Source organism: Geotrypetes seraphini, chromosome 19 (genome assembly GCF_902459505.1).
Source record: "Geotrypetes seraphini chromosome 19, aGeoSer1.1, whole genome shotgun sequence".
In the NCBI taxonomy this organism is placed as follows: Eukaryota; Metazoa; Chordata; class Amphibia; order Gymnophiona; family Dermophiidae; genus Geotrypetes; species Geotrypetes seraphini.
Window position 1 is genome coordinate 11,333,577 of NC_047102.1, and position 514,903 is coordinate 11,848,479.

At 43.5% G+C, this 514,903-nt stretch overlaps 7 protein-coding genes across 25 annotated transcripts; 3 read left to right on the forward strand and 4 right to left on the reverse strand.

Annotated features, from left to right (window-relative positions):
* The first annotated feature begins 643 nt into the window (after positions 1-643).
* Positions 644-86,611, forward strand: PRDM11 (PR/SET domain 11). Of its 4 annotated transcripts, none has more exons than XM_033928234.1 (8): positions 644-739; positions 30,203-30,331; positions 34,696-34,799; positions 35,586-35,848; positions 38,603-38,670; positions 65,161-65,348; positions 75,259-75,909; positions 79,699-86,611. In XM_033928234.1, exons 2-8 carry the CDS (start codon positions 30,303-30,305, stop codon positions 81,861-81,863), a joined length of 3,468 nt encoding a protein of 1,155 aa, XP_033784125.1. In that variant the 5' UTR covers positions 644-739; positions 30,203-30,302; the 3' UTR covers positions 81,864-86,611. The 4 variants fall into 4 exon arrangements, with proteins under 4 accessions (XP_033784125.1, XP_033784123.1, XP_033784126.1 ...); XM_033928232.1 differs by having other exon boundaries at positions 650-739; positions 30,203-30,324; XM_033928233.1 differs by lacking the exon at positions 644-739 and adding an exon at positions 26,806-26,890 and having other exon boundaries at positions 30,203-30,324.
* Positions 86,612-93,731: 7,120 nt separating this feature from the next.
* Positions 93,732-103,077, reverse strand: SYT13 (synaptotagmin 13). The gene is made up of 6 exons (XM_033928705.1): positions 102,810-103,077; positions 99,903-100,134; positions 99,126-99,257; positions 96,706-97,010; positions 95,425-95,545; positions 93,732-94,565 (listed from the first exon to the last, which is right to left on the reverse strand). Exons 1-6 carry the CDS (start codon positions 102,981-102,983, stop codon positions 94,258-94,260), a joined length of 1,272 nt encoding a protein of 423 aa, XP_033784596.1. The 5' UTR covers positions 102,984-103,077; the 3' UTR covers positions 93,732-94,257.
* Positions 103,078-108,999: 5,922 nt separating this feature from the next.
* On the reverse strand, positions 109,000-125,446 carry LOC117352343 (embryonic protein UVS.2-like). The gene is made up of 12 exons (XM_033928770.1): positions 125,378-125,446; positions 122,774-122,798; positions 122,543-122,608; positions 121,482-121,604; positions 119,831-119,948; positions 118,708-118,886; positions 117,108-117,189; positions 115,135-115,262; positions 113,990-114,105; positions 112,506-112,731; positions 111,208-111,323; positions 109,000-109,284 (listed from the first exon to the last, which is right to left on the reverse strand). The coding sequence occupies exons 1-12, from the start codon at positions 125,444-125,446 to the stop codon at positions 109,000-109,002; spliced, it is 1,533 nt and encodes a 510-aa protein (XP_033784661.1).
* A 10,123-nt stretch (positions 125,447-135,569) lies between these two features.
* Positions 135,570-160,946, forward strand: LOC117352247 (astacin-like metalloendopeptidase). Of its 2 annotated transcripts, XM_033928581.1 has the most exons (14): positions 135,570-135,790; positions 137,347-137,479; positions 138,068-138,218; positions 138,892-138,913; positions 140,276-140,356; positions 141,438-141,578; positions 142,715-142,838; positions 143,602-143,780; positions 149,140-149,224; positions 150,512-150,639; positions 153,020-153,153; positions 155,942-156,167; positions 157,974-158,092; positions 160,280-160,946. In XM_033928581.1, the coding sequence occupies exons 3-14, from the start codon at positions 138,150-138,152 to the stop codon at positions 160,496-160,498; spliced, it is 1,527 nt and encodes a 508-aa protein (XP_033784472.1). In that variant the 5' UTR covers positions 135,570-135,790; positions 137,347-137,479; positions 138,068-138,149; the 3' UTR covers positions 160,499-160,946. The 2 variants fall into 2 exon arrangements, with proteins under 2 accessions (XP_033784472.1, XP_033784473.1); XM_033928582.1 differs by lacking the exons at positions 135,570-135,790; positions 137,347-137,479; positions 138,068-138,218; positions 138,892-138,913 and adding an exon at positions 138,924-138,988.
* A 2,279-nt stretch (positions 160,947-163,225) lies between these two features.
* Positions 163,226-186,908, reverse strand: LOC117352345 (astacin-like metalloendopeptidase). The gene is made up of 15 exons (XM_033928771.1): positions 186,837-186,908; positions 182,370-182,498; positions 179,623-179,650; positions 178,048-178,116; positions 177,909-177,936; positions 175,998-176,170; positions 175,694-175,811; positions 175,038-175,216; positions 172,488-172,569; positions 171,552-171,673; positions 170,075-170,190; positions 167,947-168,172; positions 166,142-166,260; positions 165,056-165,278; positions 163,226-163,233 (listed from the first exon to the last, which is right to left on the reverse strand). The coding sequence occupies exons 1-15, from the start codon at positions 186,906-186,908 to the stop codon at positions 163,226-163,228; spliced, it is 1,692 nt and encodes a 563-aa protein (XP_033784662.1).
* Positions 186,909-196,291: 9,383 nt separating this feature from the next.
* On the forward strand, positions 196,292-365,330 carry LOC117352329 (transmembrane protein 263-like). Its single transcript, XM_033928757.1, has 3 exons — positions 196,292-196,520; positions 206,571-206,661; positions 362,420-365,330. The coding sequence occupies exons 1-3, from the start codon at positions 196,515-196,517 to the stop codon at positions 362,704-362,706; spliced, it is 384 nt and encodes a 127-aa protein (XP_033784648.1). The 5' UTR covers positions 196,292-196,514; the 3' UTR covers positions 362,707-365,330.
* CHST1 (carbohydrate sulfotransferase 1) lies at positions 321,847-466,374 on the reverse strand. Of its 15 annotated transcripts, XR_004537651.1 has the most exons (8): positions 466,108-466,372; positions 409,787-409,904; positions 386,479-386,624; positions 384,702-384,880; positions 382,464-383,812; positions 368,106-368,167; positions 367,924-368,000; positions 321,847-322,514 (listed from the first exon to the last, which is right to left on the reverse strand). XR_004537651.1 is itself a non-coding variant. In XM_033928755.1 (5 exons), the coding sequence occupies exon 5, from the start codon at positions 383,786-383,788 to the stop codon at positions 382,484-382,486; it is 1,305 nt and encodes a 434-aa protein (XP_033784646.1). In that variant the 5' UTR covers positions 383,789-383,812; positions 384,702-384,880; positions 386,479-386,624; positions 409,787-409,904; positions 466,108-466,372; the 3' UTR covers positions 382,410-382,483. The 15 variants fall into 15 exon arrangements, 1 of the variants encoding a protein (XP_033784646.1); XR_004537652.1 differs by lacking the exon at positions 367,924-368,000; XR_004537654.1 differs by lacking the exon at positions 321,847-322,514 and having other exon boundaries at positions 366,114-368,000; positions 382,464-383,850; positions 466,108-466,374.
* Between the last annotated feature and the right edge of the window lie 48,529 nt (positions 466,375-514,903).

The window sequence follows — 514,903 nt, forward strand, 5'->3', positions numbered from 1 at the left end:
TTGAGCCGATGACGCTGCGGGAGTGCAGTGACTGTTCTAAACACGCCAAGTCTTGCAATACGAGTACGCCTAGTATTTTATAGTCAAGATTTGGGGTTGTGGAACGCATCGTCTGCGTTTCCATTATTTCCTCTGGGGAAATTCGCTTTGATATACGAGTGCTTTGCATTACAAGCGTGCTTCCGGAACGAATTATGCTCGCAAACCAAGGTTTGACTGTACTTCTAATTTTAATTTGTTTTTTTATGGAATTTTTTGCATCCTACAAGCCTAAATTTTTTTTTTAAAATACTTGAATAGGGCAGTGTATGCAAATCAAATTTATGCCTATTCATTGTGGATATCCTGACAACCTGACTGGCCGGGGGGGGGTCCCTTTTTACCAAACAAGGCTTGGACCCCCCCCCCTCGGCTGCCCTGTGCCCGACATAGTGGAGCAGCGCCCCTAAAACGACCCTCCCCGCGCCAGCCTCAGCCTCTAAAGCCCGCGCTTTCGCCCTGCGGCTTTGAATTGAACTGGGGAAAGGAACGCAACCGTCCCGGGCTAACGCCGACGTCACCCAGAGCGCGCGCGCATCGCCCGCAGCCCCGCCCCCGGGGAGGAGGCGCACGCCGCCGTCATCGCCTCGCGCGGCCCCAGGAGGGACGGGGCGCGTCATCGGGCCGCGCGGGCCGCTGGGGGGGAAGGAGGTGGCGTCATCGGCCCGCGCGGGTGAAGTGTCTTCTGGCTGGAGACAGGGTAAGAGACTGCTGGGGATGGGGGCGGGGAGCAGAGCGAGGCTGCTGGGGCTGGGAGGAGGAGGAGGAGGGGGGAAGGGGGGAGGTGGAGGGGGGGAAAGAGGGACCTCTGGGGAGGAGGGGGCTGGTGGGGGAGGGGCTTGGGAGGGTGAGTGAGTGAGGGGCTGCTTGGTGAGGGGTGGGGGTCGGGAAGGGACACCTCTCTGTGCAAAGCTCTAGGACTTTTGAAGAAGCAGCAGCAGGGCTGAGCAAATTCTGACCTCAAGGAGGGTGAACCTGATTTCTTCAGAAGTGGAGGGGAAGATTGATGTGCAAATTAAACTCCAGGAAAGGGTTCTGCAGGATGCTTTTGATTGCTTATGTTGGAAATACATTTTTTGAAGAGAGAGAGAGAAAAAAAAGATGCTGGTGGCTAAGGAGAATTGTGATGAATGAGTAACTTTAAAGCAGTTTCGAAGAGATGTGGAGCTGCGCTTGCTCCTGCGTGTTTACAAGTGAATTGAACTGCAATTTATTCATGCAAAACAAACAAACTGCAGCTTTTGGACCTCACAGTTGTTCTGTGATTTGCTCTTCCTACTTGGAAAAAGTGAGCTGGGACTTGGCCCCGGTTCTGGATTTAGACTGTTTGTCTTGCAAAAGACTCTCGTTGGTACCCTTTCTCGTTTATACAAAGCCATCCTTGAGCTCAGATCTGCGATCTAACACATAATATTGCTGGGGCTGCAAAATAAAGTGTTGCAAAGCATTAGAGTCGCCTTTAACACACATTTTTTTTTTTTACATAGTAGATATTATGAGTGTAATCATTAGAAGGCATTGATCTTAGATTTTCTGGAGGCTTCAGAGTTCTATTATCTGAATAAAGCTCTCAGCTGTACAGCTTCTTCATAGTGTTGGCAAGAGATGAAAATCTGATAAAGGCATCTGTTGTGGAGTCACAGTTGGAGGCCCATCATAAGGGGGAATTCAAATGTTATGTTAAATAATGCTAGAACAGGAAGAAACTCCCAAATAGATTAAGGGCAGAACTGAAAGAAGCCAAAGTTAACTGCTTTTCAGAATCTTTGGCTAGCAATAATAGAAAATGCATTCTTATTTAAAAAAAAAAAAAATAATGATGATAAATCTTTAGAAAACAAGTAAGGGAAGGCAAAACAGCAGTGCTGATGAAACACAGCATTTGTTGCTGGCACTCTTGCACTTGAACTTGGCCTAAGCTTGTTTTCCGTTCTCTTCCGTTGATATGATTTGCACCTTATATGGTTTTCTCTTGTGTTGGCTGGTTAGTTGGGAGCCTCCTTCTTCTTTTGATTGGACTGTTGTTTCTTATGTTTCCAGACTCTTTTGGTGATGGATCATTGTCTAGAACGATGTTCTTAACCTTTTTTGAGTCACCAACTCCTTTAAGAATCTGTTGAAAGCTATGGACCCCCCCCCCCCTTCCCCAGAAGTATTCACAAAAACACAAATTTGCATGTAATGAATATAATGTACTTTAATCATCAAAATTTGTCTCGTACACATATGACAAACACAAAGTATTATTAAACTTTGTAAACAATCTTTAAAAAAACACTCCTTTTTATGCAAAAATTACTGGCTGCTCATTATAATTATGAAATCCTCTTGTGTAAATAAAAAAAAGATCTACGTTTTCTACTACCATTGCTACAACTACATCTACTCTGTCATTATCTGCAAGAAAAATCAACAGTACCAGGCTGTATAGTGAATATAAATGTTAATTTTTATCTGACCCTCACTGACCCCCTAAAACCCACCCATGGACCCTAGGTTAAGAATTCCTAGTCTAGAGCTTCCATTTGTATGGAATTCTAGTGCCTGCAAACTCTCCTACAACTACTTCATCCTATAGCTTTGGAACCAACTCCCCCCTTCCCCCCAAATCAGATCACAGAACTCATTAATGACCTTCCGAAAGCTGTGAAGACCTTTCTCTTCAACTAAAGATCCAGCCGCAAACAATCCCCTCTAAACTCTTTCCCGCCAACAACCACTAGTTGGCGACTCTCTGGTCCAATCTACTGTAATACCTCCCTAGGAGTTTCCTATGAATGTCCCCACCCCAAGCTGTCCTTAAGTTACTGTACTGCATGGTATTGTATTGCCAAACGTACTGTCCAAATTAACCTTCTGTGAATGTTAGCTTGTAACCTTTGTTTTTCCGAGAATTTTTGTACTTTACTTGGTCCTTTGAGGAGTTAGAGAGAAGTGTGAAGAGGTTACATTATTTGTCAAACTGGCAAAAAGATAGGTCGGCAGGTTATCTGGGCAAATTCTTGTTCAGCCATTACAAACACTGTGCACACTTTCCCTGTGTTTAGAAATTGAAGACTTATTAGAGAAACAGTAGAGGTTTTATTTTTTTTTGGGGGGGGGGGCTGTTGAAATAGGGGTGTTGCATGCTTGCGAAGAACTGATATAGAAGTATTTATTGCAGGTTATTTCTATTCTTTGAAGAAAAGCGAACCTGTACAAATTGGCCTAGTTATAAGAAAGGGGATACGTGCTTGAATATTTAATTCTGGCCTAAAGAACTATAATCGGAGCAGATGTCCAAGTCCACTAGTCTTTGAGAACATGATCTCTCTAGGTAATGCATGTTACTAAAATACATGGCGAAATGGACTTTTATGTGTAGCGTAATCATTCATTTTAGAATAATAAACACGTAAACCTGCAATTGGAGGTCACCAGCCCCTTAGGTTTTCAGATATCCCTAATGAATATGCATGAAACAGCTTAGTATGCCTGACACCTCCATTATATGCAAATCTTTCTCATGCATATCCATTATGAATATCCTGAAAAATCTAAGGGGCAGGTGTGAGAATCGATAGTCTAAAATATCAGTGGATCGAAATGGGCACATTAATGTTTATGTTGTGGAATAGGACCATAACAGACACGTCTATCTAAGCCGTTTTAGAAACATAAACGTTTATTTTGCCCTGAAGCTGTGATGGAGTCTGGCTTTCCTTGCATGTTTGGTTTTGGTAGGAACATCAAGCCCAGAGAATGGCACGGTGACAAAATTCATCATCGTTCCCGTCCCCGCGGATAACCGCGGGAAACCATCTTCATGTCATTCTTTAAGGAGAGAGGAAAGAATGAGAGTATAATTGGGCACAACCACTGACCCGCAAGCTTTGCTTTGAAGAATGCTGGTGTAGAAGGACCGAGGTTGAAATAGACACTAGAAAATGACATGGGTTTATTTCCCCGCGGTTATCCGCGGGGACGGGAACGGTGATTAATTTTGTCACCGTGTCATTCTCTAATCAAGCCCTGGAGGATTAAAAAAGTGTCGCCTAATCCTTGTAGTGAAAAGCTGCACAAGAGGAGCAGTTTTCTAAATGCTGGACATCCCAAGTGATAAGTGTACCGTAAATCCCATCATCAGTCTGTTAGGATACAGACATTTAATTTCTTTCTTGAACTAGGGAATGGATCACATTCCCTTCACTACACACAAGCATCAAGCCACAAATGACTTATGGGAGTCGCCACAAATGGGGCAGTTGCCTTGGGACGGCTGGTACACACTGGCAATGGAGGGTTCGGTGACTTGCCCAAGGCCACAGAGAGCCTTTGAACGTGATCCTTCCAATTGAAATGGGGGAGATAAATGTTCACCACCAAAACACACCCCCTTGCCATTTGCAAATTCTTCTGTTCTAGATGAGTACATTCTGTCATTGTAAAACTGGAACTTAGATGTGCATGCAAGATAAACGTTTGCCTGCCAGCTTATATGCACCGCTTAAACGTGAATGACATTTTTTTTTTTTTAAGTAAGCACCGTAGCGACACGGTAAATGATGGCCAATATGGCTCATCCAGTCTACCCAGAAAGGTTGTTGGGATAGTACCTATCATGAGGTGCAGGTTACTTTAACCAAGTCCAAGTAAACAGGAAAAATTACTGTTTATATGTGCAACAAAAAAGACAAACTACTCCACCAGGCTATCGTCAAACGAAAACGTAAAAAAAGCGGAGCGGGTATATAATAATTCACAAAATTATTATGAATTCATTGTGCTTGCATTTAATCAAGATTTTAAATATGCAAAACCTAGGTTGGCATGAAGATTTCTCACAAATAGCTCAAACTTGATTGTACAAATCTTGGACAAAGGTGGTAGATTCAGGGGCAATGTTAGGAAATTCTACTTTACGGAGAGGGTGGTGGATGCCTGGAATGCGCTCCCGAGAGAGGTGGTGGAGAGTAAAACTGTGACTGAGTTCAAAGAAGCGTGGAATGAACACAGAGATCAAGAATCAGAAAATAATAGTAAATATTGAGCTAAGGCCAGCACTGGGCAGAATTGCACGGTCTCTGTATATGGCCGTTTGGTGGAGGATGGGCAGGGGAGAGCTTCAATGGTTGGGAGGGTGTAGATGGGCTGGAGTAAGTCTTAACAGAGATTTCGGCAGTTGGAACCCAAGCACAGTACCGGGTAAAGCTTTGGATTCTCGCCCAGAAATAGCTAAGAAGAAAAAAATAAAAATAATAATTTAAATTGAATCAGATTGGGCAGACTGGATGGACCATTCGGGTCTTTATCTGCCGTCATCTACTATGTTACTATGTATGTTACTCAGACACAACCTCTCCTATTCACAATAGGACAACAATGATCTATTCAATGGGTTTTGTCTTCTCAATCATCGGTTCACCACCCCCTCCGAATTGTGACTTAAGTGTGCAAAAAGAATACATCTACAAAACATTAAGATAAGCACTTTGCTTGTAAACTTGTAAGCAGATCAATACATTTCTGATCTCTGTATATACAGTATGTGCAACCAGCAGAAGCAGCAGATTTGCATTTTAATAAGTGTACGTGTAAATTCCACACTCCAGTAGACTTATCCCAGGAATGCCTGTTGTATACTTTTAAAGGTATATGTGGGATCGTTCCATAGGTATACTTCAAGCATTTCAAGCTGGTAGGCAACAATCTTGGTTAGGCAAATGTATTCAGCAAGCTATGTTATCGGAAATTAATTAAGACCACTTTGTTCGATAAGTTTATTACTTCGTGAGTTTTATTATTGAAATTCTATTTTACAAATATTTGTATTTTTTACTGTATTATTGTATTTCGCTGATTGTCCTTTTAGTATAAACCACCTAGAACTTTTGGTTATGGCGGTATAAAAGAATAAAGTTGTTATTATTATTATTAATATATGTATGTCATGGCAAATGTTAAAATTATGCATTTTGTATTAGTAATTATTTACCATTATATGCTATATGAAGAAAGCCTGTTTAAAATTATCCTCTTAACCGAGGAGATGAGTCGACCTTTTTGGTATTTTTGTTTTCTTTTGTTGAATTTGCCACATTGTGTAATATGCAGGGTACCCACAAAAACACTCCTTGATTTTAAAGGGTTGCAAACTCAACACTTATTGCAATATGTTTATAAATAAGATGACAGCAAATACAAGTCCCAAAAAAGCACGGTCAGCAAGATCTTACAGAGTCGCTTGCTCTTTCACCCTTATAAGCTGCAATTGGTGCAGAAGTTACAACCTTCAGACAATGCAACGCGACAAAATGACCAAGTGGCCCCCCCTGAGATCACCGGACATTACTGTGTGTGATTTTTTTCCTTTGGGGATACGTGAAATACAGAGTGTACGTACCTCCACTACCCGCAACTATTAATGATCTGCAGGAACGCATCACTGAAGCTATAAATGCGATCACGCTGGTTATGCTTTGCAGAGTCTGGTCCGAGCTTGATTATCGCATTGATGTTTGCCGAGTAACAGGTGGGGCGCACATCGAGTGTATGTAATTAACACCGTATGAGACTTTGAGTTGATGAAACTAGCCTCAAAGGTGAAAGAATATTGCAATAAATTTGGGTTTTGTAACCATTAAAAATCAAGGAGTGTTTTTGTGGGCACCCTGTATTTACCATTGTTATTTGAATGATATTGATAATACTGTATCAAATTTAGAAAAGTCATATTTGGTCTTTATCTCCAGAAAATGCATGTCACCCCCCTCCTGAAGACACGTACTGACTAAAGAGGTCTGGGCAGAGGGGATGTCGCAAACGAATGAAACGGTTTGATTTGAGCACGCGGAAGACTTTCTTCTGCAGAGCCGCTTTGAACAGTGACCGTTAATTCGAGCTGGAGCCTTTCAATGCCTATAATCTCGCAGACACGGGCCTGGTTTCCAATTTACTATTGATGTTTAGAGCAAAGGGGACATGAGAGCGTGATAGTCCCTATGCAGGCCTATGAGATTCAGACATAGGCCCTCTTTTCCAAAGGTGCGCTAAGCGTTTTAGCGTGGATTTAGCTAATGCGTCCATAGGATAACATGCACTTAGCATTTTGAGCTCGACTTGCTTCACTTATAATTAAGCGCACTTTAGTAAAAGAGGAGGAAAGGGTTAAATGCAAAAGAGATTCGGACAAAAGGCATGTTCCAGACACTCCCTTCTCCCTTTTGTTCTTGCCATTCCCCTTTTTCTTTTGATTAATGTAATCCCACCCAAATTTCCTTTTGTACCACATCTCGGCAGTAGCATCTTGTGATTTGTAAATTTCCGTTTCCCCGTTTTTGCTTAAATTTTAAATTTTGTATGATGTTAACCACTTTGGTAATTAAAGCGGGATATCAAGCCTCAAAAACTTGATTTAAGGCAAGGTTTTAATAAAAACCTTTTATTTTGGTGAGGCATTTGGGAATGATATACCTTTTATCAGAAATGACCCACATTTATTGAGGAAATTCGATTCGGTGGTGTGACTCCGGGGATTGTGGTGGTTAGGGGACATTCAGATATGATTTAAGATTGGATTGAATTTTTTTAAGGTAGATTATGTCTTTTTTTAAGACAAATGTGATATTATATTTAGTTGTATTCTTTGAGGTCTTTCTATCATTATCGGAGTTACTTTTAAAATAGAATTTGTACTGTAAACCACTTAGATTTGTTGTACGCTCAAGCGGTATAACCAGTTTAATAAAACATAAATCATATAAAAACTCTTTAGCGGCTTGCTTGCAGGAGTTCCAGACACTGAACTCTTCACATACACAAATGTATTTTATTCTTTCAAGTTGTTTAGTAAATTGAAATATATCCTATACAAATATAATTCATTTGAGATGCTTCATATAGGATTTTGTAAGATTTTGAACTCCTAAAAAATTAGTGGGAGAAAGAAAAGAGGAACATTTTAAAATGCACAGTCTGGTGTAGAAAGAAGAGAAGACGAGATCGATGCCAAAGTTAAACTTGGGTCACTGTGACCTAGTCAAGAACCAGTTAGTGTAGTATAGCATAAGAGTTGCTAAAATGTAATGAGAAGGTCTTTAGCAGCTGTCAAGAACAGCAGTATTTTCCAAAGTATTATCTGTGTTTGGGATGGGGCAAGGCAAGCTGCCAACCAGTTGGCTATTTGGGATATCCATAATGAATATTCATGCGATACATTTGTGTGCACGGCTTCCATTGTATGCAAATATAGCTCGTGAATATGTATTAGGGATGTCCTGAGAACCTGACTGGATGGTGGCTCTCCGGGATTGCAGTTTAACCGCCTTGGACAAAAGAGGAGGGTCTTGGATTTCCTAGGCAGCGAGACGTTCCATCTTTGGATGGAGGGAATAATCTGCCTTGTTTAATATACACGTTTTTGTTTTGTTTTTTGATTTATGTCTGGAAGAGTTGTTTTTATTTGTTTATTCAATTTTATCAATACAAACAAGCAATACATTACTTGTATTTCAGATTAACATAAATTATTAAAAAGAAAACTTATAAACCAATTCCACTTAAATCAGTGTTTTGGTTATTCATTTATACTTCCAATATATTTAGTCCACAATCTTTTAAAAGAGATTCTTAGCAAAGAAAATTAACAATAGAAACAATCTTATCCAACCTAGAAAGCGGCAATTATCTGCGGTGCTACAGCCATTCATGGCAGGTTATACATTCTCAGTCATAGGCACTACTTGCTTTTTGGATTCTATAAATCCTACTAGTTGTTTAGGTTCAAAAAACAAGTAATTCTTGTTCTGATAGGAGACAAAGCATTTTACAGGAAATTTCAATAGAAAATTTGCCCCCAAGGCAAGGACTCTTGGCCTTAATGCCAAGAATTCTTTCCTACGCCTCTGGGATCTTAAAGACATATCAGGAAATATTCGAACATTAGAACCTAAAAACTGATCATTGATATGACGAAAATACAAACGCAATATATATTCTCTATCACTTTCCAAAGCGAGAGTTATTAACAGGGTTTTCCTTTCCGTTATAACCTCCAAGGAGTTTTCCAGAAAAGTTGTTAAGTTCATATTTTCATTGTTGGTCCCTTGAATCTCATTAGGAGTGGAAACTTCCACAGGTCTCTTAATTTGAAAATAATTAGCTCTAACAATAGGTGGCAAACTTTCAATAGGAATAAGCAAAATTTCCTTGAAATACTTTCTTGCCATCTCCATTGGTGAAATTAAGGGACATTTTGGAAAATTTAGGAGTCTCAAGTTATTTTTCCTTAATTGGTTCTCGAAACTTTCCATTTTTCTAGCAATAAATGTTCTTTCTTTTACTAATTCCAAGTCCAATGTTTCCATTCCACAAATTCTTGACTCCTGTTTTTCTATTTTCTCATTTAAATCTTTAAGGGCCAAACCCTGTTGCTCCACTTTAGAGTGGATAGTCCCATAGTCAGTATTTAAAGTGGAAAAAGACATTTTGAGGTTAGCGTCCATAACTGAAATAGCCTGCCATAAAGCCTCCATATCAATTACCTTAGGCTTCTCCAACACCCCAAAAGTGATCTTACTTCCTCCCGAAGCTCCTCTCTCCTCTCCTGCAGTATGGCACGGCAAGGTCATGTTGAATGCTATTTTATGTTCACATCTTTTTTTTATTGTGGATTCAGAAGAAAACAATACAAACGGCAAAGACAATGGAACCAACAGCCAACAATACTGAATTTGTGTATAGAAGAGTAGATAACCCGCCGCTCACCCACCCAAACCCTTCCCAACCTACCAAATCCCAGAATGCAGACCCCTCCCCAGGAAAAAAGAATACAGAAGGCGACCAAAAGGTCTCAAACGCTCCAGAGGCCCATATTCTTGTGGCCACTGGGCAGCCAGACAAAGTATCCCCCCAGCAAAAGAACACATCCCACCCCCACCAAACAACAACGCCATTTTAAAGTAGTAGGCTTTTAATTGAGACTTAAAGGTCTTGAGAGATTTCTCAGATCTCAAGTATAATGGTAACGAGTTCCATAGTGTAAGGTGCCATGATGGAAAAGCTAGAATCCTGGTTAGAATCCAATATTTTTCTTGTTCTTTGATCTTCGGATGTGTTTGTTACATTGTGCCTATCATCTACATTTGTATTATACATCCTTCGATTTTGTTGTATGTCTTTTTTGCTTTATTGTAAAACTCAATAAAACTTTTGAACTGAAAAAAAACCCCAAAAACATCGGTCTGAAAGATAGACAGACAATGTTGTGTGGAAGAGTGATGATCCCTTTTTGGTGAGTAGGGAATCAAGTAAATTAGACAAAAAATGAGGGGAGACCAGAAGACTGAATCTGGAAGGTAAAAATATTATATTTGAATGGTATTCTATAAACAATCGGAAGCATATGTTCAGATTTGAGCAGAGGCGTAATATGGTCATATTTTGAATGATAATAAAGAAGACGGAGTGGAGTATTGTGTATAAGTTGAAGACGGCAAAGTTGGTACTGGGGGAAGCCCAATCAATAAGAGAATTACAATAATCCAACCTAGAAATAAACATAGAGTGTAACAGGATCTGAACTGCATTGCGACTTAAGAACGGCTGGACAGTGCAAACCTGACATAGTTTTAAGAACGAGGAAGAAACAACACTAGAAATGTGAGAGTGAAAGGAAAGCGCAGTATCTAAAGTTACGCCAAGAATCTTAATGGATGAGGAATACAACAGAGGGGTACCGAGGTAAAACGGGGAAGGACAGATGTGGTTTCGATGGAAGAAAAAAATCATGGTAGATGTGTTTTGTGAATTTATTTCTAATCTATTTAAGGTTAACCAGTCTGCAACTTCGTCTAGTTTTTGAGAGATCAAGGGATAGTCATCGGAGCAGATGGAATTGAATGGATAGAGTAACTGAATCACCCTATCCAATAGTGGATGGAACCAATGATAGCTTGCATTAAAGTCACAATAGCTACAAGCACTGGAGGTAACCTTTCCCCACATCAAATGATACACTAGAATGGTGGCTTAAGTTAAACAATTGAGGCATTAAACATAAGGAGGAGGAATTCATTCATGTATAGTCTATCCACTATTGGATAGGGCGATTAGTCGGCGACATTGTTTTGTGTAGAGCAGCGTAAATGAAAAATGTAAAACCAAGGGACTGAAGCAGTAATGTTAAAGGAACAAGGAAAATGTTGAAAAGTTTAGGGCCAAGAACTCCATCCTCCTAGTTTATTTATTGATTTATTACTTGGGAAAGTTGGTAAAGGTTGGGGTGCTGTGTGACCAGCCTAAATAATTTCTTAGCTATATTTGTCATTTAAATATCTAGAGATTGTGACGCTATGGACTCCTTTTACAAAGGTGCGTTAGGGCCTTAACGCATGGAATAGTGCACGCGCTAGCTGCTACCGCCTCCTCTTGAGCAGGCGGTAGTTTTTCAGCTAGCGCACGCTAATCCAGTGCATGCGCTAAAAACACTAGGGCAAACATAGTGGTTTAAATAATTGATTTACACTTCCCCCTCCCCATTCGCGGTTTCAGTAATCGCGGTTTCACATTTTCGCAATTTTTTGGGGAGGGGAAAAAAAGAAAAAAAAAACATCGTTAAGTCTTCCCCCCCATCGGCATCCCGGCCTTACCTGGTGGTCTAGCGGGCTTTCGGGGCAGGAGCGATCTTCCTACGCTCCTGCCCCGTGCAGATCGCCATTAGGAAATAGCTGTAGGGAGTTCCCATCGTAGTCTCGAGAGACTACGGGAACTCACAGCAGCCATTTCCTAATGGAACTGGGGGTGTGGCCATGGGTCCAGATTTTTCTTCGGGAAAATCTAGTAACTCTACCTAAAGGAATTGGCTGCCGAGTAATTTTCTACTTCAGTCAGCTTCAGGGCTGATGTAAGTAATTGGACCTTAGATGAAGAGATGTTTTTGGCCATTTATAATAGTATTTAAAGAAAAGGGGGTCTAAATTTCTTTATACCACAAGCTTGAAATAGGTATGTGTTTGCTGCTTTAAACTGGGTGCCCAGTCCATAAAGTTACATTCCACCTGGGTAAACTGGGTAAATATCAGTTTATCTGGGTTGAAGGGCTTTCTGAAAATTGGCCAGCCTCAACTATGTAAAAATACATTGTAAAGGTTCACAATGCATAAGCCTTTAGCTAATTTAGGAAACTGCATGTTCAAGTTTCTATTCAGAGCACCGGAGGAAATACCAGACAGAGTGTTTGCATGTTTAATTTGAAAATACAGTAAAGTGAATACTCAAAGGCACGTTTCAAAGTGAAAGTTTGCTCTAGGGAAGTCCATTCGTTAGTGCAAATTCAGCTAGTTTTCCTTAAAAATTTAACCCCTTTCTACAAAGCCACGCTAGCTGCCCCAAAGCCCGTAGAGATTGAAAGGGTTTTGCGGCATTTGCCACGCGGCAGCTGCTAGCACCGCTTTGTAGTGAACACAAGATGTCATTACATTAGTTTCTTTCATTACGCCAATACCTTGCGGTTCTAGGCGGATTACAAAAGGATGAGATTTTGGTCATATCCAGAAGATTGCAGGGAAGTTATTGGTTGGAACATTTACAGTCTGGTGATGGAGTGAGGTTATTGGGTTGTTTCAGGAGTTTGTCTTGATGTATTTCTTGAATAACCTGGTTTTTATTTCCCTCCTGAAGGTTTTGTAGTTTGGCGCTGAGATCAGTAAATTGGAGATGTGGCTGTCTAGTAGTCCGTCGTGTATTTTTTTACGCTGAATGCCTTTGATCGGGGGTTGGGGGGGGGATGTCTGAGTTCTCCTTGGTCTGGAAGAGTTGTTCCGAGTTAGGCGAGTGTTAGGTAGGATGATCCATTGCCATGTAGGGTTTTGAAGAGCAAGCAGTAGAATTTAAAAAGCATTTGTGCTTGTACAGCCAGCCAGTGTGTATCATGGTAGGCGGCGGTGATGTGGTCGTACTTCTTCAGTGAGTAGATATTTCTGAGTGCTGTATTTTGCACTGTTTGTAATTGTTTTATCATGGTGGTTATTATGATTTCACCCAGCTACTATACTCGTTTGTACTATCCCGCTTAGATTACTGCAGCGCTCTACTAGTGGGCTTACCAGCAAAAAATACTCTCCCGTCTACAAGGTGTGCAAAACGCCGCAATCCGACTCCTAAAAAACTTGGACTTCCGCAACCATGTCACCCCTGCACTAACATCCATGCACTGGCTGCCTATCCAAAAAGATGCGCCTTCAAAGCCTTAGTGCTAGCTTTCAAGACTTTCCACAAAATGACACCAAACTACAAAATTACATCCCCAATAGATCACTGAGATCCCAAACTGGAAAAACGGCTGGTCGTGCCATCAGGCTGCTCACTCGCGTCTGAGACAGCCTGAAGACGCTCATATTCTCATTACATACCCAGAATGTGGCACATCATCCCCCCCCCCCCCATCCATTAGATCACTAGACAATCTTTGGAACTTCAGAAAAGCCGTGAAAACCTTAGTCTTCATAAACCCAGCTCCTTGAAGACCCACGTCTATACCCCGGACGGATGGGATTCCAAAGACATCACCTAATATACCAAACGGAATCTCGCTAAAACTCGCACGCCACCGCAAATATAACCTGAATTCCTACCACATTCTCTGACAACAAAGATGCACCCACCTGCAGAGAGAGCCATTTCACCTCCAAGTATATCTACACTGAAAATGCTGCAATTTAAACCACCCTATGTCCACTAAGTCTGTATTTGTAAGTCTAAATGCTACGTCTATACTGTAATCGCTGTAATCTAAACCCCTTTTGTCCATGCTGTAAAGTCTGTGTCTCGCTAAAATTTGTCGTACCCATACTATGAATGTACTCCTGTAACCCGTTCTGGCTCCTTTAGGAGGACGGACTAAATAAATAATGTCGTTCTACAAATTAACATACCAGAAAATGCAAAAAAGAAATAAAAAATAATAATTAAAATGATTGAGAACAAAATTAGAAAATCAGGGGGACAATTCCCCCCAAAGATTGCTACTAGAAATGTATTTTCATTTTGAAAACTGCTATAAAAACTACAGGTAAAAAGTTTCTGCAAACTTTGCAGCAATGTGGCCGCTTGTGCTTCTGCCGCTTTGGTTTCTTCTTGATCACGGGTGCGGATTTCGTTACCCGCTTCTTAGGAGTTGCTTCTGCTACTAAGAAGGCAACAGAGTGTGCCAGAAATATTCACATGGCAACAACCGAAGCGTTATATTGGGTCAAACAAAGCTTTGGACGGACAGCGGTTTCGCAGCGCTCGGGAATTAGGTTTGTTCATTACCAGCGTTGAACTGCCGGCATTACTGCTGTTGCTTCCCCAAGGAATACCCCCCAGAGAAAGAAAGCCGTTTCATCCTAAAATGCATGCATATCTATTCAGCAGAATGTATGACTGGAAGAACTTGGGCGTTCGTCGTGAGAAAGATAGCATAAATAGCTCCCTCGGGGATAGCGTAATGTTGGTAATAACACTTGGGAAATTAAGCAACTGCTCCTAGAGCCCTGAGCTTTATTGAGAAACATTACCTAGAAAGCAGCAGTGTGACTCACCTGAGGTTACACCTACAGACAGGATTCCTGCTCCTTAATGAGGCTAAATATTTATTTTAGTTTTTATATTTATTTTAGTTTTTATTTCTTCCATTTGTGCTTCGAACAAGCTCTAGGCGACATTACAGAGGAAGGGGTTAGAAGAGGGTAGGGAGGACAATGAAGGGCAGGAAGGAGAGGAGAGAAGCATGTCGAATATTTCATAGAAATTCCTAACTTTACTATGTGAATGATATCTAAACGAATTAAAGGAATATATACAAAAGGAATAGAAGGGAGGAACTGTCAAACAATAGAATTCAGGGAAATTCAATTAATTAAAAAAAAAAAAAAATAGGGGTAAAAACAATGGAATAAAATTTTTTTAAAAAAATCAAATAAGTCTGACAGAAGTCCAATTTCCTGAAGCAGCTCTGTTGCCCCAGCATATTTTAAATAATCCCAACGGCAAAAGTCCAGACGGGACAGATATCAGCTCGGGCTTTCCAGCTGCTGCAGCCCTGACTCATCGCTTCCAGGCGGAAGATGCACAGAAATAGAACAATCCAGCGCCGGGCCGCACTGCTCTCGGTGGGCGGCGGATGCTCACGGGCAGCTCCCGAAGAATACAGCACTCTGCCTCCATCGGACAACCGGGAAGAGGAGTCCACGGCACGGTCCCACTCCACGGATCCGGAGACACCACCAGCTCCTCTCCCGGAGATTCAAGAACATAAGAGTTGCCGCTGCTGGGTCAGACCACTGGTCCGTCGTGCCCAGCAGTCTGCTCCCGCAGCAGCCCTTAGGTCAAAGACCAGTGCCCTGAGTCTAGCCTTACCTGCGTACGCTCTGGTCCAGCAGGAACTTGAATAACTTTGTCTTGAATCCCTGGAGAGTGTTTTCCTCCTATAACAGCCTCCGGAAGAGCGTTCCAGGTTTCTCTGAGCGTTCCAGATCACTCTCTGGGTGAAGAAGAACTTCCTTATGTTTGTACGGAATCGATCCCCCATTGAACTGAAGCTGGTTCCAGTCCCTACTGCCACACACATCACATAAGTTCAGGAAAACCTCTACAGATCCAGAGAGAATGTTAGTGGAACGTATGTGGTCTCCAGCTGCCATGGCAAAGCCTTAAATCAGGGATCCTCATTTTTAAACGGGGGCCAGTTCACTGTTGGGGGACGGACTGTGGTTTGAGAAAAATAACCCCCATGAATGAATTCCTATGCACATTGCACATATCTTACTTGCTAATAGCGCTGGAGCAGCTAAAAACCAACATATGGTCCTAGGGGATCACAGCCAAGCACTCTAAAACACCTGCAGAAAGAAGTAGATGGTAACTACTGAGAAAAGCTATTGGAGTGCCAGAATGAGGTTTGGAATTCACAAAAAGAGCCGAAACAGCATACTGAAGTTTGGAACGCTCAGTGAAGTACCACCAAACCCCTGCAATAAAGTAGCCCAAATATCCAGCAACTCACGAATGTCAAAAGTTTCCCGCCAGCCGTACCGAACTTCCAAGAACCCCTCCCAGCGGCAGCAGGGCTGCGCACGCCAGCCCATGCGCTGAGCGGATGGGGCACGCGGCATGGAAGCGTGACGTCGGCGCTGTGGGTCTGGCCGTCCAACTCGCATGAGGGGGTTACTGGCGGCGCGCAGTGGGGAGCGGTGAGAACTGCAGAGCGCTATAGTGAGACAGCCACAATGGAGCAAATCCGCAATGGTTAGGAACATGAGCAGTAAACTTTCGCGCGGAGGCCGGGTAAATGATCTTGGAGGGGCCGTAGTTTGAAGACCCCCCTGCCTGAAATGTTTGGCTCAAGTAAGTGGCAAGGTGGAACCAAAATATGTATTGGCAAAGCAGTACCTTTTCCCTTGGCGTTATATTTTTGTGCAGAATTACCAATAAAACAGCGGTTGACGCAGCTATCCTGGAGAGCTTTATTGCTAAAAGTAAAGCCTTGCTCAGGCCTCTTTCAGTAGTAAAGTGAGTGCCTTATTGCTGTGTCTTCCCTCTTTATTAAAGCCTCATCCTGCTAATGGAAGGCCTTGCCCTCTGGGGTCCTGTTCCTTTCACAGATAGGCCCTGGAAATGCCTTATCATTGTCGGATATGCTAAAAATGGCAGAGAAAATGTTGACGTTACAAAAAGCAAATATGCAATTTATTTATAGAATTTGGAAAACATTTAGCTACAGTCGAGCCACACACAAAAGGACTGAATTCTTGTGTCTGTTACCATATGTCCATTATTGAACAGTTCAATGGTTTGATCGTTTAACCCCCTTTTTAGGAAGCCACATTAGCATTTATTATCGCCGGCCGCAGTGGTAAAAATTCAGATGCTCATAGAATTCCTATGAGCGTAAGAATTTTTACCACCGCAGCCGGCGATAAAAAACACTAATGCTGCTTCATAAAAGGAGTGGGGGGTGGAGGAGAGTTTAGTTAGAATGATTAGTTTTCAGGAGTTTTTGTGTTTGCTTTTGGAGCAGCTAAAAGCACCCCCAGCCAAGCCTTCATAGCACTTTTCACTTTCCTATATCACGTTTCACCCAAGGAAGCTTCTGCTATCATCAGTCAAGTGTCTGGGACTCCTCTGCTTCTGATTCATGTGCATTCATAGGAGCCAGCTCTTTGGGTAAATGATCACTCCCAGTCAATTCCCTCTAAGCTGCGTGGTTGCGCACCTTCTGACAAGGCCCCTCGGCTGTTCTGGGTCGCTGCACAGCCTGCCCACCAGAGACACTGTTCTTTCTGCTTTCTCAAATCAGCACTAACAACAAAAACAAAATACACTCTGCAAGTCCGCATTGTACCTAACTTCGGCTGCTGGCCCTACCCCCTCCAGAGTCACTTCTTCTTCCGGGGCAGAGCCAGCAGCTACGGGCAGCCCTGCAACAATTGCATTTTGTTTTGCCACTGCTGCTGATTTGGAGAAACAGCAACTACAGCGGTGGAGATATCAAGGAAGGAACCAGATGCTGGATGGAAGTAGGGAAGTGGGGTACATTGGATGGAAGGTGGGAAGAATAGAGTACACATGCTGGAAGGAAATAGGGAAGACAAGGGGGGCATATATTGAAAGGAAGTGAGGCACATAAGGGGTATATTGGATGGAAATGTGGAGGGCAGTGATGGCACATTGGAAGTAAGTGGGGAGGACAGGAGGATGCATGTTGGAATGAAGTGGGGAGGATAAGGGGCATATTGGATGGAAGTAGAGAGGACAAAAGGGCACATGCTTGAAGGAAGTGCAGAGGATAGAGAGGTATATGCTGGAAGGATGTGGGGAGGAGAGAGAGGGCACATGCTGAATGGAAGTGGGGAGGAGAGAGGGGTAGATGATGGATGGAACAGAGGAGGAGAGAGAGTGTAAATGTTGAATGGAAATGGGGAGGACAGGGGCACATGCTGGATGAAAGTGGGGAGGAGAGGGAGCAGATGGATAGAAATGGAGAGAAGAGAAGGGGCAGATGAAGGATGGATGTGGGGAGGAGAGAGGGGCAAATGCTTAATAGAAATAGGACAGGGGCAGATGCTGGAAGGAAGCAGGGCTGAAAGAGGGGGAGAGAGGGCATATGCCAGATGGGGGGGAAGAGGATATAATTAGAGAATAAGAGGACGTGAAATAGGAGGCAAGATGTAGGTAGACACAATAAATAAAATAGGGAAATTGAGGATTGGATAGTAAAAAAATAACATAAATCTGGAGAGAGGCAGAAAATTGAAGAAAGCTGAAAGGAAATGGAAGAGAGAAAACTGACAAATGGGCAGGAAATCTTGACAAGATGCGGAAAGCATGCTGAAACTGAACTGAAAAAAGTAAATAGCCAGACAACAAAGGTAGAAAAAATAATTTTATATTTTGTTTAAGATAAAGTAGTGTAGTAGCTGTATTAATAAATGGTAATTGGAAATAAGGTGCTATCTTCTTACTGGATTAATTTTAATATCTTTTGACTAACTTTAGAGACCAAAACCTCCTTCCTCAGGTCAGAACAGGATACTGTAATAGAGGTATACTGTCCTCACCTGAGTGAATGGTTTTGGCTTCTGAAACCTAATTGAAAAATATATTTAGTCCAATAAAATGGTATCATTTTCAATTTTTTGTTTTATTTGGAATATGCCAGTTTTGGGAAATTTACATCTGCTATCTTAATATTTTGCACATTATAAGTGGACACGCATTGCTTTCTCTTTAGTGTTGTAGTGTTTTGAAGAGTCCGGCTTCTTAGGTTTGTGTTCTGCTTGTGTGAAAGAGCTGTGGTTTTCTGTTATCAACAGCCTAATTGATCTGTTCTAATCTGGTTTATTTAGATTTCCAATAGGTTTATTTTTGCTCACTTCAACTCAGTTCTTTGCTCGGATCAAGTCAGTCCTTAGAGGAGAAGTTTGTATTGTGTTTGGCACCCTCCAGTTATTTTGAAATGTTGGCGTCCGTCCTTGCATGTGCACTAAATCGCTGCCCCGCATCACATTCAGTGGTGTAGAAAGCACAACGGGGGCGAGAGAGATGAAGGTTTTGCCTGCTTTTCAAGTAGCAGTTAGGCGTTTTGTAAAGAAAGCTTCCCCTGACTCTTGTCCTTCTAAAGTCCTTGTGCACACATGCGCTTTATCTTTATCCTGGCTCTTGATCCTATCTGGTTTTTATTCTCTTCTTTGTACAGCTTCTGGGTTATCTTCTGAGCTCTTGACTGTAGAGCTCCTTCTTGATGTGTGGTCTTCTCAATCCATTTACAGCCAGTGATGCAGTGTAGCATTCTGCATGTCTAAGATAGTTCAATATTGGGGTTTCTGGTCTGGTTTTGAATTGTTGTTTCCTCTTGCCCTCCACGATCAAGTTAGGTTTTTAGAGTTCCATTACTTTTAATGGTTGTTCCCTAAGGTTCTATTCTGGCTCTTGTTATTGGCGATGTTTTGTTTAACTCCTAGCTTTCACCCCCTCATTTCTTTCCAGGAAAGCTTGAGGAACAACAGATAAGATGCAAACGAATTTAGTTTTCTTTCTTGTCTTCTACCTTCTCTTTTTTCTTTTGTTTCATTTATTTGGCCAGGCTTAGAACATACATTTTCATTGGTAACAAGGGGACTTTACTTTTGGTGGGGGGGAAAATCTGTGCAAAAAAGTTGAGAATTGTGCATATTTCTGCATACTTTTATTTGTAATTTTTTATTGTGCGCGCAAAATTCCTTCATTATAAGGGCTGGCATCTTCCGCCAGGCATGAAATAATCTACACCTACTGATTTTCCACCATAGGAATTTCCCATGACTCCCACCCCATTCTCGTGGCATATCCACATCCACCTTTTTCCAGGGTCCCTCCTCCCAGTACTCCATCGGCATTAATCTAGACCCCCCCACACACACACACACACACACTCCCTGCCTCCTTCCTTGCCCACTTAGCGCTCTAGCATGTTAAGAGGAGGAGCTGCACAGTCCACATTGGGCTGCTTCCTGCTCCTAGTTTCATAGGCCCATACAACTGCGTGGCTTATAGGAACCGCCAGGAACCAAGGTAGCAGAGGAAGAAGTCTGACTTATGGTTGTGCAGATGATGTTTGTGAGCAAAGTGATGTGTGCGGGAAAGAAATTATAGCTACGTAATGCAGGGTTCTATGCTAGAAGTCACAGGCCAGGAAAAGGATCTAGGTGTCATTGTTGAAGATATGTTGAAGCCTTCAGCTTAGTTTGTGAGAATGTTATAATGCCTTTGTATTGCTCTATGGTGCTGCTACACCTTGAAAACTGTGTGCAATTCTGGTCACTGCATTTCAAGAAAGATTCAGCAGAATTAGAAATGAGAATGGTATGGATGGAACGACTACCCTATGAGGAAGGTCTAAACAGTGGTCTCAAACTCATGGCCTGGTAGCCACATGTGGCCTGCCAGGTACTATTTTGAGGCCCTCGGTATGTTTATCCTAATCACAAAAGTAAACTAAAACAGTTTCTTGATCATATGTCTTTTTTTTATCTATAAATGACAATATTATTATTAAGACTTAGCCAAAAGGAAAGATTTATCAACTTTAAAGAGTTCTTACCTCAGGCAAAATTGTCATTTCTTTAATGAGACATTAACTGTTTTTTTCTGAGGCCCTCCAAGTACCTACAAATCCAAAATGTTGCCCTGCAAAGGGTTTGAGTTGGAGACCACTGGGCTAAAGTGACTAGGGCTCTTCATCCTGGAGAAGAGATGGCTCAGGAGAGATATAACAGAAGTCTATAAATTACTGAGTGGAGTGGGTAGATGTGAGCCTCTTGTTTACTCTTATGGGGCTGGGGACATGTATTGAAGCTATTAAGTAGTAGAGTTAGACCAAATGGGAGAAAATATATCTTTACTCAACATATAATTAAACTCTGGATTTGTTGCCGGAGAATGTGGTGAAGGCAGTTCACAGGGTTTAAAAAAGAGTTGGATAACTTCCTAAAAGAAAAGTCCCTAAGCCATTATTAAGATGGAAGTACTCTTTGGGTTTTTGCCAGGTACTTGTGACCTGGGTTGGCCACTGTTGGAAACAGGATACTAGACTTGATGGACCTTCGGCCTGTCTCAGTATGGATGTTTAGTGAGATCTTGCGAATTGGTTGCAAATCTGAGGTCTCGCCTGAAAGATAGGTCAAAATAGTACATGTCCTGTATTACCATTTACACAGATTGAAAGCATTAGTGAACAAAGATAAAAGGAGAGGAACATAATACTGTAGATCAGGGCTGCCCAAGTCCAGTCCTCGAGATCTACTGGCAGGCCAGGTTTTCTGGATATCCACATTGAACATGCATGAGAGAGATTTGCATACCAAGAAGGCAGTGCAGGAAAATCTCTCTCATGCATATTCATTGTGGATATCCAGAAAACCTGGCCTGCCAGTAGATCTCGAAGACCGGACTTGGGCAGCCCTTCTGTAGATAGATTTTATCTTTGGCTTAGGTAAATTTTGACTGTTGAAAAATCTATACTGGCTACCTTTTCAGCTGCAAAACTTTGTGGTTCTCACAATTTTTAAATGGTTTAACTACAGCTTCAACGAAATGATAATATTATAGTTATTTTTCTTATGTACTTTAGTTTTAATTAGCTCTTCCTTCTCCTATGTTTTCTGCTGTGAACTCTAGTCTTAATTATATGTGAACCGGAGTTGAGCCCCACTGGGAGATTAGATTTTAGATTAATTTTGAAATAGCATGCCTAATTTTTAAGACCTTTATATGGAAAGAATTCACTTTTTCTTTTTCAATTACTTCTCTTTTCTGTTAGATCTCACAATCTTCAAGCGATCACTTTGTCAAATTTGGGTTTTCCGCTCATGATGGTTGTTTGATATAGACATTTGGTTTTCTTTTTTTAAAGACCTTGTTTTTGAGGGGTTTAAGATCTGGTTTTCCTGTCTGCTTTCTAAGAGGCAAAGCTGGAAGAAGAAGACAAACACATCTGCTACAGTCTGTGCCTGTGTGTTCCAGATGGTGATACCGACTGCTTGGCGTTCTGGAAACCTGCTATTCTGGTTACACCAGCATGTCGTTCTTTTGGCAGGGAGCGATTCCTAGTTAGTTTTAGATGAGGAAAGCAAATGATTTACTAAATACAAATAAAGATGTGTCTTTTGTAACCTTAATAATAGGCAAGATTCTTTTTCTGTATGTTTCAGTTCAGATCATAGGTTTTGTGTAGTAAGATTGTTCTATTATTATTGAACACTATCGTGTTATAAATGTACTTCATCTTGAGCTGTTGTGAAACGGTGGGTTAGAAATCAAATGAAATGGCTGTAACCTTTCTGTAACTGTTTATATTTATGTCTTAAAGAATTTTACTTACATAAGAACATAAGAACTGCCATCTCCGGATCAGACCCATGGTCCATCGAGTCCGGCGATCCGCACACGCGGAGGCCCAGTCAGGTATACACCTGATGTAGTTTTAGTCACCCATATCCCTCTATGCCTCTCATAAGGAGATGTGTATCTAATTTGCCTTTGAATCCCAGCACAGTGGATTCCTTAATAACCTCCTTTGGGAGAGCATTCCAGGCGTCTACCACTCGCTGCGTAAAACAGTACTTCCTGACATTTGTCCTGGACTTGTCCCCCCTTAGCTTCAAACCATGTCCTCTTGTCCGTGTCGCGTTGGACAATGTAAATAATTTATTTTCCTGCTCTATTTTATCGATGCCTTTCAGCATTTTGAACGTCTCGATCATGTCCCCTCGCAGCCTCCTCTTCTCAAGGGAGAACAGTCCCAGTTTCTTGAGTCGTTCCTCATATTCCAAGTTCTCCATACCTCTTATTAACTTCGTTGCTCGTCTCTGCACCCTCTCCAACAGTTTTATATCCTTCTTTAGGTTGGGAGACCAATGTTGGACACAGTATTCCAAGTGTGGTCTGACCATTGCTCTATAAAGCGGCATTATGACTTTCTCCGATCTACTCGTGATTCCTTTCTTTATCATGCCTAACATTCTGTTTGCTTTCTTTGCCGCTGCCGCGCATTGTGCCGACGGCTTCAGGGTCCTATCTATCAGTACACCCAGGTCCTTTTCTTGTTCGCTCTTACCCAGAGTTGCGCCTGACATTCTATACTCGTATTCCTTATTCTTACTACCTAAATGCATTACTTTGCATTTCTCCACGTTGAACTTCATCTGCCATTGCTCTGCCCATTTCTCTAACTGATACAAGTCGCTTTGGAGTTCCTCGCTATCCTCCTGCGATCTGATTGCCCGGCATAGCTTTGTGTCGTCTGCAAACTTAATGATCTCACTGGATATTCCGTCTTCCAGGTCATTGATATAAATATTAAATAGGATTGGCCCAAGCACTGAGCCCTGGGGCACACCACTAGTCACTTTCTCCCAGTCTGAGAACTTCCCATTTATGCCCACTCTCTGCTTTCTGTTTTCCAACCATTTGCCTATCCACCTTTGTATATCTCCCTCTATTCCATGGCTTTGTAGTTTCCTGAGAAGCCTTTCATGTGGAACTTTGTCGAATGCTTTCTGGAAGTCCAAATATATTATGTCCACCGGCATTCCACTATCAATTTGCTTGTTCACGGTCTCGAAAAATTGAAGTAAATTCGTTAAACATGATTTCCCTTTCCTGAACCCATGTTGACTGGGTTTCATCAAGTCGTGTGTATCTAGGTGCCGGACTATGCTATCCTTGATCAGTGCTTCAATCATCTTTCCAGGGACAGACGTAAGACTCACAGGTCTGTAGTTGCCCGGTTCCCCTCTCGATCCTTTTTTGAAAATTGGCGTGACATTCGCTATCTTCCAGTCCTCTGGTATCTGTCCAGTTCTGATTGTCAGATTGGCAAGTTTTTGCAATAGCTCTCCGATTTCAACCTTCAATTCCTTTAAAACTCTCGGGTGAATTCCATCCGGTCCAGGGGATTTGTCACTTTTAAGTTTGTCGATCTGGTAGTATATCTGGTCCAACTCCACTTCAACTGTGGTGAGGCTGTCTTCTATTACTCCACTAAACACTTTCACTGCTTCTGGTATTTTAGCGGTATCCTCCTCCGTAAAGACGGACGCAAAGAAGGAATTTAGTTTGTCAGCAATTTGTTTATCTTCCTTGATGTACCCTTTTCTTCCCTGGTCGTCCAGGGGTCCCACCGCCTCTTTTGCGGGTTTTTTCCCTTTCACGTATCTAAAGAAGGGTTTGAAGTTTTTGGCTTCTTGCGCTATTTTTTCCTCATAGTCCTTTTTGGCATCCCTCACCGCCTTGTGACATTTCTTTTGATCATCTTTATGTATTTTCCATGCTTCGATTGTTTTCATGTGTTTCCATTTTTTGAAAGAGTCCACAATGAATATGTATGAGAAGGATTTGCATGCACTGCCTCCTTGAGATGCAAATCTATCTCATGCATATTCATTGTGGATATCCTGAAAACTGACCTGCCTGTGGTTCTTGAGGACTGGAATTGCCTACTCCTACCATAGAGCAATGCAAGGACATTATAACATTTTCTTTTTTTGTTTTCCATTCCTTTCCTGATATTTCCTAACATTCTGTTTGCTTTCTTAGCCGCCGCTACACTTTGAGCTGAGGGATGACGCCTAAGTCCTTTTCCTGGGCAATGACTCCTAAATTGGACCACAGCATCACATAGTAACATAGTAGATGACGGCAGATAAAGATCCAAATGGTCCATCCAATCTACCCAACCATAAATTTATTTTTTTTCTTCTTAGCTATTTCTGGGCAAGGGTCCAAAGCTCTGCCCGGTATTATGCTTAGGTTCCAACTACTGAAGTCTCCGTCAAAGCTCACTCCAGCCCATCTACACCCTCCCAGCCCTTGAAGCCCTCCCCAGCCCATTCTCCACCAAACGGCCATATACAGACACAGACCGTGCCAGTCGGCCCAGTTCTGGCCTTAGTTCTTCAATATTTACTATTATTTTCTGATTCTCGATCCTCTGTGTTCATCCCCCGCTTTTTTGAACTGTTTGGGTTCCTCTATCTCACATGAAACTTGGCATGTGAAAAATAATTGGTAAAAAGAGCTATTGAGTTCAAAAGTGGGCCAAATCAGAACAGGCATTTCAAAGAAATAAGCCCCCCCCCCCAACCCCTCCCCCCCCACAAAAAATGGTGCAATGTATTTCTGTGGGGAAAGGAGTTCCAGCCAGAAGATCTGGAAGAGTCTGAGGTCCAAGGCTGAAGGGATGTGGTGAGTGACTAGCAGAGAGACCAGTAAATGGTACCAGGAGCTGTCAGAAGACTCCCTAGGAAGCAGCCTGATAGACCCTGAGAATATTGGCCAAAGATGACTGGCAAGTGACTGGCCGGGGCCAGAGGCAACTGGAAAATGGTACCGGAAGCTGCGAGAAGACCTAGAGGGCCAATAAAGGGTCAGGGAGGACCCGTAGATGACCAGGAAATGCCTGGAATGTGTCTTAGAAGTGTATGAATGATGTGTGTGCTATGTTATTGTTTTAGCAGTCAAATAACATATAGTAGAAATATAAACAATGCAAACGCATGCACTGTAACGTGCCAGATACTAAACAATGCTAAGAGCACCTTTCATGTCCACTCCTTGAATATCAGCAAGCAATCAATATGTGTATGTGTAAATATAAATGGAATTCATCTTGAGCAGAGGTCAAAGTTGTAGGGGCTTTATGGTTTTTGAGCAATTGTGTAGCGCAGTGGTTGAAGCTACAGCCTCAGCACCCTGGGGTTGTAGGTTCAAACCCCGCGCTGCTCCTTGTGACCCTGGGCAAGTCACTTAATCCTCTATAGCCCCAGGTACGTTAGATAGATTGTGAGCCCACCGGGACAGATAGGGAAAATGCTTGAGTACCTGATTGTAAAACCGCTTAGATAACCTTGATAGGCGGTATATAAAATCCTAATAAAACTTCAAACTTCATGATGCCAGGAGGGAATTGGCAGACCTACGTACAATGCGAATCTCTTTAATATTCATTCTTGTCTCATCTCTCACCAGCACGGCTGACAGAATGGATTTACCAGACCACATGAGGGCTGTGTTTTGTAATATGTTTGCTGCTGTTGACCCCACTGGAAAATGATTATTCATAGCTGTGAGCAGTGGCTTGTTTTGGTACCTGTGAATGTCAGCTGCCGCCCACTTGTAACTTTTTGATTTAGCGAATCGTTATCTATTTAGTTTGGAATTAAATGAACTGGTTTATTGTTTGCTCGCTTTTTAAAATGTAGGGCACAGGATTATCAAGCCAATAAATATGTCTCTGCCCACTTCTTGAAAGTATTTTGATAGCTATAGTAACGGGGAATTTGATTTTGTGAGATCTGAGAAGCTCAGTGCAGCTATTAAAGGATAATTCTGAAGATGGAAAGAAATGAAACCTGATAAGGTCTCAGGAAATGGCAATACCAGCTAGATGCTTCAAAATATCTACCTATTTACGTCCTGTCTCAGATTACAGGAACGAATGTATTGATTCTTTTCATAAACCATTTTCCAGGTTGCTGATCCTTCTTTTCCGAGCCCGCTGCTCTTTTCAGGGCCCAATGCCAGGGGACACTATTATCTGGTACAGATGAGGAAGGGAGAAGCTACCAGGTTCCTGCTTGCCTGGGAGGACTGAACGTTGTGGTTTAAAGCAGTGTCGGTGCGTCTTGGCCCCATTTGACTTTCTGGTCCTGCCCCACTGCCATCCATTTACAGTCCTGCTACTCCACTCGGGGCCCGGCACCAGCAGCAGGTCACCATTGAAGGGGCAAGCCAAAGGGGGAGTGCCCCTTTTCGAGCCCCTTCCTGCGCTCCAGAAGTTCATTCGTTCTGATTGAAGGTACAGGTTTTCTTCCTGAATGACCCAACCCTAATGGGACAGTTCTGTATCATTATGCCTATTATGCACCTGTGTTTCACCTATTCTGTAAAGCAGCGTATCACAAACTGTGTGTTGAGGCACACTAGTGTGCCTCCTGAGATTTCAGGTGTGCCGCGGCACACTGGGGAGGAGGAGAGGCGCCGGCTGACTCCCTGCAGGACCAGTTAAGGGCTATCTCCGCCCAGGTTCCACTCTGGATTGCTTTGTCTGTAACTGTACAGTGCCGTGACGGTCAGAGGCAGTATTCAACAAAAGTACCTGCCTCTCAATATTGGCGGATGGCCAGGTCAACCGGGCAGGCGCTTGGTTAAACCCTTTTGTAGATCAGGCTCTAAGGCCCTGATTCTGTAAACAGCGCCTAAAAAGATAGGTGCCGAGAAACGCAGCACATAGTTCTTGTCAGCCTTTTAGTTTGGTGCCGTTTATGGAATTGCGCCTAGCGGAAGCTAAATTAAACTTGGGCGCAAGTAGACGTCAAAATCTTAGGCACCCTCTATTTATGCCAGGGTTTTCTTAGCCTGAATACCAGCACCTAAGTCCAGTTTAGGCCCAAGATCTGCCCACGATCCACCCTTACCTGCTCCCACATTCTGGTAGGTGCCTTGAGCTAGGCTCCTACCACCCAATTCATTTAATTTTTTGACAATTATGAGCTCATTAACGATGCCGATTGAGCTAATTGACAATCCAATCCAAGTGCAGTTTATAGAATCTGGGCCTAAGTGCCTACTTTCTTTTATTAAAGCATGATAAGTAAAATGCACGCCTATAATTTAGGTGTGAGCATTTAAGGCCAGCCATAGACATAGGTATGTGCGTAACTTGTATAAGTTGCATGTGTAAGTGTGAGACCAGCCCATGTATAAACTCACCAATCAAATAACACACTCTGATTGCACTTATTTACCAAATAGTGTTTAGGTGGGATTGTAACATTATGTACGTATGTGCAGTGTTCTAATCATTTTGACACACTTTTGATGCATAATGTCGCTGCGTCCATTGTAGACTTGCCTTCTGTTTACATGTTAGTAGAACTCTGGATGATGGTGGAAGCAAAGGAATTGGTGTGTTGTCCGGGTTCAGAAGATATACTGTCGAGGTTATACTTTTAATATACTCTATGTAGAGAATTTAATCAGTGCTTTTACCCAGTTAATCGTGTTGATCCTGAATGTGTGTTATGTTAATAGGGATGCCACTCTGATTTTAAGATTGGATTATAGATAGAAATGCTATCAGGCTCGTAATCCAAAAAAGATAGATGTCCAAAGGCTAGCATAAACCAGCACTTGAGCGTCTTACTAGTTAAAACGTCCAAGTGGGCCTTCTCAAAACAGACTTTCCAGACATCTATCTGGTCTATTTCCAGTGCGTCTAAATCTTAAGGAGGGGTGTTGGAGGCATGTTTTGGGCGGGTTTCGTACTTTGACGTTCTGCAGGGATAATCAAACCTTTAACCTTAGATGTTTGGGGCTAGATCTGTTAAAATGAATAAGGATCAAAAAGATGCCCAAACTGAGCAGATGACCACTGGAAGGATTAAAGCATGACCCCCTCCTCCCCCCTTTACCGGTACTTCCCCAGTGGTCACTAACCCCCTCCCACCACCCAAAGATGTGTAAAAACCCAGCGTTTTCCATCCTGTATGACAGATTCACATGTCTCACATACTAGTTAATTCTAGGTGGCAATTTTGCAGGGGTTATGCTGGTCATCTTTGCTCAAGTAATAATCTGGACTTTCTCATTCAGCCTGGATGACACCAGCGCTTCTGGCTCTCTCATCCCCCAGCTTGGGTGACATCTGGTGGTTGTGTTGTTCCTTGCCTTGAGCACCTTATGAAAATGTGGGCTAAAAATTGAAATTTTGAAAAAAATTCATGAGTTCTCCTGTCCTTCATAGTTTCCTCTTGCCACCACCCCACCACAAAACCTCAAAGTTTCAGAATGCCAAAACTATTCTTACACTTTGGATCTCAGTGGAAAGATAGAGTTAGAGAGACAAGCATTCAGGATTCTGAAGTATTCTTGAAGACAGCAAGAAGTTATGAGTGATAACGTTGAAAGGGGATAGATTCCGTTCAAATGTAAGGAAGTTCTTCTTCACCCAGAGAGTGGTAGAAATCTGGAACGCTCTTCCGGAGTCCGTCATAGGGGAGACACCCTCCAGGGATTCAAGTAAAGGTTAGATAAGTTCCTGCTGGACCAGAACATACGCAGGTATGGCTAAACTCAGATAGGGCACTGGTCTTTGACCTAAGGGTTGCCGCAGACTGCTGGGCACGATGGACCGCACCAATCTGACCCAGCAGCAGCAATTCTTATGTTCTTATGTTAAAACTTGTGCAGTGAGTGAAATATCTCAGAAATAGCCTTTTATCTCAGGAAGAGTAGAAGTGATGGTAGTAGGAATCTTTAACGCAGGACCATTTATCTCAGACAAGCTGATTAAAGCTAAAAAAGCCTCAACACCCTGAGGTTGTGGGTTCAAACCCACGCTGCTCCTTGTGGCCCTGGGCAACTCACTTAAACCCCCCCCCCCCCCCCCATTGCCCCAGGTACACTAGATAGATTGTGAGCCCGCCAGGACAGACAGAGTAAAATGCTGGAGTACCTGAATAAATTCATGTAAACCGTTCTGAGCGTCTCTGGGAGAACGATATAGAAAACTGAATAAATAAACAGTGTGACAAGTTTCAGCCTCTGATAACCAGAGCTGGTATTGTGACATCATAATGCCTCATTCCACCAATAAGAGCCAACCTCATCAGTGATGTCACAATGGCTCCATTGTCCTAGACTTGGCTCACTTCTACTACATTTTGATTTCTGCCTTATGACTCTGGGCAAGACTGTGATAACCAGAGCTGGTATTGTGACATCATAATGCCTCATTCCACCTCATCAGTGATGTCACAATGGCTTCATTGTCCCATACGTGGCTCACTTTGGCTACATTTTGATTTCTAGAGTGGCGCAGTGGTTAAAGCTACAGCCTCAACACCTTGAGGTTATGGGTTCAAATCCAAGCTGCTCCTTGTGACCCTGGGCAAGTCACTTAATCCCCCCATTGCCCCAGGTACACTAGATAGATTGTGAGCCCGCCAGGACAGACAGAGTAAAATGCTGGAGTACCTGAATCAATTCATGTAAACCATTCTGAGCGTCTCTGGGAGAACGGTCTAGAAAATTGAATCAATAAATACCAGTGTTAGGACATTATTAGTCAATTCATCCGACTTTCTGTTTTTTCTTTTCCTCTTTTCAGGGCAGAATGAATGAAAATGTCAGGGAATGCTATTCACTACATCCCCCAGCAGCCACGGAGGACCTAGTGACGGTGAAGACTGAGGCCTGCTCTCCCCGTCATGAGGATTATACCCAGCAGTGGTAAGAGGTCTCTGTTCTTCTTTTTCATAGATGCAGATGCTGTAGCCCTCTTCCAACCTAAAGGTCATCATTTCTGCCATTGCACCCACCTCAGAGAGCTATGACTAGACACAAAAATCTGAACGCAAGGCCCCCTAGCCTGAGCAAAACTTCAAATTGTACGTGAGCCATTTTTGGTACCGATTCAGTGTCCGTTATTTTTGGAAATTTTTCGCATCTGCCTCACAGTTCCGTAACAGCCTTAACCCTTTCAGGACCAAGGGACATATTTGTCCCATAACTTTAAAATCCTATACATTTTGATTGGGATAGTCTACAGTTCAAAATTTGATATGTACGGATTCCATAGGATACTGCCTTTATGTAAACAAACTGGTTCCGACATTCATTCATTAGCGTCGTTGCCAGATTGACGAGAAGATTCACTTGCCACACTGTCCATAAGCCAGAAGTTTGATTTTTTTTTAAAAAAATAATGATATTTCACCAAAAAAAATCAATTTTTTGGCATCTGCAAGCCCTTTTTACCATAAAAATGTCGTCAAAACCACAAAAATTGGCCTACGATCCTTATGGTCCTGAAAGGGTTAATTCCCTCTGTAGGCAGATTATTGGTTGTGATATATCATATAAATGATAGCCCCCCCACTAATTGGACTCACCTTCTAGTGCTAATTCATTGCAAAATGTAGACATTGTTACGCCAAGTGATTTATAGGGGGAAGAACCTTTTAAAAAGTTCCAGAAGAATTGGCAGTAAAAATAAAATTGGCCCAAGATAACCATTGAAGATGGAACAAGATAACTACAGCAGTGGCTTGTTTAAAAGGGGAGACTGAAAAACTGAGGGATTTAGAAACAAACTTTAGAAGTGTGTTTTGTTTTTGTTTTTAATAAGTTTTTTTTTATTAGAATTTGCATAAACATATATCTTATACATATATAACACAATCCAACATACATAATATTATGTCTGATACAATATGAAATATACTATGTAGCTATATAGTCATCCAAAATAAAGGAAAAGCATATATTATAACTCAAAAATTAATAATAAAGAATTAAAACATGAATCTAGAACAACAAAACATTGGTTTTTTTAATGCATTACAACTGTTAACTGTACGCCTGTTTACTTAATTCATATTAAAATCCTTGGTTAAACCATATTAAATCATTTTGCTGTACAAAAATTTTGAAGGAAAGCTTTGCCTTATTAATCTGTTAGACTTTTTTTGAAGCGGCTAATAAATGTGATGAACTTTGACTCGCTCATATCCACATGAGAGACTTCTCGGAATATTAAAAAGTCTTTGGGTAGGAGACAGAAGACCCTACTAGCTAAAAGATATTGGTTGGTTTTTTTCTCATTGGAGAGAGGGATCTGTACTGGGATGAGTGATGTTTAATATATCTATAGATGATTTAGAAAAGGGAATGATGAGTGAAGTGAACGTTTCACATTTTTATTAAATTTTGATATTCCGCTTATCGAGCTTCTAAGCCATATACATATATAAAAATATAAAATCAGGTAACATTTTCCAAGACAGACACACTGGTACGCAATGGATGAAGGGGGAGAACTACATGTCAAATAGGATAGAAAGACATCAAAGGGTAGTACAATTGGAAGAGGGGTTAGAATCATGGGAAAGATGTAGGTTAAAGGTCATGACCAAGTTTTAGATTAAAGGTCGAAAGCATCTTTAAATAAAAACATTTTTAGTTTTGTTTTAAAACGTTCTAGTGTTGTTTCTGCAAGTAGGTCGGTGGGCAATTGCGTTCCAGAGAGCGGGAGCTGTTGCCGAGAAGATTGTTGATCGGGTCATGCTGAAGAGACAAATCGATGGGATGGTTAGGTGTTGGGTGTTTGATCTAAGAGTTCTCGTGGGGGGCGTATGAGATCAAGAGTCTGTTCAGAAATTCCAAAGATTTGTGTTGCCCGCTTTAAATCTTCCGGAGCCAGTGAGCTTTTATTAGAAGAGAAGTAACATGGTCAAATTTTTTTTGCATAATTTTCTATAAGCTTTTATTGCTGCGTTTTGTATAATTTGCATGCGCCTTAGCTCTTTTTGGGTGATTCCTTTATATAGTATGTTACAATAATCCAGGCAAGAGACGACGAGAGAATGAGCCAGAATGTTCAACGCAGAAGAATCAAGAACTTTGGAAAGGGAGCGTATCATTCGAAGTCTGTGATTTGTTGCTCATATGTCCGTTTTTTTTGTCCTGTATGACGCCCAGGAGCTTAATTGACGATGTTGTTTGCAGATGCACCCAAAATTATATTAAGTAGTTAAATCTCAAGCTGTGGCAGAAGGACCTTTTGAGACTGGGTGACAGGGGATCTAAATAACAGATAAAATGTAACGGTGACACGATGAAAGAATTGGAGTTTATTTCCCCGGCCCGCCTTTTGTGTTCCAACTGCATTTTCTCTTACCCCTCCCTGCAAGAAAGGCCTAAAAAAAAGCTTATCCTACAGAGGAACTCACTTAAGCCTGGAACTACTCCCCATCATAGGCGAAACTTAAAAACATGCATGTTCGATAAGTTTCTAACAGAGCATTAAACCCTGTGCTCTCACCGCGTGTCACTCTTCCCCCCTCCCTCAGATGACTGTAATGCCCCCTACACTATGTCCTTCCCCCGCTACTTGCGTTTGGGAATTCCTATCTACAACTTTAAATGTATCCGCAAGCTGTTTACTTGGGTTTCTTTGTAATAATTTACCATGAATGAATCCGACCCCAACTCCTAAGCTGTTTGAGTTTCAAGTTTCAAGTTTATTTACATTTGATATATCGCTTATAAAAATATCTAAGCGATGTACAATTAAAAACCAGCAGATTGTGGCATTACATGTAATTTCACTTAAGTTAGACAATTTGACAAAACAATGTGGACAAACATGATTGGGTAGGAAGGAAGGGGAAAGTTACAATTGCATTATTTGTTAGAATTTACATAGAATGGGTAATACAATAGGTATGATTAGAATGAAGCAAGAGAAAAGAAAATTAAAGACATGTAAGAATATAAAATAAATCAATTCATAAATCAAATGCATCTTGAAATAGGTAGGTTTTTAACAATTTTTTAAAAGAAATAAGATCTTTTTCATTTTTAATAAAATTTGGTAGGGAGTTCCACAAGGATGGAGCAACCACTGAAAACATATCTTTGCGTCTAGTGCCGATTATTCTTAATGAAGGAACTGAAAGCTGATTAGATAAAGATGATCTTAAGGATCGAGGAGGATTATATGGAACTAACATTTTAGAAATGAATAGGGGTTCATTTGAGATTAATGTTTTGAAAACTAGAAATAATGTTTTAAAAGTGATTCGGTGAGAAATTGGAAGCCAGTGAGATTTGATGAGTAGTGGGGTAACGTGGTCGTATTTTTTAGCTTTGTGAATTAATTTGATTGCGGTATTTTGTATAATTTGTACCTATATCCTCCCTGCTTATGTCGTCTTTAGTTAATTGTTGTGAACCGCATCAAACTTACATGGTGTATTGTGGCATACAAATAAAATTGGTTACGTTACAAAATAATACATATTGGGGGAAAATAAATCCAAACATCGGTTTCGTTTTGCCGAGTCGTATTAGCCATCGGCACCCAAGTCAAAGTTCTTGGCATCCTTATGGACAATATGTTGAAATATGAGCTCAGTGTATGATAGCAGTTAAAAAGACAAACAAAATGTTGGGCATTATTTGAACAGGGGGGGGAAGAATAAAACTAAAGGTGTCATAATACCTCTATAGAGATCAGTGGCACAATAACATCTTAAATATTGTGTGCAGCTCTTGTCTATCCTAAAACGGATATAGCAGAACTAGAAATGGTTTAGAGAAGAATAACCAAACTGATAAATAGGATGGAAAGGCTTTCGTACCAGGAAAAGTTAGAGGTTAGGGCTCTTCAACTTGGAGAAGAGGCAACTGAAGGGTCTATAAAATAATGAGTTGAGTGTAACGGGTAAGTAGTGCTAGGACTAGAGAACACAGCTAGGTAGCACCTGTAAAACAAATTGTGGAGGGAAAAAAAATATATTTTTTCACCGAGGATGTAGTGAAAGCTGTTGGCGTAGCTTGTGTCTGAAAAGGGTTTTTACATAAGTTTCTGGAGGAAAAGTCAATCAACCATTATTTGCATTGTAGCTTTGAGAAAGCCGCCGCTCATCCTTGGATGCGAGACATGGGTCTGTTTGTTAGGATCTTGCCAGGTACTCGTGACCTGAATCAGAGAAAGGATGCTGGGCTTGATGGATCTTTGGTTTGACCCCAATATTGCATTTTTATTTTTATTTTTTTCTTTTAATGCTCTAACGTGCCCTTTTGCTTCCTTCCCAGCTCTAGGATGGTCGATCACCAGTTCATGGAAATGGAACCCAAAAAACTAAAGGGAAAACGGGATTTGATCATGAGCAAGAGCTTCCAGCAAGTGGACTTCTGGTGTAAGTGCATTGGAAGACCACTTTGATTTTTCTTGACTGTTTGAAGCAGGTACATTGTAGGCCCTTTCACTAGTGCTTTATTACGTTTATTATGTCTTGTCTGTGCAAGGATTACAGGCCCCCACCCCTAGCACAGATAATGCCTGAAACTTTGTTGCCAAGTGTGTGACGAGGGTCCTGGAACGCACATAACATTTGTCCCAAATCTAAGCACTTGTGGAGCTTCTGATAGCTATTTCAGGAAAGCAGTGCCAAGAAAACACTGAAATGTGCTTATGTGGGTTACTCTACAGCAGGGGTGTCAAAGTCCCTCCTCGAGGGCCACAATCCTGTCGGGTTGTCAGGATTTCCCCAATGAATGTGCATGAGATCTATTAGCATACAATGAAAGCAGCGCATGCAAATAGATCTCATGCATATTCATTGGGGAAATCCTGAAAACCCGACTGGATTGCGGCCCTCGAGGAGGGACTTTGACACCCCTGCTCTACAAGGTTCACTTTCTCATTAGTTGATCTTTCTGTCTGATTAGCAAATTGCTGGTCATATTTTCTTGTATGCTCCTCTTTGAGCTGTCAGTAATGCAGTAGTTCTGCAGAGCTGCGAAAAGTAAGCCCGGCGCTCGTCATCAGTCGTGCAAAGGTAAAACCTACTAAGGGATGCTTAAGCCAACTGTGTAATCTCAGTTCAAACATCTGTTGTTACATGCACGAGAGGGCTGAGGTTTTCCTTTGCCTGCGTTAATTTTTCTCCTGAATTAATGCCACATTCCCTCCCCCTCAACAGTCTGTGAAGCCTGCCAGGAGTACTTTGTAGATGCGTGCCCCAACCACGGTCCTCCCGTTTTTGTGTCGGACACCCCAGTGCCAGTCGGGGTGCCGGAGCGTGCAGCGCTGACAGTGCCGACAGGGATCGAGGTAGTGAAAGAAGCCAGCGGGGAGAGCGACGTGCGGTGCCTGGACGAAGTGATTCCTAAAGGACACATCTTTGGCCCTTATGAAGGGCAGATCTCCAGCCAGGACAAGTCTGCCGGATTCTTCTCATGGCTGGTGAGTGGATTAATTTCCCACAGCTGGGAACTTGCCTTTCTGCTGGTTCTTTTGTTGTTTGGATTCAAAAAAACCAAAAATATTGCCAATACAGTAGGAAACTAAGGTAGAAAAATTGGTAAAAAAAAACCCAAAACAAAACCCCTTAGACTCCCAACGAGGATGACACCTGCAGTTTAGATTTAAATTTAAACCATCCAAATGAAGGGATTTCAATCCGGGCTCAATTAACCCTCCGTATCACAGAAAACCCTGTCATCACGTTTTTGAGTGCGTTGCTGTGGGCGGGCCTCCTGAGCGTCTATGAATTCACCAGACGCCATTGGTTTTTTTTTCGCCCTCAGATGACGCTGCTGCCGGTGGAGCAGGATTGATTGTACACTTGCTTTTAGCTAACAGACGAGTTCTCTCGTCTCTTCAGTATTCCCCACTCCTGATGAAGATTTCAAAACGGGGCCTTGTCGAGTGGAGACACAGTGGCGATATCAGCCTGAGAGGATCCAGCTAAGTTGAATTGTGTCTTAGCGGTTTGAAACTTCATTGTGATTTTTTTCTTTTACACGGTTTTTGATCATTTTTGATTGATCGATTTTTATTTTTGATTGATTTTTTTTTCTGGGGATTTAAAGCATTTCATATCTCCCTTTCTCATCTCGATGCGAATGCACACCTGCGCTTTATATTTATACATTTACATATTTGCATTAGAATTTTGTTTTGAACAAGGGAAAAGATGATGTACGGGGCAGGGTTTATTTAGACCTCAGGTCTGGTGCTAGTCGCCTATGAATACCTGCCCGGGGCTTTCTGTGATTCGAAGGGCTAATTGAGCCCGGATTGAAATCCCTTTATTTGGATCGTTTAAATTTAAATCTAAACTGCAGGAGTCATCCTCGTTGGGAGTCTAAGGGGTTTTGTTTTGGGGTTTTTTTTTTTTACCAATTATTCTACCTTAGTTTTCTTTTGTTGTATAACCACGTATTTGGTGTCTCCTCATTGGTAACCTGGGCTGAGAATTTATTGCCGTGTACTAAGTGATCAGGTCTGCACTACCAATAACAGCAAGAATAATCAATGGCACGGTGCGGGTAGGACACACCCAGGGTGGTGGCGTCCCCACGTAACCTCCTCTCCGCCCACCCGTACCTTGCGCGCCAATCCCCCGCACCCTCCTCATGTCCTCCCTTCCCATCCCCCCCCTTACCTCTTAAAATCTTCACCAGCGCGAGAAGCTTCTGCTGGCTTTTCCTCTGACGTCACTTCCTGGCCCCGCAACCCGGAAGTTACTTCAGAGGCAGCCAGGCCAGCGCGAGCAGCACACTAGAAGTAGTTGCTTGCGCTGGTGAAAATTTTAAATAGGTGTGGGGGTGGAGAGGTGCCAGCGCCCCACAAAGATTGCGCTGGGCACCCTCCCCCCCTTACTACATCACCGAGAATAACATTGCTGTGTAGAAAAAATTGTTTTCATTATGTTAAATCTAATTGAAGATAAGAATATCACTCTGTGCTATAATTAAGTGATAACTCTCCAGTGCCAAGGGATAAATTAGTCATTAAATCTTAAAACACCAAGAGGAAACTATGGCTATTCTAATCATCGTACTGCCTCACTAACAGGAAGTGTTTTAAGGCGGAGAGCATAAGTCCTGCGCGGGATTGTCGGCGCAGTTTTGTCCTACGCGGTTTTGACGTGTCACCACTCATACATTGCCTCTTGGCTAGTTCGTCCACACAGCACTCAGCCTTTTGTCGTGTAGCAGCCACGAGGTCAGAAACATGGACGCTCCATTTCAAGATTGCACCATTGAAGAACGACGTGCAGTAGTGCACTTTCTTTGGGCAAAGGGCGTGAAACCTGTGGAAATTCACTGTCTGATATTGCACCACGAATCAACGAAAGGTTTAAGAGTTAAAAGGGTTTAAAGGCAGGACGAAAAGGTGTAACTGGCAAAGGTAGTTGTAGTCACCCATCAACATCGCGCACACAAGAGCACATTGCCATGGCGGATGCCTTGATTAGAGAAGACGGACGGATAACTGTGTCTCGGTTGACTGCAAATTTGGATATCAGCTATGGATCTGCATTTGCCATAATACATGATACCTTGGGATCCAGGAAAGTCTGCGCACGATGGGTTCCCAAACAGCTTACTGATCCGCACAAGCAACAGTGTGTGGAGGTCACGACCCAGTTCTTGAAGAAGATCCGAGTATTCTGGAGAGAATTGTCACCGGCGACGAGACATGGGTGCATTACTGCGACCCGTAGAGCAAAAGACAAAGCATGATGAAGTGAAGGAAGCGGTCGAAAATCTTCTTCTCTGCAGGAATGCAGGCGCTAAATGAACGATGCAAGACATGCGTCGTCTTGCATGTGGAAAAGTGATATGTTCAGTTGATCACAGCTACTTCTATTAAAGCCGTTCAATGTATTTTGCCTTTACTTTTTGATTTGCCCTTGTATAAAGCAGAAAAAAAGTAGTCCAAAAACAGAACAGGATAATCCATTCCACACTCATGGCCTTGAATACGGGTGAATGAAAAGCCCAACATGATTGGCCGACAGACCTGCACTCAAATATCATATTCATTCTGTACTACGCAGACCAAAGCATTGGTTTTATTTTACAAATCTTTAAAAATCAATTCAATAGAAACATTTACCTCTATGGCATTAGTTGATAGAAGTGGCTGTAGTTGATATAAAAGGCACCCAATAAGTACTTAATCAAAACCATTTGGTTCCATTTACAGATTGTCGACAAGAACAACCGATACAAATCCATTGATGGGACTGATGAGACGAAAGCCAACTGGATGAGGTAGGTCCAGATACTCTCATGGCCTTTCTGGCTTCAGAAGGAAAGTCTTTCGAATCCTCGTGCACAAGGCTTGGCTTCCAAGGCTCTGTTGACGTATGCTGCTTCTTTACCGCTGACAGTGATCTGGGCCCTAATCAATCCGACATTACTGGCTATTGCTTCTTAGGGGAGACTGGGTCTTCTATTGCTGTGGGCCTTTGGGGATTGCTTTGTTGACAGATTGGTCAGTCCATCCCTGATTGCCAGCACTGTTACGCTTGGCTCACCTTTCCCAGAAGGGCAGCTCCAGAAAGCAAGACTTTCAGGGAAGGCTTTAAGGTTTGACCAACTGATGCTAGGAGTAGTGGCATAGTATAGGGTGGGACGCCATGTTGGTGGGGGCGCCGATACCCCTCCTCTTCTCCACCCCCCGCCTCTTCCCATTCTTCCCCTCCACAAGCGCGCACCCCTTCCCTTCCCTTCCCTCATTCCTTTAGTGGAAGAAGTTGTTCGTGGCGGTCAAACAGCGTGCTGTTTGTGATCCCGTCGGCCCTTCCACCGACGTCGCATCCAGGTGCCGCGCATAGGAGGGGGGATTTCAGGGGTGGGGGAGCCGACGGGGGGTCGCGAGGAGTACGTTGTCGACCGCTGGGAGCGACAACTTCAACCAGAGGTACAGGGGAAAGGAAGGGGCCACGCGCAGCAGACGAGATTGGGGAAGGAGGAGGGCGCGCTTCTCACCCTCGCTACGCCCCTTGCTAAGAGATGCTTTCTGAAGGAGCCATTCTCTGCAGCGATGCCACCCTAATGGAGGGGCTTTGTGGGTATAGACAGAGAATGTAAGGGCAGTTTGAGGTTTGGGTAGACTCCATGGATGGATGGAAAATTTAGGGAAAACGGGGGCTTTAGAGCCCATGGATTTGGGTGGTTTGAGCGAATTTGTTTTGAATTCACAGGGATCATTTCTGACTTTATTTGCTCACTGCTGTCCCTGTTCCCTTCCATCCCACTTCCAGAAAACCTCTGGAAAATGAGCTGAACTGTTTGTGAGAATTGCTTCAAGGAGAGAGGTGGGCTTCCAGAAGGGAATAGAAGCATTTTGCATATCTTGTGTTTTCAAATCTGAGGCTCAGATGCTTTTTTGTTTTTGAATTACTGAAGGATTTCCTGGTAATCCTACTTAGCAGTACCTGTGAAAAAAAAAAAGAAGGGGAGAGATGTTTGCGTACATTCCTTCCTACCTATGTACATATAGCCGCATTCATGGGATTAATTTTCAAAGGACTTGGCTTAGAAGTGGGTGGGGAGAGCTGGTTTTTCATTGCTAGGTTCCTTAATGTAATTTTCATCCTGAAACGTATAGTTTATTATTTATACATAAAAATGTACAAAACTACAAAGTACTTATGTTCCTAAATGCACCTGAGACTCTTAAGTCAGACCTTCGGCTTCCTTAAAATTTCAGCTTCATAGGCTTGGTTTTCTGTCTTAAAGAGGCACATCTTTCCTTATTAGCATAAAATACAGCCATGATCTTTATTTAATGACTGGAAAGGTTACCTTATGAAAGAGGTGAACCATCATTATCCTAAGGCACCTTCATTGGCATAGGGCAGGGGAAGGGCGGTCTTCATAGGGGCGCAACACCTGTCCTCCTCTCTGCCCCTTCTCCCCCCCCCATACCTCTGTAACATTTCTGGTGCAAGCAGCAACCCTCCTCTCCCCCCCGCCCAACCTGCTGTCGCACCAGCATCGGCTCTTTTTCTGATGTCACTTCCCGGACCTGCGCCCAGGACGTGACATCGGAGGGAGAGCCCACACAGGCACGACATCAGGTTGGGGATTGCTGCTCACGCCAGGAACGTTTCAGAGGTATGGGGGGGGGAAGGAAAGTGTTGCATGCGGCGGTGGGGGAAGGGCGGGGAAGGAGCGTTTAGGGGTGACGGAGTCAGGGAAGAGGGTGGGGGAGGGGCACTACCAACCCGGGCGCCTCTCACCCGGGCGCCACTGGGCACACCAGCAGCTAAGGCACTTTAAGCTTGAAAATCTCAGGAGAGAACAGAGGTGAGGAAGAGCTTCATAGCTTTTGTAGAGAAAGATAAATAGTAAGTGCCAGATTTTACAAAAGCCGCTGAGAATTAGGCAGTGGTAGCTAAATTTTTTAATTGAATTTTAAATACAACAATGTATAACAATAAAACAGATTTTTAAATACAATAATATTTTTAAAAAAAACAAAAAACAAGGATGCATAACAATGATACGGTATTACAAAACAAACAAACAAAAACCCCCCAACAACAGCTGCATACAATCGAAACGCAATAGGATTAATTAGAGTTATCATTCAAAACTTAACTAGAGAGGCCCACCGTCTAGTAAAACTAGCAAAATGATTTTGTTTGATTGCTATTATTTCCTCATACTTCCCAATGACGCACAGATGGTTCCACCATTCAGGAAAATTAATCTTAGAGTTATCATTCCTGTTGCCTATAATTTGATGAATGGCCAATGCAATCATGGAATCATGTCGGTAACGAGACCTCTGGGTTTGAGGAGCACAATGTGATCAATTTTAGAAGACAAAAGCAACAAATTATTAGTCGTATACAATATTGCTTGAATTCTGGCCCAAGCACTGGACCAATCGATTTGCAAGTTGGGGCATGTGTAAAGAAGATGCAATAGGGTTCCTGATTGCTGGTTACAAGACCAACCCACATCAGAAGACAAATGCAGTACTCTAGCCATCTTAGCGAGAGTCCAGTAAGCTTTATGGAAAGTAAAATAGGTGGATTGACACAGTGAGCCTAGCTGAGCGAGTCCAAAATAATTTCCAATCCACCTCCCCCTGGGTTTAAATTTAGGTCTCCCAACCATTTATGATCAAAAGGGACATCCTTTTCTCTATCAGCCTCTTTCAATGTTTTATATAGCATTGACGCCTTTTTCTTTCCTAACAATAGGGCTGTTCTACCGTCACCTAACTTAATTGGTTTAATGGGGGTTTAAGTGGCGTGATAATTGATTGCGCCAATTAAACTCTCATTACAAAAAAATACATAGCCGCAGCTACGTGGCCCCTGGGACCGGCGCCTAGGACCCTGGTGGCTAGCAGCACGTAGCGATACGAGAGCCCGGAAGTGAGCGTGTTTAGGGGGGGGGAGTGGCGCCGGACTTCAGTATCAGTTTAGGACCCTGGGCACCGGAAATTTAGGCCTTTAAAACCCTGGCTTAAGTTTACGGTGCCTGGGAGCTGCGATTCTGTAAGTGGTGACCGACATGCGACAGGCTCCCACCCGCCATGGTAGGCACCACTTACAGAATCAGGGCCTAAGGAGTTAATATTACAAGGGGTCCGAGTCAAATTTGTGTGTGCTTGGACGGGGTTGACAACTTTGCATCTGGGCCTATTCTTCCTAATACATTCACACACACACTTACACTTGCCTAAGTGCCCTGTCATAAAATTGCCATCTTTGAGGCTGTTCAGCCTGTCTCTATATCTGGGGGGGGTCCTGATATTCTCACTAGCAATCCAGAGGAAACTCTGCTAAAAAAAAAAGATCAATGCTGTAAGAATCAGGGGGAAGAATGTAAATTGACTGAACTATGTTTGCACATTATGATGAAATATGCGTGAACAAATACCACCAGAATTGCCTAGCGGTAGATACTGCCCCCTGCTGGATGCCTACCAGAAATACAGACCCATTTCTGTACATACCAGCGGTTTGATCTTTATTGTTTAGCGTTACAAATTTGTTTTATTGAGCATGAAATTTTTTTTTGTTTTTCTTTTTAACAGCAAAACATGAACTTTATATTTCTGTGACCCTCCTATTGAAGGTTAAATCGTTCTTGCTTTATTCTTTGGCTTGATAAAGAGGTTCTCAAGCAAACAAAGCTGAATGGGTTAGGAGTCCAGTCTGGTTGCTTGTGTAGAGCATGGCACAGCTTTTGCAATTGCCAGATGTTGCTTGTAGTAGCCAGAATAAAAACTGCAATACTCCGCCATTCCCTTCCCCTAAGTGAAGGAATGGAGGCTCCCTCTACCTTTCTGGTTTGGGCTGGTACAGCTTATTCCAGAAGAAAAACAGTTTAAGAATGGACTTCTATCCAATCAGTAATCTAATTAACATTGAATAATGTCTTTTTTAGATGAACGTGAATTATAAAATGTTTGAATTTCTGATCTGGGAAAGACTGGTACATCACATTTGTATATTCTGCCAAACGTTGCAAGTATACTGCAGAAGTTTTCCGAGTAAGATGTCCCTTAAATCATTATGATAAAACATGCGGTGAGGTTTAGAAGCAGGTCTAACCCTGGAAGATGTAATGACTCCAGTGGCATCCAAGAGGAGGAAAGGGTCAAAACCAGGGACTACATACAGAAGTAGAGTCAGGACAGTTTAAATTGTTGGACAACCTACTAATCAGGTTTGACCAAGAAAAAAAATGACCAATGGTAAAACCATCCCCAAACCCTGGGTTTATACCACCCTGGTAGCCCATGACCACCTCTGGCATTTGCCATGTAGTTTATTGAGTAAGCCACACCGAATGCCATTTACCCAATTGTGCTTTGTGGCATTCAACCCAAGGAACATGGCAGCTGTGACCGAGAGAAAGAGGAAGCCCAAGTTTTCCAAGGAAGAGCTGGACATTCTGGTCACTGAGGTGACCCGAAACGAAGCCATGCTGTTTGGGAGGGAGACAATGAGACTATCCCATGCTGACAGGGACAAGATCTGGGAAGGAATAGCAAGGAAAATCACCTCCGTCAGCCAGGTGCCCAGGTCTGTGAAAGACATTAAGCACAGATGGGACGACATGAAGAGGAGAACCAAAGACAAACTGGCCTTCATGCAGAGGTCCCTGTCCAGTCCAGGAGGAAGCCGCCCTCCAGCAATCGTCCTGACGGCTCATGAAAGGGCTATTGAGTCTACACTTCATTCGCGGCAAATGCATGGCTTCCGAAGAGCACACCTTGGCATGGTTGAAAGTCCCTCAACAAGCTGTGAGTATACTTCCTTAAACACTCTTTAGCCTGCACTGTGTGTCTCAGTGGCCAATAAAAGTGCTGTTTGTGTGTGGTATGAGGTGTCTGATATTTCCTTCATGCTGATTGGTCCATTATTAGTCAACAACTTTGTTTCATTTGGAGTAAAGTAGAAGAAACTGTTGCATAATCCTGAGTGGGGGAAAAAGGTCCATGTCCCTTCTCTTTTCATGTTCATTTAAAGCTCTCAGATTAGGTTTCTAGCATCTCCTATCCTTCATAATCTTATCCAAGCAACCTGGTCGTACAGGTACAATAAACATTAGGGCAGTCCAGTAATTGTTTCTAGTCATTAGAAAGTAATATAATTAATAGTATATGTTGCTGATCGGAGTTTTGCATGTAGTTTGGGCTCGCACTTTGGAGCTTAGAGGTAGAAGCTAGGTTTTAAAATGCAAGATGTAGAGCAAATGGGGCTCTCTAGTAGAGCCTAAGACGTTCTGTCTGGGCCTGAAGCAAACTTACACTCTTTGTCATTGTGGTAACAAGAGCATGGGTGGTCCTGGAGCCAAACAACGGGTACCAGTGAAGGAAAACACAATTTATGATAAGTATTGGGTAGGGGTTCTGTTCTGTTTACAAGTGGTGGAAAAATCAAACAGAAAACTAGTCTGCATATCTTGCTGTCTTCCAGCCAGTGGCACACGTTACTCTGGTCTGGTTCCTCAGCATTATCAATGTAATGTTTAGCAGTTCCTTGGGCCAAACATCTGTCATGTCTGGTTGCTTGTGTAGAGCTGAACTTGGCCTATCTGACTGTGGTAGTTGCATTTCACACATAGATGGTAGAGCCAAATGCTTTCCTCTGGGCCTCCTTAACCTAGCTGTGCCCCTGACTTTTTTACTTCCTGGACTGTGCCCTCCTTCTCCACCCTGCCCGTGTCACTTTTGCCTTGGGCAGGACTATGGGTTTTAAGGTGGCTCTGACACTGTGAAGGGAAGTGGCAGCATCGTATAGACTCTCTCTCAGTCATGTTTTGATTGACTGCTAAGAAACCAGTTATAATTCACAGTGACGGAATAGATATAAACTGTAGACTCTGTCTGATGTCACTTCCTGCAGCCCTTCAGATAATTTCTTGTTCCAGAGAATAGCAAAAGCTTTAGGACTTGATTTTAGATGTTCTCAGAAATACCCAACCTTTCCGTAACAACAGAGATCGACTTCTCTTCCTGGCCTGTCTTTATCGCGCCATCCTAGCTCATGGAATTTGCAGTAGCCCATTTCCCCAGCAACTAGTCTAATCTACTAGGAAACTCTAAACCAGCTGATTCAGAACTAGAAAATGTGGTGACCTTCACCTCCTGGGACCAACTTAATGCCCTGCTAGGAAGTGCTGTATCGCTTCACTCCCAGTTCCCTAGAGCCCAACATGGTCCGCTCTAGTCCTCGCGCTCTGGTGACATATACAGTGACGGGGGCAGTTATCACTGCAGAGGTTCAGAGCTGGTATGTGATTGTTGGTGCTGTGGACTCGGAATGAGTGTGACGACAGTTTTGAGCTGTAGACAACTAGTCATTTGTGTTTGGAGGGGTAGCGAAGACATGGAGATGCACGCTGTGTTCTGAAAGTGAGTTTTTACGCTATGTGAGAAATCGCCTGCTCAAGTGTTTTTTTTTTTGTTTTTTTTTGTTTTTTTTTTAGTTATGTAGTAAGCAGTGGCCAAGCCTCCAATGTACTTGTCTGTTTCTGGATATATAGACTAGGGGAGTGCAGGGGGGGGACGGTCCGCCCCGGGTGCGGTCTTCCTAAGGACGCGACGCCCTCCTGCTCTCTGCCCCCACCCCCGCTCCTCTCTTTACTGCGTGCTCGCCCGCCCCTTGCCTTTGTTACCTCCCAGGGGCAAGGTCGCTGCCCGCATCGGCACTCTTTCTGACGTCACTTCCGGGACCTGCACCTAGAAAGTGGCGTCAAAGGGCGAGACGACACCGGAGAAGTTATAAAGGTGCGGGAAAGGGAAGGGGCCACGCGTGTGGCGATGGGGGGGGCTGGGAAGAGGGTGGGGGAGGGGTGCCGCCCACCCTTACTACGCCACTGACGTAGACTATTAATAGTTCATTAAAAAAATGACACAGATGCAGCAGTGAAACTAGTTTCATTATGTGGTGTTTTGCATCATTTTCAAATCGTTGTCCGGCCGGATGAGGTGAAGTCGGATATAACCCGAAGACAAACTTCTAAGCTTCATAGGTCCTAATTCTATAAACAGCGCTGAGCAACGCAGTGCATAGCGATTGTCCGTCTTGAGTTAGGCGCCATTTATAGAATCGCACTCAACAGCTCCTGAATTGGTCTTAAATGCCAGGAAGCATCAAAACCTTGGGCGCTTCCTATTTATGCCAGGGTTTTCGTGGCCTAAATACTGGCACCCAAGTTCAATATAGGCATCGAAATGCAAAACAGGCCCAAGATCCGCTCACCATCCGTCCTTGCCAACACCTACGTTTTGGTAGGTGCCTTGTCTAGGCGCCTGCCAAATTAGGCACCTATCATCGAAATTGGTTTTTAATTACGATTTTCAGTGAACGGTGCCGATTAAGCCTAATCAAATAATTAAGTTAGGCATCGAGTGGGCATGTGTAGCTGATCTAGGCGTCTTTTATAGAATCAGGGCCTTAGAGTTTATACATTTTTTCAGGAGTACATTTTGAGCACTATCCGTTTACTCTGGTAGTTGGTGTGCAGTTCTGTTAACACATGATAATTCCCATGTCGAATAGCTATCATAGCTTTGTAAATATCCAGGAAGTGATACATCTATATGGATAGATAGAGAGGTATAAGCCTCGCTCAAGGTCTGGACCGCTGTGATGTGGCAAACCACCCTATGGCCAGTCTGGTGCGACTGGCATCACAGCGACGGGACTTTCGGTGACAGTCAAGCCCAACCAGCCACATGAAGAGTGAAATAAACATCTTTGGCCTTCATCCATGACATGAATAGACTTCTCAGTAGTTGCCCTCTAGATAAACAATTTGTTTCACGTTCACCCTAGAGAGTTGCGCGGGGACAGAAATCCCACCCATCCCCGTCAGGATCCTCTCCGTCCCCACCAGGATCCTCTCCGTCCCCACCCATCCCCGCAAGGAATTACCTCCATCCCCGCCCGTCCCCATAAAAAGCAGCAATTACTTCTGACAGGATCATCAATTCCACAGTTTCTTTTGTGTTTGCGTTGCTGTTTTCCTTGTGGAATCTCTTTGGTGGAACCCTTTTTTTTTGTTTTCTGTTCAGGTAATTAACTTATAAACCCCTTCTTTTACTAAGGCTGACGTGTCCATTATATTATATGGCGTACCCTGCTTCCAAAGCCTTCCATCCCCGTGGGAGTCCCGTTGGCTAGAGGGGGGGTCCCCGTGGGTTAGGGGGGGTTTCCCGCGGGACCTGCGGGATTCCCGCGATCCCCGCTCCCATGCAGACCTCTAGTTCACTCCTGAGGGGAGGGGTTTCTGTAATTAGCTTTTGTGCAACAAAATCCTAGTCCACGTTCAGTGATGATCGTAAAAACCTTTTATCTAAGGAGCTACTATTTTATTTCTGCTGCGTGTATGTATTATCGTAATGGCAGAGATGAAGTGATCTGGCTTAAAGTATGGACCTTAGCTTGCAAGCAGTGATAACGCTAGAATTTAATGAAGCAAACTGGAAGTTTGGGGTTTTGAAAATGTGCGGGTGGTCTTCATTTTCATTCCTCGAGGGCCGCCTACAGTTTTGGTTTTCAGGATACCCCAAATGATTATGTATGAGAGAGATTTTCCTGCAGATCTCTCTCAGATATATTTATTGAGAAAATCCTGGAAACGTGACCTGTTGGTCCTTGAGGATTAGGAGTGAAGACCAAGGATTGAGCAGGTATTTTGGCAAGGCATTTAAATACCAAGGAGGAAAAGAAAAAAATTTAAACTCATGGGATCAGGGAAAAATTGTTAAATTTACTAATATTTAACTAGAAATCTCCCTCCCCTCCCCCCCAAAAAAAAAGAATGAATGAATGATTAGGGAGTGAAGAAATCGTGTTGGGAGGATTTCAAGGCTGAGAGGGCTGAAAATGCCTCGGGCCATGATTATGGGGAGATTTTGACGTTTCCTTTCATAGCAATGTTTCTTAGACCTATCTTGAGAGAGTATCAGTCGCTCGTATTTTCAGGATATGTACACTGAATATGCATGAGAAGAAGTAACCTATGCAAGTCATTGCACACAGGTTTATCTCCTGTGTATTCACTGTGATTATCCTGAAAACCTAATTGGCTGGCACCATCCCTTCCCCTCCTGTTCCTCCCTGGACTGATATGAGAGCAAGTATATAGTTTATGTGGCCCACAAATTAGATTTAACATTTCTCAGGATTACAGGTTGATTTTGAGATTTAGAAAGTGGGCTGTTGGGGTTCTGAGTCTTTCAGAAATCAGTAGAGTGTCGTCTTTTCATTTTCTGTTGTCAGCAGATGAAAGGTGCCTGGTGATAATCTATGTCTCTCTCCTTCTGTTTTAAGCTGATGACGACGACGTTGTAATGCCAGGACCCTCTCGGGAACATTATCATCTGCCACCATTTGCCAGCGATCTGGAAGAAGCAGACCTGATCCCTGGGCCCTCCCTCCTTTGCACGTCTTCCTCATCGGATCAGTCAGAAGCCATCAGTCAGAGGCCTGAGGTTCAGCATGCAGCCCCTCGCATCATGTCTTCCAGCAGGCCCACTCGGAGCCCGCCTCTCTCCAGCTTTGACAGACAGCTCTTGAATTCCCACGCTCAGCAGACGGACCTTTTTAAGCAGTTCTGCCATGAGCTGGTGGTGGTCCACAAGGACATGGCAGACAGCATGCGTGTCATTGGCCAGAGCATGGCTGACCTGACAGGGCAGGTGAGCCAAATGCGCCAGATCTTGAATGAGATAAGAGACGAGGTGCACGCGTTCAGTCAAGCGCTGGCTCCGGAAGCCACCCAGATGACCCTCCTGCAGACCCCGTTCTCCAGGGACATTTCAGAACCCAGCATGGATCTAAACCAAAGCCCCTCCGAGCAGACACCCGTGCGCACCACCCGGTCACGAAAGCGGAGGTATCGCCTCTAAGTCTCCTAGTTATCTTAGAGTTAGGTGGGACGTAGGTGCCCGACTTGGGCTGGCGATATTTGTGAGTGGCGTTTTACCTTCATTCCTTGCTTATGCTTTAGGGGATGACGTTCACGTAGCTTGGTGCAGCTGCGGAGTCTGCAGGCACGGTGCCTTGTTCAGAGGCAAATTGCTAGAAAGAGAATACAGGCGCTTTTATAAAAACAATAAGGTGCCTAATTGTGCGGATAAAATCCTGACGAGCATGACAGGAGCATGCCTTGAACGCAGGCACAATTGCTTACACTTGTTCAAGAGCTGGTGTTCATGAAGGTATATAGATTAAGGCATTTCATAATCTGCCTATGTATGTGCTACCTCTGGCCATTCTCCCACCGGCAAAATACGAGCCGTCGTGTCATGTTGTGTACTTTTCTACACCAGTTTTGTGTAAGCGCTCCTTGATGCATTGGATCGATTCCATACCTTACCTCCTAAAAGTGCCTATGTGCTTGTGTTTGCAGCAGGGGGACGGGAGGAGCATAAAACAGGCTTTGGAAATCCTCACAGGCACGCCCTGGAAGCCTGCACGCACTTTTAGCTTATTAGAGAAGGGAGTTTTTCATACAGACCAGGTCCCCAGGTAAACGACTGTGAACACTGACACGATGCAGTGTTTTACCGACACTTTGTGCTGCCTCCGGTTAATACACTAGTCACAGATGTGTGCACACAACTATTAAGCTATAACATAGTAGATGGCAGATAAAACGGCTTGACAAATTACAGCTATACTCGCTCGAGGAGCGCAGAGAGAGGGGGGACATGATCGAGACGTTCAAGTATCTTACGGGCCGCATCGAGGCGGAGGAAGATATCTTCTTTTTCAAGGGTCCCACGACAACAAGAGGGCATCCGTTGAAAATCAGGGGCGGGAAACTACGAGGTGACACCAGGAAATTCTTTTTCACTGAAAGAGTGGTTGATCGCTGGAATAGTCTTCCACTACAGGTGATTGAGGCCAGCAGCGTGCCTGATTTTAAGGCCAAATGGGATCGGCACATGGGATCTCTTCACAGGGCAAAGGTAGGGGAGGGACATTAAGGTGGGCAGACTAGATGGGCCGTGGGCCCTTATCTGCCGTCTATTTCTATGTTTCTATAAAGACCCGAATGGTCCATCCGGTCTGCTCAACCTGATTCAATCTAAAAATTTGTTGGCTTTTTTTCCCCTCCTTCTTCTTAGCTATTTCTGGGCAAGAATCCAAAGCTCTACCCAGTCCTGTGCTTGGGTTCCAACTTCTGAAGCCTCCGTCAAAGCTCCCTCCAGCCCATTGGAGCCCTCCCCAGCCCATCCTGAACCAAACGGTCATATACGGACACAGATCGTGCAAGTCTGCCCAGTACTGGCCTTAGTTCTTGATTCTAGATCTATTCCAGTGGCATAGGCGCCATGTGGGTGGGGGCGTCGGCACCCCTCCTCCTCTCCGCCCCTCCCCCCACGCATCTTTCCATTCCTCCCCTCACTACACCACTGATGTACTCTTCTCATTACGCTGAAGTCTGTCTTCCTATGCATATTGCATCCATATGCCAATAAAGGACAAACTAGATTCTTACTGACAGTTGTCCCTTTCCCTTAAGCAAAACTTCTTTTCTTTTTAGTTCAATAATTTTTATTAAAATTCCCATAAAATACAATACAGTGCATCAAAACCTGAATTTCATATGCAACTATAAAAGATAATAAAGAAACAATATCATACAAATAATATTCATTAATGCTATCATAAATGCTACAGTAAAGACCGTGTGGATGTAGACCTCGCAAAACAAACCCTCATATTTTAGCAGGCGCAAAACTCTAATAATCCAACGGCTCCCAAACTTCATTAAACTTTTTTAACGCGTTCAATCTTTCATTAGCAACACGCTCAAACTTAGCAGCTATGCCCAGTGTTCCACCAGGTTATATACTCAGCCCTTCTAATAAATCAGGGCCAGTGACTTTGGCTGCATTATCCCACTGTAAACTGCGATACCACCTTAGAAAATACGATATCATGAATATTACCCCCCTCGGCAAATTCAGATGCAGTAAAAAGCTTCTTTCTCTGCGCATTTTGTGCCACCTTCACCCCTGTTCTGTATTCCTCCAGTGCCTGTCAGAAGGATTGCCCTTACTGCCCTAAAAAGCACTTTTGCAAATATCAGCTGTCTGGTATGTTATGTTATCTAGCTCTTGTATTCCACCACCTCCCACCAACAGTGGTTCAAAGCAAATGACAAAAGAATAAAGAATGCAACAGATGCCATCATCAGAAGGTAGGATAGTTTCCAGTTTTGTCGACTGCCTTTCAAAGAAGGAACACAGTCCGACCTTCGCATGCCATTGGATTGGGCAGCATGTGGCCTGGTTGTAGAGGACAATGAAGAGCTCATAGTTGCGCAGTAATTCCCACCATTTGGGGCCCCTTTTCCCGGCGCAGCAAATGCAGTGCAGCCCATAGGAACCGAATGGACTGCGGTGCATTTACTGCGCGGGAATCGCTACCGCGACGTTGTAAAAGGGGCCCTATGCATTGCATTGCAGACTGTTAAACAGCGAGACGGTTCCCTCGGTTAGGTTTTGTCGCTTTTGCACAGTGCCTGGGGCTTAACCTCAGATTTCCTCAAGGAAATAGGTGAACCGGGAAGATTGTTCTCAGCTGCACAGCACAATTGCAGGCCAGCAAATGAACTGAATTTTGGAATCCCTTCACCCTAAATTCTAAATGGCCTTTAAACCAGCCCTGGCAACGTTTGTAAGAAGGTGCATGCGAGTTACTGGGGAAGTCTCTCAACTTGAGGAACAATGTCCAGATTTTTTTTTTTTCTTTTTTGGCCTGGTGTTTTCCTTATGCAGTGTTTGTGCTTCAGCTCAGTTGAAACCAGAACTGGGATTTGATATCATGAGCACTCATTCATACCTATTTAAGGATTAATTTCTCTTCCTTCGCCCAGATTTTATATCCTGTGCCAACTTAACTTTAGTCATTGCAATGAGAGATCTATGGCCAAAGAATGTGGGTTTGGGGTTTTTTGGGGGAGGGGGAGAAGCATGTGCAAGAGCAGCTGCTTCCAATAACCTACAATAATGGATCCTACGACTGGAGCCTAGGTGTCACTCTTGGATGAAGAGATTGACCACTGAACCGCGGGGCTGGCCCTAGAACCTGACAGATCTTAAGAACATAAGAATTGCCAAACTGGGACAACCCAGGTCCCAATACCTAGCTAGATCCTACGTAGTAAAACAGATTTTATGCTTCTTATCCTAGGAATAAGGAAATTATCTAAGCCTTTTTTAAACCCCACTGAGCTAACTGATTTCAGCACATTCGCCAGCAACGAATTCCAGAGTTTAATTACACGTTGTGAAGAAATATTTTCTTTGGTTTGTTTTAAATCTACTACTTAGTAGCTTCATCGCATGCCCCCTAGTGCTAGTATTTTCGGAAGAGCAGGAACTAGAGAATAGGACCTTTTTCTTCTGATTATCTCCGTTTGTGAAGTTAGAAATCATACCACCCCTCAGATTCTGCGCAATCATTTCTGGAGGAAGGGGAAGAGTTGACTTTCCGATTCATAGAAACATAATAGCATTTAAAGGCCAAATGGCTCATCTACTCTTTCCATCTGCAGTAACCATTGTCTCTTCCTCTAAGAGATCTCACGTGCCTAACCCAGGCCTTCTTGAATTCCGACACAGTCTCTGTCTCCACCACTTCTTCAGGGAGACTGTTCTGCACATCTACCACCCTTTCTGTAAAAAAGTATTTCCTTAGATTACTCCTGAGCTTATCACTCTTAACTTCATCCTATGCCTTCTCATTTCAGAGCTTCCTTTTAAATGAAAGAGACGATTCATGCACATTTATGCCATGTAGATATTTAAATGTCTCTATCATATCTCCCCTCTCCTGCCTTTCCTCTAAAGTATACATTATTTATTTATTTATCTTTAAAATTTATAGATCGCTTAAGTCTAAGCAGTGTGCATATCAGTCAAGCAAAATATTAAAAGCATACAATAAAGTAATGCATAGGTAGAGAGATACATATTGAGATCTTTAAGTCTGTCCCCATATGCCTTATCACGAAGACCACACACCATTTTAGTAGCCTTCCTCTGGACCGAGTCCATCCTTTTTATATCTTTTAGAAGATGTGGTCTCCAGAATTGTATACAATATTCTAAATGAGGTCTCACCATAGTCTTATACAGGGGCATCAATACCTCCTTTTTTCTACTGGCCATACCGCTTCCTGTGCACCCTAGCAACCTTCTAGCTTTCGCCATCACCTTTTCAACCTGTTTGGCCACCTTAAGATCATCACATGCAATCCCACCCAAGTCCCGCTCTTCCGTCATGCACGTAAGTTTTTTACCCCCTAAACTTCCGTTCCTTTGGGTTTTTGCAGCCCATATGCATGACCTTGCATTTCTTAGCATTAAATTTTAGCTGCTAAATTTCAGACCATTCAAGCTTCGCTAAGTCTTTCTAAATGTTATTCACACCATCCAGGGTGTTTATTGCAGATAGAGGCAAATCTTACCTGACAACCCTTCAGAAATATCAGTTATAAAAATGTTAAAAAGATCAGGCCCAAGACCAGAACCTTGACGCACACCACTGGTAACATCCCTTTCCTCAGAGCGCTCTCCATTGACCACTACCCTCTGTTGTCTTCCACTTAACCAGTTCCTGACCCAGCCCATCACTTTGGGACCATCCCAAGGGCACTGTTTATTTATTAGGTGCCTGTGTGGAACACTGTCAAAGACTTTGCTAAAATCTAAATACACCACATCTAGTGCATTCCCTCTACCCAATTCTCTGGTCACCCAGTCAAAGAAATTGATTAGATTCATTTGATTTAATTATACTGGTGGATAATTCTGGCTCTTTACATGGTTGCATATCTCTATAATTTTTACCAGAGGATGAATCATTCTCAACTAGGCATCCACATCTAAGGGGAAGATTTATCCAAGCTGCTTTCACACACATTTTCCCAATAAATTTGGAGACTTCTGTTAATAAATCTAGAAAAAATATTTTCTATATCTGGCCCTTAGGTTATACCACTTTAACTATCTTAAGAATTACCATGTAGCCTAATGGTTGGTGCAGCAGCTGGGAACCTGGGTTTGATTTCCACTGCAGCTCCTTGTGACTCTGGGTAAGTCACCAGAAGAGGTGCCTTTGCCATGTTGTCCTGGAAGGAAATGGTGGGATGGACAAGTACTTGATGCAGATCATGTTCTCGGTAGGTTGCCAGGCCCAAGGGATTGCATTTTGAACTCTTGGCATGAGAAAATTCACATACGGTTCAGTTCACTGAATATGCTTCCTGGTCTTGGTAGATCCACCTTGACAGCGCCTGGCTGCATTGTAAAAAAGAAATTCTTATTTTGGTTTGGGCAGGGTCTATTATTAAGATGGACTTGGGAAGATCCACTGCTTATTCCTGGGATAAGCGGCATAAAATCTGTTTTTATTCTTATGGGCTTCTGCCAGGAACTTGTAACCTGGATTGGCAATTGTTGGAAACAGGATTCTGGGCTTGATGGACTATTGGTCTGACCCAGACTTACAGAAGGGGGGATCCTTTCATCAGCCCCTCGAGTCTCATGCATACCTACCCTTGGAGCAGGGGTGTCCAACCTTTTGGCTTCCCTGAGCCGCATTGGCCGAAAAAAAAAAAAAAAAAAAATATTTTCTGGGGCCGCACAAACGCTGCAGCAAGACAGAGGAGGGAGCCGGAAAGACGGTAAACACCCGGGGGCAGCAGAGGAAAACACTGCATCGCCCTCGACTGGGGCCGCAGGTTGGACACCCCTGCTCTCTAGAGTCACAAGTTTCTCATTCCTTGGCCAGATGCGATGCACTGCCGAAGTTTCTCAATGTTGAGATTATTTGCTAGTTAGAGGGTGAAATAAGGTTCCAGGGCCTGGGCATATGCTCTCCCTTGCTATGGGCCATCCCACATTACTTTGGGAATGGTTTCTTTTCTTCTAGTTGGCGGCGATTGGCAGTGCTGACTTGACCCTTCCTCTCCCTTTGTCGCATCCCCTGTCACAAGGAAGAAGCAAAGGGTGCACAGGTTAAAATGGGTCACATGAAAGACAATTCTACAAATTCGAACCTATGGGTAGGTGCCACATACCCAAATATGTTGCAGAATATTAGTACATATGTGACAAAGAGACACCACTGATTGGCGCTTTATTCACATATGTGCTTGCCATGATTCTATAAAATATACATGTATTAACTTTAGCACATATATATGAAAGGCGCATTCCCGTGAGTGGAACAACGGACAAGCAACGGGCATCTCTACCAGAAACATTTTATGTATTCATTAGATATTTATATACCGCATATCAATGTTATCTAAGGGGTTTACGATCAGGTACTCAAGTATTCTCCCTATCTGTCCCGGTGGGCTCACAGTCTGTCTAACGTAACGTAATAGTGTAAATTATGCAAACATTTATGCCAGCTATTGGCATGGCGTACGCGATCGCAGCTACAAGTTCACGTGTAAATGGCACCTTTATTCCCATATTCTATTTTACCACTTACCTGCATAAGTGCCCGCATAGAATACTGTGTGGTGGCATGGTTTTTGGCACTAATTTTGCGACACCCTTATTAGGAGCCATAAGAATTGCCCCCCTTAATCTTCTTTTCCCAGTCATCATTAGCCTTGGTGTCACACTGGGCGACTAGATTTACCATCATACACTTCATTTCTCATTCTGGTTCTGTCACTGACTTGGTTTTACCTTATGCAGCTTGCTCTGCCTCGCTAATAAATGTTTAGAATGTAAGCTCTCTTGGGCAGGAACCTGAGTATATTATACACTCTGACAACACTGACTAAGCAATGAGTATCCTCCCTATTCTGGCCTCTAGGATATGTAGCATTATATCTAGCTTGATTAATCCTGATTTGCTTAAACAGTATGACATTTGTGCTATGGACAATACTATCCTGACTTGAGGAAGGAGGTTTTGGCCTCCAAAAACTGGTCAAAAATGTATTAAGTTAGTCCAATAAAAATGTATCACTTTATTTTCTATTTTATTTTGTCTTATTTATTAAACTTTTATTGCAATAATTGTTTGCATTGAAATGAGTGCTAACACTGCTTTGTGATGAAAGAGGACATTTGAAACACAGTTCTCTGCTAGGCTAGGAAAAGTCCTAAGATCTGTAGTCCAGGACTAATTAATTGAGCTGCACCAAAGAGGCTGATGGTAATAGATGGACAGTAGCCAACTGACACAGCAAGACACAAGGCAAGAGATTGATCAAGCAGAGTCAGGCCGTGCTGAAACTGTTCATGGGTTAGGTAATCATTTAAAGGGCAGTTCTACAATAGGGCATATAGAGCAAACCACAGATAGGAGCCATTTCTGTAAAAGAAAGAAGACGTCCACTTCCCTTTATAAAATACCAGCCTAGCTAGATATATACAGGTCTTTGCAGTTATGCAAACACAAGGGGTTCTTTTATTAAGCTGCAGTAAGCACTAGCGCACACTTATAGCAACCAAAAATGAGTACAGCAGGGTGCACTCGGGTATCCTGTGGTAATTTTCAAATCTGTGTGTGCTAACTTCATGCTAAAAAATATTTTTTTAAAATTTTCTGGAAGGATTAGCAGCTGTGCTTCTATTTTCTAAAATATATGTCTAAGCGGTGATCCTCCTTTGGCCTCATGTAACTCCAGCACTTCTAGAAATACCCGCATGCATGTCGCACAGAGTATGTGCTATTTGTTGGTAGGGTGTTCTTTGGAGTGGGACAATTTTAAAAGAATCTTTATGTATAAAAAAAAAAAAAACTATTCTATAGGCGTAAGTCACTTATAAAATGACTTCCATCTTTGTTGTTAAATCACCGGTGCCTGTTGGCTGCTTATTCAGGGTATGAACAAGGGAGAGCAGGGCAAGTTGTGGAGTTTCTGTGCAGAAACTGTAGGTAGGGACTAGAGGAGAGGCATAAGCTTCAGGATTGTATGAGCAAGGCCCCATTCTCCGGCAATAACTCAAGGCTGAATTCTATGGGAAATCCGTGGGGGAAAGTGTTAATCTTTCTTTTTGCTGTCTAGATCGGGGGTTCCTCATGAACGTTTCAGATGGCCTTTTAATTTGGTATATTGCAATGGTTGTTTATTAAGGGGCCCTTTGGCTAAAGTGTGCTTTTAGCGCGCTAAATACTGCGCAGCCCGGCAGTTCACCGACAAATTTGTTAGTGCCCTGAATCCATCAGTGCACCTTGGTAAAAGGACCTCTTAATGGTATATTTTCTAACAGTTCATGCTGGCCAATAGTAAAAGACACCTCTCCCCCCCCTCCTCCCCCCCCCAGATGTATTTGCAAAGAGTCCGAGAACAGTGCTACCTTGTAGAGAATGACACGGGGATAAATTTGTCCTCTTCCCCGCAGGAACTCAATTTCTTTGCCCTTGTCCGTGAGGTTTGTCCCTGTCCATGTCCCATTCCTGCAAGCTCCGCCTTCACCGCACAAGCCTCGAGCACTTATGGGGCAGGAACAAGAAAGAAACTCATGGGGGACGGGACATTCTCTTCTACCTTGCGTAACTCGACTACTCTGAAAATCACACCTGTCGAACCTTCAAGAGCCAAAGCTGAAAACTCCTGACCTAGATAATACAAGTATTGTGTAGAAAAGGGAAGTGTTTATGGTACCGACTGGGTATTGGGATTCACTCGTAGGTCATAGAATCCAAATTCACTGCATCTCTTTTAAATGTTGGAGGTGGAGGAGGGGTGGTTTTGCACAACCTGGGTAACAGACTACATTGAGGTGTACATCTTCAGTTCTAAAGGTTCAGGACTGCGTCTGAAAAAGCATGCATTAAGCCAGACTTAACTTTAAATCCAGTTTTCCTCTTATGCACATTCTTTTAGACCTGTAAATGCATTAGAGTGCATCGTCCCTAGTTTATTAACCTTAATTATAGGTATCATCTCCATCGAGCTATTCTTTTGATTTTTCGTTGACTAATTATAGGTGTGGCCAGTTAGCGTGACATTCTTTCTCCACGTCATTCACAAAGAGCAAAAGCCGCTCTTATTTTTCACCTTGTTAAGGTAGTCATGCTGCTTCTGTGCACCAAGGGCTAGATTCACTAAGCTTTGCGAGCCTTCGACCAGCGTGCGAGCCTTCTCCAACCCCGACTACGATTCACTAACCTGGCCGATCCAATCCGCACCCGATCTGCACATGCAAAGTAGGACGGCAGCGATTCACTAAACCAACAAAGAAACACCGATTGGGGCTGGGCGATCCAAAAAGAAGCGGCTGATGAGGACCAGTTGCTCACGTCCTTGCCGACTGTCCTGCTCTCTGCCGCCCTGAAATCCCAGTCCTGCAGCCCTAAAACCATCAAAATAAAAAGCATCTCCTTATGCAAAAAGCTCTCTGCCTCTCTGCCAGCCTGTGTTTTTAACCCGCGGGTTTAAAGCAGAGCTGCACTACGGCGTGTTCTGCTTAGGTGTTCCGGTCTGGCTGCAAAGCGTGCTTGTTCCCTTGAAATGATTCGCGTGGGGCTGGTGAGTGCAGCCCTCCCACCTCCCCCCCCCCCCCCTTCTGTTTTGACCTAAAGCTTTTGCGGAGAGCAAGCACATGCGCGGATCGCATCTCCAGGCAGAGAGGATGGTCTGCGCATGCGTTTGGATCGCTCTGCAGCGATCCTTGGGAATTGCTTGTAGGCGTGCGTCTGATCAGAACATTTGCATGGGGACTCTTTAGTGAATCGGTCGTCCAGCAAGACTCGGCCACGGATAGCCCACGGATCAGATCAAAAAGGTGAGTTTAGTGAATCTAGGCCCAAGTGTGTGAGACGGTTCATAGACAAAACCGCCAAAGACAAAGGCGCGCGCCGACAACTGAGCGCAAAACGGAAGCGCGCACCGAAGAAAAGGTGTTTTTAGGGGCTCCGACGGGGGGTTTTGTTGGGGAACCCCCCCACTTTACTTAATACAGATCGTGGCGGCATTGTGGGGGGGTTGGGGGGTTGTAACCGCCCTCATTATACTGGAAACTTAACTGTTTCCCTGTTTTTTAGGGAAAAAGTGAAGTTTTCAGTAAAATGTGGGGGGTTACAACCCCCCCCCAAGCCCCCCACAACGCAGCGCGACTGGTATAAAGTAAAGTGGGGGGGTTCCCCCCTACACCCCCCATCGGAGCCCTTTAAAACAGTCATTTTCTTTGGCGTGCGCCTCCAAGTTGCACGCCTTTGTCCCGGCGCGCTTTTGACCTGACACCGTGTGAGACAGCTCTTGAGCATCCTAAGCTTGTCTTTGCGGGAGAAAACGTGATTAAGCATTTGGACAGGCTGTCGATTTCCTGCAGGGGGCACGTCTTCTCTTCCAGTTACACGTTATAAACTTTTACGATACCATTTCAGTGCGTGTTATAAAACAGTTTTGTAAATGTTTTCTTAAGATAATCAGAAATCTAAAGCTTGCATACTACTGTACTGCATTTCCTGCCGTTATTGGAAATTAGGATACTGGTGTGTTGGTAAAGCCTGCAGGGTCATCCCAGATAATCCCTCCGTTAGGATCTGGGGGTTATTTTGTTATAGCTAAAAAAAAAAAAAGATCAGGAGCCCTGCGAAATATGATTGACTGAGAAAGAGCTCCTGATTTTGATGGTAATCGATGCAAGGTCATAGTTTCTAAACAATCATATTAGCTGAATTATCTAATTAGTTAAAATAAATACAGTGTAAAAAAAAAATATATATATATATATTTCTGATAAGCTGCTTCCAAAATCCATTTCCTAAAGCAACCAAATGCCCAGGCCAGGACCAGATTAAAATAAGAAGGCCCTGAAGCAATGGTTTAGTAAAGAAATTGTCAAGTTGTGAAAGCTCACGACTGGATATTTGTAATACTCCCTGTTGTGACTTCTTGAAACCTCTTGTCATATTTTAGCTACCGTTAAATTTAAAGGGGATAAAAACTACATTCTTAAAAAAATCTTCAAACATTAGTAAACCAATGAAACATTGAGAGAGAGCAAGAATTCTCTAGACACTTAAAAAAATGAAAAACTTATCTGGGTTTAATGCCCTTTTCCCCCACGCCCCATTTTACAAAACCGCAATAGCGGTTATTGGCGCAGGCCGGCACGTTGAAGGCTCTGCACTGCTCCCGACGCTCATAGGAACTCTGAGTGTCAGGAGCAGCGCAGTGTATTCGGTGTGCCAAAAAGCACTATCACGGTTTTGTAAAAAGCAGGGGGGGGGGAGATAGGGACAGATTCTGTAATTGGGTGTCTAAAAAGATAGGCGCCTAAAGTTAGGCACCAATTTCATGTCAATCGCACTTAGGCATGACTCTATGAGGGTCAAGATAAGGAAACTGGGTCATTAGGGAATAGACAGGGGGTGGGTAAGCAGAGTGGGCAAACTCCCTCTAAGCTGAGCAGGTGTCCTCCAGCTGCATTGCTACCACTAGGGGGTGGAATATTTTCAGTCGCTAAGGACAGGTATGTTCCCTGGAGTCCTGCAGAACTTGCCTGTCCCTCACAATTGAAAAATGTGACAGTAAAACAGCACCCTCTATTGGTGAGACTGTGGGTGGAGGACTCCTGCTCAGCTTAGAGGGAACAGTGGTGTAGCCCTTTTCTGCCGTCATCTTCTATGTTTCTATGTAACAGGCGCCTAACTAGAATTACGAGATGCCGGATTTACCCTGACATGTCCTCTTTCTAGAGGACTGTCCAGACGGCTTTTCAAAACCCGGCACTTTGTCCGGGTTTTGAAAAGCTTCGAGCTCACGGCCGCGTCTGGAGTTCATCCGCCCGTGCGCGGAAGCAACGAGGTGACGTCACACCTGCGCGCGCTTTGAGGTCCTCCAAACGCGGCTCCGAGCTCGAGGAGAAGAGGTTGAGGGGGGCTGTGGCGGAACGGGGCGTGATTTGGTGGAACTGGGGGGTGGGGCTACACATGTTCCCCCCCCCAAAAAAAAAAAATAAAAATTGTACTCGCTAACATGATTTTCTGGTTCATCGTGAATGGGCCGTAAACTTCCAAACTCCACTTTTGGAGGTTAAAGCGTCTCGTTTGGGGTGGTTTAACTGCTTTCTTCCTGGCAAAGAAAGGAAGGAAATTTTTAATGTTCAGAATAAGTTTCAAGTTTATTAGATGGCTTGATTAACCGCCTTAGACAAAGTTTCTAAGCAGTGAACATTTTAAAAAATTACATAGATTAGGTAACAAAACAGTCCATACAATTAATAAATAAACTTAAAAAACTAAAAATTAACATTGTTAACACAAGGTAAGGAGGGATGAAATACAATTTGTAAAGTAAAGAAGAAACATCAAAGGAAAGTACAAAAGGGTAATAAGACATTAAAGGGGAATTAAAATAAGCAAAGTAATAAGATTAAAAATTAACTTGCAAATGCATCTCTAAAAAGGAAAGTCTTTAATTCGTTTTTAAATTTTAGAAACTCTTTCTCCTCCCGTAAAAACATAGGGAGGGCGTTCCATGTCTGCGGTGCCGTACAAGAGAAGATATATCGTCTCCTAGTATTGATAATTTTTAGAGAAGGAATAGACAAAAGATTTTGTTCGCTTGATCTCAAGGTTCTCTTTGTAGAATAAGGGATAAGTAGTCTAAATAGAAATGCCGGGGACCGATAAATTCCACAGCTGGTTCATGCATGCAGTTCAGGGGGCCAGATGTTTTTATATGCTTTTCACTCCCCTGCCATTCACCTTGTAGAGACTCCAGGGGTCTTAAGAACATAAGAAGTTGCCTCCACTGGGTCAGACCAGAGGTCCATCCCGCCCAGCGGTCCGCTCCCGCGGTGGCCCACCAGGTCCTTTGACCTGTGAAGTGATTTGACCATTTTTATATCCTACCTCTGCTTCTATCTGTACCCCTCAATCCCTTTATCCTTTAGGAACCTATCCAAACCTTCCTTGAACCCCTGCACTGTGGTCTGGCCTATCACAACCTCTGGAAGAGCGTATGCTTCTTGCATACGATGCTCTGACTTCTTGTTACTAAAGCTGGCTGGCCAAGTAGCATTTTTCTCCTTGAGTATCCAGGGAACAGAAGTATTTCCTTAAAATATTTTTGTTAAAATAATCAAATCTATAACGCGTTAATCATACATGGCTTCTGGAACATTTTTCCTTCATTTTTAATTGTTTTTACTTCCCCCACTGAGGTATGGATGCGCTAAACATGGCCTGTTAAGGCTGTGTGGGTTTCTGCAGGCCGATTGTTTGTCCAATTCTGAAACGGCGATCGATGTTCCAACAAGTTGGCATACAAATGAGTTTTGCAGAAGTTTGCCGTAATCCCATCCAGCCGGTTGTTGTGAAAGCGACTTTGACACGTGCGCAGAATAGTCCACTTGATACAGGCCCAAATGTACGCGTGTGCCAAGGATTGCTACGTAAGCATGAGCGTCAGTCGCAGGCGTGCCTTATTGTGCATGTCATAAGCACAGGGCTCATCCATTTTTGTTCATGACGAACGAAAGTTTGAATCGTCCCATTTTTTTCATTGCCCTTTCTTATACTAAGTTTACGCTCTTCGCAGGTGTGTGTAAGAGACTCCCTCAACACACGCGCTCAGGTTTTCAAGATATCCATAATAAATATCTCAACAGGTGTGTATAAGAGACTCCCTCAACACACGCGCTCAGGTTTTCAAGATATCCATAATAAATATGCATGAGAGAAATTTGCATTCATTTCTTGGTGTACAGATCTATCTCATACATATTCATTGTGGATATCCTGAAAATCTGTCTGGCTGGATTTGCCCCTAGACCTGGGTCAAGAAGCACTGATCTAGAGTGTTACTACAGCATCAATAGAATGTGCATCTTCTACCGTGTTCATTTTTATAGGGGTATCCAGTGGATATTTTTTAAGGACTGTATAGTTTCTCCCTCCTTCTAGTGTCCTCCAGGTCAGTGAGAACCAGTTCTTGGATCCTGAGCGTGAACCTTCATTGGCAATAACTTGGAGATTTTCCTCCTGGTTCAATAGACCCGTTCTCACTCTATTCTGAGTCTAATTTGTATCATATGCTTTAAATCCAGTTCCCAGGTGTCACCTATACTGATAACCCTGGTTCCGCACACCACCACCACCACCAAGAAACTCTGAATGCTCTTTCTGCACCAGAGGCAACCTCAACTGAGCTGGAGTATGGAAGACAGTCAAGAAATTGAGCTAGGAACTTGCCACATGGCAGCATGGAGCACTTCTAGCGAGCCAGCGGGAATCGTTGTTAAATTGCACACATTGCTCAGACAGAATGAGCTGGCTCTGGATTAGTGAGTCATTTTGCTGTGACCTGGACACTGAATGGACTCATCTGTACCATAGAAATATGTTGGCAGATAAAGGCCAAATGGCCCATCTAGTCTGCCCATCCACAGTAACCATTATCTCTTTCTCTCTCTCTCTCTGAGAGATCCTACATGCCTATCCAAGGCCTTCTTGAATTCAGACACAGCCTCTGCCTCCACCACCTCTTCTAGGAGACTGTTCCACGCATCTACCACCCTTTCTGCAAAAAAGTATTTCTTTAGATTACGCCTGAGCCTATCACCTCTTAACTTCATCCTATGCCCTCTCATTCCAGAGCTTCCTTTCAAATGAAAGAGACTTGACTCATGCACATTTATGCCACGTAGATATTTAAATGTCTCTATCATATCTCCCCTCTCTCACCTTTCCTCCAAAGTATACAGATTGAGATCTTTAAGTCTGTCCCCATACGCCTTATGATGAAGACCACACACCATTTTAGTAACCAAACAATGAAGTCGGCTAAAAGCTGACCAGATTTAATATGGTGCCTTTCTGATCAACTAGTTATTTATGGAATTGTGAACATTTATGCTCTACACGTGGTCTGAAATTTGGTAGCTAAGATTTCATGCTAAGAAACGCAGGATCATGCTTTAGTACTGCAAATACCTGAGAGAACAGTACAGTTTAGATGGTGAAGAACTTTTGTTCACGAAAGAGGAGCAGGTCTTGGGTGTGATAGTATGTGAGATTGAAAAGGTGAAAGTGAAAGCTAGAAGGAATCTTGGATGCATAGGGAGAGGAGTGACCAGTAGAAAAAAAGAAGGGATTGATGCCCCCTCTTTAAGACTCTGGTGAGACCTCATTTAGAATATTGTGTACAATTCTGGAGACCACACTTTCAAAACCATATAAACAGGATGTGGTCAGTCCAGAAGAAGGCAACTAAAATGGTTGAGAGTCTATGTCGTAAGGCGTATGGGGGACAGACTTAAAGTTCTCAATATGCATACTTTGAAGGAAAGGCAGGAGAGGGGAGATATAATAGAGACATAGTAACATAGTAGATGACGGCAGATAAAGACCCGAATGGTCCATCCAGTCTGCCCAACCTGATTCAATTTAAATTTTTTTTTTTTTTCTTCTTAGCTATTTCTGGACATTACATTTATGTAATGTAAATGTGCATGAGTCAAGTCTCTTTCATTTGAAAGGAAACTCTGCAATGAGAGGGCATAGAATGAGGTTAAAAGGTGATAGGCTCAGTCGTAATCTAAGGAAATACTTTTTTTTTTTTTTTTTAACAGAAATGGTGGTAGATGCGTGGAACTGTCTCCCAGTAGAGATGGTGGAGACAAAGACTGTCTGAATTCAAGAAAGCTTGGTACAGACACGTGGGATCTCTTAGGGAGAAGAGGAGATAATGAATGCTGCGGATGGGCCTTTATCTTCCATCAGTTTTCTATGTAATTTATAGGGGAGAAGGAAGGCGAGCCCACAAATATGTGGACTTGCGTCCCAAATCTTGCTGAATGGAGCTTGTTGGGAAGCTGTCATCAGCAAGTTAAGAACTTAAGATAACAATAGCCTTACTGGGTCAGACCAATGGTCCATCTAGACCATGGTCCATCTTCGTGGAGGCCAATCCAAGTCACAACTACTTGGCAAAAACCCAAATAGTAGCAGCATTCCATGCTACTGTCCCATGTCTGTCTCAACAGCAGCCAATGGACTTTTCTTCCAGGAATTTGTCCAAACCGTTTTTAAAACTAGCTATATTAACTGCTCGTATCACATCCTCTGGCAACGCGTTCCAGAGCTTAACCATTCTCTGAGTGAAAAAATATTTCCTCGTATTGGTTTTTAAAGTATTACTCTGTAACTTCATTGAGTGTCCCCTAATCTTTGTAAATCTTGCTGCAGTAAAAAAAAAAAAAATCGATCCGCTTGGAAGGTTGCATAATAGAGGCTTGTCAGATGCTTACTTTGGTAATACTTTTCCCTTCAGGTACGTGATTATTTCCCGGGAGGAGAAGGAACAAAACTTGTTGGCTTTCCAGCACAGTGAGAAGATCTACTTCCGAGCCTGCCAGGATCTGCAACCAGGAGAGAGGCTTCGAGTCTGGTACAGTGAGGATTATATGAAGCGGCTTCATAGCATGTCCCAGGAGACCATCGACCGAAACCTGACTGGAGGTGAGACCGTGTTCTGTTCCTCCCTAATTCTAGGCCCGATACCCAAAAGCTTGCCATAGAAGTAAGACTGGTTATAGCCAGACTTACTTGCAAGACAGCTCAACCTTTGATGCACAAAAGGGTCCGATAGTGGTAGCAGCCACCGAGAATCCTATGTAAATGCATTACAAGGGACTCATTAGTATTAAAATGAGCACTCCCTGCAATGCACAGAAGGGAATGCCCACCTTCTACTGGGCAAAATTTTCTGGCAAGTCTAGAGCTAACAATAGCTGTTTGTGCATTTGTTGTGTGTGTGTCCTGCGCCTATGGTCAGAACGCACTTGTTAGGCACAGAGCACGCACTCGCCCAAAACACGCACAAACAACTGCATCCATATCGTGTCCAATCAAAAGTAAACGTGCCCAAGAACTAGGGTGATCAGGAACTGTACTGGGCCCCAGTGGCGTCGTAAGGGGGAAGGTGGTCCGTAAGAGACACAGGCACTCATCCTCCGTCCCTCGCGCCTAGGCCCCTTCCCTCCCCTCTTTAATTTTCCCTGCGCGAGCAGTATTATGAACTTGCTGCCGGCATCACTGTCGCCTCTCTCTGACCTCACTTCTGGGCCCTGCGCCTAGGAAGGGGTGTCGGAGGGAGAGCCGGCACGACGCGAGCGGCAAGTTCATGATGTTGCTCACGCCTGGAAAATTAAAAAGGTACGGGGGAAGGGAAGGGCTTGCATGCGGCAGGGGGTTGGGGGGGCGCCACTGACTGGATCTGCGCAGAACAGCTTTGCTTACCGCACAGCTCTTGTGCACAGGCACCAAGCACAGTTCCTCTCCCCTCTCACCAGATTACTCAGCACGAATAGCCCACATCTGATTGCATGCTATTGGTGCTGAGTATAGCCCAGCAAATTGAAATTGCTCCCAACTGGATCTTTTGTGCCTCCTGCCCTCTCTCCCTTCTAGCTGTTCTTCACTATGAGATACATTTCCTGCACCATAGGGACCCATGTTTGATTTCCAACCTTTGAATTCTTACAGAGGTGGGTGGTTTTGTTTTTAAAACTTCTGAAGCCAGTGCCTTTGAAGTCGAGAATGACACGGGGACAAATTTGGCCCCGTCCCGGCAGGAATTCAATTCCCCCCGTCCCTGCCCCATTCCTGTAAGCTCTGCCTTAACCACACAAGCCTCGAACCCGTATGATTTTAAAGCATTTGAGGCTTGTGCAGATGAGAATGGAGCTTTCAGGAATGGGGCAAGGACAGGAAAAGAATTTGCTGGGATGGTTTAGGGAAAATGAATTCCTGCGGGGATGGAGGAAATTTGACCCCTTGTCATTCTCTACTTTGAAGGACCAGCCTGTGCAGATTCTTTCCACCACTGTCATCTTAAGCTGTGGTACAAAATAATGATCTGTTCCTGCTAAGAACAGTCTGAAATATTAATTATGACAAAGCTTCCTTTTTGCCCTCACTAGAAATATTAGCACTAAATAGTCTCAACAGTTGACGTCTTGGGTTGGTTCACTCTTCAGTCAAGAATCTGTTTGAACCTCGTCCATCTTTGAGCATTTCTTTTATGAAAAGGAGATGTCTCTTGTGTTAGGAAACCGTCTTCTTCATCAGTCTGTTGATAACTTTCTTGGAACCATAAGAACGCCCTCAGCAGTGTCATAATAATACAGTATCGGACTTGTATGTTGACCCAATGAAGGGCGTCATAGTCCACCAGCAAGCTGATAGTGCTGCGATGAGCTGCAAAGTTGACTGGATATTTCCATCTGGTTAACTTTAGCCCTTGCGTTTAGCAACACTCCTCTAAGTGGTAGCCAATCTGTTCTGCTAAAGTAAAGAGAAGAAATGATAACTTTGGGAGACCCCCCCCCCCTGCACGGCAACCAAAGTTACCTGGGTAAGTTTATTGCGGTAGCTCTGATCTTCCTAGATGTGTTTGTCCTCGGTACATCTATCTTTTTGAACCGTTTTCAAAAAAAGTCCAAATAAAAAAACGCACAAAAGCCAACCTTTGGGACATAAGAGGGGCTACTGGCCCCACAAACATCCCAGCAGTGCAGTGGGGCACCCTAGGGAGCATTGCAGGGAACTTTGCATAAAAGGTCCCAGGTACACATTTCACCATAACCCCCTGTACAGTGTAAAACTCACTCACACCCTACTGTGCCCAGCTGCACACCACAAAAATAGCCTTTTTGCCTGAAGCTGTCACCTATATGTCAGTACAGCAGGTTTTGGTGGATGTTGGTGGGCTCATACGTTCAACCACACCTATACCAGTTAAGAGTGGGATTTGGGCCTGGGTCCCCTTCTTTGCAGTCCACTGCACTGACCACCAGGCTACTCCAGAGACCTGCTTGCTGTTCTAATAGGAGTGGCCGTAACATCTGAAACTGTTATACAAGCTGGTATGTACTGTTTCATTCACATCTTTGGAGGAGAGGTGGTCAGTAATCATGGAGGGAATAAAGGGGCCCATGCCTTTGTGCATCCAGTGATTATCTGGTCACTCAGGTTGGGCACCCTTTTGGCAATTATTCATTATTGAAACAGGTCTAGTTTCAAACATCCAAGTTTTGCTCTGGGCGTTGTCTGCAATCTTCCATTATTGCCAAAAAAAAAGTCCAGATCTTAAGTCTAGCCTAAACCCCGCCCAAAACATGACCCCCTTGAGATTTAGATGCACTGCAGACGTTCAGCATAGAAAACCATCTAAAAATATGTTTCAGAAATGGCAATTTGGACGTTTTAGCAAATAAAAAGGCCAAACGCCTTTTTGTGGTCATTTTTCTCTTTTGAAAATGAGCTCCATAGTCTTACTCCTCACTTTGCCGCCACATTTGCATATAAACCTGCCAAGCTCCGTCACTCTTTCTGCCAGCACCTAAGAGTGACCGTTCTTCTGTAAGATTACATAGAAAATACTCCAGACTGGCCGAGCTCAAGCAGTAAAGGCGTCTGTTCTCTTTCAAAATTACTAGCCGTGTGATGAAAATGAATCAAGTCTCTGAAATCAAACGAAGCACTCTGAAATGGTCAAGGTAACAGAGGACGACGCGGAAGCTCATATTTCTACGGCGCATCTCAGTAACGCGGGTGCGCCTTCCCCGTTTTGGTTTGTCTGTGTTTTTTTTTTATCACTCTTGCTTGAATTACAATTCCTGAGATTCTCTTTGCTCCCCTTATCCTTTGCTTGTCACCCTCTGCCTTGGCCGATCTCGACCTGGTAAAACGTTTTTTCACCCTGTAAAAATCACAATAACCAGGTACAGTTAGAGATCCTTATTTTTTATTTTTTATTTTTTTTTAGAAATTTCAGATTATTCCTTATAAAAATAATAAAAGACACAAAAATATTTTATGTCAACCTAAAATAATTTTCAAGTGTCTAGCCCACATCTAGGGAAGATCAGAAGTGACACTACATCAAAAGTGTTTTTTTTTAGCGCAGGCTGGCACGCTGAATGCTCTGCGCTGCTTCCGACACTCATAGGAACTCCTGTGAGCGCCGGGAGCAGCACAGAGCATTGGACGCGCCGGCCTGCTCTAAAAAATGCTTTCCCGATTTTGTAAAAGGGGAGTAAGATAGGCACGTACATGCCACCTTTTGTCATTGCCCAACCACATTCAAAGCGGTTTACCTACAGGTAGTCAAACATTTTCCCTGTCTGCCCCAGTGGGCTCGCAATCTGTCTAATATTACTGGGGCAGTAAAGGATTAAGTGACTTGCCCCGAGTCACAGGAAGAATCCCAGGGTTTGAACGAACCACCTCAGGGCGCTGAGGCTTTAGCTCTAACCACTGCGCCACACTCTCCTCCAATACAATATCAGAAGTGAAACAAGTATAGAACAATGAAGCCATTGTGACATCACTGATGAGGTTGGCTCTTATTGGTGGAAAGAGGCATTATGACATCAGGGAAAGGGATTGGGACTTGTATACTGCCTTTTTGTAGATTTACAACCACACTCATAAAGTAGTTTACGCACAAGTACTTCAAACATTTTCCCTATGTGCCCCAATCTATCTAATGTACCTAGGGCAGTGGAGGATTAAATGACTTGCCCAGAGTCACAAGGAGTAGCCCAGGGTTTGAACCCACAACTGCAGGCTGTAGCTCTAACCACTGTGCCGCACTCTCCTCCAAGTATAGAACGATGAAGCCATTGTGACATCACGGATGAGCTTGGCTCTTATTGGTGGAAAGAGGCATTATGACATCAGGGAAAGTGATTGGGTCTTGTATACTGCCTTTTTGTAGGTTCACAACAACACTCAAAGCGGTTTACATAAAGGTACTTTAAGCATTTTCCCTATGTGTCCCAGTGGGCTCACAATGTACCTCATGTACCTGGGGGCAGGGGAGGATTAAGTGACTTGCCCAGAGTCATCTTAAAAGAAAGCATTGATTCTGAATTACTGAAGGCAAAGAAATAATAATCCCTGACGAGCCTGTCCTATCTCAAAGCAAAGCAATCTAATTTTTAACTATCTTAAGAGACAAAATATTCTCAAGACGTGTAGGACCTAAAAATAAATAAGAACGATTCTCATGTGTGACGAGGCATTTGCAGGGAAATTTTAAGAAGTGCCTCTTGCAGCTAAAACATGAGGTTTAAGCTGAAGGAAGGCTTTCCACAATGAAGTTGTAAGAGACCCTTATTTATTTAAGTCCAACCAGTGGTGCCCCTCCCCCAAGCCTCTTTAATGTTTCCGGCGCAATCAGCAACCCCATCTTGCTGCTCGTGCCAGCGTCAGCTCTTCCTCTGACGTCACTTCCTAGAAAGTGACGTCAGAGGAAGAGACAATGTTGGTTTGAGCAGCAGGTTGGGGTTGCTGCTTGCAGTGGGAACATTAAAGAGATACGGGGGAAGGGAAGGGGCATGCTCTGTGGTGGGGGCAAGGGGGGAGCGCAGAGAGGAGGGCAGGTGCTGGCACTTCCACCAAGATGGCACCCGAGGCAGACCACCTCCCACTTACTACACCACTGAGGCCTATTAAGAAACCTGATAGTGTTAATGTGATGTCTGTAGCTATTCTGGTCATTCTGATCCTAAAACTTGGACCATATGCTGTGGATGGGCAGACTAGATGGGCCATTTGGCCTTTATCTGCCATCATGTTTCTATAACCACAAGCCTTTATGACCTCACAATGCAGGTGTAGCCTATAAGGAGAGGAGATGCAAATGTTAAAAGCCTTAGCCAATAGGGAGAGGAGGAGAAAGTGCAGTGTCTCTTCAATCTTTTTCGAGCCGGGGGCACACTAAACCTAGTGTCCCCGGCTCGAGACACCCAGAAGTGCGCTAGCGTCGGTGTGATGACATCACACGCATGCATGATGTCAGCGCATGCACAAAGGCCCTTCAAACGGGCCTTGCGCCAAGAGAAAAGAAGAGCCGGCTTCGGGAGATTGCTTACAGGACGTGCCTCGGTCCTGTAGACGGTCAACGGCGCCTTCGTCTCTCCTCTTCCCCGGTGTACCGCAGCATACAGTTTGCGATACACTGAGATAGTGGAAGCTGCAGATGGGCAGACCGAACGAGCCATTTGGTCTATATCTGACATCATGCGCCTATGTTTCATTTGTGCTGCAGTGGTATCGTTTGTTAGATTCCTGGCCAAATGCAAGTAAGCTGGGAAAGTTAAAGATATGGTAACCTAAGCAATTCCAGGTGATTGGTCACTGCTCACCAACCACCAGGTTGGCTCAGAATACTTTAAAGAAGGAATATGTTGCAGATTATTTTTCATTTTCTGCACCTCTGTTCCACAAAATGTGTAGGTGTGTAAAACTTCCAGTCCACTTCCTGGTGCCAAATATCTTCCAAGCCAGCTTGGATACCTTTTGTTTTCAGCATGGGGGAAGTCTTCAGAATTGAGGCCTATTGATCAAAAACTGCTTTTAGGTTACTTGAACACAAAACAGAGGTTAAGTTGTGTCGAGATGGAGAACAGAATTGCTTTATCACCACAGTAGAGTCTTCAAACCATATGAGATTCTGTTTTGAACAGATTTTTGCCATTGACACATAATAGAAAAGATCTTTTGCAGAGTCGGGGGTTCCCCTTGGCACAGTGGAGAATCGGAGAGATGACAAGTTTTCAGATTTGCAAAAATGCTGAGGAAAGTGAGGAAAAATGAATGAAAAGGAACCAGCGATACATACGTTCCTTCAGCATTAAATAATTTCCAATACGATTGCAGTAAAGAGTTTGCTTTAACTGGCTACATACTTTTGCCTGTTTGTCCCAGAGCACAAATACAGTAGGTTTTGTAGTCTGAGAAGACATTCCTGTCTCTTCACTGCTACTGTGCAGCCAAAATCTATGTTACGGGCAGTGGTGACTTCCTAGGACAGTGACAACATTCACCACCAGAGACGTTTCATCCTGAAGTCTTTGAGATTCCACCCCACTATTTTCCCAAAACAAAAAGGATGTGGACCAAAAGTGAAGTCGTTTGAGACGGCGCTGGCACTAAGGAGGTCTGAAGAAAACGATGGATTTTGAGGCACAGGTGTCAACCTTTAAGTGGCAGGTAAGGACATTCAGCTATTCCTTTTTCCGGTAATCATTTTAATGTTGATATAAGTGTTCTCCTCCCTTATTTTCAAACCCTGCTACACTCCAACATTGTAAGCTACAACTTGCACTTGGTTTTAGCAGGTCTAGCTTGGGAATAGTGGAAGCTGTATCGTGGGGGTGGGGGCGACGGGCAAGCAGAGGAAGGGACAAAGACGTTAACAGAGAGTAGTTGAAGTATCTTCATACGAAGAGGCTCCAACTCTTCCTAAATTTCTTTTCTGGAGCAACTCCTGACTGAAAGACAAGTAAAGGGAAGGGATGTACAAATGATTTATCCAATTTTGTTATTTGACCTGATTTAAGTACAGTAAAACTTTGGATTGCAAGTAATTTGGTTTACAAGTGTTTTGCAAGACAAGCAAAACATTTGATTAAATTTGAACTTGATATACAATCAATGTCTTGCAATACAAGTACACATAGTATATGCACATCACAACTGAGCAGATGGCTCTTCTTTCTCTGACGCTGCAGAATTGTAGTGACTGTTCTAAATGAGCAAGGTCTTGCAATACGAGTACGTATAGTATTTTGTATTAAAGGTTTTGGCTTGTGGAACGAATCGTCTGCGTTTCCATTATTTCCTATGGGGAAATTTGCTTTGATATACGAGTGCTTTGGATTACAAGCATGCTTCTGGAACGAACTATGCTTGCAAACCAAGGTTTGACTGTACTTCACTACCTATTTCATCACTTCCTGTGCTATAAGAATGCATCCATATTTTTGTCTTGTTTTGTTTTCATTCCAACTGTGAGCACTCTTGATAGATTGGGATTTACTAACCATCTTTATGAACAGATTCACCCAAGGTGGTGCAGTTCAACATGAAACTCATTTTGATATCTGCATAAAAATGGTAAAGTAACCAAAAATAAACATAAATGCAATTAATGAGGCAAACTTGGAAATGGTAAATTGAAACCTAGTGCTAGGGGAGAGTGTGGCGCAGTGGTTAAAGCTACAGCCTCAGTACCCTGGGATTGTGGGTTCAAACTCACGCTGCTCCTTGTGACCCTGGGCAAGTCACTTAATTCCCCCATGGCCCCAGGTACACTAGATAGATTGTGAGCCCACCGGGACAGACAGGGAAAAATGCTTGAGTACCTGAATAAATTCATGTAAACTGTTCTGAGCTCCCCTGGGAGAACGATATAGAAAACTGAATAAATAAACAGTGTGACAAGTTTCAGCCTCTGATAACCAGAGCTGATATTGTGACATCATAATGCCTCATTCCACCAATAAGAGCCAACCTCATCAGTGATGTCACAATGGCTCCATTGTCCTAGACTTGGCTCACTTCTACTACATTTTGATTTCTGCCTTATGACTCTGGGCAAGACTGTGATAACCAGAGCTGGTATTGTGACATCATAATGCCTTATTCCACCTCATCAGTGATGTCACAATGGCTTCATTGTCCCATACGTGGCTCACTTTGGCTACATTTTGATTTCTAGAGTGGTGCAGTGGTTAAAGCTACAGCCTCAGCACCCTGAGGTTGTGGGTTCAAATCCAAGCTGCTCCTTGTGACCCTAGGCAAGTCACTTAATCCCCTCATGGCTCCAGGTACATTAGATAGATTGTGAGCCCACCGGGATAGACAGGGAAAAATGCTTGAGTATCTGAATAAATTCATGTAAACCGTTCTGGGCTCTCCTGGGAGAATGGTATAGAAAATTGAATCAAAAAAATAGAATTAAAACGATGCACTGTCAGAAATAAAAGAAACAATCGAACAGGTCTGCAGTGGACAAGTTGACTGATGAAATCCAACAGGAAAATCTGCTAAGGCGGTGTACAAAGGCGCCAAGCTACTTTATGAAAATTAATAAAAATATAGCGGTTTTCATGTGTGAAAATACGTGACCCGACACGGGCCTTGTTTCGAAGAAACACCCCTTCATCAGGGATCCAGATGAGCTAAGGTCGCAATATAGACCAGGGGTAGGCAATTCGGGTCCTCGAGAGCCGGAGCCAGGTCAGGTTTTCAGGATCTCCACCATGAATATGTATGAGATGGATCTGCATTCACTACCTCCTTGAGATGCAAATCTATCTCATGCATATTTATGGTGGAGATCCTGAAAACCTGACCTGGCTCTGGCTCTCGAGGACTGGAATTGCCTACCCCTGACCTAGAGGATTGGATAGAGCAGGGGTAGGCAATTCGGGTCCTCGAGAGCCGGAGCCAGGTCAGGTTTTCAGGATCTCCACCATGAATATGTATGAGATGGATTTGCACGCACTGCCTCCTTAAGATGCAAATCTATCTCATGCATATTTATGGTGGAGATCCTGAAAACCTGACCTGGCTCCAGCTCTTGAGGACCAGAATTGCCTACCCCTGACCTAGAGGATTGGATAGAGCAGGGGTAGGCAATTCGGGTCCTCGAGAGCCAGAGCCAGGTCAGGTTTTCAGGATCTCCACCATGAATATGTATGAGATGGATTTGCACGCACTGCCTCCTTGAGATGCAAATCTATCTCATGCATATTTATGGTGGAGATCCTGAAAACCTGACCTGGCTCCAGCTCTTGAGGACCAGAATTGCCTACCCCTGATATAGACAATTTGATGAACTAACGTGACATGAATCTTAAAAAAATAGATTCATGAACATCACAAGTAAAATAAGGTCTACAATGTGATTACAGATTTTGTCATTTTGCAAACAATTTCCATTGTCTTTTTAAAACTGTGGAGTGAGGTCAGTAAAATCATTGCAAATGGGGCACATATATTCATTTTAGGCAAGGTTTGGGATCACTCTTTTTTATGACCCCATTATTAAAATGTACCGTATCTTTACCAGATACTGATTTCACTGAAATTAGTCTACTGCAGCATCAGATAAAAAGACCTATTTTAAATTCTCCTCGAGGGCCTCTCAGTTGATTGTCATGAAGCAGATGGCTGTAAGTTCTAGAGCCAAAGCCATATATGTCTGATAAACAAGATTCATTTTACCAGGTCATAACTCAGCTCTGTAGTACGTGCTTGAAAATGGTTTGTTTCATTTCAGAAGAGCCTGGTTCTACATCCTGGCCCATTTATTTTCTGTTTTCTTCTCCTAAAAGTTCTGAGTCCTCTGGACTTGAACAACTATCTGGTCTGCATCTTTGTTGCCAAAACTTGCTGTGGTCTTGGTTTCCAGGGTCTACAGAGTTCTATACCGTATTCCGATTCTGTAATTTTGAGCTGACTCCAGTACGTAGGCTAAAGGCAGGAACTTCCAAGAAAAAGTGCTTTTACTTCTATTTTTAATCATCAGCTCTTAACTCTTAATGACAGTGTCACTTGTTTTCATTTTCAGGAAATAAAAAATTGCAGAAGGAAAGGTTTGATAGGATTTTGGAGAACCAAGAGGACATCAAAGGCCCATTTCAACTGGCAACATTAAGACAAGGGAGGAGCCCTTACAAACGTGTCTATGGTAGTGGTGAGGATGAGGACGTCCACCCACAGATAAAGAAAAAGAAGATAGACCTTATCTTCAAAGATGTTCTTGAAGCTTCTCTAGAATCGACAAAAACAAATGAGCACCCACTGGCAACAAGTAGTCCTCTGTCTATGAAGAAAACTGCCAAGTATCAAATTGAAGATGTCTTTGATCGATGTAGTGCAGTCACTCAACATAGTTCTTCTACCCTCAGCAAATCCACGGGTGAAGGTGAAAGGAATGTTCCCTATGGGTCTTCTTTTGGTATTGCCAAAGAGTTGAGCTTCCCGGAACAGGATGAAGAAGCTCCGTCGTCGGTTAAAGTAGAAAGCCCAGCAGATATATCCACTGCGGGAGATTGCCAGGAGATCCCCACGACGTCATTCTGTCCCAACTGCATAAGGTTGAAGAAGAAAATTCGAGAACTTGAGGCGGAGCTGGAAATGCTGAGGTCTGAGAAGCTGTCCGAAACCACCCAGCTACCAGCCCGGGTCCCTGAGCATCAAGAATTATCAGAGCGTCCAGGTAAGTTAAACAACAAAGCCAATGCCCAGACATTAACGTGATAATAAACTCATTGAATATTGTGGCGGTCTTTGGTCTAGAGATTGTTTTGTAACTTATTTAAAAGATTCCTATCCCACTAAACCAGTGGTCTCCAACTCCAACCCTTTGCAGGGCCACATTTTGGATCTGTAGGTACTTGGAGGGCCTCAGAAAAAAAGAGTTAATGTCTTATTAAAGAAATGAGAATTTTGCATGAGGTAAAAACTCTTTATAATTTATAAATCTTTCCTTTTGGCTAAGTCTTAATAATAATATTGTCATTTATAGCTAAAGAGACATATGATGAAGAAACTGTTTCATTTTACTTTTGTGATTATGATAAACATACTGAGGGCCTCAAAATAGGACCTGGTGGGCCGCATGTGGTCCCCGGGCCGCGAGTTTGAGACCACTGCACTAAACTGTGTGCAACCAACATACATAGCCATCCATTAAAACAGTAGCATAAAACTCAGACTAAAAACAGTTACAGAATAAATAAAAAAATACAAATAACATCACTACCTAATATAAGGTTATCACTAAAATGATCTTATTAAATATATCAACTTCCTACTTTAAATCTGTAAAGAGTTTACTAGAACAGAATTCAGATATACAGACCATATGATGATATTGCAATCGGTTATGCAAAAGTTTGCACTAATTTGCATTTGCCAATTTCCTGAACACAAGAGGTGTTATTTATCGATTGTAAAGTTGCTGGCGATACGTCCCACTGAGTGACATTTACAGCAGTGAACATTTGAGACATAGCAGCCAGTGCTCTTACTGTGAAACCAATAGGATGTCTGTAATGATCAGATAAGCTATTTCTTTTGTATTGAATGCATGCTCAATAAAAAAAAAAAAAGTTGGATTACAGTGGGCTGTTTGACGTATTTTTGATCCTCTTTCTCTAGAGAGATATCATTAAGCATAAAAACAGAGAGCTTAGCGTCTAACTCTGAAAAGGACTGCGCTAAATTACAAATTTTTTTCAGGCCGGAGAAGAATCCACGGTGTCATCTCTCAATCTAAATTGATGTGTTTTCTCACTTTTCCTGTATGTACTGAACAGATATCCCTTTGTTGCCTGTTTTCTGCGTCTTATACTTTTTTGCTGTGATGTCACAATGCTGAAGTTGTGACATCACACACACACACTCCTATCGCCACACCCTACACAGAGAGCCAGTGCAGAAAACAGCTGAGGGAGACAGGCAAAGACCTGCGTGCTCCTTATCACATGCGCTGTTTTCTGTTATCAGAGAATAGCTTTAAGAGGGGGAACTGACCATTATAGGTAAATCAACCAGAGTCTTTTCCTTCTGTGCGATCACTTATTTTGCAGTAATATTGCAGTGCAGGTGTCTTATATTGCCCACGATCTGTTTATCATTTGTCGAATTTGCTATACCGCCCTTTTCACAGCGATATCCGGCTTAGTGGATTGGCTGGTGGCTGGCTATGTCACGCGACAGTCACCGCCAGTATTCAGCAGCTCGCCTGATAGGTTTCGGCAGCCAGAGACAACCACCTAAAAGAGTGGGATATCTTTGGCCGTTGAGACCTAGCCAGCCAAAAAAACAGACCGGAAATTCAATGCCGGTGGCCAGATATGGCACCAGCATTGAATTTCCAGTATGGCCGCGAACCGCCGGAGATTGCTGGAGATCTCCCGCGATCTCGCTATGTGCCTGACTCTCTTTCTAGTAATTTTACTGACTTATGATTTTTAATGGTTGTTAGTATCTGATGGTATCTTGCCTTCTGGGGGTCATATGGTGCATTGTGTAGAGAAGGAATGTGCTTATTCACAGGATATTTCATTCTGAGGGCAATTTTCAAAGGCATTTAATTAGGTCTAAAGGCCTGACTGAAAATTCCTCTTCTCAAATTGGTTTAAAGCATATGTGACTTCGATAACATATCTGCTTGGAGCCAGGGGGGAAAGAGGCATTCCTGTGGTGATGGTTAGTTAATGGAGGGGGGTTCCAACATGTATACCATACATTTGTTTTTCAAATGTATGGCAGCATGTGCAGAGTATGTGGATGCTCGTAACATTTATGTTTGAAAATTTTCTGAGAGAAACAAGGCCAGTAGTTTGTTTTTTTTTCAAGTTTCGAGTTTATTAAAAATTAGTTGTACACGCAATGTCAGATACTTCAATGCGTATGACAGTTTCAAATTAGGAGACAAATAAGCATACAGTGTATACGTACAAATAATTACCAGTACAAAAAGAAAAGAGGGTGAACTACAATCTTTAAAGAAAATAGAGATACATTTAGGGGGGAAACCCAACTTTTCCTAAAGTAACCCATCTTAAAACAACCCACAAAACTTTTAACTATTCATCCTATTTGAAAATTGCTTCTTGTTAGTTCTTTTCTCTCTCTCCCTCTCCTACCTATCCTTCTCCCCTCTCTCTCTCCCCTCCTCTCCCTTCTCTCTTCTCTTTAAAGTCGCCTTGAGCCTGTCTAGGTATGAGCGATGCACAAATAGAAGATTAGATTAGAATAGATTTTCTATTCAACAGAGTTTTTAGTAGACAATAAGATACTAATTGAACAGTGACACGGGAACAAATTTTTCTTCGTTCCCGTGGGAACTCATTTTCCCGTCCCATCGACTTCTTTTCCTGTCCCTGCCCCTTTCCACCAATGCCTAAGCTCCGTCCTCATCTGCACAAGCCTCAAACACTTTAAAATCATAAGTAGTAACATTCTAGAGCTGAAATTGTGATGTCATAATGCCTCATTCCACCAATGCCTAAGCTCCGTCCTCATCTGCACAAGCCTCAAACGCTTTAAAATCCTAAGTAGCAACATTCTAGAGCTCAGACTGTGATGTCATAATGCCTCATTCCACCAATGCCTAAGCTCCGTCCTCATCTGCACAAGCCTCAAACGCTTTAAAATCCTAAGTAGCAACATTCTAGAGCTCAGACTGTGATGTCATAATGCCTCATTCCACCAATGCCTAAGCTCCGTCCTCATCTGCACAAGCCTCAAACGCTTTAAAATCCTAAGTAGCAACATTCTGGAGCTCAGACTGTGATGTCATAATGCCTCATTCCACCAATGCCTAAGCTCCGTCCTCACCTGCACAAGCCTCAAACCCTTTAAAATCCTAAGTAGCAACATTCTAGAGCTCAGATTGTGATGTCATAATGCCTCATTCCACCAATGCCTAAGCTCCGTCCTCATCTGCACAAGCCTCAAACGCTTTAAAATCCTAAGTAGCAACATTCTAGAGCTCAGACTGTGATGTCATAATGCCTCATTCCACCAATGCCTAAGCTCCGTCCTCATCTGCACAAGCCTCAAACGCTTTAAAATCCTAAGTAGCAACATTCTGGAGCTCAGACTGTGATGTTATAATGCCTCATTCCACCAATGCCTAAGCTCCGTCCTCACCTGCACAAGCCTCAAACCCTTTAAAATCCTAAGTAGCAACATTCTAGAGCTCAGATTGTGATGTCATAATGCCTCATTCCACCAATGCCTGAAACCCTTTAAAATCATAAGTGTTCGAGGCTTGTGTGGTTAAGGCAAAGCTTACAGGAATGGGTTAAGGACAGGGACAGTAATTCAACTAGCAGGGACAGGACAGGGAAATTGAGTTCCTGCAGGAACGGGGGCAAATTTGTTCTCATGTCATTCTCTGTTTGGGTATTTTTTTTTAAATGTGTTCATTCAACATGACAGATGGTTGCAGAAAACCCAACAGTTGTTATAATCATTTTTCCTTGTTTTTCAGCAATTGAAAGCATGGTCAGTGTGCCACCCGTCATGGAGGATGAAGACCAGGAAGTGGACTCCGCTGACGAGTCAGTCTCCAACGAAATGGTGGCCGCAGCAGACGAGCCTTCCAAAATGTCCACCGTTGCTGGCAGGAGAATTCGTCGTTTCAAGCAAGAGTGGCTGAAAAAGTTTTGGTTTCTCCGGTATTCTTCCACCTTAAACGAGATGTGGTGCCACGTTTGCAGACAGTACACTGTGCAGTCCTCCCGGACTTCGGCCTTCATCATTGGCTCAAAACAGTTTAAGATCCATACGATAAAGCTTCATAGTCAGAGCAACCTCCACAAGAAGTGCCTGCAGCTTTATAAGCTCAGAATGCATCCAGAGAAGACCGAGGAAATGTGTCGCAACATGACCCTGCTCTTCAATACAGCCTACCATTTGGCTTTAGAAGGCAGGCCTTACGTTGACTTTAGGCCTCTTGCCGAATTGCTAAGAAAGTGCGAACTCCGAGTGGTTGACCAATATATGAATGAAGGCGATTGCCAGATATTAATTCACCACGTTGCCAGGGCCCTTCGAGAAGATTTAGTGGAGCGACTAAGGCAGTCCCCGTTTCTTAGTATTATATTAGATGGGCAAAGTGAAGATTTAATTGCTGATACAGTAGCAGTCTATGTACAGTACACAAGCAACGATGGACCTCCTGCAACAGAGTTCCTATCTCTCCAAGAACTTGGCTTGTCTACAACAGAGAGTTACCTCCAAGGAATAGACAGAGCTTTTTCAGCCTTAGGAATTAGACTTCAAGATGAAAAGCCAACTGTTGGCTTGGGTATCGATGGTGCTAATATTACAGCTGGCCTAAGAGCTAATATGTACTTGACAATCAGAAAGACCTTGCCATGGCTACTCTGCTTACCTTTTATGGTTTACAGGCCTCATTTGGAAATTTTGGATGCAATCAGTGGGAAAGAGCTCCCATGCTTAGAAGAGCTAGAAAACAACCTCAAGCAGCTTCTCAGTTTCTATCGCTATTCCCCAAGGCTCATGTGTGAACTAAGGGCAACTGCCTCAACTCTTTGCGAAGAGACAGAATTCCTGGGAGATATCCGAGCTGTGAGGTGGATTATTGGTGAACAGAATGTTCTAAATGCTTTGATTAAGGATTACCTTGAAGTAGTGGCACATCTCAAAGATCTCAGCAGCCAGACTCAAAGAGCTGATGCCTCTGCTATTGCACTGGCTCTCCTCCAGTTTCTTCTGGATTATCAGTCAATTAAACTCATCTACTTCTTATTGGATGTAATTGCTGTGCTGTCACGCCTGGCTTATGTCTTCCAAGGTGAATACCTCCTTGTGTCTCAAGTGGACGAGAAGATAGAGGAGGCCATACAGGAGATCAGTCGGTTGGCAGATTCCCCTGGGGAGTACCTGCAAGAATTTGAAGAAAACTTTCGAGAAAGCTTTAATGGAGTGGCATTGAAGAACCTACGGGTGGCTGAAGCCAAATTTCAATCAATACGAGAAAAGATTTGCCAGAAAACCCAGTTAACCCTAGCTCAAAGGTTTGATTCCCGTACTCGAACATTTGTCAAGGCTTGCCAAGTGTTTGACCTGTCAACTTGGCCTCGAAGTACAGAGGAGCTAGTGAATTACGGAGAGGAAGATATGACTCAGATATTTGATCACCTGGAGGCAATCCCTTCTTTTCTAAAAGATGTTTGCAGGGACGGAGCAGACACCAGAGGGAGCTTGCTAATGGAATGGCGGGAGCTCAAAGGGGATTATTACACCAAAAATGGCTTCAAAGACTTAATTGGTCACATTTGCAAATACAAGCAGAGATTTTCCCTCTTAAACAAGGTGGTGCAGATCTTGAAAGTTCTTCCCACATCCACAGCCTGTTGTGAGAAAGGTCGCATCGCCCTTCAGAAAGTGCGTAAAAACAACCGCTCCCGACTCACATTGGAGCAGTTGAGTGACCTTTTAACCATTGGCGTAAACGGACCCCCCATTGCCAACTTTGATGCCAAGAGAGCACTGGATAGTTGGTTTGAGGAGAAGTCAGGAAACAGTTACTCGCTCTCAGCAGAAATGCTGAGCAGAATGTCTTCTCTGGATCAGAAGCCAGCGCACCCCAACACAGACATGGGATCTGAATTTTATGCTGATATTTAGGAAGGAATGTCTCTACTTAGAAAAGCTATAAAATATTTTTTATATTCTATTCCTATGCTTTGATATGTTATATATAAATATATTATATATATATATATATATTACAAATACACACACATGCATATATTTACAGTATATATACATGTGCAAGTGTTAGAAAAATCCCATTAAATTACAAAAGAATTTGATATGGCTTTTATAGGAGCCAGGGGAAACTGAAAACTTGACAGGCCTGAAAAGTACTACTTTGGATTTACTGCTAACCTGCAGCTTGAAATGTCTGCAGACACGGCAGCTGCAACTGCGATCAGAACATTTCCTTCTGACACATGAATCCCATCATGTATCTGTTTTATTTTCTTTCTTGAGTTACAAGCTAGAACTTTCCGGTCATTTTCTATCACTGTCCCCAGATGTAATACTTTCTTCAGCCTTGGTTTGCAGTTAAAGGGGCCTCCCCTTGCTCACTGGACACCTTGTAGACTATGAGACAGACCCTTTATGGTTGATGGCAGAGTGACATGGCACCACTTTTATTACTTTAGAATCGGCTTTATAATCACTTTTTATTTGGTTAGGGTTTAAGGGTGGGAGCCGGTGGGAGCCGATATTAAAAAGAATCTCCGCTAAACTGTGACACTTTCCACATCCCTTTCGCCCTGAAATGAATGGGATGTGTAATACAGCTAAGGGTTCATTCCCTGTGGTTGCAACGTTTGTGATTTATAGAGACTGCAATGTGACGTCATGTACAGAATAAGCTAGAATAACGGGAGGGAGGGGGGATTTCTGCATTTTTGTATTGTGAAGGGGGGGAATAATTAAATCTAATACCAGTGCTACTGGGACAGTAGATAGCCAGTGAATCCAGTCCTAATAAGGTACAAAGATTCTTCGGCTTTAAAAAAATTTTTATTCTTCACAGCCCCTAGGGGGCGTGATTCATAGCTAGCGTTAAGGGCGAAGCCTGGGTGGCTGGATTTAGAACCCATGATATGATCCCTTCCGCACGATTCTCAGTCTTAATGGCCAGACTGGGAATAATGGGAGAGAGGGTCTTCTAAAGCAGGGGGAAATTCCCAGACAGTGAGGAATGAAGGCGCATGGCACCAGCGTTCCCAGCATTGGTTCTGACTGAGCTGGAAGAAAGAGGAGGGTGGGTAGCGACCTAGTGGTTAGAGAGAAAGCAGGGTTCAAATTCCATTCACCCACTGGCACTCCTTGTGACGTTGGGCAAGTCACTTTATCCCCTGTTGCCTCAAGTACCTACTTAGATTGTAAGCTCTTATGAGCAGGGACTTATTGTACCTGAATCACTAATAATGCTGTAAGCCGCCTTTAATGATTATTTGAAAAGGCGGCATAAAAATACAAATTATTATTAGGAGAAATTACCAGGCCAAAAATGATATGCTAATTTTACAAGGTTTATTTATACTCTTTAAACATATAGTTTATTGTATTGTTACAAAATGTAAAGAACACCTGTTGTGTTTTATAACCAGAGGTATCAATGCAAAACTTCTTCATGGGGAGGGGTGGGGATAATTTTAATATTATTGTCCAAGTGGAAAGAACTCTCTTCTTTCTGTGTGCTGAGCTAGGCAAAAACTGGCTTTAAATTTCCATTTTATGGATCTAGAATTGAAACTGTCTAAGCCACTGTATCGCAAGCAGTGTGCCGCCCGAGAATCCAGGTGTGCCGCCAGATGCTGGGGATGGAGGAGAGGTGCCAGTGCCAGCTGCCTACCTACAGGATGTGCCTCTTGCAACAAGAGGCACATCCTTTAAGCAGTCAGCCAGCGCCTCTCCTCTCTGTGCCTCTTCCCTTCCAGCACCCCCCGCCCCCTCCCCCCATTGGTGGCTCAGGGCCCCATCTAGAGGGCCTTCATGCATGGATATTGACGTGATGTCACATTATCGCGTCAACGTCCACACACGTCCGGATGCCCTCGAGCCGCGGCCACCACGTTTAGTGCGTCAGGGCTTCGCAAAGTTTGCGAGACGATGCTCTGGGCGGTTTAGCCTTTCCTCAAGAGTGCCTCTGGTATTTGATTGGCCCATGTTACCTGCATGATCCATGAACCAAGTGGGCCAACCAACCATCCTTTGGACCACTCTTGCCAAACTGGCTGTTCCCAGAAATAAAAGGGAGCTACTTAAAGACTTTAAAACAAAAGATTGTTTGAAAATGGAAGCATTGCCACTTTCTTTGGAAAATTGTGAAGTTCTGCGTACAGTAAGCAGAGATTCATTTTGCTGTAGTTCATTTTCCAGATCTGAAGCTTTGTGTTTAACTTCCTGACAGTATGATAAAGTGGAGTAGCCAGGCAGCCAATTATAGGCGGGCCTGAGCCCAAAGTGGACAGGCCTCTCTCATTACCTCCCTTCCCAACCTCCCCAGCATCTCTCATTCCCTCCCCCCCCTGCACATCTCTCTTTTCCACCCCCCAGCCCATGCAGCGTTTCTGTTTTCTTTAGGTTGCTGGCAACAGTTCCTACATGCTGCCGGCCTGCTGACCGGGAAGCGTTCCCTCTGGTGCAAAATATAAACTTGTTAGAGGGAAGGCTTTTGGGTCAACCACCAGCAGCGTGTAGGAACAGCCATTGGCCTGTGGCTGCCAGGTCGCTTGACCTGAGCCCAAACTAGGTGGACCAGACCCCACCCTATGGCTCTGCCCCTGGAATGACTCCAGATCTCCTTTGAAATGGTTTGCTCCTTCATAGGTATTGGAAAAACAATCCCATAGAAGTACTGTAGGCTGTAACCCTGGATCCTGAGATGTTAGTACCTGAGCTGTCCCCTGAGGAGAGAGGGAGGGAAGGGAAGGAAGGGCACAGTCAGATTGGGGTGCAGTTCAGTCTAGACAAAGGGGCCATCAGCACTGCTAGAGCCACAAAACCACTGCTGTAGGCCTGCCACGTTTACAACTCCTGATCAAAACAGGAAATCATCCAGTCTAGCTGTTTTGCACTTGTGAGAAGAATGGGTATTTTTTTTGCTCACAGTGGGGAATAGTAACCTTAACTATTTTTCTGTATTTCCCTTCTGGTTCTGATGCTAAGGATGTAACCATTGCTGCTAGACAGTGTCCTCCTCAAAGGAGGACCATAAGTGAAAGAAGTAAATCCTGGTGTCCTCTTAAAGAAAAGACACAGCTTTCCTTGACCCATATCCCCACTCCCCAAACAACTCTGCCCATTTTTCCCTAGCCATAGACATGGAAGAATAGGACACATGTAGGGGTTTCAGCCTTTCCATCCTAGTGCGGGACATACATGGCTTCGGCCTATGGTGATGGCTGACAGCACTGTACAGGCTCTCCTGAGGTGAAGATTTGGATGGTTTTCTAGTTCCTTGCCTGGTTTACCTGAACTTAATGCCAACTTTCAGCCTCAGATGGTTTGACAAACCAGAGTTTAGCTTCACACAACGTTGTACCTTTACTGTGTAAACAGTAGATCTGCTTCTTCCTGTTTCCAGGGGATACTTGGAATACTAATGGCCCTCGGACAAGATCTTTATCCATCCTGTGTTTCATCTTGTTTATCATATTATTATTCCTGGGCATATCTCTACCTCTTCTGATCTCATAGCTGTACCTTGAACCCAGACCCACCACAACTACTGATAAACTGACTTTTTACTGTAGGTGATAAAAGCAGGTCCTCCGTTCGGCCTTCTGATCATGCCCACTGGTGGGACTCATTGCAAGGCAAAGAAGTATCTGGTGGTGGCTGGCCAGTAAAAACAACAGCCAATGGAACTCAAGACTTGGTTTCCCCATGTTCCGTGACCTCATGAAATGATCAAACTGGACGCAGAAGAGGAAGAAGACTGGGTTTCAGGACTTAATGATCACATCATGCTTGACATCAAAGAACGATGTTATACTGCTGATATTGCATGGGGTGCACAGGAGGTCATGTTGCCAGCGACACGTGCGTGTACACTGCTGTTATTATTGTACTCTTACTTTTATCACTGGTGGGCATTTTACATTAGTCGAGAGAACAATCATTTGTTCTGGGATTAGTCATGCCTTTTCACATTTTATGCTGCTAGACAAATCTTTGCTTTCCAGAGTATATTCAGAGCGGTAGAAAGGCAATCGGTAATTCTCAGGTGTGTCGGAGGGACCTGTGAAGTGTGCCAGTGAAGGAGCCCCCCAGCCGGGCTTGGGGAGCGCTGCTGGAAATCTGCTCTCCACTGTAAGACAGTGGGTTGGCAGCTTTTCCAACGCCCTCGCTTTACGCCCTTGCTCAGTGGTTAGCTGCATGGCATTTCTTTGATGCCTTGTTTTGTTATCTGCTGGTTCAAGACCTCAGAAGCCTAATTCAAATCCTAGTTCTCGTTTCCCTTTCCTGGGGATCCGTTTTCACAACGGACATGTTGCCTGGGCTTAAATGGGGGGGGGGGGGGGGAGGAAAATCAGCAGCAGAACTGTTAAAAAAAATTTTTTTTTAAAAGGTACTGCAAGCCTCTTTCTTGCACTCTCTTCTCAGCCCACCTGCTGCCAGTAGGTCGGAGGCAGCAGGCATCCCTCAGGGAGGGTTTAGAAAGCTTGCACAGAATGAGGAAGTAGTACATTAGGTATCAGCGTTCCTTTATAAGAGCAATAAAGGCTTTCTGGCATTTATTCTGTACTTATATGACATATTTATGTTTATCATGTATAGCACTGCACCTTCATCATTATATAAATGATGGTGAGATTTTCTCTGTCTTTTACTAAAAAAAAAAAAAAGGCAGAATATTATTTTCACTACATTAAACTACTTATATTCTTTCTGCTGTAAAGTTCTTTGTGTCAGCGGATATGGCCAGTTTTGAGGACTTGTCTGTTCTGTGTCCCAAGAGCACCCAGCATATACCATTAAGCTGCATTACTGTATTATTGGAATGGAATGAGCTATTGTGACATCACAACTGCATTGGTTCTCATGCATTCTAAAGTCTGTGATATCGCAAGCTATGCAACGGCTCCAGGATTTTGGAAAGAAATGGGTCTTGCTGCTACAGTTTCTTGCTGTATTTTTAAAGTTACACTGTGTTTTGGTTATGGTTGGTGGGACTGAGATGTGGGTGTGCTAGTGCTCAGTTAAAAAGCTCAACTCCTAAGTACAAATGTGTACAGGTTTCTGCACTTAGCAGGTTGCTGAAATTATGGATGGTAAAACTGAGAAGGCAACCATCTGGTCCTGGGGTCTTTCTATTCCCCTGCAAGACGAGGGATTCTGATTCCTACCCTCTCAATCTTTAACTATTTCCATGGTACGTTACAGTGAGGTGTGCTGCAGACAGAAAAAAAAAATGATAATAAAAATCTTTACTCCTACACAGCCTTCTTCCCCAAAAAAATCATATGTAGCAGACATAAAAGGTTTTGATTTTCTGAATAAATTTGCTTCTTTCTGACTAGTTGGAAAAGGGGAGATATGAGTATGAGTAGTCTTGCTCTACGGCGGTAAAATATCTTTGCTAAATGTTTTATTCTGTCACATCTGTGGCTTATATACAGCCCACAATATGATGCCAGGGTACATTAGCCTTTATACAAACAAAGAGGACAAACTGGCTTTCTCCTTTTATACAGGATCATGTCTTGGAAGGGGGAGAGGAAAACATCCTGTTCAGTGTTCCCTGTTCAAGTAAGCAAAGAACATAAGAATAGCCATACTGGGTCAGACCAATGGTCCATCAAGCCCAGTAGCCCATTCTCACGGTGGCCAATCCAGGTCACTAGTACCTGGCCAAAACCCAAGGAGTAGCATTATTCCATGCTACCAATCCAAGGCAAGCAGTGCCTTCCCCCATGTCTTTCTCAATAACAGACTGTGGACTTTTCCTCCAGGAACTTGTCCAAACCTTTCTTAAAACCAGCTACGCTATCCACACTTACCACAATCTCTGGCAATGTGTTCCATAGCTTAACTATTCTCTGAGTGGAAAATATTTCCTCCTATTGGTTTTAAAAGTATTTCCCTGTAATTTCATTGAGTAATTTTTGATAGAGTGAAAAATCGATCTACTTGTATCTGTTCTACTCAGGATTTGGTAGACTTCAATCATATTGCCCCCTCAGCCGTCTCTTTTCCAAGCTGAATTGATGAGGAAATAGCTTGAAGGGTTTGCCTCTATCGCCCTCCTCCTCTTAGAAAGAGTTTCACAGCCTCTGAGTGGGGTACCGCTCCAACAGTGATTTTAAGATTTAATACGATAAGAGAATCAACTGTGATGGATAAGAAATCCAGTCTCATGAGTCTATGTCACATCTATGATCCAAGTGCTGGCATTCAGCTGTTCATAGGTGAGCCACCGTAGCCTGATGTTCAACCCATATCAGCATAGTATAGGTTTCTGAATGTAATAAATTCTGTTCATTCCAAATATGTGGTCACATATGTCCATAAATTCTGACAGGTACAAAAAAATATGCAACCTAACTTGATGGTGCTTACTGTGCACAGTTTGGTTGCAGTGTGTGGGTGGACTATGCCAAGTACACATGGAGATGATAAAATCTGAACATTTATGCACCAAAATAATCTAGTCATGGACTTCATATCTGCTATGTAGGCACCATTTCAGCTGCTTAAGCTAAGTAGAAACATAGAAGATGACAACAGATAAGGGCCATAGCCCATCAGGTCTGCCCACTCTACTGACCCACCCCCAAGTCTACTATCCTAGGGATCCCACTCCTGGTGACAGGTTCCCTTGGCTTAACCCTCTAAGGGATCCCACATGGGCATCCCATTTGCTCTTAAATTCTTGCACGCTGTTTGCCTCGATCACCTGCACCGGGAGCTCGTTCCAAGGATCAACTACTCTCTCAGTGAAGAAATATTTCCTGGTGTCTCCATGAAATTTCCTGCCCCTGAGTTTGAGCGGATGCCCTATTGTGGCTGAGGGTCCTTTAAGAAATAGAATCTCTTCTTCCATCTCGATACGGCTGGTAATAAACTTAAACGTCTCGATCATGTCTCCTCTCTCCCTACGTTCCTCGAGTGAGTACAGCCGCAAATCTTTCAGCCTTTCCTCGTACGATAGATCCTTGAGCCCCGAGACCATCCTGGGGGCCATCCGTTGCATCGACTCTACTCTCAGCACATCTTTTCGGTAGTGTGGCCTCCAGAATTGCACACACAGGTACCTATGAACCCTCTTAAACGAGGCACCATGATCTAAAATTACTCTCCACAGTGCCGAGAGCCACCACCCATCACCTGATTCGCATCAGGAAGAGATGAAGTTGGCCTAGGATTTTTGACTCCTGTTTCAACAATAATCTGGGAGTTTTCCACTGCCGAAACCTTTGAAATAAGAGTTTCAGAATGAACAGGGCCATCTTCCATCTTTCCTATTCATAATCACCAGTTTAGGAGGTGTGGGTATATGGTCAGAAGATGAACAGAAAGCACCCCTTCCATTTGTTTACCAAGTACACTAGCTTGTCTCCAACATGAACTTTGAGGATTTATGGCAGCTTTGGTTGTGTTGGCAATGACTTGCGCTCACTGTACGCCTTAACATCGTTTCTTATTGCGAGGAGAGTTCTCCACTTGGTTCTTCTGAATACTGAGATCAGGATTTGAAAGAGCGAGTCCAATTTCCAAATTTTGCTGGGACGGAATGCATTATGTGTAGCAAGTAAGCTATTTGTGAGCATGCAGTGATGTCCGAGCCCCTTCACTGTAATGTACGGTACTGCAAATCCACAGAGGAGCGTAGCACTCGACACAGGGTCACCAGGATCTGCCACAACCGGTCACTAATTCTCCATGACATTCTTGGAATGACTTGTTCCGACAATGAGAAAAGGGACGACATCCCTTTTCCCAGTACACAAGCAATGGTGTCCAACCCACACGCAAAAAAAAAAGCAAAGTATAAGACACCTTCCTTTCTTAATAATCTGTTAATCTCACACTTAGGAAAGGTTATGTTAATCCTTTGCAGACTATGCTTTATCGTACCTGTGTGAACTGGCATAGAACACTGGATACAAATAGAGCTACGTTGGAATATAAGAATATGTATACAAAACAGCTTTTTTGTCATATTATTATTCCTGTAATGTAAGATGATTGTTAATAAAACAGTTAAATTTACCCTTCTTGGCTGCCAGTTTTCTTTTTGACATAAGGCTCTCTTTATTAAAATTAAGGGCTCCTTCTATCAAGCCACGCTAGTGGAACCTTTTCTAATTCTGCTATATCTTTTTTTGAGATATGGTGTCCAGAATTGCGCGCAATATTCAAGGAGTGATGCAAGGGCATTATAACAATTTCAGCTTTGATTTTTCAGTTTCCTTTAAATTTATTACCTAGTAGCTTCATTGCATGCCCCCGAGTCCTAGTGCAATATTTTTAGAAACAGTAAACAAGCGGTTCACATCTAGCCTTTCCGTTCCACTTGGTATTTTATAGACCTCTGTCGTATCTAGCCTGAGCCATCTCTTCTCCAGGTTGAAGAGCCTAGTCGTCCCATCCCCTTTATCATTTTCATCACTGTTCTCTGTACCTTTTCTAATTCTGCTGTATCTTAATTCTTCACGCACTGCATATCAAATCAATTTTGTGTGCACCATTGGCTGATAATTCATACATAAATCTATCTCCAAACTCATACCCTTTAAGGATCAGTATTGAAACTATAAGATGCCCCAATGTGGAAAAGATGCATCTACAACTGTTTCCACAGTGGCCAATCCAGGTCACAAGTAGTCTGGAAACCCAAAGCTGTATTTCTGTACCTCTGCAACCCCTGGAACCCACTTCTGGCAGCTCTTTTTAAGGTCTGCTTTTCCACAATACCCCTTGCCAAACGTATTTACAAGTTGTAGGACTTCTAATCGCATTACAAAGGTCGCGTATGATCTCCCTCCGCAAGGTGTCATTGGCCCATGGTGACGGCATCTTCCAGTAAGGAGGTGGAAATTGAGATAGCAGCAGAGCTCCGATGATGTCCTGGACCGAAGAAATTCCAGTTTGGCTCTCCAGTAAGTTGATAATCGTAGCATGCAGATGCTGCAGAACTATTTCATTCAATTTATTATTTATTTAAAAATGGTTAAATTCTGCCGATCTAAGCTTCCAAGCGGGTTATAATTGAAACAAAAAAAACCAAGCATAGAAATCCATAAACAATGACAAAATATTTGTGCAAATAAGACAGACAAAATAAAGTATGAAAAACTTTCATTAATCCTGTCGTAAACCTCTCTTAAATACCTCTTTGATCATCTCTTCTTTTTATTTTTTTTAAAAAAAGTTTCAAGTTTATTGAAATCTTGATATACTGCTCACGAGCGAGCATTTACAATTTAAAAGGTAATACAAAAAAGAGAAAGGATTAACTACTGATAATAAGATCCACAAAAAAGTTAATCAAAAGAGCAATAATATGAATGATTTTTTACCTTTTTAATGAAAAATAAAGATATAGGGTGGATTAGTTTCAATAATCATGTTGATGAATCAAGTCAAATCATCATATAATATCAGTGAAGGTTTTTATGATCAATGAAAGATATCCACGCCACTATTCCATGTTGGATGATATTATTATGATCCTAGGAGTGGCAACTCTGAGATCTTTTCCTTCACTTTGATAATTATGATTTAATGATCGGACTAACATCATTCATATTATTGCTCTTTTGATTAACTTATTTTGGCCTTTTACAATTTAACAAAATGTAAGCGGAATAAGATGGACGAGAAATACAAATTCTGACCGTAAGAGATTAAAAAAAATAAAAATAAAAAAGTGAGAATAAGATTAACGCTTGGTTTTAATAAATGGCAGTAGAAGCGTCTACCGCGAGCCGCCAAGTTTAATGCTCCAACGCTCATAGAATTCCTATGAGCATCGGAGCATTTACCTCGCCTTGAAGAAGCGGTTATATGACTACTTTGGACCCCCCTGAGGAGGGCGTGTCCGCCGAAACACGGACCCGTGTTGGGTCCTGTCTCGCCCAAACACATGTGGATTATCACGAACAAATTGGTTATTGTGGAAATTTACTAATAAATTATCATCAAGAACATCTCCCGCCACAGTTTCTTTTCATTTTGTTTTTGTCTCTCTGGGCTAGATTCACTAAGCAAACCGATCGTATGGAAAATGAAGCATTTCAAAATTATGTTACAAACAGGGAGAAATGATGCAGTTAAGTGCTTAACTTATAGTGGTCTACAAGTAGTGCACCACTCACATGTGTGCCCCCTTGCACTTTTGCGCTGTGTGGGTTGCGTGTTAGGCTTAGAGATATCTTTTGGCGGCCAATGGCACCTAAGCACATGAATGTTACCTTGACAGGTGAGAATGGCATTGGCAACCTTCTGATTCAGATGCAGCAGCTCCACCAACTGGCCAAAAGAAGGCTTTGCTCTACTTGCTACCATTGAACACCAGAGGGCATTGCTGCACCCCATTGCAAATCAGCGCCAAATGAAAAGTGACAAACAGAGCAAAAACTTCACCTTAATGCATGATTAGCGCATGATTTCTCATTCCTTACTGAATAATATCATTTCAATGACTGTCTATCAGCACTGGTGATTGTAGAAGCATGTCTAAATGACGCAGATGTGATGAAATACCAATAATAATAATATACACTTTCTCATGGACAATAAAGAGAAAAACACACAAGCACAGGTCAGAAATAATAAACTCAGGGGAGGAAAAAGCCTCAGAAACAAACCCTCCCACACCCACAGTAGTTCAGGCGAAACCCTCATTGGCATAAAAAAAACCTCCCCTGGAATATCTAAAGTAGAGAATGACACGGGGACCATTTACCGCGGTAAACCGTGGTCACTGCAGTAAATCCGCAGGAATGGGGATATTTGCAACTGGTTTACTGCAGGAATGGGGACAAGACCTTTCACCGTCCCGTGGAAGTAGTGAAAAGTCTTGCTCCTGTGGTAAAATAAAATTGTGCCTGTGTCAGACTCAGTATCTCCTCCCCAGCTCCACTTGTGCCTATTTTGCCTTCAGGAGCCAGCCATGCCACGATGAAGACAGAAGGAACCCAAAACCAAAGCCTGAGACCCATGTAATTTGAAGAATAAAATTATCAGACAATAAAAGGTAAAAAACTATATTTTTAAAAAAATATTTTGTGATTAGAATACTTCAGATTTGAAATATGTATCCCGCTAGAGCTGGTATTAGACATAACTGGGGACCGCAAAGTCCAGGCTGTGCTTCTTTAGCTTCCAGCTGGCTTAGGGCTCTCTCTCTGACCAGAGGGCAGTTGCCCTAGTTGCACTCCCCTAACATTATTCTTGCCATGTGTGACTGAAGTATTATGTTAGCTTGATTTTTCTATGTAGCATTCTGTAGTAATTTGATTTGTTCAGTTTTCACAATAGTGGAGGGGGATATTTGTGAAAGGGAGGGGAGACAGGGATTTTGTTGATCCTTGCTCTGTATTATTTGTGTTTATGAAATGACAATTGTACAGAATTTTGTCTCTTTTTATACTTTAATAAAATAAGTTCAGTATAAAATCATAACTATTCTAGGCTTGTGCGGAAGGGATATGACAGTTTGCGGGGCAGGGGCGGGAACGGTGATAAATTTTTTTCGCTGTGTCATTCTCTAATCTAAAGGCTCTATGCGGTGCAATAATCAAGATAGATAAGAAAAAATTTTAACTTATCTCTAACAGACGATCGGTACACCAACAGTGGCCAACGTTTTGCATTTCTGCTGCCTCAGGGTGTGACCGATCCAATCGCAAAGTTTGTCGTGGGACTTGTAAACGTGTCTCCCTCCCCCTGAGTTTATCATTTCTGGCCTGTGCTTGTGTGTTTTTCTCTTTATTGTCCATGAGAAAGTGTTGTATATTATTATACAAGTATGTTACATTTTCAAAAGAGAATTATATTGATTTTTTTTTTTTTTTTTTTTAATTCATTTGTGCTTTTCAGTTGCCCAAAAGGAGTCAGGGCACTTTTATAGTTTGATGCTAGATTTGAATAGTCTTACTCTGTCTCAAGTCAAGAACTTAAAGTGCTTTTCATATGTGAAATGTGTCATCTGTATGAACATTCAAGCATTAAACTTTCATGATGTCACAGGACTTCTGTGGAAATATGAGGCGAGTAGTTCTCCTGTCACAAAAAGGCAAATAAGATAGTTCTTCTAATGGGAGGTTACCCTGGAGCTGACAAATATCATGTTGATTGTGCTGAAATTACAGTTGCGTGGGATTCTTCTGATCAGGGACTGGAGTAGGCGAGGACACCTATTACAACTGAGTTTGTATTACAAAGAAAATCTGTTAACACTATGGTGGCAGTGATGAGGCAGGTCTGAGGTGACCAACCCAATAGGGCCCACGGCCCGGAAAAGCCACTCTTTCACTTTCCACGCTTATTGACAAAGCTTATGCCATTTGGCTATCTGCCTGCGAGGATTCGTCATCATTTCCTGCCAGTGACTGCTCTCTGTGCCCTCATACTGAAGCCCAAGGTGGCATCTGCCCAGATGGCGTGTCTGCCGGCTCCTGATTTCACGGCAAAACATTTCCAGCTCCACACTGGAGGCCTCCAGCAGCTCCTGAGGAAGTTCAAACATGATCATCTCATTCCAGACAGGATTTATCTGCTTCCTGCTCTGCTGGGAGTGTTTCTTCTTTACTTTCAGGTCTTGGTGCCACAGGGTTATCCTCACTGACACGTCTACGGCAAAGAAAGCACAGCAAGTACAAGGCTGTTACAAAAGGCATTATATACATGCTAGGCAGACACCCACAGAAGGTCGAGAAGAAATGACCTGCTGGGTTCCACCATCGGTTCACTAAACCCAGCACCTGTCTTTACGAAGTCTGGGTCATATGGAAGTACCTAGGGTTACCAGATCTTACTTGAGTAAAATCCGGACACATGGCCCCGTTCCTCATCCCCGCCCAGTTCCACCCAGCCCCGCTCAAGTCACGCCCTGTTCTGCCACAGACACCCCCCCCCCCCAGACCTTCTCTTCTCAGGTTCAGAGGCGCTTTTGGAGGGCCTCCGAGCATGCGCGGGTGTGACGCAATGACTGCCACACGCAAGCGCAGATGTTCTCCAGGCGCGGCCCCGAGTTCAAAGTTTTTCAAAACCGGGACAAAGTTTCTGTTCATTGGACTAGACCAGGGGTCAGGTCAGGTTTTCAGGATATCCACCATGAATATGCATGAGATCGATTTGCATCTCAAACATATTCATGGTGGAGATCCTGAAAACCCGAACTGGCTCCGGCTCTCGAGGACTGGAATTGCCTACCCCTGGACTAGACTAGAGGCAGGGTACTCTACAGCAGTGGTTCCCAACCCTATCCTGGAGGACCACTAGGCCAATCGGGTTTTCAGGCTAGCCCTAATGAATATGCAAGGAGCAGATTTGCATGCCTGTCACTTCTATTATTTGCAAATCTCTCTCATGCATATTCATTAGGGATAGCCTGAAAACCCAATTGGCCTGGTGGTCCTCCAGGACAGGGTTGGGAACCACTGCTCTACAGATGTACTGCGTGCACAAGTCCCTGCTCCCGTGTGCTCACCTTTTCCCTGTGTGGACGGATGAATATTTCTAGCCTTTATTGGCACAACGATGAGGCGATTAGCTGAAGGCAAATAATTGACGGAGAGCAGGATCTCTGCGTGTTCTGCAGCTGCCGGGGCCTGGAGAGGACAAAAAGCTGAATGGAAGTTTCTGAAGGCTTCCTGAGCGCACCTGGTTCGGGTGAGATAATATTGTAGGCCCCTACATGATCTTTTTGTACCATGTCGGTGGGGGCGCCGGCATCTCTCTGCCCTACCCTGCTCATTCCATCCCTACTCCCCACCCCGCTAACATGCTAACATCAGATACAGAAAATATTTATCTCTTTTATAATCCGCCTTGAACCGCAAGGTAATGGCAGAATAGAAATCTCTAATGCAGTGGTTCTTAACCTTGTTGGAGGTACTGAACCCCACCAGTTTCATATGCGTGTTCACCGAACCCTTCTTTATTGGAAAAATAAAATATGATTTTTACAAATTCAAAACGTAGGTATACAGTGAAGGAAAAAATAATATCAATTTTGAAAACAAAAAAGTTCTCCTATATTTCGAATAATAATAACATAATAATGAAATTTACTGCAAATCAGTGTGACTTCTGCTGTTGATTGATAGATCAAGAAACCGAGTCCACGATCCGTCTTGATCAAAATCACTGAATAACTGATAGATGATTGAACGTGACCGAAGCGCTATATGAGTCGGAGGTGTGTTTTGACCTCCGCCGAACCCGCGAGACTGACTCACCGAACCCCTAGGGTTCGGTCGAACCCAGGTTAAGAACCACTGCTCTAATGTAATGTAATGTAAAATATTTTTAACTAGTATACTTAATTTTTACTAAGGAAAGTAGTGCTCAGAGACATGGAGGGAAAAGGGGAACAAATTCCCCCCCCCCCCCAAAACTTCACCACCCAATCATTGCAATACTTTCCAATTAACAACAGGTGGTATTTTTCAGTGTTCTCTAATGAAATAAAGTTGGAAAAAAAACTTATCTTTGGTTATAATTCTTTGGCCTCGCCGTGCCACGTTTCAAATCTTTTGGGGAATGTGCTCCCCTTTTCCCTCCATGTCTCTGAGCACCACCTTTCTTTGTAAAAATTAAGTATACGCGTTAAAAATATTTCCCATTTCTGAGGTTAGCGTGCTGCTTTTTATTATTTTGTTTTTTGGAAAAGCCGTCCAGACGCCAGGACAAGTCCGGGTCAATCCGGAGTCCGGTAACCCCCTAACTGGGCTACGCCACTCCACTGAGGTAGAAAATGATTTTTTACCTCCTCGGGAACGTTCAAATTGGCCCAGCAGTCAGTTCCGCATGGTGTGTCCACACTGAACTTGCCCTGGCCTGCGATTCTTTGCCTGGAGAACTTGTCGCAGCTCCACAGAGTGATGCATAGCGAGGCCTCTGCCTGCTCCTCCCGGACAAGCGAGAAGAACAGGCTGTCTTCCCAGGTCATGTAGGATGTGTTCCTCACCAGCCCTGTTCGGGCTTCCAAGGTGCCAGAGCGGGTGGTAAGGCTGCCTAGGATGTAGCAGTCACATGCAGCGTCCTGGTTGCCCTCAGAGCCTCCAAGTACAGCTAGAAGACAGGAGGAAGGGACATTTCTGAAGTACAACGAGGGCACACACTGACTGACATTGGGTTTTTTCCCAGTGTACTACACCAGCGTTTTTCAACCTTTTTATACCTATGGATCGGTAGAAATTAAATAAGTATTCTGTGGACCGGCATCGGTCCATGGACTGGCGGTGTAAGAACACTGGGCTAAGTCATGGGCCAGACCCCGCCCATCTCTACATAATCTCCACCCCAGACCCCGCCCCCATAATAGTACTAATTGCACCTTGCACGTCCCATGCCTCATCTGGAAGCCTTCCCTCTGACGTTGCAACGTCAGAGAGAAGGCTTCCAGTTCAGGCGAATCAGTTAGGAAGAGGAAGCTAGCTCGAAGATAACACCGCATCGATCGCACTGTGGACCGGCGGTTGAAGAACACTGTTTTGGGCCTGATGCACATGCTGGCCCTGTGGACCAGCAGGAAATTTCTGTGGACCGGCACTGGTCCATGGACTAGTGGTTGAAGAACACTGTACTACACAAATAGTCAGGATAAATTTAAATACAGTATAACCTTGGTTTGCGAGCATAATTCCCCATAAGAAATAATGAAAACTCCACAGCCCACAAAACTTTAATACAAAATACTGTATGTAGAAACGTAAGGAAATTCTTCTTCACCCAGAGAGTAGTGGAGGTCTGGAACGCTCTCCCGGAGGCTGTTATAGGGGAAAGCACCCCTCAGGATAGGTTAGATAAGTTTCTGCTGGACCAGAACATACACAGGTAAGGCTAGACTCAAACAGGGCACTGGTCTTTAACCTAAGGGCCGCCGCATGAGCGGACTGCTGGGGCACGATGAACCACTGGTCTGACTCAGCAGCAGCACATCTTATGCTCTTATGTACTCGTATTGCAAGACTTTGCTTGTTTAGAACAGTCACTACACTCCGGCAGTGTCGGAGAGAGAAGAACCATGTGATGCGTGTATACCGTATGTACTCGTATTGCAAAACCTTTTTTTGTTTATCAAGTTAATATGTAATCAAATGATTTGCTTGTCTTGCGTACCAAGTTACTTGCAATCCAAGGTTTTACTGTATCGGACAAAGTCACTCGCGCTGTAACACAGGTTGGGGCACGGACCTGATCTCCTGCCTTGCACAGAAGTGCAAGTAAACGGTGACTCCCTTCCCGCCTAGTAAAAACTGGACAGTGCTGCAGAGTGCAAGAATCCTTCTCAGAACAAGGTGACGTCGCTATTTCTTTGGGTGTATAACTTAATGATGTGTCTCTTCTGTGCTGTTTTGCTGGCGATACAGAGTCGTGCCGACTACACATTCATACAAGCCAGCACAGTGGAGAAAATGCTGGTGTACAGTTTTATTCCACAAATCATAAGATCTTGTGCGACGGCTCGGCACGCACGTGTTTTGGCCTCTATGGCCTGCCTCAGAAGCCTTTAACTAAACATGTAATCTAGCTTGATATACAACACGGCCTGTTGCCTGCTCAACCAATAGAATTCAGAGCAGTGTCCTCAGGGCCTTTAGGGGGTGGGGGTGAATTCCCTGATCACGTGACACCGATTCTACTAATCTCATGAGAATGGAATCGGTACCATGTGATAGGTTCTCTAGAGCAGTGTTTTTCAACCTTTTTACACCTATGGACCGGCAGAAATAAAAGAATTATTCTGTGGACCGGCATCGATCCTTGGACCGGCGGTTAAAGAATCCCGCCCCCATACTAGTACTAATTGCACCTTGCACGTCCCGTGCCTCATCTGGAAGCCTTCCCTCTGACGTTGCAACGTCAGAGAGAAGGTTTCCGGTTCAGGCGCAGGATGCCCGTAGGAGCCACTCCCTGTGGCTTTGTGCACTGAATCAGTTAGGAAGAGCGAGCTGGATCGAAGATAACGCCACATCGATTGCACCGTGGACCGGCAGTTGAAGAACACTGTTTTGGGCCTGATGCACGTGCTGGCCCTGTGGACCGGCAGGAAATTTCTGTGGATCTATTCACAAAGAAAGGTAGGGGAGGGTCTTTGGGGTGGGCAGACTGGATGGGCCGTGGCCCTTATCTGCCGTCTATTTCTATGTTTCTATGTTAGAGCACCTTAAAGCACGTGCCTACCTTCAAGTAAAGAGACACACAATTCTGCCTTCTGACAATCATATCCTAGAGAATAATGGAGCTTGGGAGCTTGGCAGGTGAGTGGCTTTTCCGGGTTGAAGTCCAGAGTAGTGCCACCATTCTCTTCTTCACCTGGAATGCAAGGACACATTGGCATCGCCCGGTCATTAAATAGTTGTCATCAGGGCAGCTGTCTCCCATCAGAGACTTTGGTTTATCTACATTGACACCTGAGCTGAGCTTCCACCTCCATCCTTTCTATTTGCCTCTGCTCATGCCATAGCCCTACTTGCTGTCACAGTGGCACCCTGGGCAACATGGCAATGGCTTTGAGCCATCACAAGGATCTGCCATAAGAGCTGTGGCTTAACTCCTGGTTTCCTCTATCTGTCTCCCATTTTTAATCTCATTTTGGGACAAGGAACTGAGGGCGAGACTCTCAAAACTTTAATGCCGTCGTGAAACTGTTTTCCTGCGGAATTATCCAAACGGATTATCTCTGTCTTTAGCGAGGTTTCAAGCGAGGGCCTGCGAGTGTGCTCTTTAATATTGAAATGAGCCTTCCGGTGGATTCTTAAAAATTGCCGAGGCATTTTCGAAGAGCGGCGACATTACCAACCCCAAAAAAAAAAAAAAAACAAACAAAGCAGAAAAAACTCAGCGTTTTGTGTTTTGTCTTTAATCGTGAATAACGGGCATCTGTCACTGCCCATCAGGTCAAACATTCGAACCAGGCTCTCCAGAGTGAAAGACTGCATTTGGACCCCCGTAACTCACCATTCGTTGAGAGAATAAATATGTCCTCCGAGCTCTGGTCTAATCCACCACTCTCATCTGAGTCCCGGTGGTCCCCTGACGAAGTCAAGGTCTCTTCTGCACTCTTCTTCATGTCATCGCTCGTGTCATTAACGGTGTGCGCAGATGTCTTAGCCAGTTTTGTCTTGCAAATCCAAGGGGACTTCAGGAGAGTTTGGGGTTGGACAGGTTCAGTTGACTTCTGAATAGTAATCTGAGGGAAGGCAAATGGAAAAGCAGCGATAGAACAGAGGGAGAGGAGACAGAGAACGAGACAAAAAGTGAAGGAAATGTTATTTCCCCCCCCAAATTTTGGAAAACTTAAAACAAGGGCTGTTTTCAAATATTTCGTAAATAAAGCAAGATATAAGGAAATCAACGTTACTTAAGAGCGTCCAAAGGTAACTCCTACAACTGTATTTATAACAGTCTCTTCTCAGCTTTTGTTTGGACTCACAGAACCAGTCTGATTGTGATTTTTAAATAAGGGAGACATACAATATAGGGATGGACAGACCTGCACTTTGTAGGGAAGTCAGGGAAGACTAACAATTTGATAAAGAGAATTTTCCTTTTATCATTATTCATTAAGGGCCTGTTTCTATATGTTGCTTAAAAAATCTGCGTAATTCTATAAAAGATTCATGCTTAGCACTGCCTAATCACTACTGTACATCATAGCTTTCACATGTACTCATTTAAACCAACGAAAACTAGGCCTAAAAAATAATAACAGCTTTATTTATATCCCGTCAAACCTTTTCAGTTCAAGATGGTATACAGCAGTGGTCTGAAACTCAAACCCTTTGCAGGGCCACATTTTGGATCTGTCGGTACTTGGAGGGCCGCAGAAAAAATAGTTCATGTCTTATTAAAGAAATGACCATTTTGCATGAGGTAAAAAAAACTCTGTATAGTTTATAAATCTTTCCTTTTGTCATTTGTCATTTATAACTAAAGAGACATATGGTCAAGAAACTGTTTTATTTTACTTTTGTGATTATGATAAACATACCGAGGGCCTCAAAATAGTACCTGGCGGGCTGCATGTGGCCCCCCAGGCCACGAGTTTGAGACCACTGGTCTACAGTGTGGAAGCAAGCAGCGTGATTGCGTGGTATTGCTTCAGTTCCAGGTTTGTGGAGAATACAGGCCTTGTGCGACAATACATCACGGGTTGGGGGTGTGGATGGATGGAGGGGAGGAAGGTAAAGAAAGTAAGAAGGGAATATGTTGGGGGTTTCGTCATTGGAAGGAAGGACTTTCAGACGAATTTGTCGAATAGGTGGGATTGGTATGTTGGGGATTTCAGAAGGAGGTCACTTAGGGTGTCGTTCCAAATGCCTGCTTGAAACGGATAGAGCTCTATCCAGGAATCTTTTGAATGTGGCGTCTCTTGGGGGTTCGGGAAAGCGAATAGTAATGGTTTGCCAGAAAGGCGGGGGTTTAACCTGTAGGACAAAGTGTCTCAGGAGGTAGGAGGGTGGGTGAGGCGCCCACTTACCTATCTGAAGTATTTCCCTATACTCGGTCCAAGCATCCACGCAGTTCGCACGGCCTTTTCACTTTCCCAGCGGTCAAAGGCTGTCGTCACGCAAAATGCCCCCAAGCTTTGCTTCCTTATCAGGCGGCTTTCTGGGACAAAGAACGGAAACTTTTGTTATCGCGTTCCACGTCTTACAATTGTTTTTGAAAGCAACCAAAGACACGTTTGCTCGCAGAATTAATCAATTTTCTTTGAGATTGCATTATTTGTTAAATTTTGTAAACCGCATCGGTTATGCGGTATAGAAATGACTTGTTCTTCTATGCCTACGCTGTGCGCAAATCAGTGCACCGGCGTAACGAGATGGAAGAGGCCTAGGGCGGCGCCCCCCCCCCCCTCACCCTTTTCTCCATCCCCCCTGCCGTGCATGCGTCCCGTCCCTTCCTCCTTACCTGATTAGCTTGCCTGGTTCAAGCAGCATCTCCAACTTGCTGCCCGCGCCGGCGTCGGCTCTCGCTCCCTAGTCACGGGACCCGGAAGTAACGTCAGAGGGGAGCGCTACGGCCAGCATGAGCAGCAGGTTGGAGCCGCTGCCCGCACCTAGAAAGAGTTAGCAGTATGGTGTGGGAGGAGGAGTAAGTGAAGACGCATGTGCGGCAGGGGAGGAGTAGGAAGGAGCAGGGGGCGGAGAGGAGGCGAGGTGCCCCCCTCCCCCCCCTTAGTACACCACGGCATCAGCGCATACTCTATAAACTTACGCCAACGTGGGGATGCCAACGTGCACCATTCCCACAAACCCCCTCCCCCCCCCCCCCACTCCACTTACAATTTCGCCCCAAAGGTAAGGCAATAGGGCGGTACGCATTTGTCCTGCGCAATCATCAAGAAAGAAGTGACAACCTCCCAGTTTTGTGTGCAGCAGTAATACAATTTCAGTGTTGCTCCAGAATTTACAGCGTTAAAATCCCAGTGCTAGGGAAGAGGATATGAGACAGAGAGAGAGAGAAAACCTGTCCAGCATAACCCAGACTTGTTTTATTGGGCAATATGGATTTGGAAGACTATCTTTAAGAGAAGAGAGGGGACAGGGGTGCTGCAGGGCAAGATGGAGGTGCACTGGCAGAACTGGGAGTGGGGGCCTCAGCACTGGGACAATGGAAGAACAGGATTTAATAGCAGAAGCCCTGCCGGCACAATACCTGGCTGAAATCACCACCACTCGCTTCCAAAATTCACAGAAACTTTTTTTATGGGGGGGAGGGGTATGGGGAGAGGACCCACTGAATTTTTAAAAAGCTGCAAAATCTTCTTCCTTTGCTTGATCCCTCTCCAACTTGGGAACATAGAGAAGCTGCCAGCAGCCGTCTTGCACGGGGTGAGGGTACCTGAAAACGACACATTACCTGCTGGTGTGGCTGCAGCAGAGTGAACTTGGAGTTCTTCCTCCCGGTGTCTTCGTCCCAGTGGACCGGCACCTTTCTCGCCCGCATGCACTTGCACAGAAAAGTCAGCCCGCATAATGCCAGCAGGCCACTCGCTGTGCCCAGGGTGGCCCCGAGAGCTATCAGTGGGAGCATTTAGCAAAGAGTTGCAATGTGGAAACTGGTGAGTCATGGAACTTTCCCTGCTCTCCTCGTGGGTCCTGTGCCCTCGTGCGATCTCCTGGGAGTTTTGTCCGCCCCTCTGATCTCTGTATATGCTCCCACCAGTTTCCCCCCCCCCCCCCCCACCCCGTGAAGCACGTGACACGCAGAGATGTCCTGCTCACGCCAGGTGGAAGGAAGCTGCCTCTGCTCCAGGTGCCAGCTTGCAATGCTGCAGCCTGAGCAGGAGGAGGGACCTACCAGTCCGGGAGGCAGGTCTCTGTGTTTTCAGCTTTTCTACTGATGATCTGTAAGTTGCACTGGCCTTTTCACTGATCTGAGGAAGAAGAGTCACCTTCGAAAGCTAGTCCAATTTTTTTTTTTAAGTATGTTACCTTAATTCCTTTTACTTCTATATATTAACTCAATCCGTGGACTAGCATGGCTACCACACCATTTGGCTCCACGGGGAAAGAGTGGATTTCTGAGATATGAAGGAAGCTACGGTAGGAGGAGCCCCGATGTCCAGGATATGCTGGAGGATCTTGTACTCACACTGAACTCAATATCCCAAAGTGTTCCTGTGCTAATTCATCCCCTTTTTGGGTTCGGTGGTGCTCCTTACTCCACATCTTATTTATTCAATTTTTTTTATACGCTTCTCCCAAGGGAGTTCAGGATGGTTTATATGAATTTATTCAGGTACTCAAGCATTTTGTTCCTCTATCTGTCCTGGCAGGTTCACAATCTAGCTAATGTACCTGGGGCAGTGGGGGGGGGGGGGGGAGATTATGTGACTTGCCCAGGGTCACAGGGAGCAGTGTGGGTTTGAACCCACAATCTCAGGAGGCTGAGGCTGTAGCTTTAACCACTGCGCCACTCTAGAAATCAAAATGTAGTAAAAGAGAGCCAAGTATAGGACAATGGAGCCATTGTGACATCACTGATGAGGTTGGCTCTTAGGTATTGGTGGAATGAGGCATTATGATGTCACAATACCAGCTCTGGTTATCACAGACAGAAACTTTTCATGCTATTTATTCAATTTTCTATACTGTTCTCCTAGGGGAGCTCAGAATGGTTTACATGAATTTATTCAGGTACTTAAAGCATTTTTCCCTGTCTGTCCCTTTGGGCTCACAATCCATCTAATGTACCTGGGGCAAAGGGGGGATTAAGTGACTTGTCCAGGGTCATAAGGAGCAGTGTGAGCTTTGAACCCACAATTGCAGGGGGCTGAGGCTCTAGCTTTAACCACGGCGGCACTCTCTCCCCCTTCCTGTTATCAAATTAAAAATGCAATCGTATTCAGCTTCAGACAGTTTTAATGGCATGACAATTTTTCACATGCTGCCAAAGTAACAGGTGATGAGCTTGATTTGAGACGTCCATAAAGGACCCTATTTTAAATGTATTTTATAAAAAGTGGCATTAGGTGAGTGTATGCCTTTAGAAAACAGGCTCCCAAATCCAACCCCTGTAGCAGGCAAATGCATTGCACTTCTACCCCTGATCCACTCAATCTGTTCCCCTGGCTATGTATATAATAATTGCATATAGGGAAAGGGAAAGAAGGTACCAGGCCCCGAGGCAAAGCAAAATCGGCAAAGAGAGGCACTGGAGATGTCACATCCAACCTGTAGACCAGGGGTAGGGAACTCCGGTCCTCGAGAGCCGTATTCCAGTCGGGTTTTCAGGATTTCCCCAATGAATATGCAGTGCATGCAAATAGATCTCATGCCTATCCATTGGGGAAATCCTGAAAACCCGACTGGAATACGGCTCTCGAGGACCGGAGTTCCCTACCCCTGCTGTAGACATTGAGCCTTTATTTGCAGTTTGTATCAAAGTTTCATAACAAGTCTTAAAACAAGGAAAGTTACCAAAAAAAACAAACAAACAACGAAGTCCCGACTAGGATCCGAGTTTCGGCGACACCATCGCCTTCCTCGGGGGACAATTTTGCGTACTTGCAAAGCTCTGCAAACTGTGCGTGCGCGAACGCGGCGGCGTCTCTCCATCCAAACAGAAGAAAACGATGCCGAGTCGTAACTCTATTGCTTTTGAGGAATCCTCGTCCGCGCAGAATTACGACTCAGTATCGTTTTCGGTGGTTAGTCCACGTGTTTTCATATCAGGACTTTTAGAGACCCCTGAGGAAGACAGCATTGTCGAAACACGGAGCGTGTTGGGTCCACCATACCTCTATACGGTTTAGGCCCTAGATATATTTTATGTGGATTATCCAATTGTACATTTTAAATAAAGCCTGCATCTCCACAGAGTTTTCGCTGGATTTTGCTTTTCCTGTGGAATTAAGGGTCAGTCTTTTGTTTGTTTTCCTATAAAAGATCCCCAAAATAAAAGCTACAGGAATACCAAGGAGCAAGTTTCTCTGAGTGAACAGTTCCAATGTGTCCTATCTCATCGTAGCTCTAACTTCCGTATTGCTTTCATTTCTTGACACACATGGGTGATGAGGAAGAGCAAAGAGGCGTGGGCCACGTGTTCCTAAATGAATCCAGGCTACAGCAGCTCCGGGCACAGGCCTCAGTTTCTAAACAATGTGTCTCTTTGAAGCAGCAAAAGAAAGGCAGTGTGATTACACCAGGCAATAGTCCAAACTTCACCGGGAGTGACTGGGCATTGCTCCCACCTTGAAAAATTTGAGGTTTCACCGAAGTAAAGAGAATTGGGACATCCTAAAGGAAGGCAGATTGGGGGTGGGGCAGGAGAACAATGTAGGGCAATTCTATAACTGATCCCCTGTGGTTACACGCTTCTTGCACATGTAGGAGCCAGGGAAATTGACACTTATACATATAATCACACTATGTACCATTCTATAAGATAGAACATAAGTATCTTATATTTCTAAGAGGTCCGTGAGAAGTTTTGCCACTAGGCCTTCCGTGAGCTTGACGTATAGACGTATTGAGGCTGTAATTATTTTAATGATGCAACTTGAGAATCCAGGTTGCCTAGCTGCTCACCTAGTGCAAACAATTTCCTTCCAATGTATTGTAACAATCTTCCAACTTTCCCACGCCTCTCTCAACAGCAGTAACATTTATTTACACACCTAGTGTGCAACTGCAAGGAGGCATGCATGGGAGGGACAGAAGCGTGGTTCCTACTTACACATGCAACCTAAAAAAACAGTCCAAGTTATGCACTTTGCATGGCACACGTAGGGGTCATCAGTTACAACTGCCGTTCACTGTTGTCTCTAAGCTGAGCAGAAGTCCTCCAACTGCATTGCTGCCAGTAGGGGGTAGTGTTTCAATATTGTGTGCTACAATCACTAGAGGAAAGTTCCCTGGAGTCCTGCAGAGGTTGATATTCCCCTCACTATTGAAAATGTGAAAGTGAAACAGCACCCCCCACTGGCAGGACTGGAGGTGGAGGACTCCCACTCGGGTCAGAGGGAAGAGCGCTGCCATTGACCCCTTGTAAATGGTCGCTACACTAGGCACGCTGATTCAGTTGTATGCTAGTATTCTAACAATTATGAAAATATTCTTAATTTTAAAGAACAGCAGTGGATATTTAATCTAAATATAGTGATTCCAGCAGGGCTGAACCTTGAAATGGAGTGGACAACTTTGTTCTGAATGAGTTTTGTGAATGGGCTGAAAGTGACCAGTCACAAAACAGATGGTGATGTCATGCGTGGGAGGAGGAGTTTATTTGATATAAGAAGAGGTGAAGAGACTAATGGTTCAAGATGGAGGGGCAAAACCATTAAGGTAAATGGGATTTTGAAGGTGGAGTTGGAGAAGAATTGCTGCTTTTCATGCTGGATATTATGGGAGATGATTTAAAGAATAAAAATTTGTGTATTTTTATGCCACAGGGGGGGGGGCATCCTTGACACAGCCTTGGGGTGAAATATGCTGGATGTTGTCCCCCACCGACAGACTGCATTAAATGAACAAGATAAGTACAATTTTAGAAGAATTTTAATAAATAGAAGAATTTAAATTTAAAAAAAAATTTGCAGAACAGATCAAATGAGGAACTATAGTGGCACTTCTGAAGATCTGGCAGAATAAGCAAAAAATTGTGAAAATCCTGAAAGCCCGACTGGGTTGTGGATCTCAAGAACTGGATTTGAGGACCCCCCCGGTTTATGCTGCCATCGCGAATAGGCTAGTAAAGCCCTGAGAAAAATTTGGCTATCCTTTCCTTCTTGTCACACTTTCTCGGGCTTGCTTTCTTAACATTTAAAGAATACGAAAACCCTCTAACGTTATCAGTATGTCATGATGTGAAATGAACACGGACAATAGATTTCTCTGTTTCCAGTGCATGCTTTTACATGACTTTTAAAGAGAAGTATCTGTTGTCCCAAGATTTCTTCCTCCGGCTTTCAAAGGGTGGAGTCTGCTGCTGACTGCCACATGACTCGTTCCCTGTTTGCACAAATGGCCGCCCGCTGGTCCTGCGTTGCCTTCAGGTGCATCTTGATAGAGTTATAAATTGTAGTTGGAGACCGAGGAGGATTCTAGTCCATTGGAGATGCAGCAACTAAAAGATAAACACAGACTGACGTTATTTGCACGTGGCCAAATTTCATATCCTTCTTTTGGATCACAACCCTTCCCTTTCTCCTCACATGACAAAAAGCTGAAAGAATCTTCATTATGCCTCTGTTTATTACATACTTGATAAACCACCTTTCTCAGACGATCAAAGTGGTTACCAATATAATCCCATAAAGCAGAATTGAAAAGAATTACACAAACGGATAGGAAGGGGGAAACATTGGTAAAGAAAGAGGAGAGGAGAGAAAAGAAGACCCAGTAGCGTGGTAAAGGGGTGGAGTATGCGGACCACCCTGGGTACTGTGTCGGTGGGGGGTGCTGACACCTCTCCACCCTACCTCACCCCGCCACACTTGCGACATCCCTCCCCCCCACCCCGTCCCTCTGCAGATCTTTGCCAGCGCGAGCAATTTCTCCTGCCTGTTGCTCGCAACAGCCTGGTTCCCCCTCTGAATCGCTTCCGGGTCACGGGGCCAGGAAGTGATGTCAGAGGGAAACCCGACGCTGGCTCGAGCAGCATGCTGGAGAAGCCATTCGCGCTGGCGTAGATTTACAGCGGTATGGAGGGAGAAGGGAGAGTGCGAGTGTGGAGTGGTGGGGGGTGCCGAAGGAGCGGTGGGGCACAGAGTAGGGCACGGGGGGGAACCACCACCCTGGGCACCTCCTAACCTAGCTACGCCACTGAGAAGACCATCTACTTCTCATACTGATCAGCCACAATCACCCCACCGGCCCTGAGAAGGCTATGGAGAAGAGGTGGGCCTTCAATACAACTCAAGAATCAAAGGTGCCCTTTATAGAATCAGCTCCTTAGTGCCTAAGAGGAAGGGGGCGTACTTGTGGGCGGAGCAAGGCTGGCCATGGTTGTGTTTCCCAATTACATGCATGGCCTATAGATTATTACAAACGATGGGCCTGATTCTATATATCACACCTAAAAAATCAGCACCTAAGCGCGATTCTATAAACTTTATGTGTACCTTATGGAATCACGCCTAGTGCCAGGACGTGTCATAACATTTAGGTGCACTCATTTAGGCCAAGCAAAGCCTGGCCTAAATGCCTGCGCCTACGTTCTGCGCACGTTGGCGCATAATCTATAAATCTGCGCGTAAGAATGCCCAGGATTCACCCCCCCTTAACCGCACCCCTTTTCAGATTCACTCATGCAAACCGATGCAGTGTTAGACAATTAAGTTATGCACGCAAATAGGCTGTGTTTACCGATTTGCGCAAATGACGTAAGGCACTGTGCATAGAATTGGGGGGTATGTGCGACCACACGGCACACCTACTTTACACCTGCCATTGGCATGGTATAAAAGGACACGCCTACAGATAAGCATGCCAAATGCCAGCTTTACTCTAGCATTCTATAATGGAACTTAGAGCTAAGATGCTGTGATATATTTGGTGATAGACCTAGTCTGAGGCATCAGATTATGGAGTTGACCTTTTAACCTCTAGTAATTCCTCTGCATAAGAATGATGTGGAATAGAAGAGATAAGCGCAGCCGGGACTTACTGAATGTGTAGTGTGCCAGGAAGCCCTCGAACTCCTGGGAGCCGTCGCTATGGAATTCCATCAGCAGGGCACGCCCACTGGAGACCAAAGCCGGGACCCCTCCTGTACCGCAGAACTTGCCCAGCAAGCTGGAAGTGAGTCTTCCTCCATCCCGAACCATCAGATAGTCGTAGGCGCATCTATTGCTCATCTCCAGACTGAAAGATGTGAAACTCAGTGACACCTGTGTCAGAGCAATCCACCCCCCCCAAAAAAAAATGTTATTGTTCTATGCTTCATTTCTATTTCTCTTAATTACATGGCTTACTCCGTCAAAAATTATAAACACTAGAGGACACTCAATGAAGTTACATGGAAATATTTTTACGATCAATAGGAGGAACTAGGAGTCAGAACATCTGGCGAATCAAGGGGGAGAGAGTGGCACAGTGGTTAAAGCTACAGCCTCAGCACCCTTTGAGGACTCAAATCCACTCTGCTCCTTGTGACCCTGGGCAAGTCACTTAATCCCCCCATTGTCCCAGGTACATTAGATATGGAACAAGTTACCTGTTTGTTTGTGTGGTGAAACTTCTTTAGAAAAATTTAAAAGCACATTAAAAAGCCACCTATACAAAGATGCATTCGAGTCATAAACAGGATACCTCTTTTATCAACAATCTCAGGCTCAAATACTTAAACCTAACCAGATCTATATAAACTTCTCCCTTTCACTTTTAGACCTAGCTTTATTTGTAAAACATTTTCAATTACCCTCCTGATATTGTTTTTCCTTAAATGTTCTTCTACTTTCTTTAACAATTGTAGTTCACTCCTTTTTCCCTATGCATCACTAATTAATTGTGTGCATCGATTGTATGATTACCTTTATAAATTGTTTTATTTTGTCTCTTCCCCCCAAAAAACCCAAAACTTTTATTGTTATACGCATTGAAAATATTTGATATTGCATTTATATCAAAATTTTAATAAACTTGAAACTTGAAACATGATAGATTGTGAGCCCACCAGGACAGACAGAGCTGGTATTATGACATCATAATGCCTCATTCCACCAATGCCTAAGAGCCAACCTCATCAGTGATGTCACAGTGGCTTGACTGTCCTCTACTTGGCCCACTTTTGCTACATTTTGGTTTCTAGAGTGGCGCAGTGGTTAAAGCTACAGCCTCAGCACCCTGAGGTTTTGGGTTCAAACCCACGCTGCTCCTTGTGACCCTGGGCAAGTCATTTAATCCCCCCATTGCCCAAGGTACACTAGATAGATTGTGAGCCCACCGAGACAGACAGGAAAAAATAATTGAGTACCTGATTACATTCATGTACAATAAACCATTCTGAGCTCCCCTTGGAAAACAATATAGAAAATGAAATAAATAAAATATTTTTCTTCACTCAGAGAATAGTTAAGCTTTGGAACTCATTACCAGAAGATGAGATAGCAGCAGTTATTGTAGATGGGTTTAGAAAAGATCTGGACAATTTCATGGAGGAAAAGTCCATAGAGACAGACATGGGGGAGGCCATTGCTTGCCCTGGGATCAGTTACTCTGTGTTTTTTGCCAGGTACTTGTGACCTGGATCAGCCACTGTGGAAATGGGATACTGGGCTAGATGGACCATTGTTCTAACCCAGTTTGGCTAGTCATATGTGCTTGTGAGCTAAGTATAGGACAATGAAGCCATTGTGACATCACTGATGAGGTTAGCTCTTAGGCATTGGGGGAATGAAGTATTATGACATCACAATCTCAGCTCTGGAACGTTGCCATTATTTGAGTTTCTGACAGGTACTTGTGACCTGGATTGGCCACTGTTGGAACAGGATACTGGGCTAGATGGACCATTGGGTTTATATACAGGTACTTCAAGCATTTTCCCTATCTGTCCCACCTAGGGCAGTGGAGGATTAAGTGACTTGCCCAAAGTCACAGGGAGCAGCACAGGATTTGAACCCACAGCCTCAGGGTGCTGAGGCTGTAACTCTAACCACTGCACCACACTCTCCTCCATTGGTCTGCCCCACTATGTCTATTCTTAAGTTCTTACGTCAGTACTGTATGAATAGCTGCATGAAGTCTACCTCCCAATTGGGATCTATTCTCTTCTTAGGCAGCCCCTTCCCATCTGCCTTTTTCTCCCTCACCTTGTATTCAGCGGGGGCGACGATTGTCCAGATGCAGTCCGTCAGGGGTGGATAGTATGGGGAGCCCGGGGAAGAAAAGTTCCCATTAGCTGCTGTCAGAGTGCCACCACAGGTCACTGAAAAAGCAAAACACGAAGGATTAATGAAAACAACAAATGGAAAGTAAGGGCTAACTTAATGCATTTTTTTACTAGCTTTTGAGGCTAGATAGAACCACCTTCCGCTGGTCAGGACAGTATGAGCAAAAGATAACAATATCAGAATATTTAAGTGAATCATAAAAGCATTTCAATGGCGGTCTCAAGGGGGAATGTGGGGGGGGGGTGGAGAAGAAGCAGAGGGTGATCAGAATAATTTATTACTTCTAATACGTTAGAAGTTTCAAGTTTATTAGAGACATCTGGCCGGTTTACAATGTTAAAATAGTAATTAAAAAGTAAAATAAAAAAAAAAAAGGAGAGGAGGTGTGAACATTTATTAGACACTTCAAAGTCTTATATTCCTGGATGGTTTTAAAGTTTCCTTTTAGTATCCCGAGAAGCAAAGAGAGAATCGCTAGAATGAAACTGAGACCACAGAGCATTCAGGGGCACTGGTGAGCAATGGAAATGGACCTAACCAGTGATTAATTTAAACTTCATACGTTTGCAAATATGTTTTCTTAGCTGGTGGTTTTCTCATGACCTTGGTAAGTCACCGTATTATTGATCACTGCTTCATTTCTAGATTGAGAGGCATTGGGTTGCAGATGCAAAGCCATCCGTAGAGGGAGGGAGTAATCAGAGTAATAGCCTGGCGTCTTGCGTTACCGCAGTCGTTCTGCCCCGTTTTTACCAGCTGCAGAGTTCGGTCACAGCATGATTCTCAGTCTGTTCCCATCTTCCCTTTGGCTGGCAGAATGCGTGAGAAGACGTCTACCTGCAGACGACTCCTCTGCCATCTTCATCGCGTGGGAAAAGTACAAGAGAAGGACAGAGATACCATGCGCGGATACCCTCCTGCCGATTTAGAGGAAGCTTTTCAAAACCTGGACAAAGAGCCGGGTTTTGAAAAGCCGTCCAGACCCCCGGACATTTCCGGGGAAATCTGGATGTCTAGTAACCCTACTTTTGACTAGTAAGATGTCCAAGTGCCAGTTTATGCTATCTTTTGGACGTATGTCTTTTTTTTTAAAAAAAAAAATAAGCCCCATAGCAGACATTGCGCTTCATCTCAATCTGGGTGACATTATATAAAAACCCAGTGTGCATTGATTCTCGAACAATATAAGAGCACAATGTCAGCAGAATACTCGTTACCAGAAGTGTAGGAAGCCTTGAAGCCACTGGCTGTGACGGAGCCATCAGTAACAAACTCCACAAGCATCTTGTTGGCGGAAGCTATCATCAGAGGGAGCATCCACGTCCCACAAGCCCTGTCAAGTAAGACGGGAGATATCCGGCTGTCTCCATCATAAACCCTAACGTAATCGGAGGCACAGCCAGGAGAGGATTGAACATCAAAGGCATCGAACTGCAGGAGAACCTGAAAATGAAGAACCCAAAATTAAAATGTTATGGTCTGCATTGGTGTTCTGACTATTACATAGAAACTTTTTTTTTTTTTTTGCTGAAAGATTAAAGGAGTCAAGATCTTCAGTCAATCTTTGGTTTTTAAATTCTCTCAACTGTGGAATGATCTCCCCCTTTTTTTTTTTAAGGAGTTCCAGTTCGTTTCAATTTTTCCGTAAATCTTTAAAAACTACTCTTATTTGCCAAACATTTTAAAAATTCATTCTTTTGAAATTCTGCTATTATCTTCTATTTATCATTTGTAAACCATTCCCTGTTTATTTAATTGCTGTAAACCGAGTCGAGCCTTCTCAGAATGATGATTCGGTATACAAAGTTAAGCTTTAGTTTCATTTCGTTTAGAAAAGGTTCAAAGAAGAGCGACCAAAATGATAAAGGGGATGGAACTCCTCTCGAATGAGGAAAGACTAAAAAGGTTAGGGCTCTTCAGCTTGGAAAAGAGACGGCTGAGGGGAGATAGGATTGAAGTCTACAAAATCCTGAGTGGAGTAAAACGGAGTAGAACAAGTGGATCGATTTTTCACTCCGTCAAAAATGACAAAGACTAGGGGACACTCGATGAAGTTACAGGGAAATACTTTTAAAACCAATAGGAGGAAATATTTTTTCACTCAGAGAACAGTTAAGCTCTGGAACGCGTTGCCAGAGAATGTGGTATGAGGGGATAGCGTAGCTGGTTTTAAGAAAGGTTTGGACAAGTTCCTGGAGGAAAAGTCCATAGTCTGTTATTAAGACACGGGGGAAGCCTCTGCTTGCCCTGGAGCGGTAGCATGGAATGTTGCTACTCTAGGGATTCCGGAATCTTGCTATTCTTTGGGGATTCTGCATGGAATGTTGCTCCTATTTGAGGCTTTGGAATCTTTCTAATCTTTGAGATTCTGGAATGTTGCTACTCTTTGGGGATTCTGCATGGAATGTTGCTCCTATTTGAGGCTTTGGAATCTTTCTAATCTTTGAGATTCTGGAATGTTGCTACTCTTTGGGTTTAGGCCAGGTACTAGTGATCTGGGCTGGCCACCGTGAGAACGGGCTACTGGGCTTGATGGACCATTGGTCTGACCCAGATAGGCTATTCTTATGTTCTTGTGTGTTTCTCCTATTGTTTTATCCCTCATTGCCTATGAAGTTCCTTGTCATCAAGAATATCGATTCCATATAGCCTGGCGGAAGAACTGGTAGGGAACGTTCACCCCGTCTCCCCAATTGCTTACCTTTTCCCTTGGTATGCGAAGCAGCCAGACACAATTGGCGTTATGGGAGTACCGGGATGGATAGTTGGCAGACACAAAGCTTCCGTTAAATTCAGAGAGTAGAGTGCTACAGACACCTAAATACCGAATTAAATTTTTTTTTTATAAAAATGTGAAAAGTCTGCCTCAAATTGCTCAAAACGTTAATACCCTGAAAACAGTGTAGGTCAGGGCTGCCCAAGTCCGGTCCTCGAGATCTACCGGCAGGCCAGGTTTTCAGGATATCCGCAATGAATATGCACGAGAGAGATTTGCCTGCACTGCCTTCTTGGTATGCAAATCTCTCTCTCGTGCATATTCATTGTGGATATCCTGAAAACCTGGCCTCCCGGTAGATCTCGAGGACCGGACTTGGGCAGCCCTGGTGTAGGTCATATATCAAGGGAAAATGCAGTACAGTTCAATCGTCGAAGCGCTATAGGTACCGCGGGCTGTGCATGCCAAAAATCACCCATCAGAGCAATCGATATTTCGGTGCCATAGAGAAAGGTAACCAGGGCTCACCCCCCTGTTTTACTAAGGTGCGCTAATCGAATTAGTGCATGGTAAACGCTAATACTTCCATAGATTAACATGCACGTGTTAGCGTTTAGTGCATGCTAAATCGATTAGCGCATGTTAATAAAACATGGCCTTAATTTCCAGTAAGGCTATTCTTATGTTCTTATGTCTGCACATAAATTGAGCCTGGACATGTCCTCTAAAAAAAGAGAATATGTCCCGGTAAAATCTGGACGTCTATCTGCAGCAGAGGGCTCTAAAGTAGGGTTACCAGAATTTACGTCAATAAAATTTGGACCCCCCCCCCGCTCCCATTATGCCCCAGCTCTGCCCTCAGCCCCCCCCCCCCGCCCCCCCCCACACCGCTTGTTCATCGGGCAGAAGGGCACGTGCACGGGTGTGTGCTGACATCACCACATTGCAACTGTGCATGACGCGATTTCTTTTCAAAACGCAGACAAAGTGCCAGGTTTTGAAAAGCTGTCTGGGGAAATCCAGACGTCCGGTAACCCTATTCTAAAAGGAACGAGGGGCGTTAAATGAGGTGCATCACGCAATGCTTGTGCGCACACTTTTATGATTGTGAATGTCAGAGAGGCACTTACTGCAATTGTATAACCTGTTGATTTTAGCCACATCCAGGTTACTGAGGCCGTATCTCTGTCCGATGGCGAGGAATTCATTAGGGATGGGTTTTATGGTTGCTTTGAGGTAATTAGTTGTGAAAGCAAATCTGTACAGGGAGAGAGTGAACGGAAAACAGATTGGGTGAGCCTCATTGCAATACAAAGGGCCTGATTCTACATCAGACGTGGGCAACTCCGGTCCTCAAGGGCCGGAATCCAGTCGGGTTTTCAGGATTTCCCCAACGAAAATGCATTGAAAGCGGCGCATGCAAATAGATCTCCTGCATATTCATTGGGGAAATCCTAAAAAAACCCGACTGGATTCCGGCCCTCAAGGACCAGAGTTGCCTATGTCTGTTCTACGTACAGCGTTCCCCCCCCCCCAGGTATGCGTACCTTATAGAATCACGCTTAGCGCCAGCGCGTGTCATAACTTTTAGGTGCGCCCGTTGAGCCAAGGAAAACCGGGCTTAAATGCCAGCACCTGACTTGCGTGTGGGATGGGGCGCATTCTATATCAGTGTGCTTAACTTTTAGGAATGCCCCACGAGCTGGCCAGGCCTCCTTTTCAGTTTCGCACGCTAAACTGACACACACCACTTTATAGAAAGCGCCTACCAAGTGGCGCGTATACCTTCTAATTAGTGCCAATTGTGATGTGTTAATTGCCAATTACCGTCACCAATTAGGCTTGTTAAACAATTAAGTTGTGTGTGCAAATCAGCTGTGTGCACCCATTTGCATGCACCAATTGTAGCGCTGTACAGGCAGTTCCCGGGTTAAGAACAGGTTCCGAATTACATTTCGTTTTATTTCTTTATTTTTGTCACCTTTCATCTGGGGAGGGGGAATTGATTATGGGATGGAGGGGAGGGAAATGGGATGGAAGGGGGGGGAAATGAAAAGATTTGGAAGGAGGGGGTGGGGGAGGGAGGAAGTGGGAGGGAATGGGGAGGGCCGGGGGAGGGAAGGGGTGAGAGGGGGCTGATAGGGGGGGGGATTATGGTTTATTATGTAAAATGTTTGGAGGAATGATAGAATTTTATAGAATATATGGATTAGAATTTTAACATTTGTGAAATCATTTGTAAAGAATATCTTTCTGTATAATATAAATGTATTTTTACTTTATTCTTTGAATAAAATGTTTGAACTTAAGAACAGGTTCCGTTTTTTGAAACCGTTCTTAAGTTGAATTTGTATGTAACTCGGATCCTAGTATTCTTCCCACCTTCTCCACCTCCTTGAGGCCCCTCTTGCATCCCTTTCCATCCATCCCACTGTTCCCTCGCCACCACCGCACCCAACATTACCGGTACTCCCTCTCGTCTCTTCCCCATGCATCTCTACCTCACTCCTCACATTAGAAATAGGAGAGAAACATATATGGGAAGCAAGAGGATCTCCTCTATGCCCTCCCCCCCCCCAGTGATCTCCTCTCAGCTGGTTAGTCCCTCCTATCTGTGCCCTTCTCTTCAACTGCCAACTCCAGACTCCGTCCGTTCTGCCTTGCTGCGCCGTATGCTTGGAACAAGCATGCCCGAATCCCTACAGCGGGCTCCGTCTCTGGCAGTGTTCAAGGCCCAGTTAAAAGCCCACCTCTTCGAGAGCGCTTTCAACTCCTAACTCCTCTCACCTTGGGTTCTGCATCCCCAACCCTCTATGTCATGTCTGTCTGTCCAAGTTAGATTGTAAGCTCTTTTGAGAAGGGACCATCTATAAATGTCAGCCCACCTCTTTGAGAATGCTTTCGACTGCTAACTCCTCTCACCTTGGGTTCTGCATCTCCAACCCTATATGTGTCATACCTGTCTGTCCAAGTTAGATTGTAAGCTCTTCCGAGCAGGGACCGTCTACAAATGTCAACATGTGCAGTGCTGCGTATGCCTTTCCGCGCTATATAAGTGATAAGTCGCAGTAGTAGTGAGAGAGCAGCAGGCTGAGAGACTTACTTCCCATAATGCATCACAGAAGAGTAATCATACTCCAGGCCTAGCGTGTCCTGATCGGAGATGTAAAAGTTACTCTGGTAACCTGTTGAAAAAAAACAGATGAACATCTCAGTAGCCTCCATAAGCCAACGGTATGTGGATATGAAGATTTTCAACCATCTGAATGAACGGGGAATACATTATTTATTTATTGATGTATCATTTGAGATTTATTAGCCGCTTCTCCAAGAAGAGATTCACCCAAGCGGTTTACAATTCATTGAACAGTAATATCGTGTTTTCCGAAAATAAGACAGTGTCTTATATTAATTTGGGGTCCAAAAAATGCACTAGGGTTTACTTTTGGGGATGTCTTATTTATTTCATGTACAACAGTCCTCTCTTCCTTCCTCTCCTCTACTCCAATTCTTCCTCTTTCCTTTCTCCCCCCCCCCCCCATGTATAGCATCTTTCCTCCACTGTCACCCATCCCCTTGTGCAGCATCTTTCTATTCCTCCCTCCCTCCCATCCCCCTGTGCAGCAGAGCCCCACCGACCTTCCTACCGTGAGACTGATATACCTCCGCTCCGAGGCCTCCTAAAGCAGTAGGGGTGGGGGTTGCTGAATCGACGAGTCTGATTTTTTCAGCAAATCAGGCAGCACTAGTGTCAAGGATGGAGTCAGGGAGTGTCAGGGACATTCGGTTGGGGGGGCTTCAGGGGTCAATCTTATCTAGGGCTTATTTTTGGGGTAGGGCTTATATTAGGAGCATCTTTAAAAATCATGCTAGGGCTTATTTTCAGGATAGGTCTTATTTTCAGGGAAACAGGGTAGGTACTCTTAGGTATTTTCCCTATCTGTCCCGGCAGGCTCACAGTAATGACTCGTACACACTAACCTACAGAAAACACGATTTTCATAGTCAATACCCAGAGGTACCTTGTGTTTGAAAATGACCTGGCTCTTTGAGGGCTCTCAGCTATGAGATGTGAGTAGCTTTGCTGAAAATGTGCCCAATTTTCTAATGGTTTTACACTGTGGACCTGATTCTCTAAAGCAGGGCTGCCCAATTCCGGTCCTTGAGATCTACTGGCAGGCCAGGTTTTCAGGATATCCACAATGAATATGCATGAGAGAGATTTGTCTGCACTACCTTCTTGGTATGCAAATCTCTCTCATGCATATTCATTGTGGATATCCTGAAAACCTGGCCTGCTAGTAGCTCTCGAGGACCGGAATTGGGCAGCCCTGCTCTAAAGCTATGTTTCCTGGAGACACAACATGGGAGAAAAGCCTTAGGTGGCAACTCTTTACAATGACGCCAAGATTGAGGTGCCCCAGTGCCAAGTGTTTGACGCCTATCCTTAGGTGTTAATCTCTAGGATTGGCCTTTTAATGATTCAGGCTTGTCGATGCTAATGTATTGGAGACCAGACGACAAGCAGTGAAAAAGAAAAGAAAATCCCCTCAACAGAAAACTTCCAGAACTCCAAGGATTGTTTGGTGAGGATTGGTTGAGAAGCACAACTGAAGCCCTTCACCAAGTCATCCTTGGGGTGAGGAACCTTGGAGTCAAAAGAAAAGGATTGGGGTTTAATTTGATGCAGATTTGAAAGGTACCGTCGGCAATGTTCTCCCAGTAGATCTGCACAAAGTTGTCCCTGTCGGTGCGGCACTGCTCATGTTCAAAGCCCAGCACGTGGTTCAGCTCGTGCTGGATAATTCCTGCGATGAGGCAGGCGTTCCGCTGCAGGGACAAATCCTGGGCTCCCCCAATTCTGCCAAGGTAGGAATAACAGCTTGGAAAGAAAGGAGAAGAGTCCTGTTAACATCTCAGTAGCAGAGGGACGCTCATTAGGGAGTTGAGATGGCCTCTGGACATGTCCGGAAATCCTCTTCTGTAATCCACCTTGAACCGCAAGATAATGTAATGTGTTGTGGGATTTGGGGGGAGCTCCCTAATCTGATGTTGCTAACAAACACAGGGAGAGAATCTCAAAACTTAAGGCTGCCTTTAACGTTTAGCGTGCATGCATTTTAGCGGCAGGTTATCAAAACGGCTTACCGTGGTCTTTTCCGAGTTTTCTAGCAGACTCCGATACTGCCAGGCAAATGTAGTAAAATGACGTCATTAATATTACAATGAGCACTCTGAGCGATTCTCTTTCATTATCAAAGTGATTCCTTAACCTCGTTGTGCCAAATTTATCGACAGGTCTGAGCTGTCGTAGCCTTACTTTCTGATCAGTGCCTCAGCGCTGATTGGCTCAGGCACTGACAATAAAGTAAGGTTTGACAGCTCAGATCCCCCCCCCCCCCATGGAAATTAAAATAAAAAAATACAAACCCAAAATCAAAGATCGGAAGGAAAAATGCCCACTCTCTCCCACTGACCTCGCACAACCTCTTGACTCTCCAGCTGTGCTCGCACAATCCCCCAACTCTACCCCTTCTCCTGTCGTTGCCCAATCCCCCGACAACTCCCCACATATCCCCTGCCCCTCCCTACCTTATTCAGGAAGTCCAGCCCAAAGGACGCTACCCTCCAACCAGCAGGCCCACCTCTTACAAAATGGCGGGCAGTCCCCTGCCCAGTGTATCCTGGGATGCGCCGGGGAGGAGCCTAAGGCTCTGATTGGCACAGATTGCTTAAGGCCCCTCCAGGACCGATTTGGGAAACACTGTCCTAGAGTACCTTAATCCTCTTCCACCAGCCCTGTTTTGCCCTGCTTTTGGCACTTACCCAGCATCAGATATAATATTTATATAGTTGTCTTCATTTTCTCGATTTGTAAATCGAATACAAGTCAAGGTAGTGTACTCTTGCAGGGCTGCAGAGAAAAGGCCCCGATCCTGTGCAGCTGAGGATGAAAGACATAAATGCTATTTTGCGTATTTATTTATAAACTGCCTTTTTGAAGGAATTCTACTCTGCCAAGTAGGCATGGTTACGCGCAGATTGTGGGCGTGTTTTGCCTGTAGGCGACTGCTTTGGCCTTAGGTGCTAGTAGGCACCTAACTTACCCTCCCTAAGTTAAGTCCAAAACGCCATTTAAGATGGAACTTAAAAAGACATTTCAAGGTGCCAGAATTGCGCCTCCAGTGGCACCTACCGGTAACTTACGCCGCTGTAGTCATGGCTAACACCGTAAGTGGCATTGGTCACCAGCAGGCACCTCCGGAGGCGTGATTCGCATCAAAGGTAGGCACCAGAAATGTAGGCCTTGAAAACCCTGGCCAACATTTCCAGCGCCTGCCTTTGCCGGAGGTGCGATTCTCTAAACAGCGCTGTCGAGTGATTGACATGCAATCGGCAGCCGTTTTTAAGGCGGCCCCCGATAACGGTATCACGCAGAGAATCCGGGCCACTGATTATAACTTTTGGGAACACCCATGACCCGCCCCCATGGCTACGCCCCTTTTGCAAGCAGCTAATTATTTAGGGCCCCTTTTACAAAGCCGCAGGAGCGATTCCCGTTGCGTCAAGTACAGCAAAGCCCATTCAATTTCTATAGGCTCCATCACATTTCCGCATTTCCTGTGCTTGGACTTGCTACTGTAGCTTTGTAAAAGAGACCCCTTAGTATTAATGGCTCATGAGCCCCCCTCTTTTGGTAAACCACGATAACAGCTATTAGCGCAGGGAGCTGCGCTGCTTCCGGCGTTCATAGGAACTCTATGAGCATCGGGAGCAGCCGAAGCATTCAGCGCGGCTCCCTGCACTAATAACCGCTATTGCGATTTAGTAAATGGGGGGGGGGGGGTAACTGATTTAGTTGCGTGCACAACTTAGGACAATGTGCAAATTCAGGCAACCTTAATTTATTTATTTTAACTTTCTTTTGACTAATGATTTCAAAACGTTAAAGTGCTTTATACTTAAACAGAAAAATCGGATACGTTCGCCAAGAAAATCGATCAAACGATGAATTTTGTTGCTTGATTGATTGCAAGTAACGAATCCATGAGAACATAACCTCTACGTAGCTCTCAATACTGGGTGATCGTGCGGAAATCACAGAGAATTTGTTACAGGAATAACATAAAAGAATAAAAGCCTCTCTGGTGATATTATTCAAACACTCCCTTTCTATAAGGAGGAATTCCCTCTTATCTGAAAACGTATTATTTATTTTAAATATTTATAGACCGCTTAAATCAAGAAACATTCCCCACCACCGTCCCCTTTTACAAAACCGTAGCTTAGAATTCCTGTGAGCAGTTACCGCCGCTGCCAGCGCTAAAACCCACGCCACGCGTTCATAAAAGAGGGGGGAATATGTGCAAGTTGGTGATTGATAATGGAACACGTGAGTTGGCCGCTTCTCTCCATCTACTTGCCTGAACTCTCCAGCAGTAGCATTCAATGTTAGCTATGACTGGGCATCACTTACTGAAATCGGAGGAGATGGTGTAGGGGATATTGACGGTTCCATCTGTAGACCTGGTCCAGACTTGCACATCAGAATGTCTGGGATGTAGGGCGATGTCCCCATGGTGCAGCTCTTTGCTGATTCCTAGAAGAGGAGGTGAAGAGATTGGTCAGAAAGTATGACGAAGGTGGTCGGATCACCAGCACAGCCCGAGTCATCTCCAAGACGCTGGGAACTTGTCTGCCTTCTTTATATTCCTACAAGTGGATCGATTTTTCACTCCGTCAAAAATGACAAAGACTAGGGGACACTTGATGAAGTTACAGGGAAATACTTTTAAAACCAATAGGAGGAATTTTTTTTTTTTTTTTTTTTCACTCAGAGAATAGTTAAGCTCTGGAACGCGTAGCCAGAGGATGTGATAAGAGCAGATAGCGTAGCTGGTTTTAAAAACGGTTTGGACCAGTTCCTGGAGGAAAAGTCCGTAGTCTGTTATTGAGAAAGACACGGGGCAAGCCACTGCTTGCCCTGGATCGGTAGCATGGAATCTTGATACTCTTTGGGGTTCTAGAATATTGGGGTTCTTGATACTCTTTGGGATTCTGGAATGTTGCTACTCCCTGGGTTTTGGCCAGGTACTAGGGACCTGGATTGGCCACCGTGAGAACGGGCTCCTGGGCTTGATGGACCATTGGTCTGAGCCAATAAGGCTATTCTTATATTCTTATGTTCTAAGGGGACTGATTGGAAGGAGGGAGTGTAGACGTGTGACTGTCAGAGCCGAGTAGGAAATTTTCCCTGTGTTGCATCAGGCGGGAAATGCGACTCTTCTCAGTGCTGGTAGCACTCTAGAAATATTAGTAGTAACAGTGGATGTGGAATTGGTGAAGGAGGAAGTTTTAAAACAGAAAAACAGGCTTAGCAGCTTTAGAGAGGTTTCTGACGTTCTGCCAGTCACTGGATCCACGGCCTAGGTTGAGAATTTCAACTTGGAACGGTTTCAGAGGCAACCTTTGGTGAAATACTGTAAGTGCCCTTGAAACATCATCTCACACGTCATTAGGTCAAGGAGCATTTCTTACCTTTCGTGTACTGTTCAATGATGCTGAAGATGTCCCTCTCCTCCACTGGAGCATCCCAATACGAATCTACAGCGGGAGAGACAAGTGGGGACAGACTTGGCTAAATTTCAGGACTGATTGTCTGGGAGCAGCGTAGCATCTCTCTAGCTGGCTCTTTGGCATAAGCTAATCTTGGTGCTGAATACAGACATCAGAATAGCATTTTTGGTCAAATGTGAAATGGATGCTTACCTTGTTTTTTTCGATCTGCAGAACTCTGTAATGGAATTAAAAAACAAAACAAAAACCAACTCCTTTAGTGCAAAATGTGCTTGTAGACATGTGAAAGTAATCTGGTTTTTGCACTCTGGAAATGACAAACAACTAACAGTGAGAAGGTAAATAAATAAATAAAATTTACTAGAACTGATAGGAAGGGGTTCAAGTTTATTAAAATTTTGATTGAAACGCAATATCGTACAGTCGATGAGAAGTACAAGCTATGGTTGTCTGAATTGCATTCCAGATCTGGTTGGTTTTGGGGGGTTTTTTTTGTCACCTTTCATCCGGGGAGGGGGAAGGGGGAATGGGATGGAGGGAGAAGGGAAGGGAAGGGGAGAGAGGGGGGTGATAATGAGGGATTATGATTGAAGAAATGATAATATTATTTGATAATATGAATTATATGGAATGGAATTTTTAAATATGTGAATTTATTTCTATAGTATCTGAATGCATTTTCTTTTGTTCCTTCAATACAAATATTTAAATATAAATTTAAAAGAGGGCGTAAGACTATAACATAGACCAACGGACAACAGCGGGAACAAAAGAGAAAAGCTACTAGGTATCAAGAACAGCAGAACAGGAACGGAAATAACAATAGGTTAAAAGTTAAAACACATAAAATTTGGTCTCCTTGCAGCTTTTATCGTTCAAATGCGACTTTAAACAGAATGCAAGTCGGGTTGGGCAAGCACAAGTCAACGGGGAGGAGCTAAGGGTGAATCCATTCCCAAAGTGTTCTAGGGAAATGCATAATGACCCCAGAAGGTTTTGGAATGAATTGGAAAATTCAGTACACCCAAAACCTTGTAGGATATCCTGTTTCTAATCATGAAATAATGCTTCCACTGTTCATATCCAGGGCCTTACACACAGCATGCTGGACCCAGAATCCAGACCTATCACTCTTCAATCAGTCCCCGGTCTTAGTAACAAACTATACAGAACAGTTTTGCAGTCAGTTACCTCATTAATCAATAAATTGTGACTCTTTTCAAAGCTTCACCTTTTTCCACATCTGTAAATTCCCTACTAGGTTTTGAAAATAATAAGAACATAAGAGTTGCCATTCTGGGATAGAATGAAGGTCCATCAAGACCAGTATCCTGTTTCCAACAGTGAAAAATCCAGGTCCCAAGTCCCCGGCAGAATCCCAGAACAGCAGATATGAAAACAATATGAGCAAATATCAACCAGCAAAACAAAACAAACACAGAATGTGATGGTAGCTAAAGACCCATCTCAGCTACTTAATTTCATTCCTGATGAATTTCTACTTGGGGGGGGGGGGGGGGAAGAGGAAAGAAAAAATTCCACCCAAAATCGATCAAAAAAGTTGAGGAGAGATGACCAGGGAATCCAAGCTGGCAATGCTTTAATGCAGGGGTGTCCAACCTTTTGGCTTCACTGGGCCGCATTGGCCGAAAAAAATGTTTCTGGGGCCGCACCAACTTTCAAACGCTGCAGCAAGACACAGGAGAGAGATGGCAAACACTCGGGAGCAGCAGAGGAAAACACTGCATCGCCCTCGACCGGGGCCACACAAAATACTTCACGGGACCGCCTGCGGCCCTCGGGCCGCAGATTGGACAGCCCTGCTTTAATGAGTTACAAAAGTCTGTAGCAAAATACGATTAAACCCGACATGGGCCGTGTTTCGGCAAACTGCCTGTATCTGAGGTTTTCAGTCTCTCTTAACTATACTATTGTATAAGATCTTTTCGTTAATTTTTTTCTTAAGAGCATTAACTGATAGAAATACTTAGCCAGATGTAGTGATCTCACTCACTTTGCACCCTAGGGGGAATGGGGATGACATTCTATGTCTCCACCACTATTTATGTGAAGAAATAGTTTAACCCCTTGCACCCTGAAATCAGTAGCATGATGTCATTAGTTGCCAAATGGCCTATCTCTTAATAATAATAATAATTTATTTTTCTATACCGCCTAACCAGCAGTTCATAGTGGTTTATACAATAGGTACTGGGCATAAAATATAACAATAACATCACACATAATAAAATTTTAAGTAACTAATACAAGCATTAAAACTAATGAATAAGAAAAGCACACTGTAGTGTGACATTGTGGGGTATCCATATGAATAAACACAGGTCAGTTTATCATTTCCTCTACCATAATTTCCCTAAATTAGATTGTAAGCTCTTCTGAGCAGGGACTGTCTATTGTATGTTAAAATGTACGCCTTTTCAGCGCTATAGAAATAATAAATAGTAGTAGTATAAAGACTCATCCCCCAAAACGTGTCCCTAATTTCTTCTCGGAGACAATGGCTCCTTGACCCCCTTCTTTTGGGATGTTGCACACAGTGACAAAGAGCAGAAGGCAGACACACCCTTCAAAACCCACGTATGGCAATCAGAGTAAGCAAGGTTACTTACCTGTAACGGGAGTTCTCCGTGGACAGCAGGATAAGTCAGCCACACACGAATTGGGAACGTCGGCTGATTCATCCTGCTTGGCCATGGAGAACTGGGAAAAACAAGACTAAAGAGACAGCAGCAGAGAGAGAGGGACAGGGGTGAAAACAGAGCATCGGAGACTCACTTGCAGAGGTTTCGCCCATGTCACAGAAACAAGGCAAATAAGCAAGGCCACAGGCATCCTGAAGGCCATGACTACACTCGCATGAGATGGACTACTCCCTGCGAAGAGCCTGGTAGACAGCGCTTCCCCTTGAAGGATCCTGGTACCAGAATTGCTCTTTATAAGCAGTGGTAAGTGGAGATTTAGGGGAGGAGAAAGGGGCATTGAAGCCCAGGTGGGAAAGGATTTTACTGACCAACTCCTCAGGTTAGTAAACAAGCAATCAATCTTATGCAGAGGGCAGAAATCTGTACCCGAAGGGCTTCTTTAATTAACCGTATCTTAGAAGAACAGGTTTTGCATTTCTTCATACCAAGTCATGGAGGAACCTGGGGAATGCATTCTTATGCTTTTGGACAAACCCTGCCTGAGATTACAAAAGAGGAGGGAAGAAGGGAGACATTTCTGGTTTCACTCGTAATCTCTGCCAGGGAGGTGCCACGGCTGAACCAAAAGGCAGAAGTTTAGTGAAACTGGGAAGCAGATGTCAGGTGTTGCTTAGCGCCGTCCGATTCAGGGACACATTTTTCGATTTGATTCGATTCAGCCTCTTGAATCGATATTTCGATTCGATTCGCTTTTCCTTGCCCAATCAGGCGTTTTGTTTTGGTTTTTTCAAACGTCCTGGCATGTTTATTTTGTAGTCTTTCCACCCACCCCACCCTCCTTTGCCCTCCCCGACCCCACGCCGGCGCAGTGGTGTTGTAAACAAGCAAAAAATACTTTTCCTCTCTCTCTTAGGTCCTAGTTCACGCTCACTGTCTAATCCCAGCTCTGGAAGGATACATATTTAAATTCTGACATATTGTAATCACAAAAGAGAAAATACAATTATTTTTTTCTACCTTCCACTGCCACATCTAACATTTGTTGCTTTGTCACTGTCTACCATCTCTCTCTCTCCCCCCCCCCCCTTCCTTGTGCCCTGGGTTAGACCTCTCTATTCCCCTCCATGCGGCTTCTATCCCTTCCTCCCCTCCATATCATGTGCAACATTTCTTTCTCTCTTCCCGTGCACCATCTCGTCCTGCCCTCCACCCTATGTCCACCATTTCTCCCTCTCTCTTCTCCATGCATGTCTCCCTCCCTTCCACCATATGAAGGTTTTCTCCCTCTCACCCCTTTTTACCACTTTGTTTCATTTCTCCATTCTTCTCCTCCACCCAATTCTTCCTCTCTCCTTTCTCCCCCCCCCCATGCAACATCTTTCCTCCCCTCCCATACCCCTGAGCAGCAGCTTTCCTCCCCTCCCACCCATCCCCATGTACTGTTAGAGTTACCATACATCTGGATTTATCCAGACATGTCCTCCCGACAATGTCCCAAATATCAAATACCTGTTAAAGCTATACAGTATTCCCCCACGAATTTATGGTTCGCGAATTGCGGACTCGCTCATTCGCGGTCTGCTCTGACCGCCTCCTCATGTAGTGAAGTCGGGCTACACCCAATTAGGAGCTGCGTGTCAAAGCAGCTCCTGATTGGTGTAGCCCGACTTTACTACAGGAAGAGGCGGTCAGAGCAGACCGCGAGTGATTTTCCCAGCTGCCCTCTCCTGCCTCCCCTGTCTTTTGACAGGCGAAAAACCGCTCTTGCGGTTTTTCAAAATTCACGGGGGTTCCTGGAATGGAACCCCCACGAATTTCGGGGGAGTACTGTGTAGCCTTAGTAGATATCTGGTATTATTATTACCGTTCTTTCAGTGGATAATTGTTTGTAGTTATTCCTCAGATTATGACAGCAAAGCTGGGTGCTCTCAGCCTGACACAGGAATTGGCAGCTTACCCCTTAACCGCCCCCCCCCCCCCCCAACAAAACCTTTTCCATTTCAGAGAGTGAGGAGATGGAAGTACTGGCCTTTTCAGAAGCCTGGAATTCATTGCCTCAGGCCTGTAGATAATTTGTTGATAACTTTGAAGTGGTCAGTGTTCGTGTGCTGTGTTTCTGGGAAGAAAATGACGTAAAGGATGGTTGTCTTGGGTGAAAACTGGATCACAAATTATTATATTTCCTTTTTAAGTTCCAAATGTTATTAAATTTTGAAATATACTTTAACAAATCCAAAAGGGAGAGAACATAAGCACAGAAAAATGTGTTCCTAAATACAAAACATAACCATTGCGTGGGGTATTTGAAAATTCACCTGAATCATGCTACAAAGGAAACCATCCACCCCATATCCCCAACGCAGAGAGTGATTCACATATACCAACAATCATCCACATATTCTTGCATGGGTGACCATATCCTACGAAATTTGGCCTTCTTGCTTCTCTTTTCCATAATTGCTGCCTCATATTTCCTAGTCAAACATACAGAATGCCACCAAAGCTGAAAGATAATAAAGACGCATTCTTCCAGGCTCTTGAGATGATTTGAATTGCAACAGCAGTAAGAATCGCCATTAGCATCTTATATGGCTTTTAGTGATATTGACAGAAGCATTGCAAATACTGAAAACAGCTCCAGCATATGTTACAGAAATATCTATATGTAGTAATTAGGGTTACCAGACGTACGGATTTCCCTTTTGGCTGGGTTTTGAGAAGCTTCCCAAAACAATCGCCTCAGGAAGGGGCATCCGCGCATGCACAGACGCAATGAGGTGATGTCAAAACATGCGCGCACGCATGTCGTGTCATTGTGTCATGTCCGCGCATGCGCGGATGCCATCTGGGGGCAGAACAGGGCAGGGCGAGGGCGAAACTGGGTGGTCCTGTGGGCGTGGCCCTGGGACCGGATTTTCCCGAAGGAAAATCTGGTAACCCTAGTATTTACAGCCTTGGTCCTCACTAAAAAGCTCTAGCACAGCTTGACGAGGGCTGTAAGATATACGTTATAATTAATTAATTGTACGTAATGTTTTTGTTTCCTTATATGTATATTTTATTGTACATCGCTTAGAAATCCGATTAAGCGATTAAACAAGCCAATTAATAAACTTGAAACTTGAAACTTGAAACTAGAATGCTGGCACATTCGCACGCGTAAGTTCGCTTTGCACGTGCTATCGAATTCTAGATTGTAAACGCAGAGATCGCCCGGCATTTAACTGCAAGGGGGCATTCCCAGTGGGACGTGCATGAGCGAGGCGCGGACACAAGTTATGAACTAAAAATGCAACATTTACGCCTGTCTTTCACATGGCACAAGTCAGTGATTCTTAAACCTTTCCTGGGGGGACCCCCAGCCAGTCGGGTTGTCAAGATATCCCTAATGAATATGCATGAGTGAAATTTGCATGCCTGCTGCCAACTTGATAGGTAAATCTCGCTCATGCATATTCATTAGGGATATCTTGAAAACTCGACTGGCTGGGGATCCCACCAGGACAGGTTTAAGAGCCGCTGGCATCAGCGATAGTACCCAGTGGTGTAGTCCCTCTCCCGCCCCCATGCCGCGCCCCCTTACTCCTACACCCCTTCCCCGTACCTTTTTAACTACGGCGCAAGCGGTCACGAACTCGCTGCTCGACTCGGCTTCAGCACCCTCTCTCAGATGTCAATCCCAAGGTGCGGGTCCCAGAAGTGACATCAGAGAGAGCGCCGAAGCCGGCGCAGGCAACAAGTTCGTGGCTGCTCGCACCAAAGTTAAAAAGGTATGGAGAAGAGGGTACACGCGTGGCAAGGGGAGGAGTGGGAAGGGGGAGGAGAGGAGGGGGTGCCGGCACCCCGAGGAAGACCACGCCCGGGACGGACCCCTCTGCCCCCCCTCACTATACCACTGATAGTACTTAAATTTTGGTATACAAATGCCGACTTATATTCTGTTCTGTAATGGAATCTGAGCAGCAGAAGGGGGGGAAGCCATCGGCGCGATGCAGCACGGCCCTGACATGGCCACCCGCAGTGGATTGATGCCGGTGTCGGAAGATCTCCTATGGACTACTCTCTCTCCCCCTCTCCTCGGCGGACTTGCACTCCTTCAGCTGCGTGGTTGGACCCATCGAAGGAAACCTGGACTTCACTTCAGGGGTCTGCTGTCAGCGGTGCCTGGCCTTGCCTGTCCAGTGACTGGTGTCACGGTGGTCTTAATTGGCGTGGTTCCTGGTCCTGCTTCTTCAGTGGCAGCCGGTTGACCTGGTTCTAGAACCGCCTCAGAGACTTCAAGAACCAACTTCATCATTTAATTTTAGTTTATATCATTTTATTGAAGGAATCATACAAATATACAAAAATATAATACATAATAAACTTATAACAATTAAATTCATAAAAATATTTGTCAAATATAGTTCTATTATTCCTCCAAAATATATTTCCATATTATCCACTATGAACCTCAATACATTTCCAAACTCGACCCCCCTTTTTCAATTCCTCAATTCCCTCCTCTCCCTTCCCTACCCCCATTTATTATGTTGTAAACATTTTATTAAAGAAATAAAATAACCTATAAACTAAACCCCCCAATCCAAATGAAAGTTGACAAAATAAAGAATAATAAAAATAAAGAACTGGAATTTTAAGTAAATAATCATAGCTTCAATGTAAATCATTAAGAATTAAACTTCTTGCCTTAGGTGAAAGATTTTGAATATACAGATCCCAAATTTCCATAAAAAGATGAGTTTTCCTAGACGGACGCTTAGCCTCCCAAGTCTCAAATAACAATAGACGATGAAACTGATTCCTCCAATGCCAAAAACTAGGCACTTCTTTCAATAACCAAAATTAAGTGATATATTTATGATCTATTTGTTATATTATATTGATGCACTTATTGTACGTTTAAAAGTGAATAAAGAATTTTTAAAAAAAAAACCCCAAATTGCATAATACATTTATGTCCAATCATACACGCCTTCTGAAATAAGACACGTTTCTTTTTGAAAATTTGGGACCTATATATTCAAATCTTTCCTCTAGAGCACGAAGTATGATTATTAATATTTTACATTGAAGCTTTGGAAACATTTATAACATTGCAATACCTTGTAATATGTGTCATCTTCCACTGGGGGGGGGGAAGAATTGGGGGAGGTGGAGGGGTAGGATGAAATAGGCCATATAGAAATGTATATTAAAGGAATGATAAATTTCAATTTAATTTGATTAATTACTTCAATACAATGTGAATAGGAGGGGGAAGTGGGGGGTTGATATGGGTTATATGGAAATATATTTTGGAGGAATGTTAGAAATATGTATGAAAATATCATAATTGTGAATCTATTTGAAATGAAAATCTATTTGTATTATATTATATTTACTTATTTCCTTCAATAAAATGTTATAAATTAAATTTGTTTTGTTTTATTTAAATTTTTTATCTTCTTTCATTCTTTCTATTTTCTATCTCTTTGATTTTTTATCTTGAAAACGTATTATATGTTGTTATTACATATTTTTAGTTTATCAGGTACTTTAGCTAGATTGTGAGCCTTCGGGACAGATCGGGTCGTTTTTCTCAAGTATCTAATTTCATTTTAGTTTGATACTTTGTAAACCGCTTAGGTCAGTCAAATGCAGGCGCAGTAGATCAAATCTTAAATCAACAAGAACAGCATGCAGGGACCATATTTGGGAGATCTTTATAGAACTGACCCTCATGTATTGCTTTCATAGCTTTAATTAGTGCTGCCTTCGGTGGCTGATTTTCCTTATGCTTTGATGCCGTGCGTTTTCTATTTATTATTTGCATCTTGCTGTCTTCGACCTTGGGAAAGGCGGGTTATAAACGAAGATGACACAAACAGGTGTGGAAGGGCTGTTGCCAGGATTCAAGAAACGGATTGCCTGTGGTCATCTCTCCGTGAGGCCGGTCAGACAAGATTAAATCGCAAAGACGGTAATAACTGCCTCGGTGAAATAGTCTTTGAGCAGAGCCGGGCGTCTTGTTTGTAGTAAAGAACTAGAAAATCCAGGTGAGGCCGTCTTAAAACAGGGGCCAGAGGCAGGTAAAATCTGCAAGAGAAAGACAACAGCGTTAACATGATATAGATCTGGAAGAGGTCATGGAGAAGCCTAATGCTATGGATGAAAGATAGGGGCTTCTTTATGGATATTAACTAACCCCATCCTTTGCAAACAGTTTTGCATTGACTGAGAACTCTGCTTGTAATAGTCTAACATTTTGCCATTGCTGCTGTAAACACGAGGGCGTTACTGGAGTGTACGCTGTATCCCTAACACTGTTAAGGCCATTTATTCTGACTGCGTAGCCAGGAATTTGCCAAGGCATGACAGGTCTGGAACTGGACAACCTTGCGGTTTGAAAGAAGAAAAAGATTAGTACATCCTGTTGAGGCTTGGTTTGTGTATTTTGGAGGAGCTCCAGCAGGTGTTACAATGCCCGGGTACTCGGGCTACTGGCTTTCTGCCTATTCAGACGTCAATCCAGCATCCCCGGGGTGTGATTCAGTCACCTCTGCACCTGTCAGCCGAGCTATTCTCTCACAATCGAATAAAATCTGGTCTGTCTCCAGGGGCTGGAGCTTTGGCAACCTGGTGGAAAACACCGGGCTGGGAGCAATTTTCATTTGGCCGGGGATGCTCGGCCCAAATAACATGCAAATTCTATGCGCGCTAGTCGTGCTGAGTGCCGCAGTGAAAGGAAGCAACTATGCCTGGCCCCATGCGCACAAGAGCACAGCATAATCAAAATTCTTGCACACAGGCCCAGTACAGTCCAAGGTTGTTATCGCGGGGCTACAGTAAGCAGCAGCAAGGGCAAAACAGAAAAAAAACCAAAAAAAACCTTCCAGTCGCAGCTGAAACCCCTTTTGCTGCGGTAATTTCAAAAGTTTTTTTCTTTTGAGTTACACGTCAATTTTAGACATGGCTGTTAGGTGCAGGGCACGCACACGTCAGACTAAAAATTCAAGCAAACTGCTCCCTGAGGTTGTGGGCTCAAACCCTTGCACTGCTCCTGGTGACCTTGGGCAAGTCACTTAATCCTCTACTGGGAGAGATAGGGAAAATACTGGAGTACCTGATTTGAATCCCATTCTGAGCTCCTTTGGCAGGACGGGCTACAAAAAAATCAAATTAATAAGCAAGTAAAGAAATAAAGCCACCGACAGCGCCAGACTTGCCCGAAAAGTTTGTACGGTAAGAGGAGGGTGTTCCTTGTTGTCCATTACATGGAGTGCTCATTTTAATATTCATGAGCTCCTTGTAATGCACTTGCATAAGGTTTTTGTGGCGTAGTAAGGGGGAGGGGCAGTCCGCCCTGGGCGCCATCTTGGTGGGAGCGCTGGCACCCCTCTGCCTTTCTCCCCCTCCCCCGCTCCTTCCCACTTCTCCCCCGCCGCGTGCACGCCTGCACTCCACCCCTTCCCCCCCTTCCCCCCCACACACGCACCGTACCTTTAGCTCTTTGCCGGCATGTGCAACCTAGTGCTCGCGCCAGCGATGGCTCTCCTTCTGTCGTCGCTTCCGGTCCCATGCCTACAAAGTGACATCAGAGGGAGAGCCGACGGGTTAGTGATGCAGCTCACGCCGGTAAAGTTAAAGAGGTGCGAGAGAAGAGAAGGTACATGTGCGTGCACGGCAGAAAGGGGGGGGCACCACCGCCCTGTGGGGGCCTATCACCCACAGTTGGTAAAAGCCCCCAAGAACCTTTCTGTACATTGAAGGCTGAGCTACTTCGTACGAAAAGCTGGCTACAACCGGGCTTAATTGCACAGCTTTTGAGCGTCAGGGCCCAGATCTGGTGCATTCTGGGTCATCAGAGCAGTGTGGGATTATGGGTTTGTCCTGTTTAGCGAAATAAAGGTCATCTCTATGAACAGTGTTTATGTTGACTTAAGATTTGATCTACCGTGCCTGCATTTTACTGTCCTAAGTGGTTTACAAAGTATCAAACTAAAATGAAATTAGGTACTTGAGAAAAACGACCCGATCTGTCCCGAAGGCTCACAATCTAGACAAAGTACCTGATTAAAATAAAAATATCTAGTTCATTTCCAAGATCAAAAATCAAAGAAAGAAGATTAAAAATTAAAAATAAAATAAAACAACTTTAAGAGATAGAAAAGTCTCTGAGGCGGCTTGATAGTAAGTTCAGTCTGCAGAACCAGGTCGACCGGCCGCCACCGAAGAAGCAGGACCAGGAACCACGCCAATGAAGACCACCGTGACACCATTCACCAGGCAGGCAAGGCCAGGCGCCGCCGTCGGCAGACTCCTGAAGTGAAGTTCAGAGGGCCAGAGGGACTAAGAGGATCATTAAAGACTGTGTGGGTTTGCACCGAACCAATTTTTGGGGCCGATTCGGAAAGAGCTGTCGATGCAATAAAAAGTTTTCGTGCAAATGCTTCGCGCGGATGTTCCTCCTAATCCCCGACTCCGCCGTCCAATTGACGGCGGTGAGAGCGACTCTCACACATGCACGGAGACGGCAGGGGAAGCCCCGAAAGCAGCCTTTAGGCCACTCAGCTGTTCAGAGCAGGAAACCTTTTTTGGGCACAGATGCTGTAGAAACATAGAAAGATGACGGAAGAAAAGGGCTATAGCCCATCAAGTCTGCCCACTCTACTGTCCCACCCCATTAAGTCAGAGTGCTGCTCGACCCATGTAGAGATCCCACTGGATGTCCCATTTATTCTTAAAGTCGAGCACGCTAGTGGCCTTGATCACCTGCACCGGTAGTTTGTTCCAGTGATCCACCACCCTTTCTGTAAAGAAATACTTCCTGGTGTCACCACCAAATCTCCCTCCTCTGAGTTTGAGCGGGTGCCCCCTTGTGACTGAAGGTCCCTTAGGAAAGAATATGTCGTTTTCCACCTCGACACGACCCGTGACGTACTTAAATGTCTCAATCATGTCACCCCTCTCCCTGCGCTCCTCTAGAGAGTAGAGCTGCAACTTGCCCAGTCTTTCCTCGTATGAGAGACCCTTGAGTCCGGAGACCATCCTAGTGGCCATTCGCTGGACTGACTCAACTCGAAGTACATCTTTACGGTAATGTGGCCTCCAGAATTGCACACAGTACTCCAGATGAGGTCTCACCATGGCTCTGTACAGTGGCATTATGACGTCAGGTTTACGGCTGACGAAGCTTCTATTGATACATCCCATCATCCGCCTTGCCTTGGATGAGGCCTTCTCTACCTGTTTGGCAGCCTTCATGTCTGTGTGATACATATGCATAATATCTGCCCCGTTTAAAAAAAAAAAAAAGAACCCCCCCCCTCCCGATGATGGCCCTCCCCAATGAAGGAATCACAAACTGCCCCCCCTCTCCGAACCAGCGAAAATGGCAGGAGGAATGCCTACTTCCTCTTGCCATGCCAAATTCCTCCCCGCAAAAGAAAATTGGCAGGAGAGATGCCCACTCCCTCCTACCAATGCGACTCACCTCCCCCCCCCCAAAGAAGCAATATGGGAACGCCCACTCCCGCGTCTCCCTCAGAAAAATCCTCTACCCTCGCCCTGAAATAAAAGGCAGGAGAGATGCCCACTCCTTCCTGCCACCGGAGGAGTGCTATTTATAGGATCACAGCTGGAAATGTAGGCCAGAGTTTTCAAGGGATACATTTACGGCGCTTTATGGCGTGTAACACCACTTCTGGCATTAGCCATCCCTACAGTGGCGTTAGACGTCGTAAAATGTCTCCATAGCCGCATTGCAGGTGCCTACAATTTTTTGTTTTTTTAAATGCCTTTAATTGTTTTTAAACGGAATTTTGCACTTAAGTTAGGTGCTTTTACAGATTATGGGCCCAGGTGCCTAGCATTCAAGGAGGACTCAAGCTAGATCAGGCCCAGACCCAGGGATACTTTCAAAGGGGGGTTCTGCACTTATGCCTTGGACCAGTGAAGGAATCTGGAATTGGAATCACAGTTACCATTCGTTTGGTTTGATTGGGGCGATTCAGAATGCTTTGGGGGTCCTTAAAAGGCCCAACAGAATATTCTTTCATGGTTATAAAGCTGGGGGGGGGGGGGGGGGCGCACTTATAATCAGGGCTTCTAATTTTAAGTTTTAACTGATAAGCACAATAAGACACCTCCAGAACAAAAATGTGAAAACTGGTGGTGATTGGTTAAGTGCCTGTTTCAATATTTTTATGCTTCAGGGGCTCGTCTTCCTTCTTCAAAGGCTGTGGCTGGCAGACGACCATGAAAAAAGGCAGTGTATGAGAATGCACCTTTAACTGTTCCGTACACTCCATTTCCAGAGAGAACATAACCTCCCTCCCCAAGTCCAGGTGACGCCCCTGAAGAGGCAAATCAACTTGTGGCTCATTGTCCTCAGGATAGATGCAAAGTGACCTAAAATCAAGTATTGGCGCCTTCTGTTTGTGTGGCTGTCGGGACTTGGATTGTTGCTACTCTGAAGGGAGGGAGGAGAGAAGGGATAAGAGAGAAAGCTGGAAGAAAGGAAGCCAGAGACAACATAGAAAGAAGAGAAGAATGAGGCAAACAGGTAAGGAAAAGAGTTCAAAAAAAACGGAGAGAGAAACAAAGAAAGAGAAAAGGAGAGGAGAGTAGAAAGAATGAGAAGTGGGGGAAGGGAGAGAGCAAGGGGAGGAAAAAAGAAAAAAGTTTCAAGTTTCAAGTTTATTCAAGTATTTGATTAAACGCTTATCCTATGGTAAAAGCGTTATACAATCAAAATATTTTTTTAGGATTACAAAAGGACAAACAACTTAACTAATTGACAAACGTGGCTATTTTAGCCTTAGAGATACAAAGGTATGGAGGGGAGAACTACAATATTTTAGAAGAAAGGGTACATAAAAGGGAAACACAATAGGGAGGGATAAGATTAAGAATTGCTGGACATGAATCGAATAGTCAGTTAAAGGCGTCTTTAAAAAGAAAACAGAAATAGAAATAGAAAATAAAAAATAAGAGAAGGGATTTTGCTCACAACTTTTTCATAGTATCTCTAGGCAAGATACATTCAGGTACGGTAGGTATTTTTCTTGTTCCCGAGAGGGCCTAGTTTGTACCTGAATTAGAGAATGACGTGGGGACAAATTTGTCCCCATCCCCGCAAGAACTCAATTTTCCCGTCCCGTCCCCACGAGTTTTGTCGCTGTTCCTGCCCCTGCCACATTCCTGTACGCTCTACTTTAACCACATAAGCCTCAAACATTTATGATTTTAAAGTGTTTGAGGCTTGTGCAGATGAGGACGGAGCTTAGGCATTGGTGGAATGAGGCATTATGACATCACAATCTGAACTCTAGAATGTTGCTACTTAGGATTTTAAAGCGTTTGAGGCTTGTGCAGACGAGGACGGAGCTTAGGCATTGGTGGAATGAGGCATTATGACATCACAATCTGAGCTCTAGAATGTTGCTACTTATGATTTTAAAGGGTTTGAGGCTTGTGCAGACGAGGACGGAGCTTAGGCATTGGTGGACTGAGGCATTATGACATCACAATCTGAGCTCTAGAATGGTGCTACTTATGATTTTAAAGTGTTTGAGGCTTGTGCAGGAGAGGACGGAGCATAGGCGTTGGTGGAATGAGGCATTATGACATCACAATCTGAGCTCTAGAATGTTGCTACTTATGACTTTAAAGGGTTTGAGGCTTGTGCAGATGAGGACGGAGCTTAGGCATTGGTGGAATGAGGCATTATGACATCACAATCTGAGCTCTAGAATGTTGTTACTTATGATTTTAAAGGGTTTGAGGCTTGTGCAGACGAGGACGGAGCTTAGGCATTGGTGGACTGAGGCATTATGACATCACAATCTGAGCTCTAGAATGGTGCTACTTATGATTTTAAAGTGTTTGAGGCTTGTGCAGGAGAGGACGGAGCATAGGCGTTGGTGGAATGAGGCATTATGTATGAAGTAAGTTTTTTAAAAAAAGAAAACCGAGTGGAAGAGGGAGAGAGGACCAGGTATGGAGCCAGAGAGGACAGCATGTCCAGTGAGCAATCTGGGGGAAATGTTGGGAAGAAGAGCGAGAGGGAACCAGAAATCAAACTACAGTCAACTCTATCATCATATTCCACAATTCCAGGGGCTTGACTTTATCAACTGGAGACTGTAGGATTCCTGTACTGCTGGGCCAAGAAAGACAGAGCAACAAACCGGATGAAACAGAAAGTAACAGCAAAGCATGGAGAACATTCCCAGGAGCTGAGCAAAAACCGGTGAGTAGCAACAGTGAAAGTGGCGCAGCTACTGCTTCTTGGGTGAGGTTGCTGTTGGGGAAAAAAATTGATTCCTTGAGGAGAGCACTGCGAATAGGGTTACCAGATTTGACATTTGTAACATCTGGATCTCCCTTAGGCCCGTGCCCGTCCCTGCCCCGTTATGCCACAGTCCTGCCCCTAATTCCAGCCTAACCCCGCTCCCTCTGCTTGCTCTGGTTGGGCAGGAGGGCATCAGCACATGCGTGGATGCCCTCTTGCCCGACACAATTTCGGGGGAAGCCTTTTCAAAAGCCGGACAAAGTGTCGGGTTTTGAAAAGCCGTCCGGACACATCCTCGAAGGACGACATGTCTGACGTCTGGTAACCCTGACCGTGAACAATATTTCATAATGATAGGAGCCACTTATGATACCAGTAGTTTTGGTTTTTTTCTGTAGAACTGGTAAATAGGTCAGAAGCGAAAGGGAACTTTGACGGTGCACTTCAGCAATTTTGTAATATCGATGAGATGTGCAGTACAAAGTGCCAGGTGGCCTTTTAATAAGGCAGGGCACTCATAACACACTAACCATGAGCTGTTTTCAGTCCCAGGGTCGCTGTTTCCCATGAAAGTGTGCGCTGGTTTCACTAGCTTGTGTGAGATTCCACGTGCTACACACCTAGAGGGATGGCACTAGTGTCGGAAATTGTCATCCTTGTGGCTCTGCTTCATGTTGCCCTGGGCTTTCCTAACCTGGTGAGTCATGGAGATATGAGGGCACACTATAGGGCGAATTCACCCCATAGCTAGATGCCAAATGATCACATGCTAAGCCCGAATTCTAGAATGGCGATTCCACACATGATTGGCATTCTAGAATGCTTAGCACATGTTGGCATTTATGTGCCAAAATTTAGGTGTGACCATTTGCTAGGATTACCAGATTTTAACAAATGGAAAAGCCGGACCCATGGCACCGCCCCATTCCGTCGGTCTTCTCTAATCAAGGCATCCACCATGGCAGTGTGCTCTTGTGTGCTCCGACGGTCGTAGAGTTCCTATGAGCGTCGGTGCAGTGCAGAGCATTCAGCACGCCAGCCGGCGCTAAAAACCTTTTGCGCAGTTTTGTTAAAAAGGGGGGGGGGAATTAGTGAGGTGTTTTAGAAACGGGCTCATTTCCACTCTCATAAGACAGTTGCCCGACTTTTCAATGAGGAGTTACTCACTACAAGTGATTTGGGTTTTGTTTTAAAATAGAGTGAAAATCGTGACGTTGGCGTTTAGATGAGTTAAATTCTTTCTTACTGGAGCATATAGTCATGAGAGATGCTTTTTGTCATCCCCATCTCAACCCGGGGTTGTGAAATAAAAATGTCGTTTAGGCAGTGACCTTGTCCAAAAATGTTACTGATTGTTCTTTATTTTGCAGATGAGGAGAGCGGAAGAAGGAAGTGAGTGAGATTTATTTTATACCCATCCTGTTGGTTATTAAGAATTATATTAAGATCTGGAAGTCCTGAGCTCAGGTAAAGAAACAGGAGAGGAAGGATCAGTTCTGAAAGCTGAAGCCAGAGAGCTCTTGGGATATAGGGTCATATCTTACTCTGCTATTTCACTTGCTTTGGGGGGGGGAGAGCAGTGGCAAAGCGAGGGTAGGGGGTGCTCAGGGCAGAGATGCACCTCTGTGCTCCCCCCCTCTGCGCTCATACCCTCTCCCCCGCTACCAAAACTGGGATCCCTTGACATCCCCGCTCCCCTGCCTTCCGATAACCCCTTCCCCCAAAAAAAATCCTGGTGGACTAGTGGGCTGGGGGAGGTTCGGATAAGACCTTCCCCAGCTCAATAACCCTCCAACCTGACGTTCCCCCCCCCCCGTACCTCTCATCAAAAATCTGGCAGGAGGGATGCCCACTCCCTCCTGCCTTGAAGGGCCGCCTCTTCAAAATGGTGACCCTTCCCCCTCCTAGTGCATCCTGGATGCACTGGAAGAGGCCTATATCGCCACTGGGGGAAAGAGTAAGACTGGTAGTGTATCTTCTGCCGGTTTCTTAGTTCTAGTTCTGGATCTGGCCCTCACTCCGTGTAACTCTGATCCAGTCACTTTAACTCCTAATCCCAGAAGCCCCAGCTTTCTAAGTGATATTGAAGAACTCACTTTATCTCCTCAGACCCTCAGCGTATTCAGGCAGAAGTGGTTGATGATCATTTCACTGGTTCTTTGCCACCACCGTTACTAGTTCACCATCTTTGGATGCCAGCCTGTACACATATTTTCCTTCCTCCTTTGCAAACTTTATTGCAAGATAAAAAAATGTTGCTGTGCATCCCAGAACTGGCTGCATATATAGATAGTAGAGAATGACTCAGGACAAATTTTTTGCCCTCCCCACGGGAACTCATTTTCCCATCCCATCCCATCTTTTCCTGTCCCTGCCCCATTCCTGCAAGCTCCGTCCTCATCTGCACAAACCTCGAACCCTTTAGAATCCTAAGTGGCAACATTCTAGAGCTCAGATTGTGATGTCATAATGCCTCATTCCACCAATGCCTAAGCTCCGTCCTCATCCGCACAAGCCTCAAACACTTTAAAATCATAGATGTTCGAGGCTTATGCGGTTAAGGTAGAGTTTACAGGAATGGAGCAAGAGCAGCGACATAACTTGCAGGGACAGGATGGGAAATTGAGTTCCTACAGGAATGAGGAAAAACTTGTCCCCGTGTCATTCTCTAATAGATAGCAGGATTTGCTGCTGTTCGGAGGGAGAGGGGCACTTACTGATAAGGTATGACTCCATGCTACTGTCTTTTTGCAGGGCGCTGGATTTATTTGCCGTTTTATTCTCAGGCTGAAGACGAGAAGATGATTTTCAATAAAATTTTAAGGCTTAATCGAGGTAACTCTGGGGCATGGGAATTGTTTCCGTCTCGAATGTGAAGGCCTGTCTGTCTGCCTCTTCCTTTTGCTCTCTTCCGGGGTGTCTTGATTCCTGCCAAATTGTGCCAATGAAGAGAGGATCCGCTAGGTGCGTCAATCTAGGCGACTAAATTTGAGCATCTTTTATAGAATCTTCCAGTGGGTGATTAGTGCATGCCCTGTCAGGTTTCGTTAGTGGTCCCCCCAATATTAGGTGGTAGGGGTTAAGTGAGAGGCGCCCTGACAAACGCCAGGTCCCAGGTTCAGTTCCCTCACAGATGACTCACCAGGAAGTAGAATCAAAGAGGCACAGCCAGAGGTGATTGCATAAAGAATATATTATAGAAATAGTCTTACAGAAAAGCAATATTCTGAAGCATTACAATAATTAAGCATTACAATTAAGCAGAGAGCAAAGCAGTTTCCCTGCCTTACATAGTTCAGAGACAAAGAGACAGAGAGTCTGAAGTTGTAGGGAGAGCCAGAGAGAGAGAGAGCACCCTCTTAATCAGACATTAACACCTTTTAGCTAGTCATGATTCAATCAGGGCTACTTAAAAACAGTTTCCCTGCCCTCAGGGTCTATCTGCATTCCCATGCCAGAGTCAGATTGATATAATTTCCCATAGGCCTTTGCTGACATAAGTAATGCCAACTAAAAATGCTGAATGGTAAGCGATAGCTAGGCTGACAGCCCCCATCGACACTTTCACAGTTCGCTTGGGCTCACTTACTTCCTACTACATAGAAAGTGCTAAGTTCTTCTGCGCCAGTTCCAAGCACAGAGCCACGTGGTATCCACAGATTGAATGTGTCACCTGTAACGTCAAACGAAATGTGACTAACATTATATGAGAGGGGGATTAAGAGGTGGTCTAAGTTGGTCTACTCTCGAAGCAGCGTGTTTATATGACACACTCTCTCACAACTATTTGGGTACGCTGATTCTATAGTTGTTTATATATCAGCATTTATGCAATGGCTGCCCACAAAATGCGCCGGGCAATTTGTACCGAATGTGAGCAGATATTACCCTCCTGTTCTCACTTGCTTCTCTCCAGGTTCTCCGCAGAAGTTGTCAGAGGGGGACATTGCCCTGAGGTCCGTTCGCAGTGCCTGGAACTGTCCAGCAAGCAATTGCTTCTGGCCCAAATCCAGTGACGGAACCATCCCTGTGCCATACACCTTCTCTTTGGTTTATTGTAAGTCTCCTTTCCAGAGAATGACACAGGGACAAATTTGTCCCCGTCCCTGCTGGAAGCTCAATTTCCCTGTACCATCCCCGCGAGTTTTCTCACTGTCCCTGTCCCTGCCCCATTCCTGTAAGCTCAGCCTTAACCGCACAAGCCTCAAACACTTATGATTTTAAAGGGTTTGAGGCTTGTGCAGATGAGGACGGAGCTTAGGCATTGGTGGGATGAGGCATTATGACATCACAATCTGAGCTCTAGAATGTTGCTAGTTAAGATTATAAAGCGTTTGAGGCTTGTGCAGATGAGGACGGAGCTTAGGCATTGGTGGAATGAGGCATTATGACATCACAATCTGAGCTCTAGAATGTTGCTAGTTATGATTTTACTGCTTGAGGCTTGTGCAGATGAGGACGGAGCTTAGGCATTGGTGGAATGAGGCATTATGACATCACAATCTGAGCTCTAGAATGTTGCTACTTAAGATTATAAAGCGTTTGAGGCTTGTGCAGATGAGGATGGAGCTTAGGCATTGGTGGATTGAGGCATTATGACATCACAATCTGAACTCTAGAATGTTGCTACTTATATGTATAACAATTTTTATTGAAAGAATCAAATAATCAGTACAATAGGATAATACAAAAATACATTCAATACAATAAGAATCACAATAATAGTTCATACAAATTTAAATCATTCTTTCAAATTTAATTTCCATATGAATTAATTCAATCTTATCTACACACATCCCCCCCTTAATTCCGTCCCCTACCCACTATCTTCCCCTAAATGAAATCCCTCACCCTGGATGAAAGTTGACAAAAATAAAGAATTAAAATAAAAAAAACTGGAATGTAATTAGTAAACCTAATTTTCATAATAAATCATTGATAACCATACTTCATATGATTTTAAAATGTTTGAGGCTTGTGCAGAGGAGGACGGAGCTTGCGGGAACGGAGCGGGGACAAGAAAAGAACTTGCGGGGACGGGGAAAATGAGTTCCCGCGGGGATGGGGGAAATATTTGTCCCCCGTGTCGTTCTCAGGTCTCCCATCCGTCCCTGCAGACCACAGACCTCTGGGCCCCATGTTTGCTGCTGAAAGCTCTGGCGGCCAAGTGAACAGTATCCCTTTCTTCCGCAGCTGAGGACCATAGAGCAACGATTACCTTGGCTATGCAAGAGTTCACCACCATGACCTGCATTCGCTTCATTCCCCGCAAGGCAGAGAGTAATTACGTGCAGTTTACCTCCAGCCCCAGGTCTGGGTAAGTTTGCAAACTGATAACTACAAAACTGGAAACATTTCTCCTTCTATTAAAAAAAAGGGAGAGGTACATGGGGGAAGGAATGGGGTATGGGTGTGCAGGTCAAAATTTTTGGTTTCTTTAGTTTCCATACTACGTATAGGATTTTTCATTTTGTTTGGGTTTTTTAGGGGGGGTTTTTTGTTATTGTTGTTCCGAAGGTAATTGTTACAGTAGTATTACAGCAGTACTCCCCCCCCCCCTCTTTTACGCATGCGTAGCGTGGGTTTTGGCGCTGGCAGTGGCGGTAACTGCTCAGACGCTCCTAGGAATTCTTTGAATGTCGGAGCAGTTACCGCCGCTGTCGGTGGTAAAACCCGAATTATACGTTAGTATAACAGGGGGAGTAATATGCAATATTGATAACACGGGGGGGGGGAAAAAAGAAATTTCAGATTATTTCCTGTACATTTGGATTCTAAATGACATGAAAGAGCCGTCTTGTGGAGTTCCTGCAGCATGCAACGTGGGGAGGGGGAGGGGAGCCCCCATCCCCCTTGACACGGTCTGCTCGGATAATACCGAAGTGGCTTTGATTTAACAGAGGAGTAGGTGCTGGGTTTGGAAACGACAGATGTGCCCGTGCAGAATGCATGATCAAGCAATTGCCCCCGGCTCGCACTCCGTGATCTTAGTGCATCCTTCCTCTGCCTCCTCCGTGTCTTTCTTCTAGTCCAGGGATGCCTCTCGGTGCTCCAGTCTGACATCCAGTGTCGTCATACAGATGCTGGTCGTACATCGGGATGGTTGGCGGGGGCCAGGCCCTGAACTTGGAACAGGAAGGCTGCTTGGAGAGAGGGATCATTGAGCATGAGTTGTCCCATGCCTTGGGCTTCATCCACGAAAACAACCGGAGTGACCGGGACGCTTACGTTCAAATCCAGTGGCAATACGTTTCCGAAGGTGCGTAACGGTCAGAGCGTGTGTCGTTCAGTTTGCGTGCTGCGTTGCACCTTGGGAGTTAGGTATGGTCGACCTCTGAGCTGGGACCACCAGGGCAGTCCTTGGCTCATTCGTCCAACGCAAAGGCGGTGTGCATTGCTCTAGTCAGTAAAGAGTGAGAAGCTAACCTGGTGATCAAACCCAGCTAAAACACGCAACGCTCTGGTGAGCCTTTGAAATGTCTCTTCTGGCTCATCTGACTCGTTTATATATATATATATATATTTTTTTTTTTTAATATTCTTTATTTATTTTTAAAACTTCAATTGCACACAAAAGATGATGTATTCACATAAATTAATATCAATACAGCACAATATACTTAATAGAATAAAGACAAGACTTATTTTCTCCCTCCCACTTTCCAATTTACAAACACCTCATAAAAGTACTTGTAATCAACCCTTCTATATTTCTTAACAAATGGTAAAACATATCTCCCTCCCCGGATGTGCATGTTTCCCTCAGTTTATACAAATAAATCAATCTTTACAATATTTAGTTAATGGTTCCCAAACTTCCATAAATTTTTTTTATAAAAACCCTTCTGAATGGCCATAAACGTTTCCATTTTAAAGATACAACACAGGGATTCCCACCAGAATGAAAAATTTAATCTATCCCAATTTTTCCAATTCTTTAAAATAAGCTGCATGGCGACTCCCGTCATTATAAACAAAAGTTTGTTATTTATATATTTATTACAGTTGATATGATTATGATTGTTGAGAGCTTCTATACCGCTACAAATGACTGGGGAGTCAATTCAGAGCAGTCTACATGAGCCTCTCCAAAGGTGCTACAATACATGAGCTTCAGTAAAGGTGTTATGATGCATTAGCTTTTGTAGAGATGTTACCATAAGGAGTTGTGAGGTGTTACAATGCGTGGGCTCTATACTGAAATACACGGAGCTCTGTGGTGGTGTTACAGAGTTATTAATACCGGCATGGTTATGCCATAATCCATCATCCCACTTATTAGGACCAGTCCCTACCCAATTCCCCCTCCAACCCTCTCCATACCCTTAATACACTCTAATGTGCTTCTAACTACCCAACAAAGTCTAAAATGCTTCTAATTTACCCAACACTTATCACCTTAAGATCTCGACAACTCTTTGGTAATTCTTATTACCCAACACTTATCACCTTAAGATCTCGACAACTCTTTGGTAATTCTTATTACCCAACACTTATCACCTTAAGATCTCGACAACTCTTTGGTAATTCTTATTACCCAACATTTATCACCTTAAGATCTCGACAACTCTTTGGTAATTCTTATTACCCAACATTTATCACCTTAAGATCTCGACAACTCTTTGGTAATTCTTATTACTCAACATTTATCACCTTAAGATCTCGACTTCTCTTTGGTAATTCTTATTACCCAACATTTATCACCTTAAGATCTCGACAACTCTTTGGTAATTCTTATTACTCAACACTTATCACCTTAAGATCTCGACCTCTCTTTGGTAATTCTTATTACCCAACATTTATGTAATGTAATTTGTAATGTAATTTATTTCTTATATACCGCTACATCCGTTAGGTTCTAAGCGGTTTACAGAAAATATACATTAAGATTAGAAATAAGAAAGGTACTTGAAAAATTCCCTTACTGTCCCGAAGGCTCACAATCTAACTAAAGTACCTGGAGGGTAATAGAGAAGTGAAAAGTAGAGTTAGAGGAAAAATAAAATAACAAGACAGCATTGATCTAAATACTTGGAAGGTAGAAGAGAGGAGAGAAAGGAATAGAAGCAGAATGGGTTAGCGTCAGTGATGAAGTGGAGCAAGTAAGTTTAGGAGGAGCGATTGACGTTTCCAGAAAGGGCTTCTTCAGGGAAGAGACTTGGCCGACAGTCCCAGGATGCCTATGTCTCCTCCCCTGCGATGTTCTCCCATCCATGCATTCCCTCCCAGACACACTGCCCGTGCCCCATCCGCTCCAAGGAGGCTGCCCCAGATGAGGCCCACGGTGAATGCAGGATTCTCTCCTCTGCGGGAAAGCCGCCCGGAGCCGACAGTCGATCTTCTTAGCGGATTGCAGGGTGGGAAGAGTTCACACTCTTGGTAGGATCGGGTCTGTGTGCTCTCTTATTACCCAACATTTATCACCTTAAGATCTCGACCTCTCTTTGGTAATTCTTATTACCCAACATTTATCACCTTAAGATCTCGACAACTCTTTGGTAATTCTTATTACTCAACATTTATCACCTTAAGATCTCGACTTCTCTTTGGTAATTCTTATTACCCAACATTTATCACCTTAAGATCTCGACAACTCTTTGGTAATTCTTATTACTCAACATTTATCACCTTAAGATCTCGACTTCTCTTTGGTAATTCTTATTACCCAACATTTATCACCTTAAGATCTCGACAACTCTTTGGTAATTCTTATTACTCAACACTTATCACCTTAAGATCTCGACCTCTCTTTGGTAATTCTTATTACCCAACATTTATGTAATGTAATTTGTAATGTAATTTATTTCTTATATACCGCTACATCCGTTAGGTTCTAAGCGGTTTACAGAAAATATACATTAAGATTAGAAATAAGAAAGGTACTTGAAAAATTCACTTACTGTCCCGAAGGCTCACAATCTAACTAAAGTACCTGGAGGGTAATAGAGAAGTGAAAAGTAGAGTTAGAGGAAAAATAAAATAACAAGACAGCATTGATCTAAATACTTGGAAGGTAGAAGAGAGGAGAGAAAGGAATAGAAGCAGAATGGGTTAGCGTCAGTGATGAAGTGGAGCAAGTAAGTTTAGGAGGAGCGATTGACGTTTCCAGAAAGGGCTTCTTCAGGGAAGAGACTTGGCAGACAGTCCCAGGATGCCTATGTCTCCTCCCCTGCGATGTTCTCCCATCCATGCATTCCCTCCCAGACACACTGCCCGTGCCCCATCCGCTCCAAGGAGGCTGCCCCAGATGAGGCCCACGGTGAATGCAGGATTCTCTCCTCTGCGGGAAAGCCGCCCGGAGCCGACAGTCGATCTTCTTAGCGGATTGCAGGGTGGGAAGAGTTCACACTCTTGGTAGGATCGGGTCTGTGTGCTCTCTTATTACCCAACATTTATCACCTTAAGATCTCGACCTCTCTTTGGTAATTCTTATTACCCAACATTTATCACCTTAAGATCTCGACAACTCTTTGGTAATTCTTATTACTCAACATTTATCACCTTAAGATCTCGACTTCTCTTTGGTAATTCTTATTACCCAACATTTATCACCTTAAGATCTCGACAACTCTTTGGTAATTCTTATTACTCAACATTTATCACCTTAAGATCTCGACTTCTCTTTGGTAATTCTTATTACCCAACATTTATCACCTTAAGATCTCGACTTCTCTTTGGTAATTCTTATTACCCAACATTTATCACCTTAAGATCTCGACTTCTCTTTGGTAATTCTTATTACCCAACATTTATCACCTTAAGATCTTGACAACTCTTTGGTACTTCTTAAGTAAATATTATGACATCGCTTATGCTATTCCCACAAACTTTTAATGTAATTTTTGATAATTTTGATATAATCCGCCTTGAACCGCAAGGCATTGGCGGAATAGAAATCACTAATGTAATGCATTATGCACATGTTTATACCAAATCAGTTGTCCTATGTATGTACACATGTAATACTAGGTTTCCTATTGCAGCTAAATACACTATACACTTTTTTGTACAAACCTCTTAAAGAGGTTGGCCACTTCAACTAAATATAATCTATTTACACCATCCCTGAAAGTTCTAGTTTCCTCTCTGTCAACTTCATAATTTCAGTTGAAGTAGTTTGAGGAAAGGATAGTCTTTATCCCTTTCTTGATATACTGTATTTACTTAATAAATGTCAAAGCAGCTAAAAATTCAAAAATAGCAACAGCAAAATTAACCATACCATAAACCTTCCCTCCCTCCCATCCCCTTGTGCATTAGCTCTCCATCCCTCCCATCCATCCTTCGGTGCAACAGCTAATCATCCCTCCCATCCCTTGATGCAGCAGCTTTCCAACCCCCTGTGCAGCAGCCTTCCATCCCTCCTTTCCCCCTGTGTAGCACTTCCCGATCGACACCCTCTTCCCCCCAACTTTCAGGCTGCGCGGTGAACAGGCTTCTTGTGGCCTGCCACCAGGGCTTTCCTCTGCTGCATCATCAGTGATGCCATAAGTGACACAACAGAGGGAAGGCCCCAGCGGAATAGCCCAGGAGCAGCCTATTCACCGCCTGCCTGCCCGCCAACCTCTGCCACTGCTTCTGCTGCTTTAGGAGACCCAGATATATCAGAAGACTCAGGACTCACTAAATCGGCGAGTCTTGATTCAAATTGGTGAATCTGGCACCATCCCCTACCCATGCCCAATTCTGGGCTTCAACATTACTATGTGCTTTTAGCCGCCAGGGACCTAGGCGCTGGTCCCGGAGGCCACGTAGCAATTCCTTTTGGGTTTTTTTTGTAATTCCTTTTTAATTAGTTTTAAATTATGTGGCTAATTACTGTGTCATTTAGCACCAATTAATTAAGTTAGGCGGTGATAGAACGCCTAATGCAGGCTAACTTTCGGCAGCCCGACAAGAATCCAAGCCTCAGCATATAGTCCTCGACTGAGACTGCCCCAACTTTGTTAGCTGGGCTGAGAACCTTTCAGCGGCCCCCATATATATTATATTTTTTTCCTGCACTTTTGTTTGTTATACTGTGATTGTATGGAAATGACTTTGGTTCACATTTTGAAACTATTTTAATTTATAACATTTTAATGAAGAAATCAGTAAATATAGAATAATATAATTATTTTGAAATTATTTTAAAAAAATAGTCAACTAATGGCCTTGTTGTGGCAGGAGCCTGAGATGCCAGGGATCCCCGTTTGGTATTTTTTTTTTTTTTCCTTTTTTTTCAACAAGAGCAGCTTGTAATTAATCCACCAACTCTCTCTCAACTTTCTTAAAAGTTTGGTCCCCTGTTATAGACTTTTGTTTGTCTTAACTGTATTGAGTGTCAGGAGTACCGTACCTTTACGCCCTTTTGTTCAACCTATACGATATTATCTTTCTGAAGCCTTTATAGCTTCTCTCATTATACATCACTGTGTATGGACTTCTTCTTGTTTTGACCTTTTACACCTGCTAGTCTTGTTCCTAATGATAATGTTGCACTGCAAGTTTATGATTGTAGTTTACGGATTGTACTTTATGTTGCTATAATATTTGCTTTTGTTATTGCTTGGTTATATTATAATGAAAACTTCAAATAAAAAGATTGAACTTAAAAAAAAAAATCTTCCACCTTGTAGGCGACCGGTACAACTTAAAACGACAGACAGACTCTAATAACCTGGGCCTCCTCTATGATTATAACTCGGTCATGCATATGGGCAGGTAAGTAATTGCTCTCCACATGCATCATTTTACGAGCCGTGGGAAACAAATCCCTTACCCCTATATACCTAACAGAGGGCTCTGTTTCTACTAAGCTGCAATATAATGTGGCCTTAGCGCACTTTACTTGGGTCTTTACCATGCACTAAGGCATGTTTACTGTAGGTGAAAAATGGCCCACTGCATGCTTTTCAAACCTTACGTCACCTGCTAGGGTGACCAGGTTACCCATGGCAGAAGCGAATCCTGGTTTTAAAATTGCATCCCAAAGCAGTATTAGGGTTACCATAGGGCTCCAGAAAAAGGAGGGTTTTGCTTCCATTGTGGAGCTAAAGCCCGGAGGTCTCAATAAGAACATAAGAGCATAAGAAATGCCTCTGCTGGGTCAGACCCGAGGTCCATCGTGCCCAGCAGTCCGCTCACGCGGTGGCCCAACAGGTCCAGGACCTGTGCAGTAATCCTCTATCTATACCCCTCTATCCCCTTTTCCAGCAGGAAATTATCCTTTCTTGCACCCCAGTACCGTATTCTGCCCTATTACGTCCTCTGGAAGCGCATTCCAGGTGTCCACCACACGTTGGGTAAAGAAGAACTTCCTAGCATTCGTTTTGAATCTGTCCCCTTTCAACTTTTCCGAATGCCCTCGTGTTCTTTTATTATTTGAAAGTTTGAAGAATCTGCCCCTCTCTACTCTCTCTATGCCCTTCATGATCTTGTAAGCCTCTATCATATCCCCTCTAAGTCTCCTCTTCTCCAGGGAAAAGAGACCCAGCTTCTCCAGTCTCTCAGCATATGACAGGTTTTCCATACCTTTTATCAGATGCGTCGCTCTCCTCTGAACCCTCTCGACTAACGCCATATCCTTCTTAAGGTATGGCGACCAATATTGGACGCAGTACTCCAAATGCAGGGCTCAGTGCTCGGGCCGCTGCTATTTAATATCTTCATAAATTATCTAGATACAGGTCTCAATCCGTCCTCCTTTTTCTGCAGCCCTATGGTAACCCTAAGTATATTAGTTGTACTCCATGATTCTGTCCATTGAAATCAGTGCTGCAGGTCCCATAATGCACCAGGATGAGATTGGCAGAAATCCAGGACTGGCCAAAAAAGTCTCTCTTCTGGAATGGGTGACCTAGTCACCCTATCACCTGCCCCCTCCACCTCCCCCCCCCCCTTGCAAATAGTTCACATGCTTCAGTGTACCTTCTGAATGGCAACGAGTTCCCAGTTGATTCCCCGACTCTCTTCATCAAATACTGAAACCTTATTACTGATTGCTCGCAGGTACTCTTATACTAACACATCGGGCATGGCAACCATTGTACCCGTTCCTGACCCAAACATATCCATCGGACAGAGATATGGCCTCAGTAACCTGGACATAGCCAAAATCAACAAGCTGTATAACTGCAGTAAGTGATCCCGCTTTCCTTGCTAACCTCTTGGTGTTTAGAGCTGCCCTGCAAGCATACGTGCAGACTGGGAGTAGGGCTTGGGATAGGGTTGCCAGATTTTACGTTAGACTCGCCCCCTCCAGGCCCACACAGTTTTACCCATCCCCGCCCTGTTATGTCCCAGCTCCGCCCCCGCTGTCTGTTCGTCGGGCATAAAGGTATCCACTCATGCGCGGATGCAATGCGATGACATCGGTGTCAGGTCAAAAGCCCGCCGGGACAAAGGCGCACGCAGACAATTGAGCGCAGCGCGGAGGCGCGCGCCGTAGAAAATTACAGTTTTTACGGCTCTGACGGGGGGGGTGTGTGTGGGGGGGAACCCCCCCACTTTATTTAATAGAGATCGCGCCGCGTTGTGGGGGCGTTGTGGGGGGTTTGGGGGGTTGTAACCCCCCACATTTTGCTGAAAACTTCACTTTTCCCCTGTTTTTAGAGAAAAAGTTAAGTTTACAGTAAAATGTGGAGGGTTACAACCCCCCAAACCCCCCCCACAATGCCGGCGCCATCTCTATTAAGTAAACTGGGGGGGTTCCCCAACAAAATCCCCCGTCGGAGCCCCTAAAAACTGTAATTTTCTTCGGCGCCCGCCTCCATCTTGCGCTCAGTTGTCGGCGCGCGCCTTTGTCTTTCGCCGAGTTGTCTATGAACCGATGACATCACATGCATGAGCACATGCGTGTGACTTCCCCGCGTTGCATCCGTGTATGCGCGGTTGCCCCCGCCTGACGCGATCTCTTTTCAAAACCCAGACAAAGTGCCGGGTTTTGATAAGCCGTCCGGAGAAATCCGTACGTCTGGTAACCCTAGCTTGGGATCACCATATAGCAACTAGGGTTATCATCTGGCTCCAGAAAAAGGAGGACAGATTGAGATATCTGGGTTTTACTTCCATTGAAAGCAGTGGAAGCAAAAACCCAGATGTCTCAATCTGTCCTCCTTACTGTCAATGGAACTAAAACCCGGATGTCTCAATCCGTCCTCCTTTTTCTGGAGTCATATGGCAACTCTCATGGCAGCTACTGATTCTCGTAAAGGAGCTTCATCAAGCCACCTCCCCACCACCCACAACATGAATGTTCTCTCCTCTGATCTTGTGTGTCCTGTGACCTCCTAAGAAGAAAACAATTTGTTTATCAAACCAAATCCCTAGATTGGCTGCATACGTGTCTGGGAAATACCTACAGACATGGCAGCTCTGTTGAAATATAAGGGCCATTCAATAATTTATCTACCTGAGTATGACCGTAGCAAGTGTGTTGAAAGAAGTCCGTGCATGTTATGATATGCTTCAAGGTTACTCATGCACAGTTTCAGATGAGTGTAAGTCTAGCATTCCAAGCGACAGGATGTCAGGAGAGTCCTCGTGCGAATCAAGTAAGACATTGCTAGATTTGGAGAACCATTCAGTGATAAAAGATTTCACAAAGGAAGGGAAAAAGCCAAAGGAGATCCATGAACGCATGAGTGCAGTTTATGGTGAGTCTGCCCCATCATCCTACAAAGTAAAATTTTGGAGCAAGCAGTTTAAGTGGGGTAGAGAGTCCATTGAAGATGACCCTCACACTGGACAGCCTTTTATGATTGGTATTAGTGCTGAATATTGAGTGATATTCTCAATGTGCAAATGTGTTTATGTATTATCACACTTATTGTACATATAAAAATGAATAAAGATTTTTAAAAAAAAACAACATCTGAGAATGTGGGTTTCAGCAGCTCCCTGGGATTATTTCCTGTTCCGAGTTTTGAAGAAATCTCTCTGTGGACAGCAGTTTTCAAGTGATGAAGACATCGAGGAAATTGTGACGTCCTGGCTTGAAGGTCAAACAGAAGTATTCTTTGCAAATGCATTAAAGTCATTGCAGGAAAAGTGGATGACGTGTGTGGAGCTATACTGCAAAATGAAACAAAACTTTTTTGAAAACTCTTGTCTTTCCTACTGAGGTAGATAAATTATTGAACGCCCCTCGTAGCTTGTGTACGAGTTTTCATGAACTTCGTGTTCTTATAAACATTTGTGGATATTTCCCCTTTGGCTCTTCCGTGTTTTGTATTTCATTTTTTTTTCCTGCCACAAAATTGTCATTTCAGCACGACTCAGAGTTTTATCCACGTTTCCTGCACTTGTTCCTATCTGTTATTGCTTGAGGAAGAGCTGTCTATGAAATAAATTGAAACCATAAACCATCCATCAAAGAGAATTCCAAGTTGCACGAAGCCTGAATTCAGGTTTTCAAACTCATTTTCAAAGACTTTTCCCTTTCTGCTAGTCCCCTCTTGTAAAACTTATTTAAGTCCCTAGGGCCCTCCGGCTTTATTTAACACCTTGTTCTTCCAGATCTCTGCCGGACGTTGCTCAGTGAACCTACTGGAAAGTTTTCCTTCAGCCTTTCCCCGACACTCTGGACTGGAGGCAGTTGTCTTTGGCTGATGCGAATTCCGTCGGAGCAGGGCAGCTCTAAACAGACACAGGTTAGCCCAAATTTTCCAAAAGCAAGAGATTGTTAATCCGGAACAAGAGTACAGTAGAGCCTTGGTTTGCGAGCATAATTCGTTCCGGAAGCATGCATGCAATCCAAAGCACTTGTACAGTACTCCCCCCCAATATTTGCGGGGGTTCCATTCCAGGAACCCCCGCAAATGTTGAAAAACCATGAATATGGTTTTAAGCGGGGGAAACAGGAGAGGGCAGCTGGAGCGCCGGCGAGTGAAGGAAATCATGACTTGTATTCGATAACTCTATATTGTAACCACTTCGCTGATTGTCCAGCACATCTTGTTGTAAACCACCTCGAACTATCATGGCTTTGGCGGTATAGATCCTGGATGAGGAGAATCTACGGGATCCCCGACAACATGGATTTACTAAGGGGACTTTAGCAAAGCATTCGATAGCGTACCACACCGCAGGTTGCTGAGCAAGATGAGTTCTATAGGATTAGGTGACACATTGACGAAATGGGTTGGGAGCTGGCTTGGAGGTAGGCTCCAAAGGGTGGTGGTGAACGGCACCCCCTCCGAAATGACGGAGGTGATTAGTGGAGTACCACAGGGCTCAGTCTTGGGCCCAATCCTATTCAACATCTTTATAAGAGACTTGGCAGAAGGGCTTCGAGGTAAAATAACATTATTCGCCGATGACGCCAAACTGAGTAATGTAGTGGGCAAATGCACAACAGACGAAGATTCAATGCCCGACAACATGATGCACGACCTACTCCTACTGAAGCGATGGTCTAGGACATGGCAACTCAACTTCAATGCCAAAAAATGCAAAGTTATGCACCTGGGCAGCCAAAATCCATGCAAGTCTTATACCCTTAATGTAATGTAATGTAATGTAATTTATTTCTTATATACCGCTACATCCGTTAGGTTCTAAGTGGTTTACAGAAAATATACATTAAGATTAGAAATAAGAAAGGTACTTGAAAAATTCCCTTACTGTCCCGAAGGCTCACAATCTAACTAAAGTACCTGGAGGGTAATAGAGAAGTGAAAAGTAGAGTTAGAGGAAAAATAAAAATAAAATAAACATTTTAACAAGACAGCATTGATCTAAATACTTTGGAAGGTAGAAGAGAGGAGAGAAAGGAATAGAAGCAGAAGGGGGAGCCGTTAATGGCGAGATCCTAGCAAAAATGGTAGCAGAACGAGACTTGGGGGTAATCGTCAGTGAGGACATGAAGTCTGCCAATCAAGTGGAGCAGGCTTCGTCCAAGGCAAGACAAATCATGGGCTGCATACGAAGGGGTTTCGTCAGTCGTAAGGCGGAAGTCATTATGCCATTGTATAGATCCATGGTGAGGCCCCACCTGGAATACTGTGTGCAATTCTGGAGGCCGCATTATCGCAAGGATGTGCTGAGACTGGAGTCGGTGCAAAGAATGGCCACCCGGATGGTCTCGGGACTCAAGGATCTTCCATACGAAAAACGGCTTGACAAATTGCAGCTATACTCGCTCGAGGAGCGCAGAGAGAGGGGAGACATGATCGAGACGTTCAAGTATCTTACGGGCCGCATCGAGGCGGAGGAAGATATCTTCTTTTTCAAGGGTCCCACGACAACAAGAGGGCATCCGTCGAAAATCAGGGGCGGGAAACTACGAGGTGACACCAGGAAATTCTTTTTCACTGAAAGAGTGGTTGATCGCTGGAATAGTCTTCCACTACAGGTGATTGAGGCCAGCAGCGTGCCTGATTTTAAGGCCAAATGGGATCGGCACATGGGATCTATTCACAGGGCAAAGGTAGGGGAGGGACATTAGGGTGGGCAGACTGGATGGGCTGTGGGCCCTTATCTGCCGTCTATTTCTATGTTTCTATGTTTCTATATAAGAATAACATTATTATTATTATTATTAATAAAGCATTCTGAGCTCCCTTGGGAGAACGATATAGAAAACTGAATGAATGAATAAGAGGCTCTGGGAGAGTGTGACGCACTCATCTCCTGAAGTTGTGGGTTCAAACCCACACTGCTCCTTGTGACCCAGGGCAAGTCACTTAATCTCCCCATCGCCCCAGGTACATTAGATAGAGTGTGAGCCCACTGGGACAGATAGGGTAAGATGCTTGAGTACCTGAATAAATTCATGTAAACTGTTCTGGTATAGAAAATTGAATAAATAAAATAACAAATCAAGCTGTACCACAAGTAACATTTATTAGACTATGCGTTAGAATGCTATTCACTGGGACGCCTTGTGCATTGAGCCTCAGGTAGCCAAAAACAAACTTGACTTCCCTTCTCTCTTGTCCTAAAAGGCAACAGCAGGAAAGAAGCAGCTGAGTAGATTAAGGTTTTAAAAATTGTTTCTAGTACAGCAGCCATGTTTAAAATTAGGAATTCTTGAGGGGGGGGGGGAAGAAGTCAGAGAAGAAAATTTTACCTACATTGACTGGTCCTCCCTCCACTTTCTCTCCTCTTCTACGTCGATCCCTGAAATTCCCCATCTGTTAAAATCCCAAAAGAATAAATAAAGTATTCCATAAACTAAGCAAGGAAATCATGGAAATAATGGAAAACTACAATATTTACATGCTTTAACATGCAAAAGAATTTGCATTTCTGAAAATATACCGCATAAATGCCAGATAATTCCAGAAATGTTGCCACAGAATTTGCTGTCTCATGCCATCGAATCTACCCCTGTGCTTCCACAGGAAACCGAGGGGGGGGGGGGGTGAATGGCTGTGTATGTATTACAAATGAGTTCTTCGCAGGCTGATGTTTGGATTCAATTGTGTTCCTTCTCAGGTTCTCCTGAAGTTTAATCGGTTTTATATCCAGTCCTCCCCAGGCTGCTCCTCCAACTACATCACGGTTTATGATGGAGACAGTAGGACGTCGCCTTTATTACTGGACAGGGCTTGTGCAATGAGACAGGCCTTGGCGATGGTAGCATCCAGCAACCACATGCTTTTGGAGTTTTTCAGTGACGGCATGAACGCATCAAGCAACTTCAGCGCCTCCTACAGCTCAGGTATTGGCCTTTTTCCTTGTGAACCTATTAGAAACATTTGCACGGAGAGCTCTATTAATGATGCTGGATTTAATATGAGTATTGCTTATATATTAACAAATTATACGAGGACGCACAACATATAATATGTTCATATAATGATTCAAAATGTTGTGTGATCGTGTCACCGAGGTACCCCCCTCTTCCAAACCCAGCATGCACCCAAAAAGAGGGAGAAAAAGCCTCAGACTGATGTAGCAGTATAAAACCAAAAGGTACCGATCAAAACTGTTTTTGATACTTTCACTGGCAAAAAAAACTCCCTCACAGAACAGCTCAGGTTTCGAAAAGGGCAAAGTCACCCGGAGGCACGTTCAAGGACTTAGCTGACAAAAGACGACTTGAGCTCCAACGTTGTCACGGCTTCTCCAATCTTTCCCAGAACAGCTCAGGTTTCGAAAAGGGCAAAGTCACCCGGAGGCACGTTCAAGGGCTTAGCTGACAAAAGACGACTTGAGCTCCAACGTTGTCACGGCTTCTCCAATCTTTCCCAGAACAGCTCAGGTTTCGAAAAGGGCAAAGTCACCTGGAGGCACGTTCAAGGACTTAGCTGACAAAAGACGACTTGAGCTCCAACGCTGTCACGTCTTCTCCAATCTTCCCAACAAGCGACCTTCTATCACCAATGTTTGGCTCATCAGGGGAACAAACAATACAGCCTTGAAAAGTGCACACACGCTGAGACCAGCCCCCAAGGTCGCTTGTTGGGAAGATTAGAGAAGCCGTGACAGCGTTGGAGCTCAAGTCGTCTTTTGTCAGCTAAGTCCTTGAACGTGCCTCCGGGTGACTTTGCCCTTTTCGAAACCTGAGCTGTTCTGGGAAAGATTGGAGAAGCCGTGACAACGTTGGAGCTCAAGTCGTCTTTTGTCAGCTAAGTCCTTGAACGTGCCTCCGGGTGACTTTGCCCTTTTCGAAACCTGAGCTGTTCTGTGAGGGAGTTTTTTTGCCAGTGAAAGTATCAAAAGCAGTTTTGATCGGTACCTTTTGGTTTTATACTGCTACATCAGTCCCTCTTTTTGGGTGCATGCTGGGTTTGAAGAGTGGGGTACCTCGGTGCCACAATCACACAACATCTTGAATTATTATTGGTTATATATGCAATGTAGAGAGTTGCGCGGGGACAAAATATCAAACCCATCCCCACTAGAAATCGAATCCGACCCCAGAAATAATCTCTTTCATCCTTGCCTGTCCCCATAAACTTCAGAAGTAGTTATTTCATTTACCATTTCCCCCCCCCCCTTTTTTTTTCTTTTATTACAAACCTGTAGCCCGGTTTTTAGCACCAGCCGCAGCAGTAACAGCTACGATGCTTGGATGAAAGCTCCCCTGAATTAAGACTGAGGCACGGGAGTAATGGAACCGTCGTATTAAGGGGAACTTCCTTGAAACAGCTTCAACAAAACATAGTCCTACGTCGGAATATGATTCCCCCCTAGCCGCGTTGATGTTAAGATGAGTGCAATTTAAAATTAAAAAAAGAAAGAAAATACTGCTAGAAACGAGAAGACCGATGACGATTTGGGCGCAAGTAGGTTGCGTGTGAAAGTAATAGACACAGAGCAGCACCGCCGAGGTCTGCAAGTGACTTATGCAAGGTGTTGTGATAGTAAGAGCAGATTACTGATATAATCCTTAAGAAAATTGCATGAGAAATACAGTGCCTGGAACATTCGTGTCTATAAATACCCAGCCCACTGCAGCTCCTTGTCTCTGGGCATCAGTCTTATCATGTCCCATAACCTTTAACATCTTTGCTCTCTCCAGTGAACTGTGGTGGCACATTTACCAGTACTAAGGGAGTTGTGACCTCACCAAACTTCCCTTCCGAGTATCCACCTTCTCTTGACTGCACCTGGACCATCATAGCACCCCTTGGATATAAGGTGAGACGGGATTAAATTTGGGACCCTGCACTGTCTAGGAGATGATTAAACTATGAGCGCAAGAAACCGGTGAATTCTGATCCCAGCGATTCAAGCTGTAACCAGTCAAAGTCTATCTAAACTCACCGTTCAATCAGAGGGAGGGAAAGGAGAAAGCTATCTCTTGCACGAGAAGAGAAGCAAATTAGTGAGTCTAGAGTTGATCAATTAGACCGCTCCTTTACAAAGCCGTACTAGCATTTTCAGCTCCGTTCATGGCGGCAAGAACTCCGACCCTCATAGGAATTCTATGAGTGTCGGAGTTCTTACCGCCGTGGCCGGCTCTAAAAACGCTTGCGTGGCTTTGTAAAGGAAGGGGTTCCTATAAGTGAGTTTTATTGCAAATGGCGGCTTGAATCCATTGCAACAGTCTATGCTGAGTGGCGGATGCACTAGCCCAGTGATTCCCAACCCTGTCCTGGAGGAACACCAGGCCAATCGGATTTTCAGGCTAGCCCTAATGAATATGCATGAGAGAGATTTGCATATGATGGAAGTGATAGGCATGCAAATTTGCTTCATGCATATTCATTAGGGCTAGCCTGAAAACCCGATTGGCCTGGTGTTCCTCCAGGACAGGGTTGGGAACCACTGCACTAGCCCATGCTCTGCAAAAAGGTTTGTGGCACTGCAACCTAACATTTTTGGCTCTGGAACTTGTATTTCAGGCTCTGGCATTGTAAAGCTCTTTGTAACCCTGTTTAAGGAAAGTTGCAAGACAATTATGAGTTATTGTTACTTATTAACCTAAGTTGTTTGTTTGTTTTTTTTTTCAACCACTGAGAAATGTAGCGTTGGAAAACAGTTTTATATCTGTAGGTAAACCTGTAATAAGTGTGGGGGATCAGATCTCTTTCCTTATTCCTATGGCTTAATTCCATTGAGGGTGAGAAATCAGGAAACAGAGAACATGACCACGGAATAAAGACCGGTCTGTCAATCCACTCCAATTGTCCAGTCTTCTACTATCTCTTCCTCCTCCTTAGAGACCCTCTGTGTTTGTCCCATGCTTTCTCACATTCAAATACACTTCCTGTCACCACCACCTCTGCCCTCTTTCACCTTCACCCTATGACCCTTTGCTCCAGAGCCTTCTTTCCATTGAAAGAGACCTGCCTTCTGAATATATACTTTGTAGGTATTCACATATCTCTGTCATATCTCTTCATCCCACCTTCCTTCCACAGTATACATATTTTGATTTTTGAAGCTGTCCCTATATGCTTTATGACAAAGACCATTGACCATTGCATTAGCCAACTCTGTTGGCTTTATATCCTTTCAAAGGTGTGATCTCCAGAATGAGTTCTCAGCAGAGAGAAAAGATCACTTTCTTTTTATTTCTGGCCATATCTCTCCCTATGGAGTCATCAGGGCTGAACCTAAGATTGAGTGGTCCTACAAAGATTCTTTTTGCATAGCCCCACATCCAAACCGTTCCTGTTTTCATTTGATTGGCGAGTTTTATTCATTCCTGTAGACCAGGGGTGTCAAACTCTGGCCCGTGGACCAAATTCGGCCTGCGGTGTAATAAAATTTGGCCCGCCAGACAATTACAAATTTGCACCGTAAGTTGGCCCGCCGGCAGACTTTTTTTTTTTACCCAGTCGAGTACAAGCGCCACATCAGCTGCAGGGTCACGCAGGATGCGTCGCGTCACGCTTTGCTCCGACGAGACATCCTTCACTGCGGGTGCTGGGGTAGCGACTGTGCTCCTGCTGCGGTCGGCACGACTACAGCTTCCTACTCCTTCCGATTCATTTGCTCCCCTTTATTTATAAGGGTTAGTGGTATTATAATGGAGTGTATTTAATTGTTCTTTATTTGTTCTTCGTACATTGTAATGCCTTTGGTTTGTGTTATCATTTGATAAAAAAATAAATTATTATTTAAAAAACAAACAAACCAAGAAAGAAAGAGTTGCATGTACTCCCAACATTGACTGAAATCTTTCCCATTTTATTAAAGTGTGCATTTAGCTTGTGCTAAATCGGTGAGCTTACCTTAATAAAAGGACCCCTAAGCATCTTATTTTAAAAAAATGGTCCCGCGACTTAGCCTATGTTTTAGATTTTGGCCCCTTATTTGATTGAGTTTGACACCCCTGCTGTAGACCAATCAATGTGCCTTTTTGTCATATCCCCACAGATATACCTGAAAATGAATGCCTTTGAGCTGGAAGACAGCGCTTATTGTACTTATGACTACTTGACTATCTCGGATTCAGACGGCTTTCTGGGCAAGTACTGTGGCTATTATGGGATGCTCCCTATGCTCTTCTCCGGCAGCTCACTGGTTCTCGCTTTTCACAGTGACGAATTCATGGAATTCCAAGGGTTCAACGCGACGTATTTCTTCCAAAATTAAAATTCAGGGACTGGCGCTCTTTTGCTCTCTCTGAATCCATTTCAGGGTCAAGACCCTCCCATGTATCTTCATGGAACTTATGCTAAAATGGAAATGACTAGTGTGGATATGTTCTTTGGGTGAGTCCTGTTACCCTACTTGCTGAAGGTTTAATTTTACTACAAAACGCAATATTCACCAGCAACAAATGGAAAACGAGAAAATATATATAATGGGGTATCTTCCATCTTGAGTAAAACGGTGTGGTAGCCTTGCTAGACCACTTTTAAAGGTAATATATACAGTAGAAAGAAAACAAAATGGCTACCTTTGAAAGCTAATCAAAAAATACATCATGGGGAAAGTCTCTATATATGGAGCTAAAATTCAGCGCTGAATGGTATTCTGTAACTGGCATTCAGGAATGGGTGCTAGGAATTGTTTATAAACGGATGGTTAACAAGACTAAGCATGTCATAACGCCTCTGTATCGCGCCATGGTGAGACCTCGCCTTGAGTATTGCGTTCAGTTCTGTTCACCTTATCTCAAAAAAAAAGATATAGCGAAACTAGAAAAGGTTTAACGAAGGGCGACCAAGATGACAAAGGGAATGGAGCTTCCTCTCGTATGAGGAAAAACTAAAGAGGTTAGGGCTCTTCAGCGGGCCGGGACGTGATGTCAGAAGGGAGCTGAGGCCGGTGCAATCAGCAGATGGAAGTTGCTGCTCGCGCCGGTGAACATTTCAAGAGGTATGCGGGGGGCAGGGGGAGGTGCACGGTACGGCGGGGAAGAGCAGGGGGAGGGGGGGCATGGCGCAGCCATGCTGAGCACCAACTTCCCCAGCTACGCCACTGCTTCGCCACTGCTTCTGTGCTGAACGGGGCCTCCGTTTCGCCGTTCAGCGAGGCTTCTTCAGGAGCTAACTGGAATGCTTGGCTTTCAGTCAGTATTCATAAAATGGCGCCATTGAGCACAGAAATCTGGTGGCTGTCGATTTAGTGTCGTCCGACGTTCCACTCAAGATAAGTGCTTTTGAATTTAAGTTTGTTCACAAGGCACCATTTAAATTTGAGTTTAATTCACAAACAACAAGGAGGTTTTTGGACCAGTGATCGAGACATGGTCGACCACTTGTCTCTCCATTAATTGGTGCAGTAGTTTTTAAAAAAAGGTCTCTGAGGTCCTTTTCTCCTATTACAATTGTGCTATAGAAGAGGTACAACTATATATAAACAAACTGATTGCAGCTAGTTTTTATAGCTAGACCTCAAACACTACTTAATTACACACTACTTAAGACACTACTTAAGACACTACTTAATTACACTACTTAAGACACTACTTAATTGATTTTGTGTCCTTACTGGGGTAACAAGTTCATCATTGGTCTGGTTGCATTTTTTAATGCAGGCTACACCCTAATGCAGGGGTAGGCAATTCCGGTCCTCAAGAGCCGGAGCCAGGTCAGGTTTTCAGGATATCCACAATAAATAGGCATGAGATAGATTTCCATCTCAAGGAGGCAGTGCATGCAAATCCATCTCGTACATATTCGTGGTGGCGATCCTGAAAACCTGGCCTGGCTCCGGCTCTCGAGGACCGGAATTGCCCACCCCTGCACTAGGCCAAGAATTCTGCGACAGGGACCGACATGTAGACATCAGCAAAGAGAGATCCATATTTTAGTCCACACCTTTTTAGCAGTCACTCAAGGCAAGTTGCGTTCAGCTTCTCCGTTCCTAGGGCAGAGCATCTCAACCCAGTCCTTGAGGCACACATAGGCCCATCACGTTTTCAGGATACCCACACGAGAAAGATTTGCATACATAAGGAGACCGTGCATGCGAATCTCTCCCATGCATATACATTGAGAATATCCTGAAAACCTAGCCTGCCTGTGGCCTTGACGACTGGAGTCCAGTAGCCCTGGTCTACGGGGTCTTTTTTTTTTTATTATTGAGATGCACTAAGAGATTTACCACATTCGAAGTGCCATATAGCCCATTGTCCAGCTGTGGGCTGCATGGCATCTAACATAAGATAATTCGTTAGCGTGTGCCAATCCATCACCACACCTTAGCAAAAGGACCCCTAACTGTGACTTGCCTCAGGCCACAGGGAGCTACGGTTCAATTTGAACCCTGATTTCCCTAGCCCTCAGCCTGCCGTTCTAATGGAATAGTAGAATATCCCTCCCCTCTTTGAGATTGTAGATCATTTGCCACATCAGCATTTCTGAAGATTCCTCTTTTCTCTACATCGGAAGACAGGTTGTTGTCGATCATTATATTTTCCTTAAACTGTATTTGCACGCATCGCCCAACTCCTAAAATAAAATTGCACCTGATAAACAGTTCCGTATTTTATTTCTGTCATTTGTCACCCACTATCATGGCGGTAAGCTTCCCGTTCATATTGAAATTACAACTCTGCAGAACAACATCACTCATGAAATACTTAACGAGTTCCAATTATCCTTCTTGTCCCACCATCTTAGAATCAGCCCCAGCTTCTAAATCTTACACAGTGAAAGATTCAATAAGGAAAATAGATAGATAGATAGATAGATAGATAGATATAGATAGATATAGATAGATAGATAGATAGATAGATAGATAGATAGATATAAGCAAGCCTTAGTAAAGACAAATAAATCATAAAATCATTTTCTTTCTCTCCACCAGGGAAGCTTTAGGAGATGCCAGATTTCACTCCGTGTCTCTCTGTCATGTTCGAGTCCTGTTGGATTATTTCACTGTAGGAAGACAATGAGGATTAAAAAAAAATATTAGACTGTAGCTCTGGAGGATTGTAGGAATAGGAGTCTAAAACTGCAGGGTAGGGTCTCCCAGTCATTCCAGGCACTGAGCCGGAGAGGTATTTTGTAATAGAAACATGGGAACATGATGGCAGATAAAGGCCAAATGGCCCATCTGCAATATCCACTATCTCCTCTTCTCCCTATTGGTTAAGGCTCTTTACAGCTGCATTGTGATGTCATAGAACTTTATGGTTATAGAAACATTGTAACATGATGGCAGATAAAGGCCAAATGGCCCATTCAGCAGCATCCAATAATTATCTCCTCCTCTCCCTATTGGCTAAGGCTCTTAACATTTGCATCTCCTCTTCCTATAGGCTAAGGTTCTTTACAGCTCTTTACAGCATTGTGATGTCATAGACCTTTATGGTTATAGAAACATTGTAACATGATGGCAGATAAAGGCCAAATGGCCCATCCAGTCTGCCCATCCACAGTAGCCATTATTTCTTCCTCTCTCTAAGAGATCCCACGTGCCTATCCCAAGCTTTCTTGAATTCAGACAGTCTCTGTCTCCACCACCTTTTCCAGGAGACTGTTCCATGCATCTACCACCCTTTCTGTAAAAAAGTATTTCCTTACATTTCTCCGGAGCCTGTCACCTTTTCACTTCATCCTATGCCCTCTCATTTCTAGTGCTTCCTTTCAAATGAAAGAGACTCAACTCATGCGCATTTACGCCACATAGGTGATGCTATTAACATATACAAGCGCTCCTGTCTAGATGCATGGGATATAGGTAGGGTTACCATTTTTCGGGCCACAAAAATCCGCCCTGTTCCGCCTCTGACTCTGCCCTGTCCCCACCCTGTTCCACCCTGTTCTGCCCCAGCCCCTCCCAGTTCAGCCTCCAGCCCTGGCCCCCACAAACCACCTCTCTTCTTCCCCGACAAGCTCCGGCCACGTCTGGAGGGCTTTGAGTATGCGCGGATGGGTGTGACGTCATCAGCGCATGCTCCGATGCTCTCCAGGTGTGGCCGGAGCTCGTCGAGGCCTTCCAAACCCCGGACAAACCACCAGGTCTTGGAAAGTCCTCTATAAAGAGGACATGGCCGGGTTTTCCCGGACATCTTGTAACCCTAGATATAGGGGATTCACTGCTGCACAGGAAAGAGGGATGGGTTAGTATAAGATTATTAGAAGAATTTGTCAAGGCTGACCCTTCATCTTAGTCCTGGCACCTTCTTACTAGGAAATAAAAAAATAAAACAACTCTGCTCATGGCTGGACTGGCACTTCAATCCGCCCAGATTCTGTCACTTACTGGCCTTCATACGGTTCATAGACAACCCCGCGAAAGACAAAGGCGCGCGCCGACAACCGAGCGCAAGACGGAGGCGCGCTCCGAAGAAAATTACAGTTTTTCGGGGCTCCGACGGGGGGTTTTGTTGGGGAGCCCCCCCAGTTTACTGAATAGAGATCGCGCCGGCGTTGTGGGGGGTTTGGGGGGTTGTAACCCTCCACATTTTACTGTAAACTTAACTTTTTCCTTAAAAACAGGGAAAAAGTGAAGTTTTCAGTAAAATGTGGGGGGTTACAACCCCCCACACCCTCCACAACGCCCCACAACGCGGCGCGATCTCTATTAAGTAAAGTGGGGGGGGGTTCCCCCCCACGCCCCCCCCCCCCCGTCGGAGCCGTAAAAACTGTAATTTTCTACGGCGCGCGCCTCCGCGCTGCGCTCAATTGTCTGCGTGCGCCTTTGTCCCGGCGCGCTTTTGACCTGACACCCTATATACAATTCAGGAGAACTTACCAAAGGCATACGTGGCCTGGAATCCCTTGGCTTGTGTGGAGCGGTCAGTGTGAAACTGGAGCAACAAGGAATTCTGGGAGGAGACCACCGGATCAATAAGCATGATGCCACAGTAAGTGCCCAGTCGGCGTGAGCTGGCGTTGGGTCCGTCGTAAATGGAGATTCTGTCGTAGGGACAGTTACGCGCCCACTGAAGGACAAAGTCTGTTACTGCCAGTGAGACCTGTGACGGGACGTAGCAGGAGAGAGAGAGAGATGAGGGATTTGGTGCGAAAACTGATCGCAGTCGTCTCACGGTGTGGGGTGCTATGTTCAACCTTAAGACATTCGAGTGTGGGGGGTGGGGGACATTGGCGCGCCGACAATCCCGCCCAGGACTTCAGCGTCCTGCGTTCAAAGTGTTCCTATTACCGCTGTGAGTGGGGGGGGGTCTGGGGGGAACCCCCCACCAGTCAACTGACACATGTTCGCGCTCCTGTAGGGGGTGGGGTGGGGGAGGAACCCCCCCTCCCATTACACTGTAAACTGCCATTTTCCATCGGTTTTCAAGGAAGCTTTTCAAAACCCAGACAAAGTGCTGGGTTTTGAAAAGCCGTCAGGAACCCCCCCCCCCTCCCCCCCTCCGGACATGTCCCTGGAAATCCAGATGTCTGGTAACCCTAAGCTAAAAGCAGTATGACGTGCTTTTACTAGGTCAGAGTTTCCATGCAGGCATGCTTTTAAAAGTATTCTGCCATTAGTGGTCAAATGCTTCTCTTTTTGTGATAGTTGAGGTTCTAATCGCTTTCTTTCCTTTTGGTTAAGAAGGCCCAATTTCTTGGATTGCTTTATTGTTCTCAGTGCAGGATTCCATCGCCAGTCAGTGTTTGAAGGGCTCTGGCTCACTCCGCACCCAGAGGTGGCGAGATCAAATCCCAGTGCAGCCACTTGCGATCCTGGGCCAAGTCACTTAATCCCTCAGGCCCACAAAAAAGGCGATGCACAAGTCCACGTTCCCTCTGACAACTGACAAAACACTATCAGCTCCAGGGACATAACACAGCATAAGTTCCGTGGACTAACGCAACGTCCAAGATTCCCGCTTACCTTGTAGCCTGCTGGCGCTGTGATGATATAGCTGCAGTCCAGGTTAGGAGGGTACGACCTGGGATAGTTTGGAGAGGAGAAGGTCCCGCTTTGGGCAGTCAGCGAGGTGCCACATGGCACTGGGAAAAGAAAAGAGCCCCTGATAAATATCATTAGATTCATCGCACCAGGGCGGAATCTATCCATTAAGTAAGAAAGGGTGGTTGCCTAAGGTGGCATCGGAAAGCAGCTGGAAACAAAGAATAAATGTCCTGGTAGGCAGACAATTTTTAAAAAAACATCAGTGTGCACTTTTACTTGCAAAACAAAGTTTAATATTTTCATAGAAGAGTCACAGACCAAGGGTTCATCCAGGCCAGTAGTCGGCTTTCAATGGTGGCCAATCCTGGTCACAAGTACCTGACAGGATCACAAAAACTAGCCAGTTTCAATGATATCTAACCTCAGGGATGTGCAGTGTTTTTCTCCAGCTCTGCCTTAATAATGGTTTATGGATGTTTCCTCAAGGAATTTGTTCAAACCTGTTTTTTTAACCCAGCTACTTTTCTTGACACTTTTCGTTTCATTTCATATCACTGAAATGAAAAGTGTGGAATAACTTGTAAGTTTCATGGCTCCACATCATTCTCCTCTTGGTTGGGCTGAGAACTTTTCAGTGGCCCCTGGTATTGTGATGTCATAATGCCTCATTCCACCAATGCCTACGAGCCAACCTCATCGGTGATGTCACAATGGCTTGGTTTCCTTATACTTGCGCCCATTTGCCTCACTGAAACAAAAGGTGTCAAGAAAAGTGTGGAATAACTTGTAAGTTTTATGGCTCCACATCATCTTCTTGGTTGGGCTGAGAACTTTTCAGTAGCCCCTCGTATTGTGATGTCATAATGCCTCATTCCACCAATGCCTAAGAGCCAACCTCATCGGTGATGTCACAATGGCTTGGTTTCCCTCTACTTGTGCCCATGTACTAGATGCATCTGCCTCATTGAAATGGAAAAGTGTCAAGAAAAGTGCGGAATAACGTGTATGTTTCATGGCTCCACATTATTCTCGTCTTGGTTGGGCTGAGAACTTTTTCAGCGGCCCCCCTCGCAACTTCACGGAGAGTAAACGATCGATTTGCATTTACCCATTCCATTCAGACTTCTATCCTATCTCCCCTCTCCAAGCTGAAGAGCCCTCACCTCTCTTTCCTCATATGAGAGACTGGATCTGTACAGCTGTGGAACTTACTGAAAATCGCCTTCGGGCAGGAGGGCATCCTCGCATGCGTGGATGCCATGCGTTGACATCACGCGCACGTCTGCATGCTCGTGATGTCATCGCATCGCATCCAGGGTTAACAGATTTTCCTCCGGGCCACATGGACCAACCAGTTCCGCGCCCCCTCCCCCCCCAGATGGCATCCATGCATGATACAATGCAATGCAATGAAGGCATGCACACGCATGGCGTCACCACGTTGTGGACCTGCATGTGCAGATAACCCTTCTCGACGCGATTTTGTCGGGAGGCTTTTCAAAACCCGGAGAAGGTGCCTATCCAGACTCCTGGACATGTCCTCAAAACGGAGGACAGGTCCAGGAAAATCCGGACATCTGGTAACCTTACCTACACAGGAGATCCTTCAAGGATCAGCTGCTCAGGAAGATGCAAGATAACAAAACCTGTCCTGGTTATGAGGAAGGATCCCTTCTTAGCTATCAGCCAATCTATATCTTTAGCAGTGCAGACAGAAAAGGCTGGACAGATTCAACGGGGTCAATCAGTTTTTGATGTCATCTACTACGTTACTACTTACGTACCAGAGCTGTAAGAAGCCTTGAAGCCACTCGCTCCAACGGCGCCGTCGCTAACAAACTGGACAAGCAGCATTTTTGAAGACGCTATTAGAGGAGGGGGCAACCCCATCCCACACGCCCTGTCCAGTAACACCGGGGATGTCAGGCTGTCCCCGTCATAAACCCTGAGGTAGTCTGAGACACAACCAGGAGAGGACTGGACATCGAAAGCAGTGAACTGCAGCAGAACCTGAAGAGAGAGAGAGAAACAAACCCGGTCCCAAGTTTTCCACCGTACAAATATGCCAGGGCAGCTCCGATACACAGTCACTGGCTGAATGTCACATTCCCCCCCCCCCCCCCTTCATTTAATTGAGCTTTTTCTTAACAATCGTTTTTTGGAAGGTCTTGTTCATACACACATTTCAGAAAGTTATTGAAATCATCCTTGTTTGTAAAAAAATTTTTGAGAATTGAGATGATTGACGATTGGTGAACCTCATCGATCCGTGAAGTTTTGCGGTCTACCAATGTGATGTAATGCAAGAGAACCCCGCTAGAAAGCCCCAGTTCATTAAATCCTGTACACACAGTCCTTTATTTTGAGAAGAACCCAGGCATTAAAAGAATCAAGCTTAGTGGTGGAGGGGGGGAGCTCGTGGCTCACAATGCAAGTTTTGCTACCCATCTTGTGGGTTATAATTCCGTTGATTTGTTGGTCTATTGTAGATTGGCTTACCATTTTGAGAAGCTGCCTCATCTGTAACACTATACCAAGGATTTGACAATGATGCAGTCGCACAGGGCAAAAATATGGAGGGGGTGCAAAACTTCCCACTAGGTAGCGCAGTAACCCCCTTAAGATAAGTGCTCGTCTTTATTAGACTTCTTGAATATATTTACATGCCAGATAGCTAATTTTCAGCCTGCTGAAAATAGTTTAAGCTTATACAAGCCCAATGATGAACACTTCATCCCAGTAAGGACACAAAGAGTAATTCTAGTAGTGTCTTGGGTGTTTGAGGTCTTAGAAAGAAAAAATACTTGAACTTAGTATCAGTTTGTTCTCGGAACAGTTGTTAATACATGTGTTGAATAAATTGTGATGTTCCATAGTCAATTAAAAATATAGAGGGGATGTAAAACTTCCCACTCTGTGGCCTAGTAATCCCCTCTATATTTATGCCCTCTGTGAAGACAGCGCCCGGGTGGGCGTGGGAGGGCAGACCACCCCGGGCACTGTCTTCACAGAGGCACCGACGTCTCTCCTCCTCTCCACTCCCCTTCCAGCATACCTCTTGATATGTTCGCCACCGCGGGCAGCGTCTTCCTGCTCGCGCCAGCCTCTGCTCCCTTCTGACGTCACTTCCGGGTGGCGGGACCAGCACGTGGCGTCAGAAGGAAGCCGAGGCCGACATAAGCAGCAAGGTGGAAGGTGCCGCTTACGCCGGCGAACGTTTCAAGAGGTGCGCAGAGGGTGTACGGCGCATAGCGGCAATGCTGGGCGCCAATCTCCCCAGCTGTGCCACTTTTCCCTCTAACCCATCATTCCTCTCACTAGCAGTAGCGAAGCGAGCAGGGTGGGGACGCCCGGTCCTGCTTGTCTGTAAGGTGAGCTCCCCCATTAAGTTGACTCCTTCCCGGTACAGGCAGGCCTGCCTTGGATGTTTTGAATTGTTGCAAACGCTGCAGCTAAGGTGGCGGGAGGTCACACTTTACGAGCCGTGACACACTAATCTGGTGGCCACGGCTTGAGAGCACCCAGATGTCACCGCGATGATGTCATGCACATGCGTGGCATCATCATGTCAACACCCGTGCATGAGCGGAGGCCCTCCAGACGGGGCCCTGAGCCGCCAGTGGGGGTGGGGGCGCTGAAAAAGAAGAGGCACGGAGAGGAGGAGAGGTTCTGGCGGTGGCTGACTGCCACAAGAGGCGCGTCCTGTAGGCAGTCAGCCAGCGCTTCACAGCATGCCCGAAATCTCATGCGGCACACAGTTTGTGATACCACTGCACTAGCAGGTGCAAAAAAAAAAAAAAATATTCAGAGACGTTTGCCACCACGAAAGACGTTCAGTTTCAGCATCGGAAACGGGAGGGCGCTGACAGGACTTTACATTCCACCAGGTGTCGCGTCCCCTGAGACAGTTACCTTTCTGTTTGGGAGTCGGATCAGCCAGACACAGTTGGAATTAGGGGAATATTCGGAGGGGTAGTTGGCAGAGGACAGGGATCCCGTGGTATCAGAGAGAAGAGTGCTGCACACACCTGTGGAAGGAAGTCCAGCGAAACTGCAGTCAAAAATGCGATGAACAAAAGACAAAGAAAGGTTCTACAGACCAATGCACAAGATGCAGGCAAAATTATTTAGGACAAGCTAACAGATTGTTGCGTGCAAAAGCTTTGCCTGCTTCTTGTGCATTGGTCTGCGCACCTGTGGAAGAGCATGAGATCAATGCAGACAACCCCCTCACAGCTAAGAACGCTACAAGCTCTCACAATGACCGAGGGGGATCGCTTAGCTCTTTATCAAAAGAGAGGAGTCCGAAGTGTACACAGCTCTACACATCAGCACTTGTAAAAGAGGGAATGGGTCTTAGAAACATAAGGTTTATGGTTTATTAAACTTGTTTTACCGCTCTTTCATTTCACTGGTCCAAGCGGTTTACAAAAAATACAATCAAATTTTTAAAAAAATAACAAATAAAAGAACTCCATTGTTAAATAGGATAGACCTAATCCAGTGGTGTCAAACTCGCGGCCCGGGAGCCTCATGCGGCCTGCCAGGTACTATTTTGAGGCCTTCAGTATGTTTATCATAACCACAAAAGTAAAATAAAACCGTTTCTTGATCCTATCTCTCTTTAGCTATAAATGACAATCTTATTATTAAGACTTAGCCAAAAGGAAAGATTTATAAACTATAAAGAGTTTTACCTCATTTCTTTAATAAGACATTAACTCTTTTTTTCTGAGGCCCTCCAAGTACCTACAAATCCAAAATGTGGCCCTGCAAAGGGTTTGAGTTGGAGACCACTGACCTAACCCATACAGACAAAATGCATTCAAGATAACATTCACTCCTAAATAAAACAGTAATATCATATCTTGTCCAAATGCTTCTTTTTAAAAAACCAAAAAACAAAAACCCAAACACGTTTTTAACATAGTTTTAAAGGATTTAAGTTTTTCCTCTTATCTCAACTCTCGGGGCAGATGATTCCATAGGTTTGGTGCTGCAAAATAAAATACTTTCTCTCGTGCGGACTCCCCACCTAGCTCTACCACCTGTTCATTCCTCATGACTCATAGGCGACAAAGAGAAAGTAAAAGGCCCACATTCCCACAAGTGCATTCCCAAGGCACAGCCCGCCTCCGAGAGAGGAAGCAGCGCTGCTGTGCCCACCCTAGCTTAGGAGTTATTCAAAGACCAGGGCACAGACTGAAACTGGATGGTGCATTATAGCCCAAAACCCAGCTTGATCACTACCCCCTTTACTGTATGCAAAATCCATTTAAAACACATTCAACTGTATTATTGTATTTTTGTACGTTTGTAACCCGCCCCGGATAAGGGCGGGATATAAATAAACAAACCCAAGCCTGAGGTCAGCATGCAGACATCTTACCGCACTGATATAATTTGTTGATTTTAGAAATGTCCAGATTACTGAGTCCATATCTCTGTCCAATCACTACGAAAGGTTTGGGAACTATGGTGGCCTGTCCAGACGTGTTAGTAAACGCATATCTAAAGAAAGAAAGACAAATTCCTCCATGAGTCCTTGCTCCTTCTGTTCATAGAACTTCTTCATATAATTACGTATGGTTTCAATTCCTGATGATCCTGGGTCTCTGTATTGCTCCTTCCCCATACTACCAGTAGCTTCATGATAGAATCTCGAATTTGAAAGCTAGCCCTTACTTGAGGGATTCAGAAGGGGTCTCCTACAGACTTACTAAGCCTCTAACTCCAGCAATCTCTTTCAGGTAAAGTAGGGCCATCCTATATTTTTCATGCTGTAGTAATTGCCTATGCTTCAGGGAAGTCTCCCCACACCATTAATATTAGAACTAATTATTACTCAATGACTCATGAATTCAAATCACAAATATATACTGTAGCAACCCAGTATATTAGGCTGAAGAGAGACTATAGTGTTTCTTTTGTTGCTCCAAATCACGATTCCATAGAAGGCAAAAGCCGCCCCTCTCGGTCAGAGAGAGAGAGATTAATTAAGGGTCGCTAACAGGTCACTCTGTGACCCAAAGTCCTGTTTGCCCCGGGACCTTCAGAATACATTCTAAAAATAAATTCATCAGGATCATTCCAGATCAGATAGAAAACATATTGCATCAATTTAAATCTGCTGCTGGTTGACCGAAATTTGATCTTTCATGAGGATCCAAGCAGCCCATACTGGGACAGTATCAAGCCCAGTATCCTGTTTCCAAGGGTGGCCAATACAGGTTACAAGAACCTGGCAAGATCCCAAAAGAGTAAAAATAATCATTTAGTTCTACCAGGATTGGCCACTGGCAGCTGCCAAGCAGATGGTACTCACTGTCCATAATGCATCACAGAGGTATAGTCATACTCCAGGCCCAGGTTATTGGTGATCTCTTTCTTAAAGTTGAATTTGACATCTGTAAAATGGAATAAGCAGGATGCACATTAAAGTGTAAGATTTCTTCATCAGCTTCCATTACTGACACACTTTTGTGTTGTTCTTAATAGACTGTTTCATCTGTAAACTATAGAATTTGTAATCCTTTCTATCTACCACAATTATTCTCTCAGCAATCCTTAGGGGATATTACATACTAAAACCTGTATATGCATTCTGAGTATGGCCAGTAGATGTCACTGATGAATCATAACTGAGAGTCTTCTTCATACTAAAACCTGTACATGCATTCTGAGTAAGGCCAGTAGATGTCACTGTTGAATCATAACTGGGCATCTATTTTATAGGCTCCACATATCCTCAGCCCACCCAGGAATCAAGCCAAGGTCTCCTACCTATCATTTTAGCATTTCTCGGTAAACTTTTGTTCTGTCAGTCGCATAGCCCTAACGCCATAGTTTTCTTATTTAAGCACAGCATTCTATCATTTAGCTTTTTGTCTTATGCTCGCATTTATAGCTATTCAGTCAGTGGGAGAGCACTTCTACAAGCGTTCAGAAAGGATGATCCTTTGATACATGGATTTTTTAATGAAGATTGGTGCCTACATATATGCCCAAATACACATACTACTGCCAAGAAAATTGGTAATTAGGTACATACATAAGTATACTAAACACCGCTCTATATAAGGTGCACATAATGGATTCGGTGGGAAGATGCTAAGGGATGTGCCTAGGGTGACCAGAAGGGGGACTTTTTGGCCAGTCCTGGATTTCTGCCAGCTTCATTCTGGTGCATTATGGGCAGTGGCGTAGAGAGGATAGGAGGTGCCCGAAGCAGTGGTGTCAAATCCATACCATCTATCACATAAGACAATTCATCATTCAAGGTCAGCTGATGCCATTTTGCAAGACGGCGGGCACTAGAGGCAGAAGCAAATGGGCGTCACATCTGTCTCCCAACTTTTGGAGGAGCACAGGGGGAGGTCAGGACGGGAGTCTAGAAGGTGTGAAAGATGGGCCACTAGATGTAATTGTGAGGTCACGGGAGGGAGATCCATTGACTACTTGGTCAACCAATATGTTTTTTGTGAGGTTGGGCGGGGGGGTGAGCAAGGATCACCTGGGCTACCAGGAACAGTTTTTATGGGGCTGGGAAGCACAGTTGTGCCACTCTTCACCTTGGTGGCCTTTCACCATAGATCACCCTCCATTCCTCCATTTCATCTTCATGTCAGCCTGAGCTGGTGTCAAGATTAAAAAGTAAACCTGCACTAAAGTTTGTGATTTTTTTTTTTTTTTTACATTGAGAGCAATTATTCATGCAATGATTTGCATGTGTTCTGTATGTCCCCTATGGTACCCTATAGCACAATATTTTTACACCGATTTTCCTGTGCTAATTTTTCATCCTGTATCAAAACGTAAACCACTGTACCAAAGTATAGTGAGATTTACTGCATTGACCCCTCAGCTTCCAAAGGTATTCATAGACGAATTTAGAGAAATATCCCATGGAAGCTTTAAGAGCTAACTCGTTACTCCTAATGTAATCTAATCTAATCTAAATCTTGGGTTTATATACCGCATCATCTCCGCAGATGGAGCTCGACACGGTTTACATGGTTAGGGAAGGAACGGAACTCCAGTGGAATTATATAAGTATGAGAGAAGAGAGGTTGGTGTGAGAGTGTCAGGAGCGGGACGGGGTTACGTTCTGGAGAAGAGCCAGGTCTTCAGATGCTTACGGAATGGTAGAAGGGGGCTCAAATTGCGGAGAGGGGAAGGGAGACTGTTCCAGAGCTGAGTGATCCTGGTTGCAGAGAAGACATTGTTTGGTCTAATAGTATAAGAACATAAGAACATAAGCAGTGCCTCCGCCGGGTCAGACCATAGGTCCATCCTGCCCAGCAGTCCGCTCCTGCGGCGGCCCAAACAGGTCACGACCTGTCTGAATCACTAGAAGGGGCCCCCTTGCCACCTTGGTTTCCCATTGAGTCCTATCTTCCCATCGAAGTCCTAACCCTTCGGTCTTGCACATGCACGAGCTGGTTGGGTTTCTATACTTATTACCTGGTTAGCTTTCTATACCTAAGTTACATCCCAGCACCTCTCTCAGTATCCCACGATCCCTTTATCCTTCAGGAATCCGTCCAATCCCTGTTTGAATCCCTGTACCGTACTCTGCCTAATCACTTCCTCCGGTAGCGCATTCCAGGTGTCTACGACCCTTTGGGTGAAAAAAAACTTCCTTGACTTATACCTAAGAGTTCTTTCCATTCTACCTTATAAAAATAAGATGGAGCTAGATTTGGTGATAAACCCAAGCATAACCCCAGCTTCATGTATTAAGACCCCCTACTAAGAAATGTATCGTTTCGAACTTCCTGTTCGTGTTTTCACCCTTTTCTTGAATCAAACCGCCTCCGTGTGTGGCGACTCTCTGAAATCCTGGTTGTGTTAATGTGGAGGGTGCCCTGGATACCTTGTGGGATGAACTGATACATGATGGTCACATAATTATCCCGGTCACTCCGGCACTGCTCGTGGTGAAATCCCAGGGCGTGGTTGAGCTCATGCTGGATTACTCCTTTGGACATACAGCCGCCTTTTAACAGAGACACGTCCTGTACACCCCCAGTTTTCCCAATGAAAGACCAGCACCTGCGAGAGATGTTGAACGAAAGACACTGTCTACCCCATCGAATTACTTAACACAAATGTATTCATTCCCACTTCTATAGAGTGTCGACAGGCATTTTGCTTTGCTGAAGGATTAATGCCCCCTTTTTTTACTGAACCGCGAGAGCGGTTATTAGCGCAGGGAGCCGCGCTGAATGCTCTGCGCTGCTCCCGACGCTAAATGCTAAGACATCCATTATAGTCTATGGGCGCCTTGGCATTTAGAGCACGTTGGTATTCCAACATTAAATACGCATATTATGTAAAAGCGATTTTTAGATGGATGATTGACAGTATGACTTTGGGGCTTTGTTATCATGTGTTTTTTGTAACTCGCTCTGGTTAAAGTGGGATAGAAATTCAAAAATCAATCAATCAATCATAATATTGCATGTACTAAACATAGAACCCATGAGCGTTGCATCAGGGTGCATGCAACACAGCTGGGCTGAAATTTACCCATCTACGGATTTAATTTGCAGGTAGTCCGTTTCCGTCGTGCGCTCAGCAAAACGGATGCACGTCAGGGTGGCAAATTCTCGTATAGCCGAAGCAATCAAGGCCTTCTGGTCAGCGGCTGGAGGAGGAAAAGGCAGGAAGATGTCTGCGATTGTTATGACAGTGAAGAGGGCGGGGGACGGTGGACAGCCTTGAGAACGCACGCAATCGCCGCAGTGATGCATACATACATTCATAGAGGATGCAATGTTTAACAAGGACATCCTCTTAACAAACACTGTGACAATTACAGAACAGAACTCACTGTAATCCGAGGAAAGTGTGTAGGGCACCTTCACAGTCCCGTCGGCGGATTTGGGCCAGAAGCATTTGTTACTTGGGCAGTTCAGGGCACTGCGGCCGGTTCTGACAGCGATATCCCCGTTCTCCAGTAGCTGTATGCTCCCTGGAGGAACAGAAAGGTTTCCACAATGAGATCTAGAATTCCAGATTGAGGGGGGGTGACTTCTGGAGCTCCAGTGGTAGGGAGGAAGTTGAGGGAGGTTCAGGAGAGGCTCCATAGCTCAGTGAGAAACCAAATGTAAGGCAAGAGGTTGAGGTCTATGATATTGCAATTCGACAGAATATATATCCTGTGCCATGTTTGTGAGTTAATATAAACTTTTTCTGTATCTAACTGGCGCCAGATACATGGAAGTATAAAAATCCCAAACAGAAAGCCTCAGAACTCCATATTTCACACATTAAAGGCGAGGGAATTGTGTCAAGCCATTTCAGTAATTTCAAATGCTGCATATGTCCCTGGGGAAATGATAAGGGTAGGCGGCATTCTGGGAAGTGGGTGTTGCACACTCTCTGCCTCTCATAAACTCCATACACTCATTTCCCTTTCCCTCTCTTCTCTCCTATCAATTTGCTCGTTCTCCACTCCTCACTCTCCTCTCTTGCCCCTTCCCTCCTCTCATTCAACTCTCTCAGCCAATTTCTTTTCCTCCTGTCCTGCTAGGGCAGAGCTAGGCAATTCCAGTCCTCGAGAGCCGGAGCCAGGTCAGGTTTTCAGTATCTCCACAATAAATATGCATGAGATAGATTTGCATCTCAAGGAGGCAGTGCATGCAAATCCATCTCATACATATTCATGGTGGAGATCCTGAAAACCTGACTTGGCTCCGGCTCTTGAGGACCGGAATTGACTATCCCTGTGCTAGGGTAACCAGGTTACCCATTCCAGAAGGGAGACCTTTTTGGCCATTTCTGGATTTCTGCCAACATCATCCTGGTGCATTCTGGGACCCGCAGCACTGCTTTGAATGGACAGAATCATGGACTACAAATACCACACTGCTTTGGGATGTAATTTTTAAACCAGGACTGGCTAAAGAGTCTCCCTTTTGGAATGGGTAACCTGATCACCCTATGTCAGTGGTTCCCAAACCTGTCCTGGGGGACCCCCAGCCAGTCAGGTTTTCAAGATATCCCTAATGAATATGCATGAGAGACATTTGCATACCTGTCACTTCCATTATATGCAAATCTCTCTCATGCATATTCATTAGGGATATCTTGAAAACCTGACTGGCTGGGGGTCCCCCAGGACAGGTTTGGGAACCACTGCCCTATGTCCTGCTGCCCAGGGCATGAACACAAATATCTGTGCCTTTGCAACGTAAAATATGGGAAGCACCCCCCGCCCACCCTTCCTATAGAATCAGTAGTGCATAGCCCATGACAGTTATGATCACAGGAACCGACTCTGATCACAGGAACCAGAGACGGTTGGATTAATTCACTTTTAGCAGTCTAGTTCTGCAGTCCTGTTCTGGAGACAACGACTGTTCCAAGCCCTCTCACTCTTTCGCCTAATTTCTGGGTCATTGCTCTTTCTCCCCAGAGGGGAGAAAGAGGAGGAGCAGGAGGACAGTCTATAAACACTGGGGGAACTCAGTAACAGGAATAAGAGCTAAGGCTTCCTGGGAATGAGCTGCCCTGCTGTCAGTTTTCAGGCTAACTCAATGCATTTTATGATGAGCTTTTGAAGGGCTGCAGGAGGGAGAGAAGGAAGTACCTAGGGCGGAGGCAATAGGCATCAGCTGGATCTAACAGGGAGAGGGGAATCGTGGCAGGGTGGCCTGGAATCTGGATGGCATTTCTAATGAACCTTCTAGTGTCTGTCTATCCCTTCCAAATCTAACTGATGTAATCTCGCTGAACTTACAGCTTCACTTGCTGTACACCGTCTTGAACTGAAAAGGTATAACGGGTTAGAAATAAAGCTATTATTATGATTATTTTATTATATTATATTCTGAAGGCAGGCTGAATTACGCACTCTTCTGGAAGGTTCTGCTCTTTACCTTGATTCGCTTTTGATATGATGTTGAAGACATCGTCCTTATGCTCAGAGTCCACTCCCACATGGTCTTCTGGAAAGAAAATTTTTTTAAATTATTTATTTATAACTTTCAAGTAAATTTTACAAGAACACATCTTGCTACATGAAACACAGAGAAGGAAGAAACAAATTTTAGGAAATTAAGAACCCCCCCCCCCAACAATCTTACAATATAACCAAATCTTAAACCCCCCCTTCTTAGGCCACAATAATGGTGGGGGCGGTTAACGAATATAAAAGGAGAAATTAAATGTATATCATTCTGAAGGAAGGCTTAGGCCCTCTTTTACAAAGACGCGCTAACCGTTTCACCGCGCGCTAAATCAACGCGGGCGCTAACCACTAACACATCCATAGGATAACATGCATGCGTTAGCACACCTTTGTAAAAGAGGGGGTTAATGTGATGGAAAGAAAGTAAAAAAAAAACCCATCAAATTATTAACTCCTAACTCCAAACTTCACGTGAAAGCTTCTCCTCTACCTTTAGTTGAAAATAAGCTGGTTCCTGAGAACCTGCTGAGTGGAACAAGCGCCCACGGGAAGCATTAAAAACCCATTCAACAGGCATTCAGGGTGCCCAGTTGAAAATTGATACAGCGCTCCCAACTCTGGCAACCCCTAACTGGCAACTCTGGGTGCCTGATCTTTTGTGGAACCTGAATGCAACGAGATGCCTAGTGCTGGGCTGTGATATGATTTAATATCTCTATCCTGATACCTGAACATCCAGATCCGATAGAAACCTCTGCAATTATACGCTGAGTTTTACGACAAAGATGTGCAGTTCGTGAATAGTGAGTCATAAGGTGGAGAGTGGTACAGTGATCAAAGCTATAGCCTCGGCAGCCTGAGGTTGCAAGTTCAAACCCACACTGCTCCTTGTGACCCTGGGCAAGTCACTTAATCCCCCCCCCCCCATTGCTCCAGGTACATTAGATAGATTGTGAGCCCACTGGAATAGACAGGGGAAAATGCTTAGTACCTGAATTGAATTCATGTAAGCCATTCTGAGCTCCCCTGGGAGAACAGTATAGAAAATTGAATAAATAAATATTATGAAAAGTTTCAGCCTCTGAAAAGCAGAGCTGGTATTGTGACATCATAATACCTCATTCCACCAATGCCTAAGAGCCAACCTCATTAGTGATGTCACAATGGCTCACTTTTACTACATTTTGATTTCTAAAGTGGGTGCAGTGGTTAACGCTATAGCCTCAGCACCCTGAGGTTGTGGGTTCAAACCCATGCTGCTCCTTGTGACCCTGGGCAAGTCACTTAATTCCCCCCCCCCCATTGCCCCAGGTAAATTAGAGAGACTGTCCACTGGGACAAACAAGGCAAAATGCTTGAGTATCTGAATAAATTAATGTAAACCATTTTGAGCTGCCCTGGGAGACCAGTATGGAAAACTGAATAAATAAATAATAAGTTGTAAATACCTGTCTGTTAATACCAAATACTGCCCGTCTCAAGCTTTTGTCAGATTCTTCTCTGGTTGGATATAGAAGTTTCCTACAAACGTAATTGCACTTACCGCTTGTGTCATCCTGCTTGAAGATAACCTGCCAAAGTCCAAGAAAAAGTGTTGAGGGTGGTATCTGGTTGACCGCAAACATATTATTTTCCAGATAAGTTTTATATTTAAAGTTATGCTTCTATTCAGCCAGACAGTGGCGGCACTTCTGCACACCTGGTGCCATAAATTAACCAGACCACAAAAAAGGGGAGGGGAAAATGTCCACCATGCAAAGTTAGCAAAACCAACAGTGAAACATGGAAACCAATATCTGGATGAATCAAAGTCAGCTTATTGGGGGGGGAGGGAGGGGGGAACCAAGTAGCAGCAGCAGTGGCGGTGGCCGGATGCAGAAGCAGCGCGATGAACAGGCTGTTCATGGCCTGCCCTGCCAGGGCTTCCCTCTGCCGCATCGTCACTGATGTCATCAGTGATGCAGCAGAGGAAAGGCAGGCCAGGAGCAGCCTGTTCAGAGTGCTGCCTCTGCTGGCCGGCCACTGCCATTGCTGCTGCTGGTGCTTTAGGTAGCATGTCAGGACTCGCTGAATGAGTGAGTCTGATTTTGGAAGAAAATGAATCGATTCCCCAAAGTGAATCGGTGAATCTATTCGAATCGGCAAATCAGGCAGCACTAGTGCTTACACGTGTGACCGCCAATTATCTGTGCCAAAATATGTGTGTGCAATTGGCGCCTAACTTTAGATGTGTGTTAAGAGAATTGCCCTTTACGTGTTCATGTGGAACTGCTGAATATACAGATACCGCTTGGCCATATAAACATGCCTGCTGTTTGGGAATTTCACCTAAAGTTGTTACTTATTTATTTATATTTCTCATTTCTAGCCCGCCTATTAACTAGCCAAGAGGAGTTGCTCTTTTAAGGTGTGAAGAACTTAAGGGCACGACAGAAGAGCGGGACTTGGGTGGGACTGTATGTGATGATCTTAAGGTGGTAAGGTTCCCCACTGCGGAACCTGGGCTCCCTCCAATTATTCCACAAGCAACTAAAAACCTGGCTTTTCACTAAAATGTAATTCTATTCCCCCTTACTCTTCTCTTCTATATATAAGTTCATGTAAACCTTTTTTTTTTTTTTCCTTCTCTTCCTATATTTTAAGTTCTTGTAAACCGTGCCGAGCTCCACCACATCCGTGGAGATGATGCGGTATATAAACTTAAGGTTTAGTTTAGTTTAGTAAAACAGGTTGAAAAGGTGATGGTAAAAGCTAGAAGGATACTAGGGTGCATAGGAAGAGGTGTGGCCAGTAGGAAAAAAGAGGTATTGATATCCCTATATAAGACTCTGGTGAGAGAAAATTGTGTACAATCCTGGAGGTCACACCTTCTAAAAGATATAAAAAGGATAGAGTCAGTCTAGAGGAAGGCTACTAAAATGGTACGTGGTCTTCGTGATAAGGCGTATGAAGACAGACTTAAAGATTTCAATCTGTATACTTTGGAGGAAAGGCGGGAGAGGGGAGATAGGATAGAGACGTTTAAATACCTACATAATGTAAATGCGCGTGAGTCGAGTCTTTTTCATTTGAAAGGAAACTCTACAATGAGATGGAATAGGATGAAGTTAAGAGGTGATAGGCTCCGGAGTCATCTGAGGAAATACTTTTTTACGGAAAGGATGGTAGATGCGCGGAACAGTCTCCAGGAAGAGGTGGTGGAGACAGAGACCGTGTCTGATTTCAAGAAGGCGTGGTATAGGCACGTGCTATCTCTTAGAAAATCTTAGAAAGAGGAAGAGATAATGGTTACTGCGGATGGGCAGATTGGATGGGCCATTTGGCCTTTATCTGCCATCATGTTTCTATCTTAAAAGCACTATGGATCATTTGGACACAATTTAAAGATGCTTAAATTAAACTATGCTCTTTATCTCAGATTACAGATGATATTCTTGGATTTCCTGAAAGTAGCATGACCCAGAAATATAATGCCACGCACATGTGGTATTTATTCTATGCACAGACTCACATAATTGCTTGTGATTCTCACCTGCAGGGGACTGCCAATGACAGTACAAATGAGACACACTAAGAAGGCACCGGTTGGTCTCACGTCCATCCTCAGGTTCTGCACAGAACTCTTCCTTTGATCTGTACACCTTTCTCTTCAATTCTTCACTCAGTGGGGACCCAAAGATGCGCCTTATATCCAGTGATGGGCAAGAATGTGAGCCAATCAGCTCCCAGCAACAGATTTAATAAGAGCAAAGTTATTAAGAAACAAAACTGCCCAGAGGTCCTGTCCAGAGCCCAAAGTCACTGGGCCTGGATGAGGAGGTTCTCGTGTGTAAAATTCTGCTTATTATAGACTGTGACCTGGATAATAGTTTTGTTTTGATTAAAAAGTGTCTCTTCTGAAGCACAGAGTGGTCAATTTCTTCTCCAAACCAGGAAAAATTGAAATTACATACGCTTACCACTCCCCTCCCCTAACATCATTTTAAATCTGCATCATTAAAAGTGTGTTTCATGGGCCTGAAGGCACTGACCAGCTGCCGTGACATGGAAGACAGGTGACTCCAATAATGTAAGGCAGTAGCACAGTGTCAGCCATCAATAAACCTTAGGCGGTTTCATAAAATATATGTCGATTTGTTTATAGATTTGGATACTTGACTTTACATACGGTACAATCCAACTAGATTGGCAGAGTATATCAAGGTGATGAAACTGATTACTATGGCAGGTTGAAGATCAATGTTTTATGGGAGTTCCCCCAACTATTTCTTCCCTGCGTGCCCATCTTACCTCCATCAGGCCTTTGCTCAAATTTGCCATTAAGATTTTGGGACTAATACTGGACCAGGGCTTGACGATGAAGAACCAGGTTGACTCTTTGGTCAGAAAGGGTTTCTTTACTCTTTGGAAGCTTCGATCCTTTAGGGCATATTTGGATATTTCATCATTTAAAGTTTTGATACAGTCTCTTATACTAAGCCAGCTTGTTTACTGCAATATGGCCTATATGGCAATTTCCCAGAAGAATATGCAAGGATTGAGAATAATACAAAATGTGGCGGTCAGGCTGATTTTTAGGTGGAAGAAATACGATCGCGTAGCACCCTCCTATCGAGGACTGCATTGGCTGCCAACGCAGGTGAAGTTTAAGTTTGGTTGCTTCTGTTTTAAGGCTTTCTTTGGTTTAGCTCCCAAATATAGAATTGAGCTTTTCTCTTTTGCAAGCAGGAGACATAAGAGAACCTCACATCTGAAGTCTGTTTTTCCGCCTGTTAAGAGGATGTAAACTTAAAAAAACATCATCAAAATCTTTTTTCATATCGAGCAGCGTTATGGGGGTCAGGATTTAGAACAATTGCTTTTGCTTACTGACACTTATGGGGAATTTAGGAGACATCTGAAAACATATCTGTTTTCGAAGCATTTAGGCAGCAAATTCGTAAAAATTTTATTATGCACTATTTTGATCATTTTAGTGTCTCCAATTATTGGCTTTTAATTTTTTTAGTTCTATTCAACTTCTTTTATTGTTTTTTTTAACTATTGTAAACCGCATAGAACTTTATGGCCTTGCGGTATATAAACTGATTATTATTATTATTATTATAGACTGTGACAAGTATAATAGTGGATGACATCATAATGCAACTGTATATGGTTCCTCCACCTGAGCACAGTGTATTAACGTACCTTCTTGTCCAGTTTGTCTTGACTAGATTGTAAGCTCTTTTGAGCAGGGACTGTCTCTTCTGTGTTTTGTAGTAGCACTATGGAAATAATTAGCAGTAGTAGTGCATTCTCTTTAAAAAGACAAAGTTAACGAGATGGTCATATTTTGATGATTTAAAGCTGCTTCTCTGAAATAACCGAAGCCCCTGGTAATTCTATTATAAGGTTCATCTAATCCCTGTTGTAAGACTTAGGAAACAACATTTATTTCTTGTAGTGTCCTCAATCTATCATGGCTTGTGCAATCTTTGAGTGCCATAGGCACCTGCAGACACCGTGGAAATTGTTGAAAGCAAGATAATAACAAGGGCTTGGTCAGGGTCAGAGGAGAGGAGTTTGGAAATCGTAGAAAACCTGTAAGTAGTTCTGGAGCTCTACGTGAAATAAATATTAAAAGTTGCCTATCTGAGGGGTTTGTGAAGTTTTTTGCACTGCTCAAGTTTATTAGGTTTTTATATACTGAAACGAACAAGATCCGTTTCTTGGTCCCGAAATCGTTCTGCAAAACATTCTATCATCTATTACAGACGTCCGGAGGCAATTTCCTTAGGTAAGAAGGATTCACAGAAGGCCCAAAGAAATTACCTGTTTTATTTCCAGAATACATTCAGTTATATATCCTTTCACATGGGTCAGTGGTAACCATCACAGGAAAAGGGGGATGGACAAGAGAGGGGAGGGGGTGCATGAGCAGGATGTGTACTTCATTGTTTAAATCTTAAAGGTGTTAAGAGCTGTGGGGGGTTGAGCCTTCATGTCTCAGACAACTAACCTAGTTAACATAAATTAAATGACCTCTTCCCAAACCATTAAGAGAGTAAACACCCAACATTCTACATTTGATTACTTCCAGCATGGACAGAGACAGAAAACTTAAAATGTGTCCTTTCATAGACAGAGACAGAAAACCTATCCTTTCCTTTCATATACCACCTATCAAGGTTTTACAATCAGGTACTCAAGCATTTTCCCTATCTGTCCCGGTGGGCTCACAATCTATCGAATGTACCTGGCGCAATGGGGATTAGTGACTTGCCCAGGGTCATAAGGAGCAGCACGGGGTTTGAACCCACAACCTCAGCGTGCTGAGACTGTAGTTCTAACCACTGCACCACACTCTCCTCTGATACAATATCAGAAGTGAGCCAAGTATAGAACAATGAAGCCATTGTGACATCACTGATGAGGTTGGCTCTTAGGCATTATGACATCAGGGAAAGGGACTGGGGCTTGTATACCGCCTTTTTGTAGTTTTAAAACCACACTCAAAGCGGTTTACAAACAGGTACTTCCAGCATTTTCCCTATCTGTCATGGTGGCAAAAATTCAACTCTGCAACTGCTCTGGGTACATTCTTAAATTCATACTCTCTCTGACCATTGGGTAATTTGAATCTCCATAATATATAGTGACATATTTGGTGACATCCTGGCTATGACATATTGTAATTTGGTGCTGCTAGGTGTTCCCATGAGTGCGATTCATGCACTACAAGTTACACAAAACTCGATTATTCACGTTTTGTTTGGTATTGGGAAATTTGACCGTGTGTCGGAATGTTATGGGAAACTTTACTGGTTGAAGATTGATTTTAGAAATACGATATGAACTGCTGTTGCCATCTTACCTTTGACTTCATGGAATGGCTCCGAGATATTTAATCAACTGTATATCTGAGTATGTACCATCACGTAATTTACGCTCCGCTCAAGCTGGAGCGTTCTATGCTCCTACTATACAGCAGGCAAGGTTGAAAGACGCAAGAGCGGGAGCTTTTTCTTATGCTGGTTCAGACGCGTGGAATGCCATTCCATTGTAAATTCGAAAACAAAAAGATGTGATTGTTTTTAAGAGGTTCTTGAAGAGACATCTCTTTTGCGAAATGAAGCACGGGTGTTGAGCAATTTTATTGGGTAAATTGTATGATATGTTGATGAAATTTATACATGTGTGTCTTATGGCTGTTTGTAATGCTTATTATGAATGTGGTATTGTAACACACCTTGTTAAAGTAGGGATATAACTAAATAAGGAACAAACAAACCAAAACTGCAGATATGTACAATGGTGTAGGCAAAATTTATTGTGACAACCAAATTGTATCTAAAAACCTTTTTACCAAACAGGGGAGCCAACACGGTCCGTGTTTCGGACAACCTCCATCAAGGGTCCATGGTGTCAGTCTAGAGGCGTATGGGAAATTATATCAATCTGACCCTGGCATGGGAAGGCAGATAGACCCTTAGTGCAGGGAGACTGTGTTAAGTATCCCTGATATGTTTTAAGTTTCCCTGATTGAATCATGACTAGCTAAAAGGTGTTAATGTCTGATTAAGAGGGTGCTTAGGACAATGGTGCACAGATCAAGCCAGAGACTTAATCCCATCACCATGCTTGCAGATGTCACACTCTCCTTTGTCAATTAAATGGACCATTGTCTCAAACAGTTTGCAAGTTCTAAACAGAAAGATACTGGGAGATACAATATTTTCTCTAGTCAGAATAAGATTCCAAGGTATAAAAGCCTGCTCTCTGCTCTATCAATGTATCTCTTTTTCTATGGAGCTATCAATGTCTCTTTTCCTATCAAGCTATCAGGATAGGGGTCTTGGCCCTCTCTCTCTCTTTCTATCTAGATATCTCTTGGCTCTTGGCTTGGCACACTGGTTCTCTCTTGAGCTCTCTCTATCTCTCTGTCTATCCTTCTCTTTATCTATGGACCACGAAACATCACCCCATCCCCCTTTCTCTCTCTCTCTGCCTTTCCCTGAAACTTAACACTTCCTTCTGGACTCTGTAAGGCAGCAAGACTGCTTTGCTCTCTGCTTAAGTGTAATGCTCTCTGCTTAATTGTAATGCTTATAAATATTACTTTTCTGTAAGACTATTTCTATAATATATATTCTTTATGCAAACACCTCTGGCTATGCCTTCTTTATTCTACTTTCTGGTGAGTCATCGGTGAGGGAACTGAACCTGGGACCAGCGTTTGTCAGGACGCCTTTCACTTAACCCCTCCAACCTAACATTGTGGGGGTGCGACCATCCTTACATTTTTATTATCTGACACATGGTAGAAAAGGGAAGAAAATATGTCACAAAAAATATATATAGTAGAAAAAACGGATTATATAAATCGCCAAGGGTCACTGGATATTGTAAAATCTCGCTATACAATATCCAATGATATCAATATCCAATATCCGTTCCTGGTTAGTTTTTTTTTACTGCAGACAAAGTTGGAACTCCCTTCTCCCTTTGGTTTTGTTGCCATATAACTAAATAAGCCATAAACCATCCCACATACCAAGCTCTTAGCACTGAGAATTCATGCACTTGAAAATCTGGTGCTTAGAGAAGAATGCAGGGAAAGAGACACAGTTGATTACGTACTAAATAAAGACCTGCTATGCCAGTCTAACTAGGGTAATAAAAGACTTCTCTAATTTCCACTTTCTGGTGCACGCCTCTGCATTGTCTTTAATATTCAGGAAGGTCAGGTGCTAAGAAAAATATTCATGTCGTTACCATCTTCTGAGGATCAGGATATTCATATGGTATGAAGAGGAGCTGATGCCATTGTTCTCTGTCAGCTCTCATGAGCAACAAGGTGGAGGGCCTCAGAAACTGGGAGGGTGATATCTTTAAGATAAAGCAGTCTAGATTGAAAAGCTGTTCGTACTCAGAAATCTTCTCTGTTTTTGAATGTTGTTTTCCCTTCATTTCATGCATTCAGTTTAGTAACATTTTTTTGAATGCATATTAGAACTTTTTAGTACATGCAAATCAATTGTACGTGCATTAGTTCTTAGATTTACACGCATTAAATTGATTTTGCATGCATTAAAATTTTAAGGCATGCTTATTAAATAGATGGAACACTAGGAAGGGCAAATCCATACAGCTTCAATTCTGGCATCATTAGCTACTATGATGTAAGCAGCATACAGGGGGAAATTTTATAAGGGATTCGAGTGCGTAGGTGGAGGGGCATAATCAAAAGTGCGCCTAAGTCTGAGGTTGGAAAAATATCCATTTTCAAAGCTGCCAAACGTCTTGTCTTTTATTTTTGAAAATGAGCTAGGTATAAGTTTTGGTTCTTAGGACGTCTACCATTTTTGCCCATTTTCAAAACTAAAAACGTCCACGTGAAAAATGTACAAAAGCAAGTTTTGTAGATGCATCCACCAACTACCTTGACTGATCGCGGCAGAAGGAATCCCCATCAGCTGCGCTGGTTTCGTGGATTCCTGGCGGCTCAGCTGATGGGGATTCCCCCTGCCAGGATCAGCTGAGCTGCGGAGCCCTTCACCCCTCCCCCTGACATCTCGTACCTCCCCCACCAACCCCCCTCCCCCCACATTCCTGGGCCCCTTTCCCACATCCCTGGTGATTTTGAGCCATTCAGGAAAGAACTGAAAACTATACTTTTCAAAAAATTTGTCAAATGAGCTAATCAAAAACCTTATAAACCCTCCCCCAAAATCCATCGCTCATGCTAGTCTTCAATTTGTGTAAGCTTACGCTATCTATCAACTCTGTAAGCTCCCTGGGAATGCCCAGGCCAACTCTTTTTGTAAACCGCCTTGAACTGAAAGGTATTGGCGGGATAGAAAACACTAATGTAATGTAATAACCTGAAATATAGCAACTTGTATTGGGCAAGGTCAACAGTACACACCTTCCGTGAGATATTTTTAGGATAATTATGCACAATCCTACATTCCTTGTGATAGAATTTTTTTAAAGTGACTTACAATGTTAGTATTTGATAAGATTTGTCAGGTGTACTAGGAAAATAAGCATAGCCTACATGTAGAATGTTTTTATTTTCAGTCCCTGCAATGATAAACCTTTCACAAAGGCAGCCATGTTGGTCTGCATAGCAAATGTGACACTGAGGGTGGTGGCGCCTTATAGACTAATGACTTAATCGAGGCAAAAGCTTTCAAGAACAAGTGTCACATCAGACAAAGCACTTTGATGCCTCAACAAATTAGCTAGACTATAAGGTGCCAGAAGTCTGTGTTATTTTTACAGAAATTACAGTTCAATATTAGCAAATGTAGCCACCATTTCATATATGCAGGACCCCCTCCCCTCCCCCCCACCACCACTGTCTTATAGCCGTTCTGGGGAGCATCCGTGTTTAGACTTAGAAACGTCTGTGCCAGTTTTTCAGGATTCTGCAGGACAGTTGCAGACAGCTGCTGAAAATACCATGTTATTTACCGAAAATCTTTTATTTCTTTAACATAAGAACATAAGAAGCGCCATCTCCGGATCAGACCTTCGGTCCATCAAGTCCGGCGATCCGCACACGCGGAAGCCCTGCCAGGTATACACCTGGCTTATTTTATAGCCAACCATATCTTTATATGCCTCTCTCAAGGAGATATGCATCTAGTTTGCTTTTGAAGCCTAGGACTGTCGATTCCGCAATAATCTCCCCTGGGAGAGTATTCCAGATGTCAACCACTCTCTGTGCGAAGCAGAACTTCCTGATATTAGTCCTGAACTTGTCCCCCCTTAGCTTCATTTCATGTCCTCTTGTCCGTGTCAAATTGGACAATGTAAATAATCTCTGCTCTATTTTGTCGATTCCTTTCAGTATTTTGAAGGTCTCGATCATATCCCCACGCAGTCTCCTCCTTTAAAATAGTTGCCTTTCAGAAACCTACATCTTTGAAACCTTTGCCGTGCTTAATTGCTCCGTGTTCTCTTTTTTGCCCCCCTTTCTTTTCCTCTGTCTTGTGTGTCTGTTCTCCTACTCCACCCGGCCAAAACTGCTCTCTCCACTTGGCTCCAATCCCCTTCTCCTTCACCTGCCCCTTAACCTGAAGAGCCATGGACCACTGCTTGGCCCATAAACCAGTGCAGAAAAGTATTCCAGCTTTATCTCGCAATGAAAAGTAGTTGGATAGGGGGAGCAAGAGAGCATGGCGCTAGTGGGATTCAGCGCGATGCAATGGGAGCAACCTCATCTCTTGGAAGTAGTAAGCAGGATTTGGGCGGGAGGGGGCAGGCTGTGGTACAGTGGAAGCTGGCTAGAAGTACAGAGGAAATGGCACTGGCAAATGGAATTGAAGAAGGCGGGGGGGGGGAGCTCTCTTTTTACTGCCATTGGGCAGAAAGCAAAGTTTTGTGGGAGCTGTCACAGCCACTAATTCTTGGCAAACCAGGGGCCTGATGCTTATACAACTAGTAAGAGGTTGGTATAACAGCAAAGGACCTAGATAGTTATTATTTTGCTGAATCAATGCATTTAGAGCTGCAATTTCAGTCAGACTAGCATAAGCTAATTATAGTTATTTACCCTTTACTCAGCACACGGAGCGTGCAATTATACCACTATACAAGTAATTGGTTCTAATTACTCATTCCGTGCCACATATCTGTAACTAGCCGTAGTTATTCTTCCCCTGTCAAATAGAGCACAGAGCACTAGAATACCTGGAGATTTTTTTTAACTGGTCATTTGTTTCTATACAAGCTAAAAAGCACCAAAACCAAAAGGTACTATTTTGTGATCAAGAGTGTTTAGGCTAACAGTTTTGTTTCCTAAATAGCAAACTCGTGAGATTTTCTGTCCTGGCTACCTTTCCACTGGAACAATAAACAAAGAAAATAATCATATACGCTAAAATATATTCATGTTCCGTAAGCCCCTCCAACTATATCATTTGCACTACCCTGTTTCCCCGATGGTAAGACACTGTCTTATTTTTTTTGGAAGGCCAAAATATGCTCTAGGGCTTATTTTCGGGGGGATGCCTTATTTACCCATGAAGAAGACTACAGTACACAGTTATTGTTGAAAAAAAACAGAATTTTATTACGTTCGCGATAGGTACGTTCGCAATGCGTTCGTTGGAGGAAGAAAACGGTCGGCTGAAGAATCGGTCGGCCGAAAAATCGTACCGTGTATGGCCAGCTTTATCCATCATACCATATATTGTACCATTTAATGTCCCCAATGTTCTCCATCAGGGAAACACAGTAAAGAGATTATTCTGTAGTGCAGCATCAGAGGGGACTTGACAATGTGAAACCATTGTTTATATACCGTATGCATTTTAAACAGGCTTTATATACAGTAAGTGGTATTGCTCACAGCAAAAGAAACCTGTCTGCGTGTCTCACTTTTGGATGTTCTGGCCGTGAACAAACTCCTGCAGTCTCCGTTAGGGAGGGACGAGGGAAGCTGCCTGTATTTCCTTGCGCGGAGTCATGTGCGCGCGCTGCAGTCCTGTCACTTCCTCCTCTTCACTTCATGACGAGGCGCGGCACGCAGCCATGGAGGCAAATACGGCAGACGGAGGGACCACACGGAGTCACCCACCGTACCACCCGATTCGAGTAAGCGCAGGTATCGGTGGGTGGCTTATTTGCGGGGGGGGGGGGGGGGGTGTGTGCCTTATTTTACATTTTTTTCTAAAAAGGGGGGGGGCTGTCTTATTTGATGGCCCTGCCTTATCATCGGGGAAACAGGGTACCACCTTTCATGAAAATCGTACCTAAATCCAACAGGCTGATATTCAAATGGACTTACCCTGGCACCAGCTGCTACTGAACATATACAGTAAGAGAGGCACAATCAAAAAATACGTCCAAGTCTGTTTTGGATCGAAGGTGCTAGTCGCCCAAATTCGGTAGCGTCTAAAGTCCATTCTGGGGAAAAAAAAAACGGTCCAAAATATTTTTTTCCCCGAGAATCGACTGCTTATACGTCCAGCTGTTTGCCGCCATGTCATCAATCTTTAGACCACATCCTCGACCAAAAATTTGTCCAAGTCCCATATGCCCAGAATAAGACCTTTTGGACATGGGAGAGGCCATCAAAGTGATGGACCGGCCACCCAGACATGGTATCAGAGTAACGGGTCACCTTACAGGGCACTGCTGTGAACTTCACAAAAAAGGTGCCACATAAACACCTCACAACTCCCTTGCAGGTCATGGTGAGCCCCCCCAAACCTACCTGTCTACAACCACAATAGCCCTTATGGCTGCAGGTGCCACCTATACAGTAGTACAGTAGGGTTGGGGGGCTATTTTCCACCATGAATGCAGTGGTTAGAGTGGCTTATGGGCTTGGGTCCTCCTCTCTATGGTTCACTAGCTCACTCCCCAGACACTTAAGCCACCGCTGTGCAGCTCTACTAAGCTTTCCTATGCCAGGTGCTGATGCTCTGGAAGCAGGTATGTACATTTTCATTCCAATTTTTATGGCGGTGTGAGGGTTAGAGGAGCAAGTTGACAATCAGGGAAATCTGGTTCAAATCCTACTGCTGCTACTTCTTAAGACTTTTCTCGACAAGCTCGTCATCCCTCTCTGCCCTTCTCAGACCCTTAGATCAGCAGATCAGAACTTACTGACCGTCCCTTCCATCAAAGAATTCTACTACACTAGGAAAACTAACTTCTCTGTAGTTGCTCCAACTTTATGGAACGCCATGCCACCTCAACTCCGCCATGAAAATCTTCTTGACAAATTCAAGGCTAAACTAAAAGCATTCTTATTTCAAGACGCATACCACAACTTTTAAATACTTCCTCTTCAAAAGCTAGCAAACCGCTTTTAAGAAGCGATCCCCATTCCTGATGTTTTATCCCCCCTCCCTTTTCTTTTAAACTTTGTTTTTAATAATGTAATTATTGACCTCCCTTCCCCTTATTACCCTCAAGTTCATGTTTGTATTTGTAAATTGTCTTTTTAATGTTCACTCTGCCCCCTTCTATAATTATTATTTTACTTTTTATTTTGGTTTTTTTAGCATTGTAAACCGGTCAGATACATGCTGATGGTCGGTATATTAAAAATGATAAAACTTGAAACTTGAAGATCTTGGGCAAGCCATTTTGCCCTTCAATTCATTTAGTTATCAACTCATACTGCAAACCTCCAGGGACAGGGAAATACCTCCTGTATCCAAAAGTAACCCATCTTGAACTACTATGGAAAAGGTGCAAGCTAAATCTAAATTTGTAATATACTTCTCCCTCCATATTTGCTGTGACAGGGGATTAACAGACCCGCGAATACAGAAAAACCGCAAATAAATTTTTCATATGTTATTCGCTGTTTTCTATTTTAAAAAAACCCATCATGAATATGGTGAAACCGCGAATAACATGGTGGGAGATCTGGCCTGTTCCTGAAGGAGAGGCAAAACAAGGTGAAGAAAGTGTTGGGTGATTTTCTCTGTAAGCACCTGGAATCGGCGATTTCTCTATGCAAGCTGATGTAATTTGGGGGGAGGAGCCAACAAGCTAAAAACCACAAATAATCAAAACCGCGATTGCTAAACCGCGAATACGGAGAGAGAAGTATAATAATAAACAGGTGAGTGTTCAGTTTCTTTCTAATCTCTACATCAGTTTCAAAATGTATTAATGGTGGTCACCCATTCTATCACTGATGGTGTCCCAAGAACGAGTCCATGTTTTATATACCGCTTTCATCGTAGGACATGCCAACAGCAGCTGTTAACTGGATCCTAAACTACATCCAGGGAGATAATACAATAGAGAGTTAACTCTGATCTTATAGGTGAGAAACATGATGTAGTAGGAAATGTCCCAAGCTACCTTTGTCCCTTGGAAGGAAAAAGCAGATATTCCCAACATTTGTTCCAGACTTCCTAATGAATCTGTCCCAGTAAGCAGGAAATACCGGTCGAAATGTGAAACGTCGTTTTCCCGCAAGCAAAACTTTGTCACGTCTGTCCCTGTATGTTTTGAAGATAACGACTCCCAAAGGAAATGGAATTGCCAATTAAAACTATGATAAGAAAAACAATTTCTGCCTTGTCAAATAGTGTCATCATAAAGCTATCAAATCAACACATCTATCCGTCACATTGGATGCAGTAGTAAAGATAATTACATGCACACATTAAACCCCCAGTTTATTACAGCGGTAAAGACATTCCTAGGATAGGTTATGGCAATAAACCATGATGACTCCCCTGCTCGGTATTGTTTTTAATTAAGCTTGATTTGAAATTCTGAACTCGTGACAGTTAGAAGCTAGGTCTAGAACAGTGGCCTCAAACTCGCGGCCCGCCAGGTCCTATTTTGAGGCCCTCGGTAAGTTTATCATAATCACAAAAGTAAAATAAAAGAGTTTCTTGATCATATGTCTTTTTAGCTATAATGACAATATTATTATTAAGACTTAGCCAAAAGGAAAGATTTATAAACTATAACGAGTTTTTACCTCATGCAAAATGGTCATTTCTTTAATAAGACATTAACTATTTTTTTTTTTTTTTTGCGGCCCTCCAAGTACCAACAGATCCAAAATGTGGCCCTGCAAAGGGTTTGAGTTGGAGACCACTGATCTAGAAGGAAGCTCTCCTGCCGCTACAGGGGTTCAAAGAAGCTTTGGATAGGTACTTGGAGGACAAAGGGATAGAGGGGTACAGATAAGAGCAGAGGTAGATTATAGGGATGGGATTAGAGGTAAGTTATAAAATTAATCAGGGACCACTGTTCAGGCACTAGGCCTGATGGGCCGCCGCGGGAGCGGACCGCTGAGCAAGATGGATCTCTGGTCTGACTCAGCGGGGGCAACTTCTTATGTTCTTATGTTCTTATGCCCTTCCATGGTATCGATGCTCATACAAGAGAATTTTATAGGTAGTCAGACTGCACGGTGAGCCAAAGCCAGCCTAACCGGGAGCCAGACTATGTCATCACCTAGAGTAGCAGCTGTACTCAACACTAATTCACAGAACCTAGCACATACTTTGGAGGGGTATGGAGGGGTGTGGTTGTGGGAGGAGAACGGACAGGTCAGGGGGCATGCCCAGAACTTACACGCTAAAGATTATAGAATACCAACAATTACCCACACGCACTGTAACATTTACACCCCCCTCTTTTACGAACGCATAGCGTGGGTTTTTAGCGCCGGCAGTGGCGATAACTGCTCCGACGCTCGTAGAACTCCTAGGAGCGTCGGAAAAGTTACCGCCGCTGCCGGCGCTAAAACCCGCGCCATGCGTTCGTAAAAGAGGGGGGTTAGTCACGAACATTTACACCAGCTATTGGCATGGTCTAAGTGGCCGTGCCTAAAAAGTTGGCGCGCAACTGCGAACTTAAGCTAATAGTCTAACACAGTAATTATGCCTGAACTTGATATTGCATTTGCACTTGGCACATATAGCATTCCAGTGCCAGACTTTTGGGGCAACCATAGAGAATTACGGTACTCCCAAAGGCCCGGATTCTATAAACGGTGCCGTGATTGGCAGCTGCCCCCCCCCCAAAAAAAACGGCGTCAAATCATGCGATGGTGCCATTTATAGCATCGCGGCTAGGTCACCGATAGGCACCGGAAACGTAGGCCTGGGTTTTCAAGGCATACATTTCCAGCGCCTATCTGTGTCGAGAATTGCAACCACAGAGGGTGCCTACCGACGCCTATTCACCTAATGAATAATTTTAGTTCCATTTTTAGAATATCATATACTGATCTTATAGTTAGTACATTTTTGCCAAATTTTATTGTATTTTAGCATATTGTATTTTATTCATCTATTCACCTATTGTATAATTCTAGTTCAGCTTTTTAGAATATGCTGGCGCCCTACCACATTGACTGTACATTGAATACATTGACTGTACATTTTTAGTATTGTATGTGAACCGCCTAGAACTATGTGGTAGGGCGGTACACAAAAATAAAATTATTATTATTATTATTCCAGCGTTAACCACGCCTATTTTACCCTTAGGCGCTGGCAGGTACCTCTGTAGTCATGGTTCTAGCGCCATTTGTATAAGCGCCAGCATTTTTAAATGACATTTTAATTGCTTTTAAATGACCCAATCATCGCATCGATTAAAGACAAAACCGGCACCTAACTAGCAGCGCTCTTTATAGAGTCTGGGCCAAAATGCTTTACAGCCACATCGTCTCAGAAATATAGATAGAGACACCTCTGGAATGGGAAGGCCAAGTTGTTTTCTTGCACACTCTGAAGTGCCGGTATGGGTGAATTCTAGATATATTTGGTATCTCAGTGTCTCCGATACAGAGAGGTATCATAATACTGGATTTGGGTAGTGCTAGGATTGCAACACATAAATGTTTACATATTTTTAGTCTGTGGACATCCTTCCCATTGTTATACTCAACAGATATTCTGAACCCGGAGACAGGCCTAGGGTTCAAACATGAATCATGTATCGGGTCTTGTTGTTTAACTTGGCTATTCTCTGGTAGATTTTTATGAAGTCGTCTTCAAATAAAGACTTCTTATTGGAACTTGCAGTTCTCTTCACTCTGTGGAAAGTTTGTGGTTCATCCCTACTCTGTAGGACCTTGGTTTAATGCAGTGTAGGGCAGTGTCCCGCAAACTTTTCGACACCAGGGCACACTAAACCCGGTGCTGAGGCCGGAGGGCACATGGAAGTGCATGGAGCAGATATGCATGCCTGCTACTTCCATTACATGCAAATCTCTCTCATGCATATTCATTAGGGCTAGCCTGAAAACCTAATTGGCCTGGGGGTCCTTCAGGACAGGGTTGGGAACCACTGCCCTAGATCAGTGATTCCCAACCCTGTCCTGGCGGAACACCAGGCCAATCGGGTTTTCAGGCTAGCCCTAATGAATATGCATGAGAGAGATTTGCATATGATGGAAGTGATAGGCATGCAAATTTGCTTCATGCATATTCATTAGGGCTAGCCTGAAAACCCAATTGGCCTGGTGTTCCTCCAGGACAGGGTTGGGAACCACTGCCCTAGATGACTCCTGAGCTGATCCCCCCTCTTAACCTCATCCTTTATGCCAGGGATAGGCCATTCCGATCCTCGAGAGCCGGAGCCAGGTCAGGTTTTCAGGATCTCCACCATGAATATGTATGAGATGGATTTGCATGCCCTGCCTCCTTGAGATGCAAATCTATCTCATGCATATTTATGGCGGAGATCCTGAAAACCTGACCTGGCTCCGGCTCTCGAGGGAGAACTGCCGGGAAGGGCGCCAGACCCTCCAGACGCCGACGAGCTTCCGGCCGCTGCGGTTGCCATGGCGCCGCTCGCCCGCCTGGGCCTGCCCCGCCGCGTCACTTCCGCCGTCTGCAGGGCAGCCCGTTCGCAGGTCGGCGAAGCGGTGGCTGCTCGGGTTTCGCGGACTCGCTGCGCCTCCCGGGCGGACCGAGAGAGGGAACGAGAGACAGCCGGGTTGCTATGAAGGTGGGTGCTGCTGCTACCGAGCCCCCGAGAGAGCAACGTCCCGCGCTCGGGGCTTTTCCCTCTCGCGCACGTCCTTCCGCCTCGCTGGCTTCGGACACAGCTGGGCAGCCAAAGGGACGGACCCCCCCCGCCCCCACCTCGGATTTCCACCGCGCGCGGACGCCGGGGCTTACCGCGTTCTACCCTAGCGCCGGGCTTTTGAAAGCTGGGCAGCCGTTTGGACTTTCACGAGCTTCAGGCTTAATACACCTTTAGGGGGGGGGGGATGAGGTCCAGGTCTTCCTGAAGAGGAGCTTTCTTGTGGGGGTGGGGGTGGGGGGATGAGGTCCTGATCTTCCTGGAGAGGAGCTTTCTTGGGGGGGGGGGAGTATGAGGTCCAGATTTTCCTATAGAGCTTTCCAAGGGGGGGATGAGGTCCAGATCTTCCTGGAGAGGAGCTTTCTTGGGGGGGGGGGTATGAGGTCCAGATCTTCCTATAGAGCTTTCAAGGGGGGATGAGGTCCAGATCTTCCTGGAGAGGAGCTTTCTTGGGGGGGGGGGGGGATGAGGTCCAGATCTTCCTATAGAGCTTTCAAGGGGGGATGAGGTCCAGATCTTCCTGGAGAGGAGCTTTCTTGGGGGGGGGGGGGGTATGAGGTCCAGATCTTCCTATAGAGCTTTCAAGGGGGGATGAGTTCCAGATCTTCCTGGAGAGGAGCTTTCTTGGGGGGGGGGGGGGATGAGGTCCAGATCTTCCTATAGAGCTTTCAAGGGGGGGATGAGGTCCAGATCTACCTGGAGATGAGCTTTCCAGGGGGGGGGGATGAGGTCCAGGTCTTCCTGAAGAGGAGCTTTCTGAGGGGGAGGGGGGATGAGGTCCAGATCTTCCTATAGAGGAGCTTTCCAAGGGGGAGGATGAGGTCCAGATCTACCTGGAGAGGAGCTTTCCAGGGGGGGATGAGGGCCAGATCTTCCTATAGAGGAGCTTTCCAGGGGGGGGTGGGGGGGATGAGGTCCAGATCTTCCTGCAGAGGAGCTTTCTGGGGGGGAGGGGGGATGAGGTCCAGATCTTCCTGGAGAGGAGCTTTCTTGGGGGGGGGGGGGATGAGGTCCAGATCTTCCTATAGAGCTTTCAAGGGGGGGATGAGGTCCAGATCTACCTGGAGATGAGCTTTCCAGGGGGGGGGATGAGGTCCAGGTCTTCCTGAAGAGGAGCTTTCTGAGGGGGAGGGGGGATGAGGTCCAGATCTTCCTATAGAGGAGCTTTCCAAGGGGGAGGATGAGGTCCAGATCTACCTGGAGAGGAGCTTTCCAGGGGGGGATGAGGGCCAGATCTTCCTATAGAGGAGCTTTCCAGGGGGGGTGGGGGGGATGAGGTCCAGATCTTCCTGCAGAGGAGCTTTCTGGGGGGGAGGGGGGATGAGGTCCAGATCTTCCTGGAGGGGAGCTTTCCAAGGGGGGGGGATGAGGCCCAGATCTTCCTGGAGAGGAGCTTTCCAAGGGAGGGTGTGTGAATGAGGTCCAGACCTTCCTGGAGAAGAGCTTTCCTGGTGGGAATTTGTTGACAGTTGCCCAGGCTTGTTGACGTGGCAGGCTTCTGGGAAAACCCTGTTAGAGAAACCCTTTTTGTTTTTTAAAATCTGACTCTCTTAGATGCAGTTACTGTTTTTAGAGCTGTGGTTAAAGCAGATCTGCATCTTAGTTTGTTGGCCAGATCACCTGTCCTTTGTACGGCAATAACAAATGGAAGTGCTTAAAAGTCCTTACTCCCCTGCCTTGGAGAGGACAAAAACCTCAACTGATCCTGGTTGCTAAATAGATGTAAATTCTTCAGTTGCATGTTTTGGTTGTAACATATAATACGGGTCCTCCCCCCCCCCCCTCAATATGTTGGCTTTGTATAAAATAGGAAAAAGGAAACAGGATAGAGGATGGGATTGTATATACTGTACCACCTTTCTATGCTTATAATTAAAGCAATTTATATATTATATGCAGACACTTATTTTGTACCTGGGACAATGGAGGGGCGTGTGTCTTGCCCGGTGTTCCAAGGAGCTGTACTCACCTGGTTCTCGGGCATCTACACTAACCATTAGACTACTCATAATCCATGGCCCAAGAGGATACTTGGAGAGAACTTCCCGCACCTTTTTAACGTTGGCGTAAGCAGCCAGCAACTTGTTACCTGCAACGGCTTCAGCGTTCTCTCTTACGTCCCTTCTGGGACCTGCGCCTAGGAAGTGGCGTCGGAGAAAGCGCCGAAGCCGATGATGGCTGCTTGCGCCAAAGTTAAAAAGGTGTGGGGGAGGGGTGGTGCTGCTCACCCTTGCTACGCCACTGAATAGAAGCTACCAAGAAGTTATAAAGTTCTCCCTCTGTTATGACGGTGAGACTCCTTATTTGTGAACTTGAAAGTCGATTTGGATCTCTTTCTCCTAATTGATAATTGGTTCATATTTTTTGATGGAAATGCCCAGAGAAACAATATGACAGATCAGACAGTGGGACCTACCTAATCTACTCATTTCACTTTTGTGGTTCTGCAGTACTGACTGCACTGGATCTGTTGACTCGAGCTGATATTTTATTAACAAACAACCAAGTTTGAATAACAGGACCACTGAGAGCAAGAAATGTAAAGCCTCTTCCAGAACCCGGGGACACCAAGTTGTGGAAGTAACGTGACGTATTTTTCATGCAGAATTCCATGTCCCGTCAGATTTCCAAAATATTTATTTAATTTAAAAATTGCTATGCCGTTTTCTTCCAAAACAGTTTACAAAAAGTTACATACATAAAATATGAAAGAACAAAACAGACAGATTCAATCTTTACATAAGATCAGTTGCTCAACCTGCTTCTAAAGGTTTAGAGGGGTGAAGTAATCTATATAGTAACAGATCTTGACAGCTGTGTGCTTGTTATATTAAATATTGACTTAACCGTGTAAACAATCACTTCAGAGATTTCCTTTCGTGTTCACATTTTGCTCTTGATGATATCTCTTTCCTATTCCACTGAACTCTGGTAGTCTCATTACCAACCTCTCCATCCCGGTTTCTATCTTACGGGCATTGCACATCGCTCAGGGTTTAAAATGGGGAAAAAAATTGCAAATGCTGTCCCTCTTGTCCAGCTCGCCAATCATTTTGCTGCCTTCTCTTTCTTTCCATTAGAGAGTGACATGGTGGCAGAATTTGTCACCGTAACCATCTCCGTGGTTAACCACGGGAAACCAGCCCCATGTCCTTCTTTAAGGAGAGAGGGAAGAATTGGAGTATGAACGGGCACAACCACTAATCCTCAAGCCTTGCATTGGAGAATGCTGATGGATTAGGACTGAGGTTGAGAAGGACACTAAAGCAGGAGTGTCGGAGTCCCTCCTCGGAGGTCGCAATCCAGTCGGGATTTCAGGATTGCCCCAATGAATATGTACTGAAAGCAGTGCATGCAAATAGATCTCATGCATATTCATTGAGGAAATCCTGAAAACCCGACTGGATTGCGGCCCTCAAGGAGGGACTTTGACACCCCTGTACTAAAGAATGACACGGGATGGTTTCCCTCAGTTATCCACAGGGACGGTTGCAAATTCTGTTATCGTTTCACTCTCTACGATCACCTTAGGTCAACACAAGCAGGCTGATGCAATCATGTTTACTATAGTGTATCAGGGGTGTCAAAGTTGTGTGGTTTCCAGCACCTTCCCATATGGCTACCCCACAGGAAAGTCTTTTGCTGCTCGTTAAGGATGTAATTTTATGGGGGAGTGTATTTTTCGTGGTACAATATGAACCCACTGTGGGGTATTTTAATCTTTTACATGTGGCTGTGGACACAGATAAGTGACTTCTGAAAAATACCAACACATACAAAAATTGGAAACAGATTGAAGATCAGTTCTCATCCCATGGCAGGAGTTATTGGTCGTAGTCACTTATCTGCAAAAAAAAAACCAACAAAGGTGTCAAAGCATTGAATCGAGGAACCGGAATTCTAATCCGAAAAGTCTTGCTTGTGGAATTCTTACTTTTTGGAATATTTTTATAAATGTTCTTTCACATTGACTGTGTTGATATAAGTAAACAAATAATTAAAGATGCACCGAATTAAAGATCTTTTTCAGGCACCTGCTCAAATTTTCTAGAAGCTGCACATTATACTCCAGACTTTGGGCAGTCAATCAGTGATGCCGACTGTTGGATCCAAAATACTGCAAATGGCTGATTTTTCATGTACATGTTTGAACTTGCTGTAATGCTCTATTTTTTTCCCTTGAAGAATTGGGTTTGGACTGTGTATTACAAATTGCTTGGTCTAATAGAATTTTTTGTTTCTGGAGACTTCAGCCACTTGTTTTCCCAGAGATGGTCCTGTATATTGTATGCTTATAACATTCCTCTTTTTTGCTGATTTCTACCTCCTTTCTTTTGCATGTTTAGTGTTCTTAATTTTGGTTTTGTAAACTGTGTTTTGAATGAAGAACTGCTGCCTGATGTACATTGCATGTTTAGTTTAACTTGTTCTATGTTGCCTGTTCAAAATAGGAGGTTGGTATAGCATAATAAAGCCAGTAACAGCGGGATCTGGATAGGGCCTGCTGTCCGCTTATACATTCCCACATCCCCCCCCCCCCCGCAACCCTCATGACCTTCCCCACTACCTTTTTACCACAAAACACACTACAGTCTTTATGATGGTAAAAAAATTAGCCGCAGCTTAGTTTATTAAACCATAATTTATTATTTTTTAAAATTTTTTTATTTTATTTAAGCATTTGTATACCACTTATAGTCTAAGCGGTTTTTACAATCAGGTACTCAAGCATTTTTCCTTATCTGTCCTGGCAGGCTCACACTCTATCTAATGTACCTGGAGCAGTGGAGGATTAAGTGACTTGCCCAGGGTCACAAGGAGCAGTGTGGAATTTGAACCCCCAACCTCAGGGTGCTGAGGCTGTGGCTCTAACCACTGCACCACACATTAACATATCTTAACTTCAATTAACATCATAGCCAAAGAGCTCCTCCTGAGCTACCAAATTACATCATTCAGTGCCCTCAACCGCGTCACCTCAGCAAGGGTCAGAGGGGTGGCATGTCCCTCATGCCCCTTTATCCGTGTCACCTGACCCACCAGGCACGGCACCCCCGCCGGCCAACCGCTCATCACTTGATGAGCCCCAATTACCCAGTAGCTCAGGAGATCTGCATCCCTGAGCTACCCTCCACTGCCAAAAGCACGGGTGGGTGGATGGGAAAAAGCCGCCCTGGAGGGCCCTGGAAGGAGCTGAGTTATCCAAGATCCCTTTAAAAATCTCATCCCTACGCGCTTCCCACCAATTTATTTAAACCCTCCTGCCTGACAGGCCCCCCACCCAATCCTCGCCTACACTACCCAACCTCCTCCACTCCCTAACCACCCCGGCCAATAGGAGACACGAAGCCCCATGTTAGCTACCGCCCATCGACACAGGGGTCTTGGGGCTCCCATTTACAAGCCACTCGGTGAATGATATGAGTACTGGTTTATTTACATTCAGTGTTGTAACATAGGTATTTTGTAACTTAAATACTTCAAAATGTACAGATATTGTTAAAATGAGAGCAGGTGCTTGAAAATCGACATAATCCAACCTATTGATCTGGTTCAGATCACCAGGATTTCTCCCCTTCACCCAACACGTCTGCGTTGAACAAGAGTCGTCTAAAGTCCTATCCATTGTTGTCTTATTTCATATTGGCTCTAAAGCGTCACATTTTCAGAACTCGCTGGCCTTTTCTGAGGGTCCTCATATTTTTGTTGCCTAGAATTCCCAAGGCCAGTAATCGGAGGAGCAAGGCCACGCATGCCCCAGCCTATTAACTGACTGTTCTTGCATGGTTGTGAAGATTTCTAGAGCTTACCGTAGTATACAATGCATAGCCCTGAATTAGGCAGACCCCACTTCCAAAGCATTATGCTATAGTATCCAGTACTTTAGGAGAAAATAGAGCATTGCAATGTATTGAATATCACTAAGATTTTGGGTTTATAGTACATATTCTTCATTAAGTGACAGAATTGATGATTCACTTAATAGAAAAATGTTGTGTTCTTTCGTCAACAAGCAGGATTGAGTCAGGCACCCACGTGGATGATGTCATTGATGGTCCATTACACAGGATATTGGAATCAAGTTTGTTTGTTTCTATTTTATTTATAACCCGCTTTTCCCAAAGCGGTTCACAAGTCTAAACATACATAATAAAAAGTACATAAAATACATATAAAAACAATCACAAATAAGCGACCACATAAACAGCTGTCTTCATGCTCATATTTCATCGCTTTCTGATATATAAAGGTAGGAAATTCCATGTGTAAGATGCAGTATGTGCAGGATAAAGATCCTTGTGAATAGATTGTATTTGCAGCCCATAATTTAGTATTTCGCCCATTCCTGCTCACTAGCCTTTTATGAGGGACCGCTGAGAAATTCTCAGCCCAGCCAACGAAGTTGGGGCGATACACTTAGCCCAGTGATTTTCCACGTTTTTGTTCTGTCGGGAAAATACAGAATAAAAAAAGGGGAAAATCGCTGGACTAAGTGTGTAGGAGACTGCCCCAAGTTTGTTGGGCTGAGCACTTTTCAGCGGGCCCTCCTATATCCGTTATTCTGTAGCGATGCAAAACTAGATTTATTATTGTTAAAACATTTATTGAGAAACTGTGTTCGAAATATGAAACTCTCTAAACGTTCAAGCAGTCTACAACACATTGAATAGTAATCGGGTATTCTTAAGTACGGCATTTTCCCTACCCGTTCTGGCACTCACAATTTAACTGTGACTTGCTCCGAGTCACAAGGAGAAGGCTGGGATCGAACTCAGTTCCTCGGGATGCTGAGACAGCAGCTCTAACCACTAGGCCACTCCCTCAACTGCTTACCATAAGACCTGTAGAGTCATCCGAGATCTGCACAAGAATTGGCTGCCCAGGGAACCAGTTAGGCTGAAGTTTGCTTCCCCCCCTCCTTTGCATGTAAGCTGGATCTCCTTTTATTGGTAGTCCTAAACTGTAATACATGCCCTGATTAACTTCTTTGACGGATGACCCAAGAGAGTTGGATCAAGAGAGAGTGCTAGAAGTGGTGCACTTAGATTTTAGTAAAGCCTTTGACATGGTTCCACATAGACAGTTTATAAATGAACTGGATCCTCTTGGTTTAGAACCTGAATTAACTTCTTGGGTTAGGAACTGGATGAGTGGAAGGCTCGTTGCGGTTTTCTGGGTTTCACTGCGTCTGGTCAGGTAGAACCGATGTTTCGGCCTTCATGCTGTGGCTTTCTTCAAGGTATGCTGTGAAGTCTGCACTTTGTCTTTATATATATATATAGTAGGTCCTTCGATCTGATTGGTTGGGGCTTCAGGTGAATGAAGCAGGAAAAGTCTGTTGGTCACCAATTTGACCAGAGCAGTGAGACCCGTAAAACTGCAACAGACATGATGCCAACTGCAGAGGTCTTCACTCAACCAGTTCCTAACCTTAGCTTTTTGTTTGGTGTGGAGAGTAGTATCTTTAACCCTTCTATAATTGTGCCTATAGGGGGGCGGGTGGAAGAATATTTCAACATTTATATTCTGCTTAAACCAAAGCGGCTCACAATTAAATATACACAACTTTAAGTGCGTACAAGTTTTAAAAATCCACATAGTAGACAAGAGAAAGAAAAAGCAGAGAGCAAAATATAAACATCATATCGTACACATCTTAGAGAAGGGCAACATAGTCCTAACAAAACTAAAAACAGCAACAAACAGATTTCCACAAAATCTTAATTCTATAAGACTGGCCCTGCAGTGGAGAAGCATGATTTTTTTTTAGTTCGCTCGTTCAAAAGTAAAGGTTCTATACTTTGAAAATACAAATTTTGTTCGGATGGGGGATTACGTCAAGGAATTGTGTCTGGAAGGAGTAGAAATGCAGCGGGCAAAACTGAAAGGCGTAATTGCAAGGGCAACAAACCTTTTTGTGAGGCAAGTAAGTAAAAAAAAGTAAGAGGAAAAGAAAGCCACTTTGGTACTCAAAAGTAGTAGCTGAGAAGGTAAGGAATGAGAGGTTAGCTTTCATAAACTACAAAAGATCACAGAAAGAGGAAGATAGGCAAAAATATGTGGAAAAGTTAAGAGAGGCTGGTCGAGAAGTCAGGAAAGCAAAGATACAACTGGAAGGAAAAATAGCTAAAACGGGGAGACAAAACATTTTTTAGATATATCAGTGATAGGAAGAACTACAAAAGTGGCAGTGTGAGACTCAAAAGTGAAGGGGAGGAATATATAGAACCTGATTAAAGAGAAGGCTGAATTACTTAACAGATATTTCTGTTCTGTGTTCTCAGCTGAAGATCCGGGAGCGGAACCGCAGAAGACAAATGCGAATAGGGATGGTGGAGTGCTAGACCCTGATTGATTTTCAGAGGGATGTGTTCGTGAGGAGCTAGCTAAATTAAAGGTAGACAATGCAATGGGGATGGGTGATGTACATCCGAGGGTTTTGAAGGAACTTAGGGAAGTTCTGGTGGTTCCGCTGACTGACTGCTTCTCTAGAGTCGGGAATGGTACCGGAGGACTGGAGAAGGGCAGATGTGGTCCCTCTACACAAAAGTGGAAGTAAGGAAGAAGTAGGGAATTATAGGCCAGTAAGTCTGACCTCTGTGGTAAACAAATTAATGGAAACACTTTTAAAACAGAGAATGGTGAAAGAGTAAATACTCTTCCACCATTTCTGGAATCCTGTGGATTACAGGACCAGAGACAACATGGATTCACTAGAGGTAGGTCTTGTCAGACAAATCTGATCAATTTCTTTGACTGAGTGACCAGAGAATTGGATAGACTGCAGGTCACGTGTTGCTGTGAAAACTATCTTTAATTCAGATCCTCTACAACAGGGGTAGGGAACTCCGGTCCTCGAGAGCCGTATTCCAGTCGGGTTTTCAGGATTTCCCCAATGAATATGCATTGAAAGCAGTGCATGCAAATAGATCTCATGCATATGCATTGGGGAAATCCTGAGAACCCGACTGGAATACGGCTCTCGAGGACCGGAGTTCCCTACCCCTGCTCTACAACCTCTCTCTAAACAAAACACGCAATCTTTACCCTAATTCTGTATATGTCGCTCAGTATTGCACACACACATGTGGCATGCACTCAATTTGCAAGCATAACTTAATTGGTAAATGAGCTCATTAATACCAGTACTTGGTCGCTAATAATTATCAATGCCAATTTGGATTAATTTAAATTTATGCATGTATCTTTAAGTGCCAGGATCTGTGACCATGGGAGGGGTATGGGCAGATGGAGGGGTGTTTTCTAGAATTTGCATCCATTTTTTTTAAACTAGAGTAAGGGAGGTCCATGCTTGATTTAAGCGCAGGAATTTACACCCGGTTTGGTGTAAATTCTCACAGCCAAAATTGTGTGCGGATTCTAGCGCCCAACTCTGAATGCTTTTTATAGAATAGCGCTTGGTGCAAATTTTTATTGGCCCTCAAATTTGGGCAACATTTTATAGAACTGAGTCCTTTATTTTTTGTTTGAGTTTACAAAATCTTTTCAATTTGGGTTGGGTACAGGGATGGGAAAGAAAATTGTGGGAATGGAATGGAATTGACAGTGGACAGGTATGGGTGGGGAGCCAAATTATGTCCCCTGTGTTCTTTAGTGTAGACATGCTAGAAAATCCTGAAGGAAGAATAGGGGGATGCCAAGATAAGGTTCCGAGGGAAAGATGGATGGGTAGGTTAACCGCAAGGATACTTCTGAGGAAGGAAAAGAGAGGGTGAGAGGATGTCGGGGTTTGTAGGGAGCACTAAAACAACCAAGAAAAGAAACAGCAGATGATGGAGAGCTTAGGAAATTTCTACAGGGATGGGAAGAACTTGACAAATTCATATCTTTCCTAGTGAATGAGTCTTGAACACATTCTCAGTCCATCGTGATGATGGTTCTTCACAAAATTTCATAACAGATTTCACCCCTGACACGGCTGTTTGTTTTCATCTCTGATGTGTTCTGCAGGGACCCAGCACAGAGGCGCAGATAATGGAGGATACTGAAGATTCATCCGGTGAAGAACTGCCACCCCACCTAAGGGAGGAGCCACCTGAAGGTACTGTGCCCAGCCATTTTGAGATATTGCTCTCATTCTGGTATCTGGTAGTGATCTCATAGAAAGGAGTGGATGATTTTGCAGTCTCTGAGTTCTGAGCTCTGGAACAACATTACCTCCCCTCTTCGGAATCTGAGCTCCCTCCAACTTTTCTGTAAACATCTGAAAACCTGGCTATTCTCAAAAATGTAATACTTCCTCCCTCTCTGGTATACTAAGCTCTCTATTTCTTTATACTATGGCCTAAAACCCTTCATTGGAGTTCCTTTCTATCCCAACTCCTGTAAACCGTGCCGAGCTCTACGATTGTGGAGAGGATGCGGTATACAAACCTAAGGTTTAGTTTAGTTTAGTCTCTGTTAATGTTTCTTTTTCATGCTTTCTACAGAGTCGCAGCTGAGAAAGGATTTGTTTTAATTATACAAGACACAGACAAAGTGTGTTGGTCCACACAGGTTTATCCATCGTTAGGTTACCACTCTCAGAACTCTTAGACTGGTTCTGCCTTTTTGTCTGTGTCTTTTGAAGTTCCTGTGGCAGTTCTTTTAGAGATTGTGTACTGTTTTAATTATACAAGGTCATATCTCAAAGGTCATGTTTTGGTTTTCACTCAGTTCAGGCATTAAATGCAACAGGCAGCAATTTAAAAGACTAATACAAACCCCCCAAAATTAGTTGGCAGGTAAGTCACTGAGAATTCGGTAAACGGCGCCTTAATTAGGGATGTCTAACTGAATTCCATGCAAAACTTAATTGTTTTTGCTGTAATTGGTTTAATTGGCATGGTAATTGTCCATGTCACTAAAAACAATTCAAAAACAGTTTTGTGCAGAATAACGTGCGGCACCTAAGGATGTTGAAGACGAGGCACCTACCTGAAAAGTAGACGTGGTTAGTGGTTGACTTAGGCGTTGCTGGCACCTGGGTTAGGCATTGATAAATTATGCTAGGAAAATCGTGGCCTAATGTAACGGCACCTACCACTAGTAATACCTAAGCCTGTTTAGACACCAGGAGTTAATTGACAACTACACTGACTGGCACCATTTATAGAATCAGGCCCTTAGTGAGTTTGCTCCTGAGCACTTCTATAGTCAGTGTTTGTCTCCCTCTTCCTTCTGCCGCCACCTCCCTACGAACCCTCTGGCTGATAGGTTCACCACTCCAAAATGGCGGGTTTTACTCTTCCCAGTGCATTCTGGGATGCACCAGGGAAGGGCCTAAGGCCCTGATTGGCTCAGACTAATGCCCAGAGACTTAGGCCACCTTCCCAGTGCATTCCAAGGGAGGGGCCTTAGATATTTATTTTTATTTATTTATTTAGATTTTTATCCCGTCCTCCCAGTAGCTCAGAACGGTTTACAAGTAATCATTCACAATGGAGTGAATTGGACATACAAGATTATACAGTAGATTTAAATACTTGGACATACGAGACTGTGCAGCAGTGTAAATATAGGGACTATATAGCAAATTAAGAACAGTAGTTTAAATATAAATAGTTTGGTTTAGATACAAGTTATTTGAGTATAGGCTGAGAGTGGACTATACAGAAATTTTTGGCAGAAGATTAGAATGGAGAAAGAAGCGTAGAGGTGGGGTTTAAGGGGTTGGGTGTAGACTGAGGGTGACCTTTAGTTGAAGAGGAGGGTCTTCAACTGGCCAGTTGGAGTCTTAAGCCACTCTCAGTGCATCCCAGGATACGCTGGGAAGTAGGCTAAGATGCCAATTGGCCCCTTCCCAGTGTTTCCCTGCCATTTTGGAGTGGAGGGCCTACCAGCCGGAAGGTGTAAGCATCCTTCTGGCTGGACTTTCTCCTATGAGGTATGGGAGGGGAAGGTGTCGGGGTAGACCTAAGGGTGCAGAATGGGGGCCTGCAGCTTTTGGGGGATGTCAGGGGAGGGGGGTTAAGGCTTGCGGGATATTGGGAGTTCCGGAGGGGGTGGCGGCAGAAGGGAATGGGCATCCCTCCTGCTGGTCTTCAACAAGGGGGGGGGGGAGTGGGAGTTCAGGGGCAGGAGGGAGTGGGCATCCCTCCTGCCAATTTTGGTGTGATTTGTGGGGGGTCCTTTGCCACAGCTACTTAGCTGTTTGGGCAGGGGGATTTCCTTGCAGCGATCAACTCAGCAGCTGCATCTATTTGAAATGTAGGCCAGCATTTTTCTGGCTTATATTTTAGGCATCTGTTGTGGCCCTAGGGAGGTGCCTAGGGCTGCTTAAGCTTGCCCAAGGCTACTTCTGAGTGAAACCACGCCAAGCCTTGGGCCTACCTAAGTATCCCAAGACGTCTCCCTTGACCATGACAAACGCCTACAATGTAGGCATCCTATCTTTGGGGGGGAGGGGGTGGTGTTTATGTGCATCCTGATTGGCTGCTAGACAGCGGTAGGATGTCTACCGCTGCCTACAATTGAGATGCACATTTATAGAAATTTATAGAATCAGCCCCTTAGTGCAGGAGATGGAGGGGGTGGACAGTGTTGGCTCCCCCTCATTCAATGAAACTGACTTGATAGCAGATGCACAAGGCTATGACTTCTGGTTTGGTGATTCTCTCCTGTTATCTGTGCTTCGTGTTTAGAGCGTTATGTGACCCCTTTTATGGAGGGAGACGTTTAGGAGGTTTGGCCTTTTCACATCTTGAATGCACTGTATTAGCTGCAGGATTCATTTGAAATATATAAGGCAGACCCGTAAGTCTCATAATGCATTGAGAAGTGACGTTCAAAGTTCAAGATTGGACTGAGGTCGCACCTCTGCAGTCCCCAAGAGCCAGCTGGAAAGACTTAACATGAAGAGAAACGGATAAAACTCCCCCAGCCCTGATGGTTGTCTCCAAAGGTGTCTGCATACTTAAAAGAGACAGTCTGTGGCTCACTAACCTTTTGGTTAGTAATAATTGAAAGCAACCAGAAGAACCACCACTTTGTAAACATTTAGTAAGCCACAGTTCAGTAGGTTTTTATAGCTCAGTTATTAACGGTGTCGATAATTAATCTCTCCAGGAAGCTGGTCCTATGGGAACGAACTGTCCTGGTTAGGAATTAAAACGTCTTATCTGGTTAAATATGCTAGTATCCTGATTGTGTTCTTTTCTAATTAGAATGGATTTCTGTTTTTACCGAAAGTGACCTGGTTAATTATCTGTGCACTCACAGCTGTGCTACATTTTCAGAATAAGTTCAAGGCCCCCAGACTGCATTGAGGTGGTTTCCTGGAAATTGATGAAATTTAAAAAGTGCAAATTAATGCACAGAGAAATTTCTTCTTTTAGTATGTATGAGTGTGTTTACAGAAGTGACAGTGGATAGACAGGTTACAAGGCTCATTCAACCCTTCTTCATAGGCACATGGCTTATTGGTACATATACTGCCAGGCTTTGTACTTCATATGCCGTTTATCAGCCGTGCTTGCTTTTCGGGATGATCACCAGGTCCCACAGTGCTTTATTTATACCACAAGGGGGCCGTCAGTGGCATCTGTGCAATTTACGACAAATAATATCCTAGTACAGTATCTTCTTTTCTTCCTTCCATGTCGCTGAATATCTTCCTCTCCGTTTCTTTCCTTCCTTTGGCTGCCATCAACCCAGAATCTCTTTCTCCCCCTCATCTCCTGCAGAGGCAGTGGGACAAGTTGGCACCCTGGTCCCATTCAAGCAACATCATGGGTGAACACAGGTCTGTGCAGCAGGGAAAGGCCTTAGTCTTGTACAAATGACCTGTTTTTCATTTATTAAGAACTTGCTAAACCACACTCTATTAGCAATCTAAGTTTTACCTACACTGTAAAATTAAGAAGAAAAATAGGAAAACAGCATAAATATTCATGTAATATTACGTCATCACCTGATATAGCTCTCAACAGTTGAGGCAAACACTATTTCCTGGATTCTGTAAAGCTTACCCAAATTTACTTGTATAACTAATCATTTCTATAGCACGATCCAGAGCTATGCACACAATTGAATTGGTTAACAAGCCATTAGTATTCAATTGGGCACTAAGAACTAATTAATGATATTTCTAGGGTTTTATGCTCATCTGCCTGTACGCTGTTGTTGTTTTTTTTTTTTTTTTAATTATTATCTTTATTAGCAATTGCAAAGGGAACATACAACCAGGAGCACAACAAGCAGAACAAACAGATCAGGCCTAGATACCAACTCTAGAAACCCATGACAGCGAAGGAGTCACCAAACAGGAACCCAGTGGTCAGATACCCAACACAATTGACATTTTGTTTTTGAAGTACCAAACCCCCCAAGCAGACACTCACAAACCTCAAGCACTCGGCCTCAAACCACAACAAGCAGACCGCAAACACTATGCAATTAAAAATTCTGCATCGGGCTTATATTTCTCGGGCCCAGGGGGCTCGCATGGGCCTCTGGGAGGGAGCCGTTTATACTAAACGCTATTGTATAGCAGATGAGCTCTCAGCTTTCATAGCGAGTAACCCAAAAGGAAGCATGACCGTGGGAGGACCATGGGTGGATCAGCAGCCCTTCAGATATTTGCGTGCAATATTATAGAATATGAAGGACTCTCATACAACTCGTGCACCGGAATTACACCAGGTTTCAGTTGGCGTAAGCCCTTGCCCCCAAAGTTGAGCATGGCTGTTGTATAAAGGGTGCTCAGCCCAGGGCACTCTTTATATAGAAAAGCACCGACTGCTGGTTTTTCAACACTATTTTCAGAATCTAGCCCTCTAACCCCAACGATTAACAATGGAAGGCAGTCACTGTATCACATAGGCTCTCCATAAGCTTGTTCGAAAAGATTTGCTTATCAATTAATTTGGCTTCTAGGTGTTGGGATAAAGAATTCCACAGCATCGGCACGGAAACTATGGGAAATACCCATCTGTAAGCCAAACTTAACATGAGGTAATAGCAAACCCAGAAGCTTTAAAAAAAAGTTCAGATTTGCCAGTTCCAAAACTGCAAACTTCAAAACATTATTCACACCGCAGTCCTAGCATAATATTGCTGGTACTTTGGAATCGACTACTGGGGACCTTCTAGGAGGAGAGGCTTTAAGCGGAAATTGAAAGTGTATATCGCTTTTCTTTACGGTGGCCTTTCCAAGGCCAAGCTTGGGAGTCTGAATTTTAATTATGTCCTGCGACAACTGATCTTTCCTGTTTTTATTGTAGTTCTTCTCAGTTTTCAATTTTATGTACCGTATTTGCCGGCGTATAAGACGACTTTTCAGTACCTTAAAATCCTCCCCAAAGTCGGGGGTCGTCTTATACGCCGGGTACAGTTTACATGCCCTTACTTGCGGGGCTGGATGTACTCAGTCGCGCGGCTCTTCTTCTCCCTACCTTCTCTGCTTGCAGCACAGAGCCGAACGGAAGTCTTCCCGACGTCAGCGCTGACGTCGGAGAGGAGGGAGGGCTTAAACAAAGCTTAAACAAAGCCCTCCCTCCCTCCGACGTCAGCGCTGACGTCGGGAAGACTTCCGTTCGGCTCTGTGCTGCAGGCATGGCAGGTAAGGAGAAGGAGAGTAGCCTCCGGTTCGAGTGGCTACCAAGAGAGAGGGGCGGCCGCCCCGCCCCGGTTGCAGCACAGCCGGCCAGGTTCCCTTACTTTTGTGGCACTTCCCCGACCGACCGATAACAGCCCGGGTCCGACAATCCTCCCTGCCCTGTAGCCGCGAATCTAAATACCTTCTTACAGCAGCTGTAAGAAGGTAATTTAGATTCGCGATTAAGGGCAGGGAGGTTTGTCGGACCGGGGCTGTTGTCGGTCGGTCGGGGAAGTGCCACAAAAGTAAGGGAACCTGGCCGGCTGTGCTGCACCCGGGGCGGTAGAGAAGGTGTGCGGAAGAAGGGGTCGTCTTATACGGCGAGTATATAACAAAACTCTATATTTTAACTAAAAGTTGGGGGGTCGTCTTATACGCCCAGTCGTCCTATACGCCGGCAAATACGGTATATTGTGAACTGCTTTGATATTTTTGTGGTGTAAAATGGTATGACCAAAATGAATCAACTGAAAACTATAAATCAGAGTTATAATTCCAGGGAGCACATCCAGCCCCGTCGTGGCTATTGTTACTGCCAGAGTTCATTCCGTTCTGCTGTAGCATTACCAGGATCTTCTGATGTAGGAGTGTCTCTGCATTAGGTGACTTGTGCATATCCTCTAGGGTAGGGGTGTCAAACTGTTTTTAGGATCTCCCTAGTGACTATTTACTAGAGCGATTTGCTTGCACAGCCCCTCTCTGAATGCAAAATATATCTCATGGATATCTTGAAAACCAGACTGGTTTGTGGCCCTCTAGCATTGCAGTCTGACGCCCTGCTCCAGGGTGTGAATATGTAGTAGCTATGAAGCCCTTTTGTATTATTGCTGTTACAAAAAAAAAATGAAATAGCAAGTTAAAACAGAAGAGCAGAAGGATGTGATGTCATATGTTTTATTGAATCCGGCTTTTCCATTTAAAAAGCAAAATAAGGTATCGCTTTGGTACGCAGCCACTTTTCAGAGAAGATTTTATATTTCCTGCCCCGTTGACAGCCACAGCGTAACAGTCTGCGACACAAATACATCCCCTGTTACCTGCTCTCCCCTGAGACAAAATAACCAGACTGCCTTAGAAAGAAATGAACCACCTGAAAATAACTTCTGTAAGATTCTGCAGAGGCTCTGCCTCGTGTTGCAGTGTCTTAACTTCTTGATTGGTTAGTCGTTGCAGTGCGCCTCTCTCCTTTCCCCCCCCCCCCCAGCTGCCACAGAAGTTTCGGGCCTGCTGTAGGATCCCCGTAGCCCTCAAGGTAGTTACACAGAACCAGATCTGGATGTTAAGCCCTTTGCTTTATTTTTGGCCTGTGCTTCCATCCCTGCTGATAGCTGCATCTGATAACATTTTGGAGCCCATTACAAAGAAGCGCACAACTTTGGTTCCTTAGGAGCGATCCATTTTGAGAACATGTCTGAGTAGGTTCCTGTAATGAGTTCACACGGGAGCCTGAGCCCTCTGGAGCATCGTGGGGTCGCACTCCAGTATTTCACTGAGTTGCATCATGATGAAATTGCAGGTTCTGCTTTAGTGCTTGAGCTCTGGGAGAGGAGGATGTTTAAGATTAAAAATATACCGTAAAAACAAAGAAAGGAGGCTTTTCCTAGGAGACTGGAGTCACAGCAGATGTCTGGGCTGCTGTAGAGAAGCTGAACTTCTAGGACTCGAGCACAGGATGTTTGCTTTTATGATGGATGAGTTTGTAGTGGGGGTGGGTGAGGGGGGTCAAATGTAATGTGGAAGATGCCATAAAGCAGTGGTCTAAATTATTTTTTAAGTCGGGGCCACCCTGACTCAGCTCATTTGGCTTCAAATATCTTCCCAGGAGGCCTCGACACTGCTGATCAGTATGCTTCAATAACATCCGCCCCACCACCTGCCTTCAGACTTGTGTGTGTATCTTCAAGGAGGTAGGCGGTGGGCATTTCCGTATGCATTCTCTTCATGCCTTTGCCCTTTTTAAGCATGTGACTCCCCTTCCTATCCACAGGGGAACCCCCCCTCCCCCCAGAATGATGATGACAGTATTGAAATCCATGCTGAAAGCCTAAATTTTTTTTGAAGCTGCGTTTAAGCTCTAGCCCAACCCACTTGTAAAGCACTCAGATCTTTTGGTCATTCCCTCTATACCAGTGGTCTCAAACTCAAACCCTTTGCAGAGCCACATTTTGGATTTGTAGGTACTTGGAGGGCCGCAGAAAGAATAGTTAATTTCTTCTTATTAAAGAAATGACAATTTTGCATGAGGTAAAACTCTTTATAGTTTATAAATCTTTCCCTTTCGCTAAGTCTTAATAATAATATTGCAATTTATAGGTAAAGAGACATATGATCAAGAAACGGTTTTATTTTACTTTTGTGATTATGATAAATATACCGAGGGCCTCAAAATAGGACCTGGCGGGCCGCGAGTTTGAGACCACTGCTCTATACTCTCCTACCCTATCCGCCTCATCATTCCCCGTGTAATTCCCTACCTAAGCAGTGTGTATAGATTCACCCTTTTTGTCCTGTTTGCCAGAATTAGATTGTAAGCTCTTTTGAGCAGGGACTGTCGCTTGCATGTTTAATGTACAGTGCTGCGCACATCTGGTAGCGCTATAGAAATAGTACGAGGGCTGCCACGGGCCTTGCATTAAAGCACAGTGTCATAAAGTCATGCGGACCAGGGCGGATGAGATGCAGTTTTCAAGCTTGATGTCTGTGTTACTGTTCGGCATTAGCTGATTTAGAAACCAAAGAATATCTGTATTGCTTCGTTGTCTAATTGCACCTCGAACAGTGTGTACTTTTGGTCTCTATCTCAAAAAATACAGAGAATGGCGATCAAAATGATAAAAGGGGATGGAAAGGCTAAAGAAGTCAGGGCGCTTCAGCTTGGAGACAGAAGTCTAAAATAGTCTACCATGAGTAGAAGCAGAATGGGTAGATCTCAATTGAATTAACTTCTGCAAAAGTACAAAGACCTAGGGAATGTGTCATGACATTATGACCTTGGTTAAGTCACTTAACCCTCCTTTGCTCCAGGTACAAAATAGGTATATAATATGTAAACTGCTTTGCTTGTAACCACGGAAAGGCAGTATATCAAGTCTCATCCCCCTTCCTTTTCCCTTTATTAAGTAATACACTCAAACAAATCAGAGGAAATATTCATTGCTGGGGGATGTGATAATTTGTCAGCATGGCAGGGTTTAAAAATTTAAATTCCTGGAAGAAAAGTAGACCTGGGAGTAAGTAATAAGGGTGGGCTGTCGTTTGCAACAGCATATCCTAGGCCATCCGCATATCTTTGTCAAATGAAAGCAAGCAGAAAATGCACAGCATTCCATGTTGTTTGTCATTCCTAATGGTAGTGTGCCTCTTTCCCAGTAGTGGAATTGGCATTCATGCTGAAACCATAGCGCAAGCGCAAATTAGTGCACTCCCTATCGGGAAAAGAGCGTATCCTCTTTCTAAAATAGTGCTCACCATTATCAGAAACTGACAAAAGGCCAGAAAACCCCAAATAAAATAAATTCGTAAACAATACGAAACCCCAAATATAAACAATACGAAACCCCAAATAAAATAAATTCGTAAACAATACGAAACCGAAATAAACAATATGAAACCCCAAATAAACAATATGAAACCCCAAATAAACAATATGAAACTCCAAATAAACAATACGAAACCCCAAATATAAACAATACAAAACCCCAAATAAAATAAATTCGTAAACAATACGAAACCCCAAATAAACAATATGAAACCCCAAATATAAATAATATGAAACCCCAAATATAAACAATACGAAACCCCAAATAAAATATGAAACCCCAAGTATAAACAATATGAAACCCCAAATATAAACAATATGAAACCCCAAATAAACAATACGAAAACCCCAAATAAACAATATGAAACTCCAAATAAACAATATGAAACTCCAAATAAACAATACGAAACCCCAAATATAAACAATACGAAACCCAAATAAAATAAATTCGTAAACAATACGAAACCCCAAGTATAAACAATATGAAACCCCAAATAAACAATACGAAACCCCAAATATAAACAATACGAAACCCCAAATAAAATAAATTCGTAAACAATACGAAACCCCAAGTATAAACAATATGAAACCCCAAATATAAATAATATGAAACCCCAAATATAAACAATACGAAACCCCAAATAAAATTAATTCGTAAACAATACGAAACAAACATTTTCTGGCTGCCCATCCCTGGTAAGTTGCATGAAATCTCTAAACTTTTTGGGATCCTGCCAGGTACTTGTAACCTGGACTGGTCCCTGTTAGAAATGGGATTCTGGGCTTGATGGACGATTCTTCTGTTCTTAATTGTTCCTGCTTTATACATGCTTTGGGTGACTTAGGTTGCTAATCTCTGCTCCCTGAGGGTTTCTCCATCGGTTCTTGCTGTATTTATACTTTGTGTGTCTCAGGATGCTGCTCTCTTTCCTAGATCTTCTGGAAGAGATCAGAAAGGTAGAGCTATAAACTTTTTTTTTCTTATGAATTTTATTTGTGAACCTGTTTTTCAATTCATTGATTTGTTTTTATTATTTTTTTTAATCTATTCAGTTTTAATATAGAACAGTATGTCACAAACTTTTTAAACTGTGGCACACTAATCTCAGGGCTTTGGCTGGAGGGCACCCGGAAAAGCGTGGATATCTATGCGATGAATGACATCACGCGCATTTCCAGATGCTCTCCTATTACCGGCGGGAGGGGGGGCGGGGTGCTGCTGCAGAAGGAGAGGTGTCGGAGAAGAGGAGAGGCGCAGGCAGCGGCTGACTGACTACAGGATGTGCCTCTTGCCGCGAGAGGCATGTCCTGTAAGCAGTCAGCTGACATCTTGGGGCAACCTGGAATCTGCCGGGGTGTACAGTTTGCGATGCAGGTATAGAATCACAGTCTCGTGCTTTCCGCATATTTATATACCCATCACAGTCCTGTGGACACTTTCTCTCTCCCTTCCCCCTCATTTATAGATGATCTAATCCCAAGAGAGGGAATTCTTATGAATCAAATCTATGACCTGCTGCTAGTTGAACTTCCTGAGAAGTAGAAGGTGAAGAATTTCGGCCCCTATTTTCTTTTACTCTCAAGCCTTATACTTTTCTTTTTTTTTTCATTTCCAGCTCAGAATATTTGAAAGCCACGGAAGCTCTATACCAGGAAGTCACTGTGGATGAGTTCAGGGCTTTACAGTATCAAAAGAACCAGTGTATGCAGGAGACAGGAGCACTTGAACTAGGATTGATCTTTGCTCTAAATTGGTGCTTATCAAACACATACTTATCAGAGACCTAGGAGGCTCCTCTGATCCCTGGTACCGCTTCTGGCCCTCCTATACAACACAGCTGATGCTGCCACTATCACCTGCCTTCCATGGAGGCTTTGTATTCAAGTTAAAGTTTCAAGTTTATTTAAATTTGATAAATCGCTTATTACAAACTAAGCGAGTAACATTAAAATACAAGATAGATCTAGGCCTAATGATAATGTTGACTAAGAGATGAGGGCAAAGGTGGCATTTTTGGCTCAACCAGGTCATAACCCCAAATGTGAATTTTACAACTCCTCTTCCCTCCATTAAAGTTTTGAAGCCTTGTTCTAAATGATTTTCAAATCTTTACTGTGCTCTCCCCTCCCTTCTAGGAATGGCATTAGGGAATCCACAGAAAAAAATGTACCTGTGTTTTTGCTGCCAGTTCTTTTGCTCTGAGAGAAGCATTGCCCATAAGCCTGCCCATCCGACACATCCTGTGTTAGAGAGCCTTAGCAAGGAAAATTGAATCTGTAGCTGGCACTTGGCACTGCTGCTTTTAGGATGCAGTGGCTCTGAGGGATTGGGTGCTAATCTTTTCCCTTAGTTTGCTCTGCAAGCCATGAACTGTAATGGAGAGGCTTTGATGGACACCACTGGGAACTTTAGGAGGTGGTTTACAAATTGGAAGATGAATCTGTTAGATTTCCAACAGACAGGCCGATTATTACCAGTTTCTCTTTGAAGTATCACATACTGAGATTTACTCACTACAGTTTTTGTCATAATATAGCATGTCTCAATATACTTCTGCAACTTTTGAGTTAATTTATTGTATTTGTAAGTGTATTGTTTAATTTCTTATGTTTCAAGGCTACTATAACCGAGTGAGCACTTCCAATTAGGGAAAAGGATTGAGTTAAACACTAGAGGGCGCCCAAGCCTTTAAAAAAAGCAGCTGTGGAAAAGCATCTTGGTCAATTAGGCCTTTTAATTAGAATCCAGGGAATTATACGCCACAACTCTCTAAATTTAATTACTGACAAAAATCAAAATTATGTAAAAGTAAATGTCTATCTCCACATAAATAGATTAAATGACAGTATAGAACTTGTTATAAATAGATGCAGATACTTTGCAAGAATTATGAGAATATGTAACTAACTGCCTGTTCACGTCTGTCATGATTATATCAGGCATTACACATACAATTGTGTCACAAGTCATGAGATTTAAAGGCTTAAGCTGCAGAAAATAACCCAATTAAAAAGTATGACCTTTAAAAAAAATAAAACCCCAAAACAGTGGGCAGTGGGAAAGTAGACACTCTTACTAAAAGTACGACATCCATAGATCTCTTTCTTAAAAGATAAAAATGTGGTGTGTCCATCTTGGTAGTGAATGAGATACAGGAGGTGGCCGTTGGGTGAAGGTAGGGGAACAGGTATGTGGCGTAGCTGCAGAATGTTGCAACCTGCATATGGAAGTGTAGCCAGGGGGAATGTGCGTGTATGAGACTATCTTATCTGTTTCATGTCTCTCACCATATCCAGCTTCTTCTTTCTCTCTTCCTTACCTCCTGTATCCCCTTCCCCAGGTACAGGCTTTCTCCTATCTCTCCTGCCATCCTGAACCCTGCCCACCTACTTTGGAGCAGTATCTGTCCGTCTTGTACACTTCCCCTTGTGGTCTTGCATTTCTCTCTCCCTATCTCCATTAGTCCAGCACCTCTCCTCTGCTTTCCTCCCCCTCTTTTTGGTTTGGTCTCTCTCTTCCCTTCCCTTCACCTCAGGTCTGGAATCTCTCCTCCCCTCCTTCCTCTTTCCTCCTCCTCTCTCTGCACAGGCCTGCCTCCCCGCCATGAAGGCCTTCTCCCCTCTGAGGAAGGAAGGGGAGGAGAAAGGCCTGTACAGGTGCGTACAGGTGAAGAAGGTAAGACCTCCATGAAACTGGAGGTTAAGACAGAGCCCCCTGAAACCCCCAGAATAATAGGAAAATGTGCATTGGCGGTAATGCATTACATAGGGAAGTGGGTGCAGTGTTTCTGTGACTGTGTACAGTATATGCCAAGTGATTGCTAGGTGCAGTGCAATTTGAGTGGGTGCAGTGAGGGGGACCTAGGGTGTTTTGGGGAGGCCAAGCAACTAGACCTACTATGTCTGAGTGGGTGGGGAATTGCCACGGGGGAATGTGAGTGTCGTGAATCAGTAGAGGATGATAATTGCAGGTGTGGACTGTGAATGGGGGGGAAGGGGTCCAGTGTGTCTGCACGTGTGTAAGTGTACTGAAAGTATAAATAAGATAAGCCTGAAGAGTGATGTTCATTTATCCTCTAAGCAGGGGGTTGTAGCCTGCAAACGTGCACCAGTGAGTTTATTTTGGCAAATTCTCACAGACCCTCTTGAATGAAATGGCAGGGAGGTTGGTCAACACACCTACATCTGTGATTCTAACATCTTAGCTTTTTCATAGGCTGCAGCAAATCTTAAACGTAACAGTTGATTGACTTATTGTATATCATATTTATAGGTTTTCAATATAATATCACAAATAAATGGCAGCTTTTATAGCAAAAAAAGAAAACTGGTAATAGCATCATATTCCTTATCAGTTAATAGCTCATAAGAGGAAAATTAATTGACCCGATCCTCAGCATTGACAAGGTTCAGGATCCAATTTACTAATCAAAGGATATATATAGCTCTTCCCTCCCCCCCTTGGGTATTACAAGGGTCAATTGAAAAGTTTTCGGCCTGACCAAGAAAGAGCAAGCTTCACATTATAGCTGTCAGACAGATAGCGTTAACAAATGCCTACGGCTAGAGTTTTAAGTTAGTCTTTGTTTGACAAAGCCGCGCGTCAGCAGCTCCGAAGCCCTTTAAATCTCTATGGGCTTCGGGGCCGTGACTGGCAGCTTTCTAAAACAGGCCCTAGTTTTCTTGTGTCAGCCTTTCAAATGTGAACAACTGCTCCGCTTTATAAAAAATGGACAAAATTGGGTAGCGTGCCGTGATAAAAATTCCTTCAAATCGCCTAATAAAATTCAATCTGAGCTGGACGCAGTGTATGGTGATGCGTCTCCCTGCAGGCTACCATAGTTCTATATTTTGGAGTGCAGGGTTAGCTTTGAAAGGTGGAGTTTTTTGCCAGATGAAGCTGAACTGAGGCTTTTTCTCCACCTTTCTTTTTCCCTGTTACTACCTGTTGTGTGATTGGCTTGTGTATGTGTGAAATTAAAGCCTGTTAGTGTTGCAGAGGGGAGGTTTGTGTCCATATGGGGTTCTGATTTAGAGATAATATAATTGGGGTTTGTAACCCCCCCTTTTCCTGAGAGTATATGTATGGAACCCCTCCCCCATTATAGAGGAAACTTAACTTTTCCCGATTTGTTTTTTTTTTTTTTTTGGAAAAAGTTGTTTTCTGTATAATATAGGGGGTTGCACCCCCCATGCCCCCCCCCAACGGCATTCAACGGCAGCGCGAACAGTATCACCCCCCTCCCATTGGAGCTCTTTAAAATTAACTTTTAAAGCGGCGCGCTGGAGTCTTGCGCCCAATTGTCTGGGCTCAAATGTTGGCACAGCTTTGTCCGGGGCGCTTTTGTCCTGTCACCCTCATGCCGAGATGACACTCCTAGCGCAGTTTCCTCAGTTGTCTCGCCCGTTGCACATGGTCTTTCAGTGTTGTCAGCCAAAGCAGCAGTTCTTAGTCCTCTGGGCTGGGAGCTACCTTCTGCCACTAAGATGAATGCACCATCGAATGGGACCACGAAGAGTGTATCAGTCCCTTAATTGCTGAGATATGAGCTGGGACACACTACAAGGGCTTACCTTTATCTTTCTTGATTTAATACCTGAACCTTTCATATACACTTTCCCAATTATATAAATGACAGAAGATAAAGACCCCAAGAATGAATAATTAAGAATAATGGTATCTATTTGCATATAATTTATTTAAATGCCAAAAGTCTGCCTAAGCTTTTAAGTAAATACATGGTATATCATACTTGGTGTGTAGTTTACAGGTAGGCGTGCACATAGGTGGAACATGGGTGGGATTCACTCGCATAACTTAAAATATTCTGTAAGCATCCAGGTGCAAGCGCTTAGCACAAGTTCTGTGGCTGGTATAAATGATTATATCTAAATAGTTACCCAGCCATTCTAAAGCGAAAACCTAGGTCTAATCCAGTGGTCTCAAACTCGTGGCCCGCCAGGTCCTATTTGGAGGCCCTCGGTATGTTTATCGTAATCACAAAAGGAAAATAAAACCGTTTCTTGATCATATGTCTCTTTAGCTATAAATGACAATATTATTATTAAGACTTAGCCAAAAGGAAAGATTTATAAACTATAAAGAGTTTTTACCTCATGCAAAATTGTCATTTCTTTAATAAGACATTAACTATTTTTTTCTGAGGCCCTCCAAGTACCTAGAAATCCCAAAATGTGGCCCTGCAAAGGGTTTGAGTTTGAGACCACTGGTCTAATCTAGTCTAAGCCTTAGATTTATATACCATATCATCCCCTAAGTAGGGGCTCGACTCAGTTTACACAAGACTTCAGTAAAGCTCTTCTCTTCCCTCTGTTGCCTTGTCGCTTGCTCCTTTCACCACTCCTGGTGGGTACAGCTGGACAGGGGCATCAGTGATCACCTACAAACACTTAGCCCAGGGGTAGGGAACTCTGGTCCTCGAGAGCCGTATTCCAGTCGGGTTTTCAGGATTTCCCCAATGAATATGCATGAGATCTATTTGCATGCACTGCTTTCAATGCATATTCATTGAGGAAATCTTGAAAACCCGACTGGAATACGGCTCTCGAGGACCGGAGTTCCCTACCCCTGACTTAGCCCATCATCCCTGATCAGAGCCAAGGCTTACCAACAGAGCATTGTGTGGGAGAGAGGCCTGATAATTTGCCTTCCCTGTGACTTTTGAACACCATCGCAGCTGAACACATGCTCTGCCTAGGCCTCATTTCAGATTCCCTGCAAGTACAATCTGTTTCCAGCTTTCATAAGCATTAAACTTGCTTCCAGTGTTGCTTTTCTCTGTGGGTAACTTGTGCCCTGCGCTGGCATTGCAGAGCGATTCCTCTTGCATAAGGGTTGTGCTCTCTAATTAGGTTTCTATGTGCTCTCGCTGGTTGAAAGCGTTCCTTGTTTCTGTTTTCTGCAATGCCTGCTCTCTTTCACCAGGATTCTGTCCACTGGCATCATCCCCTTCCATGCATACTCTATCCCTCCTAACTTCTGATCTGTGCCATTTATGGAAGATGCCCAGTGTCTGATGGAAAGTTCCCTTCCTCTGGTAGTTTTCCATCCTTTGAATCAAGATACAGAAAGTTCTGTGTTTTGTTTTCCCGTGTTGTGAATTGACTTATTGCTTGCTGTGTTTGAGGAGGCCGACGCCGAGCAAATTTCCCTCAGTCTGCCAAATCGGAGCACTGACAGCTATAGTATGTTTTCAGAACATAACAAACTTGTCATTCTCTTATTTTATTTTCCTCAAAGCAATAATTATGCAAAAAAATGAATTTTAAAAAAAATATTTAATCGCATTTACGTTGTCCATTCAAAAAGGTTCTCAACAATGTACATCCGTACACAAAAATATAAATAAGAACAAATGACACAAATAATACATCAATAAAGCACAATAAAATGTACAAAAATAAAAGTTAAAATAATGATAAAATTTCCCATCAAAGGTGGAGCTAAGCAGCCATGTCTTACAGCTGTTCGTTAATAAGCGAGTTGAAATCTTCTCGATTGCAGTTAGTTCAGAATATTACCATAAAGCTTATCTTGGGTAAGAAGAAATTCAGATGAGACACTCCTATACTCTATTGTGAACATTGTCTAGTTGTCGGAGATAATTGGTAGTGAGGTGAATGCTCTCAAAATAGAGAGGTCAACCAGGAACCAAGACTTCTCAATATATGAAAGTCAAAAATGGATCTTAAATATAGGTATTAAGAAGTGAGGTAATACGATTTTCACATACACTCAGGATTGTGTAATCCGACCAAGAGCCTTGGCTCCTATGACCAAACCCACCGTCCCATCACTGCGCATGACTTTAATGCAAAATAATAGTAAATAAGGCAACGTGCTCTTTGAATGCTAGATTTGTTCTCAATGGCAATAAGAGGAAAAACCACTCCACTTAGCTTTAAGGTGTGTTAGCAGGTCCCGACATGGGCCATGTTTTGAGGGTCTGTTTCAAGGAACCCAAAGGAGATGAGCAAAACTTCAAATGCCAGAGAAATAGTTGTTGAGTGATTCGGACAAAACACTTGTGTTCATAGATTGAAAGGTCTCTTCTGATTCTGATTACACAATCCTGAATTTATGTGAAAATCGTATTACCTCACTTCTTAATACCTATATTTAAGATCCATTTTTGACTTTCATATATTGAGAATCTTGGTTCATTGTCTAGTTGTGCCATATCACACCCCATTTAAAATCGTTACGATCACCAGGTTCTCTAAACAGGCATTCCTCTATTTCTCCATGGACAAGCAGCCACTCATATGGGTTGATGTCATCCTGACATGCTGCCTTAGATTCATTCCTTCTCTTTGGAACTTAGTGGCATAACTAAACATCACTTTTCGAGCAACATACTTTCAAGGTAGCAGACTTGCTCAGTTGTAAGTTGAACCCTCATGAATGGGCTATAGATTCTAAATTAGTTAAATGTTTTTCAATCATTGGGGAACCCCTGCAATGGATCCCTTTGCATCTCAGGAGAACACTCGATGACTTATTCTGCTCCATTCACCCAAGCCTCATCAGTGGCATTGATGCATCCTATGCTTTTCCTCCCTTCCCTTTTGTAATGAGTCATTACATCAGACGTCGTCTCTGGCAGTGTTCAAATCCAAGCTGCAAGCCCATTTTTTCTATGCTGCCTTCAACTCCAAACTCCCACTCACCATAAAATTACTTTTGTCCATCCTATCATTCTCTCTGCAGGAAACTCCCCAACACCTACCGTGTTTCCTCATAAATAAGACACTGTCATATTAATTTTAGGCCCATAAAAGGCACTAGGTCTTATTTTGGGGTAGGTCTTATTTTTTCCATGTACAATGATCATCTCTCCCTTCCTCTCCTCCACCCCAATTCTTCCTATTTCCTTTCTCTCCCCCACATGTGCAGCATCTTTCCTCCTCTCTCACCCATCCCCTTGTGCAGTATCTTTCTATCCCTCCCATTCCTTGTGCAGCAGAACCCTTGCAGCTTCTATCTCTCCCTACCTCCCATCCCCCCGTGTAGCATCTTTCTATCCCCCCTCCATACACCCCCGACCCCTCCCCCTGCCGACCCATCTCTCCCTCCCATCCAAACCGTGAGACTAAAATAAATACCTTAACACACCGGCAGCAATCTAGATAGTCTGCTTTGCAGCTTTCTATTGCCCGGGCGTTCCTCTGCTGCGTTGCTGATGACATCATCAGTGATGCAAAATACAAAAAAATCACTCTTATGTTACTTATAAACTTACTATATTAGTGATTCATAGCTTTTTACTAAGTTTTACGCTCAGAATCATGGAGGCAGGGACTGGGGAGAAAAATAACCCCCGGTACCATAACCTCACTGCCCAATCATCGCGTATATAAAGATGAACAAAAATTTCAAATATATAAACTTATAGCCTGCCACTAGGGCTAAACTTGTGTACGTCTAGAATGGAAAGAAACTGCAAACTTATCTTATAGCTTGCAGGTTCCGATGTGCCACGCCAGAGGAAGCTGTATGAATCACTGTGTATTAACCATGGGAGGTTTAGTCCATCATTTGAATCACGCTCGCCTGTTATTAGACATTTGTAGTTCCTCTGTTGTAGTTCCTTCCTATTTCTCCTACTGTAAACCGCGTCGAGCTCTACGAACGTGGAGATGATGCATTATACAAACCTAAGGATTAGATTAGATTAGATTTGCTGTAAATCATCGTTGGTTCCCTGAGCTTTTCATTGAAGTAGTTGCCTGTTGCTTTGGAATAGACTTCCCCTCTTTTAGACTGGAGACTTCTATTCAGAAATTTAAGCCAATAGCGTTTGGTTGGCTAAAGGCTAATACCCAGTGGGAGAGAACCAGCTATATCGTGTAATAGCTGCCGATTTTTAAACACTGGCCAAGATTAGTGACCAAATCAGGCTGCCAGATGGTCCATCTTTGGCCGCTATAACTTACCAGACCTTCAGTGCTAGTCAGTTGCCCGGCATTGTATAACCAGGCTCAGTGTCAACCATAGGAGTTAGCCAACCTCCCTTTTGTGGTCTCAATATCAGCCCCATTATTTTACAAAAAAACATTACTCCTGGATTAAGTAACCGAAATAAGATTACATTTAGGATTTAGTCCCTGAATCCTGTCTCTGTTGCCCTTCCCTTTCTTTCCATATCCTTATGCTGTTCATAAATGTGTTGTTTTGGGGGGGGGGGTTTGGAGGGGGGGGGCACAGAGGTTTACCCCGTTTCCCTTTCTCCATTATAAAATTTATTGTAACCTAGGCCTCGCATTTTTTCACCATGTTTTCTTCCCTTTCTCATACACTTGTTTTCTGTAGCCCACTTAAATATCGAGTACAGAAACTGTGTAACTGGTGAATACGTAGTTCACTTTTTATCAGAGCTCCTTAAAACAGGTCTACACAAAAGAAGACTTAGTCTGTGACAAAGAAACCAGGAGTACACTGTATCCCCTGCAGGTGGCAGGAAGAGAGAAGTTGTGCCGTGGTTTCAAGGCCAGACATCATTGCTGTGCTTAATCGAGTGATGATGGGTCTGATTGTGATAATAAATTGGTGAGACCTTTTTTTTTTTAAGAGAAGGTAATCTGAATGATGAAGAAAAAAATTACATTTGCTGCTTCCTTGAGTTTAATTCCAATACATTAGAAACTCTGATTTCACGGACAAAGTGAAGAGGTGGAAGGAATTGTTTTCGGTTCTCCCACTGCCTGCGTGCATGTCAGAAGCAGGGTGATGGTTTCTTGAAAAAGAGATGATTTGCTAATAGCGCCATTCTGCAGTGCAGTGGGGGGAAGACTTTTTTTTTTTTTTTTTTAAAGCTGCTGCTTCAGACAAATAAAGCAGCTTTTTGCCCACCACACTGAACGCAAAGTCACCATTCCCCTGTCCCCAGTTTCCTGCGCTGTGGGGTCTTCCCATTCCTACTGCCTGGCCTTCACATGACTGGATGAATCAAACTCGCTTGCTTCAACTCCCTTTGCGTCGTCTGATTTTTTTTTTTCTCAGTCTTTTTGGCTAAAATCTTATATGCAGGATGTGAGCTCTTAGTCTTTTGGCCGATACTTAAAATATTGGAGGGAGAGGTTAATATCCTGCCATTTGATCCTCTGGGAGTCATGGTGATTTATAATAACCATTTGTCTGATCAGGAGAATTAAACCACCTTCTACCAAAAATAGGGCAGTCTGTGATTATCATAGAGAACATAGTTTTGTCTGTCTCAAGGCTGGGCAACCTTCTCAATGCACGATGGGATTCCTTAGTAGCAAAACAAATGTCCCCTGCCTTGTTTGACCCCATTCAATGTACAGCACAGACTGTTACAAGTGCTTGTTTAACATGAGAAATAAAGATTTGAGAATGACAGTGAAGCAGTAGAGATATTATAAAAACTTACTGATCTCTTAAGAAAAAAAAAACACCCAACAAAACATTGAACAACAAAGAGGAATAGTAACACATATTTTTAGGTGGGTTTGTGGTTTTGGGATTTTATTTTTTCTTCAAGTGCAGAACAACATTTTTTTTTAGATTTAAATTTCATTAATCTTTTTCTGATTTAAAAGTCCAAGGTCCTGGAGCAATTCCTTTTGTCTGTAGGGTAAGTTCTCATCTCTTTTCTTGCTTGTCTCAGGTCTATTTGTCATGTTCTCTAAATATAGAGGAGGACTGTGAGAAGATGAAATGATAATAATAATTTATTCTTATATACCGCCAGACCACGAATGGTTCTAGGCGGTTCGCAGCAGATAAGGCTGAACATCCAACGAATATACAGTTCAAAAAAAGATATATCAATTTCTAGAATGTACACATTATATGTTATATTTAAAAAGCATTAGAAAGCTTGGGTTACAATTTTGTCAAATAGTTGTGTCTTTAATAGTTTTCTAAAAAAATAATAGGATGAGACTCCTGGCATGATTTTACCAAACCAGGCATTCATTTTGGCTGCCTGGAAAGAGAGAGTTCTCTCGAAATCTCTTCAAACGACATGATTTGACAGTAGGATAACTGGACTCTATGTGTGGGCTTATTGGAATGATTTAACGAGAAATGGGAAACAAGGTAACCTGGAGACATACCGAAGATTGATTTGAAGCAAATGCATGCAAATTTGAATAAAACTCTAGCCTCAAAGTATGAGAGTACAAAGTACTTGCTTTTCCCACTAGCCCAAATTTGGAATTACTTTCAGTTGGACTATGTCTGATGAAGGTGGTATACAAATAAAACACGACTTGGGTACAAGACAAATCAATCTTGTGGCTTTTATACCTTTATGAACTGTGGAAGGAAAAGGTGAGGAAGTAATAAGAAAAACCTATAACTTTGGTGTAAGAAATTGAGGTAGTTAAAAAAAAAATAAGTCTGCGGTTCCTGCAGAATCCTGTAGAGGGCCTCGTGACTTTGTAACAGTTGATTAACCAGTGGTTTTTTACCAGAATGATTGCAGAGCCGCTTTTTTCTACTGTCTGGACGCTATTATCTGTTAAGAAAATAATTGAAAAATGGCATATGATCTACGTGTGAGAGCTGAGAAACATTCTGAAATGGAAATTATTTTTAGCATATTTCAATGAATTAATCAAAAGGCAGCATTAAAAATGTAGAGTCATCACCTGAGGTGGGCACTCCTGCTGTCCACAAACATTCCAGCTGTTCACTAGTCCTGGTTTTGGGGTGTTACACAGAGGTTCACCAATGAGACTCTCTAAATACACACCTGAAATTCGTTTCCCCACCGGCTAGAGGATGCAAATTTAAGAGACACCATCAACAACTTCTATCGTATCAAGCAGCCTTATGGGGCAAAGACCTGGAAAAACTAATTACACACACAAACAACTATGGTGAATTTAGGAAACACCTAAAAACATACCTGTTCTTGAAATACCTAGGTAACGAATCTGGACAATAGACCCCATCACAATCCCACCCCCAAATCTGATCTCGTAAACTGTTAACCACTAATCTCTAACTATGAATGTTCCATTCAGTTTGTAGAATCTTTCTAATTCATTGTAAACCGCATAGAACTTCACGGTCCTGCGGTATATAAACTGTTATTATTATTATTAAATACCTTTGTTAGCAAATGGTAGTCGCATATGAAATATAAGAGGCTAGATAAGCACAGGTTGGCATCCTGGCAGTATTTTGGTAATAAACAACACACACAAACACCTATCTTATTTCTCTTAGTACCACTTTCTGTATTTACTAGAGGCATTATCTTGAGGTCTTTGACTAGAATTTTTGTTGTAGTTGTGCTTTCAAACCTAATGGACGTTGGAAAGAATTGCACAAAAAGGGTTCAAAATATCTGTCTCGGGGCAACATAATTCTCCAAAAATCTATCAGAATGGGATGAAACTTGACATGTGGAAAAAATAGTCAAAATACACATTGAGATGTTTCCTGATGTGGCAAGATCGACCCAACTCAGAAGGGAAGGGCTTTTTAGTCTTGAAACCTCGAGTTGTGGAACTGGGTTCCACATTTTTCTGAAGTTCCCTTGCAAGTGTTTGGTGACTTTTCAAAATACAGATTATATTTTTGGGGATCCGGCTCAGTTGATACAATTTCTTGATCAAAAACAATGGGGGATTATATATTTTGTTGGTTGAGATAGCTAGTTTCAAATTGAGGAGCCTGATTTGAAAAAGATGCTTATACAGAAGGATGTTTTCTTCCTTTAATTTTCCTTTGAAATAGATTTCTGTTATTAAATAGTGCAACTCTTCTTTTAATGAGGGCTAGATGGAATTTCTGATTTTGTAATGATGATAATTATGTAAAATGATTTGATAGGTTTACGTATCCTGTTATGCTTCTTTGTAAACATTTATTTGAAATTTCAAAATTAAAAAAATAAATAAAATACACATTGAGTTTGACAGTGAGCCGTATTAAACTGAGGTCTCCAAAGAAATAGGCCCCCACCCTCAAAAAATGTCCCAGGAAAAGTTCTAGATTTAGTAGCATAAAACATATAAGCAGAGAAACAGCAGTTAGGGACTTACTTTGACTGCCTCATCATGTTCCTTCTGCGTGCGCACACAGGTCAGAAAAGATAACTGTGCCCAAAATTTGTGCTAGCTTTCCTTATTGTGAACATAGGCTATAGCTAAGAAGAAAAAAATAAAAAAATTTAAATTGAATCAGGTTGGGCAGACTGGATGGACCATTCGGGTCTTTATCTGCCGTCATCTACTATGTTACCACTCACATTGAGTCGAGGAAGAAAACATGCGTGGAAAACATTTATTATGCACACATGGGCCAGTTCTCACTCTCGCCATCCCTTAGAACTAAACTCTTCTCCCCCTCAGCATGCATCCCTGCTTCTTGTTCTGGTCCCCAGAAGGCTTTCCAAGGACTGAATCAATAGCCGATTGTCAGGCAGAGGAGAAATGAAGCTTTTTCACAGCCTAATGAGAAGATGTTGACTGCAAAGTGTGGTTGTCATGGGCGAAAGTCCACAAGTGGCTCTGAGCAGGGCAGGAATGTTACTGAATGGTCAGGTATGTTCCATATTTCTCCTGAGCCATTGCTTTCTTAATTCTTACAAAATTCTACTTAGTTGTTGACAAGTGTTCCCCAATTCTAATAGAACAAGCAAGAACAGTAAGGCTTCCGCAGCCAGTGGGACATTTTTAATCGGGTCAGTGGTGTAAAGCTAAAGACAGACCCTGAGGGAGCTGCCAGTTACTTTGTATGTATGCTGAAGTCCTTTCTGTTACTGAATGCTGATTGGGTTTACCGCTTCATATTGTTCCAGAGTATTGATTCCCCTTCCCTTGAGTCAATAGGCTTTTTAATTGGCGATTACCTTCCCTTTCCCCCTCCTTCCCCCCCCCCCCCATTCCAAGCAACCTGAGATGTTGGAACTTTAATTTTGAACATGGTCTGGTACTTATTTTAATATTTCCTGAGACCCATTGGGACTCCTGTGGTTTCATGCCAGGGAGAAGGATCAAGAAGCAGTATGTCATTTTTGAAAGAATGGGCTTAACACAGCTGACCAACTATACTATTGACGGAGAACTTTTCCTTATTTGCAGATTCCATGATTATTTGCTGAAAAGCAACTTAGCCAAAGTCAGCCATTCTACTCCTGATTTAAGCCTTTGAAAATGTTACCAAATTGATAAGACAATTGATCAATTGCTGTCAAGTCAAAGCCGACTCCTGGTGACTATACTGACTTCTCCAGCATGTCCTGTCTTCTGTTTGTGTGTGGAGGCATTTTAATGGAGCATTCATTGTTGTGATTGTGTCAATCCATCTTGTTGCTGATTTTCTACACCCTTTTTTTTTTTCCTTCAGCTGTTCCTTGCATAATTATGCCTTTTCCAGGATCTCTGGCTGTTGCATAATATGGTTGAAATATGATAGTTTGTCTAACTATGTGAGCTTCTAGTTAGGGACCCATCAGTTCAACTTCTTGACTGTCCATGCTATTCATAATTATCTTTAGAACCACAACTCAAATCCCTCGATTTTCTTTCTATGGTCCATACGGTGTAATAGGAAAAAAAATCCACTGTCCATATAATTCAAATCTTTGTTGGTAATGAAAGCATCACATGACTTGAAAATGTTCTCCAAACCTTTCGTTGCAACTATACCAAGTAGATATCCTGCGGTGTACTTCTTGACGACTGGAGCCTTTGTTGATTTGATCCTGAGGAAGAAACTGTATGATAGATACATCAGATGACTAGTCAGTCTGGATATCTTGAGCACCACACCAGTTCATGACTCTCGGGGATCCAGAGCTACTGACATCTGGCTTATGGTATTGTTGCCTGAAGGTGCAAGAACATTCCCTGTATCTGCGTACGTAGGCTGACGGTCCCTTTTGTGATAAGACTTAGACCAGCTTTATGCAGTCATGAAAGCTTCAGCCCCGGACACTGAGAGCCACATTGAGTGCTAGCTTCTTCCATGAGTGTACAATGCATTTTTAACTCTGCTTGGCCATGCAGTGTTGGCTCTGCAGTTTTAAGGGCTTATTTATTTATTCAGTTTTCTATATTGTTCTCCGCAAGGGAGCTCAGAATGGTTTATACAAATGTATTCAGGTACTTGAGCACTTTTCCCTGTCTGTCCCGGCAGGGTCACAATCTATCTAATGTACCTGGGGCCATGGGGGGATTAAGTGACTTGCCCAGGGTCACAAGGAGCAGCGTTGGTTTGAACCCACAACCTCAGGGTGCTGTGGTACGTTTTATGTTGACAGGGTGGTAAGAGCGTTTGTGTTTGCTCCTCAGAGTCCTATATTGTATTGAAAGGTACTCTGTCTTTCCTCCTTACCTGTTTAATTCACTAGTTGTCAGCTGTCATCAGCAAGGAGATCCCAGCTTCCTCTTCATAGGCTGTTCTGCTCTCCTGTAATCCAGTATGAGAACTTAACTAATTAGCAAAACCAAAGGAAGCTGTAGAGGAATTGCAGATGTGTGACCTGGGGGATCTAATTATGTTCAAGTGACTTATCTACCAGGTTTGAATGACAGGTATCTTTCATTAATCTGTAGTACAGTTGGCTCATTATTTTATTGGGTAAGCTTACAGATTTGAAAAGCCTGTCACATAAATTAATGGCAACATTATGATTTCAATAAAAAAAAAAAGAAAACTAAGAAGATTTAGGGAGTACCCAAACACCAAAATCCTTCCACATTTAATCAAATACTTTTAGCCAATCAATCCAACTCCAAAATCAATAAATTTGGCTTAAAACATCAGGGGTCATTAAAAACGTCCATCATACCTTCTCTAAGGTGTCTGCACTGGTCTAGCAGGCTGAAAGGAAATTAGAAGGTAAGGCCAAGTTTCACCTTGAAAACGTTTCCTAATATCCTGTCATGAAATAATGAGATGATAATTTTGTTCACATTGCACAAGATATGATGGAAGTTTTAATTATACAAAGTATGATGGAACTTTCTTGTGACGACTGATGTTTTAATAACACAAAAGAAAATATAAGTAAGTAATTTATTTCTTATATACCGCTAAATCCGTTAGGTTCAAAGCGGTTTACAGAGAAATATATATTAAAGAATACAGTAAAATAAGATAAATAAAGAATAGGTACTTGGAATTCCCTTACTGTCCCGAAGGCTCACAATCTAACTAAAGTACCTAGAAGACAGTTATTGAGCAGTAGGAGTAAAAATAAAGACAGAGATAATAAACAAGATATGAAACATCCTAACAAGAGTACACTGATCTCTCTAAGGCCATAATTCTTTTAAAGTAAAGTATACATTTCAGTAATAATTAAATAGATAAACTAAATAAATTAAATTAAATTTGTTTGGATTAAAACTAAATATGGAAATTTTTTTTTTTAAAAAAAGAACATATATGGACATAATAAATGTGAAAAAGAATGAATAAGAAAGGAATGTGAGTGGAAAAACGTTGAGCAATGGAATTCTGAGGAATAATTTAAAAATAAAGACATAAAACAAATAAAAAGAGTAAAATTAGGATATAATAAACATGATGATATAAGAGACAAAAGGGAGCAGCATCACTTAAGTCAGACCAACAAATCTCTGTCCCAAGCACTTCAGCCGTTAATCCGATCAGCCGCTGTTATCATCCGATGTACACCAACCACATCTCCGATGAAAAGAAACATCTTTCAGTTTCCAGGTCGACACCCAGTGCGCTGGACAGTACAACCTCCACTCAGATTTTGCCGACCTCATCTCTCCGCTCCCAGGTCCGGTAGTGATCCTTTCCGCTAGCCCCCGCTGTGCGACACCGGCGAGAAACTTTGGAGAAAAGCCGGGCTGATGGACGCTGGGATTTCGGGGCAGAAGCCCTCAGATTCCGGGCCGGGAAAGCGCCAAACAGGCCGCTGCCGCCGGAGCCAGGTGCGCAGGAGACAGGCGGAGGCGGCGAAGAGGACCACAACGACCACGGGGCGCCGAAGCTGGACACCGGGGGCGAGTCCCCCACTCAAGCATGATCCATCAAGCACATCCGGACAGTGGATCTCGTGGGAAGCTCCCTCCAGCTCCTCTAACTGCAGGCCATCGACCTCAGGAGCCTGGCTCGATCGCTGCCTCCGGCCGCCCACCTGAGACCTGCCACCTCTCTTTCCGCTCCCAAACAGGGGCAAACTACAGCACGCAGCCGTTGGCACACAGGAGCAAAGGATTCAGACCAGGTCCTCCACAACCCCAACCAGAACAAGGCTCCAGTCCGGTCTCTCCCAGCCGCCACCACAAAGTCCATCAAACCACAAGTGCAGGGCCCCTCAACTGCTGAGCTGGACCCAACGGTCAAATTATATAAATGTGCATTACCTGTGTTCTATTCATAAATCAAATGCATAATTATTAATCCATATAGATTGAGGAGAAACAAAGTTGCTCAAATATATTGCTTATTCATTTCTCCATTCTAGAGCTATCATTATAGTGAATATTTATCATTGTATTACTGTCTCATCATTTCATCAATTTTTTGCATGAGAAAAATTTCCAAAAAGTAAAAACAAAAAACCAGTTGCACTATATAACACTGTCCCTGGGACCATTAAGAAATATGTGGGCAAATTTTCTCTGGAAGATGAGAAAAACAATTTCCCATATAGAAGGGAATTGAGCCAAGATAGAATAATCCCCACCTCCAGTGGTTTTGCTGTAATAGCTTTCTCAAGAAGAAAACCTTCAAAATGAATAATACACCTTTGTGTGGTGTTAATGTACTTTATTCTTGTGGGTATATATTATTGAAGAGAGTGTTGTTTTTTTATTTTTACAGTATTGGTTTATTTTCACTGATGTTTTAAGCCAGTTGATTTTAGAGTTGGACTCACCAGCTGCTGCTGTTTTCCTCCATTTTCATATTTAATTTGTGTGGAAGGTGTTTGGTGTTTTGAGCATTTGTAAATGATGTGATCGGCACTATTTCAGGGGCCTTAGGAAGCCAGAGAGGGGTTTGTGGCACGATACTCAACCAAAGCCTGAGGAAACAGAGGAAACTGCAATGATACAGAGATATGAACCACAGGTGATTGAAACAAGAAGTGATGGAGGCTGAAGAAATGACTACAGAAGCAGCTCAGAGTGTGAAACGAGAGCCAGAAGAGGCTAAAGAGGGAGCTGCAACAATACAGAGAGAGCCAGAGCATGAAGCTAAACAGGGCTGAAGAAAGCCTAAGAAGAGTCAAGTTAATTAAATTCTGTATTAGTGAATGTCTGTGTAGATCGTAGGTGTCAAAGTCAGTCCTCGAGGGCCGCAATCCAGTCAGGTTTTCAGGATTTCCCCAATAAATATGCACGAGATCTATTAGCATACAATGAAAGCACTACATGCAAATAGATCTCGTGCATATTTATTGGGGAAATCCTGAAAACCTGGCAGGGTTGCGGCCCTCGAGGACCAACTTTGACACCCCTGGACTGTAGATGATGATGTTATTTATACACGATATAAAAAGATCCACTTAATATATATGAATGCAAGTATAATAAATAAGTAAATAGTTCTTGCATTTTATTATATTTGTTTTTACAAGAAATATATAATCCTATGTATTTTTTAATTTTGTAAAGATAAAAGCACTGTTCTGACACCTGCTTTGCAGTTACTGTGTTGGATTCAATCATTTGTAAGCTTCAGTGGGAGTTTTCTTTACTTTCCAAGAAATGAAAAGTCTGTAGTTCTACGCTAATCTATATAAACTTTCTCTCTAGTCCAATGTTGTCCCCTTCTCACCTATACATACATTCCAGAATACCCATCAATTTAAAATGTAATAGAAGTATCAAACATTGATCAGTCTGAGCCGGATTTGCTGATAACTCTCTCTGATCTGCTATGAAGGAATGACATTTCCAGAGCTTATGTGCCCAAGTCTAATTGTCTCAAGCCCCCCCTCCCACCCCTTCCACATTGGATCTCTCAGGGGTCTACATGCAACTGCTTGTTCTCCCAACAATTAACAGAAGATCAACTCAGTGATGTGCACGGGAAGCATTGTTTGCAGAAGCAGCTGTATGACAAGCTTGTAGAAGGAGGGCAGTTTTTACACATCCAAATTCTGTATATGGCGTCTGTGGTTGTGTGCATATCAGTGCGAGTAACCAATGTGCGTGCACATCTTAAGTGATTAAGTGGCACTAATTAAAGGTGGTGTGCACAACTTGGAAAGCACAATTCTGTAAAAAGTATGTGCCAGTTGCACTGTGTGAATTTAAAAGGGGGTGTGGCCGGGGCATTCCTGCAAGTTATATGCATGGTTATAGAATGCACCTAAGTTATGCATACCTCAAATAACAAAATACCGTTTATACTTGAATATAAACCGAGATTTTTAGGCCCCAAAATGGGGTTCTCGGTTTATATTCGAGCCTTCTTTGGATGATGGTGCTTTTTTCTCTCCCCTAAACTAAACCTTAAGTTTATATACCGCATCCTCTCCACGGAAGTGGAGCTCGGCACGGTTTACAAGAACTTAAAATATAAGAAGAGAAAAGGAAAAGGTTTACATGAGCTTATATATAGAATGGAAGAGTAAGGGGGGAAAATAGAATTCCATGTTAGAGAAGAGCCAAGTTTTCAGTTGCTTGCGGAATAGTTGGAGAGAGTCCAGGTTCCGCAACGGGATAGTAAGGTCGTTCCAGAAACCTGTGATTTTGAAGAGAAGAGATTTTCCCAGTTTACCTGCATAGAGAATACCCCTCCCCACCTGATGACCAACAATGCTATTTTCCACCCCTCTAGATGCCCGAAACTGCTATCCACAACCCCTTTCCCATGATCGGCACGGCTATCCCCACTGATGATGTTGCTGTCTCCTCCATGGGGCTATCTTCTCTCCACAATGACTGGCATTCCTATATTCCCTCTCCCCCCCCCCCCCCTGATGACCGGCATTCCTATCCTCACTACCCACTCCCCCCTGCCCCAGACCGATATCGCATATACAGTCCCGATACTCTAGAAGCTGATGCTGACTCTGTTGGACTGAAGGGCCTTGAGCGTCTGTGTATGCTCAAGGCCTGCTGGCTCCTAACCCCTCCAAAATTCTCAAAGGGAGTCCAGCAAGCCTTGAGCATGCGCAGATGCTCAAGGCCTACCACTGTCTAACCAGCCACTTGGGACACACGTTAAAAAAAACAAAACACCTCAAGGCAGGCTTTAGGCATCTGTAGCGGTTGAGGGAAATGCATAGGGACGCTTAAGCTCGTCCAAGACTAAGTATAAGCGCAGTTTTGCCCAGAGGTGGCCTTGGGTGACCCTATGTGTCTTCTTGTCCACATCAGTAAAAGGTCCTTAAGTAGCCAGATTCAGGAGTCATTCATTATTTGAGTTTTTGACTAGATGGGAAGGGGAGAATACATAGATTTGTGAAAGAAATCCCTGGTTAATTGGGAATGAACACTTGGATATCAAATCTCAGCCCCAGTTCTAGTTCAGCTTGAAGTACAAAGGAGCAGGGGGAAGCTACAGAGTTAAAATCAAAAGGCTGCCTGGGAGAGTTTCAGCAAGTTTCTCCATTTGGACAAGATTTGCAGAAATTCACAGCTGGGTTGCTGGTGTACAGATGCTATAATTAGGAGTTCTGATGTTAGGTTTAAAGCAATAAAAACTGAAAAAAAACAGCTCTCCCACTCCTTCCCTCACCCTCCTCTTAGCCTGCCTTGTATCTTTCTCTCTGGTTTCTGGGCTGTCTCAATTGCACAAATGGGTGTGTATTGGGTTCAAGCTGTATCGTTTAGAGCAGTGTTTTTCAACCTTTTTACACCTATAAAGAATTATTCTGTCGACCGGCATCGGTCCGTGGCGGTTGAAGAACACGGGGCTAAGTCGTGGGCCAGGCCCCACCCATCTCTACCCAATCTCTACCCCCAGACCCCGCCCCCATAATAGTACTAATTGCACCTTGCACGTCCCGTGCCTCATCTGGAAGCCTTCCCTCTGACGTTGCAACGTCAGAGAGAAGGCTTCCGGTTCAGGCGCAGGATACCCGTGGCTTTGTGCACCGCATCAGTTAGGAAGAGGGAGCTGGCTCGAAGATAACGCCGCATCGATCGCACCGTGGACCGGCAGTTGAAGAACACTGTTTTGGGCCTGATGCACGTGCTGGCCCTGTGGACTGGCATCAGTCCATGGACCGGCGGTTGAAGAACACGGGGCTAAGTCATAGGCCAGACCCCGCCCATCTCTACCCAATCTCCACCCCAGACCCCGCCCCCATAATAGTACTAATTGCACCTTGCACGTCCCGTGCCTCATCTGGAAGCCTTCCCTCTGACGTTGCAACATCAGAGAGAAGACTTCCGGTTCAGGCGCAGGATGCCCGTAGGAACCGCTGCCCGTGGCTTTATGCACTGAATCAGTTAGGAAGAGGGAGCTGGCTCGAAGATAACGCCGCATCGATCGCACCGTGGACCGGCGGTTGAAGAACACTGTTTTGGGCCTGATGCACGTGCTGGCCCTGTGGACCGGCAGGAAATTTCTGTGGACCAGCACTGGTCCATGGACCGGTGGTTGAAGAACACTGGTTTAGAGAATCCCAGAATCCAGAAAATAACCCTTTCTTTATACAGCATCTCTAAACACCTAAGAATAGAGGGTCTACCTGTAACATGCAGGACTTTGGAAGAGCTTAGAGGAAGACTGACGAGTACATATTTTTGTGTAATTGCCTCTGTCAATAATAAGACTTTTCCATGACTTTTTCTCTTATATTGCAGCACATTAGAAATGGTAAATTAAATCAGTTTTACTCTGTCCCCCTCCTCCACACAGGATCATCTACTACATTAGGATTTTCTGTTGGGTGTCCCTGGATGTGCATCTTCTTCCTCTTCTAAATGTTTAATTCTTTTTCGTTCTGAATACCGTTTTCTGCTTCTTTTTCTTCGTGCTGTGCGCTGCTCATTAATAAGACGGTCCAGATTTAGACTGCCAAACACTAGTGTTTATAATTACAGACATAAAGCAGTCCGGCTACAAAGAATGATTTGACTCCTTTTTCTCGATAGCCTTTGTTTACTCAATTACCGATAAATGAAAAGCTGCTGGGGACAGAGGAGAGCCCTGCTAATGTATGTCTCAAACTAACAGAAGAGAGCTGACATGAAGCAAACTTTTCCGGTGGGTGCAGGATTTAGGCTTTTGCAAACCTCTGCGGGTTAGAAAACCAGAGACCTATGCCTGCTGTGGTGCTCAATAAATAACAGTTTTGAGATTTGCAGACTTAATGTTTCCCTGAGGTAGCAAAATACTGGGGAATTAGGCCTGAAGGCGTTTGAGATGTTTCTATTGTACAGAGAATTTGCAACATTGGGAGATTAGTTCTATTTATGATCTGTTGAAGTAAAGATAAGTATATGTTTACATGTTTGCTATTTCATTGGACCCAATTTAAGGATTTTTATTTTTCCGAGAGGAGAGCACAACCTTTGTTTTGGAAAAATAACAAAATTAATAGACTTTTTAAAATGACCAGTGATGATGAGATCACAGGATGCAGTCTTGTTGAGCGGGTATGTGTGGCGTGAGCTCCCGGGTCAGGTTCTGTTCCCCCCTCCCCAAACCCTCCCTCTGGAACAGCTACTGTCATTTTGAAGGAGTCCCTTTGCTAGCGATCATACTCGTAATTGCGTAGCTACTGACACAAGTTCTTACGGTAGTACTGTGGTGACAAAAACGCTACGCAAGGACCAAGAGAAACCTCGTGGAGTCGATCCCAAGATGGCAGAAGGTGAGATGGGGAGGCCCGCCCTGGGCCAGCTGGGCGTGGGTGTCGGAGATCATCTCTGAGGTACGAGTGGCCATTCAAGACACCTTTAATGACCAGCTCCAGAAAATATCTGATAAGATAGACGCAGTTGATGAATCTGTGAGCCAGTTAAGAATGGAATTTAGTTCCTACCAACAAAGGGTGTTGGATCTGGAAGACCATTATCTTCAAGTTCAGGAAACGCAAACTGTTGTTACTACCCGTCTGCAACCACTTGAAATGAAACTCGAAGACCTGGAGAACAGATCTCGACACAGCAATTTGTGTTTAGTGGGTAATAGTAACCTTCGCCTACCAAGCAGCCAAGCTCAACACATGGCTGGCCCAAATGATCCTCGAGGCCCCCTCCTACTTCGAATTCAGAAAATCTCTCAAAACTTACCTTTTCAGCAAACAAGACCTCTAACGGCCCCACCCGCTCACATTTTCCTCTCCCCCCCCTGCTTTCACCCCCCCTTTTTCAGCTCCTCTCTTCCACGTCTTCAACAACCTCCCCCATCCTCGGTCAATTTCAGTTTTTACTTGTTACTGAACTGCTTTATTTTATTTGTTTGTAAATCTGCTGGATAACGTAGATCCTTTTGAATTGATGTAAACCGCCTAGAACTCGCTGGGTATGGCGGTATATAAAAAATAAATAAATAAATAAATAAATAGGGTATTCCATAATCGAATATTAAAGCCTGAATATTGATCACCTGAGTAGGACTTTACGTGATGATGCATTTTCCTGATAGGATCTGAAAGCAGACAGACCGTGAAAAATGGAGATATGAGTCTCCTGAGAGAGGTAGAGCGAATCTACCCCTAATTCATGACAACCACAGTGCAGGCTCGTAGAATAGAGAAGGCATTAGTCAATTATGTAACGGGTAGCATTGCTGAATTTTGCCTTTGTGGTAATTTCAAACTAATTTTATTCAGAGCTTTAACCTGAAACGTGGTGAAGAATCCAAACTGACCTCTAGCTTTGTGCTTCCAACTTCCCTCCAGTATCTGCTGTCTTTTTTATTACATTTAGAGCGGGCTCACTCCTTAAGATGCAGCACCACTTCTCACAGAGTGTCCTGGGAGGCAGACAGCCGGCAAAAACAGATGTAGCTGTAACATTGTTCTCTGTAAAATTACTTCCCTAATCCAGGCCCAATCAATAAAAACAATAATTGTTTGAATAAAAAAAACAAAAGAGGAAAAAAACACAGTTACATAATGTGTAGGAAAAAAGTCTTAAACGAATTTCTTCTGTTTTAAAAGCCAACATGTGGCTGCACTCTTGATTCCCAAATAGTATCTGCTCCCACTCAGTTACCCCAGTGGAAAAAGGGAGCGTGTTTCTTGAGTTGATGATGTGATAGTGAGTATCAATTTTGATACTCTATTTTCTGCTAATCCTATATCCTTGGCTCAGTCTAATACAATTTTTTTTAAAATTTAATTTAATGCAGAGTTTATATACCGCTAAATTGCCACGTAGGCTTCAAAGTGGTATACAAATGATCAAATTAGGTACTTTGAACTTCCCTCTCTGTCCCCAAAAGGCTCACAATCTAACTCTAGTACCTAAGAAAGATATTTACTTATATAAGAACATAAGAATTTGCCTCCGCTGGGTCAGACCAGAGGTCCATCGCGCCCAGCAGTCCGCACCCGCGGCGACCCATCAGGTCCATGACCTGTCATGTTATCTTGATTTAGCCCTATAGCCCCCTTGTTTTCATCTATACTCTTTCCATACTCTTATCTACCCTTATCTGTATCCCTCAATCCCCCTATCCTTCAAGAATCCATCCAATCCCTCTTTGAATCCCCGTAGCGTACTCTGCCCAACCACTTCCTCCGGGAGCGCGTTCCATGTGTCCACAACCCTCTGTGTGAAGAAGAACCTCCTGGCATTGGTTCTAAACTTCTCCCCTTCCAGTTTCTCTGAGTGCCCTCTTGTGCCTGTGGTTTCCCGTAGTTTGAAGAATCTATCCTTGTCTACCTTCTCCATGCCCTTCATGATCTTGAAAGTTTCAATCATGTCCCCCCTAAGCCTCCTCTTTTCCAGGGAGAAGAGCCCCAGCTTGTCCAGCCTATCAGCGTATGAACAGTCCTCCATACCATTTATCATTTTCGTAGCTCATGACAGAGATATATTAAAAGAGAGAGAGAAGAAAATAATTTAGGCAAAACTTCAAAACATTAGTATCAAACATATATAGGGGCTCCTTTTCTAAGAACATAAAAATTGCCATAGTGCAGGGATCTCAAAGTCCCTCCTCGAGGGCCGCAATCCAGTCGGGTTTTCAGGATTTCCCCAATGAATATGCATTGAAAGTAGTGCATGCACATAGATCTCATGCATATTCATTAGGGAAATCCTGAAAACCCGACTGGATTGCGGCCTTCAAGGAGGGACTTTGAGACCCCTGCCATAGTGGGACAGAGTGAAAGCCCTAAAGATTTAAGCCCTCAAAACATCAGACCCGTATAGCAGAAAAAGAGGGTGCCAAGATGATCAAATATCTTTTCATAGTGAATTAACAATCAACTATTAATTGTCATCACAACTTGTAAGTTATCATAAATATCGTTTAATATTCATTTCTGCTATTAGTTTTTATCATAATTACTCACATTTCTCCTTTTGAATAACTAAACTAACAGCCTGTTTACAAAGCCATGTTAGCGGCTGCCACGCGGCAACAGCCCCCAAACCCTTTAAATCTCTATGGGCTTCGGGGCCGTTACCGCGCAGCTTTGTAAAACAGGCCCTAAGGGTGGGCATATCATAACTATACAGACGTCAATCTTCAGAACCTCTTATGATTTATATATCATTTCAAATCCCCCATCTTGAAGATCTTTATAATCATTGATGCCCACCATCACCTACCATCCCTCATCTGTTTCTCTTATCTATTGTTTATTAATAACCCATTTAATTTTTAATACCCATACCTAATGTATCTGTAAAAAACATTTATATAGAACCTATAACTGGAAAAAATTTTCTTCTTTATATAAGTTAACACTTATCTTAGTGGATCCTGCCACCGTCAACGCTGACAAGTAGTAAAGAGTGAAGGGCCATCGGGCCCAGTCTCCTGTTTCCAACAGTGGTCGACCCAGATCCCAAGTAGTAAAACAGATTTAGCACCTGTGATACTTTGTGTGTCTGTGTTTTAAAAACGAGTCCCCATAATTATAGTCAAAAAATGAAGAAAGTAGGGAATAATATTAAGAGAGATGCCGTGTTTGAATGTGGAGATCAAAAATCCTAAAACTAAACACAAATGGTCTCCAATTGAATATTCAATAGCCGAAAATAAGGTTTAACTTTTAAACTTAAACCTTTAAACTTTAAAGTTAAACCTAATTGTCAGCTATTGAATATTCATTTGGAGTCCCCATAATTATATTTAAAAATAAGTCAGCTGCTGATTTTATACACTAACTTTCTTTACCCTGATATCACCTCTGTTAGCTCTGTTTGAATGATAATACCTAGCTTTTAGAAAATCATCTAATTGTTACTTATCTGTTCAACGTTTCCCCCCTTTTTGTATTGTAAAACGCTTAAAATTTATGATTAACGTTTTATCAACATTTTAATAAACTTGAAACTTCTCAATCCTTCAGAAACAGTTGTTTTGTGGGTAACAGGAAATTCACCCAGTCCTAACTTTGAACAATTCGTGGAAATGGTTAGGGCCGTGACCTAAGAACCAGAGAAACCAGGCTCGATTCCCACTGCAACCCCTTGTGAATGTGGGCAAATCACTTAACCCCAGGCACAATTTAGTATCTGTATTTAATAATGAAACTGCTTTGATTATATCTGCAGAAAGGCAATTTATTAAATCCCATCTCCTTTCCCTTTTCCCTATTAACATGCTGTCTGATATTCAAATTTAAGCAGGCAGGAGATGCTCCTGCTTACTTAAATCTCCTGGGGCCTCCTAACCCCCAATATTCAGCAGCTCTAATTGGCCCAGAAAAAACGGGCAGGCCAGGGGCGATACAGGGGTGGAGTTGGGAAGGAACCAGCAGTGACATTGCAGGCCCACACAATAAATGATGGCAGATGAAAACCTGCACAGTTCATCCAGTCTGCCCAACAAAATGACCAGAGCCATGCTGCCACTAAATACAGGATCACAAGCACCCCTACTTAAACACTGGTTGGCAAGTCTCCACCATTCCATCCTCATATAGGCAGCCAAACGCGATGGAGTCTTTGTTATAACCCTATATCAATCCAAGTATTGCTGACAGTACTCAACTTACCAGGCAAAATGTCTTTCCCTTTCCTCTGAGCTTCACAGCACCTCATTTGCAGCACATGACAATAAGCAGTGTTTATCAACTTCTTCAAGCCAAGTACCCCCTAAGCCTGCCAAAAGTACCACCTGAGTACCCCCGCCCAAGGTCCGCCCCTGACCCCACCTCCATAATAGTACTAATTGTAACGCAATTTCATCAATTCATTTTTCATATACACACAATATAATCTTATTAATACATAATGGTATCCACAAAATTAAAAGAACACAAAGCATACTGTATTCACAGAAAATGTTAATTATCATTTATATTCAGTTATTTTTTAAAAGAGTTCAAGGCAGATGACTTTAAAATATGCATTCAGTAACTATAGAAAAATAGACAAATATAGACAGCAGATATAAATTCACAAAATGGTCACATTTTGATCACTAAATTTGAAAATAAAATTATTTTTCCTACCTTTATTGTCTGGTGATTTCATGAGTCTCTGGTTGCATTTCCAATATTTCTTCCTTTCTGCCTCCGGCAGCTTCCTCTCCCTTCCCCAACCAACATTCCCTTCCCCAACCAACATCTATCTCTCTCTCTGTCCCTCCATGAGTCCAACTTTTCTTCTTCTCTCCTCCACCCCTATTGGCAATATGTCTCTGTCTCTCTCACTGTTCATCTGTCTTGAGAGATCCACTCATCTCTCCCACCCCCTCTATTGCCACATCCAACATTTCTCCCTCTCTCATCTACCAGATCATGTGCAGTATTTTTCACCACTGCCCACCAGCCCTATGCCCATTTTTCCTTCTATCACCCCTCTCCCCCTTGCATCCCCTTCAATTTGCCCTCTCCACTACCATATCCAACATTTCTTCCTCTCATCCTTCTATTCTCCACACATCTCTATCTCACTCCTCTCTCTCTATGCCCAATTTTTCTTTCCCCATGTGCACCATCTCTCACTCACACACATGCCCATCAATTCTCCCTTTCTATTCCCCCCTCCTATGTCCCAAGTTAGTGCCCCCATGTTCATGCCCCTTTCCTTCTATGTTGAGTTCGTACCCCTCCCCCCCAAAGCCGACCCGTCTACAGAAGCTGCAGGTACCACCGGGGATCCCTGCCCGCCCGCCGATGAAGCCGCCACCTGCGGGAAATCCCTCCCTGCCTCCCTGTCTGCCCGCCCGATGTACCACCCCTGAAGCTGACCCTGCCACCTCGCCGGAGCTGACACACTTCATCTCCCCAGCAGCAACTCCGTGCAGGGACGGGCCACGGCATTTGCAGCGACTCACATGCTGCACGCAGCTGGCTCACAGGCCTTCTCCCCGACATTAATTTTGACGTTGCAGAGAAAGTTCCGGGCCAGCCAGGCCTGGAATCCTTTCCAGTTCTGCCATATCTTTTATGAGATGGGCAACCAGAGCTACACAGATCACACTGTACATTTAAGAGTGACTTTCTGATATGAATGAAGCTGAGACTTTCTGAATAACTCTTACAGAGCAAGCCTGTTCTAGCACAGGAGAGAGGTCGGACTTTCTATTCTAGCTATTTCAAGGTATTGTGGTTGCTGTATTAGGCTGCTTGGAGATGTTGAAACAACTATCAACAAATAAGTTTTAGGCCAACTGGCATAATATATCTGTGATATAGCTTTCAAGAATTTCTCCCCTTCCTGGTGGAGAGAATAACTGTCAAGATGGTTGCAGACACATTAAGTCAGTCTAGTAGAAAAGTACCTTTAGTACCTAAAGTCCAGAACAACTGCAGAATTTTATCCTGTCTTAAAATGATGGGCCTTGAATACAATTCTCTAAAGGAAACATTTATGAAAAGCTCTGTTATTTCCTTTCTCCCTTGATCTCCATGAGTTTGGATCCTTGCAGAACAACAAAGAAAAATGGGGAGACCCAATAATCCACAGTGAAAACAATCCACCGATGAAAACAAAAAACTGTGGATACAGATGTTCTGGCTCGCTTGTTTTATCTTGCAGTCGAGTATAGACACTAATATGCATGCTCCAGATTGCCATCACAGTCACTTCTTATCTTTCTATCTTTCTCGTTATCATTATTCATCATTACCTCTTCCTTTTAGGACCCCTGGGGAAGGCGTGTTCGCCGAAACACGGACCGTTGGATGTTTATCACTGTATTTTTTATTATTGTACTTTTTAAATTGAATTTTCATGTTTTTATATGTCGGTGTTTAATAAATTATCTCCAGAACATCTGTATTCACAGTTCTTTTTTTTGTTTGTTTTCATCGGTGGATCCTTGCAGAGACACTTTGGATTGGTAGTGGAGAAATAACAGCCCCGGTACTTTTGTATTTTATTTTAGACTAGAGTCAGCTGTGTATATTTATATGTAAAATGTTTGGTGGTCATTGCAGTATTTCCTGCAGACCGAGGACTCGTGTGTATCTCTTCCTTGATGACTGGCTGAGTGAAAGCACAGCTTTGAGAGTAAATGAATCTATGAACACCACCATCTAGATGTTGACGTTAACCAGGATTAATCCCAAATTACCCAAAATCAATCACTCTAAAACAGATGTTTATCACAGAATCTATTGCTCTGTATACTCTTGACATTCTCCATTAAGCATTGAGTATTTTACAGACATTTCATATGTGCGGTTTTATTTGTTCCCAACCAGACCACGACGACGTTGGTGCAGTGATGTTTCTAATAGCTCCCAGCAAAACATATGTAAAGCTTGTCCATTAATGCTGCTATTATGTATGCAGAAATAATGAGAAATTTTGAGTATTTTTCTCTGAATTTGTAAAATGGCCTTGAGGTGGAAAGACACACATTACAACTGAAAGATTTCTGTGGGATTTGTCCCATCTGTCACTCTTCCTCCAGGGTAAAATTATGACTATTAGAAAACACCTCTGCTTGAGATTCTTGGAGCTTGTGCACTCATTACTCAGGGCTTTGCAATTCCAAGCACATGTGTCTCTCCTAGCTAGTGGGTTGGGGCAAGATGGAGGAGCAGCTGCAGTCACAGTGGCAAACAGAATTCCATCTTGTTCACAACAGGTTTTGTCTCTGAAAGAACAGAAGAGATTTTGCAGATTCAAGTGACACTGACAGCTGATTGGGTGACCATTTTAGCTTCTTGAACCAGACAATTTTTGGACCTTAAATATATGGCATGCTTATTATTCAACTCCTGTAGTGTCATCCCTGTGTTCCTTATAAATGATAATAATAATAATGATGATGATAATAAATATTCCTAGTAAATCCTACTGAGCAGTGCTATTTCTCTCACTGGGAGTGAGGAGAGGACTGCACTGATTGTGTTCACTTGTTCTCATGTCATGTTTTTCCTTTCTGTTCCCATTCCACGCTTTCTTCCTCCCATACCTTCTCGGAGAGTATCAACAGTTCAGGATCCCTCAGGATGGAAGTCATTATTTTGAACCTTTCATTTCTTCCTTTGCACCAGTATGGAACGCTCATACTGCACCTTCCCATTGGTCCTCTATAACATGCCTGGGCTCTTGACCTCAAGCCAGGATGTTTTTCTTTTGAAACCATGATACCAACAAAATGTTGGCCTTCCCGCTCCTTTTTATTTCCAAACTTAAAAAACAAGTTTCCTGCAGGAACAGCCACCACTTATTCTTTGATTGTCGTGGTTGTCCAGGTCTTGCCGCATCAGATAGACAACCAAAATAATCATGATGCCAGCCGCAGAAGCCTATGAGAACATAGCCTATTCCCTAGGCTTGTTTTGGTATGCTTTTTGGTGAGATTTGTTGACGAGCCCTTCCTGATGCTGTACCTAGAAATATAGAAACATGATGGCAGATAAAGGCCAAATGGCCCGACCAGTATGCCCTTCTGCAGCATCCACTATCACCTCCTCTCCCTAAGAGATCCCAGGTGCCTGTCCCACACTTTCTTGAATTCAGCCACAGTCTATGTGTCTGCCACCTCTACCGGGAGACTGTTCCACACATCTTCCACCCTTTCTGTAAAAAAGTATTTCCTTACTCCTGAGTCTATCACCTCTTAACTTCATCCTATACCTTCTCATTCCTTTCAAATGAAAGAGACTCGCCTCATGCATATTTATGCCACGTAGGTATTTAAACATCTCTAATATATCTTCTCTCACCTGCCTTTCCTCCAAAGTAGACAGGCAAACAGTAGAACACCTCACCTTAGGATATATACAGTCAAACAGAGAGGCAAGGAAGGAGTCTTTCCAACCAGTGATAAGTCTTTATATACTGGGACCACTGTTTACAATAAAGACTTTATCACTGGTTGGAAAGACTCCTTCCTTGCCTTTCTGTTTCCTCCAAAGTATACATTTTGAGATTTGTAAGTCTGTTCCCATATGCCTTATGATGAAGACCACCAACCATTTTAGTAGTCTTTCTCTGGATCAACTCCATCCTGTATTATATCTTTTTGAAGGTGTGGGCTCCAAAATTGTACACAATATTCTAAATGAGGTCTCCCCAAAGTCTTATATAGGGGCATCAGTACCTCCTTTTTCCTTCTGACCATACCTTTCTCTATGCACCCTAGCATCCTTCTAGTTTTCGCCATCGCCTTTTCAATCTGTTTGTCCATCTTTAGATTATCACATGCTATCACACCCAAGCCCCGCTCCTCTTTCGTGCACAAAAGTTCTCCACTCCTTAAACTGTACCCTTCCCTTGGGTTTTTCTTGCCCAAATGTATGACATTGCATTTCTTAGCCTTAAATCTTAGCTGCCAATTTTAGACTATTTTTTAAAAGCTTCACTAAGTCCTTCCTCATGTTATTCACACCATCAGGGTGTCTATTCTATTGCAGATTTTGGTATTATCCATAAAGAGGCAAATCTTACCAGACAGCCTTTCAGCAATATCTCTTACAAAAATGTTATAAAGAACGGGCCCAAGATCTGAACCTTAAGAACATAAGAACAGCCTTATTGGGTCAAACCAATGGTACATCAAGCCCAGTATCCCGTTCCCATGGTGGCTAATCCAGGTCCTTAGTACCTAGCCAAAACCTAAGGAGTAACAACGTTCCATGCTACCAATCCAGGGCAAACTGGCTTCCCCCATGTCTTTCTCAATAACAGACTATGGACTTTTCCTCGAGGAAATTGTCCAAACCTTTCTTAAAACCAGCTACTCTATCTACTCTTGCCACAACCTCTGGCAATGCATTCCAGAGTTTAACTATTTTTTGAGTGAAAAAAAATTTCCTCCTTTTGGTTTTAAAAATATTTTCCTGTAACTTCATTGAGTGTCCCCTAGTCTTTGTAATTTTTGACTGAGTGAAAAATCGATCAACTTGTACCCGTTCTTCTCCATTCAGGCTTTTGTAGACTTAATCATATCTCCCCTCAGCTGTCTCTTTTCCAAGCTAAAGAGCCCTAACATTTTTTGCCTTTTCTCACATGAGAGGAATTCCATCCCCTCTATCATCTTGGTCACTCTTCTTTGAACCTTTTCTAGTGCTGCTATATCTTTCTTGAGATAAGGAGACCAGAATTGAACACAATATGCTAGGTGAGGTTGCACCATCGAGCAAAACAGGGGCATTATAACATTCTTAGTCTTGTTAACCATCCCTTTTTTTTTAATAATTCCTAGCAATCTGGTTGCTTTTCTGGCTGCTGCCGCACATTGGGCAGAAGGTTTCATCGTATTGTCTTTGATGACACCCAGATCCTTTTCTTGGGCGCTAACTCCCAAGGTGGACCCTAGCATCCAGAAACTGTGATTTGGGTTATTCTTCCCAGTGTGCATCACTTTGCATTTGTCCACATTCAATTTCATCTGCCACTTGGACGTCTAGTCTTCCAATTTCCTAAGGTCTGCCTGCAATTTTTCACAATCTGCATGTGTTTTAACAGCTTTGAACAGTTTAGTGTCATCTGCAAATTTAATCTCCTCTATTTCCAGATCATTGAGGCACGCCACTGATAACATCCTTTTCCTCAGAGCAATCTCTATTGACCACGACCCTCTTGTCGCCTTCCATTCAACCAGTTCCTGACAGCCCATCACTGTGGGGCCCATACCTAGTGTGACCATATGGCTCCAGAAAAAAGGGGATGGATTGAGACATCCGGGTTTTACTTCCATTGAAAGCAATGGAAGTAAGGAGAACAGATTGAGACATCTTGGTTGCATTCAATGGAAGTAAAACCCGGATGTCTCAATCCGTCCCCTTACCCATACCGAATGCATCCAGTTTATTTACAGTATTAGATATTAGATGCCTGTGTGGAATACTTTTAAAGGCTTTGCTACCGTACCTGCGGAAGTAAACACGGACATGACTCACCGATAAGGCATTGAACCTCCACGCCGCTTAAAGAAATAACTAAATTGTGATATTTCATTAGTTTTCTTCCCTCGGAAGGGGAGGAATGCATGAAAGGACAGTGGTTTCAGACAGATCTTTTGTCTGCCCAGGATATGGGAGGATGCTATATAATCATAACAATCAATACTAAAAATGACACTTTGAAAAATTAAAAGTCAGAGGTTTCAGGCAGCGTTTAATTACCACAAGATGAAAAAGTGGTGTGTGAAATAGACCTGGCTGTAGGAGTTTGCATTGATTCAGACCTAGGAGAGGGAGGGGAGATAGGTGGCCTCCATAACCCATTCTGCTTTGAAGCAGCCTGCCTGACATTTAGTACTGAAGAGTGGGTCTGAACCTGTATAGCTAATGAGGATACTGGGGGTGGGGGGGGGTGGGAGGGAGGGATGCTCTGCTGTGCAACAGAAAGCTAACAAGGAGACAGAAATGAAATGGAAAATTCCTGATATCAGTTAATGGATAAAATACCTGATGTCGGATGACTGTGGTAGCAGCCACTTTCTACTATGATATTAGCACAAAACCTATACTGCAGCAATTCTAACACGTAAGGACATCACAGTGCAGTTAAGAACATAAGAATAGACTTACTGGGTCAGTCTAATGGTCCATCAAGCCCAGTTGCCCGTTCTCACAGTGACCAATCCAGGTCACTAGTACCTAGCCAAAACCCAAGAAGTAGCAACATTCCATGGTACCGATCCAGGGCAAGCAGTCTTTCTCAATAACAGACTATGGACTTTTCCTCCAGGAACTTGTCCAAACCTTTCTTAAAACCAGCTACGCTATCCGCTCATACCACATTCTCTGGCAACGCGTTCCAGAGCTTAACTGTTCTCTGAGTGAAAAAAAATGTCCTCCTATTGGTTTTCAAAGTATTTCCCTATAACTTCATCGAGTGTCCCCTAGTCTTTGTCATTTTTGACGGAGTGAAAAATCGATCCACTTGTACCCGTTCTACTCCACTCAGGATTTTGTAGACTTCAATCCTCAGCCTTCTCTTTTCCAAGCTGAAGAGCCCTAACCTTTTTAGTCTTTCCTCATAGGAGAGGAGTTCCATCCCCTTTATCATCTTGGTCGCTCTTCTTTGAACCTTTTCTAGCACCACTATATCTTTCTTGAGCTGTGTTCTGTCATAGCGATGGCGAACAGGTGCCGTAAACAGATCTTCTTTTCCACATAGACAGAATATAGAAATGAACTTGCTTCTTGGATTAAAAATGTGTGCAAATGTGTCTCTTAAATAATCAGTTTAGAGGTATTGGTGGCATTGGTGCACTGGATTCTACCACGCCTTCTGCACTGGAAGCAAAGTTAGGTTTATGTGTCCAGACAATTAGTACACCCAATGTTAAAAATCCATACTTAGCAATTGTTTCATAAGCATACCTCTCCCTATGCACCCTAGCATGCTTTTAGCTTTCACCACCTTTTCAACCTGTTTGACTACCTTAAGATCATCACATACAATCACACCCAAGTCCCGCTCTTCTGTCTTGCTCTTAAATTCTTCACCCCCTAAACTGTACCGTTCCCTCGGGTTTTTGCAGCCCAAATGCATGACCTTGCATTTCTTAGCATTAAATTTTAGCTGCCAATTTTCAGACCATTCTTCAAGCTTCGCCGGGTCTTTCTTCATGTTATTCACACCATCTATGTTCATTGAATCCTCTGCCGATCGATCAGATCATTGAGTTAGAGGTTGCGGTACTGTCCTTTTCACAGCTCCTCAGTAACAGGGCTAGGATTCTCTGCAGGCTTTCCCCCTACTCCTTTCCTTCTTTATTTCTCTCTCTTGGACTTGTCCTGGTTCCCATTAGGAGTGATACTCATTTGACCCATCAGAAAAAAAATTCTTCAACTTACCACAAGCACTAACCCAAGGAAATCTAAAACTCTGCTGTTTTTTAGACCCTTACAACAAATATTAGCAACCCCCATCCTTCTCTCGTCTACTCCAGTTCCAGCAGTGAGCACTGTCAAAATCCTTGGTATAATCCTAGACCAGGGCTGCCCAATTCCGGTCCTCGAGATCTACTGGCAGGCCAGGTTTTCAGAATATCCACAATGAACATGCATGAGAGAGATTTACATACCAGAAAGGCAGTGCAGGCAAATCTCTCTCATGCATATTCATTGGGGAAATCCTGAAAACCCGACTGGATTGCGGCCCTCAAGGAGAGACTTTGAGACCCCTGGTATAAAGGATCCTGTAGTGCAGTGGTTCTCAACCCTGTCCTGGGGATCCCCCCCCAGCCAGTCGGGTTTTCAAGATATCCCTAATGAATATGCATGAGAGAGATTTGCATACCAAGAAGGAAGTGCAGGCAAATCTCTCTCATGCATATTCATTGTGGATAGCCTGAAAACCTGGCCTGCCAGTAGATCTCGAGGACCGGAATTGGGCAGCCCTGTCCTAGACCCTTGCTATCTTTTACAAACCAGGTTTCTTCAGTTTTTTCAACGTACTGTTTATAAAATGCGTATGATCCACCTAATAAGAAACCTTTTACCATTGGCACGCTACATCCTAGTTCTTTCTCATGACTACTGCAGTTCTCTATATAAAAGAAACCAACAACGAGGCAAAAAAATGGTCAAGGGTTCCGAGAGTGGGTGCAAGGAACAGAAGACACCGCGAAAAACTAGATGACAACTAAATAAATTAAGCACGTGAAAATAAAAATTTAAAGTGAATTTAGGTACCCTCAGTGTGAGGGGTCAGCGACGGGAGCAATGCTCCAACGCTTCACACAACAAGGTAGAGACCAACAGGCCACCACCTGCACACCATCATCGGGTACCTAGGGTGTGCTTTAAATCAAAATAACACTGCCACCATGAAAAACAGTGCACAATGAACACAGGTGAATTCAGTCACAACAACCACTCAGGGAACCCCCCAGCCAACTCCCAAAAAATAAAAAGAAAAGCAACTTAGCTTCAATAAAACTTCATCCTACGTCCAGGGGAGCGAGGACAAGGCATTAAAATCAAGGATCTAAAACATCTTCAACTACCGCAATAAAATTTATCACATGTCCCTGCAAATATGATCATGTCACCCCACTATTAAAATCTGCTCACTGTCTCCCTATTTCACACAGAATCCCTTACAAAATCCTATTGCTCTTCTTTAAAATTCATACAGCTGACACCCCTCACTACCTAGCTAGACTTCTTACTTCCCACTGCCCATCAAGAACACTCAGATCCTCATTCCAAAATTGTCTCATCCGGAGTCTGTCATAGAGGAAAATACCCTCCAAGACAAAGTTAGAAAAGTTCCTGCTGAACCGGAAAGTACGCAGGTAAGGCTGGTCTCAGGGCGCTGGTCTTTGACCTAAGGGCCGCCGCGGGAGCGGACTGCTGGGCACGATGGACCACTGGTCTGACCCAGCAGCAGCAGTTCTTATGATATACTTCCAGAGACCATTTGTTGGTCTACTTTCATTGTTCAATGACCGGAACTTTGGAATGCTCTCGCATCTCACGTTAGGCTACCTTAAAACATTTCTCTTCCAAGATGCTTATAGTTGAACTTCTCCAAGCTGCCTACGGTGGGTCACTTCTCTGTCTTCTGGAAATATAGTAGAGTGCACTCTCATATTAATAATAATTGTATTTTTATATACCGCCATACCCGAAAGTTCTAGGCAGTTCACAACAATTAAGCATATTACAAACAATGCAAATCATTCCTTCCCCCTACTTTTCATTTTATATTGTAATTCTGACCCTCATCCCGCTCAAGTCCAATCACAATTTAGCACTTCCCATCCCACGAATAGCTTTTGTAAGTCGCTTAGACATTTTATCTCATAAAAAACTTGGAAATTTTGGTATCAAGATATATTTCTGATTTGTCTTTAAGATGCCTGAGGTCATTTCCTTAAAGTCCTCCCTCCCTTTATCCCACTTTCTTGGAACTCCTCAAATCCTAATACCACCAGACCCACCCACAAACTAAAACTCATTAAAAGGCATTTCCCATGCAGGAAAACTAGGGACCTCCCTCCCCTTCAGAATCACTGAGCTCTGGAACAACCTTACCTCCCCTCTTCGGAACCTGAGCTCTCTCCAACTTTTCCACAAACATCTGAAAACCTGGCTATTCTCAAAAATGTGATACTTACTCCATCTCTGGCATACTAAGCCCTCTAAATATTCTTCTTACTTTATCCTTTAACCTTCGTTGGAGTTCCTTTCTCTCCCAACTTCTGTAAACCGTGCCGAGCTCTACGATTGTGGAGAGGATGCGGTATACAAACCTAAGGTTTAGTTTAGAGATTGAGTGGAACCAGTAGCTGGGTAATTGTGAATAATGTTTCTCAATCCCAACAGTGTGCTGTCCTCCGTCTTTGTCATTGACATCCACCTATGTCTGTATAGTAAAACTTTTGTTTGTCCTCCTTGACATGTGACACAATCATTAGGTTGTGGTTTTAAAACAAAATGCTAGATGCCAGGATATTGGATTTATTATTGAATGGATACTGATGGTTGTGACCTTTTGTACAATGGATTTATTTTCCCATAACACAGTTCAACTAAAGATCTGACAAATGAAACAAGGAGGAAAATGCACAATGAGGCATTGTGCCATACTATTTCCTTTGTTTTCTAGAACTCCACAGCCAGCAGATTAACCGTTCCCCTTAACTATATCCATGACATGTTGTGTGTCTGTCTTGTCTGTTTAGATTGTAAGCTCTTTGAGCAGGGACTGTATTCGTTGTAACGTTGTACAACGATGCGTACGACGGGTAGGGTTCGTCGCTTTTTTCATCAACATCATTTTGCTATATTGTTTCAGGCTATAATATTGACATATCTGGACTATGCCAATTCCCTTTACGTCGGTTTAAGTAAATGTAGCTTGAAGAGATTCAGAACACTGCTGCCAAATTGATCTTTGGTTAAAATAAACGTGATCATGTTACTCCATTGTTGGCATTGCACTGGCTTCTGGAGGGTTCAGTTCAAATGTGCTACTGTGTTTTTAAGAGTTTATATGGGGTTTTCTCCTCATTGTTACCTCTTTCCTTCAACTCCTATCGTCTCCAGTCGACTATGTATACACATAAATTTATATTAATACTCCCTTCAGTTAGAGGGATTCAAACTTTAGGTAGACTTTCACATTCTTTGGCATTCACTATGGTGAAAGTTTGGGATGATCTCCCTTCGGATATTAGAACTCTTTCCTTTCTGATTTGCTTTAGAAGAACCTTGAAAACACATTTGTTTAAGAAATTTCTAACTGATAATTGATAGATGACTGAATGTTTGATATTTATTGATTTTTTTCTTGCCCATTATCATTCATCAATGTATTCTTAAGATAAAGTTCTGTTAACCGGATCGAGTCCCTCAGGGGAATGAGATCCATATCCCAATTTAATCTTAATATCCCTTCATTAAAAATAATTGGCACACGCCGTACTACCATTTTTTCTGTAACAGCCCCAACGATTTGGAACTCTCTTCCGCTTTATTTAAAAATGGAAAATAATTTAAAAACATTCAAAAGCAACTTAAAATGCTTCCTTTTTAAAGATGTTTTTAACTGAAGTTTTATTTTATTTCAAAGTTGATTTTAACTGATGTCTTATTTTAGGTTTTCGTTTTTTTTTTTTACTCCCTGCCCTTTTGTACTTGCCATAAATGTTTCTTCCATTTACTATAGCTATTGTATTTCCTCCCTCTTTACCTTGTGTGTCTTTTGTTCGTTCGTCCACAATAACTTTGCATGTATTATTGTTCGCTTTGTAGTTTTTAGAAAGTATGTATTAACTGTAATAGTGTTTGTCTAAAGGAAAAATTTTTTACTCTGTACAACGCTTTGTAGAATCGATAAAGCGTTTAATCAAATAACTAAATAAACAATAAACAAACAAACAAACAATAAACCCGGTATATAAGGTTAAAGATTAGATTAGTAGTAGGCAGAAACTTAATAAAAATCTGGCCAGACCAAGGTCCAGTGATGGCAGTAGCAACAGGATCAGTCTAAGACATGGAAGACGGGGGACAGAGGGGCCATCAGCTCATGTTCCTCTGTCAGGCTCTGCTTCCATATAGAAATTGCACGATCTGGCTGAGGAATGTGAGCTGATGTGCCCCTATAACTGCCATTGAGTCCTATATGAGCTTTAATAGGTTTGGTTTTTGTCTATGAGAAAGGAGACAATAGGCAAGGGTTTTTTGGTGTGTTTTTTTTTTTAGTAAACATAGAAACATAGAGTATGACGGCAGAAAAGGGCCGGCGGCCCAACAAGTCTGCCCACTCAAGAACCCTCCCTCCCTCGAGAATCCATCTTTTAAGCATAACTCTGTAGCAACCCCACCTGTTTGTCCCATCGACTCTTGGAGTCGAGCACGCTACCGGCCTCAACCACCTGGCGTGGAAGACCATTCCATCGATCAATCACCCTTTCGGTGAAGAAGTATTTCCTGGTGTCACCATGAAATCTTCCCCCCTTACATTTTAGCGGAAGTCCTCTTGTCTTGAGTAATTCTGCTTTGTCTGCGTCCGAGTCTGTAAAGTTGCCGTCGGGTTTCTTTAGGCGCCCAATACCGCTTGTGTTCTTCTTCCTGTCGCTAACTTATTTGAAAAAGGATTTCTCCCCTTTCTTTACCTGCCTAGCTATGTTTGGCCTCTCTGACTTGCGTTTTAACTTTTCTAGATTTCACCAGATAAGTTTCTTTAGCTCTTGACCTCTGTATAGTCTCTATAAAAATGAAAAAACTTGTGACTTAAGATGGGGGACTAGCAGTCAGAGCAATCTACTCTGGAAGGCACTAGAATTTCTGACCTGCCTTCTTTTATAAACCATCTACAAATAAGGAGCTGATAGGCAACTTATAACCAAGAATGGCAATGTCTCTTGTGATATAGAAGAAATCTCCTCCTCCTCAGATGGGCAAAAATGCTTAGATTTTTGATTGTGGTCCTGTAGTCCATCTAATAAGATTGGACATCTTCAATACCGTAAGATATTACTTGCAGGACCAATTAACTGTTACAATTCTGCACCTCCCTTTTTTCCTGGTCCTGAGAACCTAAGTTAAGACACAGAAGTGAACATTTAGAATTGGGTTTTGAAAACGGGTGAACTGCTAGAAATAATATTCTGAGCCACTTCATTTAGAACTAATCTGATTTGATGGTTGCCTCTGGCGCTTCCAAGTAGCTGCTTTGTCTTTGTCAGTTAATTATCTTCCCGGAGTGCAGTAATATTTCTGTGATGAAGAACGTGTGAAGAATGTGTCTGGAAAAGAAAGCAAAAATATTTTACGCAGCCTGCGGTAGATAGAAATTCAGATCTTTACATGATAGGTCAAATACATCCTGAACAGGTATTGTCTGCTGATCCGTGGCATTATGACACTCCTTGAAACATAGGAACTCCCAGGACAATAGCACAGACTTGCTATGTATTAATTACCGAATGGGGGACTGAGCCTGCGTTTCATCAGAGAGTCAAAATGCAGGGCTTTTGGAGTTTCTTCTTACCCGTGCCCCTAGTGCGAAGACTTAACAGGAATTGTTCTAGTTCAGACATGGGCAACTCCTCTCCTCGAGGACCGGAATCCAATCGGGTTATCCAATGAATATGCATGAGATCTATTTGCAGGCACTGCTTTCAACGCATATTGATTGGGGAAATCCTGAAAGCCCGATTGGATTCCAGCCCCCGAGGACCAGAGTTGGCCACCCCTGTTCTAGTTCATGCTCTGGAAGTGGGATAATGTGACCTGGAACTTTCTGGGTGTCTCTGTAGATAGACTTTCACCTGTTGATTTGATAGAAAATAAGCTCATTGGCCTTTTAAGAAGAAAAAGCTTACTTTTTTTTCCAGCTCCATTGTAGAGTTTATAGCTTTGTTGCTGTATCATGGCAGTTTTGTTTTTTATTGTAATATTGGTTTTGTTATATGCTGCCTTTGAATAATCATTAGAAAACTGCTTAAGATACATCTCTTCTCCCTGAACTGATTGTCTTGGAAATGCCTAAGACATATTTCATTTCATTTCTTCCATTTGTGCTCTAGGCGACATATCTGATCTGAACCAACCCACTATTTACTATTTATTGCCATTATTCTGGAATTCTTGTTGTAAACCGCATTGAATCCTTGTTGAAACTTGTGATATATAAGAAACTGTATGGTGTGGTATTATAGGCCAGGAGAGCAAAATATGAATAATTAGCACGAGTTGTATGCTTCTTTAAATTGTACATAACACAAGATACAAACAGTAAGTTAACCCTCCCCCTTTTTTTTTTTTAAATCAATGAAGGCATGCTCAAAATCCCCAAAACCCTTTAAATTCCCATGGGCTTTGGGGCAGTTAACGCTTTGTAAAAGAGGGGGTAAAATACTAATAAATATATTCTCATACTGCCTTTCTAAAAAGTCAAGGCAGTTTACAAACTAAAATCAACAGAGAGAAAAGGAACTCCCGATATAGCTTTATGTACTGGAACTGTCCAGTGCTGAAATTTTGGCTTGACAGTTTTGTGATGACAAATCCTTTCCCTTGACTCCCTTCAACATGAGTTTCATGATCTACTTTTTGACGTACCTACTTATAAAAATATTTCCTCCTGTTGGCTTTAAAAGTATTTCCATGCAATGTCATAGAGTGTCTCCTACACTCACCTCCTACATTCACTTATGATTAGGAAGAGCTCTCCATACCCTTCTGGCACCTCATTTCCATCCTCCGTAACACACATCATACCCCATGTACAGACCTCTCCCATCTACATCCTTCTCGTAAACTCACGTACCTCCCAACCCTGTAAAGCTACATGTTCCCCGTACCTTTGGCGGCAGAGTTGCTCTCACCAGCAGTGAGAGGGAAGTGTGCCATTGTGTCATGCTGTAAGTATGCCCTTTCCAACTTGTTTCATTTCATTGTTGAAGCAGTTCTGGCAGTCTCTTGTCTTTGTTCTCACCCTGTCAGTCAGTCCATGTTTTATCAATAACAAAGCATCAAAAGAATGTTGCAGATCATTTTCTACCCTTGATGTATCACTTTATGTGACTCCTGTATTCGTTCGTACAAGTTTTTAGTTTGCCTTGTCTTTCTGACACAGAGAGGTTTGCGCAGGAAGATTATGACATAAGCAATAAAAGTGAAGTTGCAGTTGATAAAGAAATGAAGAAGGTAAAATATTCCTAGTGATTGGATGTTAAAATGACTTAGGGCTCCTTTTATTAAGCCGCGTTAGCATTTTTAGTGCACGCAGCATTTTAGCGTGCGCGAAACCCACGCTACGTGGCTAAAACTAACGCCAGCTCAATGCTGGCGTTAAGGTCTAGCGCGGGTGGCATTTTAGCGCGCTCTATTCCGTGCGTTAAAGCCCTAACGCGGCTTAGTTAAAGAAGCCCTTAATCTGGAAAATGACTCTTTAGAAATTGTCCTCCATACTAGAAGGAAAATAAAGAGCAGACCGTTAAAAAGTAGTCTTTATTAGCTCCATAAAAACACCTAGGTGTTTAACAGTGTTGTCCAGCGTTCCTCAGCCTTGGGTCATTTGTATCGAGAGTTTTGGTGGAACCTGGAATCTCATAACAGTTGGTATATATCGCCCCTCTCCTTCCTGTTTACCAAGCCCTCCTTCCTTCCATTGGAGTTCCTTGCTTTGTTTTTAATTCCTGTAAACCGTGTCGAGCTCCACTTCTGTGGAGTTGACGCGGTATAAGAACATAAGAAATGCCTCTGCTGGGTCAGACCTGAGGTCCATTCGCGCCCAGCAGTCCGCTCACGCGGCGGCCCATCAGGTCCAGGACCTGTGCAGTAATCTTTTATCTATACCCCTCTATCCCCTTTTCCAGCAGGAAATTGTCCAATCCTTTCTTAAACCCCAGTACCGTTCGCTGCCCTATAACGTCCTCTGGAAGCGCATTCCAGGTTAAGCTTAAACTTAAGGTTAAACTTAAGGTTTAGTTTAGTTTAGCCCCTGATGCGGCCGTTTAGCGAAGCGTGGCCACATTGGGCAACAGTGTTAAACAACCAGGGGGGTTTTAAGGCGCTAATGGACTACTTTTTAAAGGTCTGCTTTTTGTCTATTTTCCATCTTGGTTATCACAGACAGACTGCCAGCCTACCTTGCTGTTTAAGCTGCTTGCTTAGAAGACCTAAACAAGAATAAGTAAATTTCAACCGAGGCAGTTTCAATATAGCTTACGTGTCTTGGGAGCTTTTTGTGCTCAGAATCATGAAGACAATAACTGGGGCGCAAAGCCCCGACACTACTGTCTCACCACCCAATCATCGCATTTTAAAGCCCCATTTGTAGATAACGTGAATGTTTAAATTGAATAACTTAAAGTGCCAAAAAAGGGCAAAGCTACTTCGTCATCTGTATACGTTAAACCAAAAGAAGGAATTATCTTGTGGCTTGCGGGTGTCAGGTTCCGACGTGACACGTTTCGTGTCTGCTTCGGGGAACCCACAAAATAGCGAGAAGTTATTACATAGGGGCAGTGTAGACTCACTAAAGGAACACTTTATGCTTTACTGATTACACTATAATATTAGTATCAGAGGCTATTCATAGACCGGACTCTAATAATAGCTTCACTATATAATATCCAGTCTTTCTATCATCATTATTTCCAATATTTATTTATATAAACTTATCATGATCCTCAGAGGGCTAAAGAATCCCATTGGTCCATGTGAATCCAATCACTGAACCCAATCGTCATAGGATCGATAGTTTATATTTTATTTATATTTTGTTGTTATAAATTAAATATATTTTTCTAAAACCTTTTATAACTTATTTTTAACTTTTTTAGCTTTTTTTTAACCTTTTTTACTTCATTATTATATTTACTTTTGCATAATCTAATCTAATCCTTAGGTTTGTATACCGTATCATCTCCACGTTCGTAGAGCTCGACGCGGTTTACAGTAATAATATTCTTAACGTATTAGTATTAATCAGAATTTAATGAGTCTACACTGCCCCTATGTAATAACTTCTCGCTATTTTGTGGGTTCCCTGAAGTAGACACGAAACGTGTCACGTCGGAACCTGACACCCGCAAGCCACAAGATAAGTCCTTCTTTTGGTTTAACGTATACAGATGACGAAGTAGCTTTGCCCTTTTTTGGCACTTTAAGTTATTCAATTTAAACATTCACGTTATCTACAAATGGGGCTTTAAAAAGCGATGATTGGGTGGTGAGACAGCAGTGTCGGGGCTTTGCGCCCCAGTTATTGTCTTCATGATTCTGAGCACAAAAAGCTCCCAAGACACGTAAGCTATATTGAAACTGCTTCGGTTGAAATTTACTTACGAGTGATTATCTTATTCTTGTTTAAGTATACCTCTTTATTATCACTCAAGTGTAAAACTCCTGAGTTTATTTGCTCCTATTTGTGTGTATTTGACGGAGTCTGCTACTTAGAAGACCTAGCATGCGTCTGTCTGTCTTTGGTCTGAGAAAACAACTCTAATCTTACTGTTTTACCTCCAACTTATATCAGTTTTTTTTTGTGTGTGTGTAAGTGCCAAAACTTATTTCTTTATGGTTTGTCAGGAATAATGCGAAGTGTCACCTTCATTCATCCATTCTGTTGCAAAAGGAAATCCTGAATAGAGAGCTGTTCCGTTCTGTAGGTTATTTTAATGCAGTTGATCTGGTAACCTAATTTTAGAAATGTCAGGCTCATTGCTCTTTACTGTGACTTGTAATCATTGATGTCAGAGCCAAGTCTTCAAAGTCTAAAACAAAAAAATGTCTGCTTAAGAGATGCTGATAAATCTTCTTGGGTGAGAAGAGTCTTTGTCAGTGGATTTCCTGCGTAGAGAAGTCTGAAGTCCTTGGTATATCTGAATTTATGTAAAAAGAAAAAGGTTTCAGGATCAGTTTTTATCAAGAACCTCAAAATGCTGTCAGTTTAACTATACAGGAGTCACACAGCAGAGAAGCATTACCAGTGTACCTTTTCCAGATGATGCTTTTATCATTCATAGTACCACAACTATATCTCTCAATGCCGCTCTCTCTTCTTAATAGATTGTTTTAGTCAAACTATCAGGGCTTCAGACATGCCATTTGGTCACCACACAATTTCTTGTGTTTGCTTGGTTGCCATAATTCTTCTCACTGGCTATGGCTTCTTCAGTAGCCCCTACTCAATATGTTTCACAATTTTTTGGGTTTTTTTTGAAGTGCTTCATTATATCTCAAACTTATTAAAGTTCTTAATGTCAATAACTTAACCGTTATAAAAACTGGTTAAAACTTATCTTATTATATTCTTTTTCTTGATGATCTTATCTCATCGGGAAAGGGACCTGTCATATCATTCATAGGGAATTTTCAAGCCAAAAATCTTCAAAATAGACAATATACCTGTTGTTTACGTATGTTCCCATACTGGTGTACAGAATAATCCTTCGTCTGTAAAGAGAATAGTCAATTAAAATTATAAACATTTTCACTTATGTCTAGGGCATATTTCATAAATATGGGATGGGATGAAGTCTTAATGACATCTAATGTATACATGTACAAAGACCCTATGTCTAAAGCAGGGATCTCAAAGTCCCTCCTTGAGGGCCGCAATCCAGTCGGGTTTTCAGGATTTCCCCAATGAATATGCATTGAAAGCAGTGCATGCACATAGATCTCATGCATATTCATTGGGGAAATCCTGAAAACCCGACTGGATTACGGCCCTCAAGGAGGGACTTTGAGACCCCTGGTCTAAAGTAATCACTAAAGGCAAATCTGATTCACAGCGGGAACAGCGATAATATTTATACTATGTGGATATGAGAGTCCTAGACATTAGAATGTGCCATTTAAAAAAAAAAAAAAAAATTAGCCAATAAAATAGAGGGTATCCAAAGTGCAGCAAAAAGAAGCACAAGAGGCCTCAAGAGATGGGATGGAACACTCTTTATTAATATACCTGACGCAGGATATGTTTGGCGAAACTGCCTGTTTCAGGGGTTGTCGATATATTATGTTCCAAACCAATCAAATGGGATAAATAACATTCCAGTTGACCAGTGTATAGAACACTCGGCAAAATATGTCAACTCCAACCTTGACAGAAAAAGAAATATAGCAAAGGGAGGTTCAAGATGATGGCTGATTGAGTGTGTTGGGCTGAGGTCTTGGTGACTCTTCTTTCTTTCCTGTCTACGTGCAAGGGCTTGTTGGTCCTCTCCACCCTTTGGACAAGCTGTGTTGGTGCCGCAAGCTGCTTTCGCTCAGTACCTCAGCCCACTAGGCCATGCCTGTGCTGAGTGGTGCTCATCTTGGAGTAATAGTTAAGCTGTAGAAGCAGAGAATGTGTAAAAGTTTCAGTTAGAAAAGATTTAGACAAATTCCTGGAGGTAGAGTCCATAAATGTTTTATTGAAATAGACCTGGGAAAAGTCACTGCTTTGGAATTTTGTCACTACTGGGGATTCTTGTGGCTTGGCTCAGTCACTATTAGAAGCAGAATACTGGGCTTGATGGAATTCTTATGTATTATGTATCTAGGCCTGGATTCTCTAAACAGCGCTGTTTTCTTAGGTGCCAGTGGGTGCTCAAGCTCAGTGAAAAACGCAGTTTAAATGACGCCTAAAAAACCGGCACCGGAATCGTGCCTGCAGGCATGGCTAACGCTAGAAGTGGCATTAGGTACCGTAAAGCACCTATTGGGGTGTAATTCTCATCAAAGGTAGGCGCCTGGAAAACCCCGGCCTACCTTTCCCGGAGGCGCAATTCTGTACCTGGCGCCATCACGTGATGGACACAGGATCAGCAGACACTGACCATGGTGCCAATTAGAGAATCCGGGCCTTAATGCTTCACGTTTCAGGTTTATTAAAATGTTGCTGTAAACGCAATATCAAATATTTTCAATGCGTATAACAATAATAATTGGGGGGGACAAAATAAGACAACTTATACTAATAAACATACAGTCGATATGCATAATTAAATAGTGATACATAAGGAAAGAGAGCTGCAAGATGAGAATAGGCATCCCAGAATCACCTCCATGTGTGACTATTAATTTATTAAAGTTTTTGAGCTTTTCCCCCCCCCCCACCCCCCATCATTAGCAAGTGCAAGTAATCGGCAAAACCAAGTCATTTCTTTTCTTTCAGAAATTAGGGCTATAGCATGTATGTGAATAAGGGAGACGTAACTCATGAATGGAGATGCCCTGCCATACTGTTTTAGTCCTTAGGATAAGTCCTGACTTAGCTGTAAGTTAGATTAATTTCGTGAAAATGTTCCTTCTTTCTTTGGGGTGATATATGCACTGGGCAAAGGTGTGTTAGGGGGGGGGGGGGAAGGTTACTGATTTCTGATGTGGTAGGATGTTAGCTGCCTAATGATTTAGTAATTAGAAAGCCCAGGCTAGCAGGATCCATGGAAATTGATTTGCACTGTGTCGGTCTGTGTTAATGAGGCTCATGAATTGCAGTTCTTCACTTCCTCTTCCTCGCCACAGCTAATGAAGGAGAAGGAGTCATTTAGGACAGGGCTGCAGTCTAGCCAAAGTTTCTTTTGTCTTGTAGGAATAGCAAACTTTAATAACACGTCGCTTTCAGAAGAAGCCCAGACCAGAAATTGTTGTGAGAATACATAAATCTGTTTCTTCCCGTCAGCATTTTACGGCTGCACTGTGTCCTCTTTCATTGGCCTGACCCAAATATACCGTACCGTGTAGCATCCATCATCTGAGTCCAGTGGAAGTTATTAAACGTGGAAATATAATATTTGGGACTGGCTCTCACAGCTTGTTGTCTAAACTGTCAAAGATAACGGCTCCCTTGAGTAGAGCAGCGAAAAGACTGTTGGCTCGGTTTGTATTGCCAGGTTCCCCATTTTATTCGAAAGAGAACAAGTAAGAATGAAGACGCTTGCTTTCAGAATCTTACATTATATATTGAAAACAGTTCTTTCGCAAGTTTTCTGTACTGTTCTCCCCAGGGTGCTCGGAACGGTTTACATGAATCTATTCAGGTACTGAAGCATTTTTCCATGTCTGTCCCAGTGAGTTCACAATCTAATGTACCTGAAGCAAGGGGGGGATTAAGTGACTTGTCCAGGGTCACAAGGAACAGTGTGAATTTGAACCCGCAACCTCGGGGTGCTGAGGCTGTAGCGTTAACCATTGCACCACTCTAGAAATCAAAGTGTAGTAAAAATGAGCCAAGTATAGAACAATCGAGCCATTATGTCATCACTGATGAGGTTGGCTCTTATTGGTGGAATGAGGCATTATGATGTCACAATACCAGCTCTGGTTATCAGAGGCTGAAACTTCTCACTATTTATTTATTTAATTTTCTAGACTGTTCTTCTGGGGAGCACAGAATGGTTTACTTGAATTTATTCAGGTAGTCAAGCATTTTTTCCCATCTGTCCCAGTGGGCTCACAATCTATCTAATATACCTGGGGCATTGGGGGGGGGGGGATTAAGTGACTTGCTTGAGGTCACAAGGAGCAGCGTGGGTTTGAGCCCACAAACCCAGGGTGCTGAGGCTGTAGCTTTAACCACTGCGCCACACAGTCCCACACATGTTCAGCTTCTTGTAATCTGGAGTAAAAATGAAAATGAGGGGAGTGGGAAGAAATCTTGGGATGTGCCTCTCAGGGAAGGTGCAACTTTAGGGAAGGTTCTGTTGCTTAATTTTCCCTTACTTGGGACCTGGGTCGGCCACTGTTGGAAACAGGATATTGGGTTTGATGGACATTCTTATGTTCTTATTACTACTATTTGTGCTAGAGATAAAGCTATCATATTTTTCTAGCATACACCTAATGATAAATATGAATTATTCTATACCTTTACCATAGAAATACTTAAATCAGACTTTTTCCAGTAGGAACTATAACATTTTTTTTTAGCAACCATTATATAATATTTGGGGTTAAAAAACAAGTGGGATCTTTATTAAGGTGCACTAACCGATTTACTGCGCGCTAAGGGCTCCTTTTACAAAGCCGTGCTAGGGCCTTAACCCGCGGAATAGCGCGTGCTAGATTTCCGCAGGCGCTAGCCGCTGCCGCCTCCTTCTGAGCAGGCGGTAGGTTTCCGGCTAGTGCGCGTTAATCCAGTGCGTGTGCGATAAAACCGCTAGTGCGGCTTTGTGAAAGGACCCCCTGTATGTCACTTGCTGTGTGACGTTTCGGTGACAATGGTTTGCTGTCTTTAATTTGTTTTAATACAGACTTTGATCTGGATATGGTTTGTACCTTGCTAAACTAAACGAAACCTTAAGTTTATGTACCGCATCCTCTCCATGAATATAGAGCTTGGTACGGTTTACAAGGGTTCATAGACATAATCGCGGAAGACAAAGGCGCGCGCCGACAACTGAGCGCAAGACGGAGGCGCGCGCCGAAGAAAATTACTGTTTTTAGGGTCTCCGACGGGGGGGTTTTGTTGGGGAGCCCCCCCACTTTACTTAATACAGATCCAGCGGCGTTGTGGGGGGTTTGGGGGGTTGTAACCCCCCCACATTTTACTGAAAACTTAACTTTTTCCCAAAAAAAAGGGAAAAAGTGAAGTTTTCAGTAAAATGTGGGGGGTTACAACCCCCCCAAACCACCCACAACTCCCCCACAACGCGGCGCGATCTGTATTAAGTAAAGTGGGGGGGTTCCCTCCCACGCCCCCCCCCCCCCGTCGGAGCCCCTAAAAACAGTAATTTTCTTCGGCGCGCGCCTTTGTCCCAGCGCACTTTTGACCTGACACCGTTTACAAGAGCTTAATAATGGAAAGTATAACACATTGAGTTTGGAGGTAGTGTAAAGGGGGGGGGGGAGGAGAGCATTACGTTTTTGTGAAAAGACCAGTTTTCAGGTGCTTGCGGAATAGTCGGAAGGAGACCTGATTCTGAAGACGAGAGATTGTCCCAACCACCTGGAAAGCTCAGCATTCCATTTAAATGGAGATTCATTTGTTCTTTTAGATCAGGACACTTGGTCCTTTTTCTTCCTTGCCATCATCGTAACTCTCAGGTACTTAAAAGATGACCCTGTGTCTTCTTCGTTACCAGGCGCGCGGCTGTGAGAAGAATGTTGGTTCAATTGTTTAATAGCAATCATGATTCTTGGTGTTCTTGCTCATCAAACAGACTCCTTGCCTTTGGCTGTCATGTGTCTTTCTTCTTATTTCTATCTTAGCTGGGAGCATGTTTTCCTTTCCTTTCTTCCTCCCGCAGTGACATAGAATAAAAGAAGCTTTTATTCTAAGCCGCAGAACAGCAAATGTGGATTTTCAGCGGCTCTTCTGCCAAGGAGAAAATAAACGTACCTTGGAGAGGACAGTACCGCTTTCCTAAAATACCTTACAAAAGAATAAATATGCTCAAAATCCATGTATTGAGAATCAGTCCCTACGGATCCCGCAGCAGTAGGAAAAAAAAAAGCAAAACCCCAAACTTGAAAGAAATAGAAAGGATTGAGCTACTGTGGGACATTTATTTTTTCTAACCTGAATGAGGTTTTCACAGCAGCGCCGAAGACCTGTTTTTGGATTCTTTTCTGCTTGTTCTCCCTAGCTGTCCATTAAGTACTGCAAAGATCAGTAGTAATAATAGGTTTAACAGTGACTGCGCTGGTCTGGGGGGGAAATGGATAATATAAAAATTAGACACAATTAAATGCCGCAACTTCCGGTGTCACTATCAAACAGATCTAATCCAAAAAACACCCGTAAATGATAAAGTACATACTAAACCTAATCTAATCTAAACCTTAGGTTTGTATACCGCATCATCTCTACATACGTAAAGCTCGACACGGTTAACGAGAGTTAGGGTAGAAAGGAACTCCAGTAGAGGGAAGAGGCAAAATGAAGAGAGAATTTAGAGGACTAGAATAACCCGAGAGAGAGGAGGAGTTACATTTTTGAGAATGTTTACAGATGTTTTCGGAAGAGTTGGAGGGAGCTCAGATTCCTAAGAGGGGAGGTACGGTTGTTCCAGAGCTGAGTGATTCTGAAAGGGAGGGAAGAACCTAGTTTTCCTACAAGTGAAACGCCTTTTCGAGAGGGAAAGGAACGTTTCAGTTTTTGGGTGGATCTGGCGGAATTGGGTTTAGAGGAGTTCCAAGAAAGAGGAATGAAGGGAGGGAGGATACCGTGTAGGATCTTGAAAGTGAGGCAGGCACATTTGAAATACGTTATGGGAGAAAAAGACCTCAGAGACCTTTAAGGCAACAATACAAGTGTAGCAGGGCTTGTCTCAATCATTGGTCTTAAAAAAAAACCTCCCAAACGCTAAGCCAAAATGATTGAATTTTGATTTATAAATTTTTAACCTTTTTTCTGTATATGTGTGGGGAGATTTTTTTTAAATAATAAATTAATTTAAAGCATAGAGAGCGCTATAATAAATGACAGCACTTATCTGTTGAAAGAGTGATCAGCACCCACGCTGTAACATAAACACTGATATTTAATAGTCCAACGGGGCCCTCGTTTCACCATCCTAAACGAGGCTTCTTCAGGGGGAGGTGCTGCTGGCTGACTTCTCATAATTTCCATACACACAAGTAAGGGAAACCCAAACTCCGGGACCACTTCCCTCCTTCCAGGGCCTCGGCCTCAGGCTTTCTCCTAGAGAGTTCTTGTCTCAGGGCCTCTGAGAGAAGAGGCTCTTTAAATGAGAGAGAGCTCCATCCTAGGCTAGAGTTCCAGCGCAAGCAAGAGCAACCATAAGAATTGCCGCTGCTGGGTCAAACCAGTGGTCCATGGGTGCCCAGCTCACGCGGCGGCCCCCAGGTCAAAGACCAAAGCACTAAATGAGTTTCTTATTGCTCTTCCTGAGGGGCTACTCTGGTAATTTTGCAGTTTGTTGGCTGGTGGGTCATTGATAGGATCAAGATAGATGCTGGCCAGGAGGTAGACGTTAAAAGGGGCAAGCCATGTGACTCACCTTTGTTTCCTTTTCTTGTTTTCTCGCATCCTCCTCATGGTAGAATTCAAAGTGTGAGGCAAAGTGGATGGGTTTTTTTTGTGGCAGCTTCAGGGGAGGTGGATACCAGAGTTGATGAACCCCTGGGGGAGAGTGCTACAATTAGGGTTGCCATGAAAACAATATGACAGAGGAGGGGATGACAAGAATGCCATTTGGCTTACTGAGTGAAGACTTGAGGAAAGGAGGCACAGGCTGGCCCCAGATGGCCATGCCCAATGCTATCTCAGCCTGAATGGCTCTGGATGGCAAGTTGAGGGCACTGGATAGAAAATGAGCAGATTTTGATTGGGCTGGGTTTTGGTGCCATTTCTTATTTTGGCTATATAATAAAGTTTGGCACATAAAGTATGCCTTGTGGGTTGTTGGGAGTTTGGAATCAGTGGAGGGAGCTCACAGCTGCTTGAGTTAAAGCTTCAATATCATGGAAGAGCATCGGTGGTGTCATTAGTTACAATTGGATTTATGAATCTTGCCTTTGGTTGATAACACAGGACAAAGACTTGAGAAAAGTGCAAGACTTCTGGTAGCCAGCTGATAGAAAAGGTGAAAATTTAACTCGGGAAGAGAGCTGCCTTTGGTCGCAGGGGAAATTGGATGGTGTGTATGTAGACTTGTTACTGGATTGCAAATTTTGCGCCATCTTAGGAGCCATTAAAGCTTCTGGCTGGAATTTTGGAATGACGGTAAATCCCCCCAAGTATCCCAGTGGAGCTTCATAAGAGCCTTCCTCCCTAATGAGGTTGCCAAGGCATTTATAGACAGATGGTAAGTCCAGCAATGTATGCAGCACAGCCCGTTTTAATGCCGAGTTAATGTACTTTAATAAGAGCGGTGATTAACCCACCTGTGTAAGCAAGCTATTCATTGCTGTTAAGGTTGCCCTTAAAAATCCATAGAGACATTTTTGTAGATTTGAAAAGCTGACTCTTCCAAAGAGTTTTGCAATTTCTTCGGTGTACTTGAATTATAGCACAGCATGCATCCCTCGGAAATCAGCGGAGACTTTGACCGCCGATGAAGAAATGCTGCCTTCAAAATGACAAAGAGCTCCAGAAAACATCCCCCTAACGATGGACTAAAAGTTTTCCCTGCGCAGAAAATGAAAGCACCAGCCTGTGTCCAAAATGAGTAGAGCCCAGTATCCCAGTGCTGACATCCAGCAACATGTTTGATCCCTTCACAGAGATTCATCCTAGCGTTCATCCTGCCCTTTCTCTTCTGATTGCTTGAGAGTATGACTCAAGTGGTTAGAGTATGGGAATAGAAAAACACCTGCCAGTTTAAGCGATAATCTCATTTTTGCCACCATCTGCCGGTGTGATTCTAGCCAGGACACTTGGCCTCCTGTATAGCAGTCTGCGCCAGACTGATTTACTTGGTATAGGGGTGTGAAGGCTTCTCTTCTGTAAAATAAGGACCACTAAGGGAGTGTGTTCCTCCAGATGATCAGCTCGGTTTGGTCTTGTTTCCCATTTTTTTATTCTGTAACGATCATGAATTAAGTAAGTTGAGATCTCTACTGCCATGCCACTTTTAAAGACACCAACCACAAATTACGCAATGATTTTGTACTGCCTTTATGCGCCCGTAAATGGTGGTGGGTAAGAAATATGAACCCTGTCATGTCCTCATCTGTTTCAGAGCTTTTCAGAGGAAAGACAAACTAAAAATATGCTTCTTTCTTACATTAAAGCAGACCCAAAAGTTGGAAAGAGATGCCTGCTGTCAGGGGGGGGGGGGGGGTGTTTCATCTCTAAGCAGAAGTTCTATCTGATTTTAACCATGCACAACCCTGCTGCTGTCCACATAAGGAAGATTGCAGCTGATCAAAACACTTTTTTGGTCAGTCTGCCAAAATTTCACTGTCAACGTTTTAACAATTGCTATTATGGGCTTCTTTCTTTTATAATGGGAACTTGGGTGAAATCCAAAACTGCATTTGCATGTTGGCTTTCTGATGACTCCTCTGTGAGGTTTATTTTTTATAAGAACATAAGACTAGCCTTATGGGTCAGACCAATGGCCCATCATGCCCAGTAGTTCGCTCTCATGGTGGCCAATCCAGGTTGGGCTAAAACCCAAACAGTAGCAACATTCCATGTTACCGATCCAGGGCAAGCAGTGGCTTCCCCCATGCACTTTTCCTCCAGGAACTTCTCCAAACCTTTCTTAAAAGCAGCTACACTATCCGCTCTTACCGCAACCTCTGGCAATGCATTCCAGAGCTTAACTATTCTCTGAGTGAAAAAAAAATCACCTACTATTGGTTTTAAAAGTAGTTCCCTGTAACTTCAAGTGTCCCCTAATCTTTGTAATTTTTGATGGCGTGAAACATTGATCCACTCGGGATTTTGTAGACTTCAGTCATATCTCCTCCTCTCAGCTGTCTCTTTTCCAAGCCCTAACCTGGGGCGCCCAAATACCTGTTTCAAAGTTGGTGTAATTGACACTGAAAATGAGGTGCCAGGAAATATCTGTGCTCAACGCTATTCAAGAAAGGGGTGGCTCCAGGAAAACACATTTTATTGAATAGCATGAATTTCCACAACCTAACTGTAGGAGTAAGGGCTTAGGCCTGCTGGAACCTGCCGTGAATCCTGGCACGCAAGTTGCTGGGCACAGATCTCTGACATTCTAGAACGCTGTACCTAAATCTTGTGAATCCCACTGATCCACCATTGCTCTCCCTTGCCCCCTTTCGAGTTGTGCATGATCCAATTTAGGCATTTATTGTTATAGAAGAGCATGCAGCCAGACAATAATTAAATCATTGGAGCTCTTTAACTAATTGTTTTGTGCACAGATCTAGGATCTGTGGACAAATTTAAGCAACCGTGTTAGCCTGGAGATATACAGCATGTGTGCTGGTGTATTTTATAATATGTTAGCAAACATTTCCATGCAACCTCTGCTTTGCCTAAGCTACACAGCGTGTATAATGTGTCGTCACCTATACTTATACACTAAATATTGCCAAGCAGGTTTAGAAAAGACCTTTTCCGTTTGTAAAAGAGACTTTATACATGGAAAAACCTTTTGTGGACTATGCTGACATTCATAGACTGAGCAATAAAGCCTCACAGAGTCTGAACTCATTGCACTGGAAACAGGCCCCAGAGCTCATGTATTTGTATAGATGATGGGGGGGGGGGGGGTTTCCTGTCAGCAAATTTATTCATAGCTAATAGTCATACGGTTCTTACATTGATAATATATGGGAGCCACAAGGATTTCTTGTGTTCTATAACACTCTTGGCACTGAAATGTAGGGTGTGAGTTATGAGCTGAGGATGGCTTCTTGTTTCCTTGAAAGATGGTACTTTGCAGAGTGCGGTCCTGCAACGCTCAATGCTATCACTCTTAATATTCAATATTTATTTAGTCCATTTGCCTACTGTTACTGTTGACAACTTTCCAGCTTGTGACAACGTGACGAAGAAGTCTTGGATTTAACCATCCTTAACTCATACTTAGAAGCCTCTGCTAAGTGACGCTGTACTTGGAAATTGGAATTAAACCTGGGAAAAGGCAAAACTTTGGGACCAACATTATTAGGTACAGTACATCAATTTCAGAGAAAGAATCTGTGAAATTATACTTGACCATTTAACATACAAGTTTCCACAGAGAATCAAATCTTCCTTTTTCACTTTTAGGAAGGGTCTAACGGAAACAATCTTTCTTTGTTCTTGAGATCTACTGTCCTTGATCCATTCAGTGATCTTAATCCTAATGCTCTTTATAATGGACTTGGGGGGTTATAATTAAGATACTGCAGCTGATGCAAAATAATGGTAGTTAGGCTTTCCTTAAGGTCCAGAAATCAGATCGTCTGTCCACTTTTATGCAATTTGCAGTCGCTCCCGGTTTCTAATTGGCATTAAACTCAAGGCCTTGCTATTAACGCATAGAGCATATTATACTTGTACCCCTGCTTTACTTGCAAACTTTATAATCTAGGTAGAGAGAGCCCTTTTAGCATAATTTACTTGCAATATCTCCTCTGTCCACAATATGTTTTGAGTCCATCTATTGTCTGGAACCTGCAGGTTGGGATTTGTTAGGAAAGAGGATTATCCTAACTCACAAAGTCCTTTGCACTAACACTCCCAGTTAGTATCTGTGGTCTTTGAATGACCACAGGCCTGTTTTTCCAGGCTCTGCATGAGCTGGCTGGGAATCTGCAAGGATTAGCACCTTTTTTCCTGACCCTATACCCTTTGGGATAACGTACCCCTTCCAATTATATGCAGAAAATCCATATGGAAAATTCTGCTCAGCCCTTAAAACATATTTTTTAAGACTGCCTTTAGGAAGAGCCTAGAGGTCTAATTATTTTATAATTAACTGCCTTGACTTACATCGCAAATATGGCATTATAGCAACATTGTCATGATAAATGATATCAAAGCACTTACTTATAATGTTCCAACAGTGAATGCAATTCTCTACAACTGAAGGGGGTTACAGGTCAAGATATAAGTTCCTAGCTAATAAGCAAATTAAATACAAACAATACATAAAAATGTATTTATTTAAAAACTTTATAAACCACACAGTCCTTCATTTCTAAGTGGTGTATAATATCAAAACATACATAAAATAAAACATTACTCCTGGTGGAAATATAATATTGACTCCAATATCAAAAACAAAGCAAAACGTAAAATCGTAGAACGGTAGCTTTGTTTGCTAAGATAATGGAAAACTAGGTTACAATAAAACCGACAGAATATTTGGACAAATTTGATCTGTTACACCCAATTCAGTCAGGGTTTAGGGCTGGTTTTAGTACATAGACCTTGCACTGTTCGTTAGTGGTTAAAGGTAGGTCATGACTTAAATGGTTGCATTTGTATTTGATGTGTTAAACGGAGACTTAGATGGAGACTTCAGCTGTTGAAAACTAAGACCGGTACTGAGCAGACCAGCATGGTCTGGTATATGGCAATTCAATTAGGAGCAGTTGGAGAGGGCTTCAACGGAAACTCCACTAATCTGGAACGTGAGGACAGTGCTGGGCACTTTTAAGGTCTTTGTCCTGTAAATTACAAGAGGGTTCAGATAAGCTGGACCTAAGGTCAGTGCTGGGCGGAGTTCGACGATCTTTATCCCAGAAATGGCAAAGAAAGAAAATGTAATCATGAATGAATAATGAGTGTGACTGTTGAGCAGATTGGATGGACCATTCGGGTCTTTTTATCTGCCGTCATTTACTATGTTGCTGTGCAATGTTCATTAGATGAATCTGTGATTCTTACCAGCATAGGTTAGGCTCAAGATTTACATAGTAACATAGTAGATGACGGCAGATAAAGACCCGAATGGTCCATCCAGTCTGCCCAACCTGATTCAATTTAAATTTTTTTTTTTTTTTTCTTCTTAGCTATTTCTGGGCACAGTACCGGGTAAAAAGCTTTACCCGGTACTGTGCTTGGGTTTTTTCTAGACCCTCCCCATGCGAAGGGAAAAAAGGAATGGTTACAATCAAAACTGTTTACATATTATAAAGTTAATGCCATCTTATTTGGCTAAATTCAGCATGAAATTTTTCTGGATGGAGCGATTTCTACTGTGTGCATGAATACAATTTGGGAGCCTCGACCCTGAGGAAAGCGTCTGAAACATGGACATGTTGGTGGAGGCGCTCCCTGCTAAAAATTGAATATAGCTAAGTACAAATCTTTTATGATTCGTTATAGGATAAAAGAAAAAGAAAAACGTAAAAATTTAGTAAACAAGATACATTTGGATCCCATGAAGATCGGGTTCTATGGGTTATCACCCATTTGAACCTTTGGGTAATTCGACCCTCTGAGGATCGCGTATCTCATTTCTCCTTATGAATTTGGAGTGTATTAGTATCATTATACTGGATATTTCTCTCTTTTTGGCATAAGTGATATATAGATTCCAGTTTTTGTATAGCCATTCATTTAAGGATCTTATTTGGTGAGGCAAGGTTAAGAGCTGCTTTACTGTGAAAAGGTAAAAAGGACTTCTCACCTCTCAGGGTTCAATCACAGAAGTTTTCACTTGCAGGGATATCGTGACAGCAAGAGCTTCTTACTGGATCTATTAGTTGTAATAAGAGCTTTTAACCAATACAAGTATCAGACAGGTGAAGAGATGTTTGCCCTCCGCCCACAACCTGTTTAAAGGATAAGAACGTCAACTTGTCTCAAATGAATGGTGCTTCCATGCTAATTAACAAGGCAGCTCATTAATGATGTCCTTAGATATGAGGAATTTGTTGTACTTGGCAATACTTTCTAGAGGATTGCCAGAAAGGTAATTAACCTGGGGGCTGTTAATTACCCATCCACTTTCCTCCACATCATTTCACCTTTGTAGACGTGTCTCATAGTGAAGTTGTCTTCGAGTAATTGATGGGATGGAGACGTCTGGCAATTAAAGCTTTTTTCGGTGTGGTCACTGCCTAACGATTATCTTCTGATCACATGTCAAATTATTTATTTTCCTAAAAAGACTTGGGGCTCCTTTCACGAAGGCGCGTTAGGGCCTTAGCGAGCGCGGAATAGCTCGCGCTAGCCGCTACCGCCTCCTTTAGAGCAGGGGATAGATATTCGGCTAGCGCGCGCTAAAACGCTTAGCATGTTTAGGGCTCCTTCATAAAAGGAGCCCTAAACATGTACCACTTACTATTCTAGTTGGGTACAACTTTGCACATAATCAAAAACTGGAAACATCAATTAGAGCAATAAAAAAAAATTTTTTAAGAACAAATGAAGAAATAAATTAAAATCATTTAAAAACATTCTTTTCTTGTAAACACTGGAGCCACTGAAAGAGCAAACTAGTCGCTTACATAACGTCTAAAAAAAGTGCCACTAATCAAATATCCATTGAAAAAAGAGCCTTCAGCAGTTTGTCTCGATTCTTAGGTTTTTTGGAAGGCAGTGCCATAAAGGCTCATTGCTGCCAAGTTAACTATAGCACAAGGGTTGATGGGATATCTTAAAAATTCTGGTTCCATGTCCATAGAATACCTAGATAAGTGCCATTGGATCGTATTCGAGTTCTAGCGACCTGATGAATTACAGAGCTAAAAATAAATACAGATCTAAATAGAATAACTGGGGACTTACAAATTTTACAGTACTGCATTTGAGAACTCACCGTGAGGAGCCGGAGAGAAATCTGGTCGTAAAGGGCTCGCAAACCGATCGGTACACGATCGGTTCGCTTAGTGAATCTAGCCCAAAGTTAGACAAGTTCATGCTGAACCAGAATGTAATCAGGTAGGGCTGGTCTCAGTTAGGGCTCTGGTCTTTGACCTAGGGGCCGCCGCAAGAGCGAACTGCTGGGCACGATGGACCACTGGTCTGACCCAGCAGCGGCACCCCCTCCGAAATGACGGAGGTGATCAGCGGAGTGCTGCAAGGCTCGGTCCTGGGCCCGATCCTATTCAACATCTTCGTAAGAGACTTGGCTAAGGGGCTTCGAGGTAAAATTACGTTATTCACCGATGACGCTAAACTATGCAATATAGTAGGCAAGAGCACAACAGACAAAAGCACATTGCCTGACAAAAGCTCAATGCCCGACAGTACAATGCATGACCTACTCCTGCTGGAGCATTGGTCCAGGACCTGGCAACTAAGTTTCAATGCCAAAAAATGCAAGGTCATGCACCTTGGCAGCAAAAATCCATGCAAGACTTACACCCTAAATGGTGAGATCCTAGCACGGATTATAGCAGAACGTGACTTGGGGGTAATCATTAGTGAAGACATGAAGTCTGCCAATCAAGTGGAGAAAGCTTCATCCAAGGCTAGACAAATCATAGGTTGTATCCGTAGAGGTTTCATCAGCCTTAAGCCTGAGGTCATAATGCCATTGTACAGATCCATGGTGAGACCCCATCTGGAATACTGTGTACAATTCTGGAGGCCACATTACCGCAAAGATGTGCTGAGAGTTGAATCGGTTCAGCGAATGGCCTCCCGTATGAGGAACGGCTGGATAAATTGCAACTATACTCACTCGAGGAACGCAGAGAGAGGGGTGACATGATCGAGACGTTCAAATATCTCTCGGGCCGTATCGAGGTGGAAGAGGACATCTTCTTTCTCAAAGGTCCCACATCAACAGGAGGGCATCCATTGAAACTCAGGGGTGGGAAATTTCATGGTGATACCAGAAAATATTTCTTCACCAAAAGGGTGGTTGATCGCTGGAATAATCTTCCACTACAGGTAATTGAGGCCAGCAGCGTACCAGATTTTAAGACAAAATGGGATTGGTACGTGGGAACTCTACATAGGGGAAGGTAGGGGTGGGTCATTAGTGTGGGCAGACTGGATGGGCCGTGGCCCTTTTCTGCCGTCAGTTTCTATGTTTCTAGAAACAGAATTTCTGGTGAAATCTTCACCTGTAGAAGGAGTGGTGCTGCCCTGGAAAATTGCCGGTATTTTCTGTCTCCAGTAGATGGTTGCAGCTTAGATAGGTGCATTAGGATTGCCTTTGCTCCTTAAATTGGGCTCCATGGGATTCAGATTTGTGACAGGCCTAATTCCATTGACATTGTGGTGGTTCTTAGGCTTGAATGAGGGGAAGTCTTTTCTTCTGAGATTCTGACTTGAGGATCCCAGCTTGGACAGACTGGACCATGGTCTGGCAGTAATGATTCTACAAGAAGCCCCTGTTGGAGAGGTCTGTTCTTGTAGATTAAGTTGGGGCCCTTTGGAATGCCCCCTCTTATTGTTTGCCCTTCATGCTTCTGTCTTTCTTGGCTGGGCTGTTCTTTAATCTATCTGTTAAAATTGAGTGCAAAAAAAAGAGAAGGAAAGAGGAACGGTTAGTTTCACAGGGGAATTTCCTATCCTGGCAGCTGGATTGTGAAGGAAGAATCTCACAATGGTGGTGGCAGTGAGTTCTCGGCAGGGTTGAGGCTAACATGCCTGCCCTTATCAGTTCTACAACTACCGCCTTATTGTCAATGACATAGTCTTTGTTGAGGTTCCACACTTGGTTGACTGCCTCTTTCCTGAAGGAAAAGCCCATAAAACATTAGTAGCCCTACTGTTTCTCTCTGGGTATGTGCAGGAGAGAATAGATCTTCTTTGAGATTCTGCCATGTTATGTGTGGCCTGGATTGACCACTGTCAAGAGACAGAATGTTGTATTTCAGGAAACTAGTCTGATTCAGTGTGAGATTTCTTTTGCTCTTGTGTGTTTGAAAAAAATAAAAAAAGCTTTCAGAAGATTTTCATTAGACCTGAGAAAAGCCTTCAGCTGATGAACCAGACTACTGTCATATTTAGGGGGGAAAAATATAATAATTTTTACACCGAACTGCTCTAAATCTAATTGCCACTTGAAAATGATAAAAAGACAGTTTGTCGTCCTCCTTTGATAAGATTCTCATGTAGATTGTCTTGCTCAATACTGTACATTCCCACTTGTAATTATCCTGTCTGCACTTCAAACGCAACGTGAAATGAAATTAGCACTTTTCAGAAAGCTGGAAGTCCTCTCCTGCTTCCATCACACTCTTTAAATTCTAAGATGTCAGCCATCCCCCAGCCATTGTATAAATTCCATCTTCAAGACTTGCCTGGAAGTAGCACCGTGAATTTAGGTTTGCTTGGGGGTGGAGAGTTGTACCTGTAGCTTCTTCCAGCTCCTTTAGGTCCAATGGGGAATGGGATCCATCACTATAAAACTACATTTGCAACTACCCAGCCAGCTCAGCATGACATCAACAGTCCTTGGCCATAGGCCACAATTTGCAGCTCACTCCATAGTCAAACTAATGTGGATCTTAATTTAGCCAGTAGGTGTCGCTCGTGCCATAGTCAAATTAATGTAAGTCTTAGTATAGCCAGTAGGTGTAGCTGTTGAGGGATGATCAGTGCCATGAATAGCGCCCAAATGGTCCCTGCAGGTCACAATCAAGATGTAGGCCCAGCAATTCCTATGCTTCAGGGGTGGAATTAGTGGAGTCACTACTAGCCTCTAGTCTAGGGTCTTATAATACAGGTAGTCCCCCTGTACTAAGTGCAGACTATCAGTAGGGTAGTTTGCCATTGCCTTCCCCAGTGATCTTTATCCCCTAGCAAAGATAAGAGCTATAAAATATGGTTCTTACCTCAAGTCTTGACTCCAACAGCATGAAATAATATGCATGAATCTAAATCAGCTACTTCCGAATACCACTGAGCTCCCCTACAGATTAAAGGGCAAATTAAATTTGAAGATACAATGCATTTGTTAATTTAATTTTATTGGGATTTATAAACCACCTTTATGAAGAGATTAACCCGAGGCAGTGTGCAGCAGGTATAGGTTGACATAACATAGCGCTAACAGTATAACACTAGGAAAATGACCAAATGTAAGCATAAAACAGAACCAGTGGGGTGATGACATGATACAGTATCAGAAATACAATTAAATGTCCGTAAAATACAAATGATACATCATAAATGCCAGCATGAAAAAAAATATTTCATATAACATAGATTTGGTCCGCATGATGTCAACACTATGCAGAGGAAACACATAAGAACATAAGAAGAGCTTTACTGGGTCAAACCAACAAGCCCAGTAACTTGTTCTCACAGTGGCCAATTCAGGTCACTAGTACCAGGCCAAATCCCAAAGAGTAGCAACATTCCATGGCAAGCAGTGGCTTCTCCCATGTCTATGTCAAGAACAGACTATGGACTTTTCCTCCAGGAACTTGTCCAAACCTTTCTTAAAACCAGCTATGCTATCCGCTCTATGTTGTATGAAAGAACATTTCGTATAATGTAGATTTGGTACGCCTAATGTCAGTACTACGCAGATGAAACATCTTCATAAGCATGCATTAAATCATTCAGATATTGCAGATACGATGTGCCCAATGTGCAGCAGTGCCCGAAAAGCAAACAAGATGCTAGAAATTATTAGAAAAGGGTTGGTAAATATAACTAAGAATGTTATAATACCTCTGGATTGCTCCATGGTGCGACCTCACCTTGAGTCTTGCATTCAATTTGGGTTGCTGTATCTCAAAAAAGATACAATGGAATTAGAAAAGGTTTAAAGAGCGGCCAAGATGATTAAGGGGATGGAACTCCTCTTGTATGAGGAAAGATTGAAGAGGTTAGTTCTCTTCAGCTTGGAAAAGAAACGGCTGAGGGGAGATATAATTGAAGTCTACAGAATCCTGATTTTCCCATCATACATTGTAGTCCTTCCTTCTCTCCCTCCCCCTTCCCCCCCGGTTTAACTGAACTAATTGTACACAACATTGATATCCTTTGTGTTGCAGTATATCAAATTTAAATAAAACTTGGAAAACTCGGAAAGGGAGTGGAGTGGGCGGGGGATTGGGCAGATCCTTGCTTCTGATTGGCTGGTGGAATCAGAAGTGGGCATGGCTACCTTTCCAAAACATGCAGATTAGGTTTGACAAAAGCTAAGTGACAGTACTACTTCAGTCTTTCGGCCTCTTTTACAAAGCCACGCTAGCGGCTGCGCTGCGCTAATGGCCCCGAAGCCCAAAGAGATTTAAAGGACTTCGGGGCTGTTGCCGCGCAGCTTTGTAAAAGAGGCCGTTTGTGAGAAATCTTGTATAGATGCGTTGCATACAGTTTTTCCATATGGGGTTGAATAGTAAGAAAAGTCACAATAAATTTGCTGTCATTAGAAAACTTTTATCTTTTATCTAGTTTAGAGTTCGGTACAGAATATATTTTGAAATTTTGGTGTCACCTTAGAACAGCAACATGAAATCCAGATATTGTTGAAATAACATAAAATCCGTCAAATATACTTCTTGGAAACTATGGGCTCCTTTTACAAAAGCATACTTTTCAGATAGCGCCCACTAATCCACTAAAAACGCTAGCGCACCTTTGTAAAAGGAGCCCTATGTAGCAAACAGAACATATAGACAGCAGATAAGCAGCATTTCCATTTGAGACTGGTCACGACAGTTATCATTGGGACTAGTTGAGAAGCAGAAAGAGGGACAAGTTATGGCGATTCAATTACCTGGCTCTCTGGCCTTCTCACTGCTCTTGGTCGATGCGCTCAGTCTATACTGAATCGAAAAATGCATCTGGGTAAATGGAACAGAATAGGAGTTGTCCCGAGGAGTTGTCGAGTGTTGTCCCGAGATGCAAAGAGATCCATTGCAGGGGTTCCCCAATGATTGACAAGCAGTGAGCTAATTTGGAATCTACAGCCCATTCGGGGTAGATCTGGTTCAGTGGATATGAATAGCTGAGAAAACAAAACTAAAAACTCTTTGGAGTGACGACGTTCCTAAATGGACTTTATTTGAAAGCAGTGCTGTGGAGTCGGAGTCGAGGAGTCGGAGTCGGAGGAAATTTTGGGTACCTGGAGTCGGAGTCGGAGTTGCCAAACAATGCACCGACTCCAACTCCGACTAAATTTAGATTGGAATTTAAAAAAAAAGCAAGTTTAAATGTCCCAATTCACAAAAAGTTATAATTAATGACTTCTCTACTGTAAGAATAAAGACCAATGCACGCAGTGCCTCACGTAACCGCAAAACGAACACGTGCTTCACTATATGGCACGCAACGCACAATTTGGAGCACCAATACTTATAAATGTATTCTCCCTTGTTGTTGTTTACAACTTATTTCCAACGTTCAACAAGGTTTTTAATACCTCGTTGGTAGAAATCACCTGGTGTAGACTCGAAAAATTCATCCAACCAAGCTCTCCCACCATACGCACAACATCTTTTTACGCGGATGAAGATCTTGTTTCACCGGAGTTGGAGTCGGAGTCAGAAGTACAAAAAATTGAGGAGTCGGAGTCGGAACATTTATCTACCGACTCCACAGCCCTGCCTCTGACGTTGCAACGTCAGAGAGAAGGCTTCCGGTTCAGGCGCAGGATGCCCGTAGGAGCCACTGTCCGTGGCTTTGTGCACTGCATCAGTGAGGAAGAGGGAGTTGGCTCGAAGATAACGCCGCATCGATCGCACCGTGGACCGGCGGTTGAAGAACACTGTTTTGGGCCTGATGCACGTGCTGGCCCTGTGGACCGGCAGGAAATTTCTGTGGACCGGCACTGGTCCATGGACCGGTGGTTGAAGAACACTGTGTTAGATTGCTTTAGAAAGAGAGTTTTGCTGTATGAATGTTTTGTAACTCAGCAGAAGAGGTTCCTGGCCCCTTCAGGAGATCTTTTTTTGCTACACCAGTCACAGTCTATGTCAGTCTATGGAACATGACGCTTCCCATTGCCGCTGAGTAAAGCCAATTGATATTTCATGTCCCAGCAGGCTGGAGCCTGACATGGAGCGGAACTGTATGTGGTGACAGTTAATCCCCTTGTAGCAACAGTGCTTAATGCAGCAAAAATGATTTTCAGATTCATATCGCCTAGCCAACCAAGGAATGGATTTATTGGCTTCAAATACAAGTTAACAATATGGAACCTCGATGTCTTAAGGGTCCCCATGGTGATAAGTCAAACAGTACAAAGGCGCCCTTTGGGTTTCAGCTTGTATCGTCAACAGTTAAAATCCACTTTTTCTACCCCTTCGAACTTTACGGAAATGACGGCCAATGGACAGCATGCTACTTTTCTCCCTTAACACCTGCAAGTACTTGACAGAATTTCTGTGAACAGCGATGAGTGCAAAAGGAAAACCTTTTGTTGTATTGTGATACAAATGCTAAAACATCCCATTCCTTATGTTTCATCCTTCCCTTTTCCAATTTTTTTTTTTTTTTTTTTTTAATAATGTATTTTTTTTTCTTTTTCCCCTTCTATCTCATTATTCCCTGCCTTCACTTTCCAGTATGTCTAGTTAAAGTTTAAATGTCCACAATCCCCTTTTCTTTTTTTCCTTTTCAATTATATTATTTATTGTACTATTTTTAACTTGTAAACCGGCTAGATACTCGTTGATGGTCGGTATAGTAAAAATTTAATAAACTTGAAACTTGAGTAAGTAGCAAGAGAGGAATTTTTGAAATGCATAGCTCCCATATTCCCATTCTTACCATAGGACTACTAGGGTCCATAAATTACAGATTTTTCTTATTTGCGTTTATTGATCATCTTTGGGGCAAGCTTGTCTGCCTCAAACCCAAGGACTGGTGCAGAACCCTAGACAACTTAATGTGGCCGCTGCAAAGGACATAAAAGAAGACGGATGTGAAAGAGCCCTAGTGTCATGACCACTGCTTTCCTCATGCAGAGCTGGCATTTGTTCTCATTAAAGGATGGCCTCAATCTCCTTTGAGCCAAAGGACAAACCGGTGGCTAATAAGGAAGCTGAAAGCATTACAGGCTCATCAATAACACTCAGGTTTTCAGACTCTTTCCCTTTCCACTGCTTCCGAGGTCCTCCATGTCGCGTAGACTGAAGAGGCCAGTGCGTGCACTGTCCACTAAACACCCTAGTCCGGAGCCAGGTCAGGTTTTCAGGATCTCCACAATAAATATGCATGAGATAGATTTGCATCTCAAGGAGGCGGTGCATGCAAATCCATCTTGTACATATTCAGTGTGGAGATCCAGAAAACCTGACCTGGCTCTGGCTCTTGAGGACCGGAATTGCCTACCTATCCCTGCCCTAGTCCATCAAGCTCTTCTTTTAACAAAGCCGTGTTTCAGTGGAGTGGAATTTCTTCGTTTATCTACTAAGTGTGCATGTCGAACCCAAGGAGAGAGCAGGGCAAGTGCACACTGCCAATTCAGGCCCTGGAAAAGCGGAGACTCAGAGGAGACATGATAGAGACCTACAAGATTATGAAGGGCGTAGAGAGAGTAGAGAGGGACGGATTCTTCAAACACTCAAAATCTAAAAGAACAAGAGGGCATTCGGAAAAGTTGAAAGGGGACAGATTCAAAACGAATGCTAGGAAGTTTTTCTTTACCCAGCGTGTGGTGGACACCTGGAATGCGCTTCCAGAGGGCGTAATAGGGCAGAGTACGGTACTGGGATTCAAGAAAGAATTAGACCATTTCCTGCTAGAAAAAGGGATAGAGGGGTATAAATAGAGGATTACTGCACAGGTCTTGGACCTGTTGGGCCGCCGTGTGAGCGGACTGCTGGGCGCGATGGACCTCAGGTCTGACCCAGTGGAGGCATTGCTTATGTTCTTTCATGGGGGCTTTTTGCATTAAAGTGGCCAGTTTGGCATAAGTGCAGTAGGCAGCTGAATGACTAGTGTAATGAACTGTTCTTTAGCTTTTCTCCAGCATCAATTACTGTGATTGGTGCATTAGTTATTAGCAAAAACCTACCAAGATTGCCCCTTTTATCTGCATTGCGCTTTTTATTTTCTCTGTCCTGTCTCAACAACATTGTCCATTTATCTTGATCTCTCTTTTTGCATCAGTATCTCGCTCAGATGTGGGCCCTATCCCTACAATACAAATCTCTGTCTCTCTGATCCAGAAACTACTGTAACATTGTCTATTTGGGCGCGCCAAGAGAATAGAGCAGAATACGGCTGTTCGCCTGATGTTTGGGCTGAAGAAAAGCGATCATATCAGCCCTTATCGATTTTTTTTACTGGTTGCCAGTGGAAGCACGAGTAATGTTCAAATTCACATGGCTTTGTTTCAAGTTGGTTTGGGGATTGGCCCCTACCTACTTGTTATCTCATTTCGTGCTATATAGGAATTGTAACTTATTTGCATACCCGAAGATTTTAGGCTGTAAATTTAGGTCTTTCTTAGATAGGATGCTCGCTTTTCAAGCAAGTAAACAACAGTCCTGGTTCGGTAACTATATTAGTGGAGCTATGTTATCTTATGGCGCCTTCCGAAAAGAAATTAAGACAGTACTATTTGATAAATTTATCTCTTAATTTGAGATTTTATTCTCAACATAATAATTTTACTGTATTAACTTAAATTTTTTACTGCCCTTTTAGTTAATATGCTGTATTCTTACTATTACCATTTTGCATTTCGCCAATTGTCCAGTTTTTCTCTTTTGTGTAAACCGCCTAGGGATTGGACGGATTCCTGAGGGATAGGGGGATCGTGGGATACTGAGAGAGGTGCTGGGATGTAACACAGGTATAGAAAGCAAACCAAGTAATAAGTATAGAAATCCAACCAGGTCGTGCATGTGCAAGACCGGAGGGTTAGGACTTCGATGGGAAGATAAGACTCAATGGGAAACCAAGGTGGCAAGGGGGCCCCTTCTGGTGACTCAGACAGGCCGTGACCTGTTCGGGCCGCCGCGGGAGCGGACTGCTGGGCAAGATGGACCTGTGGTCTGACCCAGCGGAGGCACTGCTTATGTTCTTATGTTCTAATTCTTTTGATTGAGGCGGTATAGAAAAATAAAGTCAAGTTGTGTTATGTTCTACTCCTGGGAACCGGAAATCTCTACTGTACCCTAAAACAGTGGTTCCCAACCCTGTCCTGGGGGATCCCCAGCCAGTCGGGTTTTTAAGATATCCCTAATGAATATGCATGAGAGAGATTTGCATATCTGTCACTTCCATTATATGCAAATCACTCTCATGCATATTCATTAGGGATATCTCGAAAACCCGACTGACTGGGGGGGTCCCCCCAGGACAGCGTTGGGAACCACTGCCCTAGAATATGCAGTAATATAACTTATGCTATGAAGTCAAGATCTGATCTCAAGCTTGCTTGATGCGCAAGTCATGGGTGAATTTACTTTTGGACCACATCTAACAAAGCAGAAAGTGTAAGGATTAGAATAAACACCTCCAAACAGATGAATGTCTGACATAGGAGAGATCTGCTCTTTTGTAATCCTGCTTAGCAAAGGGCAGGATGAGCAGTGAGTGAGGTCGCTTTTCAGGTGTGAAATCAAGACCATGAATTTGTAGCTTCTATAAAACCACATTGAGTAGGTTGCAACACACTTGCATGGGTTTGTAAGATATTTGTAACAGAGCTGAGTGTGTGCCATAGAGCAGCAGAGATTTTGTAGTAAGGCTGTGCACTGCAGACCTCATGACGCAAATCGTTAAATAGAGTGAACTGATTTTCAAGGTCTGTTTATCAGACCTGGTCCATTTTCATTCACATCCATAAAAGAGCCAGCGACCTATCAGTGACTGTTTTGAAAACTCCGAATATTGAAACACAAGTGTTAACATACCATAGATCAGGTGTGGGCAACCACAGTCCTCAGTGGTCACAACCCAGTAAGGTTATCAAGATTTCTACAATGAATATTCATGTACTGATTCCCTTGTATGCAAATAGAATCTCATGCATGTTCATTTTGGAAAATCCTGAAAACCCAAATGGGTTTTAGCCCTCCAAGATTCTGGTTGCCAACCTTTGCTTTAGATATGTCCTTCTGGGGGTTTCTTCCATCATACTAGCTGGGTTTTTTTTTTGTGCAGTAAGAGGTTAAAGAAGAGCGGAGGAGACACAGACACCCCCACCTCCGGCAGTGTCAGCGTGAATCCCATTAGCACCACTGATAGAAAACAGTGATCGAGGGCTGGCAGCTACCCACGTTGATCTATGCACTATAAATTACAGCCTCTGAGGAGTAATCTGCTGGCAGTGCCAGTGTTTATGGTCATGTCAACAAAGGAAAAATGAGAGCCTTCAAGGGGCTCTGCGGCTCTCGGGTCGAATGTGTATGGTGTGCTCGTTGATATCCCTTTTCATATCTCGCTATTAAGCAGAGAAGTAGCACACTACATTTGGTGTCTTCTCTCTGCACCTAATGTCACTACACTCCCCCCTCCATATTCGCGGATTCAGTTATTTACAATTTTTGACCCAAAAATACATTTTAATTTTTCGGGCTTTTTTTAGCTCTGTAAACCCCCCCCCCCCCTTAAGCCTTGCCTTGTGGTCTAGCGGGTTTTCAGGCAGGAGCGATCTTCCCACGCTCCTGCCCCGTGCAGATCGCTCACAGGAAATGGCTCGAGAGACTACGGGAGCTCAAGGCAGCCATTTCCTGTGAGCGATCTGCACGGGGCAGGAGCGTGGGAAGAGTTCTCCTGCCCCGAAAACCCACTAGACCACCAGGTAAGGCTTAAGGGGGGGGGCTTACAAGGCTAAAAAAAGGCCAGGGGAAGCCGGGGATGAGGGCAGAACCAGCCCGAATATTATTTGCGGTTTTTCCATATTCGCGGGCCGGCTCTGCCCCTAAACCCCGCGAATACGGAGGGGGAAGTGTATAAAGAAATCCGACCTTGTTATCCCCCTCTTGCAAGAAGCCCACTGGTTGCCAATGGAACACAGAATCGCTTACAAAATTCTTCTGTTAACATTTAAGACCAGACAAAATAATCAACCCGAATTTATTAATAATCTTCTTATTCCTTATAATCCTTCTAAGATCAACAGCCAAAAATCTTTTTTCTATTCTGTCACTGAAGTATATAAATACAATGAGGTCTACTGTTTTCCCTGTTACTGCTCCCTCTCTCTGGAATAGTATCCCAAATTACTCACGTGAAGAATCAATTCTTAATAATTTCAAGATAGACATTTCTCTTTCTCGATGCCTTTGAGACCTAACTGTCCTTTTAAGGGCAGTTGAGTTCGACTTTATAGCTGCCTCTCCTATTAGTTTTCTCCCTAGTTCTTACCCTTTTACCTTTGGTTCCTGTTTGTCTTTGTTTTAAAAGTCTCCGAAAGTTATTGTTATTGTTAGGTGATGCTCTGTCATCTTAAATTTGTATTTTAGCTAAAGTATGTTTTTATGATTTTGTACACCACCTAGAACAGGGATCTCAATGTCCCTCCTTGAGGGCCGCAGTCCAGTCGGGTTTTCAGGATTTCCCCCATGAATATGCATTGAAAGCAGTGCATGCACATAGATCTTCATGCATATTCATGGGGGAAATCCTGAAAACCCGACTGGATTGCGGCCCTCAAGGAGGGACTTTGAGACCCCTGGCCTAGAAGGTTGATTGGGCGGTGTAAGAAATTTTAAATAAACTTGAAACTTTCATAACACATCTGCTGCAGTATAGAGAATGACACGGTGACAAAATTCATCACCGTTCCCGTCCCCGCGGATAACCGCGGGAAACCATCTTCATTAAGGAGAGAGGGAAGAATCAGAGTATGAATGGCCACAACCACTGACCCGCAAGCTTTGCTTTGAAGAATGCTGAGATTGAGCAGCAACATTCCAGAGCTGAGATTGTGATGTCATAATGCCTCATTCCACCAGTGCCTAAGAGCCAATCACATCAGTGATGTCACAATGGCTTCATTATCCTTGGCTCACATAAGAATCAGAGTATGAATGGCCACAACCACTGACCCGCAAGCTTTGCTTTGAAGAATGCTGAGATTGAGCAGCAACATTCCAGAGCTGAGATTGTGATGTCATAATGCCTCATTCCACCAGTGCCTAAGAGCCAACCTCAGCAGTGATGTCACAATGGCTTCATTATCCTAAACTTGGCTCACATAAGAATCAGTATGAATGGGCCCAGCCAGTGACCCGCAAGCTTTGCTCTGAAGAATGCTGGTGTAGAAAGACTGAGGTTGAAATAGACACTAGAAAATGACAAGGTTATCCGCGGGGACGGGAACGGTGATGAATTTTGTCACCGTGTCATTCTCTACTGCAGTATATAAAAAGAACACCCATTATTTCACTATACGGTATAGTGCTGGTGGATGTCTCCAGTCCTTGTGCAGATACACATAGGTAGGGCCTGCTTAACCATGAGGTAAAAACAGAGCAGCTGCAATCAAGTAAAACAATAGATTCTGACAGCCACATATACACATCAACGCTTCTTCCCCTTTACTTTTACGTGTAGGCAATTTTCAAATAGTCCATTTTCCAGGTAAATGGCTTTTGATAAAGTATATATGTACATACGCATGATTTAAAAGAAAATCTTTAGCCCTTCTAGCAAGAAACCTATTCAAGGATTGGTATAGTTTAAAACGTCTCTCAAAATAAAGTATAGAACGCAATGTGCAATCAGTATAGAACAGATAAAACAAAAAAGAATCGTACCAAGGATCTACGGCTAGAAGCCCTCCCTTTACCACTGTTCATCAGTAAGCAGCAAGCCTAGACCCTGTGAATTCTACTCCCAGCAGCTACTGCAATTTGCATCTTCATTAATTAAATTACTAATTTAATTCATTTAATTGGATTACTTTAATTAGAAATAAGACTAGGACAACAAGGAGCTTTAACATCTTCAGCATCTGGAATTGAAGTAATCTTTAATTTTAATTGATGGTCTAAAATAATTTAAATACAATTAACTTTTTTTTTTCTTTACCTCCTGTGGTGTACTTTGATTTCTCCAGCAAGTGTTTATCATCAGGTGACAACTAGCAATTCCTGAAAATCTGCTATATGCACTGAGGCTCCCTGGCAGTTAGCCCACTGCTAGTTTATGTCTTCATTTGCTGCTTGTGTATCTTGGTAGTCTTTGATTTGTCAGGCTAACTGGTGACTGTCAGTGCAACTTTCGGGCTTGGTTGGCCGCCATCTCTTGAACCTCCCTAGAATTAGTGATAAGGAGCACAGAGGGAGGAGAGAGGAATATTAAACAATTAATTAGCTAGCGTGGACAATGACGTATTAAATAATGGCAGCTAAAGGAGGTAGGTTGTGGTAGGAGTAGGGTTTATCAGTAGAGGAGATTCACATAGGGCAGGGGTAGGCAATTCCAGTTCACGAGAGCAGGAGCCAGGTCAGGTTTTCCGGATGTCCACCATGAATATGTATGAGATGGATTTGCATGCACTGCCTCCTTGAGATGCAAATCTATCTCATACATATTTATTGTGAATATCCTGAAAACCTGACCTGGCTCTGGTTCTGGAGGACCGGAATTGCCTACCCCTGACATAGGGTATCCAATTCCTTACACCTGACCTGAGGAGATGGCATGAGAGGAGAGGTGATAGCGATGCTACTGTGAACAACAAGAAGAAAAAATAAAGTCTAGATCTAGCATGCATTTCTCTGGGGCTTAGTCCTGCCTAGCTTTGTCCATACAGATTGATTAGATTATTGCTGGGTGAATGCACAACAGGTTTTGCTGTTTTTCTTCCAAAATCCAATAATGACCGAGCAAGACCACGCACTTGTTTCTATGGATGCAAGACTCTAGTACAGACATGGGCAACTCCGGTCCTTGAGGGCCGGAATCCAGTCGGGTTTTCAGGATTTCCCCAACGAATATGCATGCGATCTATTTGCATGGATTGCTTTCGGTGCATATTCATTGGGGAAATCCCGAAAACCCGACTGGATTCCGGCCCGCGAGGTCCGGAGTTGCCCATGTCTGCTCTAGTATGATATCAGTATAATTCAGGGATCTCAAAGTCCCTCCTTGAGGGCCGCAATCCAGTCGGGTTTTCAGGATTTCCCCAATGAATATGCAAGCGATCTATTTGCATGGATTGCTTTCGAGGCCCTCGAGGTCATAGAAACATAGAAACATAGAAATAGACGGCAGATAAGGGCCACGGCCCATCCAGTCTGCCCACCGCAATGACCCTTCCCCACCTAACTCAGTGAATAGATCCCACGTATCTATCCCATTTGGCCTTAAAATCAGGCACGCTGCTGGCCTCAGTGACCTGAAGTCCAGAGTTGCCCATGTCTGCTCTAGTATGATATCAGTATAATTCTAAATGCCATTCAAGTTCCAGTCGGCAATGTTGTGGTATCATTACCATGGGGTGTAGCTTTTGACAATCATTTCTTCCTAAAGATTTGTGACAGCCAGCCCCTCATATCCGACCCCACCCACCCTGCAGCCTAGTTGCTCTGAGCAGCAGGGAACCCTGAAAATATGGGGCTGAGGAGAAAAGCTCAGGGACTGGGGTGAATTATAGTAGCAGGGTTATTACATGAAGTTGAAAATTGATCTGCTAAGCTTGAAGGTTTATTTGGGAGATTTGCCTCTAGCAAAACCTTAGCTGCAGAGGCAGATGCTGAATGCGAATAAGGCTGGAAAAAGCGAGGGTGAGAAACACTTTCCGCCTCCGAGCGGAAGATGATCTTCTGATGTATCTCCTTAGAGAAATCAGATTTTTGTGTTTGCATTTGGGAAAGTCTGTGTTCTGTGATGCCAGGTGTAGTAATCATACCCAACCTCATGCTCTCCTGCACAACCTTACCTCTGTGAGTATCAATGCCACACTGTCTCATCACCAGGCATATGGGACTGGATTGAGTCTCCAGATTTGTCACTATTCTGCATTTATTTATTTAATTCGTTTTCCCCAAACAGCTCAGAACGGGTTACAGGTTAAACATACATAACATACAGTTTACAGCAGGGGTGCCCACACTTTTTGTGCTTGCGAGCTACTTTTAAAAATGACCAAGTCAAAATGATCTACCAACAATAAAATTAAAAAAAAAAACCAAAGCACACAGTACCCAGAGAAAATGTTAATTATCATTTGTATTCGGGGTTTTTTTCAGAGGTCAAGGCAGATGACTTTAAAATATGCGATGTCACCTCAGTAACAACTATACAAAACTAGACAAATATACCCCCTCCTCTTTTACTAAACCGCGGTTTTTAGTGCAGGGAGCTGCGCTGAATGCCCCTCGCAGCTCCCGACACTCATAGGCTCCCTGCACTAAAAACCACTATAGTAAAAGGGGGGGCCATAGTGCAAAATATAGACAGCAGATATAAATTCTCAAAACGGACACATTTTGATCACTAAATTGAAAATAAAATCATTTCCCCCAGCCTTTTGTCTGGTGATTTCATGAGTCTCTCTGGTTGCACTTCCTTCTTCTGTAAATCCAATATTTCTGCCTTTCTTTCTTTCTTATTTATTTATTTAGATTTTTATCTCGTCCTCCCAGTAGCTCAGAACGGTTTACAAGTAAACATTCACAATGGAGTGAATTGGACATACAAGATTATACAGTAGATTTAAATACTTGGACATACGAGACTGTGCAGCAGTTTAGATATGGGGACTATACAGCAAATTAAGAACAGTAGTTTAGTTTAGATACAAGTTATTTGAGTATAGGCTGAGTGGACTTTACAGAAATTAAGGCAGAAGATTAGAATGGAGAAAGAAGGGTAGAGGTGGGGTTTAAAGAGTTGGGTGTAGACTGAGGGTGACCTTTAGTTGAAGAGGAGGGTCTTTACCATTTTCCGGAATGTCATTAGTGAGTTCTGTAGTCTGAGTTGAGGGGGGAGTTGGTTCCAGAGTTGGGGAATGAAGTGGCTGTAAGAGCATTTGCGGGCGGTTTCTGAGAGGAGGGACCTTCCGGGGGGAATGCATAGGCGTATCTCCGTTTCTGAGCAGAGGGTGTGGGTGGGGATGTAGATGGGTAGCTTGGATTTTATGTAGGAGGGGGTGGTGTCTCTCTTCCCCCTGCCCCCTCTTTATTTCTGTCTTTCTATCTTTCCCCCTGCCTGCCTGTCTTTCTTTCTCTCTCCCCCTGCCCCCTCTTTGTTTCTGTCTTTCTTTCTTCCCCTGTCTTTCTTTATTTTTCCCCTGCCCCCCTCTTTATTTCTGTCTTTCTTTCTCCCCGTCTTCCTTTTTCCCCCTGCCCCCTCTTTATTTCTCTTTCTCCCCCTGCCTACCTGTCTTTCTTTCAATCTCCCCCCTTCCCCCCCCCCCCAAGCCATCGTGACGATTTCTCCCTGCTTCCCCGGGCCCACAAGCCTCCCCCCCCCTAATGTCAATTCTGACGTTGGAGGGGAAGTTCCAGGCCAACCAGGCAGCGATTGGCTGGCCCAAAACTTCCTCTCTGACGTCAGAATTGGCATTGGAGGTGAAGGCTTGTGGGTCCGGCGCCTGTACGCACCTGGCCTGGCTCGGGGAAGCAGGAAGAACAAGATCACAAAGGCAATGTAATCGACTCGCATTGCCTTTGCGATCTACTGGTCGATTGTGATCGACCATTTGAGCACCCCTGGTTTACAGGTTCCAACCTGTCATAATTATCCTTACAGTGTAAGTTATCCAATACAAGTTTTCTTCTAACTTGTCACACAGAGAGTTTAAAGGTTAAATTTGCCACTGGTGCTGGGCACGATGGACTACTGGTCTGACCCAGCAGTGGCAATTTTTATTTTCTTATTATATGTTAAAGATCATAGAATAAAACAGAAAAAAAAGAAGAGTGCTGTCCTCAATAATAACGCAAAAGTAAAAATAGAGGCAAGAGAGATGTGTCTATACCAGCCAACAGTTACATTTATTTCAAAACAACATAAATATTAAAGCAATATTGATAAAACCAAAGTTCTAGGTCTTTGAAAAGATCATTTGAAGTCCCAAGAAATGGAGTCCTAGGAAAGTCCCAACCAGGATCCAGGTTTTGGCAGATAAAATTGCCTTTCTTGGGGGACAACGTGGTAAAGGTTTCTTCCGTGTTGGCGTGTAGGAATCTCAAGAACTGAAAGGCGCCAAGGATATTGAAGAGATAGAAGTGGCAGGCCTTGTAGGATGTGCATAGAAAATGAGAGGTCTGAATTGAAGACAACTCAAGCTTGTGAGCAGAGGAAACTGGAACTATGACAGTATTATTTGCCAAGATAGAGAAAGGAGAAGGAGGAGCAGAGCGTTTAGGAGAAAAGAGGAGCAGCTCAATCTTGGACAGACTTACTTTCAGATGATGGCAGCACATCCAGGCAGCAATGTCAGCCAAACAGGCAGAGACTTTCTCTTGGACTTTAGGTGAAATTTTAGGTATAGAAAGGTAGATCATCAGCATATAGGTGATACTGGAAGCCATGGGAGGAGATCAGGGCACCGAGGGAAGAGTTGTGGAGAGAGAAGAGAAGAGGAACCCTGGGGTACGCCAACCACTAGCGTACACCAACACATGCACTAAAGGTGCGTTGGGAGAGGTAGGAGGCAAACCTGGAGAGGACAGATTCATGGAATCCAAGCAAGGACAACATATCAAGAAGTAAGCTGTGATTAACAGTATCAAAGGCAGCAGACAGGTCATATGAGAAGTCTCTTTCAGTTGAAAGGAAAGTCTAGAGTGAGAGGACATAGAATGAGGTTAAGAGGTGATAGGCTCAGGAGTAATCTGAGGAAATACTGTTTTACAGAAAGGGTGGTAGATGTATGGAATAGACTCTCAGCAGAGATGGTAGAGACAGACTGTGTCTGAATTCAAGAAAGCATGGAACAGGCACGTGGGTCTCTTAGGGAGGACTGGATGGGCCATTTGGCCTTTATCTGTTGTTAGGTTTCAGAGCCCAGACATGGCTCAGCATTGAATTTCCCAGCAGAATGGCCAAATGTAAGCCCTGAGCCCTGTGTTCTGTAGAAAATGCTCACAGTATGGAAAACAGTCAAGTTTGTTACACAGTTTCACTATTCCGGGCCTAGCTTTGCCCCTCTCCAGTGAGGAAAAGTAATCGAGCACATTAAAGCCAGAAAACAATGTGTCAGCATGATGCTTTCTAATCAATCAATCATTCTTTCTTGTCTCCTGGCACCTTGCAGTACTGTGGTGCCACCAGTTAGGATGGGAAGATATTTCAGCTCTGCACGCAGCCTTCAGATCGCATTAGTGAAGCTTCACTTTTCAATTGTTTCTTACAAGACCAAGGTTTGCTCATTCAGCACTCACACCTTAGAGTTATTTAAAGGCGTGGAGAGTTAATGCTCTTGGTTATCAGGTGAGCAAGCTCAAGGGGGCCTATGATGGACATCACTGATCGTGGGAATGACAAATGAAGGCTAGACAGGTTTGCAGGATAATATTAGAGAAATACATCTCTCTCTGGTTATATCTGGAAGCATATAATATGTGGAGATGTCATAGCTGAAGAATAAGGTACTTTGTGGTTTTACTATTGGATAACAGGCTCCAGGACATGACCAAGGTGTGTTGGCAGAGATGTGTGCGAAAGGTCCAAGAGCAAAGTGAATAAATCAGTTGAACGAACAGTTAAATTTATTTCTTCACTACATCAAATCTTCCATGTGGCGCAGGTCTAAAGATCCAATATGGCCGTTTTTCAGCAAACCATTGTCTGCAACAGGAGTCAAAAGATTCTACAAAATATATCATACGCGATAAGATTTTAAGTCATTTCAGAAATTAGTAAATAAAAAATTCAGAAATGTAGTAATATGAGGGACGTTCAATAATTTATCTACCTGAGTATGAAAGAAAGTAGCAAGTGTGTTGAAACAAGTCTATGTATGTTGTGACATGTCTCAATGCTACTCGTGCACAGTTGCAGCTCAGTGCGAATCTAACATTCCAAGAGAGAGGATGTCAGGGGAGTCCTCATGCAATTCAAGAAACTGCTAGATTTGGAGCACCATTCAGTGATAAAATTTCTCCCAAAAGAAAGGAAAAAGCCAAAGAAGATCCATGAACGCATGACTGCAGTTTATAGTGAGTCTGCCCCATCGTCCTACAAAGTAGTTTAAGTGGGTAGAGAGCAGGGCTGTGGAGTCGGAGTCGAGGAGTCGGAGTCAGAGGAAATTTCGGGTACCTGGAGTCGGAGTCAGAAGTACAAAAAAACTGAGGAGTCGGAGTCGGAACATTTATCTACCGACTCCATTTTTGAACTTGGCATACCAATCACGAGCGATTCTTTCAGCTATAGCATCCATTATATACACAGCACAAATGTTGCGAGCAGCTTCTGCGGCCTTAGAACCTTGATTAAAAGCAAAAAGAAGGTGGTGTCGAAAATGCTCATTTCTCTCAACTTGACATTCCATTTTAACGATCTGAAAATTAACCAGTGCTGTGGAGTCGGAGTCGGAGGAAATTTCGGGTACCTGGAGTCGGAGTCGGAGTCAGAAGTACAAAAAACTGAGGAGTCGGAGTCGGAACATTTATCTACCGACTCCATTTTTGAACTTGGCATACCAATCACGAGCGATTCTTTCAGCTATAGCACCCACTATATACACAGCACAAATGTTGCGAGCAGCTTCTGCGGCCTTAGAACCTTGATTAAAAGCAAAAAGAAGGTGGTGTCGAAAATGCTCATTTCTCTCAACTTGACATTCCATTTTAACGATCTGAAAATTAACCATTGCTGTGGAGTCGGAGTCGGAGGAAATTTCGGATACCTGGAATCGGAGTCGGAGTCGGAACATTTATCTACCGACTCCACAGCCCTGTTCCCTATGTTCCAGTGAAATTTCATAATAGTTCATAGTATACTTAGTGCATAAAAATACATAAAAATATTTGATAAAAAAATCATGCAAAAATTCATATAGTAAAACTGATACCAAAAATCCAATTTCATGTCCATATATGCAGTCCATACATTAAGTCAAAGTTCATATTCCCTTGTGGCAGTTCATAACGCCAGTCAGTTTGTATGAGATTTCATTCGGGACTATTAAGCACAAAGAAAAACTTGATTAAATGATGTAGAAAATAAATATTGCATGTGGAAATTTGATATCATCATATAAAGTTCATATTCCTTTGTGGTAATTCATAACACCACTCGGTGTCTGAGAAAATCTATCCAGGACTATTATATAAGAAGAAATACTTAGCTGAATCCTGAAAAAAGTAATAATAAATGCTGTCTGTAGAAATAGATATCACCACTCGACAGAGCTCCGTTTCGCCACTTTTGTCAGGAGCGGAGATCGCTAAAGGACACAATACTTTAGAAAGGCGACAGGATATAGTCAAATCCGTCAGCTCGGTCCACCCCAGCAGGAAAATAATCTAGAATACCAGAGGAGACAGTAAATTCTTTAGGTTGAATCAAATGGACTAATGGGTTTCTGTCTACTGTCATCTACCTCACAATATATCCTCTATAACCAGAGCTAGGTGCCCCTGGCAGAGCTGTGTGTGTATTAACAAATTTACCAGGGTTACATCCTGAATTTATACAATATTTCACTGCAAGCCTGTGCCGCACATACCAGAGACCTTGCTGGCTTTCATTTAACCAGTGGTCTCAAACTCAAACCCTTTGCAGGGCCACATTTTGGATTTGTAGGTACTTGAAGGGCCGCAGAAAAATGAGTTAATGTCTTATTAAAGAAATGACAATTTTGCATGAGGTAAGACTTTATAGTTTATAAATCTTTCCTTTTGTCTAAGTCTTAATAATAATATTGTAACTTGTAGCTAAAGAGACATATGATTAAGAAACTGTTTTATTTTACTTTTGTGATTATGATAAACATACCGAGGGCCTCAAAATAGGACCTGGCGGGCCGCATGTGGCCCCCGGGCCGCAAGTTTGAGACCACTGATCTAAACTGAGCTATTCAATATCTTAGCTCCTGATAACTATCTCAGAATCAATGTTTCTTGTTTGGTGTTCAAAATTTTATATGTGAGCTCTCCGCAAAGTTATTTATAGACAAATGCAAATTAGATTAGCGTAATTTCCTTTTGTTGTATTAGCTATAGCGAGCTCTTACTTATCACTTCAGTGGCTTCAGCCATAAATATTTTAGTATTTAAAGGACCTATTAACTGGTGACTCAAGTTATGCTCAAGCTCTCAGTGATGAATTAATGGGGTTAAAGAAATCTAAAAGTACATCAGAGGCTTTGGAGCTAGGTCAATAAAGAAGGTGTAAATTATGCAGAACTTGGTTTTCAAAAGACCTTTTGAATTCTTAAGCAAGCATTTGAGACTTTGGTGTTAGAACTTGCTAGAATCTCAGCAGATAATGTCTTGTTTCCAGATGACCAGCTAATGGATATCTGGTCATTGCTGCCTCAGTCCCAGACAGAGGCAAGCAAGTGGTATTGAATTCCTTACAGATTTCCTTAAGAACATACGATGTGCCTTTTTATATCAGATCAAAGGTCCATCAAGCCCAGCTTTCTGTCTCTGAGAGTGGCAAGTATAGCAGGATCCCAAAGAGTTGATCATTCCTTATTGTTCATACTGAGAGATTAATAGTAGCTTCTACAGACTTACATGGGTAATATTGGTTTGTGGATTTTTCTTCTAGGAATCTGTCTAAACCATTTAAAACCCAGCTATTTTTACGGCCACCTTCACATTTTCTGGCAACAAAGCCCACAGATTAATAGTGTGTTGAGTAAAAAATACTTTATTCAGTTTGTTGTACGTGTGCTACTTGCTAGTTTCATGGAATGTCTCCACATCGTTGTATTAGTCGAAAGAGTAAACAGTAGAAACATAGAAAGATGACGGCAGAAAAGGGCCATAGCCCATCAAGTCTGCCCACTCTACTAACCCACCCCCCTGTCTACTCTCCTAGAGACCCCGCGCCTAATGACCCAATACCCTGACTCGACCCTCGTAGGGATCCTACATAGGCATCCCATTTATTCTTAAAATCTGGCACGCTGTTGGCCTCGATCACCTGTACTGGAAGCTCGTTCCAATGATCAACCACTCTTTCGGTGAAGAAGTACTTCCTGGTGTCCCAATATACTCGTACACTAATCATGATTTCATCCAATCATGAGTTTATAGACTTCTATCATATCTCCCTTTCCAGGCTATAGAAGCCCTAATTTGTTTAGCCTTTCCTCATAGGGATCCTTTACATCCTGTTATCTTTTAGTTCCTCTTCGTATCTTCTCTAGTTTGGCTGTATCTTTTTATGTGATAGAGTGGCCAGAACTCTACACAGTCACATTTTGGATTGATAAGAGGCTTCTATTTGTGTTTGACCACCACCATACCCAAAGCAGAGGATTTCATGTTGTCCATGGTGAGTTAGATTTTTCTTCTGGGTGGCGACTGCTAATATGGAACCCAGCATCATGTACCTAGGGTAAGCATTATTTTTGCTTCTGTGCAGCATCTTGCACTTGTCCACATTAAATTCACAGATGGCACAAAATTATTCAAGGGGAAAAAAAGGAGCAAAAGCCCTGGAGATACTAAATCACAGCCACAACAGCAGAGTAGATGGCGAACTGATGGCAGAAAATCCTAAGACAAAGATGAGGAGCAAATGGAGAGCCTTTATGCCACAACATGGTTGTCCAGAAAAAACGAGAGTTGGAAAAACTGCAAATTAAAAGTTTTTCCCATGAATTTGATTCTGCTTGATCAGAAAATACTTTTTTAAAGCCCATCCTGGGGTTGCTCAAAGCCACTGTTTACATAATGTTCCATTTGTCTTAAATTTTGCTATTATTTTTGCTTAATGGAGAAAATTTCTTCGTAATGTTTATGTTCACACTTAAGAACATAAGAAATGCCATCTCCGGATCAGACCTTCGGTCCATCAAGTCCGGCGATCCGCACACGCGGAGGCCCTGCCAGGTGTACACCTGTTGTAATTTATAGTCCACCATATCCTTACATGCCTCTCTTAAGGAGATATGCATCTAGTTTGCTCTTGAATCCTAGGACGGTCGATTCCGCAATAATCTCATCTGGGAGGGCATTCCAGGTGTCAACCACTCTGAGTGAAGCAGAACTTCCTGACATTAGTCCTGAACCTGTCCCCCCTTAGCTTCATTACATGTCCTCTAGTCCGTGTCAAATTGGACAATGTAAATAATCTTCTCTGCTCTATTTTGTCGATTCCTTTCAGTATTTTGAAGGTCTCGATCATATCCCCACGCAGTCTCCTTTTCTCAAGGGAGAATAATCCTAGTGTTATAAGTCTGTCCTCGTATTCCAGTTTTTCCATACCCTTCACCAGTTTTGTTGCTCGTCTCTGCACCCTCTCCAGCAGTTTTATATCCTTCTTTAGGTAGGGAGACCAATGTTGGACGCAGTATTCCAAGTGTGGTCTGTGATACGCTGATAAAAAAATATTTTAGGCAAAACATCTACTGTAGCAGTATTTTATTAAATGAGCTTTCAATATCTGCACTTTATTGTGGAAAATAACAGAAATGTAGCATACTTTGCTAATACTATAGCTAAACACTTACATTTTGATGTAGTCATCTACCAATGTTGTTCCAAACACTCAAGCATTCAGTGTTTTCTTGAAATAGAATAAAGCCTGTGATGCTGTTCAATTCCTTGCAACAAAGCCTCTCACTGCACTGGGACTGTGATGAGAAGACTTGAGTGTTTAACTTATTTATTTCATGAAAAATTTACAGCCCACCAATCCAGGAAACAGACTCTTTTATCTATTCCCTTTCTTTCAGCCAGTCCTCAATCCTCATGAAGAAGTGGGACCTGTGCCGAGTGCCAGATTCAACTCTGGCCTCCTTGTTGGGCAGACTTGATGGACCATGCAGGTCTTTCTCTGCCAACATTTTACTATATTTCTCAATAAGACATTGCCTCTTATCTCATGATTTTTTGATTAATTAAAACCCAAATTCATGAACTCTCTTACCGTGCAGACAAATTATACTGTATGTATTTCAGGCATTCACTCAAAGCTCAGCTTTTTCGGAAGTATTTTAATGTATAGCAGAGGAATAGACCATGCTTCCCCCAAAATAAGCCCTAGTTGCCAGCAGCAGCAGCAGTGCTTCCCCCCCCCCCCCACACACACACACCGCCCTCCCCCCTGCCAACCCATCTCTCCCTTCCATCTGAACCATGAGACAGAAATAAATATAACAAATCGGCAGCAGTCTAGAGAGGCTGCTTCGTGGCATGAGCCGTTTCTCTGCCGCGTTGCTGATGATGTCATCAGAGGTGCAGCAGAGGAACGGCCCAGGCCGCGAAGCAGCCTGTCTAGATTTCTGCCAATGCTGCCGGTTTGTTATAAGGTACTGTATTTATTTCTGTCTTGCGGTTCGGATGGGAGGGAGAGATGGGGCGAGGGGGTAGGGATAGAAAGATGCTACACAGGAGGATGGGTGAGAGGGGAAGAAAAATGCTGCACATGTGGGGGAGAGAAAGGAAATAGGAAGAATTGGGGTGGTGGAGAGGAAGGGAGAGATGATCATTGTACATGAAAAAAATAAAACATCCCCGAAAATAACACCTCGTGCCTTTTTGGGGCCCAAAATTAATATAAGACAGTGTCTTATTTTCAGGGAAACACGGTAGTAAATGAAAATACATTGGATCCAAAGTAGGTTTTCAATTGTATGTGTACACACTCTCCCCTAATATTTAGCATGTGCTCACAAAAAACAAAAATGTAACTCTTGCTTTGAACCAAGTGTTAATTATTTAGCTCGTATTCTATTTCTAGGTATCAGATTCCAGGTTGCATCTTGATTTAAAAATACCGAAAATGTGGCTGCAGAAGTCGGAGTTCTTGGTGGAGGCGTAGAAGAGAAGCAAGGGAGAGAGAGAGGAGGTCAGTGAGAAAAGAAACGTAGACGAAATGAAGGATCAGGGAGAAGAGACAGAAATGGGGGAGGATACAACAGCGGCTCGGGAATCAGAATAGCAAGACGTCAACCCCAGCTTGGAATAAGAACATAAGAACATAAGAAGTTGCCTCCACTGGGTCAGACTGAGGTCCATCTCGCCCAGCGGTCCGCTCCCGCGGCGGCCCTTCAGGTCTGCGACCTGTGAAGTGGTTTCTGACCACTTTTATAACCTACCTCAAGTTCTATCTGTACCCCTCTATCCCTTTATCCTCCAGGAACCTATCCAAACCCTTCTTGAACCCCTGTACATCTTTAACATCTTTTCTCAGTTGCCATTGAATGTGTTGATTTGAGTCGATGCCTAGGTTACTGACCTTTTTTTTTTTTTGGGGGGGGTGATGTTCTGCAGCCTTTCCCAAAAAATACATGTTCATTTTCCAGCATCAGCTCCAGAATGTGATTTTCTTTGTCTTTTATGTGAACCAGATTATCTGTTGATAGCATCTCTAATAATAAAACGCTAAAGCGCTCATGCGCACTCTTAAGCCGTGTTCCCTGAGACCTGAGCTGTCGGGATGTGGCCGGCAAGAGTGCGCCTGCGTGCTTACTACGTCACCAGGACTCCAGCCGGGACCGCAGCCAGCCGCCGATCGCCTCCACGAGCCGCAACCCCAACTCCCTCTCCCCCCCCCCCCCTCTCAACGCACGCAGGGCCCCGACCGAACAACTGCCTACAGCCCCCAACATGGCGACACCGGCTAGGCAGAGCACCGACTAAGAGCGAAGAGATTGAGGGTAAAAAAAAATTCCATAGGAAGGAGGGATAGGCAGCTATGGCAGAAACTTTAAATGAATCAGAAGCGGTTGTCTTAAGACTGAAGGTTGTGTGGGGTGGATTTTTTTTTGTTTTTTCAGCACGCGTTCCCTTGCGGTAGAAAACTTTTAGCAAAATCACATTTGTGGCTGCCCAGGCGAAGGTAAAGTGCCACGGTGCTTAGTTTTCTTAATCCTGGTCAGGTTTAGCTCGATGACAAGCGAACCGTATATGAGCTTCACACAGCTTTTTTGCCAGGCTCATGGTAGTTCACCCAACTGGACCTGTGCCCAGCTTCTTAGTGCCAGAGTGCGTGCAAGATCTAAACAGCCAGTGGGCACCTTACTATAACACGAGAAAACAGGTTGCATAGTGTGCAGCAGGCATTTTGAACTAGAGCATGTCTGTTTATTAAAATTTTATAGACCTCCTGGCTTCTTCAGATCAGAGTGGTTAAGAAGTTATTTTAGGGGGAGGGGGATGGGGTGAAATGCTGCTGCTGCTGCTGCTGCTGCACAGGGGGCAGGGAAAGAGACAGAAAGACAGACAAAGAAAGGGGGCCAGTGAGAGAGAAAGAAAGACAGACAGACATATATTCTAGCACCCGTTAATGTAACGAGCTAAAAGACTAGTTTATGTATATATGTGTAGACATAGAACAACATGCAACTGTACAGATAGCACATGTGTCGCTCGAAAGATTTATTTTTAAAAGTGGCATTGCTTACGTTATCCATATTCTGCACCATAATATATATTTCCAGTGCAATAGGTGAGACATTCTAGACAGTAGGGTTGTTTCCCTTGAGCTGCATGGTTGCAGTAGAAATCCACTCTGAATTTTTCACTCGGAGTTTGTATGAGGAGGTCAGCATGATAAAGTCAAGTTGGCAGTAGATGGGCAAATGGCCAGCACGTGGAATATGACTGGCTGTGAAAAGACTCATTAGGCTTATAGGTACCCAGGGAAGTATTATGAGAGCCAGACACTGATGATACCTAATGCTAACAGCTGGGTAATAGTACAGGGTGTTTGGATGTTGCCGTGGGGAGGTTTAGCGTGGCACTCTTGCCGAAAACACAAGCTAGCTTTCATTACACAGAGTTCTAGGCCTAATGGACAGATTAACGTCCATGGAACAGAGGATCTCTACACGGCAAGAAGATAGAAACTTTTCTGCTATTTTTTATATGCTACCATCTATTGGGTTCTGCCATTGAGCCTCTCATATTATAAGACTAGAAGTTTTGTAGCCTGAAAAAGGAACTCATCTCCAAAGAGCAAATGCAGTAAGAACACATTTACAAAAGTTTCAGTTTTGGGTTCTTTTGGTGGGGAAGATGAGGAAGCATAGAGGGTTGATGAGTTAATTTTCAGTTCATTAGTAGGATCTTTTCAGTTCATTGGAAGGCTGCCAGCGAAGGAGCTTGTTTCTCAGTTTGCTGGTGAGTGAATGCGTTGGTTTTCAGAGTGGCAATAGTGACTCATTTGTATGGGAGAGGAACACTCTGCTCTGGTGCCTGTCTACAACCCTTCCTTCTTTATTCTGTTAAACAAAAAAAAAAGGCAATAGAGATGTCCTAATCAACCAAAGTAAAATCGTTATGTATAAAAAGGGTCCCAACAAGGATCCAAGTTTTGGCATCCAACAATGCCTTCCTCAGGGGACACTGAGTAAGATTCTCTCAAAATAGCATGTGATGAGCGTTGGCGGAGCTTATAGCTGGGGTCAGCAGATTGTTTCACTTTCAGTTTGCCGAGCAATCCACTGACGTTCCCAGTTGTAAGTTAAGCCAACGCTTATCACATGCTATTTTGAAAGAATCTTACTCAATGTCCCCTGAGGAAGGCATTGTTGGATGACGAAACTTGGATCCTTGTTGGGGCCCTTTTTATAAATAACGATTTTACTTGATTAGGACACCTCTCTTGCCTTTTCCTTTTGTTTTGTATACCTGTCGGTATAAGGCAAATACTCTCTGTTCGTTCTTCTTTATTCTGTTGTCATAATGTTGTGGGCCCACTCTTATGACATCATAAGATACCACAAAATTTCTGCTTCCTACTCCAATCTCAAGTATTACTGATTTCTCAGGACACCAAAGAGTAATCTACATTTGGATGACTTTCAGAAGAGAGTACTGGGGTCAAATATGACGATGACGCTATGGAGTTAGATTGTCATTAGCAGCAATGTCTTTGTGCTTATACTCTTGCTGAAGAATTTGATCTTAATTTGCTCACTTGTTGATTGACATTTTATAGAATGAACAGTATAAAAAATGTTTTTAATCAGGAAACCACCACTGAGGATGTACATTCACTATCTCACCTTTGGTTTGGAAATTTTATGCACATAAAGAATGGGGATTTAATTGACCGTGTGCATAACATTTTTGAATTTTAAATGGCATGTAAATTTGATTAACACATGCGCCTTTAATTTTACATACATCAATCAAATGTTTTGCACATTAATTTTTCAAAAACAAAAAAAAAGTCCAAAAACTGGCGAAATGTCTTCTTTTTTGATTAGCTTTTGATGGCAGCACCTTCTTCAGATCAGAAATGAGCAAATATTGACAAATATCTGAATATATATATGAAACATAAAATATATGAAACTAGTCCAATGAAAAAGGTATCATCTAAACACAAATACTACTTTACTGAAATTTCTCCAAACCTAACCCAAAAATGTTTGTCTTACACACCATCCTTAATAGCCACTACTGGGGAAGACAGTTATGCGGTATTATTCTTGTCATAGATTGCCCAATAAATATATATATATATTTTGTTAATCTTTATTCATTTTTAAAACTCACAATAAGTGTAACATATAATACAATCATTCATAAGAACATAAGAATTTGCCTCCGCTGGGTCAGACCAGAGGCTCCCGCGGCGGCCCTCCAGGCCCATCATCACCTGTGCAATGATCCTGACTATTCCTATAACCTACCTCAACTCCTATCTGTACCCCTCAATCCCTTTATCCTCTAGGAACCTATCCAAACCTGCTTTGAAGCCCTGTAACGTGCTCTGGCCTATCTCGGCCTCCGGAAGCGCGTTCCATGTGTCCACCACCCTCTGGGTGAAAAAGAACTTCCTAGCGTTTGTTTTAAACCTGCCCCCTTTTAGTTTCTCCGAGTGCCCCCTTGTACTTGTGGTTCCCCACAGTGTGAAGAATCTGTCCCTGTCTATCTTTTCTATGCCCTTCAGGATTTTGAAGGTTTCTATCATGTCTCCTCTAAGTCTCCGCTTTTCCAGGGAGAACAGCCCCAGCTTTTTCAACCTGTCAGCATATGAGAAGTTTTCCATACCCCTTATCAATTTAGGCGCTCTTCTCTGGACTCCCTCAAGTACTGCCATGTCCTTCTTGAGGTACGGCGACCAGTACTGGACACAGTACTCCAGATGGACATGGCATCAAATATCCCCCTCTCTTATATCCAATAATTATTCATAAGCAAAAGAAATCATAAAATATCTCCCCCCCACCACCCCACCCTGGACGCCTATGAACAAAAGGGAAAAAAATTAATATTTATTCTATGCAGTAATTTCAGTCTTTACAGTATCTTGTTAATGGCTCCCAAATAACCTGAAATTTCTTAAAATTTCCCTGCTGCATGGCAATTACCCTTCCCATTTTGAATATGTAGCACAAAGAGTTCCACCAAAAGCTATAATTCAGCCTATCCCAATTTTTCCAATTATTCGTCATCTATTGTATGGCAACCCCTGTCATAATGAGTAGAAGCTTATTGTTATTAGAGGATATTGCCCAATATATTAACACAGTCGATACTTAAGGAATTTACAATCAATTGTCTCTTTCCCACACCTTCTTCTTAACCCTATGGTCCCAGTGCTCGAAACCTCCCATGCATTTAACAATCAACGCTAAACCAGTTCTAACCGGTTCAGCACGGAAGGATTTGATCGATCAATGCACATAATGGCTCACCGCAGCCTTTTCCGCGCTTTGCAGCAGCCTCCAACTCTGCTATGCAAATGTAGTTCAGCAAGGTCATTAATATGACAATGAGCATTGGGGGAAGCTCTGATATTGCCTTGGTGTTGCATAAACTGAAGCGCTGACTCTAAAATTACTGGCTGGTCCGGGGATGACAGTTGTATGTCATGGAAATTTTTTTTAAAAACCCAAAACCTGGCAGATGTCACCGTCATATTTCTCAATAAATTTTTCCTGTATTCACCAATGGGGGTGGGGAGAAAAAAAAAATCTCAAAATAGCAAATGAAAAAGCACACGTGTTAAAAACCATGTCTCACGTGTGTGTATTGAAGGCTGCGTTCATTGAAAGCTACCAGTTGCATAGTTTTCTGCCCCTTCCCCTCCATCTAAAAGCATTGGCACGCCTATGATAGATACATACTTGTTCGTGCCTACGACATAGCATTTCCTGCCCTTTCCCCTAGAGATCCCACCGAGTATAAAACACTTGCAAATTTTGTGCTGGTAACTGACTTTCTTACAAATATTTTTTTCCTGTTGCGCATTTTCCATTACAAAGTGCAATTTGTAGTCCGCAGTGGAACAGCCTCCCTGCATCACTGACAATGCATGCTGTTCGACTGGCTCACTGCCGTCTCTAATCTAGTGAGTTGATCAGCTGGACGCCTTCTGTGGTTTTATAATGACTGAACTTCAGGGGTGATGGAAAGCAGAGCTAGGTTATTCTTGTTTTTGATCTTATGTATGTCTAGGAGAGAGAATTTGCACTCGTTTTAATGGGCTGGCTCTGAATGGTACACCGTGTGCAGGCCTGTCGCACATGCTTCTTTAGATAGCTTTAGCTGGACCAGTGGAGATGATGCACCTTGTGAGATGTGTGTATATCTTAGGTTAATTGTGTAAATGCGGAGTTTGCGAGAATGTGTAGTGCTGGTAGGGCTAGTCTCAGTTAGAGCGCTGGTCTTTGACCAGAGGGCCGCCGCGTGAGCGGACTGCTGGCCATGATGGACCACTGGTCTGACCCAGCAGCGGCAATTCTTACGTTCTTATGTTTACCACCCCCACCCCCCTCCCCAATCTAGATGGATTAAAACCGTTTTGACTGTCGGTGCCCGAGTCCCTGCAGCTGCTCTTATTATTGATAGATCAGTGTTCAGGCTAAGGATTATTAAAGTATGTCCTGGACTGGAAGGTGCCAATGTGGGAGTTTCATTGGCAGCTCTCCCTTTTCTCACACAAATCACAGCTGAATAGGGCTCAGGAGACTCTTATGTGACTACAAGCTACAGAGATGCAAAAGGCGTAAAATTCATGGGGGGTGGGGGGAGATTTGCATTTTTCTCCATGATGTCATCAACAAGTCAGATGATTTCATTGCTGTGTTTCTCTAGAAGGTTCTCGTATAGACCAATAAAACAGTGGCAATGTCGATGCTATTGTAACCCGCTTAGAACTGTGTTGGCGAGGATTTGGTGGGATATAAGACTCCATATAACATAACCTAGTAGTTATTTCTGGATTTTGGGGCATAATAAATTGATATATATATATATTTTTACCCCCTTATTTGATGAAAGAAGTACGAACAGCACTTTTGTCAAACTCTTCCTCTGTCACTGCTCAATCTTGCGCCATTTGTGCACAGCTATATTTCGCCGTAATGCGTAATATTCTGAAATCAGACATCTTGGTTATTGAGAAACAATCCTGCGTAGTTGAAGAGAAGTACACAACTGGAGTAACTGGCTGCTGAGGGAGAGACATTGATAGAGCTGCCACTGCCCTCTGAATAATGACACACCGAGGAAATCTATCAGTGAAGACCAAATACACATTTCTTTCCAAACTGATGGAGCCTGCCCATCAGTGTCGGTATCTTGCTATCTCTTGGACTATCTTGATGGTCATGAAACAAATCTCACTGTGTAGCTGTATTCTTTAAGTTTGAACAAATTAACTCATTTCTGGCTGCCTAAAATCAAAGATGGTAGCTGGTGTATGCTCAGGGGGGCTCCTGGCCAGTCTTTGTGGACCAGAGCAATTGGCCCTGCCCCATTGCAGGAGAGAGGGTGGGGATTCCTGGTACCTGTGTTCCCTGTAAGCTGTGCATTTGCTCAGCCACATCTAGGCTCTTCCACCCCATCCACAACTAGACCTTACCATTTCTAATTCCCTTTTTTTTCTGTCCTCCCCAGGTCCGGCCCTATTCACACGCCCCCCTCCCTCTCTATTTTCTCTTCCCACTGTGTCTCTCCCACCCTCTGCTTTCTCTTCTATCTCCAAGGTGACACCCCATTCTAGCCTTCCTTCAGACCTGGCCCTTCTTCTACCTCTCCCATGTTGTTGTGGACTTTTTATTGGCTTGCATGAGCCATTGCAGATGCATCCTTTTTACTTCTGATTCATACGAACTGGTTCAGTACACCGATGCTTCCTTCTCGCCAGCAAAGCCAAATGATATCCTGCTGTTCTCATCTCCCTTTTACAGAGGGGAATTCTGTACAGATTCTGCATTGCACACTTGCTTAGAATTCCTCAGGAATAAAATGATTCCCTTTCTCCAGCCATGCACTCCTCACAGACTCGGCCTTCTCGCAGTTTCTAGTTCAGATTTTGCATGTGTATTTCTAATTTGTGGCTCCTTATGTGCATTTGGTGAGAGATGTTGCTGGGGTTGCCAGCTGGCTGGTTTTTCAATAGCCAGGCCAACTGCCGGCAGACTCTCAAAACCAATAATAGAAAAGTAGGATTTTTGTCCCCGATACCATGGGCCAAAACTGTCAGCATCTCTCCTTCCCTTTGACGGGTTCTCTCTCTCTCTCCTCGCACCACCATCCCTTGTCCTGAAACACCCTATATCATCTCATCTACAATATAGAGAAAGGATTGCCATAGAATACTAACAGCCCTGAGGTCATTTTTTTCTCCACATATGAGTGACTATGTTCAGATATTACTGTTGTGTTCTGTGGCAATACTACTACTATTAATAATAATAATAATAATAATAATCATTTCTATAGTGCTGCTATATTTTAGAGAAGATTTTGCAACTTTCTGTTGCCAGCGGGTGGGATGTGGCCAAGAGAAGGGAAGGCCCTGGATCCTGTATCTCTTCAGGACCAATTGGTGGGTGGGGGTAGGGACACTGAATGGATCCAGAGAGAGGGAGCGGATGAGGCACTGGACTGGGGGACGGAAGAGATGCTGGCAGTTCAGTGTGGACAGTTAGGAGTAGTAGAGGAGTGGAATGGGGACTTTGAGCAGGGCTTGGGGCCGGAACAAGTGTTGCTTTTCTCTGTCAAAAAGTTGTCAACCCTAGATGTTACAAGTGCCCTCCAGCCGTCCTCTCTGCTCGTGTTCTGTTGGAGGCCAGGTTCCTGAAGAAGGGCTCCTCCCGAAACCAGCGCGGTTGAACCTTTCCTCCTGGCGCGGTTTTTCCGTCGGTGTGACAGTTTTGGATAAGTATTGTTTATTTTGGGATATGTTCTTCACTTTTTGGTATGGTTTTTGATTTCGTTGTGATTTTGTGCGTGCTTTTTGAGAGGGTTTGGCTGGCAGGGTTTGTGTGGGGGTCGCTCAGGTTGCTTGTGTGGTGTTGAGTTTTATTTACTCACTTTGATTGTTGATTGCTTTGATTCTTGCACACACAGGGCGCTCGATGATGGTGTGTGGGTGGAGGCTTATTGCCTTGACCCAGAAGTGAAGTGTCGGAGCTGTGCTCCTATCACTGAGGGTTCACACTGAGAGCGCCCTACAACATTATACAGTGTGACATGCTTTTTTGACTTGTTACACTGTATTTGGCTTATAAGTTGTGAGACAAGTTTGGCACTGTGGGCTTCCCCCACGCAGACCTTGATGTGACTTGGTTGCCTTCCTTGTTTTTTCTACTGTAAACTATTCAGCAGCATGGATAAATATTGTACATTAAAAAAAAAAAAATACCCCACAAGTAAAATTTTTCTAAACATCCTGCAGGAAAGAACTTGAGAATGCACTGTTTACCCTGGTTAGTTAATAGGCCTGAGTGAACTAGCGGAAGGTCAAATTAAGAGCTCCAGATCAGAAAAGATCACAGCAAATGACCCAAAAACATAGAAGTGGTCTCCTTTTTATGACATCATCTTGTACACTGGACCTGATTTCATCATTTTCTGATGGCACAATCTAAGCAGCCTTGTTTCTCTGCAGATGCTGGCTTGGGCGCACCTTTCCCTATGTCACCAGAGCTCAGTAACAGCAATCTGCGCCCTGGCTTCGGCCTGAGCGGCTGTGTGTTGAGCCTCAAATGTGGAGAATCCTTGTTCTGCACATCCCATGCTTCTGTCTTTGTATTATTTGCTGCTGTTGGCTTTTCTTCGCCTCTCTCTTCTGATTTCCTGCAGTCCCACCAGCATCAATGCTGAAAGCTAGCAAGGAGAGACGAAAGACCCTTGAAAGAGACATGTTTGTGTTGGCTCTATACAAAAAGAGAAATGGCTGCAGGAGTTGCTTTCTGAAGGCTGAGATTTGGGGTGTTTTTTTTTTTTAAATTTAAAAGAGGACCTTTAGCAAGCAGGTTGCCCAGTAGCTGGAGAGGAGGCAAAAGACCACCTGCATTTGGCCCCCAGCAGCTTCACAGTTAGCTGCCACTGATGTCCACACATGTGAGACCTGAGATCTATCATAGTAGCATAGAACCTTATAGCAGGACCTGTAATCTGGTTTCCTTACGTGTGCCATTGACTGTCATCTGCCCCCTCTTTCTTCCTCAGAATTTCTTTCCATGCGTACACGTTTTACTAAAATGAAATATTGCTTAACAGAAGTATTTTCAAATTACTAAGAAGGACTAGCAATATGCACGATGCTTAGTGATGTTCACGTCTCCTTTTCCCCTTCCTATCTCCCTCATAGATTTAAAATGTTTTTGTCTGATGCAGTGCATTTTGACTGAGGATACAGTCCATAGGTAACCTCCTCCCTAACTGCTTCATATCCAAAAGAAATCATACTTGGTTTAGTTTGCTTTTCTTTTTTTTTTTTTGTCTCTGCAAATCCCTCTCTAAATTGCTCCCTCACTGCTTTCTTGGACAGTCATCCTCGTGTTTTCTAAGTCCTGCCTGTTTTTCCATCTCGCCAGTACTGAAGGAGCCCAGGGTCCCCCTTTATTGCTGTGCGATGGGGCAGCTCATCACAACCTGCAGGCAATGCCTTGGCATCAGGCCTTTTAGCAGCTGCACAGCTCAGTGGACCTCTGCCAGGCTCCAGCTCAGCTTCTGAATCTGAATGAGAGTTCTGTGGTAACTCTCATCCCCCCCCCCCCAGACAGAAAGAAGAAAACATGTCAGTGTGAAGAGCTTGAGCAGACAGTAGCTGAAAATCTTCTTTCAGAGCTGGCAAGGCTCATTTCCATATTTGTTTTCTGTTACTTATTCTGCTGATGTCTGTGTTTTTCTCTGCATATGTTTATCAGCTTGTTCTTTCTTTGATTCTCGCTCTCTGGTGATGTCTGGCCTCTTGCCTCCATCCCCCATCAGGTCTCTACTGCTTCATGCCCCTGAAGGCTGTGGGAAGGAAGGGGCCAAGTTTACTCCTCCGAGGTTGCAAACAGGCTATTTTTAGTGAATATGCATGAGAAATATTTGCATGCCCCCCTGCATCCGTTGTATGCAGATCTCTGTCATGCGTATCCATTAAGGCAGTGCATCGCAAACTGTGTGCCCGGGAAGATTCTAGGTGCGCCCCGAGATGCCGGCGAGAAGGAAAGGGGCTGGTGCCAGCTGAGGCTAGAGGCATGTCCTGTAGTCAGTCAGCTGGCACCTCTGCACCTCTCCTTCTGCAGCACCCCCTACTGGCGGCAACAGGAGGCTCAGGGGCGCAGCTGGAGGACATCTGCGCATGGGCGGACATTGAGATGATGTCACCATGCATATGACGTCTGCGCATTTCCGGGTGCCCTCCAGCCGCAGCTCTGAGATTAGTGTGCCAGCAGCTTTAAAAATTTGTGAGACTCTGTGTTAAGGATACCCTGAAAACATGGTCTGCTTGCAGCCCTAGATGTCTGAACTTGGACCTGTCTGTCTGAAGGTAATTTAAGCAAAAGACCAAAGTGGGAACAATTGAAAATGAGGAACGTTCCTCTTCCTTTGAGGTGGCGAGTGGAGAGTTATTTTTCATAAATTGAAATAGAATCTAAAGCTTTCCAAATGTCATTTCTGAAATAGTTTAATGATTTTGGAAGGAAAGAGTCGTGGGTCCAGTCAAAGCAGTTTACATATACTATATGCAGGTACTTATTTCTGTCCCTTGCGGGCTCACAGTCTTAAGTTCTAGACCTGAATTGGGGGGAATGAGCAGAGTGCTTTTTGAAGGTTAGCACAGTGATACCATAACAGATACTGCTTCAGCGTATGATTGCTATGGATATTCATGGCTGTAGTACACCAGCTGCATAAAAATAATATAGAAGGTATATCGTGATCACTGAGGCACAGGATTGCAAGTGGAGCAGACACTGTTCCTGGAGATACAACACTGCTGCGGAGACAGACTGAATGGTAGTACCGTTTGCAAAGGCCAACCGAATATCAGATTCAGCATGAAAGCGGACCAGAAACCAACCCTCACACCCCTTCCACGGGCTCACCTTAGGAAGGCCTGGTGGCTGGGGGGGGGTCTAGTGACATCTTTAGGGACAGAAATGAATCCCTCTCGTTTCTGGCCTCTGCCACTGCTCCATCACAACGGCCGCGGAGACTACCACAGAAGGTCCCAGCGGCCATTTTGCACAGGCACTGGGAGAAGTGCGTGCTGTTGCATCTCATGCATGTAGATGGTAGATATCCTGCAAACCCAACTGGCCAGCTGGTTCCTGAGGACTGAGTTGAAAATTACTGCTCTATGATGTCCGCAGTTCCTGAATTTCCTGAGAACAGTGTTTTTTTTTTATTTATGCTTAGAAAATTTTCCATTTGTTTCTTATACTGTATCTATTAGCTGAAACTGTCTGTTGTGGTGGTAACTGCTGCTTCTCTCAGTTGCTAATTAGCTTGAGGTAAACAAGTAGTGTACGCGAAGTATTAATAATAATTTGCAAACATATAGCATCTTCCACTCTAACAAGATGTCTGTGTCGTTAGCAATCAGAGCATATCACAAGCACAGATGTAACGAGTCGTAGAGATGGGTTTGCATTGTGCTTGACAGCTTCCATTAGTGAGCAGGGCCAGTCTCGTTGCCAATTAGCCGTTTAGAATCGGAGGGTAAATGTAGTTTTGGTGACTGGTCAGAAATCGCAGAGTCTGTGCCAGAGCTGAGAAGGGAGCAGGTGAACGGAGTGGTAAGCCATCTGTCATGATGAGTGCGGTATGGGGAGCTCGCTGTCTCTCCAGAAGATCATAAGGGAAACCTGAGGTGCTGCCAGAGGCATTCTTTATCGTGGGCCACATGCGTTACCCATATTTGCTGAAGATTGGGGGTGTTCCCTAATGAATGTTAGTTTCCACCTCCGGGGGGCGATGCAGAAAGCTTCCCGCATGGTTACTGAAGGGTTTTACATAGGTTTACCACTGGATAGCAATGTAGAGAGTTTCAACACATATGTATGTTTGCGTGGAAACCCTGACTGCACACAGCATTGAAATGAATGCAGACAAGGCACATTTGCTCTCCTGCGCCAGGCAGCAACAATGACCAAAAAAAGGTATTGGCTGTGGAAAACATACACTAAAATCAACAATTTATTATTTCCACAGCACTACAAGATGCATGAAGTGCTATACATTGTACATGCAAGAGACTGTACCTGCTCAGAAGAGCTTACAAATGACAGACAATTGTGTTGCTGGACATCAGAGAGGCAGGTTGGTGTAGAAGGGTTAATTGAGAGGAGAGAGTTCCTACTGGCAACCCCTCCCCCCACCTCCTAACTACCCTGCCCTGGATACTTACATTGGCTTCATTCCTGACCTGAACCAACCCCCACCCTGACTTAACCCACCCCTGGTAATCTAGTGTCCCACCACTTCTCCTATCTAACCCCCTTTCCTCAAATTAAAAAAAAATTAAATCCCTGGTAACTAGGGGGACCCGAGCTCACCCGCTAAGACTAACAGGAGAGACAGGAGCAATGCCCACTCGTTCCTTCCTCTGGCACCTTTATCTTGGAAAATCTGCCCTATAAAGGAAAATTATATGGCAGAAGGTTTCACCCGGTATTCCCTAGGATTACACCGCGCCAGGCAAGGAACCGCAATATTTCAAGATCAGTATGCAGCAGCAGCTAAGAAAACAAACAGAATGTTAGATTACCAGGGGAATCTTTTAATTTGTGAATAGGAGGGTCTCTATACATGATTATAGGTTAAGATTCTAGTATGTTTCTTTATTTGTTTTAAAAATGTCCCTTCCTATTGGTGCCTGTCAATCAGGCAATGACAGGAAGGATTACATCGATGAGATGTACAGGTACTCATTGACTTACAACCTATGCAAGTTACGACTGTTTGACCTTACGACGCGACTTCCGCTCTCCCAAGTCTCGCTACGCAGAGTAATAACATACACAGGGGTGTTGCCCCACGTGAGTTTGTGCCTTGTAGTTTGGGCGATTTCATGCCCTTAAAATAACTACGAAGAGGAAATTGTCTCTGTCCACTCCTCAGCCTTGCGAAAAGGAAAGAAAGGCCACAGATCTGGACACCAAAATGATGATAATAAAACAGTATGAAGGAGGAAAGAAAGTGAAAGCGGTCGCATGTGATATAAAGTTATCACACTCTACTGTGTCAACGATTATAAAGGACAAAAATAGGATTTGTGAAGCTGTGAAAGGTTCTGGCCCTTTGCGGTCAACAGTGTTTATGGGCCCATCCATGAAATGGAGAAATTGTTAAACATTTGGATGGAAGAGACTACGAGACTATGACGGGAACTTTCCGTAGCCATTTTGTATGAGTGATCTGCACGGGGCAGGAGCGTAGGAAGATCGCTCCTGCCCCGAAATCCCGCTAGACCACCAGGTAAGGTCCGGGATGCCGGGAGAAGGTGGGAGTGGATCAGAGCCGGCTCAAAAGTTATTCGCAAATTTTCAATATTCGAGGGGCGGCTCCGCCCCTAATCCCCGCGAATATTGAGGGAGAAGTGTAGTATGTTTTGAACAAGTCATTAGTAAAGTGAGTTGGAGAACTCCATATCAGTCTGAAGGTTTGTAGTGGAGTGTGGAATCTATCTGGAGAGAACCCACTCCCTTGAAGAAAAAAGTGCATGTGCCGATGAGAGGGTAGAAAACCTGGAGAAAATAAATGTTCTGAGAGCCACCAAATGGACTCCCTGAGTTGAGGTACCCCTTATACTCATAAAATCTCGAGTGGAATAGAACAGTTAAATAAAGAACACCAGGAAACTAGCAATCAGTATGCTGAAAACAAATTGTAGACTCTTTTTTTTTTTTTTTTTCATTCACCATGTAATAAATCTCTGCTTTCTATTGCCAGAAGATGCAAAGTGACTAACATAGCAGAGATCAAAAGAAATTTGGGCAAGTTCCTGGAGGAAAAGCCCCTAAAAATTACTAGTCAGACTTGGGAGAGCTGAGAACCTGTTTGAGATCTGCTGGATACTTGTAACCTGGACTGGTCATTTCTGAGGCAGAATGCAGAGCTTTTCTTATGTTCTTAGTTTCATGTGCATATATGGAAATGATAAATTAAGACATATTTAAAGATGTTCGTAATAATTAGGTGGATATAGAGGTGAGATAAACAACAGTTGTTCCCAGGAACAATTCATGTGCACATAAAGATACAATTTGGGAATGTCTCTTGACAACCGATTGTTCTATCAACATTATGTCAGGCTGAAAGGCCATATTAGCTGTCAGTAATGGTCACCCTTATGGTCAAATTTTAGCTGTCTTGCATACGCCTGTGCGAGCAATATATGTCAATGGGCTAGGCTTGCTGTCATGTTATCTGTTGTCTCTCCTCTTTCAGCATGACTCCTTGCCCCTTAATTAGGAGCTTCTTGGAAACTGGCTTCACTGCAGTTACTATCTGAAAATGTCACCCGTGCATTCTGCCGTAGGTGGACAAGTTCAGTAACGGAGAGAGGCTGAGATTGCTGCTTTCTGCCTGCCGAACAAAGGCAGTAAACATTGTCATGGAGAATGTGTTGAGGAAAAGACTCGAGAGATCCTGGTTTTTAAATCAAAAAGTAAAGGCAAAATACATTTAACAGCTTTAATAGAAGTAACTGTGAGCAATTGAATATATCACTTTTCCACATAGTCCCCGTGCAAAACAATGCATTTGTTGTGTCGTTCAGCCAGCTTCTGCATTCCTGCAGAGGAGTTTTTCGACCACTTCCTTTACTTCATCATGCTTTGTCTTTTGCTCTCCGGGTCGCAGTGATGCACCCAGGTCTCATTGCAGGTGACAATTCTCTCCAGAATACTCGGATCTTCTTCATACCGTCTCGGGAACTGGGTCGCAACCTCCACACGCTGTGGCTTGTGCAGATCAGTAAGCTGTTTGGGAACCCATCGTGCACAGACCTACCTGTATCCCAAGGCATCATGCATTATAGCAAATGCAGATCCAGAGCCGATATCCAAATTTGCAGCCAATTGAGACACCATTATTGTCTGTCTTCTCTAATCAAGGCATCTGCCCTGTCAGTGTGCTCTTGTGTGCACAATACTGATGGGTAACCAGAACTACCTTCGTTGGTTACACTTTAAACCTTTTGTATCCACTCATAAACCTTGTGTTGATTCATGATGCTATGTCTATACTGGTGAATTTCCATAGGTTTCACTCTCTCTGCCCAAAGAAAGCTTAGTACATGTTGTTCTTCAGTGATGCAATCTTGCAATGGAGCGTCCATGTTTCTGACCTCATGGCTGCCACACGACTAAAGGCTGAGCGCTACATTGTGCATGAATGAACTATCCACCAGACAATGTACGAGTACATGATAGATGTATGATATGTAGTTTATTTTTTGTTTTGCCTTTCCTATTTCTAAATGGAGTTCTTTTATTACTGTGATTGGATTATTACTTTACTGACTTTTATTCCGCCATAACCTCACAGTTCTAGGCGGGTTACAAAAGAGGTATGCTGGACATTTCCAGGAACGTTGCAGGTTTAGGAACTAGATACAAGGCTGAGACTTATTCAGAAGCATGGCAAACGTAGGTACGGTATTGACAAAGTTCCTAAAAAGCAGGATCTTTATATCCCTTTGGAGGCTTTTGTAATCTGGCGAAGTTAACAGGATTTGGGCTAGATGGTGGCCTATTTTCGCTGCCTGAATTGCTGCTAGTAATCCCTCGTATAATCTCTTGCAGTGCGTGCCTTTGATTGTGGGGTGGATAAATGAAGTTTTGAGTTCTCCTTGGTCTGGTTGAGGCGTTCCGGATAAGGCGATCGTTCGGGTAGGTGGAGGTAACGCCATTCAGGGATTTGTAGTTTATTAATAAGTTTCAAGTTTATTAATAAATTTGATAAATCGCCTATTAGATTTGTATAGTAGACAGTAGAATTTGAATAATATTCATGCTTGTATTGGGAGCCAGTGCATGTTTAGGTATGCTGTAGTGATGTGGTCATATTTGCTTAATGAGTAGACCAGTCTAAGGGCCGTGTTTTGAACAGTCTGTAATTGTTTTATCATGCTTACAGGGCATGGCAGGTATAGGATGTTTCAGTAGTCTCGTAGTCCCAAAACTAGGGACTGAACCAGGAGTTGGAATTGCTCCCTGTCGAAGAATTTTCTTATTTATTGTAGGTTCCGCATGACTTCAAAGGATTTCTGGATTGTTTTGTTGATGTTCAGTTGCATGGTGCAGCATCTGTCCATCATCACCCCGAGAAGTTTTAGGGCGAGTTGTATGGGGTATATGGTGGATTTTATTTCTATGTCTGTTGTGGATGGAGTTTTTTTCCTTTTCAAGCAGTAGGAATTTTGTTTTGTCCGTGTTCAGTTTAAGTTGATGGTCTGTCATCCATTTATCAACTGCTTCTATTGTCTTATGCAGTTTTTCTGTTGTGGTGTTAGTTGAGTGGTCAAAAGGAAGGAGGAAGGTAATGCCATCTGCGTAGCCTAATTTGTCTAAGCAGGTACTAAGGGAGATGACGTAGAGGTTAAATAGCATAGGAGATAATGGTGATCCTTGGGGGACACCACAGGGGTTGGACCAGGATTCAGATACTTCTTTGTTTGTTTTGACTTTATAGTTCCTAGCTTGCAGGAATCCATGGAACCATGTGTGAACCCTGCCTGCGATTCCTATTCCTTCTAGTATTTATAGTAGGATGGCGTGATCTACTAAGTCAAATACAGATGAAAGATCTAGTTGTATGACCAGCATTTTCTTTCCTTTGCTTAGGTGTTGTTGGGCTGTATCCAGAAAAGACCCTAGTAGTGTCTCTGTGCTGTAGTTGGACCTGAATCCTGGTTGTGAGGTGGTGGTCTTCTAGGTAGTTAATGAGGTATTGTGCCACTAGGTCTTCCATTAGTTTTACTTATATTGGTATTGAGGTAATGGGACTATAGTTGGAGGGGAAGTTAATTGCACCCTTTGGGTCTTTGGTGATTGGGGTGGTGATTATTTTGCTGAGCTCTTGTGGGAATTGGCCCCCTCTGAACAGTGATTGTTTCTAGTTCATGAGGTGAGTATGAAAATTTGGAGAGGCGGTTTTTTAACAGGTAAGGGGGGGCAGTTGTTAAGGTTGCATGCTGCCTGGCTATATTTTTTTATAGAGTCGGTTCAGGTCTGGCCATTGTATTATTGGAAAGTTGGTTCTATCTGCTGTGGCTGACTCTCTCCTTCTGTGGGTTGTAGTGTGACTTCATCCGGAAGGCTTGGGGTGTTTTCAAATGTGGTTCTGGCATTTGTAATTTTGTTTTTAAAGTATGAGGGGGGAGGTTTCCATTGGTGGTTAGGTAGGGTTTGGTGTCGGTGAGTTCTCTTAATAGCTTGAATAGTTTTTTTGTGTCTTGAGGTTCCGTGCCTACCTGCTTGGTGTAGAATACTTTCCGTTTCTCCTTTAGTTTGGTGTTGTTTCTCCATTCTGTTTTTGTGTTCTTTTTCTCCAGTTTCTTTCGAGTTGTCTGCATCGTCTTTTGAGTAGGAGAAGTTCGCTGTCGAACCGTTTGTCGGCTTATCTGCTGATTCTGTTCTTTATTTGTATTTGGCGCCAGCTCGTCCAGGATTTTCTCACTTAGTGCGCGCCATTGGGCTCTAAATTTGCGATCGCAGGGTTCTAGAATCTGCTTTGGTCCAGAATGTGGGTGAGTCGATGATGATTTGTCAATAACTTGATTATATTGGTAACCGCTTCGATCCTATTTGGCAAATTGAGTGGTATATAAAGATTTTTAATAAACATGTTGCATTTCACTAGCTCTGTTCCGGTTATCGTGCAATTTAACAATTGCCTTTAATTTTTGATTCGCCCTCGTAGTATGAATTCCAGACTGCACCAGTCACACATAGCACTTTTCCATTAGGTTGTAAATAGCTTTCTGTCAAGCCTGATATCCAGGTTGCATAAAGTTACTAGCATGTCATTGTACACTCAACTCAAGTCTACTGGCAGTAGCAAATAAAAACAGTGCACTTCAGATCCTTAATGCCATTGCCAAACCACAAATCCAGCCCACGTCATTATTATATTTCTGGACTTGAGACAGGTTTCCTAATCTGACCCTCTCTTTAGTAGATTTTGAGTTTTGTTTAGCTCCTTCTCTAGCTGAAATATTCATTCTCTTTTCATTTTCAGCAATGGGGCAATATTTAGTTGAATCAAAAGAAGAAAAATATCGTGAGAAAATTGCCCTAGATCATTTGCAGGTTACACTTCTCCCTCCGTATTCGCGTTTTCGATTATTCACGGTTTTTAGCTTGCTGGCTCCTCCCCCCCAAATTACATCAGCTTGCTTAGAGAAATCGCTGATTCCAAGCGTTTATGGAGAAAATCGCTGATTGCCGGCACTTTCTTCACCGTGTTTTGCCTCTCCTTCAGGAACAGGTCAGGTCTCCCGCCATGTTATTTGCGGTTTCACTATATTCACGATGGTTTTTAATAGGGGGGGATTCATTCTCAAATGGATATTATAAGAATATTAAGTGTGATATTTGAGTATAAAATGTTATATTTACTGTTACACTTATTGTAAGTATTGAAAATAATAAAGAAGGGGGAAAAAAAAAAAAGAAAACAGCGAATAACATATGAAAAAGTTATTCACGGTTTTTCTGTATTTGTGGTTCTGTTAATCCCCTATCACACACAGCGAATACAGAGGGAGAAGTATATACTGTATATACTTGCACCAAAGTACTTAAACATGAAGAAATAAAGACCTCAGAGAACTTGCTTTCTAATGCAGTTTCACATGCAGTGTCACATAGGAAAGCTGCTATAGTCATCAGTTTAAAAATCACACTGTTTGCGTTAAACTGTTTTAGGAAGTGGGTTCTCAGAGATCTTTTTTCTCCAGGTTTACCTGGATGCAAGTATATATAAAATGCAAACGTTCTGTGGCGATCTTCTCACTATCATAGCATGGGTGGCGGTAACTGCTCCAATGCTCATAGAATTCCTACGGTCAAATTTGACCTGTCTTGCATACGCTTGTGCGAGCAATATATGTCGCTCATAGAATTCCAATTCCTATGAGCGTCAGAGCAGTTATGCGTTCGTAAAAGAGGGAGTATTTTTTTCTTCTTTTGATTTTGCTGATCTTTATTATAGTGTGCTCTTTGTAATTAATTATTGCTAAAGTAGTTCGATGAATCCGTTCTTTCTTCCCGTGCCGCATAACAGATCCACTCCACGCTTAATGATTGGCAAGGTGTTCTTTACTTCCAATGCTTCATTCTTTTTCTTAAAATATATTTTGTGCGGGTTCATAGTCCTTCAATAATTGCAATGAAATCCTCTTTTGACACTTGCTCTCCATTTCACTCACCACCTTATGGTTTTCCCTTCTTTTCTCCCTTTCTTTTCCCTGCCCTTTGAACCTCTTTTCTTCTGCTGCCTTTATCCCTCCTGACGTAAACATTCTCCTTTTTCCCGGAGGGAAAGGGACAAGGAGAAGAGAAAGCAAAAGGAAACGGAAAGTATGTAGGGTAGTGGTTCCCCCGCCAGCCAGTCAGGATAGCCACAATGAATATTCATGAGAGAGATTTGCATGTGCTGCCTCCATTGCATACAGATCTCTCTCATGAACATTCATTGTAGATATTCTTTAAACATGACTGGCTCCAGGTTAGAGAATTGTGCGGGGACAGAAATCCCACCCATCCTCGCCCGTCCCTGCCAGGATCCTCTCCGTCCCCACCCGTCCCCATCAGGATCCTCTCCATCCCCACCCATCCCCGCCAGGATCCTCTCTGTCCCCACCCATCCCCGCAAGGAATTACCTCTATCCCCGCCCGTCCCCATAAAAAGCAGCAATTACTTCTGACAGGATCATCAATTCCACAGTTTCTTTTGTGTTTGCGCTGCTGTTTTCCTTGTGGAATCTCTTTGGTGGAACCCTTTTCTTTTACTAAGGCTGATGTGTCCATTATATTATATGGACGAACCCTGCTTCCAAAGCCTTCCATCCCCGTGGGAGTCCCGTTGGCTAGAGGGGGGTCCCCTTGGGAGTCCCGTGGGCCAGAGGGGGGTCCCCTTGGGAGTCCCTTGGGTTAGGGGGGGATTCCCGCAGGACCCCCGCGGGATTCCCGTGATCCCCGTTCCCGTGCAGGCCTCTACTCCAGGTTTGGGAACCACTTCCCTACATACTTAGGTCCTCTTTTACAAAGCCACGCTAGCGGCTGCCCTGCGCTAACGGCCCCGAAGCCCATAGAGATTTAAAGGGCTTCGGGCTGTTGCCGCGTGGCAGCCGCTAGCGCAGCTTTCTAAAAGAGGCAGATAGTTTCCTTTTATTATCCCTTCTTATCCCGTTCCCTCTTTTCTTACAATGTTTTGGTCCCTTTCTCGTTCTCCGTCCCCCCTTTCACACTCCCCTTCTTTCTACCTGCGTTTTCAACACAGAACTGCCAGCTCTTATTATGAGCTATTTTGAATGTAAATAGCAATATTTAATGCATTTGCATCTTGACATTAACACTTAACACACTCTGATCTGGCAGCTCTCTCTCCCTTCCTCTTCCCTGACTTCCCATTTCATGCCATTTTAAGCAATTTTACTGCTAAGGCAATGAGATTTATGATGGATTTCAAGGGAAAATATTAAATTCTCACTTAACGGTGCAGCTTGTTCAAATCTGCTTGGTACAAGCAAGTAAAAGCAGAAGAATTTAGTGCAGGATAAAGCCTGAAAACAGTTCTAAGAAGTGCTGGTTTGTGATAAATCTTTTGCTGTGATCTTGTAGCCTCCTTGCTGGGTTTTGTTGTCTGCTGCCAAGCAGTCATCACTGGGATTATCTCGGTCGTATTCAGGCCTGAAAAATAAAAAAAAATCCGTTTTATAGTTCATGCGGAATTCCATGCAAAAAAAAAATTCAAAATTCTGCGCACAAAATGTACAAATTCTGCATGTTTATTTGACAACATTTAAGCAATATTTTTGCTAATTATTCTCCAGAATTTCAGTATAATTCAAGTTTTTCTCGCTCAGTGACTTTCTTCTAGCCGCCTGCCTTAGTAAAAGCCCACCTTAGTGAAGCTTCATTGGTTTCTTTTCGTAGTGCTTCACTTTGCCTTTATGTTGTTGGAAAACGTTTCTGAAAGCTGCCATATTTCAATAAATTCAAAAGAAAAAACTTTTCTATCTTTTGTTGTCTGAGCAGTTTATTTTTCCATTCACTTAGGTCCCTTTTCTTTTTCTTCCTAGGATCACCTGTCCATTTCATGTTTTGCCCCTATCTGTTCTATCCAGCATCTGTCGCGAACCCCCCCCCCCCCCCCAAGCTTCTCCCTCTATTCCCCTGAATCCATTATCGCTCTGTCGGAATCACTTTTCAAGTAATTCCCCTCTCTCAATGCTCTCTCCCCATCAAGCATTCTTCTTCATGTTTGTCCCTCTCCGTGCCTAGTATTACTTCTCTACGTTCAGTCCCCATCTAGGATCTCTTCTCTGTGCCTCTCGGTGTGCAGGATCTTCCACACCTGAGTTAAACTCTCTCCCCTACCGCCTTAAGTCCGCATCTGTCACTCATCCCTCTCACTCTCCCCTATCTTCCCAAGCCGAATCTCTCTCTTCCCCCTCAGCCAGCATCTCACTCTAACTCCCTGAGCCAGCATCACTCTCCCCAGCCAGCATCTCTCACCTTTTTCTCCCCTGCCCTCCGAGCCAACATCCTTCTCCCCATTCATCCCTAGCCAGCACTCTGCCTTTTTCCTATCCTGTCTACATCTATTAGTGCCATAGTAATAGTTAAAAAAAATATGGGCCCTGGTTACAAACCATCTACGGACTTTGCACCTGTCTTTTCTGTAGGCAAATGTTTGCTGGAAAGCAATGCATGTAAATTTAAAAATCCAATATATGTGCTTTGTTTAACTAGACTGCCTTTTCTCAGCTCTGTTATTTCTAGAGCTCTACCAGACCTACACAGCGCTGTACAGAGTCACAAAAGAGACAGTCCCTGCTCGACTCTAAATCCAGCAAAAATGTTGCAGCCAGGCCAATGTATCTGAGTAAACACTTTCAAAATTACCCTCATTCTGGTTTGGTCTGGTCACAGAATATGCCATATTTTGTTGCTCTAGCAGCTGTTTCCTCTGCTTTCCCCCCCCAAGATCTTACAGAAATATTCATGCTTTCTTTTGTGAGAAAGCTTTTATGTTCTCTGTCGGCTTTGGGAAATGTGCATTGCTCTCTTTGTATTCTATGCAGGTCTTTCTGGTTTTGTTTTGGGGTTTTTCCCAGTGTCTCATTGTATCTAGAGTCTATCTTCTTGGAGTTTTCTTTGAAGCACTAAAAGTTAGCAGTTCTCTCTCTGGGTGTTACTGAATAAATATCTTTTCTGTACGGACAGAATGGGAGAAAGTCCTTATTCTGTAGATTACACCAAAAATCAGCACTCGGAGTTAAGATGTTGTGAGATTTTAATGGTGGAGAAAGCTCAGCTTAGGGGCAGTAAGTTAGGATCCCATGAGGCTATGGTGGAGGGGTGAGCACGGTTTAGGATAATGTTTAAAAATCTTGAGATTGTAATACTGGTCTAAGCTGAGCCTGGGGAGTGAGTAAGGATCCCAGGATACTACAATACTGCTAAGCTCTGTCCCTTTTCCCTGAAGCTTACAGTCTAGTGAGAAATTATTCTCTCTTTTGACTTGCTGTGAAGACCCAGCTTTATATCTGTCTTAATCAAAGAAATCAAAACATACTTATTCAAAAAACACGTCCTTACTCTCTCCCCGCATTAACAACACACTATACAACTCCTCGAACCACTCCTACCAAAAATATTCAGATCCCTACATAACCATCTACCATCTGCACCCAATACCTCTACTCCAGAAATGTTAGATAACTTTCTTCTTTCCCCTAATACACTGTTATTCCCCTCTGTATCTAGTAATCACCTATTGTCATTACCTATGTAATTATACCGGAAAAATTCCCCACTGTTATCCCTAAACTACCTTCAATGTTAGGTAACGCTCTTCTGTTACCTGAATTTATTGTTACTCCCCACTGTATCCTGTAACTACCTAAATCTGGCTATGTAATTCTATCAGAAAAATTCCAGATGTCTCTAATTCTGTAACATTCTACCATAACATGTAATTTACTTGAATCGTTGTATATGTAATTCTCTCGGTAATGTCCAGATCTCTTCTAATTGTAATCCACTTAGAACCACAAGGCACAAGCGGAATAGAAATCACTAATGTAATGTAATGTTAATATTTGTTTTAAATTGTATTGCATAACATAACAGATAACTTCTGTACCGCATAACTTGTAAGTTCTATGCGGTTAACAAAGTTAAAAACAATATTATAATTATAACATTGTATTATAATGTAAACCGCTTAGGTCTGTAATATGCTGATGCGGTATAACAAATGCTAATAAAACATATAATCATTAAGAATAATTATTTAGGAAACAAATATGTTTTCAGCTGATTTCTAAAATGATAGTAGGCCTCTGAACTCAGTAATAGAGACTTCAAGTCCTTATCCCAGACTGCTGCCTTAAAAAGAGAGAAGACGTTGATGAAACTTTTTATGATGGCAAACTTTTACCAAAGGAAAATGAAAAAGACCGTGAGATTTTCCCATACGAGTTGAATGAGCAATGGCGAATGAATCCACTTAAGTAGCTGGGAGATAAACCAAATAAGTCTTTATAACAAAGGCATCCAAACTTAAATTTAACATGGGCCTCGACAGGCAACCAATGAAGTTCCCGATAATAAGGGGACACATGATCGGACTTCTTTAATCCACAGATGAGACAGCCCATCTAGTCTGCCCATCTGCAACATCCACTATCTCCTCCTCTCCCTAAGAGATCCCACGTGACTGTCCCAGGCTTTCTTGAATTCAGACACAGTCTTTGTCTCCACCACTACCAGGAGACATCTGCCTCCTTTTCGGTAAAAAAGTATTTCCTTAGATTACTCCTGAGCCTATCACCTCTTAAACTTCATCCTATGCCCTCTCATTCCAGAGCTTCCTTTCAAATGAAAGAGACTCGACTCATGCGCATTTACACCACATAGGTATTTAAACATCTCTATCCTATCTCCCCTCTCCCGCCTTTCCTCCAAAGTCTACAGATTGAGATCTTTAAGTCTGTCTTTCCTTGTTGCTCACAATTCCTTCTCTTCATACCCTGTTCTTACCTTAGCACAGGATACATAATGCAGTTGAGATCAGAGGAAGCTTCTGTATTATGACAAACCCAAGTAATGTCAGTTTTGCAGACTGGGATGCAATGAAGTCTGACAGCCCATGTCTCAGAGCTTCTCTCTCTCTTCTCTGCCAACAAGAATGTACCAGACTTCGTGAGAACAAAGCTTTAGTTTTTTAAAGTGATAGGAGAATATGTGGGGAGGAAGAGTGTTGAGGGGTCAGAGTAGTTCACACACTGCCACAGCCCTTCTCAGTGAAGGACTAGAAAGGATTCATGGCTTACAATGCCCATTGCTTGAGTCTGATAATCCCAAACTTCCTTCCCAGCAGTGGTCACAAGTATAGCCCTGCAAAATGAGGAGAGTTCACTGCCATCTCCCACTTTCCATTGTGACACTTGCCAGAAGAAATCAGGAACCAGGGGCAGCTCTCAGCGATGGAGCCAATCAAACATGAAAAGAGACGGAGACAAGGCAGTGTGTCTCTATCTGATAGAATCACGGCAAGCTAACGTCCAAAGGAAAAGACTACCCTTGAATCATAAACTGAGCTCTGCTGCACTTTCCCTTATTGATTCTGTGAGTTCTGTGATTTTCAGCTTTTCTGGAATTGATTTTGGAATGACAAGTGAAGCTCCTGCGTATATCCCTGCCTGATGGGATTTTAAGCTAAACCTAATCTACAAATATCTCATTTCTTTTCCTTCCCTTCGTTTGAAAACATTGTTTTAGTGAAATGTGTCTCAGCTGTAAATGTCTCGTTGGAATCATCGCAGCCCTTTTAACAAGAAAAACATACAGTGATGGCATTGTACAAGGGTTTCCCAGACCAAATGCGTTTGTCATCCTTTCACTCCATCAAAGTAGAACTTATGATGTCACTCACTTAGCATTATGTTCCAAACTATCCCTCAGAATAGGTTGCCAGTTTTCAAACAGTCTCTCAACCACATTTAGCACCTGAGAGCCCATCTAATATATCTGGGTTGGCAAGAGTAGACCTCCAACAAGATTCCCAGAACTGTCCTATTTTATTCTAAACCTCCCCCCTCCTCAAAAAAAAACAAAAAAAACCCTGAAAATGTAACCCATTACAAGGTATAGAAAAAAAGGCGAACAGGAACTAAGGGCTAGATTCACTAAGGCCTATCCGTGAGGGATCCGATCTGTGGCCAGGGGGGCTTATTCATGAAGCGATCGGAATTACACCCCCAACCCACCGCACGGATCGCTCTCTAGCGATCCCGATGCATGTGCAGACCATCTTCTTTGCCTGTAGATGGTCTGTGGCATGCGCTGGCCCTCAGTGTCTGGCAGAGCTGGAAACTTTTTTTAAAAAAAACTTTTTAATACTTCGCGAGCCCATGGTTTTAACCCACAGGTTAAAACCACGGGCTCGCACCGCAGGGAAGGGCAGGAGAGTCAGGGCGGCAAGAGAAGGAGATTTGGGGCGAGAGCAGGGCGGCGTGTCGGGGCGGCAAGAGGAATTTCAGGGCAGAGAACAGGGCGGCGAGAAGAGAGTCGGAGCAGGAGATGCAGTCGGAAAACATGTGAGCAACTGGTCCCCAGCAGTTGCTTCTTTTGTTGATCGGCCAGCCCAGTCGGTGTTCCAGATTTGTTTAGTGAATTGCCGCCCGACTACATTTGCATGCCGTTCCCCCTCATTTGCATGCGTGGATCGGATAGGAAGTTGCTCAGCACCAAGGTTAATGAATTGGGTCGGGGAATAACCGGGTCGCAAAGTGGTCGGGACATGATTGGTGTCCTTAGTGAATCTAGTCCTAAGACCAGTATTAAAAGGAATAGCCCAGCTGATACCAGATCTTGAACAAAATTTCTCTGTTTTAACGTGAGAAGAACTTCCCAGCTTTCAGCTGCGATTTGCTTTTGCAGAGAAGCCTGAAAAGCTTTAATTATGATGATTTGTTAAAGAACTTTTCTGTGGGTGCCAAGGAAGGGTCCTGTATCTTCTAAGCCGAAATGGGGGTTGTGACATCTCTTATACCAGCGATGCTGATAGCAATCTCAGAAGCTGTCTGCTAATAGAGTTTGATTTCACAAGTCCTGAGTCCCCGTTAAGATTAAAGAAAAAACTGAATATCAGTGAGAACTTTCTGATTAGGAAATTGACAGCAAAAGCCAAAGCTTCTAATGAGTGGTAATAGGATTTTGGAACAACACATTGTGAAAAGATTATTAATATGATCCTAAGAAAAGATAAGGTGTGTTATTGTCCCCTTCTCTTCAGGTAGGATTATTTAAATTCTCTCTCACTCCACTGGTAAAGAGGACTGCATTTAAGCTGAGAGCTCTTATCTTATCCAATGTCTTGTGCTAATCTTTTTTTGTATGTCCATGCTTTGTATTTCTTGTCCTTTACTGAGAGCATAGCAGACCCTCTTGAGTAATAGTCAAAAAGTTGGTCAAGAAATTTGCTAATTAAATAATTACTTAAAAATTGTAAAGGATACACCCAAAGTATTATAAGTTAAAGGTACTTTTTGGGGTTTGAAAAGGGCATGAGATAGGGTTGACAACTTACCTGAAGTGGCCAACTGAGGCTAGTTCTGGAACTGATGCAGAAAGCACAGATGGGTGACGTCATTCACGGAGCCCGGCATGGACAGTGCAAAAGTGCACTGTCACTTTAACTTCTATAGAAGTCTCGTGACTGCCTGTGAGTGCCTTTCTGCCCGACACTGACTCGCGGGAACCATCAGTTCTTAGTCTTCCGTGGAGCTAAGAAGTTGTATTTGGAGCATCTCCAAACGTGCGTTTGTTCTTCCATTTTTTTTTTTTTTGCCTTTCCATATTTTTTCCTCTTTATTTTCTTGATCATTTTGTTTCCCTACTGTGTTAATTTATTTTCATTGAATTTTTTCATTTTTCGATTTTGGGGCCTTTGGGCTTTTTTCATCCGCTTCAGAGGCCGACTGCATTGATCAAATTTTGGGTTCTGATTCATTTGAGCAGCGCTACAATTAAGTCCGTCAACCTCACTGCGGCTCTTTTCCATCAATGTCCAAGGCTCCCCGCAGATTTAAAAAGTGTCCTCGGTGCAACAGATTTGCACAGTTGCCATGAGATATGCACAAAGGGGTTCAGGGCAGTTAAAGGCAGTATTTAAATTACTGAGAAATAAAATAAATAGAAGTTACCATTCATGTTACATGTGAATGCCCAGTACATTAAATGAATGGTAATGAGGCCATCAGGTATCCCTCTACAATGCACTGGAGTATATAAAAACATAAGAATGATCCATCAAGCCCAGTAGCCCATTCTCACGGTGGCCAATCCAGGTCACTAGAACCTGGCCAAACCCAAAGAGTAGCAATATTCCATGCTACCGATACAGGGCAAGCAGTGGTTTCCCCCATGTCTTAATAATAGACCATGGACTTTTCCTCCAGGAAATTGTCCAGACCGTACTTAAAACCAGCTTGGTTATCTGCTCTTACCACAACCTTGGCACTTATTCATTACTAGTCTTTAAGTCCGTTACATTAACGGGTGCTAGAATATGTGTGTGTCTGTCTTTCTTTTTCTCTCCTTGGCTGCTCTCTGTCTCTCTTTCCTTGGCTGTCCACCACCACCCCTTGCCTGCTCCCCCTGTCCAGCAGTAGCCCTTCTCCCTTCCTTTTACCTCCCCCCCTGTCCAGCAGCACCTCTTCCCTGCTCCCCCTATACTGCAGCACCCCTTATCTGCTCTCCCTGTCCAGTCCGGTGATCTCCAGCCATCGGGCCGGCTCCTGTAGGAAGTCTCGTTCCTGCCCTATCCCCGCCAGGCGTGTGAGCCTGCTCCGCCCCCTCCCGACCTGCCGGGAGTATTTGAATTCGACCCGACAATTCCTGTTGAGAGAGCCTCTCCTCACCGGACTCAGCGATGGAAGGGTTGGATGGGAGGGTCAACCGGGGTTTGGGTGCGCCAGGGAGGGGTGTGCCGGGGGAGCGACAACGAACTGTGCCTTACAGTGAGTGAGGGGGGGATTTGAAGCGCGCATGCGCACTTCTACCTGCCACGGACATACGGATCACGGAACACGCAGATAGGAGTGTGCATGGGTGCTTAGGGTTTTATTATTATAGATTGAAACAGGTCTAGCCTCAAACATCCAAATTGTGCCCTGGACATTTTCAACAATGTTCCGTTATTGCAGAAAAACACCCAAATCATGCCCGCCCAAGTCCTGCCCATGCCCCCACGCCTCCAACATGCCCTCTTGAGATTTAGATACGCTGCACATGAGCCACATAGAAAACTGTCTACTGTTTTGAAACTAGTGATTTGGACGGTTTGACCAGAAAACCATTTTTGGATGTTTTTGGTTTTTCCAAAAGAGCCCCATCATCTGGATCCTGATCCAGCACTGGAATACAGAAAAATTCACCGCCTTTCTGAAATGTTGAAGCTTTGTGATTTGGAAAGAGTGTTTAGAACAAAAGTGGTTTGAAAAGGATGTCTTGTAAAGAAGATCTTTAAAGAGTGTCAAAGTAGCCTTGTAACGTTCACACAGCTCACTGGATGATGGGTTTTACCATATTTAGAAGAAAGACAAATGAATTATTAACCTGATAGAGGACTGGACTTGAAATAGGTTTAAGACCTGTAGCCCTTTCAGGACCAAGGGACATATTTGTCCCATAACTTTAAAATCCTATAAATTTTGATTGGGATAGTCTACAGTTCTAAATTTGATATGTACGGATTCCATATGATACTGCCTTTATGTAAACAAACTGGTTCCGACATTCATTCATTAGCGTCGTTGCCAGATTGACGAGAAGATTCACTTGCCACACTGTCCATAAGCCAGAAGTGTGATTTTTTAAATAAAAATAATGATATTTCACAAAAAAAATCAATTTTTTGGCATCTGCAAGCCCTTTTTACCATAAAAATGTCGTCAAAACCACAAAAATTGGCCTACGATCCTTATGGTCCTGAAAGGGTTAAGAGGTTCCATGACCCTTAATTTATCTGATGTCCTCTTATTCCCCCATATAAACAGGGGATTTTAACACATGCACATGAAAAATTTACTGCCAGAACCAGGGCAGCATAGAAGGGTTAGTGGACAGAATTTAATGCGTTTTTGGAATTTACTATCGGTTTTTCCTTTTTTTTTTTTTTTTCCTGTGACCAAAGCAAGTACCTGCGACTTTAAAAGGTAGAACAAGAAGAGCTCTGGTGGAGATGTCCGATGAAAATGAAAGTACTACCATACCTCTGCAACTCTAGCCTCCCCCAAATTTTGCGTGCAACGCATATTAGGCTCCCTTTACAGAGCCGCACTAGCAATTTCTGCAGGGCAAATGCGACGAAGCCCGTTCAGGTCCTAGGAGCTTCATCGCATTCGCCGCGCAGGGATCACTAGCACGGCTTTGTGAGGTTAGTATTTATGCAGAGCGCGGCATTCCAATTCTTGCGCAGATGTGTGCTGGCGCTTTCATTTCTTCGGATGTGTGCACCGAGTGAAGCCGCCCTTGCCGCCAAACCCTTATGCGCATGTGTCTGGCACGCTTTGCCTGATTACCACGCAAGTGATGCATACTTTGAATTTGCATCTCATTTGCTCACTGCATTGCTGGCAAATATTTTCTTGTCAGTCTCGCAGTAAAAGCCACATATTTAGCCCTAGGCACGTGGTTTTCTGTATCAACCCCTCATTTCTAAATTTGGTGCACTGCATACATGGATTTCTAATTCTAATTTTCTTTTTGTAGAGGAATCCATGCATGCAATGGGGAAGAAACAAGGATTAGATCAAGCTGTTTGACTGGCATGAGATGAAGTGAAAAAGCTATTTAAAGTGAGTAGATGTGATGCAGAATTAACAGAGCAGTCTCATGTCTAACTGGTGACACAATTCTTATGTCACTCGGCTCTTGAATATTCCTTAGGTTTTCCTCTGTTTTGATGCTTGCCGAATGCAGATTGCAAAACAGAGAGAAGTCCTAGGACATGAGGAAATGTTACCAATGTGTAATACCCACAAGCACGAGGAAAACTGGTTTCTTATCACAATTTGCAGGAGTAAAGATTGGGTAAAGTATATAGATATCGTCAACAGGGCAGCTATTTTACGCTAATTAACTCATTAATCTGTGTATTGATTTAGTCATTCTTGTAACGCTTTTAAATTTAAAATTCTAAAACTGGTAATACCATTTTTCCAAAACACCCTGAGCTTCTATCTCAACAGAAAACATATATCTTGTAATAAAATCATAAAACAGAAATTGCTAGATTATAACCTACTTCCTGTTCTATTCCAATGATGGCAGCTAAGCACTAATTGATCCATCCAGTATAGGTCATGCATTTGATATACTGCCTTTCTGTGGTACAGCAAAAATGGTTTACATATTACAAACGGGTGCTTTCTCTGTCCCTTAGTGGACTCACAATCTCATGTACCCTTGTTCCCATTTCCAGTGCTCAGAATAAGGAAAAAATAAGGCAACATCTGTCTCATGGCCTCCATGCCCTGGGTCTTTACCATTCTGTGTTCATGAGCAGACACATTCCAGTACTTACTGGTGGTCAGATCTACAGCCCCCTCCAGTATCTCTTACTGAAATGCTTCACCGTGTTCTTACCATTGGTCGCTGTGAGGAAAATTTTATAAGCATTTTACATGCTTAAGGGAGATGCTTTTAAATGACCACAGCACATAGATATATCAAAGTGGGGGGCACAAAAACATTGCCCGCACTTTTATGCAGTATACACACAGTTCCCAGGGATGGCTTGTGGACAGAATAGATCGATACGTGTGTATTTTATTAAATGCCCACACATGCGCTGATTCCTTCTAGCATCTGCAGAGAGTTACTTCGGTCTTTGAGTTGTCTTTTAGAGAGGTACATGATGCGTATGTGTTCTTTGTAAAATAGGCCTGGGATCAAGCACGTTGATATCCAAGGCAGCCTGCTCTAAAAACTGCTCTCTCAACTAGTCCCAAGCATTGCTGGCCTCCACTCATCCACCATTTTCAGCATCGCTAAATATTTCCCCCTGTTTAATCACGCTTTATTTTGCTTGGTCTTTATGACCCATTTGTCTTCAGATTTATTTTTCTGTGGGGAATTATACCTTCCTGTAATGCAGGGGTAGGCAATTCGGGTCCTCGAGAGCCGGAGCCAGGTCAGGTTTTCAGGATCTCCACCATGAATATGTAGGAGATGGATTTGCATGCACTGCCTCCTTGAGATGCAAATCCATCTCATGCATATTTATTGTGGAGATCCTGAAAACCTGACCTGGCTTCAGCTCTCGAGGACTGGATATCCACAATAAATATGCATGAGATAGATTTGCATCTCAAGGAAGCAGTGCTTGCAAATCCATCTCATGCATATTTATTGTGGAGATCCTGAAAACCTGACCTGGCTTCAGCTCTCGAGGACTGGATATCCACAATAAATATGCATGAGATAGATTTGCATCTCAAGGAAGCAGTGCTTGCAAATCCATCTCATACATATTTATTGTGGAGATCCTGAAAACCTGACCTGGCTCCGGCTCTCGAGGACCGGAATTGCCTACCCCTGCTGTAATGCATGCAAATCTGCTAAATATCTGACTGTCTCTATCACATCTATCTGTTTTCTTTTGTTTAGGATGTACATTTGGGGGGGTTTGTGCTACTGATGATGGAACGCCATTTCGCCAAGTCCAGGGTACTCATACCTGTCCCTCTTCCCTGCTGAGAGTTCATCTCTGCTGTTTTCATCTTCATAGTGCTTTCCACTTGCTGCTTCATTCACAGGTTCTTGTGTTGACTTTTGCCTAAATGCCTTAAGCCACAGGTAGGGAACTCCGGTCCTCGAGAGCCGTATTCCAGTCAGGTTTTCAGGATTTCCCCAATGAATCTGCATGAGATCTATTTGCATGCACTGCTTTCAATGCATATTCATTGGGGAAATCCTGAAAACCCGACTGGAATACGGCTCTCGAGGACCGGAGTTCCCTACCCCTGGCTTAAGTATATCCGTTGTGTATTTCCAGTTGTACTGAAGAAACAGCGACTTGCCAAATCCTTTCAACTCCTTGGGAGTTTTTTTCTAGTGAAGACTTCAAATCTGAGTCCCATAACTTTAGCGTATTTTTAAAATTGTTTTCTGTCTAAATGTGTGGATCTCCTGTTTCTCCATCGGAACTGCTATTAGATTATTTACAAGACCTAAAGTAAAATGACTGATCCTGGTCAGTCTGAAATATCCAAGTTCAGAGAGACCCTGAACATGAGAGTCCTTTTCTGATGGAATCGATCACCTATTTAAATAGAGTATGAATTAAATCTATTATAGGCTGCTCCATATTAGCAATTGCATGTTGTAAATTGTTTCTCTCACGCTGAATCAAGGGCCATATTTATTTTAGAAGACCCAGAAAAAAGACATGGGATTTGAGTCTCCTACCATCAAACCTTCGCCCTTTTGCAGGAGAATAATAGCTGGCTAGAGCGCAGTTTATCTTAGTTTTGTGGGTGCAGTTTTGACTCCTTCCCCTGGCTTTCATCACCCTACAATTGTAGACTTGATGTATCTCCATGTGATGTGCTTTGAAATGCCTTTTCAGTTCTGCCCCACTAAGCAAGAACACTGTATCTGTAATAAATCACATTTCAAGGAAAGTGAACTTTTGTAAAGATTCATTTGCTAAACTGACAATATAGTTTGTTTCCAAAGGATTGTATAAAAACACACACACACAGATTACCGGCTCCCTCAGTGCACCTCTGTTCCCCCACCTCCAGGATAAACTTCTGCCTACGGGTGGAAGATGGTCTGGTCTACACGGATGTGCATCCGTGTGATGTGCTTTGAGATGCCTTCATAGCTTCTGCTTTTAGAAATGGCCGTCAACCAGGTTGGTTGGTTGGGTTTATTTTTCTAATGAAGGTTATTAAAACAGTTATTTTTAAATGAGCTCGCATAAAGGTTTCAAGTTTGTTTATTTAGTTTAAAATTTATTTTTTCACCTAAAACTTAGATAATTTACAGCATACCGTACATAAAACCAATCTCCATAGCCATTCCAGACTCTATTTTATAAACGTAATTCTGACCCTTATGATTTAACAAAGTGTCAATTAATGAAAGCCTGCGTAAACAGATGAGTTTTAAGTAATCTTTAAAAATGACCTATATTGCTGCATAAGCTTACAGTACCTGGCAACTCATTCCATCATTTTGCCGCAGCCACTGAAAAGGCTGACTGACTTGTGTCATCAGCCGCATAGCTGTTTCAGATCTCCGTTTTCCCCCACGGACGTAAAGCCAACACTTGATGAAAATACCATGCAATACCTACCTATTGAGAGGGCGTCTAGGCAGAGTCCAATAAGGTTGACCTCACGTACTGTCTAGAGCAGTGGTTCTTAACCTTGTTGGAGGTACTGAACCCCACCAGTTTCATATGCGTGTTCACCGAACCCTTCTTTATTCCCTTAGTTTTGCCGGAGCTAGACTAGAATTACTCAACTTGGCATTGCAAATCATGCAATTAGGACGCTGACTCCCATCACGTTCCGTTATACATGTGAATCCATATTGTACATATTCGTCCGACCACTTTCGTATTTTGCTCGACATAGTTAGTAAGGGATTAAAATATTAAGATAGGTATCACACGACGTACCATCACAACAGTTACAATTCGAGTACTGTGCGCATCAAATCCCCTGCAGCACAGATAGGCCAAGCGATGTTGCGTGATCACCTGCAGCCAATTATGGACAAGCGGGGCGTATCATCACGAATCATAAGCGCTTCAGTCACATTCAATCATCTATCAGTTAAATCACAAATTTTGATCAGGAATTGATTGATGTATATAAGGCGTTAGTTACAGATTGATAGATCAAGAAACCGAGTACACGATCAGTCTTGATCAAAATCACTGAATAACTGATAGATGATTGAACGTGACCGAAGCGCTATATGAGTTGGAGGTGTGTTTTGACCTCCGCCGAACCCACGAGACTGACTCACCGAACCCCTGGGGTTCGGTCGAACCCAGGTTAAGAACCACTGGTCTAGAGGCATGAGAGTAAGAAAGCTAGCATTAAAACTTCTCAGTAGGCTTTCCGTAGCTCCCCTTCATCTCCTCTCCCCCTTCTCATATGTAATTAGACTTAGCAAATATGTATATAGCTGATCAGGCATTCATCACCACCTGAGCGACTGACTGTAGAGAACTGCTACATTCTCATAATTCATTTTCCAGTGCAATAGGTGTATATGCTGGACAAGCAAAACTGATCACTTCCCCATAGCTATGAGCCTTGCAGAAGGACTCCACTCCCGATTTTTTTCTACTTCATAGAGGGCTATACTGCCACCGACAGTTTGTTCCTTCTGCACGCAAGCCTGAAAGAGTGTTTCTGTTCTACTCTACCTTTTTTTTCTTTGTTTTGGTCAGTTTTCGGGTATCTTCTTCAGTTTTCGGTTCTAAGAGCTTAGCAGACTCCCTTTCAAAGAGCAATTGTTATTCGGGAAGGGTCTGGATGATCTTATGACCAGTGTGGTTGATTGTCGGCCGAAATCTTTGCCTGATAACAGACCCAGAACCTCTAGAGGCTCAGGACACAGTAATTTTCGTGGCTCCAGGCAGTTTTGACAGTACTCAGGAGCCATATCCCTTATAGAAAGAGGTTTGTTGGATCCAAGCGCAACCATGCCTCCGGTTCCCATACTTCTTCCTCCGAGAAGAAACAAACAGCAACCCATGGACACAGAATACATTTGCTGCGTTTTGCCAAGACCCCCTCCTTCACTTGTGAGAGTGAAAACGGTTTTCCTATCTGTCATCCTGAGACCAGGAAACATACCTTATGAAGCCCTGGCTTTGACTTGTTTTGAAGGCTAAGCATGAATTGATGGTCACCATAAGTATCGCCGTGCGCTTTGAATTGTGTCCGGGGGGGCCCCTGAAGTTGCTGTGCGCAGGAGTGGAAAAATCCCGGGCACCTGGTTGTCTTGGTTACCAAGAATTGCATTGCCCAGGACTGCACTAGCCTGCAGAGAGCAGGGGATATCTCAGCAGCTCTGGCTGCCAGGCTGAAGTGGGGGGGGGTGGGAAGGAAATGAAGAAAAGCAAGCAAGCAAAGGCTCTGGTAAGAAAGAAAGGTAAAGCACGCAAAAAGTCTCAATGGATGCTACAAAATAAATGGATTTCCATCGCGAGGCCTGCCCTCAGTCCTTGTATGTGCTGACAGTTGTCTATGCTTTATTTATTAAAAGCTTATATTTGCAAGCACCTTTCCAATAAAAGCTCCAGGCAATAAACAAAACTGCCGTACAGAATGAAGTTAAGACATGGCTAATAGCTATGTATTTAATGTATAGACAGACTAACCCAAGTGCAAGAAGATCCAGAGATAAAACAAGTATGACAGAATATGAGAAATAAAATAGGAACGCAACCAAACGAGCCAGAAAGACAAGAATCAAAATAAGTTCATTTCTGTATTAAAAAGCCAAGCCTCCCAACACTCGTGAAAGCAAAGGGCTTTCAGCAGAGTTCCAGGCTACTAGCTCAGCTCAGGAGAAGACTGGCTCTTCCTGCTCTCGACAAGCCCTGTAGGTCAGGGAAGAGGCCCACCACGATGCCGGTCCTCAGAAGAATTCAGCCTTCTCCATCGTTACAGAGAACGTAAGAGCTAGGACAGACCACAGGTTCATCAAGCCCAATATCTTGTTCTAATACAATAAAAGCTTGGATTTCAAGACAAAACGTTTGATTAAATGTTAACTTGATATACAAGCGATGTCTTGCAATACAAGTACATACAGTATACACGCGTCATATCATCACAACTGAGCCAATGGTTCTTCTCTCTCTGCCGCTACAGGAGTGTAGAGACTGTTCTAAATGAAGGAGGTCTTGCAATACAAGTACGTATAGTATTTTGTATTAAAGTTTTTTGGCTTGTGGAACGAATCAGTTTCCATTATTTCCTATGGGGAAATTCGCTTTCATATAAGAGTGCTTTGGACTACAAGCATGCTTCTGGAACAAATTATGCTTGCAAACCAAGGTTTTACTCTAGTTGCCAAACTAGGTGGACCCTAGCATCCAGTAACTGTGATTTAGTTGACTAGCTAGATTAGCCTGGAATAGTGCTGCCCAATTCACTGATTTGAATCGATTCACCAATTCACTTTGGTGAATCGGTTTGTTGTCTGAGAAAATCAGACTCACTGATTCAGCAACCAATGCCCCCCACCCACACCATCCCGGTGAGACCGGACATACCTCTGAGGCCTCCTGAAACAGTAGCAGTGCTCTGAATGGGCTGCTTCATGGCCTGCCCTGCAGGGGCCTTCCCTCTGCCGCATCGCTGATGACATCATCAGTGACGCAGCAGAGAGAAGCCTTAGCAGGGCAGGCCATGAAGCAGCCTGTTCAGAGCACTGCTGCTGCTTTAGGAGGCCTCGAAGGTATGTCAGGTCTCACGGTGGGAGGATCGGTGGTGCTGCTGCTCAGGGGGAAAGAGGGGAGGAAAGATGCACATGGGAGAGCGGAGAGAGGAAGAATTGGGGTGAAGGAGAGGAAGGGAGAAATGAAACAAAGAGGTAGAAAGGGGTGAGAGGGAGAAATCCTGCATATGGTGGAGGGGAGGAACACATGCATGAAGAAGAGAGAGGGAGAAATGTTGGACATAGGGTGAGGTGAAGGGGAGGGAGAGAAACATAGAAACATGACGGCAGATAAAGGCCAAATGGCCCATCTACTTTGCCCATCCGCAGTAATCATTATCTCTTTCTCTCTCCGAGAGAGATCCCACGTGCCTATCGCAGGCCTTCTTGAATTCAGACACAGTCTCTGTTTCCACCAACTCTTCCAGGAGACTGTTCCACGCATCTACCACCCTTTCCGTAAAAAAGTATTTCCTCAGATTACGCCAGAGCCTATCACCTCTTAACTTCATTTTATGCCCTTTCATTGCAGAGTTCCTTTCAAAGAGACTCGACTCATGCACATTTATATTACGTAGGTATTTAAACATCTGTATCATATCTCCCCTCTCCCATCTTTCCTCCAAAGTATCTTTAAGTCTGTCCCCATACGCCTTATCACGAGAGAGAAAGAAGGAGGGGGGGGGGGGCGTAGAGAGAGAGATGGTAGTGGGAAAGAAATGTTGGATATAGCAGTGGAAGGTAGAAAAAAAATATTTTCTATTTTGTGATTCCAATATTTCAGATTTGAAATATGTATCCTGCCAGAGCTAGTGAGCATGAGTTAGGGCCTAATAGAGAGAGGAAAAGACTTTCTTTTGTTGTTTACCCCACAGCACCGGCATAATATTGGAAAGGGCAAAGGGGGATGTGGTGAATGGAAAGGCTACAAAATAAACCCATCAGGAATTTTGAAAAAAAAATTCCCAATTGGGCAGGAAAATTGAATCGAAAATTTTTGACCTGAATCAGGCAGCACTAGCCTGGAAAGCTTTGCATATGTAATGTAATGTAATGTAATTTATTTCTTATATACCGCTACATCCGTTAGGTTCTAAGCGGTTTGAAGAAAATATACATTAAGATTATAAATGAGAAGTAAGAAGGTACTTAAAAAATTCCCTTACTGTCCCGAAGGCTCACAATCTAACTAAAGTACCTGGAAATTAATAAAGAAGAGAAAATAAAGATGGTTGAAAAAAGAAAAATTCTATGTGAACTTATAGGATGGAAATTAAACTGACAGTGAAGAACTGTATGAAAAATACATATGGAATGCAGTTAGAGAGGGTAGGTTACAATCTATTTATGGTATTTGTTTAATTGGAAGGTGTTAAGGTGGGTAATTTGGGGGAAGGTTATCTGAAGGTAGGTGAATCTTCTGGAGGTAAAAGAGGAGGGGTTAAGATATTTGGATGAATTTTTTTGAATGCACTACACCAGACAACCCTCAGCAAAGCAGTTCGTCTTCACTGAGATTTTCTCATGGTCTGCCTTATTGTTTTCCTTGCAAGTGACTTTGTCCTTTTAATAAGGAAAATATTTCTGTTTGATTTGGCAGAAGTTCCTTTTTCTAACTGGCACCATTCGAAAGGTGCTCAGCTTGAGGGTATGTTCCCACTGGCCTTGCACGCTTTTGGTTACAAGATTGGCTTCACACACTGTTCTCGTCAACCTCAATGAAGCATAAGCACCTTGGTAGGCAGAGACAGGAAGGGTTGGGAAAAAAAAAGTCGGGATCATCTACTCTCTAACGAGTGCCTTAACTCAGAAGAAAGGTGCAAAATGAACCACATATTCCGAGCCTGCGAGTCCTGCCCTCGTCCCCTGGGTTTGTTGCTGTCATTCTTTGCCATTACTGTGCTGTGTTCTTTTAAATCTTCTATTTCTATACCACAAACCCTGTTGAAAAGGACTTTAAATATGAATACCCTAGAACAGTGTTCTTCAACCTTTTTACACCTATGGACCGGCGGAAATAAAAGAATTATTTTGTGGACTGGCACCGGTCCGCGGACCGGCGGTTGAAGAACACTGGGCTAAGTCGTGGGCCAGACCATAGAAACATAGAAGATGACGGCAGAAAAGGGCTACAGCCCATCAAGTCTGCCCACTCTGCTTACCCACCCCCTGTCTATGACCTAATGACCCAATTTCCTTATCTTGACCCTCGTAGGGATCCCACATGGGTATCCCATTTATTCTTAAAGTCTGGCCACCAGTCTGCCCAATCTCCGCCCCAGACCCTGCCCCCATAATAGTACTAATTATATCACAATTTTTGCCATTCATTTTTCATATATACACACACAATATAATCTTATTAACACAAAATGGTTAACCACAAAATTAAACTACAACAAGCACACTGTATGCTTCTCAACATTCATTCCTACCAGCAAAACAGATAACCCCTTTGCAAATACAGGACCAAAAACTAAAAGTACTAATATATACAAACAAACCCTAAGATGCAGTACAACCCCAGAGGAAAAGAAACAAATTATGCATTTCTTCCTGAACAGTGCAAAATACAGACAGCAGATGTAAATTCTCAAAATTGAGACAATTCAATCACTAAATGAAAAAATAAAATCATTCCCCCTACCTTTGTCTCCCTCCCTCCATGCTGTGCCTTACCTTCTGGCTTCTCCCGCCTGGCCGTTTTATGCCGCCCCCGGTGTTATCTTCGAGCTGGCTCCTTCTTCCTCGCTGACGCAGTGCACAAAGCCGCGGGCAGCGGCTCCTTGTATGTCTCGCGCCTCATCTGGAAGCCTTCCCTCTGACGTTGCAATGTCAGAGGTAAACTTCCGGTTCAGGCGTAGGAGCCGCTGCCCACAGCTTTGTGCAATGTGGCAGTGAGGAAGAGGTAGCTGGCCCGAAGATAAGGCCGCATCGTTCGCACTGTGGACTGGTGGTTGAAGAACACTGCCCTAGAAGACCTCAGCAATATAAATAATACACCACAGACATTTAAAAAGATATGGTGGGAGGGTTGGGGGAGACAGCCCAGTAGACCACCAGGGTTTCGTCTTGGGGGCTTGGTGTGATGGGTTTTGGGGGGGCAGCTTGCCATCAGGGGGAGGGGTCCCTGACCCTGCGGCAGAAGGGAGTGGGCATCTCTCCTTCCAATGTTTCCAAAAAAAAATACCCTGATATCGGGGGTTTGGGGGACTTCCAGTATCAGTGGAAGGGGAGCTTTTTATTTTTTATGGGCTTAGCTCTTGTGTATGTGCTCACACAATAGCTGCACCCATTAAAAAAAAAACAAAAAACCCTACAACCCCTGCTCTCCCTGCTTGCCAGTTCAGTCAGGGAGAACATAAGATAGTAACATAACATAGTAGATGACGGCAGATAAAGACCCGAATGGTCCATCCAGTCTGCCCAACCTGATTCAACATAAGAAGTTGCCCCCGCTGAGTCAGACCAGAGGTCCATCTTGCTCAGCGGTCCGCTCCCGTGGCGGCCCATCAGGCCTAGTGCCTGAACAGTGGTCCCTGATTAATTTTGTAACTTACCTCTAATCCCATCCCTATAATCTACCTCTAAGGAGCTGTGCTAGTGATTGCTCTTCTGAACAAGCGCCAGGCCCAGTTCCTCCTCTCCTTTACCGGCGATTCTCCGCTCAAATAGCATGCATATAATCGGCAAAACAAAAATCGCTACCACCATGGTACTTTTGTACCATGTTGTCGGAGCTTAGAGAATCTGGCCCTAAGGGGGGGAATAATAAACAAAACAAGGAGGGTTAAAATAATTTACATTTAACTCAGTCACCCCACAACCCCTACTAAAATGCAAGTTAAAAAAAAAAAAAAGATCGTACTGTTACCGTGTGTTATTAGTGCTACCATACTGATAACATGAAATAAGCCCATCTCTTGTCACATAAGCCAGGCAGCACTGCCTCACCTGTGAGAAATTGGTTGTCTGTGAACAGTTTATTAAAATATCTTGTTGCTATGAAACCCTCTCCATCCGCTCCTAAGGAGTTTCACTGGTCAGCAGCTCTGATTTCCATTGCCCTCGTTGAAATGGACGCAGAGCTTGGTTTTCAGTCTTATAAGCTGATACACGACCTCTTAAGTGGTTTCTCATTGGCTGACCCTGGGTGAATCCAGCCGGTGAAGCTCTTCATCCTCATTCATTAAAGGTTTATTTTGAAAAGAATTCAGTATATGTGTTGATGTTTAGGAAGCCTTTCTTCTGAAGGGAATAAACTAACCTATCTCAGAGTTTTCTCTGTTGTTCCCAGGTATGCTGAGTTTCTGTCAAATAGACTGGAGGATAGGCAGGGAGCAGGATGTGTCAGGAAAACAATTTAAGGAACCCAGGCTGGCCCAAGGGTATCTGACCCCATGGATGAATCAGGCAAATATTCAACCATTCAACTTCAAGGTTTTATTAAAATTTGATTAAGTGCTTATCTCCATGCGTGTCCAGCATCTCCCATTCTTCCCCCCCCCCCCCCCCCCACACACTTTATCTAGATTTTTCCTTCTCTTCCATACTCCCAGCCCCCACCCTGCTGTGTCCAGCTTGGCCTTTCCTCGTCTTTTCCACAGCCTGGTTCATCCCTTTTTCTTTTGCCGAAATATACACACCCACACCCCTCCACACCTGATTCCCTCACCACCAAGGCCTTTAGCACATGCACTCACTACTTTAAGTTTTGCTTCCCTTGGAATGCAAACTTTCTTATTGGAGGGGACAAGATACATCAGGTCTTGATCTCTTGCATGCGTTCCATGTCCACCACTGAGCTGATGAAGTGGATGACTCCCCATGAGGACATGCTAAAGAGGTTAGGGCTGAAGTTGGTTAAGAGACAGCTGAGGTTTCTAAAATGAGTGAAGGGTAAACATAAATCAGTAGTTTATCCTTTAAAAGACTAGGATGCTACAGCATGAAGTTACTAAATAGTACATTTAAAACAAATCAAAGAGAATATTTTTTTGATCAATGTATAATTAAGCTCTAGAATTTGTTGCTGAAGGATTTGGTACAGGCAGTTGATGCAGCTGTGCTTAAATCAGTTTTGGATATGTTCCTGGAGGAAAAGTCCATAAACTGTTAAGGTAGACCTGGGGAAATCCACTGACAAAAAAACAGTATGGAATCTGTCCACTTTTTGTGCTCCTTCCAAGTACTTGTGACATGGATCAGCCACTATTGAAAATAGAGTACTAGGCTTGATAGTTTTAATGCAGGCATTAACAGATTTCATCAGTCTAGCAGTGACCCCCAAAATGCAGTAGAGCGAAGATGGTGCATGGAGCCAAGGCTTGGTTAGACACACTGCTAGAAGAGATGGTAGGGGGAAATGCAAAAGAAAAGTACAAGAATTTCCTTTCAACTGAGCAGATTAGCTGTCTCTATAGCCAGATGAAGATATTGGAGCCTGTCTTCTGAACAGCCATGAGCCTTCTAAGTCCCACTAGCAGCTAACATGGAGCAGCAACCATCTTGGCAAGTGATACGTCTTTATGAAGCATGCTGATTGAGGAGGGTCTTCTCAGGTCAGAATGGTAGCATTGGGTCAGCTTCATAGGGAATGGAGGATTCTAGAATGGCAGGAAATTGAAGGCTCACTCAGGCCAAAGTAGTATCAAGGGTTCAGGTGCATCTTAGGTTCAATCTAAAGTGAATGTGGCTGTTGGTTCTATGCGATTTCAGAGATTGATGTCTTCAATTGAGAAACTTAACAGAAACCATCTGAGCAGTGTCTAGGATCCCCTTGCTGCTTTCCAGAAATCTATTTCCATGGTGATTAATGTGGTTTTGGGGTACTCAGGATAAATACAAAATGCAGTCTGGGGAAATACAATTAAGGATGTAGGATGGCTTACAAAGAAGCTTCAACAGGTTCAGACTGCTGATTAAGGATAAGGGATTTGTACATCATAAACTAGAGGTTTTGAATAATACCCTGAAATAGAGAATGACACGGTGACAAAATTCATCACCGTTCCCGTCCCCGCGGGAAACCATCTTCATGTCATTCTTTAAGGAGAGAGGGAAGAATCAGAGTATGAATGGCCACAACCACTGACCCTCAAGCTTTGCTTTGAAGAATGCTGAGATTGAGCAGCAACATTCCAGAGCAGATATTGTGATGTCATAATGCCTCATTCCACCAGTGCCTAAGAGCCAATCACATCAGTGATGTCACAATGGCTTCATTATCCTTGGCTCCCATAAGAATCAGAGTATGAATGGCCATAACCACTGACCCGCAAGCTTTGCTTTGAAGAATGCTGGTGTAGAAGGACTGAGGTTGAAACAGACACTACAGAATGACAGTCTCTGGTATCCAGAGCAGATATTGTGATGTCATAATGCCTCATTCCACCAGTGCCTAAGAGCCAATCACATCAGTGATGTCACAATGGCTTCATTATCCTTGGCTCACATAAGAATCAGAGTATGAATGGCCACAACCACTGACCCACATGCTTTGCTTTGAAGAATGCTGGTGTTGAAATAGACGCTAGAAAATGACATGGGATTATTTCCCGCGGTTATCCGCGGGGACGGGAACTGTGATGAATTTTGACACCGTGTCATTCTCTACCCTGAAATTCTGAACCCCAAAATTTTTAATTTCCCAACGTTTTCCTCATTATCTCCAAGCAGCTGTTATAAGAAGTATATGTAGGAAGACTGGAAGATTCCTGCTTCTATAGTTCCACCCTCAAGGGCTTATTTTGTACCAGCAAATTAGCGGGAAGATCGCCTGGCAGCTAGTATGGTTCATACTGGGAATTTGGAACACTAAGGGCTCCTGTCACGAAGCTGCGTTAGCAGTTTAATGGGCGCTAAACTGCTGGCCGCGCCAGCCTCCTCTTGAGCCGGCGGTAGTTTTTCGGCTAGCGCGGGGGTTAGCGCGTGAGAAAAAGTTGCATGTGATAAAGCCGCTAACGTGGCTTCGTAAAAGGAGCCCTAAGAGATGGAAGTCTCTGCTGGAGCTACTCAGTAACTTTTCTTTATCCCCAGGACAGAAAACATGTTCTACAGTTGTTGTTTTTTCATCATAGGATGGAATTGTTTATGGTTTTCAAAGTGTGACTCTTAACTTCTAATGGTCTTATCCTTTGAGGGACAATTCCAACTATGTTTTTTCTTGTGGTGACAACTACAAAGAAACAGATGGTCTTTAAGCAATTGAAATTTCTTTTAGAAGCTAAACAGCTCCCAGTCCACGTTCATGGTAGTAATTCTTAATTCTTGGAGGCATGGTTGGAGCTATATTTTACAATTGCTTACTCTTCTCTCTTTCTTTTTATATTTCTTTTTGAGCCTTGTTTCAAGGGTTCTCTTAATTTCTCCCCTATTTTGATTTTCGTATTTTTACATTTTCTTTCTTTAAAGCTTATTGTGCTTTGCTTTATCAAGCTAATGCTTTTAATCTATATAAAAACTTTATAAATAAAAAAGATCTTTCACTGGCCCCCATCAAAGCTGAACAGCGAGGAAAAGGTAGAGACACATGCAGAGAGAAATTTCCTCTTGGACAGTTGCATATCTTTTAGGGTACAGTTTACTCTTGCTGTTTTCACATTAAGGAGATAAAAGCTTAATAAATAAGGCCCTAAATGGACACAATCTGCAGCCGCTATCTCTATCCTCCCCCCAATCTCCGTCGCATTCCCCCAGCCTGTATCCAACTTCTTCCAGCACCCTACCCTATCCACAGGCTCTCTTTATTTCTGATCCTCGGACACCACAAAAACTGCTGGAGAAACCCCCCCAACAATAACCATACACCAAGCCAAAGGTTTGTTATAGCTACATTACCTGTTGTATAAACAATGCCCGCTACCTACTTCTACCTAATACAACATGCAGTTTGCTAAGAAATACTACGAGGTCAACTAATAGAAAGCACATTACTGAAAAGCCCGTTACCTATTATCATGACCAATAGAATCCAGATAGAACAGAGGGTAAACCTCTCATACACAAAGTAAGTCCAATTTTCTACAGGAAAATTGAGGTAGACACAGGCAATAAACCCCAGAAGAAACCAGATCACGGTAGATCGATTAACAACCTTATGACCCAAAAGATTAAACATAACTCCTCCGCAAACAACTCCTCGCTATTAATGCTAGATCCCTGATAAACAAAACAGACTTAATCAGGGACTGGCTAATGCAAGACCAACCAAGTTTCTACTAGTAACTGAAATCTGGTTGCAATTACAGGATGACTCAGTATTTAAGAGACCTTCTTCCATATGGATTTAAAATTCTACATCTATGCAGAACTCTTTTGAAGTCACCATGACCAATGATTATTTCTCAGAATGACTGGAAATCATAGCATGAGAAATAAGACCCCTCCCTAAAAGACAAACTAATCTGTGCTATCTGCTACTGCCCCCCCGGGAAATGGGTAGAAGCCAAAGACTACTTCACTGCCTTTCTTATCGATCTAATGCTGAAAGACAACTCTATTCTAGTAACAGGAGACCTGAACACACACTTAGACAAAACAGACGACAAAGACACCTTAGAGTTTCTCTCTTTCCTGGAAGAAGACATAAGCTAGAGATCCTGTCCTTCCAAAAAAAACAAACAAACAAACAAACCATAGTAAAGGTCACCAACTGGACTTTATAATCAACAATAGAAAAAGGAAAGCCAACGTAAAGGTATTAGCAAAACATGGACACTAGTAATATGGTCGGACCACTTCCTAGCATATTTCACAATCTACTGGCAAGAACACCAAAATAAGAACTAAAAGACAATAGAACTACCAAATTTACAAGAGGTAAAATAGATATATTCTAACAAAAAAAAAAAATAATGGATGAAAAACTTCACAACTAAGAAAAAAACCCTAGTCATCAAAAAATGGAATGAGAACGTCAAAGAAGTACTAGCTGAAATATACCCTAAAAGAGTGAAAAAATTGTAGGTAGGAGAAACTCCCCCTGGTTCAAAGAAGATCTACTGAAATGGGAATGCAGGGTCCTAGAAATAAACAGCAAACTGAGGAACACAAAATCTGATGGAGAAAAAAGATCAACAACTACAAAACCCAAACAAAATTCACCAAATGTAAATATTATTACGAACAAATTTGAAAAGGAAAACCAGATTTGTAAAAATGATTTCAAATAGCACACTTCCTAGCTAACCCAACTGAATTAACAACCAAATTCAAAAATTCCCCAACAGCAGCTGAACCTGCAACCTTTTTCAAAACAAAAATAAACTACTTCAGAACTGACACCAACAAAGAAAACATAGAAGGCAAGATCCTGATAGTGAGATTGCAGTAGACCAGGTTTCCTTAAATTCAGAGCCGGCTAATTTTAAAGGTTGCAAATTATCTATGCCAACTGCTGAGCAAATTATAAATAGATGTGACAAACGCTGTTTGAAATGTCTATGCAAATGTCAGAAGCCTAAGAAACAAAATGGGAGAGTTAGAATATATTGCACTAAATGAAAAGAGAGATATAATAGGCATCTCTGAAACCTGGTGGAAGGAAGATAACTAATGGGACGCTGTAATACTGGGGTACAAGTTATATCATAGTGATAGGGTGGATCGAATCGGTGGAGACGTAGCGTTATATGTTAAGGAGGGCCTTGAATCGAATGAACTCAAAATTCTACAGGAGAAGAAACACATCTTGGAATCCCTATGGGTAGAAATTCCATGAGTAAGGGGGAAAAGAATAGGACCGAACGGATAGATGCTGAAATGTTATCAGAAATTAGAGAGGCTAACAAACTGGGTAACACAGTAATAATGGGCGATTTCAACTACCCCAATATTGACTGGGCAAATATATCATCAGGGCATGCTAGGAAGAAAAAATTCCTTGATGGAATCATGGACTGCTTTACGGAGCAGCTGGTACAGGAACCAACACAAGGTGAAGCAATTCTAGATCTAGTTCTTAATGGAGCGCATGACTTGGTGAGGGGGGTAATGGTGCTGGGGCCACTTGATAACAGCGATCATAACATGATCAGATTTGAATAAGTTTACACAGGAAATCCAATACAACAGCACTTAACTTTAGAAAAGGAGACTCTGATAACATGAGGTGAATGGTAACAAAAACCTTAAAGATACAGCTACAAAAGTCAAAAATATACATCAGAAACGAAAAGAGGGGAGTCCAACCTTGTCTGCAGTGTAAAAAACCAACCGGGAAGAAACAAGCCAAAACTTCAGATATGTACAACGATGTAGGCAAAATTTATTGTGACAACCAAACTATATATTAAAACCTTTTTACCAAACAGGGGACCCAACACGGTCCGTGTTTCGGACAACCTTCATCGGGGGTCCATGGTAGAAAAAGGAAAAAACATATGTCACAACAAATGTTGAAAAGTATATAATAAAGCCAAACTGATGTTATGTAACGCCGAGATTCACTGTGAATAGTAAAAAAATCGCTAGAGTAAAAATATACATCAGACATGGATGTTATTTAAAAATTCCATCATGGAAGCCCAGAATAGATATATTCCATGTATTAAAAAAGGAGGAAACAAGACCAGACGGTGTGGTTAACGAGTGAGGTGAAGGAAGCTGTTAGAGCTAAATAAATACGTTAGTCTATCCATTTGTGAAGGCTATACCACATTAGGCATCAATTATATTTCATTATTTCTTAATATTTACCAACAGTAGATAACGTCATTGGTTATTAATGTCTCGTCAATTATCGATGTATCATTTTACTTATGATGTGTTGTTTTACTCATGATGTGTTATTTTATTCATACTTTGATTAACTATTATACTTTGATTAACCACGGGATATCATGGTTGTAATTTTTTATGTGTGTCATATATGTTTGTAAGCTCCTGAGGTAGGCCATACTGGCCGAAACATGTGTGTGTCGAGCCTTCACACAGGTTCTCATGATTGAAGAATAAAGTTGTACACCAACATCTCCAAATATCTCCACTGTGTTTTGTGTGGTACATCTGGTTTCTGGAGTTTTTTTCGTGGATTTTTGTATCGTCTGCACAGAAGCAAACCTTACCAGACAGCTCTTCCACAATATCATCTCATCTAATAATCTAATCTAATACCAGATTTCTGAATCATTCTAATACTATTTAGTTCAAGGCTATTTACATCAGAAGGAAGTCATAATAATTCTGTGGGAAGATTCAATTCTTTGGATAAAAAGATATCCTTACAATTCGTTAGATAAAAATACAAACTTTACATTCTATCATATAAAAATGTTTTACGCATTTTACAAAATTGCTAATAACTAATTTCTGTCCTAGGCAAATCATTCCAAACAACAATAGCAGCATAAGTAAAAGAAGAGATAAATTGATATGTAAAACGTATACCTCTAAAAGGGAGAAACTGCAATAATAATGTACTAAATCAATCTATTAGCTGAATAATGCAAATGTGAAAAGAACAAGGTGAGACAATCAGAAGCCCCAAACTTGCATTACACGGCTTGTAACGTCCCTTTCCTCAGAGTGAGTTCCATTTGCCATTACTCTTTGTTGCCCTTCCACTCCGCCAGCCCCTTACCCAGTCGGTCACTTTAGGGCCCATACCATTTTATTTCTATTTCATCAGTGCGGACCCGTGTCAAAAGCTTTGCCAAAATCTAAATATAACATTTCTAGTGCGCTCCCTTGGTCCAAGTCCCTGTTCACCCCGTCGAAGACATTTATCAGATTTCTCTGACAAGATCTGCCTCTAGTGAAGCCATGTTGCCTTGCATCCTGCAAACCACTGAATTCCAGAAACCTCACTATTCTCTGTTATAGAAGGGTTTTCATTAATTTACTTACCACAGAGGTTAGACTAACCTGCCTGTAGTTCCCAAAATCTTCCTTACTTTTGTTTTTGTGGCAAGGGGATGGGACTTTAGAGAGATTGTGAGCCCGCCGGGGCAGACAAGTTTCAAGTTTATTAGGATTTTATATACCGCCTATCAAGGTTATCTAAGCGGTTTTTACAATCAGGTACTCAAGACAGAGAAAAATGCTTGCGTACCTGAATAAATTCATGTAAACCGTTCTGAGCTCCCCTGGGAGAACAGTAGAGAAAATTGAATAAATAAATAAGACTTGACATACCGCTGTTTCTGTGTGGTTTATACAATCAAAGCTGTTTACATGGGGCAATGAAGGTATTAAATGGCATGGCCAGAGTCACAAGGATATTCGCAGATGCCGGGCATGTTCCTCCCCTTTTTACAATACAAGTGAGGCAACATAAACCATCTATAAATTCAATATAAGCTCTTCTGATAGGTCATCAGATGTGCCTTCTGTATTTTGATCGCTTTAAATCCATGGATCGTTGCCAAGGCAACGATTTCACAAATACTTTAATCGTTACTTAGCGCTCCTCATTGACCCAGTATTTTGCTTTTATGGGTTTTATTAATGCGCTTTGTTTATATGCTTGGTATATACACATTAAACTAAACTAAACTAAGCCTTAAGTTTATATACCGCGTCATCTCCACGGAAGCGGAGCTCGACACGGTTTACAAAGCTTAAAAATACAAGAAGAGAGGGGAGAGAGAGTTTACAAGAGCATATGAAAAAGGGGGGAAGTAAGCAGGAGATGTTATATATTAGAGAAAAGCCAGGTTTTCAGTTGTTTTCGGAACAGTTGGAGGGAGCCCAGGTTCTGCAGCGGGATAGTGAGATCGTTCCAAAGGCCCGTGATCTTGGAGAGGAGGGATCTTCCCAGTTTGCCTGCGTGGGGGATGCCACGTAGAGAGGGGAAGGATAGTTTATGTCTGTGGGCGGATCTGGTGGTAGCAGGCGTCTGGGCGAGGAAGGATAGAGGGATTAGTGGCATTTTATTAATGCATTTTATTTAAATACTCAATAGCATCAAAAGTTTCAATTTTTGAATATGCTGCTATCGTTGTTTGTACTCTGTGTTACTATATTGGCTGGGGACTTTTTTCATCCCCTCCCCTTTTTACATATAATTTGCATGCTCTTTGTGTTAAGCATCATTCGGTAAATTTAAATCTCTTATGTAACCCAGTGTTTTCCGGGCAGCGCCGGGACTTCTGTACATCAGTGCCTGAAAGATAATGCCAGCAACTGACTTACCAGAGCAAAATATGCCTTGGGAACTATTTAGCATATATAATAATAATAATAATAGCTTTATTTATATCCCGTCATACCTTTCAGTTCAACACCGTTTACAATAAGAGAGATTGCATAATAGGCTATCAGAGCCCAAAATAACATCCTTTAAAGAATGGAAAAAAATGAATGAAGAAAATAAGAAGAAACACAAGCACTGGCAAGTTAGATGCAAAGCATGATAAAGAAAGAATATGAAGAGAAACTTGCAAAAGAGGCAAAAATTCATAGCAATTTTTTTAGGTACATCAGAAGCAGAAAACCTGTGAGGGAATCTGTGGGACCGTTGGATGATCAAGGAGCAAAAGGGGCGTTCAGGGAGGATAAGGCCATAGCGGAAAGACTGAATGAATTCTTTGCTTCGGTCTTTACAGAAGAAGATGTAAGAGATCTATCTGAACCGGAAATGGTTTTCAAGGGTGAAGATGCGGAGGAACCAAAATAAATTTTGGTGAATCTGGAAGACGTACTAAGCCAAATCAACAAGTTAAAAAGTGATAAATCGCCTAGACTGGATGGTGATCTGCAACCTGTTGAAAAAATCGTCTGTAGTACCTGAAGATTGGAAGGTGGCCAATGTTACACCAATTTTTAAACAGGGCTCCAGGGTAGATCTGGGAAATTACAAATCGGTAAGCCTCACTTCGGTGCCGGGCAAAATGGTAGAAACGATTATAAAAAATAAAATTGTAGAACACGTAGACAAACATGATTTAATGAGACAGAGTCAGCATGGGTTCAACCGAGGGAGCTCTTGCCTCACAAATTTGACTTCTTTGAAGGTGTGAATAAACATGGATAAAGGTGAGCTGGTTGATATAGTATATCTAGATTTGAGATCTGAGAAAATTAAAGTGTCATGGGATAGGTGGCAAAGTTCAATTCTGGATTAGAAATTGGTTATTGGATAGAAAACAGAGGGTAGAGTTAAATGGTCATTTTTCTTAATGGAGGAGAGTAAACAGTGGAGTGCCGCAGGGGTCTATACTGGGACCGGTGCTATTTAACTTATTTATAAATGATCTGGAAATTGGAACGACAAGTGAGGTGATTAAATTTGCAGATGACATTAAACTGTTCAAAGTTGTTAAAACGCATACAGATTGTGAAAAATTGCAGGCGGACCTTAGGAAATTAGAAGACTGGGCGACCAAATGACAGATGAAATTTAAGGTGGACAAATGCAAAGAGATGCATATTGGAAGGAATAACCTGAATCACAGTTACCAGATGCTAAGGTCCAACATTGGGGATTAGCGCCCAAGAAAAGGATCTGGATGTCATCATAGACAATACGATGAAATCTTCCACCCAATGTGCGGCGGCGGCCAAAAAGGCAAATAGGATGCTAGGAATTATTAAAAAAGGGATGGTTAACAAGACTAAGAATGTTATAATGTCCCTGTATTGCTCCATGGTGTGACATCATCTAGAGTATTGCGTTAAATTCTGGTCTCCTTATCTCAAGAAAGATATAGTGGTGCTAGAAAAAGTTCAAAGAAGAGCGACCAAGATGATAAAGGGATGGAACTCCTCTCATATGAGGAAAGACTAAAACGGTTAGGGCTCTTCAGCTTGGAAAAGAGACGGCTGAGGGGAGATATGATTCAAGTCTACAAAATCCTGAGTGGAGTAGAAAGGGTACAAGTGGATCAATTTTTTCACTCCGTCAAAAATTACAAAGACTAGGGGGCACTCAATGAAGTTACAGGGTGTGAAAGCCCCTCCTAAACCTTTGGGTCCTAGGCACATGCCTTAATTGCAAATTACATCTTCTGCTTAATCATAGTAAATGATGGCAGATGAAGACCTGAACGGTCCATCCAGTCTGCCCATAAGTTATACCCATTAAAAAATACATGATTAAATTAACTTGTCTCTGCTTTGATATTTCTGAGTCATAGACTGTAAAGTCCACCTGAAGTTGCCGTCCAAGCTTATTCCAGCCTATCCTGTTGTGACCTTCCTGGAAATCAGCTAGCTGGGTGTTGTTTTCTGTACTGAGGGTGTGTCATTCGACTTTGTGTGGGAGCTGTTTAAAATGCATTCAGGTACTGCTATAATAGTTGAGGGTTTCATGTCGTCAAGGTGATGCTGTTCCAGTTTTCAGCCTCAACCAGAGAGAAAGCAATCCTAGGCATCTCTCAGTCCCTTGTTGTGGAAGATACCTTTCAAAATTAATTAAGGCTGGCAGATTGTGATTAATACAAACTGAAGATCAAAAGACAGCACTAGCTCTCAGAGCCTGGTGACGGGAGACACAAAGGCTCCGCCTCTGATAATCGTTTAATAAAGCAGAGAGACATGGAGTTCAAATCCAACAGCCGCTGTGGCTGATCTTGATGGTGGGCCCTCATGAATGGAAGAGGAGCAAGTTGGGGCCTTCAAGCCGATGGGCATCTCTCCAAGCAGGTTCTGCCGAAGGGCTTTCCTTTCAGCAGAAAAAGAGAATAGAGAACGTCTGAAATCTCAGCAAGGATTATGGCAGCAGTTCCCAATGTGTATTATTGCAAATATATCCTGAAGATGAACACCACTGCAAATCTCAAATAAATGTGAAAAGTGCTTTTGAAGTGTACAGAGATTTTTAAGCTAGTGAGACCAGGGTGGATTTTCCCCACTGGTAGATAGCTTACTTCTCAACCATCGCACGTGCTCCGGGAATGTAACACAAAGGTCTTTGCACCATTATAAGAGACGTTCCCCCTAAGGGAAATTTTTATTTATTTTTTTCCAAATTCTTTATTGATTTTCAAACTACAAATGCGCAATATTGATTCACATATATGTACATTGTATAATAAGCGCAACAAAACATGCAAATATTGCTACACAAAGAAATTTGCCCCACCCTCCCAATTAAAAAACAACAAATATATTAAACCTTCAGGAAACTATTCATAAAATCCTTGGACCAATTCTAATACCATTCCTTTCCTCTAGCCCCCCTCCCCCCCCCCCCGGATGTGTATGTGAAATTTTATACAGCATTTGCAGCGGGTTCTCTGAAACAACAATTTGTGAAACGCGTCAGGCATCAGAACCCCGTTAACCAGTGAAGAAGATATTCAAGTGCTAAGTTAAGTTACAAATTTTGTCATCTCAATAAGACTTACCGTATAGAAGTTACAATTATATACTGAGTGCAAGTCCGATGATTGAGAAGTAAGCTACCAGTGGGGAAAATCCACCCTAGTCTCATTAGTTTAAAAATCTCTGCGCATTTTACACATTTATTTGAGATTTGCAGTGGTGTTCATCTTCAGGATATATTTGCAATAATACATTTTGACACCAGCATTAAGTTTATATTTCCATTATTTTGAGCACTTCTCTGTTGTGTTGTGGTGCCGGCATTGTCATTCCTGGGACATGAGCAGACTTGGTTGTTCATAATAGTTCCCGAGTTTACTCTATATTTAATATACCGACCATCAGCGAGTCTCTGATTGGTTTACAGAGTAAAATTACAATATTAAAATTAAAATATAGTTCTGAGGAAAAAAAAAGGTTATTAACAAAGTATTTACATAATTACATAAGTCACATATCATTAGGACATGTCAAACTCGCGGCCCGCCAGGTACAATTTTGAGGCCCTCAATATGTTTATCATAATCACAAAAGTAAAATAAAACAGTTTCTTGATCATATGTCTCTTTAGCTATAAATGACAACATTATTATTATTAAGACTTAGCCAAAAGGAAAGATTTATAAACTATAAAGAGTTTTACCTCATGCAAAATCGTCATTTCTTTAATAAGACATTAATTATTTTTTTCTGAGGCTCTCCAAGTACCGACAAATCCAAAATGTGGCTCTGCAAAGGGTTTGAGTTTGAGACCACTGCATTAGGAGGATGGTAACAGTACAAGACAGATTAAAGACATCTGTTCACTCTCCCTCCTTCTCCACTTGTTCTCTCTTTCCCCTTCCCCCCTCCTTCTCATTCTCTCTCTCTCTCCCCCATCCGCTCTTCATTCGTTCTCTCCCTCCATTTGTTCTCTGTGTACTCATGACATCAGCCACTATTCTTGTCTCCCTATTTTTCTGTCTCTCTGGCTTTCTCTATTTTGTTTTGCTTATCAGTCAGCACTTTGCTTCAGCACTATTATACTAAGATCTGATCTCTTGCACCTTCACTCCAGCTACCCAGGATTTTTCCTTTATATTATCCTCCCTTAGTCTAGTCATCCTGGTGCTATTGTAAACCCTCAATGCTGCCAAGAGAGACAGAATTTGAGAAAGCATGAGATGGTTCTCCCTTCACTTCTAAGGATCCAAAGAGCTTGAGGTCAACTAGAGTCTATGGGACTGTTTCCAGCCTTTTCAAGCCCCAATGCACACCTACAGCGACAGAGACAAGAGAAAAGCCAAGGAAGCCCTGAAACTCCTCGCAGGAACAGATAACACATAGGAGCCCATAGTGTACTATAAGAGCCATTGCCACTGCTCTAGTTTGGCTGCTGTTGCTATAAGCACAGCACCCCAGTTGGGAAAACATTATTCTACAGGTAAATTGGATGAGCCGAATGAGTCCTGATCTGTCATATACTGTCAAGGGTGCTTGATTTTGGGCCCTGTGATCATTAGCCACTCAGAAGCAGAGTCTTGGCTTGGGAATCAACCCCAGTCACAGGCCAACTGGGCTGGGCCCATTATTTTAAAAAATTGATAAAATATTTTAGCAGTAAAAAAAAAAAAAAGTTCAATACTCAGCACATCATCGTAATGTGCACATATGGAGCCTGAGCCGCATGTACACAGGATGCTATTTCTTAAAAGGATGTGTAGAGAGACGGACAGAGAGCCTCGCCGATATCTCTCTCTCTATAGATAATGCAGCTTTTGTTATCATAGAGTGAAGATGGAGACCTGGAAAGATTCATTTCCCCTTCTGTGAAGAAATCCATCTCGGCTTCTTCAGGCAAAAGATCCATCTGATGATTGCATTGTGTGTGCGGCCCACAGCCGCAGCCGACCTCAGAGGGGAGCAGCGAGACAAAAAACAGAGGCGCTCTGCCTTTTCTTCCTCCTTTCTGTCTCCCCGACGCTTGCATTGACCTTTGGAGCAGCAGATGAGCCTCCCGAAAAGGGCAGACTCTGGGTCCTCATTACTGCAGACGGTGGCCAACGCCCGAGTGAACATCCTGTCCTCTTGCTTTTTCTTTTTTGAACTCTTCAAATTCGTTCATCACAGTGGTAGCTGAGCTAAAGATGCATTCATTCCCTGCTTGCTGTTGTTTCTCTCTTTTCTTACTCTTTCTTCCACCCCACCCCTCTCTTCTTAATTTGAAACTGTTTTCATTGAACACCCACTTCAAAATACTGTACTTATAAAATAAGGGAAGATATTGTTAAATACTAAAATGTCTATTTATTTATTTTGATTTTTATCCCGTTCTCCCAGAAGCTCAGAACGGGTTACAAGTAGACATTCACAATCGTCTGAAAACAGACTAGTTATGACAATAAATAGATTACGGTAGACAATAACGGAGCTTATTCTAGAGACCAGACTGGTCATAGCGAAGAGTACTAGGAGAAATATATTGAGAAGGCAGTTTAGAAAGAAAGCCATAGAATGTCTTTGAGACATTTAGGCTAAGATGGTTCACTGACATCCACAATTGGATTTCATCCATATAATGCGATAGCGACTGGAAACCCTGTGTCCAGTCAGCTAGAAATTCGAACAAATATTGTAGGTCATCTGCATAAATTCGGTAATGTAGACCAAACTCCGAGAACAACTTCCCAATTGGTGACAAAAACAGGTTAAATAACATTGTTGATAGCGATGAACTCTGTGGCCCTCCACATCAAGGAAGACATGCAGAATGATCATTTCTATTGACCGTACAAAAAGATCTATTACTCAAAAAAAATTTTAACCATTTTACTATGTTAGCTGCAATCCCGAATCCACGCAGCCTACCCAATAATATAGAATGGTCTACGGTATCGAAAACAGACACTACATCAAGTGATACCAACAAATAGTGTTTTCCCTTATCAAATCCTTTACAGACCTCATGACATAAGGTCAATAAAAGCAACTCCGTACTATGATCCTTTCAAAAACCAAATTAAAAATCATCCAGGCATTCATGTTCGGCCACAAGATTTTCCATTGGTTGCAAAACAATACGTTCTAAGACCTTTGACATAAATCTCAAATTTGAGAAAGGTCGGAAATTTTCCTTCTTAGTAGCATCCAAAGCTGAATTTTTTAATAACTTCTCGGGTACTTCACCTAACTTCAAAGACTGATTTTATTATATACTCCATTGATGGACCTACATCAGCTTTCAAAACTTGAAGTACTCACAATCTCTCTAATGTTGAATCAGGTTGGGCAGACTGGATGGACCATTCGGGTCTTTATCTGCCGTCATCTACTATGTTACTATGTACCCGGGGCAATGGGGGGGGGATTAAATGACTTGCCCAGGGTCACAAGGAGCAGCGTGGGTTTGAGCCCACAACCTCAGGGTGCTGAGGCTGTAGATTTAACCACTGCGCCACTGATTGAAGAGCATTTAAATAAAAATGTAAAAAACAAACCAACAGAGATGAACATTTTCAGGAGGGTGCAGTCTGTTTTATATGCCAAGTGGAAGAAAGGTACCGATTCCTGTGCAGAGAGATTTGCATGAGGCTTATACTGTATATTAGCCACTAACAGATTGCAGTGCTGAGCTTTTCTCCAGAGCGAGGGTCTGCTGACAGGGGCCCCGTGCCGCTCCTTATCAAGTGACTGAGCAGCTCTGACAGGACCCCTGCATCTAGGACTGGGGGAATGTATCATCATGTCACATTATGCAGCTTTTGAACAGCTAGCCATTCATCTCTGCAGTATTCACATTGTACACAGGGACTCCACCGATACCTGTGGTGGCCGCACCAGCCCGTTTCCTTATTAAATGAAGACTGCAGATTTCATGATGCATGCAGTCCTGAGTGTGTTAAAGGAGGACTCGTAGAAACCTACAAAATGGCCACTTACAATAAGGACCACTTGGCCCACAGTTTTGTGCATCAGTATCTACAAACTCTGTTGTACTGAATAGCTGGTCTTTTCTTTCCCTCATCCTGCCTCTGAGGTCCCTTTGCATCTGTCCCATGCAGGACTGAATTCTGACATGGTTTTGGCAACTTTTCCAGGTGTCTTCAACCACCTCAGTGTAAAAGGATTTTCTCCATTCCTTTTCGGCTTCAAATAATGATCTCTCATTGTTGAGCTTCTCGTTCTATTGAAAATGCACCATCTGGAGCGTTGTTGACACCTACTAGATGCTTGAATCATGTCTTTCATCGATAGAGTGCATGTTTATCCTCATGTAGAGGACACTTTTCAAAGGAATTTGCGCACACAAATATGGTTTCTTCAAAAAATAAATGCTTGCTAGGCAATTCTGTATGTCACAATGCCATTTGCTTAGTGCGAAGAGTCCATTATAAAATATTAGCATAAGTCAACATTGGCACACCCTGTGGTTTGTCTATGCTCTGCCCACATCTTTGGCCCCGTTGCACTTAGATACTACCTAAATGCAGTGGTCCCCAACCCTATCCTGGAGGACCACCGGGCCAATCGGGTTTTCAGGGTAGCCCTAATGAATATGCATGAATCAGATTTGCATGCCTGTCACTTCCATTCTATGCAAATCTCTCTCGTGCATATTCATTAGGGCTAGCCTGAAAACCCGATTGGCCCGGTGGTCCTCCAGGACAGGGTTGGGGACCACTGACCTAATAAAATAGTGGCTCCTGTCATTAGTGCCTTTGATGTGTGTAAGTGGTTCATACCTCTAGGTGCTAGCTTATAGACCTGCTCCATTAGTAATTTACTTTGGTGCCTAAATTTGGAAATATTTTCAGCTCGGTTCTTTCCCTAAATTTAGGTTGGTTGGCTGGTACTGAAAATCAGTACTAAGCAACAGTTTGTATTGCCCTACTCTGATCACTGAAAATGGATGCTCAGTCCTAGTTACAGAGGCTGATTTAAGAGCCTAACTCTCAAATTTAAGCTCATAAATCATTTGGGAATTGTTCCCCGAGCAATTAAGTGCATTTCCCCACATTCAAAATTGCCCTCCTCCGTGCCTAAAAGCTCGCACTATCTGTCATGGTGGGAATGGGGGATTAACATAGCTGAGGAGATTCATTTTTCACCTGCTGTGCATATGGTTGCAGTTCCTGCAAACCCCAAATTTTCAAAAGAACACTCCCAAGCTGCCCCTAGAGTTTCAAAATTACCCCCATGTTCTGTTTGGGCGGCCTTCCTTTTAAATCATCCCCACCTTTTCCTGTATTGTTTATGATGGCTCCAAAACTGGTCAAATGTTGACCCTGGGGTCCCATCAGGGACCTCCTTCATCTTGCAAATGATACCTTTTCCATCCTCCGGCCTCGTTATGTCAGGTCCTCAGTCCAGCCTTTTGAATTCTTTGTTCATAGTGGAGTGGCTATTAGAAGCACAGTGCCAAGAGTACCTCTGTTTCTTCTAGTGACAGCTTTTAGCTATCATGTTACATGGGTAGGCAGAAAGCAGGCCAGAAGTTCACCAAGCCTAGCCATTTCCTGATTGCCTGGTGGCTCTTGCTGGCTTCAGTTTTGTTATTCTGATCGCTGAAGCTCCCGCGGCAGTTACAGCAAAATCACCAACGCTAAGTCTTTCCGTTTGCAAGGTTTACAGGATCCTGAGAAAGGCTTAAATTGCTGAAACACGGCCCGTGTTGGGTCTAGGCTCCAGTGTTCATTGGTGTATTTTAAATTGAAAATAAAGCATTTGAACTTTACACTCCTGTGTCCAGGAACTGGCTCCACGTGATGTGCTTTGTGGATGGCTCTTGTTGTGCCATAATCCAGGGGAAAGCAACAGATTCAGACCTCCCAATCTCAAATCTGATAGTTATTTTAGAAATTGTTTTCTCTTCTAATCTTATCCACTTCTGCCGACAACATATTCAGTAATTTTACCATTATGTGTAAAAATACATAATGAAATCCCTTCCTTTTGAAGGTGGAGAAATCCATTACCCTCTTTTAACCTTGCTTTGTTTGTAGTTGCTTTAGTGGAAAGATCACCTTTTAGATTCCTGTAGGGTTCATTGATAATATTTGTATAGTGTAATTAAATCTTCCCTTAAAAGTCATTTATTCCAAAGCATATAGCCCTAGGTTTTGTTCACATGCTTTAATTGTTTTAGGAGTGACCAACCTATGTGAAGTGACAAATTCTAGCACAGTTTGAAATTAATCCTAAGTTAATGGGAGCCATTTTTAAAAGAGAAGGCGACACAAAAATATAATGTTTCTGCATTATAACATAGTAGAATCTCAGCTAAATGGCATTCAATTAACCAGCACTCTCAACCAACTGTAAAAAAAAATTGTCTCCTGCGCTCCTAAGACAACGTCCAAAGTGGTGCTCCTGACCCAGTAACCTCCTCTCCCTCCCTCCAGCCCCAAAGGCATCAGTAGCAGCCACCAATCTCCCTCCCTCCAGCTCCCGAAACATTGCGGCAGCCACCAATCTCCCTCCCTCCAGCTTCCGAAGCATCGTGCCAGCCACCAATCTCCCTCCCTCCAGCTCCCGAAGCATCGTGGCAGCCACCAATCTCCCTCCCTCCAGCTCCCGAAGCATCGTGGCAGCCACCAATCTCCCTCCAGCTCCCGAAGCATCGCGGCAGCCACCAATCTCCCTCTCTCCAGCTCCCGGAGTATCGCGGCAGCCACCAATCTCCCTCCCTCCAGCTCCCGAAGCATCGTGGCAGCCACCAATCTCCCTCCCTCCAGCTCCCGGAGTATCGCGGCAGCCACCAATCTCCCTCCAGCTCTTAGAGTACTACACGCCTTCCCTGTTGTTTTATAACGCTCTTGCTAAAGACAGAGACCTCCCCATCCTTTTCTTGTTGAGACTGCCATGTTGTCTTCCTTTTCAAAATGGTATAACTTTCATGCTAAATGCATGATTTTTCTATATTAAAAATTAAAAATACCTTTGCCAAACCCTTGACTTTTCTTTCATTCAGTGTCTACACTGTTATATGACATGACAGAAATAAACTCAGTCTCTCCCTCCCAACTCCTAAAAAAGCTCCAGGCTGTCATCAGATAGCAGTCTTGCCTGGGGACTTCGGGTTTTTTTTTTTTTTCATGAGCAAGTCAGCAGCCACACTCTTGTGCATCTCTACAGGGAAGGGATGAGAGGACCTGGCTGGCTGAGCACCTGCTGCCAAACTCATGCCCGCCTGCCTCTCAATTCTTTCACAAGATTGTTGTGAAACAATATGTTTCAGGCAGAACAGATGCTGAAAGCCCAGTATTTCTCACTTCTGGCATTACTGTAGGGGGGGGAAAAAAACCAACCCATCAGTGCAAATAAATCATATTCAAATGTAGAACAAAGACTTTGATGTATGTTGTTTGAAAAAGGACGTTTTCTTGGAACACTTTAAATTTTTTTGCCTCGTAGCTAATAACACTTTTTGTGCTAGACCGGAGCGGTGACACGTTTGACATCAAAGTTGCCATAGAAATACTGCTGATGTCACAATTTGAGCATTGTGATGACATGATTGCAGGATCAGGTGGGAGGTGAGAATGAGCGATGAGAGCAACGAATACAACCACTGATAACTGGTGATTTAATTAGCAAAAGTAGCCAAAAGTAAGACCATTTTTGAAGGAAAAGAAGTAGGTTGAAAGCCTGGAAAAAGTAACCCAGTGCAGGGTTACTTTGCAAAGGATGATGCATCTTCCTGGTCCCTTGTAAGAATGAACCGATACTGGAACGCATGAGTTATTGAGACCCCATGGGTCTTTTTTCAAATGTCACTAGTGCTACGAGAGTTCTAGCTTGTGGACAGGAGACACACTGTATTTTATTGATATCCTATTTTTCTCTTTCTTTCTCTCCAGATTCTGAGAAGGAACGGCCCAGTCCACCAGCAGGGGTTATCTGGCGAGTGACAGGCAGCCTTTTCAACATGACCAAAGGAGCTGTTGGTGCCACCCTTGGAGGAGTTGCTTGGATGGGCAGCAAGAGCCTGGAACTCACAAAAAGTGCTGTGACGAGCGTCCCTGCTGCCGGGGTCGGACTGGTGAAAGGAGGTGTATCCGTAGTGACGGGGGGAGTTGGAGCTGTGGGGTCAGCAGTAGCCAGCAGCGTTCCTTTTACACCAAAGAAGAAGGCCAAGTCTGACTAAAGGTGGCAACGAAGTGGGGGTTATTACATCCTTACGCCTCCCTTCTCATAGAGAGGAGACCCTTTCCAGCATTGGGGATCATGGGGGAGGGGAAAGAGCCCTCTAGTTACAGACACTGACAATGTGTGTGTCTTGGCATTTGCACACTTTTAACCCATTGGTGGGGGGGGGCTGCAAATCTTTGCAGGTGCTTATTCCTTTCCAAACGCATGATGCACAGAGCTGGAAGTCAAGTGTGCTACATTTCTTGATTAAATTCTCTTTTCCTTCCTATTTTGGAAAGAAAAGAAAAAGATGAGCTTGCAAAAGTCCTTCCAGCACTGAGGCTAACCTCTCCTCCCTTCCTCCCAGGGGATGCTTATCCAGGGGCCGAGGCCTTCCTCATAGGGAGCAGTGCCCCAGGGTGAGAATGGGACCCTACGGAATCTAGGCTAGAGGACTATAACAAAGTGGACCTGGTGGAACCTCGGAGCTCGCGTTAACCAGGGTTAGGTTCACTCAGGCTTGGGTTTGGTTTGTTATTTCTATCCCAAAGCATTCTGCTGTTTGTAGTTTAGTTGTCAGTCTCCACTTTTCTCTCTGGCCTTTATATATAGTCTGTGATCCAAGTGATAAGAGTTTAGGAGGAGCATCAGTATTTCAGTCAGAACTTATACGGTGCAACCTCTAGCGCTCTCATAAACCCTATGGTAATAGGACAAGTTGTTATGCTTTAATTCTCTGCAGCGCAATATTTTCTTACCTTCTCCCTTGCAATGTAGTGATATTCTGAATTTTCTGGCCAAGGATGGCATTACTCTTATGTGAATTAATATCATGCCATAGCCTGGACTGTGGCATCTCCGATTCCCATGCTGTGAAGTGAGGTGCCTCTGCATGTCATGAATTCTCACATTATGCCCTGACCAAGCACCTTTGGAAGTATCACTGCCGTTTACTACCTGGGACTCTGTGGCATTTCACCTGGAAATATATTTGGCAGACTGGATGGGTCATATGCTTCTTCTCTGCTATTGTATTCGGTAATAATTCTGTCGTTTGTGTAGGCAGCATCCCAAAATAAGCTGCATTCATTGTTCACAAATGCTTTCTGGGAAGATGTTCCTTGCATCGGGACATGCCTATTATGTAATTCTTATGGTATAAATCGGCCATAATCAATTTATGATACAGAGGTTCTCAAATGGCAGTCATTCCTGTATCAGTGCCTTGTGCCTGCTGTCCCAGTTCAAGTAGGGAGGGCATGCAATAGAAGCATCCTTCTCACCTACCCTTCATTTTTAGGGACACCTTGATTGGATTATGCCAGTTTCTTGAGAGTGTGGTAGTAATCCTTTAGCAGTTTTTCATTTAGGCCCAATGGAATGATTTGAGCATCTTTTATTTCTAAATATGTATAAAGCTTTGAATTCCCAGTCAAGATGACAAATCCATCCTTCTGCTTTGGCCTTTCCAAACATTTTCACTGCAGTCAGTGAACATGCTAGAAACCTTTGGCCTTGCAACTCTCCCCCGCCCCCTCCCTTTTCACCGGTGCAGTGATGGTACAGTCCTTTGTAACATCGCTGTGCTTCCTATAACAAGGGGTTGTGATGTCATGAGTTACTCTTCTGCCAAAAAGTGAAGCGACTAGGAAGTTTGGATTTGCAGAGGGGGAGCTAGAGGCAACTTACTATGAAGATGTTTTAAAATAGAAAATGGCACTTTATTTTGTTTAATGAAAGATTTTCTGAATAAAATATGTGTATAGTGAAAATGTTGTCATTCATATTGTCTCTGTGCCAAGATTGCAACCTAGCTTATTTATCATTTCACCGCATTTTCCAAATAATGATCACTTGGTAGGAACTGGCATAGTTTGCTCCAAAAGAAAACGCAAGAAGCTGCAGTTCCGAGTACTTTCCACAACAAGGCCGCCATCAATCGTAGATGAGGAGGCAGGCTTAGGCCTGCAAACAGCAACTAGTACAGCCTGTAGGCTGAAAATTTGTAGTGTTCCCCCGCGAATGCGCGGTTCTCCTGGACTCACTCATTCGCAGTATGCTTCGACCGCCTCTTCTTGTACTAAAGTCAGGCTACACCAATCAGGAGCTGCGTGTCAAAGGTGAGAGGGCGGGCCGGAGCCAGAGAGGAGGAGGAGGAGGGGGGCGTGTCACAAGCGCGAGGTTTAGGTGACTGGCCACGACGAGGGGATGCGACTGCAAGCACTTCCTGCGGGACAACTGGCTGCTTATGCTTTAAACCGTGTCCGATATTCATGGTTTTTCCTAATTCACGAGCATTTCAAGAACGTAACCCCTGCAAATTTCAGGGGAGTACTGTATACTATCCAGCTGGCTGTTAAATGGGTACCTGAAATTGGAACAGCTTTTCTATAGAAAGCATGACCTCCGTTATCTGTATGCATCATAGGGGTAAAAAAAGGGTTCACAATTCATAGATGAGAAAATTAGGTTTGCATCTGGCTCTTCAAAAGATATCATGAAATGACCTTCTACCAAAGAGCTCACATTTCTTTCTTAACTAAATCTATAAAGGATATTTAATTATTTATTCGCTCATTCTCACTTGATATACCGTGTTATATTAAAATATCTAAATTGTTTACAATTTTTTTAAAAATGCAGAGGGAGAGGAAAGAACAAGCTATAGCAGGGTTGCCTAATTCCAGTTCTCGAGATCTACTGGCGGGCCAGGTTTTTAGGATATCCACAATGAACATGCATGAGAGAGATTTACATACCAGGAAGGCAGTGCAGGCAAATCTCTCTCATGCATATTCATTGGGGAAATCCTGAAAACCCAACTGGATTGTGGCCCTCAAGGAGGGACTTTGAGACCCCTGGTTTAAAGGATTCTGTAGTGCAGTGGTTCTCAACCCTGTCCTGGGGACCCCCCAGCCAGTCGGGTTTTCAAGCTATCCCTAATGAATATGCATAAGAGAGATTTGCATACCTGTCACTTCTATTATATGCAAATCTCTCTCATGCATATTCATTAGGGATAGCTTGAAAACCCGACTGGCTGGGGGGTCCCCAGGACAGGGTTGAGAACCACTGCACTACAGTGCACTCCTCTTCGGGGAGGAGGGAGCACTTTCATTTATATTTCTGAATCGATTTTTCAGTAAGGACAAAACGATCTATAAATCACAGATGAAGTACCAGTACCCCAAGAATGATTCAGCTATATTGCAACTTTTTTTTTTATTATTATTATTGAAGAAAAACACACACACAATTAAATCAAAATTGCCATGGTCTTGTTTGTCTGGGAGAAAAAGAGTTTGTCACAACGAAACAGCACAGCGGCCAGCAAAACAGGTATCAATCTGACAGGGCAGACCGACAACACAAAGGAGCAAACAAGCAAGCCATCTTTTGACAGACAAAATTATTCAACAAAAATCTAGCGGCATAAAGTATTGATTTATTCACAAATTAGATCGTTTGGATTTCACCAATTCCTCTCTACAGAGTGCAAAATACCCTTAATCATATCCTTCTGAAAAGCTAAACATTTTTTTAAAAATTATTATTTATTTATCAATTTTAAACATAATACCAAGAATTAATCTTGTACAGACAAGAAGGCACAGCTTACAACAAATAAGAATTCTATATCAAGAAAATAATATAGAAGCTACTCCTTCTCAAGCCCACATTATAATGAAGATCCTTGATTACATGAGCGAATTTACCTAAGAAAAATCTTTAAGAAAACAAAATGCCAACATCTGATACCAGAATTTTAATTACTAAGAATTCAAACTTGACACCCCTTCGAGGCGTTTTAAGGACAGAAATGCAGTTAAGTGTGACGCTTCAAAGAACACATTTCAAGGATTTATATTTAACTACACATGTGTAGTTAAAAGATAAACATTTTATTCATAAGCTTGTGTGTGTTTCCTGTCACTCCAGGATGCTCTTACATTCGTGATTGGATTTTGAGGTTTTCTAAATTTTGAGAATACTGAAACAGGAATCCTGATGTTGGTTGCCTGACACTCCATATGCATTATGTTCAGTACTCTGTAACCTGCCAGATGTTCTGGAAGTTTGAAATGTCTGTTTTAAAATAGTTTCAAGTTTATTTAAAAATTTCTTATACCGTCTAATCAGACTTCTAGGCGGTGTACAATATTAATAAAAACATATATTGACTATAATACAAACTTAAAATTGGTAGACATCTTTAGAGGTAGTTAATACCAAGCAGGAAGAGTTTGATAGTACATGTAACCATTATGTCTCAGGTTGACCATATGTTCTTGGTTGTCTTACATCCTGCTAGACTAGTCCAGAAAACCAGATTATGTCCCTCTATTAGCAGATGGAAATCTAGACCAGGAGTAGGCAATTCCAGTTCTCAAGAGCCACAGGCAAATCAGGTTTTCAGGACCTCCACCATAAATATGCATGAGATAGATTTGCATCTCAAGGAGACAGTGCATGCAAATCCATCTCATACATATTTATGGTGGAGATCCTGAAAATTTGGCCTGCCTGTGGCTCTCGAGGACATCTCTACAAACAATAAAACAGTCCAGACCGTAAAGTACATCAGTGACCAGCACTTTGCAATCGACAGTCTCTACCCTTCCTCATATAACAATCTCAGACCTTGTATTTCATGCGACAAAACAAGTCCTTTTTGAGTAATTTCTTAAAATTCTGTATATTCTGCCGTTGACAAATATACTTAGGGAAGTTGTTCCATCCCCTGGGCCCAATGCAATGGAAGATACTATCCCTGGAAAATGTTAACCTCAGATTCCGTAATGATGGAATTTGCAGATCAAAATGGCCTGCAAACCGAAGCAATCAAGGCCGGTCACGTGGCAGGATACTCTGGAGCAGGAATGGTTACCAGTAACCTATAGCGTATCCTGTCACTAAGCTTCAACCAGTACAAACTTATATAATAGTCAGTCACATACTCCCGTCTTCCCAATCTAAACAGAGATCTTACCACCGAATTTTGGGCAACCTGTAGCGTACACAAAGCTGACCCCGGCACTCCCATGACCACCAAAATACAATAATCGAGGGCAGATAGCACCAACGTCTGCAACGCCGTCCTAAAAAAATGTGTCGCCAAATAAAGCCTAAGACCGTTCACCATCCGGAGATTGAAGTACACCTTCTGCACTACTGCTAGCACCTGCCCTTTCAGAGTAAGTCCCGAGTCCATAAGAACGCCTAGATATTTCACCTCCTGCAACACTGCCAGTAACTCGATTGCCTCTGGGACCTCAGGACCTAACGTCTTTCATCAGAATCAGCCAAGTTCTATGGAAGATAAAAGCAAAAAAAAAAATTTAGTGTGTTTTATTTTTCATTTCAGAGTAGAATGTTAGGAGTTAGGAAAGGAATGAAAAGCAAAGATGAAAATACCTTTGTATCATTCTATGGTATGGCTGCACCTCGAATACTGTGGGCAATTCTGGTTGTTGTATCTAAAAAAGAGATATAGCAGAATTAGAAAGGTGCAGAGAAGGACGACAAAAATGAGAAAAGGGATGGGATGACTTCATTTATGAGAAAAGGCTAAAGAGGCTAGGGCTCTTCAGCTTGGAGAAGAGATGGCTCAGGGGTGATATGACAAAGGTTTATAAAATACTGAGTGAAGTGAGAAGGGTAGATGTGAATTGCTTGTTTACTCGTTCCCAAAATACAAGGACTAGGAGGCATGCAATGAAGCTACTAAGTAGTAGATTTAAACTGGAGAAAATATGTCTTTACTCAATGTGTAATTAAACTCTGGAATTCATTGCCAGAGAATGTGGTGAAATGTGTTAGCTTAGCAGGGTTTAAAAAAAAAAAGTTGAGATCGTTTGTTGACTGAGACTAGGGGGCTCCTACGTCACTGGGTGAATGTTCCTCTCTCGCTGATGGGTCGTGTTCATCTCTTCTGGATGGTTGTCTTTCCTAAGTGGTTATATCTGTTACAAACACTTCCCTTGTTTCTTTTGAAAAAGGACCTGGCCAGTCTTCAGAGATCGGTTCTCTCCTTTTGTTGGGGAGGCAAGAAAGGTAAAATGAACAGGGCTTTTCTTTATGGATCCTGGTCTACGGGTGGCTTGGGGCTTCTCTCGGTTCATCTTTATAATTTGGCCTGTTTGCTCTGCCATTTTTGCTGGCTCTCACTACACCGATGTAGCTTTGGAAGCCGCTTATTTTTTTTCCCTTATCTCTTACATTGGGATGGGAAGCAGCGGTTGGGTCCTGGGGCTCATAGTTGTTTGGCACTCCCGCTGTTCAGGGCTTGGCGGTGTTTGTTGCAGTTTTGGGGCCATTCATCTTCTAGCTCAGTTCTACTGTCCATAGTGGGTAACGCAGCCTTTTGTCCTGGTCAGGATAATATTGTTTTTAAACGATGGGCGCGAAAAGGGCTTTGTAATCTGGGGCATTTCCTTCAGGCGGATGAGAGTCTTTCTCCTTTTCCAGCTCTCCAGGCGTCCTGGTCACTGAGTGCTTTGGATCATTTTGCGTATCGACTGCTCTCTCATTACGTTGCCACTCTGCCTAGGGAGTCCCTACAGCATGCCTTTTTGGTCACCTTGCAGGATTTCTTTTTCCATGACAATTGGGATTGGCTCTAGGTGTCTCAATACCATCGCCGGCTGGTGGCTCTGCAGCCGCAGAGGGACTATTCTCAGCTTCTGGCTCCATGGACTTGGGCTGATGCCCTCGAGTGGCATCCTTGTCTGCTATGGTGCAGCAAATCCCTCAGGTGGTGAAGAGTGCTGAGTTTTAGGAATGTCAATTTCGGGTCCTTCATCGGGGTTATATTTCTCAGAAGCCTCTACCTCTACCTGTTTGAAATGCCGCCATGTTGATAATTCTCTAGTACATGGTCTTTGGTCTTGTACAGTTACTGCTACCTTTTGGTCGGAGGTCTGTTGTTACTTACAGACCCTGGTGGGCTACGCCCTTCTCAGGTTGAGGGCATCCTCTTTATAGCTAAGGGTTTTCTGGGTGGGCTCTCTGCCGGTGATTCTTTACTTATCCGCAAGGGCTATATAATAGGTAAAAAATGTATTCTAAATCTTTGGCTTCAGGACTCCCCACCCACCATTTGGTATTGGCACAACAAATTCCATCTATTAATGATCTGGGAATCTTTGTCAGTTCGGTTTTCTCGTCCTCGTAGTAAACTTTTTTTGTGCATTTGGGCATCTTATTTGATTACTTTACCCCCTCTGATTAAAAGCCAAGTACTCAACCAACTGCGGAAGCCAGTGCTCCCCGGAATGCCAGTGGGTTAAGGGTGGGACGGCGGGGGAGGGGCTTTTACTGTAGGGTGGGGCTTGGCCGAGTCCGGGTATAAGAACCCAACCTGGACTTTGACTGTCTCCACTTGTTCTGGTGGTCTGTTGCTTTGTGCTCTGTATCTTGTAGTCTGAAAATGTTGTATCAACTGTTTTCTTAGTTTGTATTTGGTCGTTCAATAAACTGTTTTGGAAAAAAAAAAAAAAAGGTTAATCTGCTTTAAGTGATCTGTAACCTGTCATTAAAATCATCTGTGGTACCAGAAGATTGGAGGGTGGCCAATGTTAATACCAATTTTTAAAAAGGGCTCCAAGGGAGATCTGGGAAATTACAATTCGCTATGCCTGACTTCAGTGCTGGGCAAAATAGTGGAAACAATTATAAAAAAATAAAATTGTGGAACATGTAGACCAGGGGTGTCAAAGTCCCTCCTCGAGGGCCACAATCCAGTCAGATTTCAGGATTTCCACAATGACTATGCATGAGATCTATTTGCATGCACTGCTTTCATTGTATGCTAATAGATCTCGTGCATATTCATTGGGGAAATCCTGAAAACCAGACTGACTTTGACACCTGTGATGTAGACAGACATGATTTAATGACACAGAGTCGGCATGGGTTCAGCCAAGGGAGGTTTTGCCTCACCAATTTGATTGACTTCTTTGAAGTTGTGAATAGACATGTGGATAAAAGCGAGCCGGTTGATTTAGGGCAGGGATGTCAAAGTCCCTCCTCAAGGACCGCAATCCAGTCGGGTTTTCAAACAAAAAAGGCAAGGGTGGTGTCTTTTCAACCAGTGATAAAATCTTTATTCAAGTAAGAATCCCAACAAGGATCTCTGTTTCAGCGTATGAAAAACACCTTCCTCAGGGGACACTAACACAGTAATGACACTGTAGTCTAGCGATGCGTGAGCGGTCAAACAGCAGCATACAAATATTGAGGGCAATATTAGCACTTTAACAATATCAGAAGCAATGGTTGATAACAGAAGACCGACCACATTTTGGAAGGAAGCAGATGACATTCCCCCAACCAAGGTACTTTCCACTTCACAGGGCTATGAGTGTGAATGCAGTTGAGTGGGAAACGCCTGAGGAGACTTGTCTGGATCAGCAGCACTATGGAGATGGAGTCTTTCTTTGCTACATTGACAAAAAGGATGCCATCCCTACTGAGGATGGTACAGCTCCTGCAACCTCAAAGTAATAGAAAGTAGAAGCTTTGACTGTTTAGGTGGCTACCTATGGGAGAAATTGGCTTGGTGGTTCTCAGATGGTGTTAGCAACTGCCACAGAATGAGAACATGGAGCAGTTGGAGGCAGGAATGGCCATCCTCAAAGATACAATCTAATCTGATATGTATTTCTGCCGAGGGGCCTGGTGGTCATAGCGACAGCCAGGTGGCTAGATAGCAGACTCCTTTTTCAAGGGACACTCTTGTTTAGTGGAGAAGCTGGACAAAAAGCTGGGGGACATCAAACTGCAGTGGCTCCCAGAGGATTGCAATAAGATCACCGAGACTAATAGTTTGTGGCCAAAATTCAAAGAACAGCGGAGGTTTTTCTTTTTCAAGGCCTATGGAATGCTCCCCTCAAGCTTCCCTCTGTTTCAACCATTTTGAACTTTTGAAAAGCCTTGGGAGTCCTTGGCACTGAGTTCTGGAGGATTCAGGAAAATCCAATGACTATCTTCAGGCTCTCTTTCAAATGGTACCTGGGGCCTGTTGCCTCTGACGTTTCTACAAGGAGTGGGCCTGGCTAACCTCAGATCAGTGGATATTGGAGGTTATTCAGCAGGGGTATACCTTTGATCTAGCATCCAAAATATCCCTGCAGGTCAGAATCTAAGGAGGCAGTATGGATTACCCGCTTCTGGACCATGAGGCTATTTTCACAGTCCCACAGGATGAGTTCTGCTAGGACACTTATTCTATCTATTTTGTAGCCCTGAAGAAGGGAGGGCAACTGATCCTGGACTTTGAAGACTATGTATGTCTAAAAGTCCTGCACTTCTATATGGAAACCTTGCACTTGGTAATAGGTCCTGACCCTCCTAGACCTATATTTTCCTTATTGAATTGCATTAAGTGTATCTCCATAGTCCAAATTGGTTGCAGTGCTGGCAAAGCTTCCTGTTCTAGGCTCTCCCCTTAGGCCTCAAAGGTACTACTTAATAACATCATTGCATGCCTGTTAGGCCTTGTGAATGGCTCAGTTACTCTTTACAAAAGTACATCTACCTGTTCTCTCATTAGCTATAAATCTCTATAATATCTTGTCTCTAAGCTGAAAAGCCCTAACCTTTTTTTGCCTTACCTCATAGGGGAATTGTTCCATTCCCTATACCATTTTTATCACCCTTTTCTTTACTTTTTTTCCAAGTCAGCTATAGGGACTGAGGTTAATCACTTGTCCCTGCAGCTCTACTAGCCTTTCATATCAGAATCTGTTGCTTGGTAGTCCATGTGCAGCAATGCAAAAACAGTAGCATAAATCTATAGGTAGGGAAATGCCAGGAACTTTCAGCTGATACTAGCTTAGGCCGTGCAGAACCTCAGAGCCACCTTAGCAACCCACATAACCAGTCCCAACAATTGTCAGGCATATTTCCTCAACCGCAAAATTTTAAGAGCCATAGAATAGGAAAAATAAGTAAAAAGGACTTTCAGATGATCATTTACTGATTGGTGGGGGGGAGAAACTTCCGTTCTGGGTTTCAAATGCAAGTTGGATGCATACCTTCTTGCTAATCATATTGAGGGATACGGGAAATCCGGGTCTCCATAAAGGAGTACCTAAATGGGCCTCCGCGTGTGCGGATCGCCGGACTAGATGGACCTAGGTCTGATCTGGCGAAGGCGTTTCTTATGTTCTTATGAAAGAGGGAGGTTTTCTATGATGAATTATGGCATCTGCCAAAAACTGGAAGGTGGATTTTTCAGCAGAAAGGAACTAGCCTCCACCAGCATAAATATGCTTGTTCAGCTGTGGCCTCCAAACCAGTTTCTTTGTGTTTCCACTGTGGCCAGTGGTTGGGTACCTATTAGAGCGAGTAGAGAGCCATGTAGCACTGGCGATTCTCCTGGTGCTTGATTGGCCCAGGCATTAGTAAGCAGATCTTTTGAAGCATCTGTTGAAATTCCTTCAAATAAAAGCCTCGTATACAAGGACCAGACTCTGGTTTCACTTGTACCAATGCCCTTGAGAGGTGCCACATAAGCATCACTACTAATGAAAAAAAAGTTTTTGCTCAAGGCACATAAGCAATCAGTGTCTCTGACATAAGTGTAAGTCTAAAGCATTTTAAATTCTGCTGATCTACTGAAAATCCTAGCCTTTCTTACAGGTGGTACTAGAGAAGGGTTTGGTAGAGGGTGAATTGTTCCTCCACAATGAGGATTATACCACTAGCAGATCTGAATCTAACATAAGAATAGCCCTACTGGGTCAGACCAATGGTCCATCAAGCCCCGTAGCCCACTCTCACAGTGGCCAATCCAGGTCACTAATACCTGGCCAAAACCCAAAGAGTAGCAATATTCCATTCTACCGATCCAGGGCAAGCAGTGGCTTCCCCCGTGTCTTTCTCAATAACAGACTATGGACTTTTCCTCCAGGAACTTGTCCAAACCTTTCTTAACTATTCTCCTCGAGGGCCGCAATCTATTAGCATACAATGAAAGCAGTGCATGCAAATAGATCTCATGCATATTCATTGGGGAAATCCTGAAAACCCAACTGGATAGCGGCCCTCGAGGAGGGACTTTGACACCCCTGATCTAGCTGCTATCCGGGCAAGAATGGGCAGAAGTTAGCTGGGTGGTTAGTAATCCACAGAGAAGACAGGACCATCCTGCCAATTGTGAATAGAGGCAGAGAACGGGCATGCAGAATGTGTTTTTCATTCTGGAGGAAATCATATAGGTTTTGAATGAAAGTGATGGTATATCTGTGTACCGGAGCAGGGGTGGGGGTGGGGACAGGCTAGGAAATGGTGTACAAGGATTACAGAGGAAATGATGAACTGAGACAGAGTAGTAGGCACAGTTAGCCTTACATTGATTGGGTTGTGGAGTGAATTGTCTGAGTTTCCATTATCTCCTATGGGGAAAGTTGCCTTGATATACGAGCGCTTTGGATTACGAGCATGCTTCTGGAACGAATTATGCTCGTAAACCAAGGCACCACTGTATTTGATAATGGTTTCATATTTAAAGCATACACCCAAGGATTTACAACAGCCAGGATAAACGCTGCCACTCACAAAGCACAGACCCCTGAAATTATGCAAGTCCACTAGTCAAACTCTAATTATGAAGTGCACCTTTTGCCTGAGAATCTGGTTCTCTAGCCTCATTCCAACTGGTGTAAAGTTACAACTAAGGGAGTCTTTAAGGACAAAACACTGGCACCCATTTAAGCCATCAGTACAAAAGTTCCCACTTTTTACTCTTCCACAAACTTCTCTAGAGGTCCCAAATTCCCTGATCTATACCCAGGCTAGCCTGAAGGAAGTGCAAGAGCATCTTCTGTGGATGTAACTTTTTAAAGCAACACCTTCCTTTAATTTCACAGCTGTGGAATGCAGGTGGTAGGCACGAGTTGATGTCTACATCCCAATGCAAAGGAAATAGTGGGCAGAATTCAGAGCCTGCCTCCTTCATCATTGCACTAAAGGTGCCATTTATATTTTTAAACTACCATAAAAATAAGGATCAATAAACTAATTGAAGGTGACATCCTTTTCTGAGGCTGTCATAATTTTGTGACCAGCTTTCAAGAGCTCTACTCACTTCAGGCCAGTGGATTAAGGATATTTTTATTAGGAATTATTTACTGCCTTTTTGGAGAAACCTCACCCAAGGCAGTGTAGAGCAAGAATAAGCCGGATCTAGGCAATAATAACAGCAGTAAAAATAATCAAAACCGTACACATTATGGTATAGAATACTATTTACAACATCAACACAATGTGCTATAAAATATCTTGATAAGGTTTAGACAGAGGTGGAACATATAGACTGAAAAGCTAGAGTAACGGGAGTTAGAAAAAAGGGGACATGAAGTCAGGTGCATGAACATGACCTCAGCTAGGGCAGGAGTGGAAACGACAGTCCTCCTACTGTATGAGTAGCTGGTGTTAGTCCTTCTCTGAAGGTATAAGTATGTTGTAAGGAGGATTGGCGATGTGAGGAAAGTGATGAAAATGGAACAGGCGTGTACAGGAAACTGTGGAAACACAATGTTCTCGGACCTTGGAGATAATTTATTCAACATTTTGGGTGTTGGGTCCTTCTAAAAGACACTTGTGGATTACTGTTTTATAGCTGTGATTGCTTTTATCAAGAAAATGTTGAATAAATTATCTCCAAGATCCGAAAACATTGTGTTTCCACAGTCTTGTTTGTTTGGATCTCTTCAGTTCCTGTGGAAATTTGGGTCCTCTTGCTTTAGGTGTTCAATAAATTCATTGGTTTATCTACAGTATATTTGATTTTGGGAGGAAGGTAAAGAAGCCGCTGTTTACAGTTATAGGAAGACTAAGGGGTCCTTTTACTAAGGCGCGCTAGAACAAGCATGGTCCCTTTTTAAGGACAAAGTCACAGAGGCGCAAAATTTATATATACCGCGTATCAACAAGGGTTCCAAGAGGAAGAAGAACAAGGAACCGACGTGGCTCACTGTAGCAGTGAAGGAAGCGATCAGAGACAAGAAGACTTCGTTTAAGGAATGGAAGAGGACAAAAATGGAAGAAAACTGGAAAAAGCACAAACAACATCAACGTAAGTGCCAAAGTGGTAAGAGGGGCCAAAAGAGACTACGAAGAAAAAATAGCCAAGGAGGCCAAAAACTTTAAGCCGTTCTTTCAATATATTAAGGGGAAACGACTTGCGAAGGAAGCGGTGGAGCCATTAGATGACCAGAGAATAAAGGGAGTACTAAAGGAGGACAAAGCCATCATCGACAAACTGAACACATTTTTTTGCGTCTGTATTTATCATAGAGAATATTAGGGATACTGACAGGGACAACGATCAGTATGGAAGAGGTATACAGACAGACTGATAGGCTAAAAAATGATAAATCCTCAGGACCGGATGGCATCCACCTGAGGGTAATCAAGGAACTGAAAGGGGTTATAACTGAACTGCTCCAACTAATAGCCAATCTGTCGATCAAATCAAGAAAGATTCCGGAAGACTGGAAAGTGGTGCATGCTACGCCGATCTTCAAGAAAGGTTCAAGGGGAGATCCAGAAAACTACAAACCAGTGAGTCTGACTTTGGTTCCGAGAAAGATGGTAAAGGTGCTGATAAAGGACCACATCATCGATCACCTTGATGGACACAAACTGATGAGGACCAGCCAGCACGGCTTCAGCAAAGGAAGATCTCATTTAACAAACTTACTGCACTTCTTCGAAGGAGTAAATGGGCAGATAGACAAAGGTGACCCGGTCAACATCGTATATCTAGATTTTCAGAAGACATTTGACAAGGTTCTGCATGAACGCCTACTTCGGAAAATTGCGAGCCATGGAATCGAGGGTGATATACTCACGTGCATTAAAAACTAGTTGGCGGATAGGAAACAGAGAGTGGGGATGAATGGTCAATATTCAGACTGGAAAAGTGTCACGAGTGGAGTGCAGCAGGGTTCGGTGCTTGGGCCTGTGCGCTTCAACATTTATAAACGACCTAGAACTTGACATGACTAGTGAGGTGATTAAATTTGCGGCTGATACAAATTTATTCAGATCTTTTTCATCACCGTCATTTTTCTATCTTAGGTCAATCAATTATATTATCTCGTCTTGATTACTGTAATGTTTTGCTACCTTGGCATTACAAAAATTTGTCTTCATAGATTACAATTAATTCAGAATACTGCTGCGAAGCTGATCTTTGGAAAACGTAAATTTGACCATGTGACCGCTCTGCTTCAGAGTTTTCATTGGCTAACGGTTTATTTTAGAATTCAATTTAAATGTGCTTGTATTTCTTTTTAAATTCTACATGGTATCTTTAATCTTCTTATTTCTTTATTTTGGAACGTTTACCAGTTCTCCTTTGCAAGAGGTATCCAACAATTTTAACTCTCCCTTCCTTCTAAAAAAAGGGATTAAAAGAGTCAAGATCTTCAGTCAATCTTTGGTCTTTAAATTCTCCCAACTCTGGAATGATCTTCCCTTTTTTTAAGGAGTTCCAGTTTGTTTCAATTTTTCCGTAAATCTTTAAAAACTACTCTATTTACCAAACATTTTGAAAAATAATTATTTTGAAATTTTGCTATTATCTTCTATTTATCATTTGTAAATCATTCCCTGTTTATTTAATTGCTGTAAACCAAGTCGAGCTTTCTCAGAATACTCAGTATACAAAGTTAAGTGAGGACACAGAAGAATTGCGAAGACCTACAAAGAGACATAAATACGCTTGAGGAATAGACCGCGAAATGGCAAATGAGGTTCAATGTGGATAAGTGCAAGGTGATGCATGTCGGTAACAAAAATCATATGCACCAATACAGGATGTCTGGAGCTATACTCGGAGAGAGCCCCCAGGAAAGAGACTTGGGAGTCAATGAAACCGTCCGTGCAATGCACGGTGGCGGCAAAAAGGGCAAACAGAATGCTAGGAATGATTAAGATCTGAAAAGGTTATCATGCCATTGTAGCCGGCATGGTACACTCCCACCTGGAATACTGCATCCAACACTAGTCACCGTACATGAAAAAGGACATAGTACTACTGGAAAGAGAAGAGCGACAAAAATGGCTAAGGGACTTGGGGAGCTGCCATACAACGAGAGGATAGAGAAACTGGGCCTCTTCTCCCTTGAGAAGAGAAGACTGAGAGGAGACATGATCGAAACATTCAAGACATTGAAGGGAATTGACTTAGTAGAGAAAGGGAGACTGTTCATCCTCTCCAAGGTGAAGAGAACGAGAGGGCACTCGCTAAAGTTAGAAAGGAAAAAGATTCCGTACAAACGTAAGTAAGTTCTTCTTCACCCAGGGAGTGGTAGAAACCTGGAATGCTCTTCCGGAGGCTATTATACGGGAAAACACCCTTCAGGATTCAAGACAAGGTTGGATAAGTTCCTATTGGATCAGAACATACGCAAGTAAGGCTAGACTCTAATAGAGCACTGGTCTTTGCTGGATTGCTTGAGCAGACTGCTGGGCACGAAGGACCCACTGGTCTGACCCAGCAGCGACAATTCTTATGTTCTTTGCACGCGCACCAAGACGCACTAGCACACTTTAGTAAAAGGACCCCTATTTATCATGCACCACAAAGAACAAGGTGGCACTGCTGGGGGGACCACTGTACCAGACTAGACTACCGCATTGATGACCTCAGGATCAGAACCTTCAAACGTACCCAGTAGTGTAAGACATAAAATGATCAACTATAACAGTGCGCATAGTATGGCCAGAGATTTCAGACTAGTTTTGATAACTAGGGGTAAGACAGGGGAGGAGGTCTGAGTGTTGGATTGAGAAAAAGAGGGAATTAGAAGCTGACTGAGAATGACTGAGGTTTATTTTTGCCTTCTTTTTGTTGGGCTGGTTTAATTTTGCTATTTTTTTCCTGCTTTTATTTTTAGGATTTTTCTTTGGGGTTCTTTGATATTGAAGATTTCCCTTCTGTTGTGCCTTTTACGCACCTCTAGTGTTGAACTTATTGTATTATCTTTTCCCTCTTCCTTCTCTTTTATAGGTAAACGTAAGTAATTCTTTCTTTCATAGGTGCTATAGTTAGATTGTGAGCCCATTGGGACAGAGAGGGAATTCAAAGTACCAGATTAGAACTTTGGCCATTAATCAATTTAATTGTGTTTTAAACCACTTCGAATCTTTGGGAGATTTAGCAGTATATAAGACACCACATTAAATTAAATCCACAATTTAATCCCTACCAATAACAACCTAAGGCTACCCTAACTCATATCCAAGTTTATTTTTGCTTATGTATGTGGGTTTTGAATATTGGTGGTGGTGAGACTGTAAAGTATCAAATAGTAGAGGCTGTCTGCTATTATTTGTGGTTTTTGCCAGGTACTAGTGCCTTGGATTGGCCACTGCGAGGATGGACTACTGGACTAGATGAACCATTGGTCTGACCCAGTAAGGCTATTCTTATGTTCTTGTGAGCCAAGTATAGGACAATCCATCCATTTTGACATCACTAGTGAGGTTGGTTCTTAGACATTGGTGGAAAGAGGCATTGTGACATCACAATATCAGCTCTGGAATGTTGCTACTGTACTATTTGGGTTTCTGCCAGGTACTTGTGACCTGGATTGGCCACTGTGAGGACAAGCTAGATGGACCATTGTGGTCTGACCCAGTGAGGCTATTATTATATCTCTCTGTGCGCATAGAATTTCTATCAATGATCAAATGATCATTGATAGAAATAGAAGGCATTGGTAGGAATATAATTGAAGGGCTGAAGGCGGCATTTGGGAGCTATCAATTTTAAGTATGGAAATTTATAGCCAATTCAATGTTAGTGTTAGGGATGGTACCATGTGAATGGGATCAAACTAGGACTTGAGTTGGATCTTCTGCTTCCCAGGTCAGTTGGGGATGGAAATGTGTAGACAGCAATCAAAGGCATTGGGTGGGGTCGAGAGTCATGGTTATTGCTCAAGGGGAGCATCAGCTGCTGGCTAGATATAGATCCCTGACTTCAGAGTTTCAGTCAAAGCCTTTTCAGATAGCCCCTGGGCAAGAACACTTACTGTTGAGAGATTTAAAGAATGAGGTGGAGGAATTTATAAACTCATTCTTCTCTCTTCCAAGATGGTACAAGACCAGAAAAGACAACTACTCATACCAGATAGGCCAGTCATATAACTACATAAGCTATTTAAACAAATACAAAAAGAATATTTAGAAGCCTAGTCTCCACCTAAAAATAAGCATCTGAATTATATGCGTTAGACCTGATATTCAGCAGAGCGAGTTGTTTAGGTAGGACTGCTTAATATATGATCCTGAACTTAAGCAAATACATTACCGTATTTTCGCGGATATAACGCGCACCATTGTAAAACGCGCACAGGGGTATAGCGCGCAGAAATCACGATATGTACAAAAACTTTTCTATACCGCGCTCACGGGTATACCGCGCATGCTGCCCGACGCTCCTTTCGCCCGCCCTGACTTTCCGTGCGCTGTCCCGACTCTCCGTTCACCCCCCCTGACTTCCGTGCACTGTCCCCCCTTGAAGGTCTGTCCCCATCCTGAAAGCCTGATGCCCCCCCCCCGACGTCCGATACATCCCTCCCCCCGAAGGACCGCCGACTCCCCAACAATATCGGGCCAGGAGGGAGCCCAAATCCTCCTGGCCACGGCGACCCCCTAACCCCACCCCGCACTACATTACGGGCAGGAGGGATCCCAGGCCCTCCTGCCCTCGACGCAAACCCCCCTCCCCCCAACGACCGCCCCCCCCAAGAACCTCCGACCGCCCCCCAGCCGACCCGCGACCCCCCTGGCGACCCCCCCACCCCCCTTCCCCGTACCTTTGGTAGTTGGGCCAGAAGGGAGCCCAAACCCTCCTGGCCACGGCGACCCCCTAACCCCACCCCGCACTACATTACGGGCAGGAGGGATCCCAGGCCCTCCTGCCCTCGACGCAAACCCCCCTCCCCCCCAGCCGACCCGCGACCCCCCTGGCCGACCCCCACGACCCCCCCACCCCCCTTCCCCGTACCTTTGGAAGTTGGCCGGACAGACGGGAGCCAAACCCGCCTGTCCGGCAGGCAGCCAACGAAGGAATGAGGCCGGATTGGCCCATCCGTCCTAAAGCTCCGCCTACTGGTGGGGCCTAAGGCGCGTGGGCCAATCAGAATAGGCCCTGGAGCCTTAGGTCCCACCTGGGGGCGCGGCCTGAGACACATGGTCGGGTTTGGCCCATGTGCCTCAGGCCGCGCCCCCAGGTGGGACCTAAGGCTCCAGGGCCTATTCTGATTGGCCCACGCGCCTTAGGCCCCACCAGTAGGCGGAGCTTTAGGACGGATGGGCCAATCCGGCCTCATTCCTTCGTTGGCTGCCTGCCGGACAGGCGGGTTTGGCTCCCGTCTGTCCGGCCAACTTCCAAAGGTACGGGGAAGGGGGGTGGGGGGGTCGTGGGGGTCGGCCAGGGGGGTCGCGGGGGGGCGGTCGGAGGTTCTGGGGGGGGGGCGGTCGGGGGAGGGGGGGGGGTTTGCGTCGAGGGCAGGAGGGCCTGGGATCCCTCCTGCCCGTAATGTAGTGCGGGGTGGGGTTAGGGGGTCGCCGTGGCCAGGAGGGTTTGGGCTCCCTTCTGGCCCAACTACACAAAGTACGGGGAAGGCGGGTGGGGGTGTCGTGGGGGTCGGCCAGGGGGGTCGCGGGTCGGCTGGGGGACGGGCGGAGGTTCTTGGGGGGGGGCGGTCGTTGGGGGGGGGGGGTTTGCGTCGAGGGCAGGAGGGCCTGGGATCCCTCCTGCCCGTAATGTAGTGCGGGGTGGGGTTAGGGGGTCGCCGTGGCCAGGAGGGTTTGGGCTCCCTCCTGGCCCGATATTGTTGGGGAGTCGGCGGTCCTTCGGGGTGAGGGTGCGAGTGGTCCTGCCGGGGGGGGGGGATGTATCGGACGTCGGGGAGTCGGCCGGGCAAGAGGGCTTGGGCTCCCTCTTGCTCCGATCGTGGATGCGGGTGCGGGTGGGAGCGCGTGCGAGCGGTCGTTCGGGGTGGGGGTGCGAGCGGTCCTGCTGGGGGGGTGAATCGGGCGTCGGGCGGGGTGGGAACTATGTTTAAAAACTTTTGTATACCGCGCTCAGGCATATAACGCGCGAGGGGTATGCGCGGTACGTAAAATCACGTATAACGCGCGCGTTATATCCGCGAAAATACGGTATTTAAATTAACACTGCTGCTTATGTAGTTGCCCTAGATTTACAAGCTATACTGAATATCGTATAACATTTTTCATTGAATAATCAAGGACACCTGTAACAATCTAGTTCCTCCAAATTTCCTTCAACCCTCCTCCTGTCATCCTTTTACTTTACACCTGCCATATTTATTGTCAAAGCTGTAATCAAACTTAAACTGGAACTAAAGAAAGCATAGCTCTTAAAAGCTAGTCATATGTATGTTCTTTCCAATACAATATATTACCAAGAACTTGCAGACCTAAATTGACTAAGATGGAAACCACATGTGAAACAGATAAATAGTTATGTTATTTCCATATTTGTTCTTGGTTTTTGTTTTTAAAATTGTAAAGGTGGGCCTGGAGGTATCTGAAACAGATGCCCCAAGGCTTTGTGCTCTTCGGCCAACCTATGGCCTACACTTCACCTACATTCCCAACATCCCACAGGAGATTCCTCCCCTGATGAAATAGTACAACATTTGGGAAAATAGAAGAATAAGGCAACAATTACAACTTTTCTTTTTTTAATATAAAAAAAATTGAGTCTACTCCCCTCCTCACCCCTGTCAAAACAAGCTGCATTAGAAAAATGGTGAGAAGGTTTTTTCCTCTACCAGACTGAAGGACAGGTTCCTCAAATCCTGGTCAGAATTCACTAATTTGTAACCCAGCTGTACCAAGACCTCCTGGCAAGTGTTCTGTATGAATTCAACAATGTCAAAGGAGAGTTTCTGTCTCCAGTTCTTTGCAGTGGCTTCTGAGTTACGTATAGTCCCATACTTATGTTTGTCAAAGGTGGTGTCTGCTCTGGTATTGTTCTCTATCCAGCGCACTATGCTGCTGTCCATAGAGATTCCCAGGAAATTGTAAATTTCCTCCGTTTTTTTTATGGGGTTCCTGGCCATATCTTCATATCTCAATAGTAAGTACTTGCCCTTGAGCCAGGATGGTCGGTTCAGACCAGTGGAGACAGAATTCAGGTAATCCTTGCAGATAGTAAGAAGCTGGTTGGTGTCAAGGTTATAAGGTTTCCTGCCAGTGGCTCTCCAGATCCTCCAAAGCTTGTAGGTATCTTGAAAGGTTTCACTCCTAGAAGCTAAAATACCACGAGGGTCACGCACCAACTGAATGATCTTCAGATTCAACCTGGGGTCTTCCACCAAAGGCCTGAGGTCACTGACCTCAGGAACCCGCACAGTTTTGATGGCCACATGTTCATGATCTTTGCATGACTCCACAGCCAGAGTTAGATTCAAGGTGCCACATTTTTTAATGCAGTCCACTTCTTCTGGAGGAGTATCATCAGGCTCCAGAGACTCACAAACAGAAGGAGAGCAAAGTGCTTTACTGGCTCCCCGTCGAAACAACCTGTTTGTAGTATGGTTCATTGGCTTGGGTTTGATGTAGTTCTCTAGAAAGTGGAGATCACACTCATAGAGGCTCCTAAGGAGGTCCCGGCCTGCACCCAGCATCATGTGTCTCTCATGGTTGCTCAGGACCATACGCTTATTTTGATGATCAATGCTGCCCTTTGCTTGGGTCTCCCTGTAAATCAAGGCATTCTGAACGTGGTAGAGAGGCTCAAACAAATAGAAGATGTCAAAGTGTTGGTTAAATATTTGACCTACAAAGGAGGAACCACTGCGTGTTGTAGCAAGGATCAGAATGTGTGTCTTTCTGGAGACGTTAGAAACCACTGGGATCTCATCACATGCTCGTTCTGCAAGCGGTGTATCTAAGACTCGTTCAGTAAGTGGGTTGGGAATGGTGCAGAGCAAGGAGGATTTGGCTGTAAAACTTTGGATGGCTGTGTAGTGGATAGCAATTGATGCCAAAGCTAGTAAGAAGATAGCCTTCCAGAAACATTTCATGGCTGGAAGCCCCATGGGTCAGTGCCGCCGTCTTAGGGCCTGTTTTTGAAGAAAAATAAAAATCACGTCGTCATGAACTGTGGAAAACAGAACAGTAAATAGTATTATACATGATCCATCAACCACGACCCCTATTAAAATCCAGCCGGTCTCTCTCCTCCCCCTCCCTCAAGACGGATCTACTGGCATTCCCCACCATATCTGTATCTACTTTCAAAAAAATAATCATCTTTCGTCTTTAATTTTCAAGGCTGCCTATATCAGAAACTCCTCCTGGTCACCCTAGTGATTAAACCCAGTCCTGTGATCAGATTGCACTTGAGAACAAAGAAACCCAAGTCCACTGTCCCCACTTTCGACATTCTGCTGCTGCTACTACTACTTATTACTTATATAGCACCGAAAGGCGTACACGTTGACAATTATAAACGGTCCCTGCTCGGAAGAGCTTACAACCTAACTCGGACAGACAAGACATGACATAGAGGGTTGGAAATGCAGAACCCCAGGTGAGAGGAGTTAGGCGTCGAAAGCACTCTCGAAGAGGTGGGCTGACATTTATAGATGGTCCCTGCTCAGAAGAGCTTACAATCTAACTTGGACAGACAGACACGACATATAGGGTTGGGGATGCAGAACCCAAGGTGAGAAGAGTTAGGAGTCGAAAGCAAAGTGGTGGGTTTTTAGCTGCACCTTGAACACTGAGAAAGATGGAGTCCGCCGTAGGGATTTGGGCAGCTTGTTCCAAGCATACGCCACAGCAAGGCAGAAGGGATGGAGTCTGGAGTTGGCAGTTTAAGAGAAAGGCACAGATATAAGGGACTTACCAGCTGAGCATAGCTCACCAGATTGGGGGGGGGGGGGGGGTCATAGGGGGAGATAAGTGAAGAGAGATAGTGAGGGGCAGCTGAGTGAGTGCATTCTCTACCTTTTGTCTTTGCTAGCAGGAAGTGTCCTCTGTGTCCGCAGCACTAAGTTTTGCAGCATTCTAGGAATGATTAGTAATTATAGGCTACACAGCCTTTGGATTGCTGTATTGCTCCAGGACCCAGGTAATTGCCTCTCCTCTGATACATTTGTTTACAATTCAATTTACTCTCCGAGTACCTAAAAATTTGAAAAGTGAAATATGGGCAACAATTGGGCACAAGGATATGGAATAACCCTTTACTAATAGATTGCAAGAAGTCGGCACAACCCAATGTTCCTCTTGTGCACTCTGTATACCAGGATTCAGGGACAGTGCCAAGGACTAGCCAACGAAGGTGTGCAAACAGCAAAGTTCTCCAACCTGCTGTCAGGATCACTATATAACTCAGGGGTAGGGAACTCCGGTCCTCGAGAGCCGTATGCCAGTCGGGTTTTCAGGATTTCCCCAATGGATATGCATGAGATCTATTTGCATACTGCTTTCATTGTATGCTAATAGATCTCAAGCATATTCACTGGGGAAATCCTGAAAATCCGACTGGATTGTGGCCCTCGAGGAGGGACTTTGACACCCCTGGTTTACAGAAAACCACTTAATCACTCTCTGCAAATTATTTCTGCCTATTGCCCAAATGTAGGATTTACCAGCTCACTCAGATCACCCCAGACAGCCTAACCTAGTTCTGGTTTTGCTTTGTGGTAGTCGGGGGGGGGGGGGGGAGGGGGAAAGGGGGGGAGGCAAGCCTAATGGCAAGGGCAGCAGGTTCAAATACCACTCTGGCTCCTAATGATTGCCATAAATCACATAGATTGCCATTGCTTCAGGTGCAAGCTTAGAGTTTAAACCAGACATGGGCAACTCCGGTCCTCGAGGGCCGGAATTCAATCGGGTTTTCAGGATTTCCCCAATGAATATGCATTGAAAGCAGTGCATGCAAATAGATCTCGTGCATATTCATTGGGGGAAATCCTGAAAACCCGACTGGATTCCGGCCCTCGAGGACCGGAGTTGCCCATGTGTGGTATAAACCCTCCAGGGTCCAGAAAATGCCTGCAGTGGGCCTTGACCTAAAGGCAAAATGTAAGAGCCACATCACCGTGCCCTTGAGGATTGGAGTTGCCCACTCCTGGCCTAGACCCAGTGGTGTAATAAGGGTGAGAGGCGCCCGAGATGATGATGGTGGTGCCCCCCCTCCCCCCCGGCACACCCTTTGATGTTACTTCCTAGACATGGGTCTCGGAAGTGACGTCAGAGCGCCGATGCTGACGTGGGCAGCAATATCATGCCAGGGAAGGAAAAAAAAGGTACGGGGAAGGCAAGGGGTGCACAGCAAGGAGAGGAAGAGAGATGCCCTGCCCTCAGCAGGATAGCGACGGGATGGACTGCCCCCCCCTCCCTTTATTAGACCAGTGATTCTCATCTCAGTCCATAGATCTTCCTTAACCAACTAGGGCTTTTCAGTACAGTGGGGGCAATGCATATCCACTGTGGATCTCCTGAAAACCTGATTGGCTAGGGCAGTGATTCTCAACCTTTTCAAGCCAAGTACCCCTTAAGCCTAACAAATACCAACCGACTACCCCCGCCCAAGCTCCACCCCTGCCAACACCCAACCCGCTCCATCCCCTGCTGCTGCCGCCCAACACGCGCCATCCATCCATCCGTCACAAGGACGGGCCAGGCGCCTGCAGCAATTGCACGCGGACAGCCCACAACCCTTCCCCGCGACGTCAATTCTAATGTCAGAGAGAAAGTTCCAGGCCAGCCTCTTTACCAAAGATGTCGAAGGCCACTGGATCGTTCTGCCACTGATCAAAGCAGAAACAGTTATGGCTGCCTCGGTCTCTTGTAACCCACTGAGTCAGGTACAAAAAAACAAGAAGCAGGTTATGGAAAGAGGGAAGACGCCAAACACAGCATCTGAAAGAGAGAGAGAAGAGAATGCAGATTCAAGCCCTCAGCAATCTGTTAAGCAAAACATGTGTCAAACAATATAATATATAAAATATTTTAAAGCTACCAATAGACATGGCTCACAAAAATCTGTGAATTACACATAAGACAGCGCCCTACTGAATGATATCCTCCGACTGCGTGTTGGACATACATCCTGAGCTTGAGAACAGACGAGAGAGATGTTGCACCGTTTGCCCGGAACATATTTATTACTGGGATCCATTAACCGCTTTTTCATGAAGAGATCCACCCAAAGCGGTTTATAATACATTGAATATCCACTGTGGATCTCCTGAAAACATAGTAACATAGTAGATGACGGCAGATAAAGACCCGAATGGTCCATCCAGTCTGCCCAACCTGATTCAATTTAAATTTTTTTCTTCTTAGCTATTTCTGGGCAAGAATCCAAAGCTCTACCCGGTACTGTGCTTGGGTTCGAACTGCCGAAATCTCTGTTAAGACTTACTCCAGCCCATGTACACCCTCCCAACCATTGAAGCCCTCCCCAGCCCATCCTCCACCATACGGCCATACACAGACACAGACCGTGCAAGTCTGCCCAGTACTGGCCTTAGTTCAATATTTAATATTATTTTCTGATTCTAAATCTTCTGTGTTCATCCCACGCTTCTTTGAACTCAGTCACAGTTTTACTCCCCACCACCTCTCTCGGGAGCGCATACCAGGCATCCACCACCCTCTCCGTAAAGTAGAATTTCCTAACATTGCCTTTGAATCTACCACCCCTCAACCTCAAATTATGTCCTCTGGTTTTACCATTTTCCTTTCTATGGAAACCTGACTGGCTAGGCCCTAGCAGTGATTCTCAACCTTTTCAAGCCAAGTACCCCTTAAGCCTAACAAATACCAACCGAGTACCCCCCCCCCCCCCCCCTGAGTACTCTTAGGTATTTGCTTTCTCTTATTTGGTACATTTCTCTCTAGCCATATGCAAATGATGGCTAAAAGCCAGATACGTCTAGTTACTTTTTAGTCTTAAGTAGGGCTGTACCAGATGTTCATATTCAATTTGGTCCCAAATACGTTATTTGTATTCGGGGTTCTACTGTGCTAAATCCTATTGAAATAAACACCTGACTTCTGATTTTACATTGCTTCTTCTTATTACTTGTTATGTTAAAGCTCAATGCTCATTATTTATTCGGCCAAATAATATTTTTCATTATTCATATTCGCCCGAGTAGTAAAATATGCTATTTGGTACAACTCTAGTTAAACCTCTTCTTGTTTGTAGCCTTCTTAATTTTGATCATATCTTCTATAAGAAATAAAAGTCACTAATTACTTTTCTTTATCGCTGTCTCTTGATTAGACTATAAGCTGCCTTAAGCAGTGACTCTCATTTCTACAGTGCTGTGTATTTCTACCGTGTTTCCACAAAAATAAGACAGTGTCTTATATTAATTTTAGGCCCAAAAAACGCACTAGGTCTTATTTTCGGGGTATGTACATGATCATCACTCCCTCTCCTTCACCCCAATTCTTCCTCTTTCTTTTCTCTCCCCCACATGTGCAGCATCTTTCCTCCCATCCCTCGTGTAGTAGGACCCGTACCCAGCTTCTTTCCTTCCCTCCCTTGCATCCCTTGTGCAGAAGGACCCTTACCCAGCTTCTTTCCTTCCCTCCCTCCCGTCCCTCGAGCAGTAGGACCCTTACCCAGCTTTCTTCCTTCCCTCCCTCGCATCTCTCGTGCAGTAGGACCCTTGCCCAGCTTCTATCCTTCCACCCCTCCCATCCCTCATGCAGCAAGACCCTTACCCAGCTTCCCTTCCCTCCCTCCCATCCCTTGTGCAGCAGAATTCTTGAGTGAGCACCACCCCCATCCAAGCACCCGCACGCACCGTGCAGCCGAATCCCCATCCTTCCCTCCCTCCCATCGGAACCCCACCGCGAGCCCTACTTACCTCCCTAAGCAGCATTGGGCCGGCAGCACTCTAAACAGGCTGCTTCGGCCTTGTCCACCTATGAATTCACTCTGCCACAGCTGCTCGGGGGGGAGGGGGCAGTGCTCGCTCAAGGGTTCTGCTGCACAAGGGATGGGAGGGAGGGAAGGGAAACTGGCAGCGAATCCAGAGACCAGGGCTTATTTGGGGGGTAGGGCTTATATTAAGACCTACCCCAAAAAACCTGCTAGGGTTTATTTTCGGGGAAACACGGTAGTTAGGTGCCATCGACTCAAAATAACCTAAAAAATGATCAGTTTTGGGCTAGTCTGGTACTGTCCTCCAGTGGCATGCCCATGGTTGTATTTCTAGTAGAGGTGGAGATATGGAACAGAAGTACGAATTTCCCTACAGAGAAGGCTCATTACAGAAAAAACCCCTTAGCAACTAACCCACTTGGAGAAATTGCTTCTGAAAGACAAATTACATCATACAAGTCCATTTTGTTTATAGGTAGAAATTTTCCCAGCCTTCCCCTAGAAGCACATCAAACTGGTCTAGTTTCCAGGATACCCACAAAGAATATGCATAAGATATTTCTTTATTTAGATTTACATCGCATCCTCTCAGAAAGCTCAGAACGGGTAACAAGCTAACATGCATAGTCTTGGGTAGCAGGAGAGTTGCACATTTTGGAGACCTGGTGTATGCAAATCTTTCATGTGTTCTCACTGTGACCCCAAGACAGGATTGGAATGGTTGGTGTGGAGAGCAGACAGCAGTTCCCCTATATATTGATATCATAAAATAGATGCAATACTGCCTTCTATAAAGTTCTTAAATTTGGTGAAACCAATTTATTTAGCATGTCATTTAATTACATATAGAATAATTATTCATGAAAATGTCCATTGGTCAATATTTTCAGTACAAAGCCCTTCTCATTATGGAATTCACTTCCTATGTTTCTTAGGTTACAATCATCTCTTGACAAATTTAAGACAGATTTAAAGACTTTGTTTTTAATTTAATGATGCTTATAATTAAAATTGGATTCATTTATCAACGGGAAGAAAAATTCTGGAAGACAGTTGATCCTCAAGTGTTTTCCTTCCCTACTTTTGGATATCCACAATCAGATCCTTATCAATTTGCTGCGATTGAGTCGGAGGTCTGTAGACTACACCCACATAGATAGAAGTTCCATCTTCTCTTTTCAGAGCAATCCATATCGCTTCTTCCTCTCCCCAGGTCCCTTGCATTTCGGTCGCTGGATATTGATCTTTACATAGAGAGCTACTCCTCCACCTTTATGACCATCTCTGTCCTTCCTAAAAAGATTATATCCCGATATGTTTGCATCCCATCCATGTGATTCACTGAACCATGTCTCTGTGATAGCAACAATATCTAGATCTGCCTCTAACATCAGGGCTTGCAGATCATGAACTTTGTTGCTTAGACTGCGAGCATTTGTGGTCATCGCTTTCCAGCTATTCTTCAGCGATAATCTCCTTTTTCGTATAGATTTTTGTTTCGTTTCACTTTCCATTGCAATGCTAAGAAATGAGTTGCTGATATTGTTTATGTTGCAATCTTTACTACTATCACATCTTTTCTTTTGCCAGGGATGGTTTCTATAATTGTCCTTCATACATACACCACCCCTACCTTCTAGTTTAAATGCCTAGAAGCATATTGTCTAAATTTCTCTGCAAGATTTATTTTTCCTGCTGTAGTAATATGTAGCCCATCAGTGCAATATAGCTTCTGTCCTTCAATGTATTTCCCCATCCTCCTATGTATCTGAAGCCTTTTTGATGACACCAGGCTTTGAGCCATCTATTAAAGTCCTCTGTGTTTTTCACTCTTTGCTCTCCCTTTCCATATGCAGGCAGTATTTCAGAAAAAGCTAAAGTCTTTACAAAAGGTTTCAAGCCCTCACCAAGCTCCCGAAAAGCTTTCTGTGCTGCAAGTGTGGAGTTGTTGGCCAGGTCATTTGTTCCCAGATGGATAGCAACATCAGTGTTAAAATCCTTAGTTTCTTCCTTAATTATAGTCAGTATTTGCCTGGAACTCCTGGTAGCTGAGGATCCTGGAAGACATTTCACTATTTTGGTCTCCTCGCCTTGTGTTCCAAGGTTAATGCCTCTGATGATGGAATCCCCCAACAGTAATAGTTTTTTGTTTTTGGCCTTTTTATTTGTGCTTATGGTGTGCTTGCTCTCTTGAGTTACCTTCATTGGTTCCAGTCCCACCTCCCTTCTGTTTTCTTGAGTATCGCAGTGCACTAGTGGAGCGAAGGAATTCTGTAGAGGTAATATTAGTGAAGGTGGATGTTTCTGTGTTATATGTCACAGTCTTCCTGAGCCTACTGTGACCCATTTATTCCTGGGCTGTTTTATTCTTTGAGGTAGAAGTGGTAAGTTGGTATGATTTTGTGGAGTGATGGAAGCTGCTTTAATTGTATTCAATTCCTGTTTAAGTTTGCAGTGCTCCTCTTTAATACTAGCAAGTTGAAGACAGATGGGGCAAGCCTTAAGCCTCCAAATAGTGTGTCTTGGAATTAAAGCACCACAGTGATTGCATAGAATAAAGGTCATCTTGATTGGTTGTAAAGTGACTTGATTTGAGTAGTCCTGATTATTTGGGTCTCTATATATGAACAGTGGTCCCTGGGGTGGGTGGGACTATAAGTCTTACCCTTAGTCCTATGAAGAGGAAGAGGAAATAAGATTTAACAAAGGAAAGAGAAGGGTTTATTTTTTTGTGTTTTTTTAACTAAGAAACAGGGAGGAAGAGAAGAGAAATTAAGCAGATATAATGTTGAAAAACAGTGAAAAGAGCAGAATATGAAATGCTGAGTAACTTAGCTTTTAGAAGTTCACAGGGCAGACTTGTTCACAGTACTGTCCCAAAGATAATGCAGTTAACCTTAGTAGTAAATCAGAGCCCCTCCCTTCTACACCTAATCAGCAGACACAATGGCTGAAAACTAGGATTTTAAACAGAAATACAGGCTCTATACCAGATCAGTGGCTACCCCAAAACACAGGATTTTAAACAGAAATGCAGGCTCTGTACCAGATCAGTGACTACCCTAAAACACAGGATTTATAACAGGATTTTCCCTACTTTAGTCACTCTGTGCCTCAGGCACCAGGATTTAATTAGAGTTAATTTAAGTCTTACCCTTATTCCTATGAAGAGGAAGAGGAAATAAGATTTTAACAGAGGAAAGAGAAGGGTTTGGTTTTTTTGTGTTTTTTAAGTAAGAAACAGGGAGGAGGAGAAGAGAAATTATGCAGATATAATGCTGAAAAACAGTGAAAAGAGCAGAATATGAAATGCTGAGTAACTTAGCTTTTAGAAGTTCACAGGGCAGACTTGTTCACAGCACTGTCCCAAAGATAATGTAATCCTGTTCCTACTGCTGATCTCCTTTCTGTCTATCCCCCTTTCCTTAGCTTTTCCCATCTTCCCTGCTTTACAGAGAGATCCCAATGGTCCAGTGATGATGATGACAGAATGAACAAACATTATATGAATGTTAATGTGAACAGATGTTCTTGTATCCAATTTTACCAAACCTATGTGTATTTCACAGACTTTTTGATCAGCTCCATCTCTGATGAGCCCTTTCTTGGATAGGGACTCATCTGAGTTTGTAACTCACAATGAGCTTGAAGTCAGAAAGGCAAATATTTAAATCCAAATGCTCACAAGTGTCTCTTCCTTTCAGCTGGATCAGGTCTGAACAAGAATGGAGGCAGACAAGCAGGAAGGAGAAATGTGAATTCAGGGCGCCTAGGGAGGAATTAGCACCATATGGAGGGGAGTGGAACAAGTCTACTACTAAATATACAGATAGTCGTCATTACTGACACATATTGTTGATTTAAAGTCCCTGCCAGCCACTGGACTCCGTTAATTAAAATGCTAAATGGTAATTATAGCTAGCCTAAGGCTGGCACATCTGTTAGATGTTGGCCAGAAATTTAGCAAATTTGCAGGCACCTTAAGCATCAAGCATGAACCTAAGTTTACATATGCATTAATCCTGTCCTGTTTTTCAGTGCTTGTTCCTGCATCTCCTTACAGAAATCAGCCTGGAACCAAACCCAGTCAAAACAGTCTACATCTTGAGACACATAGGCAGCAGAATGGAGTAGACCAGTATCTTGGCCAACAGAGCAGATTGGTTTGTTTGGCCCCTCCAGTCAAAAGGGTTTCAGCTGCCCCTGTTGAGACCTACCCCTGAGCTATCTACACAGACTAAATTAGCCCAGTATTTCTTTCCCAGACAGTAGATCCTACACATTCAACGAGATCATTGATTGAGGCAGTGAGCAAACAGATATGTCATGTCATCGCATCCTCATCACGATGATCTGATGGCCAGTTAAGGACACAACAAGATCCTCACTTATTCACTCTGCAAATACTACTACACAGAAGCTCACAGCAAAGTTCATCACAGTCATATCTTCCGACCCTCAGGAAAACACCTGGTCTTAATCTAATTCCAAAAAGGCAAATACTTATCTATCAATCTCAAATCTTGAGAATGAGCATTCTACACTCTGTTTATGCTTATCAAAATATTTCATATACCACTTAGCTAAACTAAAGACCAAAGCGGTTTTACACAATTACCACAATATTAAAAAGAAAGGAACACCATTTTAAATATTAAATAATACCACCAATCATGCACCATACATATATCCCACATTTCATCATCTTTCCATCTTCAGGCATTCTCTGGGAAACCAATTTCTGGCCCCTCGGCCTAATTAAAATCCGATTTAAAAATATTTTAAGCAGTCTTATCAAAATTTTTCAAAGATTCTTCCTTATGCAATGCTCTTGGTAAGGTGATCCACAGCATTGGCACCAAATAAAATCATACCCTCCCTCTTGTATGTGGTATCAGCCTTCTATTGTCATTTGGTGATCTAAAAGTATATGTGTGGAACATAAAAGAGTTGCCGATGGCCACGTATTTGGACTTGGAGGATGAGATGTACAGCGTCAGCATCTGTGAGACAAACATGGTTTTTCTTGTTACATAGATCTCTTTGGACCCGTTATGTTATAAAAGTTAGACAGTTCTAAATCTAATAGATGCTGGCACTAACATCTAGACATAGGAACACTGGATCATCTGTTGTTCTCTTGTCCTTTGATACTCAACTTTTGGAAGTCAATATGGGGACAGATTAATCTCATACTGGAATCTACAATTCCATTGACATAAGAGGTGGAACACTACTGTATATTAAGCTCCCCATGGATCGTTATAAATGCCGGCTTTTTCTGATTATGACTTGGATAGCCATATAGATGATAACTCATAATTGGAAAAACTGTGATCGTCTTAATTTTTCTTTTTGGTGGGCGAGCTTATGTTTAAACTATAGGTTTGAGAAAACGAATGCCGACATACTAGGACATTCTAAGATATTTAACTTAGTTTGGGGTCCATTGACGTCTTTTGTACAATTGTTATAGTTCTTTTATCCTTCTTTTTGCTGGTATAATTCAAACACATCCAGGGGGGGAGGGAGGGGAGGAATATATCTTTAGTGTGATTCCTTGATGTAATTGTGGGGTGGGGGGGGCTTATATTGTTGCATTGCTACTGATTGAATTTAAGTGCTTAGCTGTTATTGTTACCGATACGAATATTGTGTTGCACTTTTTGTTTGTCATGGAAAATCAATAAAGATTAAAAAAATAAGAGTTGCCAGAGAAGAGAGAGAGCGGTTCCAATTCAAATACTGCTCTCTTTCGAGTGGATGAAAGCCTTCCTTCCTTGCTCTGCCGCCCTTCCATGGGTGAAGATGGTGAAGATGGGCGTGATGCTCTATTGGACTGTCATGACACCTGGATCTATAAACAGACTGGACGTTTTAACTTATTTGATTCTCTTTTCTTCAGTTTGTTTCATTTCTGCTCTCTCTCTTTGTATTTCTGCTTGATATCATGTTTATATTTATTTTGTTAGACTTACCACTCTACTCATTAAACTTCACTCTTCTTCTGGGTTCCTTGTTAACAATGTTTTAAGTTTCTCTGGGGATCTTCTTCTTTCTTCTCTATTTATCTTTATCTAATTGATGTTTTTCGTGAAGGCATTTTTGTTAGATTGTGAGTCTATTTGGGGCAGCTACAATACAGTGTTCCCCCGCGAATTGCGGACTCAAGTTATTCGCGGTATTTTCTGACTGCCTCTTCCGGTCAGAAAATACAGGGAATGAGTCGGCGAATCAGCCTTCTGCACAGCTGATTCCTCCTTCTCCACCCCCCCCCCCGGTCAACCAATCAGTCTTCTGCACAGCCGATTCCTCCACCCCCCCCCCCCAGAGCATACTGGGTATGACTTACTGTACCTGCCGGCGCCCCAGCTGCCCATTCCTGCCTTTTTACAGACTTAAAACTGCATTTGTGATTTTTTGAAATTCGCGGGTGTTCCTGGAACAGAACCCCTGTGAATTTCGGGGGGGGGGGGGTAGGGGGGAAGGACTGTACATGTAAAGTAGATTTAACGCTATGAACGGGACAGAATATAAATCTAAATATATAAATAAATAAATCAAAATAGAGGTGTTACATGTTCTCTAATATGACTCCAGCAATCGAAATGACTGCATTTTGCAAGGTTTGTAAATGTTTTAGCGGACGTCAAACCAGCCTGCACTAAGGGGGAAATTCTATAACCAGGGCCTAAATTTAGGCGCCCTGCCAGTGGTCAGAAAAGGCAGGGTTGAAGCGCCTACTGACCCTTAAATAAAAGGCCGCTAAAATGGCCATCGGAATCAAGCTTCAAGTTTATTAAAAATTTGTTAACCCGCCTTTTCAAAATTACAAAGCGGCTTTACAACAATAAAAAGGAAAAACAGGGCAATTACAGACACATTAAAATTAAAAGCTAAAAAAAAATCCAGTAAAGACTCACATATCAAAGTGACACGAAAGGAAAGGGTAGAACTACAATACGGCTAGGAAGCTGCTTTAGGCCGCAGAACGCCAAAGTAGGCGTGGCCAACCCCCAAAGCAGCTTTAGGCGATCTAAAATGGCTACCCAGCCATGAATCACGCCAAGATAGGCGGCTGAAATGTAGGCCTGGGAAACCCCAGCATACATTTCAGCCACCTACCTTTGCCTAGACCTCAGCAGCAGGGAAATTCCCCCCTCTCCCATCAGCTATCAGGGATTCCCCAATGCTGTGATTCTGAAAGCTGGCGCCCAAATTCTGGGTGCCGGATACAGAATCGCGGTTTTGGGGAGTCACTGCCACTCAGCTGATGGGGGGGGGGGGAATTCCCCTGCCGCGATCGTCAGAACGGCCGGGGTAGGGAACCCCTGAACCCCACCGCAAATCAGCCGGCAGGAAAGATGCCCACTCCCTCCTGCTAGCACCCCCCTCCCCGTTAACATCCCTGGCAGGAGGGATGCCCAATCTGCCACCCCCTGCAACACACCCGGCAGGAGGGATGCCCAATCCCTCCTGCTGGCAGCCGCCGCTAACATCCCCGGCAGGAGGGATGCCATTTTCGTCACCTTCCACAAATGAAACGCCTGTGCTCTGAGCTGCTCATTCTATATTCGAAGCCAAAAAAGGTGCCCACTCGCAATTTAAAAAAAACTACAACAGTGATACCCAGTTTCTATTCCCCCTCCTCCACACACACACACACACACTTGGGCATCGCAGGGTCTGCATTACAGTTCCTCACCTTCATCATCCGAAACAGGCAGCCAGAAGCTCCTGTTCGTCTTCTGTCATGTTCACCTTCTCTAAAGCAGTGTTTCTGGTTGCTTTATTGCTGCTACATTTCCTCTTTTTAAAGAACACACCTTTTTGACTCAGTATCTCTTAAGTATTACTTTTGACATCATTGTTTAATCATAATCAAGTTCCATCTGCCTTAATGGACTGATTGGCTGGGCCAGTCATTTTACTGCGCTATTGATGTAAATTCCATGATTGGTCAGGTGTGGTTCATTCTGAAATGGGACAGTGCCTCCTTTTCAATGACACAAATTTTGAGGGCATAGACAGGAGACAGAGAAGACAGATGGAAAGATTCAGATACACTTAGCCAGACTATGGCATGCATTTGAGTTTTACATTAGCTTTAAGGGAACTGCAGGGCAAATGCATTAAGCATTTACACAAGGTCTGTTTCAACACCCCCCTCCCGTCAAAAATACCCAAAACAAAAAGCTTCAGAAACCAGCAATTATTTTTCCTCTCTCTGACTAGGCAACACTTGCAACATTCCACCTCCTTTCAAGTTTCAAGTTTTCAAGTTTTTTATTTATTCTTGATTAATCGCTTTCTCTAATTCAAAGCGATGTACAAATCAAATTTAGTTAAAAGAGAACAAACAACCAAACAAAACAAACTTTGGGAATTACAATGCTTACAAAGGTTAAAACTTGTTATACTACATTGGGTAAAAATAGGGTTATGAAATACATTCGTTATATAAAAGATTAAACATAGGAAAACACATTAGGAAAAACAATAAATAAAAAATCAGGAATTAAAAGCATCATTAAAAAGAAATGTTTTTAATAGTGATTTAAATTTTACCAAATCTTGATCGTTCCGTATAAAAATTGGAAGAGCATTCCAGGTTTGAGGGGCTGTTACGGAAAATATAAATTGCCGTCTAGTATTAATCAATTTCAGTGAAGGTACTGTTAATAGATTTTGATCAATAGATCTTAATGTTCTAGTTGGATGGTAAGGTATTAAAAGTTTATGAATAAAAGCAGGTGTCTTATATAGAAGTGTTTTAAATGTAAGTAAACAGATTTTATAAGTTATTCTATGGATGACAGGGAGCCAATGTGCCTTTTCAAGTAGGGGAGTAACATGATCAAATTTTTTAGATTTTGTAATAAGTTTTATAGAGACATTCTGTATAATTTGTAAACGTTTGATTTCATTTAATGCAATACCTCTAAAAAGAGAATTACAATAATCTATTTTTGATATGACTAATGAGTGGATAAGGATGTTTAAAGATTGGGCATTCAGAAATTTTGAGATGGATCTAATTTGTCGTAATCTATAGAATGAAGTTTTAACAATATGACTTATATGGTCATGAAAATTTAATTTAGAATCAACAATTACTCCTAATATTTTCGTTTTATTAACTATCTGTAAAGGAATATTTCTTATAGTAATAGGGGTGACAAGTGTGGGATTTTCCTTCCATGGAAAGATCATCAAATTTGTTTTTTTTATATTAAGGGCCAGTTTATTAGTGTTTAGCCAATGTTGAATTTGATCGAGTTTCTTTCTCTCCACACTGAAGGGAGAACAACATTATCTTCCTTCCTTTCGAGGGAACCCCCAAAGAACACAGTCCCTTACCGTTCCCATAAGTTGATAAAACATGAAGTCTTCTCACCCCCCTACATTTGGGGGGGGAAGAGGAGACGTTTCTCTCACACCCACCACCCGTATTGAAGCCTCCCAAGCGTGCAAAAGTTTCTCTTTTTAGCAAACAGAACAAATACTCTACCTTAACAGAGTCTTAAGGGAGGTTTACATTTATCATAACAAATAGAATATTTTAAAAAGCATCTATCAAGTTTATCAAGTTTATTATGCAATTTGATTAATCGCCTATTCTACATTCTAGGCGATATACAAACAATAACGAATAAATAAAACTTGGGGTAATTATTACATAGACAAATAATATTACATAATTACAAAAACTTACAATCATGAAACACTAGGAAAACTATATTTAAAGGGTTACATTCTGTATCAAATTCTATATTTCAGGATTACAACAATAGGGGGGGAATAAAAGCACAAATAAGAAAATAAAAGGTTAAGAAGGAATGTAAAGCTATTTATTAACTAAAAACGTCATTGAAAAGGAAACTTTTAAGCTTAGTCTTGAAATTAGCTAAGTTCTTTTCTTCTCTTATATAAATAGGGAGATTATTCCAAGATTGTGGGGCGGTCACTGAAAAAATAGTAAGCCGTCTAATACAAGAAACTACACTTGTGCATTCATAACATATACACGGAGAAGAGGATTCATTTACTGGTTAGAACAGCAGAGTTCAAATCTACTGCTGCTCCTTGTGACTTTGTGCAGGTCACCTTACCGTGCGTTGCCTCAGAGACAGAGTGTCGGGGGGGGGGGGGGACGAGGAAAAATATCTACTCTCTATCAATGTGATTCGCTTTAAAGTGCTACTGAAAAGGGGCGAGCTAAATTCAAAGTTGAAACATGGGGCACTCATGACTGTAACATTCAGAGGGAGAATTTAAAATCAGACTTAGAACCTTCTTATTTCAAGATGCTTACAATACAGTTCTCCCTCTGTATTTGCGGTGGGAGGGGATTAACAGACCCGCAAATAACGTTTGCATATGTTATTCGCGGTTTTCTGTTAAAAACCCTCGTGAATATGTTGAAACCGCGAAGAACACAAAAGACCGCATTCGCGATTTTCTCTGTGCAACTGGGAATCGGCAATTTTATCAGAAACGCTGGGAATTGGCGATTTTCTCTGTGCAAGATGGGAATCAGCAATTTCTCCGATGTAATTTGGGGGGGGGGGGAGGAGCCAGCAAGCGAAAAACCGCGAATAATCGAAACCGCGAATACGGAGGGAGGAGTGTACAAGCTAAGATCCATTCCCCTTTACATTAACGATAAACCAGAACCCGCTTTTAATAAGTGACCTCCCCCCTCCTCTCATTCACTCCCTTCCCCCTCCTTACTTCCCTTTAAATTTTATTTTTCTTTACTGTAATTTTGAATCTTACCCTTATCCCAGTGCCTCTTGTATCAAATTATCCTTGTCTTGCCTAACAACCATGTCATTTAGGGTTCGTAGACTAAGGGCTCCTTTTATTAAGGCGCGCTACAGGGGTTAGCAAGTCGGACATTTCATCACGCGCTAACTCCCGCGGCTCGCCAAAATACGCCTCGTCAATGGAAGCATTACCGACTAGCGTGGCACGTGATATTCCGCGCGCTAAACCCCTACCGTGCCTTGATAAAAGGACCCCTAAACCGTGTGAGAAAATCGCGCGCAAAGCCGGGCCGACAATCGCGCGCAGGACATCAGCGCCGGATTTAAACTGAATTTTAAAGCTCTCCGAAGGGGGTGTTGGGGGAGGAACCCCCAATTATAGAGGAAACAGGCTTTTTCCCTATTTTTTAGTTAATTCCCTACTAAATTAAATGGGGGGGGAGTTCCCCCCCCCCCACACACACACAGAGCACTTTAAAATTCAGTTTAAATCTGGCGCGCTGATGTCCGGTACACGATTGTCGGCCCAGCTTTGTCTGTGCGCAATTGTCTCACGCGATTTTGACGCGTCACCGTAATTTACGTACTGCCTTCTTTTATTTTATATATATATTTTTTTTAATTGTTAGTATTGTAAACCGACCAGATACTTGTTGATGGTCGGTATATCAAATAGTAAATAAAATTGGAAACTTAAAAATCTCCATTTTGTTAATGACAGGAAAGGAAATTGCAGGATTAGAGGTGGGGCATGGATGGTGAGCTTTCGAGTCTCAAGTTTTATAGGCTCTCTGATATTTGCTGATTCTTGATACCCTTATAAACATGATTAGGGTTACCAGACATCCGGAAAAATCCCAGACGTGCCCTCTTTTTAGAGAACTGTCTGGGTGCCCAGACGGACTTTCCAAAATCCAGTGCTTTGTCTGGATTTTGGAGAGCCCCAACCTCCCAGCTACATCAGACGATGTCACACGCATCCGATCACGCTCAGAGACCATCCAGATGTGGCCCAGACGTCAGAAAACAAAGACAAGGCTTTGTGGGGGCGGAGCTAGAGGCAGAACAGAGCAGGGCCATGTGTCCAGGTTTCTCTGCCCCAAAATCTGGTAACCCTACATGAATGAGGGCAGATAAGGGCCAAATGGCCCATCCAGTCTGACGATAGCATTACAGCAGCATTACTTATAACCACCAAAATCTGGGCAAAACAGATCTGACGTCAGAGACTCTTATTATTGCTGAGTTCATCCAGATTTGTGCAAAGCTGCACTGGACAGACAGGTTTATTTTCAGTAGCTGAATAATTTTGGCAGGTAAGATAAATGAGAATGGAAACTGTAGCATGAGAAAAGCACCCTTCACCTGCCTAAGGTAATGTTTCTGGGTGTAGCACGAATCCTAATCTCTCTGCCATACTAATGCAGGAATGTTAATGCAGTCAGCTCTTTGCAACCTTCTTCCAGTCCTCCATTCCTTCACCCCAACTCTACCAGCTACTCATCTCTCTCTCTCTTCACCCTTCTCCTGGCAACAAACAAATTACCCGATGACTCAAGTTTTCCATAACATCAGCCTATAAATAATAATAATAAATTTTATTATTATACCACACTACCTCTCAGTTCTATGCGGTTAACAACCATGAAAAGCTGAGCAAAAACAGCAATGGTACAATAGCATGCAGTAGAGATTTTATCCAGTAATATATAGTTGATTCACAGAATATCTAGCCGCCAACAGCCACCAAAGTCGTCATGTTAATCCGTGGTTTCTGTTACCAAGGCGCTCTAAGGCAGGGGTCCCCAAAGTCCCTCCTTGAGGGCTGCAATCCAGTCGGGTTTTCAGGATTTCCGCAATGAATATGCATGAGATCTATGTGCACGCACTGCTTTCAATGCATATTCATTGGGGAAATCCTGAAAACCCGACTGGATTCGAGGGACTTTGGGGACCCTGCTCTAAGGTATGTTCTCCTATAAGCCTCAGTGATGCCCAGTTCAGAAAACCACTTTAGATAAATCGGAACAGGATGTGATTTTTTTTTTTTTTACCAAAAGACTAAGTGGACACTGCAGTCCGGTGCCAGCAATAGAGGTCATTTACATAAAACCAGCTCCCCTCTGCAGTAAACAAAATCCTTTAGCCCCGGGCGCACAGTAGACTTCCAGTCCTGGCGAGCCACGGTCTCCCACGGCTGGGACTGCTCACAAAAGGAACTTTGTAAACGGACTAGCCATGAGAGAAGAAAACAGGCCCACACTCCCTGTCCCATCATAACGGGCTACTTTGTTCCTTTCAGTAACGCTGCAGTGGGAAGTAGATGGTGTCACACCACATCCATTACATCAGTCCCAAAGCATGTCCAGTGGTTTCCGAGCAACCTGGTTTGAGCTTCAGTGGAAAAATAAGCAGAGGTCGATTGCTGGCTTAGTCCCCTTGGATATTTTAAAGAAAGGTCAATGCAAGCTGTTAATACTTTTGACCTAGCTTTTGGAAAGTCTGTTCCCATAATCTGGTCAGTACTGCTAGAGGGTGAATCACTAAAATAAAAATAAAACACTTCTCCTCCAATCCAACTTTTCCAGCCACCATCTAATCCGATGGAAAAATCTAGTAAGCCGCTGAGTTAATGGTAGGGACACAGTTCTCAAAGTTAAAGGTCTTTGTACTAAGACGAGCTAAATGCTAACTCATCCATTATGGTCTATGGACATGTAAGCATTTAGCGCGTGCTAAAACAGCTAGGCCGCCTTAGTAAAAAGACCCCTTAGTCTCCACTGTAAGCATTTCATCTACAACAGTCGAAAACCTAAAAAAAATCACAAAATAATTGTTTGCTCCCTCTTGTGGGCTTCAGCAGCACTGCAGCTTGGTCCAATCAGTACGCGACGGTCTTCCATCGATGCCAGACACAAAACGTGGTCTTGCTTATCACCTCGCTGTTTTTCCACCGAGTCCTCACAGCTCTATTTTGGTAGAAAGCCACAGTAAAATATGGATGAGAAAACTGCATTTGGTAGAGGCAGTGCAAACAAATACTGTATATCTTATGCTTATTCATTGGCAATATACAGAGCTTGAATTCTTTGCTGATTCATTCTACGGAGTCCTTCAGCCCTTCATCTGAATCCAGATGCTTAGCTAGGCATCAAGGGGCAGAGTCAAGAAAGGCCCTGGAAAACTGGGCCATAAGCAAGTGGTGGAGACAAAGACGGAGCCTGAATTAAAGAAAGTGTGGTAATATGTCTCAAAGAGTTTAAGGATCTTTGAGGTTTTCATGCCAATGAGGTTTGCTGGTAATTGATTCTGCCTGCGTTACAAATAAACTGCGGCAGTTTCACATTCTGAGGCTTTCCCTCCTCGACACGGTGGAGTCCTTACTTTTGAGAGTAAATGTCTGCGTCACAGAAGATCTTCAGGCTTTCCTGTATGCAGGCATCACCAGTTTTGAAGAGACACTAGTTAACCCAGGACAAGCAGGCAGGTATTCTCACTAGTGGGTGATGTCATCCGACAGAGCCCCGATGCGGACGTCTCACAAACATACTTGCTTGAAGAAACTCAGAAGTTTCGAGATGCCCGCACCACGCATGCGCGAGTGCCTTCCCGCCCGATGGTCCTGGCGTGTCTCCTCAGTTCTTTTCTTTCCGCGGAGCTGAGAAGTTTGTTCTCAACTCTCTGCGTTGAGTGAACCCGTGTTCTTGCCTTCTTGCACCACGGTTTTGAGTTATTTTCCTCTTAATCGTGTGTTTTATTCTTTCGCTTTGCCACTTGGTCCTCGGTTCATACATTCACCTCTCATTATTGTCTGGATACATTCTCCAGAAGGGATGGACAGTTTGGCCAAACAGTATTACAAAATTTATTCTCCTAAGTTGCCAACTCTCCCACCATCCCATTCAGGTTAGCTTGGAGGTCACCCACTAGTGAGAATACCTGCCTGCTTGTCCTGCTTACCGTAACAGTTGTTATCCAGGGACAGCAGGCAGCTATTCTCACGTCCCACCCACCTCCCCTGGGTTGGCTTCTCTGCTAGCTACCTGAACTGAGGAGACACGCCCGGACCATCGGGCAGGAAGGCACTCGCGCATGCGCGGTGCGGGCATCTCAAAACTTCTGAGTTTCTTCAAGCAAGTATGCTTGTGAGACGTCTGCATCGGGGCTCTGTCGGATGACATCACCCACTAGTGAGAATAGCTGCCTGTTGTCCCTGGATAACAACTGTTACGGTAAGTAACACTGCTTTTTGGGGGACAAGAAAAATTTGTAATAAGCCAGATATATGTCTTGATAAAACAGGCTCTTAGAACGAATGCGGGTAAGGATAGTTGGTTTTTTTTCCTATTTGATCTCGCGGTTCCTCTCCTTCTGGAAATGTATCCTGTACACCAGGGGTGTCAAAGTCCCTCCTCCAGGGCCGCAATTCAGTCGGGTTTTCCTCAATGAATATGCATGAGATCTATTTGCATGCACTGCTTTCATTATATGCATTGGGGAAATCCTGAAAACCCGACTGGATTGCGGCCCTCGAGGAGGGACTTTGACACCCCTGCTGTACACCATTTAGTTCTGCTTGTCAGTAAAGCAGTATTTATTCACAACTTACTAAATAAATAGAATAATCCCCAGTAGCACAAAAATGCTCTGCTCATCAGGTAAAGTCTCTCTTTTCTGTAGCCTTCTACTTGATAGCAGATTCCAAACTCTGTCCCTTTTCCCTTGCTGCCCCATATGCCTAGAACAAACTGCCTGACTCAGTATGTCAAGCTCCGTCTGGCAGTATTCAAATCCAGACTCAAAAACTCACATCTTTGAAACCGCTTTCAATTCCAAACTCCAACCCACCTTCTAAGCACCACTATCAGGCTTATCCTTCCCTCTGTATAATTCCCCCACCTGAGCACTGTGTATTAATGTACCTTCTTGACCAGTTTGTCTGTCTTGACTAGATTGTAAGCTCTTTTGAGCAGGGACTGTCACTTCTATGTTTTGATATACAGTGGTGTGTATGTCTAGTAGCTTTATAGAAATGATTAGTAGTAGCAGCAAAATATCAAATCTGCTCCAGGGCAGATGCAAAAATATATATATGCATGCAAGTGTATAATGCACACACATTTCACAAAGTAGAAACGTAGCTAGCAACTCTGTCTGTCCAGGCATGTCCCTTGCAGACCTCAGAAAACTACAAGAAGGGCTCTTGATAGCACAGGTACTTGTGAAGCTGCTCCAGTGAACGCGTGCATACATTTTGCAGGGGTGAGAGCATTTGCGTGCTAAGAATGTCGGAATGCCTCTGTATCGCTCCATGGTGCGACCTCACCTGGAGTATTGCATTCAGTTCTGGCCTCCTTATCTCAAGAAAGATATAGCGGCACTAGAAAAGGTTCAAAGAAGAGCAACCAAGATGGTAAAGGGGATGGAACTCCTCTCGTACGAGGAAAGACTAAAACGGTTAGGGCTTTTCAGCTTGGCTGAGGGGAGATAGGATTGAAGTCTACAAAATCCTGAGTGGAGTAGAACGGGTACAAGTGGATCGATTTTTCACTCCGTCAAAAATGACAAAGACTAGGGGACACTCGAAGAAGTTACAGGGAAATACTTTTAAAACCAATAGGAGGAAATATTTTTTTCACTCAGAGAATAGCTAAGCTCTGGAATGGATTGTCAGTGGATGTAGTAAAACTGGTTAATGTAGCCAGTTTAAAAAAAAAAAAAAAAACAACTTTGAACAAGTTCCTGGAGGAAAAGTCCATAAACTGCTGTTGAAACAGACATGGGAGAAGCCACTGCTTGCCCTGGATCGGTGGCATGGAATGCTGCTACTATTTGGGTTTTTGCCAGGTACTTGTGGCTTGGATTGGCCTCCGTGAAGACGGGATACCGGGCTAGATGGACCATTGGTCTGATCCAGTAAGGCTTTTCTTATGTTCTTAAGTATAGGACAGTCGCGCCATTGTGACATCACTGGTGAGGTTGGCTCTTAGGCACTGGTGCAATTGAGACATTATGACATCACAATCTCAGCTCTGGAATGTTGCTACTGTTTGGCGCTAATTACAAGTTACACGCATAACTTGGTAGGCGCATTCTAGAAAGCACTGCATGTCAGTTCTGCAGCGCAACTCTGAAAAAGGGGTGTGGCCAGGAGTAGGGGTGGATTGTGGGTGTTTCTAGAAGCTACATGCATTGATTTAGAATATGCCCGATCCGCACACAATTTAGGCTGAGGTATTTAGGCCTGGTTTTCCTTGGCCTAAAAGGGTGTGCCCATACATTATGACACAGACTGGCGCTAAGCACGATTCTATAAGGTGTGTGTACCTTTTACAGAATTAGTCTAAGCGCTGATCTAGTCGGCAATGATTTTTTGGGCGTTATGTATGGATTCAGGCCCTCTGTGATTTTACGTCACGTGTTTTCACAATAAAGTTTCTTTTTAAATGGCTTTCAGTCTCCTTCACAGGACATGCTAGACAACGCCTAATACGGACGCCAGTTTCCATCTATGTCCCTATTTCAGCTTCTAACAACTTTCTAAACGACAAACATCATTTTCAAAACAACAAATGCAACTTCCAAAAATCACATTCAGATTCTTCAGCACCAGAAAGACAGGCCGGTATGTTGATTGCGGGGCTCATTTTCAAGATAGGACTTATGAAGCGCCATAGGTTACTATGCAACTTTGTGAGTCTACGCCACTACTGGGTATCAAACTGAGCAACTTGGAGTCCATTCAAGCACATATTTTTCCAGTGTCACAGCACTTGAGTGAATAAAACGGACCATGAATGGAAAGTTATGAACTTAAGGTGAAAAAAAAGGATACAGACACATGAGCAAATATTTAATTTCTTAACCCTTTCAGGACCAAGGGACATATTTGTCCCATAACTTTAAAATCCTATAAATTTTGATTGGGATAGTCTACAGTTCTAAATTTGATATGTACGGATTCCATAGGATACTGCCTTTATGTAAACAAACTGGTTCCGACATTCATTCATTAGCGTCGTTGCCAGATTGACGAGAAGATTCACTTACCACACTGTCCATAAGCCAGAAGTGTGATTTTTTAAAAAAAAAATAATGATATTTCACAAAAAAAAATCAATTTTTTGGCATCTGCAAGCCCTTTTTACCATAAAAATGTCATCAAAACCACAAAAATTGGCCTACGATCCTTATGCTCCTGAAAGGGTTAAACACACAGTCTCTTCTCTCACACAAATATAAACAAGCTCCCTTTCTGACATATGCTCCAAAATACACACACGGATTTAAACTCTCAAATATATATACAAGATAGATTACACAGTTTAACATTCATTATAAAACACTTAAAGTATGACCACTGAAAACCTACCTCTCCTAAAAAGATAAGGTTCAGCCTATCTTACTCCCATAAACTGGCTAAAAGCGTCTGGACACAGGAATGCCCTTCAGAACTTCCGAAGCTGCCTATAATTTAACTCCAAACATAGGGTTCCTTTTATTAAAGTGTGTTAACCGATTTAGTGCTGCGCTAAATGCTAAGACATCCATTATATTTCTATGAACATCTTAGCGCGTGCTAAATCAGTTAGCGTACCTTGATAGGACCCCATAATATATGAAGCAAGATGATCCATAATATTGGCCCAGCCACCAGAAACCAGAGTGTGGTGCAGTGGTTAAAGCACCCTGAAGTTGTCGGCGCAAACCCACACTCTAAGGGGGGGGTGGGTGGAACCCCCCACACTGTCCTTCAGGGGGTGTTTGACACTCTCGTTCGGGGGGGGGGGGAACCCCACTACACTTAGAACTCGATTACAACTCATGCTCTCACTCTGACGTGGGTGTGGGGGGGGGAAACTTTTACAATTACGCTCTCGCGCTCTTAGGGGGGGTGCTCAATGCCGACATGCTCTAAATTAAAAGAATGCTGCATAACCCCCCACACACACACACACACACACACTACACTTACAATTGCGCCCCGACATTTCCGTTCCCTTCAAGCGCGCACTTGTCATGGCGCGCATTTGACTGAGCGGAATTGTCAGCGCGCCAATGTCGGTGTGCTGGAAAAAGAATATACACTGGCCGCTTGTTGACCAGGATACAAAAAGTGCCTACAACTGGCTTATGCAGTGCGGCAAATGAAAGGGGGCGGACTTCTCCAAACGGGTTAGTTTTGCGCATACTGATAAGAGGAAAAACAAGAAAAATAATCCAGCACTATACACTGTTTAAATTTATGTCCATCGGGAGGGTTTGTTCATCAGAGAAGTATGCACGACACAAAAAAGTGGCGGAAATAAGCCTCAGAACACTATACTAAAGACCATTAATACCCGCCGTACAATGATATTCTCCGTAACTGCCCCCTCAATATGGAATTCTTTACCCTCTTCTCTTAGGGAAGAAAAAAGTTTGCACAACTTCAAAAGGGGCATTAAAAGCCTTTCTTTTCAAAGATGCATTCGAGCAATAAATAACACCGTGTCTCCTCGCTTTGATCCAGTAATCGTTTCCCTCCTCGCCTTTGTTTTGATCCGATTCTTTAACCTTTCCCTCTCGTTTCTTCCCTCTTCGTGTTTACTTTTTCTGTTTCGGTTGTAGTTCTACCCTATTCCTTGTGTATTTATGGGTCTGTCTTGTCCATGTTGTACGCTTTTAAACATGTTGTTTGTTTGTTTTAGATTATAATTACATCCCCATTTTTATGTACAGCGCTTAGGGCCTGTTTCACAAAGCCACGTGGCATCAGCCCCGAAGCCCTTTAAATCTGTATGGGCTTCGATGCCGTTACCGCGCTGCAGCCGCTAGAGCGGCTTTGCAAAACAGGCCCTTAAAATGTACGATAGGCGTTTAATCAAAATTTTAATTAACTTGAAACTCGGATACTGTAAAGCAACTCAAGTTGTTTATTCACATCATTGGCATTTAAAAAAAAAAAAAAAAAAAAAAACAACTCCCCCATTCCTTGGCATACTTATTCTCAAAATGAAAAACCAAGCCCTCGGTGTGCACACGGAAAAAAAAAACTTATCTGATCACGCCGAGCTTCACCCAAGGACTCTTCATCTCCAACTCGGGTCACGTTCCACGTCGTTGCCAACCGTCAATGACGGCTCAGAACCGCAGGACGCCGACTATCGGCTTATATACCCCCCCTTTACTTGAGACAAAAATTTGTCATTATAGTAAGCCAAGTAAAGTGGGGGGTATATATAAGCCGACAGTCGGCATCCTACGGTTCTGAGCTGCCACTGACAGCTGGCCCTTGCACATTTGTTTTGTGTAATTTCTCCTGAAGCAGCCGATACAGGTGTCGAAACAAGGTACCCTGTTGGGATTTGTCTGGAGATTTTTTATGTATTGCGGACTGAGCAACGACACGGGACGTGACCCAAGATGAAGATTCCTGGTGAAGCCTGGTGCAATCAGATACTATAGTGTTGTGGGTCTTGAGGCTTTTTTTCCGCCACTTTTTTGTGTAGTGCATACTTCTCTGATGAACAAACCCTCCCGATGGACATAAATTTAAACGGTACGTAGTGCTGGATTAGTTTTGCACATGCCATAACAGGAATGAACCTCACTCCTAAGCCAGTGTGTGTGATCTCAGTCTTGTCACATTTACTGCTAACAGTCACAGTAGCGCTTGCACTGTCCCCGCGGGAACTCCATTTTCCCGTCCCGGTGAGTTATTTTCCTGTCCCTGCCCCGTCCTCATCTGCACAAGCCTCAAACACTTTAAAATCATAAGTGTTTGAGGCTTGTGCGGTTAAGGCAGAGCTTACAGGAATGGGACAGGGACAGAACTCATGGGGACGGAGAAATTGAGTTCCTGTGGGGACGAGGACAAATTTGTCCCTGTGTCATTCTCTATGTCAAAGAGCTCATAAGATGTAACATATATAGGCGACTTATCCAGGTGCACTTGGAAGTTCTTTTTGATCAAGCCTGTGGCCCCTAAAACAATGGGAAATACTGAGGTATCTTTCTGCCACATTTTTGTTGTCTTGGGACTACATTTCCTCCCCTTATGCTCTATCACAAATGCAGTCAGTAGGCACATAATTGAACAATAAAAACCATAATACACGATTAATCTACTTTTTCTTCAAGCAAGGAAGGCATGCAGGAAAGCGGGAAATCAAATGGGATAAATAAGCCTCGCTCCTCCTTCCCTTCATCCCCTTTCAAGGAACCTCTTTCTCTTCTGCCTGATCCTCCCAGGCTGTTACTACATATGCTTTCTGCTCTTGTCTTCTCATATCTTCCCCTCTCCCTCAACAATTGTATCTCTGTTTACCATATCTACTGTGCAGAAAAGAACAGAGGCAGAGGAAAATCAGAGGCAATAAGAAGAAATAGGTAACAAACAAACAAACACATGGGAGGTTAGAATTGCTTACCTGTCCAGCATTCTAGGGCTTGCAGTGTTCAATAAATCTCCTGGCTTCTAACAGGTTGTGGGTTTTTCTTTACTAAATCTAAATGGATTTCTCATCATCCTCAGCAATAACTACAACTCTAAAACAAAAAGAGCATGTAATGTAATAAACCATATTAAAAAAAACCCCAAAAACCATTCAATAAGCTTCTTAAGGAAGAGGTCAGCCCAAGAGGTCTCATTTGACTCCCTAAGAGGTGACCCCCCCCCCCCCCCCCCGGAGTAGACATCCACTGAAGTCTTGAAAGTTCCAACAGAGAGTAGGACTCTACACTTTGTTGAAACCTATTGCTCACAAGGCTCAAACCTGGGCTAACTGAACCCTTTCCGAATCTGTCTATGCACTGTATACCTTGCTTTCCCCCTACAGCTCCTCTCTCTCTTCAGAAGTCCTTTCTACCCTCTTAAGCTGGGACTCTAAATGGCTTTAGTTTGGGTTTTCCTCAAGGGTAACATTTCCAAAGGGGAAACAGGCAAGGAAAATCAGAGTCAATACCCAGAGAGAAGTGGGAAAGAGCAGGACAAAGTCAAGAATAGATGCCCAGAGAGAAAGGTAGCACAGGGAATGTCTGGACCTGGTCCTGTCTCCCCTCCCCACCTTTGATACACCACCTCTTCCTCCGAGTCATTATCTAAGGCAGTTGGTCTCTGGCTCTCTTCTAGGGTGTCTTAAAACTGCAAGGGAACTCACTTATCCAAGGTGATAACTTATATCAAACTCTTTCAATGATCACCTTATTTCTTTATATGAAACAATAGTAACTTAAATCCACTATCAGCTGATGTTGTTTAGTGAACACTCAGACCCACAGCTAAGGTCCCAGTGAAAAAATCACGGAGCAGCTGTATAAGAGACCATCATTGTTGTTCACAGTCTCACCCACCATACAAAGACTAAATAACATGAAATAAAATAAAACAAAAAAACAACTTAGCTTTGAATGATGTGGGTAATTAACATAACTGCTCCGGGCTCCTCCTTTATTCATATTACTGCATGCACATACACTGCCGACCCCCTCTAGGGTGACCATATGGCTCCAGAAAAAGGACAGATTGAGACATCCAGGTTTTACTTCCATTGAAAGTAGTGGAAGTAAAACCCGGATGTCTCGAGCCGACCTCCTTTTCCTGGAGCCATAAGGTAGCCCTGGCTAACCCCAAGCCTGTACTACTATTGTCACAAATAGGCAAAATTAGTTCATTATAATTACTAAGAGCCTTTGTCATTAGTCATCCTTTTCTCAGCTTATGCCCAAAAATTGCTCTGGGATGACTATGACTGGGATGGACCTCATTCCTACACCAGGGTACACTGGAAATGATCTCAGTGTTTCAAATTTGCTGCTAGTGCTGGCCTTAATATGTGCTTTGTTATAAACAGAACATTTCCTTCTACAATTCCTAAGGTATAATATGCACAGGCAACACATCAAAATGCATTTGAATTTTTTTTTTTTTTTTTAAATCAGGCCAGTGGTGTCCAAAAAGCAACAGGGAACCCAGAATAACTGAGAAAGGTCAAAAACTGCAAAGGAGAGAATGATCTGTTTTCACCTCACCCATAAAACCGAGTGAAGTTCTAAACGATTTCAGCTCAGCTCAAGCAGATGGGAATCCGATACAGTTAGAGACCATGACAAGGATGACGATGGGCTGTGTATATCTACATCAGAAATGTTTTATTCCTAGTCTCAAACAGGACAAAGGCCCCCCCCCCAAAAAAAAAAATAAAGAACAGCTCAACCCCAAAAAAAATTAAAATTAAGAATGGGATGGGGGTAATAGGGTGAATGGAGTATTGTAAATTACTTTGGGTGCTACAAGAATATAATGAATAAATATGACAAAATATATATATTTTTAAGACTCGGTTAATTCAAATATTGGCCTAGAAAAAGACAGTTCATAAATATCATCTATTGCTTTTGTGAGCAAGGGTTAGAAGAGGAGATGTTCTGACCCTATAAGGATGACATTAGACATGGGATTTCGCATCACGGCAACAAGAAGAGCTGGTGGCATTGCAAGGGGTGAAGAAGCGGTATGGAGCTCCAAAAAGCCAGAAATATACCCTGGTGGAGGAGCAATGACGACTGCAGGAAGGCAACTCCGCTGCTAAACTGGAAGGTCACAATTATGCAATTTTTTTTGCAACCCGCCTAGAAGCCAGAGATACAGATTTGAATAATAATAATAATAATGAGAAGAGCAATTGCAAAGCAGACAGGCTGGGGAGAGGCAGAAAAAAAGAGCCAGAGCCGATCGGAGGGGGTGGGTGGGGGAATCAAAGCGCAGCCGCCTAGCAAGAGGCAAAAGGAAATGAGCGGAGCCGCCTGGGTAAAATCCGGATCTGCCTGTCCTCAATTTCCTTAGGCATCTTCCCCCAACCCACACCATCCCCTTGACTGCATCAAAACGCGTGCATGCTCATTACCAAGAGACTTCTGCAGGCTTCCCAGTCCACCGGCGCTGGAAGGTGGGGGGGTGTGGGGGCGACCCCCGCGGACCCCGGTCCCGAGCAACTCCTCTGCCGCCGCCCGGCACATGCATTCGCGACGAGCCGCAGCTGCTGCCGCCCCCTCGCGCCTCTGCAGCCGGCTCGCGCGACTGGCGGCCGCCCAGAGCGTGTGGAGCGAGCGCATCCCTCCACTGCGCACGCGCGGGGGAGGGGAGAGGCGGGGCGTCGCGGTCCGGGGAGCGGGCTCGGCTCCAGGGCTCGCCGCTACTGCGCATGCGCGGGGCTCGTGCCGTGATGGCAGTGCCCAGGGTGACCACATTTCTTTCCTTATTTCGTCAAATCGCCAGCCCCAGGTTTTGCACCAAGGCTACCACTTCACCGACAGCAGAGAGACAAATTGAAGGAGGAAAAGCAGAAGTCGAAATGCCTACGTACATGTTTTGGGTACTAAGCATGGCACACAAAGATGCAAATACACATGGAAGATGCAAACAACAGATTCAAGGGAAGAGCAGCACCAGAGGGACCCTTTTTATGAACCGTATTAAGAATGACACACTTATTGCACTAGAACAGGGGTAGGCAATTCCGGTCTCTCGAGAGCCACATGCAGGCCAGGATTTCAGGATATCTGCAATAAATATACACTAGAGCAGTGGTTCCCAACCCTGTCCTGGAGGAACACCAGGCCAATTGGGTTTTCAGGCTAGCCCTAATGAATATGCATGAAGCAAATTTGCATGCCTATCACTTCCATCATATGCAAATCTCTCTCATGCATATTCATTAGGGCTAGCCTGAAAACCCGATTGGCCTAGTGTTCCTCCAGGACAGGGTTGGGAATCACTACACTAGACCAGGGGTCTCAAAGTCCCTCCTTGAGGGCCGCAATCCAGTCGGGTTTTCAGGATTTCCCCAATGAATGTGCATGAGATCTATGTGCACGCACTGCTTTCAATGCATATTCATTGGGGAAATCCTGAAAACCCGACTGGATTGTGGCCCTCAAGGAGGGACTTTGAGATTCCTGGTATAGAAGAATGAATACATTTTTTGTGGACCCAGCAGCATGGCAAACGATAAAACAGCTAGAAATACAATGTAATCGAAGTAAAGGACAATTTTAGGCATTTTTAGTAGGGGGGGAAGATCTTGCATAGTTGAGCCCCAAGTGTGCAACTAGAGACTTTAGTTACATCTGTAAAGGGAGCGGAGGGCAAATTCAGCGAGGCAGTATAAATTTGCAGGGGGGCAGAAATAAAGGTTAGGGGGGTGTTTAAGAGAGTCAAGTAAAAAGGTGGGGTGTTATCGCTTTCCTGAAATTTAGTAAGCCTGACAGTGATCGGATGGTTGGTGGGATAGCCTTCCATAATTTGAGTAGGAGTGTTTGCGGGCACTTTCCAGAAGGAGGTTTCGTGCCGGTGGGGTGGACAGTCTTCTTTCGGCTTGTGATCGCGGGGGGTCGGTTGGGGATCGAGACCGTGAGTTTTTTTGCTCCAGGAAAAGGAGGACAGATTGAGACATCCGAGTTTTTACTTCCATTGAAGTAAAACCCAGCTGTCTCTGTTTGTCCTTCTTACTTCCATGGCTTTTAATGAAAGTAAAACCCGGATGTCTCAATCTGTCCTCCTTTTTCTGGAATGCTGCTAGAAAAATGCTTGCAAAACCAAAAAAAAAAAAAATCTTCACTAAGTATAGTGGGAGATGGCATACAATGATTGAGGGGGGTCCCCTGGTATAGCGGTATATAATAAATAAAATTATTATTTTATTAAGGTGCGCTAACTGATTTAGTGCACACAAAATGCTAAGATGCCCATAGGAATATAATGGATGTCTAAGCATTTACTACCTCATATGAATAAAAATGTAAGTACAGTGAGCAAATTTGAGAATGTAGGGGCAGTGGAGTCAGTCTCCACCAAACCTGAGAAAATCAGTTCCCAACAGCATTATAAGGGGCTGATTGAAGTCAGCACAGGCCACCAGACCACCTATTACATAATTTAACACTTCTCCTACATTAGTGTATTAAAACCACATTCATAGGAACTCTTATGTGTCAGGAGCAGCGCAGAGCATTCAGTGTGCCGTGCTATCGTGGTTTTGTAAAAAAGGGGGGGGGGGATGTTTTAAATAAAATGTGCTCTAAACCAGTGTTTTTCAACCTTTTTACACCTATGGACCGGCAGAAATAAAAGAATTATTCTGTGGACTGGCATCGGTCCGTGGACCGGCGGTTGAAGAACACAGGGCTAAGTCATGGGCCAGACCCCGCCCATCTCTACCCAATGCCCACCCCAGACCCCGCCCCCATAATAGTACTAATTGCACCTTGCACGTCCCGTGCCTCATCTGGAAGCCTTCCCTCTGACATTGCAACGTCAGAGAGAAGGCTTCCAGTTCAGGCGCAGGATGCCCGTAGGAGCCACTGTCCGTGGATTTGTGCACTGAATCAGGAAGTGGGAGCTGGCTCGAAGATAACGACGCATCGATGGCACCGTGGACCGGCGGTTAAAGAACACTGTTTTGGACCTGATGCACGTGCTGGCCCTGTGGACCGGCAGGAAATTTCTGTGGACCGGCACTGGTCCATGGACCAGTGGTTGAAGAACACTGCTCTAAACCAATATAGAATTTTGTAACCCCTTCCCGAGCATTTTAAACTAACGGTAACTCTAACCAGGAGTTACAAAGTTAACAAAGATAAAGCCACATATGTTGATTCGCAGAGGAGCTACCGCGTTAACAGAAATAGAACATATATATATAAATTCACAGTGAATCACTTTATTCAGTTTGAAGTACATATTTTCGAAAGAGAAAAGGTTTAAGAGCCTGACGGAACAATTGCTAGCATTCTTTTGGTATGGGGAAGGAACTCCAAGATGAAACAGCTTGGTCTGAAAAGGAAGAATTTAGTATCCTAGGACACTTCCCCCTCAATATTCACAGGTTCTAGGGGCAGAGCCGGCCTGTGAATATTGAAAAGCCCTGAATAAAACTTTTAGGACGGGATATGACCCACCCCCACCCGGACCTCTCCACACCTTACCTGGTGTGTCAAATAGAGGAAACCCTTAGTTATTGTAAATGAAGGCTCATAGCTCATTGGAGACTGGTTGTCTTTGAGCTGAAATTTGAAAGCAGAAGGAGAAAAGTTCTGTCCCTATTAAAAATAAAATAAATACAGGTACAAGATCCTGTATCCCAAATCCTTGGGACCAGGCATATTTCGGTTTTTTGGAACTTTTCACTTTTCGGAATATTAATGTTAAGTCAGCCCTCTGACCTTTTCTGCTTCTCACTGCCACTCTGAGTGGGATCTGCCGCTCTTCTTTGCCCCCTTTTCAGCCCTCTGACCCAACTTGCACAGAGGTCAGGAGAAAAGCAAGCACCTGCGTTGGTTTCGGTGTGCGTCACATCAGGGAACTTGACTATTTCCGGTTCACATCAAAATTTCAGTGCTTGGAGCTTTTCGGTTTTCAGAATTCCGGATAAAGGATCACGTATCTGTACACAGGGAGGAAAAGATTTGTATGCCTTACGGTTTCAGATGTAATACCCAATGTTAAGCAAAAAGCTTGGATGCCATGTCAGTCTGGTGGAGAAAAATGGCGTATGGCCCTAAGCTTGGCTCTGCACCAAGTCTGAGCTATACACGTGAAACTCGGGACATTCTCTGGGGTCCTGTTCATTCAGCGCGTTTCTATGGGACTTTAATTTTGCGTCATTGTCATGCTGGTCACTTGCTCGTTATTCACGGGGAATGCACATAATGGAGAACTACGTAGCTTCCCTTCTCTCTTTCTAGGGCTGTTTGTTCCTAGGTGTAGGAATATTTGGCGGTCCAAGTAGGTCAGTATTGTGAGCAGTGGACAGGGCTGCAGTTAAACATGCTGGGGCCCAGGCAGATATTTGGGACTCCAAAGCCCATCAATAGATTGTATCTCCTTGAGCTGGGTAGGCAGGCTTGAGGGCCCTGTAGTATAAGAACCCAAGGCAACGGCCCTGTTTGTACCTCCTAAGGCCAGCTCTAGAAAAATCCTCTATGGTGCACTGATGGATGACTGAAGCAGGTCCAGGTGAGAAGCAGCGACGTGGTGAAAGATCTGATAATGCCGACTGCCTTAGCTTCCAGACTGCTCCTGTGATGAGCTGCGTGAGCACGAGACATTGTGTGTGTGTATTTGAATGTTTGTATACTGATCTGTGCAAAGGCCAACCCTGTGTGTGTTTCGCACTTCCTTTGGCCCCCCTCTCGGGCCAGTGCAATAAACCTGCATGCTAACACGCAAGCATATGGCTTCCTAATGCAAGCATAAAGAAAAAAAAAATATTGCTCCCCCAGAATAGTAAGCAAATGGTATGCAAACAGGCTGTGCACAATTCACATTAACGTGGGAGAGAATGCCAGACGTGTGCACAATGATAAAACAATAATGATAAAACAACTTCAAACGATACAAAACACAGCCCTAAGACTTATCTATTCGTTGAAAAAAATACAACCATATCACAGAGGCCTACCACCACTCACACTGGCTCCCAATACAAGCCAGAGTACACTTCAAATTCCTTTCCTACTATTCAAAGCTATAAACGGAGACAGCCCTACCTACTGGAGCAATCGACTTAACTCATTCCACCTCAAACAGACGCAGGAGAACCCACACAATATTCACACACCCGGCAACCAAACATGTCAAACGAAGATAAATGTATGACAACCTACTGGTCACCAGAGCAGCGAAACTGGACCGGCAACTCACCAATCTGCTGGCTTCGACCACAGACTACAAAACCTTCAAAAAAGAAACAAAAGCCCTACTCTTCAAAAAAATACATCAAACCAATATAACACAACCAACAATGCTCCAAACTCATCCTGCATTACCAACTACTCTTTAGCAAATTAGAAAAATTTTCAAACTATTCCTTAAGTACTTCTTAATATCAACAATTCTTATGTAATCCGCCTTGAACCGTGAGGTAAAGGCGGAATAGAAATCACTAATGTAATGTCAGGGAAGGACCACATCAATCAGTATATCGCCCTCAGTGTATACTTAATTTTCAAGCTATCACATTTTATATATAGAACCTCAAAACACCACTCCAGGCTTACCAAGTTTACAGCCTTAAGCTTGACATGTACGTTCCTCACAGGCTCTATTTTTTAAAATTAATTTTCTTTATGTTTGAAGTGCATATAGCTTTTTTGTGCAAACCGCTACTGTATCTCATAAGTTATTTGCTAATTATAGATACCATTATTTTAAAATCTTAATGGTAAATAGTTCGCTTTATATTTGTGGTCTCAACCATCGGGATTATCTGGCCGCCGACATGTGGCGCCGGAGCTTTTTCAAGGCGTAATCCCTAATTATTTCACCTGCCAGCTTCCTAGACCACTTTCAATGGATCTTTGTGTGAAGGAAAGTAGCCTAGGAAGCTGGCGGATGAAATAATTGGGGATTACGCCTTGAAAAAAGCTTGGGCGCAACATGTCGGCGGCCAGATAATCCCAATGGTCGAGACCACAAAGATAAAGCTAAGTGACGTACCAATAAGACGACTTTTAAAAACCCGGCACTTTGGGTTTTGAAAAGCTTCCTGACCAAATTGCATCGGAAAGGGGCATCCGCACACGTGCAGAATCCTGTTTAAGGGAAAATAAAAACAGAGAACCGCTTGTAAGAAGTGACCACCCCCCCCCCCCTTTTCCTCCTGTTTTATCCTCTCCCTCTTTCCTTCCTTTTATTTTTTTTAATATAATTAAAATCTTCCTCCCCTCTCCTCTTGTATCCAACCTGTCTAAATTTTTGTCGTCTTGGCCCCAACCTGCCCTATTTTATTTCTTTTATTTTTTTAAGTTTTTTTTTTTTTTAATTTAATTTTAAACTTGAAACTTGTAACATCATGCACACGTGCATGTAATCGGGATGTTATTCCATTGCATATGCGGATGCTGTCTGGGAACAGGGCTGGGGCGCGAACTGGGCGGTCCTGGGGGCGTGGCCATAGGTCTGGATTTTTCTTGGTGGAAATCTGATAACCCTAGGCCATTACAGAATCTGGGACAGAGTGCCCATGGTAGCACACAAAAATTGTATATAAAAATTGACTGAGCTGTGCACAAAGCAGAGTGTACTTCTTTTTTTATCTTGGATCATGATATTTCTCTCGGAATGCTGAACACAAGTGGAGTTAGAAATCGCTGACTGCTCCAACGCAAAACAAAACCCAGGACAAGAGTCGCAGTGCGATTCCGTCTCCTTCCTCCAAAGCATTGCTTTTCCAAATTTACCATGCTTACGAACTATACAAGTTCTAGCTGGAGCCACGGGGCTTCTGTTATAGGACACATAAGGCATCTCTCTGTAATCTATGTCTGGCTAAAATGCCCCTTTGAGGGTGGGATGGGTTAATTAAGCACGGATGCACAGAGCAGTGCAATCTCCCCCAGGTGGCTCCATTAAACCGTTCATGGTAAATCTGGAGCTCTGATCAGTTCCCTTCACTTAGTGAGATGTGACAATTTTTTTCTCAGTGCTTGAAGTGCTAACATTTTAAATCTCCGACAAGAGCCAGAAGCAGCGTAGCATGAATTAGAAGGGTTTAAGAGCATAAGCAATGCCTCCGCTGGGTCAGACCTGAGGTCCATCGTGCCCAGTAATCCTCTATCTCTACCCCTCTATCCCCTTTTCCAGCAGGAAATTGTCCAATCCTTTCTTGAACCCCAGTACCGTACTCTGCCCTATTACGCCCTCTGGAAGCACGTTCCAGGTGTCCACCACACGTTGGGTAAAGAAGAACTTCCTAGCATTCGTTTCTGGAATACCAGGACCTCGTTCCCATGGAATCTGAGGTTAGGAACACCATTCCACTTGCATCCGATGTACCGACTAAACGTATCTTTATTGTAAACCGTTTCTATCCCATGTACTGTCAAATGTATCTTTATTGTAAACCGCTTTGAACTTCACGGTATAGCGGTATATAAGAAATAAATTATTATTATTATTATTCCCTACAACGGAATTTGTTCTTTGCTTCATGCTGTCTCAGTATATACCACAGTATGTGTAAGATAAGGGTCCACCGCTGGGTGTATAAACACATTTCATATATGTTGAGGTGACAAATGTCTTATAAAAATGAACAAAATATTACAAAACAAGGAACTGGCAGGAGGCTCCACCTTCTGTGAAATAACCTAGTAAATAAACTAAGTTATACAAATTGTAAAGGAGACACATTGTACTGTCCAGGTCGGGGACTGTGCAGAAAATCACCACTGCTGCACAGTGCAAACTTGCATCTTAATTCAATAAGAAGTCGATCATTGTAAACAATTAATAATCTGCTATAATAAAACTCTTTACCGCACATGCGCAGTTCACACTTCGTGATCCCTGCATCCGATCCATAGCTACACGGCAGACATGTGCAGTACAGTGAGCGGTATGTGTGGTGCAGTACAGCGTGCGACGCGTCCGACGGTGCAGCCTGTGGCGGTTTGCAGTGCATGTGGCGCTTTCCTCAACTTCCTCCAGCTGCAGCTTGCGGCGGTTTGTGGCCGGCGGCTGAACGAGCCTGCGTCGGACACTTTTCCCTAACTATACGACGTTATAAACAAAAAGGTAGGTGGGAGAAGGGGCACGAGAAACAGACAGGCAGGGGGCAGGGAGATAGACAGACAGAAAGAAAGACAGACACACAGAAAGACAGAGGGCCAGGGAGAGAGATAGAAAGAACAGAGAGTGAGAGACAGAAAATAATACAGACAGACATATACAGTGGCCAAGGAGAGAGAGACAGAAAAAAAAGACAGACAACGGCCAAGGAGAGAAAGAGACAGAAAAAAAACTCCACAAACAAGACAGTGGCCGAGGAGAGAGACAGAAAGAAAAAAAAAAAAAAGGGCAGACAGTGGCCAAGGAGACAGAAAAAAAAGACAGACAACGGCCAAGGAGAGAAAGAGACAGAAAAAAAACTCCACAAACAGACAGTGGCCGAGGAGAGAGACAGAAAGAAAAAAAAAAAAAGGGCAGACAGTGGCCAAGGAGACAGAAAAAAAAGACAGACAACGACCAAGGAGAGAAAGAGACAGGAAAAAAAACTCCAAACAGACAGTGGCCGAGGAGAGAGACAGAAAGAAAAAAAAAAAAAAGGGCAGACAGTGGCCAAGGAGACAGAAAAAAAAAGACAGACAACGACCAAGGAGAGAAAGAGACAGGAAAAAAAACTCCAAACAGACAGTGGCCGAGGAGAGAGACAGAAAGAAAAAAAAAAAAAAAGGGCAGACAGTGGCCAAGGAGACAGAAAAAAAAGACAGACAACGACCAAGGAGAGAAAGAGACAGGAAAAAAAACTCCAAACAGACAGTGGCCGAGGAGAGAGACAGAAAGAAAAAAAAAAAAAGGGCAGACAGTGGCCAAGGAGACAGAAAAAAAAGACAGACAACGACCAAGGAGAGAAAGAGACAGGAAAAAAAACTCCAAACAGACAGTGGCCGAGGAGAGAGACAGAAAGAAAAAAAAAAAAAGGGCAGACAGTGGCCAAGGAGACAGAAAAAAGAAAGACAGACAGCGGCCAAGGAGAGAAAGAGACAGGAAAAAAACTCCAAACAGACAGTGGCCGAGGAGAGAGACAGAAAGAAAAAAAAAAAAAGGGCAGACAGTGGCCAAGGAGACAGAAAAAAGAAAGACAGACAACGACCAAGGAGAGAAAGAGACAGGAAAAAAACTCCAAACAGACAGTGGCCGAGGAGAGAGACAGAAAGAAAAAAAAAAAAAGGGCAGACAGTGGCCAAGGAGACAGAAAAAAAAGACAGACAACGACCAAGGAGAGAAAGAGACAGGAAAAAAACTCCAAACAGACAGTGGCCGAGGAGAGAGACAGAAAGAAAAAAAAAAAAAAGGGCAGACAGTGGCCAAGGAGACAGAAAAAAAAGACAGACAACGACCAAGGAGAGAAAGAGACAGGAAAAAAAACACCAAACAGACAGTGGCCGAGGAGAGAGAAAGAAAGAAAAAAAAAAAAAAGGGCAGACAGTGGCCAAGGAGACAGAAAAAAAAGACAGACAACGACCAAGGAGAGAAAGAGACAGGAAAAAAAACTCCAAACAGACAGTGGCCGAGGAGAGAGACAGAAAGAAAAAAAAAAAAAAGGGCAGACAGTGGCCAAGGAGACAGAAAAAAGAAAGACAGACAGCGGCCAAGGAGAGAAAGAGACAGGAAAAAAACTCCAAACAGACAGTGGCCGAGGAGAGAGACAGAAAGAAAAAAAAAAAAGGGCAGACAGTGGCCAAGGAGACAGAAAAAAGAAAGACAGACAACGACCAAGGAGAGAAAGAGACAGGAAAAAAACTCCAAACAGACAGTGGCCGAGGAGAGAGACAGAAAGAAAAAAAAAAAAAAGGGCAGACAGTGGCCAAGGAGACAGAAAAAAAAGACAGACAACGACCAAGGAGAGAAAGAGACAGGAAAAAAACTCCAAACAGACAGTGGCCGAGGAGAGAGACAGAAAGAAAAAAAAAAAAAAAGGGCAGACAGTGGCCAAGGAGACAGAAAAAAAAGACAGACAACGACCAAGGAGAGAAAGAGACAGGAAAAAAACTCCAAACAGACAGTGGCCGAGGAGAGAGACAGAAAGAAAAAAAAAAAAAAGGGCAGACAGTGGCCAAGGAGACAGAAAAAAAAGACAGACAACGACCAAGGAGAGAAAGAGACAGGAAAAAAACTCCAAACAGACAGTGGCCGAGGAGAGAGACAGAAAGAAAAAAAAAAAAAAGGGCAGACAGTGGCCAAGGAGACAGAAAAAAAAGACAGACAACGACCAAGGAGAGAAAGAGACAGGAAAAAAAACTCCAAACAGACAGTGGCCGAGGAGAGAGACAGAAAGAAAAAAAAAAAAGGGCAGACAGTGGCCAAGGAGACAGAAAAAAGAAAGACAGACAGCGGCCAAGGAGAGAAAGAGACAGGAAAAAAACTCCAAACAGACAGTGGCCGAGGAGAGAGACAGAAAGAAAAAAAAAAAAAAGGGCAGACAGTGGCCAAGGAGACAGAAAAAAAAGACAGACAACGACCAAGGAGAGAAAGAGACAGGAAAAAAACTCCAAACAGACAGTGGCCGAGGAGAGAGACAGAAAGAAAAAAAAAAAAAAAAAAGGGCAGACAGTGGCCAAGGAGACAGAAAAAAGAAAGACAGACAGCGGCCAAGGAGAGAGACGGAAAGAAAGACATACAGAAAGAAATTAAGAAATGCCTAAGTCTACACATCTATTCTAGCATCCACGGCGGTTGCATGTGGCTGTTTCCTCCACCTGACTAAGGAGCCCGCGGCGGTTTCCCTATCGCTACAAGGAGCCTACGTCAGACCCTGCCAGAGCTGCTTTAGAAAAATGGAGACTTCTCAGATAAGCCAAAACCTGTGTGCTTGGGGCAGGGAGTGATTTTGCTTTGGTCTGGGGGAAGGGGTGTGCTTGGTTGGAGTGCCAGCGCTCAGTGCGCCTAAAAAAGCAGTGCCAGCACTCTACTGATGCTGAAAATTTACGATCCACTAAACTAATCATTTGGGACGAATGTACTATGGCCCCCTCTATAGCTCTTACAGTGGTTGACAAACTACTGCAAGAAATAATGGATAACAACAAACCCTTTGGAGGAAAAGTTTTCTTGGTGGAGATTTCCGTCAAATACTTCCCGTGGTGCCTCATTCTGGCCGCACAAAAATTGTAGAGGCATGTATAAAGAATAACAACCTGTGGCCCGAATTCAAAGTCCTCAACCTTAAAAACAATATTCACTCAGTCGACACCGATTTCAGCATTTGGCTCATCAAGATTGGTAATGGCGATACACCACACATTGACGGCTTGCCTGATGACATCATTGAAATCCCTTCCAAAATTTTAACCATTGACAATATCACCAAAGACTTTTTTGGAGAAAAAATTATTATTGACGATATTCCAAAATTAACAAAAAATCTATACTTTGCCCAAAAAACTCTTGATGTTAACACCATAAATGAAGAGGTACTCAACATTTTGGAAGGACAAACTAACATATCTCAGCTCAACCTCAATTGAAGACTCAGCTCAGGAAGACACACATAAGAACATAAGAATTGCTGCTGCTGGGTTAAACCAGTGGTCCATCGCTCCCAGCAGTCCACTCATGCGGCGGCCCTTAGGTCAAAGACCAGTGCTCTAAATGAGTCCAGCCTCACATGCGTACGTTCCAGTTTAGCAGAAACTAAACTAAACTAAATCTTGGGTTTATATACCGCATCATCTCCACAATGTGGAGCTCGACACGGTTTGCAGGGGTTGGGATAGAACGGAACTCCAATGGAATTATAGAAGTAAGTATGAAGAGAGGTTAGGGCTTAGAGTACCAGAGAGGGGGAGAGGTTACATTTTGGAGAAGAGCCAAGTTTTCAGATGCTTACGGAATAGTTGAAGGGAGTTCAAGTTACGAAGAGGGGAAGTGAGACTATTCCAGAGCTGAGTGATTCTGAAGGGGAGGGAGGACCCTAGTTTACCAACATGGGAGATGCACCTGGAGTACTGTGTTCAATACTGGTCGCCGTACCTCAAGAAGGACATGGCAGTACTAGAGGGAGTGCAGAGGAGGACGACTAAACTGATAAAAGGTATGGAAAATTTTTCATACACTGACAGGTTAAAAATGCTGGGGCTGTTCTCCCTGGAGAAAAGGAGACTTAGAGGGGACATGATAGAAACCTTCAAAATCCTAAAGGGCATAGAGAAAGTGAATAGGGACAGATTCTTCAAACTGAGGGGAGCCACAAACACTAGGGGTCACTCGGAGAAATTGAAGGGGGACAGGTTTAGAACAAATGCTAGGAAGTTCTTTTTTACCCAGAGGGTGGTGGACACATGGAACGCGCTTCCGGAGGATGTGATAGGCCAGAAATCTGTACAGAGGTTCAAGGAGGGTTTGGATAGGTTCCTGGAGGAAAAGGGGATAGAGGGGTACAGATAGAACTTGAGGTAGGTTATAGAAGTGGTCAGAAACCACTTCACAGGTCGCGGACCTGATGGGCTGCCGCGGGAGCGGACCGCTGGGCGAGATGGACCTCTGGTCTGACCCAGTGGAGGCAACTTCTTATGTTCTTTTAAGGAGGGGAAGGATAATTTTAGTTTTTGCGTGGATCTGGTGGAAATTGGATTTGAGGAATTCCAGGATAGAGGAATAAGAGGAGGAAGAATGCCGTGAAGGATCTTGAAGGTTAGGCAGGCACATTTAAAGTGGACCCTGGAGATAACAGGAAGCCAGTGGAGCTTGGGCAGGATTGGTGAGACATGGTCAAATTTACTTTTTGAGAAGATAAGCTTAGCCGCGGTGTTCTGGATTAGTTGGAGTCTATGGAGGCTTTTCTTTGTTAAGCTTAGGTAAATAGAATTGCAATAATCCAATCTGGGAGGATGATGGATTGTACGAGGACGGCAAAGTCCAACTTTGGCTTGAATCCATGGAGGGTGTTTTCCCCTGTAACAAATCCACATCACAGCAGCAGATCACGACTCACACTGGCTCCCAATACAAGCGAGTACACTTCAAATTCTACTGCCTACTATTCAAAGCTATTAATGGAGAAAGCCCAACCTACTGGAACAACTGACTAATGTGACTTGAAATTGTGGCCTTCATAATGTAAAGGGAAAATCAGTGGAGGTTGGAGCCAAATCAGTACGTGGAATAAAAATGAATTACCCTTCTGCTGAACCTGTTATTACTTGAGCAACGATGAGGTTGTTGTTTAAGTCATTAATGATGAGGTGGGTACCATTGCACAATCCTCTTTCCATGTTTAGATTTCTAAACAGCATAATGATTGCTCCTTTTTTTAAGAATGACTTTGTTTCAGCATTCCTGTTGGAGTCAGTTCATTTCGCAACGCCTTTGGATAGTTTTGTGTGTCTTCCTGAGTTGAGTCATTCGTTGAGGTTGAGCTGAGATATGTTAGTTTGGCCTTCCAAAATGTTGAGTACCTCTTCATTTATGGTGTTAACATCAGAGTTTTTTGGACATAAGTATAGATTTTTTTTGTTAATTTTTAGAATATCTACAATAGTAATTTTTTCTCCAAAAAAGTCTTTGATGATATTGTCCGTGGTTAAAATTTGGGAAGGGATTTCAATGATGTCACCCAAACCAATGCAAGATCACTCCCTGCCCCCCCCCCACCTTTCCCAGCACACCCCTCCCCGCAAAGCAAAGCAAGATTGTTCCTTGCCCCCTACCAAGCACACCCCTCACCCCAAAGCAAAGCAAGATCACTCCCTGGCCCCCTCCCCAGCACACCCTCTTCACCCAATCCAATACAAGATCAGTCACTGCTCCCCCAGTACACCCCCTTCCCCCAAACCAAAGCAAAATCACTCCCTGCCCCAAGCACACAGGTTTTGGCATATCTGAGAAATCTCCAGTTTTCTGGTGCATTCTCTCAGCTCTTGTGCGCCTACACATTTCTGTATATCTTAATTTGCATTTGGCCCTGATTGGGGCCGGGGAAACTAGTGTTTCTGTCACTTAAAGGTTTTTTGTGGGAGGGCAGTGACATCACTCAGAGGCTGTGCTGCAGGCAAGGGTAATCAATGCCCTTTTCAGCAGGCTTGTAAATGTGAGTGTGCATACCAGACAGATGTGCGAGTGAGACAGGCAGAGAGGCCTATCAGCTTTATACCAAACACTTCCAGCCCGACACATTTCTAGCTGCCTTTTCTTTCCAGATTGATATGAAAACACGACAGCTTCAGACAATCTTTCAGACAGAAGAACATCCCTAACAGAGCTGAGGTACTCCTGTGAGCCACTGCTTATGCCCTGATACCTCTTCTCCGGTACCCTAGTTTTTTATCACATGTACACCTGTCATTACCATATCTGTCTCTGTGCAAGTGTATCTGCCCCATCATATCTCCATACAACATCTCCCACACCACAGGGTTCTTCCCACTGTGTACCTCCAATATCTATTCATGACATATCTTGTCGATCAAAACGGGAAGGATACCGGAAGACTGGAAAATGGCGAAAGTTACACCGGTCTTCAAGAAAGGTTCGAGTGGAGATCCGGGAAACTACAGACCAGCGAGCGAGTCTGACCTCGGTACCGGGAAAGATGGTAGAGGTGCTGATAAAGGACCGCATCATTGATCACCTTGATGGACACAATCTGATGAGGACCAGCCAGCGCGGCTTCAGCAAGGGAAGCTCTTGCTTGACGAACTTGCTGCACTTCTTCGAGGGAGTAAACAGGCAGATAGACAAAGGCGAGCCGGTCAACATTTTATATCTGGATTTTCAAAAGGCGTTCGACAAGGTCCCGCATGAATGACTACTTTGAAAAATTGTGAGCCATGGAATCGAGGGTGAAATGCTCATATGGATTAAAAACTGGTTGGCGGATAGGAAACAGAGAGTGGGGGTAAACAGACAATACTCGGACTGGAAAAGCGTCACGAGTGGAGTGCCGCAGGGTTCGGTACTTGGACCCTGCTCTTCAACATATTTATAAACGACCTGGAAATTGATACGACAAGCAAAGTGATTAAATTTTCGGACAATACGAAGCTATTCAGAGTAGTGAAGACGCAGAAGGATTGCGAAGACGTGCAATGTGACAAACACGCTCGAGAAATGGGCCACGACACAGAAAATGAGGTTTAACGTGGGTAAGTGTAAGGTGATGCATGTCGGTAACAAAAATCTTATACACGAATACAGGATGTCTGGTGCGGTACTCAGAGAGACACCCCCCCCCCCCCCAGGAAAGAGACTTGGGATTACTGGTCGACAAGTCAATGAAGATGTCCGCGCAATAAGGGCGAACAGAATGCTAGGAATGATTAAGAAGGGAATCATGAACAGATTGGAGAAGGTTATCATGCCGCTATACTGGGCCATGGTACACCCTCCCCCCCCCCCCCCCAACCTGGAATACTGCGACCAGCACTGGTCGCCTTATTGCAAAGACAAAGTGCCGGGTTTTGAAAAGCCATCCAGATGTCTGGTAACCTTATGCACATACATACACATATATATAAGGCCAGAGTGCCTTATGTATATATAAATTAGGATGTACCTACCACCTTTTTGAATAAATTCACCTATGGCAGTGTACAGAATGCATTGTCCGATTGGCTTGTGATAGCCCAGTCTACATGAGAACATACTGGGGCAGACCATAGGTCCAACAAGCCCCAGTATTCTATTTCCAACAGTAGCCAAACCAGGTCACAAGTACCTGGCAAGATCCCAAATAGTAAAACACTTATAAGTGTTTTAGGCTTGTGCTGATGAGAACAGAGCTTGCAGGGATTGGGTGGGGGCAGAGGCAGAGTTTGTGGGGATGTAGAAGGATCCCTTATCCTGTCCATAATGATCTGGAGCCTTCTGGTCAAGGGTAAGGGAATGGGGACTTGTATACTGCCTTTTTGTCTCTCTGGCATTTCAAAGGTGACATTCAAAGCGGTGGGCACGGGAGGATTCAGTGACTTGCCCAGGGTCACAAGGAGCAGCACCGGGACTTGGATCTCATAACCTCTGCAGAGGCAGCAGCTCAACCAGTGAGCCACACCTTCAGTCTGTCCTACTATGGCAATTCTTATGTGAGTTGAGTACAGGACAATCAAGCCATTGTGACATCACTGGTGAGGTTGGCTCTTAGGCACTGGTGGAATGGCGCATTATGACATCACAATTTCAGCTCTGGAATGTTGCTACTCTGGATTTCTGCCAGGAGCATGTGACCTGGGTTGGCCACAGGATACTGAGCTTCATGAAAGGGAATGGGGAAGCATTAATTCATTACATTTCTCGTAAATTTGTTGTTACAAGGATATCATGTCCAAAGCATGGGCTCCCATTCCTTGCATTTTCTCAGTTAACTTTGTTGTTGCAAAAACGGGAAGGCGAGGGAAATCACGATAACCTGGTAACCCCCTTCAGCAGGGAACGATATATTTGTAGAAAGCGAGCTGTTTTTATTTAAGGACAGGACAAATAATCCCGGATCTTGTTTGGAACAATGAACAGTAAGGTGAACACTCAGCAAATCCCTTATTACATAGCCTGGAAGTTTGAAACATTGCAACTAATGACCCTGGTGAATAATACTTTGCAAGTCTCTGACACTGAGTGATGGTGTACGCACATTGTGGCAAGAGGGAAATTATTGCAGCCTCAATAGCTAGGAACAAAGCCCTGAAAGAATTCTGTCCAGTTTTATGGCTGGGAATGGTGTGGTCTTGCACTCCCACACATTTTGCTGTGTGGCACCCTTATGATTTCTTACTAAAACAGCACTGTATTACTAGATGTGAAAGAATGATATAGATATAGTTTGGAGAAGGAGATTGTCAGTTTCCTCCAATGTTCTCACACTTCCAACTCTGTTATTGGCAATTACAGTGTGACAGACCCTCAGGAGGTACCACCAAAGTTACTCAAAACAATTTCATTGTACCCATTCCTCACCGGGTCTTCTTTAATCAGTCTTAAATTTTAGATTTTTATCGTACCCACATTTTAAATATATATCATACACTTTTTTTTAATACTTAGCTTAGTAAATAGTAAATGGTCTAGTTCTCAGGGATTATCACACCGACATGTTTCACCCAGCGGGTTTTTTCAAGGCTAATATCCCTTAGTTTAGCTTAGGGAGCCAGTGAAGATGCAAGATATGCAAAGATATCCTTCTGTTTACTAAACCTACCACTGACGTATTAAAGCAGTGACATGAGCAGTCTCTCAACGTGTGGTTTGATTGCATCTCATGGTATTTATTAAATTCCAAAATATACATGTTTCCAAGTTTATTAAAAATTCGATATCCCACCTTTTCAAAATTCAAAGCGGCTTTACATAAGAATTAAGCAAAAACAAGTCCACATAAAAAGCAATAAAACAAAACACATCAAAACAATGGGAACTGACACACCGGACTTACAGACCAACACAAGAGAAATGGGGAAGAGCTACAATTGATTGGATAGGAAAGAACAATTAAAGGGAAAAACAGAATGGAAAGGAAGGGAAAGGTCCAGCCACAATGACTGGGTGATCCAGAAGGGCTGGACTAATGTTAAAGCATCCTTAAAAGGATGATCATACAGCGAAGGCATCTTTAAAAAGAAATGTTTTAAGGCTATACTTAAAATTATCCAGTGTTGTGATCTCTCTTAAATAATTTGGAGCAGAGTTCCAGAGTGAGGGGGCTGTAATAGAAAAAATGCTATTTCTCATGGTGTTAATATGTCTTAAGGAGGGGATTGCTTAATGATTTTGACTAGATGATCGAAGAGAACGCTGGGATGAATGAGGAATCAAAAGTCTATTAATAAATTCAGTCTGTCCTGCGTTTCTGGTTTTGAATGTCAACAGTATGATTTTTGTAAGTGATGCGGTGTTCAATAGGAAGCCAGTGTGAGGAGTGACGTGATCAAATTTCTTTGCGTTGAAAATAATTTTACGGCGGTATTTTGGACTATTTTAAGGCACCTTACTTCTTTCTTCGCAATTCCTTTTTATAGGGCATTACCATAGTCCAGACAAGAAATAACTAGGGAATGTACGAAGGTATTAAGAGAAGAGTGACCTAGTAGCTTAGCAAGAGACTGAATCATCCGGAGATGGTAGAAACATTTCCGTACGACAGAGCTGATGTGGTCATGAAAAGTAAGCTTCTCATCAAAGGTGATTCCCAGAAGTTTAATGGTTCTTTCGGACTGAACAGGAGTAGACCTAAATTCAATTGTCGAGAGTAATGTTGAGCCTTTCTTAATTGGGAAAACCTTGGATTTAGTTTTGCTTACATTGAGCGCTAGCATGTTTGAATTGAGCCAGGAACTACTTTTCTCCTAATTTTGATTGATAGTAGTGATGTCATCCGAGTTATCAAGATTTATTGAATTAATTGTATGCCATTGGCATATGCGGAGAAGCCAATGGACTGTCCAAGTGTAATGAGAGGGACCAGAAAGATATTAAAGAGAAGAGGGGAAAGAAGAACCATTGAATGAAACTTTAGATGTTCGATCTTTGAAATATGAAATGTACCAATCCAACACTTGATCTGGAGGCCAATTTCTTGAAGATGATTAATCAGTAATCAGAGGATCTAGGATGAACCCAGAGTATCCAGAATCAGAAAATAATATTAAATATTGAACTAAGGCTAGTCTGGGCAGACTTGCACGGTCTGGGTCTGTATATGGCCGTTTGGGGGAGGATGGGCTAGAGTAGGTTTTGACGGAGATTTCAGTAGTTGGAACCCAAGCACAGTACTGGGTAGAGCTTTGGGATTCTTGCCCAGAAATAACTAAGAAGAAAAAATTTAAATTGAATCAGGTTGAGCAGACTAGACGGACCATTCAGGTCTTTATCTGCCATCATCTACTATGTTACTATGAGGTCTATTGTATCGAAGGCCGAGGACAAATCCAGGGACATAAGGACGACTGAACTGTGGTGATCAAGATGATTGATATTGGTAACCAGTCCAATAAGTGAACCCCACTGTAACTGTGATTGTAAATACAGAGATTTAGAACCGCAGTTACAGTAGGGGCCAGTCTGGTCGTTATGTTGTAATATTTTTAGGACAGGGTGAGGCGGGAAACACAGGGTTAATAATTGCTCCTGACTTTCTTTGGGCATTGGAACAATTTTTTTTGTCTATTTCTGAGTCAGAAAACATCTTCTTCAGCAAGGCACAAGTGCAATCCATTGATGTGTAAATGCATAACACTATAGAAAGCAAAAACACATCTTTTGTGCTGCAAGGGTTTCTAAAAACATGTTAATTTTGAAGATGAGCTCTCTCTCTCTCTCTCTGAAGTCTTCTTATGCTTATCTGAATGAATTTGCGCTTGTAAATCGCCAGCATCTTTATCTTTCAGAGAGACATAGGAATAGATTTGCAAACTAAGCACTCAGCTTTCCAGTCATCTCGAACCTTCTGAAAGCACGGAAATTTTCTCCTCATTTTCCTAGTAAAGTGACACTTGCATTTGGCATTTAATTCTATTCTTCAGTGACTCACAGATTAATACAGTGCCACATCCTTTTTCTCTTTCTTTCTTGAACGAACAACTTTTAAACAATAGTGAACTACGTACCGTATATTGGTGATAGTCAGTTCCTACCTATCCTATTCTGCGTGAGCAGAAACCCCAACCTGCTGCTCGCACCAGCATCGGTTCTTCACTTCCTGAACCCGCGGCCTAGGAAGTGACGTCAGAGGAAGAGCCGAAGCTGGCGCAAGTGGCAGGCTGAGGTTGCTGCTCGCGCCGGAAACGTTAAAGAGGTACGGGGGAGGGGTGGGTGGGTGTGCAGGGGGGAGGGGCACCATCACCCTTTCTACACCACTGGACTGCGTTGTTTAAACTTGTTTTTTTTTACCAAATGTTTCAAACCACCTCTGTATGCCAGTGTCCATTCAAAAGCGTGTGAGCTAATCACGCGCAGGACGTCAGCGTGCTGGATTTCAACACAATTTTAAAGCACTCTGAGGGGGGGTGTGGGGCAGAACCTCCCCCAATTTTACTTAGAAATGTTGCTGCGCCCGTTGGTGGGGTGGGGGGGGGAACCCCCATTACAGAGCAAACAGTAATTTTTCCCTAAGAAAACAGGGAGACAGGCTGTTTCCTCTGTAATGGGGGGTTCCCCCTCCCCACACACCCCTTCATAGCGTTTTAAAATAGTGTTGAAATCCAGCGCGTTGACGTCCTGCGCGTAATTGTCTGGGCGGGTTTGTCTGCGCGCGATTGTCTCATGTGGTTTCGTCTATGAACCTTGTATACCATGTGACCTGTTCAACTTGTGTAGCATGAACTATGGACATGTATGACGTCTGTATGTGCGTGTCCGTCTATATGGGTTCTCTCTGTGTATGGAAATGTACTGTATGTGGATCAGAGTTTCCAGCACCCTCCGAGCATGTACAGATAGTCTTGCTTTCATGGCTGGGGGGCAGCAACCTGCCACAGAAGATAATTAATATCCATAAATTATCCAGAGTAAGAATTCTAATTGCAATAAATTGTTATGTTCTGACATTCCCCCAAGTCCCAGCATACACTCTGCAATATTTACTTTAAAAAATTCATGAGGCTGGATGTGTAGGTGGAAGATGTGGAGCGAGAAACCCTGGCGTTCTTGGGTACCTTTGACAGTATTGGAGGAGTTTCTAGTTCACTATTTCTTTTCAATTTCTGCATCAGGTTTACAATTACCGATCTCTTTTCAGGTGCCATCATCTTTATGTCGATCGCAGATTCAGTGTCAGCTCTTGAAAAGAATCACACAAAGATTTGTATTAAGTATATTTCTGACCTCTTTATTTACCTCATGCCTTTTCATTAGCAGATCAAGGCAAGTTGTATTAGTAGGCATTTCTGCACCTTCGGAGGGCTTACAATATGATTTTGTACACGAGGCAATCAAAAGTGACTGGCCCAAGAAACATCAGTCGGAATCAAACCCTATTTTTCGACCGCTGCTCTAAATACCAGGCTAGGCCTCCATCTTATATTCTGGCGGAGGAGTGGAATTGTGCCTGGGGATGGGGGCTTGAGAATGGGAGCTGAGAGGCTAGTGGCTGGATGCAGGGCTTGGAAAAGTGAGTGGGGATTTGATTTAGGATGACCAAAGAACGGGGGGGGGGGGGGGGGGGGGGGAGGGAATGAAGAGAGGAAATGGTAAAATTTAGTCATACCTGTGGCACCATCCTGTGTAATGTAATGTAATTTATTTCTTATATACCGATACATCCGTTAGGTTCTAAGCGGTTTACAGAAAATATACATTAAGATTAGAAATAAGAAAGGTACTTGAAAAATTCCCTTACTGTCCCGAAGGCTCACAATCTAACTAAAGTACCTGGAGGGTAATAGAGAAGTGAAAAGTAGAGTTAGAGGAAAAATAAAAATAAAATAAACATTTTAACAAGACAGCATTGATCTAAATACTTTGGAAGGTAGAAGAGAGGAGAGAAAGGAATAGAAGCAGAAGGGGGAGCCGTTGAACAGTAGAATTCTGGAGAAATTTAAATGATAGAAATAGAACAAAACAAAGACAAAAGGCAAAACAATAGATAAGATTAAAGATAAATCATAAGCTGGAAAGAAAAATAAAAATAAAATAAAACTATGTCTTCAGTCCACGGTTTCAGCGTCATTGATGAAGTGGAGCAAGTAATTTTAGGAGGAGCGATTGACGTTTCCAGAAAAAGGGCTTATTGGGTTATTTCCCCCTTCCTACCTACAGACAGACAGAGAGACTGACCAGTAATACCACCGTTATAAGGGCTGGTGCTCTGTGGAAAATGCCAGTATCCCTCTGCCAAAGCAGTGTATGGTCTCAGACAACATGCCCATGTCATCAACCAATACAGCCATAAATAATTCCAATTAATCGCTCTGCTGATGAACCATTATTTTTTTTTTCCTGAATTCTTCTAGGGAGGGTCAGAGAATAGTGTATCAGTAAGGAAATTAATTCACTTTCCATAGTGTCCAGCTGCACCATCCATACAATTGGGACGTATCTAAGTAGAAACTCAAGAGGATTATTCATAGGGTAAGGAAGGAAAGACAAGGCACCCCGAATTATTTAGATTCGCTAAACTTCCTTTGCTTCTCCGATCCACGGAGAATCAGTGCAGGCCTGACGAATTCAGAAAACAAAAAATTTCAAATGAGGGCGATCGGAGGCATGCCCCCCCCTCTCCCTCCGACCGCACGGATCGCTAGTGTACGTCTAAGCCATCTGGAGCTGTAACTTTTTTTTTTTTTTTTTACCTTTACTAGCCCAGCGAGCCCGTGGTTTTAACTTGGTTTAAACCACGGGCTCGCAGGAGAGCAGGGCAGGAGAGTCGGGGAGGCAGGCAGGAGATATTTGGGGCGGAGCACGAAATCGGGGCAGGCAGGAGATCGGGGCTGAGACTGGGCAGCAGATCTGGGCAGAGAAGCAAGGCAGAAAGCAGGGCGGCAGAAGGCAGGGCAGTCGGAAAGGACCTCAGCCACTGGTCCTCAGCAGTCGCTTCTTGTGTCTATCAGCCAGCCCAGTCGGTTTGCAAGATTTCTGTAGTGCATTGCGTCCCTGCCTACTTTGCATGCCGTCCCCCCTCATTTGCATGCACGGATAGGAATCAGATCGGAGGAGAGGTACGTGAATCGGGCCGGAGTAAAATCGGGTCGCAAACCGATCGGTACGCGATCGGTTTGCTTAGTGAATCTAGCCCTAAGAGAGATAGACGGGGATTCATCTTAAATCCTAGCTAATAATTAAAACAGTATTTTGTGCATAAAAGTCATTGTATACCGAATCTCCCCAAAACAAGGCAGTTTTTAGAGTGGCGCACAGGGGAATGTTGTAAGCAAGGGTGTGAGGAGTGGAAAAAAAAAATAGCTTTTTAAACTGCAGACTCTCTAATTAGCCCAGCTGGAGCAGTCATTGCACAGCTGTGCTGTCTAGGTATAGCCCCAGTGTCAATTTCTGACAGTGGCGTGTCTTATGTTCCTTCAGTGCTAGGTTTACGGTTAATTGTGTTAAACCGCGACGCTAAAGGTTGCAGCTGTGTGACAGTGAGACCCAACGTGTGTTCTTCTGACCTATCTGGTGGCTTAGACAACGGATCAGTCATTGGTTATGTTACATTACTTCATGCTTATATTCCGCGACTTCCTACATAAGAACTGCCTTCTCCGGATCAGACCTTCGGTCCATCAAGTCCGGCGATCCGCACACGCGGAGGCCCTGCCAGGTGTACACCTGGCGTAATTTATAGTCCAAATATATGTGGAAATTCAATCGTGTAAGTCAGACTAAATGTAAAAACGCATTGAAAATACTGCTATGATAGCCTAGGACCATTCATACCACGTTAACACGAAACATTCATTAACATCACACCATCAATATACGAAATTATAAAACAACGGAGAAAAATAAACCTCAAGTGTGAGAGGCCGGGACTACACAAGTACCCGAGTCTATTCACATCATCACTGGTTTATAAAAAAAACTCCGTGTACATTTAAATCAATACTTCTTCATTCACACTCAATAATTTTTTAAGAGTTTTCAAAGAATATTTTCAAAAGTGTTTCAGGGTGATATATAGAAACCTATTCATGGCATGAACCAGATCCCAAACTAATCATTAACAGCACGAGGGCTACAGCTCAGCTAAACAGGTGTATGCAATTTGTTGAGGCATGGAAAATTGGAGCACAAGAATGAGAACAAATAACCACTCATCTGAAAAAAACCGGAGTGTCCCAAACGATTCTCAGTCCTTTGTCCCGTCCCGACAGAAAAGTCCTTCTGTTTCGCCTGAAAGGCTACATCAGGGGAAAGATCCAATGTCCAAAAAAAACTCCTGCTTCCTTCAACGCCAAACAAACTTGCAGCTGGCTTCTCTCAAAATAGTGTTGGGACTGCGAGACGCGCCCGGTTCGAATAAAACAACTTACGAACCGGGCGTCTTGACGTCATCACACAAACGTGATGCGTGATAGGCTAAGCCCCAGCCATTCACACACCAAACAGACTCTCTGTATTACAGATAGGTTTAAGATTAGCGATCTTAAAGTTCTGAAGACAATCTAACGTTCAGAAGAAAGGTTGCCATTCATGACAAGTATTCAAACCCTTAGGCTCCAAAGTTTGCAAACGATCTATCCATAACTGCTCCTTCTGCCAGAGCACTCTCCTAATGTCTCCTCTCCTTAAAGATATGGGCAACTTCTCAATCACACAACATTTTAAGTTCTCAAACCTATGATCTTGTTGAACACAATGTGCTACAATCGGGGCCGTTAATTTGCGAGTATTTAAACAACTCTTATGTTCTGTCATTCTTACTGTTAGAGTGCGTGAAGTTTGGCCTACATAAAGCAAGGCACAAGGACAAACTAGAACATATATAATGTTCGTGGATTGACAAGTGGAAGTATGACGTAAGATATAATTCTTACCATCACTTGGATTACTAAAGCTCAAGGTTGTCATCATGATGTTACAATTGGAGCAATGGCCACACGGGCCATGTCCCATTATATTATCTATGTTATCCATATTCTCTAAATTAAAGTTTTCTTTAGATGTGTGACATAACCAATCACTCAAATTCTTGTTTCTAGATTGAGAGAAAATAAATTTCTTATTTGAAAAGCAGGGAAGTGTTCTGAGTAATGGAAGATGTCTTTTATATCTATTAATGATGGACTGTGACATGCGAGTTTGTTTTATTACGCATGGAATCAAATCCTCTTCTTCTGGTGTCCTTCTATATTCCAATAAGTTTTCTCTCGGATTGTGTAAGGCACGTTTCTTTGCTTTTTTAACTACTGCATATGGATAATCCCTAGATAATAACCTCTGTTCTAAAATTTTGGATTCTTGAATGAATCTGTCTGTAGTGTTACATATTCGCCGATATCTTAGGAACTGCGCAAATGGGATGGAACTAAGCTCTATAGCTCTGAAAAACAACTATTTCATCTTTAATGGGGAATTCTATCAACAACTCTCGGGGATAGCAATGGGTGCATCTTTTGCACCCACAATTGCTAACCTTTATATGTCATGGTTCGAAGAATCATTTATCTATACATTATCTGAGTTTCAACATGTAATTAAATGGTGGCGTTTTATCGACGATATCTTTGTGATATGGTCGGGTACTTTGCAACAGCTGCAGGAGTTTGAAATATTGATAATCAATGTCATCGAACCATCAAATTTACAATGTCATATAGCATGGAGAAGATCAGTTTTTTAGACGTTTTAGTTCTGAAGAATAAAGATGGTTTTGAAACATCTATTTTTCGCAAAGTTACTGATAGAAATACTTTGTTGAAATTTGACAGTATGCATCCTGTTCATTTAAAAACGAGCATCCCATTTGCGCAGTTCCTAAGATATCGGCGAATATGTAACACTACAGACAGATTCATTCAAGAATCCAAAATTTTAGAACAGAGGTTATTATCTAGGGATTATCCATATGCAGTAGTTAAAAAAGCAAAGAAACGTGCCTTACACAATCCGAGAGAAAACTTATTGGAATATAGAAGGACACCAGAAGAAGAGGATTTGATTCCATGCGTAATAAAACAAACTCGCATGTCACAGTCCATCATTAATAGATATAAAAGACATCTTCCATTACTCAGAACACTTCCCTGCTTTTCAAATAAGAAATTTATTTTCTCTCAATCTAGAAACAAGAATTTGAGTGATTGGTTATGTCGCACATCTAAAGAAAACTTTAATTTAGAGAATATGGATAACATAGATAATATAATGGGACATGGCCCGTGTGGCCATTGCTCCAATTGTAACATCATGATGACAACCTTGAGCTTTAGTAATCCAAGTGATGGTAAGAATTATATCTTACGTCATACTTCCACTTGTCAATCCACGAACATTATATATGTTCTAGTTTGTCCTTGTGCCTTGCTTTATGTAGGCCAAACTTCACGCACTCTAACAGTAAGAATGACAGAACATAAGAGTTGTTTAAATACTCGCAAATTAACGGCCCCGATTGTAGCACATTGTGTTCAACAAGATCATAGGTTTGAGAACTTAAAATGTTGTGTGATTGAGAAGTTGCCCATATCTTTAAGGAGAGGAGACATTAGGAGAGTGCTCTGGCAGAAGGAGCAGTTATGGATAGATCGTTTGCAAACTTTGGAGCCTAAGGGTTTGAATACTTGTCATGAATGGCAACCTTTCTTCTGAACGTTAGATTGTCTTCAGAACTTTAAGATCGCTAATCTTAAACCTATCTGTAATACAGAGAGTCTGTTTGGTGTGTGAATGGCTGGGGCTTAGCCTATCACGCATCACGTTTGTGTGATGACGTCAAGACGCCCGGTTCGTAAGTTGTTTTATTCGAACCGGGCGCGTCTCGCAGTCCCAACACTATTTTGAGAGAAGCCAGCTGCAAGTTTGTTTGGCGTTGAAGGAAGCAGGAGTTTTTTTTGGACATTGGATCTTTCCCCTGATGTAGCCTTTCAGGCGAAACAGAAGGACTTTTCTGTCGGGACGGGACAAAGGACTGAGAATCGTTTGGGACACTCCGGTTTTTTCAGATGAGTGGTTATTTGTTCTCATTCTTGTGCTCCAATTTTCCATGCCTCAACAAATTGCATACACCTGTTTAGCTGAGCTGTAGCCCTCGTGCTGTTAATGATTAGTTTGGGATTTGGTTCATGCCATGAATAGGTTTCTATATATCACCCTGAAACACTTTTGAAAATATTCTTTGAAAACTCTTAAAAAATTATTGAGTGTGAATGAAGAAGTATTGATTTAAATGTACACGGAGTTTTTTTATAAACCAGTGATGATGTGAATAGACTCGGGTACTTGTGTAGTCCCGGCCTCTCACACTTGAGGTTTATTTTTCTCCGTTGTTTTATAATTTCGTATATTGATGGTGTGATGTTAATGAATGTTTCGTGTTAACGTGGTATGAATGGTCCTAGGCTATCATAGCAGTATTTTCAATGCGTTTTTACATTTAGTCTGTAATTTATAGTCCACCATATCCTTATATGCCTCTCTTAAGGAGATATGCATCTAGTTTGCTCTTGAAGCCTAGGACGGTCGATTCCGCCATAATCTCCTCTGGGAGAGTATTCCAGATGTCAACCACTCTCTGTGTGAAGCAGAACTTCCTGATATTAGTCCTGAACTTGCCCCCCCTTAGCTTCATTTCATGTCCTCTTGTCCGTGTCAAATTGGACAGTGTAAATAATCTTCTCTGCTCTATTTTGTCGATTCCTTTCAGTATTTTGAAGGTCTCGATCATATCCCCACGCAGTCTCCTTTTCTCAAGGGAGAACAATCCTAGTGTTATACATAAGTTCTGCATGGATCACAAAAGAGGAATAACTTGACTGAACATTTATTTTATTTATTTTTAAAAATTACGAAAATCACTTGAATCTAAGCGATGCACAAAACGTTCACGTCCACAATTTCAAAACACAAACAAGCATGATCAAATGCAACAAATAAAAGTCAAATCTTCCCCACAAAATTTCCTCAGCGCAGAATTATTCAAATCTAAAATAAATAAAATGACCACAGAGTTAGAGAAAGGCGGCCAAAAGCCATTGTGCTTTTAGCAATTTCTTGAAAAACGTGCGATCTTTGCATAATCTCGTTACACCTGGAATTGAATTCCAGAGATTCTTACCGGCAATTGAGAAAAATTGATAGTCTAAGATTTTACATAGCGAATCCCATTTTATTTTAAACCAATGAGCAACATCCCCCCTCCCCCCCCCTCAGATCTCAAACGTCTCGCCGGTTGATAGACTTCCCACGAGTTTTGAAAGCAAGTAGAAGAGGAGAACACTATTTGATGAATGACAGACGGAGCTTTATAGCAAATTTTCTGCTGAACAGGTAACCTGTAATTATTTTTATATTTATTCAGTTTTCTATACTGTTCTTCCAGGGAAGGCCCGGACCGTTTTCCTGAATTTATTCAGGTACTCAAGCACTTTTCCCTGTCTGTCCCGGTGGGCTCACAATCTATCTAGTGTACCTGGGGCATTGGGGGGATTAAGTGACTTGCCCAGGGTCACAAGGAGCAGCTTGGGTTTGAACCCACAACCTCAGGGTGCTGAGGCTGTAGCTTTTAACCAGTGCACCACACTCTCCCCATATAATATTTGTATCATGCTCTATATTGCGTTCTATGTTGCTTTATTAGTTAAAGTAGTCTGTGAAGAGGAGGGTCTTTATCCCTTTCTTGACCTTCCCAATGTCCTTTTCTAGCTTTAATTCCTGTGGAAGGGAGTTCCACCACCGAGAACATTCTTGTCTCTGATGGAGGAGGGTGTTTCCATCAGATACTCTTGGCTCACGCACAGGGTGTGTGCATGGTAATGCTGTCTGGCTGCTTGATATTGCAGTTCCGAGAGATGAATGATAACCAAGTGGATTCCTATGTGTGCTGGTTCTCTCTTCCAGCATCCTAAAAAAAAATAAAAAACCTCTGGTATTGCTATCCATGCTTTCCTTCTCCAGGTGCATTGGCTTGATTTACCAGCATCCCTCTTCCCTTTGATGTATGGTGCAAAGACCAGAGAAGCAGAAGCTGTGGCCAAAGAAATCAAACAGGACTGGAGTTATGTATTCCACCATGAGGGATCTCCTCCCACCATGATAGTCACTGGTCACAGGAGAACCCTCCCTTTGTAAATATCCTCACAGATTATGGAACAAGTGAAAGTCCGGTGGCTTGGTAGAGCCACTAGAGGTGTCTGCAACCTTAAGGAAGCAGAATCCTAAGGGTCTCTTCATGGAGACAGCAGTTATGATCACTTAGGTCCTTCCTGTTCCAACCAACCAAGAGCTCAGTGCAAGAAAACTGGATATGGTGATACAGGAGAAAAACACAAGAGCTGCATTGATAATTAGAGGTGTTATTTGCCAGGTGATTATTCTGTGAATTGTGTGGGGGAGGGAGGCGATTCTCCTGCCATACTGTATCGATCCAGCACTTTAGAACTCTCTTCCTGTAGAACTTTGAGGCAGGTTTAAGAAACTTCACTAGCTTGGAGCAGAAGGTCTAGTCTCAGGTCTAGTCCAGCCTCTCCATTATTTAAATGTAGTTTCTTTGTCATCCTTCTCATTGCCTTTTTCTCTCTCTCTTTGCCCCCATTCCCTTGTCCCCACGTCTCATGTAATATCTTGCTTTGCTTTCTTCCTGCCTTTTTCTCTCCGTCTTTGCCCCCCCCCCATTCCCTTGACCCCACCTCTCATGTAATATCTTGCTTTGCTTTCTTCCTGCCTTTTTCTCTCTGTCTTTGCCCCCCCCCATTCCCTTGTCCCCACCTCTCATGTAATATCTTGCTTTGCTTTCTTCCTGCCTTTTTCTCTCTTTGCCCCCCCCCCATTCCCTTGTCCCCACCTCTCATGTAATATCTTGCTTTGCTTTCTTCCTGCCTTTTTCTCTCTTTGCCCCCCATTCCCTTGTCCCCACCTCTCATGTAATATCTTGCTTTGCTTTCTTCCTGCCTTTTTCTCTCTTTGCCCCCATTCCCTTGTCCCCACCTCTCATGTAATATCTTGCTTTGCTTTCTTCCTGCCTTTTTCTCTCTTTGCCCCCATTCCCTTGTCCCCACCTCTCATGTAATATCTTGCTTTCCTTTCCTCTCTGTCTTTGCCCCCCCCCATTCCCTTGTCCCCACCTCTCATGTAATATCTTGCTTTGCTTTCTTCTTGCCTTTTTCTCTCTGTCTTTGTCCCCCCATTCCCTTGTCCCCACGTCTCATGTAATATCTTGCTTTGCTTTCTTCCTGCCTTTTTCTCTGTCTTTGCCCCCCCATTCCCGTCCCCACGTCTCATGTAATATCTTGCTTTGCTTTCTTCCTGCCTTTTTCTCTCTGTCTTTGCCCCCCAATTCCCTTGTCCCCACCTCTCATGTTAAATCTTGCTTTGCTTTTTTCCCCGCCTTTTTCTCTGTCTTGCCTCCCCCCAATTCCCTTGTCCCCACCTCTCATGTAATATCTTGATTTCCTTTCTTCCTGCCTTTTTTTCTCTCTTTGCCCCCCCCCCCATTCCCTTGTCCCCACCTCTCATGTTAAATCTTGCTTTGCTTTTTTCCCGCCTTTTTCTCTCTGTCTTGCCCCCCCCCCAATTCCCTTGTCCCCACCTCTCATGTAATATCTTGCTTTCCTTTCTTCCTTCCTTTTTCTCTCTATCCCTCTTTTTCTTTTCTCTCTTCCTCTCTTTCCTTGTCTCACTGCTCTCCCTGCCTCGCTCTCTCTTTCCCTCCGCTTTGTGTCCCTATTCTCCAGAGCCAACGGAGTCTGTCAGCAGCAATACAGAGGATAGCAGGTGAAGAGCTGAATTTTTCATGAGACTGTATAGCCAGTGCGGCTTCCTCACAATCTATTTGTATCAAAAGTTCATCTCATTTACCTTTGCTCTGCTCATTCTGCTGCTGCAGCCTGACAGAATTTTTCTTCCTTTCTTAATCCTGCAAATCAGATGCCAGCTCTCCCTTCCATTCTGAAATGTTTCTCCCATGTACTAACTGAATTATGCACCCAGGGCACATACTAAGGGCCTGATTAACGAAGCTTTTTATCCCATAGAGGCAGAATGGGAGAAAAGGCTTAGAAATTCGGGCCCTGCGCTCGAAGCTAATCGCAGGCCATTTCAGTCTTACCGAGGTGCTGCCAGCCAACCCCAAACGGTATGAGATAAAGAGAGACAGTTGCTACTCAAACTTAAAAAATAAAATAAAATATAACACACTAACTTGTAACGTAGTCTGGAAATTCTATGCGCGTCGGCGCAACATCGTAGCATTTAGTGCTCCAGGCCGCAGTAAAAACCTTTACCACAGATTAGTAAAAGGGGGGGAGGGGTGTATTAATTATCTCACTAGTTACTCCCATCTCTAGATCAGTGTTTTTCAACCTTTTTACACCTATGGACCAGCAGAAATAAAAGAATTATTCTGTGGACCGGCATCGGTCCGTGGACCGGCGGTTGAAGAACACTGGGATAAGTCGTGGGCCAGACCCCGCCCATCTCTACCCAATGTCCACCCCAGACCCCGCCCCCATAATAGTACTAATTGCACCTTGCACGTCCCGTGCCTCATCTGGAAGCCTTCCCTCTGTCGTTGCAGCGTCAGAGAGAAGGCTTCCGGTTCAGGCGCAGGATGCCCGTAGGAGCCACTGCCCGTGGCTTTGTGCACTGAATCAGTTAGGAAGAGGGCGCTGGCTCGAAGATAACGCCGCATCGATCGCACCGTGGACTGGCGGTTGAAGAACACTGTTTTGGGCCTGATGCACATGCTGGCCCTGTGGAAATTTCTGTGGACCGGCACTGGTCCATGGACCGGTGGTTGAAGAGCACTGCTCTAGATCATTGATAAATAAGTTAAAAACCACTCCCGTCTCAGGCTTTGATTTCTGAAGTATGCATTCTGTATCTGTGCAATTGCTACCCTTTTTTGGGTGCGCGCATTGCAAAATTCTTTCTATTCTTTGGAGCAGGGGTCTAGATTTATGGACGGAGACTATTTGTGGCCATTTACTTCATGCATGTTTAGTATGTGGGTCTACGGATGCTGGGAATTAGGTTTGGAGGCTTGAGATAGCACCTGGGTGAAGTTACGCGACGACAATAAATTTCAAATAGGGCTGCCAAACTTGCTACTGGTGGGAAAAGGAAGGAGAGCGACACTATTTCTGGCCCAGCTCCATTGGCTGCCAATTTGTGAGCTTTTTAACTGTTGTATTTAAGGTACTGCTACTTATAGGCTCTATATGGGGCACTATATATCTCTTTTTATATACCACCCTGAATGGGCATTGCAGTCCATCATTTGGCTGTTTCTCAGTACATCGACCCCCCCCCCCATGTCGATAGTCGGTAGATCAAACTATTAATAAACTTGGAAACTTAGCCTAAAAGACAGGTCGTACAAGTGCCGGTAATCATAGTCATCCTGCTGTGACACGCAGCTCCCAACTGGTGTAGCCCGACTTTACGACAAGAAGAGGCGGTCGGCGAAAACCGCGAATGAGTGGAGTCCGCGATTCGCGAACCGCAAACTCGCGGAGGAACATCATAATCATTAAAATTGGAAATTAATTTGAATACTTGGCTATCTGCTACTACTGCCTAATATAATAAAAGCCTAAGCCGCGCATGCGCACTCTTAACTGCGTGTTCCCGTTTTCCATTGCGCTGTAGGTCCCCGTAGGTAGGAGTGCGCATGCGCGCTTAGCTGTGGCAGTGGCCGATTGACAGAGGCAGCAAACACGCCGCGGCTCTCCCCCCCTCCCGCCCTCACTCACCCACCACCAGAGAAACATCGCTACGGCTGACCGCACTGGACCGTGAGGAGGTCATTGGGAGTACTGGCGGCGGACACGTGCACAGAATTGGTGTTTGGGGGCAAGTAAAATGGGAGACGGGCCTTATTTGCAATCTTATACCTGGTGGCCACAAAACAAATTGGAAACCGCTGGCCTCCCTGCTCTCCATCTCGCGCAAACCTAAATCCAGGAAAAATGGCACTACCGGTAGAAGTTTATTTTTAAGATTAAAGGTGCTGCGGCGGCTCCTCTCACGAGCCGCACCTGCGTCGGAGAAGGCTTCCGACGCAGGCAGCGATTGTGAGAGGAGCCGAGGCGGCAACTTTAAACTTAAAAATAAACTTCTACCGGTAGTGCCGTTTTTCCTGCTGTGTCCTCTCGATCTCCTTTATCACAGCGAGTGCGATGGTAGGCCAGACCGTGGGAAGCAAAGGGGGGGGTGAGGGTTGGGGGAAATGCTGCTGCACAGGGACCTGTAGGGGAAGGTAAATACCACTGCTGCTGCTGCTCAGAGAAGTGGACGGAGAAGGAAATACTGCTCCCATAGTCTCGAGCCATTTCCTGTGAGCGATCTGCATGGGGCAGGAACGTGGGAAGATTGCTCCTGCCCCGAAAACCCGCTACACCAGGTAAGGCTTAAGGGGGGGGGGGGCTTACAGGGCTTAAAATACCCCCAAAAAATTAAAATGGTTTTTTTTGGTTTTAAAATCGTGAATAATTGAAACCGCGGATTCGGAGGGGGGGAGGGGGGGAAGTGTAAACGTCTCTATCATAGGTAGAGAGATACATATTGAGATCTTTAAGTCTGTCCCCATACATCTTATCACGAAGACCACGCACCATTTTAGTAGCCTTCCTCTGGACCGACTCCATCCTCCAGAATTGTACATAATATTCTAAATGAGGTCTCACCAGAGTCTTATACCAGGGCATCAATACCTCCTTTTTCCTACTGGCCATACCTCTCCCTATGCACCCTAGCATCCTTCTAGTAGAGGCATTGGAAGCTGAGTGATGGCTTGTCTGTGCACTCTTATTCATGTTTGTTTTTTGACTGTCTTTTTAACACAGGCTGTTTTTCTCTTTCAATGAACTTTCCCTCACTGTGTCTCCCCCCCTCACTTCTCTCTATCGCCCTTCCTCGGTCATTGTTTTCCTCTCTTCCCCTCTTTCTCCTTCGTTTCCAGCCCCAGTGCTTCCAAGCAAGAGGCTTGCATGTATTAGATTTTAACACATTTGCAACAAGCTCTGGATATGTTAACTGCTCAAGTTTATTTTAGAAGCATCCTGTCTGGGAGGCACATGAGACATGACAAAGCTTGTGACTAAAGTGTCAGCAGTGCCTTCAGTCCTTGCACTGTGCCAGTGTGTCACACCTTCCCATGTGTCACCACAGGGAGGACAGGGAAATAGAAACACCCGCTATCAGATCTCCTATTGCCACCTCCTTGCTGCTTTCCCTGAGGCTTTGCTGACGGAGCATGAACCTCCAGCAGAAACTCTGCGCAGATAGAACAATCATTTCAAACTGATCAGATGGTACAGGGCTAGTGTGTCACATGAGCCCATCCATCCCTCTCTTAGTATATACGAATCTTACTTCATAAATTCACCTAGGGGAAACTGCTGAAGGTGGCAGGTGGGGAGAGGAATAGTAGACGCACCAGATTACAAAAGCACCAGCATCCAAATTTAGAACGTGGCGAAATCAGTTAGCATAGCAGGGTTTAAAAAAGGGTTGGATAATTTCCTAAAAGAGAAGTCCATAGGCCATTATTAAGATGGTTTGGGGAAATCCACTGCTTATTCCTAGGATAAGCAGCATAAAATCAGTTTTCCTGCTTGGGAGCTAGCTAGGGACTTGGGACCTGGGTTGACCACTGTTGGAAACAGGATACTGGGCTTGATGGACCTCTGGTCTGTCCCAGTACAGCAATTCTTATGTTCTTATGTGAGCCAAGTATAGGACAATCAAGCCATTGTGACTTCACTGGTGAGGTTGGCTCTTAGGCATTGGTGGAATGAGGCATTATGACATCACAATCTCAGCTCTAGAATGTTGCTACTTAGGATTTTAAAGTGTTTGAGGCTTGTGCAGGTGAGGACGGAGCTTAGGCATTGGTGGAATGAGGCATTATGACATCACTGCTGAGGTTGGCTCTTAGGCATTGGTGGAATGAGGCATTATGACATCACCATCTCAGCTCTGGAATGTTGCTACTCTTTGGGTTTCTGCCAGGTACTTGGGACCAGGATACTGGGCTTGATGGACCTTCGGTCTGTCCCAGGATGGCAATTCTCTTATTTCAAAGAATAGAGCTAAAACATCAAAAAGATCCCAATGTGGCTATGTTTTGGCCTGGTGTTGGATCACTCTGCCCGGAGATACCCGTATTGTTCACGTGCGTGTATAGTTTGTACGTTAGAAGGAATGTGTGGTACTTTTATCTCCTTCTAGTTTCAGGCCTCTGATGCAGCCCAACCCAGGGCAAAATATGGCCAAATCAGGCTCTTTTGACATTATAGCTCCACGCTTTTTAACGGTGTCAGGTCAAAAGCGCGCCGGGACAAAGGCGCGCGCAGACAATTGAGCGCAGCGTGGAGGCGCGCACCGAAGAAAATTACTGTTTTTACGGCTCCGACGGGGGTGTGTGGGGGGAACCCCCCCCACTTTACTTAAGAGATCGCGCTGCGTTGTGGGGGCATTGTGGGGGGTGTGGGGAGTTGTAACCCCCCACATTTTACTGAAAATGTCACTTTTTCCCCGTTTTTAGGGAAAAAGTTCAGTTTACAGTAAAATGTGGAGGGTTACAACCCCCCAAATCCCCCACAACGCCGGCGCGATCTCTATTAAGTAAACTGGGGGGGGCTCCCCAACAAAAACCCCCGTCGGAGCCCCTAAAAACTGTAATTTTCTTCGGCGCGCGCCTACGTCTTGCGCTCAGTTGTTGGCGCGCGCCTTTGTCTTTCGCGGGGTTGTCTATGAACCCTTTTTAACAATACATTGCGTTTTCTAAATTTGCATGCTGCTGCTTTCATGATCTGCTCGTTCTACTCTCCTATGGAACACTCTAGACCCTTGCCTCTTTGTTTCATACCATAGGTGAGGAGTGGAAGATGATGATATGGCGCTGGGTTCAAATTTGACTGTTAGAGAACGTGCCCTGCTTGGCACCTTGGGTTAAAGATCAAGTTCAATATATATTTGATGAATCGCTTAACCTTTTTACTAAGCGATATACAATAGAAAATGGTAAAAACAAAATTTAAAACAATGTACAAAAACAGAGGACTCAAATCTACACTTTCACAGTAGCGAAAAATAATAAAATCATGTGTCAGTGGACAGTGCTGCCTCAGTTCAAGTGAAGAGGAGCATCAAAAAAATGGAGGAAAAAGCCTCAGACTGGAGCCCTCCCACCACCACAATGGTGGTCCAAGGTGGTTAGACAATAACCTCACTGGCAAAAAAAACCTCCATTTGCACTCCCCTTACATAAAAACTTTAGGCAGGGCTGTTTGTGCATACAAAGAAGATAGTAGAGATGGTCAACTTATCTTCGAACAATCGGTACACCAACGGTGGCCAGCGTTTCACAAATCTGCTGCCTCAGGGTGTAAAACGATCCGATCAAACTTTAAGCGGGACGCCGAAACGCATCTCCTATTTTTTTTGCTACTGTGAAAGTGTAGATTTGAGTATCATTGAATTTTCACATATCCGAGTTGATTTTGCAAAAACAGAGGACTGACAGACAAGAAACGAAAAGCTAAAGGGTTGAACTACAATAAAATCAAGCAAAGGAGGAAAGGAAAAACAAAAAGGGAGAAGGATCTCCTTTCTGGATAACATTTCTATAGAGAAACCATTTCCGTGAGGGACCGAGATCAATGCTCGAAAGCGTCTTTAAATAAGAAGCATTTCAAAGCTCCCTTGAATTTATCCATGTTTATTTCCTCTCTGATATGATAAGGTAAAGAATTCCAAATAAGCGGAGTAGTAACTGGAAACATAGTTGCAGAAGAAGAGGTAGGATGGAGGAGGGAGTTCTGCTTCTGTGGCAGCGATTCCTGCCCATGTTGTCGCTCGTCACCAGGCTAGAGAATGACACGGTGACAGAATTCATCACCGTTCCCATCCCCGCGGGAAACCATCTCCATGTCATTCTTTAAGGAGGGAGGGGAAAAAAAAACCCAGTATGGATGGGCCCAGCCACTGACCCTCAAGCCTTGCATTGAAGAATGCTGGTGTAGAAGAACTGAGATAGACACTAAGGAATCCAGAGCAGATATTGTGATGTCATAATGCCTCATTCCACCAATGCCCAAGAACCAACCTCATCATTGATGTCATAATGGCTTGACTGTCCTATACTTGGCTCACATAAAAATCAGGGTGTGAATGGGCCCAGCCATTGGCCCTCAAGCCTTGCATTGAAGAATGCTGGTGTAGAAGGACTGAGGTCGAGATAGACACTAAGGAATGACAGATTGTGGTATCCAGAGCAGATATTGTGATGTCATAATGCTTTATTCCACCAATAAGAGCTAACCTCATCAGTGATGTCACAATGGCTTGACTGCCCTATACTTGGCTCACATTAGAATCAGAGTATGAATGAGCACAGCACTGACCCTCAAGCCTTGCATTGAAGAATGCTGGTGTAGAAGAACTGAGGTTGAAATAGACACTAAGGAATCCAGAGCAGATATTGTGATGTCATAATATCCAGAGCAGATATTGTGATGTCATAATACCTCATTCCACCAATGCCCAAGAACCAACCTCATCAGTTATGCGACAATGGCTTGACTGTCCTATACTTGGCTCACATAAAAATCAGAATATGAATGGGCCCAGCCATTGACCCTCAAGCCTTGCATTGAAGAATGCTGGTGTAGAAGGACCGAGGTTGAGACAGATTCTAAAGGATGACACGGGATGGTTTCCCACGGGAACGGAGATGAATTTTGTCAACGTGCCATTCTCTACTCCAGCCTCCACCTGAGCTCACAAGGAAGGAGAACATTTAAGAGGAGGGGGCTCAAGTCAATGTGGCAAGAATGGGCATGGAACAGCAATATATGTACTGAAATTTCCACTGGGTTCAGAGGAGTCTTGAGAAGAGACAAATAAGGAAAAAAAAAAAAGAGGAGTTGGAAACAATTAGTGGTACAACAAATCTAGCTACTGAAGGACAGGCTGAGCAGAGAGAAAGGGTGCTCTGGCTTGCTCCTGGGTGTTTTCTAGGAGCACAGTCATGCTCCCACTGTATGACTTTAACTGTTTCCTATGTGCTTCTTAGGTCCTGCATGGTACATAACTTGGTCAGCGTGGGAAGCAGGGCGACAGAATGAAGACGAAAAAAAAAGAGAGGCAGAAGGATGGGCTAGGAAAGGAGAAGAAAGAGGTAAATTGATCAGGAAAAGAAGGGAGAGGAAGAAAGAGAAAAGGGATGGATGCATCTGAAGTAGCTTTCTCTATAGACATAAAAAGTCATAAGAAATCTGTGGAGTCACCTTGCTCAGACTTCAAATCTACAGCTGCCAATGAACATGCGTTTTCCACAAATGATACCATCCGGGTCTCTTTGGTGCTGCTGCGTCTTTGCAGAGAAAATCCAGCTTCTTCTAGTTACTTTGCAACTGCTAGAAAATAAGACCTGACCACACAGAGGACAATTTGCAAAGACAGTACGGGAAGTAAATAGCAATTTATTTGGGTGAACCAATTGTAAATCTGGGGTTCTTTCAACAGCCCGCAAAATAAACACGAACCGCTTTTAAGAAGCGATCCCCATTCCTGGTGTTTTATCCTTCCCCCCTCTTCCCTTTAATTAATTTGTTATTAATGATGTAATTATTAACTTTCCCCTCAAGCTCATGTTCGTATTTGTAATTTGTCTATTTAATGTTCACATTCCCCCCCCCCCTACAAAAATTTATTTTAACCTTTCATTTTTAGCATTGTAAACTGGCCAGGTGCACATCGATGGTCGGTATATTAAAATTAATTAAACTTATGCACATTTTTAGCTCTGGACTGAAGTATATCATTCCAAGGAGTGTGTTTTGGGTGAGGTAGAAAAAACTAGCTGTAGATTGTATTTTGGAATTTACCGTATATGCAAGGAGCAGCGTGGGATTTGAACCCACAACCTCAGGGTGCCGAGGCTGTAGCTCCAACCGCTGCACCAAACACTCCCCACCAGTCAGGAATGTTTCAAGATCAGATGCACGTTCTGTGGTGCTATACTTTTTGCTGTATTACAAGCTTATTCTTTTTTATTTTCCAAATGTTCATGCACAGTTCTCTGAATACCTGTACACGTGTCTGTATATGGCCGTTTGGGGGAGGATGGGCTGCAGAGGGCTTCAATGGCTGGGAGGGTATAGATGGGCTGGAGTGGGTTTTGACGGAGATTTCGGCAGTTGGAACCCAAGCACAGGACCGGGTAGAGCTTTGGATTCTTGCCCAGAAATAGCCAAGAAGAAAAAATTTAAATTGAATCGGGTTGGGCAGACTGGATGGACCATTCGGGTCTTGATCTGGCGTCATCTACTATGTTACCTTATTCTTTTGTGTATTTCTATAATGGGACTCATTTATATGCTGGGGCAGCAGTTTTTCCAGTGCGCTTATCCCTTACCAGCGTGGGCATAAATTCTATCAATCACAAATCTGAAGGCTTGGCTCTAACATTCTGATCTCTTTCCCTTCCCCCTTCTCATCTCTTTCTGAACTGTACAATGCGACTCATTATAGCTTTCAAAATCAGCCTCCCCTGACACTTCATCTGTCCGTAATGACTGACAGGACAGAGACTCCACTAGTACATTAAATATTAAAAAGTAGAGAACAGCAATAATCAGAGTTTCTTCAAACTTTGACTTGGTTAAAGCTGATGAGGCTCCTTTCTCATCTGAAAATTCTACGACTGCCTTAAGCGCCTCATCCGAAGTAATCTGAGGAAATACTTTTTTTTTTTTTAACGGAAAGGGTGGTCAATGTGTGGAACAGTCTCCCGGAAGAGGTGGTGGAAACAGAGACTGTGTCTGAATTCAAGAGGGCCTGGGATAGGCACGTGGGATCTCTCGGAGAGAGAAAGAGATAATGGTTACTGCGGATGGGCAGACTGGATGGGCCATTTGGCCTTTATCTGCCATCATGTTACAATGTTTCTATATCACAAAAATTCAAATAAACAAGAAAAGAATGTCCAAAAAATCAATAACCAAAAAAAAACACACCCTATAAAGCACAGGTCTACATATCGAGTTATATCCAAAAGGAGAAAAGACCTCAGTGTCCAATAGGGGCTCTATGTAGCTACCCACATAGACAAGCTGGTTTCAAACATAATTTGAGACCAGCAGACACATCCTTGGTCAAAAAACTCCCAAATAAGAGAAATATAATATATAAGTGTCTTTCAAATTCAATTAGTTCAAAAAAGTCTCTTTCACTTACTCACTTTCAAATTCAATTGTTTAGTTTTTTCAATTTTTTCAATAAAGTCACTTATCTGAACATTGCTGTTTGAACATAGTCCTGGGGTTGGAAAGCAGGAAAAACTGCTCCGTGGAGAATAGGCTTAGAGCTATTCAAGCATGACCATTAACACACTTCCACATAATCCAACAGGGCTCCCTGTTTCGCTATCACGCTTCTTCAGGGATTTGAGCGTCCATTCACCCGCTTCCAATGTTTCTATAACCATAAAGTTCTATGACATCACAATGCAGCTATAAAGAGCCTTAGCCTATAGCAGGGGTGCCCAACGCGTCGATCGCGATCGACCAGTAGCTCAGGAAGGCAACTCGAGTCGATCGCACTCGTGTTGCTGTCCTGATCTACGGGCGGATCAGCCTTCCTCTCCAGTGTTATCCCTAGGGCCTTTTAGCTGGGCGGTCCGCCCAGCTGTCATCTGCCGCTGCTGAACATTAAAAAAAAAAAAACCAAAAAACCGGCTTGGAGATTTCAGCCCCTAGCGAACTTATGCTCCGGGCTCTAACGTGTGCGTGCAGGCTTCTCTTCTCTCCGAAACCGGAAGTTATGTCCGGGGAGGGGGGGGGGGGAGAAGGGAAGCCTGCACGCACATGTTGAGAGCCCTGAAGCAAGCGTTCGCTACGGGCTAATGCGAGAGACAGGTTAGTGAAGCATTTGTTCTTGTTCCTGCCGGGTCCTGCCTACTTTCTGTTTCCGCGAAGGCAGGACCCGGCAGCATTTCCCCCAATAGGTTGATCACGATCTTGGGCTGATCAGCCTTCCTCTTCCCGACGGCAGAATTGACGTCGGGGAGAGGAATACTGGTTGGCCGAAGCAGAGAGAGCTTGGGGCCTGTTATTGGTGGCGTTTGGGTCCTGGTCTCCGATGGTAATGGCAGTGGCAGTGGCTTGGGGAAGGGCAGGGAGAAAGAAAGAAAAAGGGCAGGCAGGGATACAGAAGGAAAGAAGAGAAACAGAAAAAAATGAAAGGGAGGCAGAGAGAAAGAAAGGGCAGGGAAGAGGAAGGAAAAGTTGGGGGGAAGGAATGAGGTCTGGAGGAGAAGAAGCATACAGGCTAAAAGAAGGGAAGAAAGATTGTATGCACAGTCAGAAGAAGAAAGTGCAACCAGAGACTCATGAAATCACCAGACAAGGTAGGGAAAATGATTTTATTTTAAATTTAGTGATCAAAATGTGTCTGAATTTATATCTGCTGTCTATATTTTACACTAAGGTCCCCTTTTACTAAACCGCAATAGAGGTTTTTAGCGCAGGGAGCCTATGAGTGTCGAGAGCAGCGCTGGGCATTCAGCGCAGCTCCCTGCGCTAAAAACTGCTATCGTGGTTTAGTAAAAAGGGAGGGGGTATATTTGTCTATTTTTGTATGGTTGTTACTGAGGTGATAGTGCTTAGAGTCATCTGCTTTGACCTCTTTGAAAAACCCTGGAATAGGAATGATGATTAACATTTTCTATGCATACAGTGTGCTTTGTGTTTTTTTTTAATTTTATTGTTGGTAGATCATTTTGACTTGGTCATTTAAAAAGTAGCTCGCAAGCCCAAAAAGTGTGGGCACCCCTGGCCTATAGGAAGAAGAGATGCAAATGTTAAGAGCCTTAGCCAATAGGGAGAGGAGGAGATAGTGGATGCTGCGGATGGGCCATTTGGTCTTTATCTGCCATCATGTTACAAGACCCGTGCTCTTCAACATCTTTATAAACGATCTGGAAATTGGTACGACAAGTGAGGTGATTAAATTTGCGGACAATACGAAGTTGTTCAGAATAGTGAAGATGCAGGGAGATTGCAAAGATCTGCAAGGTGACATAATCAGGCTCGAGGAATGGGCATCGACATGGCAGATGAGGTTCAACGTGGATAAGTGTAAAGTGATGCATGTCGGTAACAAAAATCTCATGCACAAATACAGGGTGTCCGGGGCGGTACTTGGAGAGACCTCCCAGGAAAGGGACTTGGAGTTCTGATCGACAAGTCGATGAAGCCATCCGCACAATGTGCGGCGGCAGCGAAAAGGGCGAACAGAATGCTAGGAATTATAAATAAGGGGATCACGAACAGATCGGAGAAGGTTATCATGCCGCTGTACTGGGCCATGGTGCGCCCTCACCTGGGGTACTGCGTCCAGCACTGGTCACTGTACATGAAGAAGGACATGGTACTACTCGAAAGGGTCCAGGGAAGAATGACTAAGATGGTTACGGGGCTGGAGGAGTTGCCGTACAGCGAAAGATTAGAGAAACTCAGCCTTTTCTCCCTCCAACAGAGGAGATTGAGACGGGACATGATTGAAACATTCAAGGTACTGAAGGGAATAGACTTGGTGGAAAAGGACAGGTTGTTCACTCTCTCCAAGGTTAGGAGAACGAGAGGGCACTCTCTAAAATTGAAATGGGATAGATTCCGTATGAACGTGAGGAAGTTCTTCTTCACCCAGAGAGTGGTAGAAAACTGGAACGCTCTTCCGGAGTCTGTCATAGGGGAAAACACCCTCCAGGGATTCAAGACAAAGTTGGACAAGTTCCTGCTGAACCGGAATGTAAGCAGATAGGGCTAGTCTCTGACCAGAGGGCTGCCGCGTGAGAGGACTGCTGGGCACGATGGACCACTGGTCTGACCCAGCAGTGGCAGTTCTTATGTTCTTATAAAGTTCTATGACATCACAATGCAGCTGTAAAGAGTCTTAGCTTATAGGAAGAAGAGATGCAAATGCTAAGAGCCTTAGCCAATAGGGAGAGGAGGAGATACTGAATGCTGCAAATGGGCCATTTGGCCTTTATCTGCCATCATGTTACAATGTTTCTATAAAAAGAAACTCTCCAACAAGAAAGGATATCCAAAAAATACACACCTAAATTACATCCCAATGTCTACCCAGTACTACAGACATGCATTCATCAAAAAATGGAGAAAAGACCTCCGAGTCTACTAGGGGTGCAAAACAATCCCATACAGCCAAGCAATTCTCAAAATATCAACTTTGAGACAAGCAGACACATCCTTGGTCAAAAACTCCAAGATAAGTGGAAAAAATATCACACACTATCATATTATATTATAGTTAAATTATATTATATTAAAAAAAAAAGTCACACTTATCTTTGTAAATGTAGAATTTACAATAGTCTTCAAAGGGGTACTGAGATGTAGAAGCAGGACCAAACACACACAGTGGAGCATGAGCCAAAAACACAGCAGCTAAAAACTCATCACCGCTGCCAATATACCTCCACAGTTTCCAACAGGGATCCCTGTTTCGCGACCAAGCTTCATCAGGGAATTGAGTGTAAATAAACTCGCTTCACCTCCAATGTTTCTATAACCATAAAGTTCTATGACATCACAATGCAGCTGTAAAGAGACTTAAACTATAGGAAGAAGAGATGAAAATGTTAAGAGCCTTAGCCAATAGGGAGAGGAGGAGATAGTGGATGCTGTTGGATGGGTCATTTGGCCTTTATCTGCCATCATGTTACAATGTTTCTTTAATAGTTCTATGACATCACAAAGCAGCTGTAAAGAGCCTTAGCCTATAGGAAGAAGAGATGCAAATGTTAAGAGCCTTAGCCAATAGGGAGAGGAGGAGATAATGGATGCTGCTGGATGGGTCATTTGGCCTTTATCTGCCATCATGTTACAATGTTTCTTTAATAGTTCTATGACATCACAAAGCAGCTGTAAAGAGCCTTAGCCTATAGGAAGAAGAGATGCAAATGTTAAGAGCCTTAGCCAATAGGGAGAGGAGGAGATAATGGATGCTGCTGGATGGGTCATTTGGCCTTTATCTGCCATCATGTTACAATGTTTCTTTAATAGTTCTATGACATCACAAAGCAGCTGTAAAGAGCCTTAGCCTATAGGAAGAAGAGATGCAAATGTTAAGAGCCTTAGCCAATAGGGAGAGGAGGAGATAATGGATGCTGCTGGATGGGTCATTTGGCCTTTATCTGCCATCATGTTACAATGTTTCTTTAATAGTTCTATGACATCACAAAGCAGCTGTAAAGAGCCTTAGCCTATAGGAAGAAGAGATGCAAATGTTAAGAGCCTTAGCCAATAGGGAGAGGAGGAGATAATGGATGCTGCTGGATGGGTCATTTGGCCTTTATCTGCCATCATGTTACAATGTTTCTTTAATAGTTCTATGACATCACAAAGCAGCTGTAAAGAGCCTTAGCCTATAGGAAGAAGAGATGCAAATGTTAAGAGCCTTAGCCAATAGGGAGAGGAGGAGATAATGGATGCTGCTGGATGGGTCATTTGGCCTTTATCTGCCATCATGTTACAATGTTTCTTTAATAGTTCTATGACATCACAATGCAGCTGTAAAGAGTTGTAGCTTATAGGAAGAAGAGATGCAAATGTCAAGAGCCTTAGCCAATAGGGAGAGATAGAGATAATGGTTACTGCAGATGGGCAGACTAGATGGACCTTTTGGCCTTTATCTACCATCATGTTTAAAACCGACTCTTCTCCCAAGTTTTTGATACATGCGGTGATTGACTATCCACACGCTCTGCGTCTTTACTAGCATACTGTGTACCCTGTAACTAAGACAGTTCCTCATATCTTATTCAACAGCACATATAATTTACCTTTAGCCACCCATCTCTTTATCCTAATGAATTTCTCCTACCCAGCCTGGCCATCTAGATTTCTCAACTGCTCTTTCTTCCAGCTGCCTAGTAAGGTGCATAGTTAAGACTCGTTAGTTTAACGATGTATCATTTATACTCTGCTGGCATTTTATCATATTTTTATACTGTATATTTCTGATACTATGGGCTCCTTTTACGAAGGTGCGATAAGCGTTTTAGCTCTATAGCGCGCACTAGCCGTAAATCTACTGCCTGCTCAAAAGGAGGCGGTAGCGGCTAGCGCGCGCGGCAATTTAGCCTTCGTAAAAAGAGCCCTATATGACGTTGCTCCTGTTTCTTGAACTATTTCCAAGTTTACCTCATCGATTGAACGAGGGCTCTTCAAAACATTTCCGCACTTCCATATTTTCGCGGGAAATGGTTGGGGGCGGGAGAAGTGGTAAGAGGGCGTGTCATAGAATGTCAGGTGACCAGTCGGTCAAGCAAGCCGGCTCACCTTGCAGGTAGCGATGAAATTTGCTTTTGGAGGTACCTAATAAATAGCGTTTAAGAAAATAAAAGCGCGGAAACTTTTCGGAAGATCCTTCATATTTATGCGTGTACGTGATCATTGCACTACTGTTGTATTGTTAATTCAAACTTAAGTTTCATGCGAGCCTGCTGTGCGCCAACTTGGGTCTTCATAAAAGAGATCAATAAATCCCAATAAACTTAGGCTCTCTTTTACTAAGGTGCGATAACCGATTTAGCACACGTTAATCAATTTAACACATGCATGTTAGTCTATGGACACATTAGCGTTTAGCGTGTGCTAATTCGATTAATGCATCTTAGTAAAAGCAGGGGGGTTAAGGTTCGACTACGCCACATTTCATGAAGTCACTACTAACTCATCACTCAAGGCACCGATTTAGCGCATGCTAAATCAGTTAGCACGCCTTCGTAAAAAGGACCCCTTACTATGGAAGAACTCTATACTCCCATATGGAACGTCTTCAGTCACCATTTGCTTACCATGCGAGAACTCAGTGTAGCTAACTTGCTGGTCACCAACGTCTCTTTGCGTGGATCTTGTGAACGACATTGTCCGTACGATGCATAAATTCGACTCATTTGTAAGAGCAGAACTAGTTCTGCGAATATGAACTCTTTTGACAAAACCGAGAGCTCATCGATATGTCATTTATTCTGGCGTGGGTTTTTTTTTTTTTTTGGTGCTAATGAATTCTCTCTGTATTATATCTCTGGCAGTTATTGTAGGGGGTTCTATTGTGCTGCGATCGGGTATTCTCTCAGAATCACCCACGGAAGGATCTCGCTCTATAAATTTCATCGGCTGCCTTTTGATGGCAATAAATTGAGCAAAAATATTGCGTTTGCCATTTTAGTTCACCTGAATACCTAGAAATTAAGAGCTGTCGAACAAGATACGGGCGATACAATTTTACTGGAGTAACTCAATACCATCTGTGATCAGCTTTTTTTGAGAGCTATAATCCCTTCGTCATAGAAACAACCCCCACTCGGAGGCATTTAAAACCTTAATCAGTCAGATCTGAAAATCCGTTATTGCTTCCTTTTGAATACCTTTGCCCAAGTTCCCCCACTGACATTTAGAACGACATGGTTTACGTATAAATAACATAAGGTGTAAAAGCCATGGGCATCGTAGTCTTGTCATCAGTTTCACACTGTTTTTATGTTCAGCCATTCTCCTTTTAAATGATCTGATTTTATGTCCCATGTAGCATAATCAACATGGACAGATTATTAACATACACCACATGCCAAGAAGTGAGCCGTCTGCAAACATACGAGGAGGGTATATCGGAACGTAAACGCACAATACATTTAACGGCTGTAGTAGAAGTAATTGTGAGCAATTGAACGTATCACTTCTCCACATAGTCCCCGTGCAAGACTAGACGTTTTTGGCTGTTCCTGAAGCCAGGTGACCACCGCTTCCTTTACTTCATCACGCTTTGTTCTTTTGCTCTCCATGTCGCAGTGATGCGCCCATCGAGTTTTCAAGTTTATTTAAAATTTGATACAAACGCTTATAAAAAATTTCTAAGCAGTGTACATAATAAAATAGGGGGAAAGGTTAATATTTTAAAAATATAAACAAGTGCAACCTTGGACAATAGACAAACGGAGACGAGGGGGAAAGGATAATATTTTAAAATATAAACAAATTCATATAATGATTCAAAAGGTGTGATCGTGGCACCGAGGTACCCCCCCCCCCCCTCTTCAAACCCAGCATGCACCCAAAAAGAGGGAGAAAAAGCCTCAGACTGATGTAGCAGTATAAGACCAAAAGGTACCGATCAAAACTGCTTTTTTTTTTTTTTTTTTTTCAGTATCTTTATTAACAATTGCAAAGGAACATACATCCATGGGCAAACAGCCGGAACATAGCCATCGACAACAGTCGGGAACAACATAAAAGAGAAGGCCAATCAGAGAAATACACGGTACAAAGAAAAACCCCAGTAGTGCACGCCCATCACAATTGACATTTTGTGTTAAAACCCCCCCAAGCACTTTCACTAGCAAAAAAAACTCCTTCACAGAAAAGCTCAGGTTTCGAAAAGGGCAAAGTCACCCGGAGGCACGTTCAAGGACTTAGCTGACAAAAGACGACTTGAGCTCCAACGCTGTCACGGCTTCTCCAATCTTCCCCACAAGCGACCTTGTTTCACCAATGTTTGCCTCATCAGGGGAACAAACAATACAGCCTTGAAAAGTGCACACACGCCGAGACCAGCCCCAGACCAAAGGAAACAGACAAGAGCACTTGAAGCCCTCTCTCCAACACAGACCTCACTTCCGGTCCGAATCACCAAGTACAAACTTGGACAATAGAGGGGGCGCCACCATCCTGGGCGCTACTCACCATTGCTATGCCATTGACTGCACACTGTTCTTCCATAGTGCAATCTTGCAACGGAGTGCCCATGTTTGTCATATTTCTGTAATGTAATATCACAAATACTGCATCTGTCACATTTAACCCTTTCAGGACCAAGGGACATATTTGTCCCATAACTTTAAAATCCTATAAATTTTGATTGGGATAGTCTACAGTTCTAAATTTGATATGTACGGATTCCATATGATACTGCCTTTATGTAAACAAACTGGTTCCAACATTCATTCATTAGCGTCGTTGCCAGATTGACGAGAAGATTCACTTGCCACACTGTCCATAAGCCAGAAGTGTGATTTTTTAAAAAAAAAATAATGATATTTCACAAAAAAAATCAATTTTTTGGCATCTGCAAGCCCTTTTTACCATAAAAATGTCGTCAAAACCACAAAAATTGGCCTACGATCCTTATGGTCCTGAAAGGGTTAAAGAAGGTGATAGTGTGAGAGTGCCTTTTCAAGCATTGAGGATGATTATCAATACTAGGATGACAACATTAAAGGGGGGGATTCATCAATGGGTGCTAATTGTGGTAAGAGCGGTTAGCGTAGCTGGTTTTAAGAAAGGTTTGGACAAGTTCCTGGAGGAAAAGTCCATAGTCTGTTATTGAGAAAGACATGGGGGAAGCCACTGCTTGCCCTGGATTGGTAGCATGGAATGTTGCTACTCCTTGGGTTTTAGCCAGGCTAGGGACTTGGATTGGCCACTGAGAAGACCCCCTAGAGACCACTGAGAGGATGGGCTACTTATCCCAGTAGACCATTGGTCTGACCCAGTATGGCTATTCTTTTGCTCTTACGTGAGCCAAGTATAGGACAATCAAGCCATTGTGACATCACTGATGAGGTTGGCTCTGAGGCACTGTGGACTGAGGCATTATGACATCACAAGCTCAGCTCTGGAATGTTGCTCTCATTGGGGTTCCGGAATCTTGTTATTCTTTAGGATTGTGAATGGAATGTTGCTACTCCTTGGGTTTTGGCCAGGTACTAGTGGCCACTTTGAGAACGGACTACTGGGCTTGATGGACCATTGGTCTGACCCAATAAGGCTATTCTTATGTTCTCTTTCTCTAGTCGGTACCCTCCGATAGGAAGTATCCAAGAAGCTGATGGGTGAGCGTTGCCATTCCATGAGTTACCTGCAGCCATAAGTGGAAAAATAAATTCCATTCTGCCCACCTCTGAGCAGCTCCGTCTCTCAATATCCCAAATTCTCTGCTACAGATTTCCTCTATGTTAGCCGTGACTAGAAAGGAAACAACCCCATCTCTTTTTTTTTCTATTCCTTTCTTATCCAAATGTGGTTTTATTTCAGTTTTAAAGATTAATGTGGCCCTTCATGCAATATTTATGAACTGCAGACAGACCATAAAATAAATTACCTAGGATTACTATAGATGCTGCTTAAAAACCGCAGCGCCAGAGGCCAAAAGATACTTGGCCTTTTATAACCCGTTGGCGTGGTAGTCTTCCCCTTTTCTTACGCTTCAGAGAGTTTCGAGTTTATTAGGGCTCGATATGCCGTTTTAGTACCAACGTGGTTTACATGATAAAAGCAAACAAGGATAATTTAAAAACAAGGGACAGAACACATGTTGAAAATTTGAATTTTGTCAAGACATGGCACAGGAGGAAAAAGGGGAGGGTTAGAATTTGTAAAAAAAATTAAAAAAAATAAAAATTTGAGAAGGTAATGGGCAGAACGATATGGAGATGGGGAAGACTTAGGTGATCCATTTATCTAAATCTCAAAAGCATCCTTAAAGAGATAGGTTAGATTTTAAATGATTAAGAGTTAGTTTCCAGTCTTAAGTAGGAAGCATCGTTCATTTTCTGTTGGAGATGGCGGAGGTGGTGCCCTCCCTCTGCATTTTCCAGTGGGACAGAAAATACCCTCCCTATTCATAATATATCGCTGGTTTTCAAGTATGTTTCCTTTATTCTCACATTAGCAGTTTTCTTCACATGCTGGTTTTTTTAATTGGTGTCCAGTAGCCTTTGGAGAGGTGAGAATGACTAGAGAACAGAAATAGATAGGAAAGATAGGCAGCTGCCTGGAATGCCAGGCTGAGCTGTTACGAACCACACTGCCACCAGCCTTCAGGAGGCCTGGCATAACCAAGCAGTTTTTGCCATCAGTACATTGTCACCCTGAGTTGATACAGGGTGCCTAACAGTGGTGTAGCAAGGGTGAGAAGCGCCCAGAGCGGAGGTGACCGTCCCCTCATCTCCGCCCCCCACTGCTCCTTCCCCGTACCTCTAGTCAAGGTTGTTGCTCACAGAGGTTAACCACGTGCTCCTTGCAACTCTGTTGGCTCTCCCTCCGACGTCACCTCCTAGGCGCAGCACTCGGAAGCAACGTCAGCATGAAAGCCGATGGGGTTGTGACCACATTGTTGACCGCCACCAACTTCAACTAGAGGTATGGGGGAAGGGGCACACGCATGTTGACCGCCAACAACGTCAACTAGAAGTGTGGGGGGAAGGGAAGGGGGCGCACGCGTGTTGGCCGCCAACAACGTCAACTAGAGGTGTGGGAGAAGGGGCGCACGTGTGTTGACCGCCAACAACATCAACTAGAGGTGTGGGAGAAGGGGCGCACGTGTGTTGACCGCCAACAACGTCAACTAGAGGTGTGGGGGAAGGGGCGCACGTGTGTTGACCGCCAACAACGTCAACTAGAGGTGTGGGGGAAGGGGCGCACGTGTGTTGACCGCCAACAACTTCAACTAGAGGTGTGGGGGAAGGGGCGCACGTGTGTTGACCACCAACAACTTCAACTAGAGGTGTGGGGGAAGGGGCGCACGTGTGTTGACCGCCAACAACTTCAACTAGAGGTGTGGGGGAAGGGGCGCACGTGTGTTGACCGCCAACAACTTCAACTAGAGGTGTGGGGGAAGGGTTTTGAAAAGCCGTCCGGGGAAATCCGGACGTCTGGTAACCCTACTTCCAACATCACTTCCTTAAAATGGCCAAATTATACGCTAAACTTGACTCTCTGTATATCTAACTTTACCGAACACATGTAAATTCATAATCTGTTTGTCTATGCATTATGTATGTCAGCCTTGTAAACTGTTCTGAGCTCGTTGGGGAGGATGGGTTATGAAGCTAAGCAAATAAATCAAGAAATATGGCAGTGTCATTTAGTAAAGTGAGCCCCTGGAGCATCGCTGCAAGTGTCGGCCTCTGAAACAGCTCTTTTGTTTTCTATTTGCGCTGCTTGGCTCTCAATGTATTTGAACTGCGCAGGGTCTTCGGGAGAGTGGCAACGGCGAGAAGCGATTCAGCCACTCTTTAAAAAGGAAAGTGCTCAAAGTGAGGAGTGACTTGGGGGACATTTTCAGAGAGAATGCTCAGAGTGAGAAGTCACTCAGGATGTGTGAAGAGGAGAAAGCTGGCGACTGAAGTCCAACTACAGGTCCAAGACGACAAAAAAAACCAGACCAAACAAGAAGAGATGCTTTTCCCTCCAGCGTGTGTGGAGTCTATATTTAAAAAAAAAAAAAAAAAAAAAAAAGAGACAAAACTGGTGTGGATGTCAGGCCTGGAAGAAGTGCTGGAAAATAAGTCTGCATAAGTCAGAGAATTGTCCCTTTGTGTTTCTCGAGTGTCCCCTTACTAAATCGGGAACCTCATTGCTAAAACCCCAATACTTCCTTCCTCGTTGCTTATAATTCCGACAAAATGTTGTAAATCCGTGTTCAGATCGGATCCTAATTTAATTGATGTGAACCGCCTAGAACTCTTTGGGTATGGCGGTATACAAGAACATAATAATAATAATTGGTTGCCTGTTGTGCACGTGTTAAATTTAAGTTTGGCTGCCTGTCACAAGGTTTTCTTTGGTCTATCTCCTAGTTATTTGGTGGATTCCTTCTCTATTGCTCATTCGACTCGTATGCGAAGATCTCATGCTCTTTTTAAAAAACTTCCCTTCGATGAAGGGTTGTCCTTATAAAAAAGTTCCATCGACGTCTTCTTTCTTTTCAGGCAGCACTTTGGGACAAGGACTTGAAGTCTCTGTTTTTGAGTTCCGAGTCCTAGCACCATTTTCGAAAACAATTGAAGACATACTTGTTCCCTTAGGTATTGAAGTTGTCTGATTATTGTATTTACTATCTATTGTATTTACTGTTTCCCTTTATTGTAAACCGCCTAGAAGTCGCAAGATTGTTGGCGGTATATAAGAATAAAGTTATTATTATTATTATTATTATTATTATGCCGGTATAGAAGAATAAAGTTATTATATTATTCTTAAATAATGATTACCCTTAACGATTATATGGTTTTTTTAAAAAAATTTGTGCACCGCACAGAACTTACAAAATTAGAGTAGTTGCTTGAGCTTTTGAATATTTTAAAGAGGTAAAGGAGGCGAGGAAGGGAGGGCATGAATGTGACTTGGGGGGGAGGGAAGGTGCCGGCACCCCCACCAAAACAGCATCCAAGGTGGTCTGCCCCCCCACCCCCACCGTGCCACTGAATGCACCAAATCCCAAAGGAATTAAACGGGCTTCGGTGTACGTACCATAGCTCTGTAACAGGCCCTCTTAGTTTGAAAAATCGTTTAAACTCAAACTCAGAAAAATGTAGTTCTTACCTCTTTTCCTCTCGTATCTGCTTATCCGTGATTTAAAATGTTTTAAAAAGTATTAGTCACCCCTAATGTGATTTTATAACTAAGTTAGTTTTAGTGAATATATGTTTTTTTATGATTACTGTACACCGCCCAGGAGTCTGAAAAGGCAGTATAAAAAATTTTAAATAAAAAACTTGACCGGACAGTGGAACACAATCAAAGAGTATCCCAACAGTACGGCCATGAAAGTCATCTTATTCCCACCTGATAGAGCCCCAGGGGTCAGGAGACTGGTGCGCCAGTCTCTGCCTACCTTCCTGCCCAAACAGTACATCAAAACTCCTGCGTATTCAATTTGAATCTGAAGAAAAATCTATAATAGGAACCCAAGGCCTGCTTTACTCCAGGCCTATAGACAGCGTCGAGAACTGCACTATGCTGTCTCTCTGACTGAATCTTAAGTGTGGGTTGATGCTTTGGAATGGGGGGGGGGGGGGGTGTCGCTTGTTGGCATGAGTTTCTGACAATTAATTATCAGCACCCAGCAGCAGATGGGGGACGGGCACAGTCCTATCTCCCGCATTCTTTATAATTAGCATCTACATTTCAAAGGGAGAGCAACATTCAAATATTTTGACAGCGTGCTTTGATGTGTCTTCTGAGCTGTGAGCCAACTGCTAGGAAACAGCTGGAGAAACCAGAAGGAAAAAAAGCTGAATCAGGAGAAAGAGAGAAGAAGAGGAAGGAAGAGGGGAGAAGAAGCAGATCAAGAAGGAGATTTGGTAAGAGTTATACAATGGAAGGGGGCTAGCCTCTGTAGGAGATGAATCAGTAACAGACCTTACAGGTGGCATCTCCATGCCAGCATTCTTAGGTATTGCTTTAGTAATGATTTTCTCGTGGTTGGGCTTTGGATTTGGTACAATATTCCTATGGTCAGGTAGATTTGGAGGGGCATTTTTGATAGGACGTCTAAATTAAAGCACACACATAAATCCAGTACCAAACGATTCATTTTCAAAATTGCAAAATGTCTACCTTGTTTTTTTGAAGATGGATGTGTTAGTGCTCTGTGCATATATATATCTTTTTTTGGGGGGAACCCCCCCTCCCCCAACACATCCAAAAGAAAATCACACAGAACAAACCTTTAGGATGTAGGAGGAGCCGCACAGACATCCCAGCAGAGCAGTGGGGCACTGCAGTGAACTTTACATAAAAGGTCCCAGGTACACATCTCATCTTAGCCCCCTTACATTTTATGGTGAACCCACCTAAAACCCAATGTACTATGACCACCAGGCCCTGGTTAGGTTAATAGCGTCCCTAGTGGTCCACAGGTTTACTACATCGGGTGCGCTGCTCAATAAGGAGTCCAGCCCTACAGGCAAAGTATCAAACACAACCAAAAGAGATCTTGAAACCAGCCGCAAACACAACGCTGCGTTTCCAATCCTTGCTGCAGGATTCTTATTCAGGATTTTTATTTCATAATTGTCCAAAACCAAGTAGCAAAACACAAACAAAAACTTGTGGCAAAAATTCAGGTATATATTGTCAGCAGTTCAGGATATACAAATGTCACTGTGCCCTATCAGTTCAGCACAGCCTCCAGAAACTAGGCCCTGCCTGGGCCTAGGCCTTACTCCTGGCCCTCAAATCAGGCCTGCTCAAATCAGGTGCTCAAGTCCAGCAAATTAACTTATTACCATTCACAGTTTGGCTTTTCAACATACCCCAAAAACCCAAACGAAAATGTCCAAGAAGCCTTCAGCTCAACTCCTGAGCCGAGGCAGGAGAATTGTTAAGTTTGCCTTTCACTGCTCAATAAGGCTTTCATAAAATCCCGCCCAAGGTCTTGACAAACTTCTCCCCACACAAGTCTCAGTTCCTTCCGAATTCCTTCATTCAAAATACAATTCCACAAAGCTGAACATTTTCAAATTTCAAATTTATTAGGATTTTATATACCGCCTATCAAGGTTATCTAAGCGGTTTTTACAATCAGGTACTCAAGCACAAGAAGGTGCCCTGCCCCCACCTTGCATGAGGCTAAAGCAATGCTATGAGTTCATATAGCCAAGAGAAAAAAAAATTTAAAAATAAACTCTTTATATCTCAGTAACTGGCTATAACATAAGTCCTGGCAATTGAACACATTGTTCATTCAAGACCCCAAAACAGCAATGAAAAACAAAACAAAACTGTTCATAACAGTGACATGCTTTGAAAACTTTCAACAGAAAAAAACAAACACAGTTTTAAACTCAGTAGGCCTTACATGCTACACCAACTTCCATTGCTTCTGCTTCAAAAAATTCTTCCTCCAAAGATTCCATTTGTTCCTCCCGGGGTAGAGCTTCAGCTTCCAGGCTTGGAACTATTTCCTCCACTTCCATGGGGTCCAGACCATTAACTTGCGGCAGGTGGGCTATGCTGCAGAGAGACAACCATCCCTTCTCCCTGTCCTCTGTAACTTGAGAAGCAAACACTGCTGGCTTTTCAGCAGGGGATGCCACGCCCTATTCTCTGTGTGCCTGCTCTGCCCTGAGGCTCTCCTGAGCTCCCTCCTGTGGATGTCCGGGAAAGTGCAAGGCTTTCTAAAGGAGGGATTCTGCCTGCACTTTATGTTTATGGGTTTAGACGAGACAATCTTCTAGTGCTAGGTTGAGTCTCCATTTCTTCTACCTCAGAACTATCAGAGAAGAGCTCATTCTCTGGAAGGTTCTCTTCAGTGTACTTAGGGAACCTAGGCTGTTGTAGTTTTCTGGGCTTGGGAATAACATTTCTGGCTTTAGTTCTGTCTTTCTTAGGGTTTTTAAATGGGAACATGTCAGGCACGGTGTCTGACTGGTCACAGTACCCAACTATACACCACACCAATCAGGGCCCTCTAAGGGGGGGGGGGTGCGAGGTTGCTGCCCGTGTCAGCATCGACGCTCACTCTGACAACACTTCTTGGTGGAATGAGACATTATGACATCACAATCTCAGCTCTGCTTCACACTACTACCATGAATTATTTCTAGAGCATTACCAGACGTACGCAACGCTAGACAGAGTCACAAAGAAGACAGTCCCTGCTCGAAAGAGCTTACAATCTAAATAGACAAGACAGACAAACAGGCTGTCAGGGATACAGTTAAGGGGAACGGTTAATCAGCTGGCTGGGTTGGAGGGTAGAGGAGTAAGATTAAAGATTGAAGGCTATGTCAAAAAGGTGGGTTGTCAGTCTGCTTTTAAACAAGGGAAGGGGCTTGACGGACAACGTCAAGGTAATTTATTCCAGGCATAGGGGGCAGCTAGATGAAAGGAACGAAGTCTGGAATTGGCAGTGGAGGAGAAGGGTACAGCTAAGAGTGGCTGATCTGAGGAACGGAGTTCTCTGGGAGGTATATAAGGAGAGAGAAGAGAGGAGAGATATTGAGGGGCAGAAGAATGAACACACTTGTAGGTCAGCAATAGGAGCTTGAACTGTATACGAAGGCGGGTAGGGAGCCAGTGAAGTGATTTAAGGAGAGGGGTGACGTGCTAGTGCTCTGGATTAGACTCCATTTTCTTGTCCCTCGTTGTTACCTCATTTCAGATTATTTCTCTCTTTGGCTTTTTCCTTCTGATTGCGTTTCTCCACCTCACCCATCTCCCTATTTCCGAATCATGCGGCTGAGATGAAAGGAATGAAAAGGGCCCACTTTTGGTCAGGCTGAATAATTCATGCACCGACGGGGGTTTGTTTGCTCGAGGAGAGATGCTATCTGTTTACGAGTATACCGCTTTCAAGCCCTCTCTTCCAAGAAATCATCTATGCTGGCAGTGCTGCTTGGAACTAATCAGGTCTTCTTGTGACAGAAGAGCTTGTAAAGCATGGAAAATGCTCTATGCCCATTCCCTGAGGCATTTAGCTCCACAGTTGACAGATTCTATCCCTGTGCCATTCCTCTGAGTCATCCAGTCGTACTGCTATTTATCATTTCTATAGCGCTGAAAAGGCGAACGCAGCGCTGTACATTTAACATACAATAGACGGTAAGCTCAGAAGAGCTTACAATCTAATTTTGACAGACGGGACATCTCAGGGTTGGGGAAAATGATAGAGTGGGTCTAGGTATCCTACAGCAGTGAGTGGGAGTTAAGCGTTGAAAGCCGTTTCAAAAAAAGTGGGCTTTTAGCTTGGATTTCAATACTGCTAGGGACGGAGCATGACGTATTGATTCAGGCAGCCAGTTCCAGGCATAAGGTGAGTTTTTCCCGCTGTAGGAATTAAAAGGGATTGGTGGAGAGGTGCAGGGCGACGGGGTAGGGCGAGGTGCTAAAGACGGGACCTCGGAGGACTCGGCATCTTCCTGGGTCCTTTGAGGCGGCTTTTCTCGCACACCCACCCTTGAGGTTTGGCCAAGGGCAGGTTAGAGAGAGAAGGCGGTTATCCCGAGCTATTGGCTGCTGGGGCTCAGCTGGGGATAAGCGGTGGACCAGCTGGGAGCAGTGCCTGTGGGTCGGGTGACCCAAGTTAAAGGAGCATGGAGGGATGTGTCACCGCCCCCCCCCCTCCAACCTTTGCTGACATGGCAGGGTCGGGGGCCACAAAATGTTAAGTGTTAATGTTTGTAGCTCGGGAAACTGTTTTTGGTTGCATTGCTAGTTTGTTAAGTATGGTTGTTAATAAACAGATCTGTGGCTATTACACCCATAAGAGAGTGGTGTGTATCTATGTGGGAAAAAGGGGGTTGCAAAGGGGGATAATGGATGCAACCAGGCCTGTCCAGATCCTGCTGTTGTAGAGAGCATGTGCTCAGTTCCTCTTGGTTCCCTTCTGTTCCCTACTTAATATGCATAGCTTGAAACAAAACCCTGGCATTAGAGAGAACTGATTTACTACCATTTCAATAAAAAATCACCTTGCCTAAATATATCCAACTGTGAAAAAGTATTGGTGTGAAGAAAAATATATTGGTGTTAAATTAAAATTCATTGGTTATAAAAAAAAAACAACAACCCCCAAAACAACCCATAACAATTACTAGTACCCATGAAAAGATATAAGATGAAGTAAAAATCTGCTGCTTTGCATATAAATATCCTGGAGAAGATGGGTAAGAACAGCAAAAAGATGGAAGGGGCAGAAAGATAGAGCCGTCTCAATGGGCGACCTTAACAAGGGGCTGAATGGCCCAAGTTGGTCACCCATGGAGAGAGGCTTGGTAGGGGCGAGAGGAGGGTAGAGGTAGGGGTCGGCAGGAAATGCAAGAGCGGCTTGGCTTCCAGCCGATAAACCAGAAGTGTGATAGGAAGGGAGAGCAAGGCATCATGGAAGAGGAGGGTGGGAACCTGTATCCCCTAGGTGGTGTATTTGGGTAGGGAGGTGGGACGCCTGGGGCATAATCCCGAGCTACAATGCTTTATGGCTCATCAGAAGATGAGTGGTTATTTGAAAACGAGCTCAGGTGAATGGTTACCCCTTGGGTCAGGCGACCCTAAAGGGGGCAGTGAGGTCCATGTCTACCCCCAGGCTTGGCAGGAATATTCTTTGAAGCAGGCAACCCTGAATGGGGGCATGTCTTGCTGACATGGCAGGGTCAGGGGACTACAGTTCTGTATTGGTCAATTGCACTATGTTTTGTAGATCGGGAGGTGAAACAATTGTTGATTGTTTATGTTTCCCAACAAACAAAGCTGTGGCCTTGGTTTTACCATCAATAAAGTGTCTGTGGTCTATTGATTGTGATTGCGAATGATAGGGGGCAAGAAGCCCTGGTTGGCCAAGGAGGGAGGGGCATGGGCAACCAGGTGTATGAAGAAATGGATGAGGAGGGGGCCTGTGGGCGCACAACTCGGTCATTCCAGATCCCTATGTTAAAAGATGGAGTCTGGAGGGGGTAGAAAGAGAGAAGGAGATGGCTAAGTTGTAGACAGACAGGGAAGAGCGTAGAGAGCAAAGAGACATATGGAGAACAAGGCAGAGATAAAAAGGAAGAGAATGAGAAATGGAGAGAGCCTTGAAAAGATGTACCGAAAATGACCCACTAAAAAGAGGCAAGTGAGATACCGGAAAACCACCGAATGAGACCCGTTTATTAGTCTAACTAAAGAAACGCTCTTATCTGTAGTGGTCCCAACTAGGATCCCAGTTTCGGCACGAGCCTTCCTCAGGAGACCAGTGAGATACTTGTTAATGAGTTGTACGCAAATAGCCTTGTCAGCGCGTTGCACTCTGGAGCAAAACCAAAGCAAACGTGTCTCAGTCGGTGGTTTTCCGGCATCTCACTTGCCTCTTTTTTTCTCTGTTTTGGTACTGATTTTATCAAGGCTGGTTTTGTGCTTTTTTTTTCCCGAAAGTGAAAGAGACAGAAGAAGAAGGAAGAAAGATGTAGGGGAGAGAGAGAAGACAAACGAGGAAGAAAAAATAAGGGGAGAAACATCATGAGCAAGTAGAAAAGGTGAACTTTTTCACATTTTCTCTTCTAAGAACCGCTAAACTGGGTCTGACCAAAGAGCCAACAAATGCTAATCCATTCACAAGTAACTTAGAGCATTGGTTCTTAACCCTGTCCTGGAGGACCCCCCCCAGGGCCAGTCGGGTTTTCAGCATAGCCCTAATGAATATGCATGGGGCAGATTTGCATGCCCGGCACCTCCATTATATGCAGATCTCTCTCATGCATATTCATTAGGGCTATCCTGAAAACCTGATTGGCCTGGGGGGGGGGGGGTCCTCCAGGACAGGGTTGGGAACCACTGACTTAGAGGATACCCCCAAAATAGTTATATTCCATGCTACTTACCCAGGGATAAGTAATGGCTTTCTCCAAGTCTTGATCCCTTATATCACCTCTAGAACACTTAGATCCAATGGTCAACACCTACTGACTGTTCCCTCACTTAAAACCATTAATACACGCAGACAATACATTTTTTCAGTAACAGCTCCTCAACTGTGGAACGCCTTGCTATATTAGGCGCTGCCTTTGAGATCCATCCGTCAGGGGTGTAGACGCGGGTTGTGAAAGAGCTGGATTTGTAAAGAGGAAGGTTGTCATGGCCTTCCTGAAGTTCCAAAGACTGTCTAGTGATCTAGTAGAACAGGTTATCTGGGAAAGGTTCAAACTAACTTTCTCCAGCTCAATTTCTGCTCCTGGCTTTAGCATAGAGGGAATGCATAATGAAGGAGTGGTTATTTTTTAGATTGTTTACTTTAAAATGTAATAATACTTTGCACGTGCCATATATGTACGAAATAATCAAATCTCGATAAAGTACATTATCTTCATTGCATGCAAAGTTTTGTTTATGCGAATATTTCTGGGGTAGGAGGTCCATAGCTTTCATCAGATTCTTAAAGGGGTCCGTGACTCAAAAAAGGCTAAAATCATTGATTTACAGTCCGGACTGGTGGAACTCGAGTCTGCAGCCATTGTTCAGTGGTGACCCCTAGTGGGGAGACTTAGGCTGGACACGGTCTGTGACAGTCTAAGGCGGTGCTTCTCAACCCAGTCTTTGAGGTACACCCAATCAGTCAGGTTTTCAGGGCACCCACAATGACTATGCATGAGACAAGTTTGCATGCATTGCTTTCATGGTTTGCAAATCGATCCGTTGCATAATCGTTGTGAGCATCCTCAAAAACTGACTGGTGAAATGTTGCTATGAGTGAAATTCCACTAACCTAGTGCCAACACCTCTCTCTGTCCTATGTTCTCTCCTCCTCTGTTAGTATTTAGTGACTTTAATAAAGTCTTACTATTTCCTACAGATCTTGTTTCAGCTGGTTTCTGGGACGCCTAACGCAGCCTTTGCTATTTAAAGTCTCATGAAATTCCATCCTTGAATCTTGCTAATGTGACATTTTTACTGGGGTTTGTACGATTTGCTGACGACTGCAAATTAGCGCAATTCCTCGTAGAGATCAACAGCGACACTAAGGCCTCCTCAGGGCACAGAAATAGGAGCCAGGACGTAGGGAGAAAACTAAACAACACCCTAAAGCAGAGATTCCCAAACCAGTCCCGGAGGAACCCCAAAGAAGACAGATTTGAAGGATATCTACAATGGATATGCATGATTAGATTTGCATATCAAGAAGGTAGTGTATGTAAATTGATCTCAGGAATATTCTTTGTGGATATCCTGTATAACTTACTGCCTGGGGTTCCCCACCCCCCCTCCCCCTCCCGTACAGATTTGGGAATCATTGGGGTTTGCCCAGAGACCTATTACTACCAGTGGCATAGCAAGGGTGGGAGACACCCATGGCAGTGGTTCCCCCTGTGCCCTCCTCTACACCCCCGCTCCTTTTGTGCCACCCCCCAGCTCCTTCTGCACCCCTCCCCCATGCCACACTCATGCCCTCCTTTCCCACCCCATACCTCCTTTAAATCTTCACCAGTGTGAGCAGTTTCTCTGGCCTGCTGCTTGTGCCGGCATTGGCTTTCCCCTCTGATGTCACTTCCTGGCCCTGTGACCCAGAAGTGATTTCAGAGGGAGCCAGGCCAGCGCAAATAGCAGGTTAGAATAGTTGCTCGTGCTGGCAAAGGTTTAAAGAAGTGTGTTGGGGGAGAGGGGGGGGGTGGCGGGAAAGGGAGGGCGTGAATGTAGCATGGGGGCAGAGATATGCTGGTGCTCCAACCAAGACGGACCACCCCTCCCCCTTACAATGCCACTGACTACTACTACTGCTTATCATTTCTTTCTATAGCATTGCCAGACCTAAAGGAAAAGTGTCATCTATATTCAGATCTTAAGAGGAAGATGGTCAAGGGAGAGTCCACTGCTGAGCAAGAACAATCCTCTCCTGATATTGCCCAAGGACTAAGTTCATCTTCACTTAACACACAAGATTTTTTGTGTGTGTGTTCCAAAGTCTAATATTGATGGTATAAGTGCAGGTTTCCCGATGAACATAAGAATAGCCCTACTGAGCATTGGCGTGCCTGGTGGGGGCTAAGCACCCGCTCGTCTGACCGGAGTACTGCCTGTGTGTGGCTGTTGTCTGTACTGGTCCCCCGCCCCAGAACAGGAAGTTGATGTCAGAGGAGTTGGGAGACCAGCGGAGCCAAGAGCCTTGCACACAGGCGGACCTATAGGACCTGCAACTGCTCTGGCACCTCCGGGATCCCTGCACCCAGGGCGGACCACCCTACTGCCCCACCCTTGGTATGCCACTGCTACTGGGTCAGATTGATGGTACATCTAGCCCAGTATCTTACTTCCAACAGTGGCCAAGCCAGCTCACAAGAATCTGGAAGAATCCCAAAGAGTAGTAAGATTCCATGCTACTAATCCCAGGGATACGTAGTGGCTTTCTTTAAAAATGGCTTTATTTAAAAATGTATATAAGTGCTTTTTAATAACACAATCTTTCAAGTCATGCACATATAAAAGTGTGTTAAGGTGGAAGTTTTGCAATGATTGGGTGGTGAGGTTTTTGGGGGACTTTCTGTCCCCTTTTTCCTCCATGTCTCTGAGCACAATCTATCCACTAATTAAAGTATAAGGAATATGGAGTTTCAAGAGGACTTTTAAGAAGTTACAGCAATTACACTAGCCTGTTTTTTGTTTATTTTCTTGAATTTTTTTCACGCGGTTTGATTTTTGAAGTTATTTTCCTCCTGTGTAGTTTTGACTTAGTAAACATTATGTTCAAGCAAAGCACAAAACATATAGATGTTACCATGTGAGGAACACACAGAAGTATAAGTTATTGTTTCCCTCTTAAGGGAATTAAATCAACTGGGAAACTCTGCCAGTCCTACACTTTCAAGTTGGTAGAGATTTGGAATGGACTACCGGATCCTATTAGAATGATTGGCCAACTACAAATATGCCGGAAAAGCTTAAAAACCTTGCTATTGTCACAATATCTAAAAAATTCACCTGCAGAGTCCAGTAACCAATAACAATGCAAGACCTCTTTAGGATAAATTTCTAATTATAACTTTGCTTTATTCCTTACCATTTATGCACATCATAGTCTATTTGTAAACCGAGTTGCGCTCCAACGAGAGACGACCCGGTATATAAACCGAAAATTAGATCCGATGAGATGAGATACATAGAATAGCCCACGTAATCTACATAAAAGCTGACACATGCAAATACGTTTTCAATAATTTTTTTTTTTTTTAACTTCCCGCGGCTTACCCGAGCGCAGCTGCCCAACCAGAGCATTCCAAAACATCACACCTATATGTGATGCAGTACACACCTTATCCGGGGCCAGTCTCGTAGCATATTCGGACTGTAACTCTTATAGGAGAGTAAAATTTCAACATATTTATATGGTATAGAGCAGGGGTGTCCAACCTGTGGCCCTGCGTAGTATTTTGTGCGGCCCCGGTCAAGGGTGATGCAATGTTTCCCTCAGCTGCCCCTGGGTGTTTACCACCTTGCTGGCTCCCCCCCCCCCCCCTCTCTCTTGCTGCAGCGTTTGCACATTTGTGCGGCCCCAGAAACACTTTTTTTCAGCCAATGCGGCCCAGGGAAGCCAAAAGGTTGGACACCCCTGGTATAGAGTCTGGTGTCCAATAGTCAAAACCTTGACTTGAACCCTTTGCTGCATTTTGATGAACTCAGCTGCAGGATTGATTGTGGGTATTCCCAGGATTGAACATATCGCTTCGGTTCTAAAGGCTTTACATTACCTACCTGTACAGCAGCAGATATGATCCAGTTTATTGATTGATTCAATTTTCTATACCGTTCTCCCAGGAGAGTTCAAAATGGTTTTACATGAGTTTATTCAGGTGCTCAAGCATTTTTTCCTGTCTGTCCCGGTGGGCTCACACTCTGTCTAATATACCTAGGGCAATGGGGGGGATTAAATGACTTGCCTAAGGAGCAGCTTGGATTTGAACCCACAACCTCAGGGTGCTGAGGCTGTAGCTTTAACCACTGCACCACTCTAGAAATCAAAATGTAGCCAAAGTGAGCCACGTATGGGACAATGAAGCCATTGTGACATCACTGATGAGGTGGAATGAGGCATTATGATGTCACAATACCAGCTCTGGTTATCACAGTCTTGCCCAGAGTCATAAGGCAGAAATCAAAATGTAGTAGAAGTGAGCCAAGTCTAGGACAATGGAGCCATTGTGACATCACTGATGAGGTTGGCTCTTATTGGTGGAATGAGGCATTATGATGTCATAATACCAGCTCTGGTTATCACAGTCTTGCCCAGAGTCATTAGGCAGAAATCAAAATGTAGTAGAAGTGAGCCAAGTCTAGGACAATGGAGCCATTGTGACATCACTGATGAGGTTGGCTCTTATTGGTGGAATGAGGCATTATGATGTCACAATACCAGCTCTGGTTATCACAGTCTTGCCCAGAGTCATAAGGCAGAAATCAAAATGTAGTAGAAGTGAGCCAAGTCTAGGACAATGGAGCCATTGTGACATCACTGATGAGGTTGGCTCTTATTGGTGGAATGAGGCATTATGATGTCACAATACCAGCTCTGGTTATCACAGTCTTGCCCAGAGTCATAAGGCAGAAATCAAAATGTAGTAGAAGTGAGCCAAGTCTAGGACAATGAAGCCATTGTGACATCACTGATGAGGCTGGCTCTTATTGGTGGAATGAGGCATTATGATGTCACAATACCAGCTCTGGTTATCACAGTCTTGCCCAGAGTCTTAAGGCAGAAATCAAAATGTAGTAGAAGTGAGCCAAGTCTAGGACAATGGAGCCACTGTGACATCACTGATGAGGTTGGCTCTTATTGGTGGAATGAGGCATTATGATGTCACAATACCAGCTCTGGTTATCACAGTCTTGCCCAGAGTCATAAGGCAGAAATCAAAATGTAGTAGAAGTGAGCCAAGTCTAGGACAATGAAGCCATTGTGACATCACTGATGAGGTTGGCTCTTATTGGTGGAATGAGGCATTATGATGTCACAATACCAGCTCTGGTTATCACAGTCTTGCCCAGAGTCTTAAGGCAGAAATCAAAATGTAGCCAAAGTGAGCCACGTATGGGACAATGAAGCCATTGTGACATCACTGATGAGGTGGAATGAGGCATTATGATGTCACAATACCAGCTCTGGTTATCACAGTCTTGCCCAGAGTCATAAGGCAGAAATCAAAATGTAGTAGAAGTGAGCCAAGTCTAGGACAATGGAGCCATTGTGACATCACTGATGAGGTTGGCTCTTATTGGTGGAATGAGGCATTATGATGTCACAATACCAGCTCTGGTTATCACAGTCTTGCCCAGAGTCATAAGGCAGAAATCAAAATGTAGTAGAAGTGAGCCAAGTATAGGACAATGAAGCCATTGTGACATCACTGATGAGGTTGGCTCTTATTGGTGGAATGAGGCATTATGATGTCACAATACCAGCTCTGGTTATCACAGTCTTGCCCAGAGTCATAAGGCAGAAATCAAAATGTAGTAGAAGTGAGCCAAGTCTAGGACAATGAAGCCATTGTGACATCACTGATGAGGTTGGCTCTTATTGGTGGAATGAGGCATTATGATGTCACAATACCAGCTCTGGTTATCAGAGGCTGAAACTTCTCACGGCACCCTCTCTGAGACATCGGAGGTGACCAGCGGAGTGCCACAGGGCTCGGTCCTGGGTCCACTCCTTTTTAACATATTCATAAGAGACTTGACCCAAGGGCTTCAGGGTAAAGTAACTCTGTTCGCTGATGACGCCAAACTATGTAATATAGTAAGTGAAAGCAATCTGCAGGATAGTATGACGCAGGATCTGCTTACGTTGGAAAACTGGTCCTCGACATGGCAGCTGGGCTTCAACGCTAAGAAATGTAAGGTTATGCATCTCGGTAGCAGAAATCCATGCAAACCTTACACCTTAAATGGAGAAACACTAGCTAGGACTTCAGAAGAAAGAGACTTGGGAATAATCATCAGTGCAGACATGAAGGCCGCCAAACAAGTGGAGAAGGCCTCATCCAAAGCAAGGCAACTTATGGGATGTATCAATAGAAGCTTCGTTAGCCGCAAATCTGAAGTCATAATGCCACTGTACAGAACCATGGTGAGACCTCATCTGGAGTACTGTGTGCAATTCTGGAGGCCACATTACCGTAAAGACGTGCTTAGAGTTGAGTCGGTTCAGCGGATGGCCACCAGGATGATCTCGGGGCTCAAGGGTCTCTCGTACGAAGAAAGACTGAACAAATTGCAGCTCTACACTCTAGAGGAGCGCAGGGAGAGGGGGGACATGATTGAGACATTTAAATACATCACGGGACGTGTCGAGGTGGAAGAAGACATCTTCTTTCTCAGGGGACCCTCGGTCACAAGGGGGCATCCATTCAAACTCAGAGGAGGGAAATTCGATAGTGACATAAGGAAGTATTTCTTCACAGAAAGGGTGGTAGATCACTGGAACAAGCTTCCAGAGCAGGTGATCAAGGCCACCAGCGTTATTGACTTTAAGAATAAATGGGATGCCCTAGTAGGATCCTTACGAGGGTCAAGTTAAGGAACTAGGTCATTAGTACTCAGACTTAATGGGGTGGGTCAGTAGAGTGGGCAGACTTGATGGGCTATAGCCCTTTTCTGCCGTCATCTTTCTATGTTTCTATGTTTCTATATTTATTGATTCAGTTTTCTATATCATTCTCCCAGGGAAGCTCAGAACGGTTTACATGAATTTATTCAGGTACTCAAGCATTTTTCTATGTCTGTCCTGGTGGGCTCACAATCTATCTAGTGTACCTGGGGCCATGGGGGGATTAAGTGACTTGGCCAGGGTCACAAGGAGCAGCGTGAGTTTGAACCCACAACCAAGGGGTCCTTTTACTAAGGCACACTAACCAATTTAGCACGCACTCACTGATTTAGCACGCACTAATCTTTAGCGTGCTAAATTAATAAGCGCACTAAATCAGTTAGCACACCTTAGGAAGAGGACCCCAAAGTGTTGTCAGTTGTCCTCCAAATATTATATTCTTCTGCGCCTACATGTTTTCAGAATTTGCAAGAAATTTGAGAATCTGAGGGGGGGGGGAATGTCGTTAACTAGTTCGAAGGAAGATAGGATCCATTATGTGAAATCATGAACGGCTATTTTATTTTCCCCATTGCTGGAAAAAAGTTAAGGAATTCCATTCCATAGTTTCATCGTTTATTAAAAATTTGATAAAACGCTTCTCCTGGAATACAAAGCGTTGGACATTATAAATTTTAAATATAAATAGGGAACAAACAGCAAATAATAAACATAGACCTTCCAAGACAGACATACTTGGTTGGGGTTGCGACATGAAAACAAAGGTAGGAGCTACAATTTATTAAGAAAGAGCCCATTAAAAAGGGAGGTACAGTGGGGGAAATGTGACAGGTTAAGCGGTAATAAAATAAATATATATAGGTGATAAATCAATTGTAGGCATCTTTAAAAAGAAAGCATTTTAAACTACTTTTGAATTTATCCAAGTTTGGTTCAGCTCTGAGGTGTAAGGGGAGAGAGTTCCAAATTGAAACATAGAAACATAGAAAATGACGGCAGAAAAGGGCCACGGCCCATCTAGTCTGCCCACCCTAATGGCCCACCCCCTAACTACCTCCATGAAGAGATCCTACATGCCAAATAGAAACATAGAACATGACGGCAGAAAAGGGCCACGGCCCATCCAGTCTGCCCACACTAATGGCCCACCCCCTAACTACCTCCATGAAGAGATCCCACATGCCAAATAGAAACATAGAACATGACGGCAGAAAAGGGCCACGGCCCATCCAGTCTGCCCACACTAATGGCCCACCCCCTAACTACCTCCATGAAGAGATCCCACCTGCCAAATAGAAACATAGAACATGACGGCAGAAAAGGGCCACGGCCCATCCAGTCTGCCCACCCTAATGGCCCACCCCCTAACTACCTCCATGAAGAGATCCTACATGCCAAATAGAAACATAGAACATGACGGCAGAAAAGGGCCACGGCCCATCCAGTCTGCCCACACTAATGGCCCACCCCCTAACTACCTCCATGAAGAGATCCCACATGCCAATCCCATCTTTTCTTAAAATCTGGCACGCTGCTGGCCTCAATTACCTGTTGTGGAAGATTATTCCAGCGATCAACCACCCTTTCGGTGAAGAAATATTTTCTGGTGTCGCCATGAAATTTCCCATCCCTGATTTTCGACGGATGCCCTCTTGTTGCCGTGGGTCCTTTAAGGAAAAAGAGATCCTCTTCCACCTCGATACGGCCCGTGACATATTTGAACGTCTCGATCACGTCTCCCCTCTCTCTGCGTTCCTCGAGTGAGTACAGCTGCAACTTACCCAGTCGTTCCTCATACGGGAGATCCTTGACACCTGAGACCATCCTGGTGGCCATTCACTGAACCGACTCAACTCTCCGCACATCTTTTTGATAATGCGGCCTCCAGAATTGTACACAGTATTCCAGATGGGGTCTCACCATGGATCTGTGCAACGGCATTATGACCTCGGGCTTACGGCTGACGAAACTTCTACGGATACAGCCCATGATTTGTCTAGCCCTGGATGAAGCTTTCTCCACTTGATTGGCAGTCTTCATGTTTTCGCTAATAATCACCCCCAAGTCACGTTCTGAAGGGGCAGTAACTGAAAAACAACACGAGTACTGAAACGAACAGGATCCGTTTCTTGGTCCCGAAACTGCCCTGCAAAACACTCTGTCATCTGGAGGCAATTCCCCTTAGAAAGAGAGTACGACGGGTGCAAAATTATTTTTAAGGATGGGACTTTAAGAGAGTGTTGGGAGGCTGCTCTTAAGGTTCGTGGGGGGTCATATGGAATCAATAGTCTATCTATAAATGCAGGAGTGATGAGAGTATGTAAGGATCATATGTCATTCACGGAGCTATTAAAAACGCAATTGTTCACAGGTGCCTTTTTGTAACTTTCGTGGGGTTTGGTAAATTTGTTAGATAACACGATCAATGTAATATTTTTCTAACCAAATCTAATTTTGGGTTTATATACCGGGTCATCTCTGAACGGAGCTTGACTCGGTTTTCTATATATATGTTTGTATGAAGCAAGGGACCCCCTGATGCAAGCACAAACCGAAACACCGGCCATGTCGGGCCTTCTAACAAAGGTTCCTCCCAGAGCTTGTGACTCCGTCTGGTTGTTCTATCCGAGGCCCTCTACACTTGATGATTGCTGCTTCGTCAAATACGGACAACAAGAAACTTCCTAACCATTGAAGCTCTTCGCACTTTACCCTTGCCTTGATTAATGTAATGCTAGTTTTGCTGGCATAACTCAAGCTAATTTAAAACAACTATAGTCCTTACAAAACACTGCAGCTCATCGATTATATCGAGCTAAAAGACGAGATCATGTTTCTTCTTTAATTCAATATCTACATTGCCTACCTGTCACATTCAGGATCAAATTTAAAATATTGGTCTTAGCTCATAAAACACTTCATATTGGTTCTCCTGATTATTTAGCTACACTTATTATTCCTTCGATCAATAAATGATCATTGATTCGTTCTTCCCAGCCCTTCCTGAGCGTGTCGGGAATCAACAAGAAATAGGACATTGTTCTTTCTGGCTGCTTCTCGTTAAAATGATCTTCCACTATCCTTCTGTTCACAATTCATTTATGTTAAATTCAGAACAGCTCTGAGAACACTTTTTAATTCCAAATATTTAATTATACATAACAAGTATGCAACAAGAAAAGAAAAAAAAAAATTATAAAGTACCAATCTCCTAGAAGTTACCCCAAAAATATAAAATTATTTTCTGATGTCTGGGTGGATACACAGGGGAAAAGGAAGCAGTTTTTGATCTTGTGCCCCCCAGGTCTAATCCCTGGGAGCTCATTTCTTTTTACGTTTTCCTTGTAAATGTTTAATTCTGTATGAATCAAATAGATATCTTTTCTTCGATCCCAAACAATTAAAGGCTTTTCTTGAAAATAAGCGTAAGATACAGGTCCAGGCTGTGGGTCCAAGGGAAGAAATTTCCGACTGCCCTCTCCTGCTCTCTGCCACCCTACTCAGTCAACTCCTGCTCTCTGCCCTGATTCTCTGCTCTGATAACTCCTGCTCTTTGCCCCAATTCTCCACTCTCTGCCACCCTGATAACTCCTGCTCTCTGCCCTGATTCTACACCTTCTGCCGCCCTAACTCCTGCTCTCTGCCCCAATTCTCCGCTCTGTGCCGCCCTAACTCCTGCTCTCTGCCCTAATTCTCCACACTCTGCCGCCCTAACTCCTGCTCTCTGCCCCAATTCTCCGCTCTGTGCCGCCCTAACTCCTGCTCTCTGCCCCAATTCTCCGCTCTGTATGCATCGAGATCACTGGAGAGCGATCCGTGAGGTCGCTTGGGGGCGTGATTCCGAAATGAGGGCGATTCTTGAATCAGCCCCCTCGGACACGGATCGGATCGTTCACGGATCGGATCGGATCCGTGCCCTTAGTGAATCCAGCCCTAACTTTTCAATGAGCTCCATAAGTTTTGTGAAACTCCCACCCTCTGTGTCCTCCGTCCACCGCTGCTGCTCCTTTTTGATTTTCTTGTCATTTTTTTCGCTTTTGCTGTGACTGCTTTTATTATTTTGTATTCCTATTGCGTTGTTTCTTGTTTAACAATGCTTATTTGATCAGATTTGTGTTCTGGCACTTTGCTGTTTGGTTTCAAAAATATCAGACATTTCTAATTAAACTAAGCTTGAACAAGAACAGGAATTTTAAGGTGAAGTTAAAGACATGTCTCTTCCTTGATGCTTTTGCAACTTAAACTGTCCTTTTAAGGACGACCTAGATTCAATAAAGGTTTTACCTTCTGTTCCCCCTCCCTTTCTCATTCTTTCCCTTATGTGTTCTCTTTCTCTCTTTCCATTGTAGTTCTAACCCATCTTTCCTTTTGTTCCCATTCGTCAATGTCTTTAAATATTGTCATTTCCCCTGGTCTGTTTCTGTTTAAATTGTATTTTAATTTGGCACATTATTTTGATGTTTTTGTACACCGCCTAGAAGGCTCGATTGGGCGGTATAAAAATTTTTTAAATAAACTTGAAACGTGACACAAAGAGAATGTTTATCATTACGCTCCAGGGTCCACACGCAGATGGCAGGAATGCATATCTTTGTATTGCTGAATTTTGCTTCATTTGAGCATACATCCCCACCCCCGTCTTTTACGAAACTGCGTTAGCAGCTTCTAGCGCAGAGAGCCGCGCTGAATGGCCCGCGCTGCTCCCCACGCTCATAGGAACTCGATGAGAATCGGGAGCAGCGCAGTTTCATAAAAGGAGGTCAATGTTTCGTTTTAGATCTAGTATGTGTGAAGAGCATTTTAGATTATTGGTGCAAACTTTAATGCTACCTTGGGGCAGAGTGTGACGCAGTATTTAAAGTTAAGGTTGTGGGTTCAAACCCACGCTGCTCCTTGTGACCCTGGGCAAGTCACTTAATCCCCCCCATTGCCCCAAGGTACGTTCGATAGATTGTGAGCCCACCAGGACAGACAGGGAAAGATGCTTGGGTACCGGAATAAATTCTGAGCTCCCCTGGGAGAACAGTATAGAAATTGAATAGATAGTCTGAAAAGATTCTGGTAACCAGAGCTGATACTGTGATGTCACAATACCTCATTCCACCAATAAGAGCCAACCTCATCAGTGATGTCACAATGGCTTGATTGTCCTTTACTCGGCTCACTTCTAAAACATTTTGATTTCCAGAGTGGCGCAGTGGTTAAAGCTACAGCACCCTGGGGTTGTGGGTTCAAACCCACGCTGCTCCTTGTGACCCTGGGCAAGTCACTTAATCCCCCCATTGTGCCAGGTACATTAAATAGATTGTGAGCCTGCCAGAACAGACAGGGGAAAATTTTTGAGTATCTGAATAAACTCTGAGCAGTATAGAAAAGTTAATAAATAAATAAATTGCACTGAATAGCACACATGCATCTTTTTGCGTTAGTGTTCCTTTGTTGTAGACTGCCATATTTCATCTTTACCAACACACTGAAGGACACGAAACTCGACACGGTATAAAGAAACAAAGCAAAGCATCATTTTTCCCCTGCACACCTGGAACAACATACGCGAGGTGTCTCAGATAACGCCCGCTGCAATCCCAGTTCCAGCTCCAGCTCCCCTCCAGGGGTTACAGCAGACATCGTGCCAATGGAAGTACCCCCCCCCCCCCCCCCCCCCCCAGCCTGCCTCATTTCACCCTGCTGCACAAAATAAGCTGCCCAGGCGCAATTTCACCCTGCTGATTTGTTGATTAATGGGCTCTGTGTCCTGGTGAGCAGTTATAATTAATGTGCAATATCAATAAGGAAACGAACCGCTATTAGAAGAATTAGCTATTTGATTTCATTTTCTGCCTCGTTGGCTTTGAACAAATCCCATCCCCTCAAAGAGCATCGCTACGGCGGCCACCCGGCGCATAGGGAAGGAGCCACCCCACTGTGACCGTACGGTGCAGTCAAAGGGAGCCAGAACCCAGAAGCAGGAGTTACCCCACTACTGACATCACGTTCAAGTTTATTAGGTTTTTATATACCGCCTATCAAGGTTTATCTAAGCGGTTTGTACAGAAACTAAACAGATCGGGACGGTTCGGATAAATTGATAAAGGGTAAGCATTTAATACTATATGCATTGGATGGCTTCCCTTAAATATATTTGAATTGAAATTGCAATTGTAAGCAGGGGGTAGGTGTAATATTGCCTTTTCTTTTTTTTAGGGGACTTTTTCTTGAAGCAGCCTGTCGATGTGACAGGTCCCTTTCCCAATTCGATAAGAGAGAATGCAAGGAGCGAAAAAAATTTTAAGATAAGTCTACATTTATTTTAATTAAGTTATTGGTATTTATATAAGCACTAAGCACTTTAAAACATAAGAAAATATAAGAAAACTAAAGATATTTTAGCACATATAGAGGGGCAAATGAAGAAGCCATAGCCATTAAGATATTTAGTTACCGGAAGAACATGGGTGACCAAATGGCATGTCTGAAGCCCTGAAAAGTATGATAAACTAGTCCAAGAAGAGTTGGACATTGACCTTCTGGAGAGTTTGATGAATGATCGGTCAATGCTATATGAATGACTGAGGCATTTACTTGTGGAGTGTGTTATACACTGCTCCATCCAGCAGAGAGAGAAGGAACTACTTCACTACAGCGACTGGGAGAACATCTGACTGCAGCGACTTAGCATATAAAGAACAAGCCACTCTAAGGCAGTCCGTTAGCAAACAGAATTCACCCAACACAAAGGTCGGGAGTTACCCCACCGTGGCTATCCAGCACAGAGGCACCCGAATGTCTGAGTGCGCGAGTCTACTGTGAGTGTAATACTGCAAGAGGATTACAAGCACATTTTATGCACGGCAAACCCGCAGCAAATGCGGGGGCGTTCCACGGTAAGCGCAGTGAAATGCTCTCCGACTACTTCGCTGACAAAGTCGACAAAACACGGCCTCAGCTTGACTCCACCGCGCTGCAGACCTTGTCCCTCTGCGACTCGGCCTCAACTGGGAACCTAACTAACTTCAAAACTGTCTCCCACGATGACATTGCCAAGACACTAGACACAATTCGCCCTTCTGGCTCCAACCTGGACCCCTGTCCGCCACACCTCCTAGTGGTGGTGAAAGACGCCTCTGTAGACTTCATCCTTTCTCTCATCAACACTTCTCTACAAACAGGCACAGTGCCCGCAAACTGGAAGTCAGACTGATTTTGAAAAAAACCCCACGCTTGATCCTAACATACCCGGCAACTTTAGACCTGTCTCCAACCTATCCTTCATCTCCAAGATCCTGGGGAAAAAAAAACAGTGTTAAACCAAATACACTCTTTCATCAACGAACAAAACACCCTCTCCGCTTTCCAATCTGGATTCAAGAAATTCCACTGTACTGAAACCGTCCTTCTCAACATCATCGACAACTGCTGAAAACTCATGGAGAAGGAGAATGATGTCCTTCTGGTGCTGCTGGATCGCAGCATGGCGTTCAAAGCTATTGACCATTCTCTCCTCATTCAGCGGCTCTATGAAATTGGAACCCAAGACATTGATTACAATGGCTCTCCTCTTTCCTGAATTATTGATCCCAAAGCGTTCTGCTCGACGACAAGCTGTCGAAACCAAAACCGATCAACTACGGTGTTCCACAGGGGGCTCTGCTATCCCCCCTATTATTTAAGTTTAAATATTTATTTAAATAAATAACGTTAGACCTGTTCTAGACATAGCCCACAAATATCAAATACAGATTCACTCCTCCATGGATGATATCCAACTGTACCTACCGCTAGGAGAAGACCGTGACGCCCAGGTTGCAAAACTCCTCTTGGAAATCAAAAACTGGATGTCCGTCAACAAATTACAACTAAGCACCTCCAAGATGGAACTCCTTTGGATCTGCAAAGAACGCTACAACTGCGCCCATCTCTCGCAGCACTGGGACTCGAGTACTAGATCTGCAAAAGACCAAGTGCGCAGCTTAGGAATACTCCTTGACTGCAATCTGATGCTTTCCAACCATATCTCTCAGACAATATCTTTCTCATTATACTACCTGTGACAACTCCAAAAAATAAGGAACTACTTTTCAGAGTCTGACTTTGCCCAACTATTCTATGCCTTAGTACTTTCCCGCATGGATTGCACAATTCAATGGTCTCACGGTGAAGAATGTATGATGTCTCTAGCATGTTCAAAATGCGGCAATCAGGCTTCTAAAAAAAAAAAAAAAAATCATGCCCGCGACCCTGTCTCCCAGGCTCTAACGTCGACTCACGGGCTGCCCGTACAACAAATGTTATGTCTTCAAGGGCATGATGCTAGCCTTGCAAGACATGGCACTGGGCTACGCCACGGCTAAACTTCCTCCATACGTGCTGAACCGGTCCCTCCACTCCCAGATTGAAATATGCCTCATAACGCTCCCTGGTCATGCCCTTCACCTGAAAACCGCCAACCAAAGTCCCCACTCCCACTTCATACAGAGCCACTGGACGCGACTGCCCCCGCCGATCAGATCCCTTGAAGGACTCCTCAACTTTAGAAAAGCAATAAAAACATCTCTCTTCACCTAACCCCCTGCCCTTGTCCAATGGACTACAAAAAAAATGTATATTGGTAACAGAACCAGTATGTGTCACGTAAGGAAAACTTGTATTGTAACTATGGCAAATCTAACCCCGCTCATCTGTTTTTTTCCCTTTTTTTGTTCTTTACTTGCAAAGATTGTAGTTCTTTCCCATATTCCACATGTTTCTGTACGTCATGTCAAGTATCAAGTCCCCTGAGTCATCTGTATTTGTTAATTTTAAATATTCTACATGTATTTTATATTATGCACCGCCTAGAATTTTGATTAGGCGGTTTATCGATTTTTAAATAAACTTGGATCTGTGTGTCAAGTTAGGATAAAAACTGGGATCATAAGCTTGTGCTGAAACTATATATGTTTAACCTGTAACGTGTTCTGAGACCTTAAGAACATAAGAACATAAGAACTGCCTTCTCCGGATCAGACCTTCGGTCCATCAAGTCCGGCGATCCGCACACGCGGAGGCCCTGCCAGGTGTACACCTGGCTTAATTTATAGTCCACCATATCTTTATATGCCTCTCTTAAGAAGATATGCATCTAGTTTGCTCTTGAAGCCTAGGACGGTCGATTCCGCAATAATCTCCTCTGGGAGGGCATTCCAGGTGTCAACCACCCTCTGAGTGAAGCAGAACTTCCTGACATTAGTCCTGAACTTGTCCCCCCTTAGCTTCATTACATGTCCTCTAGTCCGTGTCAAATTGGACAATGTCAATAATCTTCTCTGCTCTATTTTGTCGATTCCTTTCAGTATTTTGAAGGTCTCGATCATATCCCCACGCAGTCTCCTTTTCTCAAGGGAGAACAATCCCAGTGTTTTAAGTCGATCCTCATATTCCAGTCTCTCCATACCCTTGACCAGTTTTGTTGCTCGTCTCTGCACCCTCTCCAGCAGTTTTATATCCTTCTTTAGGTAGGGAGACCAATGTTGGACGCAGTATTCCAAGTGAGGTCTGACCATTGCCCTATAAAGCGGCATTATAACTTTCTCCGATCTACTCGAGATTCCTTTCTTTATCATGCCCAACATTCTATTTGCCTTCTTTGCCGCTGCCGCGCATTGTGCCGACGGCTTCAGGGTCCTATCTATCAGTACACCCAGGTCCCTTTCTTGTTCGCTCTTCCCCAGAGTTGCACCTGACATTGTATACTCGTATTCCTTATTCTTATTGCCTAAATGCATTACCTTGCATTTCTCCACATTGAACTTCATCTGCCATTTCTCCGCCCATGTTTCTAACCGACACAAGTCGCTTTGGGGACAACGGGATAAAAAAAACAAACAAATTGTAAACCACCATTGGAATCGACCATGTCTTGCTTGATGTCTGGATTCGGATCTCAACATTCTATGGGGCTTCACCTGTACGTTTGACTTGAATCTCAATAGTAGCAAAAGAGCAGGAATTATGCATTAGGCAACATTTTTAATGACCAAATGGTCCTTTCATTGCATTGATGAGATGCTGGGCAACATGACCGTCTCCAAGGAAGTGGAGGTGAATCTGAAAGCAAGAGCTTTGGCACGACCGACGCGAGGGAGGGCGAAGCGCCGAAAGAGGGCTTCTAGGGCCCTCTTTTACAAAGGGGCGCTAACGCGTTTTAGTGCGGATTTGGCGCGCCGCTAATTCAACACACGCGGTAACCGCTAATGCGTCCATAGGATAACACGCACGCGTTAGCGTTTAGTGCATGTTTAGTGCGTGCTACAAAGCTTAACGCACCTTTGTGAAAGAGGGGGGTGGGGTAAGAGTTCTGCATATTATTTTATGAAATTAAAGAATAAGTGGGCAAAGGAGTGGGGGGAGCTCTAGAAGAAGCAGAAGGAAGTGAGAGCATGAAGCTAGGATGTCTTGAAAGGAACTACTGCAAAGATACGGAACATTAAAAAAAAAAATATATATATATATATATATATATATATATATATTAAGAGCAGGAATTTTTTAAATATCTAATTCAGGCCAAATGAAATTCTAAATCAGTGTTTTTCAACCTTTTTACACCTATGGACCGGCAGCAATAAAATAATTATTCTGTGGATCGGCATCGGTCCGTGGACCGGCGGTTGAAGAACACTGGGCTAAGTCGTGGGCCAGACCCCGCCCATCTCTAACCAATCTCCACCCCAGACCCCGCCCCCATAATAGTACTAATTGCACCTTGCACGTTCCGTGCCTCATCTGGAAGCCTTCCCTCTGACGTTGCAAAGTCAGAGAGAAGGCTTCCGGTTCAGGCGCAGGATGCCCGTAGGAGCCACTGCCTGTGGCTTTGTGCATTGAATCAGTTAGGTGCCGGCTTGAAGATAACGCTGCATTGATCGCACCGTGAACCGGCGGTTGAAGAACACTGTTTTGGGCCTGATGCACGTGCTGGCTCTGTGGACCGGCAGGAAATTTCTGTGAACCGGCACTGGTCCATGGACCGGTGGTTGAAGAACACTGTTCTAGGTTTCAGGGCTAGAATCCTCACACCTGGGGAAGCTGGGGAGAAGTATCTGTCTCTCCGTTAGTTTGTCATCACTGAATACAGAAAGTCCAAAGCATAATCCAGCAGCACACAAAATGTGAAGACTCCCTTTCAGGAAGATGCAGTTTCAAGCTAAACACACTTCCTGGAGACTGCAATTAAAACCAGAAAAAAAAAAGAGCAAAGCTGAATCTGCTATTTTTCTGCCCCCATATCACCAAGGGGCTCAGGTAATTTGGCAAATAAATTTTAGGTTAATGCAGCATGAACCTGCATGAATCAGCACCCAGAAAGTTAGAGAACGATTAGAGAGACATGGGGGGCACTGATGATACAGAGCGCTTGGCTCCCCAGTGTTGAATTGACTTCCCTCCTGCAATTAACCAGACTTCATAAGGAATCCCATTTGCTGACTTGTAAAATCTAGAGCAAATGGAGAAGGGGTGATCTTTTTCATTTACCGCTAAATCTCCCAAAGAATTCAAAGCGGTTTACAAAGCAATTAAATTAACTTAAGTACGCTTCTCCCTCCCAGGCTCAAATACCGAAATTTAACCAGACCTTATGTATAGGTCACGACCTCCCCCATTCTCTTTTAAGGCTTAGCCATATTTGTAAAACGTTTTTTCATTACCCTCCTGATGTTGGTTTTTCCTTAAATGTATCTTTACTTTCCTTAAAAATTGTAGTTCACCCCTTTTCCCTTGTGTATCGCTAATTATTTGTGTACAAATTGTTTTATTTTGTCTCCCAAAAATTTTTATTATCGTACGCATTGAAATTATTTGATATTGCGTTATAACAAACTTTTAAGAAACTTGAAACATGATAGGGGATTAACAGAACCGCAAATACAGAAAAAAAACGTGAATAACTTTTTCGTGTTATTCGCGGTTTTCTATTAAAAACCATCGTGAATATAGTGAAACCGCGAATAACATGGTGGGAGACCTGGCCTGTTCCTGAAGGAGAGGCGAAACACGGTGAAGAAAGTGCCGGGAATCGGCGATTTTCTCTGTAAATGCTTGGAATCGGTGAGGATCCAGCAAGCTAAACCGAAACCGCAAATACGGAGGGAGACGTGTAATGGCCAAAATTCTAATCAGGTACTTTGAATTTCCCTCTCTGTCCCAACGGACTTGCAAGCTAACTATAGCACCTATGAAAGAAAGAATTACTTACGTTTACCTATAAAAGAGAAGGAAGAGGGAAAAGATAATACAATAAGTTCAACAGAAGAGAAAACTTCAATATCAAAGAACCCCAAAGAAAAATCCTAAAAATAAAAGCAGGAAAAAAAAATAGCAAAATTAAACCAGCCCAACAAAAATGAAGCAAAACGAAAATTAAAAATAAAATAAACTCGGACAGCCCTTCAAAGTTAATTGGGCATTATGTGCTCGGTTTTAGCGCAGTCTATATTACCCCGTGCGCTAGACGCTAATGCCGCCATTGAGCTGGCGTTAGTTCTAGCCGCATAGCGCGGGGCTAGCAGCGCTAATATTCTGCGTGCGCTAAAAAAACACTGCCGCGGCGTAGTAAAAGGCGCCCTATGTTTGCGACTGCTGCCATGCATATCCGCAAGAACCGGCAATCCGCCTCCATGTTAGATGACACCGTCTGCTGGAACTCGCTCTGTCTATATAACAAGTATGAACAATACGCTTTTGAAAAACGTTGCGTCTCTAGACTCTCTGCGCAGGTCTCTCATAGTATATCGCCACGGAAGTTTCTTCATCAATATGCACAGATCACATAGCTGACCGTTCCTGCCGTCTGCTCTTTCTTCATCTCTTGGCGACTTTTCACCTTTTCTATTTTTCTTTACTGTTTCTTTCGTTCATTTTTGGTTTTCTGGAGGTTTTGGCTCCGATTCAAGAAGTTAGATTTATGTTGTGTTCGCTGATTTTTATGTGCTATGCACCTTTGATTGTATTCATGGTATAATGTTTATTTTATGTTGTATCACAAAACCTTCAATAAAAAAAAATTTTGAACTGAAAAATAAACCCGCCATCCTCACAGTCGGCTTCTAATGCCATGTCCCCAATCGAGAAAGGCCGGTCCAGGCCGGATCCCTCTCCTCGCTGTCCAATCTATCTGAACTAGAGAGTTGCGCGGGGACAGAAATCCCACCCATCCCTGCCCGTCCCCGCCAGGATTCTCTCCGTCCCCACCCATCCCCGCAAGGAATTACCTCCATCCCTGCCCATCCCCATAAAAAGCAGCAATTACTTCTGACAGGATCATCAATTCCACCGTTTCTTTTGTGTTTGCGCTGCTGTTTTCCTTGTGGAATCTCTTTGGTGGAACCCTTTTTTTGTTTTCTGTTCAGGTAATTAACTTATAAACCCCCACTTTTACTAAGGCTGACGTGTCCAATATATTATATGGACGAACCCTGCTTCCAAAGCCTTCCATCCCCGTGGGAGTCCCGTGGGTTAGGGGGGATTCCCGCAGCACCCCCGCGGGACCCCCGCGATCCCCGTTCCTGTGCAGACCTCTAATCTGAACTTCTCTCAGGGAGTTCTACTCTTTCCTTTGTTTTCCGCCCACACTCGGTGGCGAGGGGGGCGGTCCGCCCTGAGTGCCATGTTGGTGGGGACGCCGACAACCCTTCTCCTCTCCGCCCCCCACCTCTTCCCATTCCTCCCCTCTACCCGTGTGTCCCCCTTCCCTTCCCCCGTACCTCTAGTAAAAGTTGTTCACAGCAGTCAACAACATGCTCTTCATGACCCCGGTGATGTCACTTCCGGGTGCCATGCATAGGAGAGTGATATCAGAGGGAGAGCCGACGGGGTCGCGGGGAGCACATTGTTGACCGCCGCAAGCAACAACTTCAACTAAAGGTGCGGAGGAAAGGAGTGGGGAAGCAGCGGGGGTGGAGACGAGGGCGGGGGAGGGGCGCCTCTCACCCTCGCTACGCCACTGGTCACACTGCAGGTGCCCATTAGAGCAGAGGATAAACACATTCCTTATCTTGTTCAACCATCACCGCAAATCCTCTCACCTTACTCATTTCCATCAGGGAGTCATAATTTTCTGTCTGATGCTACCGAAAAGCGCATTGCATACTTACACGCAGAAGTACCGGTTTCCCGTGCACATGGGCATGTGTAACCACAAACACCTGGTTATGGAATTGCCTTTGTCTTATATCAGAGTCTTGAGCCAAAGGACCACAAATTCTGCACACCGCTTCCTTCCTTTAGCACAGCCTGAAGGGGCATTTCTGATTGTTGCATCTTCAGGAACAAAAGGATCAGGTCAACTACTCGAAAGGGTCCCGAGAAGAGCGACTAAAATGGTTAAGGGGCTGGAGGAGTTGCCGTACAGTGAGAGATTAGAGAAACTGGGCCTCTTCTCCCTTGAAAAGAGGAGACTGAGAGGGGACATGATCGAAACATTCAAGATAATGAAGGGAATAGACTTAGTAGATAAAGACAGGGTTGTTCACCCTCTCCAAAGTAGAGAGAATGAGAGGGCACTCTCTAAAGTTAAAAGGGGACAGATTTCGTACAAACATAAGGAAGTTCTTCTTCACCCAGAGAGTGGTGGAAAACTGGAACGCTTTTCTGGAGTCTGTTATAAGGGAAAACACCCTCCAGGGATTCAAGACAAAGTTAGACAAGTTCCTGCTGAACTGGAACATATGCAGGTAAGGCTAGACTAAAATAGGGTTGCCGTAAATGGAGAAGGACACAGTACTACTTGAAAGAGTCCATAGAAGAGTGACTAAAATGGTTAAGGGGCTGGAGGAGTTGCCGTACAGTGACAGATTAGAGAAACTGGGCCTCTTCCCCCTTGAAAAGAGGGGACATGATCGAAACATTCAAGATAATGAAGGGAATAGACTTAGTAGATAAGGACAGGTTGTTCACCCTCTCCAAGGTAGGGAGAACGAGAGGGCACTCTCTAAAGTTGAGAGGGGATAGATTCCGTATGAGCGTAAGGAAGTTCTTCTTCACCCAGAGTGGTGGAAAACTGAAACGCTCTTCCAGAGGTTGTTATAGGAGAAAACACCCTCCAGGGATTCAAGACAAAGTTAGACAACTTCCTGCTGAACCAGAACGTACGCAGGGAAGGCTAGTCTCAGTTAGGGCACTGGTCATTGACCTGGGGGCCGCCACGGGAGCGGACCACTGGTCTGACCCAGCAGCGGCAATTCTTATGTTCTTATGTTAACGAAACAGAGATCAATAATTCTGGCTAATATTAACAAAGTAACTGCGAGATACTTAGTGGGAACCTGCTCTAAGATATTAAAGTTCTGGAATGTAAGCATTCCAGCACAACTCTCTTTATACAGGTTTTGGTGTGATTCGATAGAGCCATGCGATGTTTATGGAATGAGGTCTGTGGTGCCCTCTAATGGTTCACTTAAAAACTCTCATCCTATGGTGCTCAAATAGAAGAACTGATATAATAAACCATGAGTTCCAACTGTGCGCTGAGCTTCAGCTCCCACGTTGCTAATGCATGTACTAAAAGAAATGTATGTCTGATGCTCTAAACAAATCATGTGCAAAAAATGTACATGCAAAATATGGGCATAAATACAGAAGGCACTTAGATCATTATGCAAACATGCATACGGTTTATTGCATTGAGTATGAGCTGTAGAAAATGGTTATTTTGCATACAAGTGCCGTCTACACATAAAGCCCAGTATGCATATATCAGCTGACACATATTAGATTATGCATATTTTGGGAATGCCAAGCTTATTTTCCCACACATAAATCTTAGCAATACGATATCCATCTGATAGAGGTCTCGGAGCAACATGGGCGCAATCTATCATCTGACATACCAGTGATATTATTTCAAATCTGTTTTATTAATTCCAATGGAATGCCCTATCTTGGAAATAAAGAACCTTAACTACACAAGCCTCGAACACTTATGATTTTAAAGGGTTTGAGGCTTGTGCAGATGAGGACGGAGCTTAGGCATTGGTGGAATGAGGCATTATGACATCACAATCTCAGCTCTAGAATGTTGCTACTTATGATTTTAAAGCGTTTGAGGCTTGTGCAGATGAGGATGGAGCTTAGGCATTGGTGGAACGAGGCATTATGACATCACAATCTGAGCTCTAGAATGTTGCTACTTGTGATTTTAAAGCGTTTGAGGCTTGTGCAGATGAGGACGGAGCTTAGGCATTGGTGGAATGAGGCATTATGACATCACAATCTGAGCTCTAAAATGTTGCAACTTATGATTTTAAAGGGTTCGAGGCTTGTGCAGATGAGGACGGAGCTTAGGCATTGGTGGAATGAGGCATTATGACATCACAATCTGAGCTCTAGAATGTTGCAACTTAGGATTTTAAAGTGTTTGGGGCTTATGCAGATGAGGACGGAGCTTAGGCATTGGTGGAATGAGGCATTATGACATCACAATCTGAGCTCTAGAATGTTGCAACTTATGATTTTAAAGGGTTTGAGGCTTGGGCAGATGAGGATGGAACTTGCAGGAATGGGAAAGGGGCAGAGCTCATTCACTTCCAACTCAGTCCAGGGGGCACACCTAGTCCCATAGGGTTTTCAGAATTTCCACAATGAATCGTATATATGAGATAGATTTGCTTCAATTGGATGCAATTGACTTGAGCCCAGAAAATACAGTGCATTATAGCAAATCTTGGAATAAACATAAAACAAGATTTTTGAAATAGCCAAGTTTTAAAACCCTTTCTAAACTGTAAATAACCAGTGGCTGTTCTAATATCTGTAGAAAAATTATTCCGTATCTTTATGGCCTGATGAGAAATCCATTTATACGTAGTTTTCCCCTTTTCCTGTTGGAAAATGTAGTGACATTCAATTCCTTAATCATAATGTACCGCTAGACTGCGGAAGGGACACAAGCGTAACCATATATTGGGTAGCTTGTCCATAAAATATTTTAAACAGCATAGTGCATACCTTAAAAACTAGGTGAACTTGTATTGGAAGCCAACGGCCTTTGATAATAATAATAAGCAGTGATAGAAGGAGTCTTGGCAGGTCGATCCATATAGGGCAGCTGAAAATTCACCTATAGGGTAACTGTGTATTTTGTGGCTCTTCTTTTTAATATTTGGTTCCTTATTTGGTGGGATACGCCTATTAAAGCTGCTTTTAAGAGTATGACCCAGCATTGTAGTTGAAGGGATCTTCCGTGAGAAGTTTTCCAAGTGTGTTCAAGAGTCAGAATCAGGAGGCATCTGTCATCCCTCACTCACCAGCACTCCTTTTTTTAATTGATTTTTTTTTTTGTACCCTATGGAGAGGGCAAGCCAGTGCCATGCTCCAGTGGACCATGGGTTACATAAATAAAAGCTTTGTGGTCAATCTGGTCATATTTCTGGCTCTATTCTTCCAGCTCAATTTGCTTTGTTTTCATAATCCTTTTTTTTTTTTCTTATGATCTTATTTGTATTTTTCGTTTTAGCAGCCAGTTCAGCTTCTCCCTTTCTGTGGCATTTCCAGCTCACAGCCCCGCTCAGTAATTTCCATCTCATTATCAGAATTCTATTCTCCTTTTTTGCTCCACAGCTTCTCAGTCCTCCCCCCCCCCGCCCCTCCCCTAACAGTATTTTCTTCAAGATTCTTTGAAGGTCCATTTGATCAGCTCTGTGCAAACTTCAAAACCTATTAAAATGTGTGGGGTTTTTTCCAGCTGTTTGGCCTTGACACTCAGGCCCGAGTTCTGTAAACGGCGCCTGCATAAACCGTGCTGGCTGCACGTCAGTCGTGCTTAAGCGCGGTTAATAGAATCGCGGCTACTGGTAATGTCGGCCGGGGATTTAAGGGCCTACATTTTATGGACAATCAGGCGTAGCAGCACCTATGGCATTTCCACCGCTAACCTTTGAACTCAGGTGCCATTAGAAGCCATGCTAAAGGCGCGATTCTGGCACCTACATTTTTAAACAAGTTTTTAATTGGTTTTAATTGGCACCGTTAATTACCATGCCGATTAAAGCAATTAAATTAGGTGTCTATCATACAACATCATTTACAGAATCAAGGCCTCAGCAAAGAAACATGATGACAGATAAAGGCCAAATGGCCCATCCGCAGCATCCACTGTCTCCTCCTCTCCCTATTGGCTAAGGCTCTTAACATTTGCATTTCCTCTTCCTATAGGCTAAGGCTCTTTACAGCTGCTTTGTGATGTCATAGAACTATTAAAGAAACATTGTAACATGATGGCAGATAAAGGCCAAATGACCCATCCAGCAGCATCCATTATCTACTTCTCTCCCTATTGGCTAAGACTCTTAACATTTGCATCTCTTCTTCCTATAGGCTAAGGCTCTTTACAGCTGCTTTGTGATGTCATAGAACTATTAAAGAAACATTGTAACATCCGCAAAGAGGCAAATCTTACCCGACAGCCCAGCAGCAATATCGTTTATAAAAATGTTAAAAAGAACAGGCCCAAGAACAGAACCTTGAGGCACACCACTGGTAACCTCCCTTTCCTCAGAGTGATCTCCATTGATCACTACCCTCTGTTGCCTTCCACTCAACCAGTTCTTGACACAGCCCGTCACTTTGGGACCCATCTCGAGGGCACTCAATTTATTTATTAGACGTCTGTGTGGAACACTGTCAAAGACTTTGCTAAAATCTAAATTCACCACATCTAGCACACTCCCTCTATCCAATTCTCTGGTCACCCAGTCATAGAAATTGATCAGATTTCTCTGACAAGACCTACTTCTAATGAATCCATGTTGCCTCCGGTCCTGTAATCCACATGATTCCAGCAACTTCACCATTCTCTGTTTTAAAAGTGTTTCCATTCATTTGCTTACCACAGCATGCCTCTAGTCTAGCTGTTCCAATAATCAGGCACAACTAGAAGTTCTCATATGTACAACCTTCAACTCCCATGAGCTATGTAAGGAGTCAATAAATCTCCCCTTGGTAATTCTGTGGTTACAGAGAATGGTTAAGTTCCTGGAATCCTGTGGATTACAGGACCGGAGGCAACATGGATTCACTAGAGGTAGGTCTTGTCAGACAAATCTGATCAATTTCTTTGACTGGGTGACCAGAGAATTGGATACAGGATGTGCGCTAGATGTGGTGTATTTAGATTTTAGCAAAGTCTTTGACAGTGTTTCACACAGACATCTAATTAAACTGAGTGCCCTTGGGATAGGTCCCAAAGTGACAGGCTGGGTAAGAACTGGTTGAGTGGAAGACAACAAAGGGTAGTGATCAATGGAGTCTTCAGACTTTCCATGGAGGTGGTGAATCAGGTTGGGCAGACTGGGTGGACCATTCGGGTCTTTATTTGCTGCCATCTACTATGTATGTATGTTACTATGTCAGTGTGGGATGTCATGTCATTCTCCAAGGAGAAGTGTTAAGGGAGGCATATTATTATGTAACATACTAGATGATGGCAAATAAAGACCTCTATGGTCCATCCAGTCTGCCCAACAAGATAAACTCATAATGTGCAATGTGATCCTAGGTACATATGCATATTTGATTTGTCTTTGACATTTTCAGGGCACAGACCGTAGAAGTCTGCCAGCCACTGGCTTTGCATAGTGTTGTCATCTAATCACCACTAAGCTTATTTGGTTCCATGCCTTCAATACAGGATTAACATTAAACATTTTTGAAATCTTTTAGCATTTTCTTCTCCACCACCTCTCCTGGGAGGGCATGATTCACATGAATTATAATCTTTTTGGAGGGTGGAGGGGGTGGACTAAAGCACGCGTCATGAATGCATGTATTATAGACACGTCGTATGCGTTTCTGGCTATGGTTCATGATAAAATTTGACATTAAAAACAAAGTGCAAGATATACATGAGTTTATAGCAGTTTTGGAGAGAAAAGGCATGTCTTATATGTGCTTGTTGAAAACTGACGTTGCATCTCTCCTCCCTTCCCTTCATCCAGTAGCTCTGGCACTATGATTGACACACCGCTTACAGCGTTGCTTTTCCCGGCACATGAGCGCATTTATGCCTCTTTTGTGGTGTATTCCGCACATGCGCCGATCGCTATCACCAGCGACTCATCTCGTGTACATTTATCGAACCTTCGCTGCCCTCCGCCAACCTGATTCACAGGTTGGCATTTTTGGTGCTTGCGTTGGTGAGCAACTAGAGGTGCGGGGGAAGGGGGCGTGCACAGTAGGGAGGGAGCGGGGGGGGGGGCACCACCACTCCTGGTGCCTCTCACCCTCGCTACGCCACCGTGTGTTCGAGACAATCTTTGACTCAGAGGATGATGATTTCCAAGCATTAAGAAATGGAAAGTTCCGGTGATATCTCGTCTGTCTTAGCTGGCTTCTGAGAAGGAGGAGACTCCTTTAAATGGTAGCCAAAGTCTTGTTCATGCTGGGACTGATACCCCAGTATCTTCTGACGCACTAACCACCAGCGCCCCTGTCACATCAAAGGATTTCATAGGAGCAGCCATAAATTTAGAGATTAGGAGTTCTAGGCCCTATATCTATTACCTGGTGGGAGTTCATCCTTTCAGCTTTAAACCACAGCCTCCTTCTGACCCTGGGCAAGTCACTTAATGCCCCCCCCATTGCCCCAGGTACATTAGATAAGATTGTGAGCCCACCAGGATAAACAAGGAAAAATGCTTGAGTACCTGAATAAATTCATGTAAACCATTCTGAGCTCCCCTGGGAGAACAGTATAGAAAATTGAATAAATAAATAGTAGTTTCAGCCTTTGATAACCAGAGCTGGTATTGTGACATCATAATGCCTCATTCCACCAATAAGAGCCAAACTCATCAGTGATGTCACAACGGCTTCATTGTCCTAGACTTGGCTCACTTCTAGTACATTTTGATTTCTGCCTTGTGACTCTGGGCAAGACACTTCATCCCCCCATTGCCCCCAGGTACATTATATAGATTATAAGCCCACCAGGACACAGAGGGGAATTCCATGTAAACCATTCTGAGCTCCCCTGGGAGAATGGTATAGAAAACTGAATAAATAAATAGTGTGAAAAGTTTCAGCCTTTGATAACCAGAGCTGGTATTGTGACGTCATAATGCCTTACATAGAAACATAGAATATGACGGCAGAAAAGGGCCACCGGCCCAACAAGGCCCCTCCCCCCTAAGCACTTCCCCCGAAGTGAACCCACATGCTTATCCCATTTTTTTCTTAAAATCGAGCACGGTGCTTGCCTCAATTACCTGAAGTGGAAGATCATTCCAACGATCAACCACCCTTTCGGTGAAGAAATACTTCCTAGTGTCGCTATGAAATCTCCCACCCCTGAGTTTCAACGGATGCCCTCTTGTTGCCGTAGGTCCTGTAAGGAAAAAGATATCTTTTTCTACCTCAATACGGCCAGTAACATATTTGAACGTCTCTATCATATCTCCCCTCTCTCTGCGTTCCTCGAGAGAGTATAGCTGCAACTTACCTAGACGTTCTTCATATGGAAGATCCTTGAGTCCTGAGACCATCCTGGTGGCCATTCGCTGAACCGACTCCACTCTCAGCACATCCTTTGGATAATGTGGCCTCCAAAATTGAAAAGGATGTGCCAACCTCATCAGTGACGTCACAATGGCTTGATTGTCCTCTACTTGGCTCACGTTTGCTACATTTTGGTTTCTAGAGTCATGCAGTGGTTAAAGCTACAGCCTCAGCACCCTGAGGTTGTGGGTTCAAACCCACATTGCTCCTTGTGAACCTGGGCAAGTCACTTAATCCCCCCATTTTCTCAGATACATTAGATTGTGAGCCCACCAGGACAGACAGGGAAATATGCTTGAGTACCTGAATAAATTCATGTAAACTCTTCTGAGCTACATATGAAGTATAATTTTCATGGGGTCTACTCTGCACATGTGATGTGGAATTCAGCTGCTATATTTACACTCAACGATCACTTTGCTACAAGCAGAACCTCTGAGATACTTCTTTATCATATCCTGTCAGTGCCATATTTGCCAACTAAACTCAGGACATGTAGTTTGTGGGTTGTTCCAGCTTTTCCTGATCCCCACCCCACATTTGCTGCCACCAATTGGGGGTCTTTTACGGAACTGAAGCAAGCACTGAGGTGAGTTCAGTGATCACAACTGGCCCCAATTACACAGAGGCATTGGGGCAAAAGACGTGATGTACAGCTTACTACCAACTGCATCACAGCGAGGGCTCCAGAAGCTGAACACGGCGTAGAGGATGGCTGGCTTCCGTGCTATGGTAATAAGCAAAAGGTTATTCTCATTAACATGAAGTTAATGAGCCACAGTCTCATTTAGACTCTCTCTGTCTTGTACTAAATTGGATCGCAAATTAATTTTTCTGACTGGGTGCAATTCAGGTCCTCGTGTTCTCAGGACGTGGCAAATTTCCGTGTTCCCGGTGAATTATCCTTAAATAAAAGGGAAGGCACATTGCCTTGTATGTGCTTCTATATAATGCATTAAATTCAGGGATTACTATGCAACTCTCATTGTTGGAATATTTTTTTTTTAAAATTGGCTGTACCATCTGTGCAAAAGAAGAAATGGAGATCTAGGGTTTTGAGGTGGTGGCACTTGAGCTCTGGAACAAGTTGCCAGGAGAATTATGGGCCCAGCAAACCTCTCGTTTCAGAAACATCTAAGGACGTTGCTCTATCTTGGGTGATTATTTGAGGGTTGAAGCAGGGCCGCAGTGCCTTTCTATACTGAATTCCTTAATAGTTGAAACTGTACGCTACTGTGATGGTTTGTCCCAGTGGCAGTGTACCAAGTTCAGTTGAATTTCAACTTGAACACATTAGGTTGTATTTTTAAGCTATTGTACATTGTCTTAAATTATTTTTTTTAGCCAATATGTGGTATATAAGTGCCCAATACATACAAAGAGCTGTTGGAAAGTTCTCAACACAACCAACAAAGTTGGGGCAGTCTCCATCGAGGGCTATACACTTAGTCCAATCCTTCCCATTTTTTTTTTCATTCTACCCAGAAAACTACAGGAAAAATAAGCAGAGAATTGCTGGGCTGAATATATAGCCCTCGATAGAGACTGCCCCAACTTATCACCAGGGTACGACTGTGAGGTTGCCCCAGGATGTACACCAGATGTTGGGCGTAATATTCCCTTTCAGAGTTGCTGAGTTCCCAAACTATATTTTGCCTCAGTAGGGCACATTCAACTAGCCAATATACCCATGTAATTGGCTTTTGGAAATTTGTCTCACTCTACAGGTATCTCCGTCTATAAAACAAAGCTTAAATTGTGATGCACAATTTTGGGTTTTTTCCCCCCCAGAATTGTTCCAAAAGGCATATTGCTGATGGAGATCACGAGTCTTGAGTTATTTATCCAAATCTCAGGGGAGAGGGGAGCCATAGAAGCCTAAAAGTTGACTGAGGAGAGTACAAAATCTGAACGTTCACTTAAGGAAGTGCTCCTTAAGCTGCTTCTGGGATAGCCTTTGTTACAAAGTCCTCTTTGGCATGGTACCCACTTACTTATTTGAATTATTTTTCTTTACTCGATCCAAGCATTCACGCAGTTCACACAGCCTTTTTACTTTTCCCATCTGTCAAAGGCTGTCGTTACACAAAATACCACCGATCCTTGCTTTCTTATCAGGCGGATTTCCGGGACAAGGAACTGAAACCTTTGTTATTGAGTTCCATGTTTTACAATCAGTTTCGAAAGCAACTGAAGACACATTTAATCAATTTTCATTAGATTGTATTATTTAATTTTGTAAACCGCATCGAACTTATTGGTTTTGCGGTATAAAAATGACTTGTTCTGTTCAGTCAGCCTTTCAGGATATACATAATCCCTCGGTATTAAAAATGACTGCCAAGTTTAAAGGGGCAATCACAGGAAAACATCATTCCACTGGCACATTTCTTAAAATCTGAAGCCCTGTCCAAAATTACTGCGTTTTAGACCATTGACATATAGTAATTTGAAACATATTGTGTAATACATAATATGATGCTCATTGAGTGTATTCCTCCATATTTACACTATTTCTCCTACGATAATGCGTGTACTGACTCCACTATGTATTACTTCATGTATGTTATTACATGATCATATGTATATACAATCATGATTTGTACAGTTAAATGTAAGTTTGTTAATTTATATCATAATATTAATAAAATCTATTATTTAAAAAAAGACCATATAATTGATTTAACTGTAGTTTGCTGCTGTGTTTTTATCGTAATTTTCTGTTGCATTTTTATTTGTAATTTGTGGAAACCAATTTGACGTCTTTTTAGGTCATTTTGGTAGTATATCAAGTGTAAATAAATAAAACATCTTTTTAAAAAAAATGATTTAACCAGTTGGCTATGGGCACTGGCTGGTTAAATTGCAGCTAGCCGGCTATCCCCAAATATTCAGTGAGAGATAACCGGTTAGTGCGTAACCGTGAGCTGGTTATCTTGGGGGCGTTCTGAGGCATTTGAGAGGCAGATCCAAGTTGTGCCCCAATATTCAGCACTGACCAGGCAAGGTCAATGCATAGATGACTACATAAATTTGCATTCCTATCTGTGGCCCTGCTTTACTAAGCCACAGTAGAGGTTTCTACCGTGGCCCAGAGCACTACAAGTTCCGATGCTCATAGGAATTCTGTAAGCCTCAGAGCATCGTTTAGTGCTTTTTTTATGGGGGGGGCAAGTCCTAATTACAAGATCATGAATACCTCTTTGAGATTAAACGGGTTAGATTACCCAATTAATTCTACTATCAAAATCCTTGGAGTAATCCTGGACCGATGCTTGACTTTTGAAGATCATACTAATGCTCAGGTTAAAAAATGTTTTCCCACCTTATGGAAACTTCGTACCATTAAACACTATTTTGACTTCCTCTCTTTTTGACCGCTGATTCAATCTCTGATCTTAAGCATCTTAGATTACTGCAATATTATATACTTGGGATCCTTTAAGAAAACCATCAAACGATTGAGAATCATTCAGAATGCTGCCGTCCGTCTCATTTATGGTCTCAAAAAATCGGATCACGTAAGCCCGTAGTACAAAAAAATTACACTGGCTGTCGGTGGAAGCAAGGGTCATTTTCAAGTTTGCCTGCCTCTGCTTCAAAACCATAAGAGGTTCATCCCCAATCTGTCTCACCATTTTGAATTTCCAGGCACCACTTGCACACCTAGTGCCTACCTGTTTGCTTTTCCATCCTTGAAGGGCTGCATCTACAAGAAATTCCTTGATAGACCACTATCATTCCAAGCAGGCAAATGGAATAATTGTTTAACCAACTTCAGGAAGTCAATTAAAACCTATCTCTTTGATAAATTTCTCTGACTCCTTTCCTGTCTTGTTGTATCTTTGAAATGCTTCCGGATAAATCTTGACATGCTATTGCAATTTTTTGTAACATCGCTGTCTGCATACAGTCTCTTCCTCTTTAACTGCTCTGAACTGCTTGTGGTGCTGCGGTATACAAAAATAAAGTTATTATTATTATTATTATAGAAATCTCTACCACAGCTTAGTGGTTAGCAGTGAATATCAGCTAACTGGTTATCGACTAGCCACCTTTTAAAAAAATCTGAACTCCTCAAAGTGGTTTGTTGGGGGCGGGGAAGAAGAGGGCGGGGAGGGGCGCCTCTCACCCTCGCTACACCACTGATTGGGAGGGGGTGGTGCGCCCACAGAGCTGTTTCTTAGGGCTCCATTTGAGACGCGTAGGTTCAAATTTCATAATTACACCGTGTGCTAGTGAGAAGTAAGAATATAAGCAATTTGTCATTGGAAATGATGTGCAATAACCTCTCTGAGCAGTGCAACAAGCAAACGCCATAGGCTTCCTGCTGAAAAGAAGACATGAATTGTCGTCGGTCCTCCCCCCCCCCCCCATCTCTCTATCCAGCACATTCTGATACTAATGAAAAGCCCCAGGCTTCTGAGTCCAACACACTGCAGAGATGTGATGTAGTGGAAGTGTTGACAATACCAAGCCGGGCAGAGAACTGATACAGTAAATGAATTGCCTAAAATGCAATCTTTTACCTGTTACAAAATACCTATTTTCTAGATTGTTGCCGCGGGAGCTCACCGTCCTATTCCATTTTCCCTCTTCCCCCCCCCCCCCCTTTCCTCTCTTTGTGTTGCATCAGCATCGCTAACAGGTGAACACAAGATTCTGACTCCGGCGCTACATCTGTCGCCTACCTTTGACTCCAGGCCAGAAAGGATCTAACGGTTTGCACAGAGACCATAAAGGCCTCTCAATTACAAGGAAAGCCAAGCAATTGGAAAGAGAGCGAGACCGCTCTGAGTTTTGCCCTTGGGACTACTTTCGGTGCTGGTCATTTCTGTCGGGTACCAGACGGCTCACCACCTTTCAAACGCCTCAGGAGAAGGTCCCCTGCCTCTTATGAAGCGTGTTCTGTAGTCAAAACACATAGACAAGGAAAACAAGGAGCTTCAGGAAGTTCATTTTATTGCAGTAAACGTGGCTAGAGCTGACAAGGCTGAGACCAAGAAGAGTGAGGGTTTAGGATTTTAACCACCCTTCAACATGAAGTCCAAGATGTCAGACCTTGACAGTTCCCTTCTGTTGTCTGGATGTAGGGGGGGAGGAGGGTACTTTTATAAAAGAGGATTATGCATGTACTGTGACAGAGACTTATTGAGACAGTCTGAAGCAGTCTGGCAAGAACAGTTATAGGACTCTCACCAAGACTGCCTGACTCCTATTGAGACAGCCCAAGTCATTGTAGCTGGGACTCGTAGAGACAGCCTGCGATGGGGACAAATATAGGACTGACGGAGAGATAACTTGAGGATGTACGACGGCAACACCCTGAAGCAGTGTGACAGAGACAGATAAAGATGGGGGAACCAAGACAGCACCTGGAACCGAAGGCCTGTCAGGGACCCTTGCCGAATCACCATAAGGAACTCATGTGGGGATGGAAGAAGCTCGAAGGACAGGTTCCACTGTGGAAGCTGGCACAGTGCTATCCTGAGCTGCCAGGTAGGCCTGAACCAAAAAGCCTGGGCCTCTACTTCGGAATCATGACCTCCAATTGCCGATTAATAATAATAATAATCAGTTTATGTACTGCAAGGCCGTGAAGTTCTATGCGGTTTACAATCATTAAAAGTTACAATTGAAGGGAAGTTAAAATAGAACTAAAAATTGAAAAACCAATGATTAAAACTATAATAATCTAGGTGGTCTTTGCGAATTATCTATCAAGCGCTGAGATGAAACCTAAGTTCCGCAAGAAGACCATTATCTATGGATATCTTAAAAGTTTCAGCGAAGTTCGATTGATCAGATTTGGTTATTCTTGCAACAGCCACGTTGATTGCCACTCTGGGTTCGTCTGATAGAAACTGGCTGCTTTCAGTTGTCTCTCTTATGAACTGGCTATTAGGAAGGGAAACCCAGAAGATGCGTGAGCGATTCCTCATTTTCAGGCCTGCTGTGCTTCAGTCAGCTTGGTGTTTCTTAACATTTCTCTATAAATGTCAGCATTTAGATTTCAGTTCGGGATGTGTTTTTGGAACCTTCCCAGCTCACCTGCTTTATTTAAAAACTAAAAGCCCCTTTTACAAAGTTACAATCGCGATTCCCCCCTTAAGAATGCGCCAAAGCCCATTCATTTCCTATGGGCATCATTCTAGGGCAGGGGTGTCAAAGTCCCTTCTTGAGGGCTGCAATCCAGTCGGGTTTTCAGGATTTTCCCAATGAATATGCATGAGATCTATTTGCATGCACTGCTTTCATTGTAGGCTAATAAAGCTCGTGCATATTCATTGGGGAAATCCTGAAAACCCGACTAGATTGCGGCCCTCGAGGAGGGACTTTGACACCCCTGTTCTAGGGTTACCATATGGCTCCAGAAAAAGGAAGACGGATTGAGACATCCATTGCTTTTACTTCCATTGGCACCATATGACACCCAAATACTTCTCAGACAAACTTCCTCTCTACACCCCCAAGGAGAACGCTACGCTCCCAAGATAAAATACACCTACATACCCCATCAGGACACTCCCTCCAACTCCAGACAGCCTGGAAACGATCCTATTCCCATTTCTTACCAAACCTCCTCATCTCAGAGCCCTTAAAGGACTTCTTAACTTTAGAAATGCTGTAAAAACCTCCCTCAACCCCTCACCAGCATCAGTAAAGTAATCCTATATGAAGATATATTGCAACACACTGTATGTAACCCCTATATTGTAACACTGTGAAAGTAAAGTGTTAACCCGTTCTGAGCTCATTTTATAAATCTAAATAAATAAGTAAAACCCAGATGTCTCAATCCATCCTCCTTTTTTTGGAGCCATATGATAACCCTACTTCAGTCATTTGCCATGGGAGAATCACTACTGTGGCTTTGTAAAAGAGGCCCTAAGAGACTGTTGGTCACTTCTCCTTCCACCTCTGGTTCATTGATTTACTGCTTGGAACCTGGGTTGGACATTGTTGGAAACAAGATACTGGGCTTGATGGGCCTTTGGTCTGTCCCAGTACAGCAATTCTTATGTTCTTATGTGAGCCAAGTGTCAGACAGTGAAGCCATTGTGACATCACTGGCTCTTAGGCATTGGTGGAATGAGCCATTATGACGTCACAATCGCAGCTCTGGAATGTTGCTACTCTTTGGGTTTCTGCCAGGTACTTGGGACCTGGGTTGGCCACTGGGCTTGATGGATCTTCGGTCTGTCCCAGTATAGCAATTCTTATGTTCTTATGTGAGCCAAGTGTCAGACAATGAAGCCATTGTGACATCACTGGCTCTTTAGGCATTGGTGGAATGAGCCATTATGACATCACCATCGCAGCTCTGGAATGTTGCTACTCTTTGGGTTTCTGCCAGGTACTTGGGACCTGGGTTGACCACTGTGGAAAATGGATTCTGGGCTGGGCAATTCTTACGTTCTTATGTCTAGTGATGATAGATTTTGGTTGCTTTTTCATTCCTCTTTAAAAATGATTATTTCTTTGTAAATTTCCACATCTCGGATCCCACTGTTTGGTGGCCATGAGGGTCTATATTTTTCTTTTGGCCTTGTTAATTGGCTCTTTGTAAATTTGCTTTGTACGTGGGACCGTGTCCATTTCTGTACCAGTGATTTGCTTGGTTAATGCAATTTGAAATATTTATAAATAATTCTTTAACAAGACATGGTTATAGCGCTGTCACTGAGATAGCCTGAGGAATGGTGACAAGGACAACAAGAGCTGACACTTATCAGGCAGGTTGTGATTGTGTGTGACACTTCTTAAAGAGTTTCATTTTCTCTCTCATCCTTTCTAATTTTCATTTTAGATTTCCGATGTGTCCAGAATTATTTATTTTCATTTCTTGAAAGGGATAATGCGGCGTTCCCTGTTCATGTAGAGGTCTGCCTGACAGCAGGCCCCCAAGGAGGAAATGCAGAGAGTAGAAGCCCCCTCCTCTGGTACCTGGCGCCCCCTTGTGGTCTTTCACAGCACTGCGCATTTCCTGCAGTCTCCCTTGTGACAACGGGTATAATAACCTGCGGCCTCCCCATTAAATACAGAAGTCAATTTAAAATATGAATCTTGGTGCATAAAATGATCCAAAATAGAATTCCCAGTTTTCTTGGTAGACATCTTATACCCCTCTAGAAATTTCCATTCACTAAATCAGAATGTCTCCTCTTTTACCAAGCCACGGTAAAGGTTCCCACTGCTGCCCAGAGCGCTAAATGCTCTGACGCTAACTGAATTCCTATGTACGTCAGAGCATTTAGAAACCTCTACCGGGGCTTAGAAAAGAGGACTTTAATTATTATTATTATTCTGTCGCATTCATGAGCAATCCATTTGTGATTCCATTTATAATGTCATTGGTCCCACACTCTGGAACCATTTACCTCAATACTTACATTCAAAATCAAATTACCTTGCTGTTTAAAACTCAAAGACCTACGAGATATTTGTTCCAACTGGCCTTCAATCTTGATCCCTATGACAAAGTATATACTGGCTGGAGAATGGCTATATAGGCCTAGCCTGAATCGATCAATGTGACTAGTTTTGGCTTCTACTCTACATAAATTGTAAAAAAAAAACATTTTAACTTTAAACAATCCTATTTTCCAACCCTTCCTCCTAACAACCATCTCTCACCCTAAAAATGTAGCTTCCAAAACTTGAAAATTGCAGGAAATTGCAGTATTGTATTGTTATTAAAAATGTACCAGCATACAAATTTTCATAAGCCAACTGCATACCAACACCCAGTGGGAATGACTGAGTAGACCAAAGTTCCAGTTGATACATAGTAAAACCTCAGTCACTGGAACTTTGGTGGGCCTGGGGTATGCGTGGATATGTGTGATGTCATCCGCGCATGCTCAGATGCCCTCCGGATGGGGCTGGAGCTCATCGGGGCTTTCCAAAACTCGGACAAACTGCCTGGTTTTGGAAAGTCCGTCCAGGATCCCGGACAGTCCTCGACAAAGAGGATATATGTCTGGGTTTTCCCCGGACGTCTGGTAACCCTAGCGGTATGGGATTAGTAATCGAGACAGATAGGAAGGAAATCTAGAATAATGGACTTCATGCACAATTATCCCATTTCATGCATCTAACCTCTTGTGTGTCAAAGTCAATACCTTGTGCTGTGTTCTAGATGCAGAAGATCAAACGGGCAGTGATAGCGAAAGGTCACTTGGACACACAAAGTCAGAGGCGTGAAGAAAGTACACAAAGTCAGAGGCGTGAAGAAAGTACAAGAGGTTTATTATAGCATGCCGGACTCTAGTGCAGTTAACTGCCTGCCTACTAGAGTGTTAGAAAAAGGAAATGCATGGACTTTTATGCCCTTTTCGCAAATTAACATATGCAAAAATTACAATTTTCATTTGTTACTGGTCCTAAGCCAGCACTTATGATAGGTTCAGGGATACAACTTATAGTCCTATAGGAAACTAACCCATTTCTCTGCTTATCTAAATCTTACAGGTCTAAATGTTACATGTACAGAAGGGCAGGGTACATCATGGCTCAAACTCTTATCTATTTAGCTTACAATGTGGTAAGGCAGGGACATACATTTCAGGCAGATGAGGTCAATAGATTGTACACTATTTTCAGCTATGTAGGCCAGAGCAATATTTTAAACAACAGTTAACCATCTCATGACCCTACAATAGAGCATAGCAGAACAACAAAATCCTTAACAAAAGCTATCATTTCTGGCAGTATCCAGAACAATTCATTTGCATCAGAATCTGGTATAAATTATGGGACTTCCATACGCAAAGCACATCCTTTCTCCCTAGTCCCCCACAGATCCTTCGGGATACGCAGAGGGTCCCAGTGCAGTGTTATGATTTTATTTCTCCGAGTCCTGGAAGGACGGCGTGAAACCTTTCCAGAAATCCAGCCTGCGCTGTTTTGACAGGCAGAGTTCATTACCTGCTTTCTACACATTAAACTCTGACAGGGGACATGTATTGGAGCATACACAGAAGTGCCTGGAACACCTCTGGCATTCAGACACCGAAGGTAAAAGCAATTATTTAGCAGTACTACCGGGAGATATAAGCGCCGTCATATCACTTTATAATGACAAATTACGCTTCCGTGGGCCTTCCTCACTCCCACCTTTATTGACATTCTTCCCTCATCGCTGAAGCGTATTTGCTCCTCACGCTTCTTTCTGTGCTTGTAGGTGCCCTCGATCTTCCTGCCAGGGTAAAACAAAACAACAAGAACTGCAGGCAAACAGCAGAAGACTGTGAGAGCAGAGAGAGATTTTCTTGTTGGGGAGCATTCGGCCAGACGGTGCTTGCAATTCCACGGAACATTTTCAGCTACGTCTGTGCTATGCCCCTTCCTGCTTGTTCTTTTACCACAGGCCATGTCACGCAATGGATCTAATTATGAATATTGGGGCTAATGCTCAAAGCTGGAGGTAGCCCCTTCCCTTGTAGACTGAAAACCCACCTTTTTGATATAGCCGTCAATCCTTAACCCTACTCCTCTGCGCTGCAACCCAGCCCACAGATTAACCATTCCCCTTAACTGTATCCATGACATCCTGTTTGTCTGTCTTGTCTGTTTAGATTGTAAGCTCTTTCGAGCAGGGACTGTCTTCTTCTTTGTGACTCTGTACATCTGGTAGCGCTATAGAATAATTCATAGTAGTAGTAGTGTGAAGAGTTTGTGATGTCATAATGCCTCATTCCACCAATAAGAGCCATCCTCACCAGTGATGTCACAATGGCTTGATTGCCCTGTACAAGCCAGCTGATTAACCAATCCCCTTAACTGTATCCATGACATCCTGTATGTCTTTGGGGAGCTGAGCTTGTGATGTCATGCTTCATTCCACCAATAAGAGCCAACCTCATCAGTGATGTCACAATGGCTTGATTGTCCTATACAAGCCAACTGATAAACCGTTCCCTTAACTGTATCCATGACATCCTGTTAGTCTGCCTTGCCTGTTTAGATTGTAAGCTCTTTGGAGCAGGGACTGTTTTCTTACTCTTTGTGACTCTGTGCAGTGCTGCGTGCATCTGGTAGCGCTATAGAAATAATTCATAGTAGCAGTAAGGGGGGGGTGGGGGCGGTCCGTCCCGAGTACCATCATGGTGAAGGCGTGGGTACCCATCCTCCTCTTCTCCCCCCGCTCCTTCCCAAACCCCCCCCGACTGCCGCTTTTGTATGCCGCTTCCCTTTCCCATACTTCCATAATGTTTGTGTCGCACCAGCATCGGCTCTTCCTCTGACATCACTTCCTGGACCCGCACCAGAGGACGAGCCGACGCTGGCGCGACAGCTGCGTGGGGGTTACTGCTCACGCCATGAACATTACAGAGGTATGGGAGAAGGGAAGCGGCGTGCGCTCGGCAGGAGGGGCGGGGAAGGCGCGTGGGGAGGGCGGAAAAGAGGGAGGGGGAGTGGCACCACCGCCCCGGGCGCCTCTCACCCTTGCCACGCCACAGGCCCCCAACACAACAAGAATGCACAAAACTAGTTCAGTGACGCTCAAAGCAAATTCTATGTACATTTTATGAGTGGTTAAATCATGTTGTGAAATAGTAAGTAGAGGGAGGAATGCGCCCGACACATGTGCACAAGTGCTGTTGCGTGTGTACGCAGACCAAAACAGACGTGTCGGCACACATTGGCGCTTTTTCTTCAACACCTAAATATGAGCCTTACAAATAGTATTAGCATTAGGAGTAGAGGTGTGGCCTAGTAATTCCAGCTACTGCCTCAGCACTCTGAGGTTGCAGGTTTGATCCTTGTGACTCTGGGCAAGTCGCTTCACTAGGGTTACCAAACCCGGGCACATCCTCTTTTCAGAGGACTGTCCAGGAGTCCGGAAGGATTTGGAAAGCGCAGCACTTTGTCGCATCTGGAGGGCCTCCGAGCATGCTGCGGTTTCGAGGAGTCCTGCTGGCTCAGCGGATCGGGGATTCCCGCGCCGCGATCAACTCAGCCAGCCTACATTCCAGACCTCTGTCGCAACCCTAGGGAGAGGCGTAGGGAAGCCCAAGCGCCACCTTGGTTGAGCTTCAGTTGCCCTATGCGTCTCCCTAGAGTTGCGACAGAGGTCTGAAATGTAGGCCGGCTGACTGGAAAATCTTAAGCCAAGCCATTCTGAGAATCAACAGCTGAGGTGATTCTTAAACTTGTGTCCTAGGATTTGCCCTGAGACGTTCCAGTGTCGCTTGGGCCAGCTCTTTCCTCTTCTGTGCTGTCTCACAGCCAATATTTTACAATTCTGTGACTCGCTCAAATGCAGCGTCTCATGCCATGTGAAGAAACCACGAGTCATTTTAATAATCAGTGGCTGCATCACATTGAATGTTAATTAGGCAGTAACTGAGTGGCGTGCGCCTAATTGCCTGATAAATGTAATTGAATCTTATGGATTGCTCTGTTATTATTAGACCTGGCTATGTAAGGCAATGAGTTGCGGTCAGTGTCACTTCTTGTCCCCCAGTCTGTTGCTCTTCCAGATCACGAGCAGAGGCATTGACGGCTTGTCTACTATGAGGGGCCGTCGAAAAGTTCTCAGCCCAGCCAAACAAAAGCTGGGAGGTAGTCTCCGTCGAGGGCCATACGCTTAGTCCAGCAACTCCCCCGATGGGACACTAAAGAGGAACATCGCTGGGCTAAGCGCGTGGCCCTCGACGGCGACTGCCCCCAGCTTTTGGTGGGTTGGGCTGAGAACTTTTCGGCGGCCCCTCGTACTACTACGGCTGATCGTTTCTATAGCGCGAGCAGACGCGCCCAGCGCTGTACAATAACACGGAAGAGACAGTCCCTGCTCGAGAGGGCTTCCAATCTAATTGCAACAGGCAAACGGGACAAAAAAGGTTGAATCATCGCTGAAAAGTTTCCTAAAGATTAACCCCTCAAATTTCTGGAATTGCTCAGTTTTAAGAAGCTTATGAAATTTCGTATAAGAAGATTGCGATCTAAGTGAGACAGGAAGATCATTCCACACCTCTTCAGCCTTATATGAGTACACTGAGATTAAATGTGGGGATGAAATGGATCTTAGTGGGTACAGTTGGGTATGGGTTAGATTTCATTAGGGATGGATGGGGATGGGTGAAATTTCTGTCCTGTGCAACTCTCTAATTTGACATTCATGCCAGAGAATGACACGGAGAGAGAAGTTGCCCCAGGCCCATGGTTAACCACAGGAAGCCATCCCTGTGTCATTCTTTAAGGAGAGAGGGAAGAATGAGTATGAATAGGGCACATCCACTGACCCTCGAGCCTTGCATTGAAGAATACTGGTGTAGAAGGATTAAGGTTGAGATGGACACTAAAGAATGACAGTCTCTGGTATCCAGAGCTGATACTGTGATGTCATAATGCTTTATTCCACCAATAAGAGCCAACCTCATAAGTGATGTCACAATGGCTTGACTGCCCTATACTTGGTTCACATAAGAATCAGAGTATGAATGGGCCTAGCCACTGACCTTCAGACTTTGCATTGAAGAATGCTGGTGTTGAAGGACTGAGGTTGAGATAGACGCTAAAGAATGACAGTCTCTGGTATGCAAAGTAGGGGGAGCAGCCAGGGAACCAGAGAAGCCAGAGTTCAAATCCTACTGCCACTCCTTGCAGATCTTAACCTTTCATGGCCTCAGATACAAACAGATTATAAGCCCTCCAGAGACAGGAAAATATCTAGTTTTGTTTAGACAGTTATCTTGGTTGCTCCAATACCCATCATAACATGAAATAAGTGGATATCATCACCTGATTCCCAATGGGAAACAATAGATCATATGGTCTCAAGCACAGCCTGGAGCTTGCTAGAGTGCTTTTTTTTTTTATCTTTAGAAGTCATTAGGGTTAAAATTGAGTCTGAATATCTGAAAAGCAGTCACCTGCCCTGATTGACAGAGCAAGAGACAGGACCATGTTTTTGGGAACCTTAATGCTGCAGGAGTAATGTGTTGTCTTTCACCATTCACGCCTCCACTGTTGCGGGAAATCTGCAGCCGTCCCTTTTTTAGATTAAAATGTCAGTCAGTTGAGGAGCTGATGGGAGACCTCGATTCCTCTGCTAATTAATCCAGCACGCTTGGAGAATCCTGCCGTTCCCACTGCCCTGCTTGCCTAGAGGAAACTTCCTCACTATTTTTAAGGATAACCGAAAATCGACGTATTTAAGCTTTTAGATTGTTTATTCAGAGCAGCCCATAACATTTACCCTCCCCCCTCCCCTTTTGCAAAGCCGTAGCGCGGTTTTTAGCCCTAGCCGCGGCAGTAACAGCGCCGACGCTCGTAGGAATTCTACGCAGCCAGCGCTAAAAACCATGCTACAGTTTTGTAAAAGCGGGGGTGAGGGGGTTGGTTTTCATATACACAGATTTTAAAATAACAAAACAGATATCTTTTTAAAATCACAATAATAAATACTCACTTATTACACGTGGCTGGGGCATTTTTGATAGGATGTATAAGTCTGACTTTGGACATTTTGGAGAAAAATATCCTGAAACTGGGTGGAGAAAATGCTCATTTTCAAACCCCCAAGATGTCTGTAAATATATATATATAATTTTTTTTTTTTTTTTTTTTTCAAAAATGGCTCAGCTAGATGTCTAATTTTATTTTGCCATTATTAAAAAAAAATGTCCAAATGATCAAGCTAGACTAGAGGTTTTTAGCGCAGGTCGGCGAGGTAAGTGCTCCGATGCTCACAGGAATTCTATGAAATGTTTTATTAAAATTTGATTTAAAAATGCTTTTATAATGAATTCAAAGCAATGTACATAAAAATGATACATATTGAGAGACGTACAAAGGACTAACCATAGACATCGTACTTAGAAATGGAGAGGAAAAGGGTAGAATTACAATTTCAAAAAGAAAAGAACAATTAAGGAAAAACCATGAATGGGGGGGACCCTGTTGGCTCGAAATTCCTATTTTTCAAAAATTACAGCTTTAATGGCGGGCAAAAGAGATCAGAGGCGTTATCCGAGGTGATGGGACTAAATCGCACGCCAAGAAAACGCAGGCAGGATGTCAACGCTCTGGATTAAAAGGTAAGTTTAAAGCGTTCCGAAGAGGGGAGAAGAAACCCCCCTCCCACTTTCAGGGGAAACTGTACTTTTTCACTGGGAAAAATTACACTTTCCTCTGTAACGGGGGGCCCCCCAAACCACCCCCAATGGCAGCGACAACCCCCCCCCCTTGCAACGCTTTAAACTTACATTTTAATCTAGTGCGCTGACGTCCTGCGCGCATATGTCTTAGAAGGTCCGTGCGCTTTCATCTATGAGCCGTTATCCTACGTTAATTCCCAAAAGCATCTACGACGAGGAAGCCTTTACTGTGCCAGCTCATGCTAAAAACCTTCAGGGCAGCTTGACAGAAAGAGTCCTAAAAACATGGAAAAGAAGTCATTTGCATGTAGGGTCAATTGTCGCATAGAAAATGACAAGGCGCTCCATAGAACCGGGCCCCGAACCGACAACCTGGAATTCCTATTACCAGCAAGTTTCACGGTTACTAAGGATGGAGTGTCCAACCTCAAACTGTCAGCAGACCGCAACTCACGGGCAGGGGGGGAGTAGCACCGAAAAAGCGAGCGAACGGCTATAGGACAATTGCATCGAAGCACCTTGAACATCAAACACAAGATCTTAAATTCTGCCCGCATTTCAATAGGCAGCCAATGAAGCGCGCGTAATATCTGGGGGGGGGGGATATGATGAAATTTGGACACCTGCGCAATAAGGCGAGCAGCGGCGTTCTGTGCAAGGCACGCAAAACACAAGTGGGCGACCCTACATAAACAGAGTTGCAGTAATCCAACAATGGTGTTATCAATAACATAACAACTGTCCGAAAATTGTCATCTGATAAATAATCACGCAGCCTCCTCAGTAGCCGCAACTTGGAAAACACACTGGAAATCGCACCCTCAATGTGAGCTTTCAAAGACAAGGACGAATCTAGCATAACTCCCAGATATCCTCATGGCTGACGCACATCGGCCTCGTTATTCAGTTACATCTGAATTTAAAAGCAGAAGCGGAAGGGAGATTTAAATGGGAATTCC

Coding starts and splice junctions, on each gene's coding strand:
- CHST1 (XM_033928755.1), bottom strand. CDS start 383,788: ATGGGGCTTCCAGCCATGAAATGTTTCTGGAAGGCTATCTTCTTACTA.
- SYT13 (XM_033928705.1), bottom strand. CDS start 102,983: ATGCTCCCACTGATAGCTCTCGGGGCCACCCTGGGCACAGCGAGTGGC. Junction 99,258..99,902: donor ATTTATTCTCTCAACGAATG/GTGAGTTACGGG, acceptor CTTGCATTCCAG/GTGAAGAAGAGAATGGTGGC. Junction 97,011..99,125: donor GTGTGTCTCTTTACTTGAAG/GTAGGCACGTGC, acceptor CCTGTCTTCTAG/CTGTACTTGGAGGCTCTGAG.
- LOC117352329 (XM_033928757.1), top strand. Junction 206,662..362,419: donor AAGGGAGGAGCCACCTGAAG/GTACTGTGCCCA, acceptor CTTTCTCTCCAG/ATTCTGAGAAGGAACGGCCC.
- LOC117352343 (XM_033928770.1), bottom strand. CDS start 125,446: ATGGCCTTCAGGATGCCTGTGGCCTTGCTTATTTGCCTTGTTTCTGTG. Junction 121,605..122,542: donor CATTGAACAGTACACGAAAG/GTAAGAAATGCT, acceptor CTCCTCTTCTAG/GAATCAGCAAAGAGCTGCAC. Junction 118,887..119,830: donor AATATTATATCTGATGCTGG/GTAAGTGCCAAA, acceptor TTTCTTTCCAAG/CTGTTATTCCTACCTTGGCA.
- LOC117352345 (XM_033928771.1), bottom strand. CDS start 186,908: ATGAGAGCTGACAGAGAACAATGGCATCAGCTCCTCTTCATACCATAT. Junction 175,217..175,693: donor CAAATTAAATCCGTAGATGG/GTAAATTTCAGC, acceptor CATCTCTCGCAG/GTGCTGGTCTTTCATTGGGA. Junction 170,191..171,551: donor CAACAAATTATATCAGTGCG/GTAAGATGTCTG, acceptor TTCCTTCCACAG/GTGTGTGCAGCACTCTTCTC.
- PRDM11 (XM_033928232.1), top strand. CDS start 30,209: ATGAATGAAAATGTCAGGGAATGCTATTCACTACATCCCCCAGCAGCC. Junction 30,325..34,695: donor GAGGATTATACCCAGCAGTG/GTAAGAGGTCTC, acceptor CTTCCTTCCCAG/CTCTAGGATGGTCGATCACC. Junction 38,671..65,160: donor ACGAAAGCCAACTGGATGAG/GTAGGTCCAGAT, acceptor TTTTCCCTTCAG/GTACGTGATTATTTCCCGGG.
- LOC117352247 (XM_033928581.1), top strand. CDS start 138,150: ATGGCACTAGTGTCGGAAATTGTCATCCTTGTGGCTCTGCTTCATGTT. Junction 138,219..138,891: donor CCCTGGGCTTTCCTAACCTG/GTGAGTCATGGA, acceptor TTTATTTTGCAG/ATGAGGAGAGCGGAAGAAGG. Junction 141,579..142,714: donor CACCTTCTCTTTGGTTTATT/GTAAGTCTCCTT, acceptor TTTCTTCCGCAG/CTGAGGACCATAGAGCAACG.